A 558,223-nucleotide genomic window follows, 5' to 3' on the forward strand; every position below is an offset into this window, starting at 1 on the left:
CCCCTCACATAGCAGCCATGTTTTCACTCCAAACATCCCCAAAGATCACAGGCCAGCATTCACTTGGCCTTTCCGGGGAAGCTGTGCTACAAAGACATGCCTTGTAGCCTCTACGTGAGAGAGACAGGCCAAACATAATATTATGTTTGTCAACCAGAGAGTGTGCTCAGTGGTGTACTAAAAATTAATGCTCAAAGATCTACTCCCACTAGAGACATTTAGCAAGAAGAGCTGTAAAGACAGGAAGACATTCACTGGTTCTACTATTGCTCCAACATATGTTGTGAAGTCAGACTTTTACCAATGGCACTCCGTGTGTTGGGTCCTATTTTGTCGTTATTCCTCTACTTAGAGATGAATTCTTTTCTCTTGAGGCAAGGTACATGTCTTCAAGGGTGTAACAACCCAATAAATCATTTTGCAACATTTGATGTGACAAGAGCACAGACACACATGCAGGTGCTCGTGTAATTACATTCAAATATATGCTCACATCACACATCTACGCTCTAAACCACCGCTTTGGTCATCTGGCAAGATCTCCTGTGCTGAAAGAACACCCTCCAGATGGAGAAAGTGTAAATGTAGGGCAGACAATTAAAAAAAACAGAAAGAAGGAAAGGAAAAGAGGAAGGAAGACAGATAGACAGACAGGCAGAAAGCAGCAGGATTTACCTTAAGAGGACCAAGACAGCTTAAGTAAAGGGATATAATGGCTTTGATTCAGTAGGCTGACTAGAGTGGAGCCCTTCTCTGAAATTATAGACGTCAGCTTGGGCCGAGTCAGACATCATAAGTGGTCAGACTAGACACTACGACTGTGACTTAATTAAAACCCACCAAGACACAAAGCCTAACATCACTGCGTAGGTTAATTGTGTGTGGGGGATAGTGATATTTCCACATAACGTGTCATTAACCTCTTCCACTGCTGCCTGATGTCAGTTATACCTGATCCCTCTCCACTGGCCTCTTCTGGCAGCTCCTGCAGAGTGAGTTTCCACTCCAGAGGAGCATCACAAGGTGTCACGGTCACAGACAGGGGTGTGTTGTCTTCCTCCACCACAAAGTAGTACCTGTGAAAATGATAGGTTAAAGGGACTGATACTGGTATTGCTTCAATTTGACGTTGTCCAAAATAATGTGTGTGGAACAGACTTTTTGGAGACTGCTTCATGCAGTGATACTATTGTGCCACTGACTTTGGTCTCTGGCTCTGAGCTAACAGACACTCAATTACACAAACAAGACTTTCTCATTTATTATTTAGATTTTGCATCAACATAATAGATCATGTTACAGAGCAACATCTGATGTTTCCTATCTATTTACAGTAGGAGGCCATCTGCAGGTTTAATGTTTTCCTCTGGGGCGTAGTCAGCAGTGGAAGGTGGAATTGGCACAAAAGCATGTAGATGGTTTTAATCATTAGGATTATGTAATTCATTGAGTCATTCAGTTTGTCTAAAGGAGCTCTTACCTTTTGGGTGTGTCCCTGAAGAGGTAGCCACTGATCTCAGCTCCATCTGGGATGACGGAGGAGTCGTGGAACAGTGACTTGTCTCTAATCTGCATCTGGAAGAGCCCTTCGTCTCTTGTGGGCAGCTTCTGGGCCAAAGCTCCCATCCCCAGCAGCACCAGCAGCACCACACTCCAACCTTTACACTGCCTCATTCTGAAAGACACAGAAAAATGACCTCAGTTTCGTTTTGTTTACAGTGTAATATACAGGACAACCTGGAAACAGAAGCACTGAGTTTTATCATTGAGTTATGTGTCATTTTAAAGGAATAGTTCCAATTTTTCTTTGATAATTTATTATGTTGTCTTGCTGGGAGCTAGGTGAAAATAGTGATACTATTCTCATGTCTGTGCACTAAATATGAAGCTACAGCCAGCAGAACAGCTTAGCAGCTAAAGCTAAAGCCTGGAAACAGATGTAAAAATACTTCAATCTGTCCAATGGTACAACGAACAAACAAGTCTTGGTTTCGGGAATGAGTGGCTACAGGGAGAGAACTCTGCTCTGGTGTTTAATGTACGGGCACGAGAATGGTATCAATCTTCTCATTTAACTCTTTGCAAGAAAATGAATAATAAAAAAATATTTCTTTGCAGTAAAACTGAGCATAACTTTGTGAATAAAGGACGAGGTGTTGGAGGTGTTGGTAAGCTGATTTTGTTACATTTTGACAAAGCCAGGCTAGCTGTTCCCTTTGCTTCCAGGCTTTGTGCTAAGTTAGCATTTAGCATACAGACATGAGGCGGTATCAGTCTTCTCATATAACTCCTGACAAGAATAAAAATAAGCATATTTTTCAACATGTTGAACTATTTCTTTAATGCTCGTTATCAATCAATATTGATTTGTAAAATGTCTGTTTTTGCCATGGAAGTTCTGAAAAGCCCTTTTCCTTTCACTCTGGCATTAGCTTAAAACACAAAACTGCACTTAATGAGCTCTATTTGGCAACCCTGAGCCTTGGCAACAGACATTGCAGTGCTTTTAGGAGGGTTCTGCTTTCATTTGCTTCCACTAAATATTTTATTTTCTGTTAAAATGTGTTTTCTTGCCTTCTCTTCCTTTTAGTTTTAACCTTAATTAAGATTTCACATTAAAACTGGGTGACAGTACAGACGCCATGTTTGAGTGGATCAATGAGTGAGACTTAAAGTACATGGACGGTGAATGAGGGCCCACAGAGGTGTGTGTGTGTGTGTGTGTGTGTGTGTGTGTGTGGGTGGGGGTTTAAACAGAGACATGTGAAGGAAATGGCATTGCTAGAAACTCAAGGGAACCATACGATTTCATAAAGTGCTTAATATATAAATCCAGAAATCCATGTCGTTTGAGTTGCGTTGGTTAATATTGCAGTCTACAGATGGAGAAGTGGCTAGGGACGAGGTGCAGCTGACCGTGGCTGAGAGCCTCTCACGTATCCCCTGTCTATTGATTTTGCCCCATTGATTGCAGCTGATGGGAACGCCAAATCCCTGGTGATTTAATCAGTGTAATGATGGCAGATTAGCCAGATACTTTACTGCCATTTACTGCAAGCGAGATGGTGTCCTTTTAATGACCCCTCTCCCTCTCCCTTTCTCTGCTCACCTTCCCTTGTCTGTCTCCTTCCCTTGATCACCGCTTTTTCATCAACAAATAATCCCTCTCTCTTTCGCATTTGTGCTCAAACAGTGTAGCCCTTTAACTCCACTCTCTGTGCCTCTTTACATTTTCTCCTCATTGTAGTAGAGGCGGATAAGTAAAACCAGAGGACTGAGGCCTGGAGGAACCTCCATACTACAAACATGGCTTCTTTACTGCATTATCGTACTTTAAAACACAAGCAGCGGGGGAAAAAAGCCCTTGACAGCTCCTGTCAGTGTCTCTGTCTGTGCCGTTGTCTGAGCCCTGCCTCCCGTCGTACCGCCAAACTTCAGAGAGCTAAAGGAAAGCCGCCTAAGTGGCACTTTGAGGTTTGACTCACACAGAGAGTGGAGATCCTTATCGCCTCAGCTTGTCTCATTCCAACTTCAGAAGCGTGTCAGTTGGAACAAAGACATGTCTATTAATACCCAAGACAGCGCTGAGGTGGTATGTACAGAGCTGTGCAGCGCTGTCTTTCATTCCGACATCCCCAAACACCACACAGACACAGCGAGGGCCCCAGCTCCGTCCACCACACTGATGTCATTACACATAATGTCTGCTATCACTCATACAGTAAGGGTTTTATCACCACTGTCATTAGCACATTTGATGTGTGCCTTCAGTGTGCTCCTCACATGTGACACCGCTGATTTAAACCCTGTGACTGAGCCGCCTGCCTCTCCCACATGCACTGAACCACTCAGTCTGTATTGACAATATATATTGCAGACAGATGACATCTGAATATTAGAGCAGTCGTGCTGGGTCACTGCGGTTGCATGGGCCAGTGCAGAGTCAACATGGTCAAAGAGGCTGCACTGGGTCTCTTTTTACATGCAGGCCTGCACCATTCTCATGCCACAGAGTTCCCTTACCAAAATAACAGATCAAAAAAAAGCTGCATCTGGAACAAATAAAGCCTAATGTTTAATTAGAACTGGGAAGAATCTATGATCGCAATTTGAGGAACGGATAATTTTAAGGCAAGGTCACCCGCAATCGTGTCAACTTTGTTTTGCTGCTGCTTTTTATCTGCTTATTTATGCATTTATAGTTTTTTGTTTCACTTTTAGTGGAATTTGCTGAGCGTTTCGGGCGGAAAACATCCTGCATATTCTAATTGGCAAGCTGTGGACAAGCTGCGTAATAGGATTAAAGGACGAATGCAGCTTGCAATGGTTTCGCCAGTGGAGGAAATGGTGATGATGGTCTTTCCCATGGGTGCCTTTGACACATCTACAGTATCAGACTCAAACAAGAAAATGACCCGCACCCCCTCTCCATTCCTGAGTGATCTGAAGAATGGCATCCCTTATTTGAATTACTACTATAACAGCTTTGACCCGACTCTAATTTTGGGTCATTACAAGCAAATCATGTGCAAAGCCAAAACAAAAAGTTCACACTATGTTTTACATCTCCCAGATGGACGCAGTATTTTAAGACATAAGTCAAATGCACAATTAAAATCACTCACAATCCACTCATGATTAAAGCAAAAAAAAAAAAAACAGTTACATGCAACAATTCAGCCTCAACTTTCATCCACCTGATCAGCTCTGTGGGTATTTTCCAGCAGGAGCACACTGATTATAAGCACACTATTTCCATGTATGGCGGTGGAGCAGAACACATACATGTATCCCAGCCTGTGTACGCTGGTGCATGTGTGCACCAAACTGCCCCTGACCTCCCCTTTCTCCCCTCACTTTGTTTAACCGGTCTCCCTCTCCTTCCCTCCAGCTCCTTGTCAAGACGGATAAGCCTCCTGCCCGCTGCCACATGGAGCTCATTAACAGAACGGGAGGGAATAAAAGACAGTTTAATTTCAACACAAATAAAGAGACATTTCGGATTCCACCCAACAAGACGCCTGGCAGGGCTCGCAGGACCTGAAGCCTCTGTGTGTTTTCTTTAAGGAAGTCTGGAGGCAGATTTATGGTGGGTCCTCAGTAGCGAGCTCCATCACTGCTGTCACTTCAGGGCCAATGTGGGGATTGGAGTGAGTGGAGTATATGGGGGCTTGGAGCCAAGGATGGAACCACACAGAACCCGGACCTGTGCTATAGGCAGCCAAACCAAAGCAGGTCTGGTGCTCTTGGACAGCTAAACAGCTCATTAATGAATTGGTAGAGACTGTGGTGAGGGCTCTGATCCAAGAATGGAGGATTTTTATCTGGTGTGAGTGTGTCCGTGTGTGTGTGTGTGTGCGTGCGTGTGTGTCCAAACCATCACATTCCTGCGCTCCACTCTGTGTATAAGTCTAAATCATCACTCAGGACCTGTCTCCTCGCCATCCACAACATCACTCACAGTTTGAATTTCTGAGCTATCCACATCATCAGAACCACGAGAGCTGGCACAATAGCATGATGGGAAGGGGAGCCCAGTTTCCTCTCCTTCCCACCCTCCCCTCCTGCCTCTTAATAGTCCATCTCTGGAGCTTGCATTTAGCATTGCATCCTGGAATGCCTCTGTGAGGAGGGTCAGGTCGCAGGGCCGCCTGCTTTGAGACAGAACTGAGGGTGGTGGGGGAGTGGACGGTGGTGGTGGTGGCTCTGACTGATGTGCTGGCATTGTGGCTGCGAGGGTGATTAAAGATTACAAGAGAAAATGCCCCATGGGAAAGTCATCCACCCACTGCCCATCACCCAGGGCACGCACGGGCCTCTGGGAAATGAGTCAATCATGATCCGTTATGTTGTGCTCGGGGAAGCAGAGAAGGGGAGCAGAGAAAAGCCTGTTCAGCAGCCAGTGAGAGCCGCTCTGCCTCCTGCTTGTGTCCATCTGAGGGAGCATAATGAGGGGCTTTGCAAAATGAATGCGGACCGGGAGCAGAGGCTGGGGTGTGGATATGATGAATAATTTAACAAGGAAATAAAAACGTGCGCCCTTAATCTTCCAGCAGTGACTCCGGACATGTGACAAAAGGCAGACAGTGTATATACACACCGCAGCCCAGCCTGTCACTTCTCTGGACGCGAACGGCTGCTGCTGCAACACTGGCGGAATTCTTTCAGCCGGAGAGTTTTCATATGCAAATCACGGTTTAGTTACGGTATGCGACGCAGACCTTCCCATTTTAAGACTTTTTTTGTTCATGATTCATTCTCCTGAGAAAGTAGAAGGGAGGCAGTGTGGCTTCAGCCTGCTACTAAATACAGTTATTCAAATCCCCACTCCGGGTATGTCTCTCATTAAACACGGGCTGAGGGGGGAAAACACGGCTCTCACATGGCCCGAGCGACGACAAACAACTCCCAACATGAGCTAAACTGTCATTAATCTGCCTCGGGTCGTTTTCATTTAAACAGCAGAGGCGCTGCTAAGTTAAAAATATCACAATTCTAATTATGTGATAAAAAAAATGCTCCTCATTAAGCGCCCCGCTCACACCGGCCCTGCGTCTTACAGGTGCGTAAAGGCACCCAAGAGACGCACATTAATCCAAATTACACTCTGATCAAAAAACGTGTTGGGTTTTTTTTTTTGCACTTTGCAGCTAAAGGATGGAGAGAAGAGGCACCACACGGAGTAGCGCACGGGCCCTTTGCGCGTATTGATAAATCGCCTTATTGGGTGCTGTGTCACCTCTGGGAGCATGGGAACCCTCGGGAGGCACAAAAGCAGAAGTTCGTCCGCTTGACGGTCCTGTGATACACAGCCCAAACCAAAATAAGCGAAGATTAAAAGAGCATGCGAGTTTGGGCTTGATTGAAATGTGTTTGAAACTTTTAACTTCCCGGAGTTGTAAACCACAAAAACCTCTTCCCCTCTCCTCCTCCTCCTCCTTTTCTCTCTCTCTCTCTCTCTCTGGCAGGCGTTTCAAAGGCACCACTTTACTCTGGGAGTCCGGCTCGGAATTTGTATGGAGCTTTTTTTTGCGCCCATTAAAACAAATAAAAGCATTAGAAAACTTAAAGAAAGGAGGGGATTTTTATTTATTTTTTTGCTGATGTAATAATTTCCTAGAAGCTCTGGATCAGACGCACCGCTACACGCCAGCGGACAGATCATGCGAGCTGAACAGACGGTGTTTAGGGTCTTACCTTTCAGGATAGGAAACGGCGAAGTTATCTGAAGGATGGCGCTTCTTGCCCTCAAAGCCACTCTGGTACCACAAAGATTTTTTTCTTTAAAAAAAAAAAGTGTCTCACAACTAAAGCGATTTAAAAGGAAAAAAAACCACAAGTTGTCCTCTACAGTGTCCAGTAGTTCCGTCAGTTTGCACTTCTCTTGTTGGTGCCTATCAATCGGATTAGGCGACGGCTCTGGTGCGTGTTTGCAGTTTTCTTGCGGATTTAACTGGTCTCTAGTGGGCAGGAGTGTGTGTGTAAGTGTGTGTGAGTGGGTATCCCGAGTGCTGGCAGTGCGTCCCTCCCCTGCCGCGCCGCTGCTATTGAAACCTCCACTGGATTGGAGGCAAAACTGGTGCGAACTTCTTCCCTGCGCTCTCAGTAGGAAGACTCCAAGGCGCAGAACCAGCCCACTCCTTCAGCACAAAAAAACCACGACACATTTGCTCCCAGCCCGGTTTGACTGGCCCTCAGACTCTGACTGCAGAGGGACGGATCACCTGAATCCTTCACAGTTTCAAAGACAAATGACTGATTTTAAACTTTTAAACTTTTTGTTAATCACATTGGGATCAGACTGCAGGCTCTGCGCTGCTGATCAAACTCACAGTGAGGTGTCACCAGAGCATAAATCTCCAGCCAGCCGGGTTTCCCCCTCTTACTTTTTATTTCCTTGCTGTTTACTCTGATGCTCCCTGGAAATTATTACTTTGGGCAGTAGCGCCTTGTAGAAGTCACGCAACCCCCGGGGCTACAGTGCGTAGGCAAGTTTTATCATGGGCCCTGATACCTGGGTGTGCAAAACACGATCATAACACTCCTCCTCTGCAGAGCAGCTTTGATGATAAGCGCAGAAAGTGAAGTGGATTGCAGCGCACAGGCCTTCACCAGTGCAAAGTTGCTGATCAACTGTGGAAATTCCCTGAGAGACATTAGTGTTGTCGTGTGTTACTGCGTGGGCTGGAGCCAAGGGAAGCAAATATTTATCCAAGATAGGAGCCATTGACTGTCTCGGAACTGAATTGCCCCCCAAATTTACGGCCTGATGGGGGTCCGTGTCTGATGAGCAGGCAATCTAGATTTAGAGGATGCTGCTGTTTCCTCCCCAGGAGGAAAGTCTGTCACGGCGCGTAGCTGCACATTTTTATTTTTTTTTTACGCGTGAACGGCTGCAGGTTCATTCAGCCTCCTGCAGAACCTGGATAGATGGCATCTTAATCTGCGAGCTAAAGCAAGATCAGCGTCGATTTAATCCAGTAATTTTAGAACAAGATATAAAGTTAGTTTGTCATCAGTGTTATCAAACATTTGAATAATGTGGCAGCTGCTTTTCACAAGTATTCGTGGCTTAATGAATGGAGGGAAACATTTCTAAGTAAAGAGGCAAACATTAACTGTTATATGTAAGAGAATGTTCGTGTTGTTCAAAGAAACATGAAATGAAAATGAAATGATCTCTTGATAAATGTGCACGCGTGGGACTGGCCACCACTAAAGGGTGATTTGTTGGCCAGCAGAGTTCAGTGCAGAGAGTGAGAAGCTGCACAACAGCGTCATCTAGTGGTCACTGCAAACAGGCCACAGTGAACACAGGCTGCAGTGTTGGCTGAAAACAAAAAGGGGAGATGGTTTTCATTTCTGCTTACAGGTTTCACTCTGAAAAAAGTGATCAGTCAAGGCTCAGACTGCACAGAAGAAGTCTGGAGACTGAATTTAGTCCCACTGGCCCTCATCACAATATTTTTTATCACACAGCCTGTGGAACTTTTCCATTTAAATGCTTTTTCTATAACATAGAGAGAGGGACTACTGATGCATTTGCACATGTAACCTACACACAGGTCTGTGTGTGTGTGTGTGTGTGTGTGTGTGTGTGTGTGTGCGCGCGCGCACAGGGGTTATTGATGCCTGGGCTCATGATTAGTGCCGCTGTGACTTTCACATCGTAGGGATTAAAATAGATGCCAAATTGAATCTGCTATTAGCCACACCACCAAGCTGTGAAAACAAATCCACTCTGGGGACGTGTATACTCACAATAACCAAGACACACACTCTCTCTCTCTCACACACACACACACACACATACATGCACACACACACACGCACTGAGGCAGCTACATGCCAGAATCTTGAAAATGTATCCACACCAGGGACAGTTTAGTGCGGATGGAGGGAGGAGGGGAATAAGGCGGTGGAACACGCTCCTGTAATGCTAATCCCTCTGCACTATTTCAGCTTCACTGCAGAGACACAAAAAATATCTCATTTTACAGATTCAGTGTGGACAGTTTGCACTAAATGCACATTTTTGACCTTTATTTCTTTTTTTTCAGAAAGTCAACTGCTCTTTTCTAGCAACACCCTGTTACATCACACAGTCTGTACGTTCACATCTGCTCACTTCCACGGTCACTGAGCCGATCCACTGGACCAGTGGTGGACCTCACTGCCTTGTTCCATGGCATCTTGTGGCATCTACTTATTATACATTACATAAGGCAATATTTGTATTGTTGGAGAATTTGAAGATGGAGCTACAGTCTGCTGAAAAAATAGTCCCCTTGTCAATGTAGCCTCTGGATTTCCCTCTGTAGTAACCAGGCCACTGATTCTGGATTCTTTTGTGTTAAAAGTTGATAAAAGGTTACAAACACATATTTGCACCCAAATTAGCTGGATTCCAGCTACATATTCTTATCTCTGAAAGAATAATAGTATCCTCATCGAAATATGAAGCTATCATGCATTTGTTAGGCATTACTGTATGTTTTGTGCCTGTTACCACATTCATTTAAAAAGCTGAGAGCACCACAAGTAAATTCCATTCACCTTCATAATGCATGGCTGCAGAAATGTAGACGACAGATGGATAAAAAATCCAGCCAACCACGCTTCCATGTAAGAGAGCACATTTTTCTCTTTCTCAGCTCTGGTGGTAAGTAAGAAAAATGTTTTCAGCAATTTGGGTGAACCAACCCTTTATCTCAGTGGGCTTATGGGGATTTAACCCAGTGAACTCCAGCAGTGATTAATGGTTTATTATCAGTGTGAAACATGGAGATTGTGAGTCCAACTTGTTTTCTTTTTGGATATTAAGTCACCAATTTCTCCGACCTTATTTTCCACCCTTAGTGTTTGCGTGTAACATCAAATGTCAGCAGCTGGGGGTCTCTTGCATTTTCAGTTTACTGATTTGTGATGAACAATTGGTATCTAACTTTGCGACTTCATGATATATGAGAAAGTTTTGTGGCTTTCAGGTGTCTTGCAGGTCAACAGATGCATGCAGAGAGCCATTAAGCTCTGGCCCCAGTGTGTTTGCTTTGGGGGATAGCTCTGTCACCGACTGAGGCCTCACCTAACTGATGTCCCAACGCCTCCCTGCCGGCTCAGGTAATCCATTAATGCAGGGAGGATGGAAAGTAATATCTTATTGGACTGAAATGCATTCATTCATATGAGGCTGAGCGGAGCCTGGAGGATGTAATCTTCATCACTCACCTCACGTCCGTTTAACAGTCTGAGAGCCTTTCCAACACAGCCACAGAAAAGGAGGTTGAGGTCTGCCTTTTAGCCGCCTACCCACCTAATACCGAGTTCATCATTAACCCAGCAGAGCTGAGAGCGCACACCAGGCAAACATCCACTCTGTAAACATTTCTCCCCATCATTTTTTTCCCTGTTGTCTCTTCTCGGAGGTGGGGGAAGGAGGGGAAACAATGTTCGAACTCTGACCTCGCTAAAGACGTTATATTCTTGCCATTTTGTCTAATAGATTCACTAGTTAGAATACACAGATTGCACACTGGGGTGACACTGAAGGCATCATGGCAGGAGTGAACAGCAAGATGAAGTGGGAGGGGAGACACAAGGTTACAGTTCAAGGGAAAGAATGAGGGAGGGAAGGATGGTGACGGGAAACCAGGCTGTGTTTAGGACATCCTGTGCAAGTTTCACCCCACCATGTGCCCACCTGGCCTTCAACAGATACCTCTGTCAGCTCAAACGAAATAAAGCTGTGAGTTCAGATAAGGCAGGCCTGAGGGCTTTGTTACTTGAAACCATTTCGAAGGTTTTTGCTGTTTTGTTGAGTCTGTGTGGTAGAGAGTTCCATTATGTCGCAGAGGTAAAAACAGATAAACATACAAGGCATTTGAGTCATATGAGTGGTTCAGCATTTCTAAAATTAGTCCACAGGCTGTCCTCTAACTTACTCACTCACTCATCCTCTCTTCTTTTTTTTTTAAAAAAAAAAGCTCTTTTGGCTCTTGATGGGAAAAAGACTAAAAGCCACAATTGAAACCAGATGAAAGAAGACACGAGTGAAGAGCGCATGTCGTGTCAGCGTCTAACTTCCTCTCATTATCCAATAAGAGAGCGGCAGTGTCATCGTCCAACTTCATCCTATTATCCAGTGAGGGAGCCGCATGTCAGTGGTGCCCGAAATACTCGGGGGATAGGGAGACATAAACAAAGAGCAAAGTTTAGATTCACCGTCACACACAGAGCAGATGCGAACAGGAGTCTGTCCCGGGCCTTTTTAGTGAAACTCTAGAGTGCAGCAGCTCCAGGCGTGGTATGCCGATTGTAAACACAGCCGTGAGGAGGTAGAGACAAGTGGAGGAGGCTCTGCTCTCCCCACTTTACTCTCTGCCTGCAGGCAAGAGGAGGACAAACTAGCAGAAGCATCACATCATCTGTAACACATTAAACAGCTGACATTCACACGTATATTATCCAAACACAAAATTAAAGTGATACTCTTTAAGATTTTAATGACATCAGTCCCCATTTTTAATACTATTTATTGTTGTCATTTTCCTGCATTAGCCAACGTATTTACGTTCAGTAATTACTTTCCTAGTTCTTTTCCTAGTTAGTGGCGGGGTCCGCCACTAGTGCCCTGCATTCAAATTGTCCTCCTGCTTGATTTTGTTTTGTTGTATTGTAAACAGACACAGTTACCGTTCTGTTTTATTTCTGCGGCTCCTTGAGGAGTCCTGGCTGTAGCTTTAAAATGCAATAGCTGTTAGCACAGTAAATACAGGTGTTGATTAGGATAGGACTGAAATCATTAGAATTAAATGTATTCAAATTACAAATCTGTTCATCTCTATTAAAGACGTTATAATACCCAGTATTATTGCAGTGACCGTCATAACTAATTGCTACAAAGTAGGGTAGAAAACACAGAGGCCCGCTGGTTTAATGGTGTAACTCTATCTCAGAGATTTGTCCTATTGTGAGACAATGAAGTGTGCTCCAGGATATAACAGCTGCACCCATGAAGCATGCATACTTCATACTTTACATGACAGTGTAACAAATAGCCCCGACACATGCTTATCCACCTTGGACAGTTAGGAATATGCTCATGCTGTGGCATACGCGACATCACTATGTCATGTTAAACCACAAGCTGTACTAAAAAAAAAAAGCAGACACGTGTTTGACATGCATAAACTTTGTAATTTAGGATTTGAATGTCTGAGGAAGATTTTGAAAAAGTTGATTTCAGTCGGTATCCTGGACAACAAACATTGGGAAGATTATGTTCGGACGGCTTCAGTAAAAAGGCTCGATGTTGAAATAAAATTGTAGAGGTGTGCAGTAGTGGTTTGGTGGGAAGCTTTGCTGCTCTGGAGACTGGTACAGTCGAAAGATTGCAGTATTTCCTTTGAAATGCAAAGCAAATAATGGAATACACAACAATGTAACCTACTACTTGTTTTCTATTGATTACTTTGTGCAGAGAGCCTGAGGGTAATTTCAAATCTAAGAGGGGGCACAGAAATCCCACTGCAATCTTTTATTCATTTGAGGAAGGTCTTAAGCTGTTCATGTAACGTGGAAGAGTTTTTTTTATTTATTTGAATATAAAACCAAGAGCACATATTATGATCACAACATACAATTACACTTACATAAAGTTAGATAAACAACTACATGATAGAAAAACAACACTATATTGCTGAGTATTAAGCAAGAACATTTATCGTTATATATATAGTTATTTGTTTTATTACATTACATTCATATATACAACATGACATCAGGCTCATCCATAATATCATATACTCAGTAGATTTTCCTGTATTTGATTCAACTCAGGAACATCAGAGAAATCCCACAATAAATCTAAGGCACTTAGGGATAATGATCCATGTATTTCAGTATTTTCTTAATGTATATATATGTTCTTTACATACACATGTATATATTTGTACGTATATGTTTCTCTATGTATGCAGACATGGAGTGAATGCAAACAGCAGAACCACTGGTACCAAACACACCAGTACAAACTGTCATCGTTCCAGACACATGCGCATGTAAAGTCCTCTTTGCATTAGATTTACATACAAATAGAGGTTTATGATAGCATTGTACTGAATGCAACTTTCCCAGATAATCTGGTAAATATAGACATATTTCTTTGTTGCTATGTAAAGCCTGTGTTTCTCATTTCACGGCTACACCATCAAAGACACAGGATGTTCTCTGATGTTCTATGGTCCAGCAAAACTCACATTAAATGTAAATCAAGAAATTCCAGAAGTGTGTGTATATTTGTAGCACGACAGCTGTGAAATGACACAATGCTGAGACGTCAACATACACCGTTTTAGCACATCATAATGTTGAGCAAATGCGGATGATGCAAAGGCTCTTTAAATGCAAGAACCACAGTGTCTTGCAGATTTAGAGGTTCTATCATGCGGGGAGAGAATGTTGCAATCATCACAGAGAGTTGAGAAAGCCCAGCGAGGTGCTCAGACTTTATTAGATTTGTTCTGTGGTTGTCAGGGGGAATTTCTACAAAAATACTGGAACGTCTTGACTGTCTGTTGAGGAAGATTTTCAGTTGGTCCCAAAAGAGACTTTACAGGAAAAGACCATAAAATTCTTTCAGAGAACATTCCAGCAACAATATCACAGTCTGCTGGAGCAAACCAAGTTTATAGCTCCAATATGAAATGTTGGAGATGAACAAATTTACCCAACACACACACACACACACACACACACACACACACACACACACCCCTGGAGAAAAACTCAGGGACATGACAACCCAGTTTAGTGGACTGAAAAACATTTAAATGAAATGTGTTATAAAAAGATGTTTCATTGACTTTATTGCGGGCTCACAAGAGTCAAAGTGGTTCCAAGTATGCAGTCCCTCGCTCCCAAGTGTCAAATCTGTTAAGACAATATCATGTGAAGCTTTAGGAATGAAGACACTGTCCCCTGCTGGCCAGAGATGCTCACTGCAGCCATTTCTGTTGCATCATCGTCAATCAGTGGTCTTCAGTCTTTCTTGTCTACAGTATGTGCAGCATAGAAAGTGTCAGTACTTGCATAGCAAATGCAGAATGAAGAATTGGTGTGATTAAACTTAATATGATTACCTTATAGTCAGACTTGTCCAGTGCCATTTCAGGTATTGTGCTTCTTGCTATTGACTTTCCATAAATATATTGACTTCACACACATTTAGGAAGCCTACATGTCTAAAGAGAGATGATATAAAGGGAATGAAATAAATATGTGCACACAGCCTCACATGCATGCAAGTATGAAGATACAATCATACACATATAGTAAAGCAAAACAAAGACAGATATCTTAATTTATGCACCAGGTCATGATTCAACAGTACCAATTCATAAGTAAAGTAAAGCATAGTAAAGTAAAGTAAAGTAAAGTAAAAATGGTTTTGTCTGTCACAAGTTATTTTTCTATTCCTGTAGTAGAGACATATTAACTGAAAGTTGCAGTGGAAACGTTTGTTAACGTTTGGAAAACCAAATACAGACTTCTTAGCACATTTACATAAACCATGTTAGGTGTGATGTTGTAAAAAACAGGGGACAATCTGGTCTAATCATATTTAAATTACCAGAGAATGAGATTTCTATTCTTATGTTAGTCAGTAAATAACTGCAGTATTTGTATTTTCAGTTACTGCTTCATGAGTTTAAAACACTATGTGATAACACACATTTTATTCTCAATAGATGAAACACATTTATATTAATAAGATGGCAAATATGTAGAAACTGGTTGTCAAATTATGTCAACGAAAATTGGTGTTTATTCAATCTTCTTGATAAGCTTAATAAATGAAAGAATATGTTAACATTTGTGAGTATGTCCTAAGGGTGCAGTGTGTAGGATTCAGTGTCATTGAGCGATGAGGTTACACATTGGAACCAACTGAATACCCCTCCTTTAGGTGGAAACTACGGTGGCCTTCAGGTAAATATCCATTCATCTATTAATTATACTGCTCATCCTCAAGAGTCACGGGGGGGCTGGAGCTAATCCCAGCTGACTTTTGGCGAGAGGCAATGTACATCCTGGACTGGTCTCTAGTCAGTCACAGGGCCAACACATAGAGACAGACATCCGTTCATGCTCACATGGATTCAAATCCAGTGGATTCAAACCTGGAACCTCTTGCCTTGAGAGGCAACAGTGTAATAATAAGTCTGATTCTTTATTTGTCAGAATTTGGGTTGTCACACAATTGTTAACCACCACCAGCAACCACTTCTTCTTTGTCTTCCAACCACTGCATTTGTGCCACCAAATTCAAGTTGCCACACAAAAGGGCTTCTGTGTCTTGGACTCCATGCAAGAAGACCTGCTCCATATGTAGATATAAAGTCCTCATTCATTGTGTTCAAAAACACAACATTTCTTAGTTTCAGGTGATTATTTCACTGAAAACATAATTATGAATATAATGTCCCATGTCATCCTACACACTGTTACCTTTAATACAATACCCATATGTCCATATTCACAGTCAATATGGATATATAAATACACACACACACACACACACATATATATATATATAAAATGAGACTCTGTCACACTCTTTAACAGATATTAACAAACCCCAGCAGTGTCATGCAACTGTTTTTCAAAGGGCTGTGTCATGTTGGGAGGCATATTCCTGTCTTCTAATCTGTTAAATAACATTTCTGATGTTGAGCTTCAGCCGTAATCACGTTATTTTCCACTACTTATGAATGCAACTTAATTAGAAGCAACGTTCTCAGATGACAAGGGTTTAATTACTGCAACACTAAGCTAGTATGCGCTTGCTTTATCGAGGCATCTTAAACAAACCCCTCCATAAACCTGCTCGGGGCACCATCTGGACCAGCTGCCTGTCTCCATTCACCTTCTCCAACCTTCTCAATGGATAAACTGTCAAGCTGAGCTGCAGACGAGTCAACAAAGCCAGAGGAGGGTCGGCCGGGGGGGAGGGGACTGTTTACTACATGTCAGATAATGCCTGCTTCATTTGTTTGATCTCCCTGGATGGAGGATATTCAAGGTTGTGCAGGTCACACAGAAAAGTTTGGACAGTTTGAAAATATTGAAATCAAGTGAGTTTATTGGTGTAGAAGAGAATCTCGTATTTGATACCTTCTGCCTTTAAATGATACCTCTGCTTGGAGCATATTCACATTATGGTAGGGAAAGAGAGTTCTACTTGCATAAACCTTTCAGTACACTAAAATAAACTTTATATATCTTTGGGTTTTTTTGTAGACGACTGTTACTACCATCTCTTATGTATATTTTTACTTTTTAACCAGTGTGTTTCTCTCAAAGCTGGATTGCTCTTTTGCAGGACTGTGTACACAAACAGCTGCATAGTACAACAACTTTATCATGTGTTTCTGATAAGTTATTGGATAAGATAAGATAAGATGCACCTTTATTCATCCCCCAAAGGGAAAATTCACATATACACAACAGCCACATCAGAAATCAAAAACGACAGTGAGAATTCCAGTGAAAAGAAAACTGGCTGAATTCCAGTGACAAGGATATTGTTGGTCCACTGGTTAAACCATTGGAGAGTAATCATGACACTTGATGGCAGAGATTTATAAAGCAGTTACATTTATTAGATAGAAGCCTTTTTACATGTGCTGTTACTCTATTCATTAAACAACATAGAAATGAGGAAAGATGCCTCTTGGATTCTCACCATCTTGCAGGTGCTGTTCTTGCCACTGAGGGGCAGTGATGTGCAACCTGTCCTGCTCCAACCACCAATGCAGCTCCACAGAGGAAGATGTGTCTGTGAGCAGTGAAGTGGGAAAGCTCCACAGAAGTCACTTATTCCTGGTTTCACATCCCCTTTTCTAGCAATATTTACAACATAAAGCCATTTAAAGGAATGCAGTTATATCGACAAGTTATGAGCCAGCTCAGAAAAAGGCAAAAGTGAACACATTCAGGCAAGAATGTTTCTGTAAAGCTTTAACATATGAATGAAAAACTAAAGTAGGCATAAATCTGAATCCCAGTAAAGGGCATGTGTCATTGTAGCGCTAGAGTCGAGGAAATGGAGCTCCATTTCTGTCCTAGGTGTAAAACTTCATCATCTGGCAGGACTTACTACAATATAGCAATTTAAAAATACACTGAGCTCCACTTGATTTTGTTCAGTGCAAAATTTGTACTGCATACATTATTTTTTTGGTCTAGTCTTTTTTTATTTAGGTGTCCAGAAAGACCTTTTTCTATAAAAACAATAAAAATGTTTTGTTCTGCACAGAGATGCAAATTCCATTTAGCATTTTGAGGGCATCTGAGATACAAAAAGAACATATAAGGAGATTTAAGAAGACAAATGTCGGCCCTAATATCCTTTAGCTACCGCTCAGTTTCAGTGAGGGAAGCCCGTAGAAACAAAAATGATCAGTCTGTTTTCATTAACAGCCGTGTTTTCCTACACCTGCTGGCTTCTCACAGGGCATCTGCTGGCCAGGCGGGAGACCTGTCATCGTCGACCTCTGACCCCCAGCTGCAGCTCTGTGCTGGGGACACTTGAGACGCCCTCTGACCATGTATGGAGCACACATGCAGATGCACACACACACACACACAGACACACACACAGACACATGTACACACACAGAGAGGCACATACTTAATTGCATTACCTGCAATAATGCAATACACTGATGGACAGGTGCTTTCACAGACTCAATCAGTGTGTGTGTGTGTATGTGTGTGTGGCTAAACGGGTTTCCTCTTTGTTTCTCCTTTAAACAGCATTACAGACATCCCCATTTGCCTGAGACCCCTGTTGTTGCCTGACATTACAGTCTATGTGTGTGTGTGTGTGCGCCATTCATGTATTTGTGTGCAAATAAACGACCTATGGAAAGCAGAAGGCTGGAGGCTGTTATCTGTTCATGTGAATGTTTGCTGTTACAACAGAGCTCTGGCTTCTGTGCAACAGCCAAAGGAGATTTACTCTGACATTAAGATAACGCCATCTCTTTCCCTCACACACACACACACACACGAAGCCAAGAGAGTAGACAGATGTGATGTAGACACAATCACTGGAGAGCACTCATGGGAATATTGGGAACAGGATTAGGGACAGAAACACTAGTCAGAAGAGCTCTAAGACGAAGAAAACGGGATCAAGTTGATCAAAGATGATGAAAGATATTGTAAATTGGGTAGGGGACTGATCTCCGGAGTTAACTGTCCTGCTGTAAGGTCACATGCAGCCCAGTCTGATGAGGTGAATCACACTTCTAAGACGTGTAAAGCATGACAGCTGTGCCTGCCTGGTCTCAGTCATCCAGCCTCGGAGACACCGACCATCTAATCAGTCCCACAAGCCTTCTGCAGTGGGCCATAAAATGCAAATTTGTGCCACTCAGATTTGAGCCACTGCTCATTCAATCTCACAGAATAATACCAATCATAGATGGGAGGGCTCTTGATTGATTGACGCTGAAGCTTAAAGTGGGACTGGTAGGTGTGACCGCCGGTGACAAGGCCCAGTTTGGATAAGAGATAACCTTATCTAGGCATCTACTGTATGTCAATCTGTTTGTAAGTTTGTGTTCTAATGTGAGTATAACATCGTTACCGACACCTCTGGCCTTGTGTCTGTGTTTGTGTGTGCGCATATGTGTGTGTGTGTGTGTGTGTGTGTGTGAGATGACTGTTTGCAGAAGCTTTATCAGTCAGTAACACAAAGAGCTATTCAGCGACCAGAGAGAGACAACAAAGGGACAATTTACTGCAACAAAGACACCTCCGTCCTGGAGGCCATGCTGGGTGCAAAACTGAACAAAAACCCTCCCATGAGCTGGCATTAAAACCGCGGTCTGCCATGCAAAATCATAACCTCAGGTAGAGCAAGCCTTGGTGTCCACAAGCCTTCGTAAATAGAAAATACAATGGCAAAGTTCACCAGGTCGTCACATGTTCTTCCATTCATCTCGATTGATATCTACAAATGCAGATAGATTTGGTTGCCCAGGATTGAAGACATTGATGGACAAATTGTAATTACAGATACATCGAAATCACTTTTCAGAGTCAGCGTTACTTTATTTCTACTGTTGAAGGTAGTTCCAATGAACACTGCTCACAGCAAAGCCTCTAAATTATCCAGAACACAAGGGGCACTTAACTTCTGTTTTAAAATGTCATTTTTCCATGCTGTGCGCAGAAACAGTAATCTGCATAGATACATACCACCACAGGTATATGAGAAAATGTCTTTTTTCTAATTTGGGTGAACTGATCCTTTAATCGTAAGGAGGTACGATGGCATGATGGTATAAATTGAACATATGAGATATTATTACCACTCCTTGAATCTAGTTTCCTCTGAGAAAGATTTTCGATGGCACCTTCCGCCCGATGACATCTTTGAAATATGAAACCAGTGTTGAGTGGCACCCAGGAGGCACACTTCCTGTATGCTGAGATAGGATTATAAGAGGTGGAACGCTCCCCACAAGTCCCAGAATAGAGTCATCACAGCTGATGGATAGGTCTGTCAAACAGGATGAGCTGATCAATGCTCTCTGCCCAGCCCTTCAAACGTACAGAGACTGAGAGAGAGCCCTGAGTCAAACAGAGTAATCAACCGCACAAAAGGAAATGCAGATTACCTGTTGCTATGACGACTGCAGCTGCAGTGTGACAGCCATCCACTCTGACAGAGACCTAAATAGAGCCTGGCTTTACAAGCACAGTGAAATTTGATAGTGCTTAGTGGGCCAGGTGCTTCCTAATAACCAGCAGTAGCAACCTAACCTACGAAACCTGGTCAGAATGAGGGCTGTATGTGCTTAACACTCACTTTAACATAACACAGCCACATGCACTATCACTTACTATGTTCATGCACATACTGATGTTCTTAAGATTACATGTGTTCCCTATGTGGCCCGTATACTCTAGTGTACATGCACAGAGAACACGGTTAAATCTAGCGGTGAATACAACTGTGCAGAACTATGCTCAGGTTGGTCATTTGGATTGATGTGTCACGTTTTGTATGTGGCAGGGCAGCTGGGAGTCAGAGAATGAACCCCCCCACTCCAACCCATCTTCCCTTAACACCACCCCCGCCTCCACACCACCCACCCACTCTGGCTGACCCCCTCCCCCAGCCCATCATCATCAGACACCAGCAGCTGGCAGCCTGCCCCATTTGACTCCCTCCAGCACTTACTGGGCCTGGCTAATCACTGGTGCTCAGCACCATCCGTGGCCACCACACCTGCCCCCTCACTGGTGGGACTGTCCCATCTGGGACCTTATGATGGGGCATTTCTGGGGGGTGTCCTCTTACTTCCCAAAACAGCTCAAGGTGCTGTGGAAAGTGGAAAGTGAGAAGAAAATCAAGACATTGGTGATTGGAGCCCCATCGCGCCACTAATGAAGTCAGTGTTGTGCTCAAGCTATGGGAGTGTAAAGTTCTCATCGTCACAGCCTTTGTAAAGGCAGGAAATGCTTCAGAGCACCAGTGAATGTAACAATTATGATGATAATGTGATCTCAAACCTTCCTGCTTGCACACTTGGCAGACGGCCAGCAGTCATAAAGACACACTTCACAACATTTAGTCTAAACATATTTGGCTGAGGTTTGGGTGAGATGATGAAGTCTCCATTTTGTTTGCAATCAGGTGCTTTTGATTTCATAAAAGCATTGTATAGGTGACAATGCAGGGCGGAAAGCTGTGTGTAGTTTGTGCTGAGATAAGCCCTCGTCATTAGCACCGACCAGATGGTAGGCTGATCATGCACATTGCTTTGCTACCCCAGTATCTGTCTCCCTCATTAGAGAGCACATTCACACACAGATTGTAATTGTTTATTTAGCTTCAGTCTTGAGAAAAGAGAAATGATCCCTTTCTGTTTATACTATACAACAAATAAGTGTTCACACCAAAGGGAACGGACCACCACAATAAAATCTGTAACTGCAGCCCCCCCCCCAGTTCCCACATGATGACTGTTTTGTGTCTTAAAGTGAATAACAGGCATCTACTTTTCATCTGCTCAGGGTAGAGACAGAATAAAACCCTCTGGTGGTTCTCAATGAGCACAGTCAGACAGTGACGTACCCAGCACACACACACACACACACACACACACACACACACACACACACACAGGGTTTCCCATCCACACTGAAGTATAATTTGCCAGTATCCATGTAGTGCTGCTGGTTTATGAGGCACATCATATGGTGGGTCTGCACGTCAGCTTTGAGTTCAGGACAGGCGATGGAGATTCATCTCCCTTGACACGCGCTGACATAGAAAACTATATTTAGCCGCTGGCGTCCGTGCGTAAAGTGACGCTGGCGCAGACGCACGCACAATGGTTGTGGACTGAATACTGATAGGCATAAGCCTTGGAAACTGTGGCACACCGTGCTGTCTGGTGATGTTTCAGTTTTTATGTAAAACATTTTGGCTGTGATGATTCTGCTCAGGATGCGACTGTGCACGACCTGACATTTCATCTAGATTCTGCTCGAGGTTGATTTTTGAAACAGAATCTTAGTTTCCATAGACTTGTGGATGTGCAAAGTGACGTCAGTTAATTCAAATAATAAAATCACACAATAAACTCTAATGCAATACATGAACCATACGATATAAACGAGCCAAAAGTAGGAGATGAGTGTAATTAGGCCCGCAGTGAGGCTCTTCCTACCGTAGGTTTGGTGAGGGTGTAGGCCTACTGCACTTTATGAATAATGAAATAAATGACGTAAACAATGCGGTCCTCTTTGCAGCTCGGGCTCGAGGCCAGAGGCGGGCGCACCGAGGCGTGATGCGGTCGTGACGTAGATGGAGTCGGGGATCTTTAATCCTCTGCCGCAGCAGCTCAGCCGGTAACCAGAGGAGGGGGGTCGCACGGTCGGACGGGAATGGACCGCACAGGCTAGGCTAGCCTACTCCAAGGCCCAGAGAGCTCGGTCTTTAAATACAAGGTAATATCACCGAGTAAAACCGAGATCACGACTAGAAGGAGCCGACTATTTGCATACAGGCCAGACCCCCTCCTCTCTGCCTGCAGCCTACAGCCGATTGACAGACATTTTCCTATTATAGAGAGCTCATTTACAGACGGAGGTTTCATATATTTTCAAACGCACACATTTGCTCCACGTAAAAGCCGAGCTCGGCGTCTTTTCACCGGCTGACGGATCCCAGCGCCTCGTCCTGCCGGTTTCCTGCGGCCAGTTGCGCCCTTCAGCAGTCCCCGCTGTTCCTGTCAGCTGCTGCGCATCAGCAAAACATGCAGGATGAGCCTGTGGGGGTGACAACCGCGCAAGTACCCCCGTCAACCGAGGAAAAGGACAGCGACAGCAGCTCGGTCAACAAATCCGGGAAGCGACCGAACCAGACCGACAGCCAGCTGAGCTCGTTCACGCCGGATTATAAGCATCTAAACCAGAAGAGAGCTTTCCCCGATTTCCATCGAGATCGTTTTTGCACGACGCAGCCTGTCTGTGACCTTCAGCACAGCCGAAAGATTCATCAGCAGTTAAGTCAGCACACTAGCCCCCCAGAGTCGCCCCCACCCCAGGGACATTTCAGTCACCTGCCGCAGAGGCAGCCCTTCTCCCGGCCCGAGCACAGCGCCGCTGACCCCTGCGGCTCTCCAGAGGAACAGGCTGAAGCCGATGCTGCGTCGCCATCGCCCACTTCCGTAAATCCAAACAAGATCCAAATGGACTCCCCCATCGCCCACCATATCAATGGCAATGGCAGCAGCACCGGCAACATGTTGTCCGGAGGTCTCGGCGCCGCTTTCCCGAACCTCCCCACCCAGGAGATGCAGAGCGCCAGCGTAGGCTCGTCCTCACCTTCCCTGCCAGGGTTCAGCACCCCGTGGTCCGTCCAGACCTGCTCCTCGCCCCCTCCCGCGCCCAACTCCATCAACCCCATCCACACGAACGCCATTAACCAGATGCCCAACACGGACTCGGACAACAGCTTCTACCCAGGTATCCCCTCCTCCATCAACCCGGCCTTCTTCCAGAGTTTCTCGCCGGTGTCGGCCAACCCGTGCGCCGGGATGAACGTGCAGGGCTTCAGCGGCCCTTTCTCGCCCCAGATAAACGTCCCCCAGCAGGCGCAGAGTCGCAGGTCCCCGGTCAGTCCCCACATGCACCCCCAGCAGGGCGCCTTCCTGCAGCAGAGGAACAACTACAACCAACATCAGGTGAGCTGCTGTAGGTCATAGACCCCATGAAGCTGACACAGATCTCTCCTACCGTACCTATCTCTCTGTCACTTAGTATCTCCACCTTTGATGACCATCAGCAGGCCTCCGGCCCCCTCCAGTCTTTTCATTCTATTTGAGTCAAGCACAGGCCATCACCAGGATGTCCTCTGATTATTGAGCATCTTGTGACCCCACAGAGCTTTAGCCTTAAGAGTTCTGTGTATATTTATATATGTGTGTGTGTGTGTGTGTGTGTGTGTGTTACATTATGCAGCTTTAGTCTTTGATGGATAAATAGTCTTTTTTCCCTTCACAATACATTTGTCATGTCTCCTGCAAGGGCTGGAATCACCACTCTTGAGGCAAAGGGTGGGGTGGGGTGGGTGGGGGGGTGAACAGGGGAACAAGGGAGCATCACTGAATCTAGCTGTTGTTCTCTCCTGGAAGCTGGCAGTGGGATGCAGTCACATGGCACTAGACCATCCCTGTCTTGTGGTTCAGTCAGTGGGAATACAAAGGCTCACAGGGTTTGGTGTCCTAAATGGACGCTTATTTGGATGAAATGAAAACATCTTGTATCTTTGTGGTGGGTGGTGGTGGTTTGTGTGTGTGTGTGTGGTGGCAGACAGTTGGGGTAGCCAGAGGAAAGATCAGCAACAGGCTCACCTGAGGGTTTAGATAATGCAGCAGACTTGGGGCCTGTGTAGTCTTGGGAGCCTTGGGCCTCAGGTTTCTCATGTGATGTGTGTGTGTGTGTGTATGCAAGCGAGCGTGTGACTGGGTGTGCTTAAAGTGTCTCTATGCTGTTGCTGTTTCACTGACCTTTAACCCATTGCTTTGATTGTGAGCCCTACAGTATGTAAATATATTTTCATCAAGCCCCCAAAGTCCCACAGTCATACACACATCCAAAGGATCAACACATTAAACGAGAATAACTAAATGAAATGCAACAAGAAGCAACAAATACATTTTTGCATTTTGTTCGTTAAAATGCAGTAAAACAGCTACTTTTAACATAATTAATGTCCTAAACAAATCTCTCCAGCAGGAACCCTTTCCATTTTCTTTAGGAGCGCCTGTATTTTCCTGTTTTTTCTTTTAGATGATAAAAAAACTATTGTTCAAGCACACCACGATCTGACATTCCATAGCTGTTTGCAGCTGACACAAAGACAAAAGGAATTTAGATCACATTATGTGTTGAGTGTGTGTGAAACAGAAAGTTGATTGTCCTCCCTGTAAGGTTTTTATGTGAAAGCACGCCAGATTAGGCATGATGGGATTCGATGTATGATATGCTTAAGAGTGGACACAAGGTCCAGGTAGTGAGAGAGTGTGTGTAACTTACACTGGCAGTGTCGCAGCGCACGGGGATATTTAGTATTAGTCTTAAAGCCCTAAATCTTCTTATCTACCCACCCGTTACAGGAGCAGATCAAGCTAGGCTGTGGCTGACAGGGAGAACAGAAAGGACAGAAAGACAGGATGGGATGAAGGGGAAATAATGTATGAACAGACAACTAAAAAAAAAAAAAAAAAAAACCCACTTTTTAACCTTCCATCTTTTTACACTCTCTGTTCCCTTGATGTGTGTGCAGCCCATGGTGAAGCCATCTCCCTGGGGCGGTCACCAGAGCAATGGCTGGGGCTCTGGGGGGATGTCCTGGGGCCGGGACCACCGCAGGGGGAGTGGCATGGGCGTACCTGGATCAGTCAGTCACGTCTCGCCCCTGAAGAAGCCCTTCTCGAGCAACGTCATCGCCCCTCCCAAGTTCCCACGCTCCGGAGGATCACTGGGGCCTAAGTCCTGGATAGAGGAGAACATGTTTCGCACAGACAACAACAGCAACACTTTGTTGCCCCTGCAGGTAAATGTTTTTGGGTTCTTACTGCGTTGGGTGCTGATGGTGCTTTTGTGGGATAATTGGCTTGGTGTGTGAAAATCAGTGTCTTTAAAGGTGGGAAAGAGCCAGTAACAGAGGCTTTCCCAGTTTTTTTTATTTTTTATTAGAGATTGAACAAAGGGAATGATGAAGACGTGCGTGTTGGTGTTTTTTCAAAGATCCCTCTGTGAATAGAAACCAAAAAGGACTGAGAACTCTTTTTATCAGCGCAGAGACTGAAAGCAAAGGATCCTGTAGACATACATAGCACACTGTAGATGTAAATCACCATAAAAGGGACAGCATTGTTAGCATTTCAATCACATGGGGGGAGCGTGAGCTGATTTGTTCTGCAGGTTTTACCAAAGGTGTAACAAAGTGGGGGCTGGGCTGACTTTCATTTCAGCAAACTAACATCTTATCGTATAGGTGAGATTTATTTCAGGCACCAAAGCTCTTTCTGTGCTCAGCTAAAGAAAGGAGCAGTGGCAACATTATATATCACATCAAATCATTTAGAACTATCAAACAGATATTAGTGCTAATTATGCTTATTTGGGCAAGCAACAGCATTTTACTAGTTTTATAGTCATCTATCTGGATTTCTTTATTTTATAATGCAGCATTATTTCCTGAAAGCCTGCTGTGAATTTGTCTTTTTTATAATTTCATGTACCAATAGACACTGTAAAATGAGCTTTTCATTCTCAAGGAAACACAGTCAGTCAGTCACATGCTGGTGAGGCTGAATGTCAAAGGCTTTCACATAAGAAAAACTGCACTCATTGTCCATTACTGTACTGATCAGTGTATTTCTTCATATAAAGAGACTGTACCACAGAGTGCAGTTTTTCACAAGGGCACATCAATATTCAGTGAAAGAAACTGGAAACATGGTCACTAAATGACTTCAGTGTTTATGCTGCCACAGTCTCTGCTCATTCTGCACATATACATTTATTCTAAGAGTAATTGAACACTTTAATGACTTCTAATAGAAGAGATATTCGTGACTCATTCGGACTAAAATAATCGTATCATCTAAATCATGGTGTCACCAAATGGTATTACTGTTGCTATGAGCTCAAATTATTAGTGATATCAGTGCCAAGAAGTACAGCGCTTCCTATTCCAGGAAACGGGCCTGACTCCATGGATTGTTCATTTCCATAAACAGTGTCAGACGCAGAATTTTTCAGATTCCAAGTCTTTTCCTTCCTTCCTTTCTGTTTAATGTTTGGCAGCCAGTGACACATCTCTGTTGTGTCATATTTAAGACATCACACAGAGGTAGACTGAGGCGAGTCTGTAGCAAAGCTGCTTTCTTCGAATCTCACAGCAATTTTCTATAGTTATTACATCTTATTACTCTGCAACACTACATTCTCAAAGTAAAATATCCATCCAATAGCATGATTCTCACAGCTGGATGTTTTCTTCTCTCCATAATGGCAGACGAGTAAAGTCTTTTCACAGACACAGATGCTGGTGGCTTTAAAGCTTCAACTCCATTAATTCTACACATCAAAGTCTGTTTACAGGTCTTGCGTGCAACTGAATATGCAGGAAAAGTTGTATTAAGCTTTTTGTGGCTCCCAAAGGTGTTTAAATGTCCTCAAGTGATGTCACTTGAACCCAAATTTGCAAATGAAAACAATGTGGAGTGTTTTTAAGATATCTGATTGGACTTTTGGGCTGTTAACCCGTCACAGCGTTGAGCACTTTCCAGAATCAGTTTCCCCAATACGCTGTACAGTCCACAGACCTCCCTGTTAACTGTTTCCATTGGAAGAACTGTATGTTTACCCAGAATCAAAGGCTCACTGTCACTGGAGAGAGGTGTTACTGCTGAGCACCAAGATTGAAATTCTGTTCACCTCCATTGTACTGATGTGATGACAGAAACACCAGAGACAGATATTTCCAAATGTGGAATAATTCAACTCAAGTTATCCGCATGGCTAGATACTATGAGAAAATAAATCTTTTTATCATTTAGCTGAACTTAGAATTCAATTCTATGTCACTTCTCTGTGTTAAGAAATACTTTCACTTTTGTACTAAACTAACAAATGAGAAAGCAAAGCAAAAGCATATTAAAACAACCCATAGTCCTTCACTATCAAAGAATTGACCTTTATGCTGGGACCATGTTGGGCGTGCTGAGGTAGGCGCCGCGCTCTGCCAGTCACCACAATATTACCATATGAGTCGGCCATAGAGGGTCATTAAGGAGAACTGTGTCACTGGCCTGCTGATGAGCTCATAACCTCCATCTAAGCTCTCCAGCTAAATGCCACTCCTGGTTTTTCGTTTCCATTCTCTCTCCGTCTGTCTGTGGGAACAAGTCCAGAGATCCTGGGGAATCCGTCGTATACAAACATACCTTCAGACCCCCAAAGTGAATAAATTCGGAAGGAATGTTAATCCAAGCATGAGCTACTCACTCGCTTAAATCTCTTGCACGCTAAGCCAAACAGCCACACTTCAGAGGCTTTATTATTTATAAGCCAAATCACTAAAGTGTGTTAGAAACGTGCACCATGACGTATGTTTGCTTTGTCGACACGGACTCCAGACGATATAAAACCTCCCACCTGTGTTTTTCAGGACCGCTCCAGAATGTACGACAGTCTGAACATGCACTCCCTGGAGAGCTCCCTGATTGACATCATGCGAGCTGAGCAGGATCCGATGAAAGGTAAGACTGCCTTTCCCTTTTGCTCTGCATTCTGGGGGTCGGGGACGGAGAGAGGGGTTGGGGGGGGACTGAAAGGGAGGTGTTCGTGTTCGGCGCGGAGGCCTGACATCACGCAGAGTGACCCCGTGCAGGGGAGCGGCGGGCCCGTTGCTCTCAGACCTGTGTTGTTTTTCCACACAGCAGCTTATTTTGTCCCCGCTGAGAGCTTAATACTACTACCACCAGCTGCACATTTACACGACCTTCCAGCTCTGATCCTGCTGCTACTTAACCTGGGCAGCACACGGGGCCGAGGGTGGAGTAGAGCAGAGGAATGATGGTGCCTCTCTTTGCCTCTTAGTTACTGATGTTTTCAGGCACGCACGATTTTGAATCTTTTAACTAAAAGAAGTACCAGTGGACTTGTTTTTTTAAAATGGCAGCAGCAAGCAGAGAATGTACTGTAGTGTGACACTTTCCTGGCCTCGTGGGTGCTTAGCTGCTGGACATCAGAGGAGCAGTGTCAAATAACTGCACCGTCCTTACTCTCCTCTCCTAAAGATGGCTGCTTGGCGCTAATTTACAGCCTCACAGGACAGCTACACTTTCACTTTAAAATATGACCCAGAAAAAACAAACCAAATCATGCATCCAGCCGTAATTTGTTAGCCTACACTATTTAAATTGGTTTGGTCATCTCCATTAACACGCTTCTAAAATCAGGACTCAGCCCCCGTGCCCCCCGCTCTTGGGCGAGTTTCTTGTTTTTCCTGCCGGAGCAGATGGAGAGGACATGGGCCAGTGTGCACAGCGGAGAGAGGGGGATCTAGACTAATTTTAGAAGTGATCGCACTTTCACACACTGTGCATGACAGCCAAGAGAGGAGACGAGAGGGAAGGAGGGCTTGCAAGGGTGGGCTCTGCCATTTATAGCATTGCCACAGTCAACACAACAGCGTACAGTCTCCTGACCAGCGGCTCCAAAACGCAGGACCTCAAAAACCAAAAAAATGTAGTGCTGAATGTTAATGTTTTCAATAGAGTTTTTGTCACTGTGACGGTTTTTACTTAGACATGTGCAACCTAAAATCCACAGGTTATTTTTAATAGTTTCTAATAATCATCATTTGGATAGCACTTACTCGTGCTATTTAACATTTAAAGGGGAACCATCTTTCTTTCCTCTATGTTGTCATGTTGTTCCAACTACAGATTGTACTTCTGTTTTTTTTGTATGCCTGCTGAAAGAAATCAATTTTAATAGTTCAATGCTGGAAACAGACAATCAGGGCTACTTATATGAGCCAGAGTACAGTGCCGAGGAATTACAGTGTATGGAGGAGGAAGAAGCTGCCAAAGCCGGTGAGGATAGGAGCGCAGTGCATTGTGGTTGTTGTAGGCTTTTTTTTAACCTTTTGACCAAAAGGGAATACCACAGCTCTGTTTCTCTGTTCTCTCTGGTCATGTAGCATCAACTTCTAAAGTATTTGCTCCTTTCTGCTGCATAGACAACCCAGTATAATGAGAAGCCCTGCTTTAAAGCTGCTGTATGAAAGATGCCACCCAGTGGTAGGACACCGGCAAACAGCAATGCACTCCCATACCCTGATAGTGAGGATAGTAACACACAGTCTCTATCAGTTCTCCCAGAACTTTCCACTAACAAAATGCCATAATCACATAAAAAACACTTTTTACGTTTTACCATTTATATATTAAAGAAATAACTGACTTGTCTGCAGACACACAGATGAAAAGTTAGAAATGACTAAACATTTCCTGATTTAGAGATCATAAAGATATCACAAGCACAAATAGCCAGATAAAAAATGACAATCTAACTAAAATAACATATGAAATTTGGCATTTAAGGAGCGATTCTTTTCATTATTGATTGACCATTTGGTCTATTGAATGTCAGAAAAATCTGAAAACAGCTGAACTTGACATTTTCAGTTAGTTTGTTTTGCCCCATCAAATAATCCAAACCCCAAAGATAAGCAAATATTCACATTTTAGAAGCTTCACTTGCCAGTTTTGCTTAAAAATTACTTTGGTGATTTGTCAGTTATCAGATTTATTGCAGGTTCATTTTCTGCCAATCAACTAACTGATTAATTGTTCCAGCTATAACACACATGTTTAGTCATAATAGAATGAATCGATTGGTGCATTGCTGGTTGGTGTGATATTTCATGGATAACCTGAATGAACTTAACCTGTATGTCACAAACACGTGATTCCTCCAGTCACACAGCCTCCACGTCAGCCAGTTACAAGATCACAGCACAGTGCGGGCGGAGAAGTCACAACCTTTCAGAGTTCCATTTCTGAGAGCTGAAAAGGAAACGATCCGTGTCGTCTCAAGACTCCGATCTTACTGTGTTACTGTTGATGAAAACAAAGTGTTTTATTCTGCTAAGTTTCCCCTGTTTTCTCGTAATGTCAACTCAGTGCTCGCTGTCGACATGTGAGATGGCTGTTGGAACACGTTCACAGGCAGCCTCTGTAGTTAGACCTGTGTGTGTGTTTGTGTCTGTGTGTTCTCGCTCCCGTGTACACACATCGGCCTCGCCCTGTCCTCTCCATCTGCTCCGTGTCTCATCCCTATTTGTGTGTGTGTGTGTGTGTGTGTGTGTGTGTATGACGTGTGTGTATGTGTGTGTGTGTGTCTGTTTCTCATGTCAGGCCGTGTGGGATGCCCTAACCCCGGGGCTGACGGCCTACTCATGCTCAATGGTAATTATCTCTTAGCATCATCTCCCTCGGTTGCAAATCTTTGATGTTTCCATCCAGCTGTTTTTTAATGCACAAACTGAAAATATGCATGAAAACATTTTCAGTAGGAGGTTTTTCTGATGCCTCTACTGTTACTCTTTAGCTTCGTTAGACACATTCAGCAGACCCACAGTCATACAAAAGGGTCACACTAGGTGACATGTGGCCGGTCTGGTGCACAGAAGTGAATATTGATCAGTATTTGTTCATCTATTTTCTATTTCTTAACAAATCCATCGAATATATTTTCATAAAGTGCCATTTGTCATCAAAATGCCTGTGTAGTGCCACTCTGAGCTCTATTAGCATCATTTTCAAATATCCCAATTCCCACTTGTGACTTCTTAATTCAAACTTAAGATAAACCATATTAATGTTTTTTACTAAAGTATCCCGAAGTCTTTGAATGCACCACTAACAGGACTTTGTGACATCCCTTCATTAATATGTACAATTTGAGTGAGTGTAGCCTTGCAGACTAACATGTGGAAACGTCATGTTGGTGTCAAAAATAAAATCTCATTTTATAACAGCCTCACCAGGACACAAATCTGGGTCATACAACATTTGCAAACAGTTGCGAGCAAGCTTTTTATTTCGTTTCTGCTGATTGCTGTTTCCCCCTGAGACCCAGCAGTCAGTAATTCATGTTTGTCCTGTGTTGGAGGCAGTTTTTGGCTCGTGTCCCTGAAGCTGACCATGTTTCTGAGATGGGTTTTATTGTCCCTGATAGAGGACATCCAGGGCTTTTCACTGATGTAACATATGTGGAGCTGAACCTCAACAAGTTTGTTTTTCTGGCTTTGCAAATGGCTTCCATCAGGCCGGGCTAATTTTCTGAAAAAAAAAGATAAAGCGTAGAAAGTGTCCAAGAATAGTTAAATGAGTTTTATTTTGTCCACCCGGGGAATAACGTTATATGTGTCATCTGTGGAGACATCAGGAATTTATAGATACTTATTTTATGTGTTTTTGTGTGACTCTTACTCTTTGTCTTGATGTCCTCAACAAAGAATATATGCTATATCCATTATATAAAAGGTCATAGGAAAAAAAATTCTGTCTTATTCAGGGTCTCAGGAGGATGTAAGCTAAGTAATAACGAGTCAATTTAGTGCACGTTTTTTCTGAGTCCATGGGTGGATAAATAAGTCATGAGTTAACTCTGCAGATAAAAGTCCATAGAGGTTACATGTACTCTTTGAAAATGTTTGCACAGCTGAAACTTGCACTCTGTACTTTTCTACATGCAGCCAGGAGCTATGGGAGACGCCGAGGTAAACTCAGCTTTCTGCAACATGTCTTTTCCCTTGTGGCTTATTCTCTTGTGGCATGCTTTGTTGCTTGAATGGATGTCAAACTGAGGCCTCAAGTGTGGAGTCAGACTTCCAATTGTCTTTCTGTTTGTGGAAGCCACAATGATTTTTTTTTTTTTATTGTTATACAGTGGTTTTGTTTATATGTTACCCAAGAAATTCTTGTTGGCTGTCAAAAAAACACAACAAAAATACTTCACCAATTTTAGTATCCAGACATGCACGATGTCATGTTTGGTCACGTTTATCTGCAGGAACCCCAAAGTCTTCAGTATTAAACAAATTAAAAGACATAAAATAAAATTGTGTAGAATATATTATGAGTCAAAATTTGCGAAACATTTGGAGAAATCGAATCAATCATTTCATCGTTCATTTTCATAATAATTTTCCGTTTCATTGGATATGATTTTCCGACATTCTTATTTCAAGATGCCCCTTTTTATGTATTCATTTAAGTTTTTATTTCCTAATGATGTCTTCTCAGGACAGTGGTGTTTTAAGCATCACATGCTACTTAAGCTACCAAGCTCAAAAACTGCTTTAGCTCATTATAATACATCCATGCCTTAGCCTGTTAGCTTCAGTTAGCTGGAGCAACAACAATGCTAATGTTGTTCTGAATCAACCCACCGGCTGGTTGGAGGTTCCTGCTGTAAATAAGCGCCGTACACAGACACAGTATCTAAACCTCTTTAGCTTTTAAGCCTTAGCTTAACATGGCTGCACATGCTACCTGCTGTACCCAGCTGGCTAATTCCCAATAGGCTCACAGACCCGGGGCCCCATATGTGAAGGCCGCTGTTGGACCCATCTACCTCACTTTAACACTGTGTAGCCTTGGTGAGATAAATGAATAAAAGCGAATGTTAGTTTCTGTGTCTATTTGCTGTGTTTATTTAGAGCAGCAGCTATAGGTAGTTGATTTAGATGACTTTGACATTGTTGATTCTCCAGCTAACAGGTTCTAGCAGGCTAAAGGTTGATGCCGGGAGAATGTGATTGGCTGAGAGAGGACAGGACGGCTACAGCTGTCATTACAAAGGGACATTATGAAATAAAAAATGGCATGAAATAAAATCTAATGGGGAAAATGCTATTATGACATAAAAACTATGTAAAACAGAGCATTTTTACATTAAAATAAAAATTAAGAAAAGCTAAATGAGTCAAGAAATCTGAAATATAGTAATGAAAACGTTAAAATATTTAAGATTAAAATATCTCTTGAAAAGTTTCATTTACATGTTATACAATTCATTCATGCGACTATTTACTCTATGATTACTAATTTATGTATTTAATGTTGAACACTGTGGGGCTCCGTACTGCTCTGCGATGTTATTAACAGCTTTGTTCCACACAGCCTGCATTTCCACACCCGCTTCCCCTGCCACACTGCTCAGAGTGGAGCACATGATTCCTCATTTTAAACTGGTGCTTTGTCTCACAGCCAGTCAGCATAAAACTGCAATAAAACACAATTTTATGGACTGGCCTCTCCTCTGGACGTGCCCTTGTCTTTGCAGAGATATGACATCCCATAAGGAGAGGCAGATTCTTAATTTGACTGGGTGTAGATAAATGTTTGTGATTTGTGTCTCTGCTTGGGTGTGTCTGTGTGAATGCCTGACATTTGCTGTTTGCCATAACTGCCTTTTTTCTCCACTAGGCCGCTCCTCCCTGTTTCCTATTGATGACAATCTCCTCGATGATGGCCACGGCAACCAGGGCGTCCCAGGAGTCCTTGGCTCCCCCAACTGTTACCCTCACCAAAATGGGGAACGCATCGAGCGCTTCTCACGTAAGGTGTTTGTGGGCGGCTTGCCCCCTGACATCGATGAAGGTGAGGACGACCGTAACACTGTCTGTCAGGACTGCATTACACTGCTGGCCTTTTATTCTGTCTTTCTTATCGCCTGGCTGTTGTCTCATTTCAGATGAAATAACCTCAAGCTTCCGCCGCTTTGGTCACCTGGTGGTGGACTGGCCTCACAAAGCAGAGAGCAAATCCTACTTTCCACCTAAAGGTATCAACAAAAGCATTTGAGAAATGTGATGCTAATAAATAAGGCATCATTTGAATACTGGAAAATTTCACATACAGTGTTTAGTGCACACTAAAACAACCTGGATGTGTGTGTGTGTGTGTGTGTTTCCTAGGATACGCATTCCTGCTGTTCCAGGAGGAGAGCTCGGTGCAGGCCCTGATTGAAGCCTGCATGGAGGAGGACGGGAAGCTCTACCTGTGTGTCTCCAGCCCCACCATCAAGGATAAGCCTGTGAGTTAAGCAGCAGCGGTTCACACTGAAAAGACAAAGAGTGGCTTTAAAGCTAAATCTGACTTTGTTTCAGGTGCAAATTCGACCTTGGAACCTGAGCGACAGTGATTTTGTGATGGACGGATCTCAGCCCCTTGATCCCCGCAAGACCATCTTTGTGGGAGGCGTCCCCCGCCCCCTGAGAGCAAGTAATTACACATGCTTAGTTTTCTATTCCTCCATTCTGTTCTACTTTACAGTCAGACTTCTGGCACCTTTAGCAATAGATGATCAGATTTTTGATGGGTCTGACATCTACAACAAGACTGAATCAAAGCCTCCAACATATTTTATTTCACTCATCAAAAATACATTTTTCTCCACCTTTCCTTTCACCCCCTGACTAGTTGAGCTGGCCATGATTATGGATCGCCTTTATGGTGGAGTCTGCTATGCTGGAATCGACACAGATCCAGAGCTCAAGTACCCCAAGGGGGCGGGACGGGTGGCCTTCTCCAATCAACAGAGTTACATCGCTGCCATCAGCGCGAGATTTGTCCAGCTGCAGCACGGAGACATTGACAAGCGGGTGCGGTGCCCCCCCATCATTAATAATTCCTTAATCCCCTGTTTCTCATAAAGTGCATATGACTCAGTGACTCAGTCATCATTAGGATGTGTCATTCATCCAGTTTGTGAATGCTGTGTGTGTGTGTGTGTGTGTGGATGTGTGCGGGTGCCATTTACATTAGACAAGCAGAAGCTTATTTCTAGGGTGAGCGAAAGCTTATTAGGGCTGATTGAATTAGCTTCCCTCCGGGTCGCTGCTACTAGACGCCTTGACCTTTCATGAACCCACACACTAAATTCCTTCCTGTATATATTTACGCCTGTTCCATGTCTTCTCTAAAATGTGTGTATGCAGGTGGAGGTGAAGCCCTATGTCCTGGATGATCAGCTGTGTGATGAGTGTCAGGGTGCACGCTGTGGAGGGAAATTTGCCCCCTTTTTCTGCGCTAATGTCACCTGTCTGCAGTATTACTGCGAATTCTGCTGGGCCAACATCCACTCCCGCGCCGGGCGAGAGTTTCACAAGCCCCTGGTGAAAGAGGGAGCCGACCGCCCACGCCAGATTCACTTCCGCTGGAACTAGAGATGCGACCACAGCCATGGTGACGCCGTCAGAGGGAAAGGAAATGAAACACTGGCTAACGGGAAGAACAGCATCGCTCTGCCTCTCCTGCTCTCCTAAGCTATCAGTATAATCAAGTACGTAACACTATACAGTATATACTCTATATATCTATATATCTTTTGTAGCAGCCAAACACCACAAGCCTCAGTTTTTCACCAAAACCCCCCTCACATCTCAGGCTCTGACAACTCTACAACTCTTTTGTGGTACTTTCATCTTTTCTAAGAGGAGATTTAAAAAGAGATTGATTTTTGTAGGTTTTTTTATTATTATTATTTTTGTATGTGAGATTCAAAGTAGAAATGGGAATGTTTTTGCATGGGGGCAGCTCGTCTGTCTGTTTGTCTGCTGCTAGCCACCCTACAGTGCGTGTAGTGCACACTTGTTTCTGGGAAAACCTTGATTCTCTAATGTTGACGCCTGCCCCAGGTCATTAACCAAAGGTAGCAGATAGGAAGCATAAAATTGACACATTTTCTGCCGCAAAACAAACGGTTGTTTTTTAACGTCGCCATGGACTTCTTGTTAGAGGGTTTATTAAAAGCAAAGATGATTGATGTTATTTCTGCACTCATACCGACCCGTAGAGTGATACCTCAAAATACTAAATCTGGTTTCTGCTAACTGTATTCAACATTTATACCTACCAAGCTATTTTAGAAGCTTTGCTGCTATATATACATATATAAGAATAAATGTGTAGGTGTTATATTTAATGCCGTTTATAAACCAGAATCATGTAAAATGAAATGCAGTATGCACTCAACCACTACTGGCCCCCATTGCCATGGAAAGTGCATGTGATGATGATAGGCTTAGCTACACAAATAGCATGCAGGATAGATGTGAAGAGAAAAACACTTAAAAAAAAACAAAAAACAAACCATTGAAATCAAAATTAAAGACATAAAAGTCTATAGTGAGTAGCATGATCATCTATTGCAGATGCCTAAGAGGGAAAAAAATCTGACAAAGCTTAATATATAAAAGAAAAAACATATTTAAACTTGCATGCATTGGTGTTTATCTGTTGTTTGATCCGTTTACATACGTAACGATACAAAAAGTGATATTGGCTCTACTGTAGACTTAGTGGACGCCATCATTTTGTGACGTGATGGCTTGTATGGCAACAAAAAAAAATCCTGTTGAGAAGCAGAGTGGTGTTCAGTGGTTTGTGTTTGTGCCGTCCCCGTGCTCTGTGACTGTTTTTAGTTTAGACTGAGGCTCTAGTTTAGTTACCAACAGATTACGTAGAAGAGAATTCAAACACCCAAATGACTCTGCCTTCACCCCTCCCATCATGCATCTCTGTACGGTCCCAAAGGTCAATCTGATACAGCGTCGCCCTCTCAGACCAAAATGCTCACAAACCTGGAAGACTTAAGTGAAGGTCATTAATAAGCATCCTTTGAACATGCTCTCCTTACTAAAATGCTTATTTTATAAAGGCAGTCTGGCTTTCAGGCTGCAGCTCGGAGAACTCTGGCTCCATCACTGAACGATAAAGTCCCCTCAGCGATGAGGGCGATGACCCATGCGGTCTCTCGCCGTGCTAAAGACGAAACTTTGTATTGTTTGTGTGTTTTGATTTCCACCGTGAATCTTGAATTATTCTAAAAAGAAAATTATTTAGGGACAATCTCTCTGCGAGGATGGTGTCCCAGCCGTCCGTTTGGTACTGTACAAGTGTGTCGCTCTCGTGTCGTCGTGGTTTTCGTGCTCCCTGCCCCAGTGTGTGCTCCTCGGTATCGGTGTTCAGGCATCAAGTGTATACTGTTACAAAACCTTAATGAATTTGAGACTCTAAGTTTATTAACTTACAGTTGATACATATATTTTAATTTGTTTGTGTCAACTACTTACCCGTCACTGGCCCTTCAATATGTTTTTTATAATATATATTATGCACTACTTTTCTATATCCCCATTCACTTTAATTCTTATCCTCCATTCTTATTAAGTGATTTCAGTGCAGACGTGGACTCTCTGAAAACTCCACCTATTTATAATCCTACAGATGATTTATTAAATTTTTATTTTTTCATGATTGACTTATTTAAGATGTAGCGTGAAGCAGTGGTCTTAAGTTATCTATATTCTGTACGAGTAGAGCAGGAATCCAATATATTCTAATATATTCTAATGTAGTCTGGATGTCGTGAGGCAGTGGGAGTCGGAGTGCGATGGAGTTGAACGCTAAAGGAAGAGCTCCCGTGCCGCCGCCCCCCTCTCTCAACCCCCCACCCCCACCCCCCCACCCTGTGGCTTTAGTTCTCATGATGCGAACATGTTTGAATATCGTCACCTGTAACACTTGACTCGTGCTGTTTATGTGAGGTTCTATTTTCTATGTTGAACACTGTTACTTTTGATCTCTACGTGTCTTTGTTTTTGTAAAAATCATATTTATTTCACTATTTTTGTAGACAAAAAAAAACTATTTGATTTTGATTGTATTTTTCTATTTAAATAGGACTATTATACAATTTATTTCCCCCCCCCCACACACCCAAAAGTTCTGTTCAAAGACAAAGAATCATGTCATCAGTAACAACATCAAAGTTTTTGATATACAGTTGATTCTTATTTTGATACACATTTCATTTGAAGGAAGGAAACGTGAAGGTTTTATTATAATCTTGGAAGACACTTGAGATTCTCCCCTGTTGCATCGAGGCCCCAGCTGCCTGTCCTCGTAGATGCTCTGAAACTTGAATATAACACATTTTGAAAGGCTGACTAACCTCGAATCTGTGTTGTGATGTGCAATACTGTTTCTAATGTTTGTATAAAAGTAAGAACTACAGTGTAAACCTTTTTAATGCAGATTTATTTTTTTCATTGCATATTTTGCAGATTTCTGATCCACAGTGTCATTTTTTACTGTCAGAAAAATAAACCCCGTTTTTTCATTGCAACTATTTTTAAATCCAGATATCTTTGTACTGATGTAAATGATTGTAGTTATTTTGGATAGTGTTTTGCTAACAAAAGGAGAGACTTTTTCATGCATATTTCTATTTCATTTCATCTTGTTTTATCCCACGTTTTGTTTCATTTAATAGTAGCAGAGTTCTTGGAATAATTTTTCATATTTAAATGTCATTGGTATTATTTTGTATTTTTATGTGGAAATACACTATATATAAATTTAAGATGCTAATTGCTGAGATATTATTTTGAGTTTAATTATTTTTAAAGCTAAATATTTGTAATTTTATTGTTAAAGTGACTAATTTCTAAATCAGAGTTTGTGTATAGATTCACAAAAGTGGTTTATGAGGTGTTTGGATTGTAATTATTACTGAATGGTTCTTTGATATGCAAAATGAATATCATGTTTATTTTTATTTTTTTTTCTCGGTTTTGTATTTAAATGGGGTGTTGATTACAATCTCTTTTTTTTCTTTCACTTCCTGAATAAAGACCCATTCTGTTTGGACACAACATGGCTGCTCCTGTTGCTGCATGCTGCATGTGCTTAAAAGAAAACACTAAATACAACGAGTAAAGACGGGAGAATGTGCGTCACAAAAAACACAAACACCATAAGTGGATCCATTATAGTCCAATGTTTTATGTCAATCATCGCAGATACAGTGTCATGAACACATTAAGAAAATGTACTAAATCAGTGCAAATCAATGGTGGAACATAAATAAACACATTTACTGAAGGACTGTACTTAATTACAATATCGAGGTACGTCATGCTTCTACTCACACATATCAGAGGGACATATTGAGGTTTGTACTGCACTGCATTGGTAATGCTGCTGTTAATACCAGTTCATTTTCAGATAAAAATCTTACATACAAAAAAAATTATGATAAGCTAATTAAAAACACTACATGTGAAGGTTGATTTGTGACCCCTCACAAACAGTGATGTCTATTTGGGGCCGCTTGCCACGTTTCAGATGTCTATGGGTCATGAGCACTTCCACCAAAGACACGTCTCCCTTCCAAACTTTAAGATGGTCCCAAAAATGACTATTAATGTGTGAAACAGATTGGTTTTCTTCTTCCCAACCTTCATCAATCATCTCATACCGTCCCACATTTATCTTGTAACCTTTTGGGGGAAGCAGAGACCCTATGCTGGGAACTTCTGAATAATCTAACAGACTATCCGTGAAATAAATGAAAGTAGCTCCATCTCCATCAGCTGCAACAGTGAAATGTTATATGTGCGTTGCTGCATCAGCATTAACAATCTAATAATGTCTCATGTAAGCTTATATCACTCACTCAAAGTATTTTTACTTTTAACACTTAACGTCTATACTTACTATCTTTATGGTTTTTATACTGTGTTATTGCTACTTTTATTCGATAAGTAAAGAGATTCTAAATGCTTCGCCAACCACTGGTGCAAAAATGTTCATATTAATCAAGAAAAACACATTTTCTTGGAGCAATTCTAACAATTTAATTCCTTATGATACACATGAAAATATATACCTATTTACATGTAATCATCACCTTAATCAACACCATGATTTGCTGAAATAATAACTTCATTACATTCAATCTAAACATATGTGGCAAGGAAATAATCCAAGAGGTCCCTCAACACACCTCCACACACCAGTTCTGGCCCCATCTAGGGGGAAGTATCAGAAATACAAGTGAGATCAACACTGAGGTCAACAAGGCACAAGTGACTTATGGCATTTACCAGTCTGACTCTTTATAGGGCAACAGCCTGTTTCCACAGGATCTAAGCTGCTGACTTCCACACTGGCGGTCTCACATTTAAGGAGTCTTCATCCATGACATAATGGAGTTGTTTCTGTGTGAACATACTGTGCTGGCCTGGATGATAGCTGTTTGCCTTGGGAAGTTTATGAGGCAGAGAGAAGGGAGTGGATGAGGGGAGGGGGGAAGTGAGTCCTGCAGCACTACAAGACGCTGTCAGCAGCGAAGCAGCTGAGCTCTGCACGCAGATGGCTGAGAGCACAGCAGAAATAAGGCGGATAACATGCTCACCAAGGGGTCATCTCTTCAAAAAGAGCAGAATCTGAGCAGATAGGAGGAAGACACTCAACACTGAGAGTTCTGATCAGCTTTGGAGATGAACGGCTGCCAGCTGTGGGGTAAGAAGACAAAGCTCTGCCTGCACTGTCTGTTAACTACCTCAGAATATCTTAATTCACAGTATTAACAAAAATGATAGAAACACAGTTTTCTTTGAGATTTTTAATAGCTGCCCTTGCTGAGGGTAAACAAACAACTTTACAAGTAGCTGTCTGTGCGTGTAAGTGTTTGTTTACAGCTGTATCCACATGTATGTATGCATGCATGGCTTCTAAGTGTGTGTGAAGCTTATGGATCTAATTCATCTCCTTGAGAGCAGTCAGATGTCTAAAAATGTCTTATTTATTCACATGGATGATAAACTGCCCAGGGAGTCACAGAGAGACTTGTGTCTGACATCAATTCCAAACACCTAGAGGCCATCAGAGAGGCTGCTGCCGCTTAAAGTGGACACAGACATTTCCAGTGAAGGACAGCCAAACACTCTATTAACTTTATGCTCCACCTGCTCACTGGGAAAATAAGACCATGAGTTTTTTTTTGGTGGACTTTTAATGTAGGAGTATGCAACTTTTAATTTAAATTGATTGGTTTGTGTGTGAGAGAGAGCAACTTTTGCACACATTTATTGTAAGAGCTCATGGCCATGTACAAGAGTGAGTGTGTCTGTGAAAAAAGGAGCATTTCTTTAAGAATAGAAATTTACTAATGCTGACATCATTGCTGCAGAGCAGAATCGGCGGGCGGGGTTTCTCCCTCTCAGGACCTCACACTGGCTCTGTGGCCAGTTCATTACCCTCCAAATCAAAAACATGCTAACCTAACAACATTGAAAGGCCATGTGTGCGTGTGCGTGCGTGTGTGTGTCACAGAACAGGCTCATTTTGCTCAAGACATGTGTACACAAGTGTCTGTGTGTCCTTCCTGTTTAGCTCAGTGTGTTTATTGTCACGTAGTACACACATCATTTGTCTGGTGTGCTGGCATCTTGCACCGACAGGCGAGCCAGATGAAAACATGTTGCAGCGAAAAAGACACACTCCTTTTTAAAGACAGGCGAAGGGATGGATGATGACCCCGCTCTGACAAGCTGACAGGCATGTTCCGACGCCCCCACTGATGAGAGACAGCCAGCCAACGAGCAGATGCAAAACTCACATTCTCACACCCACATGGACAAATGTGCAAAGAATAAGCATGTGTATTTGATAGAAATACACAAATCATGTTTTCTGTACCTTTGGCCAAACTCCTCAAAGATTTCCCTGTGGAAGAGCACATGTTGTTGGTGAGCTTCCACAGATGGAATTATTATGGAATGTCTGAAACGTAACCAGCGGAGATTCACCACTGCTGGACTTGGTAACACTGCTGATTCTCTGCCAGTGAAACAGATTTACACTTGGTGAGATTGTGTCTCTGCTCTCCTCTCTGTGTAACATAAACGTACAATGTTCCTGTCTGCCTAAGTGCCATTGCTTCATGATTAGGTTCCCCTGACAGACATTGTGCTGGATGTTATGTCATAACTTGGGAATGTTTTGGCAAAAAAATGAAGAAGACTTGGAAGAGAGACAAAGATTTTGTTTGAGCTCTCTCACATGCAATTCTGTGGTGGATGAGAACATCAGTGTGTGAGACGGAGTCAAATAACAGTTGCTCCACATCTGGCCTCGTGCTGTACTTGATCACAAATTAGACTCACTGATATGCTTTTCCTTCTGTCTGCGCCCATGACAATACCACTGTAAAAGGTTTCCAGCATTGTGAAAACTGATAACAGGCTCCTGTGTTTGGTCATTACCTGTTTAAGAGACTGGCAACACAATGCTCCCATTCAGTTCAGTATTCTGTTTTTTGAGAAGAAATTAACCTCTTTTTTTAAGAACAAAAACACATTAGATATGTCACTAAGAGCATGTTAGATATTATATTACATATTATATATAAGTATTGCCGTTTGCATTTCCAGATTTGAAGATGTGGGCGGTGATGGCAGTAGTCTGTCTCTGCCACTGTGTCTTTGGACAGCGACTTGAGACCAAACTGAAAGGAGCGCCACGTCTGATCTGCAGCGTGCCCGGGTCACCGGGCCTGCCCGGTAAACACGGCCCCAGTGGGCCCCCAGGAGCAGATGGGAATGTGGGTATCCCGGGAAGAGATGGCAGAGATGGCAGGAAGGGTGAAAAGGGAGAGAAGGGAGACACAGGTATAATATGATACAGCATCAGTTTATGTGTGCAGATAAATAAATACTCCCAGTCTGTGCAAGAGAAAAGCTGGTGCACAGAGGGATCTGGCATAGAGTGGTAGAACTGTCAAGCTCCATAGTAAAATTATTAACTCACTAAACAACTAAAGGGTCACTTACTAGCTTTTTCCCTGGAGATTTCTGACCATCAACCAGTTTTAGACCTTTGTTGGATGCCATTCTTTTTCTCACCTGTTTTCCTGTGAATAAAAAGGCATAAAAAGCCCACAATAATTATTCAAAAAAGTGAACAGATAAGTGAACGTTAAATTTAGGTTAAATTAGGTTATCATTTTAAAATAGATGTATGACTTGCCATGCTAACACATAAAACCAGGCCAAATCTAAGTCTCAGATTTATAATTCACACAATATATTTTCAAAACCACAAACAGGTGTTTGAGGCCATATAAACAAATTATAATGGTTGTTCGCAGCCTGGTAAAGATTTATTTCCTTCCTTTAGATTATTCAGATGGTAAAAATTTCAGGTAGATAAAGCTGTCATTAAGTTGCAAAAAGAGAAGCTGTTGTCTGTTCGTCTCCTGCAGCACATCCTGATATCATCTCTGCAGTCTGAAGCGTGATAAATCTGTCGGTGGTAAATAAGTGTCATTCACCTGTGTTTTCCATTATGTGTGGGATCAGGAATTCAGACACACACCTTCATCTGAACATGAAGCTACATATTCACAATAGCCCACTGCTCTTGCAGTATGTGGCTCACAGTGTTATTTAGCTGCAGGGTATTTACTGTGCAGATGTAGTCAGCCGGATATAACATAGTTTGAGTGAATCAAGTCATATCTGTATTGTTCAAATGTCAAGGAGGCTCTGTTCCAAGGGTGACTTAATACATGACACTGGGTGGGGTTTTATGTTTCCATTGACTATTCCTTTGACAGTCAGGTTCAACAAGTGCAGACCAGAAACATATTCATAAGGCAGGAAAGTTGTTCTACTACTGTGCAGAAATGATGATTCCAGCATTGATTCTTCTGTTTCAGGGTTAAAAGGCAGAGTTGGCCCGACAGGTAAAATTGGAAGCCGAGGTGATCGCGGCCCTCCGGGGAAACGGGGACCTACAGGGGAGAACGGAGATCTGGGCCCAAATGGTCCACCCGGCCGCATCGGAGACAAAGGAGACAAGGGTAATAGAGGGCCACATGGAACTGCAGGAAGCTGCAAGTGCGGCAGCCTGCTGCCTAAATCCGCCTTCTCTGTCGGAATCACCAGCAGCTACCCTGCAGAGAAGCTCCCCATCAAGTTCAACAAGATCCTGCTTAATGAGGGCGAACACTACAACCCACTGACTGGCAAGTTCATCTGTGCGTACCCAGGTGTTTATTATTTCTCCTATGACATTACCCTGGCCAACAAACACCTGGCCATCGGTCTGGTGCAGAATGGTCAGTATCGCATCAAAACCTTTGATGCCAACACAGGGAACCATGACGTAGCATCCGGGTCCACTGTGATGTACCTGAACCCAGAAGATGAGGTGTGGTTGGAGATCTTCTACCACGACCAGAATGGTTTATTTGCAGACCCTGGCTGGGCAGACAGCTTGTTCTCTGGCTTCCTTCTCTATGCAGACACAAACTATTTTGACACACTGGCAGAAGACTATGCATAGAACCCGGAAAATCACAAAACAAAACTAAAAACTGCTAGTTACTGTTGGTTTGATAGATTTATTACACATATGGTATGGTCAAACTATATTTTTATACAAATGCTTGTACTGCAAGTTATATTATTACTGTAGAGACTTATCTACTGATTTGATATTATGCTATTTGATAAAACTTGAATAAGTTTCTGAATTATTTGTTTTCTGAGTTGGATCATTTATAACTTAAATAAACATTGTCGAAAGATAAACCTTAGTCTGGGAGTTCTCCTTTACAAAGAGGCAAAACTGAAGCATGTGTGTGACATAAATAATGCAAAATGTGACTTGGAAAGTCAAAAATGGCCAGCAATAGCGCCAACATCTACAGCTAGGGTGGTTAATAAGAAATTGCAGTTGCGCCTTTGTGGCTTCTCGCACACCGTAGTGGGCGGATCCGGTACGTCACTGAGTTATTTGATTGACGGGTCGCCGAACGAATGGAAATCCCAAACTGTTGAAAACAAGGTTGGATGCACTGGCTCTTATTTTCAAGGTAGGTGGAGAAGTAGTTTATCTCGTTACTAGGCAGCGACGGCGGTCGTTTGCTAAGCACTGAGAGAAAAGTATATTGCGACGACAGTTAGAAACTTGGGCACAAGTGATACGAGTGCAGGGATGCTTATATTGTTGTGCATTAGTTGGTTATAATACAGACTAGACCACAGCAGCAGTGGTTACAGTCGGGTCGCCCTCTGCACTAACGTTATTATTATAAAAGAAAACTATCATCGCCGCCATGGCTTCCTCAAGGTAGTTATTCCCTTCTTTGTTACATCTTTGTTTAACCACTTTAATGTTGCCAGCTATACGTCTTTTAGCTGTCTAAGCTAACGTTAGCACTGTTTCTGCTCTAGTGACATTCGTGAAAAACTACGAAAGAAAGGACGAGCTTTGCAAGACACTTTGGCTAAAAGCAAACATGGGGACGACATTCAGGTAACGTTTAAAATAATAAAAGTCATAGTCTAAATGAATGTTGTTGCAGAGGAACATGGTAGCCTGCGTTGTTTTCTGTAGACTGACAGTAGCTCTTCAGAGTTCATCCGGCAAAAACTTGACTCAACATGACTCGGAGGAGAGGCACAGTTAGAAGCACACAGGCACACAGATAAAAGAGCTGCCGACGCTTTAGTAAACTAATTATACTCAACAGGCTCTGGTTCCGTCTACCAAATTGGGTAAAGGGAAACTACAAACTGCAATGAAGGTTGGTGTGTGTTTTGTAGCTTAGCCTGTAGGCTGTAGTTGCCCTCCTGTGTGTGTGCTGCTTGCTGCTCTTCACCAATCAGTGTGGATAGATGCACAGTTTGCAAATGCAGTCTTTCTGTTGTTCCTGTTTGTCTTAACTGGTCACATTGTTACAGCAGGATCCTCAAAGCAGTGATGAAGACCCAGCAGAGACACTGAAACGCACCTTCAGAGCTCAGAGAGAGAGGAAGAAAATGGTACATTTACTTCTTACACACTCAGCTCTCATTTTTTCACTCCATCATCAGCTGTTTCATAGTACCCACTTGAAAGCTAACATTTCATGTATACACATTTGTTCCTTCTCTTGTTGAATGTTAGCTGCTTGAACGGTCTTCAGTCCAGGACTCGCATGACGATGATGTGGAGGAGATATCAGACATCCAGCACCACAGTGATGATGAGAGAGCAGCTCAGAAGGCAGCTGAAAACCTCCTGGTCTTGTCAAGACCTCCGACTGGGAGAAGTTAGTGTCCATGTTCTCTCTAAACTTGCTTCTTTTTCTTTAGGCTTTTTAGCCGTTCTAGAGGTGGATATCATTCAATTAACTGTGCCAAGCAGTACATATTTGGCAGCAAATAAGAGAGTTTTAGTACAGGGCGTACATTTCTCATAATAATAAAGCCATGCAACACCTGTACCAAAGTTAAATAACTTAAATAACAAAGTTATGACTTAAATCTGGAAATATTTTAAAATATTTATTGGCACTCTGTGCCAACATTTGGTATGAGCGAGTTGGTGTCAGAGATACATAACACACATAATTATTGTTTTTCTAGTTGTTTCATGATGTGTTTTGTCTTCTAGGTCTCTCTTCAAGGATTCAGCATACTCCCAGCTCTCAGCATTTAGACGACTTTGTGACACGGCGCTTGGAAGAGAAACTAAGAGCAGCCAGAGTAAACCCAACTTCATAAATATGCACAAACTAGCTTGTGTTGGACTAGAGATATCCTTTTGAAAATCCTGTATGAAACATACTGAGTATGGCCTCTTGTGTTTCAGTCTAAAGGTGAAAGCCTTCAGCAACAGGAGGCCTCTCTCGAGCCAGCCAGTCGCCTACAAGGCCTCAGAGACAGAGACACCGTAACAAGGTTTGACCGAGAGGTGAGCATCTACCTCAGCTGTGGCCACGCAGCGTCCTCTAGCTATGATTGTACCCATGTAATCCAATTCAGCAGTGGAGGTTTAACTCCCAGTCTTTCACAGGTTGATCCAGACAGAGCTGGAAGACATGATGCTCCTCTGGCCCTCAGCGCCAGGGCCAGGTTCAGAGAAGCAGCAAGACGAGTAAGGCTGGATACAAGATTGCAATCATCTTAAGAACAAATTATTCTTGTGGTATTTATTTAATTATTTATTCTTTACTATTACAGGCAGAAAAAGGCTTACCGACTGCTGAGGAGGCGTACAATTTCTTCACATTCAACTTTGAGCCAGATCCACAAGATGATGCTGAGAAGATTAGCAAGAAAAGGAAAAAACAGACAGGAACAGCTGCAGAGGACAGAGATGAAGAAGCAGAAGAAGTCGAAGAGCAGGAAGATGCTGATGCTGAAGTAGATGAACGTAATCGAGATGAAAATGAAGACCAGGTAAGACACCAACAGTAATATCTTAAGAAATTACCATGACTATTGTCACCTGTGTAGTAATTTAAAAAAAGATAGATTCCAAATGTCTCATATTCTTCAACCCGCCTCAGAATGAAAAAGCTCCTCTTGTGCAAGATGAAGAGGAGGATTTATTCGTCATTGAACAATCGTCCCATGACTTCCTGGAGGTGAAGAAAGCAGAATATGTTGGGTACAGAAAACTTGTTCAGCGAGAAGGCGAGCTGCTCTTTACGCCCAGTTTTCGATCAGGTATTCAATAACATACAAAACCACCTGATTCACATCCACAGCGTTAATATTCTGTTCAGGATATCAACCATCTTTGATATCCTCTAACTACCTTCATCTATCATTGTCACAGTCCCAACGTCCACTAAACTGCCTGAAAACATGCAGCCTCGTTATCTTGAAGACGAGGGTCTGTATGTAGGAGAGAGGCCTCCTGTGTCCCTGACCAATGAGAACATTCTGGAGAACCGCATTTTGAAAATGGAGGAGGTAATCCGACCAACATGTCAGTCAGCTCAACTGTGTCACTGCCTCTGAACCTTTAACCAGTATTCCTTTAATATGTATGTTGTGATCCATTAAGGGAAAGAAGTGGTTTGGAGACGACGGCAGGATCATGGCACTGCCTGACCCCATAAAGGAATCGTCCACTAGACCCCCTCTCTTCCACATGGAGGAGGACCTGGACCCTGCACTGCAAACTGTGTATAGGAAGGTCAGACACACCCCCACTGTGACTCTCACTTCGATCACTGCATACGTTCATACACTGAAAGTGTTGTGGCATCCTCAAACTTGAGTTCTCTAACCCGTTTGAAAAAAGCAAAAGGGCAGTTTGGCATTTGGTACAAAGGAACAGGGAGGTGGGAGGCGTTTGATATCAGGGAATAGAGCAGAGGTGGGGCTGACACATCTGTGATTTCGTCTCCACAGACAGTACACAGCTACATCAAAATGCCAGCTGGGCTCTGTGGGAAGTAAAAGAAATACAAACTGTGGAGTCAAGAGCTAGAATTGAAATTGAATTTTAGCTTTTATAAATTTTCTTTTTATGTATGCCCTAGCCAGAAACAAGAGCAGATTCTGAACCTTGGGTCTATCCTAGCAGTGGCACAATATATTTGTTTCCATTTCCATTGTGTGGAAATAAAATAAAAGCAACAAAACATTTGAGCTGGATAATGTTCGTTAATGATGTAAATGTGTTGTGTGTAGAAGTAACTTACACATTGATTGATAAATGATGACAAAGTGTGTGTCTGCATCCTTATTGGAAGCAGCTAATGCTAGACTTTATTCACACTCATAAGTTTATTGATCTCAAATTGTGCAATAGCATGACCGACCATAGGAGCTAAATATGACCAATGTTTAAACCCTGTAAAGCTGACTACAGGTTACACAGAACAGTGTTCAGATGTGGTTGACTGGCTGGGTGTGTCTGAGTGGGAAACAAGTCTGCATCCAATCAGTATCATCAAGAACTCTTGTCTTCACATGTACTTTCTTTATTAACATCAGCTGATGTATGTGATCATCCAGAAAACAAAGCATTCTTTGTACTTCGACTGGGTGTTTATGGTACATCGTTGTCATGCATGACTTTCCATTACAGCACTCTCTGACGGTTCTATCAATCTTGCCAACTATTCCATGCTTCCTTTAAGTTTGCTTACATACTTAGATACTTAGATGTACTCAAGCAAAGTACAAACCCTGAGCATATTTCATTGTGATTATTATTTTCCACAACATTGCATGATGGATGATGTTGTTCTAACCTCCAGGCGCTGAAGTCCAAGTATGCAAATCTGTATATTGGTGGTGCAGCGGACCCTGAGGGAGACTACCAGCTTGACGTTGATGTCTCTGGGCTGATCTTCTCCCATCACCCACTCTTCAGTCGTGAACACGTCCTGGGTGCCCGTCTAGCTCAGCTGTATGATCAGCACCTCACCAGGCAGCACAATAATCTTACAGGGCACCTTACTGACAAGGTAAACTTCCCCCGACAACTGTCTCTGCATAGTAAAGTTCTCATAGCAACATTTATTTTATTCTATGCATTCTACGCATTTATATATGTGGTGGGTTTTTATTTCCTGTGTGCTGTAGTTGAATGGACTGAGGAGTGCACTGCGGAATATGCTTGAGATCCACGGTGAGCAGAGCCTCACTCAAGCCATGCAGCAGAGGATATCTGAGTACAGTCTGGAGGTTCGGTGAGTTCCCCAGATTGTGTTCCATCCAAGTGCCATTCCCTTTAGCACCATGACAAGCAATATCCCTGCTGTACTTTTTTCCTCTGAATATCCCAGGAACACTCGGCAGCTGCGAGACAGTGAGCAGGAGAAAGACAGGACTCTGCTGAAGAACGTGGTTAAAGTGTGGAAGGAGATCAAGGCCCTGAGAGAATTTCAGAAGTTTACCAACACACCCTATAAGCTCTACCTTAGAAGGTAAATCTTTTTGTGTTCACAAGATGATGCTGCAAAGATAAGCAAGAAAATGCTATTGGCCCGTGTCTGTGATAATAAATCTGTTGGTGCTGCTCCATGGAACTAAGAAAATACTGTGTGTTGACATGGGCTGTCAGAAGAAAGTTGTTTTACAGTTATAAATCTATCCCAGCCTGCCGGTAAATCTTGCTCAATGGTGAATCTTTCCGATTAAAAATCTGAGTACACGTTCACTACTGCCCCTAACAAATGCTTGATGGTAGATGTATGTATTTTTCTCTACACATTATTGTACCCTTGTTATTAATATACTGTGTGTTTTTGTTTTTTTCAACCGGGTTCCAGAGAGACTGTGGAGCGGGCGTCAGATGAGCGAGAGTACGAAGATGAAATCTTGGCAGAGGTTGTGGAATTGGAGGCAGAGAGCGAGGAGGACTACCAGAGAAAGCTGGCCGAGTACAAGAAACAGCTGGAGGAATGGAAGCTCTGGAGAAGGAGACAGGTACAGTACCTGTTTATGTTTCCAAAAAAAAGCCTGTCAGCTGATAAATATGATGAGGATGAGGAAATTTGTTAAACCGGGAAAAAACTTCAGAGAAACTGGGCAAGACGAGCAGCAGCACATTTAGAAACAACGTTTCAGGTGATAAAAGATTTCAGATTACAGCATGAATATACTGAAATAAGAGTAATATCATATAGTTATCAGGTTCTTTAAATTCCTAAATAGTGACATCATTGTCTGATATCAGTATTCACACTAATGTCAGTGTTAGTCAGGCTACCTATGGTTTATTTGGCTTAGTTTAGCCAGTTGTAATTGAGCATACCACATATTACTGAACCAGACTTGTGCCTTATGTGAAAAAAAAAAAAAAAAAAAAAAAAAAAATATATATATATATATATATATATATATAGTATAATATAGTATAATATAGTATAATATGAAGACACATATATCCTATGTTCACTGTTTTCAGAAAGGCAAAAAGAAGAAGAGAAAAAAGAAGAAGCGAGGCCAGGCGCAGGATGACACAGAGGAAGAAGATGAAGACCAGGAGGGGAGCGAATCAGAAGGGCCGGCTGAAGAAGGCCCCCCAAACCCGGAGCCTCCAGAGAAGCCAGACTTTGAATCTATAGAGCAGCGTGTCAGAGAGAAAGCCTGCAGGATACGCAGGAAACCAGGAGAGCCCATCCTGATCCCCGAGCTGTCTGCATCTGGAAACATCACTGCCAGTGAACTGTGCCCCAGGTAAGAGTCTGAAGAAGAGACATTCAAGAGTTTTTAGGAAGCGTGCTGGAATAAAGAAAATGAGTCCTTTTCCTCCCATTGGTAGGTTTTTTGCTTGTTTTCAGAAAAGTAAGATGATAACTAGAAATCTGAGGTGAAGATGGACTGTACTATTATTGTGGCACAGTGGACGTTTTTCATCACGTTTGTTTACTCCTTATTTTAGGGCTGAAGTAGCTCGAAGAGAGGATGTTGCAAGGCGCTCTCTTTTCGCCAAGATCCTGTACAATGACAAAGAAGTTTCCCGAACAGACAGCCGCTCCTTGAACACCGATTTCAGAGTGCACTTTGGACAGATTTTCAATCTCAAGATAGTTAACTGTCCCAAAAGCATCAATTTGCAGGTATAGTAAAGAAGCATTTAGCGAGCTGCCACTTTGTCTAATCCACACTTGATTGATGACTACATGAACTCTTTGTGTGCACGTGTGTGTGTGTGTGTGTGTGTGTGTGTGTGTGTGTGTGTGTGTGTGTGTGTACTGTGTATGGGTAGGTGTTTGAGGAGATTGGCTCATCATGCTCCCTCCTGGCTCAAGTGTTTGTCCCAGTGCCAGAATCCTCAGTAGTGACGGGCAGCTCCCCCCTGGAGGAATTTGAGTTCAGCAGCAACCAGAGAGTGATGTTTGACCACGAGGGTGTAGGAAGTGGTAAAGGCCTTCATTTGACACAGACCTGAAATGCTGCCAGCCATACATCTGTGCCCACTCCAAGGCTAACATCTACAGATTAATGTGATTCATAGCCCTTACATTTGTCAGACAGGGATACGCCATTTCAGTTACCTCAGTCCCTGTCTTCCTGTCTCTCGCCCTCTCTGCATGCCTCGTCAGACGTTCCACTCTCGTTTGAAGCTGATGGCAGTAACAAACAGACCTTGCTGACCTCTGGGAAGCTGTCATGCTCTGTTTCTTGGGGAATTGGGGAGGATGATGTACCACTCGCCCCTCCTGTGTCTCAACAACCTGGCGGCATACACAGGTAACATCACATAAAGGACCGCACTGGTGGATGTTTTAGCCCTTGAACTACCCAGCCCGTGTGATTTACATCACTGCTGACCATTCTTCCAAAGCATACCACAGGTGTTTATATTCATGAATCCCTTTTCCTACCCGCCAGCCAGTCAGTGGTTTCAGTTTATATCAGCTTTATATAAACTTGGCAACTTCCTCACACTTGAAACTTGTCTAATATAGGTAATCAATCATGTTAAACCTCTAGCTTTACTTTTGCATCAAAGGTTAATGCAGCAGGGGATGTCTCTGAAAAGTCCTCTGCATTAAGTCCTGTTTTTTGCTCATGGGAAATGCTGACCAAAAATATTCTCATGTTTGTTTATTGTTTTTATTTTCAGCCCATAAATGAATCTCAAGGATCATTAATTATAGATGCAAATTTACAAAACTGTAATGTCAAAGCTTTCTGCTAGGACCTGAACGCATCTGTCTTATGGAAGGTTCAAGTGTCTGCAAGTTAAGTGTCATATTACATTAAAACAAGCAGCTGTCAGTGACTGAAATTAAGTCCAAAAGTTATGGCATGCTTAGGAGAATAGTTCCCCCAATAGTCCACACTCATGCAGTCCGTAAAGTCTGATCCTAAACTTACTGTACTTTGTTTATTTAACAAACTACCCAATGGTAATTGGTTTGTGGTAGTATTAATCACCTTCTCTCTCTGTGTTTTAGTGGCTTGGGCCGTTTTGATGCTGTCACATATATCGGGGCATCTGGACTATATGACATGAAAAAAATTGGAGAGTGGGCCACACAGTCACGACTGGACCCCAACGATCCAAAAAACGCCTCCATCATGCAGCTGCTAAAAGTGGGTATCAGCATAGACTAGTACTGTAGATAGGCAAGAGGTCCCAACAGTCCAGGCGATTTGCCTCATTTTTGCAATGAAAATGTGGCGTTCTTCCTTTGTATCTGCGGGTCCGTTAGGTGGCCAGTAGTGGAGAGGTAACGGCTCCAGAGTACTTCCGTCTAGAACAGCTGCAGGAAGAGTTTCACTTTGTGACTGATGAAGAGTTGGAGAGGTCCAAAAGATATCGCCTGCTCAGGCTCAGGAACCAGGAAGTTGCAGAGTTTCGAAATTACAAGTGTGTTCCTGCTGTGGAGAGAGAGGTCACCGATAAGGTGTTTCAGGTTAGCCTTTTGTTATTATTACTGAATATTATGGATATGCCAGAGAGTGTGTGCGTCTGCTCCGTATGAAGCTAATTCTTTGTGTCTCCTTTTTGGTTATAAATGACTTAAGGAATATGAGAAGAGACTGATAGAAGGAGAGATCATCGACACTAAAGAACATCTGGATTCACACCGAGCCTTAGTAGCCAAGTACCTTCAGAAGGCGAGTAGCCTCTCTGATGTAAACATGTTTGTATTACCCCAATCTTCAGCACTAATACCACAGTGTTGTATAATCTCGGCATTTCCCCACAGATCCGAGAATCAGTCATCAACAGATTTCTTCTTGCCAAGCATCATTTCCTTCTGTCTGACTTGGTAATAGAAGAGGAGATACCAAGCATTGGGTAAACACCGCCCGAAGCATTGTTGTCTGACTAAATAGTCTTACTTTTAACTCTCATCTCTCACAGCTGACACTCTTTCATGTTTGTTTTAAGCATGTTGCTGTCAAATATTTGTTTTACTGCTAATCACGATGTAGTAATTCAAGCATGTATACAGAGAGCTGCTTTCCCGTGTTGTCATTCATCATTCCTGTGTATCCTACGCTTACTGGTCTTGTCAAAAAGAGTTGAAAAATTACAAAGAGTGGCTGCACTCTGCTCATATTGTAAGGGAAAGGTTAGATAGCTTGGATTACTTTGAACCATGGGATCAACAGCCAGATCAATCCATCTGAAAGAGTGACAGGTCCTATATAAATCACAGGCTGACATAAGTATGTTTCTCGGCCTGGCACTGCTTCGTCTGTTTGATCTTGATCTCAGCGCTACATTCCCCTGGCTGAGTAACGCTCTCCTCTGGAACTGCTCAAGGCGCTGTTTTAGAGCAAGCTTCTCAACATGTGGACGGGAAATCAGAAGTGAATTTTAGTCTTTGACGGCATTTGTGCAGATGAATTCATAATAATGGATGTCAACGTCAATCACGCTGTCGGGTGTTACTTTGCACGCTTTTGTCATTATTGAATGTTCTAAATGTTATAATCTTTTCTGTTCCATTTTCTGTTATTCTTCTGCGGTGCATTTTTAACAGTGGTGCAGGTCCAGGGTATGTGCTTAGAGTTTTCTTTCTGTTTCTCACACCCTTTGTGTCGGTTTCTCCATTTAGTTTGAACCCCGAGTACCAGTGATGATAGACCTTGTGTAGTACTCAGTGTAGTACTCAGTCCTCTCAGGATTTCACAGAGATTATTTCACTAATACAGTCTGATTTTGTGGGTGTTTTTTCAAAAATTAAGATGAATTTTTAGTATTTTGTTTTTGTACAATTGAAAGAATCTAAAACTATTATACTACTATAATCTATTATGATGTTTTAACAATATTATGTTTTTAAAACCACACATAACTAATGTGGGAGTTTATAATCTAGTTTTGCCCTTTTTAATACTGCAAAGTGTATTAAAACTGTTTCCTAATGAAATAACAGTTAATTATGAGCTTGTCCTCTGAGGTAAACTTCAAAATTAATATTGTGATCATAAAATCAGAAATACCTGGAGGGGCTGAGTACTGTCGGTGGTGAAAATCCCATCCCACGTTTTGAATGAAAAATATTTTTGACCTCTGTCAGTATGTATATGTGAATTTTGCAGTCCCTCATAGTTGACTAAAGCGTTATGATGTGACAACTAGGATTCTGGGATTAAACCTGTTCAAGCTGGCTGAACCCAAGCGGCCGCTGAAGCCTCAGAGGAAAGAAAGAAAGAAGGTGACAGCTCAGAATCTGTCTGATGGAGACATTAAACTGTTGGTCAACATCATCCGGGCCTACGACGTCCCCATCCGCAGGCCCCAGAGCAAGTGAGTGTGGAGGGCACGCAGTTAATAAGTAATAACCCTCGGTTGCCCACAGAAATAAGAATTGAACCTTTTAGACCCCCGACAGAATGTTGAACTCTGTGTCAATGGGTTTTTATTTCAGTAAACCAGGACAGTCGTCTCAGAGTGCCATCCAGGGCAGTGATTGGCTCCTCAGCCAGGTACAATACACCTTAACTGTACTTTACAGCTGATTGGAAGCAAGATCTTTATTAACATGTGATCTGTATGCTGTGTGTGTGTGTTATTGTGTGCATGTGTGGTGTAGGTACAAGTGAGGCCCTTTGTTGAGGTGTCCTTCCAGCGCACAGTACTTCAAACGACCACAGCCGATGGACCCAACCCCTCCTGGAATGAGGAGCTGCAGCTACCGTTTAGGTGACAACGGTGTATTTCTTATCTTCGTCTTTTACGATAAATGTTTGCTTTGCATTTAGATACGAGGCAGCACTGTTACATTCAGTAGCTTGTAATGTGTTTATACCTACCTGAGAGGTTGTTAATCAGAATCATTGAATGGAGTTGACTTATTAAATAGCTTCCGGCTCTTTGGAGACAACATAAGGGAAGTGCAAGCACAGTGTAAAACACTAGGAATGGTTCCTAAAAAAAGTTAAAAAAAAAAAAAAAAGGCCATGAATTATGCCTATGCCAGAATTGCTGGCTGTGTTTTATGACCACTGGGTACTACTTACGGCCAATTCGAAATCAGCTCAATCTACTTACACACCTTCAAAACAAACAAGTCATCCAGATACTGCAGCTGAGTGCTGAGCACAGTTAGATAACACTGCCAGACTAGCTGAAATGTGAAACTGTTTGTCTTCTTCTCTGCAGTGCGCCAAACGGTGACTACAGCACTGCTAGCTTGCAATCAGTCAAAGACGAAGTCTTCATCAACATATTTGATGAGGTGGTTTATGAGACGGGGGTGGTGAGTTAAACACTGTTCACCTTCTCTCACTTCACTCACAGTAATTATGTCACAACTTGCTCCTTGAATTGCTCTTCTGCTCCTCAGAGTGACAAAGACAAAGGGAAGTCGATACACACCAGGGTAGAAAAGCACTGGCTGGGCTCTGTCAAGATTCCCTTCAGCACCATTTATTCTCAGTCCAGGGTGAGAGAGATTTATTCACACATTTATTAGCGCCCTGACTGCCTGAGCTGCCGACTAATTTTTCAATTCCATCGGGTAGATTGATGGAACATTCAGGGTGAATACACCAGCAGTGTTGCTGGGGTACAGTAAGGAGCGGAGCCATGGCACCACTAGTGGTTACGATACTCTGCGGAGCCTGAGCGAGGGAGCATTTATCACCCTGTTCATCACCATCGAGCCTCAGCTGGTGCCTGGAGAGTCTGTCAGGGAAAAGGTAAGTCATGAAGTGCCAAAGTCAAGGATGATCCTGTCTGCTTTTTAGTAGCCAGCCTGCATCACTGTGTTATAGTTTGTCATAGTTCATATAACATATGTTAACATCCAGTTCATTTCATACTTCTATCTCAGTTCTCTATTAGATGCAGTATGTTCAAGTTCAGTTATGTTCATAAAGGTTTGTACAAGGTGCACCAGGGACAGACTAAACACTGGGGATCATATTTAGTTACAGAGGACAACAGAGTGGTTTAATTAACTGGAGAATTGTCTATTCCAAGAAACAAATTTAGTTTAAGCCAACTTCTTCTCACCTTATAGTGGAAAAGGGCTTCCTTATGCTCTTAAACACAGCTGGTTATGCATGACTGTATTCATTTGTTCTCATATGCGTCCTCTTTTTGTGTCACTTATTTGCTTCTGCTCTGCTGCATGCGTTAGATAAAGGAAATAAAGGTAACTGTCCATTTAAACACTCTTTCTCTTTTTATTCACCCAACTCATCCATCCATGGCTGCATCATTCTCAAGGCAAATGAATTCATTTTTATTTCGCTGACCTGTTTTTCCTACGCGACGACCTTTTCACCTTCTTATGCAGTTCGACAGCCAAGAGGACGAGCAGCTACTGCAGGCTTCAGAGAGATTTGAGAGGGATGCAGCGCTGGGCTACCCAGACCGACCCTGCATTACCACCGTCATAGACCTCAATGGGAAGACGGTCTTCGTCACACGTTACATTCGACCACTCAACCCCCCACAGGAGTTGCTGGACGCGTTCCCCAATAGCCCCCAGGAGGCCACGGTCAGTCGCCTGATTAAAGTGAATGTTGAAAGAGGCTCTCGAGTTTCTCCCATCTTCTTATTTGATTGGATGTACTGTGGTGACACACTGACTGCATCCTCACACAGGCCCTGGTTGCCCGATTTGTCTCGCTCATCCCGTCTCTGCCAGACAGAGTGTCGTTTTCTGGTGCCTGTGACTTGTGGAGCACCTGTGATGTAAGTGGACCCTCTCTGTGGTTCTAAGAGGAGGGAAATGCCCATCTTACACTAACTTGTGTCACCTCTTCTTGGTTTTAGCAATTCCTCACCCTCCTCGCAGGAGATGAAGAAGAACATGCTGTACTGTTGTGTAACTACTTCCTGTCTATGGGCAAGAAAGCCTGGCTTATTGTTGGCACTGCCATACCAGAGGTGTGTCACAATCCTTCATAAACCAGAGGAGATTTGATTTATTACAATGGTGCTACTTGGAGCACTTGTTCGTTAGTGAATAAGATCTTTGATGTCTTTATTTCTTAGGGACCCACAGCATATGTTCTGACTCATGAGCAGAGCCGCTACCTGATCTGGAACCCAAGCAGCGGTCAGTTCTACGGACAGTATGACACCTTTTGCCCGCTGAAGACAGTTGGTTGCCTGGTCAATGCTGACAATGTGAGTGAGGAGAGTGGGACTATGTGACATCAGATAGCACCCTCATCATGTGGCTTTTAATTCTCCCTTTTTGAAAATTGAAATCTTAACTTTTAATCTAGATTGCAGCATTTTGTCTGAATTTTCGTTTAGGTGTGGCTCAACATTCAAGAATATGCGTCCCCAATGACGATGAATTTTGACGTCACAAAAGCCAATTTTTGGAAGCCGTTTTTCTCCAGATCCTTCTCTCACCCGGGGCTGTCGAGTGTTCAAGTGAGAGTTCAACTTTTCTTCAACATAATTCTGTTGAATGTTCAGTGGTAATTGTACATTTCCTTCTAAATCTAATTGTCTCCAGCCAGAGGAGCTGGCGTATCGGCGCACAGACAAAGCAGCTGCAGCAGAGCTTCAGGACAGGCAAGTTAACCCGCCTCATGCCAATTTTGTTAGAATTCCACAGCAGTTTTATACACATTCACAATCTCCCTCTCCGTAGAATTGAGAAGATCCTGAAGGAGAAGATCATGGAGTGGCGCCCCCGTCACCCAACCCGCTGGAACCGCTACTGCACCACCACCCTGAAACAATTCCTACCCAAACTGGAGCAGAGCGGGGGGCGCGACATGGCTGAGGGACACCGCCACGAGTTGCAGAACCTGCTGGGAGACAACAGGGTAAGTCTGAAATGCTGCTCGGAAAAACGTTACAAGACTGAGTCGCTGGGTGATGTCATCAGGCTGTCAGCTGGCACAAAGCACACGGTGTCACATTAACAAATTCTTATGGGAAATGACCACCAATGGGCTTTTGTTTTTCTTTGTAGATTTCAGGATTCCCTCTGCACCTGCCATTCTCTGAGATCCGGCCCATCATAGAGGCAGTGTACAGCACTGGGGTTCACAATGTTCAGGCATCAAATGTGGAGTTTGCACTGGCTGTGTATGTGCACCCCTACCCCAATAATGTGCTGTCTGTGTGGGTGTACCTGGCCTCACTCGTGCGCACATGAGGCAGGAGATGTTCGTCTCCCTGTGTGTGACTGTGTGTCCCTGCTTTTGTATTTAAATGAGCTTTTTATTTAAGCTGATAATTTTTTATGACATTACTCCCATAGTTTGCACACCATTTTATATCTAATGTATATTAGGTAAATCTTCATACACAGATACCAATTTGATATCTATAGCCGCATCAAATCCATCACAATAGCCTGGCATTAAATTCCAAGGTTATTTATATTTTGGAGGCCAGAGCTCGTGTTGCTGTTTTATTGGACTGTAGCAAAATGAGTTTCCAATACTTTGTTGATCTGTGCTGACATTAAGGATAAAAATGTTTACACCACAATGTAACCCTGTGACTAAAAAACAGCCTAAAACACATCTCACTTACAAATCAACACCAAAAAAACAGGATTCACACAAAAATGAGATTTATTCCAGAGCTGTTGTTACATTTGTACATTCTAATGAAATCTATGTAATTGACTGTATATTGATATGTTATATTGATATATGGGCTCTTGATATGTTTCTTACTACTAAATGTTTCATATTTCCAAGTGTTTCATTTGTTTGACAGGATTATTAAAAATTACCAATAAGGGATTCATATCAGATAAATAGATAAGAGAACTGACTCGGTTAAAATATCAGTACAATATATCCAATAACCCAGAAAGTTGAATTTAATTTATTCTGGATAAGACAAACTTATTTCAAACTTAGTTTGAGTCAGAGGATAAGCTTACTACAAATACATAAAACAGAGCAAGTCGGTCTCTACCATTAACTGTATGTCACAATAGTTTATTGAAATCTTTTTAAGGACTTTGTACTACAATGTGGGATTCCCAGGCCCCAAGTCTTCAGATATCTGCAACTTCCCCATTTTATTTTGGCGATCTTTGGATCTAGAGCAGCAGCTCCCAAAGCTGTGTGGTTATTAGATATATAAAGTATTAATGAGCTCTGGGAAAGGTCATGAGGCTTCTGTTTATTGTTCCAGGGTGAGTCACAGCCTGGATAGTGGGGCTTTATCAGCTCTCTAGGCGACGTGGGAAAGGGATTTGAACCTCACATTGGATGATGAGTGGAATTTAGAAGAACTTTAAAACGGTGTCAAGGTATGCGAAGATACGCTTCATTCAGTTTAAGATTATGCTTCACTTCTACCGGATCATTTAGACTTCAGAGTCACGCTGAATCACTGGTTCATTCATGTTTTATGGTCCTGTTAGCTCAGGATATTTTACACTTCTACGTTTAAAATGTTTCTTGTGTTCTGTGTTTTAAACATCTGTCCACTGCAGCTGATGGAGAGTATTTATGTTGACAACCAAGGTCAATTGTAAATGTGGTGGTGGCAAGTTGTAGGAAAGCTGATAATCTAAAAATAAGAGAACTAGAACAGAGCTTTTAACCCCAAGATACTTTTATTCTGTTTATGAATTGAACATTTCCAATAGATCTCCTCATGCAAGAATTTTGAACAAGCAAATAAATCCTGCTGCAGATGACTAAAGACGAAATACACAGCAGGCTTCTCAGAGTCTGGTTTATTCTCAATGACCTTTCAGCCCCTCGGCATGTTGGTCGTATTCAAATCCCTCTAAACGAACACTGGTCCATTTCTTTGCCCACAACATTGGAGTGTATTAAGAAAAATAAAAGCACAAATCTTGTCTTGGTGACTATCAGCATCTGGTGTCACAAAGAGCCAGAATGGTTGAGACTAGAACGTAACACCATGTAGAAGTTCCTGTGTCTGTACACACTTCACTGCTGTCTCAGTGAGCATCACAAGCTAACACAGAGGGAGTCACAAAGTCCTCCGTGTGCAGTGGGACTTCTGACCCGTAACCGCTGGCAACGGGACAGCTTCCATCAAAGGAGAGGCGGCCATCAATTCACTGTGGTTTCCTTTTCCACCTCGTCCTCTCCAATAAATGACAAAGCTTGTTTAAGGTGAGTAAAACTCCACTTTGATGCTACTGTCAGTCAGTCTACACTACTGGATCATCTAGACACAGCAGGGGGAGAAGAAAACTTGTGTAAATCAGTATAGTTTTAGTGACAAGAAGCATGGTTTAACTACAGAAAACACAAATACCTGATATTTACGCTTCTCTAGTTTAATTTTTCAAACCACAAAAAGAGGAACCAGAATGTACATTTTTCAGACACTTCAAATCTATCATCACCCCTTTAACTTTTCCTTTTCTAAAAGATTATTTCCATTTAATATAGATGGAAATGGAAATAACAGGAGCAAAATTACAGTTTCATCCAGAAACATTTTTAAGTGACACAAAATACAGCAACCGGTATTCCCAGGATAAAGTGCAATTAAAAAGGAGACGTGACGTTTTAGGAGAGCGTTGCTTGGCAGGATCACTCTCCTGAGCGACAGCAGGCCCTGAAGCCACACTGCAGGTTCTGGCAGCCGCTGGCCGTGTCTGCATGAGGACCTGCAGAGAGACACCACGCAGTGGTCATCTACTGAACTGTGTGCCATAGAACAAGTGAAAGAGCTTAAATGCACCCTTACGTAAGCAAGCTACACAAATGATTGTATTCTAAATAGAGTGAAGTAAATACTGAGGCATTGTTCTGGCTACTGTAATGCCTACTTACCTTCCACCTCAGTAGCATCTGTTACTTACACTGGGACACATGCTATGCAGGTGAGGTTAGTTTGTTACAGTTGCCACACATCACAACAGATCTGCTCATGAAATCTTTCACACCTTACTAGATCATGTGCAATTATGTGTTTCAGAGGAGAAGGAGCCACAACGGTTTCCCTTGTGAGTGTTACCGTTGATGTTGTCGCAGTAATAGAAGTGCTCATCATTGAGTGAAGGACAGGCTGACACCAGCTCCTGCAGTCCCACCTCAGTGATGAGCAGGCAGCCAGACAGGTTGAGATGCTCCAAGACAGGAAGTCCTCCACGCTGCGACAGAGCCCTGAAACACACACAGTCCTACATCATTACAGCCGCTTCCAGTCTTACCTTGATAAAGGGAACACTGTTAATGTACTCCTTTCACCATTTTCAGCATTACAGGTAATAACTAATAACATAAGATGAGCGCTTACGCAACCCACACGTTATTACACCATCTTCTGTTTTCTATTAGCACCGAAAATAGCCACACTTGCCACTTAATGTTCGTACTGAAAGTGCATCAATGCTGACAAAATGTTCTGAGGATACCAGTGTTTCCCCTAGGTGTACAGCTTTGGGGGGGCGGGTAGCACTCTTTTCTCCAATACAGAATTTCTCCAGTACAGAATACTTGGACCCGGAGCAGGAGAGCTACTCCGGCTGCTACTTGCAGGAGAGCGAGTGTTGCCCTGGGAGCGTTTAAAAAAAACGCAGATATTTTTGTTTGACGCAACATATTTTCCGACGCGCGCTCTCTGTCCGCTGGGGGGAGTGTGCTCACCTGTGTGTGCGTGCGCATCGGGGTGGAACTCTGCTGTGCACGATACAGAGAGCAGAGGAGAATTGTAAACAGGCAGGGCGCCCCCCTAATATAATGGTAGGGGAAACACTGGATGCCAACCTCTCTAATAAATCCATGTAAACACAGGTTTGTGTGTTAAATCATCCTATTTCAAGTAGAAAGGTAGTGAATTAAAAAAAAAAACACAGCAATACAAGAACTTTACCTCAAGCCCAAATCTGTTACTTGATAACATCCAGAGAGACTGAGAAATCTCAGTGGGCGTCTTGTTTGTGTCCGGTCAGTCCTGTTTGCACGCTGCAGACACTGCAGGCCCCCAAGCGAGGAGCACTTAGTCCGAAACTCTGCAGTGCTGCTTTTGGTGGTGCCTGACTCGCACCGCGGCCCGCTAAAAGTCCTGAGGGCCGTGTCGCTACTGCAGCATGTGGAGTGACCACAAAACGTTTCCCCAGACATGGCGTACTGCTGATGCAAATAGGAGGCGTTTGAGCCAGTCCTGTGCCCGCGCCTCCTGCTCCTCCTGCAACAGCACGAGCCTCCCACAAACTGCGTCTCTACAAAGCTCTCCGCTTCAGGAAGAGACATCCCACCGCGACGACTCCACTCTGCAGCATCTTCAATATCGGCGAGGTCTGAGGGGTCCAGGACCCACACTTGCGTGGGGGTGCGAGCAGCGCCCCAACGGCCGGCTCCCTGCTTGAAAATGATGGCCTGCCGCTTCCGCCCCAGTGGATGCAGGTCTCTCTCTTCCATGAGCTTGATGGGTATTGGGGAGCTTTTAAGGAGCTTGGTTCGCCGGTCTGAACGTTTGTCAAAGCAGGTGGAAGAGGTGAGGTCGCCCAGCCCAACAGACAGTTTCTTCAGGGTGTGATCACTAATCTTCTCACACCCAGACAAATCCAGGTGCTCCAGAGAGAGGCACGCTCCGAGAGATGACCAGCTGAAGGAGGGAGGATATACAGTGATGAGTACTGAGATCTCCTTGTATAAAAGAAGAACTGACCAGCGGAAATGACTTTGATATTTTAGTAAGTATTTTAAGTACTTTTAATATATAACAAATATATATTTTAATATTTACCTGTCAAATGCAAAATCTGTGATATCTGTCTGGGTCAGGTCCAGGTGAGTAATATTGGGGCAGAGACTGAGGATCTGCCGCACCTGAAAAGAGGAAAAAAAAAAATCGAGCACAGTTCAGACTTCATTATCAGGTATGGTCTCGATTCCAGTGTCAAAATAAAGATTTTGTGCAACATACCATTTTACTAGAGACTGTAGAACTGTACGCCAGAACAATGGACTTGACTGATGGACCCACAGCAGGCAGGAGGTTCTGGATGATCCCATTCAGAAGCCTTTTCTCTCGCTGAGCAGTGGTGATTGCCAGGGAGCCCTGTGTGTGGCTCGACTCATCTGAAAAGACAAAGAACAAGATGGAGGACATAATTTACTCAGTTTAAATAGGAAGCGAACGTTAATCATCACCTTCAAAGAATGGACCTCTATGCACAGCTTATGGTGCCCAGCAGGCTGTTTGCTACCTTCATGCCAGGGTGCAGCTTGACGTCTAGAGGGAGCACTTTCCTGACTTCAGGAAAACTCTTAAACAGTGAATAAAGGTGACTGCTTTCACCACAACATCTCCACAATATCTCAGGCAAACACATTCAGATTTTTAACGAGCTATACTTTTGCTACCCAACCATATCAACAAGATAACCAATGAGAAACTATTGTGCCACTTGTTTTAACTTGCCTATCATTAGCAAATAGTTAGGATTTTGTGACACAAACTGAGCAGCTTTAACAAATACTCGATTGTCTTAAACTGCAGAGCATTAAAACAGTGGTCATTGTCTTACAAAGGGCATACAATGACAGTTTATTAGCTCGCTCAAAGCAAGTAGAAAGGTTTGGATCTGGCAATGGTACAGTCAGTAACTGAGGTATGCATTTCACTGAAGACAAATCCTCACCAGATTCATCCACATCAGCATCCTCATCCCACTCCTGATAGGCCCGACCCTCATTCTGCCGACTCCTCACCCACTCATCATCTGGCTCCTGGTCCAGATCCCCAGGGGGGCCACTGTAATAATCACCTGCAATTAAGACACACAAACATTCATCACAAGTGCTGACCACTGGATACTTGCAAAAAAGACAAACTACTTTATTACATTGTTTTAAGCTGAGTAAACAATAGTTTGTTCCTTAAGGTAAATACCAGCTAACAGCCCCCTACCTCTGGCCCAGTGTACAGGGTACAGGTGCCTCCACAGAGAGCCGGTCTTGGCCAGCTCTGACCACGAGCTGCACACTTGACTGCAGCGACACAGATCTTCAGGGCCCAAATAGTAGAACAGCCTCAGCATGATTTCTGTGGGAAGCTGGGAGATGTGGGCGGAAGAATTCCTGTTCTTTTCCAGTTCTAAGGAAGAGGACAAAACAGCTTCGTTTGTATCTGACTCATATACCAAAATTAGGAAAAGCCCCCTTTAAAAGTGCTTGACATAAAATCCAAATCTAAAATAGGTGGAGTTCAAGAGAGAATAGTTAAACGGGCCTTTTTGTTTGCGTTAGTGATACAAACTTTTCTGTGCACCTACATTAGAAAGTGTCTAGACTTGTGGCTTTCATTTTAGGGAGCCTGCTGTACACAGAGATACCGGGACAACTATTCATTCTTGAACCAGCTGTGTGTGCTGAATACTTGAACTCAACTAGACACAGCAGTGGTGATCAACACTGAGGTTAGGGCTCCACTCAATGCTCACATTGCAGTAACCTCACTTCAGATATGAGAAACATGCAGCATTTCTTCAAATTACTTATGACCTCTAGCTGGTTCACATAAAAATAGATCTATCATTTAGGAATGTACGCACTAACCATAATCTGTCTTCTCGTGATCGGCATATTTAAAGGCTTTTTGCAGCTCTTCTGCCTGGCTCCACAAACTGAAGCCCTTCAGCACCTCAGCGGCACAGTCCCATTGCTGTTGGCTGCAGTGTTGTGCTATCACCTGTTTCTTGATGTCCTTGAGCTCCTCATAGGTGAAGTACTGCATAAGCATAGGCTGAAACACCTGCAACGAATCTCCTTAGTTTTTAAACAGCTTACAACAGTGCAATTCTATGGCGTTTGAACACATTTTTCCATCTGTCAATCTTTTATGTTTCTGCCTTTGTTGTTTATGAACACAATTTAGTCTTACCAAGTGTTGGGGACTCAATTAATCAAAAGATGTTTATATTAAGAATAAAAAGAAGGAGATTTGAACATCGTATACCTCCTCTTCTTCCTTCATGTGGGGCAGAAAGTCTTGTGTGAAAGCTTCCAGTCTTTCCTTCAGCTGCTGCGCATAGTTAAGCTGCTCATATTCACTCTAAAAACATAAAGCAATTGTTAATTATAATCATAAATCATGGACTCCCTTAAAAAAACATGGCTTCACAATCGCAACTACAACACCTAACAGTTCAGTTTTTTCACAATTGAATGACAAAATATACAGCCACAGTTTTTTTTCAGTAGTTAGACCATTAGAAACGATTATGGTGTACTAGTTCAGACTTAGTATTCCACACGGTCTATTTGACAGCTCAGGAAAACCCAAAACAAGGTCCACCAATTGTAAAAAAAAAAAATAAATAACAATCTCAGCACAGGGTTATTCATCTCAGGAGAAACATCTTTCCTCTAGGACAGAGTACCAGATCTCAATCAACACAAAGTGACTGGTGTAGCGGGGAAGTTAAGATTTACACAATTGCATCATTCTGGAGAGCCCATTTTTTGGTTTGCCTGTAGCTTTCCAGGGAACAATAACTATTCTCTGTTAAGCAGATCATAAACACAACCCTGCCTATATTACACAATTCAGCCCACTTCTTTCTGTATCTGGCCCTTTTCTTAATCAATAAGATCTCAAGTCATAACACCGTAGAACAGTGACAAAAACCTGGTTTATGAAAATGCTAGAATTCCTCAAAGAGTTTTAATATAAATAACTGTTACATTATCAAATTACACTTGAAACAGACAGAATAATTAGCTGTCTTTACAATTAAAATGTGTAAAAGCAATTCTGATGTTGTTGTTAGCACTGCAGCCTTCTTGCTGCTGACCTCTGCAAACCTAATGTATATTTCCCAATAAGTAAAGCCTTGTCTGTTGTGCCTTTTCAATTGAATCTTAAAAAAAAAAAGGTGCAAAAACTGCAATTTTAGGCCAGTACTCTTTAAAACATCAATGCATATTTACCTTAACGCTGTGCAACCCTTTCTCGAAGAGGGACAACATCTCTGACAGTTTGTTGTCAGAGTGCACATTGTACACAGTGCAGCAGCGCTGCTGCAGCAGGCCGATAATGTACTCATTCTCAATTTGTTCATGCATCTTGAACTCCTTAAAGGTGGCACACAGAGACTGGAGAAAGGAGCGGAAATCATTGTTGTTGGAGAAGTTGGTTTTTGACAGCTGTGGAAAAAGCAAAACAAAAACTCATTTATTATAAAGTTTTACAACGTTTTTGGTAGTAATGAAATCCAGGTAATCATCAATATTTCTACTGGCACCATTAGATCACAATAATTGGAAACTTCTATGGGTAAGACAACACAACAGCAGTGATAACGTCACGGCAGAGAACGCAAACTCGGCTAACACTGCAGTTCACGGTAAACTCTATAGCTTATATTATCAACAACCGCTAAAGTGCCTGAGCTGAAACGAAATCTTGATGTACAGCCTGGAAATTTCAACTGTTTTACATCATTCGTGGGGACATTAGGAACTGCGTTGTTGCATAACAAGCTATCCTGCAAGGTAGTTAAGCTAACGCTAGCTAACTCAGCTAGCCAGCCATAGCGATGTAGAGGGTGGGATATTCAAAGTTTAATACGAGTAACCGAAGTTGCTGGCCAAGTAAACACCTCTATGTAACTCTATGTTCATAAGTCAAACCACGGAGCAACCAAACGACCCCAAATACAGTCGTGAGAAAGCCCTCAAGCAGCTCATCTGCTTCGGCTGAGTCAATCCAGAGTGGTGTGGACACATGCTAGCTAGCCTGCTAGCTGACGTTCCGTTGGCCACTCGCTCTCATATATTCCGCTGTAAAACTCGAAATTAACGACCGACATTTATCTATACGCACCTTCTCGCAGTATAGGCCCACCAGTTGCTTCATTCGCCAGTGTGGGCCAGTAAAAACATCCACCTCGTCCGGAAAAGGAGCCATCTTCACACAGTGGACCTCAGTGCGTCATCTGCACAGTCGGTGATACAATCAAACAGGGAGGCGTGAGCGAGCGGGTCATGTGACCAGTAATGTGGACAAACACTGAGGGCCGGAGCACTGATCTGGGACCAGTGTTTGAATAACAGGCTGTTTACAGTTCACGGTAATCTGACGGGACATGCGCTCCCAGATCAGGAAAGCACGTGTTAGAAAGCTTTAGAAAGTACACAATATATAAATTCAAAAATATGCCAGTTTACATACTGTCATATTATCTGTATTACACAAGGTGCATCTTTCTTTGTACCTTTACTTTATATGAGCTAGAAGTGAAATTTTTGGTAATTAACTTCATTTAATTAATTTTATTCTTACTCTGGCAATTTCTTTCTTAGATACTCATATTTTACGTTTGATTTCTTGTCTAATATTTGCAGTTGAAATTATTGTTTCGTGATTTAAATTTCAAGAGAAGTTTAACACTGAAGATCCTACTTGCTTATTATTAGTCTGACAGTCTGACATCATAGTAAGGAAGAGTTCTGTGTTTAGGCCAATAAAAACCAATGCCTTGGCGGAGGAAAGTGTGGACCGCTCTAATGCCAACTAAATAACAAACAAAATGTATTTAATGGCCGAAAACACGATGTAAATGCCCCCCCGGTCTGCACACTTCGACGGCTGGCTTGTGGTTGCTATGGAAAATGTCCACAGCAACAGCCCCGTTGGGGGCGGAGCTTCGGACCGTCTGTCACGGTGAAAGATGACGGACAGCAGTATTGACCAATTGTTGATCCATAAATATGAAGCAGCCAATTAAAATGCAGCAAAAGGACAAGCTGTAGTTAGTTAGAGAGCGCGAGGGTGACAGCATCACCAGAGCCTCTGTGAGACAGCAGCGAAAAGACTAATGGTGAGCCAAGTATTATCGCCAAATACCGTAGCATTGACACGCCGGTACCTAGTCAGCTGTGATAATTTTATTACTCAGTGTCGCGTTCACTCACAGGGTGTATATTTTATGAAGCGTGGTCTTGGTCTTCCATCTTCGTGTTGCTACCATGCAATGGTAACGTTAGCTATCTTGCTACCAGCTGTATTGTGTGTTGTTTGAGCATCATAGCCAAGATATCCTTCTCTGTCTGACAGCACTCATGGGTGGAGCCAGCATCACTGTATATTTGCAGGACGACACTCAATCATGGTTATTGAATTTACCAGCTTCTGCCTTTTACCAATCTGCTGTGTATCCCTCTGCAGACCCAGCATGAGGAGCCACTCATCCCACTAACATGGACAAGTACGAAAAGGTGAAGAAAATTGGGGAAGGTTCATTTGGAAAGGCCGTCCTTGTAAAATCCAAAGAGGATGGGCACCAATATGTCATCAAGGAGATTGGCATATCAGGGGTAAGCATAAATATTACACAAGCTTCACATTTCAGTTAATGTGAGCTCCTTTTTTTTTATCACTTTGCTCCTGCACATCATCTGTTCCTTATGTTGGCAGATGTCCAGTAAAGAGAGGCAGGAGTCCCGAAAAGAAGTTGCCGTTCTTGCCAACATGAGTCATCCCAACATTGTCCAGTATAAGGAGTCTTTTGAAGGTATTCACACATTCCAAAGATCTTTTATTGAAACAACTGCAGAGTTAACCTCATGCACTTATCCTGTTGTGCACAATACAATCTTAATATTATGACTTTTCTGAATTCTTTATAAAATTCATTTCAGAGGGCGGCTGTCTGTATATTGTGATGGACTACTGTGAAGGTGGAGATCTCTTCAAGAAGATCAACTCTCAGAAAGGAGTACTGTTCTCAGAAGAGCAAGTAAGCAACTAACTCAGTGGGATAATCATTCATGTTTAGGACACAGCTGTTGACAGAGTGAAACACTGTACAACATGTGGGTTGAATTTATCATATTAACTTGTTAAATGTTTTTTTTCTTGGGTTGTTCAGCTATCAGAATTACCAACGATGTGGGAAGAAAGTTGATACTGTGTAATGTGGTTTTACCATCTGCTCTCTTGTCTAGATCTTGGATTGGTTTGTGCAGATTTGCCTGGCGCTGAAGCACGTGCATGACCGAAAAATCCTCCACAGAGACATCAAATCACAGGTACTGCTTCACGCAACACAAGATCTGGTCCCTCAGTAATAATAAGTTGGTTATTTCTCACATATTGACTTATTTGTGTAGTTTTTTTGTCATTTTACGACGTTTTTTGATCATGTCTGCATAGAACATATTTCTGACAAAAGATGGGACTGTGCAGCTCGGAGACTTTGGAATTGCGAGGGTGCTGAACAGGTATGTAAATTGTCATCTGCATATCTCTGTAAATCTAAAATTTGGGAAGATTTTGGTAAAGCATAATACAATTTGTACTCCATTCTCCTCTCATTTTCAGCACTGTAGAACTGGCCAGAACTTGCATAGGGACACCATATTACCTATCACCAGAGATCTGTGAAAATAAACCGTACAACAACAAAAGGTACAGACCCGATGTTTTGGAATAAGAAGATTTTGGTGTTTGTCACGTGCAAATTAATAATTAATAATAATCCAGGAGGGCAAGTTCTGTTTCACTTAAGTGTGAGTCATGCAGGATTAGGTAGTGACTTCTGAGTGCTGTAAAGGTATCATGTCTCCTCTTTATTGAGCGAACCTGCTTGTCTACAGGACGCTAGTATTGATTTCCTCTTTAACTATTTTAAGTATGCATGTAATCTAATCCACCTCATTACAACCAGTGAAGTAAATGTAGCAGTATTCCAATGTTCAATGTGGAATTGCCTCCGCAGCAAAGTCCCTTTTGTCTCCAGCTAATAATAAAGAAAGGAAAAGCATTGCAAGTGACTGTTGATAGCTTAGTGAATGATTGTAAAGCTACCCCAGAACTTATCCCTGCCTGTCCATTTGTATGCTCTCTCCTCTGACTTTCCCTACTTTCCCTCCCTCTGCAGTGATATTTGGGCCCTAGGGTGTGTCCTATATGAAATGTGCACTCTTAAGCATGCAGTAAGTATTCTGTGTGTGAGCTGTTTACAGATTAATGTAGGTTTAAAGTACCGTATGCAGCATTGCAATGCTTTCTCACATACTGATTTTGATCTCTTTCCTGTAGCTACTGTCTGTATAATGGTTGACAAACTCATTTAAAAAAAAATTGCAGTTTTTCATAATCAAATCTGTATCTCTCTTTTAGTTTCAACCACTCCCTTAATAACTCCTTCCATACTCCATCTTTGCTCATGATCAAGTATGATCAGTAATTTCTCCACAGTGGTTACAGTCTTGTTCTACATGCATTTCTCCTCAGTTTGAGGCTGGCAACATGAAGAACCTAGTTCTGAAGATCATCCGTGGCTCATACCCTCCTGTATCTGTTCACTACTCCCAAGAACTGCGCTCTCTCTTGGCACAGCTGTTTAAACGCAACCCTCGAGAGAGGCCCTCAGTCAGCAGTATACTGGAAAAACCATTCCTTACCTGTCGGATAGAGAAGTTCCTCACACCACAGGTGGGGCACATAGTTAGATGTCTTTCATACAGACTGAATTTACATAAACCAAACAGTGTTCAGTTAAACATTTATTCTCTACTAATTCCAGATCATTGCTCAGGAATTCCGCCATTCTTTTCTTCACAAGCAGCCTAAAGTGGGTGCGGTGCAGGGGCCACCAGGTAAGCATATAGGCTTTTTCCACATTAGGGGAGTTAGGTGCACTGAGCCATGTCAGCAATAGCAGGAAAGGTTCAGTTTGCATCAGCAGAAACTTAACACAGCTCCATTATGGCTCAAAGTAAACAGTAAAATAAGGCTGATATCTGAATGAGAATGAGAGCCTTTTGGAAATGCATACAAACTAATATCCAAACACACTCATCCTGCTATGATATCACACAATTAACACAGGAACACAGAAATAGAACTTAGAAACAGTTTATTTTTATTTCTACCACCCTACGACAGTGGTTATTTACATTTGCTCATAATATAATGCTTTGTTAGTGCAAAGCTGGCAAGAGGTTTGAAACATCAAGTGCATTTCAGCCACAGTGTGAATAACATTACTGAATTGCACTTTCATAATGAAATGTTCTTTTCCTTATTTTACTGTGGAAACCAGCGAGTAGACCCATCAGTGCATTGTCTTTGTTGTTGAACAAAGACTTGGATAAATGTTTTATATTATTTAATTGTGTGCCTAGCCAAACGTTCTGCCCCTGGCTCCATACCACTTGCCCCAGCCCAGAAGATTACAAAACCAGCCAGCAAATACGGAGTGCCTTTAACTGCGAGGAAGGTGTCAGACGCAGCCAAAAAGCCTGCAGAGAGGAAACCTGCTGTAAAGCATAAACCGGTTAGTAGATTGTTGATGTTGACGAGTAGTTTTTATGATTTTTTTGAGCTTCACTCATTACTTTTTTTGGCTCTGCGTGTAAAAAAAAAATATATGTATTTTTTATGTCGAGCTCCTAGTTTTGCATGTCAGAGGTCTCTCCCATCTGTCTATGTCTGTGTGTGTGTGTGTGTGTGAGTGAGTGTATGCTTTTACATCATAGTATGTTGGCAACCTCTGAACCCCAGTGTCATATGTTGCTCAGGCCCCTCTCCCAGCAGCCCCCCTGAGAAGAGTGAGTCAAGTGGAGGAAGAGAGGAAAAAACACGAGGTACAGCTGAGAGCCCCACATAACTTGAATTTGTTATTAGATTTGCCTCCTTTTTCTCTCCCCATTTACTTACACATGAAGGTCCCTTCTTACCAGCGTTTATTGTTTTCCTCCCTCTCATTACGCTTGATCCCTGTGTTCACCCATTTTCTGCTCCCAGTCCATTCTGAGTGTTGTGCCTGCTTTTAGCTCTGTTCTCTGGTAACTAACCTTTGCCTCCTCACCTGCCTGCCCAGCGACAGAGCAGTGCTGCTGCCTCAAAGCGGGTTCCTTTTAAGATGTCTTTCTTTGATTGAGATGCTTTTGCCTCATGCTGCAGGAGGGCATCCGAAAGAAAAAGATGGAACTGATTGAGAAAGAAAGGAAACAGAGAGAGCAGGTGGGTGCACTGTTAAGTCACTCTGTTAAGTTTGCGATTTTCAGTAGTTTCAGTCGATTCCTGGTCTTTGTCGCATTTAGATGTTCCTGTTGAAAGCAGAGCAAATGAAGAGATATGAAAAGGAAAAGGTGGGTATTTGTTTCTTGTTGCTATACATAGATATCAAGTCACAGCAATCAATGCACTGTATGTATACATCCAAAATAAAGAAAATAATGTTCCTGTGATCTGTAACAGATCAATCGTATAAACCAAGCCAGAGAACAAGGCTGGAAGCATGTCTTGAGTTCTAGTGGAGGTAGCAGCCCAGAGAGGAAGGTACTTGTTCCTTTTTTTATGATACCATGTGTTACTCATGCCATCTTGTACATTCAAAGCATTTCCACATTTTATGATTGTGTTACTTCATCCAAATCCTCCTTCTGACTCACAACCACCTTTTATCCTCTTAACACAGTGTTTTGTTGGTGGTGGAAAGAGGGCCGCCCCAAGCTCTGCCCAGGCTCCTCCTCCAGGCCCTGTCCTAAGTAAGAGCTCATATGAACACTACCACACTGCTCTGGACCAAATGGCTAAACCACAGCCTAAAGTTGTCAGCAGGGAGGGATCCGCACCCAGTTCGGGCAGTCCCGTTCGGTGAGTCAAGATGTCTCTGTATTTTAGGTGATTTTGGTGCATTAAATAAGTATTTTAATGACGTTGCCCCTGTGTGTAAGAAGTGTACCGGCTGCTGCTGGCCCAGTGCTGCCCAATGGCCCAGCGATACTCCTGAACCCTGATGCAATCAAGAGAGAACTACAGAGGCTGCAGCATGTCTCTAAACATGCCCATATTAGTAGGTCAGTCGAGCAACAAGTGACACTACACATTTGGATTGAAACTCTACATCCTTGCTGTTTTCACAGCAGTCCGTAGTATTAATAGTATTAATTACCCTATTGTGTTTTCAGGCAGCGGGGTCATATGGCTCCTGAACGAGCCTATCAGGTTCAGGAGTTTTTGCAGCGGAAGAGAGAAGCCATGCTCAACAAAGTTCGTGCTGAGGGTCAGCTGGTACGTAGTGTGACCTGCGCTGTAATTTTGAGGGAAACCCATTGAGTCCTGTTACTGAGATTCGCAGCCTGAATTATGACCTCACATACTGGGTGTGGTTTTCTTTGCACACAGATTAAAAGTGAAACTGATGTATTTATGATAAATATTATAAATTATAAAAGAAAGTTTGCTCATGTAAACACTGAATCAAATGGCTTCACACATTATGAAAGGGTTGCTACTACTGCCAGAGCTACCTGCTTAGTACTGAGCCAAAGTAATGGTGTGGCAGGTTAAGAAAGTTGACCTGAAAGACTCTCATATGGTTTGCTAACAAATAAATCCATCAGATACTTCATATTAAGTGATAGTAAACTGTATTTCTAGAGATAAAAAGTTATTCAATGCAACTTTAAAACGATGTACTTCAACATTGAATTCATTGATTCTCGACCACTGGGGGGCAGCAGAACTTTAGAAGAAGCTGGTGACAAACACCCCTGGCATGTAATCCACATATAAAGTTGTTGTGGCTAATGTGTGTGTGGAAACAGTTGGTCAAGATGATGTCCAGCAGACAAAGGATAACAATATCACCACACTGAAGTTGTGTTTCTGGCCACCTGATGACTGTAAGACCAGTATTTGCTGGCCTGGAGAAACATGGTGATGGTTGACTTTCTTCACCTGCTTGTTTATCTGTGTGCTGTAAGATGCTGAGCAAGGTAACTGCTCAAAACCAGCTGCCATATACAGCAGCAAAGGGAGTTGATGAGAGTGAATCAAACAGCAAATCTGTACTAAACTAAAATACTAGTACCGGAGTTGGGTGACAATTCTCTTTGGGGTCATTATTATGAAAGGCGCCTTTCATTTTAATTTTACATGTAGTCACTTGATTCAGTCCAATTTAACCTCCTGGGCCCAGCTCATGGCTGTTGTGGCAGTTCAATGTTAGGGGCTGTGTCCTTCTAAAATGTGGTTAAATTGAACGGTAAACAGGGTACTCGGCAAAACCTGACTGCAATCTATGGAAGCCGGGCTGGTTCGCTGCGGTGCAGGAGGCCCAAAGCCAACAAAGAGGAGGAGGTAGGAGCCTCACTCTCCACCTCACTCATGACACATCTGGCTTGGCTCGTCATCCTTCATATGTCTGCGCGAAATCCCTTTGACACATAATTCAACCCAGCAGCCCAAACCCATGTCCACTCCGTGCACAACGTGTGGTGTTCCACTGTCCACTGTGAGATCCTCTATTTATTTTGCCTCCCAATAATGGCTGCTGTTATTCACAACAATAAATACCATTGTTTTTTATTTGTTGTTTCTTTTTGTGCTTGTTGTCCCATTTCAAATAACCACCTCTGTTTTGACTTGTGTATTGCCTCTTTTTTGCTTTGAATGGAGCATGTATATGTATAGACACATGCGCGTCTTTTATTTTCTTAACTACAAAATGTGTATTTTTTTTATTCTGGCTGAATGGCAGATGTGTTAATGTACAGATGCCTACATCATACTGGTGTCTGAGTAAAACTCTGTTGAAAGTGCTGTCTTTGAATTTATTTGTTTATTTATTGTGTATAATTGTGACCACGGGTATCTATTCTGTACTGTACTGTCTTTGTGTGTCTGCAGGTGTGTATAGCATACAGTGTGTAACATTTTGTATTTGTTCTCAGGAGTACTTGTCAAGACTGAGGCAGATCCGCTTGCAGAACTTCAATGAGCGTCAGCAGATCAAAGCCCGGCTCAGAGGAGAGAAGGTACAGTCCTCCACTCTCTGAGAGCACCTTTAATGACTGTTTTCAGTTTTCTGACACATTTTGTCTCCTTGTTGTTGGTGTGTGTTTCAGTACGACAGTGATGGGTCTGACAGCCAGGAGTCCAGTGAGGAGGCAGAGCTCAGGAGAAAGAAGATCGAGGCTTTAAAAGTGAGTCTGTTTTGAGTGAAATATTATATTTTACGATATGCAGCAATTGGATGGTAACAAGGTAACCACTGACACAATAGATAATAAAATAACAGCAGAAGAGAAAGATGATGTCAGTCAGTCTAAGCCTTTCAGACTTCTTCAGCCTGTGACTTGTTCTCTTGGTTGTTTTAATGAGGCTTAGAAGTTCAGAGAAGTAACTAGATGCCCGACTAGCTCGGGTACAGTCCTCTAATCAATTCTGAAATTACCTGGCAACCAGTGAAGAGAAAATAAAACAGGGCTATTATTGTCACACCTTCTGCTGCTGCATTGTACTCTAACTCCAAGTGTGAATTTGGAGTGAGACAGGAATAAAAGCAACGAGCTGCCTTAATGACACAACATAAAAGCGTCTCAGTGAGACAGCGGAGATTTCATTAAGATAAAATGGACTGATAGACATGGCCTCATTGTTCTTGTATGTATATATATGTACCTTCCAGGCCCAAGCAAATGCCCGTGCTGCTGTTCTCAAAGAGCAACTAGAGAAGAAGAGGAAAGAAGCATATGAGAGAGAAAAGAAAGCCTGGGAGGACCATGTAAGCTATTTCATTCTTTTCCCCACCCTAATGTTTGTCAGTTGATACCATTACGTGGCCTTACTGGTGCATTAGTTTAGATATAGTCTAATCCCAGCTATTACGTATTGTGGTAGCTTACAGCCCGAGGGGTGAAGGTTGGCCTGGCATCAGAAAGCGTAGCGCCGCCGGCAGCAGCAGCAGCAGCAGCAGTAGTAGTAGCAGTATCATCTACCTCTGACAGCCCTCTTCCACAACCCAGTCCCTCTCAGCCTAACCCAGCTGCCAATGCTCCAGCCCTGCCTGCATCCAAACCCTCCACCCCAGCTATATCCATGACTGCTGCCCTGAAGAATGTCGGAGCTGTCAGTATACATTTACAAAGCCTATCTCACCCTACGTCATAGTATTGTTTCAGTTTGAATTCCTTAGCTGTATCAATTGCATTTTTGTGTTTGGCAGACTACTCCACTAAAAAAGAGCTTGTCTGAACCGGAGACTGCTACGGTCATCCAGGTGAGTGTCATCAATGATTCAATAAAATAACAGTGTGCTAAAATGGCAAAAATTATGGAGCTTCCCTCATTCAATATTTAGAAAGATGATACCACTGAATGCCTTTCATGTCACAGAGTGAGAAAAAGCAGATTCTGCGCAGACTTAACCAGAACCTAAAAGCCCAGAGCCCGATGGAGGAGGTGGAGGAGCCGCCTCCGCCCCCCGCAGAACCGAGCCCTGCTCTCCAACAGAGCCAGTCTGAGGCAGAGAAACGTCCCCCATCGAATGGAGAGCGGAAGAAGTGGGATTCTGCAGAACCACCTGTGCTTCCCATGGCTCAGCAAACCTTGGAGGAACCCTGTGACACAACAACCAGTAAGTCATGGCATCAGAGGACAAAACTCTCAAGTATTAACAGAGGTTACATTTACAAGGTTATATTATACTCTTATGTGTGCTTATACACTGACAAATTCTACATGCTGTTACATCTACAGTTTTTTTTTTTTTTATTTTTTTTTTTAGTGTTTGTTGATCTGGAATTGAAAGAGCAAGTTTCCAAAGTATCAAACTTGCCTTTTAACTTGCCATATAACAAGTAATAATAATAATACCACGTGGCAGTACCATATGTATACCAAATGTGCCTTTTCTGGATTTTCTTTTTACATATTAGTGCTTCTATTTAGAAACATTTTGCACAGTCTCTGTTCCCATCATTCTATCACTAGTCACATCAGTGTCTCCAGATGATAGACCAGCATCTGGTGGAGACAGGAAGAAGTGGGAGGCAGGGGTTCCACTTGTCCTGCCTGTAGCCCAGCAAACTCTAGAGCAGACCTGCATCACGACCATTGGTGAGTTACCCTCTCCCTGTGCGAAAAGCGTATGCAGATTCCCACAAACACACTGCACTGGGCACATTAAAAATGCAAGCATCCTGTCTCTCTCCCTCTATGTGTATGTGTGATGGCTCAGAGCAAACAGCGGGTGAAGTTATACAGATGGGTGGGCTGCAGGAAGGCGCTCCTAGGAAGGTGTGGGGAGTGAGTCCAGACTGTCAAGTGTTAAGAGTGCTACAGGAGGCAGAGCTTCAGCCTCTCACCCAGCAGCTGGAGAACGTCACCTTCTATGAGGAAGAGTTTTCAAGTCCTGGTCAGTCGTCAGACTTCATCTTCCAAATCTTTTCTTCTCTTCCATCTCCTCACCATCCAAATGAGGCCAGCAATACTCAGACGTACAAACTATGTTATCCATAAAGCACTATTCAACTGTTTAAACCTTAAAATACAATGATATGCAATGTGCAGTAATATCATGGTTTAAAAGCAATTATGCAATTTTGTGGACATTAAGAAGCCTTGTCATGTCATTTAATTTTTACTGTTAGTGTGTTGTTTGAGAGAATGCATGGATGATTACGATGGATTACTAGGAGGTTATGCACTTCCTGATGATGCAATATTTTCCCCAGATAAGCCTAACCAGACGGCAGCAGCTGAGAGAGTGAAGACACCTAAAGAAGTGTTGCCCTCTAAACTAGTGCCGTCTGCTGTGGGTCAGAGCCCAGAGGTTCAGAAGGACGGTGCACACACCGCGGAGGGCTCGCATCGGGAAATGTCTGTGACCGCTGCAGTAGAAAAAGTGACACCCAACCTTACCGAGGCTCAGGGTCAGTCTGACACTCAACCTGACATTGATCGGATATTTCAGCTCCCCAAGTATATTTTCAGTATATAATGCAATCCTATCCGCTTTGAATTCTTCCAGATCCAGCAGACGTGGAGTCATTGGTTTTGGAAGAGGCGCCTAAAACGTCCTCTCATCCCCCAGCTAGTGTGCAGAAGGCATGGGAACAGGAAGTCCAGCAGCCAATGTGACTACTCCTCTATATATTAAGAGAAGAAATTCACCCTTTTCTCACCAACATGAAAATTCAGTCCTTATTTGCTCACCCCATTAGTTAGAGTTAAAGCTTGATGTACCCATTGTATTAAATTTGATGAGACCATTGTGTTACAGCTCCAACAGAAACATAAAATGTGAACAATTTCTTTAGACATAATGTAGGTTGGTAAGTATATTTTTCTTGTAGGCCACCAGAGGGTATCGCAAGACCAGCAGGCACGAAGGGGGCTGAGAAGAGTGCAGAGAAGCCAACCGAATCTTCTGGTGAGATTAATGTTCAGTGAGCCAAAGCCTCTTTTTTTTCAGCTCAATTATTATCTTAATTAAATCCACCCTCCCGTCCCCCCACACCCACTCTCTCTCTCTCTCTCTCAGGTTCAGCACATGGCGAGGAGCCTCTGTTTATGAAGCTGTGTTCCCCGGCCCACCGGCGCACTGCTGCCCTTGCAATCCTCTCAGGCCAGTCCTCCATGGATGAATCATCCTCCTCTCTGGCCTCTCGCTCACGCTCTGTCTCACCTCTGCGCTCCAAACACCATGACGCCCTCCTCATTGGCCTCTCCACTGGCATGTTTGACGCCAACAATCCCCAGGTGATTACTGGCTGAGCTTGGATATAAAAACACATTTTAATTTACTTTTTTGTTTGTTTTTTTTTTGTTGGAAATGACAAAGCATTATGAGGAAAGATCTAATGTTTATTACCTCAAGTATCACATGACAATATGGGATCTATGACATTATTTGATGTGATCAGGTGACCGACTGATGGGTTGAGGAAATTCACACCTGTTCTTGTGGCTGGTGTGATGTGGAGGCATGTGTGGTATTTTTAGGTAGGGTTTCAGCCTTCTTTATTAATGAGGGAGTCTGGAATAGAGTGAGAGCCATTAATCACATAGTCTGAACCTGCAGCGGGTCTGATAGGGCAGAAAGAGCATCCATCAACCTATATCTTTCCTAACCTTCATCAGGGACATAGAGATCTGCAGAACCGAGCTCAACATTTATCACACAGAAAGACCTATATAGAATATGGATGCTGTGGGTGTAATCATTGTGCTTTTTTAGGTTTTGGTTAATCCTGGCTTTTTCTAAAGGTTGCTTAAGATGAAGAATTATTATTAGTTACATTTACTAAACGTCTTGTGTGTCACAGTTGCAGAGGCCATTCCACTGGCTGATATGAAATTTTATCAATTGGTAGTCACATCATTTTGTAAACACAGTTGCGATGGTATAATTGACTTTTTTTCTTACAGTTGATTTACTGTATTGTCAGTCAAGACTACATTTGAGATCTGGGCCACATGAAAATGTCATCCGTGTCGCTCTGTACTGTTAGATGCTGCGGACATGCTCCCTGCCAGACCTCAGTCGTCTCTTCAGCTCTCAGCAGGACTCCGCAGTGACTAGTGATGCTAATGTTGCCCCAGACGACAGCAACCTGGAAATAGAAGACCTGGATGAGGCAGCTAAAGATGACGACCAATCAGAGACTGAGGAGTAAGACGAAACACAAACGAGATCAAATGAAAACACATGCTTGGGCCTCACTGTATGATTTTGGCAAATCAGAAACTACTCCAACCCAAAGATGGCCGGTAGTTTTGATAGTGGCTGACATCAAGACGTATGGGTGCTGGAAATTCTTGAAAATGCTTGAATTTTGCATAAAGTGCCTGAAATAGCTTGAAATTCCAGTTGCATTGATATAATACATCATGTTCTGATTGAATAGTTGGAGAGAGCCTAATGACTTGAATATATAATTTACCACAGCTGTAAGGTACTGGAAAAGATTGAAAATGCACCTTTAAAAAATACAACTTTTTACTTTGAAAAAGGTGTACGGTCCACGGAGGCATGAGTTTCATTTCGCCAAGAAACTATAAATACAGCCAGTTGATAGAATTCTCTGTTCCCTAGTGCATATGAGGATGAAGACCTGCGGGACATCCGGGCCTCCATGGAGAGACTGCTCCAAGAGGAGGGCGACTTAATGAGGAGCCCTCCAGAGGTCGGAGCAGGAGACTTCAACGGAAACCCTCCAGAGGGAGAAGAGCAAGAGCTTTTCAACAGGATGGCAGCAGATATGGATCAGGACAACAAGATGGCTGTAGATGAGGATGATGATGACGACGATGATGATGAAGAGGAGGATGAGGAGGAAGAAGGCGAGGAGGATGAGGACGAGGAGGAGGATGAGGACGAGGAGTGCTCTCATGGGAGTCCTGGTGATGAGGAAGCGGGGGAGCTGCTTTCCAATGGTGTGGGAGAGGAGAACCACAGTAATAACAGCCAGCTCAATGAAGAGTGGCATTCAGGTACGAGGAATGTTGCCTCGAGTTTGTGAAAGAAAAACGTATGAAACTATTTTAACTCGGTTCATATAAACTGATTTTAGAGCAAACATTAATTTACCACTTTTGCTGACGTGGTTGTTAGTCATGCTACACGATGGTGTGGAGAAGGCTCACAAACTACTTCAGCCTGTCAAAACACTCATCTTGAATTAATATTTTATGTCAGATGATTCATGCCTTTAATAAGTGGCTGAGTAATAAATGGGTCTCTTTATTTTGCAAAATAAGCACGTTCAGTGTGGTGAAGAACCGAAGTCTAACAGTATAATGAGAACTGATAAATCGTGCTGCACCACAGATGGCAGTGGAGAGGATCAGGGCGTAGAGGCTGCGCACCATGACAGCATCTTCAGTCGTCTGGAAGAACTGCGCTTCAACTTGGAGCAGCAGATGGGCTTTGAGAAGTTCATTGAGGCCTACAATAAGATTAAGGTGTGAAATGTTTGGCATGTTTCTAAATGCTGACACTGTGAAGTGCATAAGAACTTAAGACTGTTTAAACAGCTGGTTTAATTGTTTTTTTGTTTCTTTTTTGGAATTTAAGGCTATGCATGAAGATGAAGATGAGAATATTGACTTGGGCTCCAGTTTGGTTTTAAGCATTTTGGGAACTGAGCATCAGCATCTGTATCCCAACATCCTTCATCTAGTGATGGCAGATGGTGCATACCAAGAAGGTTAGTGACAGTAGTTGACTCTTAGTAGATTGTAAGTGTTTTTATCTTTTCATTGTTTCCACTCTGATGGAAGCGTGGCACTTTTCATATTTTGACTCATACCGTAACCATTGATTTCTTTTTTGTCCTTTTTCCTGCCTCCTTTTATTCTATTATTCCCTATTTTCACTCTCTCTTTCCTCTTGGGTTTTTAGGTCACATGTGTAAATCACAGAGTGTTAATCTATAGAATCCTATCCTCTTTCCTCACATTGCTACCAAGTCATGAAGGGACTAAGATGGTGTGAAGCACATCCTTAACACTGTTTGTCTGCTTATTCTTGCCCTGTGCCATGTCAGCTGTCAGGCTGGGACCACAGATACAGAACGAGGTGTGGGGGGGGGGTTATTTCTTTCGAGCTTGACAGGTTTCCCTCAGGATTGGGAGCAGTCTTCAGATTCTCTCACTAAACATCACTGTTTGACAATTCTTTTGTTTTCTATTTTTACCGTCTTCAGTAGAGGAAACAGTGAATGCAGATGTCAAATATCTCCCCTGAGGACCTATCTAAAGATCTGTGAAAGGCGTATTTTGTGGTTCCCATGCATACAGCATTAACGCGGTGTATATTTTTGATATTCCAACAGACTATACTGCATTACTACAATACATGGATTTGTTCTGTCGGCTACAGTCGCAAACAAACCATCCATCACGTTCAAGCCTCAAGTTTGAGGAGACTTTGCTCTGGGTTTTAGGTCAATTCTGATGCCTGTTGTTCCCATTAAATGTCAGGTTGCATTTACATTTTGGGAGATAAGCATCAAAAAGTAAACAAGGTCAACAGATCAGATATGAATACCCTCTGCATTACAGAAAGAAGCACTGTCAGTGGTTCCACAAACCACAGCTAAAAATTGTTTCACTCAAATGTGGTTAAATTAAGTTAAAGGTTTGGCACGGTGGTGTTCACTACAACAACAGTGGAATTAACCCGCATGTGTGTTTCCAGCATTTTGGAGTCATCTGCTTCTTTTCTGTCATGTCTTATTAAGAGCCATGTTCCAACCAGTGACCTCTGCCTCTCTAATGAATTATCTGTCCCAACATGATTCTCTCTCTCTCTCTCCCCTCTCCTTTTAGATAATGATGAATAATGTTTGATGCAATGGAGCTGCTGGCAGCCATGACAATCTGCTAGCTATCTGATGTCTTCCGATGACGCTCATCATTGGCAGAAGGATCTATGCATGTGTTGCAGCCACACATCTAACAGTGTTTCAGGCACACTTGCATGATGAATAACTTGTACACTCGAGGCTGTATTTCATACTTTTGACTATCAGCTCCTGACACTATGTTCTCACCAGTGTTCATTCAAAAGTGCATTATCAAATACACGTTCCTATTAACCAAAGTTAATGTTTGTGAAATGTTTATGAAAGTGTGCAAATGAAACTCATATTGATTAATAACATAAACCCTGTTGTGTTTCGGTTTGTCATTGGTTTGGTTAGAATCAGCAGTGGCTTTTATTTTGGCGGGCAAGGATCTGGTCCTCTCAGGTGCTCTCTTTTTAACTGTCATGGTCGACCACAGCTTCAAAACACAAACCAGGTCTCCCTCAGAACTAATGTACCACGATTTGCTCAGAACCAGTTGAACCTCCTTTTCTTACAACTCTTTTCACCAAACAAGAAGTTAAATATTATCTAATACATTTTCAACATTTCTTACCGTTTCCGTTAACCCAAAGTAAAAGACTGCTGTGAGACTGTTGTATGTTGCCAAGGCACTGTAGCACGAGTGGTTCAGGTCAGATTGATGTTCCAGTGCGGATAGTTGTACTGATGATGTAAGCAATGGTACATATGTTAACAATAATTGTTATTTCATTATAAATTAAATATTGTAAATCTTTATATGAAATAAACACTTTTTTTAAGAACCTGGGGACTTTTATTTTATGATTCTTTCTACCTTACTAACATCCACTGCAAAGTACGGCTACATTTGGAGCGGGCCCATCAGCGCTTGCAAATTAGCTGTCTTGCATTATAAAATATGCTTTATTAAACGTCTGGGGTTGAAAATGTGGTTTTGAAGGTTTAAAAGGAAATCAGACTGCTTTTTACAGGTTATCAGACTGTGGTGCCACTGGTTAATGCACAAGACTATTTTCATCCACAGCCCTTCAACAGACCCTTCTGTCAGCGAGCAAGATTTATGTGTATTTGTGATCCCTGAGGAATAATATAACAGAGGATGTGTTTCCTCTTTGTTGGAGTTGGAATTGGAATTTCTACAGAAGTGACCGTGGCATCTTCCAATAAGATTAAACAATCGTATTTGGTAATGGAGCTTTGCAGCCTTTTGTGACTTCAATAATGTAGTAATTTAAGATTTTTTAATTGTTTCCACCCACTTGAACCTGGAAATCTTAATAATCACAACATTGAGACAGCGACAGTGGAGCTAATAGGGAGCAGAAGCCAGCCTGGATGTTAGAAAATGAGGAGAGGAACCTCCCGTTAGGTGTTACGCTCACAACAAAGAGCTCAGATGTTGTGTATGAGCTGTGATGGATGACACTGGCACATTTCAAGCACCAACCCTAGCGTGAACCTGCCATTATTGACTTTAAACTGTCAGCTGGAAGATACCTTTTGTCATCTGTGCTAAAATGATGGCACAATTAAATTCAAATGAAAACCGTAGCATGCATTTTCAAGATGAGGTTGCACATATTGAATATGCAAATTCAAGGCCTATTTCACTTTAGATTCCATTTTAAACATAGCAGGGATTGGATGTTGGATTACACTGTATGTAATATGCAAATGTAAATCTGTATGTTAAATATTCTTTTTAACTATAGAAAATGTGTAAGGAATGACACCTATTCAATGTGGATTTTAATGTGAATACATAAATGATTGGGTCCTGGCCCTCCATACTATCGTCTCTAACCTTATCTAGGCTGTTAGTCAAAGGCCAGAGAAGAGTAGCACTTGAAGCTGTTAAATGCCGTACACAACAGAGCAATTCATTCAAGATTTATGCTGCTTGGTAGCGTTGTGTGTCTTTGTTGTTCCATTTCAGATTTAGTTATTCTGTTTTATGCCCTGCTATGTGACTTGTATTATGCATGGGGGTGCTTTTATCTCAGTAATGATTTGCATTTTACTTGTTAAGAGGCATATACAGGAAAGAAGGCAACTGGCTGTTCAAATACCATGAGCACGAGAGCATGAGAAGTTCTGACAAAATGCTTATGGCTTTCTTTGAAGTGTTTAATGAGGAAAGGACATTTCTAGCTTCATTTTGGAGTCATGGTATAGCATCACTGTTGGTTCTGTTTATGTCTGTTTCATTAGAATATCAACTTTTTCACTTTTAAAATGATTTGCTGTTCTTGGGCCTGCAGGAGTTATACAGGACAGAATGACAGAAATAGCGGTGCGCTTAATTTCATCTTTATACACAGAATGCAACAGATCTCTTTGGTGCTTTGTTCGTGAATTCTGTTGGATATGATAACCACACTAAAATTAGACTGGGCTATGAGGAAAACAGACAGATCAGAAAATGACTTTGGGTGCAGTCTCATACTCGCCTACCCTTTTTTCCTCTGAATGGCATTATGAAATTAATTCAATTCTTGGTTTGAATTTTCCATAAGGCCTGCATTTGGCTTATTTCCAGCTCTCAAAGGGAAAAATCACCCCGCAGAGAAATATATGCACTCAACCATTATCAGGCAGCATTCATTGACATTCAGATATGGTCCCTAATCTAATTTGAAAGCAGGTTGCCTCAGGCTGAGTTAGTACATTTAAAAGCCTTATCAAAGTAAAACAAATGGAGATCATTGGACGTGAGTGTCCTGATCTTAATAGCATATTCAGCCCCAGAGACTTTGATCTGGTTTCAGATTTAAGACATCATCGTTTTTTAATTTTTTTAAAAAAGTGAATTGTGTCAACTTTTGAACAACACTAGCAACGAAAGCTCAGGAATCTGCACTGTGCGTTTAAAAAAAAAGACCCCCGGCTTTGGTATTTGCTGCATTTCAATTAGCTGAACATCTTGAACATCTATTTACAGTAATGGACTGTACAAGAGAGGGCAGTATTTCTGTCAAGGTTTATCCCTTCATGGAAATTGGGACATATGTCTTGTCATGTACTCTCCTGCTTCCCTTGTCCCCATTTATAGGCAGTAACACAGCTGCCACCTCCATCATATGTGGATGTGCGTGTGTTTCTGTGTGTGTGTGTGTGTGTGTGTGTGTGTGTGTGCATGCGTGCGGTGATCTTGTTTTTGCCCTCAAGTGCTGTCATTATGAGAGATTATTGCCTTTCAAAGTCCACAAATCATTCCTGCTGCCTCTCTGAATAACATGAAGCAATGTCTGCTGAGGACTTTTTACAAAACAACGCTGGATGTGTGCAGAATGTGAACGTGTGGTAATACATAGGGGCAAGCAGAAAAGGAGGGCAGGGGCCATTGTCTCAGCTGAGGTGGGGAGGCGGACTCATTGCCTCTTCACACTGAGGAAATATGACCTGAGGTCTCCTGCCAGCTCCTATGGGATCACATGTGACAGAGGAGAGCCACCTCCATATAAATCTCCTTCTTTATTGCTCTTTTCTTCCTCCCCTTCATCTCTCCTGCTTGCTCAATATGCCTCCGAATGAGATAAAAATAAATCACATGTATTGTCTGTCTCACTCGCTTTCCTCTCCCTCAAGTAGTTTTGTGCTTGTGCCTTTGCTGTGAAGGTTATTTGGAGTCAAAGGTCTATTCCAAATGTGCTTTTTGAAATAAAAACAGCGCCTGTGGAAAAGTGCCCCCCCTCTCCCTGTGGGCCTTTTGTCTATTTTTACATAAGCCAATGAAATGTCCATCAGTTTGCTTTTGCCACAAGAAAAGATTCAGGATAGTGTCAAATCCAAAGCAGGCTACTTGTTTGCGTCAACTTATATTAGAATCATTTTTGCAATTTAACAATCACATTAAACAAGACTGTGCTCTCATAAAACATAATGTACTTATAGCTGTCACTATAACATGCCATTTTGTTGAGCCTGTATGTGTGGCTTCGGTATTAGTTTGTTAATCAATAAATAAAAATGTAATTGTTGCTATAAAACAAACAAACGTGAAGGTGTGGAAAACCTTACCATACTAGAAACTGTGACCACCAGATGTCCCTATTTACTCTCTAGTACTAATTTAGATAAAGTAAATTGCAAAAATAATAAAAGTGAAAGCCTACTTTAGATGGTAAGTAGTCCACTTATTGGAATATGTTTCGTCCACACGACAGAGCACATCTCTTTACCCACATTTGAGGATTATAAACCTGCAACCGAACAAAGTATGCCACAACAACAACAACAACAACAACAAAAATCAATATTTTGAAGATTATTCAAATAGCTACACCATTGCATGTAAGCACCAGTGATGCTGGCTTACAGCTAACCTCGTGTCAAGCAGGGGTGGCTTAATAATGAAATGAAAAGCAAGTTATTTTCCACTCCGCCTGGGAAAAGATGCTGTTTTTGACACATCATTACAAACCATTAGACAGATTCAGTTCACGCCCGTTTGACAACGCTACACGCTGCCTTCTGGGGACCTCGGAAATCCCTACTTTACACAGTAGTAGACCTCAGTTCGGTTTGACTTTCAAGCATTTTTTTTGGGAGGAAATATAAAAGATGAATAATAATCATGTTATACGGGAATTGTTTTAAGAAGTTTCCACAACGACGAAATGATGGCGAGTGGCAGTAATGTCCACTCCTGCTGTGTCTAAACACAGGTGACATTCGTGTTTGTTGGCTCGTTCGTGTGCTCTCACTTCATCCCCTTCGTAATTGCCCCCTTTCCCGACAGCACCTGAAGCGCACACACTCCCTCCCCCTCTCCGCTTGTTTCCAGCAACAGTCCAGCAGAACAGAAGTAGCCTACTAGCATGGCGCTCGGTGCTGTACGAGTTCCGTTGTCTCGCCTGTGTCCTCTTTATGTTAGCTTTTACTCACATTTGTGACAGAAGTATGTTTATACTACACCTTGGGTGGCTCTAAAGAAAACCTGTCCCGGAAGAACAGTTGTAATTGTCCGGTGAATATTCCGGATAAGTGGCTAGTAGATTTCAGGTAGCCTGCTAACTAGTAACGTTAGCAAGAAAGCAAAAATTGGGAGATACGGGGCAACAAGAGGAGGAGTCCTGTTTTGGAAGAGGTAAGCTCAATTGCATTTAGTAGACGAGTGATTTTGCAGTGTTATAGATGAATTACTTTCGCCGGAGAAGTTGTAGGAAACAAGTACTAATATTGTAAAAACTTAATTTCTAAGTTACTGGCAGCGTTAAAGTAGCGCATTCGCTAGCGAGATATGTTTGCTAGCAAACTTAGTTTAATTTGCTCATTGGTGGTTTTTATTTCTCGCGTTTACCGAGAAAACACCGCCGAGCTGAGTCCTCCTGTCATAAAAAGTACACGTTTTTCGGGCTGGTAAGTGTTACGTAATATTGTCATATTTTCCGCAGTAGCGTTTTATTGTTATTAGTTGCCCTTCAGTCCCTCGTTTGTTAATCTGCTGATAGACAATGGGACAGTAGCTCCGTGTTAAACCAGTGTTGTCAGCTCATCACTTAGCTACAGAGTTAAATGTGGCGTGAATATGTCTCTGTTTCATATGTGACAACTGAAATGTAACATTTCCCAAGCTCTATAAATGAAACAACACTACAGAGTCTCGGCCATACATGATGTCTGTTGTATGCATACTATGACCCACTTCTTGTGTGTGTGTGTGTGTGTGCAGTTGATTTATTTGCATGTCTTTACCCTGATTTATAGCTGATGCAGATGCCATGGCCACAGCCGAGGTATGGGAGTGACGTGACAAACCAGGCTCTGCTTCCAAACAAAAACCTTGTCAGCATCATGTCTTTCTGCTAAAGTGGTGGCAGAACACACAGAGAATGGACGAGTCAGTACTGTTGGATTTGCTTGAGTGCCCTGTTTGTCTGGAACGGCTGGATGCCTCAGCCAAGGTTCTTCCCTGTCAGCACACCTTCTGCCGCAGATGCCTCCAGGGTATCCTAGGTTCACGTGGAGAGCTGCGCTGCCCAGAGTGCCGGACGTTGGTGGAGTGTGCCGTGGATGAACTCCCCAGCAACATCCTTCTTGTGCGGCTGTTGGATGGCATCAAACAGAGGCCTCGAAGGGCTGGTCCTGGGGCAGTCTTAACAAATGGTACATCTGGAGCCGTGGCCAGAGCTCACAGCAGTGGGACCAGGGACCAGGGCACCCCAGGAGCACAACCCCAGCGAGCTCAGGCTAAGAGCACCCTTGTCCGGGTTAGTATATTCACGGTGACTGAACATGGATCAGTGAGCACGCATCTGTGTTTCCCATTGTTAGGGTCAAGCTGAAACAAAACAGTGAAAATCTGTGTGGATTAAAAGCAGCATGTTGCATTACTGGCTCTCTAATCTTTGCTGCGGATTAACTGTTATCATGGTGATCCAAAAGCCAGCCAGTTGACTAGCAGCCCAACACTACTAATGGCAGTGATTGAGAGCAGTTAATAGTTGAGCCAACAAATGATTCTGCTCTCTGTGGCGTCTGCAGCTGGACTCTTCCCATAAGAAGGTTTCTTAGTCCTTTCCTAGTTGCTGACAATGCTGTATGCCAAAGCCTTTCTTGCACTTGAGATCCCTGCTAAAGTGTTGCGTGTGAATGTACGTGAGAAATGCAGGGTGGACTACGCGGTGGTTGTTTTATCTGCAATGCCAAGAAGTGTTGTAAAGTCTAGTTGGGGAAGCAGTAGAAAATTGTGGTTTACTGGGAGCCTGTGTTTCAGCAGTTTTACGTAAGTGGAGGAGGGAGAGATGAGCTTTTAAACACAGGGAAATAGGAAATGAGGAAAAATTACCTCAGATTTCTCCCTCTGTAAGCCCAAGGAAACATGGGTTGATTTTAGTGTGTTTTTGTCTGAACGGTTATGTGGAAGCATTTACAAGATGAAAGCAGGTGCTGAGGTCAACAAATGGCACGTCTTGCTTTAGCATTTTGGTGCCATTTTAATGTCACTTTGTCACAATGTGAACTTTTACCTCTAACAAAAGCTGCTTTTTGTCTTTATTATTTATTTACACCCTCTCAGGGAAAGTTGATATCAGTCATAAAACTGAAAATCACACTGGAGTGTGAATGTGCTACGTTCTCTGAGCTGCCCAGACTATTTGGTGTGGAATTAAAATATGGACACACAATATAACATGTTAATAGTAGAAAAAAAGGAAAATATATTGGCCTTACTCTTGAATTATCACGATTATTGACATTTTTAGTGGTAAATATACCAAAATAAAATGTCTAAGATGGCTTTAACTTTATTACATGTTGAAGACCTGGCTCCAAAAAATGTGAGAGAGCAAAAAAAATGTGTAAAATGCACCAACCCTCTTTGAGCAGCTCTGGTGTCCACGCAGGGACGATAGTTTAGATGAAAAGATCTCAAGGTCCTGTGTAGAATCATTGGAATGTCAAAGCGCTGATAGTGCATCTGGCTCGCCATGCAGGTACGAAGATCAGAGACCTCGCTGTAAATTGCCACTGGGGGACCTGCCTCATTTGCCGTAGTGTCACTTCAGAGGATTCATGTTCATTTCAAAGCTTATGGTGCATCGTGGAATTTCCCTCGATTCTGACAAGCCTGTTTGTTGGAAACAAAGAAGTGGACACTTGAAACTACCACATTATTTCACCTCTCTTTATATTTTCAAGATTGACAGTTGATTATAATCCCGTAATGTATGCACGGAGGCTACAATCCTCCCCCGTGCACGCAGTGAATGAAAGCTTTTTGTCTGAAACCGTGTGATTGTGAAATGTATTCAGAAGCCGTTTGCCATTTTCCTTGCATTTTCAGCAATTTTGTAGAATGTCATATTATCGACTAATAGCGTCTCTCAAGTCTGTTCTACCATACTAAGGCAGCCTGGCAGTGACAAAGAGCAAGAAAAGACGTGGCCTTGCAGGTGTAACGTTTTCAGAACATAAAAGGCAGAGATCAAAGCAGTCGCTGACTGCCCAGTCTGATCTCTGGCCAGTGCTCCATGGGGACTCAGCGCTTCACTGCCCCTGGGTGACACCCTCAGTCCCACTTCTTTATTGTTCGTCGTCTGTCCCTCGATTTTCGGGGTGTCTCAGGGATTGAAGCAGCCCCTCTGGTGTAGTGCTCCTGTTCAAGCAGAGCTCCACCTCTAGTTCTTATATGGCCAGAGAATGGCCAGGAGGGGAGGGCAGTGGGGACTGCCTGACAGATGCACAACAGGGTTTTGTTTCGGGTTCCCTCTGATCTTACTCACTGACCGACACGTGTAGAGTGGCCAAGGGAGACTGTGTGTGTGTATGGAAGGCTACCAGTAACAGAAGCTGATGAGTGTTAAGTGAAGGCGTCTGGACCAAAAGGGGCAAATGTTTAGTGAGTAACCTTGCACAGTCAGCTTTCTGCCCCTCCTCTTACCAGCACCAGGGCTGCAGCAGTTGTTTGACACTCTGCCCTGGCATTTCTTTGATGAGGGGAATGAAAAGGCTCGTCTTGAATGTAGAGCTGTGGCTGTCTGGCCCTTCACAGTCAGGTCGATGACTCACCTCCTTGGTTCTCCATTACATGGATGTTTTGTCTTCCTCTTGGCCTTGTTGACTCATATAACACAGTATTTTGTTCACACAGATTGAGAACAGATAGCTCAGTGGTGTTTTTGCGTGAGAGCGAGTAAAGCCACCGGAGCTGTCAAGGAGTCAAAGGTCAGAGTTCAGGAGTCATGGCAGTCAGGGGTCGGAGCCAACAAGGGAGAAGAATTAGAGAGAGTTTTCAGTGGATGTCTTAAGTTATCATTATGGTCCTCTGGAGAGCTGAGCAATTACTTGCACAGGCTCAAAATAGAGGTGCTTTTATGATAATTTCTGTCTGCCATAAAAGCTTTAACGTGCACTTTAATGGCGTTGTGCATCAGCCACATATTAGAGTTCAGTTTACATTCAGAGCTCTAAAATATGCGATAATGCTTATGTAATATGGCTTTAATTAACGAGAATAATTTCACTCAACCACCTATTGGACGTGAGTGTGTGTCTGTCTTTGTGTGTTTAGTTGATGGGAAATGAAACACTATTATTTCCTAAGCTCTTGAGGATGTAATTAGGTCATTGTCTCTTCTTTGGTAATGAGAGCTTTATACAAGGAAAGTTTGTCTCCTTTTTATAGACCTCTTCTGTTGGATGGCCCCCTCCACCTGCCATTATTACTCATTATCATCAAATCCACTGAATTGATTCTAAACAAACAAAAAGCAATACACAGCCTTTTAATTATTTGCTGCTGACACAAGGAAGCTGTCTCGTGTCTTGTTACCCACTAGACATTGCAAAGTTTTTTGTTTCCCAGTTATTTTTATAGTAAAGTTGTGGTGTGTTGTCCTATGTCTTTGTAGTTGATTTATTTCTTCAGAGAAAAAGAATGTTGTTTATGGGTTCCTTATGTAGAGGTATCTCATTAAAATTCCTGTGCACCTCCCTCGTCTGAGGTCGATGAGTCACGCTGGCCCTCTTTGATGACATCATATTGTTGTTGAAGCCTTTCCTCTTGGCCGGCTGGCTGACCTCTGCCTGAGCGACAGAACCCCGTCATTACACCCTCACTCTGCCCACATACTGGCAAACACATACTTACTGCTTTCCACTGGGAATTTTGTCAAGAGGGCTTTGGTCTATTCATTCCTGCTCTCTCAACACGCTCACACTTCTCTCTTGCCTCCTCTGTATTTCCCACGGAGGTCTACAAGTAGCAGTGACCTTCTGGACAGTGCATGTCAGGGATTTTGGAGCCACCTGTAATTTTCTCTTATGAGACATTGAGACAAGCTATATATTTTTTTTTTTCCCCATATTCCTGCCATGTACCTCCGCCCTCCTTGCTGTCTAAATCCAGGCTGGAGCCTGTTAAAGGTCTAATGAGATTAGAGTTTATTAGACAGTGAGTCGGCACCGCTCCCCATTCTCCTCTTACCGCTGACTGCTGACTCTCATTCTGAGGAAACAAAACACTTGTTATGTAGTGAAGCAACCTGTGTGTGTGTCTCTGGTTACCACTATGTATTTTTACACACTTATCTAATTTTTGTTTTTAAATGAATGGTTTGTGACTGATAACTATCACAAAAGCAGGGAGATAATGAATGATTATCACACTTCCAAAGTGTAAGTGGAACATTAGTGATACTGAACCCACGGTTACAAATCTATCCATATATCTATTTCCTGTGGCAGTGTTTCCCAGCCCTGATCCTGCAGGCCCACTGCGCTGCATGTTTTAGATGTTTCCCTGCTCCAACACACCTGACCAGGATTTGGAAACGGTGTCCTATTGCGAAGAGGAGCGCCACCTGGACAAGCACGACCTGTTGAACGACTTGTTCAAGTCTACCACATAGACAAATACATTCATCATCTTTTTTCACTTTCACATCTATTTGCAATTTTCACATTCCTATCCATTCTTACCCTGTTTTGGAAAACATACGGTGAATGAGCCAGTGTCCAATTATGCTGTGGGAAATGACTGCCCTCCATGTATGGGTTTACATGGTTCCCAAGGAGAAGTTCAAAAGACCTAATCATGTGATTAAGGTGCAGCCACGGCCTCCTCATTGTCGTGTAACACTGCTCCCCTGACGAGGGGTGTGTGCCTGTCTTTGTCTTCTTGGCTTTTCAAGATTTTCCAGACACACAGAGGTAAAAGTTGACTTGTTTTCCTCAGTTTCCTTTTAACCTCTTTCCCCCAGACAGAGTAGGATGTTTTGTGTTAGTGTGTGAGTGTGTCTCTGAGGAATGCCGCGAGTATTTGCAGGTCACTGTTTCTCCTCTAAACATTGGGCTTGTCTAGTCTCGCCCCACTTGCCAGTTCACATTCGTCTTCTTCAGGAAACCTTCTTTAAGTGTCACCTTGTGTTTATGTGTACTTTCTGACTTTTTTTGCTGTAATACATAAAGTGCTTTTCTCTGACTCACAGATAAATGTGGTGATTTGAGAGGATGGTAGAGGCCTATGTCTATCCTATGCATTAAGTCTGTAGTACTGATGATAATCATACATGCAGTGACATGCTTCAGCAACTGAAAGCCCCAGGGTAGACTTAGCTGTAGCAGTTGTATCTTGTTGCTAGACATCTTTTCATATTCTTCCAAAGCCTTCTGGCCATCATTTTCTGGACAGTTTGGACTGTCAAGCTCCCTTTGTGAACTGACATTTAACCTCATTGCGTAGGTTTTGTGAACAAAGATATGTTATTGTTTGTAGTTATTTCCAGTAGTTTTAACACTAAAATCTGGGTGGTCCACTAACTGAAAATACCACATTTACCAGCAGCCCACACCCCCCTGCTTCTTCCGTCCATACCTCATCTCCTGCCCAGTCTGTCAACATGACAATAGTGAGGGAAGCAGCCATGACCTTCTTTACCGCCGCCTCGCCACACCTGTGGGGGCCAATGAAAGCCTTTCTTTAGCACTTGTTTCATACTAACACGTGTGGTCCAGTGGCCAAGGTTCAAAGGGAAAAATGTTGTGTGGAGCTGCTCTAATCAATAGTTTGTTTCACAGTCCTCTTTGTGCATGCCTTGTGTCATATGATAAAGCTGTTTGTACCAGTAATTTACTGTCAGCTAGTTATGTTATGTTTTGACACCAAATTGTTTTAAAAATATGTCCAATGGAATTAATTCTTTTGACTGTTTTGTCAGCTGTTTGACAACATGTGTCCCATTGTGTCCCTTCCTTATTCCCAAGGTGCCCCTAATACCTGCCTGGCCTAAACAGAGCAGTTTGACCTCTCACCCTGTGTTGTGATGGTGGGCCAGGATTGGTCATCCATGGGCCGTTTGACTGCTGGCACGTTAAGTGTTCAGTTCCCATCCCTAAGGCTGAGTCATGATTTGCCGGGAGTTTCGTTTTCAGTTGTTTGACCTCTGACCCAAGAGCTATTACTAGCTTTTGATACATCTTCAAGAAGCAGTGGCTGCCTCTGGCTCACCTTGCTGCTGCTGCTGCTGCTGCTGCTGCTGCTATACAAGAAATGTGTGGTCTCACCTCCTACTGAGATGGGGAAAAGAATGATTTTATCAAATATTTTAAAAGTTTTCCACAGATTGCTGGCTTGTCTTCCATAAGCCTCGTGTGATTGCCTTTCCGCAATATGTGCAATAGTTTCCTGTTTTTCTTTGAGGCCCAGAGGTGGAGCTAATCTACATTTGTTCCCTTAGTGACATCTCTGAGGACACGGAGGATCCAGTACGTAGTCCAGAGGATGAATTGTCTGTTGCCTATGTTAATGTTAATGTTAATTATGTATTTTTTGCTACAGTAAGGACATTATCAGTGTTATTGCCCACCTACATCTTATGTGCCAAGGCAGTAGTAATGAAAAGAGACCTGTAAACTATAGACCTCCTTATGCCTATAGTTGACATTGTTTGTTTACATCCAAATCATTTGAAATAAAGTGCAACTAAGCTGAGGTAGGAAACTGCGTTGCTCTGCATGCTTGAAGACAATTTTATCAAGATCCCTAGCCCAATGGGCCCAATGTCTTGTTAAGGTTTCTCCTCATTCCAGCCCTGAAAAAGATGTAGAGCTGCGTCCTATATTTTTCAATACTGACTGACCTGCCATTTATTTTCTCTATTAGTCGATTAGTAGTTTCACCTATAAAATGTCATAAAGATTTAGGAAGTTTGGAATAATAGAAAATAAATGACATCAACAATGATCAAGTACAAAAATAGTTCTAGGCTAATTAATTCTGTCAATTGATTCATCTGTTAATTTGTCTAATGATGTCTTTTCAATACATATGGTTAAAAAACTAAGAATTTGTATTTTATTTTGAAAGAAAATGCACAAATCTTGCAAACCCAGCTAATGACAGACTGTGTTCTTAGTTACTCCACATGCGTAGGGCCTCTCTTGCTGACCGTGTGTGATTAATTACTGAAGTGGACTTGAATAGGAGAGAGTATTGACAAAGACTTGGGGTTGAGGCTTTCATCCATGATATGCTGTCTGCATATTGAATTACATTCACACTTGTATCCCATCATAACAGTACACAAATCTAGCCCTCTGTGAGCTTGGCCTGACTAAGCCAGGGCAATGTTTGTTTTAATGAGTCACAGGCTGATTTTCTATCAGCGAGGGCCCTTATACAGTGCACACCCACAAAAACACAGGTGTGTGTAGTCCGTACACAAACAGATCTGTGACAACACTGCACAGGTTTGAGCCAACCAGCCTGTATTTCCATTCTCCATGGTAGAAAGGTGTGAACTTCACTCTGAGGCCCATTAGCTCCCATGTATATGGACATCCTGATTAGTACTAGAGCCACCAGCATGTGTCTCCCCTTTCTCCCTGGTGCTTAATGGTATTACTGAGGGCTGAGTAACCACAGCAACCTGGGATATTTGTAATGTGAGTCTGTGTCAGCAGCCGTGCCAAGTCAACACCAACATAGGCATGAAAATGATAGATTGCTTACTAATCTTATTTTAATACTCACAGTGCTGAACATTTATTTTGGTCTTTACATTTCTTACTGCAAAGTAAAAACCAAACAATACTTGCAAACTATACTTACACAGACTAGTTAAATGGAGTAACTGCTGTAATAGTGAAGTTCTATTAAAAACGAACAACCCAGCAAACCTTTACAGAAAAACACGAAACCAGTGAGCGCCCCAGACTCTGAGCCCCTCAGGTTTTGTCTTGCTCCAGTACGCGATGCCTCACTTAGCATTCAGTGGAGATGGAGGAAAGCTAGCAGCTACATGTTACATCTGGGTTGAGTCAAGAGCGGAATGGACAAACACGCTCACACACTTTCTTAAGAAAGTGAAAAATGGTCAGTGTTGTGCTGCTTCTTGAGTCTGAGAACAGATGCAGTGTTTGTGCACTGGCCCTTTGCCAGTACTGTGTCAATATCCTGGCTTTGTTTGTCCACTGTAGAGGCGTACAAATACCAGCCAATGCAAGCAAATGGTCTTCAGTTGCCCACTAGTCTAACATGAAACACTGGGCGGTTGAGGATCGGACATTTAACAATTATGACTTGGAGACAACATAGCAATGGCTATAGCATGTTTGCGATTTAGCGACCTACAGAGTAGGTAGTTACCCAGTTCCTTGTTCAGTTTCTCCTTGATTTGCAACTCCCTGCGTAAATCAAAGTCATCCTAAGCAGAGCAGAGCAGGTGGCTCACCCTGAATGACTAAGAGGAACAAAAGGCCACAGACACTGCATGCTTTCACCCACACAGTGGAGAGTAATGTGAGGAAATACTTAGTATTCAGCTCATATTGACTGGTACTCAATACACAGATACTGTGACATTTGTGAACTAATCCCTCTGTAGCTTGGATACAAGCTGAACTTCCTATGAGCAACTCCTCTCTAATCCACCTTATTAGGTACCTTATTAGGTTCCTGACAAATCAAAGTACCTCTGATATACAAGCTCATTGTTGATTGAAATGATTCTTTTTATTTAAATATTTGATTGATTAGTGAAGTGCTTCTTCAGCTGTTGCCACTGGTGGCTCAACAGAACATTAACTGGTCTACAGTCCAGCGTATTTAAATTGTTAGGCAAGTATGGTCAAAGGTTGTGTGTGTTTGTTATTCAAAGAGTGTTACAGATAGAAAATAAGTATTTTTGGTGGACAATGGTCCTCTAACATGAACATTTTGCATTTGTTTCAGTGATTTCTTGATATGATCTACTGAACTTTTTAAGCAGACTAAATAAACACAGTAGAGAGTTTAGTTTAATTGTCATGTATTGTCATCAGTGGTGTATCTCAGGTCTTGCTTGTCCTAATTGTTTTTGCTTTGCCAGATCAGGACAACTAAACCAATGACTGTGTGTCTCTGTCACAGAGCCATATCACAGGTTCAGGATGCTTCTTCTCCCTGCCTCACTGTCTTTTCAGTATTTGATCTCACACTGTTTCTCTCCCCTTCTCTTTATCGTTCTCATCAAGCTTCCTTGCTCTCTCTGCTCTGAAATGTGAGTGGGTTCCTGTGAGAACCGTTGTTAAGCTCACTGTATGAACTGGCACAGAGTTAAAGAGCTGTGTTCTTTCAGGTTTTAGTCAGACTGGGTGATCCCAGGGCCACCCAGAACCAGCTTTTACCCCTCATCTGAGGCCCGGCAGGTAAAGAAGCCAGCCCATACACAGAGAGCTACACAAAGAGATGTACCAGTTCATGTGCAAGTGGTTTCGTGCTATTGCATTTTCACTCTAGAGCCCACACATAAACCCAAACACACGAGAGCTTCATGAAAACCGCATGTGTAACAGCTCTACAGTGTGTGCATATGCTCTCCCATAAATCCACTCTCCCGTCCTGCTAAAATGCGTTCTTTCTGATGACTAATCTATAGCTTACTAAGGGCACTCCACTCAGAAATGTCTTGATTGTATGTCCACCTGTTTAATGTTTTTATAGACCCCACCACCATCACCATCACCACCACCTTAAGACAGAAATCCCATCGTAGTTCCTGGTTTTGCACATGGCAGCCTTATGGGGCCTGTATCATCAAAACCATTCTTCTTGGAGTTGGGAATAGTCTAGCACCCAGAATCCCATGAGACCCCAGTCTACACCCCAAGGTCAGGAACTGGCATTATAACGGTAGATAGCTGGGGTCAGCATGTGGTGAGGTGTGTTTTATAGCTGGCACTCGGGGGAGCAGAAGACATTGTTTCTCTTAGATTGTTAATATTAGGCTAAAGGAGAGATGCTATGACTGACCAAGGAGCATAGAAGAATATTAGGAACAGGAGGAGAGTTTCGAGGGCTTTTGAAAAATTCCTGTTCTTCTCACATGTGATACAAGCTTCCATCTGGCTTCCAGGCTGCTGAGTGTTTTCGTGCCTGTAGACTAATGTGTGGGACCTCATTTGCTATGTAGTGAGGGAAACAAACAAGCACAGTGAGTTGTCATTGGGTAAAGCCCTTGGAAAGCTTGAATGGTTTATTGGCTCTTTAGCTCCTTCCAAAATGCAGTCAAGTAGATAAGTGATTCCCATTACACTTGGGCTGAGTGTGTCTTAGATTGTATTGATTCTGATTCCTGCCTGTTGATTCCCTTTATTGAAATCTGCTGCTGGCAGAGTGGCGTAGAGTTTTCCAACAAAAACATGGAAAGTTGTCAGGTAAAAACTGACTTCAATCAATACCTGGCAAATTAAGGTGATTTATCACATTGATGCACAAATCCTGTTGTCTTAATGTATCAATAATCACAATCATATAGAAAATTTCCCATAATGCAACCAGACAGTTACTGTAAAGGTCCCACAGTGTATAGTGCACTTAGTCACTTTCTTTAGCTGATTCTTGAATATTATGGCTTTGTGTGAGGGCATCAGAAATGATAAGCTCTATACCATGCCGCAGTAAAAGTGTCATAGTGTTAGAAGGACTTCCTCCTCTGGATTAGATATTTTCTAGTGATTGGCGAGCTCTATGGTTGCTGGTAAGTGGAATTTGCTACCTTTGGACAGAGCCAGACTAACTGTTTTCCTGTGTTTCCCATCGTTATGCTCAGTTATGCTAACCGGCTGTTGGCTGTAGTCTTCTGTTTGGTGGACAAACATGAGTGTTCTTGATCTTCTCGTCTCACTCTCGACAAGAAAGCGAATAACTGTATTTCCCAAAATGTCCAACCACTTCTTTGAGGTGATAGCCAATTACCTTCACCACTGCCCTGGGCCCCATCACTGCACACTTGTGGACTGTACACTGGATTCTGAATGAGACTCTTTCATAAGATTCACCACACTGTCAAGAGACCCATAAATAGCCAAAAAAGCATTTTCCTGTGTGGAGTTTCCATAGAAACCAGAGAATGGAAGTTTTTCTTTTGTCTCAGTGTGAGAAGGAGACAACGGCTCCACATGAGTAACGTGTGTCACACTCTGCCGTGACAAGAGCTGCTCATCTGAAGGTCCCTGTGTGACAGTATTATTCAAATGTCGGTCTGGCATATCCTATTCATAATTGAATCATTATTGGTGTTCCTCATGTTTATGCTTTTTGGATACACAGGATGAATCCCATTTGGGTATAATGGGACACTTTTAAAATCGGGGTTCAAAGAGGAAAACCGAGATGTTCAGCTCTCATTGTTTAGTCCAACAATGAGGAAATGCCACCTAAATACACAGAAATCGAGACCCATTCGTTTCAAAGTGCAATTATTAATAAATCTGCTCTCGATACATTGACACAACAGATTTATCCACAGTCCAATATCACATTGACCTTGAAAAAGACATGCCGTTAATACAGAAACAAAAAAAAAAAAGCAAATATAGAAGATTTTTTCATTGTTGCGAGGAAAAGATGTCAAAAACACATTCCTAAAAATCCAACTAATGTACAATTTAAGCCTCAACACTGATTTTGTGTATGTGATAATTTGCCCAACTGAATGCCTGGTTAGTTTTGTTGATAACATGGTCTTTTCTTTTTCTGGCTACTGACTTTTATAAGCTTGACATCACTGCCTTTTGTCTGCCTCTCTTTGTCTGTAGCCCACTTCCTGTATTTTACACCAAGAAACCCTCAGGTTTTGACAGTGTGGGGAGGCAGTGCTCTACAGTGGTCCTTAAAAAGGCCATTAGGAATCAATTTAAACTAATGCAGCTTTAATGGAATCAAGATGGCCCGTGCCTTCAGAACTACTCACTCCCATCATGTGTCAAGGCTTGTCCCACAGTGCTGGTGGCAAGATCTTCAGCAAACAGTGACTTGGTAACGAACAATTAAATGTCCTATGACCACCTGGTCAGTGTGGCAGGTGTTGCTCTTGGTAAAATGTCTGACATGTCATAGCCTGGAAATGTTTGGAAGGGCAAACCAGACAGACTACTCCCCCACCCCACACACACTGTTTTGGCAGTAGTACCCACTACTCATTCCTCACCCCCTGCAGAGATGCTGGAGATGTCCATATGGGAGTGGAGTCATGTCTGGCACTTGCACATAGGGGGTAAAGGTTTCTGTCTACTGTGGTTACACACAATCTTTGAACTGCTGACAGAGCAAAAGTTACCTGTAACCTTGACGTGCCACTGAAAAGACATGCTGTCGTACAAGTGTTTGATGCATAGCAGGTTCACAATGTTTTTGATTTTGTTGAGCTGGCTCATTGTCTGAAACATGTTTACAGCATTAACAGTTCAACGGTGGGGTCAAACTGCACCTGTAACAGACCTGCAGGATGCATATTTCTTAGTCTTTGAAATGTCTCTTTAAAACATACTAGTGTAAAGGCAAGCTGTTTGTGTGATTATCCTCATTTGACCTAGTCTTACCCCAGTAGCACTACATGCATGCATGCATGCATGCATGCATGCATGCCAGTCTGCTCACCGGTTGTTGACATTTGGCTGTGCTGTAGAGCAGAACACTTGGGTAATTCAGTCATAATCCAGTGCTGTGGAAGAGCAAGAACACTATAACACAAATCCCTTTAGCACACAGGTCTAATTGCATTATCTGCAGTACAGGAGTAATTGCACACACCAGCTGATGCTCTGCACATTGGACCTAATCTCTCTTTCTTTTCCTCTCGCTTTCTCAATCTTTGTCTGTTGGTTTCTCATTCAGGCACACTAGTAAGTTAACAGTAACTGATACTGTTAACTTCTCTACTGCCAGAACAGATGCAATGAAAAAAGTGGAAGGTCTAATGTTTGAATGCTGATTTCCAACAAAGCATAGTACTGTAGAGCTCTCCATAGGCGCCGGCTGCTGGCCAAACAGCTGACTGCTCATTCAAGTCGAGTCGAGCTTAATCTAATGAAATTGGTTTGATTTACATGATGATACAGAGCCGTGCCTGTCTGTATCACTCCCATGTGTACATGTGTGTGCTCCATAAAGAGACACACACATACACACACCACATATACCACACAAATGTTTATGGGCTTTGATGAATGAACAAATGAAATGATTATTATTATTTACATTTTACTTTTTTAAAGCAGAGCCATCTCTAAGACTGGCTGACTACTCTATGTCCTCGTGGAAAGCCCTGGTACCGAACACAACCCAGTCATTTGGCTCCTACAGGGAAATTACATTTCCAACTTGTGTTTTCAGAGAATCCAAACTTTGGCATCTTGTGCTTAACTGGGACTCGTCTGTCCCCGCTGAAGTTACTCAATTTCATGTAAGAAGAGGCACTGTACTCACACATGCTTGTTGTGGTCTTGTCTAAAGAAAGATTAAGACCTGGCACCAGCTCACCTGACCCTGTTTCATTTTGTCCCGTTATATTGTAACTCTGCAGTCACAAAAATAACTGTTAAGTTGTGGGTCTTCTTTGATACCAGGTTGTTGTTAACAGGAAAAGCAAGTGTATTTTCATATATATGGGTAGACATTTCAGTTAAAAACAACAAACATTTAGGTTTCTCTCTTCATAGTTGTGCTCCTTACAACTATTAGAACTTATATTACAACTCAAAAGTGTGGTGTGAGGAGGTTGTGAAAGCAGCTGCCTGCTGTTGCAAACTTAGCCAAATGTGTGTCATTCTCTGTTTATCCAGCTGATACAGGGTAATGACACATTAAATCCTCAAAATGTTCATTGTATGTGGTGATATGCTTTGCTGATCAGAATATTAATCACGTCAAGAAGTCTGTGACCATCTTAGCTGACTGTCCGCATGCTGCCAGTTAGCAGCAGTTTTGCTGCAGGATGGTTTTTGTATTTTTCAATATCGTTGTTGCTATACGGTTGAGACAAAGTGAAGTTGTAGGATATGGTTTTATTTTTCATTTGTTTACATTATTATAATAAATATGAACATATCAAAGGGCCTCAAATAACCACAAGCCTGTTTTGGCATGAAGAATCCTTTTTGTGCTTGGCACGAGGAATGCCTGTTACCTTCGGTCTAAGTAAGGTGTTGTTTCTGTGGGTAATCATGTTCTTTAAATCTTTAAAGAGGCAAGAACTCTTAGAGTTTTTACAAGTCTGATACAGCAACCCAACCTTGGCTTATGCTGCAGCATAATCACTTCCATAAACTGTCACCGCAGATGTTGGCAACAATGAGAGAAGTGCCAGAAAGAAAAAACCTTGCTTGCCCCTCCTTAGATCAGAAAAATTGTATCGGATGTTGATACCTTTTGTAGCTGTTTGAGTTGGAGCCTGAATTCAGGACAGCACTTTATCTGTGGCAGAGATTCATGCAGAAATGGACCCTCGTGCAGTCTTGCCCTGCCCCTAGGAAGGGTCCAAAAGTGATCAAGGCAAGGAGGACTTTTTTTTTTAACATTTGTGTGCTAGAAACTCTGCACAGTCTGTGATAGAAGCACAGTCCCCTCTCTTCACCAGAGGGGATGTTTGGCCAGGACTGATGGTGCTCCTTTATGCAGCTCCACTGCAGACACAACAGCACTGTTTCCATGGATGCAAACCGGATATTAACCCCCCCTCCAAGCTATTACCCATCCTGTTTTCCTCTGCCTTGCACACCCACACCACCTGTTACATGCAGAAGCCCCTATATTCAATCTCTTGATTTTCTCCCTCTCTCTCACTATCTCACCATGTTAAGCCGAGCGAAACATGAAAATGTACCTCTCCTGGCAACCCCTCTTTTATGAGGCCAGGATAGGGAGATCAAAAACCAGCTGAGAAGTCAGCAGTAAGAGTGTGGGACCAAAACATATCACCCTGCCAGGAGGGAGTGAGTTCTGTGTTTTCGAGTACAGGACTCAAACAGGAAAAAAAATTTAATTGCTGAACTAATTTGACAGAAATCAGAAGGGAAATCTTGAATTCCCATTAGTCTCACAGCGCAAATCTAGTTAATAGAAAGAAAACATTGTTCTTATTCAGTGTTTTATACAGGCACGGCTTTATTTACCAACACCTTTTATGAGTGCAATCACTTTTACCACGTGTGAAAGCCATTACATAACAAAGCTGACTTTGGACACTGTGCTGCTACTAAAGGTTTTATGAAGTCTTGGTCTAGGTATACAAACAAGTTCTCACAGTTTCAAGCATTTCATATTTACCATGTAGTTAGATCCCATTGACTTTGTGTAGCTTGAACCTGTTCTGTCATTTGCAACAAAAATGGCAGAGCTTCCACTTTCATTTACATTTTCATCACGAAACTCCCTGCCAGGCCTGGGTGGGCTCAAAAGCCCTGTTTTCCCCTGAAAGGAGGCCCAGTTCCAGTGCAGTGTGCAGGGGGCTGCAGTACCCCTCCTCCCACTTCTATCTCCCCACAGGCCTGACCAGCAGAGCCAGAGACCGATTGGCTCATGCTTTAGGCTGTGTGATTCTCTGCAGCAGGGTAATGTCACCCTGGCTCACCATCACGACTCATTCTGTACTTTTATTCTCCTCTGAGCCTTTAAACGGTTCATTAGCCTTTAACAAGACTGCAGAGCCTGCTCCAAACTCTGCTTTAACCCCTCTCTCTCTGGCTCACTTTCTCACTATGTCCAGCCTCTGCCTGAGTTCTAGCCAGTTTTCTTATCACCGTCTATATTCGCCGTCGACTCTGCAGTTTCAGTTCCAGTTGAGTTGAGATCCAGTGAGTTACTAGTGTTTGTGATTCTGATCACTGCGAAAGATGTCTAACAGCAGTGGGATAAATGGTGGGGGGTTGGTTTGGACTGAAGCCTTCCTCATGGACACCCACCCTGAATAGAGTACATTGATGCTTCTCTATCCTGTTACTCCCCCTTACTCGCTGTCCCTCTTTCCCTGGATTGTCATTCCCTGAATGGGCCTTTCAGGGCTCAAGGCTAGCAGGCTGAGATACAAAACCTTCCTCTGCAAGATAAAGGGACAGAGCCCTGGGCCCTCTGAAGGCGTTAGTCAGCTAGTCACAACCAGCCGGGCTCATCACACTTAAACTGTGAACACATAACATAGACCTTTTCACAATCAGGAAAGAAACAGGACAGTTTACTGCCTCTATGGAAACATGAACTTGATTTCTGTATTGCTTTCATTTGTAGTGTCCAAAAAAACACACTCATTTCATTTCCCAAGGGGCCTGGATTCAGAAGTGACAAGAATGACTGTAAACACTGTTTAGAAGTCTAATGGCTTTCAGACTGACTGTTATCAAGTACAGTACTTGTCACAGTACTTCTTGGGCCTTAGCTTAAATATTTTTCCATTTCACTGTTGTCTAGCACTGGTGTTAGTTCTTTTCTGGAAAAAAACGTCCTCAGCACCATGCGTGATGTCAGGGATGAAGTAGTTTATTCATATGTTTCTTAAATCAGTACATCGTACTCATTACAACCTTCCAGCCTCACAAACGGAAACACTTATTATTATTGTTGTTGTTATTATATTATTATCATCGTCATTAGGGATGGGAATCAATAACTGGTTCCAGTTGAGAACTGGTTCCAAATAGTATGGGCCATTTGGAATTGTTTGGCTTAAATTCTGGTTATTGATGCTGGGAGCTACATTGCAAAGCAGTGATGTCAAGGTGTTGCATCTCCGAGGCTGGAAAATAAGTCATGGTTGAGGGGAGGAAACAGTCCAAGGTGTGGCTTCATTTCATGATGGAAGATGTCAACAGTGCAAGTTATAATGTCAGTAAAATAATCATTTAGAGTACGGCTGTGGATAGGGCAGTGCAGAAAGTGCACATGGCGAAGGAGGAGGGAGTGAGTGGTAGAGAATTGGACATTTAATACTAGTGGAATAGCAGAAAAGTTTAGCTGATTCTTAAGAACAGTGTAAAGTTTTTGTGTGTTATTTTGCTGACAGCTGTTAGTCCCGATGCAGGAAGGAGCAAAAAAGGCTAACAGTGGAAACCGCAATATGCTGAAACACAACTGCCATTGAACTCAATCGAGCAGCACAGCTGTTACAGAGTATGTAAATATCCTGTGTAGAACTACTTTTTCCCCACACAGAAAAATTGATCAGGAATCCGTAAGAGAATTGATAAAGATTAAGAGATATATATAGAGAATTGATGATGGCATTGGTAGCAATAAAATGTTACCATTTCCCATCTGTAGTTTTTTTTTCTCTTGGCTCAGCCCCCGTCCCATCTTACTCTCAATCTCTGTTTGCAGGGTGTACCCCAACTCCCTTGTGCCAAGGCGCTTTACAACTATGATGGCAAGGAACCAGGCGACCTCAAGTTCAGCAAGGGTGACATTATCATCCTGCGCCGGCAAGTGGACGAGAACTGGTATCACGGAGAGATGGGTGGAGTCCATGGCTTCTTCCCCACCAACTTTGTCCAGGTCATCAAGCCGCTGCCACAACCACCGCCTCAGTGCAAAGCTCTCTATGACTTTGAGCTCAAAGACAAGGAGGCAGACAAGGACTGTCTGCCCTTCTCCAAGGTGAGGCACAGTAGCACTCACACTTCTGCCACGTGGTCCCTGTAGTAAAACAAAAATACCTCTCATTACAGTGACACACTGTCTTCTAAGCATTAATTTTCTCAAGTTATGTGTGCGTTAGAATGTAAGGGCTGTTAACCCAAACGCCCAAAGAAATGGTTTATATTTTGAGCCAGACTTCTTGATGAACAGCTGTAATTAAACTCAATAGAATGAATGCCATATAGAGCAAGCAAACCACAGTAATTAAGTGGTTATGTCTGGCCAGCTGTTTGGGTCATACTTTGATGTTTTTGTATTCTGTCATCAGTTTATGCGCCACACGAGCAAAAACAGAAACAAGCTTACTAAGTAGTAGTAGACCCCAGTGTTTTTGCTCTTGGGCATGTCCCTTTAATTTTGTCCCTACCTCATTATTTTCGTTCAGTGTTTGTTCCTCGAGGATGAGAAACACTCATAGTTAGCAGCATCCTTAATTAGACTTTTTGTCATGCAGCGCCCCTCTTTGTCTTGAATTTCAGGACGATATCCTGACTGTGATCCGCAGAGTGGATGAAAACTGGGCAGAGGGAATGCTGGGAGATAAAATTGGAATTTTCCCCATCTCATATGTAGAGGTAAGAAAAGAAAACTAAATTCTGTAATGTCAAAATGTCGCCAATCATTAATGGAGTAAGTCCCCTTGAAGATCAGCAAAGTGCCAAGATCCTTTGAATGGTGTCTTCTTTCCTTATACATCTTGCAAAAATGTGTATGATACCTCTCCTTTTGAAATGGTCATATTTTTCATAGAACCACTGAACATGTCTTTGAAGATTTGGACAGCTACAGTCTCTCCTTCTCTGAGCTCCACAGGTCTCACTTGAAAGCTTTAGGAATAATCCAGACAGAATGAAGTAAATCCTTGTCCTTAAAAGATGATTTCGTTTTTCACTTAAAAGCTGTCAATTGCAGTGTGCGTTTTATTGTTATGAATATTATAGAGAAGCAGAAAAGAAAATTATCATACTGAAAACATCTGTATGGCACAATGAAAGAATCTGCTAATAATGTTTCAGTCTTTCAAAACCTCTGACAGTTTCCTTTATGCCTTTTATATGTAATATATCCTTATTATATCCATGTTTTCCATCCATGAGTCGGGGATTTGCAGAAACAAAATACAGACTACAGACTAATGCTATACATTGTTTTGGTTTTGTCCAGCAGGAGCTGTACAAAAGCCGCTTTAGCGGAGTAGAATATTTTGTTGCCTTTTGACTACATCGTATGCACTCATGTTCAGGTTCCATGGTACAACTGCACATGTTGTACCATCACAAATGAATAGCGGCGCCCAAAATACTCTTTTGGTTGTGCACAAACATTGAACATTTAGGTTATTGTTTTTTGCTGCCTTTACAGTTGTTTATACACAATAATCTACAATTGCTGCTGAAGATGGTCTCAAATGTAATGAGATTAAGGGTTCCTCACCTGGTATTTTGTTCTTAATTATGCACATCTCACTTAATGCTCTGACATGTCAGTGATGAACCTCCATGGGCTCCCCCCTGGATTGGAGTGAAATACTTTGCTTTTATGTCCTAAGTAGAGGGAGCTGCTTGGGGCAACGTGTGACAGCAAGTGAGAGCACCCTGTGATTAACTGAAAGCTTTGTAGTGTTCCTCCTTTGATTTTTACCTTACATTTGCACATTATGGTGCCTGAGAGGGTCACAAAACCTATACTTTCAGAGCTGGGTTAGACCCATCAACGTCCCCAGACTAATATGTCCAGCGTAAAGACCTGATTAATCATTCTGCTGCTCGCCATCTCCATTGACTGGTTTAAGATAGAGGTCTTCCGTGACAGTCAGCTTCATTATAGATATATAGCTTTCATCATAATTCTAATACTCTCAGCTCTGTCACACCTTCCCTCTATCTGTTATTTCCACCTTACCACTCACTCTTCATTGCCCCCGTCTCTCTTCCCCTCTCATAGTTCAACTCGGCAGCTCGTCAGCTTATAGAGTTGGACAAGCCGTCAGACTCCAATGGGGACTCCGGTGAGGGGGCCTCCTCGGGGCCCCAGAGCAACGGTGCTCAGCGGGCAGGGGAGAAGAAGAACAGCAAGAAGCGACATTCCTTCACCTCTCTCACCATGTCCCACAAGCCCATGCTAGCTCCTCCCCCCCAGCGCCACTCCATGGAGATCAGCGGCCCGGTGCTCATCAGCTCCAGCAACCCCACAGCAGCTGCCCGAATTGGAGAGATCAGCGGGGGACTTTCCTGCAGCGCACCTTCACAGGTAAGATGGAGTATCTTACTGGAAGGGAGACGGTGAAAGAGAGGCTGCTGCATTGCAGGTCCCCTTCTACAAATTGCACTGTGTGTTGACTTAAAAAAAGCTCATTCGCAGAAGCGTTCAGTATGACAAATGAGCTCCATTTAGCCTCTTATAGGATGTTGTCTTTTTTGTTTTTACAATTTACAGCAGTACAGCAGATGGATGTGGCCCATACTCACAAAAAGGAAAAATGAACAATACTCATAGCATTAATATTTATTCCCACTGTGTTGCTTTTTTAAAACTGAGTGTACACTCTGTGGCATTCTTTAATCCAATGTACTCGATCACTTTCTTAGCCAGCTGATCTGTCAATATCCTGTCCAGTGGCATTTAATTGCCAAACTATAAAACACAGTCATACAACTAATACAGTCATGCGATTTGAAAACCTGAGTCCAGCTTCAGCTCTTTTTATTTTCACAAGATGCTTGTTGCCTTTCAAAGGCTCCTCTCTCCTTCTGTCAGCAATTACGCTGCCTTCCCTTTTCCCCATCATACCAAACAGGCCATTGCTCCATCCAAGCGTTTGAAATCATGGATGCGTGACTCCACTCGTCCGCAAAAACGACTCCAGCTTAGCCCTCAAGGTTTCCACACCAAGCATGACATGACAGGAACTCACAGCTGCTTTATGGTTGCCAGCCACTGGAGATTGGCTTTGACTTGGTGCTAGACAGTCAGAACAAGAGACATTGGAGATTTACAAGACAAGTGTCCTGTTGATTTATATTTGCCCAAGGCTTTCTATGGCTTCAACTAAAATGCGCAACTAATGATAATACCAAGAAAATGGTGTATGAAAATGATCAAATGAGTGTTAACCATTATACGGTGGTTTAGAACTGTTAAACAGTAATGAATCCACCATTCACCACTTGTTAATGATTCTTTAAGTGTTACCAGATGTTTGAGAACAAGCATTAATTCTAATCATGTGAAGGTGATCTATCTCAGGATTATTTATTATCTGAAATGTTGGCTGACATATTCACACAAGGGCTGGATTATTTTTGAAGGCAGAAATATGAAGGCAGACGTTTTTAAGGGCCACAAAATTCTGAGATGTATCATGTCATATTGTATACACCGTCATCCCCATTGTTGTCCCACTTCGAAGGTTGTGGGATCTTGTGGCTAACTCAGCTCTTTCTATTATTTTCTGCTTTTCTGTTCTTTTTTTCTCCTGATCGTATTTTCTGTGTTGCCTAGATTCTGCAGACTCTGAAATGCTGTGTTCCAAAACTCCCTATTAAGCTCAATCATTAATCTTTCATCACCAGTGTATGTGTTTTGTGCTTCTTTGTGAGAAGGAGACAAGGAAAGTGCTTGTCTACAGTGAAGTGGATCTTGAGGATCTTTTTTATGCCTCTGCGTCGGCGACAGCTTTGGCTGGAGGCATTATGTTTTTGGGTTGTTTGTTCGTTCGTCCGTTCATCCATCCTGTTCTCTTGAATCCGATATCTCACAAAGACCCTGAGGGAATTCCTTCAAATTGTGCTCAAACGTCCACTTGGACTGAAGGATTAACTGATCAGATTTTGGTGGTCAAAGGGCCAAGGTCACTGTGACCTTCCACTCATATCCTAAGAATTCACACAAATGTCTAAGAGGATAAAATGATGGAGAGAAGACATTTTATATCCAAAATCACAAAGATACGCAAAAACACTTCTCTGGCCATTCTTCAACGCCATAACCTAGGGACAGAAGAGGACATTGTGACCATATTTCACATTTGGTCCAATACAGAATTGGTGACACCACTCTTGGGCGCTCACCTTGAAACTGTGGTGACTATGTAGATGTTCTGTGCTGCCAGGTTTAAGATGTGTGTGAAACATCTGCATTTTAGAAATTTGTAGCTTCTGTGCTGCAAACATATAAACATATACCAGGAATCTGACTAAAGGATATACAGTAGAAAAAAAACAACAAAGTCGCATCAAATCAGTTTTATTTTTATTTGTATTTTTATTTACAAAAAAAAAAAAAAAAAAAATTAAATTAAATTAAAAATTATCTTAAGGGCCGTCACAATCTGTACAGCTAATGACATCCTCTGACCTTAGACGAGGATGAGGAACAATTCCTTCAAAGTATTGTAAAGTAGTACATGTCTGGAAAAACATGGTAGGTGGAGGCAACAGCCGCAAAGCTGTAACTCTAGTTTCAAATCAAAATCTTTTATGTAGATGTGATTTTATGAATCATTAAAGGCTTCTATCCATGCGTATGGTGTAATCATATTTTAATGACTCGAGACTTTTCCCACCCATCTCTATCATGACACTGTTGGAATAAAAGAAACATTTGCTCCTGTAAACTGATCCTCCCTGCTGACAGCAGGGCTAACAATACGTTTGATTTACAGGTCACTGTGTTTAATAAAACCATAATAGAGAGACTCTCCGGGCACTGTATGCACGGCCTCTTTCCTCTCCCCACCCCCCCTTCACCTCTACTCATCTTCTCTTCTTCCAACACACAGACAAAAAACAACAAAGGTAAGCCCCAGATGCCCAGGGGTCTGAGTAGTCTGTCTTCTAAATGAACACGCCTCCCGTCTACCAGTGCACTAGACAAGATGAGGAATAATTGTCAAGGAAAGAAAACAGGCTGCGGTTGATGGCATTCTTCCTAAGTTTAGTGAAAACGTGTGTATTTAAATTAGCATGACATACCTCTCCTGTTCTTTAGTGTTGTTTTTTTTTTTTTTTGGTTTCCAGGCAGCCAGTTCATTAACAGTGTCACTTTTGAGTTGCATTTGGCTGTCCCTTGGCACACCCAGTTCACAATAGATAAGGAAGCTTGTTAGATTGAATCTGAGGTTGGTCTGCTTTCTGAAAGGTTCACCTTAAGAGGCGGCTCTGTCTGAAGCAGTCATGCATGGAGAGAGACCACAGGCTTCAGGGAGATATTGTGTGTCCAACAGTATGGCCTTGTTACCAGGACACCACCATGACTCACGTGGATGACTGCCGGAGAAGCCACCTCTCTTTACACACCCAATGAAATGTCCTGCTAGGTGGTCACCTGGTTTCCATAGGCCAATCAGATCATCACACCACCGTTGTGGTTATGGCCAAGTCACCAGGATACAACCCCATATGCACCACTGTTCTGTGAGAGTTATTTACATACAGTGTGACATAAGAGTGGGAGGATATTAATAGCACATTTGTGTTCTTGAGTGAGTGGAGCCCTGTGTATTGGATTCACTTTGATATATCTGATGGTCCACATTTCCCATTTGTTGACAGGTACACATTTGCACAACTGGACTAATCGTGACCCCACCCCCTAGTAGTCCTGTTACTACAGCAACAGTCTTCACATTTCCCTCAGAGACGAGCTACACATCCATCTCTGTGGTAGGTGGCAGTCTTACAAACACTTTAGCAACAAAATAATCCCCAAAAAAACAGTTAAACACCATTGGAGTAATGGTTTCGAGATCAGCAGGTTGCTGTTTCTTGAATGCTAAACTGTTTGAATAAATGACATGTTGCTATGGTTCATGCCAGAGAAAATACATTTCATATACAATTCAATACAATTCATATTTCAGTTTATTTCTACAGACATTTTTCAACTTAAAGTGTTTAGACAGTTGAGTTATTTGAGTGTACATGTTCTGTCATTTTGTGTTATTGTTTGCATCTGTTTAACACTCATTATTTTACAACACTTAAAAATTGCATAATAATATAATGCATGTCAGAAGTACAAGGGCTGAAAAAGTTTGCAATAAAATAGTACAAAAGTATACAGTATAAAGATATCAGTAAACATAGTTCTAATTTAACCAATGCATGCAGTAATGTTATCTGGAAGACTTTTGCTTTCTCTTGAAGAAAAAAAAAGTTTGTTTATACGAGGAAACATGCCTCTTGGCACTTCCATCTGCTGCTAACAAGCATAGTTGCTTCAGGACTTGCAGATGTGAAACTGTGTTAATCTATTAATGTGGATTCTACGTAGAATAAGATACAGCAGATGCTATAAAGACAGCAACTGGGAGGAACCTTTTATTAGAAAGTAACTCGTTTCTGACACGTTTTCTGCTGAGGGGAAAAAATCAGTACAACTAAAAATGTCAAGAAATCCCTTCAGCCCACACAAAACAGCAGGCATACTTCCTGTCTGTCTATGTGTATGCTCTGGCATGTGGAGTTTTTGAATGAGCAGGAATGTGTACACAAAAGGTTGAGCTCTCCGCTTCACTTGGGAACCCTACATGATGTTTTTGTACAGATGATTTCTCTAGCCTGCAGGCAACCTAATTATCTCAGCTCAAGCGTCAGCAGTGAACCGAAAGGCACATCGACACTCACACATACACATAGGCATATACACATACCACGGGGCCGTCTGAGTGCCGCTCTCCTCCACCATTGTGTCATGGAAGCTATTACTCTGCTGCTCAGTCCTGGTAATGTTGAGCTTGGAGGACTTGTCTCGCTCCTAGGTATAGTTGTCCCCGCCATCGTTGTAACACACTGTGCACTCATTTGGGCTGTTTGTTTTTCACAGTTGCTATAAATGCATACAGCGTTAGGTTGTTTTCATGTGCTTTATGTTGACATAGTAGGTTAAGGCTTAATTTAAACCCTGTAATCTAGTAGCACACAAAAGAAAGACAATGTTAGGGCTCTTCTAAAAGCATGCTGCGGTCATTAGCCTCTAGTCAAAAGCTTACATTACAGACAAGCACTAAGGGAAAACAAGTGAGTCAAGATGAATTCACTCATGCTTGGTTTGAGGGTTCCTCTGAAGTGTGTCTACAGACATGTTTTTTTTTTCATATGGTCCCAATTAAATACTGCAATGGATTTAACATCTAGCTATGTGGTCTCCTAGCAACAAACAAACAAGTAGAATGAGAAATTCTCAGTTGCAAGGGGGAAGTCGGGGACAAGACGATCATGTCTGCCAAACCAGACTCTCCCTTAGTGTCGGCAAACCAGAGGGAATATCCCAGATGACAGATGATCTCTTATTCTCTTCCCTTCTCTGTTTCTCATAAACAAACTGGTTTCTCCACTTACGCAACATGTACTCTCTGTTTTTTGAGGCTCACGTTACTTGTTTTTGTCTTTCTGCTTCGTACTGAGAGAATATAAAAGATGAATTGTGATGAAATTGTAATCAAATGCCGATCCTATCTAACTGCTAATATGATTTTCTATTCTTCTTTTACAGGATGCTCTCCCACCGCCGCCGCCTCCTCCCCCACAGTCCTCCGTCGATGGAGCAGCATATTCATTGGCTGCCGGACAGAGACCCTCCCCCAGCATAAGCGACCAAAGTGGAAGACAAAGACCCACAGTGTGAGTTATAAAAACAGTCCCACACAAAAATATGCAGTCTTCTTAAATGTGCAGTGAAATGTCAGAAGCAGTTTGTGCATCGTTGGCCCAGGGCCTTAATGCAAGTGCTCAGTTCAGTGGGGGAAAGTCTTAGCAGCCTCACGCTGACAGCTGAGGGGGGGTCACAGACAGGCAAAGTGTGAGCATGTGCACAGGTGAAGGGGTCAAAACTTGTGGATGGCAGTCTCCTGGGTCCCATAGGAGATCCTCTCCGTCACCCCTGACTTTTAACCCCCTCACCTTAACCCTCGTTACTCCTCCAAGACACCACACACCTGACAAGAATTAGATCCACTCATGCCTTCTCTCCTGCTGTCATCTGTGTCTGCCTGTGCATGCATGTCAGACTCTGAGGCATTCATGTTCCCTTCTCCTGACAACAACGAAATCAGATTGAAAACATCCCAGCTGAGACTGCTATCATCTCAGCTTCCATTCCAGGCCCGTTCTTGCGCTGCTGTAGAGAGATGACCTGCAAATTGTTTTGTCCTCCAGTGCTGATTTTCTCTGGGTCAGGGGGCACAGTCTCTGCTGGAGGGTCTCAGAGGAGATGGTGACAGATGTACAGCTGGGCAGCAGGATAAACCCAGACCAAATGGCATGCTGTACAAAATGTTAAACTGCTTTTATTTCCACAAGAATGAAAATCACCATCATCATGTTGGTGTATGAGCATGTGTGTTGTGAAATTCCTTATCTTTGTTTACTGTTTGTTCTGGATCCAGCTATGTGGCAATGTTCCCATATACTCCCCGTAAAGAGGATGAGCTGGAACTGAGGAAGGGAGAGATGTTTCTGGTGCTGGAACGCTGTCAGGATGGCTGGTTCAAGGGCACCTCCATGCACACGGGCAAGATTGGAGTCTTCCCTGGGAACTACATGAGCCCAGTTAGCAGGTCAGTCATTAGTTCATGGTCAGTCATTTATTATTGTCAACATACTGTGCACATGACTGGTTTACAGCCATTTGTTTGTCATGCATAGCCACAGGTTAACATTTCCACCTGTTTGTGATTTTTAAGGTAGCTTGTATCAAATATATACAATATATTCATTGTATTATACAGCATCTGTTTAAACAGTTCTAATGACAATCAATTTTTTTTTTTTTACACATAAATATAAAACATTTTATAAGGTCTAATGCTCTCCTATTACTGCCGACTGTTAGGTTTCATTCCTCTTAATGTCCTCTCCCCTCAGGACGGCGTCAGGGAGCATCCAGCCCAAAGTGCCCATGAGTCTGTGCACTCAAGCTGGCAGGGGCATCACCATCGTCAGCCCCTCCTCTGCTACCCTTGGGGCCATTGTTCCAGGTCCTGATTTCAACAAAGCCCTCACCGTGTGCTCAAGCGCTGTACCTGCTAACTCCCAGCCTGCAACTGTGGTGACGGCAGCTCAAACAGCCACAGGTCAACAGCCAAAAGTCCCTTTGCACGTTAGCTCCCAGATGACTGTGAATCAGGCTCGCAATGCGGTCAGGACAGGTAAACTCACTGGAAGGAAAATGACTACCTAATGTTGGCTTATTGCATAAAAGGTGTTTAAATATCTAACACTGTTTTATATCCCATTTGCAGCTGCATGCCACAGTCAGGACCGACCCACAGCAGCAGTGACTCCCATCCAGTCTGCAACTCCTGTGGCCTATCTCCCACACCATGCAGTGTGCCCGCCGCCTTCCTCCATTCCTGCCCAAGGCTGCACCCGGGCTGGAGCGGCGATGGGCTGTGCCGCCACCTCTCTGACTCCACCCAATGTCAGCGCTGCATCCTTGGAGGGTGATGCTCTGAGATCTGTACCTGTCGGCCCCGTGAACAGCTCTGCTCTCAATCCCACGGCTAACAGCACAGCTCTCGCTTGCAGACTGGACAAGGACGTCAAGGTTGGATATGTCTAATTATTGTCAGAGCTTCCATGAGCTTAATTAACATTATCTAGATCTAATTATCCATTACTGTTTCTATTTTCAGCAGATATGCTGGTTTTGTCATGGTGAAGAATTTGCGTTCAATCCTATCATATTCGCCTAACTTGCCGGATGATTGAAATGCCTGGTAGTGGTTGTGAGCGTCTGAGATCCTTGATGACACTTGTTAGAATGCTAATTACACAGACAGGATTCACCAAAAGTAATCAACATGGAAATGTTATCAGTATGGACGGTTTGTGTCTGTCTTTCTCTTGTTGGTTCTGACGGTCAAAACAGGCAGTAGCCATCTTTATTCACACCGCTAACCTACAGTTTAAAACCTGTCTGAACTAAAAACAGGAATTTCCCCATCCTCATTTTTGTGTGTCAGTGGTAAACAAATGGCCAGTTCCAGGCATTAGAATATACCTGTCTATGGTTTGTGAAAATTACCTCAATGTACCTAAATGCCTCAGGAGTGGTTGCAGTTCTCTAACAAAAAAAATGCTGTTTCTGTTGATGCTTCAGAGAGAAAAGAAAAGTCTTCTGAAGCTCTTATCATCCAATAAGAAGAAGTCTCGTCCTTCACCACCCTCCTCTCCTACCCTTGAGGCGGAACAGGCTGCTGCTGGAGAGGTACTACATGGCGCGGTGGGCCCTGACACTTCCCCTCCCTCCGGCTCTGTCAGCTGCCTGGAGCCCGAACCTGCTGCTGCTGTCGCTTCTGCTTCTTCATCCTCCTCCTCCTCCTCCTCCTCCTCCTCTTCAGTCCCAGAGTCCTCCCATCGGAAGAGCAGTCCCCTTGACGGATGTGCTCCCATTGCTCCTCCTCCTCGCCAGCCGTGCTCTTCTCTCTTATCTCAACAACACGATGCACGACCCATCATATGTGAGAGGTACATTAACATGAATCTGCTGTTCCATAGGTGTTGTTTATGAGTGACCTGCTTATCAGTCCTGTTCAGAGAAAGTGTAACACTATATAACAGGCATCACGACATATCGGTTGTCATTGTCACTGTGTGTATCAGTCACTGACTGCGCCCCTGGCTGTGCTCCCCAGGTACAGGGTGGTGGTGTCGTACCCTCCCCAGAGCGAGGCCGAGCTGGAACTTAAGGAGGGCGACATTGTGTTTGTTCACAGGAAGAGGGAAGACGGCTGGTTTAAAGGCACACTGCAGAGGAACGGCAGGACCGGACTGTTCCCTGGCAGCTTTGTTGACAGCATCTGATACACACGCTACAGTGAACCACGATCGCCACCGCCATGAGCCAGCTGACCGCAACCAGCCTCGCTGCGATGCGTCACCATACAAACCAAACGGATCAGCACTCGCAAGGTTGCCGGAACAGGAACATCACATTGACACTTAAGCTCCTCAGAGCCCACCGCGGCTCTGGTCACTGAAAAAAGAACGCCAATGCGGAGAAGAACCGAACATGTTGTCATTGAAAGCACAGTTAGAGGAGAGCACACTACTCATGAACTTTTCCTTTTTGTTGGTTATTTATATCTTTGTAACAATTCAGCTGTTAAATGTGTGCCTTGTACTGTTCCTCACTTTATTGTACATAAGAACACAAAGATGATTAGTCCTAAAACAACCAATATGAGCTGTTGATATAGATATATTACACATTTTAACTTATTTCATAGATTGGCCTTTTTTTTTAGTGCAACACATTAAGGGGTTAAGCTGGCACATGCCTTATGCCGTATTTGACCACATCAGTTTGCTCCCTCTGACTGCTGATACCATTATTTCAAACTGTCAGCAGATCGGAGGAAGTATATCAGATGCAGCAGACCAGAACAAATGAGCAGCATCATCATCACTTGTGCTGTATAGTTAGAAAAAGGATACTTCCCCAGCTCTAAAGGCATTACCTAAACCTGAGGATGATAAGAGAGATCTGCCGTATTGCACATTCAATTACTCTGGCTACACTTCACAGCCATGTGAACATTGCACATCACTAAATTTCTCTCTGGGCCATTCACAGGCCTCCAGTCTTTTCTCCTGGTGTGGCTAAAGCTGAAGTACTGAGGACTGTTACCTGCAGCAATGGAATATTTGCATGTGATTAGCAAAGCCTTCTGCAGTAAACAAAGTAGGGTTAGATGTGTTGTTTGGTTATGCCTTTTTTAATATGCGCAACACACACTCCAAGATAGACTTTGCAGTCAAATATTGCTTACTTTGTACCTTCTTTGCATTTACTGACCAGAGTAGCTTCTGTCCTAAACCCAGACGTAGCTCTGCATCACAAGAGCAACATGATATCTCACGACCGGTGCACAACAAATTCCAGTATGTATTTATGTTTGTTACAAATTCACAAAGGCTGACACCTGCTGCTCTTAAAGAGTCTGTCATATAACCAACCTGGACATGCAGTAAGGCACACAGGACACCCTTCAGCAGGCTCTTAGACTCTGTACACTCATTCCTAATGTGACTTGTGGCAATAAAAACATAGCTAGCTAAAGCACAGAATGTTTGCCTAGAGTAACATATCATTGTATCACTCCAGAGGAAGAGATGTGTAGTGTAAATCTGTCGAAATCTAGAAACATAGGGTTTTATTGAAATCAATCACTTTGACCCCCTTGATTTATTTTGTCGTGGTTGGGTTTCGTTGTACATTGTGTCTCTACAAAGTTTTTAATGTTAAGTGTTGTATTGACTTGAATGACTGTAAGCTTCCTTGTGATTGGAGGGGATTTGGTCGTAGGATTGTAGAATTAGCAGTTTGGGGAGTGAAAGACCAGTTTCCTTCATCAGATCAAATATCTCAACACGTACTTCCTCTTCTCCTGATGTATTCTATAAAACTCATTGGATTAATGAATGAATCTGGTCCCAACATTTAATGCAAAGTGACTTTCTCATCTGATCTTCTAAGAGTGTGAGGGGATACTTAAACACTTTAAAGTTGAAGCAATCACTGAATCGTGCCAAAATCTGGCTTTGAGAATGAATTTACTGACTGAATTGGACCCATAGTTTCATGTGTTTTCTTTCTTTTTTTTGTCTTTTGATGTTAATCGAGGGGGACCACTGTGTAACTGACTGCTGGAATATGTCGTAGTTTGTTTGAAATTTGAAGAGAGTGTGGAAAAGGATGGTACGAATCACTGTTAGGGCCTTTTTTTTTTTTTTTGTCTTTCCTGAGTGGTACTTATGTAGAATTAACCTGACATGTTGCATTGTTGTCTTGGCGATCACCACACCAACCTCAGGCTCTATGCTAAACTGTTGTGTCTTTTCATTTCACTGGTAAGCCTTTAATACACACACCAGACTTACTCCAACACAGATGTTACACATTTATGCACTACCATGACATTTCTAATCATACTGACGTCTCATACATGTTCATGCATAGGCTGCACAGTTTTCAAAACATGAAGCATTTCTTACAACAGTTAATAAACTATATGTCCATTTATTGGAATACATGGCAACTTAGGTTTGCTTGATTCAACTCACCAGATTTTCCTCATGCCAAGGTGACTTACTTGATTTTTTTTTTTTTTTTTTTTTTTGGTCTGTAGTTAGTCTGTATGTCTGAAAATGGTGAAACTGAAATCAATTTATTTGGCACAAGTCTATTATGTGAAAAACATTCTGAAGTATTTGAGGGAATAGCACATTTTGTAAAAATCTCTATAACAATAAAAGCTAATGGTTTCCATAATTCCCTCGGGCTAAGTCATTGTTTCATGACAGTAGCGCCGTGTTCTCTCTCCCTGCTCCCTCCACTGACTGTGTGTTAACGTTGGCCGCTTGCAGACGGAGCAAAGCTGCCAGCCAGGAGGATCGTCAGAGACGTAGACTGCTGCTGACAGGACTGAGCGCCCGTGTCCTTGCCTTGGATGGCCTAAAATACTCATGTTCTGAGTCTGACTGGTGCACACATACGAGAAATTAACAGTAGTAAGGCGGTTACTCTAAATTAAATATGTTTGGGGTAAGTCACGGTGCGCGTGGTCATTAATGTCTCCAGGAATAAACGGTAGCTGCTGTAGTGGAGCTTCTCCTGTGACTTACAGCAGAGCCGAGTGTTACAATGAGAGGTGAGGCTTCCCGGTGTGCTCGGCCGGGAAACGCTGACAGAAACTGACAAGCACCCAGAGAGGTCATTGTGCTGCACACAGCTCCCTGCAGAGGATGGGTTACCATGGAAATGTGTTATTCCAATGTGTGAGCGTAAGACTACATCGAGCTCAGAAGATGTATACTTTAATCATCCTGTCGACTTAGTTTCATATTCTTTGGCCACTTCTTGTTTTACTTTGGCAGATGACTTAACAAATGCTGATTTTGATGGAGATCAAATGTGGATTTGAGTGTGGATGGTAGATACTCGAATGACGGGCACGTGAGCACATCTAGGAAAAGCTGTGTGTACAGAGTGCAAGTAAAAGTCAGTATCTATAGCTGCAAGGCGTCGAGTCTCAAAGTCAAGAATTTGTTGACAATGTTAACGCTCAGGGTGTGTCAACCATTTCAAGCCCTTAAACCCTTTGCTGTACTAGATAACAGCAGCGAGGGGTCAGGCACTGGCTTCACTGCATGCTGCTCAGCACGCACGATCAAGATGTTGTTCCCACTTCTTTGTAGAACCAAATTCACAGATGACGGTTATTGGGATCTTAGATGGCGCTATTATAGTAATAAACAACCAAAATGAAAAGAAACAGTTCACCAAAAAACATTAAGGTTTTTGTCATGCATGTGTGAAACAAGTCTCAAACAGTGAGAATGTGTGCAAGCCAGCAGTAGTTTTAGTCCGAGGATGTGCTGGAATGGTACAGAGTTCATATTGTGTGTCTGAGTGTGCACGACAGAGCAAAAACAGTTCAAGTGTCATTAGATCACCAAGGTGTGAAAGAAGGGGAGAGTGTCTTTGTGTTCAGGAAGATGACCTGAATACAAATCCGGCTCTTCTTCTCTCTCCGACTCACAGACACCGTTTATTAACGAAGGCTGTGATGGGGAGTGATAACACTTTAAGTGAGTGATTCTGTTTGTGTGCTGCAGCGTGGACATGGATTCACTCTGTCGCAGGTCCACTCCAGCACAGGCTGTCAGTGTGATTTAACCTCAGCAAATCAGCCCTGCGGAGTGTCTCGGTCTGATGGATTGTCCAGGTGTAGGCCGAGGCCACCCACTCTCAACATCACTCACTCACTTTTTTTTTTTTTGTGCGCCAATGACTGTTTTGCTTTCCTGGTGAAATATATTTCCCCGGGGAACAACAATACATGAAGAAAAAAGGAGGATGAATGGCTGCAATTAACGCTGTGTGCTCCTTCGGTGTGCAAGGTGAGGCACCTCGTCCACAAATACCACAGTAAAGATTATCACAGTAACTTCTAGCCTTCATATTGAATAAATTATAGAAACATTATGATGCTAATAAAAGACCTCTAATATGAAAACACCACTTCCTGTGATGACCATGACCTTTGCAGCTCCAGTAATTTGTTTAGTTAGTGTGTGCTTCTTTTTCCAAATTATCAATTGCACTCACACACACACACACACACACACACACACACACACGCACACAAGAAAATACTGTGCAAAGGTGTTGCTGACTTTTTAAATGTATTAGGATCTTTAAATGACTGGTGAGCTGCTGACTTTCACTGTATCAGGTCGTTGTGATGAGTCCATGTGGACAAATACTAACATGCACTCTGCTTCACACAAACCTTGTGCTTCTTGCTTCTTGCTTCTTGTGCTGCAGATTTCTTTCCCACCTGCCTTTTATGTTGCTATTTTGGTTGTACAAGTAAGAGACGTGCAGATGCCCGTCTGAGCGAATGTGTTAAAAGTTCTTTAATATCACACTCTGTGAATGTTTGTACATATGCACCTTACGCAGAGCAGCCAGTGCTGTTTGACTGCATCTGTTTGAGTGGGAGCAGGTCTTTCAGCCTGTTCTTGTATGTATGCTTGTGCATTATAAATCATTTATATTTATATCAAAACCATCAAAACCAAAAAAAAACGCTTCATGAGTTTTCACTGACCTTATAGTAATTGAATAAAGTGTATGATAAATGTTGAGGTGGTGTGTTGATAGAAACTGGATGTGACAGACTCTCTCTCACACACACAACACACAAACCTTGTGTGAAGCAGATGGTCCGCAGCAGCCCTGCACTGCTCTGTGGGAGCCTGTGGAGCCACTGCGCCACCTGTCGGCCAGAGACGAGCAGCGCAGCAACACTGACAACAAAGATGGCGGCGTTCAAGAGCAGCCGCTCTCCTGGTCAGCCGCCTGTTTTCAGTCAGAAAACTTATTTACAGAGGAGCAACTTTTAGATTAACAGCCCAGAATAAGGTAAGGAACAGTTTAGCTGTAGCTGGAAACCTGCTGACCTGCTACCAGACAGCGAAACGAGCCCAGACTGGAAGCAGCTATCGTCTTATTGAGACTGTCCTCACTGACAAGTTGTTATCGACACACTTGAAAAATAAGTGTTCATTTTTCTTAGACAGCGCCAAACCTAAACACTCATGTTTCAAGTATGCGAAGGTATCAACTGCATGAAGAAAACCTCCATAATCACCTACAAATGTCCTACAGCCAGATACAGACTTGAACGTCACATTGGGGCACCTTCAACACATTTTATTACATTTATCTATTTATCATTTATCATCTATCTATCTGTCTATCTGTCTGTCTGTCTGTCTCTGTCTGTCTGCCTATCTATCTGTCTGTCTGTCTCTGTCTATCTATCTATCTATCTATCTATCTATCTGTCTGTCTGTCTGTCTGTCTGTCTCTCTGTCTGTCTGTCTGTATCAGTATCATCATATCATATCCAGTAGTAACCTCAGTGGTGCAGTCCTGTGCTGATGTGTCTGTCTGTCCTGCAGTGTTGTGTCCATCATGTCCAGGCTGGCGGTGGTGTGTGGGGGCTCCAGGGGCATTGGGATGGCCGTGTCCCGCCTGCTGGCAGAGAGGGGCTGCAGGGTGGCTGTTGTCTCCAGGAACGAGGACGCTGCCCGTGCTGCTGTGGCATCTTTACATGGAGGTATTGGACTTCTGTGTGTGTGTGTGTGTGTGTGTGTGTGAGAGAGTCAGTGTCTTGTGTTCTCTCCCTCTCCCGTCAGTCTACAAACTCTGCTTTGTTGATGCTTTCTTGTTTCTCTATTTTGAGACTATACTTCACTTTTCCTCCTACCACCTGCTGCGGCCTCTTTATGTACAATAAATGGTACAATTTTGAATGTCACACAAGTGGGAACACGCATTACTTGATCTTGTGCTTTTGTGTTATTAAATGAAATGAAATGTAGACGTACAAACCTGCAGCTGTCCTGGACAGACTGCAGTCTCGTAAGCATCGACATCCTCACAGACCCTCTTGTCCCTGCTCTCTAGCTGACCACGCGGCTCTCAGCTGTGACGTCTCTAAAGAGCAGGAGGTGCAGAAAACCTTCCAGTCGATCCAGAAGACGAGTGGAAACATCTCTTATCTGGTCAACGCGGCTGGCATCAACAGGTGAGTAGGCTCCTCTGCTGATGCTCTGCTGTATTTGCAAAAGTATGTATGTAAGTATATTAATGTGTGTGTGTGTGTGTGTGTGTGTGTTCAGGGATGCTCTGCTACTGAGGACCAAGCCAGAGGACATGGTGTCTGTGCTGCAGACCAACCTGCTGGGCCCCATGCTGACCTGCAGGGCAGCGCTGCGCAGCATGCTGCACACCCAGGGAGCTGCCATCGTTAATATAGGTACTGAAAGCAGTGGCCTCCATGATCAGTGTTGTGTTTTCAGTTTGGCCACTAGGTGGCAGTGTACATCAGTGCTACTTTCTTTAGATTCACCTCAATCACAAGTTCAGAAGTGTGACTTCAAAGGGCCTCGCTGGTACATTTTAACAGTCATGTCTGCATGTTTTAGCACATGTGCTACAAATGTCTTTAAATCAGGGACATCTCACCCTGGACTTCAGTGTGACAGCTTACCAGCATTGAATATGAATTGTATGTCTTAATGAAGTCACAGCAGGATGACAAACAATGAATGTAAAACTTATCTTTTCCTTCAAACATAATATCCACATGTCTCTGTAAATGGATTTTATTAGTATATGACTTGAACATTCATTCCTCACTCTGTAAACCTATAGTAACTAAGGAGTCTAAACGGATCTGTTTGTTGTCTGTAGGCTCTGTTGTGGGCCTTAAAGGGAACACTGGCCAGTGTGTGTACAGTGCCAGTAAAGCCGGCCTAGAGGGCTTCACGCGCTCTTTGGCTAAAGAAGTCGCATCACGCAATATCAGAGTTAACCTGCTGGCTCCAGGTACAGCCCTCCACCTTTCCTCTTAGCATCTGGCCTCTTTGGTCTGCATTCATCATCTTTCTCATGTCCCTGCTCTCTCTTGCTTCCAGGTTTCATCCGCACCGACATGACCGCAGGGCTAAAGGAGGAGGACGGGGTGCGCTCTATCCCGCTGGGGAGATTCGGCGAGCCGGAGGAGGCAGCCCGGGCTGTCCTCTTCCTTCTGGAGTCTCCCTACATTACAGGACAGGTGCTGGTGGTGGACGGAGGACTGCAGCTGGCCATGTGAGGAACGGGGCCTTCCTCTGGAGTCATCTCGCCACTCGAACCAGTAGCAGTGGGGCAGGTGAACGCCTCACTCTGGCTCCTCTTGTGACACTCATGACCGAGGAGCTGTTTTCTTGTCTCAAGACACAAAGAGTAAATAAATCTTTGCACAAGTTGTATAAAGGCAGTTGCTGTTTGTTGACGTAGGAGACACAAATCCACATCTTTCAGAGGATTAATGTCCTGGCGCTCCGTCTTTCTGCTGAGTCACGGCGTCCAGCCACAGTAGGCGTGGCCTCATGAGTGTGACATTCAGTCGTGACTAATGCTGCTGACTCCAGAGTGTCTGGCCCTGGACAGACCTCTGTGCCCCGAGGTCCTAAATTTGATCAGTATATTGAACGCTGTTGGTCTTTTTCCATGACTGTAAAGTACCCGCTCATGTTTTGTTCCCCCACCTCCCCTGGGAGACCCCCTCACAGCCAGCACATGTTTCCCCTCCACCAGCGGCCCCCTGAGCCCACCTCTGGAGGGGCCTGTAGAGGGGCCAGGCATGTTGGGGCTGCAGCTGGAGGAAATTAGAAGTAGTGGTGGGGGGGGAGTATTTTTAGCTCTGGGAATGTTTTGAGTGTCTGGTTACGGCTTTGGACCTGCAGTGTGGATGGACGGGGTTGGAGGTGACTGTCGTGCTCAGCGATGAGATTTGAAAGGCTGCGCTGCTCGTTTCCTTTCGTTGAAACGGGCCGTTCATCCTTAAGTGTCACAAACGTGACTTTAAATGTGCACTTGTATCTTGCACGCTGTATTTTCTGTTAGAGGGTTGGATTACATTATCCTCCGATTAGAATTCTTAGCAAGAATGGTATTTCCACTGAGACTGATAATGTGTGTTTTGGCATTCTCGTATTGTTTTAGGAGGAGCCTGCCAGTCTATAAAAACATCTCACACTGTCTCTGAAGAGTTTGATTTTTATTAACTTTCATAACCTAAAATAATATCAGGAGAACAATCCATATACAGGCATTGATTGGCATAGAAATGTGCAAACACAGTAACTGTCAGCTGATGCAAGCTCCGACACAGAAAAAGATGTCCACTTTGTATAGTATTACAGAGGTGACGAAAATAGTAGATATAAATATACCTTGCCTTTCACTTTTCACCAGCTTAGAGTGTTTCTCTACCCCTGAATACTGGAAAGAAAGTTGTGTTTTTATACATCCTGGAAAAAAAGTTGTTTGGCACTGTACAAGTGTCCAAAAATAACATGCATAGAAATTGTGTTTGCATTAAGCCTAAAAGTGAATTAAGGCAGTAAATATATTTATAAAACTTCATGATACAGAAAGGATTGTTTTTATCAGTGAGCAAAAGGTTGTTGATATAATTTATGTCACGATTGTTGGGAAAGAAAAGTCTGTTTTTCCATACAAAAATAAAATGGACAGTCTGTGATGTGTGTGACAAACACACTGAAACCTTTCACAGCACCCTCTCTCTCTCGAGTGAGAACATTTCAATTCACACTTTTAAAATAAACCATCAAAGAAAGAAAACTAATTTGAACCGCCGTCACCAAAGTTATCCATATCGTCCGTTTCTCTACATCACAGCTGTCATCTTCACCACAGTCACTCACTCACTCACGTTCCTCTATCAACTCTTAACTTTAACCATATTAAAGCCGACATCCGTCACTAAAACCTGCTTTTTTCCCTTCCTGCGTCTGCTAGATCCAACCTCCCTCAAGTTCTGCTGCACCCACGAACCAACAAATCTCACCCATGTGTGATCGTTCTTTCTCTCTAACCTCATTTGTTTTAAAAAAAAAAAAAACAACACTAAACATACTATTTGTAAGGCCCGGCCTTTTCCAATATCTGTAAGCGAACCTATGACCCGACAACACTGAGACTGTATGATACTCCAGCTACAATCAGATACTGTAGATATCAGCACTGTGCTACACAAGCCCACATAATACAAGTTTGTGATCTCCTTCGTCAAAGCTACCATGCTTTGAGTCATTCAGTCTCTGTAAATCATCCTCTCTCCCCTCCGGCGTGTCCCACTTCCTCCACACAAAGACGGTGGGGTGCTACGTGTAGATACAGTATTAATCTGTGTATTTCAAATGGCACCACTTGAACATGCATAGTAATTCTATGTTTCGTTTCTTTTTTAAACCTGTTTTTTTTCTCCTTTATCTTTACAGACATGAGAGGCACTTAAAAAGACAACCCTTTGCAAAACAGCCGTACAGTTCGTGAAACATGAGAGAGCACATTTATGAACAGTCTTTCCTCGTGGTAAACACTTCAATCATTTTCCAGGTCCAGTTGATAAAGTGAAGCATGGGGGAACAACTTGATGAATGCTGTAATATAATGGGGATGTGTCGTACTGTAAGAACATATGAAAACCACGGCTGCACCAGCTCACTCTGCCCACCGACGCTTTAGGTCTGTATCTGCAGTTCAATGATAGAGTCCCTCAGGTGGACAAGGGTATATTTGTCTCCGGAGTACTGGGAGCGAGGGCAGCTTTCAGGGTTTTTATTTGGGGTTCACGTTGCAATCGTCGTGCCTCCCTGTGGTCTCTACAGGTCGTCGCTCTCCACCAGGCCGCCGGGCTGCAGCGGGCTGGAGTCGGGGAAGAAGGCTGCCTTCACATCCAGCCCTCTCTCTGTCAGTGCGGCATAGCGGCTGGTGGACGGACGCACCTTCTTGGGCTTGGGGAGGTTAGGCTGCTGCCACTGAGCTGTGGACGGAGCAGAGGGGGTTTAACACTGTGCACGGGAACTGCTTTATTCAATGAGGAGCGCGTGCGTGTGTGTGTGTGTGTGTGTGTGTGTGTGAGGCAAAACGTACTGTGGACGTCGAGGCGTGCAGTGCTGGAAATGATGCCGGCGTCATTCTTGGCTGACACAGTGTACCAGCCAGCGTCTTCTTTCATGGCTGGCTGGATGATCATACACAGGTAGCCACAGTTGTCCTGGTGCATGCTGGGAAAGACACAAGTTTAAGGGAAATTATTATTTACACATTCTATTGAAATGCCTTTAATTTTGTACAAATGTGGGACACAGCATGCACCCAAAACTATTAAAAGTGCAGCTTTGTTGTTATTTTACACATTTTATTTACCTGATTCTGTCTGTGTTGTGAGTGAATGACTCATTCTCCCTTTTCCAGAAGATTTGTGGGTAGGGAACCCCTGTGACACGACACTCCAGTCGCACGGGGTGACCCTCAGCCACACTTGTGTTCTGCAGCTTCTCGACGAACGAAGGGGCCTTGTGCATCTCTTTGGCTGTGGAAGGAGTGCGTTAGTGAGATGTTTCCTTGGTCCCAATCATGCCAGCATGTATCTCCTGCTTCTTGTTTCTTTACCTGCGACGATGAGTTCCAGGTTAAAGGAGTTCTGCCCGGCTCGGTTGCTGGCGATGCAGGTGTAGATGCCTGCGTCACGGCTGGTCACGGGCTCGATGACCAATGAGTGCACGCCGTTTTCCCTCACCAGCATCTTATGGGCGGAGTCTGGGCGGATGGTCTGTCCGTTCAGCTGCCAGATGAGGTCAGGAGTGGGCAGGCCGCTCACCTGCAGGCAGAAAAAGAACACGACAGACATTTAAATTCACTGAGTGTGTGAATGTTTGTTCAGTGGTGCAGTCTGCGCTTGTTTTGGTTGGAGAAAATTAGTATATTAGCTGCATGTGTTCTGTGGGAGCAGTTTGTGTTTATTGGGAGTATGAAAACAGCAGTGTTTGGTTAATCTGTCTGTGTTGTGTGTTTGTCTGAAGGAGCCTGGTTGCCTGCACACTTTGTCATGGGAATAAGCTGCAAGGAGAAGCAAGAAAAGACTTGCCTCTCTTTCCAGAGCAATGTAACACCTACTCCACCCTGCCCACCTACAAACCGTGCCACTGTGGATGTGCATGAGTTTGGTATTACAATGTGCAAACAAACATCAGTATCGCACAGGAGAGTAGACTAAGCACTGATAAGTACTTCTGGAAGCTGCCCAATACAGTTTTAGAAGTCGGGACATTTTAAGCATGGAAAGTTTGGAAAGCCACAAATGATCTGGAAATAAATATTTGCTATAAATATCCTTGGCATTAAGGACTCCGAGGGAACGGAGATTCAGTTTATTTCTGACAAGCATAAAAAGGTCTTTTTATAGCAGGTTAATTGTGGGTCTGTTTTATTTTATGGCATGTCCCAGTTTTGAGAGAGTTTGTAATTGCTGCAGGCTGGAGGGAGGCAAGGTGATGACGAAGAAGATAAAGACAGAAAATGAGCACGAGCGGTGGGAGGGGGAATAATTGCAGAAAACCTGATCCCACTTAATCCCTGAAAAATGACACCTCTGTATTCTCCCCGTCCGCTTTGAGCCATTCGCAACCCGAGGAAGTGATGAAACACGTTGTCTCCGCTAGTTTTTATTCCCTAAAGAAACTGGAATGCACGGAAAGGGAAATGTTTCTTTGGCAGCGCAGACACGGAGCCTCCCTGAGAGCAATACAGACACTGAATTAAAGGGCGGATCTGAAATGGCTTTTCTCTATTACTATGATTAACATATTCTCTTTGGTGCGGGCATTTTCCTTTCCAGTCATGTCTCTGTTATTTTAAACCATCTCTCTGCCTTTCCTTTATCTCACAGAATCGCAGCATGGAGCAGACACTGTGTTCACCTGCAGGTTAGAAGCACAGGAGGTCAAAGCACAGACGTTGGCCGACTCTCCCACTGTTTTAGACTGTGATCCCATTCGATTAGACCTACTGTAAGTAAACAGGCACAGGGTTTGGGTGGAAATGTCAGATTCTGAAATAAATTGTGGTCGTATATATAAAAAGGCCCTTTTCATATTGACGTTCAGAGCTCGACATGCCATACCAGACCAGAAAGCTTAGTCTATAATTTGTCTTTTCTCCTTTTAACTTTTAAAAATGTCCCTCAGTAAGCAGCACTTAGTTTCAAAGCTGACCAAACACAATCAATTTCTCTATGAATGTTGTAGCAGTGGAAGCTGCCTTGTGATAGATACAGCTAATCTGAAGCACTGATAACTGTGACCCTCAGTGCCCAGAAGCATTTCTCTTCTTCCGATAAATAACAGTTTTATATGGAGATTGTTGCAGCCACTATAGGGCGACACGTTGTCCCTCCCTCCCCCCCTCTGCTACATTATACACCCATGTTGGCACAGGTTGCTCTCTCAGGAGTCAGAGGCGTGTATTTACCTTGCAGTCCATCCGGCACAGTCGGCCCTCCTGAACAATGAGGTCACCGGGCGCCTGCAGGAAGTGGGGGCGGAAGTGACGCTCTTGGATATTATCGTTCTCATCCCCGCTGTCTCTAGACCTGGACCTGGGCCTGACAGGGGGGTGGGAAACATACAGAAGGTGAGATTAAAAAGCAACGTCTGCATTTTGTTTGAAAGCATTTTTGGAACTTTGAATTCAATCCTATGTCAGGGTGGAGTTTTAACACAAACTTAATTTGGTAAGTATTTCATTCATTTCCTGAATTTAAAGCTCCCTTTGGATCAGGGAAGCACGTATGAGTGAGAGTATTAAGAATTTGTGTAAATGAAGCTCATTTGGATTTTAACACGAAATAGTGCAATGCTCCTTTAAATTCAAAAACCTCTAACCACATTTATGCTCACTTGTGTATTATCTATCCTTCCTTTCATAAAATGACATGAAATGAACTTTGGGGCCTTATTTGCCCTTATTTCCTTCTCTGGCATCCTTCCACTTGCTCTTTCTTGATCACTGACAGTTTCCCCCAAACCTTGCACAGCAGGTCAGGACCCAGAGGTGTTTCTGTGACTCTGCCCTATAACAACGGCGTCAACCCCTCAGCCTGCACGTCACCCAGGGAGGGGAAAGAAAGAGAGTGGGAGACACTGATTCTCATCTCGATCTCTCTCTCTCTCTCTCACTCAAAACATCTCTGTGCTCAAGGAGTGTTCATCTAGATAACAGATTACAGGTGTTTTCTTTTCTGTGATCTCCAGGGCTTTTTTTTCCAATATCTGGGCTTGGATGAATGCGTACAGTATATACAAGGTCATTAGAGCAATGAAAAACAGAACAGAGCAAACAGGTGTTCCCTCTCATTAACACTAAGCTTTTCTTTCCTGAACAGACAGTTCAAACAAACACTGTGACTCAGCTCACAGCAAATATTTGTGTAAATAGCAGCTTCTTGGAACATTTTACGTCACAATAACGCTGATCTGCGCGGAAGTGTGAGCGCGTGTGAGCAGACGTCGTGCAGATGGTGAGCAGCCTGCCGCACATGTGCCAGCCAGCAGCTCGAGGTAGCGAGTAAAAAAAACGCAGAGGCGCTGTGATCGCCTTTCCTGCATCTCCCGTCTCACCTGCGCATGTGTCCAGGTGCGGAGCGCTGGCTGCGGCCTCGCTGGTTCACAGCCTGGACCATCATCCTGCCAGTGCAGCTCACTCTGCCCTGCGGGGAGAGAGAGAGAGAGAGAGAGAGAGAGAGAGAGAGAGAGAGAGAGAGAGAGAGAGAGAGAGAGAGCTTATGAGGTGTTGACACTCCAGCACACCACAAGCAGCAGTCAGACTGGAAGGAGGAAATAAAATGTGAGTGTTAGAGCTAGAAGAGGCTGTTAGAAAGCCTGTAGCACATGAACTTTTGACCCTCATGAGGGCTTTAGTGATTTCCTGACTCATTCAACACCCTCTTCCTCTTCAGGCTGGAGACATTATCTAGACACTCATTATTCTCTTGCTAATGAGTGCTGACATCTCCTACGGGCAACCAAACAGACCTGTGTGCTTTGTTTGTTTTTATGAAGAGGTGCACAGACTTTTCTAACATATTCTATGTTGTTTCTGGGTGTTTTTGGCTCCGCTCACCTCAGGGTTGCCTGCCATGAGGGTGTAGTTGCCGTCATCATCCAGCGAGGCTGCAGCAGTGTGCAGGGAGCAGGTTCCATCGGCGTCACGGCTGATCCTGTAGTGCTCGCTCCTCTTGGAGATCTGCTTGCCATCTTTGAACCAGTAGACCTGCGACACAAGATGAGAAAAAACAGACAAAACTTTGAGACTGGTTATGATTTAACAGACTGACCTTGATACTAAAATCAGTGGATAACAGAAAAAAGCTTAACACACTCACAGGCTTTGAATGTATTCCCATCTTTACATGGTTTAAATGCAGCTCTCTATCTCTCTTTCACCTCTGTCTCTCATTTTGCCTCGCTTTTTATCAGTTCATTCTGAAGCCTGTCATCACCATGCCATTAATGTGGACAGAGTCAGGCAGCCAGCCCAGGCCGGCGTGTGTTCTTGCAAAGGGCCCCCCTCCTTATCACAACACAGAGCACATGTATGATATCTACACCCTCCATCATCAACATCACACATCAGCAACTCCCAAGCGAGGCCAGGCCATCATAAATGCTATTAATATTAATAATCACTGCAGGATCATCGCCGACAATGTTTAATCATCCCGGGTGTTGACATTCTTTGAGTACCACATACAGTCCAGCCCCCCACCTTTGGTTTGGGGTCTCCGTTGACCTTGCAGGAGAAGGTGACTGGCATGCCCTCAAAGACTTTATAGTGTTTGAGTTTCTGGTCGAAGGATGGTGCCACCCCCTTGCCGGCAGAGTTTTCATCATGCTGCACGTCGTCGTCCGACTCCTCCACTGGAGAACGCTCCAGGCGGAATTCAATCTCACTGATGAGACGCTGCTCGAAGCTGGACACTTTGTATTCCTACATGTCGGAGAGAGAGCGAGTGAGAGAAAAAGATTTAGAGAAAGGCCGAGACAGAAATACTACACTGGGTTTGTGTGATCACGTGGCAAAGCCAAACACATTTAAGAGTGTGAATAACCCCGTGTCCCCCCATTCCAAACTTACACACCCATTAACCCGTCGTCATTGTCACCCAGACTACCAACTTTCTCCCAATTCTCTAATTCTCTCTGCTCAGATGAGCCACTCCTCCCTCCACCCATCCTCATCAATCTCTCATCACTGTAGCTCTGCTGAGGCAGAGGAAACATCTGCATGAGCGTGGTCTGATGACACATCACCAAGATAATGACAGGCCTCGGGCACAGCTGCAGAACCAGCATTTATCCTCCTGAAACCACTCTGATGCTCAAAACGACAGCAATCACAGAAGTGGCCCGTCCTGATCCACCGAGGTATTAACTTGTAACAGTACCGAGGCAGCTGCTGCAGCATGTTCCTGTCTGAAATCATACTTAAGTAGGTAACATTGAATTATGCTTCATCTCTAAAGAGATAATTTAATCTCTGCTTATGTCTTTGCAGCATGCATTGCGTGATGGAAGCAGAGGCGGAACAAAGTGCAGTCTGGGTAAAACCAAACATGCTGTCGGATGCGTGCGTTGCGATCAAGCTTGAACATGCTTCACTATCTGAATCAATTCAAGCTACACGTACTAAGCAACTGTAAGAGGTGCCAGTTTGACACATGCTCAGTCAGTCCTACTCTCTCGTATTTACCAGACACACCTGCCTGTGAATGGACTGCATGGTGAACATAGAAGCACAGGGACCACTAAACAAACTCTGTACTGCTGCCTTTTGTCCCCTTATCAGCTAATTCCTTGGCCTGATCCTGATCTGGTCGAAGTGAACACATCCTTGCTTTTAGTGTGCACGTTTCCACACAGTGACATTTTACACAGAGTGAATGAAAAACCAGAAGGTGACGGACAGAAATAAAGGTTTCATAAACCTTTAGAGGGAAAGATTCTCTATCAGATGACTTGTGCTCCTGTTGAGAGAAAAAAGTTGTTGTCTACATGTAGATGGATGGGAGTAACAGTTATTCTATGTTCAATCTTACCTGTTATTTAAACAGAAAGTTTGAAAGACACAATGTCTCATGACACAGTGACAGAGCCGTGCTCAGAGCCACAACCAGTCAGATTGTTCCACATGCCAACGGGCTGCATCACATCGTGATGGTACGGTGCTAATATGATTTCATCTGTCAAACTGGTGTTCACTTTATCTGCATCGTGACTTCACTCTACTAATCAGTGTGTGCTTTCTCTTAATGGAGGTTCTGTGTCATTCAGAGCCAGTTCCTCCTCCTCCTCTCCTGCCGTTCTTCAGCTCATGCTGTGCCGTGATTGGACATTTTCGTTATGACAAACTTTGACTAAAATGGCTTGAATATTAAAATGTTGAAAACCAAATTAAGGCTTCATCTATTCAACTGTCGTGTATTATCGGGACCAATTTTAAATGACAAAAAATTCAGTTATGACTATAAAGTCAACAAACAAGTTTCTTCCATAGAAGGAAATGGATTAAAGGATTAATATAAACTTTGCACAAACTAAAATTGAACAACCAACAGTGTTTGGAGGTGCTACACTGTGATACTTCCACAGAACCTGTCGGTGGCTCACAGTCAGACAGCTCGGTACACAAGCCTCCAAACAGTGTTACTCCCCAGCATGTTTGCAGCGACACTGGTTTCTACCAGCTTGCATAAACAGAGCTTTTTATGGAGGGCTCTGGAGGATTTTACAGTGTTTATATCGTGCTTTCATAACTCACTCTTCCACAGTGTTTACAAGGAAAAGGGGGTGGAGGGTGTGCTCTGATTCGACGGCATATAAAGGAAAGCCAGCGGTCATTAGATTGGAATGACATCAGCAAAGTATCAGTGGACGGAAACAGAAAGGTGCCTGTGTCGTATTCATGCAACAGTGGGATGAAAAAGCTAAACAACACTGGTGGCGACACGGTTGTCAAACATTTCCATGCCTGTGTGGTTTCAGGTGAGTGAGTGTGTGTGTGATTTCCCCCTCCAGGTGTGTAGATCCTGATAGGGAGCCACCGTACCTGTGTGACTGGCTCCTCCTCTGTCTCCTGTGTGTTTAAGACTGTGGCAGCGTTGTCAGCACCCAGCAGCCTGCGAGCCATCTTCTCCTCATAGGTTAACCTCTGGAAGCAGGGATTAATGGGATCAGCGAGGGTTAGTGTGTGAGTTGCAGAACACACACTTATACACACCATCAGCTACTGTATCTGAGCTTCCTGTTAATCAGGGATGTCATTATGTATGGAGAAAACATTATGAATTAATTTAAGGGAGCTTATGCTTAGTACGTTTATACTTTTAAAACATGTTTCTTGCATGAATGCTTGTTAATCTGTGTTAATAACATGTAACTGTCTGCAAACACACAGTTGTTTCAGTAATGAAATAAGGCCAGAGCACACAGTAACACACAGTAACACACACACACACACACACCTGTTGACCATTGCTTATGCGATCCTCTTTAAAGCGCAGTTTTCTCTCCAAGTCCTGGATGACAGCATCCTTCGATCCTTGGATGTCCGAGTCAGAGGCAAGGCGGGGCGTCCTGGTGACCGAGGACTTCCTGGGGAACGCTTTGCTGAAAGGCAAAACAAAACAGAAACATTTGTCATCGTTAAAGTCGTGGCACTCTGCTCTGTGACGCACACTTGTTATCTCAATGCGTCGCAACTCCTCTTTCCTCTCTAGCTCCTTTTGCTCCCTCTCTGGCTCATTCGTATCCACCCTTATCTGGACATGTCCAGCTATAGCATTCCACAATGTGTCTTCTTATCTCTCACAACTTCTGCAGGAATGCCAGGGTGAGAGGGGGAGTGCAGGAGTGAGTGAGGGGCTGATGAAAAATTACTGGCAAAGAGTTGAAGGTGGAATGTCCTTGATGGAGGAAAGAAAAACTAGATTTCTCCCTCCAGGACAGCCATCACAAGAGGATAACTTACACAACGAGAGGTATCTCAACATGCAGGGTCCAAAATCAAAACCCAGCAACCCTGCAGTCCATATGAGCCGGATAAAGAACTCTGTGAAGTGATCGATCTTGACAGCCAGTGATACGTACACGTACACCGTACATGCAAACTGCGGTATTGAAATCTGAGTGTTTATTTGATTTTGACACACCTTCCGCTCTGAGGTCCTTGTGTATATTTTTGTACCATGTGGGGGATGAAGCTCGAGCACCTTGAGAGCACTTTTGTGTCTATACGAGTGTGGGTTTAAAATGCTCTCTTTAGTTAGCGTTTTCCTGTAAACACACCGTGTAAAAATGTAAACATGTCATCTTCCATCTAGCAGACATCCCGCCTCCAGTTGCCAGCAGGTTTATCTGGCGAGGAGCTCAACTCGCCTGAGACGCACGGTGCATGAAGACCTTATAAAACTTATGTAAGTTGACAGACAATGTAAAGAAAACTCTAGGTCAACGTGCAAGTGAGGGATACTTACACAGTCCCGTTGCCTTTAGGAAGGCCCAGGGCATTGACTGTAGGACTGCCGGGTGTGGAAGGTGTGGAGGGCAACACTGAAGACAAGAAGCTGGAGGCTGGAGATGGAGGGACAGAGGAGAACGGCGAGGACATATCTGAGCAGGCTGGAGACAAGGAGATGGGCAGGGGGGGAGGAGGCGGAGGGGGAGGGAAGTCTTGGCCGGGGCCTGATGGAGAGGACAGGTTACTGGAGCTGAGGAAGGGTGGAGGCGGAGGCGGGAAGGAAGGAGAGCTGGGAGACTCCACGCTGCCTGCCTTAGTGAAAGGGGGTATGGTGACCCTGCTGAAGGGCTTGTGTGAGGTGGGAGGAGACAGGGGGGAAGACAGGCTGGACCCTGAGGAGCCAGAGGACTGGGTGATGAAGCCCGCCCCGCCGGGGCTCTGAGCAGCAATGAACTGCTTGGGCCGGGCGTAGTTGAAGGTGCTGGCCTGCATGGCTGCGTTGCTCTCCAGCTCCTGGAAGGAGGGAGGAGGGGGGAGAGGTGGAGATGGTGAAGCAGGTGGATGCACTTCCTGAGGTGGCTGCTGAGGTGGAGGCGGGACTTCCAGGCTCTGCTGCTCCTGCTGCTGCTGCCAGTTGGCTGCTTCCTGCTGCTCCAACAGAATCTGGTCCTGCAGCTGCTTCAGCTGGGACGCGTTCCTGTGAAACAGACGCGTGGTCGTCAGTGACAGTTATCAGAAACTTAATTCATTTCTGACAAAAATGTTACAAAATCATGCAGCTGTTTTCAGTTTATGCGTGACACCATCGCCTGGTCTCTATCCAACTGTAGTGAGAGCACAACTGGCAGAAACGTTAGATGCCAGATGTGAGCATAATCTATGGAGAGTTAAAATGCCAATCAAAGTGTTCGGACAGAGGAGTGAGGCAGAAACAATGAATTGTGAACATGGGTGTTATTCAAAGACATAAAACATTTTGAGGATGATATCAGCATGTGGTCGTGTGTCTGACATTTTTCAACAGGACTTCAAGTCAACTGTTTTTCCTCTGGTCTGAACGTGATAGCCCGTCAGGCCTGAGGTTCAGGCAAAGCAGTGTTGTGAGGACAACTCTTGTGTGTGTGTGTGTGTGTGTGTGTGTGTTAATGTATTCTGGGAAGGAAACCGCTGCACCAGTAGCACGGACTGATAGGTTATCAGCCTCTTGCCTTAAACAAAGACTTTTAGAAAGCCAGCCTGTTGACAATACATCAAGTATGGTAAAGCAATCGGGAGATAAGTGTAGTAGTGAGAAAAACAGCTCTGTTTACCCTCACTGCAGTTTGCCCTAATGGACTGTGAACTGGTCTGATGCAGAGGCGCAGCTCAGATATGACGTTTTTCTATCTGAGAAATAGGAAAAGTGAACCACACGTCTGAGGTGTGGCTTCGAACGGCATTGTGATGAAAGAAAAACAAGAATGTAATGTTGCGGTGTCATTTTGCCACGGATGGATCCTGCTGATGAAGTATTGTGTTTTTTCACAGAGGCGTGGTTGTCCAGTCTCTCCCCCAGCTTGGCTGATTCACTGTGTTGTCACGTCATTGTGGGCGAGAAGAGGGAGGTCAGACATTTTGTGGTGTCATCAGCTCAAAATCTAAACTTGTTATTTTCTTGTAGGATCACTGAAACAAGTTCTACATGCACCAGGGTTTTTAGAAAAGACTGACTTTGAAAACCACAAGACAAAAGCGAACTCTTAGAAGCTTTAAAAAAGAAAAGGAGAACGTGGGTCTTTGGGAAAGGCTGGAGTTATAAACCTTATATACAGCCGTGTGTATGCGAGACTGATGAGTTCTTCATAGGCAGAATATACTGTACATCCCGGTGATGCATGTTGTCAGGAGTCCACCAGGGCCGAGTACACGTGCCCAAATCGTTTCCAGATGTTGAATAATCAGTGGAGTCTCTCGACTATTCTTTATCTGTGAGAATGCAGAGGAAACCCTCTCCCTTTAGCCTCCCCCCATTCGCATTTGCAAACAACACCAGCGAATATTTCACAAAACTGACAGTTGTAGCACAGTGTAACAAATCCACCACACAATCCAACAGCAACATGACTGATTAGTCTGTCCTAGTCAGTTATTTTGGTTATATGCTCCCCTCCAGAGGAGACTTCACATGCCCAAATAAATAGTCATTAATTTACAAGCCCTCATTGCGTTCATTCCAGCTTGTCGCAACCTGGTGCTCTCCTCACAGGATTCTTCAGGACTTCAAGAGCACACAATCGGTTCAATGTGTCCTCTCTGTATACATTTTTTTTCTTTACATTCTCCAAAGGTCTCCTGTTCAGGCCTCTACCAAAAGAGTGCTTTTACAGGAATAGTTTGGCAGCTCGTGAGGCTCGCAGCGCTCTGCAGCGGTTTGATTCCTTTTTTGGCTGTGTTCTCAGCGCGTCGGGGAGAAGCACCCTGCCCGTCTGCTCCAGCAGAGAGGAAACACACTTAATTTCCTCACAGCCTCATCCCTCTCACCCCGACACTCTGCTTTACTGCCTCAGCGCGAGAGACCTCGAAGACCTTTAAAGCTCAAAAACATAGGCGAACGTATGTAAATGTATGAGCAGGAGGCCGAGTGGATGTTATCCGACCGAAGCTGACATCATCCCTTTGCCTTAAAAGGCACTCTTTACTTTCTATAAAAAGCAACTACGGCTGAACAAGCAACTTCATTCATTACGAAGCCAAACTGCTGTGTATCATAACAAACCCTCTCTCTTTGTATGGTCAAGAAATCCCTGATTTGGGAAGTATTAACAGGTTCGTGTTCACATGCAATTAAGTCATCCATCTGTACTAAAACGCACTGACATTTGACTTGCATTAAAACATAATTTAACTTCTATTTTAGTCAGATTAGATTTGCTTCTTGTTTAGATATTTGGAATGCTTCATATTTGACAGCGCATGAAAAGGTCAGCTTGTATAATTTGCAGCTGCACGAATAGTTTTATGGCCCACTTAATGATTTGCATCAGGCAAAGGACAGGGGTCGTCCAGACTCTGTGACCCTGCAGCCTCCAGCTCTTATCGTAAAGGCCTCTTTGACCATTGCAGGACAAGGTTGCTGCACGCACACTAATGTCCGGCCTTTTCATCCTCTAAAAGAGCAGGACCCCCTCTAAAACCTGACCTGTGCCTCGTGTAAATGGTTATAATTACAAATGGTTTGAGAAGCAGAACAGACTTCCATCACTCCCTCTTATTCTTTGTCTCTGTGGCGGAGCGGGGCTGAATTAGGAGGGAAGTGTTCCTCTGTCGCCATGCCAACGGCCCTGTGTTTTGCTGTACTGGCCCGAGCCAACTGGCCCACAGAGCGCCGTGCTTCGCTGAGGGAAAACGCTCCAGCTCCTCTGCCTGTCATTCTGTAACACAGCACTATTCTTATGTCTCTCCGCCTCTTTTTTTCCCCCTGACTTCTAGTGGTGTAAATAGGCAAAGCATTTCCTCCTTTTGATTCTGAAATAAATACTTTATACTTTTCTTGGGCTGAATCTTATCTGTAACTTCTTTTATGAGGGGAAAAAAGAAAAAAGAAGAGTAGAAAAGGCAAAGAGGAATCCGGTCTGGAGTAACTTTGTCTTTTTACATGGAAAAGCTCAACAAACAGATCCAGGAACAGCTCAACGGTAACCTAATTGAAAGTGTGTTTTACAGCCCAGTGATGCATCCGTCGGCTAATCACTGATACATGCCAGACACAGTGGGTCTTTACCAGCAGCATCTTGCTTTAATAAATGAAGACCTCAACATGTGAAATGGCTGTGTTTACCCGGGCCGCTTGTTTGTGCTTCCTGAACAATAATGACCCGGGGTGCGTGAGAAACTCATCCACTGTTCCACCGCCTATTGGAGCAAGCTGGGAGCCCTCCGCAGGTTTATCTGCCGCCCATCTCGTTAGCTCGGCAGCTGGCTGAAAAGACGGAGTCGCTTTATTAGACCCTGCCAGCTGATGACAGGAAGTGTGCGAAGGGGAGAACAGGAAGTACTTGAGTGTACATAGCCAGTAATGAGGGGTTTCCCTCTGTAAACAACAACATGAGGAGAACTGAGGACGTTCCTGTTCTCTTTTAAATTCTGTAGGTGTTTTATAAGCAGAAAAAGTGAGATTAGAAGCATTTAACAAGGCATCTTGTGGGCTTTAGTGGGTGTTCTGGCTACTTTCAGGCTACAGGTCCATATTGTGTGTTTGCATTACACCTCAGAATATTTGTCTCTACAAACACCTTTGACTTAGTAACTGCATGACCTTGCCATTTGTAAATGATTTATATCCAAATAGTCAAATTGAGCTCTGGTATCACACCTGGTACACAAACACAGCATTGGAAATCGTCCCTGAGACCGTTAAACACACCGCGCTCGCACTCGCCAAAACGTGACTCGGATCAGGAGTCCATGACAGGAGAAATGCGAGATTAGATCACTGACGCACAGACCTTTGTAGTCACACAAAGAAAAACAAGGTGTATCTTGTTTTGCTTCACTTACTTACACACACACACCTGTTTCATCATTTGCATTCAGCGCTGAGTATTGCATCATCACTTGAGCGTGTCAATATGAACCCCGGAGCAGGAGCAGGCCATTGATCTGACGTAGTAACTGAGCTGATGTCTGAATGACTGTCTGACTGACAGCCGTGTGAGTAAGACTGGCTGTCTGTCTAAGCTGCTGGATTAGTTACTTCTGACTTAGGCATGGAAGAAATGACTTTGTGTCATTGCTGGTTGAAAATGTGTCATGCTTTCTTTTGAACTAGAATACACGATTGCGTAGAAAAGCCAAACAAAACCATTCAAATGTGTACGTGATCAAATCTGAAATCCTCCTGCACTCTGGGTCTCTCATTGTTTCACTCTCTCTCTCTCACTCTGCTGCCTCCCTCCTCCTCTCCATGTCTGCCTCCCTCTTCTCTCACATGAGAAAGCAGACTAGCAAAAGGAGCCACTCCAAGTTTCCAAGAACATTTCAGAGTAATCTCACAGGCTGTTTGACCCTCAAAAACCTGACCAGGCTGCTGCTGCAGGGAAGCCACCATATTCAATCTGTCACACATATACGAAAAAAAGTGTTTTATGCTCCTTGTGCAGCTCCCATTCATTCACTTCTTCCCCGTCAGCTGACATGTTCCCTCTCAGCCTTTGTTCTCCTGGTGTCCTTAACTTATTTTCAACCCCACTCCTCCCCGGGTACCCCAGCCCCCCCTCTCCTCCTCTCTTTGGCTCTAATTGCACACACACCACATAAAACAGAACCAGACTGTTTTCCTTTCCCCCCTCTCTTTAAGACGCAGCACAGAGCGTTTTTCTTATTCCAGCCACACCAACAGCTCACGGCTGCTCCATTCACCCACTTTCTCCCTGCCCTACTTTCTGTCTTTCTTTCTTCTATTATTCCCCCCCCCCCCGCTCTCTATCTGGGCTCGCATTTCATATCCAAGTGTAGGTGAAGAGGGCTCTCTTCAATCAGCGAGGCCTCCTTTTCCTGATGTACCTCCATCCATCCCTCCTTCTTCTCCCCACCCCTCCGCCTTTCGCCCTTTCAGTCCAAGTGAAACGGAGAGTGTTTTTTCTCTCTCTACAGCAAGAATGCTGAAGACATTCTTCTCTGGATTGGAGTGGGAAAGACATTGCCATCAAATGGGATTAGCAGCAGGAGTGGAGGGAGAGGAGGAGGAGGAGGAGGAGGAAGGGGAAGGAAGAGCCAGAGGGGGAGAGAGAGAGGCAGAAAGTGAAGAGTGGGCTCAGAAGGAGTCAGAGTTAGATGCCGAGTAAGACGCACAGTTTTCTAACCTTACAGACTCTATTGTGTTAACTAATCCATGTGACTCCACTGAGGAGCTCTGCAAACAAATGAGCCGCGCCACATAAACACAGTCGGTCTGCGTTACAGTCGCAACACTAGAAAGCAAACCACTGGCTGGAGTCGCCCGCAGTGATGCCGCTCTTCTTCTCTTTCAGTCTGAACTACCTTTCCAGAGCCTCCAGCAAATGAATGGGTGTCACACTCAGCCTCTCTGTGCTCCCAGAAAACCACACACCCATTCTGAAAACGTATGATTTAAACATTAACATGCTGAGCTGGTAAACCAGGGAAGCATGAAAAAAAAAACAAAAAAAAAACAGTCCTACATCTATAATTTGTGTTCTCTTTTTCCCTAATTCAAATTTAATGACAAAGTATTTGGCTCCAGTTGGCTGAATTGAAAAATAAATAAATAAACCAGAGCCCTAAAGGCAACAGCATGTTAAAAAGTTTCCTCTCCGAGAGCTCAAAGTTTAAGAATTAAAAAAGCATCATTAAGTTTATCTTTCAGCTATTTCCTCCTCATTCTATCAGTCCTGCTGAAGTTTGCTTCATTTACATGAGTTGTCAGTCGACACAAAAGGAAAAAGTTTTACCTTCAGTGTTGTGTTCTTGGTGTGAGGCAGCTCTGATATTTCCCTGCAGGAGCGTAACCTACGTCTCAGTGCTGCCCTGTCAGGTACGAGGAGCATATATAGAGTGCAGAGCAGCCAGACAGTGACAGAAGCAGTCGCTCTTTCTCTCTCTCTGCATGAGTCAGTCTGTCTGTGAGCTCCTCCTCTTCACAATAAAAGCACCCAGCCCGTCTGAACCCAACACCTTTCAGAATAAAAGCTCAGCCATAATGTGGACTGTGGGCTGCTGACTGAAGAACTTCCCTTTGGCTGCCAGGAAACAAAAATATCAACAGCTTTTAGAGTCACAGACAAAGAAAATGTCCATAAAAAAGCAGAATGAGAGATTGAAAGCGCCACCTGCAATATATCTAAATGCTTTTACTTTACTTTGCATTGTTCAACTATGAGGGTTGCCAAAATCGGATTTTATTTTTAGGCCATATTTTTGTTTTTGCTCGGCCAAGTGAGTTTCTACATTTACTTGCTTAACAGTCAAGTGGGAAAAACAAAAATATGAACTCAAAATAATGGTAAAGGTAAATGGTCTGTTTTTGTACAGATGCCTTTCTAGTCATTTCAACTACTCAAAGCACTTTTAAATTACATCCTCATTCACCCAGTTATTCTTATGTTTTCACTGGGAAGCACTTTGGTCACCCTTTGGGCTGTTGTAAAGGGCTATATAAATAAACTTTGATTGATTGATTGATTCACCCATTCAGGAGGAATCTAAGTTGGAGGAGACTATTCTTTCTCACACATTCACACACTGAAGCTGCTTCAGGAGTTTTTCAGCGTCTTGCCCAAGGACACTTCGACATGCTGACCCGTAGGAGCCGGGGATCAAACCACCGACCTTCCAATTGAGGGACGACCCGCTCTACCTCTGAGCTTATAATTTGTCGAACCACACCTTATTTACAGTTTCAATCATTTCTTTCCTAAGAAACGATACAATACTAATACATGAGATGATTCTTTAGTTTTGCTGTGTTTAATGGATGCCGCTGTCTCGTGCAGCTCACAGTACCACACACTCCTTTAGAGTAACTGTTGCATTACCATGAACTATGGGTGCTCAGGGAAGCGGTGGTGGCTCCATACTGCGCTAAAGTGAAAATCGACTGTCATTTTGGAACGTTGTCCTAAACCCTAAATTTGAATTAATTGATCAAATCTATGTATTTTTTAATTCTAATTTTGAATTTATTTTTATTTTCTTGTGTTTGATAATCCTGGTTCACACTCCAACGTCTGTTTTGTTTATTTAAATCCAGATTAAATTTAAGTCTAGTTATTTGATAACTGCTAATAGATAAAACAATTTGTATAGACGCAAGTAAAAATGGACTTCGGGTCAGTAGATTTTTGACCCACTTCCCAAGCTGAGCAAGGAAAAAGAAACCTAAACATTTAAACCTGTTTTGTCCAAATACATATTGCTTCCTGAAGGACTAAAGACTAGAGAGACAGGAGCAATAGAAGATAAATTCAAGAAATGAATCATCTGAACAATTCTCCCAGTTTCAGGTGACACAAATGAAATGTGTCCATTGTAAGGTAACATTTGAAACAACACCCTTTCTGGAAATCAAACCCACAGTCTGTGTATTCATTGTGGCCACACAGAAACATTATCTGGCCCTCATATACAGCCAGAGCACAGTGACTATTATCTACATGCCAAGCGTATGGAACATAATAGTTGTATGTAAGTTTTACTCTATGGACATTTGGAACGATTTGAGTAATCGTGTCAGTGGCACTGTGTGTGGAAACACTCCCATCAAAACCACAGAGATCTGGTTTCATTCACTGAAATATGTTCACAAATATTCAGTTTCTCAATAAAAGAATTTCCTCCCTCATTTTTGCTGGATGAAACAAAACCTTTTTGGGAATTTATCTTTTCTATTTTTGAGTGTAATGCCTCTATTTTTAGAGTCCGTGTGCGTTTTCCAGGCTGCTGATGAGTCACAGTGTGTTGATGGGAGGTGGACCAGGGATCCGGTCCAGTGGGGTGTTGTGTGTGGGTGTAAGTGTGTATGTAACAGTCTGTGCGCACTCTGGGGAAAGGTCTGAGAGCCATTAGGAGAGGGTCTCTCTCTCTGTAGAGGTGCGAGTCATTCCCTGTGTGTTGACTCACTGACACCTCGAGGCGAGTCAGAGTGAGTCTTCTGTGCTCACAGTCGGTTTTTGGTGACAGCGGTGTCATGAGATTAGAGTGTGTGTACATTGTTACACCCTCTAATTAACATCCACGAGTAGAAGTGGTGTGTCGTTCAGACTGGGAATGTGTCTAAACGGAGCACCAGTCTATACCACACATGCAGCCACACACACCAGCGGCCCAGGGTCATGATCTAAGCAGAGGTTGATTGACTTCATCCGGAAACAATGTGATTCTCCGAATGTGTGTGTGTGTGTATGTACGGTAATGTGTATTTATCTGTGTGTTTGTCAGTGTTTAACATACCAGGGTGTTCTTTCCTGGGAAACACAGTCTGCTTTCTATGAGGGGATCACTGAGGCCTGTTAGTTTCCATGCTGTCAACTCCCAAGCATACACCCTGGTCTCTCGCTCCCCTCATCTCTCTGTGTGTCTTTTCATCACTCTCTTTCCCCTCTGCTCACCCCTCTTTCTTCCAGCCCCCTGTCTGTGTTATGAAGGTCAGCTCCGACAACTCTCTTCCTTATTTGGAAAGTTTCTCCATTCCATGCAGGTCATTCTAGCCCGACCGACCAATCCAGTGGTTAGTCGGTGTGGTGTCTCAGCCAATCCTGTGTCTCCCATGTCCTTTTAAGGACTGCCCATCTCTGACTCTGGAGGTTGATGTGTAATTATCTGCTTTTCCTGCTCTCTCGTGTCTCCGGTGACTTCACTTTGCTTTTTTATTCTGTTGCACAAGCTCTTTCTCTCCCTGGTGACAACTAACCTTCTGTTTCTGCCTTTTTCCATTTGCTTGTAATCAAAAACCTCTTTGGCCTGCATTCACTGAAGCGAGGGTATCCATTAGGGAACTGATCCAGACTCAGTGTTTTACTTCCATTTTTAATTGGACGTTTGATGATGATGAACCACAAGCAAAGGTCTCAGTGTGCAGCCAGTACCATATGTGGTTCTTTAACATGCACGTTTCCCGCTTTCCATAAAACCGCAAGTAACACCTCGACAAGAAAGTGATTGTTAATACTTCATTAGAGAGTTCATGACCAGCACCTCGTAAACACAAACACACTGCTGAGAGGAAGCTCTGAGTCACAGCGCAGATATGCGACAAATCCTGCCAGCCAGAGCTCCTTGCTCAGCAAAGCAACACAGAAAGAGCAAAGATCCTGCTTTAAATTTAATACAACAAGCTCCAAAAATCCCACTAATAGTCCGATATGAAAAAAAGAAAATACAGAGGGAAAGACAGCAACAACCAATCACCTGCTGCGGCTTCACACTGTAAACACAAGTTCGGTGTGTGTGACAGTGGGAGACTGATGAGGCCTGCTGGCGAAGAGCAGTTTGTTGCCCTCAGTTTGCATGCTGTTCCCCAGACAACAGCCTCACTGGGGTTAAAGAGGTTTGGAGCTACTGCAGAAATCATTTAATCGCAGTGGTATGGCAGATATGTCAGTGGAGAGGGATTGAGAGGTATAAGGTCAAGCTGTATGCAATGCTGGCCACATTAAAGTGGATTAGGCCATTCCTCATCTTTATCACTGCAGCATGTAAGTATGCAGAGCCTGGAAACATTGACGTTTATAAGTGATTCACATGGTGTCAATGACACACTGTGGTTCTCAGCTTCTGCATGTTTGGGGACCCTGTGTTTGTGTATGTAAGAGCTGGGCAATAATTCTATATCAACTAATTGGTTAATAACAGTGGAACCCAGTTAAAAGCATTTAACATCAATTATATTCTTATGATAAATCTCAGTGTCAGAAAAATATTCTTATGATTTATCATTTTTGATCCTGAATCGCTCTAGGCTGTCCACAAAAAATAAAATCAGTGTAGTGAGAAAACACTACACTGAGGTCCTGTTGTGTGCCGACATGTTCCTGTTTTTCATCAAATCTTAGCAAACGGAGTAAATCTGAACACTGTACTGTAGAGCTGCACAAAAGCCAACAACATGAAATGAAATCCGTGCAAGAGAACAATTTCGACTGTCAAAGTTGATACTGGGTCTTATGAAAGAGAGATTAAGCTGTCGAATGGTTTTGAGGATAATTGTTGGCTCTGCTACTTGTGCCTGGTGTGACGCCCACCCAGACATTATCCCAACCTATAATATAATGCTTTGCCCCTATTATCACGGTCAATATCATGGTGGTCACACCTTCGACGTGTTGCGTTTGACTGTCTCCTCCTTTGAGAAGTTTTTTTCTTTTTCTTTAAATGGTTGCTCGCTTTAATGCCTTAATGTTTTGCTGCACTATATGTAGACTTTTGCTATGACCTGGAGGTATACAGGTGACTTAGCAACAGAAGGAAATCATTATGTTAACAGCAGGAGCTACCGTATGAAAACACACGACCACATGCCCACGTTCTCCTCGTGTACTAGCAGGCCTGTGTCATTACACCAAAATGAATGTAAGAAGTGTTGCTTGTGAAATGTCGCACTAGGCAAAAATGTACATTTATCAATAAAAGGAAGGCTGACACCGACACTTCATCCATCAACACACACTCACAAACATGTACATGCATGTGTGTGAGTGCACACACACACACACACACACACACACACACACACAAACACAGATTTATAAGCTCCAGGTGGTATCAATCTATCATGATGCTGCTAGTATAGTATAGTACAGTATAGAATAGTATAGTATAGTAATACCACATCCATCAAATGTATCAACTAAACCTATTAATCACATATTATTTATAACTATATGTAGAATTAATTTTCAAAATCCTGTGAAAAAAGCTGAAATCCAGAGGAGCATACAATGAGATGGTGCTGCCAATTTGCAATCTATCTATCCTCCACCATGTGACAAAACTCTGCTTTCTCTCCAAACCTGGGGGTTGGTTCTGATCCAACCGGCCAATCTGAGCCTCTCCCCCTGAGAATTTCCTTTGATTCTTATCCTGACGTCTGACATCAACGCTGGGCATCAAACCCAAATACCCACCAGCCCTGCTCTCTCTTCCTTCAGCACAGAAAAACAGCAGGTCTGTTTTCACAGCTCAGGTCTCCTGCAGTCCCTCCTACGTGCCAACTCACACAACGACTTCCTCCATCTCATCAGCTTAGTGTTGTTGAAGCAAAAATCATCCCGTACACAGGCTTCCAGCGTGTTATTCCTACGATTTAGAATGATTTATTCTAGATTTGTGAACATGAACACGTCTCCAGTGCCTAGAAAGGCTGGTGTTAAGATGGTAGTGTTATTTAATGCAGCAGTGCCTTTAACATAATACTGGGTGCTTTGAAAACTATGAATAGTTTTGAGGATATCTACATTAGAGTAAAATTTACTGGAGACTAAAAGATTAAATGCACAGAAGAAGTCTCCAGACGCAATTCTCATTAGGTATTAAAGTCTAGACGCTCAACACTTAAGCTAGGTGAACTGCTCCGTCAGACAATAAAACTCAATCTATACTGATCCCCATTGCCTTTATGTAAATGCAGTAAAACAGTTAGGCTATTTCATGATATTACCTTAACCTAAAAATACATGACATAAGGGTCAGAGTTTCCACTCAGTCTGTTGAATTCATAGCATTTGAACAAAGTGGTTCGTTAGAAAGTCGTGGTGCTTATTAAAAGAGCTCCTGTAAATGGTAAAAAAAGCAATTAAAGTAACAAACTAGGAGCATTTTTAAAGCTGCAGACTTTGCCGTGCTCTGTTGATGTTTTATTGCAGCATGTGGCTCACAGAGATGAGGCAATATATCTGTCTTTACGGGATGTGCCACACGACAAACAGGATACGATGAACTCAGTGATAAGCTCGGGGGGGTTACGTTGAGAGTGGTCAGTCTCTGTTCCTACATGTTACCCGAGGAAACAGAGTGCAGTCTGGCATAAACGTGACCTTTGCGTAATGGCAGGGCTGCTGTTTTTACTGCGTAATTACAGAAGTGAAAGGGGAGAGGGCAGGCGAGGGATGGCTAATGTTTCCTAATTGCTTCATAGTTAGGGTATCCATGTTGTTATTGTGGATAAACTCCCTTTCTGTATCATAAACGCCTGATCTAAAGACAAAAGTTGGTTTATCAGAAATCAAAAATTGGTATATTAATCTCTCTTGTCATAGAAGATTTGAAATGTAATTTAATAGACTTTTATTGTGAAATTTAGATCAGAGGTACTCCAGCTAAACAAAAATCTCAATGGCTGCTTCGCTCTGTATAGAAACCGGATGACAAAATATTACTTTACATGTAGACAATTCTAGTGGTTCCACACTGGTAAACACACAACATCTGTTCACCCACACGATACAAATTCTGCACCAACAAATTTCATTTGAATTCATTTACAGATGGTCGATTCCAAACGATCAGCTGATCCCACCCGGTCCTCGTCTAATCCTGTATTACACCAATGTAAAGTAATTGACTCGAAATGAATCAGAAATGGCTTAACATCCTTCCTAATGTTGTGTCTGTGTTTGCATCCACAATGAAACTACATGTGGCACCACTCACATCACAACCAGAGCATCAGAGCATCAAATATTTACCTGTAATTTTCTGTCTCCTCCTCTATATTCTCAGCTCTGGAAGCACAGAATTAACAAGTCATAACATTTATGGCAACAGATTATTCAATACTGCAGCATCCATCGGCAGGAATCAAATCCAGTACACATGCAGTGGAGATTCTGTGCAATGCAAGAACCAAGCTTTGCCGTACTGTTACCGAATTCTTTTCAAAATGCAGCTGGTCATAACCCCTGGCAACACCGATAACTGTATTTTGTTTAAGGGATATACTGCTCGCATTATTCAATACTGTGACAGTCACCTGGTTGTAATAGTTGTAAAAAAATCTCCCCTTCTATAGTTTTTCCAAACAACGATGGAAAAATTGAGAGTGTAAAATAAAAGAAGAGCTAAAACAAGACTAAGAGTCTACAGCCATGCTAGCAGCTCAGTGAGGGTGTACTTCACACAGTGGTGCTGATGCTTAGCAGGTATAATGTACACCATTTAATACTGGAGATTAGAATGCGAACATTTGCTAATTAGCACCAAACACAAAGAAAAGCTAATGAGAATGTCTCTTTATTTTTGGAAAGTATTACAAACGTGCAAACTTACATCCTTGCAACTGTAATTGCAAGTATTGGATAAGCAGAAATACTGACCTAAGAGGGTTTGACTGAAAGGTCAGTGGATCAAAGTTTTACATTGCATCCTCTGGGGACCGTGAATGTGTGCATCAAATTTTACAGCAGTCAATCATCAGTGAAGATTTTAATCTGCTGGTACACTAGAGAAAAAAATCAGGGGACCACCATAGTTCTCACATCTCATCCCCCTCACATAAACACATGCAATAACGTCCAGTTTTTGAGATGCTTTCCCTCTGAACTACAAATGTCAACTTCATGATGACGCAGGAGGAAAAGTCAGGACTCTCCGTACAAAAATTTAACGACTATCCATGGAATAGATGTCAAGATATTTCTGGATCACAATGGTGCACAGACGGACTGACTGACAAACAGAACAAATTTGCCATCTCTAGAGCCATGCAAACAAGGAGGAGAAGAAAATAAATATCTCCAATCTAAAGAATACAACAATTATTTGTTATTACTATTATTTGGTCTGCTGTCTTTTATCGTCAGAAAAGCATCAGTGAGGCGTCCTGGTAGTCTAGAGGACAACAATGTTACAATGTAATCTCAACATCCCTGATTTGAGTCTGAAAATAGACGTTCCATCCCTTTTCTCTCTCCTCATGTTTTGTCAGTGTTCTCTACTGAATCCTTTACAAAGCAAAGATACTTCAACAAAAAAAAAGTGTCAGCGAGTGAGAAACCCATGCGCAAGAGGCTTGTCCACACCAGACATCTCCAAACAAAGGACCATTGAAATTAAAGCCATTCAATGCCCAACTCTCTTCTAATAACAGTGACATTCTACCTGATGCCTGTAGAGCCCACAGAAAGGTGTTCAGGAAAATAACACAATGGCTCCGTCCTGGGCTGGGCATGCAGTCCGAGGTCAGACACAGACAATAGGAGCCATCCAGCAAAAGCCACGCAGATCTGTTTACAGCCACAGACAGGCAGCAGCTGGCAGACTCGCCCTGGCAAACACGATGCCACATTGACACTAACATAAAGACAGGGGAATGCTTTTGTTCTAAAACGGCTTGGGAATCCCCCTTTAACCCTTTCACAAACCCGAGACACTGTCATTCCCACCAGAACTTAGACAGACGTCCTACCCTAAACCCTCCTGGTGACAAGCCTGCCCCTGGGGCACAGACACACGGAGACGCGACAGGTACTCACAGCTTTGGTTTGGGCCTTGTAGGCAGCGGAGGGCCGTCCTTCCCGGGGGATGGAGACAGCTTGCCTGGGGATGGAGGAGAGTCTGGTGCCCCCTGGGCTGGACTCTGGGCTGTGACTGGGACATCTGTCATAGGATAAAACTGTGGCAGAGGTGGAGCCGGAGGTGGTGCCGCTTTAGGTGGGCTTGGTGGAGATGGTGGATTTGGGAGTTGGCCATTCTGTATAGATTTTCCCACAGTGGTGTCCTCCACCTCTGAGCACATCTGTACCGGCGGAATAGATGAAACACTGGGCCAGATCTGGAACTCCTTGATATGGAAAGCCTCAGTACCGGGGTGAGGCAGCATCTTGGGTGGCAGCTCCAGGAGGCTGATTTCTGTGGGTGGGGGAGGAGGGGGAAAGGCTGCCGCATCCTCAAACCCTGAGCTATCACCAGACATGCCATTACTGGATGAGTCCTCGGCTGCAGACAAACAAGAAAAATGGAACACGTTGGACTTGAGTGTTTAGTTTTTCCTCTAGACCCCACACATCTCAGTAGATGCACATTACACACACAAGACTGTCTCACAGCTGATCTGACCTAAAGTAGCAGCTGGGTCCAGTCTAGCTGATGCAATTCCTGTTTATTCAGCCTTTCCTTTGACTGTGCAGTGAGTCCTGTACTGTACATACACAGTTATGTCTGGGAGAACACACACAGAAATATTTGGGTCCTGCTGTACTAACAAAGAGCTGCTCATCAGCTCACACCTCTCGCCCCTCTCACATACACAACGCATCATAAAACACAACAGAACAAAAAAGATGGTCATCTTGTTGACACATACATTCAGTGTAACTTACGACCTCCAGGAAGTGTCAGAGGCAAGTGTAGCAAAGGCCAGATTATCAGAATCATCCGTTAATGCTACGGTTTATAGGATTATTGTAGGTTTATAGGATAAATGAATGAATGAATATACCTGACTGATTGTGACTATTGACTGGAATAAAATATCTTGTTTATTTGGTGGCTGAGGCAGCACGCTAGTTACCATTCTGTGCTGTAGTGATGTAGTAGACAGAAGTGGCTGACTTGCTGCTCGCTAAGGCAGCTGAAGATGATTGGTTGTTATCTGGTGGGTTAAGCATTTCGCCAGTGATTGCAAAATGCTAGTTAGCTTGAAATGCTGTTAGCTGAGTTGTTGTTGGCTTGCATACTGTTAGCTGGTGATGTTTTGGACAGTGGTGAATCTAACTTGGTATGGAAGGCTGTTTTGAGTGTGTGGCTGCAGGTAAAAAAAAAAAGGGGGTGGTAGCCTTCTCTGTGGCCTTGGTTGAACTCATTGAAACACTAGTGACTGAGAGGGGGCCAATCTGATGACCCTGTAGACCTGCCAGCTCTCTGACACTCAAAACTTCATGGTGAAACCATGCTAACTGGTGAACTTAATGGAACCAGATATGTAGTGATGAGGGCCATGGCATTAAAATGAAGTTGGCTTTCACATTGGCTTCAGCATTCAGCTGTGGTGCCTGCTGCTTGGTAACAACATGCTGACCCTCTCTCTCTCTGTCTGTCTGTGTTGGACACACCTGCAGTGACCCTGAGTTGAGCTGTGCTGTTAATGGAGCCGTACGGGTTGGATGCGATGCAGCTGAACAGACCTCCATCCTCCGGGAAGGCCTCGGCTATCACCAGGGTGCAGATCTCCTCTGAAAAAATGCAATCACCATCAATACACCTTTAAAGACTTCACCATTTTTATCCTAAAAGTTAGATCTATAGAGTAGAATTACAAGACTTGACGCTGATGAACAGTAATCTGCACAGGTGTGGAGCGCAGCGACATGTCGATACATGTTGATTGGTTTGTAATGAGATGTAATAGCGACATCAGACGGACAGCAAGACAAGTTACACAGTAGACTGATGATGGATGCCATCTAAACTGAGTCACTATTCACAGTCAGACACACAGAAAGCAGCGGGGAAAGACAAACAACTATGGATGTAACTACTCATAAAGACAGACACACACATACATAAACACTGAAGCACAGATGTTCAGGGATGTCTGAGTGACTCACAGCCTGAAAGTAGCACCTGAAATGACCCCTGAGTCACACAGGTGGGAAACGGTCTGACATAAATTAGTGTGTGTCTCATTGTTTATCTGTGGTTTTGAGTGTGTGTTTATATGTTGGAGTTTGTGGGTGGTGAGGTGTCTGAGACTTTCCCAGGGACTCCCTCTGACTATAGAAGATGTGATAATGACTGTCCTGTGAGACACAGACTTATTAACTTATTTGCTGTAGTCATAACTGGGTGAAAGCCTTCAGCTGATAATGAAACAATCAAACTCAATTTGAGTCTCCAGACTCAGGTAATAACCCCTTACTAATGTTAACCACGGCCTGTGGCTGAGATCATGAAAGCAGTATTGTTTTTGACCTGGAAGAAACTGAGGTGACATACCTGGCTCAGCTGCAGATCGAGGCTCTGATTCACATTATTGGCAGAAAGGAAGGAAGGAAATATTTTGGATGTTAGGATAAATAAGTTGTCACTTTAATATTAAAAATTAAAAATCACTCAGCTACAATGGGCTTCATGACCACTGAGCAGAATGCCTCACTTTTCTGGAGAATTCGGAAATCAGGGGAGTCCAGGATCTCCTCTCCCTGGCGGTACCACCTGACCTGCAGAGGAGGGCTTCCACGGACCCTGCACTCCAGGACCACCACTTGGCCCTCAGATGCCAGGGCATCCTGCAACAGCTGCACAGAGGATGGATGAATTAAGAGGGAGGTAATGAGAAAAAGGAGTGAGTGAGTGAGTGAATGATGAGGAAATGAGAGGAGACTGAACCCGGTATAATGGAGGATAAACCAGCTTGAGAGTCACAGCAGGGGATAGATAGAGACAATAGGTTGTTGAAGATGATGCACTGTCATTAAACACCACAAACTTAGCTACAAACTTTCACAGACACAGAATCTGTGAATTAGCTAACCTCTCTGTTATGTGACAGGTTCTCATATTGTAGATGTCCATTTAAAATATTAATATTTTTTTGGAAACCATCTCTGGAAGCCATCCTCCATCTTCCTCCACAATGAGCCGTCCACTAAAGAATGCATCTGACAACAAAATGACCATTCTGTCTCTCTTCAGGGCAATCCCAGGACAGCTTATTTTTAAAATATCACAGATACAATAAGTTGTAAGTATGCAAAAAAGCCTTCCTCCAAGAACCTGACATCTACTGACCTTTTCCTGGATCTATTGTATCCATTGGTTTTGGGAATCACGTACTAGTCGTAAATCTGACTCTTCTCTCTGTCCATTTGTTTCAACTTTAGCCTAAAAGTGCAGCCTGAGCAGCTGTTTGGGTCCAAATATCTGTCGACAAACACTCACAGTTTTGAAAAACCTCAAGTTTAGTTTCCCAAAATATTGTATTTTAAAATCAAATAACTTTTTAAACATCTGGAAAATGATGAACTGAGAGAAGCTATATTTGACAGGTTGTCAAACTCATTTTTCAACATCTTTTTATCATCATTGACAACATTTGGGCTTTGAAAGTCTGTGAAAGTGGACCTCTGTTATTACAGGACTTTCACAGGATCAGCTTGTGTGTGTATTTATTTACTTAGCAAATAAGTTCAAGCTAGCAGTTAGCTTTTAGTATAAAAACTATTTCGTTCTGCTCATGACTCGCTGTATGTTCATTTTTATCATTTAAGATAAGATAAGAGAGACTTTATTTATCCCACACCGGGGAAATTCACTTGTTACAGCAACAGAAGAGACAGAAAAGGTGAAGAAACAAAGTGTCAGTAACAAAAGTAGTGCAAAAACAAGGGATATAATAGAAATAAAGAAAAAAATAAAATATATACATGCACAGGATATTGCAAGAATCGCACAGTAGTAAAAAAAAACGAATGAGCAGTGATGAAGTGAAGGTAGTGCCTGTGATATTGTCGTTGGAGATTTATGTGACAATATACAATACAACAATAACAAACAATATAATAATATAAAACAATATAAACTCCTATCTGTCATACTTATGGTAAATTCACCCATAAATGTGTGAAAATTGTGCTTCTGGACAACAAAATAGGTGCGGAGGTGATCTGCCTCCTATAGATGCACTCAACCCAACATTAGCTTATAAATGCCAGTGGAGCTCCTGTGTCCTGTCAGTCACATGGCAGCTTATAGCGCTGCAGAACCAAAAAAAAAAAAACAAAAACCAACATAGGGGCGGATGGAGAAGCCCCTGTGAACGCTGTGTTGTCTCTCCTGCTAGTTAACAGAGCCACAGTAACATAGACTGGTATCCATCAACATGAAGCACTCAGTGTCAGTGTTAACAAATGTGCCGGTGAGCCTGAGCCTCCTTCTCTCTGTCGTTGTGTCTTTGGCCTGGGTGTATTTTGGGAAGACCGGCGGGGGGAATGTACATCATGGGTCTGACAGTGTGTGTGTGGGTGTCTCGCAAGGGTGACATCACGGTGCTGACTTCACTCGAGGCGAACATCCTCTCATTGAGATGATTAAAGCCTGCTATAGTTTTTAAAGGAGGCGGGTGGGGGTGAAGAAAAACAAATGTCTTTTTGTAATGAAGTGGAAAATGATTTAGTGCCTGACTGGCTCAATGAGAGTGAAAGAGACCTGACCCTTGTGGGTTTGGCTGGCCGTTTGAAGCTCTGCCCCAGCTCGTCTCGGTCTCGCCATCACAAGACCCACAGCCTGAGGGAGAGGGAGTTGGGGGCTGCTGGGGGAGTGTTGAAGAGCCTGAGCTGGAAAAGGGTGTTCTTGAGCTGGAGGAGGAGCTCCCATCAAAGCTTATGTTTTATCTGACCCCCACTGCTGCAAGCCACAGAACTTCATACTGTTATTATGGGAAGGCAAGGAGACTGAGTACATGTGTATCAGGTTCTGAATATGTACTGTGTGCGTGTATGGATTGCATGCATGATGTACCGTATGTAAGTATGTAGCTGCGGCTGTTATTCATGGTTTGGGATAGGTCCTTTAGTTCCAATTAAGGGAAATTGTAATGCTACAAAATACAAAATATGTTAGACAATGGTATGCCACAAACTTTGTGGCAACAGTTTGGGGAAGATTCCTGATGTTTCATGCCAATGCCTCTGTGCACCAAAAAATAAGTTCATAGAGAAATGGTTTTCAAAGTCTGTGTGAAAGAAGTCGCCGGCCTACACAGAGCCGTGGCCTCAACGCCATCAAACACTTACCTTGGTGAATACAGGAGGATCTGACACCTCACCACCGTACAGTGACGATACTGGACTCTGCATCTAGAAGACATTAAAACTTAGTTTCTGAACAAGCATAGAGTCCATTCAGAAAGGTGTCTGCTCATGTCAGTGAAGAGAATGTTTCACATATTTGACCATGTGTGTGAGCTACTGCTCTGTGTGCTGTGGGTGCTTACCCGCTGTGGGGGCTGAGACAGGGACTGAACCAGGGTGGAGCGAAGAGGAAGGACCTCGGGGGTTTTGGGTGAAGATGAACGTATTGTCAGGGACATTGAAGTGGTCTTCTTCTGAATTCTAAAATGAAGAAAGCATAAATAAGTGGACACGCACAGAAAAAAAAAAAGCCTGGAAAAATCCTCTTAGTTAAATATGATGCTTGAATCAAAGAAAATTGTCTCCCTAGCAATTAAGATGATATCAGTGATCTTGGCTTCAGTGTGTAAACAGAAAGGGAATCAGGAAGTAGTCCAGATGGAGGCAGATTTATACAGTAGATAACAATCAAAAACATTTAGAGAAGTAGGAACCACTCAGAGCGGGTACTGTTAGATGGAGTGCACAATCTCCAAATGCAATATTTTAATAATAGGAAATGTTTCGGTGCATCTTGATATGGGTCTACATGAAAATAAACACGCGAGTGCCCGATTTCCATCAGTCAGGTCATATGATGGAGGAGAAAATGATTCTGGAGAAAAGGAAGAAAACTAAAGGAGAGAGTGGAAGCAGGGAAAGGGTAAAAAGTTTAACATTTGGAAGTAAGTAAGGCAGACAATCCTGACAGGTTGATTTTTTTACCATATTAACCCTCTGCACCTCTCATTATCAGGAGTGTGGCATGTGTACTGGGCCAGATTATGGCTCTTTAAGGGCCCTTTAAGGGTCTTGTTACAGGCAGCAGACCTGATTAGTCGCTGCAGGGCCCGCTCAGGGGTTCAAGGTTCATTGGGTCATTGAGTCACAAGAGGTCATGCTGAAACACACATACTGAGGCATGTTTCCTGATCTGGACTTTGACACAGTTCCTTCTCCTTCTGAGTCTGATGACGAAGCTCCTGCAATGGGACAAAAACATAAGCAGCAATGGTCATTCCTGTATGATACGGGCCATCTATTCAACAGCACAAAATAATAAAGACATTAATGATAAATGTATGCCACATTTATGACTACATTTCTCATAAACCCTTGAACAAAAAGGATATCACCTTGAATCTTATCCACTGACATTGAGAGCTCAGTTGTGCTAGAAGAATATCAGCCCTGTTTAAAAAGCAAAATCCCCTTTGTGCTGTAAAACATTACAGCAGATGAAAAGCTCACATATACTGAACTGTAGAGATCAGCAGAGGATACCAGTCTCCCCATGAGTACAGTGCACCTATCCGAAGGCCTCAAAAGTAAAAATCTAATAACTTTGGGATGTGAAAACATCTGACCTTCGATGTAAACCTCAGCAGAAGTATTGTCTGCTCCCAGACTGTTGGAAGCCACGCAGGTGTAGCGTCCTGTGTCGTCCTCAAAGGCTTCAGCAATCACCAGCGTGTGCAGGTCACCATCCCTCCAGATCTGTATGTCGGGTGAGTTGTGCAGCTCACGGCCTTCACAGAACCACCTGGTAGAGGAGGTGAATCACAGCTTTGATTACTTCAACATGTTGTGCCGATCAGAACAACTGTCTAACATTACTGAGCAGAGTATAGAATTTATGGTAAACTTGTGAACAGAGCTTTACAGAGAGAGAGATTTTAAATTTCAGAGTCACATTATCTAACCATTGTCTTGTGGCTGAATATTTATTTCACTTCTTGGCAAAATAAATTTAAATTCCTATAAAGTGAAAAACTTACATTATAGCCTCCAGGCAATAGGAATCGTTAATGAAATGTCTCTTTTCAAAAACAAATTATATCAGGAAAGTAAGGGCCATTACTCTTCTTGACAAATACTTCAACTTAAATACACCTTTGTTAAATATGATTGAGGCCTGCCAGTCTAACTAACATCAATAACTACTCATTCACACACTCACACACACCCTCTGGGCATGTCTGAGTCTCCATATCTGCCAAATATCAGCCGCCCTGAGGCACTGACGGGACGCTGTGTTACGGGAAGCAGAAACACCCTTTCCCTCCTTCCAATCAGAGGTTTGTGTGTCTGGGCAGGCGCCTGAGCCCTGCACTAACTAACACCGGCTTTGTTCCCTGATCTGGGACCCAGGAGGGATGAGAGAGTCTACAACACAGCCAGCTTCATCCGTTTCATCTCTCTTCACAGGGTTATGATTAAAGCAGACCCCCCCCCCCCAAGACACCATGTTACCACATCAAAAACAGGGGTCACATCACCCACATCCTACAAGCACACAAACAAGTGCTTGCCTCAAATGTCATGATTTAGGGAGTATGTTGCTTTTACCAGTGCTAATGTGCTATCTTCTACCTAAAGTGCATTATGACACATCAAATCAAGACACCCGCTCTACTGACTGTCAGCAGCCTATTAAAACAGAGGGCATGTATGTCTTGTTCACCTGCCGACCTCTGCATTGACAGGAGGAGGGGAAGGAATTCCCAAAATACCGGAAGAACAGCTGCTGTGTCAGCCCAGTGCCCTGACCTGAGGACATTCCAGCTATCTTGGAGAGCTGTATAAAAATTCCCAACATCCTGCTGCATGGCCATTATTTGGCTTTATGCACTCTGGTGTGTCAGTCAAACAGGCTGACTCCTGTTTCAGAAAGCAATCCATCAACCTAAATATTCAGACAACACTTCATACTTGAGGATTCACACCCGACAGAGTGGGTGTGAGAGCAGAGACTGAGACGGGGGAAAGTGAATGTATGAATGGTAGTGCAGGAACAGGAGGTGAATGAGCATGAGTCACGCCGGGTCAGACAGGGAAAATTATACGCTCTGTCATTGATGATACGGATCACACTGAGCAATTCATCAGCAGCACTGACAGGTGGAGCAGTGCCGAGCCTTGTCGCTCCATTTCTGCAGTCTCTCTCCCCTTGTTTTAACACCAAACTCCCCTGAACAATAGACTCCTCAGGCTTGTTCCTCTGTGTTATCACTCGACGAAGTGAAACAACGGAAACTTGGCCGGTTCTATCATGCAGCCAGACGCCGGTGTGTTAAATGATAGGAAACAGATCGTGGTGCGAGACAAATGAAGAGTTGTTCATGGCACGAGCAGGGAGACCTTATCCACTGGTGTGTCGGCCCTGTAGGTAACGTAGGCCAAGAGTCATCTGCCACGCTTCAAACACCCCAGCAGCTATCAGTGCATCAAACACATCCAGACAGAAAAAGGCCTGGAGCACTCAGGCGTCCTCTGTAACATGACTTTGTTATATGACACTGGCCAAATCCTTTGGTACAAAACTGACAGCAGCCGACGATTGGGAATAAAAAGTTGAGTGTTACCAATATGTCTGTGTGGTTTTGAAATCCATTTTTCCGGATTATACCCAGGCGGAGAAAAGGGGTCACAACTCGTCTGGATGACTGCCATGTCTGCCGGGGATTTGCTTGGGGAACTCAGGTTTCTTTCCTTGGTTAAAACTCACTACTTTCTTTTTAGTCACTCACTGTATTAATCAAAATGGATCACTATGGGTCGTGAAGCCATATGCTCAAAGTTTAATGTGGAACACACACTACAATACCCCCCTAATAGTGGAAAATCATTTGGACATTTATTGAGCACCGTTAAATCAAACACATACAGAAAAAAGCTGATTGTAACACATGACATCATTAAACTAATCACTATTGTTTTTGTGATAAAGCTGTTGGAGGTACTATTTTGTATGTGTGTGTGTGTGATTAACTATGGTGAACACAGGCCAGCAAACAGCAGGGGGACATGTTTTCACAGGGTGGCCTGAATCTGTCCAGATCCCAAAACACAGCATTTCCACACAGCAACATATATGAACTAAAATGCAACAATAAATAGAGTTGTAATTCTGGCATGTCCGTGGTGTTGTGAGTTTTTTTCTTTATCAAATGTTTTCCATTCTGGTTATGGCACAAAGGTTTACCAGTCTCTCCTTGTTGGATTTAAAACACAGACCATCTGCTCAGTAGGAGTAAAGGAATGTAAATGTAAATGTGTTTGGGCGCAATTTGACGAAACACAGAGCAGAGCGCAGGACCCATCAGCTTGTGCTCCTCTGAGGGTTGACTGAGCATAAACTAGGAAGCACAGACCATTCCCAACAAGCACAACAATAAAACCCCTTATTAATCAACCTTAATGATCTACCATTATGCATAATTACTGAGTAAACTCATTTAGAGACAGACGGTAATGTTTATTTAATCCACTCTATTTCTGTGGAATGTGCTGAACATGGTGCTCGGCCTAAGCAGCATGGAGTGCTTTCTCTGGTGGGGCAGTGGGGACTTTGTTGAGTCACATACAGCACAGAAGGAACTTGACCATTATTAGTCTGATTTGGAGGGGAAGCAGGGTGTGTTACAATAGCAGTCACTCACTGCTTTGAGAAAACTGAGAGCAGGTACAAATTTCTTGGCAGAATGTAGCTTTACCACCCATTTCCTCTTAACACAATACCATTACGAAACACAGCTATTCAGAACATGCATGCAAAATAACTGAAAGTAAATTCCTCTGAATAACACCTCCCTTCTTCATTCATCTCCCACCCTAAGCCAAAGGGAGTGACTAAACATCCCACCATCACAATCAACCAGCCTGTCACCACTTCTCTGGACAAAGATAGCATGTGAGAAAGCAATTATACACATCTCTGTTAAGACAATTGATGCCAGATGATGCCTCAGATATCAGCGGAAGGATGATCTCAGCTTCGTGGTGCTCCCTACGCTAACCTATTCACAAATGGAAGAGGATTCCACGGGACAGGCCAAACCGGAGCCTGTTGCCTCCACAGTGCGTGCTGCCACGCTCTCCTCGCCTGACCCTGTTGTTATTTGCTGCTGTTGATGGAAAATTTTATGAAGCAAGGCTCGGTTTCACCACAAACCCAAACGATGGAGGCCAGAGCGCAGAGCGCACAGAGAAAGACAGGCAGAGGGTTTAATCACAAAAACGACCTCGACAGGATGTAGGAGTGACAAGCTTGCAATAACGCACCCACAAGTCAATCAAGAATCAATATGAGATTTAAGGCACGGGCAGGCTGGATGTATACTTCCTGAGACATGCTGGTCTTTGTTTAACTCCCAAGTTTGCTCAGTGTTCAGTTTCCAGGCTGTGGACCACAGAAGTCAACCAAAGTGCAACTGGACAAGAAGAGCGGCATCAAGGCTGTCTTTATCCCTAATTACAAACTACAATAGAGGTCAACTGAAACTGCCTAAACTCTATAGCAAGCAATGTTGGTTTTATTATCTCCTAATTCATGCAAACACAAGATGGAAAGCATATTAGGTTTCCTCTTTCCCACGCATGCTGACTGAACCCAACTATGAACGCAGCTCCAGAAGGCTCAGCGAAAGGTCTAAAAGCACAACCTCACCAACGCTGCAGAGCATTTATTCCCACCACAGTCGCCCTTATTACAGTAATTTTCCATATTACCACATAATGCATCATTTACCTGCCATCCAGGTATGCAGTGGTACCAATATTGCTACCATTGAGTGCATCATTTATCTGGACAACAAAATAATCCAATTATTAAACCACAACTTAACGTGCCAAAAATGGAAACAATACATCTCGTCTATAGCATACAAACGATGAGTTCTCTCTACCAGAGAAAACTGAATTTTCTCTGATAACATTAAAGCTGCACTTGAAAATGTATTTGGTGAATATTCTTAGCCATGCTACTTTGTTGGTCCCTCCGGGCTGTAATATTGCTATGATTATACAACTATTGGATGGGTTGCTTTAAAATGTTATACAGACATTCACGGTTCCCTGAGGATGACTCCTCAGGGAACTTTTCCTCTGGTGTTACCAGCAGGTCAGCACTTGTGGACTTTTCATGTAAAGCCATCATTATGTCAAAATTAACTAAGATTGTGAACATGGTAATTGTTATACCATTGTTTAGACTACATGTCACGTGAAAGACATTACTGGTTTTATCAGCTGTACAGAACATTTTAGTGTCTTCCACTAAAACGTTGCCTGTTTTGGATTTTACAACTCTCACTCTCACTGCTATTTTAAGCAAAATCGCTCCAGTAAACCCACTGCACACTAGCTGCCCGGCACTGAATAGCAGACAGACAAAGTTAGCACCTTAGTGACACATATAGCAAGCTAAAGATCCTGTTGCATTTATACTCACAGTGGAGTTGATTAAGGCCAACACAAAGCTGAGAGGAGAGTTCAACTCACATTCATCAGGTCACTGGAACAACCACAAACTAATGCTAATGTTGTTCTAAATGTGTTGAATGTGAAATATGCAACAGTTTAATTAATATTAAGTCATATTATTATTTGTGTGATGTTGAGTTTGTTGTGGAGTTTCGCCGATTAGCGCTGCTTCAGTCTAAGTTTATCACATCCTAGCAAATGTTGGCAGTGGTAGTGTTCTAACTGTGGGTAAAAGTCAAATATTTAGTATTGATGAGTTTAGTAAAACACAGTTTAACTGGTGTATCACTGTTTTCAACTCCCTGGGGTGACACAGCTTTAAATGTCAATGTATCCTGTTTGTTTAGGATCTAGATAAAGCAACAGAAGATATTCAGATTCTACTGAATTGCACTTGTGTGTTTGAGTGTTGTCATTTCGTGAAAAGGAAATATTGGCATCCAACAATTGACACAGGGCTTAGTTTAAGTGCTCTGCTACGTGCTTACAAAAGCATGCAGCCACAAATGTCCTGATTAAAGATGATACATGCAGGAATTCAGCTCAATAAAGCAGCAGAGGCCATCGGATGATGGAGATCTGTTAATCGGGCCACGGGATCACGGGTCAGAGTTCACTGGAATATTCCGGACAGCAGACAGCTGCAGATGACAGCCGGAGCTCTGAGCGGAAGGACACTTTTCTCCAAGGAATTTTAACCAAGGGGGAGGGGAGGCTGCATTGGCAAAGTTGTTGTGTTATCAATAGGCATAGTCCAATGATGCATCAATGAGACCTCAGTGTGCCGCAAAGGCTCATGCTTCAGACTGATTCAACACAGACATTAATATAAAATGTGAAACTTATACAGTGGCATCTATAACAAATACTTTATCCACTAATGCTGTTTGTGTAGTCCTTGTAGTTGTAGTCAACAAACGTAACTTTATCTGTTAGTGAAGGAATGATCCGTGCAACTGGATGTGTGTGTGTGAGTGTTTGAAAAAGAGAGAGTGTGACTCAACTGAAATAGTGACAGACATTTGCAGCAGCTGAGCTACAAATGCACACACCTCAGCACTCATGGGGATGCCCCCACCCACATGGCTGTGTGTATGTGCACACAAACACACGCACACACACACACACTCAACTTAATCCCAGTCATTTTTTGGCAGATGAGAAATCAGTTGAATGAAAAGGTGTGCAAGGCAACCATGCTTTTACTTTTTGTTCCCAAAGAACAAAAGAAACTATTTATAAGTTCATTCAAAATGCAACACAGTCTATCAGCTGTTTCAGAAAGCAACATCACATTTTTCTAAAGTAAAAAGCATAAATGTTCTCCTAAAGGACTTAAATCCTCAGCCAGGTTCAATGAGATGTAACCAACATGGCTGTACTCTCATTCAGGGAGAGTGTGCTCTGAGTCTAATGATCCACCTTATAACTCTTAATGTATGGATAGACCGTGAAGAGCAAATAAAACAAATTTTCCACCTAGGATCAACTTTCACCACCATGTCACCACCAGGTAAGATTGGTTGTTCAAACTGTAACTTACCTGAGCTGTCGTGCTGCTCCCAGTTAGTTAAAGTCAGTAATGATTTCCTTGATCTGAGGTCGTACACAGAGCGTCTCCTCCTGACAGCATGACACACACCGAGCCACTGACACTCTCACACCAGGACTGCCACTCTGAGTCACGCAGTCAGACATACACACAATGCTCGGACTGAGCAGAGGATTGAGAGGGAGGGAGCAGCTCACAACTGCCAAATTCCACACAAGACGTAAGGGCAGAAAAAACACATTTAAGACTCATTTAAAAGACAGAAAATGTTTCAACGCTGCCCACACTGACTGCTTTCATATAATTCCAGTGGTTGTTTGAATTATGTCCATGTTTTTCTCTTCCTTACAACAAGGATGAATCCTGCCCATGCTACTTAAACTTACAGGAGCTTTCAATCTTTCATGGCTAGAAACAGGTATGTGCCCTCTAATGTGATGCATTTTGTGGACTACAAACAGTTTCACAAAGTCATGGATTCCCTAGCTGTTTCTTTATGGACTCTGTCTCCCTAACAAATAAAACTTCCTATACAAGTCCAGGCCACAGTCTGCTGACTATCAAAAGCACCACAGCGAACCCTGGGCTCCCGCCAAGTGACCCAGTCACCATGGAAACCTCTGGGGCTCTGTCCTGCGACTGCAGGAGTGGGGAGCCATGAAAATAAAAGATGATTATTCCACAGTAAGTACTACAGCAAGAGACACAAAACGAGGGGGCACTAAACATACTGGCCCTTACTTGATAAATCCCACATGCCAGAACTAAGCAGGCCACTTAAAAGCCCAGTTGGGTCTGAACAAAAATAGCTGGGATAAGTCAGGATCTAAATAGACCACTTTGAGTTGGCAGCACCTGGCAAGGAGAAGACAAATGGCTGTGGCTACTGTGACTGACCATGCTTTGTACACACACATGCACACACACAGCGAGACCATACAAGCACTGCAAACACCAAATTCGCCCAGGTCAGCAAATAGAAATCTGGTATTTGTGGTGTGTTCAGAGACAGAGGATTGATGTCTGATGCACAGTCCGCAGCAGAATGAAAGGGTGTGGTGTGTCTCACTCTCTGCGGGGGCTCCATTCAGGCTTTAATGCACACAGAGCTGGTGATATTTTGGTCGCTGCCCATGAGAAGGCTGACAGTCGACCACTGGGACGTAGCAGATGGGATTATTTGTGGTGCTTGTTACCAGGTCCGCTCTCTTCTGAGCGTCTGTGTGTGAGGTTGGACAACATAAAAATCTATGATGAGAAGAACACACACCTAACAACGTCCTGTCCCAGTGGCACACACTGTAATCATGCGGTTCTTTTATTCAAGTTCTTTGGGTTTGTGAAACACACTCCCATTTGTAGCGATAACAACATGAAACGCACCGTACTTCCCCTAAGTGACAATAAAACATGGGTTAATAAGAGGAAGGGCTTTTACGGTCTCTGGATGTTCCCATTAATTACTCAGCGACTGACAGCGGCCTTCTCAGACCAACTGCTTTGTCTTAAAGGTCTCCTCCGAGAGAGCGAAGAGAGAGAATACATTCAAAAAAGAAAAGAAAAGTGCAGCTGGAAGCAGCTTTCCAAAATATGAGTCAACAAGAATAAAGAGATTCCTCCCTGCAAGCAACATGCTGGGTTTATTAACATACAAACATACACAGGTGCGCACAGCATTCACACACACACACACACACACACACACACACGCACGCACGCACACACACACACACACACACACAAATGCAAAAAAGTTTTTCAGTCACACCACAAACAACCAAACATTCATACGTATTCAATGAGACACCCACTTGGACATAATATTTCGCTGTATAAAAAGGTCTTTCAAGGGTCAGTTGACATCACAAAAAAATGGGGGCATGTTGTTACGGCAACTTCTGTTTTCGCTCCAAGGAGACAAAATGACACTAACAAAAACAGAGACCATGTCCTCTCATGATGTCATGCTGTGAGGACAATATATCCTCCCATCTGTCAAATAAATCCAGCATGAAAACCAACAAAAGCAACATCCAGAAGAGCTCTAATTTAAACATATCAGCCTTATAAAATAAATGATCCCACAACAGCAATATTCAAACAAGTTTCTTCCAAATGGAAGCAAACTGTCGACCAGCAAGATCGGATGTCTTCCACTATTGCTGAGACCAACACTGAGGTTACTTGTGCTTTTGGCATTTTGTGAACTATTTGTAAAACTACCCGTGGGTATGACTGAGTCTAATTCTGGCTGGTGTGGGATGGAGGAATTTATCTTTTAATTTTAATGGAGGAGTCATGGGTCTAATTAAACCAAAAACTTTCCTCAAACATCCAAACCGCAGTAGGTTTCTACATATACACTACACCTAAACTGAAAGAGGATGTTTATGTCAGATGTTGTGCTTCAAATTGTTGTGCATCAATTTACAAATTTCAAACTTCTTCCTCTATAACCACAATCATCGATCTTCCTGCCACTGAGTAATTACAGCTGTAGATAAACCACATAACAGTCTGTGTGCGTGCTAATTTTAGGTATGTATCATAACTTTCTCGGAACAACAATTAGAGTTCATGCAATAGCTGAACCACACAGAGCAGATCTGTGGTCACCTACTGTACAGCTATATGTTATGTTATATGTCACTGTGAGGATATTTTCTCCTTTTTGATAGTTGCTCTGTCCTGTTGTAGCTGACATCCTGCTTATTGCACAGGCCAGGTGCAATGTTTGAGTTCTTGCACAGAGGACGCGGCATAATTCTGGCCATCTGTGGTCTCAGTCGTGTAAATACACTGACAAAAACAAGTGTGCATGACCCCCCTTCCACCAGCCACCCACGAACTTGCCACAAACACGCAAACACACAAGCATACAAAAATATCTTCCATGACAGCCAGACCACCTCTCCTGGTGTGTGGGTTAGCAGTGCACCTAATCAGCATCCTTAGATATCTTCAGTTCTGGAGCCAAATCTTGTCTGAGATAGTCTTTAAGGGTGGAGAATGTGAGCAACACACCGATAAGATGCTTCACAAAGTGAATGCGCACTAGTCTGTGTTGAACTCAGTGCACCCTGTAATTCTGCGGCGTTGAAAACTGAAAAAGGCAAGAAATTACTGTAAAACTACTCCCAACAAAGAGGGGATGAATGGCAAGAGAGGCAACAGGCTGGGATCGCTGTAGGGATTGAACTCTGTGACCTCTCCTCCACACTCTGAATTTATGGACTTAGATCTGAGCTCTGATCAGACACACATGAGCCAGACATGGAGCATCTTCCTCTCTTCCTCCTCCTTTCTTCTCTTTGTATGAAACCGAACCCTGCGGACCCCCCACTCCAACTGTCTCTTCCCAGGACATCAGCAGCCTCAGCACTGAGCTGAAAGGGGTGGAAAGCAGGGATATTTTATTCAGGGAATATGCAAAAGACAAACATGGAGGGACTGAAGGACAAAGATGCATATCTTGAGTTTCTATGCAAGACAGTTTAACATTCACACAGCTGTTATCCTGTCACATGGACATGGGAAGGAAGACTTGAGCTTGTTTTTATGAGTCCCATTTGACCTATCGCCTGGTCGTAAAACAAGTATCCCTGCACAGACTCTGATATTTGCACAACAGACTGCCAAATGCACAACACATGTAGCAAGAGATTCTGCTGCTATTTCTATGCAGACGAAAACACTCCAGATACACAAACACACATAAACACACACAATAGCACGCACCAAATTCCACCACTTCAATATTGTCAGAGATACATAATTGAATCGGGCTCAACATCAAACACGGCTCTTTGGCAGCCACACAGGAATCCAACCTCCAGGAAAAATAACAGCCTAAAATATCTCATCAAAAGGCAGATTACTGTAAGCTGAATCTAATGGCCATGCCTTATCAAGCATGATGAATAGCAGAGAGTCATTTAACAGGTGAACAGAGGAATGTAACCCGGTGGTTACTGTTCACAGCCCAGCTGTGGAACAGACCCCGAGGCCCAGATGACTCAAAACTACAAACCTTAACTGAGTGCAGAGTAAAGACAGACAGGGCTCAAGTGTCTGAACGGATGCCTTGCCCACTCTTAACCACAGACCAGGTACGCTAATGTGTACCTGGCCAGAGTTTTCAGTGCCCTGTACTTGAAATAGTGGAACTTTTGGTCCCATATCTGTTGTGAGGCCCAAGTAATTTGAGCTGTTGTGGTCTGACTGACAGTAGTCAGAGCGTTCATGTGTTACTGACCATGCAAGGCCTGCTGGAGCTACTTAATGGTGAAGGTAAACGTGTGCATGTTTAGCGATGAGGTCAAACAGGCCTGCTGACACTGGTGTGGAGGAGAGGCCTTAGTACAGAGTGAAGATTTATGGAGTGTCCTCTGCCCATCCTCCTGTTGAACTTGTCTTAGATTACCATCCTCCTGCCGTGCATGACTGCTGCCTTTGTCCGCAACAGACATGCTTCATATTAAATCTGGTATTCCACTTCTTCAACTGTCACTGATCCACTTATATAACTCTCTAGAAATCTCATTTCTCTCTAATCTTACACTACTCCCTTTCTTATTTAACTCCTTCTCGCCTGATTGTTCAGTTTAGTAATAATTTATCAACCCTATCTAGTTTGGCCCTCTACTATCAGGCAGAACAAAAACATTCCTTACACTATGTAATAAGTCAAAGTTACACTCTTATACAGTACGTTTTTGGGGAGAAAAAGAAAAGAGAAAACAGTGACAAAATCCCTTTTCATGCTGCACAAGACTCACCCACTAAGCGTTAAATGTGATTTGAACATGGTGCTGTCAATGAGGCCAGAATTCTTTTGGCAGTGTGAACAGTTCATCCACAAAGCTAAGAAATGATTTTTTTATTAGCTCTTGATTAGCTGCAAATATATTTACACTAAAGTCTACACACTATGTACAAGGAAGTGTTTATTTTCTGTCAAGTACTGTACTCCACATCGCCTACATGTCTGTGATGTCTTTAAGTAAAGATCAATAGATAGAAAAATGAAAGAACACACAAATACGTAGATTATGTGAATTTCAGTGCTGTATGTGATTAAAGGTCAAGGTCAGGAGCCTTCTAGACTCCGAGGCTTGAAGAAGAGCAGGAAAAATCTCACCTCGTTGGGTTGAAACTTCACACTCTGTCTCCAGGCCACCGCAGAGGCTCAGAGAGGACAGCTCCATTCGTCACTAGTCATTAACGTACCACTGAGGATCAGCCCCGACGTGTGTCCATCTGGATGTTTTACTGCTGATTATCTATGTGTTCTTCATCAGCACTAGGCCAGATTATACAGTGGCTGCGCTAGTGTTGCAAAGGCGTACGGTCCGTTCAGTGCCGATATAGATTATATAAAGGTTTCTTTCTCTATTCATGGTAACCTCACGAAATTCTTTGGCGTCCTGCAGTGAACAAGCTCAAATGTACTCACGTCACAAACACATCTTTGTCCACGTGTAACACACATAGGCAAGAACACGGTTCAGTTATCAGCATGGTGAGAACTGAATAATACGTCAAACTCACTACCTCACATCAACTTGTAAAATCTCCATACAGCATCCATAGTTAAAGTTCCACCCTGTTAAATGTTTTCACGTTTCAGGAATGTTAAGCCTCTGTCAAATAGTTGCCATACAGTATTAATTTTAAGTAAGAGTGCGCCCCCACAGTCACTCAAGGCTCTCTCATTATTTGGAGCTTAAATATGAAATGACATCATGCCTTCATTTAAATTTCTTTTTTTTTTTTTTAAAGCAGGTATAAAAATACCAGAGCTTTTTCCTTTCCTCTCCTCCTGCAGAGATCAAATTAGGCCATGAGGGAGAATTTGAAATTATGGCCTTCCTGAAACAAACTGCCAAACAGTCAGCATTACAGTCGGGCTACGTCATGAGTCAGCAGCGGGTCACCTGCTATGACCTCATACCAAGTCTGTTTCACACAATGTAGGAGGAAGGGCTACTGTAACTGCTAGCTGGTTTAGTAACTGCTCTTGCAACAACAGGCTGGTACTGCATGCCACATTTTTGCTTTATCTGTGTGCAAAAGTGTAGGAAACCAATGCAAAGTCTGCAAAAAAGACAAAACTGTTGCTTAAACAAGAAAACAAACTCATAAGAAATAATAGTCATTTTTCTTTGTGTTTCCTTTACATGCAACAGTTACTCTCACCATTTTATGCCACTTTGCACCTCACATAGGTTGAGTTGAAATTCTTTTTGTCCATTATTAATCTGACACAGTGTGAGTTTAATTGAAAGACCAGGATGCATTGCCCTTACAGGACTCCTATAATCATACACCAAATATAAAAACATAGACATAAAACTAGAATACAAACTGTGGGGTATTTTGAAAAGTAAGTAAATAACAGGACGTGGTGGAAGGTCTTTCCTGAAGCCATTAGCACATTAGAGTGATTTGGTCCTTCTGGCTTGAGAGGGATGAATTATTCTACAATTTGATCGAGTGGTTTGGTTTCCAGGACTGAACGTCTCTCTTAGTGGGAGAAGTATTTATCCTTGTAAAGAAAGATTTTTGAATTTGGTCATTCTTTACCAAGGGGAATAAAATGGGACAATTTAAGAAGTATTAGGACAAAGACAATTTGCAAAATGAACATTTGGATTACACGTTTGTGTGTCTCTTTTTATGTCTGTGTGCCTGCTGGTGTGTAGGATCCTGTCGGCCAATATCGGCTCATACAGGGTACAAAGTTTGAATTTAGAAAAGGACTGAACTGTATGCATGACAACAAATCAATCCATGGAATGTCGCCTGCTCCTGATGTGATGTTGGAGACAGAAAAAAAAATCACTGGCAGCCTCTCATCCTCCAAAAGTTTCCCCTGTGGTTTTGTGTATTTGGTAAAAAACCAAGAAGCCGAGGCTGCTCCCTCCCAGAACTGCCCATCTCCCTTCATTCAACTCCAAGTCAAGTTCTGAAATGCCGTGTTTGAACAGCATGCAGTTAGGGTAATGACATGGAAGAGCATCAGACAAAATGCCTAAAATAGCACGCTGAGCATGCCACAATTGGAGATGGATTTTCTCTGTCTTCTTTGCTATGCATTTAAATGGTGAGAAATCAGTCACCAGGCACCCACAGCGTGTTTGGTGTTCTGTACAACCAGACCTCACGCCATCAATTTTGTTTAGAAATGTTCTCTTAAACAACACACACACACACACACACACATACAATGGTCTTGCACTGACGCATAGATCCCATATTGTCTTATGCCAACAGCTAATCATAACCCAAAAGCAGCCCCTTGAAGAAGTAAAGAAAGGCCAACATTACCTCAGACTGAAAAAATGCACAAAGTGGTTCCCACAGGGATACAGCACACACACACACACACATCACAATACCAGAGATGCATCATTATAAACAGAGCATTGCATAAAACATTGTGAGAGAGGAGCATGAAGACATACTGAAGAATACCAGGCACTCAGCACCGTAAGACTCTCCGGCTGAGACAAATTGTGGTTGACCACGGAAGACCGCGCCCAGCACCCAACCACCAGGAATGTCTCTTTCACTGGCCGTGCAAAATGCTGGCATCAGCTCAGCTCCGACTCATTAGTGTGAGAGAACGAGGGGATGAAGAGGTGTGTCACCTGCTCGGGCTGGCAACTGCATCAAAGGCGCTGCCCACGGAAATGAAGTCAGGCATTTGATTCAACCTTATTGTAAAGTGTTATTTCAAAAAGCACACGCACGCACATCTGCAAGCTTGTACACATACATACATATAACAGAATACACACTTTCAAGAAATGGTTGTTAGAAAAAAAAGGGGTAACAACCAATAACTTTCCAGTGGAACACACAGAAAACATGAAAATAGGTCTAACTACTACTGAGACACACCTGCACACACAACATACAGTCAGTCATGCCTGGCTGACATGACTGACTTTCAGCAAGAAGCATGAGTGTGAGATGTTTGAGTTCAAAAGTTTTGTAGTGAATTCTGTCAATAAGTAGTGAATCAGCAGCAGCAGAGAAAGCACTGGCTTCGGGCTTCTCCTTCAGCTAATTAGATCTCAGCACACACACAGCTGATACACCCTTTTCTCAGCCTAATGTCACTACATGGATATCTTTTGCACTTGCAGAAGTAGCTGCTTCCAGAAGATGCACAGTTTTGTTTCAAATAGTATATAATGTGCTGCCATCTAGTGTCCATAATCAATAGCCAACACAGGAAGTGACAGCACAATACTGAGTGTGTGTCACTGACTGTGCAGCCAAATACACACAATCCATTAATCCACTAATCCACACAATATTAAACAACGAAACTACAGCACAAATGCTGCATCCAGTTAAGAAATTATTCCATCTGATTCTGTAACAACAGCTGACATCACTCTGAACATCATAAAAGGTCAAACCTTCTTTGAGAGAAGTGTAAACTATACACAGACTATGACAGGGAAAGGCGAAGTGCTTTAACAGCAACTATTATTTGCCCACTTCACCTCGCTCAGCTTTCCTTTCATTTTAGTGTTATTTAACCTCAGTATGGCCACCCTGTCTGGGCTCTCCTGTTTCCCTGTGGTTAAACATGCTACATACTACCTTCATATTCCCCAAGAAGGTGTGGGGAAATGTAGAGCATGGTGACTGAAAACGTCTTGTCATTGCATTGCCTGCATTCCCGTGCCTGGCTCCTGTTGGCCTGAAGACTATTTATACAGCCAAAGAGGCCCCTCACTGCCTACTGGGGAGATACACGTTCTGGGACACTGGCTTTATGTCTTCTGCACCTAAAAAAACAGCTTAACATGGAGGGTCCATTATTATAACCTCAGACAAGACAAAGACTGGTTAAACCCACATTTGTTTCAACTCTAGGTAAGATTCTAGCCAAGACGTCCAAAGGTACCGAACATGTGAGGCTGAAGTTTAGTGAAATGTGCACAAACTGATGCACGAGCCATCCAAACTTTTTCATTTTATGTAATACTGCAGCCTTTAATGGCATGTTGATTTTTAATAGTAAAATTATTGAATTTGTGTTCGACATACGACATTATACAGACCAGAAATTTGAAGGAGCTATTCTAAATAGTAGAATTTAATAGTTTAAAAGTGATCAACATGGACAGCCAGAACATCTAAACTATCAGGCACACACACACACACACACACACACACACACTGTTGAAAGACCATCCTTACAGCCCTGGAATCATCAAATTCAAATAGATCGCAACTTTAATTAGTACAGGTATGTCTCATAACAACAAGCATGTTGACTGAGCTGTGAGGTTGACATATCTAGAAACAAGAGAGGAGTGTATTTTTAGTTTGCTGATGGACTGGTGGGGACGAGGTGCTGTCCTCTCAAACAGTTCAACAGGGCATAAAGTAGACAGTGTCACTGCTTTAACTGGCACAGGTACCAATGGACAGAGTGGAAGTCCCCCAAAACCCGAAACCAGGGGCTCTGCTTGTCAACACATGGGTAACTCTCACCTCCTGGCCGCTTCCCATCTCGCTCACCTTATCTCTAACAGCCAGGCAAGCAAAGCTGAATCCTGGTCAACATCAGCGACACTGTAGGTCAGCGGATTCAGTGGAGGTCATGTTCGTTCAATAACTTAATACTCTGAATGTTTCATGCTCATATCTTTACACTAATCTTACTCGACCTCTGTATGACTAACATTTTAACTTCTTCCTAGAAAATTATGTTTCTTAAAGAGTCATTTTATTTAAATAACAAAAGACTGAATATTTTTTCATTTAGCCCTTGTGGTATCGAGCAGTTTCGGTTTTATTTACTCAGGCTTATATCCATTAGTGTATCAATCTCTGAGATCTCTGCCTCCACTTGAATGCAATGTTGTTTGTAATGCTTGGAGTATTAAAGAATTACATTAAAAACTCAAGAGTAACATGTCTCACATTCATCCATTTCATTGGAACTATTTTCAACCAAAGACGCTTTTGTTCTGTGGATGAACCACAAGAGGCTGAAAGCCATGTTGCTGTCAAATTCTTCTTAAAAATGCATTTTTCATTGACGTGATTTGAATTCACCAACATCGTATTGAGGGGAACATAGAAAGCTCAGAGACAGATATCTCAACAACATGATAAATAAAACCTAAACAGTTTGCTTGGCCAGACACCACTATGGATAAGTCAGATTTTTTTTTGGGGGGGGTGGATTTGAGAATCAATTGGCTCACCAATCTTTCCAGTGATCAACTTAAATAAGAGAAGAACACTAGTCTCACATCAGAGACTGTCCGTGAACAGTTTCGAGAAGCAAAATACGACGTATGTAAGTAAGAAAACTTACTTCTGTACATTGTGTCATTACACAATGACACAATGTCATCGCAATGTCATCTCTTTACCAGCCGTCAGAACGGGGAACTGGTGTCAGTTAATCTATGTCTGCTTTCTTTAAAGCCACCTGACAAACAGTAATTTTATGTTGCAGAACGAGGGTGTTTCTAGTCTGCCGCTTTATGGGTTAGTTTTGGTGTTAATGGCTTCAGTTCCCTCAATAGAAAGGTCTGTCTAGCAGCAAGGTAAAGCGGTGGAACATTTTTAAAAATAGCATACACTTAAAGGTTACATTTGGCTTATTTCCAGCTTGGTACTTTTATTTGGGGTCTTACTAGAATATTTTTATTTCTCGCAATATTCAAAAAACACGTTATTTTTCTCATACAGTGTATACTGCTCTTTCTGAACACTCAGTTTTAGTTCCTGTCTCTCTAAGGCCCCGCTCCCGAAAAGCTCTCCTCTGATTGGTCGGCTTCCACGTGCCTGATCAGGCACCACCCACCAATTACAAAAAACACATTAGCTTTGCAACATGTTAACATCAAGCTCAACAGACTAACCTGCCAAATAAACAGTAAAACAACATAAAACACAGCAAAACATGCAGCGCTCGTCTGAAGTTGGGTCACAGTCAGCTGGTATTGATCCAACCATGAAACTGTGTGTTGTCATATTTAGGTTTTACATCTCTATCAGATTTCCATCCAAAATAAATTAAATCTGCTTAATCTTCGCTTCCTAAAATGGGGGGAAGACATGAAGACTGTTGTGTGTGTTTTTGCAGCCAGCAGTAAAATAATTTACAGGCTACACTCGACACCTTAGTTTCACTGGAGCTAGACTACAACAACAACAACCAGGTTTTCAGTGGGCAGGACGATCAGCCTGCTGAAGGGCTGAAGGAGGTCACGTGTTCAACAGGCCATATGTGATGTCACAAGGGGGGCAAGATCTAAACAGCATGTTTCCACACAAATTCAAGAAAAGATTAAGCAGGAGTGAAAGAGAGATGATTGTCTTGTCTCAAGGTTTCGGGGTCTCGAGACACATCAGGGACACATTTGTAGGTTGAAGGGACATTAAAAAGTGCTGAACACGTCCCCTTTAAACAGATATTAAAATATGTTTTGCTGCAGCCCTGGTCCATCACACCTAGCTTGGCTTCCATGCTGGTACTCTTGTCTGCTTTAAACTGGGGATGCACCGACCCCCATCTACTGTAGGTAATACACACACTATGAATAAATACCTTATACATCCATACCTCCAAAACCCTGAACCAACCATGTTTAGACCTCACCTGACAAGTGGCAGGGGGTTTCCTGTGACTCTGCATTCCAGACGGATGGGGGTTCCTTCTGCCACCTCCTGACTCTTCAGTTTATGGATGAAGCAAGGAGGAGACAGCTGTCCATATGTGGTCGGAGCTCCAGAGGGTTGGTACCTTGCAGAAGCTGCCACTCCTGTCGGTTCTCCAGGCTGAGGCTCCAGGCTCATGGCTGGCTGGCTGTACTGTGTCTCCTCTTGCTGGCGAGGAGGCAGAGAGGGAGCAGAGACTGAGCCCTGGGGGACTGGTCGTCGGCTCCTTGGAGACAGATAGCCACTATCAGGAGAGGAGGAGTCCTCCTCCACCTGCTGCTCCAAGTGAGCAGATCCTTTGAAGATGGAGGAGAGCTCCTCGATGAACGTGGCAGCTCGGCTACAGAACTCTGTGGCTGAGGCTACCCGATCATTCAGCTCCAAGCCTTCATGAACCAGCCTGGGTTTATCCTGCTTATAAACCGGCTGGATGGGTTTATGGCGGATGACTTTTTCAGCAGAGGATGGAGATTCACTGAACGCCTGTACGGGTTTGCTGAGGGGGGCGTTCTGGCTGGAAGAGACTTCAGCTGCTGCATTGTCACCTGGGCAGGGAGGTTTGGTCTGGTGCTGCAGGTTTGTGCTTGTAGTGCGGTTTTCAGTAATCTGGGGGGGGGCAGGATGGGAGGGGACATGTTGGAGAGCCTGCTCCTGGGATGTAGGATTAGAGGGGCCTGGATCTTCCGATTCAAATGTGTCACCAAATGACTCAAGGGCCAGGTCCAAGCTTCGATTAATCTCTTCTGCACTCAAGAAGGCAGTGAGATCTACAAAGTCCCCATCTCCAGAATCCAGCTCTGTCACTGAGTCCACATAAAGTTCCCCATCAGAGGAGGCCTCAGAAAACACCCCCCCATCACCCTCCAAAGTCCCGCCTCGTGCCGGATCCTTCAGCAGCTGAGAGATGGGGAGTGGCTGATTCCAACTCCCGTCCTGCATCCTGAAATACACATCAACGATCTTTAGCCAGCAAATGACACATATTTACGCAATAGACAGTAGAGTTTTACATTAGATAACTACCAGCAGAAAGAGAAAAGACAGTTACAAGAGGAATCAAGCTTAAAATACAGACTTCACAATACTGGCTCATTGGCCCTCACAGCCATAGCTGGCAGGATGACTCAGGCCAGTGTTGTCCGGGCACAGTTGGTGGGTATTAGCGGGGGCCTTTTCAGAGGTCAGAGGGAACATGACTGGCATTTTTTACTCGTTCTGTTTCTAACAGGACATTTTACCCCATCACTCAACTCTTTGATGTACTTCCTATGTGTTTTACTCCACGTTAACGGATAGTAATGACTGAAAATAACAATTATTTTCAAAACTGATTGATCCAGTGACTGTTTTTTGAATAATTAATTAGTAATTTTGTCTGTAAAATAGCAAAACAACACATGAAATGAATGTAATTAGCGATAAAGCTCTTATTTTGCCTGACCAACAGTCAAAAACACCAACAGTTATTTTATTCAGAAAAATAAGAAGTGGAGGAAGTTGAAACCTGCAAATGTTTGATACATGAAATAAGATTAATCAACTACCAGAGCAGCCACTGATTTATTTTCTGTCAATCGACTAATCAACCATTAGACTGATCCTTTCAGCATGGATGTAAATACTGATGCTATAGGGCTAAAGGCCACCACTTTACAGACTGTATTACTATATGTGCATGGGTTATTTATTTTGGCTAAATTACAAATTATAACCTATAAAGAAAAGAAGAAATTCTGAATGTCCGTGCATTCATATCATACCTGTGAGACAACTTTCTCGCTGTACTATTTTGTGAACGAGGGACGGAGAGTCTACTCTGATACCAAGGGCTTCTTACATGCTACTTCTCTACGTCTCATTTTTTTGACTCGCGTGTGGAGTAGGTCACATGCACATGTAGTTTAAAATAGGCATGTTTCTTCAACTCTTATCTCTCGGGATGTGATTCTAGATGTATAGTGTGTTGTGAAGCTGTTGTGCAGATACACACATGACGCAGTGTGACACTCGGCACCTCATGGCGTCCTGAAGACCAGCTGTTGTTATTTTTAATCCCCTGGGCTATGTTTCACAGCAGCAGCACAAACTCACCCACCCCGAGTTTACACGACAGGTCCATGAAACTCAGTCAGTACCTTCAAACGCACACAGGTACAACTCAGTACAACACAGACGGCCAGTGGGATAAAGAATGAAACGGATAAGCCACGATTACGCCTCTCAAATTTTTCTGAAGAGAACAATAACAACAGCTCTGTGCTTGTTAAATATGAATGTGGAACATTTTAAACACTGAGGCTGATCGACAGTACGTTAACAACTGTCAGTGCTGTCTAAATTTACACTAACTCCAAGATTTCATAAGCCTTTAAATGAACTAAAATATTTATTGTATCTTATACATGCATTTTCACAGCATTTGTTATATTTTACACAATAAAAGTTTAAAATGAGAAGGAAATTAAATTGTCCTTAAAAGAACATGACAGGGAAGACACTGTACATGCCATGTTTGAATGTGACCGATACTCTATGCAACAACTTCATTTAAAATAGCCGTACTGTTACATGGAATGATTTAAGTCGTACTCTTGATAATCAATTAACAGCAAACCATAAATTACTGTTTAAAGTCTTGACAAAAACAAGGCAAAATTTACCTTAAAGTGGGATATTTGTCCAAACTCTTTCTCCTGGTTTGGTGCTTCCAGGTTTGTCTTGTTTATTAAGGAAGAATGCGCCAAAAACAAGCTTCTCTTTCCAGAAGAGCAGCCTTATTGGTCAGACAGTCAGCAAGATCTCTCAGGTTCAGGGTCCAATTGCGTACTGCCTCGGCAGTGGCCTGCTGTCCCATCTGTCCCGGTCTCTAACTGCTCACTGTGTGAGGATATATTTGGCCCCTGGCTCAGGTTTCACAGCCAGACTACTGGCAAGAAGAGAGAGTGTTATGGTCGTCCAGGGGAACAGAAGGTAGTGGTGACATTTTTACAGAACCAGTATTTGTTTATTCAAATACAGTAAACAGTGCAGCCTGCTGTAATATCTGACACGGCACACCTACAATATGCTATAATAAGCCAGAACACTTGGGGTTCATGCAACATTTAGAAGCTCTCCGGATGCAACGTGCACTGGCCACTGCTAAACCACATAATCTGGATAATGAAAAGATATCCAACATCCTGCTGAGTGTGTCAGTTACTGGCTGGGTTATGGTTTGTGTGGTGAAGACGTCAAACACGACACGGTGAAGTGACAGCAGTTTGTCAGAGTTTCCAGTCATTCCAGCTGAGTTGACCCAGTGACCCCAGACCACCCGCCTATCTGTCTCACCTACAGGTGCATTAGGCTAAAGTGGGCCAAGTGCTGAGATAAAGGTTCAGCACTGGGTTTGGTCAAGGTCAATGTTGCTTACACAGAGCATGTAAAGATTGAAATAAGGCGCAGATCTGCAGCATTTTAAAGTCTGACTGAATGGTGTTATTTGATTTAACGGAGTAAAAACAAAAGTGTCGGTAAGAAGGACATCAGACAGTCGAGGACCCTGCAGCCTCACTCCGTCTATTTCTAGGCCACTATCACATTTTGTGCTCTCAGAGCTATTCTGGTTCTTCATCAATCTACTGATTACAGTTAAGTGCCTGTGATAAGTTAGGAAGGAATTTAAACTGCAAAAACTATCTACAGCACACACACACACACACACACACACACACACACACACACACACACACACACTAATCAGTAATCTCCTAAAATTCTACTCACTTGTCATCATATCTCAATTAGAAATAACTGATGCTAAGGTATCATTTAAAAATAACTGCATTATTTAGTGCTGACTTAAACGTGTAGTCTGTGCTGTGATCTATATGTAAGAATAGCACAGGAACATTTCCAACACTCTTTTATACTGTATGTGTCCACCACAATGCTATTCTTGCATCACAGATTATGTTTACAGGTCTCCTACATACACTATTTATCTATAGTGTTTCTACAGAGACTTTCTTCTCATACTGGGCCTGTATGAGCAGTTTTTATAGTAAATGTATCTAAATATATGAATATATCTACCTTTGAAATAAAAACTGGTATTTTGTCATTTGTATTTGATAAACTTAGACTTAGATGGTTTTCACACATCTATCTATCTATCTATCTATCTATCTAGTCTTTACTCTTTAACCGTTACTCTTCACTCTTTAGCCTTTATTCTTTACTCTTTAGTCTTCACTCTTTAAAGGTTAAGCTTAATTAATAAAAACTAAAGATTAAAGAGTAAAAAACTAAGATTAAAGAATGAAGACAGACTGAAGACTAAAGACTGAAGATTAAAGAATATATTCTTTAGAATATATTATTAGAATATATTATATATTATTTAGTCTTGTCACTATGATAAGGGTAAAGACTAAAGAGTAAAGCCAAAAGACTAAAGATTAAAGACTAAAGACTTGTCTTTAGACTTTATTCTAAATACACTTTAATAAAGACTTCATTCTTTATTCTTAACTTAATTATAACTCACTTGAAAGCCTTGTTCTTAGTCTTTCTCACCCAATCTGGAAAAAGCAAAACCCAGTTCTATTTGTGTCGACCTCCTGGCCCAAATTTCTTTATGAATTCTCAGAATTAATATCAAATTTAGTCCTATTATCTGTATAGATAAAGTAATTATAGTAGGTGACTTTAATATTCATGTGGATGATGATGATGATGGTCTTAGCACTACATTCATCTCATTATTGGACTCAACTGACTGAGTGTAAATGAACCCACTCACTGCTTTAACCACACTTTTAACCTTGCTCCGACATGTGGCATTGAAATTGAACAGTTAACAGTCCTTCCACAAAACTCTATCTTATTGGATAATTACCTGATCACGTTTGACTTCCTATTACTGGACTTTTTTGATCTTTTGACTCGACAAAAATGTCTTGCCTAGATGCCTATCTGACAGTGCTGTTGCCAAATTTAAGAAAGCGATTCCATCAGCATTTAAGCTAATGCCACTCCTAAAGTCCTGTAAAGTAGTGAGTAGTCTAAAGTGCAGTTCTTCATTTTGACCACTGGAGCTCAGTCAACAATCAGACAGGCTACTGGCCTCAAAGCCTACTAACTCCATCAGTGAACACAGACACAGTAGCATAGAAACACCTCCAATATTAGAGATAAAACATTTACAGTAGTAGTGTACTTAGACATTGTAGTTAAACCTTTAAACTGACAGAACTGTACTGTACCTCAATCCTACAAATGCAAATCCGACATTTGGCCGGCAGAGAGCATCATTTTGTATGTCGCTGCTTCACCTGTTGATTGTTTCATAGTGCGCAAACTAGCTCAAATGTCCTGATCTACTTTTACGAATTGCGTTTTCTCTCTGAGCTAATATTTCCTCTCACGGCTCCCGTCGCTGCACAGTGATTGGTCACAGGGGAAATATGGCGCCGTCCGCGTAACTGTGAAAATGTCATAAAGATATCAATAACATAAAGAAAACGTGAACGTGTTTGACGCTTTCATATTTCACAGCGGTATGTTTCAGTCATTATTTCGCCGCCGGTGACGTCCAGCACGGTGAAACTAGCCATGAGGTTTTCTCCACATTAGCGTCGGCTTGCTAACAAACCTGCTAGCAAAACATTTCACAGAAGCTCCTCATCTGTCAACTCTGATCGGTGAGTCCTGCTAACTATCACTTAGGGGTAGCTAGAGTATGTTAGCTCTCAGGCGCTGTGCTGTTTAGGTCCCAACATTAATCACCTGCAGCACACCTTTGTTTACATGTACATGCTAGCTGCATTTCCTAGATGCTAAAATTATATTTTCAAATGTCTCGTATTGTGCGACGGACTCAAATTACAATCATGCAAGACTTGGAAAACCAACAATTGTTTGATATTAGCTTGAGCATTTACTTAATGTCTGTTATTTATGTCATTTTGCAGCTCCCGACATGCCTGCCTTCCGACAAGTGGGAGAGAAGCAACTTCCTAACCCTGTGCTGTGTATGGCATGGTCTCCTAAACGGGATCTTATTGCTCTGGCCAACACAACCGGAGAGGTAGTGGTTTTTTTTTTATTATCCTGAAACATGGCTTGGTATCTTTGTATGGATTTATAACGTGGTTGATGATTGTCAATAGTTGCTGCTACATCGCTTGGCCAGTTTCCAGCGTGTGTGGAGCTTGCCGCCCAGTGAGTACACTGGGAAGGACATCACTGCACTTGCTTGGCGACCTGATGGAAAAAGTAAGCAATGACCGAGTGCATCTGTCTGTTTTTGGTCGCCTGCTTGTTGGTGAGAACATGAAGCTGCTATGTTTTATCCTCTCTTTAATCTCCAGTATTGGCCTTCAGCCTCAGAGACACCAAGCAGGTGGTCCTGTGTGGTGTTGAGAAAGCAGAGATCCTCCATGTGTTTCCAATGCAGAACCCTGTGACCTGCATGCACTGGATGGAGGTGATGGAGGAGAGCAGGTATGCATTGGGGCTGAGGGATCAAACCACTGGCTCCAAGGACTTTGGATTTCTGAGAATATTGTGAATGTATTGGTCTTTTTTGATGTGTTTCAGTGCCCTCAGCACCTTCTACAACTCAGAGGATGAATCCAAACTTTTTCTTCCTAAATTACCAACACTGCCCAAGAGGTAACTCTACCATTCACTTCACATCAGACTGTAAGAAAGTAACTGGTGGACTGATCGACTAACATTTGTCCAAACTTTTGTCTTTTCCTAGCTACAGCACAACTTCAAAGATCTTCAGGTGGGGCAGTATTTTAATGACTCATATTAGTCCGACATCAGGTGTCTACTGTATGTTTTGCTTCTGGTAGCATACATATGTATTTATCTGTGTTACAGTGAGGAAAAGTCTGATGAGATAATGAATCTCCTGGGAGAAATCAGGTAAATCGAGCCTCGTTAATCTGAGCGTTTGTAATGTAGTGTAATGTTTTTAGTCGGATTGGAAATTATTTTATCGCTCCATTTTGTTTTCCATGTAGGCTGAACATACTTGTTCTTGGAGGAGACTCTGGCTTTGTGGAGCTTTATGCTTACGGGATGTACAAGATTGCCACTCTATCAGGGGTAAGGCTCTTTCACTCGTTTGTCTGTAATCAAGTTTACACGGATACTGGTCGCTAATGAAATATTAGCTGGATTGCATTTGATTTGATTGGGCTGCATTGTGTAATTAAACAGCAAAAACTAAAGTCTAACTTAAAATGGGTTTCTCTGTAGAAACATCTTGCAATAAAATGCACTTCCTCACAACAAACTTGGGCCTCAACAGTGACTGTACGGTTCAATCATCACTTCTCTGACACAGTCTTAACAAACTTCAAACTTCTTAAGCTTCATAGCGATTACATTAATCACAAAACCATTATGATGGAGCACAATTTTAGATAACGACTGGAAAAAAAAAAAAAAAAAAGGATATTGCATATTGACAAAAAAAATCCCATATGAACCTATAAAACAAGGTGTGAAGGATACAACAAAGCATTGAGTGGTTCTCTTCTCTTCATTTAATGACCGTCTACAGGTATCAGGAGCCTGTCGCAGCCTGAGTCTGTCCAGTGATCTCAAGTCTCTGTCCGTCATCTCAGAGGTCAGGTCTGCTGACAATAACCCAGAGATCTGCTACATTCAGGTGAGATGGACAGTTTCACTGTTTTATGTGTCTTCTAAACTTGCTTTTTCTTCACGTCCTTATCTCTGCTCTAACTTTTTATCTTGCTTACGTCTTCCAGCTAGACACAGGGTTGTTGTCAGACTGTCTGCCTGAGGTGACCAGGATGGCGCGCAAGTTCACCCACATCTCTACCCTGCTGCAGTACCTGCACCTCTCGCTTACATGTATGTGTGAGGCCTGGGAAGACATCCTCATGCAAATGGATCTGCGACTCACTAAGTTTGTTCAGGTCAGTGGCTGTGGTTCGGAGTCTAAATTGAGTAAAATTAGAGAGTCCAACAAATGTGTCTTATTTCTTTCTTTGTAGGAAAAGAACACAAGTACTCAAGTTCAAGATGAGTTTCTGGAGCTTTTGCTGTGGGGACAATCAAGGTAAGAAAAGAGGCAATTTCAATTGTTAGTATTTGCTCATTTACACGTGTCCTGTAGATATTATAAAATATTTTGGGCTAATCAATCTAATTTCTCTTACTACTGGCTGTCTGCTTTCATGCAGCCCTGAACTACAGGCTCTTCTCATGAACCAGCTCACTGTCAAGGTGAGAGCAAGAGGTGTTGTAAATACTCCTTACTCTGAACGAATAATAATTCCTGTGTTTGGGGTTCAAAATGACTGGCAGGTACACAGACGTTTGGAAGTGGTCCAGTGGTTCTGAGAGTATGCAGCGAACGGGCTATAATGTAATCCTTTGTCCTTTAAAAGCGCTTGTTTTTGCTACTGACAGACTCAGACTGTTATTTGACGTGTCTGACAACATTGCAGAAAAGATGCCTACAGAGACAGAGCTGTAAGATCCTTTTTGTGAACCAGAAACAGCCGCTATATTGCTCCGTTCGAAGCCACCAGACTCCATTGACAAAAACAGTAATTTTACACAGGGATTCCTGATCTTCTGCTGTCTCTGTCAGTTTGTTTGTGTTACTGTGTGACTTTGGTGTTTCAAACGGTCAGTACACATCCAGCACAATATATATGTTGACACACAATAACCCAAACTAACTGAATGAGGCAGCAGTAGACCAGCGACTTCTGTGTTCTGCGTGGTAAAATTACTGTTTTTGTTAATGAAGTAGAATAGCTTGATACAAGGACTATTTCTGGTTAAACAAATAGGGTCTTACAGATCTCTGTAGGGATCCTTTCCATAATGTTGTCAGACACTTTAAATAACAATCTGAGCCTGTCAGTGGCAAAAACAAGCATTTTTAGTGGACATACTTGATTGGGGGGTGCACTTTCCTCAAAAGGTGTGTATCTACCAGTCAAGTATCTACTCAGATTATTAACACCAGAGTTATCTTTTAGATTTATATGCAGTTCACATAACTATAATAAATTTCCTTTAATTGAAAAATGCATGTTCTGTTTTTATCACAGGGCCTGAAGAAGCTCGGCCAGTCCATTGAGTCCTCTTACTCCAGCATCCAGAAGCTGGTGATCAGTCACCTGCAGAGGTATTTTCAGCCTGTCATTTCTCCTTAATGCTTCCTTCTCTCTGAAATCTCTCATGTACAATGTCTCCCTTTGTTTTTCACTCACTGCAGTGGCTCTGAGGCTCTGTTGTATCACCTCAGCGAGGTGAAAGGCATGTCCCTATGGAAACAAAAGTTTGAGCCCCTCGGTCTGGATTCTGCAGCTATAGAAGGTACCATGGCCCCAACGTGCATCATTAGTTAGAAAAAAAACCCAGCTTTTTCATAATAAGTTAATCATGTTGTATGTTTTCAGGTGCTATCACGGCTGTGGGTTCATTTTCTCTGAAAGCCAATGAACTCCTGCAGTGAGTTCAATGATTTTTTTTTTATTATTTATTAGCTCCTTTAACATTAGCCGTGCTTATTTTTTGTGTAAATTGTGGAGCTGCTGTTATTTTCCATATGTCACTGCTCTGCATAGAATCACTGCTTTTATTTTGTCATTTAGGGTGATTGACAAGAGTATGAAAAACTTTAAAGCCTTTTTTCGGTGGTTGTATGTAGGTAAGAGTTTGCTCTTATTTTAACCTGACAAATAAAATATGAGTTTGACTTGTTGACATTAATCATTGTGTTCATTTGTACAGTTCTACATGCACTAGTTTACAAGATCCCAAGGATAACATTTAATAAATGTTTTTTATGCTCAAACTTTGTCTTGTTTGCACACAGCTATGCTGAGAATGTGTGAGGAGCATGTACCACCAGAACTCAACAAGGTGAGTTATCAAAGGTGCTGACAAAGAGATTTATGATTTTTGTGTTCCTGCAATGCCTCAGTAATTTTAACATGTTGGTTAATCCCTCAGATGACTCAGAAGGACATTGCCTTTGTTGCTGACTTCCTGTCTGAGCATTTCAGTGAGGTGAGATCTGCATAGGTGTTTGTGTGATGACGGTTACGTAAGTTTGTTCAGTATATTTACAGCTCTTAACAGTTGGCTCTCTGGTTTCACAGAATGAAGAACTCTTTGATCGTAAAGGGAAGTACTTCAACGTGGAACGAGTTGGTCAGGTAAGTGGTTTTCATCTTGCATAGCTTCAGTTCTTTTTGAATGGAGCTACTTCTTACAACAGACTGGTTTCTCTTTCAAATGGACATTTGCAGTACCTCAAGGATGAGGATGAGGACCTCGTGTCTCCACCCAACACCAAGGGAAACCAGTGGCTGAAGTTTTTACAGGAAAGCACACACCTGAAGGGTGAACTATGACCTTGACTTTTTATAGTCACTAGTTTTCTAACTAATTTGTGTGTTTTGGAATGAGGTTAAATGGTTTGCCATAACTCACAGATGAAATGTGTGACTGGTTTATCTAGAGAGCCCTTTGCTGTTTCCTTCATTTCCCCAAAAGTCTTTGCACTTTGTCAAGAGGATGATGGAGAATGTGATTGAGCAGTGTCTACAGAAACCTGCAGTGAGTTTGTGTGTTGTCCATCTTCCTCTTTTTACACTGTAGCTTCAAGATAGGAACAATAAAGCTTTTGTTCATCCTCTGTTAGTTAATAAGATAGCTATATATGTAAAGAACAAAGATAATGTGTTTTTTAAATGTTCGCTTATTCTTTCATTTTACATATTCATTTAATGTTTGTTTGTATGCAGGAAGTAATCGGGAAGTCTGTAAAGCAGGCCGTCATTTTGCCCCTGTACACCGTGCCAGAAAGGTCTGATCTTATGTCTCTGTCAATAATCTGTATTATTTGAAATATGACTAAAGCGATTAAAGTTGTATTTATTTATGTCCATTGTCGTTCCAGCTCTGAAAACACTCCACGACTTTTTGAACTTCCGTCTTTGTACGTAAAAACACAAACATCCTGGAGTTTCCTGATGGTCTGTGCAGTCACGTAGGGGTTTGGATTAATGATATTGCTTGTTTGTCCTACAGGTGGAATGACAAGAAGGCCAAAATGCACTATGTTTTGTTCTGCATGCCAGAGATTTCACCCAGTAAGCTCTACCTACTTCGAAGAGGAACAGACCCAAACAGGTACATTTGTGTGAATGTGTGCTTTTCTTTATGTATTTAATCTGTTTTTAACCATATTTGTTTTGCTCGCACAGATACATCCCCAACAGCGTCATGTCCATTGACCTCAGCCACCACCTGGACAATACAGACGATGACAATGCTGTAGCTCAGTCAGTGCCTCTCATGTCATTCCTACCAAATCATTTGTTAAACGGACACAAATGCAAAGTCCCTCAGCGACTGAAGGTATTGCTAACGTGACTGAAGGTGATTTTCTTTTTCCAGGCCCAATTATGTATATAGCTGCCTGGATGCTCGTTTCTATGACGATGAAATGCTGACTGTGGTCTTGCAAGGATCAGAAGAAGAGAACCGAAGACGTGTACTGGCTCAGGTTCCTCTCGCTTCCACCCTGAGCTGTGAGGCTGAATTCAACTGGGAGCTGAACCTGAGGTGTGTGTGTGCACGGCTCATTACACAAGGAATGTTTATTAGGAATATCTCCCATTCATGGCAATAATTCTCACCAGTCTCAGCATGCAGTTTGTTTCACAATCAAGGGACTAAATATTAGAACTGAGTGAGTGGATTAAAATATTTTAAAACTGTCATACAGTAGTTTAGTTTGGGCCATTCTCTGTGGAGATGAAGCATAAGATGCTGTGTATGTCACCTGTACTGCCAGGTTGGACCAGCAGAGCAGAGCCATCCCGTGCCAAGACCTGGTGTTGGGGAATCAGTGGCGTGAACTGGAAAGCATGAAGGCTCAGTATGTAGCTGTCAATGGAATCCGCAAAGTGGCTTGCGTGGTACGTTAAATGTAAATCTATGTCTTCCTATTATATTTAGTGTTGGGGGTGAATGAACTGCAGCATTTCTAGATTTGTTCTCTACGGTCCAGTGATCCATTTTCATTCTTCACACATTCCTCTGTGGGTCGTCGCACGATAGTTAATAAACGTAATGGATCCTAACATCTACTTTATCTTTCCTGGCAGCTAAGCGCCAATCTGAGACACATTCGTGTCTTTGAGATGGATGTAGAAGATGAAGATGACGAGGGAACCGAGTCGCAGAATGCCAGCGCTGACCAGGATGCGCTGGAAGCTACTATGACCAGCCAGGGGCCGGGCGAGGAGAGTGTGGAGGCTGGGGAAGAAGCTGAAGCGGGGGGAGAAGACGTGTTTCAAAAACCTGAGGAGCACCTGGAGTCAGAGGAAGCTCTGGAACTACCTTAGCACTGAGACACAGAAACAAGCTATCACAAGAATATAAGACTTCATCTTGTGCTTGTTGCAAAATATTTTTTTACAGCATTTTGAAATGTCATGTTTGTATGTTAAAATAAACAGGTTTGTGCTCATATTTGTTTAACTTGTTGATTTTTTTACTGTTGTTGTTCCGTGTGCCGTTGATCAGTTTTGTCACCATCCTGTTTACTTTATATTTTCCAGTATGGATGAATCGGACCAGCAGCGCTGTATTCTTGTAGGTAAACAAATTAATGACTTAAGTTTATTACTAAAATTACTCGATGGACAGTCTGGTAAATGAATCAAATTCTTGGGCCACCAAATGTCAGGTTTAGTAATCCCACTCCTCAATAAGAGCATGTGTAAACACCACCTCTCTAAACGCGTTTATTAACTGTGCACGCGCAAATAGGTGTTGGTTACGTGCTCGCTCACGGCAGTGAACGCGGTGACGTGTTGCTCTCCGCCGCCTGTTGGTCTTTCACAGTTGGTGACGAGTATTATGAAAATGGCCTCGACCCTGCCCGTGAGCTCGGTTAACCGGACAAGATGACGATGTTGAGCTTTTTAAGTCCGTCGAACACCAAAGTGTCTTCCTTGAACACGTAGATAAGAGTGAAGTGGACGAAAACAAAGAGAGCGACGGCAGAGAAACGACTAAAAACCCCACAGACCACCGCATATTTTCTCCGGGCTAAGGAGCCACCATGGAGGATATCAACTCAAATATCAACGCGGACTTGGAGGTGCGGAAGCTCCAGGACTTGGTGAAGAAGCTCGAACAGCAAAACGAACAGCTCCGGAGTCGGTCCACGATGCTGTCCTCGTCCGGAGCGATGTCAGCGAACCACAGACCCCTCAGCGCCGGATACGACTCGAGCCTGTCAGCGGGGATGGCAGCCGGTCTGGCCGGCTTCCCTGGGGTGGGGTTCGTCGGCACGGGCGGCTACGGCGGACTGCTGGAGAACAACCGCTGTTTGAGCCCCAGACTGTCTTACGACGGGATCAGCTTCAGGAGGGCGTATGAATATGAGGGGGCATCTGCTGCCGCCTCTGTGTCGAGCATGAACTCACTTTATTCAGACACCACCGGGGGGTTTAGTGATGAAGGGGAAACATCCATCCTGGACGAAGTAGAAATCTTAGATCTCGAAGACATGGATTGTCTGCACGAAGACGAGGACAGCTGGTGAGTGACAGCCATGTCTCGGGAGCTATCTTGCCTTTACAGCCGTCTCTGTTTCTTCAGAGCTGGGTGACAGCAGTAATTGCCTGGGCACAGCTGCTCAACACATTATCTGCCACGACAAACGTCTGGCATGAACGATCTCAGTAGCTTGCCTGAAATCTGAAGTCATCTGTACTGAGGGAGCCTCATTGTGGGTCACTGACTGAGGGATGTTGTTTTGGCAAGTCATGTGGGCGATGCCAAGCCCCCTCTAGGAGTGTATGATCACAATAGACATGCTTTGTCATACAATCAGTGCAGAATCTCCATCCATCTATCTCACACCTCGCCCACAGTTTGTGCATTTGTTCCCGATGTTGCTGATCAGCAGGCCTCAGAGGCTCCGCTCTCAGCTGCCAGGACCCAGAAGTCCCTGATCATCTGTTGAACCGTTTTGGTGTTGTGATGTGATGCAGTTTGTTGCTTGGCTTGTCATGGCAGCGGTGGCAGGAGATCAGTGCTTGCAGTAAAACTGAAAGTTGTTTTGCTGCCCAGCGGCCATGTGGGAGAGGTAGCCCTGGTTATATTCCTCCTCTGAATTCCCTTCAGCACACCAGCTGGCACCCAGCCACAAGTGCTCTGCAGCGCAGAGTGAGTAAGGCGAGAGATTTGAGAGAGGACTGTCATCTCATCATGTAGGAATAAAGGCTATGTCCGTGTCAAAAAGCTGACCACGAGCAGTGGTTTACAGGGATTAGAAACAATGGCCATCAGTCATATAAAAGGGCCACGCGGAGTGTCCTGTGGATAAGGTTGGCCATTTGTCATCATGTTGGTCTGCTTGTTATCATTTATCCTGACAGCCCACATGCTCTTAATCCTCTCCCAGCTCTCCGTGTTTGTATTATTTCCTCCAGCGCTGTGCATTTATGGCGTCTAGGGTTAGGTGGCTTTGCATAGACACACTTTAGAAGTGTAATCCTTGAAACTCGGGAGTATGATTGGATTTGTGCTGCTGTCTAAATCTCTCCTCTCATCCCAACTCCAGGAAATCCCTTGAGAGTTACACACCGAGATGAGCCTTCATTACACGGCTGATGTCAGGCATGCAGACTTGGTAGATGGGTTTAGAGAGTCCGCTGGAACAGAAATGGGCTAGTTATTTGTAAGGCATCAGCTACTCACTGGACATGAATATAATGAAGGGCAGTCCTCAGAAGATGGTCCTCGTTATCCTTTTTGGAAGGGTTTGTTTGATTTTTGTTCTCTATGATAATTACATTATAATAGGTGACATCAGGGCGTAGCTCCCGATGCAACTTAATCAGTCACTAAAACCACCACAAACGTAGGTCATGTTTGGTTGAAAGTCCGCTTGCAGCAGAGTCTTGAGTGCAGCGTGCCTGTGCCAGCCACTGAGCCTGTGGCATCGGGCTACTTTCAGACATTGCTCACTCATGCTCCACAGAGCCAGTCTCATTATGCCCTGGCTGTTTGTCTGCCCTCTGGATCAGATTGCTATCCGGGATTACCCCGTAGTGCGTGGCTTTCGCCAGCTTCTGTCATAGACCTCTGTAATCCCTGAATTAGCATCAGACTGGATTTAAAATGCTGCGCTCTCCTGCGGCAATAGATGCTTGTCACGCTCCTGTGACAGCATGTGAACATGACACACATCATCGGGTCAGAGCTGGAGGTCATGTATGTAAGTGTTTGGTCCGTCAGAGGTAGATTTACTATGTGCTGTACTGAATCAGAGTGATGGTCATTGTGTTGATAAACACTGAAAACGTGCCGCAGGATTTCAGGCTTGTGTTTCTCTGTGCTAGCCTGCCTTCGCCTGTAATGTTTCTGCTTTCATCATGAAACACTTCTTCTATGGCTGCAACAGAGCTGACAGCTGCTGACTCAGGTTCCTCCTCTGAGTGGAAACTCTTCTTTTCTCTTCTCTTATTCTCTCTAATCAAAGGTTAAGGATAAACGCACTTTTGGATCACTTGCATTACAGACAAACAGAAAGTAGTGGCCTCTTAACTTAGTTTGTTGCCTTGCTGTAGTCTTTTATGTGTTTGTATCAAAGGGAGGAGTGTTTGACAGTTTCAATCAATACAACTGACTAAGCAGTGAACGCAGTAACTTTTTCAAAGGATTTAGGCTGCTGACAGTGGTTCACTCTTAAAGTCTGCTGCGGCAAGGGGAGAAAGTTACACTGTCCTCATTGCAAGGGGAGACCCCAGAGAGAAATAAACACTGGTTTCTTTCTGTCAAGGGTCAAGATTATATTGGAGTCTAAAAGATGTCTGCAAGTCACCACTGCGAAAGTTTTCAACAGATATTAAGTCTCAAATAGATCTGAAGTGAAATAATAGTCATTTTAAGTGTCGGTAAGCATGGTCACATAAGTGCCCTGCCTGTCCACCTCCTCTGTCACTGCCATTGCAGCAGTCTATGATAAAACACTTGTTATCCCCTCAATCTCATTTCCTGTGGCAGCTCCTGGGTCACATCCCATATGAGGTGTGATAGGTGAGACCGTCACTATTATGACTGCTTGTATTGCTTTCATGAACATGAAAAATAAACCATGCCTATTGACTATGCTGTTCTTGTTTTTCCAGGCTATATGAGACGAAACTGAACAGTCCCCTGCAGAAAACCTTGAGTCCTATCGTGTGGTGCCGCCAAGCTCTTGACAACCCCAGTCCCGAGATGGAATCAGCCAAGCGCTCCCTCATCCACAGATTGGACCTCACCCTGTCAGGTAAACAACACCAGTGAACATGAAACATGTAGACTCAATTTAGCAGCAGCAGCAGCAACAGCAGCAACAGTAATGCTACACTTAATTAATCCCTCTTTCCAGATGTCAGAGGTCACCACTGGAGTTAGGAGGAAGTCACTGTCTTGCTAATGACACTTAAGCAGGAACAGAATGTCCACTGAGACAAAGACTTTGCTGTGATTGTTTTGTTTAGAGTTTCCCTGTGTCTGTCTGTGTGTCTGTCTGTCTGTATGTCTGTCTGTCTTCGTGCTGATGGTCAGTCACTCTCTTGCTGTCAGTTTCCTTATTTGTCCATTTTTCTAATTGCTTAACATCAGTCATCAGAGCTCTTCATCTTCATCGTTAAAGCAGTTGTAATTCACTACTTGTAGCCGGATAAGACTACAATTATGTAGTTCCTTCCAGTTAACTAGCTCACAGTGAGTGTGCATGAGTCTTTTCCCCCCTGCTGTCATGGCAACGTCATATGAAGGGACAATAGTAAATGGTTGTTTTATGAGATGCAAATGCAGAATTGTTGATCCAGCATGGTAGGGCTTGTTTATAAATGCAGAGATAATGCTTTTTTCCAGGCTAGATAAGAGGGGGTCGTCATTGTTGTGATGATTATTCTTATAACTAAGAGCTTTAATTTATGGGAGTGAGCCTCCTCTGTTAATAATCTCACTATTTCCTTATATTGATTTTCTTTTTTAGGCACAAGAAAGCAGAATAAATTACTCTGTGCTGTACTCATTTATTTCTTTCACGAGTGTTACAACTACTACGCAGGAAGCACAGATGGATGTGTCATTCATGCAGTCAACGTTCCTTTGCATAGATGAGCTTTAGAACGAGGGATTATTATTCTAAAGGGAAGATGAACTGCACTCGTGTGCCTGTGCTGCCCGTCATTGATGGTGGAGGCTTGTGTTGACCTGGCAGGCACAGATGAGGCAACAAATCAGTGGCACATCAATCGGAAGATTAACTCCCTCTTGAGGTTACAAGTTTCAGAAAGCTTCGAGGGTTTGTGAGAATCCATGTGTGTTTGTTTCTGGACTCTTGTCTTCTTTGGATATGGGATGGAAAGTGTGGCAAACAGTTGTCAGACGGGGGACAGCTATGCACACCATCAGGACTTTGGACCACTGATAGTGTTCACGGGATTCAGTTTTCCATTTCTGTTCCTGCTTTGAAGAACTGCGTGTGAAAAATAATACTTAATTTATACTTCACCATGGGGTTTGCAAAATATTTATCATTTTGTTTCATATGATTGCACCTAGGGTACATACACTATTTATTATTTATATTTACATCTGTCAAAATGTTTCCTCTTTTTAGAGCATCACTTACTGGGTTGTAATTCATGTCCCTTGTCGTTTTACACTCAACTAAAAATCATTTCACATTTTATACAGTGTAAATCAAACAATACGTCACCCATGTCTGCCTTATTTTTGGTCCTTTATGCTTTGTGTATGTCTGCTATCTGAGCTTTTGACTGCCACTAATTATAGTTAGTCCCTTAGTGAGGACGACTGGCCTCAAATCCTCGCAGCTAAACTGAGAGGGGTCATTTCCATTTTGACAGTGGTATGCCCATGTGACGGTTAGATCATGTTGAGCAGTAGGCTGCTGAAGGTTGATCTCCTCAGCTCTGTTGTGCAAGACTGTAGACACACAGCTCCTCATTCAAGGATACTGGGATTTGTTTACAGTGGCTGCTACATCAAATGACTGTTGCTCTTTGGTGGATTCAAATTGCACAGCTTTTATTTTCACATGATTCTCAGATCAGATAAAAGAGCACTTTGTGGTATGAGAGCTGTTTTGGGCGACCTTCTTAATTGATGTTACATCTGATTGGTATCAGGAATCTGCAACTTAAATGAAAAAGAACAAAGATTAATTTCTCTCTCTTTTCTCTTTAGTTTGACCACAAAGGCTTGTTTCTGTACTTACAGACTGGACTTATCTCTGAGGCAAAACGTAATAATAATAACTCAGGCAAAAAATTGGGTTTCAAGACCTGCATGTAAATGTGGCCTCAGAGGACCCTCAGTGGACAAAGCATGCTATCTGTCTAGCTGCTGAAGAAACCTACAAATGACTCGGCACTCGAGTGGGGTTAAGGGAAGCGTGCTCACTAGTGGTGATATCATCACTATAGGTGTGGATGGAGGATAACGTCATCCTGCTTGGGCTTGAAAATATCCCTCCTGTCAACTGATATCACCCTCTCCCCTCTCCCCTCTCCCCTCTCCTCATTTGGCACTGATGCTGTCACTTCTTTCACCAAGGCTTGCATAAAGACAGAACAACAGAGACTTTCTTGGGAGTCTTGTGATCCCCTGAACATCAATGCATTTAAATTGAATTAACAAAGCGTGAAGGTGGAGAATTGTATCATGATTTTTGTTCAAATTGAGATCCTTTCTCTGCACACACAGTCATAAGCGGATCTTAAGCGCTTGCGTTGCGACAGCGTCTGTGTGAGGCTCACCACAGAGCCCTCCTGGCTCCTGGATCCTCTCCTTCACACCCGGTCTCTAACAGGAGCATAGAAACCCTGTTGCCATGGTGTTGGTTGAGTTTCAAAGCAATTGCAAACAAAATTTCAACTTCACTTGTGGCAGATTCAAGTCAAAGCGACGACTTCCTCATTTCCTTTAACGCTTGTTTCTGTCTGAACATGAAGTGTGTGCCAGCTTAGACAGTAAGTATACGCTCATACAAGGCAGTCGCATATCTTAAACGTGAACTTTAGTTCCAGCTTGTCAGTAGAGACCAACCCTTCTGTCTGTGCACACCCTGTTAAAACCATATCCCCAGATGACGAGCCTCAGTTATATAACTAGTATAACAGGGAGGAGACGGCTGTGAGTTCTTTATTCATGTCGGACAACCCTGATAAACAGTCAAAACACGTGTTGCTGGAGCTGAACAATTCAACAGTTTTTCCATAGTGCTGCTTCGGCAGCAGTCTCAGGAGGTCCCGACCACAGTCACATAGCTGCCCTGGTTTACTCCTGCTCATAAAAGCATTGACTTTTCTCAGACTGTAGTTAGCTCACCACCTTCTTGCACATGTCTGCTTCCTCCTCAGTGGTGTTGGTCTCTCTTCATTTACAGAGCTGCTCTGTGTGCTCTCCTCTTGTGATGTGCTCCGAGCTCTTTCTTAAAGTCATTATTTCTTCTTATTATATTTTTTTTTACTTCAAGTAGACCTCAATGCCAAGTGTTGTCTTTCATTTCCCACTAGCCATTTAAGCCCTCCAGGCTTTAATTTTAAATCAGGCTGTTGTGTGCTGGCTTCTTCTTTTCGTTTTTTTTTTTCTTTTGGTCTGTGGAAACTGCTCTGAAGTTTCCACAGCTGAAAGGCCAAGACGGAAAATCCTTCAGTACGATTTCATATCACAGTAAATCGAAGAGGCATCAATCACAGTGGGTAGAAACGGCAATTACTCTCTCTTCTTTTCTTGTTTTAGGACATGAGGATTTGAGGACACTCTATTTTGGTTGGTCCCTGTGCTGCAGATCCCTTCAGATTCAGCTCTGTCTCTTTCTGGTGACAATTTTGCTGCTAGAGTTGCTGTGATGGGGCACGCTGTCATCTAACCACCTCCAAATAGTAGTACACATAACCCCGAGCTGGGTTCATATGGGCTGCAGTCCTCCTCACAACTTTGTAGCTTAGACCCAGCCAGTGTAGACTGCATTACAAAGATTTTCCTAATCATAGCAACTGTGATTCCACAACTACATGGTGCACAGGCACAAGAGATGATTCATATTTGTCCGCACAGTAATGTCATTGTGTTTCTCAGTGGTGTGTTCATGCATATTTTTAGCCAGAGCAGCTCACAGTGGGGCTTGACAGATACAGTTTGTAGCTGACTACTTTGTTTTCTCTGTTACTGGGGGTTAGTTTCACCAGGTGGACATTTTAATCTGATGATTTGACTCTTCTTGAACAGGAAACCAAGCATCCATTGTTTTAAAGTGCACCGCATCACAGGCCCAAAGTACATGTTGCAGTGTTGTTGACATTCCTCAGTAGCTGATCTGTGAGCATGGCAGCAGAGTGGACATGATGGTATTTCCTAAATAATGCAGGAGGACAGAGTGCAGAGCACAAGGAGAGGGAGAAAGTGGGAGCAGGAGGCAGCTGATCTTAAAAGGCTCCTTTCCAGTCACTCACCACCCAGCTGTGTAAACACATCCAGTCAGAGAAAGAAACAGAGGGATGGGTGAAAAGAGATGTTAACCCTCTGAACCACCAAACTATCCCAGTGACCAGCAGCCTGTCCAGAGTCTGATCTCATGACTGAGAGCAGCGAGCCTGTAGTAGACTGGAGCATTTGACGGCTGCTTCGCTGGGCGTCACAACAGAATTGCATTGTGCTCTGTGAGTATGGGCTGAATAGAGTGCATTGTTAAGTGCGTCTGCCTGCTGATGAGGTAGGAACTCTATCAGGCCCACGCTCAGCATACGGTTTAAGAGACTCGACCAGACCGGCAGCACACTGAGGAGCCTTCATAAAGGTGCCGGCTATGAGCGGACACTGCTGGTGTTGTAGTCAAACACTGGGATGGGTTACAGTGAGCTGAACAATGAAGGTCTCAAGGCAGTGAATTATTGGTTGTTACTTATTACTGGACAAAGGAGGGAAAAAATCACACCAGTTTTCACAAAGATCCTTCTGCATTGATGAATCCGATAACATTGGAAATTTCTCATTTACTAATCTGTTGGTCAAAGAATCCCATTAAGAGATGATGAGTTGATAGTTGAGAAGAGCCTTTCCTTTTCATCTGCTGCTGACAGTTTTAAATCACTTCTCTGACCAAAACAGTATCACACAGTATCATGAATAAAGAAATGATGTGACATTTTAGACTAATACGCAGTGACTCAATGTACTACTGTGGATATTGGTGGTGCCACAGAATAAACAGATAACTACTGATCATATTAAGAGTTAACATGGGTGTGTTCACTGCTCACATTTGTTTGTCATATTTTCTTAGCTGCTAACTTGTCAAATAAGCTATTTATACAGTTCTGAGCAAAAACTGACTTATCTGTTCTGAGTCATCCTCCGCCTCTCTTTGTACTAAGGTGTGGTTGTGATCTTCAGAGCAATGCCAAAGAGAGATCGAACATTTGCAGTGCAGGCCCTCAAACTGTAGAATAACACGGCTGAGAGCAAGAACTTTGCTCTCTTTTAAGGCATAAATGCATGAACTGGTTTTATTACCAGTTCTGTAAAGCTTTCGATCTTTCCTGAGTGTCTGATGCAGTGAGGACTGACCGATATGTTACTTCTGCTCTGTGCCTCTACAGCCAACAAGCGCAGGAGCCTGTATGGAAGCCCCTACAACCAGCAGGGTTATGGAAGTCCGTATAGCACAAACGCAGCCAACAGCCCTTACAGCAGTGGCTTCAACTCCCCCTCCTCTACCCCCAGCAGAGTGCCCATCGTCAGACAGCAACTAATGCCTGGGAACGCAGGTATCTGTCTCTCTCTATGCATCGCTAACATTTACAGAGCACCTGTTGTTATTGTTGTTGTCGTTGAATGTGGGGGGCTGAAGTGTTCACAAACGATTTCTTTTCCAGTACAACAGCGAAACGCAGCAGCAGAGAGGAATCCTCCAGCGGTGAGCCCACAGTCATCAGTGGACAGTGAGCTGAGCACCTCAGAGATGGATGAGGACTCAGTGGGCTCCTCAACTACCTACAAACTCAACGACGTCACTGATGTCCAGATACTGGCCCGCATGCAGGAGGAGAGTATGTACCTGTACCACAGTCAGCCCCAGTAGTACCGTGACCAAACCTTTTTAATAGTGCTTTGTAACTGTGAGTGCATCCATGTCTGTCAGGTTTGAGACAAGACTACGCCGCAACAGCATCCAGGCGGAGCTCAGGTTCGTCCTGCCACTCGCTGCGGCGCAGCACCTTCAGCGACCAGGAGTTAGATGCACACAGTCTGGAGGACGAAGAGGAGGCGGTGCACCCGGCCTTCCACCTGCCCTCCAACCGCTTCAGCCCCTCCCCTCGACACTCTCCCCGCGCCTCCCCCAGGAACTCGCCCCGCTCTCGCTCCCCTGCCCGCTCTATTGACTACAGCCACAGCCGCGGCTCGCCTCAGCCCATCATCAGCCGCCTGCAGCAGCCTCGCCACTCCCTGCAGGGCCACGGGCACGACCTGCAGACCAACGTGGTGAAGAATGAAGGTAAACAGAGATGGAAGAGGCGGAGGACATGTGAGTGGTTCAATCGTGTGATTCTGGATACTGTCACTGGGCCTGAGTTGACGCTCTACTGATGTTTCTGTCGTAGAAAAGCTGCGCCGTAGTCTTCCCAACCTCACGCGCTCCTCGGCGGTGACAGCCCAGGGCCCCGAGCCCGTCAAGAACAGCCGCAGCTGCGAGTCAAACCTGCAAGTGCCAAACGGAGGCTCTCCTCGACACCAGAGCCAGTCTGCTAGTGAGTATTGTGACGGACACAATCATAGACAACATGTCATACTTTCATTTAAATCCATTTTAATGCAAAACACACAAACCCTCCAAAGTTGTAAATGAATCTTCACACTGGAGTGGACACCAGACTTATTACTGATATATTACTGTGTTGTCAGCTGACACATGAATATTTGTTTTGCTCTCCAAGTATACTGAACATTTAGAAACATGACAGCCTGTGTAGTCTCTTGTTAGTCATTGTGCATGTGGGAATTCTGTAAATCCTCCTGGCTGTGCCACAGTACAAGGACTGTGCTGCTTTGTAGTGCCATGGCTTTGGTGTGTGGGGATCCTCTTTGTCTTTGATCATTTTCAGTTGTAATATCTTTTATTCACACACATCCTTCCTCCTATCGCCTTGGCATAACTTTCACTTCAAAGAAACACACTCATCCTGTGGAATTAGAGCATGGCGCCAGCAACACTGAGCATCCAGAGCGACTCCTGGTTTCAGCGACACTAACATTGTTTTACATTTTGTGTCCAAGGGTTTTATGGTCTTTAAGAGCTTACAGTCCCACCTCTGTGGGTTAACAGTATCCATTTGATGTAATCCTGTAATGGGAGATAAAGGTAATCCAGAGACAGTAATCCCTCTCTGTTGCTACGGAGGCTCAGAGGACAGGGGTCAAGGGGCAGGTTTTAGCTGGTTAAACGTGTAGCCGCCTTCATCCTGTCTTAACCAGCCCTCTGAGGGGCAGGGTGTTGATGTGGCCTGAGCCTTTGGACCTTTTATACATTACAGCAGATATTAGGTTTTCTGCTGAATCTGAAGAGAGTGTTTTACTTGTATACGTCGGCTTAAAAAGATATAACTCTGCGGTTTATAGTTGTATGTGTTCTCCTTCCTGGGCTTTGGCTGTATTGGGCATGAGAGACACCTACATTTCTGCCTCTTTCACTGACTCCTCCTCACTAAGCATGTGTTCCCAAAACCAGCCTCCATTTCTCTGTCTGTGCTGAGGCTGGTATACTGGCTGTTAAACTTGGACATAGCACTTGCTCTTCGCTCTGACAGCCTGTTGCTCCTCCTCCTGAATGAAGATGCTAATGGCTGTTTGGCTGTAGAGCCCCCTAGTGGCCTCAAACTGCATCTCAGGCTTAAATGGCTTCACTGTCTCAGCAGTCCCTTTTTCCCCCCGTGATGCTGTGACTCTGTCAGAATGAAGTCTGAAATGTCCTTGTTTTCCAGCAGCAGCTCAGCTCCCGAGATACTCGACCCCTTCTCGCTCCTCCCCGAAACCCAAACAGCACCTCCAAAGCCCAACTGCCCTTCGAGGTAACAGCCTGATCCTAAACCAGCTGCAGGCTGTGAGATCGATCTCACTTGCAAACATGTGCGCAATTTATGACTTATACTAAAGTCAGCTGCCTGTGTACTGAAAGTACAGACTATTGATGCAGGAGTGTAAATTATTCTGAAGTGGTTATTTTATGTGAGGAAGGTGCATTAATGCACTAGTTGCCAGCTTGTTTTTGTTCACTGTAACAAAAGGAAAAAGAAAGAGGTGAGGCTGGGGTTTGTTGCCAGAGAGTTTTTCCCTCAGTTATGCCACCATACTGAGAGGATTTAACGATCAAACTTAAAGTGACAGCTGATTCACAAGGATTGTGTCAAGCTGCATCTGTAGGAATATAAACGCGATCGTATTGGCTCAGAAATGTCAAAACAGTGGTCCTGTGCTGTTGCTGGTCCATGTTGATGATCAGAGTCACTTTACTGTCATTCCGATCTGTCTGGCTGCATACAAAGAAATGTGTCATTCATCTGTTCATCTTTACTTGGATTCAATTACAGTTTTTTGTCCTCCCTGTTTTATTTCTATCATTAGTAAGTGCCGTACACTTACACTTTTTATTGTCTTTTTCACATATCTGTGCACTTGAAGTACAAATTCATCTCTCTTGACTCTCTTGTCTTTGTACGTTATTTCTAAATTCTAAACTAAATAAATTAGCCAACAGGGAATTTTTGTTATGTTTTCACAGAAATGAGCATCAGGTTGACATTCTTCACCGTGTGAACTGCTTTTCATTGTTAGTCCTTCGTGCAGACGTGTCACACAGCGATGAGAGGCACTTATTTGCGTGACAAGGAGGGAAACCTTTATCAACAAGGTTTTCCTCTAAACAATCTGTATTCTTAGGGAAAATAACTGGTCAGCTGAGGTAATACTAGCTGGTACACTGATGGGATTTGCAGCAGCGGCCACAGTGAACATTACCGTTTCTACTGTATGGGGGGCATATATGATATATTATATTCAAAAACTAGATGTCTCTCATTTGGAGAATAAAAACATCCCCAAGTGATTAGCCTCAACGTTGCTTCATGTGTTCATATTTTATTGGCTCCCATTTTTTTCCCACATAAAGTGTTACATTAAACACACTCGGTTGGCAGCTTGCATTCTAATACAAGTGGATTCAACTGGGTGATCATTTCGGAGGCTGTACTTGGTGGTGCTGTTAAACTTTACTGTTATAAACTAGCAGGTGTTTCTATTATTTTGGCCACCACATTAATATGAACGACTTCTGTACAGTTCAACAGCACTGCAAACTCCATCCTCCAAAACGATCATGTGGTTGAATCTACACATCTTAAAACATTTTGACCAAAAACTGATGGTGATGATCCTCATGAAGGGAGGATTTATGGCAGGACTGTTAGACTGGATCGGTTTGAGCTCGGTGTATCATCCAAGTGTTACAGAATCACCGAAGGCTGCGCAGGCAGTTACGGCCGCTTGTAACCGCAGAATGCCTCTCAGCACCCTGTTGACCCCCCCGCTGTCCCATCACCATCCACTGCTACACCTGCTCTCCACATAACCTCAACAGGTCCTTTGCCACATGACAAGTGGAGTCGTTGCTCATATCAGCCAAGGGCCATGCACCATTACGCTTTGTTAAGAAAACAAACACCACATTGAAGCGCACCCTCAGCTCTGAATTAAGGCCTGTCTCTGTTGTCTTCGTCTTTGTCTAGTCCCACTCTCCTGTTGCTTTGGAGAAGAAGGTGATTTCAGTGAGTATTCACTGAGGGTTTCCACCTTTTTAAATATTGTGATTGTGACTCCACACCGTGGTGGTGTTGATGTTGTGCTTTGGTTTGTGCTTCTGGTTTTCACTGGTATATAAAGTATGTGTGTGTGTGTCACCTCATTCTGTCAACACATTAAGAATCATAGTAGGCAGCTACAGAGTTAATTAACCTTTTCTTTTTGTTTTAAATGTTTTTAATAAAGTTCATTTTGGTAGTTTCTAAACTTGCATCTCAACAGGTTTGATTCCATTTGTGATGGATGTGGTTAAGAACGACCATGTTTGATAGATGTTCTTCATTATACAACGTGTGACTCGGCATCATGTTATATCTATTTCACACTACTGTGCTCTTGATCATTACTTCATTGGTGACTACTGACAGACTGAATCCTATGAGAGCATGTTATCTATAGGACTGTGTAAGGTGACTCAGTTAAACCTGACTATGGTCCCGCTCTGCCTCTCTTCAGTCCCCTCTCCCAGTAAGCTGCGAACTCCGGCCACCCCGTCTCCGCTGGCTTTGAGGCAGCCGGTAAAAGCCACATCCAACCCCGGCTCGGCCACCTCTACCCCCACCCGCTCCCTGGCTCCGCCACGCAGCGGCCTGCCCCGCCCCAGTGTTTCTGCAGGAGGGGGGATCCCTCTGCCTCGCAGCAAACTGGCCCAACCTGTGCGCAGGTAGATACACCACAGACATGGTGGCCCACTTCCTCTTGCACTGTAAATGGGTAACAGGGAGATGTTTCTGTTGACAGACTTTTATTGACTTTGTTTCTCCCTCTTCTCATTCCCAGATCTCTTCCTGCTCCTCGGACCTATGGCACCGGTGACAACTGGAGAGAAGGTTGTTACTGAAAGGGGCCAGCAGGGGGCCCTCCAATCAAGCTATCACCACAAGGAGGCAGACATTACAACATGGCACTTTATCTACTTGGAAATCTTTTAGAAGAGAGACAGACTGTGTCCAAAAAATATATACAAATCAGAATTTAAAAGAGGAGAGGATAGTGTCCACATGGCATCAAAGAGGGACCTCCCATCGTGTTTCTCTGTGGGGTCTGGCTCTGGAGGGGGTCAGGCATGTAGTGCAGACAGCCCAGAAAATGCCAAAGAAACCAGCCCTAGTCCAGCTCGGCCAGCAGAGGACACGTCGCCTGCCTTGGTTTGACTGCAGTCATCTGTCAGGCAGTCCATATCACTTCATAGCCCAGCTCTCCTCCCGCTCCTCTCCCTTGCGCTCCTTTCACCTCCCTCAGGTTGAAATGTTTCCACACATTTCTCTCTTTATGCTCTGTGTTTAACAGATGTAGGTGAGCGATCTCTATGATGATGCTGTGCAGGTGGCATGTCCCGTAATGTTAGAGAACTGTCGATGTCTTGCAACAGTGAAAGCACCTCTGTGTGGGTATGACGTTTAAGAACCTTTCCTCGTGTGAAATCAGCCAGAATGTATGCACAAGTTTGTTTTGGAAATTATTTATTCAAATTATTTAAGAAATGTATGTCAGAACATCCATATCAGTATTTTGTTTTAAACTTTTAATTGTTTGAAATGTACGTTTTGAACCTCAACCGCAAGCTAACTTTCCAAAGCCTTTTTTTGTTTTTCGAGTCAAATCAGGACGTGTGAGAAACCCTGGTGAGTAATGACACCTCGGCCAAAGCCTCAGTCCTCATTGTTACCACAGTTTGCCAAGATTACATTTTTCCATTGAAGTGCTGCGATTGGTCAGTTTAAGAACAGGCTGACATTAGGTCTGCGCTATATTGGATGTCTGAAACAAACTATCTATTGAGAAAGAAACCTGAGCCCAGAAAACGTATTTTGTCCCCGTTCACCCATTCAGGCAACGAAACCAAGAAAACGTTGATGTAGTCCATTAATCCCCATTAAAGATTTCTGTCCCTGTGTATCATTCATGCCATGAAAAAAAATGGGAAAATGTCTCGAAAAAGAGGAAGTTGAATACGTTTCGGTGGCTTTTACCTCTTGTGCTATGGACATGAATCAAAAAGGTGTGCCAGTGGTAGGGAAGCTGTTCCGATAATTGATGTGCTGGGTGTTATGAAACTAGTGCCTATAATTTAAAGTTTCACTTGAGTTTGAACATCATGTTTTGTTTGTTCATTTATCATTTCGTGCCAATTTCTGGTTTTGCCAATATTATTTGCAATTTTGCATCACTACTTGTTTGATTTGCTTGCCTGTTTTTTTTTGTAATTGAATCAATACATTTATAATTGCTTTTAAAATGTTTAAAATGCGCCTTCATATTTATAACTAATTACTCATTCTGTAAATGAAACTATTTATTAAAGAGAGAGGTGCCTCTGTCAAAGCTCGGATTCAGTGGGGCGCTACGACGAATGTTGCAAAAAGACATACCACACCTTTTGTGTGAACGTTTTTGTTATTGAACTTTTTTTTATATCCACAAACATGACATTCAGTTTCCCTGTGTAAATTCACATTTCAAATAAAAGCTGAAAAGTTGTTCTCCCTTTCTGCACTTTTTGAGACCTCGACATATTTAAGAACAAAGAAAGGTTTGGATCGCTACAACACACGCTGTCAGTACTAGAACTAGAACTACTAACTATACAAGTTAACAGTCAAACATTTGAGTGACTGCAAAGCAAATTCATGCTGTAAATTTTCTGCAGGTCAAGAATTGTGTTTGCAAACATTTGAGTGTAAACTCCTGATTTTACGTGCACTGGGCTCTAACGGTGCCCTCACACGACGACCAGCTCTTTGGCAGCACCTGAAAACAACGACGTCCGAAGCTGTGACTCTTCACAGTCAAATCCAAAGTATTTATTTCACCTGGAGTTTGTATGAAAGGACAGAAACTGCCAAAACTAAGCGTGCACAGCCTCTAAGGCAGTGAGTAGAGTCAGTCATGTGAGCAGTAATCAAACCATCAAATACACACACACACACACAATCCTACACTTTTAAAACTTGCTCTTATCTTATTGCTCTAATATTCACTCTCAGAATGGGACCTGCTCAAAATTGCTTTGTGCTCAATCAGCAGTTTTTGTTTTAAAGGGACTTTGAGATCAGGATCATTTATAGGTTTGATTACTGTTTAAACTACACTGGATGGAAACTGCCCCTCTCTCAGACGGGGGTAAAAAGCCTCATATGTGGGAAGAACGACTTCACAGACAATCTGGTGTCTTTTCTGTTCTGTTCGATTAAGCAGTTTTCTGGATTTCAGTAATGAAATGCTCATTAAACAGAATTACCGACTTCAGATTATCTACAGTGCAGCGTCACCAAGAAAGTGACAGTACAGCTTTTAAGGGGAAGGTGACTCATTGTGTAATCTGCTCACAGATCGCTGTTGCGTTATGCACCTGGAGGCCCCCGGTGGTTAATGGGGGACACGGTGCGTCTCCAGGAAGGGGAGGAGACAGATGAAAGCCTGAGTCACTGACTGGTGCAAACTGTCCCGTCCCACTCCAGCCTCAGGCCCCGAGGACATGTGATGATGATACTAAGCTTCCTCAGTGCAGGAGTCTCTCTCTCTCTCTCACACACACACACACACACACACACACACACACACACACACACACACACACACACACACACACACACACACACACACACACACACACACACACACACAGAAGATAAGATGGACTGATTTTAAAACAAGTTAGACAGAAGCTCTATCAAGGCTCAGCCCTGCATCTCAGGGTGAACAGCAGGGTGTCCAGTAACTATATACTAAATGTACTACAGGGGCAAGTTTTAGCTCAGTGACGTTTTTAGGACTTTTCCTCCACAACAATCTGAAGGAACTGTTGTACTTTTTTATCATGTGATCTGTCATCACTTTGCAGATTTTCACATAATGAAATATTAAGCCACAGTCGATAAAATGTGAATAATAAAACAGCACATATCATAAAATATCATCATCTAAACTTCCCTACAGTTGATGTGGTGGTTGGACTCATCAGGTCCAGCTTCAGCATCAATAGTCTATAAGACAGAAGGGTTCACCTTCCTGTTGACACATTTGCTGCTTTCACTGAAGTCCTCGTTTCCATCCACCTTGCCTGCTGCCCGCAGCAGTGGAGACTGATTCAGTTCATGTCGCCCTGACAGCTTCATGTCATTAAACAGGCGCGCGCGGTGGTGAGACTCTTGAGCTGTAATAACTAACTTGGAGATGAGGACTCGTGCGTAATGCGCACTCTTCATGAGAGAAACAGCAGCGCGCACAAAAGAAACAGGCAGGCAGATTTTCACAGTTTGCTGCACCGGCATAAAGATCAGCGCAGTTTTCATTCATGCAGGCTGAGTTTACTCAACCACGACAAACAGCTGGTTTCCACGGGGCTAAATGATGGCCTCAGTAACTCTGCAGAAAACATGAGGGACAGACTAGCCTCTGCTGGACTGGGTGTAATCTCCCAAATGGAAAACTGCCAATATATAATAATTAGATTGATATGTTGTGGTCCTCGCTCCTTAAACGGAGCGCACAGCGGTATAAAAGGGCAGCCTGGCCGTTATTGATTGGCCCGCGCTCTCTGGCTGAGGCTGAGACCGTGTGCAGACTCCCCTCCAGCTATGTGCGTCTGTCGGACAGCCAATCCGCGGCACCAGTCTGACTCCGTGAGTCGCTTTAAGACCATCAGTGCCATGGCACCATCGCTTCCTCCGACCGCCGGATCCTCCCGCAGTTTCTTATTAGTTACAGCGCGCCACTAGGGGAATCATTTTACGCACGAGCACCTACAGGCACGAGCCGACGGTGGCGAGCCTCTGCCCTCCTGTTGCGCCATGGAGAACTCCAGCCTGTTGGGTGCACAAACTGCTGGCCTGAAGGACTCTCTCATGTCGGACACCTTGAAGCAAGTTGTGGATTTTCCGGAGGACGCTGCCATGGCTGGATTAGTGGCCAGTAGTGCCATCTTCCTTGGAGGCAGCAAATTCAGGACTGCCGCTGGCGTTGAGTTTATGGCCGCTCCGCCGACGGAGCCCCCTCACCTGATGCCTGCCTTTTGGGATTCCCCGCTCAGCCACGGAATCAATGTATTTGTGGGACTTGTTCTTTGCTTCACGATGCTGGGGCTGGGCTGCACGGTGGATGTTAGCCAGCTCGGAGAACATATCCGCAGACCCATCGGGGTGCTGCTGGCACTGGTGTGCCAGTTTGTTATCATGCCCTTGGTGGCCTTTCTGTTGGCTCTAGCCTTCTCTCTGGATGATGTGGCAGCGATGGCTGTCCTCCTGTGTGGCTGCTGCCCGGGAGGAAACTTATCAAACATCATGTCTCTGCTGGTGCACGGGGAGATGAATCTAAGGTAGATATACTGTACAAAAAAAGAAAAACAAAATGCAGGGAGTTACCAAGTTAACCTGTGAAAACTGCTCACAAGGTTGAACTATGTTTTGCGCGCATTTTCAGCAGATGACGCACTGAAATAAGCGGGACTTTGGTAAACTTTACGCATAAGTCTCCTGAAGTTAATGAGATATTTTTTGTTAAACGTCACTAAAATGATCCAACCCTGTGATCAGCGACCCCTCTCACTGCTGTAACGGTGCGTCTTTGCGCTTCTCTCCCCAGCATCATCATGACCATATCCTCCACTCTGCTGGCGCTCGTGCTGATGCCGCTGTGTCTGTGGATCTACAGCCGCGCCTGGATCAACACACCTGTGGTCAACCTCATGCCCTTCGGGGCCATCATCCTCACCCTGTGCAGCACTCTCATCCCCATTGGCTTAGGAGTTATGCTGAGGTACCGCTACACGCGCGTGGCCGACATTGTTTTAAAGGTAATTTGAGGGCAATTTCTCAAAGTTAATTATCCACTTGACTGATGAATTGAATCAGATGAATAATTCAATTTTGTGCCATTTAGACCCTGAGTACATCCAGTTAGGGTGCACCTTTGCGCAGAAACGCACTGCGTAATTTCCCTTGTCAGTCATAGATGCTGACGGCAGGAACAGTGACATCAGAGGCACAGTGTCAGGAAGAGCTCCTCCCTCCCATTTCTGCCAAAAGCCACACACATCAGTCACAATAGACAGTAACACTAAGCAGCACAGACGCCTGAAATCAATCTTAATCATGTAGCTCAAAATCCATCCTTTTCCTCAGAGGATGCACCCACATTTCAACATATGACGCCCTATTTCCTCACAGGCCCTCAATTCAGATGAGGGAAAAACTCAAATGAAAGCAAACCCTTTAAACAGGAGCAAAAAGCAGGAGATGCCTCCAGGAGCAAACAGCTGGCACACGTCCAGAGAATCACCTTCATGCTGACATGTTGTGTCTTTGCAGGCGTCTCTGTGGTCTCTGCTGGTCACCCTTGTGATGCTGTTCATCCTGACTGGAGCGCTGCTGGGCCCGGATCTCCTGTCCACCATCCCGCCCTCCGTCTACGTGGTGGCTGTCCTGATGCCTCTGTGCGGCTACGCCGCGGGCTACGGCCTGGCTGTGCTCTTTGAGCTGCCCCCCAACTGCCGCAGGGCCGTCTCTCTGGAGACAGGGTGCCAGAACGTGCAGCTGTGCACCGCCATCCTGAAGCTGGCCTTCCCCCCTCAGCTCATGGGAGGGATGTACATCTTCCCCCTGCTGTACGCCCTGTTCCAAGCGGCCGAGGCCGGCATTTTCATCCTGGCGTACAGGGTGTACAGGAAGAAGGTCCTGCACAAACCAGACCCCATGGGGGACAGCGGGGACACGGATATATCCTATCAAAGGTTTCAGGACGAGGACTTTGACTCAACTTATGGTGCCGTGACAGTGAGTGACCCCAACACCATCATGCTGGACCCCTGTCCTCCTGACCCGACTCCCGTTTAATGTGCAAAAGTCAGCTCTCTCCTGCAAAGGTAGGAGATCAGAATAGGACCTGCAAGTGGATTCATCATTCATTAAAGAAAAAAACAAAACATCCTGGAGAGCAGGGAGATCCTGAGTGTTTATCACTGACCTGACTGCTGAAAAAAAAAAAAAAAAGGGTGCTTCATTCATTCAATGTGACCATTTCATGTTTTAAAACATTGCTGTGTTAGATAGAACAAGTAGAAACATTTAGCAGCAAATCACACCACCAAAGCAACAAGACAGCATTTAGATTCACAAATGAACAGTGCTTTAAAACTCTGTGTGTGTGTGTGTGTGTGTGTGAGAGAGAGAGAGAGAGAGAGAGAGAGAGAGAGAGAGAGAGAGAGAGAGAGAGAGAGAGAGAGAGAGAGAGAGAGAGAGAGAGAGAGAGAGAGAGAGAGACTACATGTGACAAACATATCAGAAATATTCATTGCAGTACCACTCCAGTAGCCTATCTGTGCTCCATAGACACAACTAATGGTCTGAACATCATGTACCATATGTGTATATTCTTAACACCTGTATCAAGAAAATAAACTGTGTATAAGCTTGTAAACCGTGTCTCCTGTTTGGGGGGGGGGGGGCTGTCCCACACCTGTGCGTGATTACACCTAATGGAGAGCTCAGGAAGCCCAATCTATTTAACAAGCTGCACCTGCGACCCGGAGCCGGTTGAACAAAATGGCAACGTACGGTGACGAGCCAGTCGACAGCTACTTCTATTCACCTTACAACCCTTACGCGGGCAGATACCCCAGGTCCAAGGACGCGGGGTGGAAATACAAGCGTTACCTCTCCCACTACGGAGACACTTCGGAGGCCTTCAACAACCACCAGCGCGCACAGCTCAAGTCCATCTTGTCCCAAATCAACCCCAAACTCACCCCGAGGCTCAGGAAGGCGAACACTAAAGATGTGGCGGTGCAGGTGAACCCGAAGCGGGACGCCTCGGTGCAGTGCTCCATCGGACCCCGGACCCTCCTGGCCACGAAGCGGGACCTCCGGCGCAGCAGGAGGCCGGAGCCCACGACGCCCGGCGGCAGCCCCACAGCGGCGGGCGGTGTTCGGTACCCACGCAACCTCGCCGTGTACTCCCCCATAGCCTACAGGAGCGTCACCTCCTTCCTGGTCGACGACGACGACAACAACACCGAGGAAGCCTCCTGTGATGAGGCGCTGGCCGGAGAGCAGCCCGGGGACCCGCCGGACTCCGCGGGGGGAAGCGACGGGAAGAAGGGCCGAGAGAAGCAGGCGGGGGAGGAAGGACAGAGCCTGAAGCCCCCGGAGCAGCGACAGAAGGCCAAGTCCAAACAGCAGCAGGGGAAGAGTGAAGAAGTCCCACAGCCGGACACGGAGGGGTCAAAGAGCAGGGCGCGTGTGCGCTTCCAGGTGAGAAACATCACGTCCCTCATCTCAAGATGGGAGATCACTCCCCCCCCACCCCAACCCCTCCTGCTGTGGATTTACACACCCTAATATTGGCTTTTTAAATCTAATAAACTACATCAAAGTCTTTAGGCGCACACACACGCAGGTCCTGAGCCTTTAGAACTGTCACTCTACCTGCCACCACTCCTCTGATGGCAGCTTTACCCCATTTTCACTGGCTGAAATATCATTTGTTGTTTTTTGTTAGACTTAAAACATGAAGGCAACACACTACATACAAATAAAGTCCCTCAGACAGCAAACCACCCAAACATGGATGTTAAACTGTCATCACTGACTCCCTGTTTTAAAGCTTATGTCCTTGCCAACAGTAAAAGTCATGAAGATAATGACATGGAGTTCACATGATGGGCTCTGATATATTTGAATTTGGTTACTTTTTCTAATCACTGCTCATTCTTGAAGTGGCCCCACATGGTTCACACCTCTTGTAGGAAATGACTGAACTGTGCAAAGCAACAAATGAGAAGTTGGGGTGAATTTTCTAGACGGCAGGATAACTAAGCCAGGCTACACCTCCAGGAGGAAAATGTTCAAGTGCTATTATCTTCAAGCCTGGTGTGAGAGCCATGAAGAGAAACACTGTGAGATCAAAGCAGCTGGACTGTAAAGATGAGCAAAGCTTCGTTGTGACCGGATCAGTCTATTGATGGAGGGTGTGGTTGGAGTGAGGACTCAATGATTTTCCTCTTTGTCTATCAGTTTCTGGAACAGAAGTACGGATATTATCACTGCAGAGAGTGCAATCTGCGATGGGAGAGTGCCTATGTTTGGTGTGTTCAGGGCACCAATAAGGTGAGTGCTCTATTTTTTTATTTTTTCCCCCTTCAGTGTGTAAGGCAACCCAACTCAGCCAAACTTGCCAGTGACTGCTGAATTTAGTGCAAACTAATCTGAAGTCTGGACGGCAAATATTTCAATGTATTACAGCAATGGTGCTAAATGTTAAGATTGGCATCCTGCTATGACAGGACTATTGTATAGGAGGCAAAACTGTGTGTTTGAATGGACCATGGTTTAACATTTCAAAGACTCTGTATGAGACATTGGCCCTAACTGAAGTGTGTGTGTGTGTGTGTTCCAGGTTTACTTCAAACAGTACTGTAGGAAATGCCAAAAGGACTTCAACCCATACCGTGTTGAGGACATCACATGTCACGTAAGCTGTTTTCTGACTAAATTCAAATGATGACCTGAGTCCTGACTAAACTGACGCTCCTCTTTTATTTCAGAATTGCAACAAAGCTCGCTGTTCCTGTGCAATAACACAACGCCACGTTGACCCCAAGCGGCCCCACAGACAGGACTTGTGTGGCAGATGCAAAGGCAAGCGGCTCTCCTGTGAGAGCACTTTCAGCTTCAAATACATCATCTAGGAAACATCTCGACCGAACTTTGTCCTGTAAAAACATCAGCACAAGTGCTGTGGGGGTTGCCTTCAACCCAATGCCAATATATCTGCAGATGCAATAAGGGCATCGTGGGTACAATCACGTGATGTTTTCAAATCTAAGTTTCATGCCTGTTTTGTGTTGCTGTAATTAATGGTGAGCACCACACACTTTAGTGTAATAAAAGGCTACTGTGCACTCTGTGCTTAAGCTTCCTCTTCACTCAGACCACTGAGGTCTTGTCCATAATGGAAACTGAGGAAAGAAACAAACGGTCAATGATGCTAGTGACTTGACGTCTACATCTGTAAGATGTAACCTTAGAAAAATACTAGCTCTCTGTAGCTGTACTTTCAAAGTCCTGTTTAACTTGTTGAATACCATTCGATCAGGAAACTTCAGACAAAGCTTGTACTGTATGATTAGGTTTATTTATCCAGAGAGAAGGCTGGTATGTGAGTGAACGGGGGGGTGTATAATGCACCTCTACATTAAAACATCTTCCAGGTAAATAATATTTTCATTAAATAAGAACAGCATTCAAATGTACCAGACAAGCAGGAAAAAAAGGCTCTCTGAGGAATGAGTACAGTGACTGTTACAATGTGCCATGACAAGATTTCCAGAAAGCATTTAGGTAACGGTTCATGTCCTGCAGTCACAGCAGCAAGTAGGGCCATTCTGAAAGCAATAGCACAGCTCCGACAGCCATTTCCCCTCAGAAAACGGGATCATAATGTAGCAGGATGAGCGCGGCTTTGAAACGTGATCAACCTACGTGGACAAACACAAACCTTGGTCTCCCCTACATGAGGCTTTAAGCAGCACTACGCTGGGATGATGTGATAACGAAAAGATCACAGTGGAGAAGAAGGAATGCATATGACTTGGCTGGATCGGTGCGGTCCCACAGAAGATGGAGGCTTCATCAGATCTTCCTTACCACCACCATCACAAAGGCAGACGGGCGGCTAGTCCCAAATGAGCCCCGACCCCCTTTGCAAGACCACAGCCGACAACCAAGGCAGCCTTTGGGAAATTTTGAAGTTTATGATTAGATGACGAAGGTGGAGCGGATCATTCATATGACTCGAATCTGGTCTTGGCTTTCTCTCATCACATTAGCTTTATACATACATCCTATTCGGATGAACAGTGCATTACACAAAAGTACAAGGGAAAAATACTGGTTTTACACTATACATTTTCTAAAATATATACAGAGTAAAATAAGTTATGTTTCCATAATGAGCTGTAGCCAGTCTGCACTTGTGTGCAATTATATGCATTTGTGTGTGAGCGTATACCAGAATATCCAATATATCACACAGTCAAGAGTCTCTAAAGGCAGCTACTTATTTGGTTAAAGAGTGAGTTTTGCGTGAAGACCTGTTGAAGGGGAGTCTCCTCTCAAAGCAGATCAATAAACAGATATATTTCTCTTTTTACACTCCCTGAAGGCAAACGTTTCCCACAGGGTTACAATTACATGTTAAATATCCTAACATTTACAACCTAGGATGTTAGCTCTAATAAAAAATACATTTCTCAAAAAAATATTCTTGCAGTGCTCTTCTCTTTCAAGCATGCTTTTGAAAACTTTTTTTTTTTTTTTTCTTAAAACAAGATTTTTCTATGTTTGCTTATGAATATTGACGGCGTGTTCTCACACATACGACACCTCCTCTGGACTGTCTTACATGCCTCAATACCATCTTGCAGCCCAGGCCCCGAGGAGGCCACCGCTCGGTACGATGGGCCCATCAGGTCAGATACAGCAAAAAGGAAGGAAAAAAAATTGAAAGAAAAAAAAAAAAAAAAACACCAAAAAAAAAAAGAGGAAAAAAAAAAGTTATCATCCCACAGCGTCCTCTTATTCTTTTCCAGGCACACCACCACATGACTTATTGCAACTGAATTTTGCAAGTTGACTTGGTCTGGGAAAAGATGTTAGCTTTAAGCATTCATACATGTAATAATATATATTAAGAGTCACAGTTATTCCCACTCATCCTTTAGCCCTTTATAGGTGGAGTCTGTCTCGTCCTCCTCTGAAGCCCCTCACTGTCTACCCTCTCTCTACAGCTGAGGTGAGGTCTGTGTAGAGTGAGGGGGGGTGGTCTTTTTGTCCAGTCTAGTCCAGGCGTGCAGCCTGCAGTACCACAGGCTCACAGTCCAGTGCTGACCATGGTGGCGTGGGGGTGGCAGGTCTGCGCCTGACTCAGAGCCTCGCGGATCTGCAGGTTGAGCTCCATGAGGCGGGTGCTGGCCTGAGACAGGTCCCTGCTGGGGCCCACCACCGCCAAGCAGCCCGTCTGGCCCAGCGTCTGGTGACGGAAGTAGATGTGCAGAAGGGTCTGGACCGCATTGTCCGTCTCGTTGCCAAAAATGTCGTTGGGCCACAAAGACCTGTAGATGAAGGAGGGTCGGGGTCAGGACAAGCAGAGTTTTAAAGTGTGAGCAGAAACACACCTACTTTACTGTCAAGGGAAACAGGAAAGGTTGGTAGAGGTTCAACCTTTCAAGCCAATTTTACCAACAGTCCATCAATAAACTTGGAGCATTGCGGCTGAAATGGGAAATAGGCGACACTCGCCAGTGGCATTTGCTACGCTACCTACAGCAGGTGATTGACAGCAGCTGATGGTGGAGCTGCCTCGAGACATCACAAGGATGCTGCCAGCACATCTGCTAGTCAAGACTTTTATAACAACAGTGCTCCTTGTGCTTTCAACTCTACAAGGCTGTATGATTAAAACTATGCATTTTATTGTTTCAACAACAAATAATTCAAACACCTTAACCCTTTATCGGGCAAGGGACCATATTTGGTAACTTAAGTGGGAGTTCAAAATGCCGCCCCTTGCCTCACCATGAGGCAGTAGAACTATGAGAGTTCTCCAAACCAATCAGCAACAATCAGGCTACATGACAGACCAGCAAGAAACCATATATGGTAACTTCACTGACCGTTTTTTTGAAAAACTCGAAAAAGTAAAAAAGTCTTGTAATGACCACCAGTAATGGTCTAGGGTTGAAATTTTGAATTTCTAAGTATTTCAATGAGTGCCCTATAAAGGGTTAAACAGTTATACGTTAGGTTAATGAACAACTTTAAATTATGATCATTTGCAAGTTTTACCTTCTGGTACCATGACTTGAAACATTATTACTCTGTACGTATTGCATTTGATTAGTTTTTTGATCAGCTGATTTCATCAATTTGTATTTTGTATTTGATTTGGAGTTGTGTCTGTGCTGTGGAACTGTAACGTTCATCTTACCTAAAGATTTTGACCTGTGTGATGGCAGAGCCGAAGTCTCTGGCTCTCAGAGTTTCAATCAGTGATTGGATCGCTGTCTCTGTGTTGGTCTGGGCAGTGTCTGACATGCACACATCCTCCTGACTATCATTTCCTGTTTCTGCCTCCTTCAAACAGCTCTCCAGGATAGTGAGCTCTTCAGACATGTTGGTCACCTTAGAAACGGAGATAGAAAAACATTAATATAATAACAGCACCACACATCAGGGCAAACGTGCAAAATCTAACCGGGGGGAGGGGTCATCAAAATAAACATCTTGACTTAATATTAACTGGAATAGCTGACCTCATCGCTTCGTGTGAGAAATTATTTAATTTCATTAACAGCAATAATCTAATTAAAGGTCCACCAGGATACTGCCCAGAGAGGCAGCGGCCGTGGCCCTCATTCAGCACCGACTGCTTTAACTATTCTGTATGTAAAAGGAGAACCAGCGTACTGCCTGTATTTTACCATAGAACTCTTTAAAAAAAAACATTGCTTTCAAAATTGTATGACAAACAGCTACGGAAATGGAGACAGCGAGACAACAATCTGTGGAAAACAGTGCTCTATCAGCATGATGTAAAGTAATTCAATTTGTCTGTTCTTGATTCACTGACAAAGGAGATGGAGGGATGTAAGCCGCTACTGAGTCGCAGTGCCTTTCTAATGTAAACATCAACTAAATGTAAAATGGGTTTCTGACGTACAATGAAATCATAAAACATCTGAAATACAAAACAAATGGATCCATGCAGTTTGTTGGAGCGGCCACCGTCAAATTCAGTATGTTTTTTTTTTTCTTCTCACCTCTGCCTCTCTCTTGATGGTGTCCACCCTGCTGATGAGCTTACAGTAGGCCTGGAAGAGCAGCAGCAGCTGAAAGTGCAATTTATAGAGCCTGCGACATAACTCCAGCTCCTACAGAGACAGAAACATAAAGAGAGTCACGTGCCAGGCTAAGGGTCTAAGGTGCACTGAAATGACTCTGATGATCATATGATTAGACAGATGGGTATCCTGGGTTAGAGACGTGGGAGTAGATGAAAAGGTTAACATGGCCTAGAGCAAAGTGCTGTCCGGTTCGGGCCATGGAGCAAGAGGTGAGTCTACCACTAGTAGAATTAGTGATGAGATTTCAACTAGAAAACTATCCATCACCACTTCCTGTGACGCTCCCTACGGACCACTGTGACCAGTATGGCTGACTAGATGAATGACCCAAAGAAGTGGGCAATTACTTAAAGTTTAAGACCCTAATCCAGGAAATCATGGAGGGAGAAAAAAGAAAAAAAAAACAGATTCTGGGAATGGCACAATACACATGCAAAATGAAAGTAATCTTATCCTGACAACAATATGTCCTCTCCACCCATCCTGTACCAACACAGGCTCTCTCCCCTCTGAAATCATCAGTAGCTCTACACTGAATACACACTTCATCTATCTGCAGACAGAATCAGTGTGCAGTACAAAGCGGTTAAGACACCCAGACTGGATGGAGCAACAGATAAAAGCATATATTGCAATACAGGATAAAAGTAAATTCTGATTGAGTGGATGGGAAGAGTAGAGCTGGGTTACATGACCGATCAAGGCAGAGATAAAAGGGGTGGGTAGGAGAGGTGGCAGAGCACAGTCTGTGGTTGTCAACAGCGCAGGTATGCACAGAGAGAGATGAGATGATCAGTAGTTTGTCCAGATGTCATGATTATTAAGAGTCTATAATATGAGAACCACTTACTGCTAGATTTTCCATTTGCTAAGCAAGAAGGTGAGCAGGTCACACAAAAAAACAACAAACAACACAGAAGGAGAGAAAGACCAAGAATTAGTGAGCTTTAACATGGCAGCTGAGACACAGTGACCTGTTGGGCAGGTGGCGGTGGTTTATCATCTCCCCACACTCGGGTCGGGGAGGCCTAACCACACATGAGCTCACTTCAGCAGTCACAGAAACCTCCATTCTGAGAGGCTGAATAACAGCATGTATGATCACAGGAAGAAAAGACATAGTAGAGGCTACAGAAGGAGGAAGGAGAGCAAATCAGTCAGCTGAGTGCGTCGCCCTAACGACTGAACACAACACACCAGTTTTGACCCAAGACGTTATTATCTGTAGGTGGGAAACAGAGAAGGAGGCTGTGAGCATGAAGTCCACAGATCTGTGCAAGAAGCTCAGGCTAAGTCAAAATGTCAGCAACTCGAGGATGTGGAGTGAGTGACCATGCAAAGACTGGACGCAGTTAAAAGTCTCTCTTCATTTGCTTTGATTCAATTATCTCCTAAAAACAAATAGTGCTGTCAAAATCAACACATTATAGTTTGAGTGTAAAAATAAAATGTAGAAACAAACAAAAATAAAATCAATGCAGTTAATATACAGCTGTATTCTGTATGTTTGGCTTTATTGCCGGAAAACATGAAACCTGTTGTCACGGTAATGGCCGTGCCTCAAGTTTTTCCCTTTGCCTTGTGTCTCCTATATGTCCCACTTTGTTTCTCTTTCTGTGTGTGTGTGTGTGTGTGTGTGTGTGTGTGGCGCTCTGTTCATCCTACTGGCTCCCTGATTGTTGTTCAGCCCACTTGTTGTTCTACCTGTATACTCAGAAAACTATTAAGAGTAGATAGAACTGCATCCCTCCAGATCTTACAATAGTTTGTTTCAGTCTACTAATTAGTGCTGATAATTATATGCTGCCGAAGGGTTGCATTTTTTGAGCATAAAAGGAGTGACTGAATGAATGAATAGTTTTTAACTTGATATCCAGTTTTAATTGCCTCAATTTCAACTTTGACATACAAGCCTGGGTTTTGTTATCATTTCTGTTCCGTTTCTACATATAAGAAATATGCCTTTCGAGCTGACAGCCAGTTTTGACAGCGTTGATGGTTGAGAATGTAAACAGTGTTATGCTGCCGCTACATGACCGGGGCAGACACCGGGTCCTTAGTGGCAATGAAGATTAAGGACCACACCGGCATCCAACTGTACTGAAGGGACATTTACCAGTAGGTTTACATTCTATTTAATCTGTTGCGGCTGAGCAGCTAGTTATGACGTTTGCAGTTCCCGATGTGAATGTTTGTTTGGCCTCTCGCTCAACAACCGATGGTGCAGGACATGACGAGTGTTCATGTTTGTGAGCTCGTTAAGAAGGAGATTTTAGCAAGAAAGCTAATAATGTGGGTTGTTTTTCGGAGTCTGTGGCTCTTGTGTTGTGTAGCAGGCTGCTGTGTGGCTGTTGGCTGTCTGCTCAGCCCATTAACGCTGAGCATATTGCTTTATGTAAATATGGTTTTAAAAAAAGCCATTTGATTGGCTGTATGGAGAGTAAACAGTGATCCAACAAATGAATACAAAAGTAGAGGGGTCATCATGGAAATAAAAAAATTAAATAGAAATTCCTCCCCCTGGGTTTCTAACTATCTCAAAGAAGAACGCAGGACAGGTGATTCACAGAGCAGAGACGAATGATATAGCAGCCAAATAAAACATGCAGTTTAATTTGATTTGAACCATAAGTGTTAATGCAGAGACCTCCCTGTACACACAATTCATCCTTTCAGTATTCACCTTGCAATCTAATAATTTTCCCATCTGATTTGTAAAATTATTGATCAACACAAATTTCAATAACATTACCAGCCATCAAACAAGTAAGTGCTCATTCCTACCTGTGCGTGAGTATTGGGTCGTTGGCTGCTGTCTTTGTCCCCAAATGTTTTCCTGCAGTTCTCCAGCCACTGAAAGGGTTGGGAAGATGGGAGTGGGAGACAAGACAAGAAAAAAAAAAAAAAAACAAACACGTAAGAATAGAGCTGCCTTCAGATAAGAAACTTGCAGACAGACTTGCAAAGGCAAAGCGCAGCACAGGTAAATGTCATTGCTTCTGGCTATGCCACATACAGCTGTAATCCCATTGGTTGTGCTCTGAAAGGTCAGCGGCAACCAAGGTCAAAGTTGAAATAATTTGAACTTTGAATGTGGCGCGCGGTGGAGATTTCTAGCGATGCGCCATGGTAGCACTTCCACTTAGTTGGGTGCCACGACTCTCCCCATAGGAAAACAATGGCACCGTCCGCACAGAGCAGCATTATTGTGATTGTGTGTGGGTGGCTTTAGGGGAGGGAATGAAGATGGGTAACAGAGGCAATACAAGAGCTTTTTTCCTCCCTTGTACGTCTACATCTACATTTGTGTGCGTCTATAATATAGCTTGGTCAGGGAGGAGATTTAATAAGTGTGTTGTACTTAGCGAATTAAAGAGGGCCTGTTCCAGAGCAAGGGATAGTATCTAGCCCTCCAGGGACCGTTGCCGTCTCATTCAATTAGCGCCCCTGCATCCCAGAATCCTCTCCAATCTCATCTCTTCATTCCCCTCCCCCTTCGTTCTTCCTCCAACCCCTCACAGCTTCTCCTGCCTGGCCCTCTATAACTGATTTAAGAGTGCTGAGGGTTATTTTTATCCCCTAAGCAGGGGATGTCAGTAGTGATGCAGACACTAACGGCAGCTAAATTCACTCATACCAAACACTGATTCAATGCCTGCCCCGCTGATGAGACAGACTGGGGCTTATCTTGTACAGCATCAGCTATCCGTCTCCATGTCCTCTTGGCCTTCCATGGTAGGATGGCATAGGAATAAAGGGCAATTTATACACGCTCCCTAAACCAATCTCTCTTGAGATGAGGGGCCATTGTGAGACAGTTCCTTAGAGTCGCTCACAAACACACACACAAAAATCCTGACACGGCAACTTAAACTGCAGTTGTGGCGGTCTTAAGAACAAGGAGGATGTGAGGCAATGTGTCCTGAGGGAAAAATATTCAAAAAGAATGGGAAACCAGATACAGTGAGTGCGGAAGATACGTGGCGACTTACATGCTCTGCTGCTTCTCTCTTGCCGTTGTAGGTGTCCAGGTGTTCCTGCAACTCCAGCACACTAAACTTCAGAGTCTCCAATAGTCCACAAGAGACCAGCTACAACAGCAAGACAGGACACCACATACATTAACCCACAACAACATCCAATACATACGCAGTACAACAGTACATGACAGAAAAATATCCACAGCACACACATACACATTAAAGAATCTGCTTAACATCACAGCACTGTCTTTGCAAAATGATAAGAAGTACATGTTAGTGCAAACACACTATCAAAATTTCATGCAGAAAAGCCTCACCGTCTCTGCATCCAGCAGCACAGTGGGGCACTGCGAGCGTGACGTCATGACTTCCAGGGAGCTGAGGAACTGATTACCCATTCGCTGGAGTTTTTCCCCAAGAAAGCGAACAGATGCTCGTGTAATGGAGCCAAATTTCCTCTGAATGCTCTGTATTAAACAAGGAGTAAAGAAAAAATTCTTGTTGAGAATTCTCAATAGTAAACAACATTGTAGATGCAACAGATAAAGTGCAGCACTGCCAACCAAAAATGCACAAACATCCAAACAAGAGAGGCATTTACCTGAAAGAGTCTGGAGAACACGTGGAACGTATAAACAGCAGAGGAACCATCAGTATCTGACAACATCTGGTTGACATGGCAACGCCAAGCATCTTCCTCATTGTCATAGGCAACAGGCTGGAATGCTGCCAGGATAGCAGAGAGGAAGGGCGAAGGGGGCGGAGAGGCCTGAATCTCTGGGAAGCAGTCTGCGTCACCTTCATCTTGACTGAAACACACACGGGGGCCAATAAGCTACAATCCGACATGTTCTACACTCCCCTCAGTCTTTACTGAAGGACAAATGTAAACACACACACGCTCATCCCCACTCGCTGCAAGTAAACAACCTCACATTGCTGTGTGTCTGCCTCCCTCACTGCAGATTCTGCTGCAGTATATTGAGAGCTCTAATCTACTGCAGTGCTCGAGCATAATAACGACATATGAGCTATTAGCGTTTTAGCATCATGCAAACATCTCTCTCTCTCCCTCTCTTTCCCACACACACACACACGCACAGATACTCACAGGCCTGTAGGACCAAACAGCCTGAAGAAACAGACAGAATACAAGTATCTAAAGCCTGCGCTGCCAAGCGCTGTAGCGGACACAGTCTCTGTCCTCATCCTCACCCTAACTATCGCTTCTCTTTTTTCTTTCCTTCACTCTCTCTCCTTCTCTGCAGCTCGCCTGTGCTGCAACTGCTAACAGCACTAGCGCACTGCACTCCCATCCCACACAGGACTGCAGAGAGCTCTATACGAGCTGGGCATCCAGACACACACGCGCACAGACACACACACACACACATTTCTGCAAAACAGAGCCCGCTTCCAACCTCACAGAGGTAAAGCACTGCTGAGTTGTTTTTATCCGGCTCTCTACCACTCACATAAATCCTCATAGGGAGAAAAACACTAAACTGGTTAGTGACCTGCTGTTTTCAGACAATCACTCAGAGTAGCCCCTGCTCACACACTTGCCTATCAATCATGCGTGGCTTAGCTGAGTGAAAGACCTTGAGTACGGTGATGAATGCTAGTAAGAGGGTAAGTGAGTGACTGTATGTGTGTGCACATTTGTTCAGCATGCTTCTTCATATGGCTTCAGTGAAGTTTAAAACTGACTTAACAACTGTCCTCCACTCAGCGTTGGCCCACCTTGAAGAGGGGATGTTAAATGTGGATTGGAGCCAGCCTACGCTGGCCCTCCTTCACAGTTTCAGCCCACATGGGAGCTGTGCCAGGAACGATATTACCCATTATGGTATCTCAAAAGTCTTCATCTCACAGAGGCTGGTCTAGTCCCATATTGTAAATCATATACTTTCATAAGCTCAATACCCAAACCACCAATGAGTTTTTATCTCAACAAAAACATAAAAACTATAATGTAAAAGCTTGTAGTTTCAATTAGAAATTAACAAATGTAAACTGTACTGTATTATAAGAGTGCAGACATTACTTTATTAAGTGGACAGTTCTAATCAGGGTTTCACCCATAAAACTGGCTAGCAGAGGTGATAAGTGTCACCTTGTAGAAATAATAACTATAGAGCCAGCATACGTGATCAATCAGTCACAATCAATCAAGAACATGTTGAGCAGAATCGACAGATTGTGATGTACTTCGTCTTTCTGCAGAGTTACTAAATTACAGTTAAAACAACAGCCTCAGGCATTAAATATGTGGTGTTGGCTGTGTGATGTAGCACCACTGCTTGTTCTCCCTGATGCTGAATAAGCCTAATATCATATTTCATAAAAATGTACTAAATTCTTCTGATGTTCCTGGAGGCACTCTTTACTTCATCTGAGGCTGTGATAAGACACCTCATTTTCATACTCTGTATACTGCGAATAAACCCAGAAACCAGAATTTGTCACTTAGGTTACACATATAAGATGATCACTAATAGGGTAGGCCATCATGACATGGCATCTTTTCAGACTCTATGTGGATGAGATCTAGATCAAAAACAATCCAGTTACCTGGACATGCCAGAGAAGTCTGCCTCCTCCTCCTCACAGCGCTCGTCCAGCTCCTTCAGGGCCTGTGTCACATCTTCCTCCCACATAGAGCCACAAATGCTGTCTGGGTCTGGGTCTGGGTCTGGCTTTGTCTCTGGTGGCATAGGCAGGGGCAGACTTAGGGACAGGACAGTTTGGGAATCCTCCTCACAGAGGGACCCAGGCGGAGTGTCAATGGCCGGTGGGGGAGGGGGGGCTGGATCCAGGTCTTCTTGAGGGTCCTGGGTCTCCTGGGGTTCCTGAGAATCCTGAGGATCCTGAGGTTCCTGCGAGTCTGGGAGGTCACAAAGCTCTTGCGGGTCAGAGGGCAAAGGGGGGGCGCTGCAAAACCCCGTGTCCTCACTCACACTGCTGCTCAGCTCGTCCGCTGCCGTCATGCTTACAGCATCCTGCAACACAAACCAGAAGGGGGCGCTCAAAAAAGAAAAAAAAAAAAAACCCAATGTGCATTAAAATGATCGTTTTTTTCCAAACATTTAGATTTCCTGGACGTCATGATAATGTCTTCTCTTAATGACAATTCGGGAACACAGTTTCACTGCTGAACCCCTATTATGGGTTGAATTAAGATGGCTATAGCCTGTACTTAAGAACATATATTAGTTTCAATTATAGGAAAGGGACTTCCAAGTCAGCATTTTTTTCGGTCTTCACTTTCTTGGAGATTGCTCTTTATGTCACTCTATAAGCGAATGTCTCTCATGAGAACTTTAAGAAAAAGAAAAGAATCAATAAACAGAAGCCAATATCAATTTATCACGGCAATGCCATTAAAAACCTGACCTCAACGCTAATAAAACAGCAGGGAGTGAGAGCCAACAGGACAGTGGATGAGTGAGATACGTATGCTCTGACACATGTTACATATGTAGGGATTGATTCATGACGTGCACTCCATAGCTACACATAAGTGATGGACTGTATTAGTGCCATAACAAATCACCAAACAGTAATCAACAGTGAGCACACAATAAGTGAAGCTAGTTTTATAATCCACAATTGAATGCACTTATGTTTGATTACATTAACACTGAAGCTGGTCACAGTTACAGCGTCTGAGTCGGACGCAGGAAAGTTCACTTAAATTCCACATGTGAAGTAATGATGTTGATGTAAAGCACATACATGGAGGAGGGATATGCCACAGACAAAGGGGTCTAATTAAGAGCACTTGTTTTTTCCTGTCTTGTTTTTTTAAATTTAAAAGTCTAATGCAATGGGAAGGCTGAGTGTGGCAGGCAGCCAGTACATCACAGAGACAACATCTATATTACAGAAAGCTTTTAGAAGTGGCTGTGGCCATCCTGGAGGGAATGAGTACGAGTATTGATGGTTTTATCTGGGGCTCATTACACTAAGAGCTGGGGCTGCGATGGGGGAGATGTCCTTGGGATGATATTGAGACCACTGGCTAGATCCCAGTTCCTATAAACTTAAATTCAGTGCATCACTGAGGGGTAGGAACACTTACTTTCAATTAATATGTATGAGCTACAGTGTTGGGCTGTGGTGCATTGCTAGGGCTTGTAACATGTTACAGTGTTAATTTCCCCCTTAACAAGTAGTGTAACAAATTATTTATAAAATTTCAACATTAATATTACAGTTACTTGCCAAAAAAAGCAAATTGTTACAACTTAACCTAACTGTCTCACTTGAGCTTAGAGGATGGAAACTCTTACATCCAACCCCGCAAACACCACCCGAGCTACATCCCCACAGTTGGGCTTTTCATCTAGCCTTTAACCAAACCTTTAAGAATTCATAGGCTGCAGAATAAAACATCCAGTTTGAAGCCTATTAAACTGACATTTACACAGAGGCATACATGTGAAATGTGAATTTTGAGGGGAAAGGACAGAATTACCAGTTTTGTTGACGGGAAAGTAACATGACGCGTCGTGTAACAAATGAATGTTCGCAAGAGTAACAAGTACAGTAATAATACTACTTCAAAAGGAGTAACAAGGGGTAATCTATTACATTAGTAACAAGCCTAGCACTGATAAGCACTATTTCTGTATTCTTATGTTTGATAGTAGAAGAACTTAAATTCTGTAAAAAAAAAAAAATCCCCACACTGTTTGTGCAAATGCAAATCAGAACATCATCATATACTGACCAATGTTAGTGTTAGTGATAAATGTCAGCAGCAATAGATAGCAAAGCTGTTCATCATAAGACAGGCTATAGCATGTTAATATGGTAGCAGACTGAAGGGGTTTAATTGGCTGCATTTTTAAAGTTAACACACCACTTGTAATGGACTCATACTCACACATGCTTCTGCCGAAGAAAAAGGAGTTGGCGTCCATTTCACAAGTTTTTAATGGAGGATTTAGTTGGAATGGTCAGTTGCTGTGTTATTGGAGGTGAGCAGTAACAGCTAACCTGAGGTGAGCTTTTGTTTTCATCTCTCCCCAAATCACACAAGCAAGCAAGCCCCCCCCCCCTTTACACACAAGCAAGCCCCTCTACATAACTATTAACCACATATGCCATTAAAAAGGAGTAAAGCCTAGCCTGTAGCACCCACGCCCAGAGTAAAGCAACACAGCAAGCTAGGTTAGGGGGAGTCAGAAACAAAAGCAGAACGCAACGTCTTCACCTGACAGCAGGCAGACACACTGACAGAACCAGCACTTTGACCCCATCCAAACTCCCTGCAGATAATTGATCCTCCGTCTCAATGACAGACAACCCAAGAAGTACAGCAAAAGCAGATAAAGGCTGAACAGAAAGAAATAGGTAGGCTAGAAAGCACCCGAGCACCACAGTTTATTGCTGCTCCCGATTGATCGCACCTCAGGCAGCTGGCTGCTGGTGCTGTCTGAGTGGGCCATCTCCAAAATGGGGCTATCCAGACGAGGCAGGGAGGGCAGAGAGGGCAGAGAGGATAGGACAGGTGCCTCCTCAGTCAGGGCACTGCTGGACGATTCTTGTGACTGCTGCAAAGAGTCCACATGGTTGGACGCTGTGTCGTCTGTAGCAGAGTCGCTGTTGAGCTGGCGAAGGAAAACATGAGGGCTGGTTAGCGTCTATGTTGAGATGCAGTAAAGACATGTCATCTGGTTTGATGCAACCCTTTCTTAAAAGTACACAAAGGACTAAGGCGCTCACTAGGTTAACACAGTGTTAGGTTAACTAGGTTAACGAACTGTTAAAGTATTCTGCTGCCATGACAAATAGACCCCTTACTAAACCAAAATGCACTGACGCATGCTGTTAACACTCCACATGACCTTCCTGTGGGGTTCAGCATACTTCGATGATGTGCTGGGTTTCATGTTAATATACAATGAGCTCATTCAGATGATGATGAGCTTAGAATCAATTGCTGACTTTGTTCAGTATGTTTGTTAGCTTGTTGAGTTACAGCAAAAATCAATTTGGAAACTCTTCGTACTATTTGCAGGTTCAACAAGTTAACAGTAATGACTTGTGTTTCCTATTTATAGCCAACAAAAAAATACATTAACTGACATTACACATCTCGAGCAGAGCATGTTTAGTCATTTTAGTCTTCCATTGAACTGATTCAGCACTTAAAAAACACTTCAGGCAAATAGTAAGATCATGCCAACATCAAGAATATTAATTTTTTTTTACTAAACCAATTCAAAATTCTGTTCACATGAATGCAGCATGCTCGTTTTTCTAGTGGTACAGAATAATACTGGATGTCTACAAACATTTTTGGGGCAAATATCCACTAGAGGCAAAAGCTCATTCTCTCACCGTGCACTACCAAGATCAAGAAGAGCAAGAGAGGAGAGGAGAGGAGAGAGAAAACATCCTCATTAGACTGAGGTAAAGCATTTAGATTAATGGCATTATTATCATTAGGAGCTCTGCATAAGACCTTGCTTGCAAAGCAAAAAGAAAGAGGAGTCGGAGAGAAGCAGCCAAACTGTTGTGCAAAGGAACATGCTGTTATTCTGAACCTTAACACTTGTCATATTTTCACTTATTTTACACTTGATTAAATCAATTATCAGTGATTTATCCTGTGTTGAATTTAGCCAATTTATTTGACTTTCCCTAAATTGTACTTACCTATCTGACCAAAGAAAATACATATGAGAAAGGAGGATAGCATTAATCTAGCAGTAGGAGGTGGAGGGACTGGACTGAGGTTTGAAGGGGGAATCTACCACCAGCGAAGAAGCAAGCATCAAGCCCCTGTCCACACTGGCAGCAGGTCCAGCTCAGTACGCACACACACACACGCACACCATGCCAGCGGGCTGTGTGAGGAGCATGGTGGGTTGGGTGAGGGGGGACCCTGATTAGAGTGAGACTTACAAGGCCAGAGCGGGTGAGAATCTGGCTAGCGCTCAGTACCTCCTCCTCAGACGATTCATCCGTGTCCTCGTGGTTGGTGAGGTTGAGGCTTGGCGTGCTGCCCGTGTACTGGCACTCCTGCAAAGACGGCGTGTCCCCTTTGTCCATGCTCTCCAGGGAGCGACGACGCACCCCCCAGTTGAAGTTGTCCATGCTCTCCCCCTGCAGAAGAACAAAGACACTGCAGTGAGACGCAGTGCAAACAGTGAGAGGGTCCAGGCAGACTTTACTAAACAAGGACACAAATCACAAGACAAACATATAATGTTTCCACAATGTAGAAAAAAAAACAAAAACATGAATGCATGAGTGGGTGGGATGATTTTTCTCATTTCAGGATGGTAAATGATGCAATGTTCTACAACTATAAAAGTAGAGGGTTCACAATCACAGTAGCCACAATTTCAAATCAAAGAGCACTAAAGCATTTTATTTGGTGACAACACACAGAATCTCCAGGCACTGCGGAGAACGGCATCTCTATAAAGCTTTCTGGCCCACAGACTTACCTGCAACTCCTTGTGGCAAGAGAAGAGAAGGAATAAGTGTGTTAGTAGACTTAAGACAGTTAGAAAACACAGAAATGTTTCTACTACAGCAGTCAGGACAAATAAGACGCAAGTTGGACAAACAAGACATTAAACTTAAAACAGTATGGTCAAAAGTAGTGATGAAAAGTAGCTGAACCAACTATTTTGGTGCTTTAAAGATGATTTATGCAAATAGTTAGTGAACACAGACTATTAGTTCAATTAGCTCCTCCATATTCTCTTCAATTTATCATGTTTTCATAATCAGGAGGTTATCACATAGTTTTTCAGACGTGTAGGCTTACTTCAGTTTGACACACACAAACAAGCCGTGTTTTGTGTAACAGATTTACTGTCATTTCTCACCTCGGCATCCTCCAGCTCCACATCTAAGAAGTCAAAGTCCTTGAAGACACCAAACTGCTGCTCACTGCCTGTATCTTCTCCCTGCACCTCCTCTTCTCTGACCACCTCCTCCACTGTTGGTATAAGACTGGTCTGCTGGTCTGCAGAGTCCAGATCCTCAGTGGATGAGAATACCACCTGCAAAGAAGAAAGGGAAGAGACTCTTGGTTGTCAAATAGTTAAATAAAATTGTTGTATGTCCATCAAAAACAGTTCAAACTAAAATAAAAGTCAACAAAGACAAAACGACAGGACAGTGACTACAGCAGTATTCTTATCAGTGAATTTACAGAGACCTTGTCTGAGGCTTTAGAGTAGGAGAGGAGTCTTACAGATGGATTTTTGGGAATGCCAGATTCTGGGCCACATAAAGACAGGACGTTCATCAGCCTCTCTCTGGTTCTTCTCTGTAACAAGAATACATAGATATGATGACAAAACTTCAAAGTGTTTCACTATCTGCACAAACCGTGCACCAAGTCCATGAGCAGAATGTAGTGAGGCACTGAGAGGGAAATAAAGACCATCATTTACCACAACTCAAAGCCATAAACGTATCAAATGGTTATTTTACACCCTGGACAAAAAAATTTGTCAATGAATAGTTAATTTGTTAGACAACTGCTATTAACAAACCATGTCTCGCCCATGATATTCTACATGGAAATAGTAAGTCTGACCGTGATGTGTTTATAGGCTTGGTGGGTTCAGGTGAAAAGAAAACTCGTGTGTTTGGTATTTTGTTCTGATTTTGTCTCTGTTTCAGACAGAACCAGGTTAGCTGGCTGTACTTGTTATTTTGGGTACATATCAGATCCAAATAACACACATAAGATGGATCAGAAGTGGATCTGGTGAGGCTTCACCTCGAGTTAGTAGGTGTCTTTCCATTCACCTGTGTGGAAATGGCAAAAATTTGAAAAGAATAATATTCACACCAGACTGACGTGGAAAAGTTGAGGTCTTAATAAAAGAAAAATGCAACTGAGTGCAATTGAAACAGATTTATGTTGCCTGTTAAAGCTTTGGCTCCACAAGAGGAACAAAAATGGAGGCAGACAAAAACATCAGGCCTGTGTGGCGTGATTAATAAATGAAGCAAATGCATACCATACATCCATCATGTTTTCTACATGTTGTTGCCATTTGAGGCATTTCACTGGCACTCTGAATTACATCATCTCATTGAGCCCTCTTGTTCTGTAACAGTGACAGCCTCATTGGAGAATTAGCGCCATCTACTGCTTAATCTCCACGAACCCCTAAAATAAACAGTAGCAGCTTGAGGCATGCATAAACTGACATCTTCTTTTGTTGTTTTTTCTAAATATTCTGTAAAAATTAGTGATACATTTGGATGGAAAACTGGCTACTGTTTTAAATTAGTACACTGTACTCGACGACGTGTGCCTGAGTGATTACCTGAGAGAGTTGAGGCCTCTTCCAGCTTACTGGCACCAGACCATTGGAGTTGGAGCCGGATGATGTGGAGGAGGTACTCCTAGTTACGGCAATTACCTGCGGCTTTCCATTCCGTCCTGCTGCAGTGCGCTGGTCGCCATATTTATGCCCTATGATTGGTGTCTGTAAAGTCAAATTATACCAGTTAGCAATAACTTAGCACAGAGCATATCCTCAAACTGAACTGGGAGGACTCTGACCTCTGAGATGTCGAAATGGAAGTCCAGAGTTTTGCCGGGCAGCTCCTTAGAAGAGTTGTTAAATATGCGTGTAAAGGCAATTTCTGGAGAGCCGCATGAGTCTGTGCTATAAGAGCGCTGCACATCGTCTGGAACAACAAGGCTGGCTGAGCGAGACACGACCAACTTCAGAATGTTTTGGGCCTCTTTCCAGTGTGGGCTCTGTAAAAAACAAGCCCAGAAACACAATGATTTCGTTGTGATGTATCTGACTGTGTGGGTTTTCTAGAGAATGTATTAATGTGAAAAGACTTATTTTCCTCCTACCCACACCAGCTATAGGCTCAATCTCGGAAGCCATTTGTATTTGGTACCATTTTCTACAATGTGTGGCCTATGAAACTTAAAAGGATGCCAAACAAATACAACTCACAGTGCACACCAGTGCATTTGCAGGGGTATACTGTCGACACACAAACGCAATGCCTTCTACAAAAGGCAACACTGGTAGTAAGTCAGTACAGAATCGGCCTCAGGTTATAATGTTATAACAGCTGTCAGAAGCAGTTGTGAGTGAGAAGCATATAGTGCCCTGGGTCAAGCCTGGTAAAAGGCTTCCATAAAGAGCTGTAGCTGCTTCAAAAAGGCCTCTAAACAATAACCCTGTAATATGTGCTATTCATTCTTATTCTCAATTATGCTACTATTTTTAGACCAGATCATCTCAGTATTCACATACATGAGGTTATGCCCAGGAAAGACATGCATCTATTATTAAACTTATGAAAAACCTCATACAAGAGGTGCATGGTGCAATAAGACATATTTATGCACTTAATAAGAAAACAAGTTTACTTCATCTGGTCACTGAGTAAGTAAGTAAGTAATAAGTGATAACATTCAAGGACTAACTTGCACAGCACTGGTTGTGATATTTGATCAAAACAGCACAGGAAGTGTGGTGAAAGCTCACCTGAACATATTTGCCGATGATCTTCATGATCTCCAGGTTGAACTGTTTGACGGGGGCTGCCGATAGGTCGATATGACTCAGCAGGCTGTAGATGATCTGCAACAGTGACTGCTGCATGCTGGGAAGGCCCTTCTCCAGTAGCTGAGAATGAAAGTGATGGACACAATTATGGTTTCATTGTACCGTAAGTGACTACCTGGAACAGGGTTGATCTTTATCTTGCCTACCTCAGCCAAGTAAGTGACCAGGTTCAAGGTTATCTCAGCAAAGGCGTCGTGGAGATAGCGGCACACCACGTTGATCCAGTTGGTGCAGTCGCGGGAATAGCTGTGTGTGCTGTACAGGCTCATCATGTGGGCCAGGTTGGAGAGTGTGGCTGACTTCTCGTCTGCACAAACCTTGGCTATTTTATCAGCTGTCTCCTTGCAGAATGGAGTGGGGCTGTCAAAGTGCTGGATGAGATGTGGTAGGAGGCACAGGATGTTCAATGGAAAACCTGCAGACAGTGAACAATAAAGAGTCACGTAATTAGCAAAGTCTATCACTGATTTCATTAAGAAATTACTAATATCAGCCTAACGGACAACAGAAATATTAGCTGAACACCAGCTGAGTATTAAATGCCGTGAAGAGAACAAGAAAAGCTTTTGTGCAGCTGCATTGGTGTTGAGAGTATTGTGTCAAATCTCAGATTTCAGCATTTTCTTGACCAACATATTATGATAAACAAATTCATCAGCACATCACATTTATATTAGTTATATTTATATAAGCGTGACATTTCAAATTATGAAAACAAAATCAATAAAAAAAAATGAACAACCAGAAAAATTTAATCTGTGATCAAGTCAGCAGTGGGCACATTCTCAGTCCTGTACAGTTACCTGCCACTTGTGAAGGGTCCACCAGTGTGTGTCTGGACACACTGATGAGCTTGCTGAGCAGGTGGATGGTGAGCTCCTGAGTCGAAGCAGAGGTGAAGCCCTTCAGGAAGAGCTGCAGCAGGCCAGGGAAGCTGTACCACTTCAGCTTGCCCTGGACCTTCTCCAGACGTTCTCTGCTGTCTGCACGATCCAGAGGAAGCTGGCCCAGCAGCTTGTTGAGTAACCGCAGGGCCAGCAGATACTCAAACTCGTAGTCTGACTCGAGCAACGAGGCGGCGATCCAGAACACAGTGGCCATCAGATTGGATGGGTCCACGGGGGGATTTGCGTCCCCTCCTGGACCCCCTCCACCACCTAGTGATGATAAGCTCCGTGTGCGTGCCAGGTTTCCGTGGCTAACACCAAGTCGGTCGGCTATGTCTAGGGTGTTACTCCGACGTCTGTCAGCTTTTCGTTCACCCATTAGGCTGGCACGAAGAGAGTTGCTGCGTGTATGGGCATAATGGAAGAGACCACCGCTGTTCAGGTTCAGCTGGCCTGTGCTTTTCCTATTGGCAGCAAACTTGGGCCCCAACAAATGATCACGGTGTGAGGTTCTGCGAAATACATGACAAATATTTTTGTTAAGATTTTCATAATATGTTAGGTCGAATGTGACTGAAAGTGGGAATGAGTGAAACTTGAAATAAAGAGGTTGCAAACAGGAGGACTTACTGTGCTAAGGCAGTGAGGAGGTCGTAGTTTTTGACTGTGTCTGCAAGCGTGTCAATGCCCGACTCCAGTGTCAGGAGTAGTTCGATGACAAAGCCCTGAGGAGGAAAAACAACAGAGGTTAGCCTGTCAGCCAGAAACTCCCGTCTCTATTGAGTCAAAATATCTTACTTATACAGCATCTTCATCTTTTATCTACATGGCCACTGTGCTTCCTGTAAAATCTTGCAGATACTGGAGTCTGGGATATTTTTGTTCTTTTAATCCAGGACCAATTCTACCTTTACTGTGGTTGTTGCAGTTTTAGACCACCAACAAATGTATCTATTCATTTTGGAGTATCAACAACTGCGCTCTAAATGCAATCATGATTAATTTTTCAACAAATCCAGCAATACTGTAGGGATTAGAGAGTAAAAAAAAACTATGTATAAACATGAACATTTATAAACATTAATAACATTCAGCATTGTAGAGCAGGACCATGTAGTTGTATTATGTTCTGACCTGAGCCTCCTCTCCTGGGTCTCCTACAGTCTCTACCAGCCGAGAGAGAATGTCCGACAGTAAGGCAGGAGTCAGAGGCTGTTTGAGTGCCCTGAAAATCTGGAATGAGCGACCAGCATAGTGGCGAGAAGAGCAAGACAGAGCTGTTTGTAGGGATACGTCACTCAGCAACGACTCGAGCTGGAAACCTGAGGGGATACACATGCGCATACAGGTAAATATGACAAATCTATCCATATCACACCTGTATCCCAAGCTGAGATCAGGATAATTGTGTAACAAGCAGCTATGAACCATACAGACCTGTCTGGGAATGTTTGAAGACAGTCACTACATGTCTGACAAACACACTCAGCTGGTCGGCACTCTTAATATTGGGGTTCTTGGGCGACACATCCTCGTGGTTCCAGAGTGGGCCTCGCTTTCTACAAGGCAAAAGCAAACGCACATCAGGCAATGCAATTCGTTAAAGCTATGAAATAACACCACACCTCAAAACGTCAGCTGATGTTATCACACCAGGCAAAAAGACACCAATCCCAAAATCAAACACATGCAATGTAAAAGATACCCAAGTCCATTCAGACAATGCTGGAAGCATGAAAGCAAATTATTTAAGAGAATGAGTAACAGGACAAGTGTGTGATGCATATATATGATTCATACTGACACATAAAATGAGATTATACATTAGGTCAAGTTAGTAGTAGCAGTTAGCAGTAGTACAAGAAGTAGTAAATGTCTGGGAAATACTTGGAATGAAACAGGGTCTCACCTTGAGGTAATGAACTCAATGAGAGCTTTGACCTTCTCGTCCTGTTCAGCAGTGGCATCTACCTCACTGAGGAGTGTGGGGGAGAGGTGGGACAGCGCTGTTCCCCCTGCCCCAAGACTTATACTGGATGACGTGGAGCTCGAGCTGAGGCCGGAGTCTGTCATAGGCGATGGCTGACATTCTGGCAGAAACTCCTGCACACCTATAGGATCAATTGGCGTTGACATTGTACACATTGAGCTGCATGCCGTGCTTTGAAGGCATCTCAAGAAATACTTGATCGTTGCTGCCACCCAGTGATCGTCTATGGCAATATGACAAATGAGTATGTGCAATATTTCTCTTGTATTTTCTGTCCATCTACAAACGCAGGAAAAAATCCTACCTATCCTAGCTGGTAGGTAATCTTTTCAAATTCCTTCTGGTAAATGATAGTTCTCCTTCTTTTTATTGTCCTTTTCTTTTCAGATTAAGAGCTTCACAGCAGAACTGACCTGTGAGGTTTAACTCTGGAGCTACTGGCTTCACAGTCAGGACCCGCGGCTCATTATAGTCTCTGTTGCGTAGAAGCACCATAGCCACAGACTGAACGCTGCCATTTGCTCCCTGGACAACGAGCAGGTGAAGCAGTAAACGTTTGCAGTGCTCGTAGACTTCCGGGTGCTGGTGATCAAAACCTGGAAGAAGACACAGAAGGGGGAGAGATAGAAGATAGAGGTGTAATGAAGTTTGTGAATAATTCACATGAGTTAATTATAAACTCACTCCTCCACTAGGTACTATTCTATGTGCTTTGCCTGAATAATCACGTCTTACACCAACAAATTCAAAAGCACAGTATTTACACAGGACCTTAAAGCCCACCAAAAATAGAAAACAAATTTGTTCTTGGCTGATACAGGCATTCAAAACATACACATTTAGGAGGTGACTTACCTATAAAAATTGCATGTAGTAATAGGTGCAGGTAGGCACTCCACTCCACTTTGACCCCATGGTCCACAATGAGGTCTGTTAGTAGGATGACTGCAATGTTACATCTGAAATACAGAAAATATGGGTTGATTTAGGCGAAGAAGACAATAGTGTTATATAGAAGGGGAGTAAAGGTTATGTATGGTCTACCTGTGGAGAGGTACAGCAGGGGCATTTGTCTCTGGCAAGTAGTCCACAAGAGGAGACCAACAGCCACCTGTAGGAGGGAAGGGAAGAGGCTCTGGCCGGTTGTGATCCATCACTTTCAAACGCCAGTTAGCATAAAGTGGCATGGAGTCACCTGCAGAAGGGAGCAGATTACCAGAAAAGTTGGTGGGAAAGAATTCTGACTCGTAATAAGGTTAGCGATGTAAGGAGTTCACTCTTACTCTTCTCCTCTTCATAGGAGCCTCCAGAGCTGCTGCTGTAACGAGATTCCAGACGGTGGTGCTGGCGGTTCAGGTTACTGTTCAGACCACTGTAGATATCCAGGTGGGTATAACTGCAGAACAAACACGCTTGATTTAAAAGGATCGTGCCAGCATTTTTTATTTTTTTTATTTTGCCAACAGCCACCAACTTCAATATAATACATCGCATCAGGAACAGATTTTGAAATAAAAGCATCTCACTTCATCACTCTGTGACTTTGAAGTATCTCTAAAATAAACTTTAATGTTTCATCTGAAATTGTTTAAATAAATTATCAAATAGCTATTCTAAATTAACTTTTTCTATAAGAGGATACACGACATGCATACAAACTAGAGATCTGAGTCTTAGATTTCTGATTTATTATTCCAGAATTAGAGAGCCAGACCACTTTAACCTTTTAAAATGAAAGTGCTTTTAATGCTTTACTGGTTACTGTCCAACACATTTCACACATTCATGTGTCTCTGGGGACATGTGTTCCGTTCTTCCCGTTACATTATCTGTCTGACACAAAGAGAATACTGCTGGGTTTTTTTTTTCAGCTTGTACCTGTCCTCCATGTTAGAGTCTTTGATCTTGCTGTCATGATGACCTTCGTTTCCTGGCACCATGGTATTGCTGCTGGAGGTTGTTCCTGAGAGTAGACATAAAACAGTGACCACCTAGTATTTGAAAACACATTATGCAGCATTACTATTTAGCGTGGCCTGGCTGTGAACTAGTGCATGCACGCTGCTCATTAACCTGAGGTGACGGAGGGGATCTTGTAACTGGAGGTGATGCGGTAATAGGGAGGGTTGTCCATGTGAGTGACCGCTGAGCTAACAGGATCAGTCAGCTCAAGCTCACACATCAACTCCTCCAGCAGCTGCATAGTCTTATCTCTGCCCAAGTAAACCACGACTCGTTTCACCTGAGGACACACATGTAACACAGTCAGACACACGAGGAGGAAGTGGTGGACACTGAAAGAGATAGGGTGCATGATGTAAATTTCCCATGACTTACATAGGGCAGGAGGCTGGGGTCACTGTTGACTCCTGACATACTGATGAGGAAGTGCAGAATGATTTTGAGGTTCTTTGGCCAGCTGTCTGCTAATGTGGTCCATACATTCTCTATCTCTGACCAAGCAAACTCATCCCCATACTGTAAAAATGAAAGAATTTCATGATCAATAAATTGTCAAAACATTTCGAAAACGATCCTTTTCCAAAGGCCACTAGCTGTCTCACCTTGGCGGTCATGAACATGAGATTGTTTAGCACCATGGTTGTTGCACGAGGGGAGCCCCAGCCTTCTCCACGGAGCCAGCGTCGGCTGTTGACCATCATGATCTCCCGCTCGTGTGCTTCCTCGTCATCCTCACCACTGCCACAATCCTCCGGTCGCCTTACAGTTGGTTTGAAATCAACCAGCTCCACATTGTTCATCCACGGCAGGAGGTAGTGCAACATGACTTGACGTCCACCAGGATGCGCTGTCTGGATACGCTGGCTCACCTCTGGAGTGGAGACCAAAAAGAGCTAGTTGTTAGTTGAAGCTGACTGCTTGCCATTGGAAGGAATGCTCTGACATTTTCCATATTTTAGTCACAACAGCATCATAATATCCACAATATTTGCCTGTGTTCTCTGTTCTCAGAGGAACTATTCACTTTCATCATCCACTGATTCACACTAGCATCAGAGGATGGTTGAAGAGGCAATGTTTATTATTTCTCAACATTATAAATGGTTGTCTAAGAAAATGATTGATTTAATGGCCCATCAGCACAGGCCCAACATCCACAGTTAAGTGGCACATTTTTTGAGAAACACAGATTGGAAAATATTTGATATTAAGATTGCAATTCATATTTTATAAGAAATTAAACCTGGTATCTGCACAATCATGCGGGCATATGGCAGTATTTGGTTGGTTTTCAAAACAAAAACACTGCTGTAAGGCGGGAAATGCATGTGATCGTGACCAGCTAGGCTTACGCGAGCTATTTGCTCACACAGACAAAGGGCAGATCTCAGCAGTTACAGCCAAATAAAACCTTCAAATCACTGGAATAATTCCACATAGGTCAGCACTGCAACCTCAACAGCAGCTGTAACAAACTCCAATGTAGCAAACCTGAGAAGATGGGCAGAGTGAGCTCTGGGTAAGTCCTTGCAAGCTCCTCAGACAGCTGGTAGTAAGACACAGAGTAGAGGTGTGGCAGCGGAGAGGGAGGGGTCAAGATACCATCTGTTCGCTGGATCTCCAATTTGTGGGCATAACGGAAGAGCTTGGGTTCCAGGATCTATTAGTGTCACACAGAGACAATTGAACTTCATTGTAAGATGAGTCAAGAGGGTATATAGTAGTGTTATGTGGAGATGAGTAAAAGTCATTTTTTAAATATCTTTTAAAGTAAAAGATTCTGACCTGTAACAGCTGCATGGCTGCCTCATAGATGTCCCTGGAAGAATCAGCTGCCTTGAACAGAATCAGGTTCAGCAGCACCACAGTGTCAAATTGGTAATCCCTAAGAGAAAATATAAAGCACAAGCAGCATTTGAATCGCAAATCACAAAGGGACAAACGACACCACAGAAATGACCTCAAACTGAAGCCGAGAATGTTGGGTACCTGTTGTGAAAGACATTGGCGATGGCCCTGAAGCACCCGGCAGCCACACGACGAGAGCCGGTGTAGCAGCGGTCCACAGCCCAAAACATGAGGTTGCTCTGGTCTGGATTGAGCTCCAGTAGCAGCATCACAGCCTCACAACCCAGCTGGTGAACCTAGAGGAGACCAGATAGCAACCGTTAGAGCCACGGGTTCAATTCTTCACACCATCACTATGCAATCATGATCCTTTCTACCCAGTGCTTTCTCAGTATCTATTATTAATATTTAGTATTAGCAAAAACATGGGCACAAAAATATGCTGTAAAACACAAGCTTACCATAAAGACACCTAATATGGACTACGCAATGAAATATTTTGCAGGTGCTAAATATGGCTCACCACATTAAGTGTTCTGTATTTTATTTGTGGAATCACTCAAATAATACCTAAAAGATTCATATGCAGGGAACGGTTTGCAATTCAGACCCTAAATAAAATGTTTTAAAATGGATTAAAAGACATTTTCTGACAATATTTCTGTAAATAATACATTTTATTGCGTCAGCTGTTATCTGAATGAAACAGTCTGGTGCTGAGGTGTTGCAGTACTTCTGGACACCACTGTATAGTGCTAGAGTCATGGTATGTGAACATGAGCTGCATAGCTTTGACCTCAGGAAGTCTTACAGAACAGCCAGACCCCTAGAAAAAATTAATATAATGCTTAGTTGTTTCACTACAGACACAATTGTAAATTTGACCTGTGTTGATTGTCACCATTACATTCACCTTGTAGAAGGTTTTATATGTTTTGATGAGAACTGACAGGTAAACACATGGAGGATTTACCTTCGCGTGCAAGCAAATATGTCCCAGTGAAAAGTGAGTACTTTGTCATTTCTATTATAATTTTAATCATGCTGCCTTCCTCTTCTATGACTTTTCTGATGATGCGTGAAGCTAATATCCAGTCCTTAAGCACATGTCCTGGCCAGACTATAAAAGAAGTGATAATCGAAGTAAGCTGAAATCATAACATCTCTTACCTTCTTGTCCTGAGAATCCAGGATGTTGTCCAGCCACTTGTAGAGGTAGCCATCAGAGGAAAGGCCAACATTGTCAGCTACAGGTCCACAACACAACACTGCAGACATGGCCTGGAACATTGAAAAAAAGCTGTTAGTTATCAGTAAGCATGGATTATATTGTGTGCATGTAGAAAACAGATTTAAACTTTTGCATCTTTACACGTGCTTGTGTGTACCTTTAGTGCACAGTACTGATGGCGATTGATCTGCATATTTCTGTCACTGTAGCGGTCCAGGGGAGTGAACATGATGCTGAAGGGCCCAGCCCAGTGACTGAACAGCATGAACAGACTGTGTCTTAGGGACTGCTGGGGGAAGATGGTCCTCCTCTGGTGTACTGATCACAACAAGCAACCAAGTGAATACTCTACATACTTACATTTTAATTACTCTAACTTCAGGCAAACATTCAGACGGTAACTGTTTTTAACTGAGATGAGAAACATAAGAGATATACCTGGGACATTCTGAATGATGTTGGCCACAAGTGCACTGAAGTGGCAGCGGATGTCCTTCAGTGTCTCAGAGTCCTTGTCATTTTCAGCCTCAAGCAACTGCCTGGTCAGATCAACATACTCAAGCAGCGTACTGTTCAGAGAGTGGCTCTCTCCATCTAACCCTCCACTGGCTCTGCAAAAAGGATAGCAACAAAGAAAAGACCATGTTTTTTAGAAACCAGTTATATTAAAATGTAAATTAATTTCTAATCATATTGTCCAAATTCGTTGTGGGTTACATACATCTGACTGATGACACCAGCATCAGCCAGTAGCTCAAATATCCGGACCAGCTGGACCCTGAGGATGTCACGACGCCTGCGTCGCTTCATGTTCTGCACAGTAAACAGAGTAGCATTTTAGCTCAGAAAATTGTCTTTTTGCTAAACACAGAACTGTGACAGTTATCAACTAATGGCACTTACTTCAGGTCTTCTTTCTAGAGCTTCTTTAATGATGGGGTTTAGCTCCTCTATCAACTCTCTGAAGGAAAGAAAAATGACGTTAATAACCAAATAAAGGTATGTAAAATTGTACATCAAGTATTACATATGGATCATGTTGGGTGTTGTGTACCTGAAGGCCACGGGGTTGGTCCTGCCAAGCCCCAACACAAGAGACTCTGTGATGTCCATGCTCTCAGACCGCATCATTGGAACAATGTGTTTGAACAGGGAGGAGGGGGACGGAGTGCCAACAATCTATTAACAGACGCAGAACGAGAAATGTCATGGCTAATATGTAGAAATAAAACAAGTCTTCTAACTATTCATCGTAGGATCTTCAAGTCTTCTAACTATTCATCGCAGACCTCCTGACCTTTGAATCATAACTGTAGCCGCTGTCCGGCGTGGACGCCAGCGTCTCAGGCGGGGAGCAGCGGACGGAGCCAGAGGTGGAAGATGAGGAACACATGGAGGGGGAGGAGGAGGCAGAGCTGCAGCACAGAATCAGGTAGTTCCTCCAAAGACCAATGTAGGAGTCACTGCTGTTCAGGCTGTTCACCTTCTTGGCATTGATGGGGCTACTGCAAGTGGACATACAGGAAAGGTCAGAGAAGAATCACATGACAGAGACAAGCAGCTGCCTTCTGCCTGCTTATGTCGAGGCCCTCACATGAGGGCAGCATGCTTTATCAGTCTGTGTTCTGTCTGCTCTGTCTAATGGGCTTTTAAGAAGATAAACAAATGACAAAGATGGAGAGGCTTGAGGAAACATACTTGATGTCAACTTGTGGAGACAGTAGCTGCAGGCGGGTGTAGGCAAACATCCAGGCATAGTTGAGGGCAGTGGGGCAATGTTTGGGCAGGTGCTCCTGCCGCAGGTAGCTGGAGAAGCTGATGACCCAGGGGTCCTGGCCCTGAGTGACGTGGGCAAACACCCAGATGTGTGAGGGGCTCACTACATCAAACTGGTGGCTGATGGGAGATGAGCTCCACTCTGCTAGCGTCTGGAGGTCAATCCCACTGGGGCAGTACAGCAGGTTGGTCTGCAGGGAAAATAGATGGAGACGAGTTGAGTGTCAGAGCATTTATCCAAGCTTTATGATTCTGTAAGTAAGAAAAAACATTTATACCTGGTCAGCTCCTGTGAGATGAATAAAGCTCTCCAACACTGACGCACTTAATCTATCCATTACATCAATGGCCAATTCCTCATCCCCCTGAAAGGGGGATACAGCAGATGTCAGTAACAAAAAAAAAAGTCTCTGCAGATCGTTATGGACAAATAACAGACAAATGTGTATGAGTGTAAAGTAATTACCTTCCCAATGCCCAGTGCAGTGTGCAGTGCACGGACCTCCTTGAGGACGTTAACAGCCAGCCTGCGTGTGGCAGGGCGGCAGCTACAAAGAACCACCAGTGCTAAACCTTCCACCACATGCAGCACACCCAACTGAGGAGTACGTTCCAGGGACAGAGAACGTCCGCTGCTTGAGCCCTGTTTAAAATAAGTTATACTTAAAATTTGATACACATCTGTTACTGAACGAATCATAAGCCATGAACACGGAGCACAGTAATGCACAAAACACACAAAAGATGAGCAGAATTAACTTAATACAGCTGAAACTTCTTTGACCAACCTGTGTATCATGGCTCTTATTGCTGCTCTGCACTGCCTGCCTCCATTGGCTGATGAGCTGCAGTAGCATCTTGACAGCGTTGTCCAACAGTGTGGGGTGGACATCGGTCACCTCTCTGACAATGAAGTAGACGAAGCCTGAGAGAACATCCTCCCGCCACTCTGGAAAATCCACCATAAGGGCCTGAAGGGTGGTGAAGGCAAGGCCACGTAGCTCTTCATCCATGTGGATGGTCAGTCTAGAGAAGGAGGGGGAGCCAACAGGGAGAATAGCATTAGAATACACGTGGAAGGCCACCTGAGCCACAGTAGATTGTGCAGTGATGGGTCCTGCAGTAGGGTTAGAGGAGGGTGAATTACTTGGCCAGAAGCTCTATTAGGTCTTGTCTGCTCATGCCATCTGGTATCAGTCTTGGGATGGCGGCAACACACGTACGGAACAGATCAATCTTTGGCTTCCTCTCTCCCCTGTGGCACAAACAGCTTGTAAGAACCTGCTGCAGATCAGAGGCACATGACGAATAAAACAAAAGTGACAGTGTGAATCCAGGTTGTGGGTACATACGTAATCATGTCCTCAGGCTCCTTGTTGGACATCTGTACACTGGTCATGCTCATGGAGCGTCCCACTTCCTTGTCCAGATGTCTCAGGATGTTATCTAAGGCCTTTCTTACTTGTGGGTAGTAGAGCGACATGCCTGAAAACACCCAGAAGAGTCATTACACTCACAGGACAAAAAGCAACACAACACTGATATTATAACACAGTTTCTAAAATGCCCCTTCTTGACATTTATACAAGGGTCAAGTTTCCAACCTACCTATGACCTTGGCCTCTTCATCGGTGAGGGTGGTGTTGAGGAAGATCTTTTTGACACGCAGGGTGTTGCCAGAGGGCATGATGATGCCCGTCGTAGGCATAGGAGGCTCCCCATCTTTTTGCTGTAAGCTGTCAGCAATCACCAAGAAGGCTCGCAGACCGATATTCATCCTCTGGTAGAGTGAATAGAGGGAGAGGAAGAGGGGTATGAAGTGGACTAGAAAGAACCCACCGACATTCCCAACAATATCAGAACTTGGAGTCTGATCTCAACTTTACCTCTGGATTGATGGCAAAGGTTTTGTGTGACTTCCCCACACACAGGAGGTCATAGATGATCTCCTTCATAGCAAAGTCCAGTCTTTCCTGTAACAACCAACACACCAGCAATCACTTAGACTCAGCTGCTAAATGTGTCCTCAGATTCAACTCACCTGTAAATCCATGTAAATTCATGTGTACCTGAGCTATGAACTGGATGATCTTGACAAAGATGTTGAGGGGCGTGTCCCTTGGCACCACACTCCGGGAGCCTTTAGGGAAAAGTGCTGAAACGATGCTGAGTAGTCGACTAGTGAGAAAAAGGAGGATATTTAAAGCTTTATTTAGTGCTGAATTACAAGGCCGATATCTAAACATCTTCTACTTGATGGTCATCAATGACAAAGGAGTTTTATTCAAAGTGTGTGTGAGTGTGTGTCTGTGAGGGCCATGCAGGTGGCCCTGGAACTGACCTCTGTGTGACAGTATTACTCTCACACTTGATCCTGATAATGTAGACCCATAGCAGTCTGTAGAGTGACTCCAGTGCCACACGGGACATTTTTGGGTCTTTGTTCTGTGGGTGTTAAAAGAATAATGTAAGCCACTATATTCAATCATGACTATTTTATTACCCACCTGTGATACCTGTGAGATCAGGTTGATGTTTTCTTGTGAACCACAGATCAACCACAAGTGAGGTAGAAACTAATAATACGATCATTTTTCAGTCACAGACTGATGTCTGAACAGTCCATATGGTCTGATGACCGTTAAGCTTCCAGCTTACAGAATTTAAGGTGCGGTCGTCAGTAAAACCAGTGAAAAAACAACACTATTTCATGGGCTTTAGGAAGAAACGCTGAGCATGGAGTCAGCCATACTCAACCAGAGAAAAATGTTTTCAGGAAAATACAGTTTTTTGCTGCATTTAATTAACAATAAATAATTTTGTCCTGCAAAAGAAATTGATATTCCAGTCGACATTTCAGGAATTTATTTGCACTGACCACCCAAGTTACCTGCTGTGACGAACAACCACATTGTCAAGTTGTGCACAGGGCCAAACTGAGGGCGACCATGCTCAGAGCATGTAATGTGGGCATGGGGCAAGGAATTCCACATGACAGCTTTACCTTATTGGCATGATGAAGGTTAGTGGCTTGCCAAAACATATTTTGATGTGGAACAAATAAAAGTAATACAAATAAACAAAGAGATTTAAAAATTGTGCTGTCCATCTGGTAATTCACTGTTAAGACACAGCTTAAAAACAGGGATCATCACAGGCTGGCTATGCCCCCAGATTAGTCCAGTTATCCCTTACTGGGAGGACACAGCGGAAATGCTAATGAGTATGAAATGCCATGGGCTTGGCTTCAGCATGCTACAACGTAAAAACAGATGGCAGGTGGTGGATTTGTCAGGAGGACATATCTCAAAACTGGGGTAAATAAAACCAAATAAGTCAGAAAATATTTTTTGGGGATTTGGCTGACTTTAAGATCAAGTGCTCTCCAGAACTGCAAACCACAGTTCAGTCCCCTATTTACAGTGGAACTACATTTCTGATCTTTCCATCTGCAACTCATCAGATCGGTTTGTAAACATTGTGTAAATTTGTCAATTGCAGTAGGGAATTGAGAGACCCCAATGTATAACAGAGCTAGATCTTTGCTAGAAAACCTCACAGCTGTTCACATTAAGGCTGTCCGTCACACATTGTCAATTAATGGTTTAATAAAAATGAATAAAAAAGAAATACCCAAGCCTAATGCCAACAGCCAATGTGGCAGGTACTGGATTGTGCAACAAGAAAACCGCTACCGGCTAGCCTACTACCAGCTTCAACAGAAAAACAAAACGTAGCACTGCCAGAACACGAACAAAACACTTCCACGATAAATGAATTCATCTTTTCATGCTTCTATGACCTTCTCTGGTCATCTAGTAATAAATACTAGGGATGCACAATATTGAAAATTTTGATTTTATTGCTTTGATTGTTAGTATTATTTATTTTGGGCCAATAACAAAATTTCGTTTTTCATTACAATACCACCATGTGTCTAGTTTTTCTACTACATGGCTACCTGTAGCTGCAAATGACTAAATCCAGACCCTTTTAGATACAGAATCTGTCACATTGCAAAGTTCATGTGGTAATGCACTTGTTACAGTTGAATCATACACACATCAAAAATGTCAAATCATTGAGATAATTTTGCTATAAGTCCTCATAGAAACAGATCACATCGCAATTGTTGCCCATTATTACGCGGCTTTGTTGAAAACAAGTATCTGATTCGCCAATCACAGCATTTTACAGTCTGTTATTTCTGTATAATAGACCGTTTCTATGTATAACAAACCATTGCTATGGATGCAGCTCTGATAGCGGAAGCAATAAAATAATTTCTAAATCAATAAAACTGTTTTTAAGTCAGTATTTTGTGTCAAATTGTCGATTTCTTTGGTACAAAGCCGTGTGATAAGTGCAATAATGTACAGCAAGCGGCGGGCACTATTGCAAAATGAACCCCGACAGGTTGACGCAGGACTTGCTGTACATTATCCCTTACATACCATTATGTTGACTACTATATTGTGCATCCCTATCAAACATGTATCTACAGTAAAAATCTAATTATGTAACTAGATGTCAGACAAGCACCCTCACCACGGCCACGAACCAGCTCAACAGCAAAGCGTAAGGCAACAACTCACAAGAACGTCACATGTTCCTCTTCTCTACTTTGACGGGGAACCCTTCAATGCCACAATCACTACTAGAGAACAACTCACTACTCCATTACTAACGCAGGCAGAACTGTACTACCCGTACTTCCTGGTCAGGACCTGGGCCGTTAAGAGGAATGAGAACACCAGGCAGGTCACTGACGCCAGATAACTCACCTGCAGCGTCTCAATCTGCTTTCGGATGCTGTTGTTAGACGGCATCTGGAGCGAGTCGATGTGAGAAAAAGATCAAATGACAGGAGACAAAGAATGCAGGGTTTGGGGAGGGACACATGCAAGTTATAGGCAAAAACAAAAACATAAACATAACCTAAACAAGTATGACAAGAGTAGTTCACAGTATGTTTATCTCTTGTCAGTGTGACAGTACATAACTTGAAATTTTACTGAAATCAAACACAATGAACTGTTTAACATGCCCCTTGTGAATTCATTTGTGAAATTACAGGTGGCATGCTAGTAACAAAAAGTAACAGTCCATTCGCATTTGATATGGTATTACATATTTCAACAGAGAGTGAATAAAATCTTAATTTAAAGTGCCAAAAGCAAAGCAAAATAAGGTGTGCTGTGGTCTGGAAATCAGACAATGGGACAGAGAAAATACACAAATAGAGGGATGGATACAAGGGGAACACAGAAGGATGAGGTAAAGAACGTTTAAAGACGTGAAAAGGAAGATTGGTTTTGGCGAACAAAACAGAATTGTTTCACCTACAAAGCCGCGGCAAGCAGCTACAAGCAGCGACACCCAAGTCAGCATGTCCATTTAAATCCATGTCAAGCATACTCAAAATGCTAATTGTCGTATTTTAACCCTGTGGGGTTCATACTGTCAAGTAGAGCTGCCCAATTATGGCATCAATTCTAATCTCTATTAGTTTGTAACACCAATATTGACCATGTTTCAGGAAACCTAATTATGAACAATATTTTTCTCTCTTGTCAGAGCAATATTTATAAAAGTATAGATAGAAAGTCTGTTTGTTCCTATTCTAATTGTGGTTCATTTTAAAGTCAAATAAATCAAACCAAATCATCAATCTGCGAACATACAAATTAATCTGTGTCACTTGTGTACACAGTACATATTCAAATGCTGCAATTTGTGGAGGGGGGCTGATGCATCACAGCAGGGCAAACCTAACACTTCAATTAGTCTGAGTAAAACATTTGTTAACGTTCTTCACTGTTAAAACCCCTAAACATATGATTATCAATTCTGATTGCTATATTGTGAAGCCATATTCTTAACCAAAAGACTTTATGACAAGAGCAGCCACAGGGTTAAAATCACTGCTTGAACAATGGGAAGCCCTAAAAATCAATAAAATCGTCACTACACTCACGCCACTGCACAAACCCGTAAAATTATCTCAATCGAAGAATCAGCATCACCACTCAGAAGACTGACTGATTACGATTTTCAAATTAAGGAGATCTGAAACAATCACGATGGTGACAGAGAATGCTGGAATGGCAGCACTGAGAAGACAGACGGCCACTCAAAAATTCATCAGAAATCACCATCACAAAGACACAAACAGAAGTCTATCCACCACAAGATCACACAAGCTCCACGAGGGGCAATCAATGTAGAATGGAAAAGACAGTCACTGAGTCGGTCAGTTATTTGGTCAATGAACTTCTGTGTTGAATTGGCTCCATGATGGTCAGGGAAAGATGGAAAGTAGGTTTGATCTGTTTGTAATTGGTTTACAAGGAGTCATTAGCAGACCTGAGTGAAAACAGCACTTGAGATAAAATATAATATGCAAGGTGCATTGGCTAAGATGGATATTTAGGAGGTTGGGTTTAAATATGTTACACACAGGTTTATTCAATTCTCAGTGAACTCAGTTGTAGTTAGACTAATGATTATTGGTGGGACATAATCCTTTATTTCATATTCGTATTTTGTCTATTTTGAGCATGAACTATATGTTTAACAAAGACTCTATTATTATTACTTTATCAATCAAGTGCTATTCCTGTCCAGATCTGGTTGTTGATAATGGAAGGGAAAGTACATTATGATCTTTAGACAGAACCACAGAGCACACCCTTCATAACCCAGACACCTTCGGTCAATGTTTTACAGCATGTCCTCAAAACAGAGTTTCATAGTACTCTAATATAATATTTCATTTCCTTTTAACAGTAATAGATGTTGGTGCCTTAACGGTGTAATCTCAGGAAAAGGGGAGAAGTTATGAGCTTGACTTTGGGGGGGCTCATGGCTAACTTTCTATTGCAACCAACAACACCAAAAATTTAGTTTTTGATTTCATAACACAAGTCATAAGACCTCTTAGTCTTAAGCTGAATTAGACATTGTCAAGCCAAGTATGGTGCCCTAAAAATACTCCAATCTGAAGAATACAGTCTTTGTGCTACTCTTTAGAGCTCAAGAGTGCAAACTTTCTGAAATGGACTGGGTGTAAAAGCTCCGGCTGGCAGTACCTTCAGGTGAGAGAGGCAGTTCTGGAGGAAGATGTGCCAGTTGTTGAGGAAGAACTGCTTCTGGCTCACACACAGCAAGCATGTCACCAGGGGATACAGAGCCTGGGGAGATACACAGTGTCACCATCAAAAAAGCAAAGGGATAAATAGTTTTTTTTGCATGCACATTTTATAATTCAGCATCTGAAAAATGTTGCATTGCACACAAGCGTTACACAACACATACACAGAACTCAATATATTAGAAACAGATATAAAAAAAACTGCTCAGCACAATTTTGGATTTGCTTGGTAAACATAATGGACTAACAATGATGATGTGCTTATTTTCAAGGGTTACAGTCAAAACTTTCTGCATAATTATGACAAACTGGGTGTGTTGGGGCCAATAGAAATGATGACAAAATACAGGAAGAGTGAAACACAATAGGAAAAGGAAGTAGTAAAGATGCAGAGTGAATAGTGACGGGGTGGGGACGAAGAGAGAAAAAAATGGTAGAATTGTTACCAAAGAGTGCTTCTTTCTGGAACTAAGGTCAAATGTTGTCTGGTACAGCATCTCCACAAAGTTCTTCAGGCATGGCACGTTGACTTCATTTTTCACCGCCTGAGGATGAACCATTGAGTCAGTACCATGGACGTCAAACTGACAAAATTATATCCAGAAATTCGTGAACCTAGAGTATAACAGTGGATTCTGTTTTGCGTGTTACTCACAGCTGCGACAGGAATGAGGATCTCCACAAAAAGGCCTGCGAGAGCATGCTTTATGTCCTTATCCTTGACTTCCAGGAAATACTGGGCACACTCCTAGGCACAGACACCAAAGGCACACGTATATATGAATAATTCACAGAGGATACATACATAAACAGAGACAAAGTGGCAGGAGATACAGTGAGGTTTAGAGTACAGTTTGACATAAACCTTTGGTATTAAGACAATAACAGTGCCAATCCTAACCCAGGTGTATGTTATGGACTCCTATTAGTATCTCAATCCCAGCAGTATCTTTGTAATAATGCAGAAAAGAAAACTGTGATGAAACCTATGATGAATCATCCAAACATCTGTCCGAGCTAATGCCTGAACCCAAAATAAAATGCACACAGTAAAGATTGACTAACTTGTGATGGACAGTCTCATGACACTACGTGAACCAAAACCTGCTGCTCACATGACGAAAAAGAACAATGCAGCATCCTGTTATTCTTATTTTTTGCCCGTAATCTGAGCCACTGAGGCTAGGAAACATTGTTTTAATATTACTGTTGACTTGAATAGGAGACAAACATAATGGATTTTGTTTCTTAAAAATCAATACAAAATGTAAATATCCGGCTCTAAAAGATCATATAGGTAGAAGCCATGATATGTATGGAAAGGGAGCAGTGGACATAAACCACAGTATTTCAACTAACACATTAGCAAATCACAGTAATATTAAGAGAGGACTGCAACTGTATAGAGATTAATGACAAAGTCACGGCTCTATTCACAGCTCTTAATAAAGTCTGAAACACACATACACTCACTTCTTGGCAAACCTCACCTTTGATCGTTACTCATCTGGCTTTATGAGCCATGGCTACACAGAGCTGCTGAGTTTGAACAAAGGGCCAGCAGTAAAACAAAATGTCTGGTGCAATTTAGCAAACACACATATCAGCCACACTTACTGTAGGTACACTCAGTCAAATTAGGCATAAATACACAACTATAATTTACCTGCATGAACTGAAAAGAAGCCTCAAAGTCCTCCACAGGATACATTTTAACCCGGAAGAACTTCATGCCCATGATGAGACTGATGATGCTCTGGACTACGTAGGGACTCTGCTCTTTTTGCCTGAGCTCCTTCAGTTCTGTGATGAACTTCTTCCTCACTGCCTGAAACCTGAGCGTGCACACACAAAGATAGACACATTTACAAAAAAAAAAAACAGTCCCAGAAGAGAGGTTAAGAGGTGACAAGTTCTAAGCAATTTGGCCAGGATTTAGCTAAACGGCAGAATTAAGCTGGCTTACTTTGACTGTGTAAGGACACCAATGACCTCAGCATACAGGTCTGCGATGATGTGAACATTGCCAGTGTTGGGGCCACAGTACCTGTTAATTGAAAGATATGTCATGGTAGTGCACAGAACAACAGAGGCAAGTCTGCTTACTCACTCGAGTTGCTCAAGGAGAGCTGATTGTGCTTTGTTTGAGCGTCTTTAATGATACGTGACACAATGACTGCCGAGCCAGTCGACTCAAACAGACAGACATAAATAAATAAATGGCTGACTCCGGACTGCAGAGCCAAACCTACAATTGAAAGCGTCCCAGTAGAGTGTATGTTCATCAGCACTTTTTATTCATGTGTTATTCATCATGTGCCAGTGGTTTGTCTGTGCGTTAATGCTTACTTACCCCTCTTTGTGTTTAAAGTGCTTGAATGCCAGGTTCAGAACTTCGTGTACTAAAACATCTGGCACTGGATGAAGAGGAATCTGTGATGTAAACATGAAATCATTGGTCTTATTAGAGGCATTGATGGTCTACATTCTTTCTCCTTGCTACCATTCATTAGCCTCCCTACAGGAGCAAAGCCAAGGACAACTCAGCTCTGGTCTCCAGGGATTTTAGTTCAGAGTTCTGCTTAGATTTGGATAGTCCACTTTAGAAACACACTCAGTTGAGAGTTGGTCTGTTGCCATTGTGTTTATTTACTGGGTCCCCCCCCGTGGGGAAAGACCTCAGTAACAACACTGCAATTCATTTCTGTACCACAGATAAAAGTGAATCAGAAGCCTTTTAAACAATCTTTTTCTGTGTCTTTTCTTAGTCAAATTGCTAATGATACAACACACATTGTCCCATGTCCCAAGCAACCCAACTGGCAAAGATTTACTATAAGCACTGTAAGATAGCATACAAGTGCAGAGTGTAAATAGCTCACCTGTTTTAGAACTTCCACCGAAACTAAACAAAAAATGAAATCTATGGCTAAGTCCCTCCGTTCCAGAAGGTAATCTTTATCCCGGTGCTGCTCATCTCTACAAAGCGGGAGAGAAAAACTTTGTAAACAAGGAGGTTTTGAGTAAAACTTTAAACAATGAATAATGATGAATTAATAATAATAATTGCTTATAAAAGATTTGTTCATTAAGGAGAAGAAAACGAGCCTCTCACCCTTTGGACTTAGTACTAGAGCGAGGCCTGTACTCATAAGACTCGTCTTCAGTGCCACTCTGCCGCCGGTACCAGTCAAACAGTGTGCGCAGTAGGGAGGGCAAACAGTGTTCTGCTATTGAGCTCATAGAGCTTATTAACTGAAAAACAACAACAGACGAGCATTAGTAAATGTGACCACACATATTTTGCATTTTTGGATGCTTATACTTGTCAAATATGCTAAGAAAATTATTGCATAATTTAGAAAATGCTGTCCCACAAGTAATGATTAAAAGTGGATATTCAGTAACAGAGTAGTATAAGGCGAGTACAGGTCAGAGGTTTTCTCGATTAGAGGGTGACATACTGTAGCTATTGATTGCAACTGGTGATGTGATGTGGTGTTGGATGACATTTTGAGCACATCACAGTCCTGCTGCACTACTGAACAGCTCCACGGCACGGACGTAAGACCACAGAAATAATAAGCCGTCTTCCACACACCTCATCTGCACTTTCATTGCATCAGTGATGATATCAGATTTTGCCTTTTAAACCTCGCACTGCATTTACATACTTGATAAATCCACTGTTTGAGATGATCTGTAATGATTTGTATGTTGTTGTACAGTAACAGCTGTATTGTAGTGAGAAATCAATAAATCCTATTGCTAATGAGTAAATACAGAAAACAAGAAATCAGCACTTCAGCAACTCAAGATTACAGTGAATGTTTTTAGACAATACATAAAACATGAGATGAGGTGGTCAGTATGCATGAGCTATTCAAGTGTGTGTGTGTGTGTGTGTGTGTGTGTGTGTGTGTGTGTGTGTGTGTGTGTGTGTGTGTGTGTGTGTGTGTGTGTTTGCGTGTGTGTATTTAAGGGTCGGTGCAGCGTGATGAGGGAGGTGGATGATGGATGCTAGGCAGGAGAGTTATGCAACTGCTCCCTCTGCCCTTATGGCACCAGGCAGATACACTCCAGCACCCAATGCTGATTTACTGCTGAGGATGACACAGCGATTCTACACTCTCACTTTTGCGCTCTCTATACCCATTTTCTCTCCCTCACTCACAATGGGGACAGATGGATCTATAGCACCATATCCTCGTTGGCTTTGTGTTGTGCTGAACAAAGCATTCTGCAGCAGGCAGGCCCATTGTATAGAGTTCTGCACCAGCTACAGATGAGGGACAGACGGGCCACTGAGTGGGTGGAGCTGGGGATTCAAATGCTGCGCACACATAACAGAAGTAGGAGAGGACTGCTGGTGGTCCTGAGTAATGTCACAGTCATACACGCACGTGTCACACAGTTTTTACCTCCTGGTTATTACTATGGCTATACTGACCTGGTCGAATTGTGCATCCTCCCCTCTCTGGAGGGATCTGGACAGGGGTTTCTCCTGTTAGAGGGGTGAGAGAAAGAGATTAAGAATGAGTGTCTTATTAACCCGACAGAGATACTGTAGATATCTGCAGAACAGCAGATTGCTGTCAGTCAAGCAGCAGGCCTGATGATGAGTAAACGAGAGAGGGAGAACACTGAAGTTTTACTGCCATTGATAAAATGAATTAGGCGATAAACGAGTGCGGTAAGACATCCATCAGCCTCATGTTATTATCCTGCAAGGCCCCCCCCAATGTAAAAGGAAGGAACCGAACTGAACAAAAGGAATGAATGGAGGAACAGGCCAGTCAAAGGCCAGTTAATCCTGTTTGTTAATGATAAACAATCATTCATGTAGCTCTCCTGCCGGTTTCCTCACACGTCTTTCAGCTGTTCCTGAAGCAGCTGAAGGCATGGCAGTTAGTTGCAACAGAGAAGAGGTTATCTCAGCAGTGTGAGCCACATCACATGCTGTGTACTGAATTTCATTTCCTGTGTTTCTTAAAACCAGATTTCAGCCCATGGACTCACCAGCGGTTCAGCCATCACCATCTCGATCTTCTTCTCCGCCAGCACAGCAAACTCAGCAAATAGACTCTTGATGACAAACTCCCCCGGCTTAAGCTCGGGGTCGATGGTGATGCTCGACATGGCGGCAATGTTTTGTTTCTCCCACGAGAGGGGAGTCACCGAGGAGGGGGCACGGCGTCTACTCACGCTGCTGCTGACTGGTGCAGAAGCTGCAGAGAGGGCAGAGGGTAAAGGGTAGAGGTTAGGAAATAATACAGTGGGAGTTAAGGCAGCAGGGTCAAACTAAGACCAACACTCTTGTAAAGTATGCACTGTCATGCTCTAGTTCTAATCAAAACACGAGCACAGACATTTCCTAAAGAGGCAAATTGACTAAAATGGTGAGAGAGCAAGAGAGCGAGATATTCCAGTGCTGACCACAGCAAACATTACTAACTTCCATTTGACTCAAGCATCTAATTATAAACTGATTTTCTAGACTCATATTGCCCATAATTGGCTCAAATCGCCAAAAAACCCAAACATAAAGGTAATCATGACTCTTAATAGAGCAATGCCATTAATTATCTAAATGTTTTTTTTTAAAATCTTAATGTTTGTGTTTATGTCTAAATCTAGACTAAATAAACATTACATCCAGTCCTTTCAACAGTGTTGGTCTGAAAGACAACAATGTGGTCATTGTGGAACTGTACTGTTTTTCTTGCATCTGATTTGGTAGAAAAGAATGCAGACTTCCACAGGAAGGAAAATACCTCAAAGGAGTGGTAGATATAAAGCTAGCAGCTTAGCTTAGTTTAGCATGAAGACTAGAAACGGGGGGAAACACTTAGCCTGGCTCTGTCCTAAGGTAACAAAATGCGCATATCAGCACATCCAAGGCTAACTAATAAATAAAATGTCTCATCTGCTTAAAATGAAAAAATGTAGTGTAAAAACCACGCTAAATTTTACCACTCACAGGTAACTAGGTAATAAGGTGCAGCAGAGACCTAAATATTGACTGATAGTATAGAAAAAGCTGGCCCAAAAGCTAATGTACAATATTGAAAAAGTATGCATGTTGTTACTTTCAACAATTAAGGGATACTGCAGCAACCACTGAATGCTCAGCTGGTTTGGATGCATACAATATAAAACACAAAATGATGCCCTTGACTCGACTTGTGCAAACAAAGTCAACCAAGGTGTAATACAGCCAGCCAGTGATGAGTTTATTGTGTATCTGGATCATGCATCTTTTTTTATATTTCTTTTAGCACAGAAAACTCTTGGTGGAAATGTAAATTAGCCACTGTGGTTACAGTGGATTATATGAATCCTAGGTGAAGCGTCAGCTGTGGACGGCGTTGTGATAAATCCCAGAATTGCCCGCCACTATGGTTTTTTTTACAATACCATCATAAAGAGACAATTTCCCACATCCTGAACTGCCGTATAATCCAAAATATTGCAGGAATGATTGGTAATCAAGTTCTACACCTAAAATAAGTAAATCACAGGGTTAAGCAAATGAGAGGTACTCTGTAAAACTGAGTGTCCACAGTGCTCGATCAAGCAGTATTTAGACTGGCTTCCTGAAACACATTCATCTAGAGTCACTAAGAGTACACAGAGCTTTCTGCACATTTGCATGTGGCACAGATCATTTGGTCACCCTATTCAAATAGTGTAAGCAAATCCAAAAGGGTCTACGTTTGGGTGTTTAGGGAGATGGATGAGAAACCAGAGCCCAAAGTTTTGCAAACAGATGTTCAACAATCACATAAGGGTGTAGTGTTCTGGGGTTTTCAATTGAAGGAAAGTCAGGTAAGCACACACATTAACAATAAATTACTTTAAAAAGCATTTCAGGACCAACTCTGAGTGAGTTCTTATTTACCATTAACTGAAATGAAATGCATGAAAATTGTATTATCATCATGACATGCTTGTCTTGGTACATGCTCAGACTTCCAAGCTGCTATGCATTCAAAGGCACAAGGCTACATAACATTCAATAGTGCTGTGGAGATTTATGCTACAGCTGGGACACAACTTCCAGTCTAGTCCACAATGGTTCCAGTCCAGCCAAATGGACAACCAATAGTAAATTGACCCTTTACCTCATTCCCTCCCAGGAAAAGCCTTGTTCTGTTTCTTCCTGGTTGTCACAGAAACGCTCACGCATTCTTTATAGACTGAATACCACTGAGGAGTAGGAGTGCAGGGAAAAATACGTTTTTCAGCTAAAGAAAGGCATTTCTACCTCACACAAAGTTTTTTTTTACAAAAATGTGCAAAATATGATCATGCTGTTACTTCATATGTAGAGTGATCAAGAAATTAAGCCTCTATCGACTGGCTCACTTGAAAGGATACCGATTGTCTGGTGTTCAGACAACTCAGATTTTCCAAACCAACTCTGGTAACTGAAACATTTCACTTATCAAGCAATGTGTTCAGTACACGGATTCATTAAACAGAAGTCTTGCAGAACATTTTCACTCAACTAGAGCTGCAAACTGTTTGGAAAAAACAGTACGCTATAAAAATATTAAATGAAGTTACTGAAGTTCCTGTTACTGAAAAATTTGTTATTGTGAATAAATAACTATGAATCAAACTGATTGTTGGAGCCCATTTGCACATCCAGTCTAGTGGTTATTTCTTCAGTTAAGCTGTTTATGAATAAAATATTCCTAAAATGGCAAAATATAATGATCAATGTACATTTTCCATAGGACAAGCCTGCCATTTAAATAGTTAACCCGAATGGAAGAGCAAACTAACCACCATTTCTATTACTCTTACTTGCAGAAAATGTATTTGTCGAAATAGTTATCAAAATACAAAAAGAATGTAATATCTTTCTTTAAAAACCCAAGATCATATCTTAAATATGCCTTAGACCACCATTTGTTCCAAAATCTCAGCAAAAGTGACCATTCCTCCACCACTGCACTACGACCCTAAAATTAATTTAAAAATTAAATGGAATTCTAAAGCGTATTACAATTCAATTGTTATGATTACATTAATCATAACTTAATAGTCAAGCTATTTATAAAGCATATGAAAGTGTGGAGGCGGCAGGGGCAGCGTAGTAGAAAGTGTTAGCTGTGTTGTGGTCATTTTGTCGAGCAGCACAGAGAGCCTTTCAAGCATTTCCCTCTTTGTTAGCTGTGCTTCACCAACACCGCCAATGATGTCACATAGCCAGCTTCTAATATCCAATCATTGCTGTGTGCTCTACCCCCCCTCCACCCGTCTTTCCTCTCCCACCCTGGGCCTGCTGGATTGTTGACTGGTTCACACAAATGAATACCCCAATACTGTACTTTTCCAGTTAATGACAAAATGAGGAAAAGAAATGCAAGGCATCCTTTCCTGGGACAAGTCTTTGCATTGCCTCTCCCTCGCCCTCTCTTTCTCCCTAAGACATGCCAGTCATTTGAGGCATGCAAAACTGTGTTTCCCTTGCAAGCTGTCCCCACTGCACAAATCTTTAGAAATTATTTTTTTTTAAAACTGTAAGGTTTTAAGCCAGGAGCAGTACTGACTGAAAACTCTGACGACTTATGACCCTAAAGTCATGCTTTTCAAATATAAATGCAAATGTTCAAAGATGCAAACATGTACCAAAAAATCTAGTTTCTGGTTTCAAGGAAAGTCCTCAGACATGGTTGTATTTACAAAATGAAAAATGAAAAAAGGATGAGTACTTAAACATGCCATAGTTGTAGAGATTCTCAAGGTTGTACCAAAAAGATTTTTGATTTACCAACAATTCAGTTGCTCTTCCTCTTTGTCCATCTAAGTCATCTGCCAAAATACAATTTCTGTGCTGTGTGTTTGCCTTTGTATCTAAAGGATTCGGATCTCGAACCAAAAGATGGGCAGTACTGCAACTACAGTTCTGACAGAAATTACAGTCACACTGCTGCTAAAGTGCTGTATAAGTACATTTTTGTTTTGTTATGAGAGGCCTATACGCCACACTCTGCCAGAGTTCCCGGCTGTGCTTAAGAAACAGAGCACCCTGCAAGATTGCACAACTATCAGAGCAGCGACTCCACCTTGTCACAGTTAAAATGAAGCCCTCCCAAACGCCTGCTCACTTCCCTAGTCAGGACAACCAGAAACAACAGCACAAACACACTGGTGGAATGCAGGGCCGTGACTGCGGCCATTTTTTTTAGAGACACAAAGGAATCACTGCCAATGTTTATGTGGTGTGGCAGTGCCAGTTCTGCTATTGTGTCCCAACATGCTCAGTCTCTGACGAGTTACTACTAGTTTACCCTTCGCCTAGACTTCTTCCAAATAAAAAAAGGATCTCAAAAGATACAGGTCAAAACTAATATGCTACCAGAAGCTGACATCAGCATGGACAGATTGAGACACTGATATGCATGAATCAAACATTGATTTACCAATAAAAGTAGCTCCAGCTCAACATCAACATCTCTATACTGCTGGAAAAAGTAAACACCAAAGTGAAACATTCAACATGTTTTTGTTGAATGTGGGGTACATGGATGGAAGCAGCAGTGGGACAGTTTAGGGAGGGTTTCTGAAATTAAGCCCTCTTTGTTTGAGAGGCCCAATGAAAAACTGGCAACCAACACAGGACAGGGGAGAGGGGGGCGAGGGGAGCAGCAATTAGATGGAGGGACAAATGAAAGAAAGCCCTTTACTCAACAGGTGGATGTTATACTGCTAAGCTGACAGAATGTTTTGTGATGCTCTGTACTGATTTAAAACAATGTTTAGAAATACATGTAATACACAGTCTAAAACTATGTTCAATGGTAACAAGCCCAGTTAGTCTGAAATTAGGTGTGGAGGTGGTGAATTAACAAATGTAATAGAGACCATTTTCAAAGATACTCTAGGTATCATTTTTATATTACTTTTAAATTTAGGTCCTTTAAAGAACAGAGACTTCTTAGCATATGTACTATGATGCCAACTGTTCCTCCAAGCTTTTAGGGGAAATAACAGGTGCCGAGTTCAGAAATACAAGATTGCATAATTAAATCACTGTACCTGCAAAAATTCACATTTTTAAAGTACACAATCTGTTCATGATAAGGGAGGTTAGAGTCTATCCCAGCACACACTGGGCAAGGAGCAGGTTAAAACCCTGGCACACGAATCTGAACATATTGGTCTATATTTGTCCTGTGTTAAACTCACATTCACACCAAAGGCAATTAAGATGCTCTTATTTGCATAACCTGCATATCTTTGGACTGTGCGAGGACAACCAGAGCACCTGGAGCGAACTGATACAGAGACAAGAAGGACACGCAAAGTCCACAGTGAAAAGCTCCAGACCAGAGAGCTTTCTGATGCGTGGTGACAGTCCCATCCACTGAGCTACTCTACTCTCTTTACTGTGTCTGTGGTAGGCACACTACTTTTTTCGGAACATCTGAGAATGCGATGCCTCACACTCGGTATTTGTGTTAATTACTGTTATGCAACATTGTAACCTGTCGATGGCACAAAATGATGATGACTCATCAGTGGCCCAAAATCTTGACATGGTCATCATTTCATCTACTAGACCTCAGTGCTGCATTCAACACCCTTGACCACGGTCCCCTGCTAGACATTCAGCTTTCTGGTTCAGCCCTAAGTTGGTTCAAGCCTTTCCCAAAAGATAGAGACGGCTTGTGTGAAGACAGCAAACTAAAATGGAGGCCCCAAAGATTCGTCATACTCCTGTGCGATGTGCTGCCATTAGCTGAAATTACAGCAACAACTTCTTGTTGTACTGAAGGCCTTGAAATTTCTCTCTCTCTCTCTCTCTCTCTCTATTGATGACGGTCCAAATAGTTTGTTCACTCCTTAAGTGTGTGGCCTATGTACTGCCTCTGTCCATTGACACTGAAGCTTAATATATTTCACACAAGTGTAATAATTTCTTCCTAAGAAATCAGAAGTAAAGAATCAGTTCACCTCATAACTAGGCAAACTAGTCTTTGTATGTTCTTTGTATCCTAAATACAATTACGGCTGGGACCAAGTCATTTTTCAATAATAAAAAACAACGCTGAGCTGAGGACATCATGCCAGTTCTCCAAGAACTAATTTTTCTTAAAAATTATAGCGTGTATATAAGTAATACATGGTCCATGACCAAAATATCTGATAAGCTTTGGTCTGATGATTGTTCTCAGATTAAAATCCAAACACGGGGACACGTTTTACCTTGCATGCTGCACATATCTAAAATAAACTTCAAAACTACCATATCAAGAACAAACCAACCACTATCAGCATGAGTGTGTATGAGACTGAGTGCAAGAGAAAAGAGGGAAGGCTCACATGACGCTTTCATGAACATCCATAAAGCAAACTTCTTAAACCTGTGGTCTGTCTGACTCTACTTTGACAACCTTTCGCTTTGCCTGTCTCTCAGTTTGATGATGTCACTGTAGTATCTGTGGATGTACTAGGCCATTGTGATGATGCTGCAAGTACTCTTAGCAGGGCTGTTTATATCAATTATGATATACAGTATATTGATGCTGCTGAAGTAAAATGATATATACCCTAACAGAAGAATTTGTCCGTTCCTATCTGGTCCTGTCATCACAATGACAGGAAGCAATCTGCAAATATAAATTTCCTTTTTTAATTCTAATCCAAGTGGGACAACTCAGGTGATCCCTTGAAAAAGGCAAACTGCATATTTCTTTTCAGAGAAGAGGAATGTTTGGTCAGAGTTCGTGTGGCTGAGGTTCTGCTGTTGACTGTGTGCTCAAGCAGTTGTGTGGAGAGCCAGGTTTGTCAAATAGGACGCACCTCAATAACACGAGGCACCATTAAAGCCGCAATGCATGATCAAAATGCAAAGACAAGCATAGCCTCACTATGGAGCACAGTTGGTGAAACCCATATCAAATGTCAGCCGTTATTTCTCAAAACCACATCGAAAATGTGTCAGGGAAAAGTGTGTTATTTCAAGTTGAACAAAAAACAGGGTTGTGTCTACGCGTAATTACTATTGCAGGTTAAACTGGAACGTCGAATCAGCAACAGCAGCATTTTAAACTGCTGTTTAGCATCCACTTTTGTCCATCACTACATTTCAATGAGACTGAGGAGGCAGCGCCTTTTTTATTCCTGATGTAATATGGGCTGTATGGGAAGCTAATAATAGGAGGGAACCAGAAGACAGATCAATAGTAGGGAAACATTAGCTGCCCCAGAGGGAAGGGAGAGGAGCGTTATAAAAGTAGGAGGAAAACAGGGATGGAGAGGGTTGAAGATTGGGTTGAGTGCTGCTATGGGAGACTAAAGAGAGAGAGATTTGAATGTTATAATCTTTAAAAAGTTTGCACAGATGGAAAGAGTAAGGGAAAGCTGGGAGCAGACAGCACCTTCAAAGTATGAGAGAGACTCCTTCAAGTCCTCCTCTGTTCTGTATGAGCAGATGCTCATCAATAGAAACATTATCTTAAGAAACAGGAGCCTGTAGCACTATGAAGAGGGTAGACTCTGCTGAAGGAGGTTTATTGGTGCAATCTGCATACACATCAAACAAGCCTGGCTAAACCTGGAATAAACATCATCAGTCATCCTGACAACTCCAATAATAACCATTTTTCTCATACAGGAGGAAATCTCAGAAGCATGGATTGGAGTGCATGCAAGCATGCAGAATGCTGCACGGGGTCTGCTGGCTGTGTGTGGCAGATAAGTCTGGTGGCCAAGTGTGGTATGTAAACATGTGTGCAAGCTTGGCGAGGTACTCACAGCTGCTACTCCAAGACTTGAGCAGAGATTTGATGCTGATCTCAAAGAAGACCGAATCCTGCAGGCTCAGCATGACGGCTCTCAAAAGTTAGGCTTCACCAGAAGGCACAAATTCACAGGGATCCTGTCACTTTCATTTCACAAGAGCCAAACATTCCACTCTTTCGGAAATATATACACCCCTCATATGCTGTGAAAAACACGCAACTTCACACTTCTGTCATTGTAAGCTCCTCTCCCTTGACTGGAGCTGAATACTACCCTCCACAGGTGCAAGTTAAAGGCATCATCCTGAACGACAGGGTGAGCAGCTGCTGAGGAAAGAGACCGAAGAAGTGCTACCAGTTTGTTCCCTCTGCCACCTCAGTCACTGAGGAGTGAAACTGCGCAGAAAGAAGAGGAGAGAGAGCATGGTCTGGCTAGTTAGAGAAGTATTCCACCCCAGTGCCTGCTGCCCACTTGCCAATCCACAGAGTCCCCATTCCGGCACAGAAAAATCCAGAAAGGCGAAGGACAAAACAGCGTGAGAACTTTTGCTCCTGATAGGAGAGAAACAGCAGCAGAACAGTACACGATAGAAGTCTTAACAATGCACGGCAATATTCCCTCTCCTCTTCTCTTCCTGTATGTGTATGAGTGTGTGCCAGTTCTAGCCCACTAGCACTGTCAGCCACCCTCCGCCTCCCCCCAAAGCTCTCTCCCTCTCCATTCGCTCACAAGCAGCCCCTCCTCTTCCGAGCTAGCTCTTGTTCTTTCACTGATGCCTGCTCTCTTCTCTCTGAGTGAGAGCGAGCTTGTTTCAACAGCAAAACAGAGGGAGGCGGGAGCAGAGTGTGGGTGATGTCATCAAAATGCTGCGAGTGTTCCCTGGCTGTGGTTCAGCAATGCATACGCATGTCAGAGCTGCTACTGTGCTGCCTCTCCGCTGGCCTATCAAAACGACACTTCCTGTAAGCTCCACAGCAATACTGATGCGTCATCCCTGACTGCAGTAGGAGGAAAGAGGAAAGAATGGGAGGATGGAGGAGAGAAAGAAAAAAAAAAGAAAAGGGAGGATAAATTGAACATAGGGGGTGCGCACACCCACCACAACTAGTAGTCCTACTCCTGTTCAGATCTCTGCCCCAAAATAATACAAAACACAATCATCTCTACATGCCATGTCCCATATATCCCCACCTTCAAAACAAAGTTAACTGTACTCCAAAAGATATGTTTGTATATTTCACCAGAGCAAACTATGGGAGATGGGTACCTGACAATGTGTTACTGGTACTTATGTTACCAGTTTTTTAATCTCAGATCATAGCGTGATAGTGATCGCAGCTAATCTCTTTACTAAACTAACCGTTCACACCCAGTGGAGTCATAGGCATTACATCATTGCTTTGTCCAAAAGCTACCAGGGATAGTAACACACAGAATGATACACAAACTCACTACACACTGCATTAGTGGGAAAACAGCCCACTGTGTTTGTGCCAGTGAGAGAGAGCGAGACAGACACACACCTGATTCATCTGATATTTTAATCTTGTGTTGATGGCAGTTTTTTCTGCTCTCACAGAGACTTAAAAACAGATCCGCATGACATCAACTAATTTGTAGTCAAGCACAGGATTAAGTTTGTTAACAAAATATTCTGAGGGAAACAGCACTGGGAAGGCTGCAAAAGACAAATGCTCTTTGTCTTCTTTTAGTTTAGTCTTCGTTTCTCTCTCGCCCTCAGTCTCTCCCTCTGTCACATGTCCTCCACTACACAAGTTATGCAAAATGAGGCAGAGCTCATTGCAAACAAACAACACAAGCAGATGCTTTGTCAAGCCCTGGCTGGTGCTACCCCAATGCAAGCTTCCACTGTGAAACTCTGCCTTGCAATAAACAAGCACAAATTCTTTGTCCCATTTCTTATTTGCTACAATTACAGATCACTTTATTTCATTTGGTCATCTTGGACGTTTTGGAAACAGTTACAGTCTGTAAATCATGACACTTTTCAATCCGTCTGTGTTTTGGTGATCAACAAAAGTTTCCATTTTTTAAAGCTAAATGGGCTTCATTAAAAGTTGCTCTTGAATTAAAAGGAATTGTTCAGCATTTGGAGAAATATGATCATTCTTATTCGCTGCAGACTTGAAACAAGCTTTTCGGAGAAGTCTTGGAGGAACTCAGAAGTATTTGGCAGAAGCCTAAGGTGTACACGTTATGTTTGAAAACAGAATTGGACTCATACCATCATCTTTATCAGCAAATCAGTACTTACAAACATGCAGAGACCTCTGCATGCACTGTTTACTGTAAACCAGCTCAATTGTGTAAGGAATGCAGAACAATAACTGACAATATCGTCTCTCTGGGAGCATTAGAGCTGAGAGCTACTGTGCAACAGAGCTAATGTACGCACGTTGAGGACTTAAAATGAACAACAGCACAACTGACTTCCTGGAAAGAAGAGCTCACTGATTAAATAATCTCAACTAAATGCACAACCAAGGCAAGTTACAGTGGCTCCATTCACAAAGTGGGAGCAGTGATTGACAGCTAACCGTCCTGACTGCAGACAGTATAGGGGAGCTGTTCCTCCCAGGAGCCCACAGGGTGGAGGATGCATTTCCTGTCCTGGCCTCTCTGAAGGGCAGTGGTGGGAACAATAATCGATAGGAGCTGTAATTCAATCCCTGACCTCCCCGGTGGTGCCTGGGCTGCAGAGGACACGCCATTTAGATCCATCACCGAAGTCTGGGTATGCAGCACGCCTCTGCAACCTGCACAGCTCCTCGCTTCCACACGCTCCCTTGACTCAGAAACCAGCTTTTTCTCTTATTAAGACACAAATCCACACATTTAGACCAAGGTTTCAAATTTTTTTACACACATATTGATTGGGCCAGATATTTTCCTGGCCAACTTCCATGGTGTGATGCTCTGCAGCCATATGACTCTGAATAATGAAAAACATCAACAAATTATAAATAACTCCTTGCACGAACCATAGACACATTGAAGCCCACAGACAGAACCTTTCTCCTTTGAAACTAATTTGTCAGATTTGCTTAGCAAATCAAGAGAGGCAACCCATTTCAGCAAGGAGTCACTCTTAGGTCAGAAGCATATCGTCTCTATGGAGTGACGGAGCAGAACGCAGAGCAAATCTAAATTAAAACTCATTTTAACACAGGTACAAAAAGGTGAGCTCATTACTCATAGCACTTCTTCAAATGACCTGTCTTCAAGCTGTTCACTCTGTAGGAGCATTTACTTGGAGAGCTGGTTGGAGAAAATGCACTAACAATGATTCACAACATTCGTCTTCCCAGCTATGACACCACATTCCCACTAAGTGCCGAGTCTGCACTGAGCTGTGCCATTATGAGGTTTGTTTCACTACAGTTGGCTAATAACTATTTAAGAAACTTGATGATTAAGTTTGTCCGGGCTGCCTGCATACACGCCCTACGAACTGTTCAGACAGAAATCACATGCACATCTTTCATTACAGTACAACTCACTCATGTTCAGTCACATGCTCCAAACACTCCCAAATCACAAACAGGAAACCTGCTGCACCCATTAACCAAATACCGTTCCAATCAAACCCTTCCCAAAAACACAGCTATACTTCGAGCAACTGGGTGATGTCACTGTGTGCAGAGAAAGACAAATGACAGAAAGAGTAGCAACACCTTAAAAGCCAACTCAGGCTATGCCAGTTCTGCAACAAGGGAGCGGCACTCAGCTCTGATTTAAACACAGGGTAAATTATCCTGAGATAGGAACACACCAGACTACCATCTCTATACATTTCCTTACCTTGGCTACCGTAGTAATCGCATCACTTCTTTTATTACATAACTCACCATTGTGACCCTTGCCACCACCAGCATGATGAAAAAAGGAGATCTTTGTAAGAGGACAGATGTTTCCTAGTTGGAAAGAAAGAAAGATTTGAAAAGAATTTGCCAATCCAGATGGCAGTAAAGTCATCTAGCTGTCTTTTCATGAGTCAACATGACACCAACAGCCTGGGCTGAACCAAAGCACAACAGTTGTCTGGGTCAAGCTAAAAACAAACTTTATTTTGTCTTCACAGCTCACTAAGGCTCCAACTCAAAGTGTGGACAATAAAACCCAGCCAAGCATTGTTAGTAAGTTAGCTTACTTTAGCTGCCTTGTCTTGTCCTATTCTTAGAATAGGATACAGGCTAAGTGAGTAGAGCAGAACGGAGAGCCCAGTCATGCTTTAGCCATGAGTAAACAGAGAGCAAGCATGCTCTGACAGGTAGCACTGCAAAAAAGCCATGGTGAGAGGCTGACGACAAGGCATCATCCCACTGCTGATGCAAACTGGCTGGCCTGCACCCATACATAATCCCTATGTGTACACATATTTACTAAACCTTTAACTACTGTATCCATAGACACAACGGTAAACCTCCTTCAGCAGATTAACAACTCATACCTTAGAGCCTCAACCCTCAACTCCCAAACTTTTGCTTCAAACTCTTCAGTAGGCAGGTCCAGTACTAGACCTCCAATACAGATTATCTGCAGATACTGAATGTGATCTAATTTATTTTACTTATACATACTTATCAAGCAGAAAAGCTCAGCATTATGAAAACATAACCTGCAACACAACTTTCCATGATGCTTTATATTGAAACATCGCTACCCAATACCGACAAGTACACTTGAATCAGCCAGCATGATGTAAGATGGCATCTATTACATAGGGCATAAATGCCCACTGTAGTCATGACAGTGGTCTTCCTATGGTACAGGGCATGTATGTCGTGTATGGATACAAAAGACACTCCCAGCAAAATAACACTGGCTGCATCACAACACTCTTTAATGTACATCACGAGTCAATGCACAACATCTCTGAAAAAAAAACAAAACAACAGCAGACATTTTCCTTAATGCTGAAGATTAATTTTTCTTCTTTTTTTGGCCCCTTGGGGTAGACAGACAACACGCAGCCCTGGTGAACACACATCCATGACATTATCACCATATAAAGTTGTTTACTGCTTACAGCATGCAGTACACATCCAGCAAGCACAGCGTAATATTAGCATTCATTTGGAGTTTTTTGGCTTTTCGGCCCTAGATCCAAAATCTAATGTCATCTTAATTTCTGAGTCCTTTGTTTGCTAGATGTTTGCTAACTTTGCCTTTCTTTGTAGATTAATCACTGCAAGCAATACCTTTCATACAACAGGCAGTCACTGATAGTGAATAGTTAAAGCAAAAAATATAGATTAGTGTGTATTAGTGTTGTGACGACTAACGATCATATCAGCTATTGAAAATTGAGGAGATAATGGTCTATTGCTGATGCCCATGATGTTTTAAAAACATTTTGTAGTTTCAATCATTTTGAGGGCAAAATGTATTTGTGAATTGTGAAAAAAAAAAAAGTCTACTGTGGTTTACATCAAGTCAACGTTGAATGAATAGGTAAACTAACTCTCAGCTGGTCATTTTACTGTGCCCTTACCATCATCAGGCCAGGGCCGCTATGTATGCTGATTACACCTCCTTTTTCCTCTCACTTACAGAAGTTGATATTGGATCTCATGTACACTGGCCCCCATACCACCCAATGAAAAAACATAGCCGATTGCCGTACTCTAGTTTGTACAACGTATGAACTGTATGTGCAGGTTAGGGTGTGTGCATAACAGGGGTATGAATAAATGTTAACAAAGCTAAAAAAAAGTAAGTAAGCTTACTTAATTAACGGAGATGAGCACAAGATGAATACAGATAACTACTGCATCAGTTTGCAGTTGAATCAGTTGTACCTTTGAGGCGGGTTCGATTACTCCGGGCAGGCCTGGAAGAGCTGATCGCAGGGTCTACCTTTATCATCGGACCTACCGGGTCCTCCTCAATGGTCTGTCCCATGGCTAGCAGGCCCAGTCGTTTCATGCGAAGGAGCCGCGGACCTGTCTCCTTGGGCAAGGCCACCCCATGTTCAATGGGCCCTTCCCCTGAGATGACAGCCGGAACCAGGCTCTTTAGAAACTCCATGTTCAACAAGACTTTTTCTGTCTTTCACTCTGGTGCGTAGTCCAATAGCCTGTGCCATGCCATTCTCCCATACAAACTACCAATCTGCCCCATCTGCCAGCAGACAGGAGTACAGTCCCCGTCTCCACCTGCTACCTACATGTAGCAGCTACACATTCACTCACTGTCAAGGCCTGTATATATGGGCCCCCGAGATCTGCCCTTACAGACCAGAAGAGACACTACCTGTCAGGCTTTCTTAAGTTGTTAGTCTGGACTAACTTGTAGAGGAGAAGCCGTATACTGCAGCTCGCCAAAGTGACAGATTGAGAAACTTCTTATGCGGCAGCATTACCTGTCTGCTCACAGTGAACAGTGAAAGCAAACAGACATGGCACTTTTCATGGGTCGTGATGTAAGTGCGAGTGGGCAGGGCTATGTTTGAGTGCCAGGCACTATCTGGGGTGGGACTAGAACATGTTCCACAGGAGATAACACAAACCTGGGCCACCAGCCAATCACAACAGAGACGACACAAGCCACACCCTGCTGTCCTGCGTTGCTCACCAGCAAAAGAGAGCAAGAGGGGAGGAAGGAGATTGACAGACACTGTAAGAAGTAGGAAAGCTCCATAGAGCTGGCTATACTTGCCCGCCTGCATTTACCGATAGCCCTTATCATTGTCGGAATGGTGTAACTTGTATTTATACACACAAACAAATGCTTGTTTGCCTTCTTGCAAACTTACTCAAATGACAACAGAACCCCTCCCCTTGCTTTCACTTCTGCTCGACTGTGCTGAGCTATTATGAAGAGAAGCAAAATGAGAAAAGTGATGGTGTCTGTGAAATGGGGTAGTGACAGACTGCTGTGCTCTGCTTAGCTGCACGGCTTGTACCTGCAGCAGCGCTCAAACCCTTCCAAATATCCCTAGCTGAGGAGTGAATGGGACTATACTGTGCTGACTCTTATAAAAGCTCACTGCCTAAAGAAATCATCAATTTGCTGTTCTCTGGGATAGAGTACAAAAATGAATTGGCCACCTTAGCACCAACATAGCAATAGCAATACAAAGCTGTACCACTCCACAAAAAATAAAGATGACTGTAGCACCAATGTGCAGCAACTGTTAAAACACTTTCAAGATAATCCTTTGCTGCTGATTCACAATTAGCTATGCAGCACAATAAAGCAATTGGGCATTACAAAACAGCACAATACTCATTTTATCTTGTTCTAAATAAGACTCCATTAAGCATTTTGATATTATTAGTGAATTAAATGACTAAGTATAATGTAAAAGGCCTGGTGCAACAGAGCACAAGAGGAAGTAAAACTTAGCTTTGCAGCTTTCAACCCTCTTTCATATCATTATTTTTAGTTCTGTGCCCACACTTAGCCTCTATGGTTGAGTCTTGGGGAGTCTCATCAACCCACTGACATACACTAGCTGTTTGTTTAGCACAGGACACGGTGGGTGTGTGCTGTGTGTGTTGTGCAAAACAGCAGCGAGCCAAAGTAAACAAGAGGCTGGTCAAGAAAGTTGAGCGTCTAGCAAGTTTATAAGTAATACTTTTCCACAGGGGGTGATGGCTTAAACCAGACGTGAGTGAAATTATGAACAGACTTACATTTGTCAGATGGAAAAAATGGGATGCAAATTGTTTCATGGCTGTGTTTCTATTGGTTGGTTTTGGAGTCTTTTTGCTCCACATGGTCAGCGTATAATGCTACCAGTCAACACAACCACAAGTACTCTAGTGCAAACATTTGAATGTGATGCGTTTTCCCAAAAAGGATATCTATGGCCATACCAGTTTATGCAATAATTGTTGTGAAAAGCCCTGAAGAGTTGATAACATTATATCAACTTTGCATATTTAACAATCTACTTAAAGCACAATCTAATAATATATCAAAGTGCCCTGCTCAGTTTGTTTCAAGTGCATGTCCTCATGCCCAAGTAACCATCTCTTAATGGCATAAACATTAAAGGAAGTGTGTACACCCTCTACTGCAGCGTGTGAACATTTCAGTTAGATGATGTAACTGTTTCAGTATACAAGCTATGTCTGTCTCTCCTCTTTTTCTCTGTTATTTCTGGAAAAAAAAAACTAATTTCAACAATGCTTTTATATTACATTTATCCTGCACCGAACCTTGCCTGCAGAGTAAGCACAAAGTGGATATAAGCAACGCAATAAATGCAGTGCAGCAGCTTTGGGAAAACTCTGCCCTCTAGAGGCCAGCTGGGAGGGAGCACAAACAGCAGCACAAACTAATTGTTGAAATCTACTGACGAGCCCCAAAATGCTGGGCAAAAGAGAAAACCCTCAGCAAGAATTTATGGCAAACCACCAGGAAGCTTGTTAAAGCTGGGCACTAACACTTTTGGACTTTGAAAACACTCCATTTTGTCCAAAGATGTCAAACTTTTGATGAATGGAGTGCATTTGTCTTTTCTCCTTCTCCAAAATTACACTTGTTAAATTCTTCATAAACCTTCATAATCCACAGAAAAAGTAGCTAATACATGGGAATCAACATTTTAGGCTGACTTGGACTATGGATGGCAGGCTTACTTTAATACACCAGAGGAAAAAGGAGAAAATTTGCTTCGAGTTGCACGGAGGGACATTTGTCGGGATAGTGCAAGACTGAGGCCTACGCAAAGATGCAGAGAGGCTGAGGCAGCAGATCCTGGGAAGAATTGCTAAACGAGTCAGAAGGGGGGGGTGGAGAGAGAGAGAGAGAGAGAGAGAAAGAGAGAAAGAGAGAGAGATATGACTGATGAGGCAAAGATAGCCATCACCCGGGCTGAACACCACAATGGTGTATGGAGGCAGCTGTGGTTCGCTGGGGCCAGGTCTGTGGTGCTGTTGAGTTAGAACAATACTCCTGCACAGGAGGCCCAGATCCCAATCAGCCCAGGAATGTGGAAGAGGAAGCTCTGGGAACAATGTGCAGCGTTCCTATGCCATTCTGGGTCCCACCCGCTGCTGACTTGTTCTGCTTTTAAGCAGCAGAAAACAGGAAAACCAGTGGGCTGGGGCCCAGAAGTTAAGAGTCCATTTTGCAGTCAGCTGGGGTCGAAGGGGGGGGGAGGGGGCTGGTCAGCGCACTGTCACAACCCTACTACAGTCAGGGCTGATTGGTGTGGGTATGCATGTATCTGACTGTTACTCCACCACTTGATGTCAGTAAACAGTTTGAGGTCGCTGTCAGGTAAGCTGAATATCACAACAATGTTGCACTGCCCTCTAATGGTGCAAACGACAACAACATCAAGGCTACGAGCCTGCCTTGCTGTTCACAACTCTCAAGTGTAACCTGAAATTATGATGGCACAAGATCTCTTTTTATGTGTGCATTTGGCTGCCCCGGTACAACTATAAAGTCTATAAAGTGTGTCTTTAAACTTAACGTGGCAATACAGTCTTAATTCGACAAGCTTCAAATAAAACTTCAACTCCCTGACAAAGTCTTGCTCTGCTAAAGTACAGTTTTGCTTTTAAAGTCTGGCTGTTCAGCTGATAACATCTATATATTCATCCATGAGGGCAACCTAAACAAAAATGTTCACATGTTCGAAATAGTGCACATTCATGTATACCACAGCGAACACAGCACTTGAAAGACACACACTCACATGACCAGTATTCAACGTGAAAACTGTGCCACTTCTCTCCAGTTTACACATTTAGATCAAAAGGGCTGTAAAGGAACAAAATCTCACTGTCTAACATTGACAATGTCACGATTATGCTTCATTCAGAGCTCTGCTGTACGATGATGCATTTCTACTGTCTGTTCTTTCCTATAATACACCTTCAGCTTGTCACAGCCACAGTTTGATAACGGCACACTGCTTCTTTGTTCATCTACTTTGACTTTTCAGATCTGAGAACCCACGAGTTAAGTGTGAAGGCAGTCTTTCGTCTGCAAACAGGGACAAGAAATGCAACGTTCCACATTCAGACACTCAGACAAAGAGATCAAGCTGGTTCTGCCCAGTCCTGGCTGACAGTCGTGAGGCAACCCACAGAGAACTTCGTTGTCATTTCAGAAGAATGTGACCTGACTAGACCCTGCATCAAAATTATCCTCTTTTCTGTCCTGACCAATTACCATTCTGAGATGACGCTCGTCTCCCAGAGGCCACAGTAATATGCAAAAACAGCATTTAGAGAAACATACTAGTGCAATTCAACCTCACACCCTTTAAGTTCCTTGCTTAAGCACTTTACCACAGTCATTTTACCTTCATTTTGTGAGGAAGTTGACCAGCAGCAACTAGGGGTTATATTTAAAGCACAATAACATATTAGTTATTTCCTGATAATGATTCTTGGTCTAAATATGATACTGCCAAAAAGTTAACACATAACAAGTGTATTATTAGGACAATGCTACATGGTGCAGGATATTCTACCTGTGGACTGGTATGAATTACAACAACCAAGGCACTTTATTACTGAATAACACTGTCATAAAAGCTCACTGCCAAGTAGAATTGCTTAATTTTCTATATGTGTTGAAAGTTTGAAGTTCCCCTGAACAACAATAAGGGCTAAGTTCACCTTATGTGGCCCAACTTCTCATTTATCTATGCATTATTTGTTGAGATGCCGCTCACATCTAAAACCAGTGTATGACACAAGGCATTGAACCACACTTTTGCTGTGCTGTCATAACCCACTAATACATTTTCTTGACATTGCATTTTATATTTAGAACTAAAGTAGCCTATGGTCCAGTTAAGTCAAATTTGTGGAGGGGGATGGCTAACTGGGCTGAAAAACATAAAAACATCATGTCAACATGAGACATTCTGCTTACTGTTTTTTTGTTCTGTTTTTATTTTATCAAATCAATGGTGACATGTATGCCATTTGATCCCATATATTTCACGCACACTATTTCTCCCTTCTGACAATAGCTCCGCTCTGTGTACTGTGAGGTCAGTTGACTACAGACAGTTGGTGCGCTGGTTTTCACCCTGAATTTTTACATTGGTTATCTTATTCTTTTTTTCTGTTTGTCTAATAGAAAATGAGTCATAACGTTGACCCGTTCACAATATATGCAAACACGTGCACACAAGCACAGTTGTTACCTTGCTGTGACAAAGCATGAGCCAAACCAGCAGCCTCTGCCTGACCAGGTATATATATATTAGACACGCAAGCAGTACAAGTAGTACATGTAGACGGAAACACTGCTTAAACCTTTTGGCCTATATGAAGATATTGTATCACAGCAGACAGAGCAGAACGGTGCATTCATCATCTTCTGACAGCAGCATGGACAACAGTGAAGTTATCCGAGCAGAAGTACAAACTAAATGCCAGCTAAAAAAAGACTGAAAATTCTACTTTGAAAATGAGGAGATTAGCCCAACACCCTGTTCATTCCCACAGTACTTAGCTGGCAGTTTCTGTAAAACTTAAACCCCACCGCACAGTGGAACACTTGCCACTTAACCCTTGTGACGTACCTTAAGGCCATAGAGCAGGGGCTGGAACTGGAAAGCGAAAGGAGGGTCCACAAGTTCACTGCACAAAGAAGCTGAAATGGAGAGCACAGAAATCATCTTTCACAACAAAGCAGCAAAATGACAAGAAAGCAAGACACAGGCCAGCTCAGAAATGTGTTGCTACTAAGTGCAAAATATCCTCCTTTAACCCTAAATTTAAGGTAGATCCAATTAACCTTTGAACAGCCACAAAACACTAACACTAATATAATCAGCAGCCGTGAGAGTTTATCTTTCAATTTTAGGAATTTTCTTGTTGACATTAGAAAGAATGATTTTGAATAGCAGTCTGTGCCTTAATTCAGTCGCCTTGGCATACAAGAGATGTGATTCTACATTTATTTAAGTTCAACTTTGTTCAGTAATGATTTGCTATGTTGGACAGTCCAGCCTTGGTCACAGCAAAGTCATAGGTCGACCTACTGTTGGATTCAGCATGGTTTGCTCTCTAAGGGGAAAGGATTAAAACCTCCTCCTGAGCGGAGTAATAATCTGAAGATTACACACTGCATCCAAGAGGCAGTTACATAAGCAATCGGTGGCTCCAAAACTGTACTTTCCTTCCACTTTATCATCATAGTGGCTTAAAAGGACTCCTTTTATAGTCAGGTAATCTCATATCCCGCCATACAATCATTGTTGCCATCTGTCTCAGGGCATATTCATAACTTTTTTTTGAAAAGTAAAAAAAAGTAGTGCACAGTACGGAAATATAATTCAGTGATTCTAAAGAGACAGTTCAACAGGCTAGAAATGTCTACCATTATCAAACTGTCATCAAACAAAGGAAGGAAGAGCAAGCCACTGAGTCACACAGCAGCCAGACAGAGAAGTTGAGGTGTGAGAACTTCCACCCTAGCACTGTGGACAGATGGTGAGAGCGGGTCAGCGTAGATATGAAGTCAAAACAAAACAAAACAAAACCCTTGACAGCTCAAAAGCCATGTCACAGCGATATACCATTGCACATACCTCATCCCACTCACCACAAACACAGCAAAAAATAAATAAACGCAATAATCACTGGCTTCTCACGCTGACAGACCTGTGAATAATACATCAGACTTCCTGTTCCAACTGAGCGCCTCCAAAAGACGAAAAAGTGTGACCACAGAAAAAGGGTAAGCCAAACCCTGTGCACATCCTGAATGCTGAAGCAAACAGAGCCACAGCCTAAGCTCCTGCTCTATATTTAAGCTCTCAAACACATGCATTTCTCTGGTAGGGCTAAAAAAAAAAATAACTCATATCTCTGCACAGTTCGCCAATTCTTCTACGGTTAAAGAGTTTAAACATTGTACATTTCAGTGTAAATGCAACGCGTGAGAAGGGCTAAAGGTCAGCGGGGCCGAACTGATCGGATCAATGGTTAACTTGACTTAATCTGATATCGCCCTGAGATTTTCTGTGTCCAGCACACAGCTAGGATGCTGCAAATAGGAGGCTGATAGTCTGCCCAGGAAATAAAAGATACCCTTGACAAAGGCTAGATTGTCCCGTCTCATTTCACTGTTTTCCCTTCCGTTTTCTGCTGCATATCAACTTCCAGTCCTGCCACAGTTGTGTGCAGTTCACTTCAAGTTCACCTCATAAATGACAGTTGCACAACCACGATCGAAATTTAGAAAACTCAAGATGCAATGTACTCAGTGTACTTGTCTTGAAGAAAGAAGAATGGCTAACTCATATTCAGAAACAAGGAGTGTGCTGCAGAAATTGTACAAAAGGGGAATAGCCTATATCTGGCTCTCTCCAACACTAAATGACAGGCCTGGCCCTGTCGTAATCACTACCTCTTGAGCGGAAACATTACTGGCTTCTTCTGACTGGGAAAGGAAGTGCATAAACAAACACCTTTTTGCATGTTTCAGCCGATACTCCTCTTATCTTTACCTTGCTCTGGATGACATGTATAGCCAGAAAGTATGAAGCCTCAACGTGCTGTCAAAGGATCTAAACATGGCAGAAGCACTGCCAGTTCACTGGAGGCCGTTTTGAGGGCAACGACAGGGTGGTTTCTTTGGTGAAGGCAGACCCAAACATCAATTATGCTCCAAACCCTCTCTCCCAAAGCCAAGGATAATCTTTCTCAGCAGGGCTCAATTATGGGTTATTTCTAGCTAGACTCAGTCCTTATTGTGTGCTACATTACGCCAACTCTTTCAATGCAATCAATGACAAGAATGCATAACCCAAGTAAATCAGAGTAAATAACGTTGTGCTTTAATCTGCATTGCACAGGGAAGAGGAAGGGACTTTTGGAAGTCAGCTTTATGAATGTCAGAGAGATGTGAGCAACTACTGATTTCCAAAACACTAAATACTCTTCAGTCATTACCTAGAAACACAGAAACACAAAAAATCTGTTTGTTAATGTGACTTTATGTGGGCTCCTGTGCATTACAAAGCACCACAGTTTATTTTGGTTTTATCAACCATTTTGGAAAATCATCACTGTGAACCATTTACTAACTTGTGAATATTCTTATCTTCACTGTCTACATACTACAATGAAGACTTCCTGTCAAACAGAATGAAAGGGTACAGCAATGACATTCACTCATGAGTGCTCTACAGATACTATTTGCATCTTGGGCCAGTGCAGAGTGCAGAACAATGTGGTCACAAAGATGGGTGCCAGCGTACAGAGGCAATGATGGGAGGTGATATCTAATGGAATTGCAAGGTTTTCTTGCCAAATTTATGTGTAATTCCTCAAAGCATTGTTTGTTCAGTTGTCCAGTTAATAATTTAGCCATGTGCAAATGTAAACACACACCACACCTGGACCCAACTGGTTAGTCTAGGTTTAGATAAGAGTTCATCTACTGTAATGTGGCCAAATAAGTGAAAGCTGATATTATGACACTGAGACCTGAGAGAGTTTTGGAGAAGGACAATCAGGATTTCCTTTAAGAGCTGCCCATATGGAACCAGGTTAACTGCTGAGAGGTCAGGGGACATAGATGCAGGTGCTGAACCACCCAAGATATGACAACGTTTGCCTTCTCCAGATGACAACACAGAACTCAAAAGAGTCAAAACTGGTAATATGGCACCCAAAAACCGTGTATCAATCAATTACCGAGTCCAAACTTACCACAAGACCCAAAAACTACCAACTTTTGGATTAATAGGCATTGTTGGATGAAACACACAAATTAAGAAATGGAGTTGTTACTTTTGTATTACATAATGTTTGTGTAGTCACAACTGTAATGCTGAGTTAACAGTTAATCCTTGCAGGGGTCAGTTTAGCAAGGGGCCACTGTGGGGGTGTTTTACACAGCTTGGTTTTTCATCCCCATACTCTTCAATGCCATTAATGTCTTACCAGATTAAACCAAACACACTAATTCACTGGAGTTATGCCCCAGATAATCACAGATAGACGTCTATCTGCAATCTACGGGGATTCCCTCTAGTTTGTGCGTGTACAACAGAATACACTACGCATCTGTAATGCCATCTGAAGCTTATCCTGGCAAGGACGATGGGGAAATCAGCCAGTAGCGAAGACTGATGATCTAATGTGTATAAAATGCTTAAACTGTGTGGCACCTCATAGCAGCGTCACTGCAGTCGACGACAAACATAGTTATTGGATGAGCAAAAATCTAATTCAGTTTCAGCTTCTTCTAGTGAGACTAACCTAACTTTTACATGCAAATATGCACAAGTTCTCACTAGTCAGAGCATAGTCCACACTTGTGTGGGCCCTCCTGTGGGTGAACAAAAATGACTTTTCTTCTGTCACTGTGCTTTCATCTGCAATAGTTTGGCCATCTCCACCTACAGCCACACAGCAGACCGAGCGGATTCCTCCCTGCCTGTATCCCAGTGCCTGTGCTTGGGTCTCTGCAGAAAACGAACAAATGCTTCATTGTATGTCTGATGCACTCTGAACAAGGAGAATGAAGTCCTCAGAGGAATGTCAGATGTAAAGCTGACAGTTCTCTCACTGTTGTGCCACTGCACAAGAGCCACCATGCTTGGGTATGTTATGGTCCCTTCAACCACACCATGTTTTTAAGTGTGACAACACAAAATTGGGGGGTTTTTTCAGATAAAAGCAAACTGACGCAGCTTTATTTCCCTGTTTTATGCCTCAGATAAATGTAGAGCATTTAGAAAGACACACTGATCACTGAGTTAACTGGGTGTGCGCGGTTATTTCGTTACTGCGGCTTAACATAGCAAACAATTTTGTTGCTGTTTTTGTTGCATGACACCAACAGTTTTTACCACAAAGACAAAACTGTGACCCACCAAAGAGAACTGGCTAAGTTAAAAACTGGCTAGCACACAGTAAGGTAACGTCCATGGTAGCTTTTAGTTAGCAACTAGCCTGGTGTTGATACTGTGTAGAGCAGACTAGCTGGGGGCTAGCTAGCAGCAGCAACTTGGCTTAGCTGACCAGCCAGTTGTCAACTATAAGTTAACGTTCAGCGCAGTAGTATGATAGCAACGTTAACAGCCCGGCTAGCTATTGGGCAGCGATGAAAGTAATGACAACAGGAATCTGGACGGTGCCTGCGGTTAAACTTGCAGGGTAGCTAGGCGATTAACTCAGACTAGCAGAGGAGCCAAACTCCTTCTTTAGCATGCTACGGCAGCCAATTTTGGTACCACAGTTGGAAAGCTAACGTTAACCTCAACGGCAAAGTTAATCACGGAACTTAACGTAAGCCAGCGTTAACTGCAATAGATAGCAAACGCCGCGTCCTTAATTACTTCAGTTCTCGTTAAGCTGACATTACTCACAACTTTTGTTTCCTCTCCCTGTAGTTGAGCTAGGCAGCTAGCTTGCAGGCGTTCTTTTCATTTGCCGAACAAGCTTCAACGTCCTGGCCCTCCTCCATTGGAAGGATTTGCGTAGTGGTGTGATTTTTTTTCTCGGTCTGTTTCGGTGTTGGGAGAGCTGCTCCGTCAGAGCGGTCGGTGGCCCGTTTGTCCCGCCTGCTGCATCGCGATTGGCTGTGACGGTGTACGCCTACATAAAACACGGCTTTCTATTTCACCAGATACGTGGCAATCCCGACAAACCGACCTGTTGATTGGATGACGTCCGGACCGTGACGTACACAGGGGCTCACTTCTTATGCTCACCTGCTCACAACGAAACCAGCGCGGGGAGGCGGGTAGTGTGAGGAGCCGGGCTGTGCAGGGACAGAGGCCAAGCCCCGCTTGGGTGAAGGTACGAAAACATGTGTAACACCACACATTGACCGAATAACGACTTCTATTAAGTGAGAATGAATTGGACACCGCTGACAAACATTAAACTCTTACAAATGCATCCTTTTAAGCATGTATAAGTGTGTAGTAAATGTAAGGCAATACATGCTTTATAACGCACTATAATGTGTTTGTAAGAAGGGAAAGTAATATTTTAGGGTTATTCATGTATTTCTTAAAGCAGCAGTAGGTAACTTTTATAAAAAATATATTTTTGTCATATTTGCTGAAACTATCACTATATCCTAACAGTGGTGCATGAGAAAGGTAGCCTGTGAAAAAAATCTTCCTCCTTTGACTCTTCCCAGTCCTCCCTAATATCATTTGAAAGAATATGCAGCACCTGAGCGAACACAACCAATCAGAGCCTCCAGGAGTCTCTACCAAGATGCCAATCACTGCTTGTCCAAAAGCTACACAGTCACTCAGACTAGCCAGATCCACAGCAGAAGCATCAGGATGAGCTTTGCAAACAGTGGCTGAGTAACAACAACCAGCAATGAAAAAAATAGTTTTTTCTTCATTTAAGTGTCATGTAGTCTTGCATATCATTCTCACCCTGGAGACACACGGGAGGCTGAAGCACCATGAGGCGCTGTGCTATGATGAAACCTGGTCAAGCAGCAGCCGGGCTGCATTTCTCAGTAAAACTGAAACTCTGGGAGAACAGCGGGGGCAGGCTGGGCAGCTATTTGACAACTGCAGTTATAAAGCCTCTTTTTTGAAAACAGTAATCTAGTAATTAACAATGTAGGTCCATCACAAACCTTCCCTTTTTTAACTAATTCTCAAAATGTTTTTTAGACAACTCAGCTTTCTACTGGCATCAAATAATAGTTCTGTGTGGGTTTTAACCACAGCTCAGCGCTCGTCAGGATATTAAGTTACACTGACTCAATTAAATATAGACTGTAGCTCATTTCAGCTTCATTTTCAGCGCTATTGGTTGTTTGTGCTGCATTTAACGGTCACCAATATTATATTACTGGACAGGCCAATAAACTGGGTTTAATTTCCTCACACAGCCATATGTACCCACTCCTATTGACAAGGTACTGATAACATTTGAGAGAACAAAAAATATGTTCCACAAGGGTCAATTTACTGACCTGTGTTCAATCTTTACAGTCGAAGTGGCTGAAATTATGCAAAGAAAATGAAATCTTAGGAAGATCTTAGAAGATATCAGAATCAGAATCAGAATTACTTTAATAATCCCCAGGGGGAAACAGCTCCAAAAGAACAAGAATAAACTTCAAACACAAAGTAAAATGTAAATATCATTAGGTAGGACACAGAACATTACCATAACTAACATATGTAGTATTTAAAGAAATAAATGTGTTTAGACATTACCCTGTTGCGTCATTTTTAGAGATGATGTTAGATGATTAGACACATGTAAGAAGAAGCTTCAAACTGTGCCAAGACCTAATGCTACCTGTCCGCAACCAGATAGTGGTCTTGTTAAAACAGGGAAAACACCGTATTTAAAGAGTGAATTGTCATTTGCACACAAAAAGACGAGTCAAATATGCTGTTGATTTTTGTCTTTAGTCAAGATAAGCACATATAGTATACATGGTATGGTTGTAAAAAGGCACTGGCAGTGACAAAATGTTACATATTAAACAATGATTTAAAAAAATTAATAACATTGAGCAATACAGAGTATTTGTTTCATATTTAAGCTCAGTGTTTGCTAGTCCAGGCCCCCACCCTGCATGTTTTACATGTTTCCCTGCTCCATAACACCTGATTCAAATGGTAATGTGTCATTTGAATCAGGTGTGCTGGAGCAGGGAAACATGTAAAGCAAGCAGGGGCAGTGGGCCTCCAGGTCCAGGACTGGGAAACACTGTTGTGGCAATATGTGTGTATTGCAGCTGATGATGAAACCAAATGACTTTATCATTTTGTCACACTCCCTGTAAAAGCCTTTGTACTAGTGCAAATAAAGTAGAACTTGCTCAGATGAAACTGGAAATGCATTCAGAACGAGCCATGACTGAAAGGACAGTGGCTCCACCCAGTGGCATTTCTTATGTGTGGTTTCTTCTGGATGAATAACAAACAGTATAGCAAAACAGATCATGATGCTTTGGATAAATGACATGCAGTATTTATGACATTATGGAAAAGCTGCCACTGATAGATCCACGCTGACGGTCAGTGTTTTGAATGAGGCTGAAAAATAAAATGAAACATAAAACATTTAGGTTATTTAAACGTGTGTCAACATACAAAGCTCCACACTGCAGATAGATAGATACTTTAGGAAATTGTCATTTTTGATTTGCTGTTTTTTAAATAAGTTACCACAGAGCTAACTTATTTAGCCTTGGCACTCATCTGTATGATAGAGTCAGAGTTGTATGGTCTGTCTCCAGTATGTCTCCAGTAGCTCGGTCAACATAGGATTCATTTACCTTTAGCTTTGTACTTGTTCTGCAGGTTTCTTCTTACATTCTTCACACACATGGTGGCAGGATCTGTCGGGACAACATCGTTGTCAGCGACATCCAAAGGCGTAAGGAAATGTATCATCCTTTGTATTATTTGGATTTATTTAAGCAGAGGGGTTGCTGCATAAAGATGGCAGATTATATAGTTGTTGAATGGCTTGTGGTGTAATATTGGTGGTCAGCTTTTGAATTCAGTGTATTTCCCACCTGTGTCCATGGCCAAAGCGACCTCCTTCAGACCACGGCCCAAATCCTCGTCCATCGCCAAGGCCAAGCTCCTGAAACTTGCTTCGACAAGTTCCAACATAAGATGCTTTCCCCACTGCAAAACCAAGGATCCCAGCAACTGAGGAAAAAAAAAAGTGTTATTGTTTAGGCATTATTAAAAGTGCTGCTACTTAGAAACTGAAGTCCAAAATACTGAAAGTACACACCTGCTAGTTTAGGAAAGGGACCAAATCGCTTTGATGATTTCCAAATGCCTGCATGGAAATACATTTGATCTTAAACCAAATAATCACAAGAATCATTGACACGATGGAGGAACACGGCTTGAATGTCAGTGTGTTACCATTGTAGATGAGACCGCCAGTGACAGCCATGCTACCCAGAGAGAGAGGAAGAGCTAAAAGAAGAAATAAAACAAAGTTAAAGAAATATTGAGACCTACGATAGAAGAACCAGAATAAAGTTTTATTATAATTATTGTATTACGCATACAGCTTTCCCTGCAAACTCAGCAGCAGACATAAAGATTCTTTGTTTTTTTTTCCTATGCAGACATTCACTTGCCGTCATGAACTGATGTCACCTTGCTTGGCCGGAGTTTGATCTCACTGAACTTTGATCTGGGAAGTATTAAGATTCAACAATACGTCCACCTAATGTGAGAGCATGGGCGAGACCGACCCCTGATTCAGGAAGTACGGATTGTTGCAGTTTCATGATTATATAACGGCGCGGTGAGAGAAGACAAGCAGCAGCTGCTTGGCTGGCATTGAGTGGAAGGACAGGGATAGAGGTTAAAGACAATTAAGTGTTGATACATAAAACAAGGGGCATTTTCAGTTTGTGGGATCTTAATCCAGCCAAAATAAACTCCAGCAGCATAAGCGTACAACCCTGGCCACGCCATTTTTCATTCAAATTTTTAATTTGTGTAACTTTCACCTTGCTACAGTCACTCTGACCTGACAGTGGCGTTAGAGCTGCGTGGGTGTGACATATCTGTTGTTAGTTTTGTTTTGTTACACTTGTTGGAGCGGGTCATTTTTAAGGATTCAGTTAGAAGTCTGGATTAGAGTTCACCTCATGACACTCCCCGGCAAGCTCCACCCAACCTGAACAACAAGGTCTAAATCAGCCAGAGTAACTTAAAGAATCAGCGAGGTCATAATAATGAATTAATGATTTAATGAATTAAAAATAAGCATAAGTAATGTGTGAGCATGAAGTGGTGTAATTACTGTAGTAGTGCCAGCGTAATAGTGCTTCAGTTGTAACATAGTGACACCAATTAACATGTTGCCTTTTCAATCACATCTCTGTGTCTCCCTGAGTGAGACTGAATTCCACAGAGAAGAATGTAAACACACGGCCCTAAGTGTACGGGGTGTTGATAGAGGAGCCCTGCCCTACTGCCTCTACTACAAGAAACTTGTGCAGCTCTCCTGGAGGGATATACCCAAGCCAGCCATACACTGCGGTCTCACACCTATGGTCTTTTGACAGATCTGGCAGCTTGTCTTCTTGCTACAATGATAACATTAGTAAGAGGTCTAAAAAGAAGAGAGTACCTCTGTACCAGAAGCTTTCGTCTTGACACTCCTTCCAAACTCTTCTCATATCATCTCTGTGGATATGGCGATCACCCATGGGGCACTGGAAGACACACAGGACTGGTCAGGTATCATATCTGGCCCATGATGGCCCACATTGTCCTGTACAAATTATTTGTTGCCTCACACCTTCCACTCCCCCCACACTGCAGGCGGACCGGTGGCAGCAGCTGCCGCCTCTCCTGCCTTCACCGTCACCGCTTCTCCAGTTGGGTTAGAAGTCATGATGCAGGAGCTTTCAGCAGTCTTTCTTTGAACGTGCACTGTGTAACTTTCTCAGGCTCGAATACTTCCTTACTCTCTCTCTGCCTCATATCTAAGTGGTTGCAGTAGCTCCTCCTTATGTTTATAACTCCACCCCACTTGAAAAAACACACCAGAGGCCCTGTGAAAGGCTGTTTCAGAATAAGAAAATAAGGCACTGGGTGAAAAACAACTAATCAGATATGGAATTATACAGGAAAAACACAATTTGATAATAAATCTATATCTTAAAGCAGTGTTTCCTTGTATGTCTGAGATGTTCCCCTGCTCCAAACAGACTTCTGCAGAGCTTGATGATGAACTGATCTCTTGAATCAGGTGTGTTGGAGCACAGAAGCATCTAAAACATGGAGGGCAGAGGTCCAGGACCAGGATTGGGAAACACTGTGTCTTACAAAAATGTTTCTCCATTAATCACATGAGATGAAAGACCAACAGTGTTCCAGTTTAGGCTCACCTCTGTACACCAATCTGTACCGTCAAGTAAGACACACCTTTATTTAGAGTAGCCAGTGTTTCTTTTATGCGATTGTTTAGCAGAAACAAGTATGGGGAAAGGTAGAAAACTATTCCCCATTTAGATGTATCTTTCTGGAATTTGTATCTTGTATTCTACAAATACATGAATATTTACTCACATTAACAGTACTCCAAGTTTACTGAGTAATATTCAAAGTAAATATGAGACTATATGACACAAATTGAATCTTTATTGCTTGTCTTATTCAGCAGAGGAGAAAGGAGTCCTGAAATTGCCTCATTAGAAGCACTTTCCTGCTGGGAAAAGGCCAGGGTCTGGTTTCTTTGTAGGTCACACAAACATGGTTATTAGAAGTTAAGTCAAAGTGGTTTATTACCTCTGATAATAAAGTAGTGATATCAGAGCCACAGCTCCCCCAGTGCTGGCACAGACTCACTGTCACGCTCAAAGACATTTCAGGACTACCCACCCTGTTCAGTATTATACAGTTTTATATATATATCTTACAATATTGGCTTATGCATTTATGTATAAGCAGCATTTTAACATTATAGCCAATCCTGGACCTAATGTAACTATTTTATATACTGTTAGTTTAGTTTAATTTAGGAAAATGCATCATATTTAATGAGGTGATAATGTTTTCTATAACTATAACTGTCAGATAAATATAATGTTGAGGTACATTCGACCTCTGTAAATTACTGCTACCAGTCTTTCTACTGGAAAGCAAACTCTACTCATGTGGCCAAAAACAAGATACTTAAGGATTTTAATGGAGTCATGAGAGACAGACAACAGCAAGTGCAGTTGTTTAAGGTAAGAAAAGTGGTGGCATTGAGGGGGCTGGTCTTTCACTGAGGGTGGTCAACTTGAAATACTCATCATCAGACAAATATTACAGTTCATCTTGCTAACTGGCTGGCCAGTTATACAGAGTCACACAATGCATCTAAATGTTGCTGATATTAAAAATCTAATTAGGGTCAACGCTTATGTTTAATGGATTAAATCGAATGTGGTGGAAACAAGAAAAGTAAACTAATATTTTTGTTTTCTAACAAGACGCAGAAACCAAAATAGAAATCGCATGCTCCTGGTCTTATTTAAGTATAAGGTGTATTTAAGTATAATTATTATAAGTATAATTTACCATGACATGTATTTCTGCTGGTTCTGAAAATGATTTTTTCCTTTTGCAGGCCTTCGCCTTCAAAATAAGAGCTCCTTACTTCAATCTTTGAATAAAATAATGACATTTAATTACAATAAAGCCTGATATTTTAAATATTCAAAGTGTAAACTCAGTGTATCCTTAAATAGACAGTTACGAAGAACAGTGTGATGGAAACAGACGACACACCATCAAAAACTACACTTACAAAACCAGCAGGTGTCGCACTGTGTCGACCTCCTCATCAGTGGGTCTATTCAGGCCTGTGGGCATGAAGTCAAGGTGTGCCAGCCACAGTACTGACAATTAACTGACTAAAGTCAACAGGTATTTCTGTTTTAATATGAGGATAAACAACTAAACTCTGATCCTCCTATGTATCTCCTGTTTTATGAGTGACTTGTTCCATAGTATGGGACAATTTCACATCCATTTAGCATATCTGCTGGCTGCAGCTTATATTGAGTTAAATATTCAAGATGCCATTGTTTTATGGCTGCAGCATTTCATCAAACAGAAAATACGCAAATGTCTTTTAAAACACCATCCCTGCAATTAAGCAGGATATATTTATTATCCTCTCCAACCTTGGGATCTGCACTAAAATCTAAAACTATAACTATAACTTAGCATTGCTTTGTTTTTTTATTAGCAAGAAGTTAGTTTGCTAACATGCTAGCTTTGGCTCCACAGTGTTTGTGGGAATTTTTATTTCTTTCAGGTTATCTAAAACATAAACATACTTTAATTGTAACGTTTGATAAGTATGTTCTGTGAGTGTTGGACCTGCAAGGTACGTGCACGTACTGGTGCAGGCCATTTCCCTTGTGTGGGCTTGATTTTTCTTTTCCTGCTGTTCATGACAGTGGGGTTGTGTTGTGGCCTGCAATGCCATGCCTTGTGAGGCAACATGGCTTTGCAGGGCTGCAAAGTGTTTTGTTAGTCTGCAGTGGACACCCACAACAGGAAAACCCCTCATGCTTGGGGATTGCTCATCTGAGGGAAGCCATGAATGATCCCTGCAGTGCAGCTTGTGACATACAGGGTTCACAGCCCTGTGCCTGCGTAGTAGGGAGCAGGAATGTTTTCCAATCAGGCTTGGTCATAAGTGCTCCCGCTAGCACTTGCGTGACTGCTGTCATAATTCCCCTCACAGACCAAGCCATGAGAATAAAACTGCTAACTGCCCGGCCCCTGCTCCACCAGCAGAGGGTTGCAGCTCAGACAAACACCAGCAGGTTCTGACTGCTCTTCAGAGCTTCAATCAGCGGATGGACAGAATAGAAGCTCATCATTCCTCCTCCTCATCATCATTCCTACCCCATGGTCAAGAAACCGCTCCTCCACCTGGGCCATAATGCCATCCTGGAGAGGATGATGCTAACGTCTCTTTTTGCTCCCCACATGCACATCAGTTAGAAAGGGGATTCACGGGGGGATCCCCATTCAGACTCTGCACAGGTGGATGAGGAATGAGCGGTGGTGGTGGTTTTCTGTAGACACTCTTATTAACAGAGTACTGAGTGCAGCAAAAATTGTCGGTCTGCAGCCCCCCATGTCTGACGTGGTCCCTGTGGGAGGTGTCTAGGAGGGCACATCTTAGGCTATTTCCCTGCTGTGCATTCCAGTGGCAGATGATTATGCTTCAATGCTGAGGACAGCATGGAAAAAAAAAACTTCTCAAAAGCCTCAATTCAGTGCAGGCTGTAGAGAGTTGGCTGATGCATTTTATCCAGTGGAAACTGGGCTGAGCGTAACGCCACCAGTAGAACAGGCAACGGCATCATGGACAGCGCCGGGGCCAGACTATGTTTCTGCCAATCCTTGCTGCCAAAGGAAAGAGTGTGCTAAAACCTACTGCTGAAGGCTTGTTTAATGCTGCTGCATGTGTGACTTGGATGTTTGATGCCTCGGCTGTCCGAAAAACTGTGAGCTCCTGGTGAATCAGGATTCCTTTGTCAGCTCACTCGGTCATGTCACTTAGACATGACGTGAGGGAGGCTGTGTCATGGGCTGTCTTAGGTTGTAGGTACATATGTTTTGCATAGACTTCTTTTCCAGATGCCATATGAAACAAACTGACAGATCTACCACCTACAGTATGTCTGGTCACATGCAAAAGTCACATGAGGGACATCAAGCAACTTATAGCAGGTATACTGTGCGAGGCGGGAGATGTAGTTCACTGACATTACACACACCACACACTAAACTAAATGGTACTTTACTATCTTTGTGACTGCCTGTGACTTTCATGACTTGCAAAATGATCTTTTCAAACGTCATATGTGCAATTGATGGTATAATTCAAAAGGGATTGAACAATTATTTGTCTCTTGCTCTTGACTACCGTAGCCGACATATTTTTTTTTCAAAATAAGATTCCATTGGGCACAACTGTATGAGGAGGGACTCTTTATCATGGATGTATGCTATGGATGTATCCCATTCTCTTTTTAAATCCTTTATGTATGCCCTCATTCAACCATGGGAAGATGTCCAGGAGGCCATCATGCTGTAATCTATTGTTTTGGATATAGATGTAAAATATGTTTCCTTAGATTGAATTTGGTATTCATATTTTGTTTACCATACTCTATCCAAGAACCCAACTGACAATTAGCTCTATGAATTTGACCTACATTTTCACTTCATTCATCCACCATAACATTCAGCCACCCATTCATCGCCCTGGCTGTCAAAGGTAGCTCCGGCCTTTCTGTGCAAAATTACAAAGCTGCTTCTCAGATAAGAGGTTTCACTCTGACTAGATTTGGAATTCTGAGAAGTAACCGTGAGCCTGAACAGTGACATTAAAGTGACACACTGTTACCGACTACTTTACTTTGGACCTGTGCTTGGAATTGTGCTGCACTGTGAGGTTGAACTGTGGGATGGATAGTGTGTTGAACTGTGCATTGAACTTGAGTGAATTTTGCACTGTGGCTGCTTGTAAAACACTGTGTGGACACTGACTTTGGCTGTGTTGTGTTTCTTGCCTGCTGAAATATTGTGTGACTGCTGATAGGTTGAGGGATTGCTATTTGCTCCAGTTCCTTTGCAAAGGTTTTGTGTTTGAAATTTTGAAATCATAATTTTACAACAATTTTTTTGCAGTGGCCGCTACAGAGACATCCGCCTCGCCAAGATGCCGCCCCTCGTAGATAAGCGACTCCTGGTCTAAGATTGCTCTAATTCAAGTTTCCTACAGTAATGTTTAACTGTACAATTTTCTTTGCTTCATTAAATGCGAAGGGTCTTAAAGATTTGGTCAAAAAGAAGTCATTATTTTTATTTTTGCAAAGGTTAAAAATCACCTGGTCTTTTATTACAAGAACCTCAGAGGGACACACACAGGGAAAATACATAATGTTGCTGGTTAATGGTTACTTTAAAAGTTGAATTTTGTTTTTTCACATTGATTAATGTTCATGGTCATAGAACTAATGCCCAAAACAAACCTGTGCTTAAAGATCACTGACAAAGTATCAGAGCTCAAGCAACTCTACACTCAGCAACACTACACATTATGTTTTAACTGGAATATGACACTTGATAGGTGGGGAGATCAATGCCCCCCTAAATTTGACAGTTATCACTGTATTGACACAATTGGGGAATTTATTATTAGAAACTGTCCGGTAGATACATGGAGAAGTCTTAATCCAGGGATAAGACAATATGCCTTGTGTAAGCCTACATCCAAATCCAGAAATGATTTCTGGCTTACTGCTGATTCAGTTATGGAACTGGTCAATTAAAAGAAAAAGAAACTAATTTCTGTTAATGACAAAGGAAAAATTAAGGCTACTGAAAATGTAACTCCGACACTAAGACACGAGAAAAGTGCACTCAGTAGAGTGCAGATCTCTGACAGGTGATCTCTGCTACGCCTAACCATAACTATAATGTTTCAACTAACCCCAACTGCACAGGGCACTGTTACGGTAATGACTATCTGATATCAGAAATGTGGATTTATTCATGTCGTGTTGTGCGTATTGAGGGAATCAACACCTCTGGTATGTATTTCTATTGATGTCAAAGGCTAAAAAGTGGCCTACAGCAGACTAGGTAAGGCTTATTTTTGGCCCACCTGATTGCCTGAAATGCCTTTTGCTCTGTGACGTCAAACTGAAACAGTTGTTGATCACTTCTGGCCTATACCGTCCGGTTAAGAGGAGTGAGGAGTCAATGATGGCATAAAACAGTAAAAAAAAAAATAGTTTTTTCAAAAATTGTAAATCCCAGCAACCACGAGAGGTCATTCAGCAAACAGGCATAAATGTGCACAAGAAAAATATTAGGCTGATGGGTCCTAATGTTTGATGGGCTGGCGGAGATAATGAGGAATATTGCACAAAGATGAAAGAAATAATAACTGAATAAGATCTATAAGACCATAGATGGTTTCTGCAATACATGGGAATTTGCAAAATCCAACATTTGTATAATAATCAGTAAGGAAATTATTAAGCAAAAAAGAAAGAAATCCTGTTTCCGGAGTCAGTGCAGTAGTAAAGCAGAGTTGGGTAGTGAGCTACTGACATTGCAATCCATATGAGATATGTGAGCCTAGGGTGCATTCATGAGATCAAGAGCAAAGTGGATAGAGGAAGGAGAAAAGAACACTTCATATTTCAGCAATCCAGGGAAGACAGGACATTAAGGCAGATGCAAGTTTACCGATAAATAGAGCAGAATGCAAATATACTAGAACCACTGAAAAGGAAGTTTTCACCTTTTGTAGCCTAATCTCTACACATTTGCATACTCCCATAGTGATTCCACAAGCTCTTTGGAAAACTTAAAAACTTCAGACCAAAAATTGAGGTTTAAAGAAATTTGTGAGTCAGATTTAAGGATACAGGAATTGGATGCTATGAGCTTAAAATTGTCATTGAACAAATACTGTGGCTCAGACAAACTCAGGGCTGACTTTTATTTCATTCTTTTTCGAAAGACGTCAGACATCTGTTGTTCAAGGCAACACAAAAATGCAACGAACAAAATGCCAAGCATGAAGCAAGGCTAATAATTACCAAGCATGGCAAGGATAAAATATTACTATACAGTTTAAGACCATTTACATTACTCCACATGGGCTATAAGTTGCTCTCTGGATTTATTATAGTTAGAATGAAAGAGGCCTGTCCCAGATTATAAATGAAGGATGTAAGATCTGTACATAATATAAGGCTGGTTCTTGACTTGATTGACTCCAGTCATACAATTTTAGAGAGTACTTTCATTGTATTTTTGCATTTTTATAAAGCCTTTGATTTGGTGCAACATAAATATTGTGGGAAAACACACGATAGTAAATCAATTTGCGGATGACACAACATTATTTTAAAAAAACGAAAGACAAATCTCAACAGTGCTCAATTCTCTAAAGCAGCAGGCGTGAAATTAAAACTTGACAAATGGGAAATATCTGCCTTAAAAGATCACACTCCATTTGTAACAAAAGGTCAAAGCAAAAGTCAAATACTCGGGTATCACTGTCAAAAGAAATAAAGAAGTAAGGGAGAAAGAAAATGTTTGTTAAAATAAAGCTACATTTAAAACAATTTTGAATTCTTGGCCAATGAGGGACAAAGGGTCTTACTATCTAAGATGGAAAATATATGGAATTTATTCTGCTTTGTCTCTAGTCATTTCAGACAAATGACTCAATTAATAAACAATTTAAACTTCAGTTTTATCTGGAAGAACAAATGTCATTACATTAGGAGAGCTGACGTGGTTGAGGGCGTTCAGAAGGGTGGTCTGACTGCCACACTGAAATGGCTGTATTCCTTCATTCAGACTTGTTTTAGTTTAGTATCCCTGACACATTTTTTTTTAAAAAAAAGGAGGTACTGATTATTGTTATGCTATAATTATGATTTATACAAACAGCCTGTGAAACTATCAGACTTCGACCAGCAAGTTCTCCATTATTGGAACTAAATATATAAACATGATATTACACCAAATATACACTCCTGTGGGACAAAAGATATCTTCTGACTAATCGGAAAGGACCGATTTTAGGAACTTAGATGGATAAAGCAATATGCTATGTGCAATATGCATCCTATGTGATGGATGAGTTTGGTAAATGTTTTTAAACTATGGAGATAGGTTTTTTTTGTTTACTGCCCAATTAGAGAATACAATAAATTGCTAAAGGCCACTCTAGCTGCCCTCAAGCTCTAACATTGCGTCAGAAGATCTTCATTTTATTGACGGTATCGCAGCTCACCAAGAGGTTTATTAGAAATGATTTATCATCACAAATCCAAGCAAGGAAAACAAGGAAATGATGTTCATCCTATCCAATCCTACCTAAAGCCAGCAAAGCCAGTGACATTTAAAATTTTGAATGACATCTACTCATCCAGTGACTTCTTAGACGAAAGATTTCATTTGAATAACAACATTTGGCTTGCATTTCAGAGCTGGCTACAATCTAAAGGTATAGGCTGCTGCTGCTACACCCTTTAAATGTGATGTCGATTGGAGCTGGACAAGTTATTAAGGAGAAAAACTTGGATTTACTGATAAACAACTTGATGGCTTAATGACTCATTTATAAATGTAAATATCTAAAGGTTAAACCTCATATCAATGGCTTGCAAAGAATGAACTCAAGCTAATTTAGGTTTTTGATTATTGAAATATGCCCTGAAGGATTGTACATGAATCTTGTATAATAAAGGTTGAGAAAAATATAAATATTAGGTGACGTCACGCTGGCTACGTCCACCTTTTATACACAGTCTGTGGGTTTCACACCAAACTGACTGGTATGTCCCTATTTTTTTAGGGACAAGCTGCCAGTTTCTAGACTTGCAAAATTGTCCTTTAAATTGACAAACATCCTGTGAGTATTTTATGGCACAGTTCAAACGGGTTCACAAAATTGTTGGTCTCTCCCGGTTGCTTGTGAGAGGGGAAGGACTTCACCTCTCTACTCCATCGTGGGCTGGTTTCAGGCTTGCACGAGGAAATTCTGGTGATTGACGCGCTCATAAAAAGCTCTCGGCCAATGAGTCGCAGGGGCAGCGCAGCCTGTTTGGGAGATCTGACCAATCACGTGTGTGCATGGGCGGGGCCTATTCCTATTTCCGCCTTCCTGTGACATGACAGCCTGAGCAGCCAATGGACAGCGGCCGTGGGCGGAGACCAAACCGGCTCAGCCTCAATCGCCGTCCGAGGGCGTGGTTTGCGTTGACAAGGCCCGCCTATTGGCCGGTCTGCGGACTTCCCACAGACAGTTGTATGTTTCATAAAAATGCACTCTGATGCGGCAAGTAAGTAGTAACGCTATAGAGGCTTTTCTGCATCAAATTACGAGCCTTCACGGACGCTGCAGAGTTTGTCGCGGAGAAGCAAACAGTCTCCTTGTGTTTCTACATCTACTTTTAGCCCGTGGCTCTGCTGGGTTTGATGGGGACGAATGAATTCCGTGCTATTTGCTGGTCTCTTTGTATTTGCCAGTGCTGTCTTGGGCGACAACAAAGGAAGCATAGCGAGTGTAATTTCAGTTGTTTTGGACATGCAGGGGGTCACGTTTGACACGGCAGTTTCCCTGAAGTTGATTTTTTTGTGTAGCGTTAGCAGGGCTCAGTTGAATGCAGCCTACGTTAGTTAAATTCAGAAGGTTTTCGATGGTAATCGGTGCGTTGTGGTCTTTATGCTCTTCATTTCCGAGGACGCACTGTACGATCCAACTCAAACTTGGGATCAACGTAATGCCATTGTAAATAGGTCAATTTTCTGGTCAACTGCGGACTATTACAGAGAATGAAAATTGTGACGCAGTTGTGTAAAACATGTTTCATTGCCTGCTGCAGCAGCGCTGTCCGGCTTTGCGGCACCTACAGCAGCTGCTGCAAAACGTCTGCGCCATGCTCATGTGCCAGTAAGCTTATGATGTTAGATTTTTTTAGACAATGTAAAATGTATTCAATCAGTTGGGGTATATGTTGGGGGGTAGAGGGGGTCTGAAAGAAATAGTTGTTTTGTTAAGGCTTGGGAATTGTAGTTTCGTATCTCAACCAGAGCCGAGGTTGCTATGGCCTCTTTGGAGGAAATGGACTACAACGCCCATACACCCAACTCTCCAGATACTTTGTAAACTCTGTGCAAGTTGCGCGTCTGCACTGCTATTTTAGGTATGCAGCTAGTGCTATCTGCTCGGCTCAGTGTTTTTTGTCTGGTTTTGGCCTTTAGAAATAAATTAAAAGCATCGGTGTTTGATGACAGCTTTTGAACGGGAATGCACAGATGACATTTGGCGACAAGGTAGCATGCATGATCGAATATTTTCGAGTTTGCACGTCTTTCGAGGAATGCAGAGAGTCACTCCCTCATTCGAGGGAGATATTTTCTGTCGTTTTCTGAAACCTAAACGCCTGAAGTAGAAATCAGGCGAAAGTTATTTGAGCGTGTCACAGTCTGTATTGATTGTTGACTAAAAACTAGATCACAGCTTCTTGTTGGTGCCATGATGTCACCTTCTTGTACCCTTGTGCCAAGCTTGGAAGTTTGTTTAGGAGCAGAAACCTGTGTGTTGTGCTTTGGGTTAAATTTTTGATATCATCCTTTTTTTTTTTTTTTGTGGAAATAGATTTTCAGCTGAATTCCCACTTGACTACACTGGCCAGCATCCATAAGATCCACCACACCTTGCACAGGCTGGTAAATACATGTTGGCAGCTTGTGCATTATCTATATTTAAATTTTCATATTTATATGTGTGTGTGTGTGTGTGAGTGAATATGCACAGTGCAGACGTGTGTCCTGCTCACAAGCATGTGGTATTTTTATGAATCTGTTTTGATAGAACTTGACAGAAGACGTTGGACAGGATAGCCACCCCTCAGGTAATAATCCAGCTGGTCCCTTTTGTGTTTCGTAGTCCACGTAAAACACTAACACAACACATGTCACATCTGTCACTGCCAGGACACTTATGCATTAGACCACTGCCAAGATGCTGTGTCCTCTGAATTGGACTGCTTGGACTCTTAGCATGCTTAGCAAGAGATAGTATGGCCCCATCCATGTAAGCAGCCCCCTTTCATCCTGTCTTCCACTTGTGTCCTTAGCTTGTTGCTCTAGAGCCATGCCTCCGAGGAAAAAGAGGAGACCCTCTGCTGGAGATGACATGTCAGCCAAGAAAAGTCGCCAGGACAGGTGTGATAGCACTCTGTTAAAGATTTAAAAAAATAAAAACAAGACCACTTCAGTAGCATGGCTATAACTCAGTGTCTGTGTCAGTTGTTATATGTGCAGGAGAGCACTTGATTGTTAAAGAAGAACGTGTGCATAAAGTCTTTATTTTGTAGTAGGAAATAGTAGGAAAAGCCTTTTTTTGACCCATAAGAACCCAGACCCATTTCTCCTTCAAGTAAAATTATGGGGGATATAAAACTATATATATAAAAACTATATAAAACTTATTTTTGAAACACTACCCTTACTGTCCAAGGTCTGAAATGTTTAATATATGTCACAGCATTATTTTTCAAAGTTGTTTCATATCAAGTTTTTCATAAAATATGGTCAGGACAGGTTAATTGTACCTGTGTCACAGGTTTTAATCAGGCAGACCACCATTTTGGAAATGGTGTCCTGGGAACACAAATTGACAGCGGGTCACATGGCTGTACCAGGATGTTTAGTAGCTGTCACTTTGGGACTTCTTGTGTTAAATTGAAGGATGAAGCTGTGTAGGGACGTTTCCAGAATATTTAAAAGGTCTGTGACACCTGTGTCACTGTGGGTTCTTATGGGTTAAATTGACCACTTAAGTTTGCAGTGTTGCTGCTGAGCTTGTGTCTCAAAGTTTCTTTTCGTCTGCAGCGTTTTCAGAAAGCATGAAACATCACAAATCCGCGAGGAGGAGACATTTTCCAGTAAAAGATGCTTGGAGTGGTTCTATGAATATGCAGGTGAAGCATTTTATTCTAAGTAGTTCTACTTAAGTAGCGTGTTGGCATTAGCCCTACATACACCGTCATGTGTTCTTGGTTTCCTCACATTTAACCACAGATCACCGTCGTAGGTTTTTAGCTCCACATGTACAATTGATGCTTTATGTGGCTTCACACTTGTCTGTCTAAAATAGGTTGTGACGATGTGGTGGGTCCAGAGGGCATGGAGAAGTTCTGTGAGGACATTGGAGTGGAGCCAGAGAATGTAAGCAGATTATTTTTTTATTTTTGGGCAATTTGGTTCCATCTGTATGGCTTCAGTTTGCTCATGTGTCACTGTCTCTCTCTCTTGCTGCCAGTCAAACAAAAGTCATTTTGACACCTTTTTGGCTGTGAGACCATGATGGTTTCTAAACACATACAGCTGACATAATAAAAAAAAAACAACAATCAGCAGTTATTCACAGAAAAATGTACAAACCTAGTTTCACTTCAGGGCTTCTACTTATTTTCAGTCATTGTGTATCAAGGGTTATTGAGGCCATTTGTTTTTCTGTTTAACAGACTTCATCATTTCAGTTGATGGAGTGAAAATGTGGATTGACACTTTTTCTATTTGAGTATATCTGTAGCTGTAAAGGTTGTTGTTTGTGCTCAGGTGGTGATGCTGGTTCTTGCTTGGAAGCTGGACGCCCAGAGTATGGGATATTTCACTCTCCAGGAGTGGCTGAGAGGCATGGGCTCACTGCAGTACGTCACTTGCCTACTTTTTTTTTGTGGCTTTTGCATGCTGGTTTTCAATACTGATTGTTGCTTTTCTGCGTTTTCTCTCTCCGGTCGTGTCTTTCTAGAGTGCTCTTGGTACTCAGCAGAGCAGACAGTGAAGTGTACAATATGTCTAAAGCACTTTTCTGCTGTTGTCAGGTGCGACTCCACAGAGAGGCTGAGGAACTCGCTCGACTACCTGAGATCTGTCCTAAACGACAGCACCAGTTTTAAGCTCATTTATAGATATGCCTTTGACTTTGCTCGGGTGAGTCAAGCAAAAGTCTTTTCTGCAAAGATGCTCATGCACGCAGCACTTCTGCAACTTGATTTAAATGTAATTCACTCATTGAACTAATTCATTCAACTAAGCTAAAATCGAATTCATTTAAATAGTAAAATCCCTGCAGGAAACAGTTGTATGATAAGTGCACCTGATTGAAATTCTTGTAAAGCCTTATTCAAGCCAATGTTCAGACCAATCTTGATGATTTTGAGTGGATTAAAATAATTTTACAGTTTGATTTAGGTTGAAAACACTCACTTCAAACACACTTCAATTGCCTATTTAGCCCCACTTTTCTCTCATGTAGACACTGAACCAGGATTTAAAGAAAACATCTCTCTTTGATATATTTAGTGAAAATACAAATAATGAATGAAAACATGAACTGGTGACTTTAATAAGTGTATTTTTTTAAACACTGCAACAGCAGAGGGTTAAGTAATTTGTCCTGTTTTGTGTATTGGGCTAATGTTAAAGATAACCATGTCGCTACACTGCCCCTGTGTTGAAAGTGCGGTTGATAATTTGCATTGATTTCACGAAGGGTGTTTTGATTGGACAGGAAAAGGATCAGAGGAGTTTGGACTTGAACACAGCCAAGTGCATGCTGGGTCTTCTTCTGGGAAAGACGTGGCCTCTGTTTCCTGTGTTTAATCAATTTCTAGAGGTGAGCGCCATGCTTACAAATTTCCAAATCAAAGATGTGCCATACAGTAGTTGTACAGAAGATTGTTTTGGTGCTGTATTAATCTAAGGCTATTTTCTACTCCTCAGCAATCCAAGTACAAAGTCATCAACAAAGACCAGTGGTGCAATGTTTTAGAGTTCAGCAGGACAATCAACCTGGACCTCAGCAACTATGACGAGGATGGCGCCTGTGAGTGAACACACATCTGCTCATAAATGTGGCAGCAGAGCTTCATGTGAGTGTTGCACTAATCTAATCACTTACACTGTGTCTCATCCTTTTTTTTTTTTTTTTTTTATCAGGGCCAGTTTTGTTGGACGAGTTTGTGGAATGGTACAAGGAAAGACAGATGTCATAGGTGCAGAGCAAAACGGAAAATGGAGAAAAATACAACTGTGACAACAACGACTATGAGAACCAACAACCAATAAGTTAACAATACAAAAATGGTAAAGCAGTGACAGTGGGTGCTTCCTGGTGGAGGAGGGGTTCGGGCTGTGGGTGGGCGAGGGTGGGGACACTGGGTTTGCAGCCTGGGCACATGCTGCCCAGAGCGCAGAGGCTGAGGGCTGCCATTGTGGAGTTATGTTCCCCACCGAAGTGGGCATAGTGGGCAAGCTTGCAGCAATCCCCAGTGGCATTGCTCTCTCTCACTGTGACGTGTCATATTGCTGTCTGTGTTAGGGCAACATGGGTTCATACATGGATGATGAAAGCAAAATGGTATTGTGTGGGAGAACCACTCCTCACCCCTTGTCTTCAGCACAGAGAAACCAACAGAAGTGACCATTCATGCATTGTGTCTGAGTCTTAAACAGGGTCACTTTGAGCTGGGCACATTTAAATATTATGTATCTGTGCAATGAACTTGAACTTGAGCTTTTCTCGACAGATGGCACTAACTATTGTTTGTCATATTTTGAGTTAGATAGGAGTTCTTCAAGAAGCACACTGTGTCAAATGGTTGATCGCGGGTTTATGATACCTGTGCTGTTTACTATTGATTTGTGCCAGTGATTTTTCTTTTTTCTCCCCAACCCCTCTAGTTTTTGTTTCTTCCCGCTGTTTTGCTCCAGCTAATGCTAACAGTTTGCTTAACCCCCTGCAAAGGCTTCAGACCTCATAACACCAAACAAATCAGCATTGCTGCTTACTAACTCTTATTACAGTACAGCGGTGAGCCACTAGTGCTCTGACAGCATTTATTGGTCTGGTGACCAATTTATGTATCTACGTTGTGTAGGTAAGAGTATTATTGTGCCTCAAAACATGGAAGTCACTTTGTGTGTCCCACACACATACCAACAAACCCAAATGTATATACACGTGTGAGAACACATACAACACACACGCGCGCACACACATGCTCATTTACACACAGACACACTGAGTGGTCAGGGATTATTTCAGGATGAATTCAGACTGTTTGGGCTGTGTTATAAGTTGAAATAGAGCTAGTTGGTGTCCATTTTGTCTTGATATGTGGCATCTGTTTTGTCCTCCTTAGTGACACTGATAGTTTCAGGTCTCCTCTTACTAGTAGCATCTCTCCCGACACTGACAGTGTTAATATAAGTACAGTGGAAGACCAGTGACCCTCTCAGGACGAGGTCCTTAAGGCTTGAGTAGAAAGGTAGGTTTGCTGAAAGCATTGCTTTGTACCACCCGTAGGATCTAATCAAATCAATGGACACTGACAGTTTGGAACTGTGTGATGATGCTATGCTGTTCTTTTCGCCTAGTATAATGTTCTTGTAACACATGTATAAATTTTTGTCTTTGGCTGTGGTGTGATGCTGAATCGTCAGAGTTAATATTTGCATGCGTGCTCCATCAGAGCATTTTGTGAATGGATGAGATTTTTTGAAAACATTTTCCAAACGCGTTTTTGTTTTGTACAGGAATTTGTGCAAGTGTTTTGTGCTTAATTTGATATTCACGATCATGTTATCTTAATTCTGATAAACAACATGATTGTGTCTATTAAGACCTGGAACACACCTGTAACCTCACGGTGGAACACGGGTTCCCTCCTGCATTTACCCCATTTTACACATCTTTACACATGCTGGGAAGCTACAGCCAGTACACAGGATCTAATTTAATTTTTGATTTTTCTATTTATGGGAATTGCATCAGTTGTTTTGCAATTTTTGCATCACATAACACGATACACATAAAATGCACGTTGGAATTTGTTGTGAAGATAACGTACATCAGCTCTCATGTCACTGAAATCCACTGCAGCTGAAACAATATGAAAGCCTCTTTCGTCATCGCAATGCATCAGCCATCGATGTAACATCTAAGATTGAAGTAGTTGTTGGATTGCTTACCAAATACTGTGTAGAGATTGGTGTTTTAGTATTCTCCCATGACAATGCAGGAGGATGAACACCCTTGTCCCAACTGTATATATGTATGTAAACTATGTAAGTGTCTATATGTCTGTTTTCATTATAACCTATGTCTATATACATAAATAAAAGGGTTTATTAACTTACTGGCTTATATTTGGGCTCTTACGTTAATCGTTTGTCCATAACAAAAAAAAAACCAACAACCTTTAAGTACAGTACCACCAGTAATACTGTCATTGCTGTCATTATTAGTTTTTAGATTTATTTATTGATGGAAATGAAAACTGTTATATTCAGAAGGCCTCTTAGTGAGTGTATTAATAATACATGACCGTTGAGGTAATATGGATTCTTTTTGCAAAGTTGATTACATGGAGACATTGCTGTGATAAGTAATTTAAGAAGATTTAAAGAGTTGAGGCAAATCTTGAAGACAAAGTGCCATATAATGCACTTTACAACAATTCCACACAGTGAATGAATTTGCATTTACAGTACATTTACTTTCAAGCGTAATACTTGTATTAATATTGAATAATAACAGGATATAATTCTCAATTTAAGATCAAACTGCCACTCATTTGCTTGTCTTGTCAGTGTTTAGGAAGCAGTGACTTTATCAAACATCACTAATGTTCATGTCTGAGGAGTCAAAATAGACTGTCAGGTTTTGTGATGACAACCGCTCAGGTTCCTCTGTGTTTCTGCTCTGTTGCAGATGGGATCTGGAGCTGTGCAACCCTTGTTTGTTAATGATCTGTGAAGATCTCCATGTAAGCCCTACTGCCTCATCTGGTGGTGGTGTGGCTGGAATAGGGGGCGGAGCCTCCCCATGGTCATGCCTCCTGTAGTAGGGAATACCATACTGCAGATCTGTAGCTCCTCTCTCATCTACTGAAGTGGAGGAAAGATGTAATTGTGTTAGTGGCTGTCTGACCAAGAGCTCCTCCTCAGACTTGTGATGGTTAAAACTGGTGCCACCTCGTGGACCTTGGTCTTCGAACAGAGGAGATGCACCCTTATCAAAATTGTTATCTCTTGTGTCCCACTGCCGTCTCTCAAGTGACATTGCTTTTAGGGCACCGAGGCCTTTCCTTTCCCTGTTGTCCTCCGATACAGCCCTCAAAATCTCATTTGTGCTGCCGAGTGAGCTATCAAACTTGTCAAGCGCTCTGCTGGATGCAAGAGAAACGCTGCCGTCACTATGAGATGAGTATTTATGCATTAGTGTCACATCCACTTTCCCTCTGTCTTGTTTTATTTCACCATCATTTTTACTGCTGGAGTAGTTGGAGGAGTAAGGTGGGGGAAGTTTTGGTGGAGCAGGTGGAGCCTGCTGTGAAGATGATAAGCCCACATTTAGATGTCTTCTCAGACTGGAGATGGAAAGGTCAGGCGGTTGATGATTGATGCCAGTCCACCTTATCTTGGCCGGCAGGTCCACATCCGTGGTGCGTCTGGATTCCTCTATCCTATCCTTTACTACATCATCAAAGCTCATATTGGGAACTCTCCTTGGGGCAGGAAATGCGTTTCTGTCTCCCACACTATGGGATGAATTTTCTTGAGCAACAGTTACAATTTCAGCCCCTGTATGCCTTTGATTTGTACGGTCTATAGTTTGACCATTGGGAGAGCCACTGGGTGGCAATGGAGCTTTGATAATTGAACGCTTATAAGTGATTGAATAGTCTATATCTGTCACCTCCTTTTCACCCTCACTGCAGGAAGATGAGGAATTACTTGGCTCTGGTGATGGCGCCTTGACATTCAGACGTCTCTTAATGCGCGGGACACCAAGACTGAGGTCAGGAACACCACGGCCTATCATCTCATTCTCACTGTTGCTGCTGGAAGATGAATCAGACAGTTGCCGTAGTGGTGGTGTTGCAGGAGCTTCTTCACTGACCTCGATGTCCAGGTGCTTCCTCAAATGTGGAGTTCCAGTGCTTGTCAACACAATGTCTTGGTTTGACTTTTCTTCAGTTGTGGGGAGGTCTTTTCTTAATCTCTCTTTAACCTTTACTTTTGCTGAGTCTCCAGGGTTGACATCTCTGCTCTTCAAACTGTTTTCTGAGATTAGAGATGATCCTGTGTGTATGACTCCTTGTATTCCAACTTCTCTCCTCTTTCGTCTTAATCTGCTGTTTTTACTCCCAGTCCCGCTTTCATTGCTGGAGGAGGAGGGGGAGTCAGGTGGAGGTGATGAGGGAAGGTTTGGTGGTTCGTGTGTATGCGAAGTGATTTCAAGACGTTTTCTGAAGCGCGAGAAACCAAGATTCATTGAGGCCCACTGCGATTCAAGTTCTGGGTTTATCACTGAAGTTGTTCTGATATTGATGTTATTGTCCCCGGCATCATCTGTAATAATTGTATACTTTTCTAATTTGATGAAGCCGTCTGTCTTTGGACTGTGAGAAGTGTTCATCATTGAAGAAGATACTCCCACTCCTATGTTAGTCTGTACAGGAGGGTCTGTAGTCCCACCATCACCCTCATCGCTGCTTGAAGATGTCTCAGGTGGAAGTGAGCGTGCCTTGATATCCATGCGCCTTTTGACACGAGGGGCACTGCTAAGACCCAGTTCAGGCCATCTTGAATCTGGTTCAACTGCTGTTTGTGCGTTGCTTAAATCTCCCATACTCTCCTCTTGCTCATCTGAGCTGCTTGATGAGTAGCAGGGATTCGTTTTCATAGCTTCCTCTCTCTTCTCATCTACTGTATGGTTTGCACTCCCACTATTTAATAATGAATCAGGAGGTGGTGATGCAGCTTTGACGTCCAAACGCCTCTTGAGGCGAATAATGTTACCAAGATCTACAGCAGGCCACCGTGTTTCTGGATTCTGACTTGGAGTTTGAGATTCTTGAAACGAAAGCCCTGCAATTCCCACCACCTCTGGCCTCTCCCTCTCTGTCTGGGGTGTTGTTTCATCCTCACTGTCACTACTAGAGGATGAATCAGAGTCAGGTGATGGTGCTTTGATATCTAGACGCTTCTTGACACGTGTAGTATGCTCAAGGTCTAGGACGGGCCACCTTGTATTTGGATCATGACTTACAGTTTGAGCTTTTTCAAGTGGAATCTCTGCAATTTCCACTTCGCCTGGCCTCTGCTTCTCTGTGTGACCTGGTGTTTCATCCTCACTGTCACTACTAGAGGATGAGTCAGAGTCAGGTGATGGTGCTTTGATATCTAGGTGCCGCTTGACACGCTTGGTATGTTCAAGATCAAGGGCAGGCCACTGTGTTTTTAGGTCACTATTTGCAGTTTTAGAGGCTTTAATTGGGAGCTTTTCTATGCGTATCTCCCCTTTCTTCTGTTTCTTTGCATGGTTTGTGGCTTCATCCTCACTGTCACTACTAGAGGATGACTCAGGCCGCTGTGTTTCTGGGTCATGACTTCCTGCGTGAGGTTCTTGAAATGGAAGCCTTGAAACGTGCACCTCCCCTTGTTCATGTTTCTTTATTTGGGCTAGTTTTTCTTCCACTGTCTCCATATTTGAAGATGAATCAGGAGGTGGTGATGGTGCTTTGATATCTAGGCGCCTTTTGATCGGAGGAATATGGTCAAGATCAAGAGCAGGCCACCTTTTATTTGGATTATCACTTACAGTTGGAGTTACTTTACTTGGAAGCCTTGCCATCTGCATCTTCACTTGCTCCCCTTTCTTTATGTATTTTGTTGCTTCATCCTCACTGTCACTACTAGAGGATGAATCAGAGTCAGGTGATGGTGCTTTGATATCTAGACGCTTCTTGACACGTGTAGTATGCTCAAGGTCTAGGACGGGCCACCTTGTATTTGGATCATGACTTACAATTTGAGCTTTTTCAAGTGGAATCTCTGCAATTTCCACTTTGCCTGGCCTCTGCTTCTCTGTGTGACCTGGTGTTTCATCCTCACTGTCACTACTAGAGGATGAGTCAGAGTCAGGTGATGGTGCTTTGATATCTAGGTGCCGCTTGACACGCATAGTATGTTCAAGATCAAGGGCAGGCCACTGTGATTTTGGATCATCATTTGCAGTTTGAGATGCTTTAATTGGGAGCTTTGCCATGTGTATCTCCCCTTTCTCCTGATTCTTTGTGTGGTTTGTTGTTTCATCCTCACTGTCACTACTAGAGGATGACTCAGGCCGCCGTTTTTGTGGGTCATGACTTCCTGCGTGAGGTTCTTGAAATGGAAGCTTTGAAACGTGCACCTCCCCTTGTTCATGTTTCTTTATTTGGGCTATTTTTTCTTCCACTGTCTCCCTATTTGAAGATGAAGCAGGAGGTGGTGATGGTGCTTTGATATCTAGGCGCCTTTTGATTGGAGGAATATGGTCAAGATCAAGAGCAGGCCACCTTGTATTTGGATTATCACTTACAGTTGGAGTTACTTTACTTGGAAGCCTTGCCATCTGCATCTTCACTTGCTCCTCTTTCTTAATGCATTTTGTTGCTTCATCCTCACTGTCACTACTAGAGGATGAATCAGAGTCAGGTGATGGTGCTTTGATATCTAGACGCTTCTTGACACGTGTAGTTTGCTCAAGGTCTAGGACGGGCCACCTTGTATTTGGATCATGACTTACAATTTGAGCTTTTTCAAGTGGAATCTCTGCAATTTCCACTTCGCCTGGCCTCTGCTTCTCTGTGTGACCTGGTGTTTCATCCTCACTGTCACTACTAGAGGATGAGTCAGAGTCAGGTGATGGTGCTTTGATATCTAGGTGCCGCTTGACACGCGTAGTATGTTCAAGATCAAGGGCAGGCCACTGTGATTTTGGATCATCATTTGCAGTTTGAGATGCTTTAATTGGGAGCTTTGCCATGTGTATCTCCCCTTTCTCCTGATTCTTTGTGTGGTTTGTTGTTTCATCCTCACTGTCACTACTAGAGGATGACTCAGGCTGCCGTTTTTGTGGGTCATGACTTCCTGCGTGAGGTTCTTGAAATGGAAGCCTTGAAACGTGCACCTCCCCTTGTTCATGTTTCTTTATTTGGGCTAGTTTTTCTTCCACTGTCTCCCTATTTGAAGATGAATCAGGAGGTGGTGATGGTGCTTTGATATCTAGGCGCCTTTTGATTGGAGGAATATGGTCAAGATCAAGAGCAGGCCACCTTGTATTTGGATTATCACTTACAGTTGGAGTTACTTTACTTGGAAGCTTTGCCATCTGCATCTTCACTTGCTCCCCTTTCTTTATGTATTTTGTTGCTTCATCCTCACTGTCACTACTAGAGGATGAATCAGAGTCAGGTGATGGTGCTTTGATATCTAGACGCTTCTTGACACGTGTAGTATGCTCAAGGTCTAGGACGGGCCACCTTGTATTTGGATCATGACTTACAATTTGAGCTTTTTCAAGTGGAATCTCTGCAATTTCCACTTCGCCTGGCCTCTGCTTCTCTGTGTGACCTGGTGTTTCATCCTCACTGTCACTACTAGAGGATGAGTCAGAGTCAGGTGATGGTGCTTTGATATCTAGGTGCCGCTTGACACGCATAGTATGTTCAAGATCAAGGGCAGGCCACTGTGATTTTGGATCATCATTTGCAGTTTGAGATGCTTTAATTGGGAGCTTTGCCATGTGTATCTCCCCTTTCTCCTGATTCTTTGTGTGGTTTGTTGTTTCATCCTCACTGTCACTACTAGAGGATGACTCAGGCCGCCGTTTTTGTGGGTCATGACTTCCTGCGTGAGGTTCTTGAAATGGAAGCTTTGAAACGTGCACCTCCCCTTGTTCATGTTTCTTTATTTGGGCTATTTTTTCTTCCACTGTCTCCCTATTTGAAGATGAAGCAGGAGGTGGTGATGGTGCTTTGATATCTAGGCGCCTTTTGATTGGAGGAATATGGTCAAGATCAAGAGCAGGCCACCTTGTATTTGGATTATCACTTACAGTTGGAGTTACTTTACTTGGAAGCTTTGCCATCTGCATCTTCACTTGCTCCTCTTTCTTAATGCATTTTGTTGCTTCATCCTCACTGTCACTACTAGAGGATGAATCAGAGTCAGGTGATGGTGCTTTGATATCTAGACGCTTCTTGACACGTGTAGTATGCTCAAGGTCTAGGACGGGCCACCTTGTATTTGGATCATGACTTACAATTTGAGCTTTTTCAAGTGGAATCTCTGCAATTTCCACTTTGCCTGGCCTCTGCTTCTCTGTGTGACCTGGTGTTTCATCCTCACTGTCACTACTAGAGGATGAGTCAGAGTCAGGTGATGGTGCTTTGATATCTAGGTGCCGCTTGACACGCGTAGTATGTTCAAGATCAAGGGCAGGCCACTGTGATTTTGGATCATCATTTGCAGTTTGAGATGCTTTAATTGGGAGCTTTGCCATGTGTATCTCCCCTTTCTCCTGATTCTTTGTGTGGTTTGTTGTTTCATCCTCACTGTCACTACTAGAGGATGACTCAGGCTGCCGTTTTTGTGGGTCATGACTTCCTGCGTGAGGTTCTTGAAATGGAAGCCTTGAAACGTGCACCTCCCCTTGTTCATGTTTCTTTATTTGGGCTAGTTTTTCTTCCACTGTCTCCCTATTTGAAGATGAATCAGGAGGTGGTGATGGTGCTTTGATATCTAGGCGCCTTTTGATCGGAGGAATATGGTCAAGATCAAGAGCAGGCCACCTTGTATTTGGATCATCACTTACAGTTGGAGTTACTTTACTTGGAAGCCTTGCCATCTGCATCTTCACTTGCTCCTCTTTCTTAATGTATTTTGTTGCTTCATCCTCACTGTCACTACTAGAGGATGAATCAGAGTCAGGTGATGGTGCTTTGATATCTAGACGCTTCTTGACATGTGTAGTATGCTCGAGGTCTAGGACAGGCCACCTTACAGTTTGAGCTTTTTCAAGTGGAATCTCTGCAACATCCTCTGTCCTCGGCCTCTGCTTGTTGCCTGGTGTTTCATCCTGATCCTGTTTCATCTCTTGTTGCTTCTGCATATGTTCCATTGTTTCATTCGTACTTTCATCACTAGAAGATGATTCAGAGGCTGATAACGGGGCATTGATAACGAAATGCCCTTTAGGTTGGGGGTCCTGGTTTGCTGACAGTGTTTGTGGTCGATTGATTTTGATGCCGTCATTCTCTCTTTCTCTCTTCTCCACTTTTAGAGTTGTGGTTTCTTCTTCACTCTCACTACTTGAGGAAGATGAATGAGCTGCAGGGGGTGAAGGTGCTCCTGTGTCCAGACTCTTACTTTGATTGGTAACACCTGAAATGGCTACGCGCCACTTTGTCCTTGGCATGGGTTTAACTTTCTCCCTGGTATCCCACTCTCCTGTAGCTATGCTACTGCTCAGCTTGTCAGACACACAAATGGACTTGTCCTCCCCTTCTGCTTTATCTGTTTCTTTGACTTTGTAGTTCTCCCCATCACTGTCACTGGAATGGGAGGAAGACGAGTGCTCTGGCCTCACTGCAGGCCTTTGTGTGTCATATCTGTACTCACTCCGATTAAATCCCACTGAAGGCTCTACACCATGGATCTGCTGTTCAAAACTAGCATCCAGTTTAGGGCAAGCAATAGTGACCTCAGGTTTATTATGTCTCCTTTCTATATCTTCCTCCTGGTCTGAGTTTACAGTATATTCTGTATGCTCATCCTCACTGACATAGGAGCTGGAGCTGAGCTCGTCATCTCTCTCCTGTTTATCTGAAGTTGGTGCCACAATAAGTTTGGAATCATTAAAAGAACCACGCACACTGCTGGACCTTGTAGACGTGCTTCGAACAGAATCGCTAAATTCAAATTGTTCTCCACTCTCCTGCCACAGATCAGGGCCTTTTAGGTCGGTGTTATTTGTATGAGGTGACCAATCTGCAAAGGGCTCTGAAGAAAATCCAGGAATTTGACCTGTTCCCTCGATGGAAATTTGCTGCATCTCTATTTGTCTTAGGGTCGAGAAATCATCTCTCTGCTGAACAGAGCCCTCTGCCAGCTGAGGAGACTTGGGTGTTGAGCAGTCCCTGTGGGTCACTTGGTCCTCATTTAATGCTTTGTTGGACAGGGAAGAATCAGAGCTTGAGGACGAGCTTCTCCTCTTCTCCAGCTCAACAGGATCTGGAATGTGTTCAAACTCTATCTTGTGTGTGCGGCTTGCATCCGTGACGCCTGAGAGGTCTTTGCCATTTGTGTGGCTATTCTCTGAACTATTTTGCTGTAAGCTGCTTTCACTTCCTGAATCTCCAGCTGAACATTTATCCCTCTCAGCCTCAGCTGCTCCACATTCAATAGCTGCACCACTATTGATGCTTTCCTGATCGCCAGTGACTACAGTATCATAATATTTTACATTTCTGTCCCTAATGTCTACAGTGGTAAATGTGACTCTTCTTTCCATGTGAGCCCCTGTCATTTCTGGTTCCTCACCATTGGCGTAGGCCTGATTGTCATATTGTCTTTGTTCTACAGATGAGACAGAGGCAGTCACAGAGGGCTTTTTCCTTTTGGTGACCCTTCTCCAAAGAACATCAACGTAAGGCCTTGCTAGGACTCCCAGGATAAAGGCTATGAGAAACGTGAAGAAAACAGACAGACACACAGCCAAAGCCAAATCAGACTGTGTAGCTTTCTGATTCCTGTCTTGACCACTCCTATTTGCAGTGACTTGTGGGATTATTTGTCCACTGGTTCTGGGCAAACTTCTAGTTTTTCTTCTTGTACCCCCTATTTTACTGATTTGGAGGTTGAAAACAGACACAACTTTGTGTTTTTCAGACATACACACATATAGTCCTGTATCTGTCTCTGTGACGTCATTGATGAGCAGACCAGCCTGAGGTTGGCTCACAGATGCTTGACCACTGGGCGTCCACCACACTGAATCTACAAAAAAATAAAAACATTGACATGCAGCTGGACTGACCTACATTGTTACATACAGTATGAGTGAAGTCATTTGACACTGTTTGGACTGTTACCTTGTGCAGAGCAAGACAGCAGTATCTCAGAGCCGCTGTAGACCGTCACATCTTGGTGGAGCTCTGGCCTGATTTCGGTACTAAAACAGTTGAGGTCGTCCTCCTCCACCTGCAGCAGGTCTCTGCCTGAGAGGATGGATGGGGAAGCGCACACCACGCTCATGGCCTGCACGCCTCTGCTGCTGTCATAGGCCATCCGCCTTCTTAAACTGCGCATGCTGCAATCACACTGCCACCTGTTCCCACTCAGCCTAACGTCAGCCCCAATGTTACGCAGAGAGAGGTACATCAAAGGATGGAGGCTGGTCAACATGTTGAAGCTCAGATCCAGGACCTTTGGGGCGGACACAATATGGACATAAAGCAGATGCTGAGAGATGTAATTTGCAAAAACAATTAAATATTGTCTAGTTAAGAACGACATTATCTTTTGAATCGAGAGTACTTTTCTGAAAATGAGCAATGAACAAAGAGTGTGTGGCATCACTGCGTTCATTGCCGGAATACTGATTGCTCTTTGCACGTTTTCAATAAACTACATCAAAAGATCAGTGTTACCTGGAGCTGGGCTAAATCCTGAAACATCTGCGGATGGAGACTGGCGATGAGGTTATGCTGCAGGTGTAGCTCTTTTAGCTGGCGAAGGTGGCTCAGCTCTGCTGATCGTAGAGCTGAGATCCTGTTGAAAGACAGCTGCAGAACCTGTAAGGACTCACTTCCTTCCAGGCCTGGATGACAGAAAACAAGAGCTGTAATTAGAAGTCAACGATAGCCATGATGGGGTGGCTCCTGAAGGGAGCAAAGAATGTGCTGCATGTTACAGGTTTTCACTGCTAATAACAGTCTGTTTCTTGTCCTCTCGGTCTTGTACTGCTTTTCTTTCTTCTCTGCACGGTGAACAACTTTATTTTTAGCCATGAAGTAGATTAGTTTGCAGTACTGCAGTGTTTTCAATGCTGAGACTAAATAATGTAAACTACAGGTCTCTCTCTCTTTCTCTTTCTCTGGACCTCTAGATAGTGAGTAGTGCAAAATGCCCAAATCAATTAACACCCCTTCCTTGGAATATGAGTCCAAATTCCTCATTTTCACCATGATCATGTGCTATATATGACTAATTAGGAGCTGAGAATTTTCCTGTGGTGCTCATTCTCCCCCACCGTCTTCCCCTTTTCACTAACCAGACAATCTCCCGGGGACCGTTGGGCTGAAGTAAGGTATTGTGGGTCTGTGCTTCATTAGAGAGGCACTGAGGGTTCTGTGAGCTGAATACCAAACAGGACAGAGGTCTATGACTGTCAACACAGCTCTTGCTAAGTAAATGGGCTGTCCACACACGCCTTTTAAAAAAGAACCACGGTGAAAGCATTTCTTTGAAACACATGTTCAACTAAGCAGAAGGAATGCTATGAAATAACATGATGCAGGGGGAAACATAAAGGCTAAACTGCGTGTTTACACCTTTCTTTGAGCCACTGGAATGTCAATAAAACGGACTGAATGGAGGTTTAATCATTTCCGAGTGGAGCAAAGTACTAAAGATAAAGGATGTCAAAGAGAGGCTTTGTTTATATGTGAGAATCCAATGAAGGTGAGTTACAGTAATGCACACTGCTCATAGAATTATTTATTTATTTTACTATATGGACAAATCAGTACACCTCAGACCACCTTTTCAGGCAGATTTTGGTGAACACTATGCCTACGAGGGGGACCGGTCTGTCAAGGACAAGGGCAATTAAAGGTGTGCATCATGTAGATTGTGCACCTTCATTATCTGATGACACATCTTTAATCACAGGAAAGCAACATTAATGTGTAGTTTACTTGTCAACGCCAGTGATTTCCAGAGCCCTGTAGTTTCAGTTTGCTGTTCTATTGATGTTAGTGCCTCATGTCTGAGACTGAATTAATAATGTGTGGGATTATTCAATTTTACAGCTTTACATACAGTACATGTGTGCTGACAAGTGTTGGAAAGTAATTTAGTACGTTTACTCGAGCACTGTACTGAGGCACAGTTTTGTACTTTGGATATTCCCAATTTACATTACTTTAAACTTGTAGGGTACTCACATTTTTTAGGGAAATACACTAAATCAGTTCAACAGAGATTTTACATCCAAAACTTCTGATGAGTTGATAAAATATGATTTATGGATACAAATGAAATCAACCTGCTACATATACAGTATTCACTTAGCTTCACCTTGACCAACTACAGCCAATAAACTGCTGCTTACATATAAATGCAGCTCAATAATGATTTTTCCCAATACTGCTGTACTTTAACATTTTGAAGGTAAAACTTTCACTTGTATTGAGGTATTTTCATACGGTGTTCCAGCTACTTTCAGTTAAGTAAATAATCTGAATGGCTAATAAGGACGGTGAAGGTTCGTATAAAATTCTAAAAGATTCAATAAAAGGTGACCGCGTTTAGGAATAGACACTATTTCATTTCTTTGAATATATAGATTACAACAACTGATGTGGAAATGTCTAACCCTGATCTGTATGTCTGTGAACATGTGAAGACGCTCCAGCCCCTGCAAGACATCAGCACTGATGGTTAAAGTGTTTTAATACATTTACAGACTTTCTTCATACTGTGCTGTTCACGTGCTGTGACAGAGTTTTATTTACGAGTCTATGGCCATATTACACAGACTCACCCTCTGGGAGTTGCTCTAGCTGATTCCTCTCAACAGATAACAGCTGTAGGGTGGGGGCCCAAGATATGCATCCCCGTCTGCGCCAAGGTCTCATGCGATGTGTACGTCTGACATAATTGCTTCCCCGGTTTCTCTCTATGCAGAGAGACAAGCCTGTGATATTGTTGTTTCCCAGCCATACAATCCTGAGGTTACGATGCGGTTGGTGGAGGGTTACAGATTCAAGGAGGTTATGAGACAGGTCGAGCTCGTTGACAGAGTCCTGGATGTTTTGTGGCACCACAGAAAGGCCAGAGGAGGAACAGTTCAACAGGGGGGTTCTCTGACAGGTGCAGGACTCTGGACAGGCAGGTAGGGGAGAGGAGCAATGGAGCCTGGAGGAGACGAGGACCAACACAGCGGCCAAGAGTGACCCCCCTGTCCCTGCCATCACAGCCTGTCCTGAGAGTACAGATAGATCAGGGAAAAAAATAACATCCAATTTACATTTATTACTCGCCATCATAGTAATTCATTGAAGTTAAAGAAGCCCATGATCTACAGTATTACGAGCAGCAAATAAACTAAAAAACATCAAACTCACCTGTGTATCCACTCTTTGCCGATCTGGCAGCAAAACTTGTGACTGTCTTCTCACACCCAGAGAGCGTTCAGAGTATTAACTTTGTCCCCAGCAGTTCTGATCAAAGTCTGAAGAGTGTTATGCTGCGTCTAGCTTTACACGCACCCACCCAAAGATGCCTTTCTGTGATCCAGATTCAATCATTTACACGTCTAGTTAATGTCTTACAGTTACTGTTTTCCCCTTCATGTATGACAGATAACTTCTGAACGTTTATGGCAAGGAGAACCGTGCCCCAGATAATAAAACCGCATGAGGAACAGCATTCTTTTATGGTTTTAAATGACCAGTTATTGAAACCAATGATTCACATAGCAACATGTTTCTTTATTGAAACAAATATAGCAATGAAACGCAGGACAAATAAGGCTGATTGCCTCTTCTTTTTCTTAGTTTTTCATTGAGTTGATCAAAAACACACTCTCACAACAGGCTTCATGATACTTCCTGATGTTTCTCAACATCAGCACTGTTATGAGACAGACAAGACAATCCAAAACAAAATGAAAATCAAATCTTTTATACTATATTGCACAAAATTCAAACCACTCAATATAGGCTTCAATCCGGGCTACTGAAGATTTCAACTTTCTGACGTTCGTCAACATCAGTATTTAAAGAGATTTACATTGATCTGTAGCATAACTTAGTGCACGCACTCTCGTCTCGTTTTTCAATAGTGTATTATTTCGCTGTAAAAAAAGGTTTTTGCAGCAAAATTAGAATATTACATATTATATTCTACATCATCCCTTGTAAATCCATTGGCACGTGCAGTAAAGACCTACTCTGCTTTAGCATTACTGGATGGCTTAAAATGTATCTTGTGTTTTACAGTTTAACCCAAAATTTAATAATTACATAAATCATTAAAACCATGTAGTGTCTCACACTCCTCGGTGAATATAATAAAGAAAGTATCAAACACAGCTGCCAGCAACAATGAAAAGCAAATAAAATGTTATACAACCCCTCTGAAAGGTTTGCATATTAGTAATACTGGACGGTAAGGCAAAAAGTAAACACTGTAGCTTCTATCCGCTGTCACTGGGCGCAGTAAACCACAGTATCATGTTAAACATAGGAGTGGTATGCACTGATATGGCATTAGAGGTTTTACATAAAGTTGGCAAATCTGAACAACAATAAAAATACTTCAGCACGTAGAAGTATAGAAGTTAATATCTTTGGCCAAGTGGCAATTATCTGTAACACAATTCTTGTTTGGCAAACAAAATGAGGAATAAAGAAGGTGCCAGGTGAACTGCAGAGGTATTATTATGTGCAAGTCATGATGAATGCCCCACATTATGTCTCATACATGTAAATTTGCAATCTGACTTCAGTGTCGACAGATTGTAGGGAGATGTAACAGCAGATTCCAGTTGAGTCTCCTAGTGAGCTTTTCTACACGGGTTATCTGAAGTCTGGCAGCCCATGTTGGGATATTTCACCTGCACGCGGAACAGAGTCCCATCTGCACACATGCAGAGTTTGTACCTCTCCAGACCTTCATCGAAGTACACATCTCCTGCAGAGTTGGGGATGCGTGTGGCATTGAACATGACTGATCCATTGAGGACGATGCTGTTCTCCTGCAAAGACATAGAATAACCCATTCATCCTCACACATTCACCGTCACCGTTTTCATTTCATTCAACTTAGGACAAAATTTCACTCCTCAAGCCCAGCGTCACACATCAAGCCACTCTGACATTTCATACTTACAGCCCTGAGCTCAATGCCTCCGCCCATTTTGAACTCTACAGTCCGGCCCATGATGTTGACGCCCTCGTTTCCGCGAATGATGGCCTTGCTGTCGCCTTTAATGTTCAGGTCAGACGCTGCACTACTTGTGATCTAAAATCAGAGACAAAGACAGAACAATTGAACACTCCAAACAGCACATACAGAGGCTTTGCAAAGTCTGCACAATTTGAAAGCAAGTTTTAAAAATGATTTTTCCACAATTATCAAAGATGAAAAGCTAAAATATTCAATCTACATTCATATACCCCTTTCTAATGTGGGCTTCTGTTGGGCCACTCGAGGGCATTCAGAAACTTTAAGCTGTTCCCACGTAGAAAACTGAATTTCTATCTGAGGCTGAACTAACACTGATGAACCTGTGTGCTCCGGGGGAGGTTTTAATGCTTTATTGCAAATTTTCATCATGAGTTACTGTGTACTGGTGGTACTTTGGTTGGGAAACAGCAATAAATGAATCACTTTTTTGTTCAAGCTATCAGGTGTCATAAGCGTTACACACACCCTTTCTGTGGACGCCTTTTTAACACTGAGGACTTTGACTCCTTTGGGCAAATGGAATTCGTGGTTTTCAAAATCTGTGCTGAAGAACGTGGTCTGTGTGCGAGGGTCTGTGAAGGATATGCCAACATCACTGACGACCGAGGTCTTGTCCTTCTCAACACTCAGCTTAGTGGTGCCTTGCTGGAACACAACCTGGAACAACATACACAAAATATGAGAGATCGAAAAGTGTGCACACAATGTGTCACTCTCTCTGTTTTTAAAGTGCCCAGTGTTCACTGTTATTACACTCACCGGATTATTGTTGCCCACAAGGACTAAGTCCTGGTCCTTGCGGCCTCCTACTGTGCTCTTGTGCAGCGGGTGAACGATGCCCATGTCTGCCTTCTGTTTGAAGCGCAGCAGGCCACTCTCATGGAACTCCATACTGTCGCACCCATTCGGACCGATACGGATCACTGTCCATATAACCAGAGTGATCTAAGGGACAGAAGAATATGACTGACTCAACTCTTTACTGTCATTTTCAAGAATGTGGAATCCTGAGGATCCATTAGATGGACGAGTACATCTAGGCTTGCAGTACTCACAATCAGGTTAATTAAGGCAAGGAGGAAGAGGAGAACAACGATGCAAACAGCCATGTTCCCCTTGCGTCCTCTCAGCCCCGTCTTATGGAGACGTTCTTCTTCTATGGGTACATAGCCTGCTTTGAAGTTACTGTTGTGTTCCTTGTTGATGCCACGTCTTTCTATAGCTTTCTCTCGCATGGACTTCTTCACAGGCCCATTGGACCGCTCCTGGAAGGCAAAACAATCTCAGAGGCATGACATCTATGCTTTTTGCAGTAAGGAGCATCATAAGTAAGGAATCAGTAAATAATCTTAAATCATGAAATCACAAATAACAATTCCCATATATGTAAAATGTTCCCCTCTATGCTTCAAAATCGCAGTGCATCATTACACATGGAGGCGATCAGTGATGCAAGAAGTACTCTGATGTTTTACTCAAGCAAAAGTAGAAATACCACGATGTAGAAGTGTTTTGTTACATGTAAATGTCCTGCATTCAAATTTTACTTGAGTAAAAGTACAAAATGATCAATATCAAAATATACTTAAAGTACCGAAGGTTAAGAGTACTCTTTGTGCAGAACGGCCCATTTCAGAATGTTATTGGACTACAATTATGGATGCATCGATGTTCATCACTTGTTGTTGCAGCTGGTAAAAGTGGAGCTAATCTTAATAACTGCTGGGCTGCTTAACCCATAAAAACATATCACCATTTAAGATAAGATAAGATAAACCTTTACTCGTCCGACATTGGGGAAATTTGTTTGTTAATCTCTGATTTGTATTACTGATAATATAATCTGCAAAGTAACTGGTAACAAAAGCTATTAACAAATGTAGTGGAGTAAAAAGTACAATATTTCCCTGTATAAAGTATAAAGTAACATAAAATAGAAATACTCAAGTAAAGCAGGCCTGCAAGTAGCTAAAATTGTATTTAAATATGGTGCTAGAGTGAATGGTTACTTTGCACCAGTGGATGTAACACACTGTTTACTGTCCTTGGCCATATCGAGCTTTAGATCTTAGCTCCTTCTCATTTTCATTGTCTCTGCTGCTCTGCGCAGGAATGTATCTCAGTTAAATGGTCCGAGACTGCCTGTCTGTGGTCATAACTAAAAATAAACTGCGCTCATTTTAGCTGCAAAACAGAAACCAGCCCGGCGGTCCTATCGTCACACAGCCTCTGTGCTCTTAATATTAGTGAAATGACTTTGTTGTCAACCAGCAGACCTGCTATAATAGCAGCATTGTTATTTCCATAAGACGCTGCCCACAATAACGAAGCTAGGCCAGTGTCTGTTACACTGGTATTAGCGCAGGGCCGTCAACACAGCCCGGTACGTTCATATTTATTACACCAGCTTCCTCCAGGGAAGCTATCATTGCTCTCTTATAACAAACACCAGAGTGAAAAGCGGAGTAAAATGCAATAATGATAACAAATATTGAGCATAACGGACCTGTTCAGACGCCATGTTGACCCTCCCTCTCCTGCTCGCCCAGTGGCACAGGACGTACCACTTTTCACAGCCGGAGGTGGAAAAAAACTAGTCGTGTTGTAAGTTATTAACTGGAAGATACTTATTAATAGTGTACTTATATTTATTGGTAGTTAATAAGATCGAGTAAAAGACTTTATTTACACTGAGTGTACTCAAGAAAGGCGCGTTTGCATTGTGATATAAGATGGTCCAGTCCAAGTTCACCCAGCCAATGAAAGAGGGATCCTAAAATAGAGAAACATTCCCATTCATATTTCCCATAGGTGAGCTGTCAGGCAGGCTGCGCCGCTCTTATCCATCACCCACCTGTAAATCAACTATGAAATACAAGCACTATTTTAGTACAAACTTAACAACATTATTAAACAGGAATTCCACTCAAACTGCAGCCACAACATCTGTCCCCTGCCTTCATTAATAAAGCACTCTACTTCAAACCAAAATACATTATTATTATTATCATCATTATCATCATCATTATTATTATTATTATCTTGATTTTAGGTTAAATTCGTCTGTTCATTGTGATCTTGTAACTTTTGGCGGAATTTGAATGTGCTGATGATCTGACAACAGTCCCTGCACATAATGTAATTCATTTTAGTGTGGCCTGCTTTAATCGGATTTGATCCGTGCGGGAACATCAGCATATCTGTGTCACTGAGGCTCAGTGTCGTTTGACAGTGTGACATTACAGTCGAGTGACCTGCAGAGGAGCAGAGGAACCTGGTCTGGTTGTCGGCTCTCTCGGTTGCTACAACTTGAGGCTGTGCTTCGTAGGTGGAGAGAGCTGTCAGGACGTCGTCCCCTCCCCTGGGGCATTTTAAACCCTTCAAAGCTAGCTATTACGGACGGACATGGCCGACACTTTGAGGAGGCTGACCCATACATCCTCCTTCAGCGTCTTACAGGACAAGCTCGAGAGCTGGCACAAAGACTACCATGTAAGTTCATCAATAAGTCACGACCGACCTAAATCTGACCAAAGCACTTCATCAGTTAGCAGCAGCTAGTTATCTCATCAATGAAGCAAGCGTCTGTGGCTAAAGGCTGCATGTTTATACACTTTAAAGTTTTAGCCATGCAGATAGCATTACCCTTCTTTTCTAAAAAGTGTAAATTAATTTGTTTACTGCTGTCGACTGAGGATTTTTCTCATTACCTCCCGTTTTTTTTTACTCATTATTATTTTAGTTATGAAAGTTATGCACTTGAACTCATTTGGTTGGGGATGCATTGAATCATTTAAAACATTACAGTGGAGGAATGCACTTGTTTAGATTACATTGATTTCCCGGTTGAGTTTGGTTGCTATGGACGCCCGTCGCCATGGATACTGTCGGACTATTCCGAAGATCTTTTACTTCCTCGTTAAGATGGTTCACGTCCTGTTACTTCCTGTAGAGATCCGCCAGGTGGCTGCACCGGAAGAGAGCGACCGGAAGTGATTTGTTTGAACTTTGAATACACTTACTACTTGCAGGTTGAAGTAAAAAAAACCTTTTTAACAGTCATAATAAAGAATTCCCCCTTAACAACATTATATATTTAGATACCAGATAATAGCTCAACAGAAAAAGCATGCCATACATGATGTCTAGAGTTAACATGGCTCTTGTTTTGGCTTGGTTTTGCCTTCCCAGGTTATTTCCTGTGACCAGAATCTAAACAGATGTTGTGAGCTAATTGAGCTAACCGCCAAGATCCAGGGCCAACTGTTCGCCATCCTCAACCTCACAGCTTCTGAAGGTAGGCTTTATAATTGCAGTATCTGACTTTGTTTAGATTTACAAAGCATCAACCAGGTTGCAATCAGTCATTAACTATTCAACACACTGTTTTTATACGTATGAATCAGGTGGACACTATGCTGGAGTGGACACTCTCAAAATGCGCCTGCTGCCGTGGCTTGGAACCTGTTTTTCAATGACGAGGCCCTCAGTCACCGATGACACCAGTCTACAGCTCATCCAGGTGACGAGCTCTGTTACTGGGCTTCATGACACAGAGTGTCTAAATCCATCAAAATTAATGCAATCCAGTGTAAAACTGCTCCATTAAACAGAAAATACAAGTATTTCAGCCAAATACAGCCATTTCTTGTATTATGGCCACCTGGTGTTGTCACTGTATATCACTTTGTACTGTACCATTATTTGTTATTATCAGGAGTCAGTGGAAAAGGACAGGAGGATCAGGGAGCTCTCTGCCTCCCGTGACAGTGACATGCTGAAGATGGACACTCAGCTGTGCTCCACTCGCCTGCAGTTGGACTCGGTCAGAGCAGAGTGAGTCTAAGAGACATCAGACAGTACAAGTAGAGCAATGGGCCGCAGCCAGCCAGAGCTCCTGGCTCGACTTGCATGGCTTGTGTTCTGATGTAGTTTGGATAGCTGAAAAATTCTACAGATACAAGTCCACAGACAAGGGGATGCACATAGAGGTTGCTTGCTTGTTAGGGTCAGGGTTTGTTTCCACTTTTGCCCTCTCACTTTGATTAGACATACTGAAATACATGAAACATACTATTTTTCTTTTAACAGATTGGTTGATGCTCAGAAGGAACTGGATGAGACAAAGAGCAAATCAGCAACCACTCTGCTGGCCACTGAAGATGAAGTATTACAGCTGAAAGCAGAGTGAGTGATACATATATACTGTTTTTTAAAAGCAATAAACAGTATTTACTCCTCTGTTGACCTGAAGTGTGTCTGTCTTTCAGTTTGCGATCTTCACATGAGCAGGTGGAGATTTATAAGAGGAAGCTGGATGCTCTTGATGACTATGAGCGTCAGATCCGCTTGCTGAGAGATGAAGTGGCCTACCTGAGCACAGAGAAGGCCGTGCTGCAGGAGAGGTACACCTGCACCCCCCCCACACACACAATGCAAATGCTGTATATGCACAAACAGACGCCTCGACAATGACGTCTCAGGTGATGGTGCAGCTTTCACGTGTTTCTCTTTCCGTCTCCCTCAGGTTGGCGAGAAGTCGTTCTCCGAGCCCCTTGCCCAGGCTCAGTCGCTCCTCCAGCCCCTTGAGGAGCGAGTCTCCCACCAGAGCTCAGCTCACTAACTCCTCCCGCCACGCACGCCTCGTGTCACGCTTCAGTGACCTGTATGCTGTGGAGCGTCTGGAGGCCCAGAACCTTCTTCGTCGCTACATTGCTGATTTAGAGATGGTCCAGAAGATCATCTTCATTGCTGTTGTGGTATGAATGTAATAATATACCCTTTTAGAGTAGTGTGCAGAGACAGTGAGTGCCGAATCTGTTTATTTGGCCTGCATAGCTTCCTGATTTAATCAGAGCTGTATATGATTGGCCGGTCTAAGAAGCATTTGACTTTGTAGTCTTTTTAATGCCTTCTTACATCACGTCTCAGGAATCCTTCAAGACAGCAAAACTGGCTTACCGTCAGTTCAAGCTGCGCGTGAGAAAGACGTTGTCCCCATCCCACTTTGGGCCAGAGAGCCTAGAGGATGCAGCTGTGGACTACATCGTCAGAAACCTGGACCTGTATGACGTTCAGGCCAGCATCAATGTAGGACAAAATACTTCTCTTATGTGTCCTCTGCAGCATTTATGAGCAAATGAATGAAGTTTGATGCTGAAAAATGCAGCGTATCCGACTGTGTGTTTCATCTCCCCAGGATGTGATCAACGCCATGAATGTGAACCCTCGGATCTCGTTCCCGCCAGAGGTGGACTTTGTCCTCATCAGTGCCTTGATCAGGGACTCATGCAGGGTGGCCTTTGCCATGCAGACACTGGACCCCCCGCTTGACTTAGCTTTTGCCAGCGATGGAGAACTTTTCAGCGACAACAAGTCAGTCCTTTGTGCAGCGCTGTGTACAGATTTTGTATCAGGGCGGCACAAAGTTTACCTTCTGAACTGCAGCATCACTTATCGCTGTCACTGTTATTTGCTGTTTCTCCAGTAGATGTCACCCTCAACACTTCAGATGGTGCTCACACACATAAATACTCACAGCTGTCTCTCTCTCTCTGTGTCCCCCACCTCCCCCCTGCCTGACAGGTATCGTCGTAGCTATGATTCTGAGTTCACTGCTCCTCTGGTGACGCACCATGTGTGGCCAGCCTTGGTGGAAGGAGATGATGTGGTGGTGAAGGGCGAGGCTGTGACTAGAAGAGGAGCTCTGGTACTGACCTTATAATACTTCAAAAATGTCATAACTGATTAAAAAGTTTTGCTCTCTAGAGAATAATGCAAGAGCACAAAAGCACATGGAAAGGCTCATACGCTTACTGTTTTTGCAGTGGAGTCGAAACCGGAGCAGGAGTTCCAGCCCAGTGCGCTCTCGCTCTCTCAGCCCATCTCGCAGTCTTGTAAGTCTCTATAATATTTGACAGCCAGATAGTCACCACTTGGATTTTCTTCACAAAGTGGGTTTATGTCCTTGTGTTGAGTTTAACATTGCTCCGCTACTCATAAACCTCAGCTTCATTTCACTCTTTCCACTAACATGCATGCACACTTCCGGCCGTAAGGGTATGAACTTCAAAATCTGAGCTTTATTTATTTAGATACTTAGATTTCAATTTGACTCAGAAGTAATATAATCAACATGATTATCTTTTTCAGGCATTTAACAGCAAAAGAAGCCTGTCGCCTCAACGTCTCAGAGCTAGCTGCCTGTGAACTTTGGCCCCTCTGCCAACAGGAATTTACACCTGTACTCCATGTCAGTGAAATAAAGTTTGAGGTATTATCACTTCTGATTTCACCCTTATGGATGAACATGTGCTTCCACCAAATACCACAATGCAATCCTTAGATACTGCACCATCCAAAGAGTTTACACTGTTGGAGGGGGTTTAAAGAACTATTTATAGTAACTATTGTAGAGATCAGTTCATCATTGATACAGCAAAATAGTCTGACAGCTAACTATGCATCTGTCTTAGTTTTCTATATTTACTCACTGACTGAGTTTTTGGTAGGTAATACTAAGTAGTGTTTTAACAGTGTTTTTTTTATGATTATCAGGAACTTAAAAGTACATTTTTAGTCTGATAGGAAACGTATTCAGACTGTACTCCTCCCTTCACTTTTTACCTGAAGTCAACTTCTATGTATCAGACAGTATGGTGCTAACTTCAACTCCTCCAGTACTTGAGTGACTGATGTTGGTCACTGTGATTTTTAGCCTGGTTTACTGGTTGCTGTGTTTTTTTTTTTAAATGTCTTATTTTTACTTTTTGGTGCTGTTTTATATTTTGAAAATTACTTCTAGTGAAGAACCCTTAACATAATATAAGATCACATGTTTATGACATGAATAACCACATTTTCTTTCCAAATAATAGTGTTAGAGTGATTGTGTACTTGAATAGGACCAGTGGCTAGTTATTTTACAGACATGTCTGTCAACATGATAATTCTATTTATTTATTTTTTCCTCACTTACAACTTGTGTACTTTGTATCACCACTTAATGCTCTCGTATATCATATCCAGTACTGATGTGCTTAATTTGCCCTTTAATGGCTTGAATTTACAAAATATAGTCAATACTGTAGGAGAAATTCATGTTGATTTCACTAGGATTTAATGTGTGTTGTGTGATGAATATATTTTTACTTTGCCTTTTGTGATTCCTTTCTTCAAAGAATAAACTACTTGACCTCTTTATGAGCAGTGTATCATCCCTACAAACACTATTAAAACTGGCTGCTTAACTGACCAAAAAAAATGAAGCCATGATTTACATCAGACAGATTTATATCAAACTCTTCTTTCAATCCTGAATTCTGTTCTCTCTTGTAATCTGGGCTCTCAAAGGAATCCACCTTTACATTTTTACAATAGGCTCAATACTTACCCCAGTTGATATTTTCCCACCTCACAGCGTTACTACTACCCTTTCTTAACAATAGATGGTGCTGCTACTCCATCATGAAATTGAGCCCCAGAGTTACAACCCTTGCAGTGGCTGCAGGGCAATTTAAGCTTCTCAGTATTTAGTCAGACATGTGGCCCACCCCACATATGTAGAAATATAACAAGGCATCTTATGGTACCACATATAGGAAACTGAAAGAAAAACATCAGATATAGCATTATATGTAGTTCTGTACACTTTCAAATTACGTATTTATGTGCAAAAATTCAAACAAATACACTGAAACGAATTATTACAAGCATGAAGTTTATCCTGATAGAGGACTTTTTTAATATGTGAACAGCCACCTTGAGGGAATGAGGGAATCCCAGCAGCAACGTCCCGGTCGTGATGCCCTCATGAATAATTTTAGTTTTCTCAGCCACCTAATTAGGTCTCCCTGTCTCCAGGCCTTGCCCAGTCCTGCATCTGCATGCCTCACCAGGCAAACCAATTATACTGCTGGCTCTTCAAACCATGCCTAATATCTAAAATCAGGCATTTGCTCTGCAGAGCAGAATCTGAGCTCTAGCAGGCCTCCATGACCTCAAAATCCTCGAGAACAGCTCAGTTCTGCAGTCTGTAGATGAACTACAGTTGTCTTTCTTGTTAATTTACTGCTATCCGGGGATTATTGAGTGGAAAAGAAGTCAATTTGTTTGGTGGATTAGACCAGTGATAAGGAGATACAGCCACAGTGAATAGAATCTAAATCGGAGCGTGCTGCATTGACTGGGATTTTGCCACCAAGAAAAATGCAAGGAATGGCATATGTTACATAATATGTTGTACTTTTACCCACAGAGAGGACAAAAATTTGTGTTGTGATATTGGTACCATCCTAGTGTAACTATAAACCCCACACTAACATATATATACAGCCCAAACTACAAAATATACTTTCGTAACCCCTTGCATTAGCAATACTGCGAGACTTGGAGGATGTATTCGGAAGAGACATGCGTAGACTATGCAAAAACCCATGTCATGGAAACTTCCGCCATGCCTCCTCATCACATTCCCACACAATGAGCTTCTTGTCTGATCTGCAGCAGTTCAGAGAGGTCCTGGCTCCTGGGACACAGGCCAGGTCCTGCTACCATGACACTACTGGGAGGGAGCCTGACTGTCCTTCTGTGAGCCTGGGGGAGGAGAGGGGGTGAGGATGGGGTGGGGGAGGGGTTATTTACTTAGGTGTGCTGTGGTCAACTGTGGTCATGGACAGAGTGACCCCAGACTGTGGCAGAACGGAGATGAGAGAGAAGTTTGAAAATGGTCGTGCTCTGTCTCTTCTGTGGGCAGCGATGCAGTAAAGCACCACTGCTGCTGTCAAGGCACTCACACTCACCACAGACCAAGTAATTTCATTTCACAGGGAGGGAGTGTTGAGCTTCTACAGCCAGATTGAGCCGTCTTCAGTAGCAAAATGCTGAAGTCAACAGAATGATGAGCTTTCACCAGGTGCTAGAAGTGAAGTGTTAATCAGTGGCCCAAACCGGAGAGACAGTCGTAGCTAGAGCTCACCCTAAACAGACTCAGAGCTGCAAACACAACAAAAGTTTCCAGTCTGGTGGAGGAAGCCTGACTCGATGCTGCTGGACCGTGTGATGTTTCCCCTGGACGTTCTTAATGTGCTCAGAGCTGGCAAGAGTTGAGTTTCTGGTGCTTGAGCATGATGAGTACCCGCCCTGATCCTACAGCCAGACCAGAGGGGGGATATTAATGGGGCTGTATATCACAGCACATGATGACATGCTTATGGATGACCAGATTGCAGTGCGTAAATCAAATGCAATATTGAAATACTTAGTGGAGGGAATGAAGAGAATCAAGGCAGAGGACACAAACAAGAGTTCATCCTTTGCAAACAACAATGAGTACTTCCTGTCCTAAGCTGCGATTGTCCAGTCCAGTCAACCCTTCAACAGAGGAGTCACAGCAGGTCGACAAGGCCTCTGTATCTCCAACAGAGGCAGTGCTGTCTGTGGCTCAGAGAGGCCGTTAAAGACATCTGGAACTGAGCAGGATGCAGGTTTTGCACAGGAGGACTCCACAATTTATGACAGGGGGGACTAAACAGAGGTAGACTGACAGACAGAGCACTCACGGCTGTGGCTGAATACACGCATGCAAAGTTGTGTATGAATAATTGCAAGTGCGCAACTCGACCCCACCCTTTTCTTTTATTCCCATTCTCAGCCTTGCTGGAACACCCTTGGGCGATTTCCTTGGCACTAACAAGTGTGTGAGGTCATAGCGAGGGGCCGGCTGCAGGCGCTGGCCCAATGGGTGCTGAGGAGCAAACAGGCGTGACGTCTTCTTCTCAGTTCCAGTGAGATCAGACATCAAGTGACCAAATCCTCTGCCAGAGATACCACGGATAAACACTTCCTTTCTCTCTCTATGGCGACTATCATATCAAATAAAAGAAAACGACTTAGGTTTTGGACTGTCTTTTTCCCAGTGTAGACATTAGTCCAAACTGTTTCCTCTTCCTGATCTGTCATCCGTTGCACATCTGGGCCATCACAAGTAACGGTCGATTAAAAATATTTGTGAGACAAATGATTTCATGTGCTCTCTTTAGAACGGTTAGTTTCATACAAAGATAGCTGCCTGCGTTAATGAACTTGTGATTTCCTGACATCGTCAAACACTGAGGGCAGATTAAGCGATCAGCTGAAGTGCAGAAAACCTCCAGTTTAGTTCAAACAGTAATAGTTTCCTCATGAAATCAGATATTAGATGCCTTCTAATGAGCAGTCCAGACCTGGCCTGGTGGTCATGTGCCTTGCTTATTATGATCTTGAAAGAGCAGCGACACAAAAGTAGGGCTCAGAGAGAGGTGGTTTTCCACAGAATTGTTTTTAACACATCGTTAAAGCCCCAGAGGCTGTCATGACCTGTACTCTTTATCGAGGAAGACGGAAATCAACCAGATTCCACTGGATTTTGAAGGGTTTGCTCTGCTTGGCAAAAGAGATATCTAGTTATATCTCAGTTTGAAGAATGTTTGCGCCATGTTTACATTTGGTTTGTCAGGAGGTGCACTGTGGTGAACTTAACCTGCCTCTTGTCCTCAAAAGGGAGCCCTGCCTGGATGCTGGAATACTCCATGTAAAAACACATCTGGATGATGTGATTAATGTGAAAAACAGCCATCCATTTACATTACAGAGCAGCACTGGCAGGGCAGAGGGCCGTGGATGCAGGTGTGAGATTTGAAGGTTACTGCTCCGCTGGGGCTTGTTACACTTTGCTTGGATTTGATACTCTCACGGAAACAGGCGATCAAACCTGGCGCCAATCTCAAGTCCGACTGGCCTCTGCTCTAAGCACCCCCACCCTGAACAGGGATGGAGGAAAGGAACATTAAAAGGGGAGAGAAAGAAAAAAAGATCTGGTGGAATCGAGAGCTGGAATAAAAACGGCCTCACAGAGAACATGTACAACTGTTAAATATATGGAAACTTTCTTATGGCTGTGGTCTGACCTCTGAGTCTTTACAGCTTCACTTCCACTGACTGAACGCACCACCGTGTCTTTGAATGGTCACCGAGGAGAGACGCACTGCTGTGTTCTGTCTTCGGCTTTATGTCTTTGAACGTGTCTGTCTGTCATGAACAGATGTGAGGAGGTGAAACTGTCCCTGGGGGAAAGCAGACAAAGATGAAGAGTGTTTTCTGCAAACGCACTTTCAAAGAACAGAAAAATCAAAGTGCCTGTTTGAGGTGGGACAGAGCACTACAACGAGACGCTGTGTTTAATTAATCAATTTGAGACCGGACTTGGTTGAAATGTGACTTTTCACACGTGGTTTGCAGAATGCGTCCAATGATACATTTCTTATGATTTGTCATGTAATTTCACCACTAGATGGCAGCTAAAGACTATCATTTCTTCAGTGCCTCTCAGTTTCTCACACAGTGAAGAATGCAGTGGAAGAAATGTTTAGCACCTTAGTTAAGCAATACTGGTGAAAATATTAGTATTATCAGCAACTTGTACTAAAATATAAAAGTACAGAATGACCCCTTGCAGAGTGTTATTATATATTACATATATCTATATATAGATGAATCTGATTAATTTTACTTTTTAGAGATTAAATAGCTCACATACTGTTTGGTATATGGTATGTTGCATGTAAATTCACTGATCTGTAAAGTGAGCTGAGCCATACAACTGTTAGATAGTGCAGTGTACTTATACCGAAAGTACCCTGAGTGAAGTAGAAGTTGTGTAAATTAGAAAAATTCCAGTCAGTGTAGGTGCCCTGAAATTGTACTTAATTACAGTACAACAGTGAGCACCACCTGATAAATAAACATGTCTTCTCACTTATAGTGAACCTCTCAGTTTACATGAACTTGCTAATTGCACAAGTGGGACTAACATTTCCCCAGCTGATCTCCTATGATATATGCCTGCCTGTCTGCACGGGGGCCCCTGAATCAGCACTGGGCTGTGTGGGGACGTTCAGGGCTTCTTCCCTACCATGTGCCCCTTTGTGCTACCCATCAGTCAACCCACAATAAGGGACAGAAAGATAAATATTTTTTGTAGGGCAGAGTTGTAAAAAATGGGGAGAGAATGACTCATGGGAGGTGCTGTAGCAGCTCCTCTTGATCCAAACAACAACAAAAATGGTCACTGTTCATGACTCCAGCAGACTCTGACTAAGAGCCAAAGCTGATTCGGTGGTGTAGAAAATGCAATGGGAAATGTTCGGAGGAAGATAAAGTGGTTACAAATGCTTGAGTGAAACCCACTCTTCCTGTCTGCGATGAAGAAAACAAACATAGTAAAGTATCACTTTAAACAAGAGGCAATAAAAGGTCAGTTCATTCCCATGTATTGACTTTATGTCTCTGAATCAACAAGGCAGTGCTTGAGAAGTGAGAGAATATTTCAGGATCAGGAAAAACACCATTTATTTGCTTGGCTGCCAACATATTCCTTTCTCTCTGTGTTAGTCTGCTGCCAACATTTACTGTTTTGAGACATGACAAAATAACGTAGAGAGCTTGGAAATTTGGTGTACGTGGAACTTCTGCATGATGTGTACACGTATTAATGTATGTGTACCTGTCTTTTAACAGGAGAGGGAAAAAATGATGATAATTCATAACTGTGGGTGTTCAAGGTCCTGTGAAACCACACCACTAAAAATATTAAAATTCCTGACACTCTCACTGCCACGCTGAGCACCCTGATTGTTTCTCCTTTTTTTTTTGCCAACAATTGCTCAATCAGCCACAGAAAGAAGTCAACAAATGTAACAGTCTGGTCACATTTCACACGTGTCAGTACCAACTAGCACGTGTTGCAGATCAGGAAAAATGCAACAATGAATAGCATCAGGAAAATGACACATTTATATCTATAACAAATTGATAGTTTCCATAGATTTAGATTCTTGTTATTGCTCTACATTTTCAGAGAAAGCATTTTCATGAACTGAAACCTCTATTATTATATATTATATATTATAGACAGACAGACAGACTGATGATGTTGAGATCAGGGCTCTGTGGGGGCCGCACCATCACTTCCAGGACTCCTTGTTCTTCTTTACGCTGAAGATAGTTCCTAATGACATTGGCTGTATGTTCGGGGTCTGTGTGTGCTGCTGCAGAATAAATTTGGGGCCAATCAGACGCCCCCCTGGCGGTGCTGCATGATGGATAAGTATCTGTCTGTATTTCTCAGCAGTGAGGACACCATTAATCCTGAACAAACTCCAGCTCCATTTGCAGACATGCAGCCCCAAACTTATGAGGAACCTCCACCAGCTTCACTGTTGCCTGCAGACACTCATTGTTGTTACGCTTTCCAGCCCTTTGGTGAACAAAGTGCCTTCTGCTACAACCAAATATTTCAGATTTTGACTCATCAGCCCAGAGCACCTGCTGCCATTTATCTACACCCCAGTTCCTGTGTTTTCATTCATAGTTGAGTTGCTCGGCCATGTTTCCACATCGGAGGTTTGGCTTTTTGGCTGCAATTCTTCCATGAAGACCACTTCAGGCCAGACTTCTCTGGACAGAAGATGGTGTACCAGGGTCCCACTGGTTTCTGCTGGTTCTGAGCAGATGGCACTGCTGGATATCCACCGATTTCAAAGGGAAGTAAGAATAATGTGTCTTTCATCTGCTGCACTAAGTTTCCTTGGTCGCCACTGCGTCTATGTTCCTCAATGTTGCCCGTTTCTCTGTGCTTCTTCAAAACAGCTTGAACAGCACATCATGAAACCCCAGTCTGCTCTGAAATCTTTGCCTGGCAGAGACCTTGCTGATGCAGTATAACTACCTCGTGTCTTGTTGCTGTGCTCAGTCTTGCCATGGTGTATCTTCCACAACCTCACCTTGGTAGCAGAGCTGGGCTGTTCCTCGCCCAGTTTTAAGCCTCCTACAGCTGTTTCTGTTTCAGCTAATAATAATGTGAAATGTTGCCTCAAAGCAAGAAGGTTCCAGGTTCAAATCCGCTGGCTGACAAGTTAGCGGTGTGAACCTGTCTGTGAAGAGTTTGCATGTTCTCCCTGTGCTTGCTGGCTTCCTTTGTCCAAAGACGTGGAGGTTAGGTTAACTGGTGACTCTAAATTGCCTGTAGGTGTGAATGTGAGCGTGTCTGTCTTCATGTGTCGGGCCTGTGATTGACTGGCTACCAGTCCAAGGTGTACCCCACATCTTGCTCAATGGCAGCTGGGATTGGCTCCAGCCCCTCCACGACCCTCAAGGATAAGCAGTATAGACAATGGATAAATGGATGGTATAATTGGTTCATCATAAACCTGACTTTGTACAAGTGTACCTGGAAGAATTTATGCTGTTTTGAAGGCAGGGGGGGGCACACCAAATGTTAATTTGACTGAGATTTTTTCACTTTATCATTTTATATTTTGTACATCGATAAAAATAAACAATTAATATTCTTATTCTTATATTTTTGAAAGCATTCTTACTTTACAGCATTTCTTCACACCTTCCTCAAACGTTTGCACAGTACTGTACATCAGTCAAATATTTGTGATACTTTGGTAACAAATAGATTTAAAAAAATGAAACAGAGTTCAACATGATTAGTAGATTCTGTTTCTCATTTGTATTTTTCAAAGTTAGACTATATTTCCTAGAAGACCATGTTGTTCTTTTTGTTCTTCTAAAGGTTAAGAACTATTTGTGCCAAATACTGTCCCAGTCTCGATTTCTTATGCAAAGCAATCCAATACATTTCCTGTTAGTCTGACTCACTGGCACAACGTACTGTAAAGAGAGTCCCAGTTCTCAAGAAGAAGAATTATTTATAGTTCTCAGATTGAATGAAGGAAATAGTTTCTTGATGTTTACTCAGCTCTTGCTTTTGTTTCTTCGATGGTTACCAGATTTGATTGGTTTCAGAAGAACAAGACTGCTTGACACTCCTCCTTTAAAGGCTAATAAGACAATAAGAAATAAGCCTTAATAATTATTTGACAGATTCACTTGAAGCATTTTAAATTCAAGCAAATGAACTAACCAACATCTCCTATTACCATCACACAGGTGACGACCAAAAAGATTTGACTCTTTCAGTGTTAAAACCAAACCTTGCACATGGCACAAGTGATTTTAGTGGCCATATCGAGGCAGAGCTGCTTGTATAACTTGTGGCATTGAGACTTTGTGTAACGTCTTCGTCTTATTGTTTGCTGGTGAATAATGAGGTTTGTGTGTGTGTAGGTAAGGAGGGCATCTGGCACCCATTGCACGCTTATGTAAATGTCCCAGTTGGGACTGCACGAAGGCAGCTCAAACTAAAATAAAGAGATTAGTTTTAACATAAAAACATTTTCAGCACATTGACAGTTTGTGAAGATTTTAGTCTGAAAGTAAACATGCAGTCTAGTCACTCTGCTTGGCACTGACTCACTGGTGTATTTAACTTGGGGACTAATAAAATGAGAAGGTTTTTTGTGAGGTTCCCAAGAAACTGTGGACAGAAAAAGGGCTCATGGTGACACTGGTTGACTGGAAGTAACTGAATCTTCCTTTCTCTGGGACTTTGCAATGGAATTTACATCAGACATCTATTTTTAGAGCCCTACCCCAATAATGAGCGAGGAGCAGGCTTATTTTGGTCTTTTCCAGTACAGCTGTCACCAAAATAGCCATGACCAAAGAGGGGATTGCGTTGCATGTGTAACATGGAGTAAAAATTGTATATGCACTCTTCATTTAGTTGGAATTATCCCTCTTCATTTAGTTGATTTGTAATAAGGCTGGATGCCGTCACCTCTGTGAGATCACTGATCTGATGCTGTTTCTTAGTGATTGAACTGGACTGTTTTTCATTTTAGAGGAAGCTATGAGATTCATCAGCCCCGTCCAGTTTCACTCCAAAAACAAATGTGAAACAAGGTGAAAACACCTTATGGCAATATGAAAAAGCAACATAAAAAAGAGATTGCTTAGATAAAACTACAAAGCTGCAAATGTGAACTTTTGATTTATCTGTTTTGATGTGAAGAAGAAGGCTGAAATGTGACTGCAGCATTAACAGAAGAAAAAAATTAGGCTTGATAAAAAACTGAACTCGAGAGGGGATGTTTTTTCTGCAAATATCCTGGTTCTTCTTCAGAACATTTCCTGTCCTCTGGTAAAGCCCAATGATGCTAAGGTTGCACTGATTTGAAAATTAATTTGTTTTCCTGAAATGACCTTGTACAAAAATAGAGCTGACGCTTTTCAAAATGACATATTGTCTCATCATTGTTCCAAAAGACAAGGATTTCTGTCATTTCACATCGCCGACACATCATATCAGCAGTTTCTGGGAACAAGCTGAAGGATTCTCAAAATGTGTTGATAACCACAACACAGAACACTGTCATGGTCTTGCTACAAACTGTGTGTGTGTGTGTGTGTTTACTCCTCTGTACAGCTCTCTGTGGGAGATGAAATGTTTCTGAGAAGTGTCCAGGATCTTTCCTCAGAAACAGAATGAGAGGTCAGTGTTATGTCCGAGACCACCTGCGGGTTTTCAATGTGACTTCATTTCTAAATCTTACAACAAATGACCGGAAAAGACAAACACCCTCAGTCACCCCCGACGTTGTGTTGTGCCCCACAATGATTTGACCACCGGAAAATCACACTGGGAAACCCTGTGACCAACACAGTCCCACTCTGGCCTCTGGTGTCCTCGTTATTAGTATTAAATTATAAACACCACTGATGCCACATACTGACTGCTCTATCGAAGGGGGCATAAAAATATACCGTAACCTCAATCAATCAGTCAATCAGTGTACAGCAATTGCCCACGGCAGCATTATATTGATATCTTTATTAATATCTTTATTAATATACTACAATACAACATCTCAAATGTGCTTTTAAGGACATGAGGTGTTGAGTTTACATTTCAGGAGAGACTGAAATTCTTGTTCTCAAAATGTGCATGAGGGCTACATCTAAAAAGGTGTCTCCATTATCACTGTGTGTTGAATATATGTTTAACTAAAAGTGTTACACTATATGTTTAATGGCTTAATGACTTAAAGGTTGCTTTAATCACACGAGGGTACACACTACTCATCAGTTATATTAGAAACGAAACCAGGCTTCGCTTAAAAAAAAACAGTCTCTGCTCTTCAAATATTCCTTGAGTGTGTGTGGAACGGCTTCTTGCTGCGTGAAGAAAGCACGGGAGGTCATTTCTCAGATCTGGAGATGTAACATATTCCTGCTGTTGATAGCTGCAGGTGCTCAACTGAAAAATAGATTTATGCATTCTCACAACAGGTATGAGTGCCGTTACTCTGGGCCAACCGAACTGAGCCTTCAAAATAATGTAGTGAGAACAGGATGAGGGCGCTTTTGCCTCCACACCTGGCATCTGTTACATTGAGCCACTGTAGCCACTATGTGTGCACGTCCCTGCTAATGCTGGGATGAGGATGTTGGAGACATGGAGACGCAGCTGTGGGCGTATCTGACCCACAAACAAAATCTTATCAGTATTTACATAGCTTTTTACAGATGAGAAGTTTGTGTAATTTATCAGTCAATCTAACATGCACTAACCTTTTCCCCACTCAACATACCGGTAGTGTTCCGCTGATGGTTATTATAATTATGTGCAATTAAAATAATTTGTGATTCGAGGGCGTCCTTTGAAGCTCTGCGAAGTATAGACGATGACGTACATACAACGCAGGGGGAACAATAGCTGAGACATGGTTTCCTTTGCATGGTGTTGCCTGGAGCGACACAGCCAAAGCAGTAGCCTACTGATGGATAGTGAGTTTTAAGTGCAAAATTACAGGAAATATTTTTTGATTTTTTTCTGAGAAATGCATACTCTACTCTTGACATTTCATATGGTTTAAAACACCTTTCAACATTCAATTAATATCGATTCTATTTAATAAAATTCTTAGACTTGTAATAAGTTGATCTTTTATGAATATATGGTGGTTTATTTACAAATACAGGTGTTTTGCTTATTGCCTAATCAAGTATACTCTCAACAAGCTATTGGTTCACTCTTTGGCGGTTTAATGAACTGAACATTTGTATAACACTGCACACACCTCCAGAGAATATTAAATACGTCGGTGTTAAAAGCCTCACAAGACAACAGCTGCATTAAAACCTAATGTAGTGCTGTCTGGTAGACATCCACTGCAAAGCAAAAATCTATTTTAACGTCTCTATTGCCTTAGTTTGTATGGTGGTATTTTGGTATTATGAGACATTTTATGAATTTGTGCTTCATCAAGTTACTGTTGGCGCCCACAGATTTTTGCTGCTGTTCCATCTTTGTGGGTTAATCTGACCCTAGTTGGAGAAATCAAATGATTGTTGCCAACTGAAATGATATTCCACAGCAAAAAGCTTAACTTAACCTTCTGTAGGGATAACATTGACAATAACATAAACACACGTGATACTGGATATATAAAGGCAGGAAATTTGACCGCATCAAACTGCATCAGATGTGTGGTTTGACTCAAAGCGCTCCCTGTTTCCTGGTTGCACGCAGCCTCAGTGAGAGCCAGCGGAGCGCTGAAGTGGGAACCGAAGAGAAAGAGGAGGGACATGGTGGAGGTATCAACACAGAGTGAAGACTGTGCCAGACTCCTGGCAGCTGCTGGGGGATTAGCTGAGGTTTCAGGGTGACTGAGAGGACACAAAGCCGATAGCTGCAAAGATGGACATGTTGTCTAATTTTCAGTGAAAACCAAAACAAACAGGACGTTTTCCTTAGACTAAGATAGGCTCTTGACAGACTTGGCTGCTGAAGAGGCGTCAAGTAGCCTTGATAATGATTTCTCTCTTCTTTCTGAGAAAACTGTGGCATAATGCTAATGTTCTCCAGGGAACATCCTTATTTTTCAAAGGCGTTATCAGGATGCTCTCACACAGGACACGTAAGAAGTGACAAGACTGAAGCTTCAATACAAAACATTTATCATTAGCAGGTTTGGAGTACAGTGTTCGCACTGGTCACGGCGTGCATTCTGAAAGGAGCTTAATTTGAGGCTGACAGTGTTGCAGATGTAACAGGAGGCAGCAGGGGAATAAACACAAACACTCCAGCGAGCTAGTCGATAGTCATTTTATTGAACAGAAGAAAAAAAAAAAACTCAACATGAGTGTGTTAAACTGTGGTTCTTCATGTTAAAGCATCGAAGCTCATCACTAATAAAGTGCACTTTCAGTTTACAGCCAAACAGAGACTCTGCTTCATCTCCTCTTTCCCTCCCACAAGCTCAATCAGATCCCACCTGCTGCAGAGCTCTCTGCACCTGAGCTCTCCTCACGATCACAGTAAGATATATAAGACCAAGTGCAACGACTGAGCATCTCAGTGAGGGCGAGTGCATAAGTGTTAACGGAAGATCAGCGCATTAAGAGTCACTCTCCTGTCACCCGGGCCTAAAATGGCTTAGACTATCCCTGCTACTGTTTTCCTCCCTGGCTCAGTTCAATCCAGAAAAAGCAATAGTGTGACAGATGGTGACTTTTGCACAAATGTGATTGATTATGTAATTGATTGATTGTAAAATAACACAGTATTTCTGAACAGGGTTTCATTAATGGTCAGCGTAATGCTAAAATCTTTGCCATGATGCCTTTACATTTTAAGATCTTCACTTTAAAAAAATATTTTCCTATTTCCAGAAGTGTTTTTTTTTTTCTACATAATATATATGTACAGTTGTATCTTTACAAAGAAAATAATGTTCTGTTAAAGACTGTTGCAAGGTCAGTATCGACTCCAGTTTGGCACGTAATCCTCCGCCCAGTAACAGACTAAATGGAAGAGACGACAGAAACGAGTGCATTCGGCGTCCAGACTTTCACTACTTTCACCTTAAATTCTGCTTCTCTTGAACAGACAGACACTTAACTAGCAAATGAATCCTATTCCTACCTTACTTATAGTGAGATGCGTTTGAAATGGTAATTCCTCTGATGTGCAGCAGATAGGAATGTCATTCACATGAAATAAAGTTTGATGTTGCGCTACTCTACAGGGCACAGCCGCAAGCCTTGGAGAATGGGCCATGAGAAAAACAGCTACAGTACAAGCGATATTGTATGAATTAACATTGATTGCCTATGCCTATGGGGGATGTTAAGATTCCAATGTGCTACATATGAAACACGCAATTTACATCATCAAAGTCAGAGACAAACCGAAAGAAAACAACAAAGCTGCAGTTCAACATGGGAATGAAAATTAAAAAAAAAAAAAAAAGACAATGTAAGGTTACAAAAAAGATGGATGAAAGAACGTCGTAGCTAACATCCCAGCAGGTAGTGAGCATTGGACGTGGTGAAGGGGAGGGGGGGTGGGGGCGTTAACTTTGATATCACAAACACACAGCACTGGGGGGGGGGTCAGCTGCTAAGAAACACATCTACTACTAACATTTAAACAAACTTTATATTAGTCTCACTGGGAAATTCCACATTGGATAATTCAGCTCTTATTGCACTATTTTCTCTTCCACATGTCAATCAAAAGAGTAGGCAGTTCTGGGTAGTGTCTCACTTGCATTGTGTTAATCAGTTTTATCTTTTTTTATTTAACATGCAAACTACAAAAGTAAAACTGATAAAAACCCATTTTCCAGCTGTTTTTATCAAGCTGTGTATTACATACACCATGTCCTTCACACTGAGAGCTTGGACATAAGGGTTTTAACATAGAAGGCTCCCAAAAGAGCCACATTATACACATAACTTCATTATCTACCAGTCAGCATTACAAATAACAGTAATAAATATGTTACGTTTAATAAATAGGGGGTTTCTATCAGAATAAAAAATTAGAAAGATTCTGCAGATTTGAGCGGAGATCCATCTGACAGAGAAAACAGCAGGATTTCCTTTCATGTGTAGTGTCGGAGCATTTGGCTCAGATGGATTCAACGTTAAAGTATTGATCGTATGTAGTTAACATGAGTTTATCACAGCAGACAGACAGCAGCTCACAGAGTGGACAAAATAACCTCTATACTGTCAGCAGCTACGGTTTAGGTTGTTTTCAGCTTGTGAGTTTTCTAATCAAAGCTCAGGTATTGCTTCAAAACCGCTGGAAATATCTCTTAAGCGTATCATAGACTTCATTCACTTCTCATGCATCCACATGGGACTTAGACGCATCAAAAGACTGGACAGTTGATGTGGAAAATAGCCCTAATGAGAGGAATGATGAGGGGGTGACACATCATGGAAGTAGACGTATAAATGATATAGTACAATTTCTGACAACAGTCTGTTTGTGCACCAGACCCTTCACCTCATCGTGCTCCTGGTCGAGGATCGCCTCCGCAGGCTTCTCCTGCTAGTCCGCACCGAGCCCCAGGCGCTCGGTGCGGAGGTAGACTCCTTTTTGTTTCATGTCATGCTGTTGAGCATTTTTGCTTTTGTTTTAAAGTGCAGTCCAGATGCAGGTGACTAAAAAGGCAAGAAGCAAATTACGCAGAGAGGGAGATGAAGCCAGAGGCTGGGGTTGGGACACAGGATTGGCACATGTGTCAGAGAGGTCTGACTGGGAGAATGGGAGCAGGATGGGATGGAGATGGCAGGAGTCTGGGTCTGTTAGGCTGAAGGTAAAAAAATAAAAATAAAATAAAAAGGTCTCATCCTTTTAAGTCTTCCCCTGTGTCACTGATCCAGCTCCAGTCACTCCCTGGACTGGTAGAAGAGGATGTATCCTGACTCGGAGTTCTTCGAGATGTCTGAGGTAAGCCCGTAAAACTCCTCGATGGCCTGGGCGTCAATTTTCTGCACAACAAAAGAAAGATGCAGTTTACTGACAACACGGACAAAAGCGAACGTACAAACAGATGAGTCAAGGAACACCGAGCGGACCACAACAGGCTGAGACAGAGAGTGACGCACCTCCACAATGTCATCATCGAACAGCAGCCAGAAGCCGTGACTCTTCACTATGGTGATGTAATGACCTCTATTCGGGCCGCTGAAGAAACAGAGACAAAGAGACGGGGACTCTTCATTGTACTGCACGTCTGAGCCTCCTAGTAGCTGCTGAAGTCATACGACTATTCACTGTCTTTGTATCAGGGTTTCAAAGTGGGGCAAATGTTTTAAAGACCTCTGCAGTAATGAGTATACTCTACCTGCCACAGTGAACCACCACGGCCACCAGATCGTACATGCGATCCAGGTTGACTGCGTCCCCGGACGTGTTGAACAGACGGAGCTCTAGGGGGAAAACCACTCGGTAGGAGAGCTTGGTGTAGCGGTGCAGCTGCTCCATGTACTTAAACCTCTTCAGGTGCAGTGCCAGGATCATGGGAAGCTTCTTCACACGCATCCTGCAGAGAAGCACACATGCTCACAGAAGTGTGTTTGCGCACAGTGACACATCTCGGGGATATTAAGCTCAGTGCTTTACCGACCGCTTCTGTGCTTCCTGCTTGCTGCAGCATGTCTCACAGTAGTATTTGTATTCGCTGCACAAAGTCTCTGTGTTACTGAAGTCCCTGGAGGGGAGAACATGCCACAGGAGGCTTCGTTATTCAATCTCGCCAGGACCAAAGGGTATGAGGCCTGCTGTCGGCCTTTTAGCTGTCACTGAAGGTATAGCAAATTCATACTACCTGAGACAGTGTGTTATTGATGTGTTCTGCTCCACATCCACAGAAAGATCCAGAAAATCTTCATCTTTGCTGCTCACCTGTCAGAGAGATAGAGAGACACAAAGAGGTAACTAAACTGTCATTTTCTTTGACCGCCTCAGTGAGGATAAGCCTGCTGTGCTGTGACAGGGCACCCACCCGCCCACACCTATACACACGCAGTCTTTGAAATGCTGATTACGCTGAGTAGCTTTTGTCTCTGCACAGTGTGGCGCCTTGGTGTTTGCAGGGGTTGTTCAGGGCAACCCAGTTCCCGCAAAATTGTGAGGACAAAGCCTCAGCCAGCCCTGACGTAAACTGGGTGGCCAGGGGCCCACCGGGTGTGCTCACTGAATCTTTTTTATTTTTGCACCTCTCAGCACTTCTGCAAAAAGCTAATCCTTTTTTCAGACGTATTCAGGAGAGATCTCTTATTCAGTGTGACACCAGGACTGGCGGAGCCGTGGACAGATAACAACATAAAATACACTGCCCCTCCAAGGGAACTCAAGAGGCAGATAAAGGAGAGCCACACACACCGTTTCACAGTTGAGGCAGCGCGTCTCGTTGGTCAGCGTGCCTTGGAAGATATCGTGAACCCATGTGGGCTCTGTCTTGTTCTCCGTCTCGGTCTCCGCGGTGACGGCGGCGCCGTTGTTCTTGAGGCGTCCGTTCTGCTTTTCCTGCTTCTTCTCCTCTTGCAGGATATCGGCCACCGTGTTCAGCAGGTAGTTGAGGAATTCGTGGGCATCCTGTTGCATGTAGTTGTCGAACAGATCTGGAAGGAGATGCAGAGATAAAGTAAACGGTGCCAAAATAAGTTCCAATTATGCTCCAGTCAAGGTCTCTGGCCACTGATTTTGATTCCAGCCATTTAATATTATTATTATTATTATTATTATGTGCCCATGCTGGCTTCAACATTTATATTTTTGTTCATAATAATTCTTCACCAAGCACACCAATCAGGCCTTTGTTCAAATAAAACAAATAGGACAATTTATTTGGTGAGACCGCTAAATGGCCTCATATTAAAAACATATGACACAGAGAGTTTGGCATTTTGGGAAATGTAGTTATTCACTTTTTGGCAGAAAGTTAGATGAGAAGATCGATACCTCTCTCATGTTTGTCCGTTAATATATAGCTGAAGCCAACAGCCGGTTAGCTTAGCATAGCACAAAGCCTTGAAACAAGGGGAAACATCTAGCCTGGCTCCGTCCTAGTAACCACTGCAAGCTCAGAAACAGTGCAGCACTTTTCCTACATGTTGGTTTTTGTACCGGTTTGACAAACCAGATTTAACGTTTTAATTAATGAGCCTCAGAGGTGCTGGCAGGCAGATTTTGTTTCCTTCAACGAGGCTAGCTGTCCCCATATTTTCAGTCTTTGTGCTAAGCTCTCTGGCTATGTAGTACACACACTTTAATGACCCGCTATATTATTTTGGCTAGTGTCCAGTAGTATTGTAGTATCACGTCAGTAGAGAGCCGTGTCAGTGTGGATCAACCTGTGTCACTGAGGACTTGTCAAGCAGACGTGTAATTTAAAAAATGAAACTCATCATTACAGTGATTGGTTACGACACCTGTACTTTCTGCGTTGACAAAGATCTACTGTCGATCACGTCAATAAAATCAACAGGCGACAATGACAATGTCAACATCCATGCATGCTTCTGTTATGACAGATCTGCATGTGAAAGGTGAAATCTGAGAATCGGGGGAGGGGAGGGGAGAGGAGGGGGGAGTCCAGAGAGGAGGCAGCTGACCAAAGCTGGGTCCCAACAGAGATTGCATTGTTCATTCGCATAAAGAGCCTCCTCAATATGGACAGCAGAGAACACTCGGCCTCTCTGTCAGCTCCACTCTGTGAGTGACCTTACCACCAACATGCACCTGCCCTTCACCTCCAATATTCAGACTACATTAAAGACAGTTCTGCCACAGGGACACATCACAAACCCACAAATCTCAACTCTGTGATTTATGAACAAGTATCTGGAGAGGTGCACTCAATGGCTCTGGCAAGAACAATAATACACTATAGGAACATATTTGATTTGAGCCCCTGGTGAGCATGCTGGGAGGCAGACACCGAACCCTGGTGTGGGCGCTCACCGTTCTCTTTCCGTAGCCGGGAGATGAACTTCTTGGGCGGGATGACGCCCACTTTCTTCTTCTGTGTGGCAATGGAGTGGAAGAGGTCAGCCAGGCATGTGAGCAGGTTCTCCTTCTTCTTCTGCTGGGCCTTGTAAGCCAGCACGTTCTCCCGGAAAGGCCGGCAGAAGTAGAGAGCCTGGAGCACTGAGTTACAGTAACATGTGTTTCCAAACTGAGGAAGGAAGGGACAAACTTTTCTTTTAGATGATCTGGTAACTTAGCTGGTGGAAAAACACAGATGTACTCAGTTCTTGTCCATTTGGCAGACACTGCATCAAGGCTGTTTAGAAACTTGGGTGTCAATGTTGATGCCATATTAGGGAAACAGAACATCCCGACGTTGGCCAACAGACTCAAACAACACTGACACCTTCAATACTAACTGTCCAGTGCAGGACATGATTCACCGCAAGCTGCTTGTTTTGAAAAATGACACCAGTGTTTTTTGGCAGTGACCTTTGTTCATGTATGAGAGGATTTAGTGAGACTCACGTTGACCAATCCAAAGTAGTGTTCATTGATTGGGAATTGCTCCGGGCCGATGTCTTTCTCCAGAGCAGAGGCATTGGTGCCCTGAAAGACAAAACATGAGACACAAAAACAGCGTCACCATCAACTTATGTCACCTTGTATAACACAGCTCACACACGCTTACAGTGGAGAGTTAAAAGGCTAAAATGATAGTCTAGTCTATGCATGTGAAGTCAAATTAATATGGAAATGTTGTTTGGTCAAGGAGGAGCACCCACAGGCTGCCTTAAAGCCTCAGCTAAGAGATAAATCAAAAGTAGAGGCCTCTCTTTCACTGTATAATTGGTAGAATTATCCTTTCTGCCAGTTTCAACATATCAGTTTCAGTCTCGATGCCTTTTCTTGTCAGAAAAAAAAAGAAAACGTCCTGTCAAAGTAGAAAAGGGATATGGTCTAAATAGGTAGACTCATGTCAGAAGTATTTTGGAGTATTTTGCGACTGATCGCTGAGACAGACCACTTATCTCTGGTCGGAGCTCAAAGCGTTTCCAAATGAACCGCAGCTTTGTTGAGAGAACACAGGAGACAATTTAGTTAGAGGAAGGCTCTGACTTTCAATGGCTGTCATTTCTCTCTGTCAAAGCAGACGGAGAATACCTCTTTGTCTGATTTACAGCTCCCAGCAGCACGAGTTCATGCACTGTACACATTCACACCGTTTGAGAGGAAATAACAGGCATCATATTTTCCACTAGCGGACCTCAAACGTCTCCACAGACCCTAATGACACATTTTGACAATTAAGCCCCTCATTATAAACCGCAGGTAGTGGCATCATTTATTTAAAACATCCACACACTGTTTCACTGTGTCACTTCCTTTGTATTATCACAAATTACTGTCTGCTATTGGAAACCTTTTCAGACTATTTATGCTCTTACATAACTGAAGATGCCTGACTCACATATTTGAAATAATAAATAATACAATCAGTGTGAACATGTAAAATGATAAAAAAAAAATCTTGGTATCCCCTCAAGAATAACTTCTCTCTCATGATAGGAAAAAAACAAAAACGTAACCGCGACCAACTTTTCCTCTGTCTAAACTCTGGCTGCAAAGTACCTTTAAGGTCGTGCAGCATATGAAATATTAAAGCATTAAAGCAACGTTCACACTGATCCTGACAACAAGCGTGTACAAGCTTTTGTGCCTGAGGGCAGATTTCTATTAAAAAAACATCCAAAGGCTCTGTTTTACACACAGGGAGAGTTTAGTCTTCCACAACAGTGGAAGACAACATTAATTAGTTCATCAACTAGAAATCAATCATCAACTATTTCGATAACTGATTTATCATTTACATGATATTTTTCTTTTTTAAAAATTCATTGGTTTCAGCTAAAATATGAATTTTTGGTGCTTTTTCAGTCTCTTTGCTGGTTCCAGCTTATCAAATCTCAAGTTTCGAAAGCTTTTCTTTGTTAAACAATAATTAACTTATTATCCTTTAGGTTTGGAGACACCACTGTGGGCTGTGTTCAATTTTAACAGGCTTTTTTTTTTACTTAATGATAACTGAGTCCATTCACACTTTAGCTGTGCTGGAAAGCTTGTTTAGGAGGTCTGTCATCATCAGCGTGTCTGTAACACATAACACACACACACACAATAGCATATAGGATGTAGTGTAAGCAGTCACGGGAGACTGACGGTGCAGGCTTTTGACAGGAGTATCCAGTGTGCATAAAGGGAGGACCAGCAGGATGTAAGCAGCCCTCTGCAGCAGCACCAACACATTATGCAATCACAACAAGCTGTCAGAGGCAGCGCGCTGCTTCATTCACCTGTCAATCATCGGTGACAGCTGTACAAACTGCACATTGTGTCATCTCACCAGGGTGCGACACGCAGTGCCAGCGCTACCAGGAAGAGACACGTTTTTACGGTCAAGGTTTGGTGTGCAGGCCTGTCGGAGCACCGAGGCTGGAGGGAGCAGGGAGCACCGCTAAATTCACCGTGCATCCTTTCTGTGCACTGTGTGTGTGTGTAGGAGCCCCCCCCCCCATGTACATCACTACACACCAGGTCCAACAGTGTCTGCAGACAAATCAATAGCAATACACACACACACACACACACACACACACACACACACACACACACACACACACACACACACACACACACACACACACACACACACACAGGCACAGGCAGCGAGATACTCACCATATTACAAATGGAGGCGATGTTTCTGACAGTCATTTAGTTTACAGTGTCCCCCTCACCGCCATCTTTATAAAATAAACATGATTTCAGAGCAAAGCGACGCCGAGAAATGAAGTTAATTCGCAGCCGCGGCTGGAGGCCAGACTGCAACCCCAGGCGTCAGAAAGCAGGCAGAGAGACGCGGAGCAGCATGCAGCCAGCCCGGAGCCGAGAGTCCGCCCGCACTCAGCGTCCACACGGCTTCATCTTTGCGCACATTTCTAAACGAGCGCAGCCGGAACCCGTCAGTGCATGAGCGGACGGTGGACGGTCCAAGTTGCAGGCAGCAGGTTGTTAGCAACGACCAGGAAACAAGCGTCATGTGTGAGGGAGCGCTAGAGCCCCGCCCACGTGGCATGAACTCCCGAGCTGATTGGTTCAGATTTGCTTTGTTTGATTGACAGGATGATGTGGCCAAACACAGACCTGGACGATGAAGCTTAGGTGAGCTGCAACCAATCAACGGCAAGTACATGACACAATGGTGTTAGGGGGTTGTAGTTCCTAGCTGGGACGCATTTAAAGAGATTTCTCATTCTCTGTAAAGCTATGTTGTAATGTAGGATTCACTGTCAAGCTATTCATTATTTTTTCATTAATTGCTGAATTTAGTGTATACAGTTGATTAATCTATAGATAAAGTCATTAAATTAGGATATAAGCTGTGTTTGAGCCAAACAATATGCTCTTCAAATTTCCAGTTTGAGCCAACGAAAATGTTCAAAATCCAAACACATTCAATTCATAATGATACCAAATAGAGAAAAACAGCAGTTCTCCTCATTTGAGAAACTACAACGAGCAGGATTTTATAAATAAACAACCAACCAAGCTTAAACAACCAACCAAGCTTAAACAACCAGTACCAATACCAATACCAATACCAATAAAGAAGGAGATAACAAGACATTTTCAAATGACAATTAGTCAATATTATGGGTCAAGCTCCAAAAAACCCTGGATCATACACTTCCCATAATGCAGCTTAGTAGTGTCTTTCGTCAATTGCAATTTCATCATCAGGGTAATTTTTTCAGACTTGGAAAAACAGTGGACCAGCCATTCACCATTCATCTAATGTGCAGCTATTCTGCACTCAAACCACTAATTAGCTGATCTTAACGAAGAGAGGGAGGACATTAAAAGGTAAGTGTCCTCTCTGTGAAGCTCCGCAGGAGTCCCGGGCCCTCGGGACACTCTCATTCACCACCGGCTTTGTTTGAGCTTTCACAACAATCCCCCAGCAATTATCTCCTTAGCATTTACATGTGAACAAAAAAAACAAAAAGGAAAACAACAAATAATTTTGATTCTTCTTGACTTCAAAAGGTCTCGGGATGGAGAGAGGAATAAAAGCATTCGCAGAAAAACAGATAACAGAATAACAGGGCTGCCGTAGACGATGGGAGAGTTTCATTGTAGATCAGACGTTTGGTATGCACCACGGGTTTAGTGAGAAACTTGCTGATTGACGGTTTCTCATGGGTTTATTTATGAATAGTTTTGATTGACTGGGAAACAATTAGATGTGGTGGTAGCATGTGGGCTCTACGTTCCCAGACCGACTTTCTATTTCAGTCCAGTCTGTATTATTTCAGAGGCACTGTGGATGCAGATGCCCTTTCTCCTGACTCATACTGCTTTTATCGTCATTACTGATGGATATGTGGATATGGATAATACCCCCACTGTGAAAGAAAATGAACATTTCTTACATATTCATTGACATCGTGAAACCAGAATAGGCACAAAAGCAGCTCTGGTTCTGAACCTCTGATGCTCTGTTTCCAGCCCTGTTGATCAGGTCAGCTCATGTGTTGGCACGAGGCTTCAGATGAGTAGGCGGGTGAATTCACAATGCGTTTACGAGGAGTTTTAATCTCTTTCCTCCAGCATATGTGGTTGCCTCCTCCTGTTTGGATGGAGCTGACAGGACTTTTGTACCCACAACAGGATTCTCCGTCAGCCAGCAGGTGAACCTCTGAGGACCTTGTCGGTTGAGATCAGAAGTGGGGATGAATGCTTGGATTTTCATGTGGGCGCATGGGTACAACACACGGGGAGGAAATATTCACTACATATCGAGCGCAGAAAGTGTTTCCAGTAAACGAGGCTGGCTGCGTGACTAAAAGCACTGATGGCCTTCCTGTCGTTCAGCTGCTACAAAGAGAGGCAAATGAATTATGCATCATTTCCGTACCGCTGAGAAAATAATCCCCCAGTTTAGAATCTGCAGCCTGGTGACATTTGGCGAAGGCTTCTGAAACATCAAGGTTCAGAACGGTCTGTTAAGACGGTTTTGTAGGAGTTTACTTGTAACAAAGAAGCCTTTCTTTTTCACTCTATTAGAGCTGGGCTGTTCCAGAGCCCAAATCTGAATACGTTTGACAATCTCAGTGATTAAACATCCAATTTTGACTGTTTACTGTTAAAATTACTGCATCGTTTGTTTCTTCATTCACTCTAAAAGCTCTATGATATAAAAGACACATAAGCTGATAATTCCAGGCTTCCCACTTTGTTTGTACATTATTCAAACCCACGTCTTTGTGAGGGTGTGAGCAGGTAAGATAAGATGGCACATTCTTCACACAAAGGTGTCACAGTTGGCAAACGGGAAGAGGATGTATTGGGTGAGCTGAAATACTGGCAAAGCCTCATGGTAGAAATATCATAGCACTGTGGGGAAAATGATATTGTATTATAAGATGTGAGTCATTACCACAGACCTTCAGCACATAAATACTCTGCATAATTAATCTTTACTGGTATCTTGGTATTCAATCATGATTAAAGTGATCCAGTTATCATCCTTGTCAAGTTACAGTCCTCAAACTGTGCTCATGGTGCTCCCCAAACACTAAAACCTCATGGAATAAATGCCGCCTCTGTTGTATTAAGGAAAGTGAGGAGAAAAACAATAAGAACTTGGCCTGAACAGAGAGAGAACAGTAAGAGAGAAGAAGATGGGTGTGGGGCAGGGAGGTGAATTAGTAGTCGCACACACAAGCCCTGGCACACTTATTGGATTTTGGTACACGATGTTCCAAACAGGCTCATCTGGACTCTAGTTTACACGTACGGTACCGCTGCTTCTGTAAACAGAGGAGAAAGGCATGCTGGGTACTGGCTCTCAGCAGTCTGTGGCTGTACTCAAACACTGGCATGCTGGGCATCTGTTTTATGTGTTGTCTGTGGAACATACAGGGTTGATACAAAGAAAAGCATAAAATGTTCTGCATGACGAGAGTAAACACACAGACGCTAATGCGCATGTTCATTATGAATCACCCTGTTGTGGTTCAGGTTAGTCCATTCATTGTTCAGTGTGTAAGAAGAGACCAGAAAAACGTATTCACCCCCTTAGACGTTTTCATGTTTTCTTACCATGAATCATCAAAGTAGTCAAAGTAGATTTAACGGGACTTTTTACATTGATTAACAGGAAAAGGCCCTAAAAAGTGAAAACAGACCCCTACAAAGTCCTCTACTGTATATTACTTACAAACATAAAATACCAAATATTTGTTTGCATAATTATTCACCCCGTCCACATCAGTATTTAGTAGACGCACCTTTTTGGTTGTGATTACAGCCTTGGGTCAGAGTGGATAGGTGACTACCAGATTTCCTCATTCTTCTCTGCAAAAGTTGTTTGGGGGTGAATCAAGTTACAAAACAACAGCACATGAAACTTCCAAAATGAATATTTTAGACACTGTAGGGAAAAAAAGCCGGTGAATGCAATTTCCCAGAGCCCAAAGTGGTGTCTCTACAGTGCTTGTTTTGTCTGACCAATAATCAAAAACCAAAATGTTCTGAGTTTACAATGATACACAACAGAGAAAAGAGAGAAATGTTCAGTCAGGTGATGACCCTGCTCGAAACCTCAGCTACCCCAAAATGCACCTGTTGTGCTCCAAAACCACTTTCAGTCAGTAAGCCAGCGACAACCGCACAATAGCCACATTGTTCTCATGACACAAAGCAGGGAGCGGAGGAGTTCGCTGCGGCCACCTAATACAGGCAGGGCTACCAACTGCACCTGTGTGTGTGTGTGTGTGTGTGTGTGCTTGTACAGATGTGTGAATTTCAGTAAGTGCACATTATCATGTGGGTGACTCATAATGCAGTCAGATTAATACACAGCACCCAAATATTTATGTGATGTTCACTCAACAGTTTATTCAAACACCCAGGGTTGTGCCAGGTTAGAGTGTCATTAGATAATAGTGTCGGGCTAAATAAAGCGCTGGCCTAGTTTTTACCGACTGTTCACACCGTTCACACAAAATCCTTGATATAAAGGATGATAAAAGGTGAATGAATGGTTGCTCTTAATTTAGAACTAAGAGAATCTAATGAAACATGAGATGTCCGGATCTCTCGCTACTGACGGATTAGCACAATCCTGTCCCTCTAAGTGGCCTAAAATGGGTAGTTTATCAAAAATCTGTATGCCATTTGGAAGATTAACCCTCTCTCTCTCATGCACACACACACACACACACACACACGTATATACACACATGCTCATATACAATATCCCCTGCATATTTTCCTCATCTTTATGGCAGCTCCAGATTCCTGGGCTGCCCCTCTTCTCCTCTTGGGGATCGGCAGCGTTTTGTCCTAATCAACGGTCAACAACAATAGATCTGTTTGTATAACTGGGTGTCTACAGTGAGCTGAGATGGCTGCAGAAAGCATTGGAGCTTGACCCACTTTCCAGCCCCGTGAACCGCATTAATGCACTCTGCCAGGTGCTTGGGAGACTGGAGGTCGGCTCAGTGAACGCACCGAAGCCCTTATCTTCCTTTACACAGGCCAGGCTTAAGCTTCAGATTTTAATGTCGCAGGCTAAAAGAGGCTTTGTTTGATGTGTATGTCCCAACAGAAAAATACAAATACAAGTGTGTACATATACAGCACCTGATCATGTGGATACCGAAATGCAGTACTTTCCTTGTTGCAGCACAACAATAGCGTTAGTGTCAAGCTCTTTGAAAATGTAGACAATTCCAAAAAGAAACTCATTAATTGACTTTAATTACTCGCCCCAACTCTGTCACATGGGTCTTTAAACAACTCAAAATCCACACTTTCACTTCATATTTTGCATTCAATACACAAATGAACAGAAAATGAGACACTGGTGCATTTCCATCCATCTGTTTTCATGCACATTTTCAATTTGTGCAAAAAAGACCTTAGTGAAAACACTGCAAAGTTGAAAGTAAAGTAAATGGATGATAAAAACAAAAAGTGCAAGTGGATGCATGTGAACACATGACGTGAACTGATGAGGAGACTGTAACATCCCTCAAAGTAACACATGAAAAAAATAGAAATGCCATATTTTCACTCATGTTTTCCACGTTGTTTTTCATTTGGTTGAGGTTTGAGAGTCTGTGCAAACTTCACATAACTTCCAACATGACAGCAAAACATGCCGACCCCTAAACTATCACAAGAGCAGAGACGTGGCCTCAAATCCTAAAACTTTCCTCCTGGCTCATTGTTGATGTTTTTGAAACTCACCTCTGGTCTGTGAGCTTTAAAGTCACTGAGCTGGGAGGAAATTTGGGGATTTGCGGGGTAGATTTAACAAAAATCTGGCAATGTACCTTTAAAAGCATACAAATGCTGCAGTGAATGCATTCATTCTGTGAGGAACTGATTCATCATGTCTTTTGAATGCAATATCACTGGGCAGGAGTCTTCTGCAACATCTTGAGCTCCTCTCTGACGAAGTCTTTTTTCTTACCTGCTAGAGCTGAAAACATTCCTCAGAAAATAATCACCACGCTCACCTTGACTTTCTTTTGTGCATCTGATGAGTGGAATATCTGCCGCAGAGAAGCAGACCAGCTGCTTAGAAAACATTCGCGCAGGCGCTGTCCTCCATTATGCTACACATAAAGCGGCAAAAATCATGCCTGCTGACGTTTATCAGTTTTTATCAGCAATACGACTAAAATCTCAGCACCGCAAACCCAAAGCTGTCCTTTACAACGAAAGGACCTGAAGTGTTATTTTCAGTTAGTTGCCTGCCTGTGATGTGTGAAGCCTTAGGAAGAGACGGCTCTTTCTGTACGTGCTCAGTAGTTTGATGATCTCGGGGTCAAGTGGCACATGATGCTGTAGTGCTCCCTCCTTAGGGATGTCTGACGCATGTGGTTTTCTTTTTTCATTGCTCTTGGTGCCAATTTTCACGTAGAGTACAGTGTGTACCCTCCAAGAACATTGACTCGTCTCCTCCATTATTGCCCGGAGCATTTTGGCCCGTCTGTTGTCTCTTTCTCACTCTGTGGCAAACTAATGGCCCAGCTACACCACAACTCTTCCCTGCAGCAGACATAATGTGTTTCTGAGAGCCAAGCTGGAGGGAGGGGGGGTGGGGGGCGGGTGGGTTGGTTCACCAGCATCCAAGTATCATGTGTGGTGGGACTGGAGAGAAGCAGAGGGATGAGCTCACCTCATACAAACCACATAAATGTGTAGGATTGGACTTAAAATCTGACGGTCAACAACGTCCACATAATCATGGAAAAACGTCACGTTTAAGGAATTTACTGTACACAGAGGAGTCGACAAAAAGGTGGTGAGATTTTCATTTTCTGCCTCCAGCTACGTTTACACCTTTCACTTCCGCTAACACACACACACACACATACACAGATTAAAACACCCAGGGTCTGTGCTCTCACACACACTCTTCCTGCTGAGTGCCCTGGCGAAGGACAGTCGCTGTAGAGGGCGGTGACCTTGAGACTTTACGAGGACATTCGTCTCAGGCAGCCTCTGAATCAGCCATACACGCATAGTCATATGAAAATGGTGTAATTCTTTGTGCTTTGTCTGTGAGGCTGCTGCATAATAACTGAGATTATGCCAAAGAATGGCAGGCTGTGTGGGCGCACATATGCATATGAATGAATGTGTAGCTCTCAAGAGTGACTGTATATTGTCGTAATGAAGGTGGTTGAGGAGTTCCTTGCAACAGTCCACTGTTTCCGAGTCTGCCTGCATGTGCTGGAACTGTTTGGAGGACGGTTCTAGTAGTTTTAAAGGCAACTAAGGTAAAAAAAAAGGTGGAAGAGTGAAATTACGTGTCATCGAGTGATTGGTCAGGAAAAACACTGACAGCACATGTGCAAGTGCCTCCCCGCCTAACTGCTTCAGAACTCCAATAACTCAGAGCATTCACACATGGAAAAGAGACGAATAGTAATTCAAGAAGGGATTACTGAGCTGTGGACCCTCTGACGAAGCAGCTCAGGGTTTATCTCATAAATAAACTTTCTAACAAGTGACAGAAATACTAAAACAGATATCAACATTTCACTACCGGGTTGGTCACTAGTGAAAAGGTGCCTTGCTGGTCTATTCAGCTATCGCCAGGAGTTCATCCAGACCTAGGTCACTGACCAAAACACAGCATTTTTTTCTGTGTTTTGCGATGGTTCAGCCTGTTTATGCCATTAGATTTGTGTTCACAGGTGCCTAATCCACCTGTATTCAGGTTCATTCTCCCTGTGAGAGGTAATGACAGGACTGAGCCTGTCTGTCAGTTTGCACACAAAACTTTATTTAGTCTCGAAGACGCCGAACTGACAGGAAAGCTGCATCGGGGACGACGAAAGATGACAGATACATGTGTAAACTGTGAAAATAACACAGTGATTTAGGCTATCGATCAGGATAATGATGATGATAGATGTCTGACAAACGTCTGACTGGACACAGAATGAATATTTGGGAGCTTATTTTCCAAACTGCTCCTTTTATTCATTCTATATCTGCATCGGGCTGCACGTGAACAGCAGCACTTTCATCTTTATTCCTCACTCGGCTCTAGTTACTGGGGAGCTGGCGAGCTGAACGGGTCACTGTGTCCTGCTGAGCGCTGTGAAGAGGCCAGAACGGAGCTGTGATAACAGTCACAGCAGAGCTGGCATAATGAGAGCCAGAGCCCCATCTGAAACACACATTTCAGTTTCCCCTTCACCAAATACTGCACGCCATACCTGGTACATTATTACACGGCACACACAGTACTACTATGCATACAATTTATCATACTGTTTGTATCATTGGCAGTGTGTGAGGCAGCTCTTGGCGGTGGCTTTATTTCGTCCGCTCAGTAAACACATCCACAGATCAGAGCTCCAGCCCTGGCCCAGAATCAGCCCCCGAGGGAGCTGTCAGTCTGTATCAAACCACCACAGAGGCCCAACTCTGAACCTCGCTCTGCCTCCAGCATGAGCTCCAGCCCCGTTCAGTCTGGGCAGTAAAGCTGACTAGACGGACAGCCAGGGCCCGGGGGGTGGAGAGAGAGAGGCCCAAAACCATAAATCTCAACCACTGAACCCCGTGTCTAAACACAATGTGTCCAGAGCAGAGTGTCCCTGTCCGTCTGTGTGCCTCCGTCAGACTGATGATGACTTTATCAGATCACAACCCGGCTCCCAAGGTTTTTTTTTTTATAGACAAACTACATTAGAAATGAGTGTGTGAGTGTTTGTTGCCATGGATGCCTGAACAATAATGATTCATACAAACTGAGTCTGAAGCTGACATGATTAGTCACAGAGATATCCAGACATCCCTCTATCCACCGCTCCTTCAAAAAGTCATTTAAACTTGATGTTTTGATAGAAATTGATAACTTTCTATTCTTTAGCTAAATACTTTGTCCCGCACGACCTCTTTTTATGTCTAATGGGTGAACTGCAGGGGGCTGTTCGTGTGTGCTGATGACACCATTATTTATTAGAGGTATTAATAGCATCTCTTACCTTGAGTTTGTCGGACAAAAACATCAGCATCACCATCATTTTAGAAACATCTCTTGCCAGTCTCCTCCATCAGAACAATAAAAAACACCCATCTCACATCTAAACATTTTAAAAATCAAAGGCAAATATGCAGCGATCAAGTGATCAATTTCACCATGTTTTCACTCACAGGTTTTGCACGTGATAAGAAAAAAACAACTTCTCAATCAGGGAAAACAGGATAATCCCAGAGTTTAAAGTCTTACTTTAAATACATGTCTATGGTCACATGCACTCCAGACGTAAACAGGCCTGTCCTCTGTTACTGCTGCAACACCCGGTGCTTTTTGCCTGTCTGTCTCCTCTACATGCACACGGACATACGTGTTGGCACACATAAACAGTTTAGGCACTGACACGTGCACGTCAGTCCTCAGAAAGGAGAGTGGAAACCAATTATCAAGTGTTACGCCAGAAATCAGCTGTGGAATGTAAACAGGACGAGGGGAGCATGAATGAGAGAATCGAGATGATTTGATATATGAAATATTTTCCATCTTGTTTTTAAAGAAGTCGCCTTTGACTTCAGGTTAAAACCTTAGAGCTGGCATTCCTTGAGCGGGAGTGGGAAGGGGTGTGAGGTGGAGGGGGGGGTATTGTCATTCAAAGCCAGTGCCATAGTGCACACAACCCCCTAAACGCACCACTGACACCCCCCTGCCTCTGTTGACATTCAGAGGTATGCAAATGGTTGAACATGTTGGAGAGTTTACATTTCAATAAGAAAAAACAACCTCTCTTCCTTTGTGTGGGTCAAGAGCCGCTTGTGCCGGCATGCCAATACAGTTTCCATCGGTCATTGGAGATGCAAATGTGCTTGTAGATATAAACAAATATGCGAAGAGATCTATAAAACGATGCGTGAATGGATCTGCTTTTCACAATTACCCTCGCGCTTGTGCATCTGCTGCTGCAAGAGAGTCGAAAGAGTGAACAACTGGCCATCGATTCAATTATGAATAACATTTTATGGAACATTTAAAACTCCTTCCTGTCTGTTGCTAGAGTCCAAATTTGGAGTATTATGAATATTTTTTTTTTGTATTATTTAAAAATTGAAGTAGTTACATCTTTCCAGAGAGACTACAATATTACTACATCTAAGACTCAGTGTCAAATAATTGTCTCCTAACGGTCACCTTTGCAGACAATGATTAAAGGCAATGAGAATGATAAGCATCTATCATGATACTGATAAACAGATGACCGTGGCTCATGAGGTTCGCCCCCAGGGCAGCCTCAAACTGCCCCAGCCTCTGATATCCCAAATGACCACCCTTTGTGGGATCAGGCCCGGGGGCGAGTGTCGGCCGTAAGCCTCCTCTCAGCTCTGCTGTAAAAAGGGAAGGCCTCCTCGGGAAATCAGTCCTCACTTATGTGTCAACAAGGACATCCTTCTGAGAACACCTCCTCCTCCTGATTTCACCTGCCCCTCGTCCCCTCCGCCAAGCCCCAATTAACTCGACATTCCTCTGTTTGCACTGGATGCCCTGGATTCCCCCCTGATAATTGCCCACACCCCCACTTTACCCCCTCTAACATCTATTGTCACCTCTGTGTGAGTGACACTCTGAACCCTCGAGTCAGGCCTTGTTCTGCCCTGTTGTAGTTATAGTGGTCTGCCTTAACTCAAAGGTTTAGGGTTAAGGTATTTTAATTGACCTCCAGCCCTCCCTCAGGGAAAGTGAAGGCAACACCAGCCTACAGGCACCTCTGCACAGGCACTGGAGTGGAGCTCAGAGGAGTTACTGTTGTTTTTTCCAAATATAAAAAGTCACCATGTTGACTCTCTGCTGCTGAGTCATTTGCCATTTTTGTGCCTGTTGTGTACCAAATGGGTGAATCCTGACCCTCTCTTAGGATAACCAGCTAACACCAGCTCCACAGCATCCTCCTATTATCTGTCATCATTAACCTTCTCGCCTGGTTGCTAGAGGAGGGAACAACCGTGAATCCTTTTATCTTTGTGTGTAACAAACATGCTGCAGCGTGGGCTTGGATTACAAAATGCTGACACCTCACCCACATCGTTCATCTAAAAAGGCTTGAGCTTAATTTGTACTGCTTGTAAACTCCACTCAGGGAATCCAGTTTATATGTCAGCACATGTAGTATTTACTCACAATTAGCAAGAAAAAACATGCTCGGGTTTCCCATAAAGCTGCCGGGATGGAGTTCACTGTTCTCAGCTGTGATGTGGTTAAAGGGATATTTCTGTGCGTGCATGTGTGCACACCTTGCACACCATGTCTGCTCACGAATCCTGGCCGCTAATTTCATATTTCTGCGCAGCCGCCTGTCATCAGCACTCTTATCAAAAATACATACCAGACCATAATCAGAAGGACTGGATGCCAAAATACCTCAGAGCACATGAGCTCAAATGAAAGATGGGAGAGAGAGAGAGAGAGAGGGAGAAAGGGAGGCTTGTGGGGGATGTGACAGAGAAGGCAGAGGGAAATGGGACAAAGAGATAAATCAGAGCAACAAACAGCTGCTGTCATGTAAAAAAAAATCAGCAAATGTTTTATTATGTTGCAGTGACTCTCATTTTACTGCTCTGATGCCATTATTGGATAAGTGGCTGAATTATTGTTTCATTTCTGAATGTGGAGGCTACCTTTCACATGCACGGCATGAATGCTTGCATGAGTTCTTGTAAGGTATGTGTGTGTGTGTGTGTGTGTGTGTGTGTGTGGGAGGAGAGGGAAGGGGAGGGGAGGGGAGGGGGGGGATTGTATTTGTACAACATCAGGAGCCATTAACCCCCTGTGTGGCAGATTCACGGGTGTAGGGGCATGTCTGAACAGGTTACAGGCTGCAACACAACACTGGGAGGTTGAGCAGGATCAGTCAGCATCCTGTGACTCCACACAAAGATGGAAGAGTGAAACATGTGTGAGGAGGAAAAAAGCAGCTAGTTGCATTTTTGAGGATGTGATTAATGCTCCAATAATGTGGGCAAACTATTAGTAGTTTACTTTGACTTCTCACTTCGAAATAAGATCATTATTATTATTATTATTATCATTATTTACTATTGTTGTTGTTATATTTTGAATAGAATACCTATAACTCTAGAGCAGCAGTCAAGTTGCTGTAAAAAAAACACCTTTTTTTCTGTCCTGCCTCCCAAAGAAAGGCTGTTTTGTCAGGACACCGGCTGGAGGTCCCACCTGTTGCAGGAGCGTTTCTTGCTTGCGCGCAGCCTGCACGTCCACGTGTAGGCGGAGGCGCACGAGGGAGGAGGAGGGGGGGGGTCACCGGCGTCCAATCAGATGTGACCGCCGCTCGAGCGCTATAAAAGCCGTGTGCGCCTCTCCGCTGCAGCATTCAGTCTGTCCGCTGTGCGCACCGGGACCACTCCATGCACCTCCTCCTCCTCCTCCTCCTCCTCCTCCTCCAGAACTAGTGATACAGGATTATCTACATCAGTCTGATCTGAAGCCTTTCTCCCTCAGACCTGAAGGACTTTAGTCTCATCTTCGCTTTCTGGAACAGAACTGACTGAAAGGAAAAGATGCGTCTCATCCAGAACATGACGACCATCGCGGAGTATCCAGCACCTGAGTACGCGGTGCCCAGCCGGGCCATAAAGATGGCTGTGATAGGAGGCAGCGGCGTTGGGAAAACAGGTAAGAAGTCTTACCCCTCTTGGTGGTGGAGTGATTTATCTTCCCAGTATTCTGCCTTATATTTGTCTAATACTGTGTCGCTTTTCTCTTCTTCAGCGCTCGTCGTGAGATTCTTAACGAGGCGCTTCATCGGAGATTATGAGAGAAATGCTGGTGAGTAACTGAGCGGTTCAGTTTTGAAGTAGCAGAGCAGTAGTATGTTTTTTTTATTTTTAACTGGCACTCCTAAATGGTGTGACTATGGTGTTAAAAGTCGTTTTTCTTCCGTGTGTGTGCAGGTAATCTCTACTCCAGAGAGGTCCAGGTGGAAGGAGAGCAGGTGACCATCCAGGTTCAAGACACTCCTGGTGTGGAGGTGAGATCCTCCTCTCCTCAGACAGAAAACAGATCACGATTCATTTCCCCTGAGCCGACTGTAAGGCTGTAACACATGGGAATCAGTTTAAGATCTGGGGATGATCCAGCACAGAGATGATATAATCTGATTCACCGTCTTCACTGTCAGCCTCTCTCCACTGGGCACCAACACTGAAGAAAAGTGCGTGTTTGTATATTTTGTGCTGAAGCAGAGCCCCTCAGTCTGCCGGTCTAATCTCCCATTTAGGCTAATGGATGTCTGAGGCCAGGGTAAATGATACCCTGATCCAGATCCAGACTCCTCAATCACCCACACCTCTCTGTTGTGCAGGAGTAACCCAATAGCTCCCGTCTGCCTCTGTCAGCATTCCTGTCATTACTAAAGATCAGTTGCACAGTCGGGGAATGTTTAATCTGGTGATTTTAGTTCAGGACAGAGAATATTTCTCTAAGTAAGTGTGCTGGGTTGCATTTTAATCAGTCTCTCTTTGTCTTTCCTTCCCAGATGACTGATAATGGCATCAGTCTGCCTGATCACGTGACCTGCTCCATCCAGTGGGCGGACGCAGTGGTGCTGGTGTACTCTGTGACAGACCGCCGCAGCTTTGATTTGATCGATCAGCTGCATCAGCTGGTTGTTCGTGTCGGCGGCGCCAACATGCCCCCAGTAATCCTCCTGGCCAACAAGGCGGACCTGCTGCACCTGAGGCGGGTCGACTCCCAGCAGGGCCCTTTGCTGGCGGGAACTCTGGGCTGCTCTTTCTATGAAGTGTCTGCCAGCGAGGACTACAGCCAGGTGCACAGGGCTTTCCACAGGCTGTGCTGCCAGCTAGCCAAGCAGCCGCCTCCAGCCCCCATCTCCTCACACAACTCTGCCGGCGCCGCCACGGAGAAGAGGCGCTCGCCTCTCATCCCCAGGCCAAAGTCTCCCAACATGCAAGACCTGAAGAGACGCTTCAAGCAAGCGCTGTCGGCAAAAGTCAGGACTGTCACCTCGGTGTGAGCAGAACTAGAGGCTGAAAGTGGTCCAGAGTGGCCGCGGGAAGAAAGAAAGCATTGAAGGTGGAAGAGAAAGGAGGACAGAGAAGATTCATGCTTCTCCACTGAAGTCCTGGACCAGTCTGGCAGAGGAAGAACAGGCAGGTGTGAAATGAACAGTGCTAGGCTCTAAAAAGCAGGAGGCTGGTGAATTTTTCTAGAGGTGATGACCTCTAAGTGGGCAGGTGTCTGTCCTGTCAGACACGGTGTGTGACGAGAAGCGGTGAGGATGTTCGCCGTCTGTTCGGGTGTACAAACAACGCCTGAGGACACAGAAGCGGCCGTGTGAGGCTGACTGGACCTCAGAGGCTGCCTGTAAAATCAAAAACTGTAAAACTCTCCTGGCAACAGCAGCTCTGAAGGACTCTCCTGTTTATTTTTAGCTGTGTTGCCCGTTGTGGCAGCTCTTCATTCAGACTGCTGCTACATGGCACCGCTAATATTATTCTAGCAGCCACTTGAGCCAGGGCTCTGTGCAGCCGTGTGTGTGTGTGTGTGTGCTGTCTCTTGTATGTCAATACCTGCAGTATATTTTTGCAGAACCATTATTGTGCATGAGGAGGTGGGGGTGGGGGTGGGGTTACAGGGGACAGCAGACACAGTATGTAGCTGTTATTATCACTGATGCACTTTATTAAAGGAATAATCCAAAGGGCCCATTGTTATTTATTTGTTACAAACTCGTGTTTGTTCACAATAAAATGATGATGAATTGGACTACGTCTCTTGCTTTTCATTTATCAGTGTATTAATGTGTGTTTGACTGCAGAAACAAACACACACGAACCAAACAAACCTTCACTTTGAGTCTATGTGACGTCCGCGGCTCCATAAGACTATGAGAAACATCTCTGCTGCTGTCAAAAGGCAGACTCACACAGAAAAAGTCTGATTTCTAAATGACCCTATAGTTAACAGCACTTGTGAATAGCAGTGAAGACAATAGAAGCATGACTGTACAGCCGCCTCTCAGCTCCTGAGATCTGTCTACAGCGAGAAAGCTGCTGCAGTCCTTGACCCCAGAAAATCAGTTTAACAAAAAAAGCTGTTAAAACATCCCGAGTCAACAGCACTGGAAGAGTTCATGTTAGCTTTTATTAGGCACTCCTCTGAGAATAACAAGCTCTTGCAAGTAGAGGAGAAAATTATATCAATCAATCAATCAATCTTTATTTATATAGCGCCAATCCATAACAGTGTTTATCTCAACAGCAGGTTTAGACCAAACTCTTTAATTAAGAGAGAGATCCAACGATTCAAGAATCCTCACATGAGCAAGGATCAGATATTATATTAGGCAACAGTGGCAGGAGAAACTCCCCTTTAACAGGAAGAAGCCTCGAACAGAACCAGGCTCAGAGGGGGGAGTTGGTTGGAGGTTGGACAGAGAGAGAGTGTGTGTGGGGGGGGGGTGCACAAGCAAAGGAATATGACTAATAACTAGCAATATGGCAACAGTGAAAAATGAATAATAATAACACAACTAATATTAATGGGAAGTGATAGGAAGTACTTTTCCAATAATCCTGAATGTATGTGCGAGTTAAGTTACATTTCAGTTTATTTACAATTCAAACTTTAATAAACCCTGAATATCCTGCAGCAGAGTCTCAGAACACAGGATCTCCCCACATAGACTCTTGTTACTCACAGTCGATTCAGGTGTGTAGGAGGGTGAAATTACTGAGCTGTGGCAGAGGTGATTCACATTGGAGAGAATAGAATAGAATAGAGTATCAAGAGTGTAGGATGGCGAGAAAGAGAGAGAGGGAGGGAGAGAGAGAGAGAGAGAGGGAGGGGGCAGGAGGATGTAGGCAAGCTTCAGGTGTGAGCAAATTAGTGGCCTTGGCAGACAGTGTGAAACGACTTGTTAATTATTCTGCCCTTATTTGTCACCATACATGTGGCCGGGTGTGAAAAGACGCTAACAGAGAGTGTGTATTCTCTCCATCACAGCAGCGTGCTGTTCACCCCTTCACCTGTAATGAGTTCACACACATGGCCAGAGCTTTTAACACGGCCTGCTTTACTGCATGTGCTAACAAAAGACAGCATCACAAAACAAGACGAGGGTCTGAAAAGCACATGGTTTTATTGTATGAACATCTGATCCACGCAGCGCTCGATGTTCTGGCTTTTGACAGATTTCTGTTGGGCTTTATTGCCTCCAAGAAAAATAAAACTTTCACTTTACGGTTAATTTTAGGATTAAATCTGACAGAACACATTTGACATGAACAGGATAGGAATGTAGCTTCATTTGCATATTGTTTCCATGATTTCCTCTTATTGGCGACTCCCATTGAAACTCACACCAGACGATGTTTTTGCGGTGCATGTGTCCCTCCACGTGTGCACGCGTGCGTTTCCATGTGACGGCCTTTTACACACCGATATCAGGCTGCAGCCTTTGGGTGGTGAAGAGCAGCTCGGGGACATCTGTCGGTCTCAGTAATCTGGTGGAAAGAACCAGCACCTGCAGCAGAGCACAACACACTCATTAAAGTCAAAGTGAGTCACTGCGTGGAAGTCGACACTAATAAAAGGGTGAGTAATTTGCAAATTGCCAATTAACAAGGTGCATGAATCAGGTGCCTTGGCAGCTGGTTTATCCTCTTCATTTGACGATTTCATTCATCCATCAATACATTTAGAATAATTAAATATAAAGCAAAGGGAGTGCTTCTCTGATTAGTACTGTTCTTTTTAATTCCTTTCACATTGTGGTTCCTTCACTTTACTTTACTTTCACCAGGATAACCCAGTCAGTATCGATTCTAATTTCCAGGAAGTCCTGGATACTGATGTTGAAAAGAAAGAACAGAACAACATAAAAGTGAGAATATGCAAGATTGCCATCGCATTGTGTAATAAGGCGTACGTCTGAGAAGGTTTAGGGAACGTTTGTAACCACTGAGAATGCAAGCTGTGCAGTTTTTCTTCTATGAAAAGAAGCAAACCACTGCCACAAACTTTTTACATTCCCTTAATGTCCACAGGGGGTGAGAGTTTGGAAAGTTCTGCAATGTGTGAAGAATTATAGAATTTGGAGTGGATCCAGGAGTTTTTAATGCTTTGTTTAAGATTTGACATTTCACATTAACTGCTGCAAAAAATGCTGCTTGAACGAAAAACAAAACCTCCCCTATGGGGCATTTCTATATTTCTCACGGCTGTTTATCATTATCGTGTGTTTTGATGCAGATGAGCAAACCTGAGTTAGTTCATTTGAAGTTTGTCCCCTCTGGTTGCTTTCTAATTCAAATAAGAACCCCACTCCTCTTGTGTTGTATAAGAGTCTCTGCAGCAGTGTTGTTTTAACTCTGGGTCAACACCTAAAGTTGGCAGTGGGCCTGTTTGTAGTGGCAGAGTCAGTAAATTTCAGAGGCATTTTGTCCAAGTGCAGGACCAGAACTCTGGTTTTAGTGTAACTGTTCATCAACGTCTGGTCCAACAGCCGTCATACGTACAGACTTGATACAGCATGTCGAGCATTTATGTGCCACAGTTAAAGTGTGTGTGTGTGTGTGTGTGTGTGTGTGTGCTGAGGTCAGTGTGTGTGTGGGCCTGCAGGTTATTGTATAAGCTGGTCTTTATTCAGTTTTCCTGATTACACACGGAAGGCTTTGATCCTTGCCAGGCCTTTCATTGCCTCTGGCCTCCTTCTCGAAGCCTTTTATTAAGACAAACCCACATCTCCCGGCCTGACCTCCCCACTCTCCTTCCTCACACTCCTCTCACACAGAGAAGACGCATTCATCTGCATGAAGCGTCAGTGTGGTCTGCATACGTAATCACCACTCAAACACACAGGCAGACAGACACAACATCTCACGTATGCAAATGCTGTTAATACGCGTAAAGATCAGATGACGCCCTCACCCTCACACCTGATCTGAGCAACCTGCGTATGTAGGTCAGTGTTTATGTTCGACTACCCAGTCGGAAATCTGTCTGAAGGGGGGGGCTGTAAACCTGCCCTCTGAGGGTCATCTCAATGTGCCAGTCTCTCCTCATCTTTATCTCTGACTTTTAGACGTTTTATGACTCAAGAGACAACTTCAATTCAATGTCAATACAATTCAGTAGACTGCATTTCTGTCAGTGACTTTGTTTGTTAATGATCGCAAAGTAAGCTTTGAACAGTTTTTCGCATTTCTGACGGAACATGAATGCCTTTGGAAGTGGATACTGAGATATCAACACAAACTCTGCATCTGCAATGCTTTCAGTTGATACATCAATAATGTATCCTTCTGCAAGTCAAAGCGTCAAGAAATGTAGGTCAGAGATGCTCACCTTACTTTGTTATTTAGACACTGGCCTGTGTGTGTTTCACTTTTAATAGTTAACTAACCAAAAGCTCCATCAGTGTTTCACAGTATTCATTTTTATTCTCTGGAATAAAAACATCAAGCACATTTTCAAAGTTCTGCAATGGCAGGTTCAAATAAATGGAGGCCTTGCACACAACTTCCCAAACAAATCCATCATCTCTATCGCTACAGCATTGTTTTATTTACTTCTTGCCAGTGATGGAAGACATATCCTCGTCTTTAACTTAAGTAAAAGTAGAAAAGTCCTTAAAAAGTACTTAAAATATAGACACATAGAAGTAGATCAAAGTATGTACATATAACTACACTCAAACAGTTTAAAAGTACTAGTTGTGCAGACAGAGTGGTGCAGATTATTATTATCAATGCATTAACATGTAAGTCACATTGTAATGTTGTAGCTCCAGTAAAGCTGGTGCTAATACATAACATCTGAACTCTGAAATCTGAGTAACTACCGACTATAGTTGTCAAATAAATGTAATAGACTGTCGACAGTTTCTTCCAAAACATCACCCTCAGGTCTGAATAGGACTGAAACTGGCATAGAGACAAAGTAGGAAACACAGACTCGACTATGCAGCGGTTGTGCAGACTGCTGCGCTCTCACCTGGGTCCCTGGTTTGTGTGTGGTAACAGTCTCTTTGATGAGACGAAGCTCTGAAGGCGAGACTCCCCCCACCAGGAAGAGGAAGAGCAGAGGGTTGTCGCTGGGATGTGGACGACTCACCTGGAGTTAAGACGGGACATTGTGATTGGTTAGTGTATTGTTAGGCCATCAGAGGTGCTGATTCTGTTTTCTATTATAGAAGAATCTGAGATAAACAACCCTTTTTGTCCTGACAACACTTAATCATTTCCTCTCCATGTTTTTATCTGTGGCTCTCTCCGTGTCTTGATGCTGACTCACAGCTGTCCAGCTGAGCAGCTGTGATTTTGTGGTGATACTGATGAGCGTGGACACAGGTTACACTGGTGTTACGTTGGCTGACACGTGGGCATTTAAGCAGGTGTACAAACACACACACACACACACACACTCTATCATATAACACATGCAGACAGAAAAACAAATGTGCCACATCGCCTGTGTCAGGACGCTCTCACAGACTCGGACATTTGCTGGCGCAGCAAAAACATTATAGACTGACACTTTAAGATTCATTTTAACAGCAGGGCAACAGTCTGCTGTTTCTGCTGAGTGTGATTGGCTGTTGGGGAATAGTCAGGACACATCTGCAGCCTCTGAATGCTAACCGAGCAATCAGAGCTGCAGGGGGCGGACCCGAGGAGAGTGTGGCTGTACACGTGTCGCACCAGCAGGCTGGGGTGAAGCATGTCAAGGATGATTCAACATGTGTTTGTGGGAAAAAAATGTGTGAACCAATGTTTTCTACTGTATTCTGATCATGTTTTATTTAGTGCTGCAGACGGATTCTGAGGACCCCATCACAGATGCAACAACTCCATGTGCTCGTAGATCACCACATGTAGGTTTGCTACATCCATGGACACACTGCACCAGCGACTGTCTGAACCATGTGTGCTGCCATGGGGAAGACATGCCACTTTTCCACCAAGGCAGCTCCGGGGCCGGTCCTAATATCGAAGCAGTCTTTTGCGTTTTGACAACAAAAGGACCAACACTTTGAGGGTATAGAACCAAGAACTGCTTACAGCAGACCAACTAAAACTTTGTGACTACCACTTTTAAAAAACAAAAAAACAAATAAAAATCAAAACAACAATGGTCCGTGGAGGAGACTGCCTCCTTACATTGTATGTTCGCAAAGCCAGGAGCAACACTGGTAAGACCCGATGTAGTCCGCCATTGTTGTCGTTGTGCTGGAAGTTGGCGCTGGCGTTCCTGGGAAAGCTGAGATGTACACTGTGATATAATGACTTGGCTCTCTAGCTCGTGGAAAAGCAAACCGGTTCACAAGTTGAACAAACTGCAAACCGGCACTGGCTCCAGTCCAGAACCAGAAGTGAGTTCTCGTTGGGTGAAAAGGGTAGGGAGGATCGGGCTGAAGTGCACACGGATGAAGTGTCCTTATGTGCCGCTAAGGATGAGTGTGTCTTGGTCCTGATGACTCACTGTCTCATTCAATTTTCTTGATGTAATTTTTTTTTTGAATATCCAGCAGCTGGCAGTGAGCTGCCTTTGTGTAAGACCAGACCCCCACTATACCAGTGGTTCTTAGCTGGTCTACCCTCAGGATCCAGATTTTCTTTTTGATGTAAGGTCACACTCAACGCATAAATCATCTTAAAACACATTCAGCTGATTTTCCTTCATCTATTCTGCCTGTCAGTGGATTCAAACTCAGGACCGTCTTGCCATGAGGAGTCAACAAATAAACAAAACAATACCACTTTGAAATATAGTGACATTATGGCGCTTTAAAATAAAAGTGCTGCTCCACAATTTCACTACATTTTAAAGTATTTCTTTATTTGGACAAATATGACTCGCAACCAACCTAACCTAACAACCAACTCAGAGCAGACTGGTGTGTTGTGGTCACCCAGAAGGGTCCCAAAGCAGTGGGCCACACTGTTATTTCCTGTTACTATACATGAAAAATGTGGCTTCACCACTGAGTCACCCATCTGCCTCATGGAGCGTAGTAAGCAAACAGCTACCTGTGCTCCATAAATGTGAGATATCCGGTGACTTAAGATGTATATTTGGTTGCTGGTCAGATTGAGGAACCACAGCTGAATTGTCTAATGGAGGAGCAGGAGCCAGATCTCCTGTACAACTGGGACTCAGTCTTAACAAAGACTAAACATTAGACACCAGACACAAACTCACACACACACCACTCGGTCACAGACAGTTTAAAATGATGATGTTTGGGCAACGGTGCATGAGCTCACACTTGGTCATAATCTAAACTGCAGGGTCCAGTGTGCAAACTGAACAGCACACAGAAGGCTCTGTGGTTAAAAATAGAACTTTTATTGGGTTGTTTCATTGCATAAAGGGTATGCACTGTGCTCCTATAGAATCCTCCAAGCTCAGGTTTATAGGTTTAGTGTGTCTGAGTTTGGGGATCGAGGGCCAAGTTTCTAAATTTGTGTAAAACCAGGCCACTGTTACACAACCAGTCTAATACCCCCCCCCCCCCCCCCCGTCCCTCCCAGTAATCATCAGTTTAAGCAGGCCCAGATGTGGGATAATCAGACCGTGGATAGTGATCTGCCCTGCGGTGGATTTACATTACCCATAAGCCAAAAAAATTTGACCACATTCTTAATATGAACCAAAAATTTAGGTCTCTGTGTTCTTCCTCTGATGCTTTCAAAACTTTATAAGAAAGAATGAAAAACTAAATAAATGACGGAAAAAATGGATTAAAACCAGTCAAGCAGCTTTGGGTGTCTGGATGACCCATAAAATTATTCAGAAACATGAAATTTTTCTGGTTGCGCCTTCTGTTGAGATGAAGAAGTGTTCTCTTTGAGGGACAACTGGGCAGTGCAGATGTAAAAAGCCCTCGACCACGACAGTAGGGTTCAATTCCCTGCTGCCATGATTCTTGACTGAGTGCCAAAGTGAACAGTTTTCAGAGATCGAAGACAGAAAGACGCAGAGAAAGATCACATTTTCGTCACAGGGCTTTACTTTCCCGTTAGTTCTTTGGCTTGAGGGGGGGAAATGGGATGGGATCTTTTTTTTTTCTTTTCCCGGAGCCCATGTAGTGAGGCAAACTGTGCTTTCTAAGTGTGAAATGAAAAGAAGCAGCTGTAGACTCCATGTGGAGACATGTGGCTGGTTGTCCTATAAAGTGTGGTCCTCGTGCAAATGGTCGTTGTATTGTGTTTTTCTTTCATCTCCAGATAGCAGAATCAGTAATTGTGCTACATGGCAATTATTGCAATTGTGTGAGCAGTGATGATAATAAAACACACTGAGTGAAATGTTCAGGCTTTTGATCTGTTGCTCATATTACTGTAAATATGCTGTAGATCAAAATGGAGCGTCTCTGTGTCTAAGGGTAGAACTGTGGTTACAAGTGGAGGGTAAATACAGGTTACACATTGCTGCTTTTGATGGTTTAATTGGCCTTCTATGGTAAACACTGTATACGCGCAGACATGAGGAGCTGACTCAGCAGATTGTCAAATCAGGTCAAGTTCAAGCAGTGGAAGAAGGCACTTCACTGTCCACACCAGGCGGTTGACAAAAGGCAAGCTTAAGAGGATGTGCCGGAGCTGACCCCCTTACATACAAATGTGTCGGCGTGTGAGCGATGTCTGACCTTCATGAACATGCTGAAGCCGGTCTTGAGCAGGTCTGTGAGGCCCCCAGACATGTGCTCGATGTCCGGACATTCAAGTCTGTCAGGGTGGAAGACTTCCTCCAGGATCTGCCGCAGGAAAGGACAATAGGTCGCCTGCAAACAACAAACAGCACACTTGAACACGACAGTCAGTTACCATCCGAAAATACCTGCACGCTGACAGTGTTTTATTTTTTATATGAAGACATGTCAAGTGTGACATTCTGCTGTAAACAATCAGTATTTGAATATGTGTGTAGAAATATGATCGAGAGGCAATTGGTGACTTGTTGTTTCCCGCAGAGTGCCCTTCTGTTAGCCTCTGAATGTTTATGTGAATGGCCGTGGGTGTGTGAGAGACAGTGGAGTTATAAACAGCTCTGCTTGACCAAACAGGCCACTGCCTGATGAGTCACTCCAGGAGGAACTTGAGCGCTGCTGCAATCACGACCTGCACTGCTGGCCGGCTAAAATCAGTACTTCTGTCTATTGTTAGCGAGCGTTAAAGCGGATGAATGAACTCAAGAATCGATTTCTGTCAGGGCTGAAAAGTCCTGGTAGAAGTCCTGAAAACATGTTTCTCTCTGTGGCACTAACAAAAACTATCCAATCAACCATTATGATATAAGCGTGATACTACATGACACCTGCTATAATTCTGGGTAATGTAAAAACCCTTCAGTCATCGCTCCAAAGAAAAAAGTTCACTGCACAGTCTGTGGATTATTCAGATTACTAAGGACATTGTCCATCTGGAACAAGATTTTGTTGTTGAGTTTTTAGCCATAGAGGCACAACGCTTTTAAGTCCAGCCTGCACAAGGGGGGGGGGGGGGGGGACCGCACATCACATTGAGTTTGTATTGCGTGACAGTGCCTCATAGCAAACAACAGAAAAATGCCTAAAAGCTGCTTTGTGGTGGGATGCTCTAGAAGAACTACGTTTTTAGAAGCTGCTGAAGCGAGCAAAAAAAAAGAGCTTTTAAGAAAACAAAAGTGTATAATGTTACAGGTAGAAAGACGTGAGTCATCACTGACATCACTGACCAAAGGCATCATCATACATAACAACATAGAAAAGGTGCAGCGTCTTTACTCACTATGAATATGAGGTGTGCATATTTGTACAGTTATAGGAGTCTTTACTGATTAGTGATGTTGTTAGCTGGCTGGCCTGCTAATCTCTGCACTAATCCTGAGGCCAAAAGATGTTGGTGTTAATATTGTGAAATACTTTTGTTGTGCACCAGCTACTTATTTAGTTTTGCTTTCTCTGCCTTTTGAGCAGTCATGGAAAAAGATAACGTCACAGGACGGTGAAATCAGTTCATAAAGACAGACAAGACAACCGGAAGGGAAAACAATTAATCACTTCTGGCAACTGAATTGGATAATTTCTTCAAGATAAGCATGGGACAGTGAGACTTCCTCTCCGGTAGACATAATGGTGGGCTGAAATAATAATTTGACATGCTGAAATCTGATATTTTCATCTAGCTGAAGGGATTTTGTTAGCGTTTCAGCCCTTGGTTGCAAATTGTGTCGCTGATTGTTTTCTCCTTCGTTTGGTGTGGAGTACGATGCGCTGCACTCATAGACTGAATAAAACAGGTTGCGCTTTGTCTTTGTGATTGCTGTGTAACTCCAGTGACGGCAGTGCTGCTCAGCTCTGTCCACACTCCTGAATAAAATATCTTAACAACTATAAGACAGATTCCCGTCAAACTGTGTGCTGACATTCGTAGTTCCCTGAGCTTCCAGACCTTCTGACATTTCTCGTGGTGCCACCGTGAGGTTCACATTTGTATTTCTATGTGAAACATCTCAACTACTACTGGAGGGGTCACCCTCCCCGGTCACTTATGTGATGCAAAAGGAACATGCTAAACTAAGATGGTGAACATGGCAAACATTATATCTGCTAAACATCAACATTGTCATTGTGTGCATGTTGGCATGTTGTTAGCAGCATTTAGCTCAAAGTACATTTTACTTAAGTGCACCCTCACAGAGACGCTAGTGTGGCTGTAGACTCATGGTCTAGTTTTCGTAGCAATAGAGAGCAATAAAATAAAATAGAGCAATAGAGCTGGGGTTTGAAAAAAACACATATGAACGCTTTAGGTCAGGCATATTTGACCCTTTTTTTCATTAAGCTAAGAGTGTTTGTACTGATGAAAAACAGCCATAGTTTTCTTATGCACAAAAACATATTGAGACCGTTATATGGCACAAGCTGCCCCTCCAAAACAGTCAACAGCGCCTGGCTCACTTTTCCATAGTAACGAGCTGCCTCACTTTCACAAGCACGGCATTTCATCAGTTTTTCTGGTCGTTTCGACTGTGAAATATTGATGTCCTTGAACAAGCTGAATTGCTGAACCTCAACTAAAGCTCCATAAATGCCCTTGTACTCTTAAAAGGTGATTCAAGAAGAAAAGAACTATGTTACAGTAACAGGGACTCAGCTTTTTCTGCCTGGCTACCCAGGACAGAATGTACCATTTATAGACCGCAAAGCTCAAAGGATCTAGTATTGTAGCCAAAAATCTTTTTTCATGGGAGTGAAGTTTGCTGTCTCAGAGAACAATAAAAGACCCAGATAAGACTTGGCAGAGGTTTATTTGAGTGCTCTGAATAGCATTAGTCTTAAAATAGACGGGCCGAATTACTTGCACTATGGGAACACTGAATAACTTTCCTAATTTTGCAAGAGGCTAGAGTTGGTGACATATCAAGGCTGTAAGCCAGAATGTGAACATAACTTTGGATCTTTTCAAAGTAACATCTGAACTCTTGGCTACATCTATCTCGCTGTTGATTCAACTATTAAACACACACACACACACACACACACACACACACACAGTGTTGTCCAAATGTTAATGCATCCAGGTGTTTTTGCCCACAGGCATCCTCTCACCTAAATATGGAGTATCGGTATCATTCTTAACTGACGTCTCACAGCCTCCCACTTCTCTCGTCCCACAGGAGCAGCCAAATTAGGCCTCGGGAAATCCTGGTCACGTTGCATAAATCATGACTTACATAAACTTTTTTTTGTTGTTTTTTTTAGAATTATATAAACTAACATTTTCCACTATCAACACGACTTTGCTGCATGGGTCAGCCTGCGCAAACTAAGCTGGAATTAAACACATTAGTGATTCACCTCCGGCTAAATACCACGCTCACACATGCACATACACAACCAACAGCATCGCATAAACAACGAATGTAATCCACAGACACGCACACTCCATTTTCATGTGCTATCCAAAAAGCTAAAAACAATCCCATTAAATCACCACCACAAACACCCACACGATGAAAACAATGCTAGAATTAGTCATATGATAATACCAGTGCTTAAATATTTGTCTGGCACGCACACACACACACACACACACACACACACACACACACACACACACACACAGGTTTTCTTGGTGTAAAGGTGAACGAACAAATTATTGTTCCAAAACAACAGTAGATCGAAAACACACACACACAAAGCACAAAACAGAGAAAGAACAAACTGAATGTCTTTGGTCAAAATTAGAATGAAGCTGTACTATGCATCTCATTTGAATCCATTAAAAACACAGCACAGCATGCAACATGTGTACTGTGCTCTTTTTTCTCTTCTATAAAAAGACTACAGCATGTTCTCCTCCGAGGCTCTCTTATTAACACGCTATATCTTGTTTGTTAAATCCTCACAAAGGCCATGTGCAAAAATGACGATTTGTGGTTTGACAGGAGCTTATGTGCTGAACAATTCCAGGGCAGTGACTTCCTGAAGTGTCCGCTGAGTGTCTGGCAACCTCGCAGTGATGACAAGACTCCAGAGAAGTCACTGGTCTGCACAAAAAAAAAAGTCTTATTATTCCTTTAAAGGACTGAAATAAGCTGAACTGTAACTTGGTTATAGGGCTTAATGAGGAAGAATGCTCCATGTGGACACGTTGTATGTATAAAATAATGTTTACTTGATGTTTCTTAACACAGTCAATACCTCACACAGCTTCTGTTCAAGTGCAGTTCTACTATGGTACGTAGAAAGTGTATCTAGTCACAGGTGTGTATGCTCACCTGTGTGCCGCAATCTGCGTCAGACTTGAACTGTGGAGGAAGAAGTATTCACATCTTTTACTTGAAGGTTCTTTATACGAGATTCAGAACCACTAGCAGCTGCACTAGAGCACCAGGATCTCCACCAAAACAACTACAGATGACATGAATAATGGAATAAAGTTACCCTTTTGTGAACAATGTTAAATGATGACGTAAATACACTGGGCAGCCATCTTGGAAGTGTCTTCAGCTGAACTCTTCAAACTCTCACACGCACTAATATGCACGTGGCCACGCAGATGCTCCGGCACAAAATGAGACCAAACTTTTCTACGGACGTCAGTTCTGAGTCACAGCAAAGGCCAAAATATGGCTTGCAACAGACTTGGTGAGACTTGTTTTTCAACTAGCCAACTGCAGGAGATGCCTTTTGTTCCCTGATGTCAAACTGAAGATCACTTGTGGCCTCTACTGGCCCGTTAAGCGGAGTGAGAAGTGAGCAGTCAGTCACGATAAAACAATTGATAAAATAGGTCCTTCAAAAACTGTGAATCCCAGCAACCACAAGAGCTCGTTCAGCACACAGGCATAAATGTGAATGAAAAATATTAGGCCGATCCGTCCAGTAGTTTTAGAGATTAGCCGCAGACTGCTGTGTAACCTGTAATGATGCATCATCATTTACTAGTTGATTTATAATTTGTACTAATAATCTAAATCTGCAAAGTACATGGTAACTAAGGCTATTAAATAAATGTAGTGGAATAAAAAAAGTTCAATACTTCCCTCTAAAATGTAGCAGAGTAGATGTATAAAGTTGCATAAAACAGAAATTACTCAAATAAAGTACAAGTACCTCAAAATCAATTTTAAGTTCAGTACTTGAGTAAAAATACTTGGTTACATTCACTGGATTTGGATGAATCATTTTCTTGTTGCAATGGCTTTTGAATGGTTATGTGAAATCTCCCCTTGTCTCAATGTTAGTCTTCACAATTCAAAAGATTTCACAGCTCTTGAATGCTCGTCACAATAAAACTGTCATCATTAAGTGTCGCTGAGGCGAGCGAGAAAACAAGCACTTCCCCTGTGCAGCAGGCAGCGGATAGCATGAGACTCCAGCTGTTACAGGCTCCATCACTCAGACTTCATTGATGGATTTTTTCCAGGAAATTCTACAGTGGTCAGTTCCTCACAGGAAATTTGTAATTTTCATGCGGTTCTACAACAAGTATGCGTGTGGCAGTAGAGTCATACGAGTGCTGCTGTCTGCTGCTCTGATTAGTTATGGTTGGAATAAACAGAGCATGATTGGAGCCATTGGAGAAACTGCTACCTTCTCATTTACATAACCAAATCTATTTGCAATTGTCAATATAATCCTCTGTTTAAATACACAGTGAAAGCATACTTACTGAAGCTAATAGCACAAAGTGCTCGGTGGTACACATACAAGTATGCTGGGGTGACAACCTATGATCCCACTGAGTCTACTTTCAGGCTTTCGGAACTGACATGACTTACAGTAAAAAAAAAAAAGATTAAGAGGTTCTGACCCAGGACAAAACCTCTCACTTATGTGTGAACCAAGGAGAGGAGAGCTTCAAGAAAATCTTCAGCAAGAGGAAGATATCTTGATCGACAGGTATTGGCTTCACTGGTTGAGCGGATGCGTGCTGGGAGAGGCTGATGGATTTCTGATGTTTCTTAATAAGAGCCAGTGGCTGGCAGACATCACGCTGTTCTCCTTTCACATGAAATCATTTTCATAGTTCAGCAGGAACGGGGACGGGCAGTTCTGTCCTGACACAAACACAATGCTCCTCACATGCACACAGACTGATAAAGATACTTGCACATTTTGGCAGAGACGACATCATATTTTAACAACATTCAGATTTTGCTTTTGCTTCTGAGGCTGAACGGGAAGTAGCTTTAATGTTCTCAGACTGCATTCATGATCTTAGAGCTGCACATAGTTAAAGGAACGGTTTGATACTTACGATTATTCCCTTTCCTGCTGAGAGTTACAGGAGATATTTGATATCGCTTTCATGTCTGTATGCTACACGAGATGCTTAACCTTACAAAAACCTACGTGTAACAAGGTTGAATATCCATTTTATGTGCTGGACTATTTCTTGGTCGATACCAAGCTGAGGCTCCAGGAAGTAACTGAACCTCATCTTTTAGCTCAGCTAAGTCAGCCGACTGCTGCTGCAGCTTCATGTGTAGCGTACGGACAGAGTGATTTCAATTTTCCCATCTACCTTAAATGTATTGCCCAAAATGTTGAACTTTTCCTGTAAGGATTTCTGCACATTGCTGAATACAACATGTAATATATGTGGAAAAAATATGATAAATAGCGTGAAAACGGATGAAACACATGCTGCTGAACACAAGAGCTCCATTTTGACTAGGCAAAGAAAATAACTAAAACTTCTAAAGAAAAAAAAAACAGTGCCTTGAACTTTCATTGACTAACCTTTATGCTCCTGACCTATAGATCCCTGAAAAAGCTACCCAATCTGAGTAAAGGACAGTGAAGCTGCACTGCTGCCGTTCATAAGAAAAGGTAAGAGCCCTTTATGAGGACAAAGCTTTCAGTTGCACACAGAGGCCCTTCGGAGTTACATAAGCGCCAAGAAACAGTTTATGAAGAGGCTCTCACAGTGAACTCCTTCTCTGCACTGTATGCCTGTGTGACGCAAACTGGAGAGGGACAAAGCCAGAGAGGGCATAGGCCCTGCGCTAAATCTGTGCCTGTAATACTGCGACAGCAAGAGTGCAAACTAGAATTACTGCCTTGCGGTCGTATGCCTCCGCCAAGCAGTCAAGATGCAGTTTCCATCCTTGTCTGTCCAGAGCCAAAATCAGGGTCACCTATTCAGGATCCAGCCAAACACGATACATGGTAACAATCTCTGTTCTTGAGTTATGGTGTTGAATAAAGGCCAAAGAAGTGATTTTGCAGAGCATCATGATGCCACAGTTGTTGGCCTTTCAACGTTTGGATATAAAACGTCTTCACTTCATCGTTTTATCCTATTGCGTGAAATGTTGTCATAATTAGCATACAAATTTCACAGACATTGGCCATACATGTGTTTTGTGAGGTCACAGTGACCTTGACCTTCGACAACCAACATCTAATCAGTTCATCCCTGAATCCAAGTGGATGTTTGCGGCAAATTAAAAGACGTTCCCTCAAGAGAATCCTGAGATGTTGCTCATATCGATATATAGAAGAATAGGTAAAGAAAACCTGAGAGAATCCAGTTGTGTTCAATAAACAACGTTATGTGAATATATTCTGTAAATATTATATTAGGTGTGCTGGGAAATATAGATACAACGTGTTCTTGAAGGTGGATTGCGGTCCACGTGTCTGAGTGCCTTGACTGAATTGATCAAAGAACAAATATGTTGGATTTGTTCACTAAAAGGGAACCACCTAGCAAGACAAAGTGCGCTGACAGTCCGTGTGCATGTGTCTTAGACCTGGTGAACGCCATCGCTGGCGGTGTAGACGGAGCGCAGCTGCTTCAGGTGATCTCTGCTGTGGCTCAAACCTCGGAGGGTCTCGAACATCTTGTCCACAGCAGTGTGGGCTCGCTCTGTGGTGAGCTCCTCTGGGCTGGCACAACCTAACAACACACAAATACATGCACACTCTCACTAAATGTTATACAATCATGTCATATAATCAAGAGCATGACAAAAAGCAGGAGAAAAGCATTTGTGTACACTGGATTCAGATAACATCGGAGTTCTGTCAAAAGACTCGAGAAGAAAACCAAAACATTTGCATCTGCAAAAACGGCCTGTAAGATGGAACATGTTGCTTTTCATGGTTCATTTTCTCAGCTGGGTGTGCAGTGAAACCAATTATCAAGGTGAATGCATGGCAGTGAGCGGACAACAGCTCCTTTATTTGAGCAGAAAACACTGCTGTCTAATCAAAAGCTAATGTTCCCTCCTTGCCAAAGAAGTGCGCGGGGAAGCAAAGGCTTGCTGTGAAATAAACCCAAAATGACAGAGCATGAGGTATAAGGAGATCCACAGAGAGCTTGTGACAGAAAGAGAGTGGGGAGGTCACAGGAAAAAGAGCTTAAGAATGTGAAAGTGAAGAAAGCAAAGGACGATGGAGGATGGTAGCCAAGCAGACACTTAACAGCCGTTGGCAAAGTAGGTCGACTGGCACCTGCACTTCCCCCTCGAGCTGCTCAGGAATGTGGCTGCCTTCTGTTAACAAGACGGTCAGCTGTGTTATAGAAGATATAAAAGCAAACGTGAAAACTGTATCAGCACAGCTGACTCAGAGAGGCCCGTAATGAACCACAAGAACACTGATGACTCCAACATCACTGCTGCAAATCAGCAAACCCTGTAAGATGGTGTTTTTACCACAGCGATGTAGCACACAATCATAGCACTGTAGCACACTAAAATAATCCCATATTCTCAGCCTATGACAGACTTTGATTAACTGGAACTTTAAGCTCCCATTTCCTCCCAGTCAGAAGCTGTGAACTGGATGCCAGGATAAGAAGATTAAGCTACAGGAGCCACTTCACGTCTTCCTCTTCTCGGGGCTCTGTAGGTCCACTATGTGATATAACAAGTAGATAATATCGATATGCTGGCCTACACGTTAAGTCAGTCTCATCCTCTGCGGATCTGGATGTCACAGAAATCCACCTCGTAGTTGTTGAGATATTTTAGTCTGAAATAGCTGATTTTTGAGCTCAGTTGCCTTCATCCATTTTTTTAAAACAAGAGTAAAAATGTTGCAGAATATACTAACAACCTGGGTCATCTCCATCACTCAGTAACACAGAATACTGCACTACTACTGTCTTCCTCTCAGTAAAAGGTAGCTCCAATAGCACTCTTTGATTAAACTAATTAGGCGAAAATCAAATGGTTATGCATGACTTCTTACCATCCAACTCCTGCAAACTCAATTACTTCAAGGTTATATAACAACGAATGAGCTCACATATCATCCAGCCCGACTCTGGACTGAAAGCAAAGACAGACACATATATGAGATTAATATGTTAGCATTGAAGATAATATCCAACATTCACAGGACATGTGGTAAAAATCTCCCTTTATGCACGCTAATACAACTAACTCCTGTCTCCGTGACTGCAAAGAGAAGATATAAGTTCCACGAGGCTGAAAGCTGACCTGCATAAATACTTTGCTTCATTTTATTTGGCACATTATATATGTTGAGGAATATATCACTGTCAGCGCGGTTAGATAACGTACACTGAACAGCTTGACTTTGTCAGACTTTAATCTCTGTTTTTTTTTTTTTTTCTGTTGGTTCCTTTTCCTTCCCATGTAGACGATATCAAATTTAGCACAGCGAGTCTTTGTTTTGAGTTGCTGTCTTGAGGAATGTGAGGCGTCTGGCCCGGCGGTTCGCTCTCCTGCTCTGCCCTGGCTGAGAGGTAAACTCTTAGGGGAAAAACAGCAGGGCTATTTGACGGAGCTGAGCGTGAAGACTCAGTCAGATGTGGGTCTTATCTTTCCAGACACCCGCACAGGAGAAAGGCATCCTACAAAACAAACCACGACTGATGTTTTTATCTGAGCATGCATACCCTACAGCACAAGGCAATGGTAAACTACAGCATGGAAATATGCTGTAAACTTATATACATGATCTGACGGTAACCAAATGTTTAGGTTTTGTGCAAATTCAGTGTGTTTGCACTGCAATGGGAGTGGGCTGGATAAACTACATTACACACATGAGGGCTAGGCAGGAGGAGATGTGTAAATCTGTTCGAGTGCTTGCGTGCCTGCAGTGAGAGAGCTGGTTGACTGGCTGCCAAAGCATACAGTGCAGACCCAGGGCTAGGTCTGGGGCAGGCTGTTGGATGCAGCCCCACAGCCCGCCCCGAGGCAATCTGTGGTTTAGATGTTGATCGTGGCAATGTGGATCCTGAGCACGACCAGGTGCTGATCCGGGAACATCCAACTTGGCTGTGAGGCTGAACACCTGTGTCTGCATTCATTTCACATGATGCCGCCATGCCACGCCACCCATCATAGCGGCACCACACTACATTTACAACCCCACACACACCGTCAGTCTCTCACGCAAACATGTGAGCTGATTTCCGGTTTGCTCAAATCAAAGACATAATAAATGCTCATTTAACCTGACTGCCGGACGTATCTTCTTCTCTGATGGAAATTTATGTCATTTGAAGAGCTCTGCAGTCCAAATGACATCTACGTCTGTACACATTTACTTCCTGAAACAATTCAGTTTAACAGTCAACAACTTGTTTAAAATAAGTACAAAGTAATAACACTGAATGACTCATCATTGTGCTGCTAAAAGAGAGATTAGGGAGAGAGAGAAAGTGGAGAGAGAATCTGGTTTGGCCTTGGCACAGAGACCAATAAGAGTCCAGGCAGGAAATGGTTGATTGAGGGTTTCCTTAATTAGATCTAACAGAGCCGGAGGTGAGCAATAGTGACCAAGTTAAGAAGGGTGTGAACGTAACCTGTGACGCTCAGAAAGTGGAACGTACCAGCCACAGAAGCACTGAGGAATTTAGCGCTAATGAATAGGACTGGACGGGGTTTAAGAGAAATGACAATATGAAGAACTGCACAGAGAGAAGTGAAGCAGTTAAAGATGAAGATGAAGACCTGTTGTCATTTAAAACATGTGGCAGTAACAACCTTGTGTTGTTAGGTGATATGTTAATGTTACTGTCAGGCTGACATGACGGGAGGCGGTGATTTGCCATCAAAGAAGGTCCAGCTTGCTCCTGCTCTCACTGTTGAGATTGCAGAATGCACCGATTAAAATGTATAAAGTACAGAAAAGTGTAGCAGCATTGTACTCAATGCTCATTATGGGGGCCAAATCTGCCTTAATATGAAAGTAGAAAGAAGCTTGCCTGACCCGAGAGAAGTCTTGTTCACTTGATCTAAATCACTTGAGCTAAATGCAAACGTCTTGAGCTAAACACGTGCGAAAAAGTGCTTTTAAAAGCTGACTTGAAATGTTTCGGTCTGCAATGTTCAGGGAAGATGAGGCAGATCTGAACAGGAAGAATAATTTTCGTGTCATTCCATTTTTGTTATTCTTAACAAAAATCAATGAAAAGCTCAAAACCAACAATGTATTCCTTTGTATCCCAATACTTTCCATCCGCTCTCTGAGCCTTATGCCCAGTAGTTCTACTACAGATGTAAGTCATTAAAAATAGATACTTTTATTTTCTAAAAAGCCTAAATAATGACCTAAAACAGCTGGTCACTGTAGTTTTTAGCAAATGTTACTCAAACAAAACAGGGGCAAATGGTGCATTTGGTGGGAACTATAGATTAATACACATGTGGTGTGTACTGAGGCAGCAGGACAGTCTGTGTGGAATTGACTGAAAATAAACCACCGTGCTAATGCTCACAGTGAAGAAGGAACTGTCACCCAGCGGCTCATTAAAGTGTTTTCAACAGGTTTGGGACAGTGGAGCCCTGAGTGACATAACAGGCTTTGGCTGCACAGTGAATCATAGTTTGGTCGTTTTGTAAGATTTACTGATAGAGAACGTTGCCACCCTAACCTTTTAATGCTAACATTAAAACTGAACAAAATGTTCACTCCAGTGTATAATATTACACATCAATTGAGCAAACAGAGACTGGATACACAATGTGTGCAAATAATCAGAGAAGTGTGGAAGTGAGGAGGCATTGGTGTCCATAACCACCAGCACAGTTCTCCTTACAGGAAATGTGATGGCCTCTGCAAAAGAACACAGGGAACATTATATTAGAAAAAGTCTGTTTCCTCAACAACCCTCAAAACATTGCAACAACTCACCATCTTTGCCCGACACCACAATCAAAACTAATCGCTCTGTACTCAACAGTGGAATGCAGACAACACGACTTCTTAAAAGCATCCCGGCTCATTTAGAAACCTGATCAAAAATTCTATTCTGGTCTGAGAAAAAGAGAGAGAGTACGTGACTTTCAGAGGGAGGGAGACAGAGAAAGCACTGATATTTACAAAGAGCTTATATCGGACCTGGTGATCCCGTGTGGAATGCTGGGATGGGAAGTCTCTTTGCTACTGTAGCTCAGGATGAGAGAGACGAGACAGAAGTGGTGGATGTCAGAGAAACATGTTTGTCATGCCTCTTTTCCCCTACATGATGCTATCTGTCACTATGGCAACCCTGTCATTTCTAGGTCAGGAGGAAGTCACTTCCGCGTGGAGCTTTCATAATGTCGACAAAATACAACTAAAGCACAACTGTAATGAGCAAACATGGACATACATGTAAGCTACAACGCATTGACATTTAGCTATTCTTCTTCACCATGAGAGCCAAACCAAACGTGGATGGAAACATTTAAATACAAACGTCGTGTGTTGCAATGTCAGACTTAAGCCTCAGGTGGATTTGGAGAGAAATCAACCATAGCAGGGCTCCAGACTAACTTTCTTCACTGGTTTGGGACTATTTTGTTATAGAAACTCACACACAGTGATAGTAATAGTCATAATAATAAAGGGTATCACTGTGCTGTGCTGTGACATAAACAGAGAAAAACATACTCTCTCCACAGCAGATTTTAATATGCTGGAAGTTAACAGGTGTACTGAACGGTGGAGCAACAGCTGTTGACTGCAAAGCATAAATGCATTCACATGTATATGCATCTACAGTAGATTGAAGAAAACAATGGAGACTGTACATCCTTTTTAGATTTTTTACATCCACACAAGGTATCTACAGTTCCACCTGAGACTCTGCTTGGTATTGTGGAGGAACATGTCTCTGCTCTACAGGAAAGTGGAAGATGAAATAACCCTTTTGTTCTTGTACCCATTAAAAAAAAAACACCTGGGACACGATGAGCGCGTCATACAGCAGTGATCGAGTCTGACTGAGCCGACACTTTGTGCGGAGAACACTCATAACTAACTAGCACTGAATGTTGCTTTGATTTGCACACAGCCTGTAATGTTTTGCTTTTAAGAAAAAAAGAATTGGCAGCAGTGAAAAAAAATTGCAAAAATTGAACAGCCTGTTAAACGGCTCCTTCTCAAAGACTGCTTATGACACCAGTTCAACCTGTTCCACTGGCCAAAAGGCCAATGATAGGAGCCAAAGGTGCTGGACACTCACTGCAGGCCAAAGGCAAGTGGTTGCCTTGCTGTGTCAGCGCCCTACAGGTTGGTTCCACAGTTGTCTGAATTCCAGAGATAAGCTATAATCCTCTCCAGAGTGACTTGCATGAGAGAAAACACAAGACCTGTTAATCTGGGCTGCTTCAGAGACTCGTTAGGAAGTGCAGAACAATGCTCCTCATACTGATTTACACACACGTACAAACTCCCTCTCTCTCTCACACACACACACACACACCTCAGCCCCTCTAATAGTCCCTCTAAACTCAACCCTCTTTCACTGATACAAGACTTTGCTCCACAGTGAGCACAATGTGGGGCAAAATGTGGAGGTGTGTTTTACCAGTGAATGAAATGTAAAGTGAGAGGGGCACACAAATGCACAGCAGGCCAGCATCCTAAGCTTCCCCTCCTTCAGCAGCCTGCGCATTCACGGTGGACGTGATTAATCACATACCGAGGAGGGTGCGGTCTCAGCCCTGCCACTTAGGGAGAAAACCCTTCACGGTTAGAGTGGCGTGGTAACTGTGGAGAACAGAGGGATCTGCATATAAAACACTGTCTCCTGAGTGCTTTCATGTCTGCTGGGTGGTTGTGGTAGTGGACGGGCATGTGGGTTGCACAGTGGCTCGGCAACAAGGCCGTCATATGTTGTGCTGTCTGCTGACAGGCGTGAGGAGATCAAACAGCAGGCATGTAGGACTCATCTACTGAGGGGAAAACACCTTGACGCCGCCAAAGGGAGTCTCTGCCTATGCTGCGTGGGTATAATAAATGACTAACAAGAATGAGGGTACACGTGCACATCGCTGTATGTCTTTGAGCATATTTGTGTGTACAGAAAGAGATGAAGGTGGGGACGGTGGTTTAAATCACAGGGTAATGATCTGCTCAATTAGAGACCGGCAGCTGCTAATTTCCCCATTTGACTTAAGGTCTTTTTAAAGCAGACTACGTGGTAGGCACACACACACACACACACACACACACACACACACACACACACACACACACACACACACACACACACACACACACACACACACACACACACACACACACGCCTGATTCATGTCCGCAGTATTAACAGCAGATATGAAAACTTTCATAACTGTAAAAAACCCATGTGTCCCGGTGCTAACCCAGGGTTCACCCTTTGATATTGTTCCTCATGATTTGTGTTTCACCGCACTGTCGTCTACTATTAGCTGGACTATCAGACTCGCTGAATTTCACTTTGATCCTCTGTAATTACGGTGCTGTGTGTTTGTGAGTGTGTATTTGTGTGTGAGAATGCTGGTGTGTATCATAATCACGGTGGTTACAATGGTTCAAGTGCGGTTTCCAGGTAAGTCAGTGAAATCTGGCAAGGCGCAGGGGATGCCACCGACTCCAGACAAAGACAAAATTACAGCTCTGCACGCAATGCAACATGAGTCCCCTCCTTCACATGGGATGACGAGGAGGAGCAGGAGAGAGGAGTGTGTGTGTAACAGTGTGTATTATGGGGGGATGTTAAATAAACCCCCTTTCCACATCAGCTCTATTGTGGCTGTCTGGCTCACTGCATATACAGCATGTTAGCCCTCCTGTCTCATAAATTTCCTAGTAGTTACATAACTACATCCTAGTGGAACACCAGGTGCTTATCCACACATCTACTAAGCATATTCTACAGCAGATTGATTGGATGAAGGTACACAAGTCATGCATACAAATGTTGCATTCATCTGTGTGTGTGCATATGCAAAAATGTGATGGTCTGGATGTTGTCACCATGGAGATGTTTGAGCTAGTTATGTGAGAAAAGCACAGCTCTTCTCAGAGTCCCTTTATGTGATGAAAAACAAGACTGAGTCCTCTGCAGCTGTGCGAGGTTGTGCTTAGACACAACTGGGTTTTTTGTTTACATTGCCAGAATCAAGTTGACATGTTGAGCATTTCGGTGCCGTGCCACTGATCTGACAGCCCGTTATTCTGACAGCCCCACTGGCGTTGACACCCGTCTGAATGTGCGCTCCAGATGCCCAACACAGTCCTGGGTCCACGGCTGGGCGTGTCTCCCATACACAGGAAAAACATGAGAAAAAAGTCCCAAGGGACATTTTTTGCACTATTGGGGCTTCGAAATAATGGGCTTTCAACTTTATTCTAGGCGTTTTTATTTTACTATCGAAATTCAAAATAATAATGATAAAAAAACTCCCTCCTCTCATTTTCCCCTTATGCCTGGTCCCAGTGCTCTTGTGTAGAAAAGTGAAATGATAACCAAAGCTAGTATAATTAATTCTGAAGGGGACATGAATGGCTGTACAAAATGTCATAGGAGCCATCCAATAGTCAGAACGTTTCACAAGCCAAAAATGTTGACCTGCTGGTGGCGAACCAGACCAAAGTCAAGAGGGCTAATCCTCTGGGAACCATGAATGTCCATAGAAAATATTATGACAAGGTGGTGGCCATGATGCTAGCATGGCTAAAAGGTTTAATACTAACATATTTTGTACAGTTTATGGTGAAATTAAATTAAATCCTTCACTTAGCACTGTATTTCAGAAGCAGAATGAGCCCAACTAGTTCATATTTCCATCAGCAGCGGGAGCAGTGGAAACAAGCTGTAAACACAACACCGACATACCACCTTATAAGGTTATTATGACAAATACATTAGCCAACACTTGCCTCTGGCAAACACTAAGCACCATGACATTGACGTTATTTCTCTGGTCACCTGGGGTATGTAAGTCTATGTGCACTCTGTTTTTGGACTACATTAATTAGTTGAAAACAGCTTCCTACTGAGACCAAAAACAATGCAATGAGAGCACTGAAACTGAGCTAAAACATCCAAGTTGTGGTTCGGAAAAACAAAACAATGAGCTGAAAGATGCTGTAAAGCTCCGTAGAGTTCAGGGTAACTGTAAAGTTCCACAGTTTCCACATTATACATAGTCACTTCATCCTCTGTTAAATATAAAAAATATGGGTTAGAGCAGCCATAAAGCATCGTACCATTGTTTTAGCCCATTTACTACAAATTACATATACACTCATTTTGAGCTAAACCACAGTGGCAAAAGTCCTTTAGGCACTGAAAAGTATATGTGCTCTTGTGTACTTAGGGTGTCTGAGTTCATATAGCGTGTCACAGGGTGCTTGTCTGGCCAGTCTGCAGGATTTATGTTTCTGCAAGTGAGATCGTAGTTAACATGGCAACCCTGTGCGTTCACATTGTCTGGAGAGGCTGCGCTCACTGAATAAACACCGTATAGCTCATAACATCTTAAGGTCTCTCTCTTTGTGTGTCAGTGTGCATTAAAATGTGCCAGTGTGTGTGGTACTGTTGCACATACACACATGCATGTGTGCATGAGCATTTGGGAAATTTTGTATCACCGGCAGTCGCTTTACCAGCTATGTGAAATAAAAGAGGTTTAATTATCAGTGACATTCAGGAAGATCTAGTTACATTATATGGGCCAAAGGTATTTTATCATGAAACTGGCTGGCCGTGAAAATGTTATGTAAGGACACTTTTTCATACAGCAACTCCTACATAAGTATGAAGTGACACACCAGTGAATGTGACCTTGTTTGCCGACAGTTAAACTTAACTTCAGAGGTATTTTTAAGAATATGTTGGACAGCCAACACTTTTCACTATTTTAAAACTGTATAATCAGTGTACACCAGTCAGTTCTTAAACTACAACATCACAGCCACAAAGCCACAATGTTTTGAGCTTGTCAGAGAAAGCTGAGAGGGAAAAAAAACCTTTGTCAATATGATCTTTCCTCTTGTCAAATAATATAATGGATTATTGTATTCATACATGCTGTTTTATCAAGAAAACATAAAAGAAGAAAATCTCATTCAGGAAAACCACATCTCTCTCTAGTAGGTCAGGCAGTGAACCCAGCTGAACCTGCAGAGTGTTGCTCCCCAATCATACCTGCATGTGTGTGAAAGAATGTCATTAGCACTGTGATGACTGAGTGTGTGTGTGTGTGTGTGTGTGTGTGTGTGTGTGTGTGTGTGTGTGTGTGTGTGTGTGTGCCAAGCCAGGACACAGAGAGTGTTTTTTAATTTGGCAAGATATGCTGTGGTTGTGTGTGCACGCATGATTAAGTGGCGTGCACACTCGGACACGAGTGCCAATGTGTGTGTCTGTGTGTGTCCTAACCAGTATGAGACAGTTTTCATCACTCCTCAATTCAAGATCATTCCTGAGGCCGGGGCGTCAGCGGCTGCAGACATCAGGCCATTCCACGGATACACTCAGACAATCATGCTGAGTTGACCAGCTCCGTCTGCTATTCAGTGCTTTTGGCAAGCTCAAGTAGACACAGCACAGTGGGGTTATTCTGCCCCCTGAAGGACAACAGTGACAACTACCGCAGCATGCTTAAATGTAAGAAATAGCAACTTATTTTGCAGTCAGAAATCAGCTGAATGAATAGTGTGCAGTATGGCTGCAGCTCCTTCTGCAGGCTAAACGGTATAAAACTTTATGACAGTGTATCTGCTATAGGCAAACCTTTATTAGGGTAGACGTTACTCCTATGAGACCAGTAAACATGTTTTCCACTGACAGAGAGCCCTCTGTTGGTCAAAGGCAGTCCAGCACATAGCAGAGCTTCTGTCTAATCAGCCGTGTTCAGCTAACCACAATGGACTGTTTAATATGTGTGTCGAGCTGCTGCAGCTCAGGTTGAAGAGCCATTAATCCTAAAGTTAATGGTTCTCTCCACAGTGCCTTCTCTCTATGTATCGGCCTGTCCTTGAGCAAGAGCCCAAAAGTGCTGAAGGAAAAGAACTTACTTTTCTTTCAGCAGCTTTAGACAAAAGCATGCGTCAGATCTACGTGTACAGTGAATAAATAACCAAATACAAAAACCAGCACAAAAAACCCCAACTCTGACAGCTTGGACGTGCTCTGCTATTCAGCTGCTGAAAGCTATCAGCTCGTGTTTGATTGACAAGGCCAGATTTCTCTTAAATTTAACACAATTTACATTATGCAATCATTAAAAGAGGAAAGCTGCTGTGACACCTGTGTTGATGACATAACGCTGTGTCTGTCTTTGCCTGAGAACACGGTGAAAAAAGGATTTCTGGTTTTCTTTCAGACGTCATTCTTGAGGTCATGTAGTCGTTAATTACAACCTTGCCAGTAACGAATGTTTCATATGTATCAGCGTGTATATAAGATCAATATCAATATGGTGGCAACCTGTTGAATGTCTCAACAGTTTCTGAACCAACGTGGCTTCAATAGCACAATGTTTTGGGGGTCAAAAAGCCTAAAGAAACGGGAGGTCAGAAACAAGGTTAAATATGAGTAAACAAGGACTTCCTCCCTGAGGGTAAAATCTGCACCTGGACTTCTCATTATTGCGCTCTGAGCCTGCTCAGCAGCAAAGAGCACATGTGGCCCAGAGGAAACAAGCTCATAGCACTGCTAGTCTCCAACACTGCATCTAACACACACAGACAAACACACACACACAAAGACAAGGGAGTTCTGGGAAAAAGTGCCGGCCAATAAGGGTTCAATAAACCACCTCCCCTGTTTTCATGTGTAATCATGGCCTTCAGTACGAGCTGGTTGTACGGTGTTTTCCTGATTCTGTTTCACAGGGCTCTCACAACCAGTGTAATGCAACGTTGGCTCCGTCTATCCACTGGGAGGGACCAGGATTTATTTATGACTCACTGACACACTGATCCGCTTCAATTTCACAGCTCAAACAGCTTGTTTGCTTCCCCTCTGCTCCGACTCTGTCACATTCATCTTCTACTATCAGCGGCAATACAAACGGCCTGTCTTTTTCTGCGCCAGTATGTGCTTTCGTTTCACGTCTGAAGTTCATATCGCGCTTTTATGTGCAGGGCTGATGTATGTATCAGGTTAAAATAACCCACGCTATCACCATTGTAAAGCCAAAAGACAAATGTTTGGCCTATAACATGCAAAAAAAGCAAATGGGCTAGCACTCTTTCTTCATGTGCTTCTCATCCATTGCTGTCTCTCTGAGGTCTTCACCTGGGGCCCAGCGAGGCCCCGTGGAGCTCTGGCATACTCTGTGGGGAGCATTAAGACATTAATCAAAGGTGGAGCAGAAGGAGGAGGGCAGGAGGAGGAGAGGGTGGCAGGGGTGTCCTCCTATCCCACCATGCTTTCTCTAATTCTTCCCTCCTTTTTTAGGATTTTAAATCTCACATAGTCTGAGGACTCATCACCCTCAGAGGCCCTCCCTCATCACCACACAGCTCCACATGAGTAATGGACGGCCCAGACGCATATGCAAACACACACAAAAACAGAATGCGGAAGAAACTTGGACATAAAACCTAATATATCCAAATGAAGGTACAAAAACATCCAGCAAAACAGAGAAAGTAGTGAGCTGCCTATGAATAAGAGAGTCACTGATGCAGGAGAGGTCCAAAGGGGGGCCAGCTCTTATTTTGACAGTCCCCCTGTCCTGGAGAAAATGGCCTCTGTTCTGTTTGTTTTCCAAGGAGAAACATCTGAACATCTGTGGTGTTCCTCGGAGCAACACGCTGGGCTAGAGTTACAAGCTGCACCGGTGCACAAGAACGCATAAACACATGTGCACAGTCAGACGTTAAGATGCAAACACACGCATACACATAAGCAACATGCACACATGTAAGCAAAATGTTAATCTGAGGATGATGCACGCCGTCTCTGCTGTATGATATCAATTCTAGAATTGTGAAGTAACGCAAGACTCATGTTTTATGATCAGATGATGTGGAAATACCACAGAACTTCAAAAGGCAGCTCAAGGAATGTCGCCTACACGGGACTGTTGGGGCGCCCACTGTGAACGTGTGTGTATGGCAGATATAAGCTGGTCCAAAGTCTACAGCAATAGCTTCATTGTCTTCTGGCTGTGGTTGGAGTTTGTGTTGTATTACTACGTACTGAACCAAGAAATCCAAGGCTCAAAAACAACTCTTAAGCAAATATTGTGTAAGCGTTAACATATTTCATTTGGCCAGAACATCTGGCCTTTGTCACAGGTCTCTTTTTTCAATAACAAAATGTGGGCTTTAGGCCCTTTTTGATAAGGGCAAATGTGTTCTCAGAGAAATACTTTGATCACAGAGAGATCTCAGTTCATCAGCAGTCTGCTCAGTTTCACACAATCTCAGCTGATGCAGTTGTAAACATGGTCACTAGGGGACACTGTTACACTGCTCACTGAAGCCACACACACACACACACACACACACACACACACACACACACACACACACACACACACACACACACACACACACACACACACACACACACACACACACACACACACACACACACACACACACGGCCCCTGCTCCCAAACACACTGCTGCCACGACTGAGCTGTTTTCTCTGGTTCTCCTGAGGGAGACCAGCATCTTTTATCGGGTCCAACTTCTCCAGCTCAGATAATACAGCGAGGTTGTGGCCCAGATGTGAGGCACCAACTCTAAACCTGCTAAAAAGAAAAAAAAAAAAAACGTTCCCTCCTCTAAATGTCCATTTTTAACTTCTACTACTTCTCCATTGCTGTCTTTTGAGCCCAATCACAAAGTGAATGAACCACAAAAACAGAAGTTTAAACATTGCGTGGAGCTGAGTAAGAATATAGGAATATATATGGTTTAAACACACACACACACACACACACACAGTATGCATGTAACTGCAAGATAAGTTGAAATAGAGAAAAGTAAAGACAGTGAAATGCAGAGTGTAGGGACACTGCCCCAAAATGTGCACAATGATGGCTTTAACCTCCTGACTCTTGTCTTTTATTATACCAGACTTTCAAAACCACCATTTGAGGGTCAACTTTTGGGTGTGACATGTAGGACTGTCAAAGTACAGCATTTTTCAAACCACATCTGGGACGAGCTGTGCTTTACATGGAAATTGCGACCTGTAAAGTGGCAATGAAGGCTGAAAATTGAGGCTAGACCTGCTTTGCAATAGCATACCCAGCACTAATAGACAGCCATCCTGGGCACAGGTTGACATCTGAGGGAGACACTGAAGTATAACAGCTGGACCCAGCTCTCTAAAATAAAAACTAGGAAAAGGAATTCTTTGAAACATAATATGAGGATCAAAGTCAAATGCTACGCTTTCTGTCGTGTTTAAGCCAAATACAGCTGCAAGTCAACAAGTCTCCACTGGTCATCAAATGAGTGTTAAATATGTCATCAGTAATCAGTATCAGTACACGCAGACAGTGCAGACAGTGAGCATGCTGCCTGATATCTCCATGTCCATGATATCTGCAGAGGCATAAATAAAACAGCATTCACCATAAAGTTTGCATCTGACCATCTTGGTAAAGAAGCTCAGCTCTGCAGAGGAGCAGGGAGAGCTGATCATCGGATGGCGAACACGTAGAGGTAACTAGTTTCTAGTGTAAATTGAGAGGGTGAGACTGATACAACAAAGAAGACAGAAAAGCTACTGATGAGCATGTGGATGTTTTATCAAGGTGAAAAAGTTGGCATCTCACACTCTCACAAAAAAAGTACCTTTTGGAGTTATTGACACCGACGGCAGAATGGACCAATTTTGAGTGAGTCCCATGACGAGTTTTGGTGGGAAACACTAAATGTATCATATCTTTGTTTACAACTTTAAAGGAATACATCTGTCGCTGCTTTTGTTACCTGAAGAGAGAACCCGTCCTGTTATCTAACCCTGTTTTCAGTGTTTATGCTACGTTAAAGTAACTGGCTGCTAGCTGTAGCTTCATATCTACCATATAGACATGAGTGTGGCATTAAACTTCTCATTTTAGCCAAGAAAATGAATGAGCACATTTCCCAAAATGTAGAAGTACCCTTTTCAGTGTCTTCCATGCTTGGAAATGTCAAAATAAATTCCACAAGTCTTGTAAAGTGCCCTCAAAATCTGCAGAATGAAACACTTCTATTTAATCACACATGCACTATCAAGAGACACAATTAAAACGCTGCTGCAAAATCCACTAATCCAACATATGGTTGAGCCGGAGGAGCTGTTGGTATGTTACAGAAAGTACACATCATTTTCAACAGAGAAAATGAGTCCACGGGAGAAAAGGATTTGTAACATCCTCTGGGAAGAGAAAATGGGGAAAACAGAATTAATAGGCTCTATATATAGGTTCCATCTGACTTATTTTGTTCAATGAAGTTACATAAATATACTCTATTAGGGCCCATTAATGCCCGTTTGGTGTAACTTTTTATAGTAATATTTTTGCCACATTTTCTAAACTTAACAAACCCCCCTAACTAACTGGATTATGAACGCTTACAAGTTTAATATTCTAAAACTCACAACAAACGGTTGCGGTTGTTCTTTGCGGTTTGTGACATACTTTACAATGCAACTACCGTTTTAATAACTGCAAATATTTGAATTAATAGTAGAGACGGTTTGAATGTCGGACCAGGCGCACATAATACTTCCAACAAGAAGCACTACAATCATGTGGCTTCCAAAGTCATCAAAAGCACTGCAAGTGTGTGTCAGCTCAGTGGGTGAAAGTGCTTAGAAGCCTGATGGCAAATGTTCAATCCCGCACACTAGGAAGCATGATAATGTGATAATGTGCCTGGCAGCCCTGACTGCCCTGATTGTAGCCTGGCTGGTCCAAGCCCACGCCACCATGATAACGAAGAGCTGGAGGAGAGGCACTGCTGCAGGCCAACCTCACGGCTGAGGTTATCGTTAATGAACTATGGAGCAAGGGTGGTGTAATTCATGGCAGCATATCATTTCCTCTGCCAAGGCTGCTTGATTTGCCCTTGAAAATCCAGATGCACTGAGAAACCTCCGTACAGCAAAGGAAGGCGGATGTAACTCCTTGTAGTTTGTGTACAACATGTGAAACAGACCATTGGTGAAGTAGCCATTAGTATCAAGAGTGTGAGCACATGATGCATATGAGAACAAATATAACAAACATCTTGATAACTACAATGAATGAAATTGTGAACATAAAGTTGGTTGCATAGCCTCAAGTCCTTCTCAACTAATGCATAATTTATCTTCTATTTGTTTTACAAGCCCACAGCCTGAAGTGCTGATCTGGAAAGTCAGCCCCAGAGGAATATTTCTAAATATCAACTCATGAATTGAGATCATTATAATGTTTAAAAGTTAACATCATGAGAGAAAAAAAACAGAACAGAGGGACTTTTCAACAGTGTCTGGTCAGCCTCAGGATCTCTTACTTACTTACTCTTATACGCTTAGACCACATGGGCCTTGAATATCCTACATAGGTGGACGCTGCACTTCTTCACAGCCATTTTGTGCCTCCAAAAGGTTTTCTGTAAATGTACACCTCCTGAATGAATAAGCACTTCCTGTTTCAGTCAGGGGTTGGGGTTCACAGAGGGGGGTGAGACTCTGAAATGTCCCATTCTCTCCCTTGCTCTTTCTTTCCCAACTCTAAGAAGAAAAAACAACAACTCCTCAAACAGCAAAAAGCAGGATTTTCAGTTCACTTGCAGACTCTTAAACATGCAGCTAAAATCTCACATACTTATCAAATTATAGAAAGGCTCTATTACACAGACTTCATTGGAGCGTACATCAAATTAATAGCCAATTTTACAGCTACAACAGAAACACTTGGTTTCCATTAAATCAGCTAATGTAAACAGAGAAATTCAGTTTCATAGGAAGACAAACATCCAGGAGATGAAGAGAGATAGAAGAAAACAATGGAAGAGGAGGACAGGACTGTTTATTTACTGTGTGCAAGCAGGGGAAAAAAGGGCTTCAAAAAAGTGTCCACTTGTGAGGACAGAAATGCTCCCACAACTGTAGACAAAGTCTGCTCGTACACATGGAGACACAACCCCTCACACTCTCTCACACACACACACACACACACACACACACACACACACACACACGCTCATAAACACAACCATTAGACAGGAGAACAGACAGAAGAGAGGGTGGTGCAACTGATGAAAAGACATGATTAACCTTTGATCTTCACTCCGTATCGTGTGTGCATGTGTGCGTGCGTGCACGCAGACATGTCTTGGTGCGTATGAGCGAGTGTGTGTGATGAGAGAAAAGAGAGAGAGACACAGAGACAGATAGAGAGAGAGAGAGAGAGAGAGAAAGAGAGACTGTGTGTGTGTCCCTGTTTGCGAAGTGATAACTGCACTATGTGCTCGGCTGCTCCCATGGGAGACAGAGATAGATAATGTTGACGCTGTTCAGATCCTTTGATAATGGCAGCAGGGATGGAGTGGGGAGGAGGAGGAGGAGGAGGAGGAGGAGGAGGAGGAGGAGGAGGAGGAGGAGGAGGAGGCTGTTGGTGGTGGCTGCATATGTTTGGTTATGTGTGTATGTGTGTTTGATGGGTGAGTGACATGTTGGTTGGGGTGGTTGTGTAGCCTCCACCCTCTGGTGGTCCCTGAGTGCTGCTGGTCTGAATTACACGCTGAGGGGACAGAGGGGTGGACGGGGGGGTGGGGGCTGCGGGGTGGGGAGGTGTCTGACCTCCGAAACCACTCTGACCTGAAACAAAGCATGGGAACTGAGTAGCCTTGAGCATGCATGTATGCATTGTGTATGTCAAAGTGAGAGCGAGAGAAGCAGAGAAAGTGAGCAATGATGGGAAAAGAAGAGAGAAAACGTGATTGTCTATCTGTGGGAAAGCAGAAAAGAGAGATTAGATTCTATACGTGCTGGACAATGAGTTGTGTATTTGTGTGAACAAGTTCATGCATGACTGTTTATTGACTCTACAAAGCTATTACTGCACGGTCAGACCGAGGGAATACACACGTGATTGTGAGAGAGAGTTGCGGGTTTCATTTGATACCTGAAAGCCAAATAAACAACTCATGGCTGCCAGATCTGAACCCGGAGCAATAAACTTGAGCGATATCTGAGACGCTGGGTCTGTTTACTGGCTCATCAGTCAACACACCACGAGGGCATATGCACACGGACACATCTTAACCTGCGCGCTCTTACAATAGTCTTTCATACGAGACACTGTTGCAGAAGATCTGACTCTTTGGCTGGTGAGATATTTAGAACCAGAGTGGTATTAAAAAACAGGAGGGCAAAGTCAATGTGAAATGACTTGTTTTCAACCACAAAGACATCTTCAATGGTCACAAGTGTCTGTGAAGGGTAAAAGAGGGGTGGGACGCAACACAAAACAGAGATTGAAGCCACATGTTGAGGCGCAGCACACATCACACATACACAGACTGATTGATTAATCTGGAATGTTTTTCCTTTTCCCTCTAAAAGCAAAACAGCAAAGCCGGAGCAGATTACAATGTACTGCTCATTAACTGTAGTATATTTAAGGGGTTCATTTACACTCTACATATGCTCACACTCATCTTCTCATTCAGAGGCACAGACGTTCTCCATGCAGGAGAGCGATGAGGCTTCACCTCCAAGTCTCCCTTCTACTAGAGCGCTGCAGCTGCCACACAGAGAACGGCGGGATGAAACTTAAGATTGCTTTTAAGAGTATAAGGGCTTTCTGATGTTGCTCTGAAGAGACAGAATCACACAGAACGAAGGGCGAATTGAAAGATCCTACAGGTTATGAGGGGCATCATAGGAACCAAAAGCACAGTGGCACACTAAGTGACACTTGTGAAATACATAGAAACTGCAACAGTAGGTACTGTGAACACTTCTTCAAAGATTCAAACCTGTTCACAGACATGCTTGTGTGTTTTTCAGAGTAACAGGGACGCTTGCTTTGGAAAGAGAGGGCTTTTCACTTCTCATTTCACTTCACCTTTTCAAAGATATCACAGGTGTAAGGGGCATGCTCGGAACAAAAAACAAGGAAGTAAAAGCACTAGGGCATATTCAGTTGTGCTTGTGAAAATATACAAGCTACCACATAAGACAATGCTATTTCCTCAGTTGAATATAGTTCCAATGAATACTGTTGTGTTTTTCCACATTAATGGGGACATGCAGCTTTCTGCAGTAACCTGATTTCTTGAAAGCGATGTGTACTAAAACAGAGTTTCTGGGGTAGATGATTAGAGGAATCTGAATTATGCAGCAAAATTTCTCCTGCAGAAAGCTGATTTCTTGGCCATGCATACGTGTGACTGGGTTTGTTTTTAATAGGCTTTTTGCTGTATGTGCTTTCATGTACATGTTCCAAGACTTCAGAAGGCAAGATGAAAACACAGACCATCCTCAAAAACAAAACACTTTCTTATTTCCAACTCAAACTGAAACTTACACAAAGAAGTCTCTAGAAGTCTTATTTTACCACAATTTGGGGATTTATACAGATCAAATTCAGATGCACTCACAGCATATTGTATCACCACTTCTACTGTCAATAATGAATGCCTTCTAATAGGCTTGGGGGTAAGAGGGGAAATCGGATTACTGACTTGCTTCATGTACAGTATACAAAGATTTATCAAATGCTAAACGCTTGCAGTCACTGTCCACACCTTCATTGTCTAGTGACACTAAATTCTCCTTATTATCAGTTTTCTCTTCTGTACCTCATCTAGCAGCTGCATGATTTCACATGTGCTTTTTTTTTCTGACAATTTCCTACAATTGCCTCCCTATTAATATATCCTCAGTATATTTGATTGTTATTGATATCTAGCCCTATCCCCCTGTTTGTTGTTGTACATTCTTTTATTTTGTATTCTTTGTACATTTGCATTATGTTTTGTATATTGGTATTTATTTAATTTTTTTTAACTTAATTTTTTAAATTTCCTTTTTCTTTCACTGTAATTTTTTTCTGAATGGAGCTGTGTGTATATGTGAATTTCCCCTTTGGGGGATAAATAAAGGTGCATCTTGAATTTTGACTCTGAATCTGAATGAACAAAAAAGAACTTTTAAAATAGTTAAAACAGGGGTTAAGGGAGAAAATATGTTTCTTGTAATTCCTGTGAACTGACCCTTTAAACGTGTGAATGAATGTGAGTGACATAATAAACAGCTGGTGCTGTACGTGTGGGCAACAGTGAGTGAGAGAGGAGTGGACTGGAGGAGAACGCAGTCAATGCCAGATAGAGAGAAGGGCCCAGATAAGGTGGTGAGTCCCACAGACACAGAGGAAGCCTCCTATCACAGGAAGCTCCTCTCGCAAATGTCAGATCCTCCTAATCGCCGCTCTGCTTCCTGTTTCAATCCCCTGAGCTGGACAACATCACATGAGCACCCACAACGACACCCACGACCGAACTGGATCATACATATACTTACCCATCCAGGCAGGAATCCTACACAAACATCACATCCTAGAGGGGTTGAGGTCCACATCAAAGTGGATTACAGGGTGGATGAAGCCGGCGCTACAGTGACCACTAGCAGACATACCACTTATTATTATTATATTTCTGACCTTGTTAGGTTGACGCCACCCATGGGTTAGAGAACGTCTCACAACTGTCTGCTTCACTTTTTCACTTTTGTTCACACAGAAACACACACATATACGCAGTTTACTAAACAGTTGAATCATATCTTTCCATCTTTCTATCTTTTCTTTCTTAATCATGTTAACGTGTGTGACTGAGGAGTGACTGTGTGCTTATCAGATTCCTGGTTTGATAGCCACGAATAACCCACAATAACTTTTGTCAAAAAGATGCATTACATACAAAAATGGGTTAGCGTAACACAAACAAGACTCTGCACTCCTAATAACAAATTCTCGATACACACCAGCCGTATAGAAACATACACACTTCATAATCCTGTCATTCAAAATACACAACTGGCTAATCCGCTCCCACACATCAAAACATAGAGGGTGCCATGGATGGGTCAGGAACCGCAGCCCAGTGTATTACATCTGAAAACATTTGGACTATAAAGCTTGCTGGCTTTAGAATTATTTAGATCAAGTTTAAGTGAAAGTGTGTGTGTGTGTGTGTGTGTGTGTGTGTGTGTGCGCGTGCGCTCAGCCTCGCCTCTTGACTGGTGCAGTGATGCAAGGAGGCCTACCAGAGGGCGGCTGCTCCCACCTGAGAGCCAGATGTTAGTGTTATGTGTCTACACTGACTAGATCTGCCACAGTAATGCTCTAAAATGCAGTGCGCCTAATAGCACATCAGAAAGAAACAACACCCCGCAAGCACTTATATAATCTGATTATTTAATCATTTAAAGAGAATCCATCCATAATGCAACAGGCTGTGTTGAATTTCAGTTTTAATTCTCAGTATGTGTAACACGCTGTGATCCATTTCCAAAATCTGAATCAGACATTGCAACGCTAATGTCACTTTGTCAACACCGGGTGATTAATAAGTGAGTGTTTCATTTAAGGAGAGAGGTTGTGTGCAACTGGAGCGAGCATCCAGCAGCAATATGCCAACAGAGAGTCCTAAAGGGGAAGGGGAGGCCAGGAGGAGAGAACAGGAAAAGGAGAAAATTAAAACCATATATCCCATCCTGGAAATAACACATCCCCTACTGTGGATTTTCTTAGGATTTGCTATCGCTACATTACGGAGAGGGAAATTAAAGCAGGGCCAAAAATAGAGTGTTTTCAATGCGGAGGCTTGAGTTTGTATGTTCTGGGTCAGGGACGATAGAAAGGGAGCTGGTATACAGGGGGTGTGTACAATAGAGACGGGGGTTGCTCTGGCCTTAGGGTAAGGGGCGATGCTTATAGGCGAGGTGTGTGTGTGAGTGTGTGTGTGTGTGTGTGTGTGTGTGTTCTAATGTGTTTATTTTCTGGGGGACTGAGTTTACACTGGCCTCACTGCAGCAGTGCTCACCGCAGACAGTCATTATCGCCGTATATACGCCCACGCTGTGTGGATGGCAGTGATAACGGCCCCTCTTCGCCAAACTGGTTCTCACCGTCTGCAAGACTGCAGAGGAAACGTTACAACAGGCAGTTCATTCATCCCTCCATCTCTGCCCATCAGAGAGAGCCGTTTACCTGGACTGAGAGTGGGCCGAGTCGGATGTGATAGTGCTGAGCTCAGAGACACAGTGCAGACGGCGAGCAGCTGTCAGCATCAAAGAACACTTGAGTGAGTGTGTGTGTGTGTGTGTGTGTGTGTGTGTGTGTGTGTGTGTGTGTGAATGAGAGACAGACAGACAGTGTGAGAGGCAGCCTGAGAGGACCAAGAAGCAGAAAGTATTAGGAGAAGATAAGGTGAAATGATGGAGAGGCAGACAGAAAATGTGACGGAGAAATGGTTCCATTGATAGCAGGATTTAAATGATAGCGACCATCTCTTGCAACAGTCTGCGCTTTATCAGACTTACTCAACTCAGTCTGCTCAGCACAGCTAGAACATTCAACTACCCGGGATGGACAGAGTCACAGGGTATCAAACCTCAATACTTTCTGAGTGACCACTGAAATTAGCCGGTAGGAAAGAGTATTAAAAAGTGCTCAAAGTGCTTTCTGTTTGAGAAAAGTCATTGTATAGCTGTACAGCTGTTAAGAGGAAATTACTGGTCACTGTCTATCTATGAATCTATGAAACCATCTATGAAAATGAAAACGCGTGCACATTGACTCTAGGCCACAAACTTTACAATTTAAACAGGAAGTGGTACAGACGACTGATCGAAACATTGTCTTTCTGAACACATTGTGTGTCAGTGTTGGGATCAGTGTGCAGGTGAGGTGGTTTACATTAATATTTTCAGCACTAACTATCTTGAAATGAAAGATTACAGACTTAAAAGTCCTTCTTTTGAAAGAATAACAACGGTGTGTTTATAGCCAGACCCCAGGAACAGCGCTGGGCTGTGAAGCGTTGTCAGGGCAGTGGCCACACTGAAGTTTTACTTGAACTTCTGGGATCATCATTTGATGCACTCAAAAGGAGTGTCAGCGAAACAGTGAATACACTTTCCTAAATGTCACAAATACCCTGAAATCACTCTTTATATTATCAGAAGCTGATCTATTTGTTGAGTTACTTTTGGGAAGTTTAGAAGAGCCATATGATTAAATCATTTAATCCCACTGGATGCTTGCGTGCCCTCAACAGGCTTGTTTCTGAGGAATAAACATGGCGCCATCTTTGAACACAGCTTCTATAGATGACGCTGAGACCACTTTAAGTGTGGAACCCTGTCCATCATAATGACTGATGAGAAGGTGCTAGCAGTCAGTTGCTTTCCTTGCTGCTTGCTTGGTCATCGCTTCTCAAGATCTGTTGTTTTTCTGCTGTTTCACTAATGAAGACTGGCACTCATAGATTTATTTAACTAAAAGAAACGAACAATTAACCCTTAGGTTCTGATAGATATTATTCTTTCCTAAGTTGTGACTCGGTTAGAGGAGAAAGAAATGTTCTTCGAAAACAGCAACAGTTTGAACTGCTCGTGGTCATCAAAATTAAATCACAAATATGATAATACAGCAACAGCGAAAACCAAAAACGAATGGAACATTATGTTTTCATGCCAAAGCAGTCAGTCCCGAGTCCAAGTCTCATTTTTAGAGCGTTTTTCATACTTAGCTCAACTGAATTTTCTCTAACTAAGTTATGTTTTTCTGCAACACCCTGAAACCAAGATACATGAGCTACACATGCACCGGTCCAGAACCTCAGAGCACGAGAATGACCTCCCGAAAATCCCCAGCTAAGGCAATGCTTCACCATTGAACGCTGGAGAGGAGGCACGTAGACCATTGAGTGATTAAGAAAGACAAAGCAGGAGAACTCGCTCCAAACATTCCTGCTGACTGCCTCCATCAGTTTAAAGGCCTGTGTCTGGTCAGTGTGGAGGTCAACTGAGGAGGAGGAGCGAGGAGATAAGCCTATCTCCCAGTGTGTCCATCACACTACAGGAGACACGAACAGACACAACAGAAAGTGACCAGACACCAGACAGCAAGTAAAGAAAGACTCCTTTCTCCTCATTCCTTACTATCTCCTTCTATCTATTGGCCGGACCTGCAGACCTCCATGGGGACACTTTGATAAGGTGGACCATTACCTTCTCATGATTTACAACCACCTTAAGACAGTCAGAGTGGAGTATGACATGTACTAAACAAAGCAGGGGTTTGGTATGGAAGACAAAAGAATTGAAACTAAAGGGGGAAAAATGGGGGAGGAGAGAAAAAAAAAAGCGTATTGCTTAGGCTCTCTGCTAGATGAGGGGGTGTAAGTAGAGAGGGGTTGTAAAAAAGAAAAGGAGGAGGAGGTAGGGGAGTAGGGGGCGTTCCCTCTGGCTCAGGCCTTGATTAATACCAGGCCTCCTGACAGGAAATGACCCGGCCAGCTCATAGCGCCAGGAGAGCTTCCATCTGGTGTGGATGTCGTGGAGGAATTCTCCACCCAGGAGAACTCAGAGCCGAGCAGGACAACTTCGATCTGAACGAACACGTTTTACTTCCAGCACCATTAGATTGGTCCCACTGCTACTACGGGACGCTCACACAGAAAACATCATTCTGTTCCTGCTGTTGTTGGAGGGCGTAGTCGCCTAAAGCGGTGCTGATCCGCAGCCGTTCACTCAAAAATCATGACCACATCACAATATGAGTTAACAGCTGGACGTCCATGGAGGACTATGAGGTGAAAGTGGGTTAGAGGGTTCCTCAGATTCGAAAAACCGGAGGAAGCTGCACTGTTTGGGGGTGGGAGGGGGCTCAGGAAGAGAGCGAGGGGACGGTTTGGGGAGGAAAGCGGGTAAATTAGGACAGGTCATCTTTCACTGCTGACTGGAATCCTAAACATAAACAAGTTCTTCCGCACCAACAGATAAAACACAGATATACTGTAAAACCAAGTGGCTCTGGAAAAAAACAGGCTCACACACACACACACACACACACACACACACACACACTCACTATCTACCAAGCTCATACACTTATTTATGAATGTTGTTTGAGCCAAGACATTTGTGTCTATGGCCAACAAACTAGGACCTTCTTTAAATTCTTTGCCTCTGAGTCGAAGTGCTGCACAGACTGTAAAGCAGAAACTTTTGCATGCAGGTCACGGGGGATATCTTCCCAGAGGAGCCGAGGAGTGTCCCTGCAGAGGACGAGCCAGGCGAGTGTGCTGGCTGGACTCCTCTGCTAACCCTCAGTCAAGGGGTCACAAACTGACCCCCGCCTGCATTGACGCGTGTGCAGGGGCCAGGGGCCGCTGTCAGAGTTAGAGTCCCTCTGGAGCCGGCCTGTATGTGTGTCTGGTTGACTTTGTTGAGCGACCGCGTGTGTGTCTATTTGCAAGTCTGTGTGGGATCGTGATAGTGTCCTTTTTCATTCTACAAGTCCAATTCCCAGTGGAGATATAAGTGCTTATGAGTCTTTTATGATGTGCATTTCCTGTCATAAATAAGGAGCAAAGGAATTCTCTGTTGAGCATTAACACACTCCATAAAACAAACAGAGGTGTAAACTGCACTCTGGGCCATATCTGTGAAATCTACCCAACCCAGCGGCTACTACTGACTGCACTACTTTGACACTTGACGGCTTGTTTTTGAGTGATAATACTGCAGGTATCATTTTTCATCCGCTGCACTGAAGTTGAGAGAGAGGCTTCATCAATGCAGTTTCAGTTTTGATTACCAGGTTTGATCCCACAGTAGGTGTCCAAAAAAGGGTCCAAAAGTGGTGGCTTTGATTACATTAGAAAACATCATCATCAAGAATTTGGTAGATTCTGATAATCTTTCATCATAATCTTCATGTACATACGTAAGTTTTATTGATTTAAAGTTAACTTCCAGAGTTGAATGAACGCACAACTATAAGTTCGCTCAACTCAGTAAATTAAGGTTCTAAAGACACATAATCAGCATATTAGCAGACTTCCCAGCATGCATGCATTGTTTGAGGGTAAAACCTCTCTAGGGACCCGTCTTTCTTGTAGTTTAAAGAAAACATGATGGGAACTTGCTGTGTGTCCTTAATGCAATAAGTCGTGGTTGTTTCATCTGGTGACAATAAAAAGTATGTTAACCACGATAAAGGTTGGTGTTCCATTCAGTACCCACATTACAAAGCTTTACAGTGTAATGACGGAGCGCACAGTCTGATGCAACAGAATAAGTCTGTGATTGTTACTTTGAGAGACTATCCATCCAACCATGAGTCTACCATTAGAACCAGGTTAAAACTTTCAATCTATTTCAGATTAGAATCTCAGTTGTCACCAATTACTTTTAAAGAATTGTACAATACACTTTGTACAATACAGTACAAATACTTTGCTTGTTTGTCAGAGATTACATTGAATAAATACACCCATAATCAGGGGAGGACAGCCGCCATCAATGTGTGATTACAAGTTTTAATATGTTCCTCCAATAGGAAAAAGCATATTCTACAGAATGGACCATCTTTCCCTTTTCTGTCGCTATGTGGTGAAATAGTGCTCAGTCTCCAAGCCAATTATCACATACTGTAGTTAAAGTATTAATCACTCTGCAGTGGGCACATCCGTAATAGAGGGTCACAATTGCAGTAGGTATCTCTCAAATCTAAGGAATGACAAGCCAAAAAGGGCATCAGGAGAAGAAGACAGTTATTATTTTCCGACACCCGTCTGTCATACTCACTTCTACTTCAGTTTCCCTCTGCCCCCTTCCAATGTTGCTGTTCTACTTTAAAGTTGCAGCCATTTGTTTCCGTGCCTCCCTGCTGCCAAAACTGTCACACTGTCCCACTGTCCCTTGGCTCTAAATCAGTTTAACCCAGAGGAGAAGAAAGTAGAAAGTGGGATGGATACAAGAATACAAGAGACCCAGTATGGAGACCCAACCACAGTGCTGACTCGGGAGCAGACTAGGTGGGATGCGAGTCTGGGGGTCTGCTCATGACTCTGTGTGTGGCCTTTGCCTGTTAACCCGGCCTGTCTCGCTCCGACAGTGAGGAGCTGATGAGCCTCTGCTAATTTAAGTCTGAGCTCCATGTCATCAGCTTATCTGATGAACTAGAGAGAACAACGCCACTGGCTGCTGTGTTCACCCTGGGGTCTATGGTATGTTCACCTCATACATGTGTGTGTGTGCATGTCTCTGTGTGCTTGTGTAACAGAGGAGGAAGTAAAGAAAGACCACCAATTAAAAATAATTGGGACTAATTTCATAAACACAGTGCAACAAGGGAAATATATTTAATCAGGCGCGATCATTAGACTAACTTATGCTCCACTTCCCGCTGCAACCAGCTTGGTGCTCTAGTGCCTCAGAGAGAGGGACGGGTGAAGAAATGGAGGCTGGTAAAAAGGGAGGAAGAGAGAGAGAAATGGAAAAGGAAATAAAATAAAAAAACAAAGAGAAGAAAAGTTAAAGAAGTAGGCAGACGGAGAGTTGGTGGCCAGAGTTATGTGTGATCTCTTTCATGTCCCTCGGCTGGCTCGTGTTGCCGTGCCAACCCAAACAGCAGCGTTGGGGAGGTCTGACTCTCAAACTGCCCCCCTCTTCCTTGCCCCGTGCACACCCCACTGACAGGATGAATAACAAACCTAATGTGTGTCTGAGGCAGAGAGGGAGAGGGAGAGGAACATGACATGAAACCACCGCAATCCCAGTTAAAAATTAAGTCTTGTTTTATAAGCTATTTCGCGACCTTCTTCCCTTCTTCTGTCACTGCTGCCAGTTAATCACTATCATCACCATCTGGGGACTGGGATTGCACATTCCTACTACTGGATCTGTACACCCACACACTGACTTAAGTGCAGACAAGCTATGATCCTTCATATTGAGCTAGCTAGATGTCCTAGGGTGAAGACTTGGGAACATTTGGGTTGGTCTGCTCTCTGTCTTGGCCCACTGTACCCCGATGCTGAGAGAAGGAGACGGAGGAGGTTTGATTCTGCACCAAAGAAAAACAAAATCCATCAAGACTGACAGGAAACAAATCCATAAAGAAGTCAGAGGACCATTTATTTTCGCCCACTTACCAGCATCAGTGTAGTTTTTGCCACATCTGAACGAGAAATTAACAATAACTGCTCGGAGCTATTTACAACCTGCACACATCACACACACACACACCACCCATGTACACCACAGACTGTGTGGCATCAGCCAATCAGACTCCAGGTTTCAGGAGAGCAGTGGATTCTTTATCCAATTGCACCGTTTGTTCTCCATTCGCAGCCTTGCACATGACCAATCCAACTCTTCCCACATGTGGTGTTGGCTGTGGAGCGTTTGGTTTAAGAGCTCATTTCCCAGGCTGCAATAAGCAGGACCATTTTCTTGGATAAATACTGTTCAACCCTTTAATCAAAGCCATACCCAAAGACAACAATGCAGACATAGTGCGCTGTGCTGTATAGGATGAATGTTGATTTCAGATGGGCACACACACAGTGATGAGAAAGTTGCATCGTGCTCACAGACACAAACATACAGACAGCAAAAGGTCCCTAAACTTAAGTTAACATTACATATTAGGACATTTTGAGGAGTCTGTTTGGGCTGCTCTATTGTCCTCCTGCTGGGGTGAAGCTGCAAGACGAAGCACTGTGGTGAGAGACGAAAGTCTGTGATATTCCATGTATTTGTTATTATCAATAAATCCCATCAAATCCCACCAAAACAAACAATGCACTGATTGCTTGCATTGAATTAGCCACAGAGTGTCCTTCAGTTTGTTTAGAGTCGATCCCTCGTACACTGTCTGGCTGCTGTAAATACTCAAATCTGCCACTGAAAACTGTCTCCTACTAATATACTTAAGCATTTACTCATTAACTAATGTTTAAAAACGGCACTGCAGATCTGTTTCAGGAAATGATGTAGCCTTTTTTTTTTTTAAAGTAAAAGTATACTGTATGACCCATTTTTAGAGAGTTACATATTCAGTAGGGGCCTGGAGCTCAGTGTCACAGACAAGTCAGAAAGAAGAAACAGACAGACTTAACCAAATGCTGATTTGTTGTTGGAATTTCAAGGGATTTACTGACAATAATAAAAATATAGAGCTTTGACAAAAAACTTGGGCACACGAGAAAGACATTGTTGATCCAAAAGGCGTATTTGTACCATGAACTTCAGTCTCAAAACTGCCTGCAAAACATTACTTTTTTATGGGACAGTTTGTACTCTGACAGAGGAGGTTACATAAAGTGAATAATATCAGATAGCTTGCTCCATTTTGGACTCTCTTCGCTTCCTCAAATGTCACCACTGTCAAGACGGCTTGCTATCAGTCAGTGACGCCAAGTGGCACGTCAACAATTCACAGTTGAAAGTCGAAAATAACTATAAATTTGCATGCTTTGTCCCCATGGGAAACTCCACTGGAATTAACTGATTTGGCCATGAAACTTTGCCGTCTTAAATGGTGGCATGACCTCATGGATTATGCAACGAACCATCACTTGCTACTAACAAATGCACTTCACTGGAGCAGCTCTCTCTCACCAACTGTCTGCCTTGTTGTTCAAAACAATGCATTCATGGAAATTTGATGCCGCACCACAGAAAACTCAACTTCACCAGGACTGACAGGAAACATGGAATAGAAAACAAACCTACAGAGTACGGCAGTTTGAGGAAGACCATTTCCTGAAGATGCTCTTTAATTAAGTTCCCAGAAGGAGGCAGTTTGTTGGGTCGGGGTGTGTTGCATTAGTATGTCCTGCATACTGTCCTAAACGCACTTTTCTTTATTTCTCCTCTGTGTATATTGTTCTTGTGTTCCTGCACCCTGTTTGAGCATGCACTGCAGCCAAAGGGAACAAAATAGGAGAATTTGTAAAAACATTGTTCTCATGGCGACCAGGTTTCATTCAACGTCTGGTTTCCATTTGAGTCTTTAATTGGGGAGAATGTCACAATCAGTGTTTTGCTCTGGATGCAGACACAGACGACCTCCCGCCTCATGTTACTCCAGCCAAGCACTCCAGCGACTGCCATAAAAACTCGCACACAGACACTCGTGCGTGCACATACACACGCTCAACTTTAAAAACAGGGTGCGCACACGGCTGAATTCCTCTGAATGGGCAAGACGTGCATGTATACACACACACACACAGTTTTTTTTTGTCTTAAACACACCTGGCACACTATGACAGGGTAATTTCCAATGAAGTGTTTATAACAGAGAGTCAGGTTTTTAACATGAGCCACATCTCTCAGCCTGTGCCTGCCAAGAGGCCCCTCAACTCCAAGCTGCACTTAGCCAAGTAGAACAGGAAGAGAGAGAGACTGAGAGCACGAGAAGGAAAGGAGTGAAAAAGAGCAAGAGGGATCAACAATCTTTATTAGTGCTTTACATAAATTTACCAACCCTATATATAATATATGAGCCTGTGTGTGATATGAGATGAAAACCCCTAACAGCAGTGTATTATTTCAGGGTGTGTGCTAACGTACGGAGGAGGCCAAAACTAAAAGTAGCTCTAATTATGAACTATGTGGCAGGGGAGGAGACCGTGTGTGTTAAGGCTCAAGGTTAAAGACGCTATTACTCTGGGAGGTACAGCTGGCTGTGGTGTGGAGGTAGACGGTTAATTTATCTTAAGGGCCGGCCTTGATCTGCTCTACCACACGGTTACTAGCTTAGCTAAACCAGCAAAGACTCTGGTGCTGCACAGAAGAACCAAAGAGACCAGTAGACAAACAAATTGGTGCGTATTAGCGAGGTTGGACTACATGTAAATCTGTATGCATTACAGTCTAATTGTCATGGCAGAGCGGCTGGAGATGTTAAAGTGAAGGGTCATTTCTCTCTCACACTATTTCTCTCTCACACTTATCCACATGCACAAAGTTCAGACATTCCCACACTTGACTATTTGTGTAGCAGCATGCCAAACTGGCTAAAAAGTGTGTGTGTGTGTGTGTGTGTGTGAGTGTAAGTGTGTGTGCATGAAAGAGTGTGATAAAAGGATAGAAGGAGAGGGATGGGGTGTGAGGTCTTTGATAAAAATCCTCCCATTAAACAGCACTGGAGGCAGACAGAGGAAATAAACAATCAGCTGTTCCCACTCTCCAACTCTAATTTCTCTCCTCTTAGACCATCAGCACATTTGGCCAACTGTGCATGCTCCTGGAAGTAATCATGAAATCGTGATCACATTAACTCTCTCTCACCGGTGAGTTTCTGCAGCAAGGGGCTCAGTTCGGTCTCTCGGGTGATAACCAGGGTGAGCGCTCCTATCAGCTCCCTCTCCAGCTTCTCCAGCTCCACCTCCTCACTGTCCTGGTCTGCAGGCTGCGCCTCGTCAGCCAGGGAGTACAGGTAAACCAGCAGGAGGATCAGCTCATCAGGCCCGCATTCATCCTCCCTGGACCTCGACCCTGAGGCCGTGCTGTCCTCGCCTCCACGGGGCTTCATCAAGGGCAGCAGCTGCTTCAGCACAGCAGGGAAATCAGAGTCTCCAAGGGCCTGTGAAAGCCACACACACACACACACACACAAAGACATGCATGGAAAACAGGTGGTTAGTCAGAAGGCAGCGATTTTTGTACCTACTAGAGGCAAATGAAGGTGCCGTAAAAGACATAAGTTTACTCCGCACTTCACAAAATGACCAGGGGCCTGATATGGACGAGGTGTACTAATGCATATGTGGAAAAAAAGTTGTATAAAGTCATTTGTGCCTCAAGTGAGTCAGCATCGGTTGGGTCGCTGGAGGTGTAGAGTCAGAAAGAAGTGAGCTTACCAGACCTCTGTAGCCTGCTAGAAGTTCAAGGCTACATTAGCTGCTAATAGTGTAACACACCTGAGTCTCTGACTGGGTATTGGCGGTCGAGTTGCAACTGTTGGGGGTCGAGTTGCATTGTTGGTCATGTAGGCGCAACGCTTTTGATGTTTTGTATTCTTTTAAAGGAAATTTGGGAAATCTGCTTATTGGCTTTTTTTCATAGAGTTAGATGAGAAGACTGATACCACTCTCATGTCTGTAAGGTATATATGAAGGTGAGAACAGCAGCTGCTTAGTCTAGCATAGCTTAGCATTTGGCTGAAAGCCAGGAGGCACAGCTAATAAACATGTTTTGTCTTGTTTGTTCACTTCATGCAAAAACCAAAGTATAAAAATGACACGCTGATTAATCTATGGACTAGCTTTGTCACTGTCGAGTGTTCTTCATCATAATGCAACGAGTTTCAAATTGCTTCATATTATGCATTCATTAGTCCACATTGTTATTAGTTGGTATCCTTGTGAATACTGCAAGTGTGAGTGAGCTCATCGTTCCATTTGCTAAATTTACAGCTCTGTGAGTGGCTGAGGTAATGCTTCATTTTGTTTCATTCTCCTGTTGGATTTGCATGAGCGCTGAACAGTTTTTCTTTATTACACACAAAGACACACACACACGCACATTCACAAATCCAACATTTGGGGCAATGTTTAGGTGCAGTGACCTGTTTTTGTGAGCCTGTCTGAGCAGGTTGTTCTCCAGTCCAACGTGCCGTAGATCATCGGACCATTTACAGAACACTGGCCACTCTCACAACAAGGGTGAGCTCATAGACCTATAAAACGAGGGTGTGGAGCTAATCTGTCTGATGAACAGCATGAAAATTGAATGAAAAATAAAGCTGAAAGGGGGGAAACAGAGACACAGGGGTCACAGAGGGGAAGAAGGCAGTGAAAAACAAAGCAGGGAAGGAAAGGAGATACTGATACGTTGCATGAAGAATTAAGCTACAGATGATAGCATAAAAGGAATGATTGTTGACAGAGGACAGTATGTTTGTGTCGGATAGAGCTACAAATGCCCCCGTGGATATATTTCATTTTAACGAGGGATTCCACTGTGAAGAGCTTTGTGTTCCTCTCACCAAGACAAACAGGCTCTGAGAAGGAGGGCTCTGGACCTTGTGGAGGGCCCACTGGGGGGATCCTGTGTCTGACCCAGAGGAACTCTTTGCTGAGCCAAAGATACAATACAATCAGACACAGAGATGGTGAACCAAAGCCAGAGAAGTGACTGACGGTCCCTCATGAAGAAGTGGCTGAAGACTTTTTGGAAAATGGAATGTTAACAATACAAACACAAATAAAAAGGTCAGCAGCAGTGACCCTGTTGATGTTAGTGATTTCCTTGGTCATGAGTATAAAATCACGGTTACGGTCATTGCTGCTTGACCAGACATTGCTGAAGATGACATCTGCAACAGTCACATCCTCCCCACATCCAAGGTATTAGGAGGACACACTCTCCTGCTTGTCTGTTCACTCCAGCAAGGCCTCCTCCCTACCTCAGATCCCAGCCAACCACTCGCCCCTCGGGACCGTTCAAACACAATCTGACCACACATTTTTCTTCTTAAACATTGTGAAATCAAATACCTCTCCAAGTTGCATTCATTCTAACTGCCAAACAATGTTTGGGATCTTTCCCGTGCTCATTTTGCTGGTGGACAGCAGTGAGGAGAGAAAGACAAAAGACATTTAGGGTTCCATCTTGAAATGCAAACAGCTACACACCTTCCCTGCCATCTGTAGAACTTTTGATCACCTACGGATTCATCTGTACATGTCCAGGAGGACATTCATATGATCCCGACACTTTCAAAACAGTGTGCCAACTGTCAGCAAATTAAACTTTCATTTCGACCATAGCTGGTCTGAGAGGTACCTGCTCCCATGTAACTCAGAAGCTTTCAATATGGGTCAGTGGAGAAAGGAGGTGCTGAAAGAGGAGCTCTGAGGAGCCCCAATATCATTTGGCAGGAAGTACTTCCATCATACCAGAACTGTTACCTCTTGGGCCTCTGAGCACACCAACAGTCTGTGTTCTCAGATGTAGACATCAATTTTTTGTGTATTGTTCTTCAACATGTGGTCTTAACTACTGTTTGACAGATTGCAGGTTGGTCAGCTTTGCTGCCAGATAGTAAAAAAGTTGTTAGTTTGATCAGCATTGCCACTATGCAGGTCTGTCATGCTGCTATGTTGCATACAACAACTATTGATTAAAAACAGATGCATGCCTGCGATCATTTATAACCATTCCTGTTATCAAATTTAAATAGACTGGTTGGCACTTATAATGTATGACCACTATAATGAGTGATTCAAATTTAGTTGCCCATAGGCTGTTGGGACAGTAGTTCCCAATTGTTTTGACTTGTGACCTCTTCAAATGAAACAATGTCCATTTGTGTTGGCTCATCACATGTTATGGCCATAGTGTTGGCATGAGGTGTGAGTTTTTCTGTATTTGATTGCCTCATTTGAGGCATTATGGAGGGATGAACAGTTGTAAGTGTCCAAGATTTCTTTTCATGTTAATCATCTCATGTCCCTTTAGATTTATCTATGGGGGAGGGTCTCTAAAAAGATAGTAATCCATTGGTCAGTCCATAGCCAAAAGATGTACGCCAATTATGTGGTTAACATTTTTGTAGTTTTACTTCTTTATTTTGTTTGAATTTGGAAAGTTACATTTGTAATTGTGGCTTATAAGTAAATGATGAAATTTGCTCCACTGAACAAATGCATCTTTTTTAATGAATTGGCAAATAAGGTACAATTCATGCCATCACTAATCTCTTCTCATATCTTTGCACCTTAGCATATCTCCATTAATAATGTGTGCAAACTGTGTAAAGTGCAGTATGTGTATGTGTTTTCACGTGTAAGAGGAAGCAAGCACAGTAACTGGGTCCCTTCAGGAGATCTATAAAAGCTGCTGTCAGCTGCATGTCATGGCGCCAGAGCAGGAAATAAAGGTCTTTGGTACAGAACTGAGACTGAACTGAGTAAAGCTGAGTGGCAAGACTGACTAAAGCTCTTTCCAGCACTTAAGCTAAACTCAACAATGCCCGACTCACAGCGCTGGCACACAGGCTCACTGGAAAGGTAGTGAACTGTACACCTCTGGGAGCCGAATGGAGCAGAATACAGCATGCTTTCCATGGTACTTGGGATAACACAATCAGAGTATTGCTTGCAGATATTACGTGTATTTCATCAGATTTATTTAACTGTTAAGGTAGATTTCTTTGAAGAATTAGCATTTACAAAGCACAAAACCAACAGCATTGAGTGGTCAGACTTTGTGCCATCTGGATCACCTACAACATTTAAATACTTCCTACAACTTTACAGGTTTATGCATCAATAATCACTTAAAAAATTATTTTTCCCTACTAATACCAGCTTTATTTAAGTAAGCATTTTAAGGATATCTGTCCACCACAGCATTCATCTGACTGGCAAAACCCCATATAACATTTTCCCCAGGACACCCTATAAAAATACTCTCAATGACAGACTGAAGAGAATGCTGCTACATTCATGTGGCGTTTAAGGTCCACAGTGCAGATTTAGGGGCAGTGCTCATGGCCTGAATTATGGAATTACTTCAGTAATAACAGGAAGCTAACGTTATTATTACACACCATTACTAAATGCACTGGTCCTCCTGCCATGCTCTAATGTGACTATTACACACAATTATAGAATAACAATGGCACAGCACTGTCAAAACAACACTAATTTCAGGGCTTGCAATTACTCAAATAAAGCCATTACTTTAAATTACTTGAGAGTTTCTTATCATGACATAAGATTTCCCAAAGAGAAACTGAGTTTGGATAAAAAAATAAAGAACATAACACTTCTTTGTTCTCAGAATAGGCTCAGCTGATTGGCTGATGCCTGAAATTTGCCACTGGATTATTGGTGCATGACTGAAGCTTCACTGCTTTCTCACTCAAGCCTTTGCACCAATCATGAGCTGTCTCTTGCATTATGCTCTGGTATGAATCAGTATGCCAGTGGCTGACAGATTACCGTTTGGCAATTCTGACCATCCTGGGGTCCATAAAGACTCGATCTCGGCCAATCACGCAGCCGGGCCAAACTCCGCCCTCCGCCCGGCGCAGCCTGAACAGGAAACCAGCTCCAGATGCAAACCCTGGAGGTAGGTGAGTGTTTCAGATGCAGCACAGCGTGCTAACCAGAACCAGGCCTCGCTTGCCTCGCTCATTGCCTGCACAATGAACCTTTTTCTGGGCCTGAGGGCAGGGGGAGGAGTGGGTATTGTAGGTGGGGGTCCTTGTGGGAGCAACAACGAAAGTTGGCTGTAGGTCAGTTGTTCTAGTCAACCAAAGACGCCCTGGACAGGAGTCGTCGTACATTGTTGTCAGACAGTTCATCATTACCATAGCAACTAGAAAAAAAACTCATTTGCATTCTTTTGGAAATGCACACATGTGCTTCATTTACAAATGTGTAATCACATCCAATTTGCAATCACAAATAACAACACGCAAAGCTGGAAGGGATACAAGCTCCTAAAAACAAAATACATCAATCTTGAAGTTTGGAGACGGCAACTAAACTTTGACTCTAAATTATGTACAGCAAGCTTACTATTGATTTGTAGTAGAGCAGCTGGAAAACAAACAAGCATGTTTTCACTCAGATAGAGTGGCAGGATTTTAAACATGCAAACAGCACCAAAACTCAGAGCAAAGTCACAAATGTTTTGACAGACGCTTTGTGGATGAGTGTGCCTTATCTGAGCCTGCCAGTGCACTGCAGACATAAAGCATCTCACCAGGGACATATGCTCATTGTAACCTGTGGTGATGACAATGATGAATCTGAGAGCAGGTTCACCGGAAAATTTCTGTTTATTAAAAGACGGAAATTTGCCTTAAGACTAGCGGGAATGGAAGAATGAAGTTTATCTCTGGCTCTCTTTTTACAACCATTACTCTGTCTTGTGTGAAAGGTGTGGACTATGGATCGGCTTTTTAACAAGGAGAGAGGAAACGTGGCTCTAAACACAAAGAAGAGGAAATCTGCACACAGGATCATACATACTGTACAGTCTACTGTTGAAGATCACCAGTTAATCAAATCAACTTTGAGCGACACACGCTTCCTTTATATCCACATTTCTCCCTCATCTTCTCTGCTACAAACCAGCTCAAACAACAGAATCACAATCTGATTTGTTAATATTGCCCTTGCACTTGTTATAATTAGGACTTTTCTGAGGATAATCTGTAAAACTGTCAGTGGCTACCTGCCCTCTTTAATATCCTGTGGTCTGTTCTAAGCTTTGAAGCTGTAATCCTTAAAATGTTCATAAAATCAAACTCTGTATATGATACTAATCAAGGATGGCATTTCTCTGCAACAGTCAGCATATCTACACTCTGTAATTACCTTATCAGACAGTGTATACTTTTTTAATACTTTTTAATCCTTTATTTTTTGTTGTTAGTGACGGAGTCTGCCGTCGCCATGTTTGATTGAAATTGCCTACATGAGGGATTCACAGGAAACATCATATGTATTTGAACCACGGTTACTGTTTTTATTATTGTTAGCGATTATTATGTTTGCGATTAATTTTGACTGAGAGTAGCAGCGCAAGACGTATTTGCGTAGTATGAAACCACACAACAGTCTTGTCACTACACTCTTCTCCAGAATGATGATGATCATCATCATCATCATCCACATGATCTGGTGACTCAGCAAAGCACTGCTTGAATGCAAAAGGAAAACAGACCAGGATTTTCTTTACTACAAATCTGTTAAGACTCTCAGTAACTATGGAATGTACAGAGTCTCTACAGCCTGACCACCACTCTGTGGCCTGCCCATCAGTCGGTTAACTCTTGCATTTCTCAGTTCAGAGAAAAAACACACACATACAGTAAATGGCTGGAGCCAAGTTGCAAAGATAAGAACACTTGATTGATTGATTGATTGATTGACTGGACAGATTGTTGTGGAGTGAGCGATGGAATGATAGACAGCGCAGAAGATTGAAAAGCTCTTACAGGTAAGGTGACCCCTGGTCCTCAATCAGCCTGATGCCTGTTATGCTGGTGGGGACATGGAGACATAAATCTTTTGCTTTAAATGAGGCCTGAATTACCACGGAGACTGTGAGAGGGGTCTGTTTAGTTTCTGCCCAGCCGAGCGGCCTGGTTGCAGGTCCGCACGCTGGACTGTTGGGAGGGAAATTAATGGACTCACATAGACACACAGCTGAAGGTCAGCTCGCTGGAGGAGGGATGGACGGGCAGCTGCCTCTTTGTCAATACAAGCAAAAGCTCTCAATAGCTTTTACATCAGTCCTTCTCCCGTTCACCTTTTATCCCTTTTTTTTATCCCTTTAAGCCACTGTCTCCATATGCATCTTTTATCTGCTTTTTCTCATCTGCTCTGTGTGTCAAGGGTTGGCTTGGCTCAGTGCTTCAGGGCTATAATTTAGAAGAGACGTAGCACCCAATCACAGACACAAACACACAGTCCCCGCACACCGCCCTGTCACCGCCAGTCGGCCACATGCTGGTCACTGCGGCTGGACTCTGTCTGCCCGGCACACGACACCCTGCCTGCTTATCACACTCAGGCTCAGACCTGCAGTTCCTTTGGTACTCTAATAGTAGGAAAAACGACCTAGATAGAAATCGTACAAAGCTTTTCATGTGAAAAAGTGCATTAAGACAGCATACTCCAAGTGTTTAGAAACATAAAAGAATTAATGAGGCTTTTTTTGGCCACATAGGCTGCAACAGATTATGGCGTAATTCACCAGATGAGAGTTACTCTGCAGCCACAAACCCCAGGGCCATGTTAAACCTCCCGCACTTTTCTCACACTGCGAGAAACTGAATCATACGCATTCATGAGTGGACACACACACTCACACACACACACACACACACACACACTCACACACACACACACACACACACACACACACACACACACACACACACACACACACACACACACACACACACACACACCTAATACTGCCAAGGACAGTACATTACATCCACTACTAATTGACTGAAGAGGCTCCAGCAGGGAAAAAACATCCTGAGGTAAACAAACGGTTTCTAGACGTAGCAGAATGAAACAACCACAATTTATCCGATGGGATTCAAAGCAAAACAACTGGCTTTGACATTTTGCAGTTACTCAGTTTCACCACAGCCAATCAGAAACATGATAGGGACACGATACAAGAGATCACTTTTCTACTCTTGTATCTTTTTTTTTTTTAATGAAGAAACATGTAGTGTGAGAGCAGCCCATCTGATTCCAGTTTCAGTCTCACACATGGAGACGAGGGTGCAGAGGGGGTTGGGGGGTAAGTGTAACCAGCACAATGGAGGCTTTTTCAAAATAAGAGCTTGGCTTGAATGACTGGGAATTTGCTGCAATTTTGTAAATGTGTAGAAATGTGTAGTGGCAACTTAGTCTGAGTCTTTTCTGCTTTTGAGATTGATTTATGCGAAGGAAAACACATTTTTAACATTATATGAGCATGTTTGCACAAGAGGGAGGTAAAGTATTTGCATATGAGAGATGCTGTTTTTCATTTCAGTTCCAGCGCTTGTGGGGACTTTCAGACATTAGGGGGCACTGTTGCACCATGTCGAGCCCAGGAACGATTGATGTCAGACTGCACGGATTGAGCCGCGTCTGCTTGTCTCTTTCCCTCCAAAACTCCATCCCTCTGTCTTGGAGAAGTCTTCAATAGGCAGGAAATGGACTGGAGGCAATGTGCTGGATATTTTTAAACTATTAGCTGTATGTTAGGTGGATCACGGCTGTGCAATTGTGAATTCTGCCTAGTTGACCTCAGCTCCATCCATGCCGTCATCTCTAACCTGGCAGCGTGTCATCATGCGTTGCTGTAGTGGATGCAGAGCACTGTCATGAGCAGGTTTCTGTAGTGAAGTCTGAATAAAACATGGAATTCATCATGAATAACCCAAGAGATGTGTCACTGACTTATACTCGGAGGTGAGTCATTACTCTGAGGTACAGCTGGTACACTCTCTGTCTCTCAAAGCAGTCTCCTCTTTTGTTTTGTGTGTGTTGGTGAGTGTGCCACATATGGGGAGAGGCAGGGCATTAACACAGCTGTCACAGAGGTAACCACATTCACCGGTAATTGAAAAAGAGGTGACGTGCACATCTGTTTTAAAGGAAAGGGGTGCTAAGCCTTAGCAAGGGAGGACTGTGTATTTAGATGTGAATGCGCAAGTGTTTGTGTGAGTGTTTTTTTGTGTAAATATGGTCTACATCATAACCTGGACCGTCCTGCCAATCTGTGCGTATCTCTATCACAGACATTGACAAACACGCCTACACACGGCTGCTCTTTCCTAAACATTTATAGAACACTCATCACAGACATGGGAAATGGAAAACAACTAATCTCCCCCCATTTCCCTGCAAACGCACACTTGGTACAAACACCTGGGTGGATGTAGAGATGAATTATGCTCAAAATGAGACAGCGCTGGACCATTTTCACTATCATTTCATAAACAAACAAAAAACAATCCCAGACAAACTGAGATAAAAAGATAAAGAGAAAATAGAGGAATAAACGGGAATAAGGCTTGGGATGATGGGAAGGAAATGTAGTAAGACCTCCACTGAGACATCTTATCGGTGCAATGACGGTACAGTGAGTGTGCTTGGTCACATGATGCCCCCCGATGACCACACTTATAATGTGACTCAGACAATTCTCTATTTGACAGTCAATTATAATCAACACCAATACACTTAGGAATAAACATAGGGACGCACTGACAGAAAAGCCCACGTACACAATAAAATAAAGGCATTATTGAGTAAAGACCACATAATAAACAGTTACAGTCTTTTTCCCTCATCTGTTTTTTACTGGAAACCCCTTTTTCACACAAGAGAGAGACAGAGAACAGAATTAGGAAATACGAGCCACGGTAAGGGGTAGTTGTGGCATGGGAGGAAACTTTCAAAATAAAAGTTTAGTAGCGATAATAACAATTCTCCTTACATAATTTCAAAAGTTGGATCTATCCCAGATGAGGCCCGAACTTTTTCAAAAGTCTTTTCCTCACAAATGCTCGCAGAGAAAGCCTTGCTGTAAGATTGAATATATTATTCTAACACAGTGAGTCGTCGCTCAGAGTGTGAGAGCAGCGGGCCGTGAAGAAAACGCTCTTTCTGTGACTAATCTAAGACCTGAGACAGGGTGGCATTCTGCACACACAGCAGTCCTCTGTCACACATACAAACTAACGTGCCACCGCTAACACAGGTTGTATGGAAGCACGCTGATCCCCTCCAAAACACTAACAACCCAGTCTGACAGCGCACACGCGCACACACACACACACACACGCGCGTACACACACACATCACAGACATACAGGCAACAGGAGGTATATGTGTTATGCTTGTGTTTACTGAAGTGTCATGGGGGGCGGGGGCGGGGGTGAGGGTGAACACAACACACAGGCTAGAATGAAAGAGAGCACAGACATACAGCGATCCATCTGCAGACTACATGTCTGCACACTAACACCCGTCGACCTGCATGAATTCCATCTGTTATAACGCTTTAAATATCAGCTGAGTTTACCAGGCACTTCCTTTGAGCAGTGGCCCACATTTCATTTTGTGAAATGAGCAAAAACGAATAGATGCAAACAAGCTGAGCAGAGAGAAATTTAGGAGCTGGGGTCAGGATGGAGACAGAGTGATGAGTGCATGGCTAATGTCTCTTTATGTGTGTGTGTGTGTGTGTGTGAAAACAAAACACAGTCCTGGTCTGCTGACACTGGTTCGACACACAGGCTGAAATAGAACAATACAAACAACATCACCGGGGGTTTCTACTGCACAAACATTCCCAGAACCTTAAACCCACAGCTCAGCTAAAAACACTACCAGGAGGGGGAATGAGACATGCTCAAACCATTATTACAGCCTAACACCTTTTTTATTCAATTTGTCTAGAAATAAATACATCATTATATCCACTATTGTCTCACCCATCTGGTTGGACCATTCCCCATTGCATTCCTCTCTCCTCCTCTCATTGCATTACTTGTGAAAGCATAACTTTGCTCTGGCCAAATCACACAGACTCTAAAACTCTTCTGACGTGATAAAAATTGCCCCAAGACTATCGTAACATTAAAAAAAAATCATAAGTTATATCTTCGACAAAATCAAAACCGCTAGATCTCACACGTACAATAACATAAATCAAATCAAATAACGGCTCCACGGAGATTTTGTGAAGTCTTCCATGACTGGGGGCTGAGATAAGTGTTGGGGAAAGAGTGGAGGCATGGATAGAGTGCTACACCAAACTCAGGCTGGAGTAAACTCAATTTCTCGAACCCTATTCCATCCTTCAATCCAATACCTTATCTCCCCTGGCTCTAATGGACCACCTTCTCTTCCCAGAATTCTTGGGACACCCCCTGTGTTCCCCTCACTCATTAAGCACCCTCCTCAGCCACTGAAGTCAACAGCTTGAGGATGTTTCTCGCGCTCTCTAACTGTGTGCATGGATAATTTCTCTGCGAGTGCGCCTAATGTGAGGAGGTGAAATTCCCTGTGTTGCTCCTGGGTGTCATATTTTCAGTCAGCAAGGGGTTTCCCAGTGTTGGCAGCTGTTTCCAATGCGATTATCCCGCTGTCACCTTTGGTGTCCATATCTCAGGTGGGTCTTGTGTTAAAAGCAGATGGCATCATTGGCGATCCTTGGCCTGTCTTCCCAGTTAAGGATGACAGTGTGCCACAGCATGTAATGTTTGACTGACCTCTCTGATAAATAATGGTTTAAGTCTGGTAGTAAATCCTCAGACGCCCCCCCACCCTTGCCTTCGTGCACCGTGAAAATGTCTCTCTTCCTCATCCTCTCCCATCAGGTCCGTCCTTCCTGAACAGATGGCAAACACATCACTAATGCCTTGTCTGTCTGTTTGTCTATCCTGTGACGCAGCGCAGAGCCGAGCTGCTAAACAAGGACTAAACACATCACACTGGCAGAGAGGGGCCTCCTCTCCAAACACCACGAAGACTGTGAGAATTACATTGTCACTTGATGGCTTGATGGTCTAAGTGCTCAAGTATCCAAAGTATACCACTTAGCTAATATCACCCTCTTTTTTTTTTTTTTAGCTCCATCTTCACCACTGGTGGGGTCTTAATTTTCCCACAACTGTATTGTATACATTTGTCTGGAGTGGTCTCACACTTAAAATAACTAAGTGCAATTTTTACATACATGTGCATTGCTTAAGTATTTCCATTTCAGGAGATCAATTTCATTCAAAAATGCAAAACATATCACGGTTTCATCTTCTCAGATATGATCATTTTCTGCTTTTCCTCATATTGAATTACAGTAAAGTGAACAATTTTGAGGTTTCCGACTGCTGGTTGGACATAAAAAGAAATCCGAAGTTGTCAGTTTGAGCTCTAAGTAATTATGATGGGAATTTCTCACTATTTTCTTCATTTAATACACAAAACAATTAGTGGATTGATCTAAAATGTGATCAGATGAATTGCTTGCTGCAGCCCTATGTAAAATAGTCAAAACTAGTCCCTCAACCAAAAAAAAGTTAACCATTGCATAAATACTGATGCTTATGTAATATAATCTAATGATGTAATATAACTAGAACTACACTACAGCTAGAGCATAGTATAACACCCAAAGGAGCCATTTCTCTGCACTGACAACTTTTACTTTTGACACTTTATGTACATTTCCCTGATAGCACTTTCTTAGATTTGCTTGAGTAAGATTTCTAATGCAGGACTGATAACAGAGTGTTTTTACTGTGTGTGCTATAGACAAAGGATCAGAATACTTCTTCCAACACTGGCTGACAGGGAGCAATGGAAATTGTGATTTTTTTTCAAATCATACAGAAATCATACAGTCAGTTCAATGGCAGGTCAAAAGATTTAAACATATGAGGATTTACTGACTTTTCTAAAATTCAACTGAAAATTATGACATGAGAATCAATAATTCTACACTATCAATCAATCAATCAGGTGTTTGTTTTAGTTTGGCCACCTCCACTCACATTAATGTTAGTGACCAAAGTATTGCCTTTCACTATAATCTAATGCAGCGCAACATCACCACGCACCACAGCCTCCAAAATGACCAAGGAGCTGAGTCAGCACCTCTTTCGACTCAGTCGCAACACAAACTGAATATGATGAGCTTTATAAATGTAAGATTTATTGCAGGGCTTCTGTGTTGGAAGGCATTACATTTAGTTGGGTGGATCTAACTGGTAACACGATGTGGCTTCAGGATTTTTTTGTGTTTATTATAACCAGTCGCGTACACAAGTGTTTTATTTTGTAACATATTTTGACATATTTGAACAAATGCTTGTAGCAAAAGTTTTGTCTGTTCAAAGAAACATTAAAGTATGAGCTGAGTCAGCCAACTGCAGACTGTAGTTATGCAAACTTGCAAAAATAAAAATTTGATTCTGCAGTTTAACCTCTGTATTGTTATGTTTCAGACGGGATGTGGCGTAGTGGTTAGTGCAGTGTGGATGAGGACATGTGAACTTCTGATCCTCAAAGCCAGATGTGCAAAACGTGTCCAATCTGTCATTTCAGTCAATGTTTGATTTTCTTTACAATTAACTCCTAATAACCACAGCAGGCAGCTGAAAATCAGTAGAAAGCTTATGACCAATTCAACACAAACATGACCATGAAAAGCGAACACACATTCATCGAATCGTACCTCGTATCATTTATCATATCTCTCAAACACACAGTACAAAGCATGTGAGAGGCCATAAATGTTCTCACTGTCAGTAGCGTCCCCCATTGGTTGGAGTTACGAGAGAAGAAGGGCAGATATCTCCGCTGTGATGTTTAGACACACAGCGCTGAGAATACAGAAACATCATAACTGCAAACATGAAAGAGAGAACACACAGCTTCTTAAATAACTCCAAAGAAGAAAAAAAAACAGTGGGGTGGAGAAGATGGAGAGTCAAGGAGCAGGAGACTGGGAGGAGGGGGCGAGGGGGCACATGGCGGGCGTATGAGAAACCAGTCTCCCCCTCCTCCAGCCTCTCCATCCCTCCTCCCGCTCATAATTAGCGGTTCGACGTCGGTGCTCGTTTTGGGTTACTTTCATTCCTTTCCCCCATTTCCACGAAAACAGCAGTGGGACAAACAGGCCCACATGTGTCTCCAAGCACACCAAGCTTAGAACAATAGAAGAAGAAAAGTGGGGCATGTGAGTTCACTCCAGATGAAAGCTGAAGCGGGAAAACACAGGAATTAGTGAGGTTTTCCCTCACATGTTTTAAAATCAAGTTTTCCTATTGGATAAAATGTAGCGTGGAAGGCTGGAACAGCTTACTTTTGGCTTCAAGTGTTATACACCATGACAGGCAGTGGAAACTTTTCAACAAAACTCTGTAGGCCAATCAAAATGCACTGTTGTACAATAGCCCATATGTTCCAGTTAATTCAACACATTCTATGTATTCTATGTCATGTGTAGCTCATTGAAAATACATATCTCTGCGTTCTGAATCTAGCAAACATATGGGCATTTGTCATAATTGCACTAAACATATCCAGTATTTTGGCAACTGCTCTGAGGCATTTCTAACAAATCCATTTTCAAATATTTTGTCGATGTGTATATGTTCACATCACCCGCTCTGGTTTCAGTCTCTTACAGGATGTTTCAGCATGTGGCTACAGTCCTTTCCCAGTGCTGTACCAGATACACCCTTCTGCCCTAAATAAACAATACACAGATATAATGAGACGCATTTCTACCTATCAACACAAAACCAATCATATTAATAATGAAAGATTTAGGGGAGGAGAAAGAAATATATTCAAAACCAAGACAGAAAAGACTAACAATAAGGAATGCGAGGATGACAGATGGATACTTAACTAAATAGACCCCAGCAGAGAGCCCGTGGGGGGGGGCATCTCCCTATTCTCTGCAGCCTGATGTCAATCACGTTACGAGGGGAGCGGAGTGGTCCGCTCTCTGAAAATCCCTCCACAGATGAGTTTCATTTCTAGTTCATACAAGATGATTCCAAGAACAACAAAAGGCAACCTTGCCAAACACAGAAACGAAGGGAAGCTGTATGCATTTTTTTCATCCACATTGCTCTGAATAAATGCAAACACAAGCACAACTTGAAAGCTGAGCTCAAAACCAGATACGACTAATGTTGTCACGACCTATAAACATCGAAGCATTTAAAGTTAAAGCGGACTGGGGTTTGTACGCTCTGGTTGCTCAAATCAAACACTGAGATGCTGCTGGACTTGTCTTAGATTGCTCGAAGACAACTTTTCAAACATTTGATCAAATAAAGCCTTCCTTTCGAGTCAAAGGTCTCTGTAACACCCCACAAGTCACAGGATAGATTTGAGTTATTATTGCTAACATGACATGTCCATTTGACACACCAATTTCCAAACACTGTGCGGGGTGGTACACTCACTTTGCTGGTAATAGAGACCACACTGACCCTGTCATAGATACACATATGAAACAAATAGTGCGCTCCACCTGATCATACACTCAAACCACTTGGAGCCAGTCTGTTGAGCTATGTGGTTACACATGGAGCAGTGCCCCAGGGAACTGTGGGTAATTAATGACAGAGCAAGGGTGGCAATAATCTGTCTCTGATTGACCCGGTTTGACCCTTCCTGCTTTGTTACCATAGTGATTGGTCAGTCTCGTTCCCTTTGGGTGACTGGGCGAATCCCTGGGGCGACAAGGTGGTATGCAGGGTGGGCATGAACCGAGGGGCGGGGGTAGAGAGGGGAAGGAGGTGTGGACTGGGGTTTCAGATGGGTATAATTACATCCTATAGCAAAGAGGAGTCCTTGTCCTACCTTTGCTCCACGACCTAAGGGGGTCACTCCTACATCCCCCACCTTACTCCATTTATCTCTGTTACCAACGAGCAAGTCTTTGCCCGTCCTTGGCAGTAGGGGGCACTACTAATCTAAACATGTAGGCCAGCAGGAAACTGGTCAAGCCAATTCTGAGAGATTACTGTCCACTAGCTCACAACGGTGACCATTCATCATCAGTGAACCAACCATAGGGAGCATAGAGCATGTGTCCATCTGCAGCGCTAACAACATGCTAATTGAGTGACGTCTAGGACTAGAGTTTCTCTTTTGTTACTGGTCACTAATATACTCTTCACCCTTAACTGATCAATCACAATGAAATCTTCAAGCTGGGAAAACACCTTTAATCAGTCTCTAGGGGGTCTATCAGTATCTAAAGAAGACACTGAAAAGGTCCTGGAATGTTTCTCTGTCTCCATTTCAGATCAGACATACAGACACAAAGACACATGTCCTGTGGGCCGTGACCCTCCCTGGCCTGTGCTCAGCAGGTAGTGACAAATGACCTGATAGTTAATCTGTCCTGAGGTGGAGCTTTTCTACAGGGAACAGAGAGCCTTGTTTGTGACAACAGGAAGTTGAGACACTGTTACCAGAATAAGCACATTAAAGGATGCACATGCATGAATGCATGCATGCACACATGGCCGCACACACTTACTTGCAAGCACATCTGGGTATACTTTCAGATGCAGTTCATCATGATAAAATGGAATATAAACAGAGTGACGTGTTAAAATGAAGGAAGGGGTCGTGTGCCAGTCAGAGGAATATAAAGGTAAGAAGTGGTTCGTTGGCCAGCTCTGTCAGGGACACTGGGTCATTGTTGGGCCTCTTGCAACCCCCGCCATCTTCGCCAAGGGTCAGCTTTTTATACGGCCATCCTTATTAACAATCCAAGGGTGAATGCTAGGCATTGTGGGATTTTCCCTAGTCTGTGGTGTCTTGTTGGAGCGTGCTCAAATGAAGTCTGACGCCAGGAGGCCAAGTCAGCAGACCACACTGACCCGATTCACCAGGGATGTAGAGTGTTAGCGAGAGCTCCAAGAGTCCCCTCTGATCATGTTCCCCATACCACCTCACCCAAACACTGAAAGATGACAATGCAGCTCAGCACAACAAAGCTCTGAAATGCCAAAAGTGTCATTAAGTAGAGTAAGCAGCACGGGTGATCTCCAAGACACATCAACCATTTCATTCTGCAAGTATGGTCTCAGCAAGTGTGAGAGGCTGTGAAAAACATTCAGTTGAAATCCTGCAGAACCCTCAAAAACATACATTCATGAGGAAAAAAACACTCAAGGCCACATGAAAAATCCTCCTGATGTGAAGGGTTTTGACTGCACAGTTAAACAGCCACAATAAACCATGGAGACCACTACAAAAAATATCTGCAGATGCGTAAAATGCAACTCCAACTCGATATAGAACAATGGCAAAAGAAAAAGGCCACTTTAAGTAAAACAAAAAATGTTTAGTGTATTGAACTCTTATGAGCCAACCCTTCTCCTTTAGCTTTAACATTCAGAGTGCTGTAGCTCTATAATTCTACAGCTATTAACACCAAAGCAATTCCTATAAAGTTTCAGTTCAGTGGGCTGAGATATAGATTTACTAAAAAAGATGCTTAGTGGAACATTTAAAATGCAGTACATGCAAATTACTATTGAACTGAGAAGTGGAGCCACTGAGGTTTAATATGAGGCAACTAGATTGAGCTTTCTTGTGTTCCTCGACAGATTGAGCACAATCATAGCCAGAAGGATGGCGAGGCGATTGGGGATAAGCAATGTAGAAAGAGGAGCGAGCCAAGCACCTATCTGTCTGAGAGAAGAGAGGTAATGATAACAGGAAGTGAGATGAGTTGGGCTTGCCCTCTGGCCTACCAGCCCATCACCTCTGTTAAAGAGGTCCCTCTCTATAAACAGGCCTCTCTCTGCCTATTAAACAGATAGTACATTAGGCCTGAGCTGTGCAGAACAATGTAAACACAGCCGTCTCAGGGTACCAGCGCTGAGGGGAGGGAGTGGGGAGGGTGGGGGGAGCAGGGAGAGGAAGCTTGCGATGTGGGCTATTCCTGGGTCTTCCTGGGAGTGAACTTCATCACTGCTTTTCTCTCCCACTGTAATCCCTTCTAACTAAACACAGGAAGGAAGAGATAGGTAAATAACTCACTCTTCTGATAAACCCAACTTTCTTCCAGCTACGCATTTTCCTCCAGTTTTAGCGGGCTTGTTATGCTACAAAATACAGTTTTGTGGACTTAAGTGGAGCACAGGAGTTCATGTTGTATGTCTGTGTATGTTACACTGAGGCATATGTTTGGAGAACACATAACAGAGATACAGGGTAAACATGACATATTTAAAGGGAAGTGAAGGATAAAGTGTGGTTTGGAGAAGAAAGGGATGAACAGAGAACGATAGGAGGAGAGCCAGAGAGGCCACTTTGACGAGAGACAGACAAGAGTTGATCCTGAACCTACCGTGGCTCATTCTGTGAGCGGCTCTGTGTTGCTCCAGGGTTATGGGGGCTACAGAGAGGATACACAGGGTTTGGATGAGGGAGAATGTGGTACTGAAAGTGGATGGATGAGGAGACGGTCAGTCCAGATGTGAGGTTGTTAAACAGTGGGGAACTGTAGAGGGTCAGTGCTGGACATCTCAGGGCAGTGCCCTGAAGTCATTCACACCCGTTAGTTACAATCTCCAGCAAACACCATCCCCCCCCTTGCAGAAGAGATGGAGAATAAGGGGAATGTCTGGGATGTGGGGACAGTCTCCATACCCTGGGGAAAGGCCAATTACAGGCTTAAAGCCCCCCTGTCTGTCTGTGGCATGCAGCTCAGATAAGATGAAAGTTCCTTGGGACCAATATCAGCATTTTTGCTTCTGTCGCCATAAGAAATGATACAATCCAGATGTTACATGTACATATAACTGCATGTTAAGTATTCTGGGGATAGATTGCTTTCTTATGGCTTTACTTAACTGGAAAACTGACACAGGTTTTACTGTGAGGCTACTGACAGACTACAGACCTGCAGGTCTTGAGCATCTACAGGTCAGTGTATGTCCAGGAAGGGTCAAGGGATAGAGGTGAAGGGTCATGAGTCTTAGGCCAGCACACACTGGCACTGTACTGGGGGGTTAATGGAGTATGTGTGTCACAAGGCTCCAACCTGGCTGTATATTCCCTGACAACAACAGACACTGACACGACCAGGCACAGAGCAAAAAACAGGAGGAAAAGGCCTCTATATGACACAACAGCACAATCTGTAGCTTTGTAGTTTCTTGTATGATTATTTGGAAATGAAGATTGAAGAGATAATCACAACAGCCAAATCACATCTACGCGAACCTACTCAAACCTGACATGAATATATTATGTTATAAGAAAAAGAGTTTGGTCCAAAAGGGACCCAAAGACAATCAGACCCCCCTGGGTATATCGGAGGATAGTTAGACCTGATCCAAACTTGCTCAATGCAAAAAAAAACCAAAACAGAGAGAAAACCAACACTGGCAGCAGCATGATATTCTAGCAGAGGAATATGTCTTGTCAGAGGAGCTGCAGTAGACAAGAGTAGTAATGCTGCAATGAGCTAGACAGTTCTCTGCTAAAATGTATTTATTTATTTTTTAACTATTGGCTGACACATTGTTCTTTTAAGATTTAAATTTTCTTTTTTGTATCAGCCTCAAAAATGTAGTTGGGCTATAATTTAGACTCCCAGAACTGAGACCTGTGCCAATGCAACAGGACTCATAGCAACATGATTCTTTATGTGGATACGTCTCAGATCTGCTGCCGCAACTCATTTATAAGTTGAAACAAGTGGACCTGGGAAGACCTCTAATTGCTTGATAAACCAATTAAAGGTAAATAATTGGTAAACATTTTTTTTAGTCACAATCCAGTCGATGCTGACAATTTTCAGATTGACTCATGTGAATTTTCATCTTGTATGAAGTTAAAGAATGAAGCCAACTGTGATTGGACTGGATTTTAACATATATGTGTGTGTGTGTGTGTGTGTATATATATATATATATATATACATATATACAGTATTTCAGACTTAAACACAAACCTACAGCAGAGACAGGGGATAAGGATCAGGCAGGCAGTTTGAGGGACTCATGGGAGAATGGGACAATACAGCCTAGTGCAGCTTTCTGTCTGAGCAGCGCTGAGACCAGTAATAACTCGGAGCTCGAATGTTTGCAGAGGCATGCCCTGGTAATCCCAGCAGAGTAAAGCAACAGGCCAGGGTGAGAGAGGTTAGCTCCTCTCTACTGCACTGCTGTCATCACCAGCATGTCCAGTGATGTGACAGAGTACTCAACAGTAGCCTTAAAAATTAATTGCAAAAAAATGTAGCTGCAACTTGTGTGTCAGCTCTTTCTGGGAGGGTTGTACAGTAGTAGTGTACATGTTTAGTTTGGTGAGGTAGAGGCTCTGGCTGGGCCGTTGATGGGAAGGTAGTGTAGTGTGCCTGTGATGTTCTGGGAAGTGGTGAAAGAGTGAGTCTGTTGAGTTTTGCCTTGGCTGCACCACCCCAGTCCAGCACTGAACACGTCTAGCATACACATTCTGTAACTGCGGGCTGGAGCTGGACCAAGCCTGCTCAATCTGGCCCATTCAGACCAAAACCCAGTTACATGCCAGACAGCCAGGGCCCAGGGCAGCGGGGGCGGGGGGTATAGGTGCAAGCAGGGTGGCAGTGCCAGCCGAGAAGATATGTGGCCATCTCACACAAATAGAAGCACTATATTGAGGAGGAAATGAATCAAGCAGTCTTCATAAGGCAGTAGGTATCATACTAACCACATGTAGATCAAAGTCCAACTAACATGTCACATCTGTGCCTTAGTCTTATTAAACTCCCAGCTGTAAGATCCTCACAGGTGTGTTGTCTTTCAAGTAAAGACTGCCACTGAAAAACCTGCAAAACCACAGTTCGTTTCTGTTACAGCATAGTTAAACATTACCTCATGAGCAAAACATCATGCCGCTGCTCAGGAAAAGTTGTCTAGGTCTCAAAGTAACTATTACACAGTTTTTTTATACAGGCAAAGCGTGCGCATCGATGTTGGGAAAGGCATTAACTAGGCTAGGTCCTGAACTCAGTTGCCCTTTGCGTCAGTATGGCTACTGTCCACTCCAAGCCCCCAGTGCACCACAGAGGAGCTGGCCTGAATGAACTTGCACGGTCCACCAGCGATGGAGCGTCTGGCTCTGCCCAGTCGTACCCACAGCAGCCCTCACACACTCAGGCAGAGCAAACACGGCCCGACCGCCAGGCAGAGCTGAAAGGCATTTCATCCCGCCATTTTGTAATGTAATTAATTTCAGTCTGTCCATGTTGAGCCAAAGCAAAAACCTCGCATGGAAATTAAATAAACAGAGGGGGCACAGAGGACACACAACTCATTTCCCTTAATACCTCAATAAAACTCAGGCTCGTTTTGATTGCAAACACCAACTCTCACATCATGCTCAAGGCTTGATTGTGAGATTTGATTCTTGAAGAATGTCATTTTGAACCCACACCAAGTGCTATATATACTATGCTGATGCTAAATCCAACAACACTCTGTCATTAGCATAGTCTTCATTAGTTTAACGAGATCCAGTTCCACCTGCGGACGGGGTCACCTAAAAGCTAAGTTATGAGACTGAAACAAGAAAAAAAAAAAAGAGTGGTGAGAAAGTTGTACTTTGAATTATCCAGGTATAGCAGACAACCATGGGGGAGTGGATCAAAGTGGAGTCATGGAGTAAAAGGATACTGGAAGTATAAGCCCTAAAGTCTTCCTCCTTTATTTAATAAACCAAAGATGGCCCCAGCTGAGGACCACGGTTTATGAGGTTGTTTTCAAATTCCAATTTGGCATGGGACACTGCTGTGAGCTTGTTTTATTTTTCCGTGATTTAGTTTAATAAGTTCCTAAATACTCTGCTGTCCTACTGCTTGCTTTACAGCTTCAGGAATATAAAGAGACTCAATGAAAATAGCAAGGTAAGAGAAGGAGGAAATGGCTTTAGTATCAGTTCGCTCGCAGTGCAGAGCATTGGAGCATTCAGCTCGGTCTCTGTGTGTAAGACATATCTTAAATTATCAATTAATTGCTACTAAAGAGCTGAAGTGAACAAGTGCTGACTGGCTGGTCTGGCCTTTGGTTTATTCCTACACTCCCCTCTGCCTCTGTCTCTCCATCAGACTTGCCCTCTGACCTTTCTCTAGTCAAACACACGTGTACATCCGCCTCTGTCCACCCCCGTAAACTAGACCCCCTTCCTCCTCTGAACTAAAAAGCCTCTAAACAACATGATGGAAATCTGGCGTTTTTGCAGTGTTTACTGGATCCGAATGTTTTCCCTACAAACACCGCTGACCTTGTTTATGAAGGAGAGGAATCTGCGTTTTTTCCTGTCTCTGTCAGTTTAACACAACATTCTGGCCACCATCTAGCGAACCACAAGCACCCACTTACCTGCTGAGCATCGGTAATAAAATATTTACCCGAAGGGAAAGATGTGAAAGAATAATTAACCAGTTAATTACAAATTGCCAGTGAATATGCTGTTTTTTCACCTAACTCTGTCAATGTAACATTGTTGAAGATGAAATTTAAAAAGGATGCGTGCATTCTTTTAGTTATATGATCCGCATTTGCTTTGAAAAACATTTAAAGTATTGCTGTAATAGCTGGTCTCACGTTTTTTTAAGAGGTGGATATCCCATTTTGAAAAGAGACTGTTCACTTTTTGTCACCTGTAACGCATACGGATGATAGGTTTGTGTAAGATGAGTACGGACCTGCAGCAGCAGCCTCTCGAAGGCCAGGCAGGCGTCCCAGCGGGGCAGGCTGGGGTGGCGGAGTGCCTGGGCCGTGGCCAGGCCCAGCTGAAGCACCCCGCAGTGACTCTCTAGCGCCACCCAATTGCTCCGGAACAGCTGCATGTACGAGCACAGCTGCTCGGGGGTCACACGGCCTGAGAGGAGGGAAGATGATACTGTTATTATGTGAGGGGGAAATCTGGAGCAATCACAAATTCATCAATCAGTATTGGTAAAGTTGCATCATACAGTGCTGTATATATAATCCACATAGTACTGTTGGCCCAACTGTCTTATGTGTGCCATCTGCTGCAAACAAATAAAAGTGTATAAGGTTGCATCAGATGCAGACACACACATACAGTCATTCCTCTTGATGGGAACAGCAGAGCTTGGAGACAGAATAAATAGACAACCTTTTCCCAAGCACAACAGCCTTTTTAATAACCATCATACACTCAGCTTAGGGGCAGAGGGGAATGACTGATACCAAAACAGACCATAATATTATCTTAATGAGCAAAAACTCCACATGCTGGGAGAAAACAGGAGGAGAAGGAGAAGTATGTGCATGAGAGTGTGCAAGCTTCAGGTGGGGGAGTTAATGTCAGAGTTTACAGTGAAATGTTTGCATGAGTCACACTATATGACTAAACACCACTGAGAGTGTATCTGCTTCAGCATGTCTACATATAGCTGAGGCGCGGGGACACCGATAAGAGCGCCTGAGAGCCCATCTTAAGTGTGACTAATAAGTGTAAATCACAGGTTTTCTCTGAACATTTATAGAAGCTGCAGAGAGAGACTACACTTCTCACACTGTTTAGGACCCTCCACTCCCCTCTCCTGCGAAGATTCACAGAGACACAGGAAGAGCGGCATAAAGGGTGTAAAGGCTAGAAGGGGGTGTGCAGGGTGGCCTGGAGGTACGAGGGTCTGTGTCAGGGGCTGGGATAGAGAGGGGGCACACATTAACTCCCCATAAAGCCTACTTCTTCATGTTGATGTTCTGAACCAGCACCAGATGTGGGAGTATTTCCTGTTGGACTACATGGCCAATGTTTTCTTTAGCGGGGCCAAACACATGACTAAAAGAGAAACAGACAGGCAGGATAAAAAAAATGGAGCAGAAAGCTCCAAAATACTAGATACAGCATGGAGTCATGGCGCTTAATAAATATAAAGACAACACATTTCTTTTAACTTTATTAAATTGGATGGGAAAATTTATGGAGATGTGAAAGGTTTCCAGAAAGAAAACTGGAGGGAATCATCCAGGGAAGTAACAAAAAACTAATTTTAGAGCAGCTGATACGTAAATCTTACATAGATTTCGGCAAGTCCGCCTGTTGGGAAACATACCATCCAAGCTGAACTGAAAGAGTGAGTGTGCTGTGTGGCATTTGCTGTACAGGCAATACGAACAAAGTGCCTACAAAAGGGAATTTAATTTCTTGCTGAAACTGAAGTATTTTTGAAGAATAAGCTTCAGTCCTGACATATTAAAAATCCTGAAAAGCTCTATTGTGAACATATCCAGCCATAAAAACCTGGCAATATAACCGAGGATCGCTAAGCTTGATGTGCCAACCATAATTCAGCACAGAACCAGGAAATACGTCCAAAGCAAGGGCCAAGCATAATTTTACCCGAGTATAGGCAACCAAAGAATGATACACTGTAGGCCAAATATATTCAGACTTTACAGCTCGGGCAGATCATAAGTGACTGAGTGAGAAAATGTAAAACGATGGAAAAAATTCAAAAAAGAACTTAAGAAAAGTAAGCCACACAAAAAGGCTGTTCTCCATTACACAAACAGCCCTGGTCGAGCCTTAGCTCTTATCTATGTCACTAAACTTCCCTCAAAACAGCTCTGTGATTCCTCAAGCATCTTGATGCCAGATGCAAAATGAATCTCAGGGAGATGATCTGTCAGCTGAGCTATGGTTTCAAACTGGGGTGTTTCTGCAGTAATAGCAGAACTGGAAAGGTTCTTATTTTCAGCCTCTAATAAATAACACTGTGCGTGGAAGAAGACACTGTGCTCGTGCCTTGAACTGAATAGTCCATGTCGGCTTTATCATTTGTTTAACAACTGCTTTTCGTTGGGCAAAAATTTGGCATTGTATGCCTATTTTGTTTTTCAGTTAATTTGATTGCACTGAGATGCAAGATACACCATCAATTTCTGGTGTCTGAAAACCAGCAGGTTTTTATGTTACTGTGAAAGTTTCATCTGTGGTAAAGTGTCATGTTTCTAAGTGGTCAGTCAATTAGACAATGCGTGCAGGAAATATGGAGTTATTTCAACTAAATGTAACTCCTTTCATGACATCAGCATGGTGTTCAAAGGTTCTCGGTTATATTTTCCACATTGCTCTTTGGATCACCAAAGAAGGCAAAAGGAGCTCAAACCTTTTAGCCATTCTAATGTTCTTCTGGGTGTATTTATTGCAGGACCAGCCATAAAACAAATCACATTTTCAGTCCCATGCTATAAACAGTTTGAGCTTCTGCCCATTTTAGCCTCATGTGCAGAAGTGGCAATTGAGACACAGCCGTGATCAAAGTTCTGAACAATGCAAAAAAGGGCAGGGGCCAACAATGATTTAGTCCCGTTACTGGAAGTTGACTTGCATTGTAGGTGCACAGGGTTAGTCAGAGGCTAAGTGATGTCTGATGTCAGCTCAAAGTTGAGTGGTGGCTGGCCTCAGCAGCTGGACAGGCTCATAAGTAATTCTACATGGATGGGGGACACAGGAAGGCTGAGAGGCTTTTATTTATGCACTCCAAGAGGAAGAGTGTCCTGGATCTTTTATTTGTGGATGCATGCTGGGGCCCCATTTAAGACTCTACTGTACAGGAGGACAGAGCACAGCCTACGACAGTGCAGCTACAGCACCACATTACTTAAACCTTCTTTAGTGTCGTCATAGTTTTTATCTGTGGTTCTTTTTCAGTGAAGACTGTGACGGGAGACAAAGTACTACTTCAAAATAAAGGTAAAAATAAAAAATGTGCTAATATGCTGATGCTGAGCAGGTAAAACGTTTAAAATGTTCACCATCTTGGTTTGGCATGCTGACAAACGTACAGCTGAGGTTGATGTGCATGACGGTTTTATGAGTATAGGTGATCCCCCTAAACGTTAGGGGGATCACGACTCACCACAGTTGAATGGGGACATGTTCTTGTATTCATACTGTTTCTTGTATTGTATGCTTACAAACCTGAGAAACTATGTAATGTGGTGTACCCCAAGGTTCAGTCCTTGGTCTTACTCTGATTGCCTTGTATATGCCTTGGACACATAATAAGGAACGTCAAAGGCACCTCTATCACTTCTACACAGATGATATCCAATTAGATGTCTCATTTAAACCTCATGACATACCTAAACTGTCAAAAACTAGAAAAGCTGGGTGGCAGATAATTACTCGCTGCTGAATGCAGACAAAACAGAAAAATCCTTGTGTCTGTCCCACCTAGTCATATCCCTAAGATAATGGGTGGTCTTGGGCCTCTTACCTCATCAGTTAAATCCTCCATTAGAAATCTAGGTTTCACTGTGGACCAGGCTCTGACTCTGGACCAAAATGTCAACTGTCTAATTCGCTTTTGCCAGCTGAGAAACATTGCAAAGCTCAGGCCCATGAAAATTTGAGCTTTTTTATATCATCCCATTTACTGTACCCCCCTTTTCACTTGACTCAGCAAAACATCCCTCGATTGTTTACAAGTGGTCCAAAATACAACTGCTTGGCTCCTGACCAGGTCCTCCAAAAAGTCTCATGTGACAACTATCTTAATTGCTCTTCACTGGCTCCTCATTCATTTCAAAATCCAATTCAAAGTTCTTGTCTACTTCAGAGATATACTGCAGCCCTATGTCACCAGCACGACTCCATAAAGGCTCAGATCAGAGTTTGCTGGTTGACCCTCGGTCAAGGCTTAAAACTAAAGGAGACTGTGCTTTTGAGGTTGTGGCTCTTAAGCCTCGGAACTCTCTTCTTTTAGATTCAAGATCTGTGGACACTGTGGTCACTTTTAAAAGGCAGCTCAAGACTTGTTTGTTGAGACTGGATTTTGTGTACTTTTTCTGTTCATGTAATTCTTTTGTTTTATTGTCATTTTTCCTGTCTGTATATTTACCCTGTGAAGTGCTTTGTGAAGGCCTCTTGAAAGGTGCAATATAAATAAAGTTATTTACTTTCTAACTTACAAAACAATAAAAAAGAAAGAGAAAGTGAGTGGTTTTGGAATGACTGGAAATAGTGGAATTACTGTAACTGTGCCTATTCAAGCCTTTGATGATTGATATGATTCCACAAAAACACTTAATGTTGTCTTTCTTTTTTGCTTGACTTCCACTGAAATAAATAGTCATACATTGTGACATATGATATTTTCATCTCATTTGATTGTACACATGTGAAATAAAACTTTTTATGCCCCAAAATATACTTTTGTCCTAATAAATTATAGATTTATATTGATTAGCAGAATGGAAAAAAGATAAAACTCAAGTGGAAGATGAAGTGCAAAGCCTTTCTGCCATTTAACAAAACACATTGTGATTATCATTTAAAGTAAAGGAGATACTGTAAAATATTGGTACTTATTTCAACTATCGAGATATTAATTTGTCCCAAATCTCACTGCTTGAAGTGATGAATGCAATCACTTGTCTGCCTGAGTCTCACTCCCTGCTCTAAAAGCCCAGACTGCACCACAGGAAGAAAGGCCCTGTCAACACATCTCATTTACACTGCAGTGTCAGTGCACACAATATATACACAAACTGTATAACCTTGTGACGCACATGTATGCATGCATGCATACATACATACATACATAGCCTACTCACACGCGCACACACACACACACACACACACAAAGGATCAGATAAATGCATTTAAGGACGATGAAACCAAAGCTGTCTAACTAATTCCCCACTAAGAGCAAAAACACCCAAGATAAACAGTGGACTCTACACTATCACATACATATCCACACACTCACACCCACACACACACACACACACACACACACAGCAAGGGGATTTCATCATCCTATTGTGCTATGAGAAACCTGACGGGTCATACGCAGGCTCTGAGAAATGGATTATTTTCTCTGTCTCTCTCTGGATGATCTTATCCTGTTGAGATGAAAAGAAGCCAAGTTGGACCAGTGTGTATGTGAGAATGCTGGGCCTGAAGGATCCTGCTACATTATTTTCTCCACTGATCTGCATAAACCTACCAGAGTGAGAGCGAGTTGGGATGCGAGTGGAAAACTCTACTCTCCCAGCAAGTGAGTGAGAAGATAGGTATTAATGCTAAGCGTTTTGTGTTACTGGCTTTAGCTTGGTCTCGTATAACAAGAGTATGATGGATTGAGAACTCTGCTGGTGGTGCTTGTGGGCAGGATGGGAACCATGTGGGGGTGCGCCTGGAGCTCAGGGGAACTTCATGGAATCTGGTCCTCTGCCAGTTGGGTATAAAGGTTCAGTGTGTGAGTCTGACAGTGCCCCCTTCTCTCCCCTCTTTTCTCCCATTCTCTCTCTCTGGAAAGACATTAGGTCAACAGACTGTCAGTCAGCAGGCGGCAGCAACTTTAATGCTACACCTTCTTCATGCTTTCTTGCTTTTTCTGTCACTGCCAATCTCTTTGTTCCTTCTGCTTCAGCAGCTAGCTCTCTTGTGCATTATGTACAGTGTAGCAATCATCCAGAATTAGAAGGACTGATGTCGAGCACAAATGTGTGAAGGCAAACCACCATGTGTATGCAGATGCTTGGCAGAGTGTGTGTGTGTGTGTGTGTGTGTATGACCTCCAACATATTACAACCTGCTTGGTTCGAGAGACAAGACCTTCTTTACCTCATAGATTATAGGAGCTGAGGGACCACATTGCCCCTCCCTTTAAACCCCCACTTTCTGCCAGATGCTAACATGCATATTAGCCTTGTGTGTGTGTGTGTGTGAGAGTGCTTGTGTGAGTGTAGTGCATCCATTACCTGTGTGAGTCAGCGGGTAGCGTAGAGGTGAACATGCACGAGGGCACTCTCTACTTGTGCATGATAATGACTTTATTTTTGCGTGCCTACACATATTTTTATCCCTCACTTCAGCCCCCTTTGCTTCATTAACAAACAACAAAAGTTTTCAAAAGCAGCATGTGTGCGAGGGAGCATGTGTGTGTGATGTGTGTGTGTGTGATATGTGTGTGTGTGATGTGTGTGTGTGATATGTGTGTGTGTGATGTGTGTGTGTGTCACAGAGCCAACATGTGGTTCAGATTTCCTCTGTGGCCACATGGGCAAATACACGGCAAGGCAGAGAAGTTGGATCTCAGTAGGAGGCGCTATGGTTCTACTCCAAAACACTACAATACTCACATATGTGTCTCAGAACGTCACTTTGTACTCATGATGCTTTTACTTGATGTGAATGCTCATGTTTATTCATTTTTGTCTGTATTTTGTATAAATGTGTGTTTTATTTAATGGGAAACAAGATGTATACATTCTCTTTCTTACCCATGCTCATCTTGATTGGCAGCTTTTCCTTGCTGGCTGTTTCCACAAGTTGCCGACGGACCTCCATCACCCCTTCTTTATGTTTATTGGTCAGCATGGACTCCCATAGTGACTGTGCTGCAGGTGACCTAGTAGGTAAAACAATCAAACCGGTCATTTAGCCATGAGGACAAAAAACAAAAACATAACACTGTAGCAGGTAGTGATTTTCAGCAGGAAAAAGCCAAACAACTGTTGCTGCTCCTACTGTGTGTTCAGAGCATGCAGGATTCTGAGTATCAACAAAAAGAAAGCATGGACGTGATTGAGTGCTCGTCCCAGTGATAGAGAGTCTGATGGTCTGGGAGCTGTGACTCCCCTATGGGAACACTCACAGGAAAAGGCTGAAATTAGCAGAGGGAAAATCAGGAATGCTCTCAATCCACCTTAGACGTCTGTGTGCCAACATTCCTCTGGCCTGATCAGTTCAGTCCTTACATCAGTGACAAAGCAACAGACTCTGGAGACCGAGGCTCCTCTCGATACAATCTCAGGGCCCGTCTCAGTCCCTCGTCTCATTATCCGCTAGGTTATGAAACACACTGATCCACATCTCTAATGGGAGATTGAGGACCAGGCATGTGAGTAAGACTATTACCATCTGCCATGAGCACTGGAAACAGCTTCAAGTCTTTCCATGAAAGAATCAAAGAGTGTCACGGAGGAGCGACACTTCTTCTTTCAAAACGGTGTCTGAATTCAAACTGTTCAGTCTGTGTGTGTCTCCTCTCAGATTTCTCGTCCCATTAAAGGCACTAACACTTTGCTGGCTGGATGAGAGGGCATCAAAAGCTAACATCTCCGTCTGTGCCTTTGAGTGCTAAACTGACATGAGCGGACGAGATCTCCGTCCTCTCAGGGTGACTAGAAACTGAAGACAGAAAGAGACAAAGAGAGAGACGAGGCTAAGGACAGAGAGGGGGAAGGTAGGAGGGAGCTCGTTGACAAATCCACTCTGTTTTTCTTTTCTTTTCTTTTTTTCTTTAAACTTTTTTCTTCTCTCGCCTTTTCTCCTTTCTAACTGCTGCCATGTGTTTAATATCAGATGTAATCTGTTCCAGACCTTGGGCTGGGGCTAGATGGGGAGGAGAGGGGCTCACACTGGGACACCCGCCATCCTCACACTAGAACCAGACACAAAGACCAGCAAACACGACTCAACCCAGAACAAGACTCTAATGTAAAAACTGGTACAGTAAAAAAAAAAAATAATAAAAAAACCTGAAGTCATTAAGTGCAATCTCTTGATTTGTTTAAATTGTGATTAAGATAAGATGTGAATATGCTGAAGTGGGCTGCAGCTATTGGTCAAGAACTATGACATGATATCACTTCTGGAAAACACTTCTCTCAATGCTTCAGAAAAACACCTCCCAGGCAGTATTAAAACTGTTACGATTACGCAAAACCGTGAAGTTCCACATATTTGTCATGATTGAAATACCAATAGTGTGACTTGACCAGGCCATATGTGAGCAGCCGTGTGTGTGTGTGAGTGTGTTTGTGTGTGCGAGAGTGTGTACACATGCATCTGTATATGTTTGCACACAACGCTGCGCATCCGTGTGTGTTCTCGGAAGATGGAGGGCCTCGGCGGAGTACGGATGAAATATGGTTCTGATTTGGCTCTCTGCCCTACAAGTCCTCCGTCGGCCCACTCCCCTGGTGCTTTCCCTGGGCCATTTGGTCCGACGAAGGCGGGGTTGGAGCTGGGCTGAAGGGTGAGGGGTGAGGTTTATACTGGCAGGGTGTGAGACAGGCCCCATAACCAGCCAGGAGCCTTGTTGAGTAACTACTCTACTACGGACGGGTGGGGGGAGGGGCTGTGGGGCGCGTGTCGTTGGCCATCTGCAAGCATTAAGTGCAGTGTGGCTCTGCCCGTTGAAAAGGCTGCTCAGATACTGACTGAAGGGGGCACTCTTGCACTTGACATGTGTATACTGTGTTGTGTTTGGAGAGTGTGGGCGTTTGTGCCCAAACTAAATTCCACTCAAAGTGTGATGTGTACGGTCTACATTACAGTTTATTAATGTATGTATTGTTGTACGCCAGTCTGCCACACAATAATATTTTATTACATTCTATTTTATGTTGTGTTTTATTTCTAAATTTTCACTTTTCCTCTATTTAGGTCTTTGTCTTAGTTAAATGAAAAATGAGAAAAAGAGAATCTACTACTGCAACTTTAATGTGACATGCATTTTTTTTTTTTAAATAGAGAATGAACACGTATGTTCCCATTAAAGTGATGAAATACCTCTGACTGTGTCCAAGTCATTAATGACCGTGGGGGTGAGGAGGGGGATTGTATTCCTGGAAGAGTGTGATGCAGCAGAAAAGAATGGCTCCAACCGTTCTGACTCAGGATTTCTGAAATTTACTCCCCAGCCTGTGGCCTCCTCATCATTTGGTTGAACATGCATGTGTACGTGTACACGCACACTTAAGTGTTTATTTCTTTACTCTCCCACTCGCACACGCAAGGAAGCGTGTCCTGCAAAATTCAGTACTTATGGCATGATTCAGAAGTGAGTCATACTACATACATACGATTGATAATGTGTATTTAAAGGGTCGGTTTACCTAAATTACAAATGACACATTTTCTCTCTTACCCCTTGGAGAGTTTTGTTCTATTGTTTCATTTGACCAGTTTTTTGAGATGTATGTGAGATGTTCAGCAGCCACTGATACACAATAGAGGTGAATAGAATCTTGTTTGTTGTGCTCAAATTTAAAATTTCAGCAACAACACATCTTTCCAGAAAGTGTCTCACCACTCTTAATAATACACCTTGATTGAAGATTCTGTCAATAGCTTTCGTGGGAAATTAAAAAAATGTTGCAATGATGTCTGTGAATTTTATGGCAGTAACAAAATTTGTTTTATTGTTTCTGTAAAGGCAAAACACTGCTGAGTCTTTCAAAAGTAATTTTCAAATGCTCTGAGCAGCGCATATGCAACTTAACTGAAGCCAATTGTATTGCGATGGTGGCTGATATCTTATATCTCTGCAAATAAAATCGAAACTATGTGCATGGTAACATGGGGGAGACGGATTTTGTTGTCAGACTCATCAACAAGACTTACAACAATCATTCCTGCATTAGCGGGAAGCTTAAGGTCTTGGGATGAAATGGTTATCCCTTTCATTTTTATAACTTATTTTAACAGCAAGTTATTAACCATCAAATACTCTCTTACACATGGTAACATCTGACCCCATCACGATGTATGGGTTTAGCTGGTCCCAAACTTATCAATACGACTATGAATGTAACATCTAATGGATGCCACAGGTGTGACAACCAGCTCCACCTGTCCTCTTGACAAAGCTTTTATTCTACCTAAAACATGTCTTTAGCTAGCAACTGAAAAGTAGACTAAAATTATAGCTATTACCTCCCTCTTTTCAATAATGTTTGATTATGAAATGCCTAAAACAAACTTGAAAAGTTACTCTGACCCATAAAAAATGCTACATTTCTCCTGAGCTCAATGTTTTGTGTGTCTTACACAAAGTGGCTGCCTAGACATGAGCAGGAGATCACGACAAATGTTTGATATCAACATGCGCCCTTTAGTTTAGCTGTAACAAGCACTGTCACAAACAACCCATGAGACTGCACACCCCGTTCTCCCCTTCTACTAGAGGTATGTGAGAAGATGTGACACAAAAGTAGGTCTACACAACACGATCACTTGTGACAGCTGAGAAACTTCATAATACTCGTCAAGGCTCATTAATATCTGGCACCACATCTTGCTGTCTGACAGCATCTGTACAACTCGCATCCCAAAACTACAGTACTCTCTTGTGCATATGAATTAAACTATCCCTAATGTGATCAAGAGTACTGAAACTTCACACTCAGCAGACTGCAAACCCAGACTCTAGTTTACACAGTGCAGGTGATTCAGATGATCTGTGCTCTTTCCAGCAGGTCTACATGTAACAGATCGAGCCTAATAGAATTGTGCAAGGTCAGCCCCATTCCTCAGTGAGTTCATTTATGGAGTGTCTTAATGGGGCAAAAAACACTGTCGGTTTCCTGTAAACATCCCCTTGTACATGAGCACATGAGAGAGAGAGAGAGAGATGGACTAAAACCAGACCTGGCCTTGAGTGTCTGTGTGTCCTGGCAAGAGGGACGAATGAACTAGTGGATTTATAGAGAGAAAAACAGGGAAAGAAGTTTCGCAGGAAGTGAGGAGAGGAGGGGAGATGCACACTAAACTTCAAACACACCAAAGCAGAAGAAGCAGGTCCTGTCATTGGCCAATTTCATTCAGTGACGACTCCATACGCAGTATACTTCTACTAAACTAACAAAGAAACAAAAATTGTGATTGTTTACATTTGAATGACGCCGTATGTTATTACAAATAACACTAATTATTGGAAACACACAAACTGACACATGCAAAATTCGGTATGTAGAATAATGTCAATTACTAACAAAACTTTGGTAAAAAATGTTAAAAGCTTCCTCTTTTTTCATTTCAGAGTAGAGTGAATAGTAAATTGTGGGAAGGTGAGAAATGAAAGCATCAGTATGGGGGAGGTATGTGAGTCTCTTCCTCCCCTTATGTGTCTCGACTAGTTTACCATTTCAAATAAAAGCCAGCAGTAGGGGGTCTTTGAAGAAGTGGGGTTGGAGGATGTAAAGTGCCATCTTTGGGGGTGTTTTATCCTCTTGCTGAATAAGTGTGCAGTCTTTCCCAAACAGAAAGTGTGTTCTGTAGTGAAAATCAAATGGCAGAGTAGAAGACGGCACATAAGACAGAAGAGGTTTTGTTATCTCAGTTTTGATGGGAACACAGAGTACAAGTTGTACAGGTGAAAGTAATCTACTTGATTGATGTACTGTGGGTTTCAGGATGAGATACCTTCTACGCCGGAGGAGAAAACAGAATTAGGCAGCGGAGGAAACAGAGACACAACATCTGAAATGGACCAGGGGCATGTCAGCTCACTGAATCCTTAGATATGGCTAAATCCCTGCGTCTCCTATACATGGCCACTTAAATCAACAGATATGAATTCCATTTTGTGATCAACTGAAGTTATCGTTGACCATGAGGGTCTTGGTTAAATTAGTGTGATAGATTATTAAATGAAAGCAACTAAACTCTGTTGCTCTTGCACAGATGCACAGCCCTTTGAAGTTGTGAGGACGGGCCAAAATGTCCTCGCTTCCCAAAAATGTCCTCACACTGCTGGTAAAATACGTGGTGTGGTCCTCATTCTGTAGCAAGTACAAGAACAAACACACACACGAGGTTCTGTACAAGCACGGAAATTCATTTTCCACAGACAACATTTATCATCACCACAAGTTCAACTTTGGTGAAAGTGGACCAAGGAAAGCAGTTACTGTAAGAATTAAGTTTTTATCAAGATACAATGTAAACGTTTGGCCAGAATCAATATCCTGTGTGTCACTGTTGAAACAAACCTTGTAATCCAAAAAACATACTCAATAGGCAGTTCTTTGTGGAAACTCTCACTACACTGAAGGAACAGGGTTGTTGTTTGGCCTATACATCACTTGAAAGAGGTAAATTCAAGTGTAAGTAAGTATAGAACAGCAAAACAATCTCTACCGTTTAAGGAACCACCACAAAATAAATGTGGCCGGTTTCCATACCCCTGCTTTATTCTTAGTGGTGTAAAAATAAGGTTAGCTGTCCTCAGCTCTCTGTCATTTGCTCTCTTATCCACACTCTACTATCTCTGCTTTTCCCATACAGCCTGAACTCAAATAATTGTGCATGGCTTTTTATTCATGCTCCCATTTCCCAGCTCGGACAGAAATAGGTGTTTTCCCTCCTTCCTGGTGGTACGCACGCAGGGTCTGCTTGGCAGATTTTGGGAGATGGCAGGCTTGCAGTGTTTTCTCATGACAGGGTGCGGTCGGTTGCTCTGCCTGGCTCAAAGCTCAGCAGCTCCTGAGGCAGGCCCAGAGCACCTTGGCCACCCGTACTCGGTTCTGCCCACATGCACACACTCTCACCGCAGGATCAAGGTCGAAGGCGGCCAGATGATGGGGGTGCAGGGTTCAGTCTGAGACTGAGGGAAACTTAGTGCCCTCTGCCAGTGGGGTTCATATGTCCCACTCAGGATCAGAAGGGCGGTGCAGCCAAGCACAGCAAATTACACAGACTGGGTTGGAAGGTACCTGACCACAAACACACATACACAGGCACAAGAAACAACACTTCCACTGCCACTTTCACTCAACATCCTCCTATACACATCCTGGCACTGCCTAATGACAGAAAAGGAATGCCATAGTATATAGTGTGTGTATCTCCATGCACACAAGGTATACTTTCTCTCTGGCATGATTATTAGAACCACAGAGTGAAAGTCAGGTTGTAGGATAAGGGAAATTCACACCAGGTTATGAAAGACAATACGACAGTAATTGCAAAGTAAGTGTGGGGTCTTGCCGGGAGAGCTAGAATCAACAACCACCCACAGAATGTTTAAGACACAGTAATCTATAAAAATATCCTGGAATTACTGAGGGAAATATCATACAAAAGGTCCAAATTAGGTCCACACCTAATATTTAAAGGTTTGAACTGGTCTGCACAACAAAACCAATCAAAACACACTGTGGTCTCGGCTAAATATAGCTCAACAAATCATAGGTGTATAAACATACAGCAGGAGGGAACTTATTATATAGACAATCAAACCACACAGAGCCAGTAGGGTCTAGTGCTTTGCACAGTTCACATCATGCAAACAAAACAATCCAGTTTAGAAATGTGTGCTTTTGTATCTTGTGTAGAATTTGGAGAGATTACAGTTTAGTAGCAGCACACCTCTAAAAACATACATTTGCAGAGCCCCGTCTTAAAAGTATTGGAGTGACTGACATAAACTGCCTGTGGTGAGCTGTGCACTTTAAGGCAGTTAAATAAAGTGGGAACTCTAGACTTCTTTCTTGCTGTGCCTCTGCAGCACTTCAATCTCCCAAACATCTGTGATAAGGCTCAACTGGGCCATCTGCTCGGAGATAGCACAGGCAATAACACTCCTGCTGATCCGGCTGCCCCCGATCAGACATGTACTCCATAAAAAAAAAAAATAACAGCCCCCGCCGCATTGCTTATTACTTTCAGCTACACTTGTCTTCATCTGTCTGTTTGTGTCTGAGTGCCTGCAAGAACTTCTATATCTGAGTTGGTCATCTAAATGTTGTTAGATAAGGTGTTTGGCTGAGGTCGTATTTGGTGAGAAGATTTGGAGCAATGATTGCTGCTGGGACGTCAGTCTCTGCAGACACCAATCCCTCCTCAGGGTGCTCTGTCTAAAATCTAACCTAACCTTTTACCCACCATCGTACGCTTCTTATAAACAGACAATGTGAGAGAACAAACATGTTGCTCCAGCATCGAGCTTTCAACATGAAACATTTCATTAGCCTGCCGACACCACCGGCTGTGTTTGTGCAACCAGGATATTCAGAACAACAGTGACCTGAGACATGCATCTGTGGGTGTATTGAAGGTATCTGGTTGATATGCCCCAGACTTGAGCCCTGTATCCAAGGGTCGGTGCAACCTGCCCCTGCTGTGCTCACATTATCTGCTACAGTACACATTGTCTAAACAGCACTGACTAGAAAGATCCAAGACTGGTTCCATTACAACACAACCTCCCACCTAGCTCAGAACAGTCGCTGCTGCATTCAGCGTATGTTTAAGCCTCTTCATGAAAGCGGTCAGACGTACTGCATGACAGCTCCAGCCGCAAAACTCTTCTTCCCAGTCAAAACCTTTTCCTCCTGCAACCACATGAAGGGGCAAGGCAGGAGTGGAACACATGATGTAGGACTAATCCCTGCCATGTACAACAGCCCCACCGCAGGCGCCTAACACGTGCATCTGCACAGCCTGGACTACAGGCAAGCCTCACTGAACAACTGGCACTTAATGCTGGTCATGTGCCACTCAACTCACTCAGTGGGGGATGGCTCTGGCTGGTGAGTGTGTGTTTGCGCATATGCGTGTTTAGCCAGGTGGGAGACGTATGTGAAAATGTATATTTTGGTTGAGTTAATAGTAGAGATGAGTTCCAATGGCCAGTCCCATTTTGGATCCTGTTTCAAGCTGGTAAACAGCCGAATTCATTAATGTCCATTGATCTCTGGTTTATATATATAATACAAAGTGAACTAATAACAGTAGGCTACATATTTAGCAATACACAACTATGGTTGTACGTTCTCATTCTCGAAAAAAACAAACTAACTAAAATGATTTAATAAGGGAATCAAAGGGATTTGTATTTGATGTGTGATGATACGCTATCAGACACCATCCCTAGTCCCTGGACAAGAATTAACCCCATTAGAAGAGGAAAGATATTCTATGGCAATGTGCATAACAAGATATTTTTCATGCTCCTCAGTAACTAAACTCATCACTCTTGGCACCATTTTCAACCATAACACATATAAACAGACGACCATTCACACTCACATTCACACTGAGAGGTAACTTAGAGTCTCTGATTAACTTAACCCACATGTCTTGGGAATTTGTGAGCAAATTTGGAGCACGCTGAGGAAACACATACAGGAACAGGGAGAACATGAAAACCCCACATAGGGCAGACAGGTTTGAACCCTGGGCCTTCCTCTTATTCTTTCTTTAAAACGTAATTTATGTCATATAAAATGATGTTGGACAATCAGTGCAAACTACACAAATGGTTGCTTCTGAAAGGCTAGAAATATGCTTTTGCAGTAAGAGAAGGGACTGCTGCCTGTAAAGTGATGTACACATACAATCAGCCATAGGAAGTCACTATCCAGACAGAATGATTACCACATTCGATGTGCTTGTGGGGTCTTTTGTTCAGTCATCATGGGAAACTAAATTCTTTTCGTGCAAAAACTTGAAGTGAATGCAGGCTAAATCTACAGTATAAAAGAAAGTATTGATGGATAAATAAATGCGCCAAAAAATAGCACATAACTGAGAGTGATATTATTGGTGTAGAGAGAAGGGCTAATCAACAGCCTTTTATTAGAAAGTCTCACACTTAAGAAGCCGGAACCATAAAATATTTGGCATTCTTGTTGTTTTAAATGAATCCATTATCAAAATAGTTGAAGACTAATCAGCTAATCATCGATCATACGCTCCAGATGGAAAAAATGCATCCTTGTTCGGTGCAAGTGATGTTAAAATCACACAACCACCCCTTGAAAAAAAATTATAGTGAGCTGAGGAACCAGAACTCAGACAGTATAAAGAAATGCAATACATACAAAATGCATACAAAATATATGAAATGTAGATACAGGTACGGCACATATTCATGTACAAACTGCAAACTTCTCTACCCAGCAGAGAGCTTAAACACTGGTTGCCAACCCAGAACTTCCTGCTAACTTGCTAAACTGATCTTTACTGCTCCTGTCTTGTTATTCATACCCTCATCGAGGACAATGTGCACTCCTATTTTCTCGATAGTCATTTGTCTTCTCTGTTTAATGGTTCATGTTTAAAATCAGAAAAATGCAAGATGCAATGAATGATCACTACAAATAGTGGTCATTTAAATCCAAGTGTCTCCAGTAGGTGATAATAACAGCGGTGTAAGTGTATATACACAGCAAGTAACAAATAATGATATTCACTCACTGGGGCTGTGCGAGACAGCCAGGTGCCAGGGTGGTCTGTGAGTGAGGGGTTCGCTGCACACTTGTGAGCTCCAGCATGTCCACCTGTACGTCTGTCACATGTCCAGGTAAGGGTTTGAGCACGGTCAGAATCTTCTCCGCCAGGTTGTCGCCATGGTGACCGACAGCTCCTGAGAATAGAGAAAATTGAGAATTAAAGATGAGCAAATATCTGATCAGTATGGAGAAACAGTTGTCAGTGGCAACACGGGTATGTGTATTTTTATACCATTTCAGCTATGAATAATACCAGACTGCGGTCATGATTGTGAGGTGACACTATGCAGAGTGATGTGATGCAATAAAGGGCATAAAAAGGAGGGAGATGTCACCTGTGAGATCCATTGTTCGGTCCACAAAAATGATCGATGCTTTATTCTGGGCTGTCTTCCTTCTGTTTTTCGCCTGCGGGTGACTGGCCAGTTCCCCTGCTATGATGCGGCTCATAGGGCCCACAGCAAAGCTCTCCTCCCTAGTGCCTGTAGCTTCAAACAAAGAATTTAACGTAGAAGCCAAGGATTTGATTTCAACCTGTAGTTCGTAGGGGAGGGAGTGCATGTCAATGTCAACCAGGCCTCCAAATCTCTTCTTCTCTGGTCGTTTCGCATTGATTGAGTCCAGATCGGATGAGAGCAGGGGGAACAGGTGGGCAAACATGGGTGTGAGGAGGAGCTGCTGGGAGACAGGGGCGAAGACCACTGGAGCATGCATGACTTCGGCCGTGTAGTTCATGTTTCCCATCCACTCGCAGAGCTTTTCCTCAAACTGCTCAAACACAGGGTTCCCCTCCATTTCTGTCGTGACATTGTTGGCGAACAGGTGCACCGAGTGAGAGACGGTGGTGAAGACAACACAGTACTGGAAGTGACTGAGAGATATGATGTCTTTAATGATGTCGACCGTCCTGCCCTTCAACAAGGTGCTCACCACAAATACGGCTTTCGGTTCATTCACTCCGCAGGCTTCGAAGCTCGAAAACTCCCTTAAATTTCTGGCTCCAGCCTCCAGTAAGATAGCAGCACCTCCGCCCCAGTGTAGAGCCTCTGCACACTTGTCATCCATGAAAACAACAGCTTTCTTTACCTTCGACAGCACCTTTTCCCACATCTGCTGCGGAAAGTGCGTAAAATCCTCCGTCGATAGCATTTTGCCAGTCGTCGGTGTTAGCTAAATGCAAAGAAAATCAAAGACACATCAGAAATGTCAGCTAAAGAGGCTCCAGCAAAACAAACACACGAGTCTCTTAAAGGTGACGTGGCGATCGCGCGTCGCAGGAGAAAAACGTCACGCAAGCTTTAACTCGTTGCTATGGCAATAAGCGGCATAGAGAACAACTCACACTGATGAAGCGCTATAATGTTACTGAGTTATCGATGAATTAAGAGTTTTATCTTATTATCGAGACATTGGAAATCACTGCAAGTGCTAGTAAACATATTTCAAATGCCGAAAAGAGGAAAAATGACTCCAAAGGGCAGACTTATTAAAAACGTTCAAAACATATCAACCTTGTCTTTAATATTAACCGTTAAGCTAATTTCAGTTGTTCAAGCCAGCGCGAGACGGTGTGTAACCGAGTTCTCCAACGGTCAGTTTTACCGGCTGGTTATCCAACACCCGTTTACCACAACACAACTAGCTAGCAACCTGTTTGTTAAGGTGCATATTTGTCTGAAACCACCTTTGCTGCATCAGCATGTCTTCACCGGAGTCAGACTCCCTAGTTGTCACCAGAGAAGAAGAGGAGGAAAAAATATATCAGAGTAAGTTTAAACTGCTGATTTATGTGGCTAATGAATCATAGCTGATAGCCGTTACAGTTGCCACAGGCGGCCCTGTGAATGTACTTAACTAGCTAAAAGTGGCACATTAGCTTATACAGCTAATAAAGGTTACTCAAGTGTGTCGTGTGTGTGTGTGTGTGTGTGTGTGTGTGTGTGTGTGTGTGTGTGTGTGTGTGTGTTTCAGTGATTTATGACATGACCACCACATACAGCAAGGAGGAAAAAGAGGAGTCTGACATCCCATCCAGGTGTGTGTTAATGTTACTGTCATAATGCTAACCATGTGAGAATTATGATATAATACAGTCTAAGAGACGATTGCAGTTATTTTACCTTGCTCACATAATACTCCAATGCCTCTCTTATTTTGAACTAAGGATTAAGAGGTTCACAACACACATTTTAGACAGGCTGTTAGCGACAGTGAGGCTCATTTCAAATTAGAACCGACTACATTACAGTAATGAAGCATTCAGATATAATACAGTTTTCACAGTGCAGTAATTACAGTGATCATTACAGTTGCACAATATGTGTGTGATGGCACCGTGCGCGCTCCCTGAAATGTGCAGCCAGTCATGTGGAACATTAAGAACTATTCTGATGCTCATTAAATCTGCTGCCAGGCGAGCAGTGTTTATTTGTGAGCTGGGAAGTGTGGATGTAGGTAATCACACAACAGGAGCAGTGACGATATCTGTGGTCCACATTGTCCAGCCTCTTTGCTTCAGGGTAAATGTAGCATAACCTGCCAATTACAGTACGTTACTGTAACTTTAGTCTTGTTGATAATAGTTGAACAGCCTAGATTGCATTTAGTCTAGATTAGCCTTCTCCAACAGAACACAAGTCATCTCTATAAATAAAGGTGTCCCTCTTTTCAGATACCTTTACTGTGCTTTACTTTTTGCCAACCAGTTACTGGCTATTGAACTGTATATATAGTAAAACAATATCATTCTCTAAAGAATCTGTCATTTTAAAGCTGTCCAACATGATGAAGACAGTGACAGTGGCAGTGCTGATGAATGCAGTGTTTTTCGTGTAACCATGCTGCATGTGAGATTGGAACTGTTTACTATCCGTCTTGTGACAAAATAATGTTGAAATTTTTAGACTTTTATTGTGTTTGTTTGCCTGTCGGGCATAATGTGAATGTGCAATATTTGTCAAGAACCCACTTCTGTCGAAATGTAGCTCTGAGATATTTTTTTGTGATTTATTAGTCTCTTTTGTGGAGTAGCCATTTGAAATTAGGTTATCAACGCTCAGTCCAGACAGCAGTATTTCTCAGGGTTTATGTTATGTTGTGATGATGGAGATTACTGTGTTGATAATATGCATGCCTCTTGTTTTCTTGCAGCTCTGATCTCACACCTGCGCAGCTGAAAATTGATGATGAAATGAGCACACCAGCACAAAGACAGAAAAAACAGGAAGGTCTTTATATTTCTTTTGTAATTCATCAAAAAATGCAAAGCTCATGCTTTTTCCTTTTGTTAAACTCACATTTTTAGTCTCTTCATAATAGAGGCTATTGACTGTTGAGACCACCCAGACAATATTTGACCTTAAAAAATGGACCTTTGCACATTTCTAACAACTTCATCATTAGCTGACCTCTTCACTGTGGGTATCACCGCATATCTAGCTATATCATAGCTCATTTTATTAAGTTCAGTTTAATAAATGTCCCATGGCCTCATTTAAATGAATAAAATGAAAATGAATAAATAATAACCTTCTACATTAAAGTCCTTGGCTAACACACCTGCCACAATTGTGCAGTATTTCAAACACCTTGACTCTTACAGATGCTAATACAAAGGGACTAGATGTGGATTTGTTGAACAGTACCCAAGGAATCCCAGTACTGAGTGTGGTTACAAAGGAAAAGCCATGGAGGAAAACTGGTAAGTAGTAATGTCTCAGCCTATAGATGTATGTGATTCTCTCTATGGTCTCCTCTCAATGTAAACTCATTCAGTGTGATTGTGTTCTACACCGACTGTGTTTTGCTTTTAGGCGCTAACACCTCAGATTACTTTAATTATGGTTTTGATGAAGGAAGCTGGAACACCTACTCTAAGAGACAGTCGAAACTCCGTACAGCTAATAGAAAACTGTACACTAAAATCAGGGTAAGACAAAATGTTAGCATTCTTTTTTGAAGAGATCATAAACTCTAGAGGGAGAACATTGTCTGAAAACAGGAATCACAACAGATACTTTTGCTAACTAGAAATGATTAATGAGAAGATTAGAAAGCAGAGCTGTTGAATTTGTTGTTATTCCTCTCAGGCCCAGAGGGGGCACACTAGACGTGAAGAAAAAGGGTCTTTTTCTGCATATCCCTTCTCAGGCATGTCATCTATACCCTCTCCCAGGTTGGTAAAGGCCTTCTTACTGCTATCCCTGTCTGTGTCCTCACAGCTTCCATGCTATAACTCCTAGCTTGGAGAAGCTGGCAGCTGGTTGTTTTTCTGTTTGTTTGTGACACAACAGCTATCAGGCTGGTGCCATCTGTTTTCTGTGATCCTAAGATGGGATCAGCATATTAGGTTTGTATTGGCAAGGGAAGCAAAAGTGTTGAGGTAAGCAGAGACTAATGTTCATTTGTGAAAGGCTGATGTGAAATTTCATAGAAGGTTTGGAGACATGCAGAGTACTATGTAGGGATTTATCCAAATAACTCATTTAGAGCCTCATGATAAACAGTATCTGACTGTTAATAATATATTACCACCAGTTTAGGAAAAAAATTCACATTTTAGTGCATTAAAATTATCCAACAGCTGTAGATGCTTGTTACAAACAGTTAATAAAATATAATATATCATTACATCTAAATCATTAAAATCTAGATTAAAACGAATATCACCATGACCAGCTGCGACTGGTCTCTCTCAGGGGAAAATAAAAGTAAATTAGTGATAGACTAAGAAAAACCTGTTTGAATAAAATGGATCAACTTGTAAGGACCGTGTAGCTTTGAAGGGGAAGTTTGTGGCACCGGAGTTGGCTGAGGCCTTTGGCTGTTAGACTGGGCCCGTGATGCTTTACAGCCCAGTTATAGTCTCCCATCATTTATGTATGCACTCAGATACTTGCCATGTTAGTAAATAGCATCCAGCTGCAGCATGCTTTTATTTATGGACTGTGTGCCTTTGGGTGCTTCGCTCATATACAACAGCATCTTTTCCCCAACTCCCTTTCATGAATGGTTGTCAAAGATGCTGACTGGCAGGACTGACCTGTTAATTAAAGATTTTCCCCCCTGATGATGTTCCCCTCTGTCTGCAAGGTTGCCCCTCAGGGGAGGTCATGTAGATTAGAATGCTGTGTGGCATCATGCATCTCCCTGTTTCTCAGTGACAGGGGTGGACCAGAGGAGGACCAGGAGATCACACTGTAGTGTGCCAGAAACAAATACATAGACTCTCTTAATCATGTGTTCATTGAGGCTTTGGAACAGCTGCAGGCTCATTCTCTCAGCGTTTGAAAATGTGATGCTAGCCCTTGCTGTATTTGTTGATCTGGGTCTGATGCTCTCCACTGTTGCTGCCCACCATACAGCTGTCAGTTGTCAATATAGCTATATTGATGATATTGATGTCCCCCCCATTTTAAATGAATATTGTTTCAGAATGTAAAAGAAATTGCGTGTTCTCTTTGTACAAAGTCACTTTGTTAAAGTTTTTATTCAAATCTGAAGTGAGCAGAAGAGACATGAAGAAGCTCCAAGCGCTTCCCTATTGAGTTGCCATTAGATGTAGTTGTTATTCTTTTTTTTCTGTATGTTTTTCTCTGCTGTTGATTAAATCCTAGTGACAGAAAGGGGTTAGTGTCCCATCTGTGTGTGTGTGTGTGTGTGCCTGTGTGTGCACACGCTCAACAGGGGTGGGATGGGGGGGGGGGGGCAGTTAGGACTGTAAAGGGCTGTTTTGTGAAGAAGACGAGATGACCCAGATAAGAAGGTTTAATGCGTTAATGGACCTGCAGGGGGTTGTAGTAGAGGCGTGGGGAGTGAGATTAGGACAAAAATAATGTCCTGTTTTTAAAAATGTTATATAAGTGCACAACAACAAAACCACTGCATCAAAATGTTGTAGACTGGATGTAGACTATTTATCATATGACCTGATCAGCAGACAGCCTCCCCCTGATGTGACTGGAGGACAACCTGGATCCAGCGGCAGAATGGAAAGGCCTCGATGTCTCAGTGATAAAGGAAACAACACTCAGGTAGTGTGTGTGTGAGTGAAAGACAAAGACACAGTCACTGAAGCTATTAATACCCATGTTTACATTGCAGGTGGTTACTGAGATGTCCCCCGAGGAGGATAGGAATACTTCTTTTCATCTGCACCCTCCATCAAACATCCGTTCTCTCTTTGCATATATCCCTCCACTATGTAAGTCACCCCGGTATTGGGGAAAAACAACACACTTATTTATATGGTCACTATATCCCTCGACTTAATATATAAATATCTTTCCCTCTCTCATCTCATGCTATGACTATACATAGATGAAGAAGTAGTTTAGTAATTAAGCGTAATAATGATATTTCAGATGTAAAGGGCCCCATTAGAACCTCCTGCGGGCCGCTTCACGCATCATCTTGCAGCTGCACAAATGACTAATGGCAATCCTACCATGTGTGCGTTCGTGAAGCTGCAACCCGTGTCATAATAAATAATCCTGTGGAGTTGAAGAGCAGAGGTGAACATTGTGAGTGAGTGTGTGTGTGTGTGTGGATGCGTTTGAAGACATTGTATTGATATATGTCTTCCTGCAGGCAGGTGTCTGTAGTGCCATCCAGCTGCTGTCAGTCTTTAAACTTCCTCTTGGTCATGTAGTGAATCAGATAGAAATCAAGGAAGGCTCCCTGGCCGCAGCGCACAGCTGAGCACATGCCATATCTTCATCTTCAAAGGCTCCAAAATAGATTTGCCGGTTTAGGCCCCCTTCTTACCCCTCACACACCCCCTGTGAGCCCCATACAGCCTGGTGAACCCGTGCCAGAGCTGCTAATGCAACCAAAATATCAAACATCCTGCTGACTGCAGCTTTGAACAGTCGAGCCCAGCTTTGAAGTGTATTTGTGTAGCTTTTATCTAGGCCACTCCCCTTTCTTTAAGTTATAGGCCCGGCCTCCTTTTGTGATGCAAATGTGTAACATGATAAAAATAGCCCCTGGTATAAAAAAAAAAAAAGTGCTGGGCCAGCATCTTGTGACATGAGAAATGTGCTGAACAGACCGACTCTGGGGAATGGGGCAGAGAGAAACAAGGGGTTGTTTTTTTTTCCTTAATTTTTTTTTGTTTGTTTTTCATTAAGGTCACATTAGATGCCAAGTGTATTTGATTGGTGCAGATTTTGGAGTGGAACCGTGTCATTGCAGGGTTGTTCCCGCGTCATCTATCAGTGCAGCACAGCGCACAGCCAAGGTGAGGCTGTCTGCTGCTCTGCGCTGCAGCTAATGCTTTCTACAGCCGGTTAGTGGGTCACTACAGTCAGTGTAGCAACACAGCTTGTATCTGAGAGTCCTTCCATTTTTCACTGATTGACCGAGGATCATAGCTGAGCAGATGGTCAGTTTCTTCTGAGTTCACCATACCATTATCAGATGCCCACAGATTAGAGTTACTAATGAGAACCACTGACCTCAATAGCTCTTATCAATGAAGGGATCATTTGAATTGAAACAAGGAATATCAGCAGTCATGTAATATATTATATTAAAATACCAATAAGATTTTGAAGGCAGTTAAAAAGAACAATGGTCTTTAAATTCCTGGCTGGATTTTGAGGTTTGGGGCTTTGAGAGAGCATTTGACCAGCAGTTAATGGCTGTGCCCTTTAAGGGCTGCAGGGCAATGACAGGACACTGCCACTGCAAGAGGAATTGTGCACATCTGTCCATGCAGATTGCTGCATGTGAGAATGTGGGAGACAGTAGCTTCCACCTAAGCAAAGAGAAGTCAGACCTCTACTGTAGTGCAGCATGTGGTTCGATGTGGAATATCAACTCCATCTAAAACCCTCCAGCTTGTAGCTCTGTAAAACATTAAAAGGAGAGAGAAAGCCACGCAAGCACAATTGGCAGCAATTAACCCTCAGCCATTAGCTCTCTCATATGCTGCCAAGCGTGGAACTCCAGCCCTCATCAAACACTCACTTGAGATCACCACAGGTAGAAACAATTACTCACTCACGCTAACATTGATGGCATGTGTGGGGACGAGCCGCTGTTTACTGAGAGTGCATGTGTGTGTTTGCTTGTGTTGCAGTATGCACTACACAGCATTTCTTGAGCACTTTCTTGACTTACTTTTTGATTCATACATAACTTCTTGGTGTCGTCTCACACAAATGACTTTGTAAGGAATCCTTGTCTCTGGTGTTTGTTTGCATGCAGCACACTCCATGTGATGAATCACATCATTGACTTTTTGGGTTTTTTTCTTCAAAGGAATCGCCCGAAGCTGTCCCTCAGCACTACACTTCAGGCCTTTCTGTCTCAGACTGTTGGAAATTTATGTGCGTGTGCATGGGTGTCTTCCCTTGGGCGTCCAGGTGTTTGAGGTATCAAAGGCCTTACTGGTTCAGTTTTCCATAGTGAGCGGTTCAGGCCCTCTCAACTCTGTGGGACTTGTATTTGAAAGGGAAGGAAGATGTTCTACATTACACTTACAGAGTAGGGGAGCCCACTGCTCTTTTTTTTATATTCAAACATGGACTTCCAATGGTTGTTATTATTCTTCCTCCTGTTTCAACCATTTTTTGTGCTCTGTGTTGTTAAAAAACTGCTCTGAGCCACTCGCACATTAGGGGTCTTTATGGAAGAAAGAAGGGGATGGTATCCAGATGTGAATGTGTGTTTTTGCCCTGACTCTTCAAAGGAATCTCTATATGTGTGTGTATGTGTGTGCACGCATATGATTGTGTACTCAGTGCAGCTTGCGTGTGATTTAGGACTGATTGTGTTGCTTGGTCACGTAGAATTTGAGCATTATAACAAGTGGGACCATTAACTGTGCACCCAAGCGTTTGACTCGTTCTGTTTTATTGATGGAAGAAAAGGCAAGTAGGACTTGCCATAATTTGTCGCTCTGACATTTTGAGGCTGATCTAATTTCTCCACTTTAAAAGGAGTCGCACCATAAATTATTAGGTTATGTTGTTGGTAAAGGGTGATGTTTTTGAGTTTGTAGCTTGTGTTCTTGTGTTTGCTTCGCTTATCAATGCTGACACATTGACTTTCCCTCACTTAATGTGCCCAAATATTTCCATAGATGTTCAACTGCATTATTTGCTCTGTGTTGGACAAGATTCACAGATTGTCATAAGCTTGTTAGTGTTTTTTTTGTGGTCCTCAAATATGCAACATTTCTACATTGTAGTACAGCTCAGCTCAACTTGAATTCACTATTTTGTGTGTATTATTTTGGCTGTGGGTCAGTGGTAGAGTGGGTCGTCCCTCAATCAGAAAGTCGGGGTTTGATCCCCAGCTCCTATGAGTCAGCATGTCGAAGTGTCCTTGGGCAAGACACTGAACCCCAACTTGCTCCTGAAGCATGGCTTCAGTGTGTGAATGAGTATATATATATATAATCTACACTGTTGCCCATAAAGTTGGAATCAAATGTTTTTTACCTCTTCTCATGAAATGATTGTGACAATGTGATTTATTCTTGATAAATAAAGTGTATATCTTCTCAACTTTATTGATCAAACTCTTCCAAACATATCACAGTGAAACTTAAACCACAATTAACCTTTGCAAACTGTTTATTCAGGCTTTAACAAAATTGGGGGTATTGAACAATTATTCCAACTTTATGGGCAACAGTGTATATAATAGTCTCCTCCAAGTTAGATTTCCTCCTGTATGAATGATTTGTGAATGGGTGAATGAGGATGTCATGTAAAAGCGCTTTGAGTAGTTGAAATGACTAGAAAGGCGCCATACAAATACAGACCATTTATCATTCACCATCACTCTCTGCAGCTCAACTACTCACTCGCAATGCACACAATGTACACACCTTATGCACTGACTTATCTCTTACAGGAGCTATGCTACTCTTATAACCAAGGATACAGAAGTGATAGTGTTTTTGATATTTCTGCACTTCATCGGTTGAACACAGTGTGGCTTGTGCATGACTTGTGTCAAGCAAGTGATGATTCTGTCCGACCTATCAGTGGTCTGCAGTGTTCAGTTTGCATGGACGTTGGACTGAGGTGATACAAAAAAGAAAAAAACAAATTCCAAGTACCAGGTACTATCCACAACTGTTGCCAATGGAAAACTTGTCCAAGCAAGTAGAGTTGAGTCCAGCTGCGTCGGTACCATGTGGTGGAAAAGGACAGGCAGATGATTGAAACCTTTGTCTTATGAAAACATTTTTATCTGGTTTAACAATTTGCACTTAAGCAACATATGTTCTAAGTGTGTATCTAGGCCAGCTTGCTTCAGTCATTTTGCATGGATTTTCATGCATTATCAAAATAGTAATTTCTGTTTTTTTATTTTTTGGCTTATAGTCCAAGTAATTTAGACATGCAATATAAAGGAAATTATGTAATTCACCATATCAAGGTTAACACCCCAGGTAATCACATATTAAACCCTGTCTCTGTGATACTGTTCCAACACCTGAACTTGATTAAATTCTTAAGCAAATTCATCTTCAGCGAAGACAGAAATCCAGTTAGCAGGCTTGACATCACAGGGAGTTTCTCTTTTGCTACTGAAACAAATGACCAAGTGAAAGATAAAAATGAATACTGAAATGAAAAGAAAGACATAAAAAACCTTCAATGAGGCATACATTGAATTGTTGTATTTTCATTGTAGTACAATCAGCAAATTCTTAGAAACAAACATCTGAAAGTAATAGTCTGATGTAACAAATGAATCTGGAATAATCTGGAAGTCTCTTTTGAAGTGGTTGTCTCAGCTCTTTCATCAGGTTTTTTACATTTTCAAGCTGGTTGTCGTCGTGTTATTTGAAATCATAAGATCATTTCATATAGAATCAGATGTAAACCTGGTCATGGAATTAGACTCAGTAGTCACTGACTTGTCTTTTCCTCCATGCAGCCCGATCAAGATCTCCTCTCTCCCCTGCTGCTCCTTTGGACAGGTGAGTCCATGAATTTGTCAGTATGTATAGGTGGTACCATAGAGGTCTGCATGCAGTGGCTGCAGCACAGGAGCAGGAGAAACTGCAGGTGGGATGGAGATAGTGTCAGGGAAACAGTACACTGATCTGTATTCAGAGAGGTTTGACTCAGGTGCAGGCGTAGATAAGAAACAAATTCAGCAAAAATGTGGGAACAACAGAATAAAAACATTAGTCAGAGGCTGGACTAGAGATCATTAATAAAAAGTATATTAGTGTTGAAAATTTTAAATAATTGCTGCTCAAAGCAGTTTCCTAATTTCTTAGACAAACCTAGAGGTTCTTATTTGACAGCAAAGGACAACTTTTATTTAGGTTTTCTGACATTGCTATTCAGAGCTGGATCAGTTTTATCGCTGTACACTGTGCTCTGTTGCTGATCTTGCAGCTGGACCAGTGGCCAAATAAGGTAAAAAGCAAGACAGCAACCTTGTTTGTGCCTGTTTATCAGTATCTAAGGCATCCCCCACTCCCCTCTTCCGATCTATGTCACAACCTGTCTGCAAACTCCCACATTTCAGCTTTAATTTACACTACTTAGATCACAAGTGGGCCACGTTGTACCCCAAGCTCTCCTGCACTTTCTTACAAGGCCCTAAATGCAGCTCCACTCCAGTTTTGTTTGCTGCTGAGCTTGTTTCCCTTGGATGTTGTCTATAACCAGCCTGTCTCATTCCATCTCTCTGTTTGTCTGTCTCTCTAGCTTCCTGTGCCTTCATCTTTCTTTTTCTCTTTTCTCAATCCTACTCTTTCCTTTCTCCTAATTTGCTGTGTCTACGTGTGCCTGAATTCACTCTGTACTCTGTCTTAAAAGATGGTTTTTCTCACATCTCAGTCCATCTGCCAAATCCTCACATCCTTCAGGGACTTACTGTTCCTATGAACTCTGCCAACCATCTCCTGTACGCTTTATGAATCATTTCCTTTTAAACCTTTCTATAACACACATGTGTGGTGTCTACATAGATAGTCCCTGCCTCACTGTTGGTGCTCAGCCTTTCCCTTGGGGATATTAGGAACAGCAGGTATTTCTGGCATGATCTGGGCCCTGGCTTCCAGTGCTGTGTGGAGGGCCAAGGGCCCATAGGGCTCTCAATGCCCATATTTAGTTTTTGAACAAGAGTTGTGTTAATTTGCCAATGATTTGCTTTCATAGGGAGATAAGTAGTTTTGCGCTGCAGCTAAACACTCATGGTTTTTAGTTTTTCACATTCAGTCTAAATCTAAATCTGGTGTATTTGTCAAATGAAAAGAAATGAGCACAATCACCACTGGTTAAAGCACTGTTAGCGCATATGATGGGGATGGATCATTTATCACCCAACAGTTGGGTGATAAAAGCACATAGACTAATAATAAGCCTCTCATATTCTAACACGTCTTTGCAGAGGAAAACAGCAAAATACATATTGAGGAGATTTTAATAGCTCTCTTCCAGTAATGTGACTTGATTTATTTGCTTGTGTTCTGCTTTTAATGTGACTGTTTTTGCAGGGTTACATTTGCTTGAAATGGTCCAAACTGAGTGCTGTTTGGATGTCAATTTCAATATATTTTTCAGTACAATGGCCTTATAAGGGCAGCATGGTGGTGCTGTGGTTAGCACTGTTGCCTCACAGCAAGAAGGTCCCGGGTTCGAATCCCGGTTTGAATCCGGGGTGTTTCTGTGTGGAGTTTGCATGTTCTCCCCATGCTAGCGTGGGTTCTCTCCGGGTACTCCGGCTTCCTCCCACAATCCAAAGACATGCACATTAGGTTAATTGGTAACTCTAAAATTGCCCGTAGGTGTGAGTGTGAGAGTGAAAGGTTGTCTGTCTGTCTCTGTCTCTGTATGTGGCCCTGCGATTGGATGGATGGATGGCCTTATAAAATAGAGGGTTGTACCAGCTAGATCAACAGACCAATATGGGTTGTGATACTGCCTAAAAGGATCATTACATGTTTGCCAAATCACCTGTGTCTAATTTTCCATCCCATGTCTACACTGTAATGCAGCAGCAGGGCCAGACCCTTCTCTTTGACAGATGTGTCAAAACCACAATATATATTATCAACTGTTAAAAGAGCTCCTGTTTCATTTTAGTGAAGTTAGAATCATCAGTGTTTATGTTGATGAAACACAGACGCCACAAAGTGAGTGAGTGAGTGCTTTGATGAACCATTATACATACAGTTATTATCCCCCTGTTAGGGCCCTGCCAGCAGCCACATGCTCACTCAGCCAGACTCATTCGTCCATTCACTCACTCTGCCTTCATTCACAAACAAGCCTCACTACATCTCTTTGTCTCTGTTATACCACAGTAAAAATTCAAGAGAGAGAAAACTGGCGAGGACAGTGCTATTGTAGCACAGAGAATGACGGGCCAGCTTACTATGGGATTTACAGTGTGTTTGACCTCACACCTGGTGGTAAGAAGCACCACTGGATGAGCTCAATATACACCTTTGGTGAACTCGGAAGCTTTCAATTGGAAGCAGGTGTGGGTCCAGGCCACGTGGACGGGCAGAAGATCCAGATAGTATCAGTAATATGCCCTCCATCCGTTCCTCATGGGCTGGCAAGCACACAGTGTGCCTTGACAATGAGCCAGTCACTTCAAACACTTGGAAAACACAGCTGTGCATTTGGAAAAGTGCTTTGATCATGTTGCAGCGATTTTTTTTAATTCATTGATTCATCTGTAGATTTATTTGCTCTCTCTGTTTCTTTTCACAATTTTTAGAATGAATTGCCTGAAGTATTGTATCAAGTTGAATGGTAGCTGGCAGTGCATATCTGCCAGGAACAGATAGATAACAAGGAGGTCACCACAAATAGAACAAACAGCTCGAGGACATTTTTTCAGCAAGAATTGTACATTGCAAAGTAGGTTGTGGAGTCATATAGAGACTTTATGTATGACTTGAGTGTATGTTCACTTTTTGTTCTCATTTCAGACAAGACACCGATGACCCCTCAACTTCACTGTACCCATGTTCATCAGGTACATGTCTACCTCTGTAACTGTCCATAATGCAAAAAGTCTATGTGCTGCACATACTATGCAATGATGACTTTACATACAACCTCAACCACGATCAAAGATGAGTATTGCCTCTTGGTGTTAATGGATTCCTCCAGAGGAGTCAGCCATTCTGGGAATCTGCCACTTCATGCTCTCAACTGTCCTTGTCTATACTGCTCTACTATCTTTAAGGGGGGCTGGAGCCAATCCCAGCTGACTGGGGGTAGGAGGTGGGGTACACTCTAGGCGCCTCTCAATCACATAGAGACAGACAACCATTTCACGCTCACACTCACACCTACGGGCAACTTAGAGTCACTAAGTAACCTAACCTGCATATCTTTGGACTGTGGGAGGAAGCCGGACTGCTTAGTTTATAGTATGAGTTAATGAAAAATGGTGCACTTTCCAGTTGCTGCTGCTGTTCATGGTCCTCTCCTGTTATGTCTGTCTGTCATGGAGCTGTTCTTTCTCTTAGGTATATCATCTTCGATCCCAAAGAGTACAGTCTCCAGCGCTAGAGTGAGTGCTGCCAAGGCCTGGGAATACTGCATATGGCAGGAAAAGTATGGCATGGACAGAGACAGATTCAGAGAGCACCGTGATGGTAAAAGAGGCAGAAATAAAGACAGGGAGATCTATTCGTCCTCACACAACAGGTGGGTCTCAGTCACTTGAAGTTATAAATATTCATGATCAAATGGCTCAAGGTCAGCTCATTTAATGTATGTAATTCTCAAGCCTGTTTCCCTTTTGTACATTATGCTGATCAAGGCACAGTGTGCCGCCTTCACATGTCCCTCTTTCAACTCGCCTCTGTAGTGGATAAATGCAAATGTCTGCTGAGCAGCTGTGGCCTTCAGGATTGGGCAACATATAGTGTATTGGTTCTGGTCCAGATATCCAGGCTGTTTTGGGCTCCTCCAATATGTGCGCATTTGCAGCCCTCCTCTCTCTCAAATACACACACATGCACACACAGGCATGCACATATGTGTACAGCAAGCAAGATTTACTGTAGACTGATTGAAAACTTCAGAGGAAAGACAAAAGCAGAACAAAGAGGGAGGAGAAGGAGGAAGTCTGTTTGCCAGGTGAGACAGACAGAAATAGTAGTATGGTGTGGGCATCAATGCTGGGTAATACTTCAGCAGGACTATGTAGTAGTATGTGATGGAAGTTAACTGTAGCAGCCTGCGTTATACTGGCTACCTCAAGCCGCAGAGAAGCAAAGCACTGAAGGCACAAAAATATAGATTGGAAAATATTTGTCTTTTGTGTTGCCTTGTACTAATTGTTGCCAGACTTTTAAGCTGCTTTGTATCTTAACATGTAGCCCCATGTTATTTTTATGTAGAACTGTAAAGCCAGACTATGTTCTTAGTGTCTATTGTTGCAGAGAGGGTAAAGCTGCAGCTGAAACTGTGCTCTGAGTCTGTGAGTGGTTCCTCCGTCACATCCAGCTGTTAGCTATAATATAACTGGCTATGACTGTTATTAGAAAATGCACAGCTATTGTGAAGAAATGCACACTATTGCAAAAGAGTGGAACGCTATTGTGACAGAAATCAAGACTACTGCAAGCCCAGGAGAAATTGTTGCCACCATATGCAAAACCAGTTGTTTTGAGTTTTTTTTTGTGTTCTGGTGCAGTGAAACGGCCAGCGTGCAGGCTAGATGAGGGAATAACTCTCTGTATTTGCCAGCTACTGCGAGGAAATAATTGAGTGTATGCTCCTCTGCATGGCGCTTGAGCCCTTCCTCCCTGTGGCTCACGGATGATAAGAGCCAATCTGATTTCCACTCCAAATTTCACATAGTGCCCCACTAACCTACAGTCTGACAGCCAGTGTGCTGCCGTATTTGTACTCAAACACTCATGCTCACATGCATGCACGTGCCAAATCCTGCCCTACATTTTCTCTGCACACTCAGTCTTGACCGGTAGCCAGATGTCTATTTAATTATTATCAACTGAGGCAGCTGCCAGCTGTAATACACACACAGGGACATCTTCCCTCCTTCTCACATACCCCTAACGTGACCTAAGGCTTATACTGTATGAAACATGAGTGTGACATTCCTCACTAAAACATGTACATGTATGTTGGGATACTCCACTGCCTCTGACTGAGGCGCTGCATGGCTCAGATGTGGAGCTGGGACTCATGCATTAGACTGTGACTGCATATTGCCCCTGAATAGTTATACAACAATAAATACATGCAGTACAACTGAAATTTGGACTAATTTCTGAAGCTGTAATGCTGTTGATACAATGAACTCCTGTGTCAGCTAATGCTGGAGCTTCTGCTTTTCAGCACTTCTCCTACTTAAAGTGGTGAGCTTGTGCCAGAGTATTTGTGTGCGTTGGATAGCTGGATTCAGGTTTATACGTAAAGCTCAGAACAGTCTTGTGGGTCAAATGAGGGAAGTGGGACGAGGGGACAGCTGGGAAGCTGTAGGCTAACTGCGGAAGATAGGAAGTATGGGAATCACATGTGCGTGACAGACACACAGAGAAAGCACGGGAGATTTGTGTATTCACACCATAGATTTGTTCTAATGTCACAGTCTCAAAGGACTTAATCCTGTGGCCAGTATGTGCTGCTCACACCCTGTGGGCTGTGTTGATGTGTTCGCTCTATGTTCTGGTCATGTGATCAGCCTTCACACTGTGCGTGTCACACACATGCTCATATGTACAGGTTATGTGTTTTCTGTTACATTGATTTATGACTGTGCTCTAAGCTATTTTTAGACTGGAACCAAAGGGATTCATTGTCAGTGTGTGGGTAGTGTGTGTGTGTGAAACAGAGAAAAACAGATGGACCCTTTCACAGCTTTCTTGCTAGCCACCCTTATTGTTCATCGCTGAGGTCAGTGTGTGGTGTTACATTGAGCATTTGGGCTGCTGATGCAGGAGCTGTGCTTGGTATGCCACATGTCCTGTGCTGAGTCACACACAGGCAGAGTGTGGCAGAGCAGCCCTCTAGGCATCAGCTACTGGTTATCGGCTGTGGTTGTGACTGCATTCCTCGGCTTTACCACCACCGCTAATGGATTCCATGAGCTTAACACTCACATTTTCACCCATGCATCTATCCAGTGAGTGATCCAGAGTACTGTGTGTTTCTTTCTCCTTCCCTGCCTCCGACTCCATCTACCTTTTTACCAAAGGGTGTAGAATGAGGAGATGATTGGCCATTTGGTCAACACCGACTGCAGATCACGTCTCTGGATGATGAATGCAGCTCTCATCTTTCCAGCTGGCTCTGCCTCAGACTCATCATCTCTTTCATGTGCACATATGCACACATTTTGCACAAGACAACAGCAATGTGTGATATCCACTTTTCGTCTTGGTCCATTTCTTCCACATGGCATCAGTTCACGTGTCCAAAAAAACGTAAATCTAATTCAATAGCCTCCGCCTAGTTTGATCATGAGTTGACAGAAAAGCTTGCACATGTAAGCCTGTGAGTTCACTGGGTAATAATTGAGTAGAGAAGTTCCAGTGTGATGAGGACATTAAAATGACAATTGTCTCCCTGCTTAAACTTTCACTAAAAGCTTCATTAAAATATGTCGTAAGGCCAGTTTAAGTGTTCACAAAGGGCTGAGCTGACTCTGAATATGGAGCAGGAACTGATAATTGAAAAAAGGCAGCTGTAACACAAAGCATAGAACCCAAATTAGGGCACTGCTAATTCAGAACAGCAAAAGCACGACAATAAATTTTTACAGCCTTTAAACAAATTTGCACCTGTCAACAATAACAGACTCATTCATTTTGCATCAATGCACAATAGTGATTTCTTTCCCTAGCTGAGAGTTACATTGTCATAAGTTTTGTAACTCTTGCCCATAGTTTCGAAAAAGAATCCTCAGTGCAACTTTGATGGCAGCTCTGTGATGTATAGGTAGAGGCCTGCCTCCCATCCAGGTTTTGTTTTAGATTTAGAAGGCATACCAAGATCCAAATTGCCCCTTTTCTTCTTCCATAGGCAGAAAGGGAAACAGTAAAACCCGTCTTTTACTTGATTTTTCCTCGGCTGCTTTCGTGCCTGATGCCACTTTTATCCTAACTTCAGGGCCTGTCTTGAGGCCTGTATGTTCTTCCACCTACATCTGTTTTTATTTTAACCCTACCCAACTTACTTAGCCTTTAATGTGACATACTTTCTGTCTTTGTGACTCAACATCATGCATAAAACTCATTTCTTTCCAGAGCCATTCCCAGGGTCTGTACCCAATCCATTTTAATGTTCCTCCTGCAGTACTTTTCCTTGCATCCTACACTACTTTATGTTTTTATTTATTAAACATATAGGAGCACCTCCTGTCTCATCTTTACATAAATGGCTGCCATGCATTCCTCTGCATTTGCTTCTTCAGTTTCCCCACCACTATCAGTCAACAATGCTTGCTCACTTGCTTGCTTTGTATGTGTTAAAGCTCTGTTCCCAGAGGCACTGGTTATCCTTTACAAAATATGTTTGTTTCTCACAGTTCCCACTTCTTTTCTGTTGCTGGTTTAAATTGACCCGAGCCCCCAATTTTGTTTGATTTTTCACCCACCCACCTACAGAAATATTGGCTTCTAAGTAGTATTATTGTTTTGTCTGGAGCAAAGTGATTGGTGATTGGTGTTTCTACAGAACCATGGTTTCCTCAATAACCTAATTCAATGGTGGTCCGTTTGGCCAAATCAAACCATCTGCTGAGAAAACAAGTAAAGCATTATGGTAGAACTCTGTATGGATAGAAACAGTCATTATTCCTGCAGGATCCTAACACGGACATAAACACTGACTTCATAATAAGGTTTTGAGCAAAAAATAGCTTTGGATATTTTTATAGATCAGCAGAATCATTTTGCTGATTCACTCTGGTTTTAAGACAGAGCTTCTAACAAATGGAGAGATGGTTTGCTGCACTATAAATATATAACAACGATTATAGCTGCATATTTATCGCACAAAGTTTCTTTCATCCTGACAAGATTCCAGACAGTGTAGATGCTTCCACCACCGCAGCTCAGAATAACACAATGGGACTTTGTGATGATAATTGGAAAAAAGGCATTAAGTACTTTTCTTCTCCTCCCTCCTCTCTGATTTAGCAGCAGAAACAGTCTCTTTTATTTGCATCACATATTCATAGTTTGTTCATCAAACAAAAAAAGCAAAAATACTCTATTCTAAAGATATATATATATAATAATGTCCATATATATTTATAGCATAAGCCTTACTTTTAATATTTTTTTAAACTATTTGTAGCTTCATATTTTACTCTAGTTATGTGATTGTATTGTATAGATTTCACTTTGTTGAGTATCACTTTCATTTTAACCAGAATTTTTTTCATGTGCATCACTGTTTCATCTTATTTCATAATACAAGTACTTCCTTCATGGTTCTGATGTCTCTGCCTCTCTCATATGAACATGCTCATGGCTGGATCACTGATCACTGGTTATCCAGAATCACAAAATGTCAGTGACGAGTCAGTAATTTGCCAGATTGCCATCGCTGTCCACTAAAACCAAACAACTGGTGTTGAGGTCAGAAAGGTAAAACTTGTTTTAGTGCCAATCTGTCTTACCACGGTCCCTGCTGACACAGGTGCAAAATCCTGTTTGTGACACTGGAAAAAAGATTTAGCGAAAATCAAATCTTCCATGTTTGTATTTGGTCTCTTCAATAAACAACACCGTGTCTTTACTTACATTTTGCTTCTGATGCACATTTAGAGAAACACAAACAAGGCGAGCACCTAAAGTGGAATTGACTGTGTAGTTGCTTTTAGCCACAGAGCACCATGGGATGTGTCAGAGTTACCAAATAAGGTCACATTAGTGTAATATACATATTAATTGGCTCTAATATGCAAATATCTAGCATGATTACCACATAAGAGAATAAGACATAGGAACAGGAGAGAAGAGGGTTGTGAGGTTGTGCTTTTTCTTTAAAAAAGTTCTTTAATAATCTTTGAAAGAACTAACAGTTGCCGTGACATGGAAGCTGGCTTACTGCTGACCCCACACTACTGCCACACTGGCACGGTTGCGTTTCTTTTGGCGACCACATTCTCCACCATAATGAAGCTGATATAACAACATATTTCAGCTCCAGGAATCATTTGATGTTGCAGTCTATCCATCCACTCGCAGCTGCTATTTATTTTTGAGGATATTGCTTTCATGCTAATTGTGTCAATTATAAATTGTGTTTCATATCCGCAGTGTATCCCCTGAATCATCTTGGTTTCTCAGTTAAATGACTACAGAGATGGAGAGGGCAGAATTAGACCACGCCGGGCTCATGCGTCTTATGAAGACTGTGATACTGCCCGCCCTGACAGCCTGGGCACCAGCACACTGAATAAAATCATAAAATGTAAAAACAAATCCTTGGGCTTTCATGCTGTGTTTTACTCTTTCTAACACAGTCTCCTTGGGAACCATTTCACTGTGCTCTTGGCATTATGTGAGGTGGCTGTTTCTGTGTTAAAGCTAATGGCTCTGAGCAAGAACAAATGTGGGCCTTGGGTCCTAATCCCTACTGCTAACAGAGGAGCTGTCTCCAAATATTGAATATATTTAGCTTTGTACTTGCACCAACTCTGCCCCTTAAGGCTCTCTCCCTTTTCTGTTTTGAGCAAGTGAGTGGTAATGATTACCCCCGCCATGTGTGAGCTGTTTGCACTGTTTGCAGTGCAGTGTCTGTACTTTCCTTTTCGAGCAAGATGATACTTCTATCTATCGTGGTAGAGAGAAATGCCTTCGTTGTGACAATTCTTAAAGGTCAGGTTGATTATTCTCAAACCGCGAGAGTGCCAAGGTGTGTTGAGTTAAGATAAAGGGAGAGAGTGAAAAACATTATATTCACACTACAGATACAGATTTGTCAGACTGTGAGGTTTCTGTCTTTGATCTAACAAGCAATATACAATATCATCTGTTTTCAGTGTGTTCTGTATGGGACTTAAAGGCTCCTTATCTGTAGCTGGAGCCCTTCCCACTTACATGTATCATGACCACCCAGTCTGAATCTTCATCACCTTCCCCCGACATGCGTGCGCTGCGTAGTATGGTATATTGAGCAGTTGAGTTTACGTTATGTAACATGATTTAGATTATGGTTTTGAGGAAACCAGTTGTACCAGCTACTGTAGGTAGTTAGCTATAATCCCCATCATGCAGAAGCAGACAGGGTGGAGCTGACAGTTCCATATTCACTGAGCACTGTGTCTTATGTGCTAACCGTGGAAAGGTTTGCAAAACTAAAAACATAATGAAGTGTTAGTCTGGTGGTGGTAACTTCTAATTATGTTGGCGTTGCAGCCAACCAGCCTCTGATTACTGGAGACACCCTATGAAGGTCACACTGTAATAGACTGCATCCCTCAAAGGAAGCAGCTACTGAAATGGGACACTATTAAAGTGGTTTCTAAACGTGACACCCCTTTTTTTTTTAATAGAACTGCCCCATGCAACTTACATTAGAAGTGAATAATAATTATACTAATACTAATACTACATAGTATAACAACATAGTATATAATATTTTTGATAATATGTTTTTCCAATAGGTGTTCCAAATGTGTTGTCCTGACTTTTCATGCTGTGTCTTGATCTTATTCGGCACCACTGCTGTTTCTGTCTGTTTCTGCCTGCAGATGAGGCATGTCAGAGTGGCACAGCTAGCTACTCCTGTCTGTGAAAACCTGTGCGCCACGTAGCTTTCACTGTAGGTTCCTTCGACTGTGCACAGCGCTTAGATGGATCAGCATGTCTTTGAGCTTTATTTACAGTGACAAAGCCTGGGACACCCTTGGACTGTCCCTAAGACACCCAAACGTGCAGCAGCTCTTACCCTGGTTACAACTGCACCGTAGTCTTCAGTGTGTGCAGGTGTTCATTCCATCCAGCGTTTGATATTATTGATCAGTCCCTCCTCTGTGGTAAAAGGTGTAGTTACAATGAATTCAATATAGTCTCTCCACTGTCTGTGTGTCTCTTTGTATGAATGTGTTTTTGCATGTGTGTTTTCAGAGGTCATATGAGGGGAGAGAAAGTGTGAGCTAATGCTCAGTCCTGTGGTCACACAGGACTGCAGGCTCTACGGTGAATAATGGATTTTTTTTAGCTTAGAGAATACTGCAGCATAGCTGCTTGGCTTTAATGTAAAGGGCATGTGTTGGGCTCTTTCTTAGTTAAAGTCTAGGGCAGGGGAGAGGCTGCAAACACTCAGGCGGCCAAGAAGCAGACACCATGGTTAAGGCTTTGGTCCCTTGAGTTCTGACTTATCTCTCTCCCAGTGGAGAAGAGGAGAAAGGCCAGCAGCCTAATTCCTGTGGGCCATGAGCTCCTTTTCTTGTTGTATTATTTCCCAATGAAAAAAACAACAGTTGCTTCAATAGCAATTGGAAGAAATACACAGCAGACGTGTATGGTATTTTTCAGTGGTGAGGAGCGAATGAGGCACAGGGACACTGCGGCACGAGGGCACAAACGCCACAGCTTTGAAAGATTCAGTGGAGAAAAAGAAGAGTGGCAGAGACTGTGGAGGCACAGAGGCAAAAGCGAAGGATGGCGAAAGTCATCATGCAGGTTTAACAGAGACACACACACACACACACACTCACTCACTCACATGCTTTCCAAATGAAAGAAATGATGAAACAATGATGATGTTTGTTTGTCATCTATGTCTTTAACAGCAGCAGCAGCAGCAGGAGTAGGAAAAGGAGGGACGGTGGTGAGGACAGAGACAGTCAGAATAGACACTCACACAAAAAGGCCAAAAGAAATAAGGACAAGGAGACCAACAAAACGCTCTCCACTGACCAAGAGAGGAAATTAAAATCTGACTGACTTTCAGTCTATTTAATGAGGAGACGTGCCCTATGGCATTTTACTCTGTCTGATCCAATGTGTCTAATTTTAAAAGTAATTTTAGAAGCTAAAGATAGTTTCATGTATATATTGTATACAAAATGTTTACGTAGCATCGGCTTATAGTGTTTTTTCTGTTGAGCTGAAAAGTAAGGCTTTTAAGAATTGGTTTTCTCACACAACTATCTTTTTCAAATGACTTTATTGATCATTTAACCAAATGTACCATCAGATATACTACACAGGCCGAAGCGTGACAGACAGAACCACAGCAGATGGGCCCCAGACCATCCACTGATACACAGAAACCAAGTCAGTTTTTTTTTCTTAAAAGTAAGAAAATTAGTAAGGCCTCCACAATGTCACCTAATTAAATATTATTTTTTAACATGTTATGAACACACTGATCCTTTATTTTTTAACATATTTTTATTGCCAGTGGTTTGATAATTTAGCCATAGCTTCTGAAATAAAAGAAAAAAAAACCTCAACACAGACTACTACTTGGCAACGTGTCTTCAGGTCAACGAATGGAGATGACAGCCACTGTCAGTACAAACAGAATGGAGCCTATATTTAAAGGCCATACCACAAACAAACAAAAAAAACGTATTACAAGTGCTTGGATCAGTACTTTTTTAGACACCCAACATTTACAGTAAAGAAATGTGAGTCCAACTTAACGCATACCCTAATATATAACTACTGGAATTGGCAACGTGTTGTGTCTCCTCTCGATCCGCCCAACCCTCTCACTGGGTGCTGTGCCAGAGAATGACCGTGTCTTCTAAACAGATAACGCCCAACACCCTAGTTAGAAGTGGCTCAGTCCTGGATCCTCCCAGTTCAGCGTTCTTGGAGGGGCAAGTTAACCTCTGGTAGCAATCCAGTCTCATGTTTGTCCCTCTCCAAACTCCTGGCAAAGTCTCAGCTGTCCATCAGAAGTGAGATATCCATAACAGCTACAGCACTAGTCTAAGCTTCTCCCGCACAGCAAGCTTAGGGTGGTCAGCCAGTCTAAAGCTCTGCCTTCCACATTCCTTGGTCAGTGCTACTGAAGCTTGGAGCACTGCTACAGCAGGCTGCCCGGCCAGGAGACGATGGTCAGGGTGATTCTGCCCCGAAGCTCCTTCAGAAGGCGCACCAACGCTGTGTGGGTCATCCCCCATGTACTCTTCCCATTCACCTCGAGCAAGATGTCCCCACACCTACAGAGAGAGAGAGAGAGAGAGAGAAATGGTCAATGCATATCAGCTAAAGAAAAACAGCACCTTCTTTTTGCATTTACTGTAAACATTTAAGGCTGAGTACCTTATCCTGCCATCATTGTAGGCTGGTGTCCCCTCCACTATGGAGCGGATAAAAAAGGATTGATTGCAGTTGACCTCCTCCTGACCTCCCACGATACTGAAGCCCAGGCTGCCGGAAGTGCTCCGCCGCAGGACAATGTCTTTGCAGCAGTAGAGATGCCTGTGCGAGCCAAGAGAGAGATTAAAAACACTAATCTCTTCACTGCATCTTTAAATTATATAAACTGTATATCCATACTGAGTGTGTGTGCAGCAGCTAGATGAAACTGAAACCCATCCAGCTCACAAAACAAAGGCCTGGCTGCTCTTTGAATGAAGGTGTGACTTTACCTCCAAGGAGATGTGAAACAATGAGAGCGGTTGGACTTCTATATCAGCCCTATGGAGATAACCCAGGGCTGAGTGAAAATTATATTCAAATCCTTTTAGCTGCACCACTGGTCTAGGCTTACTTGGTTTAGACTCCTAATCAATTCAGTGTTTGAGAAGAAACATTTCTATTTCACTTCAAGCAGGAGCAGTTGTTTGTTGCTGTCAGGGCACCGCTGACTTTCTGACAATTTATTGTAGTGAGATAAATTCATACGTTACAGTCCGAGAGAAAGTTTTTCATTCGCAGAAGTTCTACTGATATAATGGTGGTGATATTTCAGCTGAAAAGTTAGTTTGAAAGTATAATGAGCGCTCTCTCCCCAGCTGGCTCTGTCAAAAATTTCAGTTGGCACCAGCTGGCAGAGGTCAGGAGGACCAGTGTGTGTGTGTGTGTGTGTGGGGGGGGGGTTAAATTATACTGGGCTCAGAAAAAGTGGTGGTGGAGAAAGTAGAAAAAAGTATATGGGGTGGAGACAGAAACACCAAGGGGTGCTCACCTGGGTAGCTGCAGCCATGACACCCACAGCGGGGAGTAATCGTCATTGGGCAGTGGGCTCTTGGTGCTATCTGTGGGTGAGGGTGTGAGACAGGGCGGCAGCGCGCACTCTTGCAGGCTTTCTTCCGGAGGACGCATCTCCAGGACCTTGAGCACAACGGGAGAGGAGGTGTTCTTCAAGTTGGCCACGGCTTCCCCTCGCGTCACCCCCGTCAAGTCCACCCCGTTCACGTTTAACAAGATGTCACCTGCGGGGGAGGAAGTGGACATCACAGCTCATCCTCTGCCTGGGGTTGCTGCTCTGATAAACGCTTTTCAAAAGACCTCACAGGGACAGGGGCTCATCATCTGCCTGTTTAATATTCAACAACCTTCCCGCTTCAACACAAAGGGATGGAAACCAAGCGCCACCTGTGCTTTAAAAAGCCTCCTAGTGATGAAAGTGGTGCAAAGAAAAACAGACGGCACGGTCCAGCTTGCTAGTAAGCAGCTGAAAGGGTGCGTTCGCCCTGCGTGGATATGCAAAGGAATAGTCTATTACAATACACAAACATGTTTCATAACCACACAGACAGACAGCTGCTGCTGCTGTGTCCCATATGAATACAGTAATGTGCACCTTGAACCATGCACAGGACACGCACACTCAGTTTACTTCCATTTTTATGAAGTCTTTATACTACTGCTACTCTCCATCACTGCATTTCTCTCATAAACAGAGCGTCAGATGGGGGCTGAGCATAATATGTAATATGATTCAGTTTTAAGATAATTATGCTGGAATCAGCAGTAAGGGCTAAAATCTCTCTCTCTCTTGCCTTCAGCTGCATTATAGGCTATCGAGACCGCTGCCATTATATCTAGTTATTTGTGTGCCGTTCCATGTTTTTGCTCTATTTCAGACTTGACTGATTTCATATAACGAAATAATTAAGTACTCCACAAATTCTCCTCTGAAACACAATAAGCCCCCGAGAACTGCTATGCTAATGTCTGTTTGTGTTTCTGTTTAAGTGTGTTAGAGCCAATTTGCAGAGCACTGAACCACAGCAGCGGCAGCACGGAGTTTTTCTGTTGGATGAATAAACTTCATAATGAAACATGAATCTTAAGTGTTCATCAATCATCTCGTCTGTTTTATACAAAGTATTCATCACCAGCGCCACATCCGTGACAGCCCGCCTGGCATAATGTGAGCTCTAGTAGTCGACAACCTCACAAAACAAATACTCCATCCACTAAATGCGTAATTATTCGCACAAAAGCTCCGAACATGACGTTCCTTTTAACAGATAAGAGTAATATTGTGATAATTACAAGATTGAGTGTGCAGGTAAGTAAAGGGATGATGCGTCAAGGGGTTCATTAGCTGTTCATTACCTTTGCGGATGGAGCCCTCCTGTCCCACCACTCCGTCAGTGTCCACGTTTGTGACATAAATGGGCAGGTCCCACCCTCGGCTTGACATGCCACCCGCCACCGTCATACCCAGGGAGTCGTACGGCTCCTTAGTCAGAGTGACTGTCTTCTCATAGCATGCAGGCTTCTGACAAGAGTCCTTCACCGGATACAGGACAGGGAGAGAGATGTTGCAGTAGAGGCTAAATTAATAATGGAAATCTAAAACCAAGAGGGCTGTTTTTAGCCCCAACACCATGTCCTATTTTATGTTCCACTGTCAAAATAGATGCATCACAACTGACGCTGTCACAGTGGCGTCTTCAGTGTCTTCCTCTGTGTATTGTGTATCCACATTCTCATAAACAGAATGAATTGGGACCAAACATGGTATGAACTTAATTGTTACACCAAGGGCACCTTCTATAGACTACATAATCTAATTAGATTTCGGAGCTGCACATTTGCATATTAATAAGGACTGTTTTCTCTGGGATGTGCGATAGCCCCGTTATGGTGAATACCACCCATGCTGTGCTATGGGAACAAGAGCCAATGACATAGACATAGTTTCCAATTAATGAATGACTGATTAATGAATATATGGTGGTTATTAGGATGAGACATAAGGCAGCTCAAGTGCCTCTTCATTTTCTGTCCATGTTGGATATATAGAGAAACTGATTTATTCAAAGACGTTGTGATGTGCGATTTGGTTTGGCGAACAAGGTCGTGTGTGGGATAAAATGAGAGAGACTTCATTTATGGCGAGTGTGTTTGTGTGTCTGATGGAGGAGGGCGAGAGAAAGCAGAGTAGTAATGAATAACACATGGACACATTGAGGTTGATGGGATGTAGCTTGTGCTGCTTCGCTAATGTGCTGCATTCACACATTTCTGCTGCGCTCACAGGAGGAGATCAGTTGTTGTCACATGACTGACCCCAGGGCACTGGGCTGGCTATAGCTGTGTGAACACACACGGCCGCCTACCGCCACAATCCACTGGTGCTGTTGGGTGGTGAACTGAACACTACCGCATGGTTTACAACACGTGTGAATATACGTGCATGATACACGAAATGCAAAGAATATCCAGAAAATGGATTGAAGAAGTGTGGACTTCCCCATCTTTCTCAAACGGCATCCTTCCTACAAAAATCCTATAAAATATGCTTATTTTACTTGCTGAGAATTAGATCAATAGATTGTTACCACTCTCGTTACTGTACAATAACTATGAAGCAACAGCCAGGTGCTAGTTAGCTTAGCTTAGCATAAAAAACTGGCTCAGCCAGTCAGGCTCTGTCTGGAGGTTACTACCAGCAAACGACTAGTGGGGCTTTGTGTCAGACCAGTTCTTGGCTGGACACAGTGATTTTTAATGAACATTTTATTTAGTGAGATTTAAAGATAAAAAGCTGTTTCCCGCCATCTCTTGTCTTGCAACTAAGCTAACTAGCTGCTGGCTGGAGCGTCATATTGAATACTATACAGACACGGGATTGGTATTAATCTTCTTATCTGACGTTTGGCAAGAAGGGACTTTTCCCCCCGAAAAATCAAATCATTTCTTTTACAGGATTTTACACCTAAAATGTAATGCAATGCATTTTAAGGACTGTGATCTGATATACAGAAGCCTACTTCTCTGAAATCATACATTTTCTGCTTGAAACAGTGGTTCTAAAAAAGACTTTCTTAGGGAAAGATGGTGGAAGATACACTGTAGGGTGCACAACTGTTTTTAATGTGCGCTGAAAAAAGATGGCTGGCGTGGATGTAACAAGACTGCCTGCGGTACTGCTTGAATGACATGCTCAGCTTTGATGGGAGAATAATACCTCCATGGATCATTTGCACCTGAAAGGGAATATTTATCATGGGAAGGGCAGACAGAGGAACAAAGCTCCTGTCTGTGTATTGGTACTGGCCTCGTCTCAGGTGCATGTGTCTGCGTGTGCTGCTCACCAGTAGTGTTTGCTCTATATCCACAGGGGAATAAGGTGGGGGGCCGTCCATACCCCACGGAGCTTCTTGTAAGATGTCTGGGGTAGGCAGGCAGATCTGACGAGACACTATGAAGTGGACACGCTCCTCGCTTGCCTGGAGGACATGAAGAGACAGCAGAAAGTTTAGTAAATGCAAGGCAACACACATTTTTAAAGCAAAACTGAAAAGATATCACTCTCTTGTTTGTCCATGAAATTTAAGGCTACAGCCAACAGACGCTTAGCTTAGCATAAAGACCAGAAACAGGTGGAAACACCTGATCTGAATGTAAGAAAACCAGGAGGTTAACAGGCTGGTTGTGGCCAAGTAATAAGTCAACACAGTATCACCTGTAAAACTGAATTGTTGTTACATTCTGGGTTTTGAATGAACGAATCAAACAAGATATAGAGTGTTAATTAGTGAACTATTAGTGGTCATAAAATAATTTAGCTTTAGTTTAAAGGGTTGGTTGGAAAAGTCCCATTTAAATGTATGTGTATAAGTTAAGGACAAATTAGCAGGAGAACCATGGTCCCTCATGGTTTAAATTCACCTAGTGCTAACTCTCCTCTCTGTGACAAACATCCCCTCTACTGAGCTGTCAGTCCAGCTACACTCATTCACACTTTCACATGCAAGTGGTCTAATAGACACACAGACAGGTTGGCTGCTTCCCTCCCTGCCCACCCACTCTGTCTTTCCTCTGAGATTTCCCCTGGTCTCCGTAGCACTGAGCTGACTCTTGAATTAGCCAGTCCAGCCCATTATTGCCTTGATTGGACTAATTTAATTTCTTCCCTGCCAGTTCTTAATCTCTGACAGAAAGTGCCTGCACTGAGAGACCATGTTGGCTCCACAGAGACCCAGAAGAGCCAGTCAGACTGCTCAGACAGGAACTCTGGGCCCAGAGACCCTGCACAGTCAGCCACAAACAAACTGCAATTAACCACTATTAACCACAAACACACCATCATTGACTGGCATCAGCCAGGAACCAGAGGCAGCCGCATGGCCCCGTCCGTCAGGGAATCACCACAATTAAATACTATTAACTGCAGTGAGTGCAGACACAACAGCACAGCACAACACAATTAGCCTGAAACACCACAATTATCTTTAATACCTCAGGGACTGGGAGCAAGAACAGAACACAGTAGTTTATGGTCTGTAACAACATGTGGACTCATTTGGCTGTCACAGCTATGAACTTTCTATTAAATGTTAAGACCTGATATCGTAGTTAAACCCATACGCCTGAAGAGCTGACTGACTGACCTGGATCAGCAGAGCAGCGTGTTCTGGAGCTCCATAACGTAGATCGTGCCCGTTAATGGCAAGCACGCGGTCACCAACGCACAACTGTCCATCACGTGCTGCCAGGCCGCCCTCCAGCAGGTGAAAGATATAGACTCCGTGCTCCTCCGGCCGCCTGACCAACTTAATGCCCAGCTGTTCCTCCGGAATGGTTTTATTCAGGACCACGTGGATGCTGTCATCTCTCATGGGATGGTGGGGCAGGCCGTGAGATGGGTGGCCCACAGCGATATCATGGCCATGCCCGTGGCCGTGCAGGTGGCTGTGCGAATGCGAGCGGTAGCGATGGCGCTGTTCTCTGAGCACGGTTAGTCGGAGCAGTTGGCAGGGCTGTTTGAGGGTTGCCACAGCGTAGCAGTGAGGAACGTTGCTGATGTCGATGCCATTTACCTGCGAGGGCATCAGAGAGGCCGTTTAAAATGGGACAATATGATGGCCTCTTACTGATTTGGGAAGCAAAATTTTACGGTGATACCTTCAGGATCATGTCCCCAGGCAGCAAGCGTCCATCCCGGGCAATGACGCCTTCTCTGTAGATATCCTGGATGAGGATGCGAACCAAGGGGGTCTCACTGCCGCCGACAATGCTGATAGCCAGCGGCTCTGAGGGATCCACCCGCGTGATCTTAATACTGGTAAGTTCACCGTCAGGGATCAGGTGATGCAGCTGAGGAAGAGCCAGCACTAAGGGAGAAGGTGCAGAGAAGAAAAAGCTCTGAGTTTAGCTCTGGATTTTACTGTACTACGACAAGAAAAACCCAAATTTGATAAACAGCCAAATAAAACAGGGGAGGAAGTGGGAGTAAGAGAGAGCCCTGCGGTGGGAAAAGGAGACACATGGAGGGAGAAAGTGTGGTGGACCGTGGTGGAGAGGTTCAGCAGTGGAACCAGCTGCCTCTACTCCCTCAGGTTACTAAAACAAACTTGTACAAGCCAAGAGGGAAAATTTACTTGGCCGATCATCCCGCTCGATGTTTGTATCATTAGTCACATACATCTGTAGCGAGCTGGGAAAACCCTCAATTTCAAATTTCCACAAGGTTATTACTTGGGCGGGGATGCGTGTACAAGTTCTAATATGTACAAACTTTAATCCAGCCATTGCACGGGGAAAATGTTAATCCAAAAAGAAGTACATGCTGCTTCATCAAACCCTCAACATACTCAACGGGTGTCACGAACGGATGACCGTATGAAAAATTTGAATTTTCTGCCTGATTTTTTTTTCCCCTCACATTTTCACTTCAGGATTCGATCAGCCACTAACTACTTCAGCCAACGATCAACGCAGAATTTTATGCAGCCAAATAATAAGATTTCTGTGCTGAGCAAACCTCATCGGAAACCTTAACATGTCTGAGAGATATGCGCTCAGATTGTGTGAGCTCTCCTCCCCTCATGCCCACTGGTGAATTCCACTCAACAGCAGAATGACACATCCTGGACTGGACCATGTGGAGGTGGGTGGGGATCTTTTGTAACTATTTTGGCCTACAGCCTTGGCCAATAAATGACAGAGAAGATGTATTTCTCGTCTTATTTCTTTTTCTGTGGTTGTAAAAAATGTCTCTCTCTCTCTCTCCTTATCCCTCAGTGGGCTGTCTCCCTCTGTGTCCGTTCTACTCACGCTGCACTTTCTCCGTTCTAAAGTCAATATTTTGTCGTTATCGCAGCAGATTGCTTCCAGGGTGGAGTCCACATTAACAGACAGACCTGCAGATGTTATGTAACCCCTCCCTCTCTCCATCACACATCCTTTCAACCCATATTTCTTCATCTCGTCATTTCTATTTTATACCCACTCCCCCGTCCATAGGGATATCACTATGTCTTTATTTGTTTCTCTCTCTTCACTGTCTCTTTTTTTTTTTTTTTGGATCCGCTCTTCCCTCCATTTGTCCTGTATGGACCTGTCTCTGCTTCAGTCTTCCGTCCTCTCCGTCTATCTTTGTCTCTCCTGCGGCACGCAATGAATATTTAATCTATTCTCTCAGCCTCCTCAGTGATGGCCTCAGAGAATAATCTAGTCCCTGATCGTTCGTCATCCTTCATTCTTACGCAACACCACTTCCATTCTCCTTTTCCCATCACGCTGCAATTCTGCTTTAACATCATGCTCTCTTATGGTTGGCTATATTTCCTCCACTTTACTATCACAGGGGTCGGGCTGTGGATATTACATAAAACATCTCTAGCACATTCCCTTTACTGCCTAACATCTTATGGATCTACCATGTCAAGAGCACAGCTCTCCCCCGGGACCCCTACTCCATCAAGTTGGCGCAAACCAGTTGACCCCTGGCTGTGTTGGAGGGAGAAAGAGAGGAGGAGGAGGGGGTGCAGAGCTAGTGGTGAAGAAGGAGGGGATCGCAGGGAGGAAGAGAAAAGTGAGACAGAGGAGAGGAAGAAGTGGAGGTGGAGCAGGGAGGACGACATCAGTGACCTCCTGTGCAGCCTCGGGCTACCGCTCTCCCTCCTGATCCGTCTCTAGTGATGCACCAGCAGACTTATGCAATCTGCTGCTGAATTATTAAAGAAACATATGCTACTGTTACGCTGTGGACTCCCAGCCGTGTCACCCTCCTCGTACAGCTGAGGGAACATCGCAAATACACACATTTGGAGACACGCACATGGGTTGAGCCCTATCTTAGGAACTCTCTTCGGGGAATCATGAAAGTGCAAATGCAGCTGGGACATCACACGATCACAACGCGGCACAAAATGCACAAATCAAGGGCAGAAATGTGCATGTAAAAGGGAGAAAGTCCAGATATGCAGGCCCTGATCCCATCCCTACCTTCCTGTGGCACACTGGAGTTCCTGGCATTGTCTCGCTCCTCAGACGTCTCATTGCTCACTGCGTTGCCGCTCTTGGTCCTCCGCAGGACACTGAACGCCCGGTTTAGCCTCCTGAAGGAACGGCTCCTCACTGAAGAACGGTCAAAATTTCTGACTGCAAAGGAGACAGGGAAGAAAGAGAGGCAGTTTATAGATTACCTCACCCTCAACATGCCCGGACATGTCTGAATCAGCCTCCTCCTCGGCCAATCGAATGCCTGCTTGTGGCTTAGTGACTGTTAAGAGATCTGTGTTGCTGCTGAGAAGATGAAAAACTTGTAGGAGTTTCAAGCCTTACCAGATGCCAAAACAGTGGACAGAAGATTTTATGATTGCAGTATGTTTTTAGTATGTTTTCATTTCCCCTACATCTTGGTGATAGTAAGATAAACAATAGAATTAAGTGCTGTTCCCTGAGTATTTCATTGTCGATTGCAGTGTTACTGAAGTTGCACTGTATGAAAAGTACCCTTAAGAGTTTTCGACCTCTAGTAGCACCATGGAGACGTATTTTCACAAGTGGGTTTGTACAACTTAGAATATCTGCTGCTCCAATACCAGAGATCTGTTTTGCAATGGTTATCTGTGCACCTTGCTGCGTGGAAGTTGGGATCATCTTATGTATGGTAACATAAATCAGCTGTAACTGACAGTGGAAACACTGAATTTCATAATGATGTTGACAAATAAACTGCACACAGAAAACCTTTAAGGCAAAATTAGAACCAGCTTTTTTGCCAGACGACCCAGTGTTTGTTTCCCACAGCCCTCTGCATTGAGACCCCTGCTGAGTCACTGCAGTGGTCTCACCGAAAGCAACGAGGAAACAGCCCCCAGGTTTCCGAGGTTTATTTGTTGAGCTACTTTCAACAAGCTCTAATAACATATCTGTTTTGTGGATGGAGGTGCTGCTTTCAACCGGTGGCTCTTTCATTAATAACTCAATCCGTGCTGAGTAGAGTTACATGGTTGCGTAACTACAGCGGTGATATAACACTCTGTGGACCCTTGTGACCACATCCAAAAGAGACCCTCCCGCAGAGACCGTTGTCTGCTACTTTGCTTTGCTTAGAAAAAGTTAGACAGGCTACAGGAGGCTGCAGTGGAGAGGCAGCAGCCCCAGCCGCTGCACTGAGCTAGGGGCAGCCAGCCTCTGCAGCGCCCCTCCCTCCCTCCCTCCCTCCCTCTGCGGGGAGATGCGAGGGCTCCTGACAGCCACATTATTCTTTAAAAGCGCCAGCCGCTTCTGGAGCTGACAGCTTGTTCAGCAGTAGTGGCGCTTGTGGTGGCGGTGGTGGTGGGCGCTCAGCCGGCCGGGCCTAAAGTGCTGGTGCAGCGTCATTTGGTGTCCCCACTGCCTGTGCGCTCACGTTAGGGGGTGGGGAGAGGGGATGGAGGGGGCACAGAGGAACACTCGTGACTGCTTCCTGGTTTCACAGGTGGGAGGAATGGAAGGAGAGGGGTGTTCACGTCACTGGGCATTAACACACACTTGCATCAGCTATATTTAACCTACCTCTCCTTCCATTTCTCCTTGACTGCATAATGTACCTGCCCTCTCAGTGACTTTCTCTCTCTTTCTCTACTGTTTTCCTCAAAGAGAGATTTTATGGATCGGTGAAAAAAAAACAAGGCAATGGAGCTAATTGGCTGATAGGATTTCTATCAGAGACCATTAGGGAGAACAAAGAGTGTGTTTGAAGTTGAACAAGCCGCTTGGTTATACGTTTTAAATGTGCAGGTGTAAATGTATGTTTGAACATAGCTCACTGGCATCTGCTTCTGACTTGGAGACTATGTGACTGTGACTGAAAAACTCTCTACTCTTTATTGATTCTCAATCTGTCACTCTGGCAAACACACATTCCCTCTAGCTCTCTCTCTCTCTCTGTCTCTCTCACTAGGTAACTCCAGGGTAACACCACACAGGACTGAACATGACTACACACAAACATCCTTTCGCCCACTCACACTCACTCTTCTTGCTGCTGCTGCGGGCGGCCAGGCTGGTCGTGCTGCCCGACTGACTGTTATCCTCCATGCTGGGGTCGAAGGCGGGGTTGACCAGACCGGGCTCGTCTGACAGGAGGGCCACGGCGGCGGAGGTGGGGCCGTCATTGGGCAGCGTGGCGATGGTGAGCTCTGACGTGCTGTCGGTGCATTCGCCCTCCTGCGAGCGTCGCTTCCTGTCTGCCGAGAGCCCATAATGAGAGGCCCCTTTACACCTGCGCACAGGGGTCAGGAGGTCAGTGTCACACTCGGGTTACACAGTAATACAGGACATGTTGAGGAAACATTGACACAGATGATCTGATGGTGAAGAACTGATGCTGAACCACTGCAGCAGTAAAACAGCATCACTTATCACAGTAGAGATAATCAACACAGAAGGTCAACAAATTCATGTTAACATCTCCCGAAAAGGTCACATTCTCAAGTCTAATGTGAGCAGATTTGAGCATCTCCTCCAGCCTGAGGCCGGCCACTATCTTCTGCTTTGGGAGCACCTCACACAAAGACTGCTTATCTGACCTTAACGCTCAAACAGCAGCTCTCTACAACAAAAACAACCATGTTGTGGCAGAATATATTTCCTGGCGGTCTCGCTTAGAATTCCTGCAGCATCTCTCTGAGAATGTACCAGAAATGTCATATTTATAAAAATAAAAATAAAACTCAATTCCGTTGCGTTTACACCCTCTGTGTGACAGTATCTGTTATCACATGTAGGATGGGTTTTCTCTGTGGCACTGAGTGTGAGCATCCCTGACAGATGATTGAATGCAAATGCAAGAGAACACCCATTAGAGAGCAGAGAGGCCAGGTACTTGACACATCATTTGAATATAAAACAGAAATCATCTGAATGTTTTTTTTTCTTTCCCCAAAACAAATCTTATTCTGAGTTCCAGGTGTCTCCTTCATGTCAGCAGCGCCACAACCACAGCATGATTACAGTCTCCCTCTCTGTCATACACACCCGCACAGATACACACCCATCTACACACTCATCTTATGCTACCCACCATAAAAGAATTTTCACACTGACAATATTAAATTGGGAATGTTTGTGTGTGAATTAAAGCTATCCCCATAGAGTAGGGTGTTGTATTGTTGGGGAATTTTCCTCCATCTGTAAGCCATAAAGGCTTTGAGCTGACGCTTCATCAGAGGCAGGAATAACACTGGCTTGTCTCTCCGGCTGTCTCTGCGGAGCCATCAGCACAAACATTAACTGGGTTTTAATGAGCTGGATCGAGCCCAGGCTCCACTTCAACAGTAGCTCAGAAAAACAAGAGGAGCGGCATCCATTCTCCTGTGCTGTAAGATGGGCTGGGTACCCACTGGCTCCTACACGGGGGACAGCGAGCCAAAAACGAAGGGTTACGTGAAAGGAAGGTAAAATGGCTACCATCTTTGCAGAGTCACAAAAGAAAAACAAGATTACATGCTGGTAAGCCATTTGAGCCCTGGAAGGCCTTTGCCCCACTTTGGGCCCCACATCACTAGAAGCAGCATTTTGTCTCAATAACAGAGCTGCCAGAGTGGGTCATGCACCCTGCCCATATTTCACAGGGAAAATCATTTCATCCTGAAGTGGGTTCTATATCTCACTTGTAGCCACAGGACTCACAGTCAGATACAAGCTGAAGCACCTATTGATCTCACTCCAAGCTCTGTGACATAACACTGCCATGCAGCGCATTGGGTCTCTGCATACCTGTGTGCGGGAAGTGCCGCTGTGAGTTATTCCTGTTCATTCAGTTAGTAAATTGAATGCTATCAAGCATGTCCGCGCAGCAACATACCACTTAACTGAGTGAAGTGGTTGAACAGAGCAATATTTCAATCAGTGGCAGAGGAGAGGGCAGTGCTGCAGTCCGGAGGGGGCAGAAGCTCTCCCCGTGTCACTCACTATCAATTAGGAGAATTAAAGCCGCATGCAGTTTGAAAATACTACTGGTGCTCACGTAACTGTCTTCTAGAAGAACAGTAACTCCCCAAACGAATATCTGTGTGCCGGAGCTAACGCAGACAAATGTGTACATGTATGCAGGCTCATGTACGCTTGATGTTTTCACTCCACGATCAGATCATCCGGCGCTGCACTTCCTACATTGTTCTGGTGGCAGCGGAGTCTGCTCTTCTTCTTGTGAATATTTCAACACGCTCCAGCTCGCTGATGGATACAAAAACAATGTCTTAACTAAAAAAAAACAAAGCCGATTGCAGCTTTAACCGTCCTCATTGTTACACAACTTGGAGCTGCTGTGACCATTCCTGTGTAACAATGTCCTCGTTAACTTTAATTTCTCCCAGCTGGCGTTAATCTCTTCATCTATATATAGATTCGCTCCCCACCGAAGTCTTGTGCAGCAGCGCTGGCTGTAGACGCTCAACTGAACATTTACTTCCTTCTTATTTACACACACACACACACACACACCCCTTTGATAGGCTCGCTTGTATATAGGACTGACTGTATGGAATTGGAGACTTAGAGAACATTCCCCTGTTTCAGCAGGGGTAGTGGAAAATGGAAAAACCACAGTCACTCAGAGGAGATGGGCAAATACCGTTGAATACAGGTTCATTCAAGTCGCATAAATCTTACAGACCACCCAAATCTGGGTTAAAATGTCTGTCCAGGTATTAATGAATGCTACGCTACGCACAGGATTTGAGTAAGGAAGATCTTAAGGTGTTAATTTCTGTGAATCTAGAGCTCAGACACAGAGGATAAAAAAAAAAAAACAGAGAATAATATATTTAGAGCTGTCGCCGGGAACAATAGGTACAAGTGTTGATAAATACCAGAAACATAGAGGCCATCAAGAGACAGCAGCGTCTCTGAGACAGCAGCACGCAGCCCTTGTTTAGTGTGTGGCTGGTTTATTAAAGGCTTTGTCTCCTGTTAATTAAAATCTCCTTCCTCCGGGGGATAAGAGTTGCCTTAAAACCGTGGCCATATCTCAGCTGCTTAGAGATTGAATGCCCGAGTTTGAATGTTAAGGCCGCGGTCTGAGCTGTCTGAGGTTAAAGGCAGGGAAGCATGACAGAAAGCCCTTGTCTCGCTTACCGGGGTGGTCCTGCACTTTGAGAGCCAAGGTAAGCGAGCCAATTAAGTCTGCACACAGGAGAGGTGCAGTGCATCAGTTGAGGTATGCTTGAAAAGACACACACACACACACACACACTTCCCCTCCTTATTTTCTTTCCTCTTTTCTTTCTCTTGAAAACATACATGCTTCTGTGTGTAATGATGGAACTTTTTTTTTTTCCTGGGGATGATCACTGAGCTCAGAGGATGCTCATTAGCGCTGCAGTATCCGTGTCTCGGCCAGCACAGCCTCAGTTATCACATCATCTCTCTAAAACCCCGGGATCCGTGGCGAGATAAGGAGCGAAGACACCAAAACGTCCTCACGGCTCATCCTTCCCTTCCTCCCCAATTCCTCCTCTACCTCCTACTCCCCTTTCCTCCGCTCTCTCCGGCGCAATAACAATTACCCATGATGCTCTCTGTGACACTGTGGCCGTGCTGAGACGCCCTGGCTGTGACACAAACAGCCCCGTTCTTGTGATGTGAAATAAACACCAGCTCACAACTCATCAAAGCCTGTGAGATTCTCCAATCCTCTTTAGGGGTGAGTGGATTATCCCTCCTAACCCAAATACACTCTCCGCTCCCTGACTGCCACGGACAGTTGTGTTGGGCCACACTCCGCAGTCAGAGGGAAAATTACCTCCGCTGGGGTGACAATTCCAGGTCAGATAGTCAGGTACATAAACTCGGATGTGTCTCTGTGCCTATTGTCACATAATGCAGGGGTGGAATCATGAAAATGGTTTGGAATGTAAAGCATTGTTTCTAAGACACTCGTCCTACGTCTGTGTATGACCCGCAAAGTTTTTCTAATCTTAGTTGAGCTCCTTTTTCTCTTCCTCCTGCTTCCTTATTAATGTGAAAGCAGCAGCAGGCATTTCTTCCAGATGAGTTCTGACTCCGGCAGCCAACTTTCTGATGCTTTTGAAAATATACCAGCGACACCTGACATGTAAGAAGAGAAGAATCTCTGGTTGCACAGTGAGGCCTGTGAGGTAGCCTGCAGGTTTATCTTACAGAGGAATATGTGTAACATAGCAAGTGTGTGCATGTGTGATATAGGCTGGGGCTCCTTGTGTGACAGAGAATGTGAGAAAAGACTAAAAGTGACTGCATGTGTGTGTGTTGAGTTTATTTTTGGAGCACTAATAAATGTGGCAACTCACATGCACTATTAGCTCAATATTCTGCTACTTCTTAGTGCCACTCATCTGGAAGAGAGAGCACAGAAAAACTGCTGTTTCTGCCTCATTGTGAGCTAAAAAAAACAACTTTTTCCTAAACCGACCGCCTGTGGACAAAGAACAGAGTAGATGTATCAAATAATTCAAAAGCCAGGGAGCCATGCTTTCCCTCTTCACTATTATATTTCCCATCGCTCTCTTATTAAAGGCAAACAATGCTAAGAAATAAAAATCTAGAAATATTTTATGGGCCCTGGCTTCACGCAGCATCTTCTCCAACTGATTCTTCTGAACTTCTGGAGAAAAACTGTCTGTCCGCAAGAGCTTTTGGCAGAGACACATGAAGGAGTAACTTCCTTTACACCAGACTGAGCAGGGAAAAAAAAGAAACCAAAACCTTACACTGGGGAAGCACCTGTGGCTGTAACATACACACACACACACACACTGACACAAAGCAGCCAAACATGAACGCTGACACTTTATGAGGAGGGTTAGCGGTCATTAATTGAATTTATGTAAATAGAGGCTTGAATAAAACATTTTTCCTCGATTAGATTAGTGTATCAATTATTCCTTAATCACGCACATGGGCCACATGCCAAACACATAAAGTTAGACTGGGAGGGAATAGACAGCATGATAGATAGATAGATACATAGAGAGAGAGAGAGAGAAGAGGGAGCGACATAAAGACAGACAGAGTAATCCAGTTAATGATGAACTAGAGGAGTGTTAATCAGAGGATGCGCTGGTGTGTTGATTGGATCCGCATGCTGTGAGGGGTAATCCCATCTGCTGCGCGAGGAGGGGGTGAGACCGCAGCCAGAGGGGACGGTCTCTGCTGCGGGAGGAAATTTTGGCTGAGCTTATTCCCAAAGACAGATCTGCTAAATTGAAGTAGGAGGCGAGGTTTAGCTGGGTGTGACTTCCCACAGCCTTTGAAGATGAGCGTGCGCTAAAAGCAAAAGTGAATGTGCACGCCGGCCCACGCAGCGCATAAATCCTGTCTTTGTGATCCATCTCTCCATTGTGCTCCTGTGCAGTGAGCAGTGGCTGGGCAGGTTTGGCATGCCTAAAGCATCGGTGTGTTTACGAGTGCAGGGGCCTCCCAGCCAGCGCCGAGTCAGCCTGTTAGTGGCAGCCCAAACTCTGAGTCATGGTTTTCCAGCCAATCAATGTATGTACGATCATCACCAGAGCCCTGACCTCATGATCAGGCTGGAGGGACATTTCTGCAGCATTTATTGTGATGGTATCTGGTTTCAGCCGGGAGGGAATCTCACTCTTTTTTGTCAACAGAGAAGAAGAACACAGGAAGTACTAAAACTGATTTATTCCCTGCTGTCTGGCTGAGCTGCATTTCAGCTTACTAATACACCTCGCATGTGTCCACCTCAACAGTGGCTGTTTTCGGGCTCTGCAGTCAAATACTTTGCAGACGTTTGAAGCGCACACACCTGTCACTGTAATTCCCTCCACACTACAGTACATGATAATAGAGAATCCCCACTAGGCTGCTGTCCCACATTGCTCTTGGCACCTTTTAGCCTATATTTCTCACTCTATGCCACACTAGCCCTTGGCAGTGTCCTGTTTTCTCTCTGCCCCCACGTGCCATGGTACAACTGCCTGAAACACAGCCAGCAGTGATCAGCCCAACCCAAAGCCCTGGCCCTCAGCGGGGTGCTGTTCACGTGAGAGATTAACTCTACACTGCTCTCCTCTCTGCTGTCAGTGACACTCTGCTGGCTCCCTGCTCTCATGTGGGACCCCTCCTACAGATTAGCCGGCTGCAGACAGGACGCTGTAGAAAATACCCCATGTTAAACATGTCAGGCCTCAAAGAACCTAAACACCAGCCAGACTATGAGCCAGCCAAAGCCAGAGGCAAAGGTTAGCAGACATTTGCACACCTTCAGTGACTGGCTGAGTAGGGCTGTGTGATATGATGACATATCATGTGACAACAGAAAAACATCTATCGTTGTATATTATGTTTATCATTTATTTTGTTGCACGCTGTTTACAGCAAAATTCTTTAGTCATTTGGATGACACCTTGTGCTCATCCGCTCGGCACAGATGCAGGCAGGAAATCTGCATGAAGGCAACACAAACAAACATGGCAGAGAGTGAATGGGACACAGAGGGGGGTAACTGAACAGGAGAAGGACTCCATTCAGCCAAATGAGGTGCATCAACATGGTTTGAAGTCTGACACAGTCCAGAAAACCGTACTCAGCGAATTATGCCACAGACAACAGACTCAAACACCTCTAACCACTTCTACCACCTCGGCCAGAACCATAAATAGAATTCAATGAATTTATTTAAAATATGATGCTATGCCGTGGTTATTTGGGTATGAAATGATCTATATCAGGATATGAGATTGTGGTCATATGGCTGAGAAAGTAGGGCACTTGTACATGATTCAGCACAGATGTGAAAATGCACTGCACTGTGAAAACAAATACCGCTCATTTAAGTTTAGCAAAATGCTTTTCTCGAGTAAAATACCAAACTCAATCCCATCTTTTAAACCCTCTCTGCGTGCTGACACTAATACCTGTTCCCCTTGCTGGTGTGCTGCATCTCTGCTGGGACAGAGACACATCTGACAGGAAGGCTCAGCTAAAGTAAACAAGCTGACCTGCTACCCATTTCTGTTCATGAATAAATGACGACGTACATAATTCAGCTGTTCTTTTTGTGACTGTGTATTTACATAGGTGTTGTGCACACTTCAATTATACATGGTCAGATGTGTGTTTTGGTGTGTCTTTTCATGCATATTTGCTTTATGGGGAGTTTCATGCAATGTGAGATTGATGCATTTGTTTGTCTGTGAACTTGAGTGCGTCCTCTACATGTGTCCTTGCTCCGTGTTTCCTTTCATGTTTGATTCTGTGTGCAGGGCACACGGTCTAACACTGCTGTAGCTTTGACTACCCATGCATATAAATGCTCCCATGGCAGACTCACTGAATGTGCTTCTTATTGAAAATCCCATGCAAAGAAATAATTAAGCTGATTTAATGTTATCTCCTTTTAGAGAGCTGTGAAAGTTGTTCAGGAGGGTTGGAAGTAGGCTGTTAGCCTGATTTTTATCTCTCAGCCACTCTCCCCGCGGCCTTCCCTGTATTTCTGGCCTGCTAGATACAATGAGACAGGGAGAGCTGCCTCACTACAGAACAGGGATTAATATTTAATCCAAACAAAAGTCTAATTAGTGAAGCCTGCCCCATGCTTGAAGCGGCCACGAGGCCGAAGAGAGCATGACATGGCGCGCTGTCTTTGACTCGAGATGGACCTGGCATAAACAAATGCTCGTATTGTTCAGACCCAGCGAGTGTGCGGCGGCCCGGGTGGCTAATCCTGTTAGAATGCGTCCATGCTGAAGATGTCCGGAAGACGGCGAGTGCGCGCAGCTCTTGGTGATCAAACACCTCCTGGATGAGGGCTGAAAGGACGGAAGCTAAGCTAATCACAGTGTTTAAGACATCTCAGCACAGGCCCTGAAATGAACATAGATTAATCATTAATGCTCTACAGCACTGCACTGTGATTATCAGGGGAGGCCATGTGGGCTGGGGGAGGGAATCAACACAGTTTAATTGTGTGTTTGTGTGTGTGTGTGTGTGTATGAGGAGGTAAGGAGCACAGAAATCACAATCTAGGTGCTTTCCTGCGTCTGCCTGTGCTGTTTTTTTATTGGCTGCTGCTGACAGAGTAAAACAACAGTAACCGTATTAAGCATTTCATCACAGAGAAACATTTACTCTGCATTGTTAGCTCCATCTACACCCTGCGTACACCCAGTATAGCCCGTGTACAAGCCTGCACACGTACGCTTACGTGTCAGTGAGACAGATTGCGGCCACTCTCATTTTTCCCACGCAATAGAAGCTCACTGTAGTAATCACGTAAATTGAAAGAAATCAGAAAAGAAGGAGGGGAGGGAGGAAGATGAGTGGAGAGAGGGAGCAGGAGAAATAGAGGCGGGCAGAGGCGCACGAGGAGCTGGAGGCTGCTCCTGTCAACAGTATGGATAAAGACAAATGGTGTGCCACTGCTCTCTAGCCAGGCAGAAAAACACCACGTCCGCGTTTGTCTGCTCCTGCTTTCTCTCTCTGTCATGTCATAATCAGCAAAAAACCTCACTGTCACAAGCACAGAAACACACACACACACACACACACACACACACACACACACACACTGTCTGGCTGTCAATACATGTCGCTCGATGGGAAGAAGGAGTCAGAGAGAAATCTGTTGTTATTTACAAACAACCCCTCACTGGAGTGACCCACATACCGGGCGTGCTGGGTGCCATCGCCATGGCAGCCGTATGTATGGCCAGATGGATGGCAGGCGCAGGGAGTGACCTTCCACCCTCCTGTCTCTTCTCATCTCTCCTCTCCTCTCTGCTGTACTTCCCTGAACCGTCCGTCCCCTTCATTTCCATTCTTACATGCTTATCCTCCTCCCCCATTCCCTCTGTATACAATCAAATGTAAGGATTTCATCTCTGCTACCTCTTTTCTTCCAACCTATTCTATTGCCTACATCGCCCCTCTTTCCCTCCCCCCTCCCCTCCCCTCTCCTCTTTGGCTTCCATCGCTGTCCAATATGGGCTCTTGGTGTCTGCAGGAGCTAAAGCCCCACTCAGTGGAGAGAGCATACAATGAAATGAGGGGATTTGCGAGGCGCTCCATTGTTCCATGTATTCATGCAGCATAATGGGACATTTCCGTCAGGCTGGAGAGAGGAGCCGCAGCCCAGCTTTGGGATCAGAGAGCCCTGGCTTCACACGGTGCTGCTCAATATAGTCAACATTAACTCCCACACAAAGAGAGTCTGAGGGCCAATACAGAGCAGAAAACACAGTTGAGAGGAAGAGGAGCCAAGAACGCAGCTAGTGTGACGTACGGTCTAGTGAGAGGAGATGATATTTGTCAGCTGCTCTGTTGACGTCTGCTGAAGTGATCGGTCAAATATTCAATTAGTCAGTTTTCAAGTAAAAATGTCAAACATTTGCTGGTTCAAGCTTCTGCACTTTTCTCTGGTTCATATCATTTTAAACTGTGCAGGTTTAGGTCGGTTGGTTTGACAAAACAAACAACACAAAGACGTCGCCTTGAGCTCCGTGAAATTATGGTGGAAATTCCTCACTATTTCCAACATCGTTGCAAAAATAGCCGACAGATTGGTTGATAATGAAAATAACCCCTGGGTGCTGCGCTGGTGTTGACATGCCTGATGCGAGGTTTGTTTCCATGGTATCAGAATTCAACAACAGCAGACAACGTGTTGTCCATCTGTGTGGCAACATAACACGGATGAAATATTGAATCAAAAGAAAAAGGTTGTGGAAATGTGCAACAACAGGTGTGTTTTTATGTTATGTGTTGTTTTTTGTCTGATGGTGATTTTCTTTATTCTAAATATAAAGACTATGTGTACATAAAGGATTGTTTACTATACACTGAACAGATGCGATGTGAGAGTGGCTATGAATTTTTAATGCTGAGGTGAAAGTCTATTCCACAAACACACCATGATTACTAGATGCTTAGCGACACACGCACACACACACACACACACACACACAAAGACACACGCAGAGTGTAAAAAGCCAACAACAGTGAGCAAACGTGTGCTGACATTTTGCTCAAATCAATACAGCGGTTGCAGACACACTCACACATGCTGCTGAGAAGAAGGAGAGAGAGCGGGAGATAAAGAGAGAGAGAGACGCCACGCTGCAGTGCTGTAGCATCCAAACTGTCCTGGACAGCACAAAGCCCTACCTGCTGGCTCTGCTGCATCCCAGTGCCACAGCAACCAGTGACCAGAGCATTAGAAAGCAACTCCAGGATCATTTTCACACCACGGAGACACACCAGAACTCTTCAAGTCATGATAAAAACATTGCAAGTTGCACTCACGTATGCATGGATGTACTGCACAAACACATGGCTGACAAAAGTGAGAGACATGCACAATAACACATTGACAGCCGCCTGGGCTGTTGATGGAGGGGAGGGATGGGGTGATGCTGGTGAAAGGATGGAGGCTGAGTGTTGTACTCACAGCTCAGAATAGAGGATGTGCAGGTTGCCCAAATTGTCTGTGTAGTTGGCCGGGCTGAGCCAGGGCAGGACCAGCAGCAACAGAGCCTTCATGGTCAACGCTCGGCTCTTTTTCCTCTCTTTTCCCCTCTTTCTCTCCTCTCTGCACTCAAGCTCTCTCCTCTCCTATTCCCCCCCTCCTCCCCCTCCTCCTCCCCCACCTCTAATTCTCCGAACCTGGCCGTGCTGACCCCCCTCCTCGTCTTGCCTTCCTTCTTCAGAGGCGCTCTCAGATCACAATTAATCCTTCACTTCCTACCTTTTCTGCCTCTTTTTTGTCCCCCCCCACCCCCCTCCTCTGCTTCCCCCACCCTTCTCTCTCTCTACCTCAGTGCCTGTGTGAGCTTGGCAGTTTCTTCCTCTGCCTTCAGGCTGGCTGCCTGGTCATCTCAGCTGCAGAGGCAAACGGGCCAGTTGCCAGAGGTTGAAGACGGAGCGGAGGAGGAAGAAGCAGCAGAAGCAGGTGCAGAGGAGAAGTCCCGTTGTGGCACAGGAGGAAGAGGAGAAAGTGCAAGAAGAAGAGGAAGGAGACCCATGCAAAGGTGGCACATTTGGAATACAATTTGAGATGTGCAGCCCCTTAATCTGCTCTGGGCACCGGCGAGTTGTAAGAGGATTTGCGCTCGTATGCGTGTGTGTGCATGTCTGTCTCCATCGGTGTGTGCGTGTGCGCGCGTGTGTGTCAGAGAGAACAGCGCAGGCTGTGACTTATACTGCAGCAGAAACCACTGAGGGGGGAGATGGGGCAGACCAAATGAAGGCAGGATGGGGGGGAGGTACCTGGTGCTGCTCTGATTGGCTCTGCCCTCTTAACACGCACACACTCAGACACGCACACACACACACGTGCAACCTCTGCATTCACCCCCCCCTCATCTGCCTGCACATATGTTGGTCCGTGAAGGGGAGGAAGGAGTGCAGAGAGAGAATATGTTGCCTCCGAACCCTCACCCCCTCCTCTCCAACGATGGACTGCTCCCTGTGCAGCAGATTGGTCTGATCGCTCAAAAGAATCTGCCTACATGTGTGAGGGGAAAAAAAAAAAAAAAAAAAAAAGGCAGAGCATGTTCAAAACACACACCAGCAAATCAATATTCTCTGCAGTGATGGAAGCTTGTTATTCTGCGTGACATGAAAGAAAAAGACGGGGGCAGAAAAATAAGAAGATTTGGAATGAATCTTAAAAGGAGCAAAGCCCAAGTGCACATTTCATTCATTTAGTCAGTCATTCATGCAAGCAGCCAGTTTTAGAATACACAAGGAGAGAGGGGGAGGTAAAATAGGATAACAGGTGATACATAGGAACAAAGGTCAACTCCCTCTCTAACTCTAAGCGTTGCTCGCTCTGGGAGGGTGTGCAGGGATCTTGGGAAGTCACTGGGAGAGAGGTGTGTGTTGATGGACTGTGGTACATGCTGGTGACAGTGACTAGCGTTCATCTGAATGTGCTGAATACAGAGGCAAGATACATTTGAGGGCTGTTTCAGGTGTGTATTTCTTTCCTCTCTCATCCCCTTTTCTCTCACTCACATCTCGACCAGTGTTTTTCTACAGTAAACACAAAACAAGGGGGAGTGATGGTGGCATTAGATTTCATATCAGTTTTATTTATAAAGCTGAAGTGTTACATGCTTCCTTTCCTGACTGTTATCTTCATCTTTTCTGTCCTTTTCTTGTTTTCTCCCTTCTTACCTTTTTTTTCAACTATTATCCAATTTTCACAGCGCTGAGCTGTCTGCTACCCTGGAGAAAGACACTTAACTGGTGTAAATACCCTGTCTGAATGAATATTTCATGGATGGAGGTAGTGTGCTTACAGGCTGAATTTGTGTGCGTGTGTGCGTGTGTGTTTTTGTGTGTTAATGCATGCAAGCGTGCATACTGAGGCACAAGTTATCCTGCGGTATTTGAACAGTACGCACAGCAACAAGACCACAGGGCACGCAGGAAATGGAAATGTAATTGGATTGTGACAGGATGCAGTTTGTGAACAGAAACCAGTCTGCCCCACAGGAGTCGTTTCATACACCAGCACATTAACTCGCACTCACAAAAGCACCGTCATAACGTACACATATACACATACTCCCCCAATTATTCCTTTTCATTTCCCACTCACTGCAGCCAATTTCTCATACTGATGTGAAGTCAGAGTGTTTTTCGCAAAAATACGGTATTATGAGCATAAATCAAAAGACAGTGTGTACATTCATGTACATGTAATACTGAGTAAAGAAGATAAAGTTATCGTTATTATTTGCCTTTTATTTTAAAGAACACTGAGTCTATGCCTGTCGTATGAAAGGTGTTAAATGACTTGACTATCGATGCTCTAAACATGTCCAGATGGCATGAAAAATAATAATAAATGTATTGAAATAATAAATATATGCAATTAGCACCATGACACTTTGTTTAAATTATGATGTTTACGCTAACGTGAAGCTAACTTCGTTTGTTACTGCAATCCTTGTTGAGGTTGTCCGTCCAGATGAATGGCCAAATTATGTTTGAGGTGTTAAAGGTTGCGTTCCCACGTCATGTAGTTCCCAGAAAGCTCTAAGAAGGTGGAAGACACCTGCAGCACTCTTGCAGACGCTGGTTCGTTGAAAGAAATAACCAGAATAATCCATATAAGGTATCATGGTGCTCTGTGTATCTCTCATACAAACATACACACAAACAGCACGGTCGCCTACAAAGGTAACCGGCATGTTTAAATATACAGAATACAATTAAGGTGCAGTGTAACTGGCAAAATCCTAATTTTTATCCTCAAATATTCACACTAGCTTTGAAGAATTCCTCTGTGGGCTTTGAAAGTGTACTTGAAAACAAGTACATTTTCAAATAAAAAGAAGAAGAAAAAGAAAAAAAAAAAGAAACACCATCACGCTCAAGGCAGTAAATCAGCAAAACCTACACATGGAACTCTGGATAAATTAACTTGGCTAATAAAAAAAATATGAGAGCAAGAGACGCTCAGAGAAGAGAAAACCTGTTTTAAACATAAGCAGCGCATGTAGCTACATGAAAGTGGCTAAAGAGAAGAAAATACCTGAGTGGGTGGGGAGGCTCTTCCTGGCTCAATTCTATGCAAGCCCTTACAGGATAGAGTCACAAAACCAACATTGAATATCACTGATGAAATTTATGACTTTTATTACAGCTCTTGATTGCTCTGGTTGTGTCCAGAATGACAATTTCTCCAACCAAAGGCCAATAAAGGTCATGGATGATTAGATGAGTATGAAATCAGCTCTGACCAGATGGCGTGGCTGTCTCAGTCATTACGACTCCTGACCTGCTGCCAGATTCTGGGGTTCGGCCAGAGACGGTGTGCTCTGCCATCACACCCACAGTGGATATAAGCTCACATTTTTACTCCACTGACTTTAACTTTCAAGACACTTCAACAGAAAGGTGGCAAATGAAAACCAAGACAATGCAGGTGCTTCCACTAGTGACACACATTGTAAATAGTTGGATGCTGTGCTATGCAATGCTTCAACAGGTCGAAATTACATGACAAAATACAGCATACAACTCCCCTCCAGAATGACACCCCATCTGATGCCCCTGTTTGTGTCTCCAACTGTTACAAATCAATGATGAAAAGATGCTTTGGTTTGGTTTAGGCGATGACTTACTGGGTTAAAATTACTATTGGGTTATACTACCTTTAGAGACATTTGGGTCATGGCTGAAATAATATCCACAGAGTTATTTTTAGGGGACCTTAGTGAGTATGGTTAAAAGAAACCAAAGCTATCTTTCAGTCCGAAATGGGAGGTATTTACTAGTCTGACCCATCCAACCAGCAGGTCTTGATGATGACTATGGACAATCGAGGGGTTTGTCACTTCAGCTTAAACATAAGTTGTTTGTGGCCACTTGCTGAAATGACTGATGCAGACGTTCTTCTTGGGACGACAGTCTCTAAGATACCAGATCTCAGGCCAACTGAAAACCTGTGGGAGATTTTCGGGGTGACAGCACTCTCCATTACCATTATCAACTATCATTATCACCAAATGAGGGATTATCAGGGAAGAATAGTGTTTCTTGCCTCTTGTAGAGTGTAACTGGTATTTTAACTTTGCTGACTTGTAGAGTTTATTCTAAGGTGCATTGGAGCTGATGTGGTGGCCAAACCTACACTTTATTTGGACACCTTCTGTTGGTTTTTCCCTTAGTTGCTTCTCCATCTGCCCATGCTGAAACTCAACAAATAGTAGGGCCAACAATAGTCACTTGGATTGTTAAATTGTGGAAAATAGTCCAAAAAACACATTTATTCCACTGTATAAACACCAGCCACAATTACTGGACCAGCAAAAAGAAAATGAACAGAATAGAAATGTTGAAATGGGTGTTCCACTGAAACTTTTTTGCATCCGTGCACACAATGTGCAGAGTCATCTCTCTGGACGCGGCCTCTCACCTCCACAGATAACACCTAACTATGGGGGGAGCAGCTGAATCCTTCTGGGAGTCGGTCTCAGAGCTCCACACCTCATTATGACATTCACACTACAGGAAGGAGAAGCCTGAGAAACGACGGAGCAATGTGGAGAAAATGATCGAGGGAAGGATGGAGTAGGAAAGAAGGTGTGAAGAGAGAAGAAACGGAGGAAATGGGTGCATGTGTAGGTGATGGGAAATGAGACAGAGTGAAGGGACAGAAAAAAGGGCACAAGTCTTAGAGAGTTTTATGCAACTTGAGGTTTTATAAAGTCCAAATGAATAGGAAACGCTCTGCTGCTCGTGTGTGATGTGTGGCGAGATGCATTAATTATCCCAGAGGCCTTTGGGCTAGGGGAGTGTTAATGAGCTCTAATGAAAACACACCCAGACTGCAAGAAACCAAAGTAGTGCCTCTTAATGATATATAAACAGAGGAGCTGGGCCTAGCTTAGATGAAAGCCTGGTTGGAGGAAGAACTCTTGCTTTTGAAAATAAAGCTGTGGGTCAATGGTGATGGCAGAGGAGGGTGGGAAACTTAGAGTGTGTGTTTACTGGAGGTCATCGTAGTTTTTACCTGATAGCAAGGGTAAATAAAGAAGCTCAAGTACTTGCTTAATTGTTTCATGAGATTATATCTTAGTTTCTCTAATGGAAAATACACAGTTATAGGCCTGCAAAAGCTAAACTGATTCAGGGATGTGAATAGTGGGATAAACTTCTTCTTCCATCCTACCTGCTCTTGATGTGGTCTTCCAGTTCACCGCGGGCCAGTGTTTCAGTGCAGTACTCAGTGAAGGGGCACGCCACAGTGAGTTTGTCCAGCAGCTTGTGCACCAGCAGGCTGGGCTTCCTGCAGCTCTGCAGCATGAGGGGCGTGCGGCACACGGGGCAGAAGTCGCTCTCCAACAGGAAGCTGGTGAGACACTCCTGGCAGTAGGTATGTCCGCAGGGCGTGTCCAGGGGCCTGATGAGCGCCTGCAGGCAGATGTGACAGACAAGGTCGTCGTCCACCTCGTCTTTGTAAAGGTACTCGTGGTTCTCCTCCAGCTGGTGACTGTGGCCACAGGAGGCGCACAGGTCAGGAGGAGGAGACAGCAGTCCATAGTTTGAGGGGGAAAGAGGCGGAGCTGATGCTTCGGCCATCGCCGTGGCAACTTCAGACCATATACTCTCCTCCTGGATACTCATCTGGAGGGCGGGACTCAGGATGTCATGTTTAATCCGGTGAGGAGGTCATTCCTGAGAGACCTGTGGACAACAATGTCAGGAAAAGGAACACAATGTAAGAAAGGCAGAAGTGGGAAGTAGTCAGATCCTTTACTCAAGCAAAAGTACCAACACAGCAGGGTAAAAATATTCTATTACAAGTGATATGCACTACTTATTAGTAAATACTGATGCATCAGTGTGTAAGTAAACGTTTTATTTAATTTTTGCATTTTGGTGAAATGTTAGATGATTTTACCTCTTTTGCCTTTGAGTGGTTATGCAATATGAAAAAGATGTATGAGGTACAGTATGAGAAGTTTAGAGGGGAACTATCTCTTTGGTGGACATGCTAACAACTTGTAGACATCTAAAATGTGATAAGGGATCCCAAAAAGACACTTTTCTGTAAGGGGTCAGAGGTCAAAACAGTTGGGAGCCACTGGTTTAATCATGAATAGTGTGTTGAATGTAACGGTTTTATATTTGTTCGTATAATCTGAATCTAAAGATTAATCCGCAATTTAACAGATACATGTAGTGGAGTAAAACATTTGTCTCTGAAATGTAGTAAAGTAGAGGCACAAAGGAGCATCAAATGGAAAAATTCAAGTCAAGTGCAAGGAAGTGCAGCAGCAGTGCTGGGATTGTTTCTTTCTCTTTCACATTAGCAGCAGTAGCACACGATGTATGCGTCGGCCCTATGAACTGTCCTTTTCTGAGCTTGTTTGATTTCCTCGGCTGGCACAGAGAAGTGATATCGAACTACTAAGATTTCTCCTCTGGATGCAGAAACATCAATACCGCTCATCTCTGCAGCAAGCGTAGAGACAGATAGACACAGATAAGTCTCCAGCACTCGCTCGCTGTGCTGCATGACAAATGCACAGCACTGGTAATCCACTGTGTGATGTGCGGCTCATTTCTACTGCTACACAGGTTTACATTGTGCTCGATGTTGTGAGCGTGCCAGTGCACACGTCATACCCAAAACAGGCAGGCTCCTCGGGCACATGGACATGAACAGATGGGCTCAGTCAGACACACGTCACCTTGGCAACAGCCATCTTGTTGGCGCTCCACAAGCTTTGTTTCTGGACCCACTATTGGGCCTTGGCTGCTTAATCAGACACTAGATGAAAAAAAACACCAACAAAACTTGTGTAGAAACAGAAAGTAGTTCTATTTTAATTGGACACATTCCCACGCTTTAAATGCAATCTTAGCAAACAATAGACTTTGATGTGCGTCCCAATATGCTAATGCGCACAAATATGACTGTGCACGTATAAGCACATACAAATCAGCTCGATAACCGCTGAGTTGTCAAAACAAACAGGCCATCTTCATTTCGTTTTACATAAGCAGTATGGAGATGGCGCCCGGCGAGTTGTGACAGCCATGAAAGCTCAGTGTCTTTGGTGTGTCTGGGAGGGGAAGGCTAATAAGACGAGGCTGAGCAGTCTTAACAAAGATGAACTTTCCCACTGAGAGCATGCGGTAACATGGCTGATTCATCACACACTGTGGCACCTGCTGCCTCTGAGGTCTGGCCTGATCTGTGGAGCGGAGCACTTTCATCAGCACACAGAAAAAGCAAGAGACAGATACAGAGAGAGAGAGAGAGAGAGAGAGAGAGAGAAAATATCTGCCAGCAGGAGCTGAAAATTAAAAAGAAAAAAAAGAAAATGAAAAATGAAGATGGCTTGATATTCTCTCCAACTCCTGATCTGAGCACGATAACACCATCTCCTTTAAGTTTGTTCTCTTCTCTGCTGAGAAACTTTGGTGATCAAAGAGAAACGATAACTAGACACTAATGATAAGATTGTGGAGGGATCACACTGTACACCTGTTTAGTCTGACTCAAAATGGATGACATCTTCAGATACTTACAGCCTGACTGGAAGCCATTAGCTATAATAATCTCTGTTTGGAATGAGGATCACAATAGTTTTCCCACACGCAAATACATGTAACTACAAGCCGAGAAACAAACACACACACATGCCTCTACACACCCGCTCATACAGACGGGTACATTCAGAGGACACACCCGTGCCTCAGGAGCATTAGCAGCACTAGTCTGTGGTTCGTTCCTAATCCCTGAAGTGACAAGACGACACCATCACAACGGTCCTGTTTGTACGCTGAGAGCTGATAGGCTGAACCATAACTACATTTATTAATAGCAGCACCTGCGTTACATGAGAAATGCGAGGACGTTCTCTTCACATTTCCATTTTACCTCTGAACTCAAAAGGGAAGGAAAGAGCAGCGTGCAACGTGCCAAATTGTTTCCTTTGTCTTTGAACCAAAGTCATGTCAAGTTTTGGCTCAATAGGCTATCCCCTTTCAACGATTGAGACCTGGGAGAGTTGTTTGTTTAAGATAGCCTATAACTTCTTCCTCTCACATTGCACATTTTATGTAAATAGAGCTGTTGATTCTCTCTCGGGTCACTATCCTGCGATGGCTTGACGAGTTAATAATGACACAAGGCTCTGCCAAGTCAGCCGCTTTTCCTGGAGTGTGGAAAAACAACCCATTGACAAGGTATCAGTCTGCATCAGCACTGTCGCTGTTCTACTGAACTAGCACGTTGCTATGTACATATCCACTCCTCATATTCAACCCAGAGAAATAAAATCATATCTGTATCAATCAAACAAACGCACCCTCGGAGCAAATGGCCCAGTCAGCCAAATCTGACAAAGCAGGGCGCTTGCATATGAGCAAAGCACACTTGTAACACAGCCTTCTTTCACACAACTAGCTTGTTAATCATTGCAGATTTTATTTTATGTGATACATCTGCACTGTACTGACACAGAGTACACCTGGACATTGTAGTTGTAGCAGGTGTGGTCTCACATTGTCAAGGCCTCAAACCGTGATTCATGTAAAAAACTCATTCACAGGGCCCTCGCTCGCCAACACACTTACAGCACAGAGTGGGAGTGCTGAATAAAACGCAGCTCACAAACACACCGGTTTATCATCAGATCATAAAACAGTCAGAATAGCATGCTGATACTAGATCAGCGCCGCTGTGGCAAGCAGCTAAATAAACATGGACCCTAAGCACAAATCAACATGAGGCAACCTGTGTCAAATAACACTCACACACACAGATTCCAGCACAGTCTGTTGTGTTCAGACTTGTCCCTGAAAAGACTGAAAATTCCGGTAAGCCTTTTTTTTTTTCTTGCACTTTCTGCAGACATCTGTTTCAGAATCACTCACATCTAAACACCAAACAAAGGAAAAAACAGAATTCTACAGTGTACAAAAGGAAAAATTAAGAAGTGAAACTTCCCTATATGGATGATAAAATCATAGAGGTGGGCAACAGTGCACTAGTATCACCCATTCGTTTCACCATGAGTCATTACTCATACCTCTACATGTATCATATCAACCTCTGTGCTTGATGAGGGTAGGGTTAGTCATGCAGCACAAACAAAACAAAAATATGGAATCATCATTATCTATATTTCATTTTCATTTATAAATCAAGGCCTGGGGCTTTAGCTGCACTGATACTATTACATAACATAAATCCAGCACATTTCGCTCCATTTAGAATGAACATATGGGATGTGGAGCAACAGAGTAATGTAATTCCTGGCCTTTCGATAACCTCTACACAAGGCTCATGTGTGTGTATTTCTGTGTTTGTGTATGCCGGTCCCTCCCTGAGTTCATAGCAATCTCCACGGTGAGTCTGAGCCAGACCTGACACCTCAGTCTGGCAGAACAGCTGCAGGCAGATGTGAAGCTCTGTGAAGTGTCTCTAATATCAGAATGGCTGACTGGATCAGCACAGACTGTACTGAACACTAACTGAGACGCTGAGATTAGCAATCATACTCGTAGGTAACAGTAAATCTACATTTACAACATCATTATAGGCAACTTGTGTCTTTCACACACATGGAAAGTGAAGGTGAAAACACTCGCGCAGGGATTTAATGCGAATGTATCCAATGCAAATAACAGACCAGCAACAGGCACAAGAACAATGTTTTGTAACTACTGACAAAGACAAAGTTTCAGTTTTAGAGCATTCAAGACAAGTAACAACCAGGTTTACTGCACAATACAAAAAAATCTACGTGGAGTGGGGGAAGTATACTTACATGACTTCATGAGCGACGTTCACTTTCAGCAGTGCAGTTCACCTGGACAGGTAAAGCCTTGCAGAGGGTGTAACATTAAACCAGCGAGAGAGGAGGTGGAGAGCAAAGGGGAGTTAAATGACTCAGTAAATAGGACTTTGTCCCAGTCACAAAGCCTGCCTATTGGCTGCCGCTCCCCAAGTAGAGTAATTCTATCCGCCTGCCGGTCCTGAGGGAATTCTGCAACCCAAAGCGGGGAAAGACTGGTCTAATGTGAGCCCAGAACCTGCTCACCTCTAACAGGCCAAGGTGATCAGGAAGTGGCAGAGCTGAGGGGCGGGGCTAGAGAAAAGGTAAACACGAGAACTGCCCAAACCTGTTCAGAAGTTCAGTAGAAGCTGGAATTTTCCATAAAGTGGATCATAAGAATTAGAAAAATTGAGAGTTATGAAAAACAGTTAACCCATTTTTTTTTTTTTTTTTTCCAAACATCCGCCAGTGACACCAAGAATCAAAACCATTTTATTTTGTAATGAAATACTGAGATGTCTTGCAGAAGGGCACCAGCAGCTTGAGGTCTGACAGGACCTCCTCTATAATACAACAAAATGTAATGTAATAACCCACAAAACATTTTATGTACCTACATGCTCGATTTCTTGCAGACTGTTTGCATAAACAGAAGGACTGTGCTCTGCTCTTCAAACAGGAAGCCCATAATCTGAGTAAATGACAACACGTCTCAGGCTTAGATAATGCTACCATGTGCTGCAAGTATCTTAAAACTGTGTACAACACAGACACCATAATACTTGCTGCATGTATAGGGCCTTCTTTATTTGTTGTGGTTTTGCTTTTCTCTGACAATAGGTGCTTTTGTAAAGCCATGCGTGTGACTCCGGCTTTGTGCAAAAACAGTTGTTATCCTCGTTTTCATGTGGTTTCCCTCTCGGCTTTTCCTACCTCACGCTGCTCTTTAAACCCCGAGACTGTGAGCCACAGGTGCTCAAGTCCAGACAAACACAACTGCAGACACGAAATGACGGTTCTTCGTGAGTCACTCTGTGACGCAAGCAGAGCTGAATCATCAGCTATTCAATATGTGGTGAATATTCTTAGAGCACTTCCTCTTGTGTGTCCACTTTGCCAGTCACATCCATATGATCATGCACTAAGATGCACACTGCTCTTGTTTTGTCACTGTAGTTGTGCTGAATGTATACAGACTGTATATGGGTTATATCGGTGACTGAAACAATGAAAGGGATGAAAGCCAACCTGTATCACTTCATCGCTTCATTAAAATACAGGAAAATTACATGAAAGCTTTCAAAAGTGTCCATTTCTTATTAAAAGGCGGATTTAAGTGTTCTATAGCACACATACTGCTTTTAGTCATGCTAGCAGCACCACTTTGGTCCAGACTAACATATACCAACTACAGGATGAGGCTGTAAAACTTTGTGTTTTCATGTTCCCCGAGGGAAGAATTATAATTTTGGTGATCCTTTAACTTTTCATCTGTCGCCATCACCAAGACAAAGCTCCAATTTGTCCAGTACATTGATTTATGACTAAATATGTACAAAACATTCCCATCAGCCTCAGCTGTGCTTTGTGTTTAGTGCTAATTAGCTAATGTTATCATGCTAATACACTAAACGAAGACGGTGAACATGTTAAACATTATAATTGTCATTGTGGACCTATTAGCATGTTGTCTTTAGCATTTAGCTCCAAGCACCACAGAGCCTAAGTAGCCTACAGCCTCACAGAGCTTTATTTCTGTTGAGGTGTTCAATTTAAAAAGATAGTAACCTATCATTTAACACATAGACAATTTGCTTGTGATTTAAATGTTCAGTTATAGTCATAGCGCATGCAGCCTTTAGGCCGTGTTTTGTTTAGTGCATTTTCGTTTCTGCAGGAACAGACAGATCTTTGGGTTTCAGAGAGGTAAACATGTTTGTCGTATATATCGTGACTCTCTGAACATCCAGCTGAGTACAGTCTCGCTGGATGACTGAGGGGTGATGGACAAGAAACAGTCGAGCACTTCCTGGTGACCTTTACAGCTGTCATATCAGTCTCACTTCCTTTCCGCATGACCACTCTCCTCCCCCCTTGGCTTCTCTTCTCGACTCTGAACAGCATAAAGTAGCAGGATGTGCTAACTGTTAGGAAAATGCCCATGAAATGGTGTTTTTGCTAAATTATACGGTGCGTTTTGCCACAGTGATTCAAACACTTTGAGTTTCTTGAAGTCTTAAGTTCTCTTTGAAGTGCTGAGTTGAACCTGCATCCTGTTTCAATTCTGCTGAGTCCTCAGCTCCTGCTGCTGGAGTTTATCTAAACACTGTGGTGCAGGTGAAACCAATCTCCCCCTGTCTCTCTAGGACACTTTCTCTCCTTTCTCTTATTTCTCTCTCACACTCACACACACACACACACACACACACACACACACACACACACACACACGGCGAACACACTTTCCTGCTCTCTCTATCTCTTCCTGGCTTAGCTGTGCCTCACGTTCCTCTGACACACTTTCCTCTAAGTCCTCAGCAATGATTTGACTTCAGATGGCAGATGAGGATGTAAAAGAACTGGCTGATACAAAGACAGGGAATATTTCCCTTTTAACTCACTTTTTGAAACACCCTTCATCAGTTTCTTTTTCTATCCATACTCATGTGGCAGAGAAAGGTTGGTCGCCTCTCTTCCTTCCACACCGCATCCATATTTCATGGTACCGATGCAAATGCTCTTTGTAGCATGAATACAGACGAGGGAAATGGGAGGAGGAAGGTCGTCAAATAGAAACAACCGAGCCGGCTCCAGTATCACTGCGGAGATGGCCGCTTTCCTGTCCTTCTAATGCGATCGTTCAATGCAGACATGTGCGTGGGTGCAGGTGTGAGTCCATGGAGATGCACATGCATGGGTGTTGTGAGCGTGCATTTGGGGGTCAATACAGGAGAAAGGCAAGGCTTGTCACACACAAAAGAAATACATGCTCAGCCTTTTAAGCTTTTCTCCTTTGTCTCTTCTAAAAGGGCAATAATTCAACCAGCCATCGCCAACTCCATTTAGAAAAAACTTTACCATGAGACCTTTCTGTACTCAATAATCATACTGAACAATGGTCCAGTATAAATGTAGCCACTGCATTTAGAATGGATTTATTCTTCTCCACCTCCAATAAGCTTGATGCTTGCTGTGTTTTATTGTATGATTTGGAATATTGAGTCAACCTGAATTTATAACATCAAAGAAGAAAAGGCTCCAAGTGTCAGAGCTTTTTAGCTATCAACATGGGTGTTATTCTCTTACTGTAGACCATTATGACTATAGGTCATGATAACAATTTACTTTACTTACTAGATTGCAGACTACTGCACTTACTAGACTGTGGCATTAACAGCAATGATCATGGCCAGGAACACAGACCTTTATAATAAGAAAATATGAACTGTGGTCACTGTCTGTGTGTTTAAGTCCAAACAGAAGCAGAATCCTCCTTGTAGCAGACTGTATATAGTGTATAAGTATAGTGGCTGCTCCCTGACTGACGTACCTGTTGTATCCATGCTGTTATGTTAGCACTGTCAATGTGACCATGCAAGCATTCTGATTTTAGCATTTAGTCAAACATGGCTTTATACCAGGGGTGTCCAAACTTTTTTCACTGAGGGCCACATACAGAAGAACATACAAAGGGCTGGGCCACTCACCAGAAGTGAGCTATATTGCTAACTTTAATCCACTAGAGGTGATGTATATCACCTCACCTCTAGTGGATTAAAGTTGGTAAAATCAATCAAATGGAGATAAATTCTGCTTGATAACTGAATATGATTCAAGAATAAAACAGCCTTTCCATTAGTGGGCTTTCATTTATTAGTTATGGTACAAGCTGGTCTTTGCCTTGTAGGCAGGTGATCAGGTGATCAGTGAGAGCCACTAAAAATGCCAACCAGAGAGGGTTACTGAGCTTATGAAGAGGTCCTTCTCTCTTCAAAACTAGTCGATTTCTGATCTCAGGGAATAAAACCGCTGCAGCACAGAGCCACGACTTAGCCAGCGCACATGAGAATGGTAGAGCACCCCCCCAGCACCAGCACCAGCACCAGAAATAGTGAAATAGTCTGTGCTAGAACACAGCCTTACCTCCACTTTCTTGCCCCTCAGCGGACACCGTAGAGGCCAGTCCTTTGCGCTCGCCTGTCCCAGCTGGAGTACCATCCTTAGTACCTCCACACAGCTCGTCCCATTTAACTCCGATCAGGCCAACTGCATCTGGCACAGCTTCAAAAACATCTTCACCCGTCATGGTGCTCTTTAGACAGATCGTCATTAGTTATTAGCTGTGCTCTCATCGCACACCACATCTGAAACTTTCTACACTCACTTGCTTTCTTACGTTTCCTTAATTCGGCCATTTTGGGTCACCTGTAGCAAATTTCTTCTTCTATTACTCATTTTATAGAGAAGCTGCCTCGTTCTAGACCGTTACTCCCCTTAGCGGTCAGACTAAGAAGTACAATACAGTCCAGCGCAAGTTCCATGCGTGGGCCGTATTCCAATACATTTATAGAATTTCCTGCGGCCCGTGGGCCGTAGTTTGGACACCCCTGCTTTATACTCTTCTTGATAAATGCATATATCATAAAGAGTGACTCTGGTTGTTGCTTTACAAATACTACGTAGTTTGCTACAATAGCTACACTACGGTGTCCCAGTTTCAAGCTGGGCGCCCTGAGTGGCAAAAATATGTCATTTTTGTGTATAGACATATAAAATACTAAAATGTCCCTGATTTCCTACATTATAACCAAATTCACAATAAGAGTAATACTTATAGTAATACTTACAGATTATATACTTTACTCTTACTAGATTGTACTTCTTTTCAGTAATAATAATCAGTAAGCAAACAGTTAGCCGTCAGGCCGAAAGGAAAGTCGGCCTTTTCTAAGAGCTCCAGGAGATTAAAATCCTTCATTTATTAAGTACCAGGCAGTGACATCCATGGTGCTTAAAGTAGGTGTATTAACTGCAAAAATAATAGCCATGCCAAGATGCCTATGGTGCGTGGACAGATCTATCTACAGATATCTGTCTGTGATTTACTTTTGCTTTCACTCAACGACAAGAGATGTTGTAGAGTGAAGTTAAATGGTATCATGACCAAAAATACAGGAAAACCATCCAGGTTGACAAATGTCAGATTTCCCCTTGACAGTAATTTGATCGAGACAAACTTCCACAGTGGCATTTCTTGTAAATGTAATAGGCTACCTGACTCATTATTAATCATCTCACACCGCCTTCATCTATGAAACAAGATGTGGCTATTTATAGGTTTTGTTTGTTGGGGAGGTTTACCCCAACGGAGTTGGTACAGTAGGCAAACATGGGTAATGCTTTTAGACTTGGTCCCTGTGTAATTATTCAACAACCCTCTGCACTTCACCCCCTTGGCACTGCAGGCAAATGACGCACATTCATATGTGGGTGAAAGAAGAAACAGTCCTCTTTCTTACAATCCCACTTTGCCATCTATCTGGTGGTTTCGCCTCAAAACATTTCTGATCTCGCTTTTTCTTTTTTCATCCCCCATCTATCTATTGTACCTCCTCTCATTTTATTCAATCTCAGGGAAAAAAAAAGCAGTGCTGTTTCACCTGAGCTATTGTGTTTTTTTTTCTTTTTTCTATGAATACATTTTCTGAGTCAAACACTTTCAATTTCTCCTGGTAATCTTCAGCTACCTAATTCAATCTGGCATCTGAAATACACAAGTGGTCCTGTCTCATATAGTTTCCCTCAACATTTCATTCACTATGGTAATAGAATGTGGCTTTCCATCACTCCCAGAGCCACACGTACAAACATATGCACTTCACTTTCACGTATATATGCACAAAAGAAGCCCCATGCCAGACAGGAGCTCATCCATTAGCATTTGCCTTGACGCCACTGGCCCACTGCCACCTACCCATACCCCCCCCTCCTCCAACACGCTTTAGTCTGGAGCCACACACTGACACCAGACATCAGACAGGATGAGTTTTGGGGCATTTTCATCTAAGTGTTTCTCTTCTCTTTTATCACTGCTAGTCTCATTTGCACAAAAAGGCAGCTATGGTGATAAAGTAGGGCAGTCGATTTTAATTTGCCCAGCTCTGACAAAATAATATGGTGAAATAAGGACATATTCAATAAGTCATTAGTCTGGTGTCGAAGGGACCTCCACTTTTGACACAGGAAAAAATTGTCTTGTGCGGGTGCAGAACATGCATGCCTGTGTGCCCGAACAGATCTGACAGCTGCTCTATAAGCAGTAATCACTGGTGTGAACATCATCATTCAAAGTGCACGGGATGGATAGTGTTATTTCTTCTGCTATTTGTCAAATGTCACAGTGACACCAAGCCAGATTGTAACAAAAGAGGGAGACATTTGTACATGTGGGACAAGAGGGACAGATGTGGGGCAGAATACAGAATGATAAGCGTGGAAGAGGCGAATGAAAGAGGGCAGAAAGAGAGAGAGAGGGAGGGAGAAGGGAGAGAGAGTTATGAAGCGAGTGGCGTGTCTGGCTCAGTTTTCAGCATTGAATCGGTGGTCCAAGTCTCAGGGGAGAAGCAGAGCGTTGCAGTTCCAGCAGGTAACACAGCTAACGCCAGCCACAAAATGAAGATGAATGCACTTAATCTCTCTGCTGCCAAAACTACACCTTAGCACTGAGACACACACTCGTACACAGACACATAAAGGCCCTCTCTCTCTCTCTCTCTCTCTCTCTCTCTCTCTCTCTCTCTCTCACACACACACACACACACACACACACAGTGGGCATCAATCTCACATGAGCCTCACTGCTAAAAAGTTTACATTTTACATTAATTTCCATATTTCTGCCTCTGAGTGGCTGCTTATAAAAGCCTCTGTGTGTGTGCAAGTATTTAAATGCGTGTACTGAAGTGTGTGTGTTGAAGGAAAACTAGAGCAGGGCCGCAGATGCTTGACAGCGGGACAGTCTCATTATCCTGGTCCAGTGTGAGAGGCTACCAGCGACCCCTGCCAACCCCGTATGTCACTCAGAAAATGCCTTTGGTAACAGCAGATTAGCCTGATTGGCTGTGGGTACGGTGACAGGAGAGGGTTGATTAAAATGTCTTACAGTGTGAGAAACAGCATAGAGAATATGTGCAAGTAAAGGGGTACTTTGCCAATTTGCACCCGGCTTTGTATCATTATGCTGCTGGTAGCATGCAAGATGCAAGATAGTAGGGTGCACAGGGGAAAGTTAAACATCATTTGCATATACTACCAACATTGTAATGATACAAAGCCAGTTGAAAATTGGCAAAGTATACCCTGAAATAGAAGAGGTTGGGATTTTATTTAGAAGCAACAATGTACGGAAGGCATTCAGCGTTCAGCACGTCCTTTCATCTTTCCAGTGTGTTTAACAACTCCGCGCAAAGAGAGATCAGCCACTGCATTTGCTGAATCCCCCCATAACGCTGCCCATATCCCAGTCCCTGACAAGCCCTCCATCTCCCAGCAGGACCTCCTCGCCTCTGAAGAGCTGAGAAAACACACTCAGTCCACTGAGAATAGATGGCAAGTGGCGAACGGTCCATGACATTAACATCAAGACTGCTTCCCCGAATCACCTGAACGTCTTCTCTCATCAGCGAAACCCTCGCCTGAAAAATGGCATTTCAATACTCTCCAATTCCCATTCTGTCCATCTTTCATAATGTTAGTAATGGTTATGTAAAAGCCGGGACAGGTTGCTGCATACAGTAAAAAGAGACCTGTTAGGGCCCGTGTTGGTCTTGCTCCAATCATTTCATAGTATTTTGGAGTGATTAAATTGGGCTTATGATGCAACAGTCCAGATGACCAGGACTTACAAGAATGTGAACAGACGGAGTCATTCATCACAGCCGTAATCCTTGCATCCTTTTATTAGACAGTCACTCCACTCTGCTGAAATGCAACCCACATGCATGAGCTCATAGCATGGAACCAGCACACGGTGATCATACTGGGTGATGCAGAAGTACATAAAAGTGGGTACAAAAGCAAGAACCTGAATGAGAGGCTGCAAAGCCAAGGGCCTGTTTCTGTTTAGTGTTTCTGAAAGCAAACATCATTTTGGGAAGGACTGTTGAGCGCTGAATGAATTAAGCTTTATAAATATTCACAAATCTCTCCTCCTCTCGCTCTACCCTACTGTGATCACTTAGCTGCACGTCCAAAAAGCCTTAGATCTTTGCAGGCTCTAACTTCCAAAGGGGCTCTAAAAACTTATTAGTACAGTGAAACTAAACATGTTTATTTCTCCAGAAAAATATTCATGTATTCAGAATGAGTAATGAAAACTTGTTGGGAACATGCTGCACCAAATCACATTAATGTGAAATCATAATTATGAGATCAGTGTAATTGTTCCGTCTGGGTGTCTTGACATCCATTTGCGACGGTCATTATTTCTATCTGTCTGTTGCCATGGAAATAGCTTTCTAATTTCATGCTTCTTGACACCATCTACATGCTTGTTGTTGCCACATTGATACCTGGTGCAGGTTTGTTTTCTGCTCCCCTGTTTTGCATGTCTGGGAAGGCTCTAGCTCCTGCTGCAGTATTTCTGTGTTGTATTGATTTTCACTGTACACAGCTTGTCTCTCCGTGTTGCTGTTGTGGAGTCTGATGTGTTGCTCTGGCCATTGTCCTTACTGCGCCAGTCACAGCAGCTGCTCTGCTCTTAAGCCGGCCACCAGTGGGTAATGCTGTCTTTGATGTGAAGCATCTTGATGGCTCTCATTCAGCCTCGGGGCTTAGCATTACAACTTCACATTGACCTGCACAACAGCCATGTCAAAGAAATACTGCAGAGGAAATGATATCATACCTGTTTGCAGGATAGTGTGCACAGTGTAGCTTCTCCACCTGTAATACAAGTTTTACTGTTATTACTGGATTTATACCAGGCTTGTGTTAAGTGCTTTCTTTGACAAATTCATATTACTAAGGCAGGAATCAGCATACTATGTTGCTCCAACAGCATGTGGACATTCTATAATAAATGGGAGCCTAATCCAAACAAACAGCTCATCTAATATTAACGATGATAAACCAGCATTATCCAGCATTGTTTTTGCAGCGATCTAAGGAGGATTCAGATTCCATATTTACAGAAATGTTTAAATATTTGGGGAAATATGCTTATTGGTTTTATTGCCAAGAGTTAGAAGAGAAGATTGACACCACATATACCACCACAGTAAGCAGCTGATTAGCTTAGCTAAAGGCCCACCCAGGCAACAAAACCCCTCAATTCTAAGCCTAAAACATTAACTTGTTATGTCTTATTTGTTAAATCTGTATCACCACTGAAATGTAAAAACAACAAATTTTGGTTTCCGTGGTAGCTGTGTTTTTGGTCTCCACCAATTCCTAAGGGAAATATGTGGCTCTTTATCCACCGGTCAGCCGCTGACTTTGTCTGTTTGCTGTCTGGTGCTGAATGAGTAACATACAGTTGATTTTTGCTGGAAGCAGAAGCCTGCTGTGGGTGCAAACGATGTAATGAGAGAGGTGCGTGTGAACCTAAACAGTAAAGTTGAAGGAACTGCAGAAATCGAAATTGGATAATTCTTTGCAGCTTTGTCACTACAAAGGACTCCTTTTGCATACAAGTGGTCATGTGATCCTTTGTTAATTTAATAATATACATGCGGTTGAGATGGAACTAATGCTTTTGTAATGTTGGGTAATTTAATCCTCAACAATGCATTATATTTTAGCTCATGTGCTCCATGTGCAATAACCTCTGTCTGTTCTGATTCTGATCATATGTTTTATATGTGAAATCTGTATCAGCAAAGTAACTAGCTACCATAGCCGTCAAATTAATGTAGTGTAGAAAACAATATTTGACTGTTAAAGGTAAGAGTACTGTATAAAGTATAAAATTACACAAAATACAAAGACTCAAGTAAAGTACAAGTTCCTCAGAGTTATACTGAAGCACAGCACAGAGGCACAAAGACTTAGTGACATTTCACCAATGCACTTTGAGGCACGTCTTGCTATGATATTGTGCAGGTAGCCAGCCTCTGTAGGGCCTCTGTGGACCCACTTGAGGATAATCTACAAATCATATCACTGACTGTTTACTCCAGCATTCATGTGAAACTCTTTGCCCTGTTTTTCTTCAGTGTACAGTGTAATGCCTTTTCACAGGCTTCTGCAATAACGCAACTTTCTTTCTTCTTGTGTGTCATACACTTTGTGTGTGTGTTTGTGTGTGTGTGTGTTGACACACACCATGGATGCGGTTTTCATAACCTAAGTGTGACATAACATATTCAAGCAGCACTGCCCAAGCTTCTGAGAAAAGCTTAGCAGAAACAGGGTCAGAGTGAGATAAAGAACAACAGTATTTGAATCTGGTAGTTATTAAGCCGGGGGGGAGACTGAGGAGGAGTGCTACTGTGTAAAAGCAAATGAGCGCTTTCACATCTCAAAGCAGAGAGAAGACCGACATGGCTGATAAAGGGAGGGAAAGCGACAAATGACTTGTGAAAAGAGTAAGGAGACAGGAGATGGTCAGATGAATGTGAAGACAACAGAGCCAGAGATTAATAGATGTGTGTGAAATGGGACTGTGCTAGAGGGCCAGGAGTGACACTTAGGTCACACTTGGAGCTTTGCCTCTTTCTGTCCCTTCTCTCCCTCTCTCTCTGTCTTTTCCCTCTCCTGTGCTCTTTCCAACACCAGCTCCTTTCATCCCTCTCCTCCTCATCCTTTTCTCTCCCGTCCCCGTCCCCTTCCCCTCCCTCCCTCCCTCCCTCGACCTCCCCTGCGGCTGTCCTGTGACGTTGAGCAGACGTGGAGGTTAGCATCACTGATAGGATGGAGGGGAAGGCGCAAAGGGGGGGGGGCTTAGGGTGGGAGGGGGCACGGACATAAATAGAAACTGACCTATCATGAACACACCCTGACAGTTACCAAACATTAATGCACCGGCAGACGAATTTAACCAACATATAACGCACACATTTCTGTATTTAGCGGACATTACACACAGCATTAACATAATCTCCTTTCTGTGTATTTTTGTAGGAGGATTAAAATAAAATGCCAACATCTGTAAACTCAACAGAGTACAATGTCCCTGGTGATTCAGGGAAGTGATGTCCTCTCGTGCCAGTGTCTGTCCCTCTTCGACGAGTTGAGGTGTAATCAGACAATCTCAGGTTTGCCCAGCGTGGCTGTGCTCGGCTCTTTCTCCCAGCAGACCTGTGCTGCACAGCACAGCGACAGATTAAGGCTGGAACAGAACAAAGCCATTTAGCCAAACCATTGGCAGACGAGACAAGAGAGGGCACACACACTCATAGGATTTGTGTGTAATGGAGAAATGAGGAACAGAATTCAGGTTTTTAGCTATTTTGCATGTTTTAAAATGCCCCATGTTGAATTGAAATTCAGAGCGGTCTATTAAAGTCAGCGTAGGTGAATAACAAAGGGGTCCGTGGACTGGTGGTAATCCCATTTAGGTGGGCCCTAATCCTGTGGTATGGAAGCTCTAAGCTGGATAGACTGTATTAGATGCTAATGACGAAGCGTATTGACTGCGGCGAAGGCCTATTTTTAAACTGAAATTGTTACATAATTAAGAGCGGATCGATGAGTCAATTGAAGGAGAGCGAGGAACAGTGACATAGCGCACATATAAACATGTTAACAACCCCAGAGGGAGCTGTGTGCATGTGCTCCCTTTTCATCACCATGAACACACTGTCTCTTTCTCACACACACATATGCTGACATACATGAAAACAAACATGATGCAGGACTCCCTGCTTATTGGGATTATGCACCCAGCAGCCAAAGTTTCTTAATATTCACTGGCTGCTCATAGCAACACAAGGAGGAGCAGCGAAGTGTCCTCAGACCAATAAAAGAGAAGCAGTGAACTGGTGAGGTAAGAAATTATGTACAGATTGAATTCATTTCAATCTCTTGTCATTTCTATTACAAGAAAAAAACATTTGTGCTTAGTAATTATGCATTTTATGCTAAATTATTAAAATGAAAGCACTGAGCAGTTCCAGTTTGGGCTGTGTAGTACTCTGTTTCACTCATTTGAAAATAGGGTGTTACTGAATCTGTTATTCAAGTCAAACTGTGACAACAAAATGATTATGTAAGAGTGGTTGTGGTGAGGAGGTAACACATTACAGAAAGTTGTCGCACAGCATGTGGTTAGTTGGAGGTGCACAGTTTAATGTCTTACTATTGATCTGAGATGCACTGCTGTAAGCACAGCTTTGTTGAGGTTTCCAGTGCACCGTGCTTTATGTATGCAATAAAAATGGATTTGAGCTTCTACGACTCTAATGATGCACCCTGAGGGTCGCTGCGACCATATCCATTTAGCTAATACACGGCATGGCCTTTACTTTATTTACCTCTAGTGCAAAAGTTCAGTAGTTTAGCTTTAGCTTTAGCTTAGCGTCACAGAAAGACTGGACATAGCCAGCCTGTCCAAAGATCAAGCAAAATCTGTCAGCAGTTTGGAAGCAAGCGTGACCTTGTTTGACCTGGAGTCAACCGCATGATCCTATATAAAATGCAGAAATCTCATTTTTGTGCTTTGGTTTTAGTACAGGTTTTAATGAGTGAGCTTCAGAGGTGCTGACAGCTGGGTTTTGTTTGTAGTTGCCAACATTTCCAGTCTTTGTGCTAAGCTAACTGACTCTTTAACTTTTATAACGCACCGCTGGACAGAGAATATGTCCCAAAATGCTAACCTAGATACAAAAAAAAGGCACAAATAAGAGATTAAACAAACACATTCACATTCTCGCACTCGCAGCTCACATGTGGTGTTTTAGATTGTATAGATGTGACAGCTGTTTAAGCTTAAAACCTCTCTAGCACAATTTCTGATGGCAAATGGCAACATTAACAGCAGCTGCAGATAAAACTTACTAGATAGAGCAAGGATTAGATTGCAGGAGACACCATACTAAATGTTTGATGCTGGCTTTACACACTTAATATCTTAAACCCAATCATACACACGTTATGTATGTATATGCAGTACACGTGCAAAAGAAAGAATCTCCCTATAACAGCCATGTTAGTGAGACGTCTGCCATGGCTTCAAAGTGATAGAGTAAGGACAGAGTAGTAGTGTTACTGCGGCTGGAGTCATCAAGATGCAACTTCAGCCAGCACACAGTATTTATCTCTAATGAGCCTCTGACTTTGAGGCACATCAATGAGGCGCCTCATTCATAATAAAGAGCTTTAGTCCCGCAGGCAGCAGCTAAATGAACTGGGACCGAATGCAGGCAAACAGTTTAGCCTGCTCCCTCAGCTCTGTGAGCATCGACTGTGATAATTAACCACACAGCTAAAATCCAGAGAGGTCTGATCATACTCTGGGTGGCTTAGCAGACACCAGAGACACATGTGAGCTGACAACATGTAAACATCTGATGCAGTCAAATTAGTTTGTCCATCTGCCATTAAGATCTGAACCAGAGTCAAACCCGGATAGAAAGAAAAAAAAACAAAATCGTCCCCTCCCGTTATGCCTGTGAGTAAGAAACAACTGATTACATCTCAACATTAAGTTGAGGATTCAACCCTCAAGACCCAAGAAATAATAATGTAACAGAAGACTTGTGGGAGACAAAGTCAGGATTAATCAAACACGGAGCAATTTATGAAATTATCTTACACAACAGACAACTTATATACAATGCCCTGTGGATCCCAAAATAAATTCAGTGATTTGTCGCACACTCTCTGCTAATCCCCTGAGAAATGATCAATGGATCAACTCTGCAATTCTAATACCCCGGAACAAAGCACACAGGGGGATTAGCAATGTTTATCATCATTATCCTAACAGTCCCCATCCAAATGAAATGAATTCCAGGAACTCGTTCGTGCCTTCCAGTGTTGGAAAATGGGCATACACCATTGAAGAAGCCATCGCAGACGCCCAGGAAGCAGCCATGATGGATGGCATACATACAGGTCAGCGTTGACGCTGATTGATCAGCCTCTCAGGCCAACGATCTGAGTCACAGTCAATGTGACAGAGATGGGGGGAGACGTATGTGGAAGTGCCAGAGAGGTGCACGACCTTTCATTCATCACATAACAGTCACATGGAAATGTGGATTTTTAATGCCATGTTTATTCCTCTTTCCTTTATTTCTATTCTGGTTCTGTGTTGGGTTGTGTAACATAATGACGGCGCAATTTTGCCCAGAACCCTCTTCAAAATGAGATTTCAATTGCAGGAAACCATCCAGATTGAATAAAGGTCAAATAAGAGATAAATGAATAAGAGCACGATGACAAAAAAGATCCCGGATTACTCTGCTTGTACGCAATTTAAGTCTTGTTAATTTTATTCATATAGCCCAGAATCATTCTTTAGGCAGTGTACAGTGTTACAGACTGCTAGTCTTCTTTTAAAGGTATAAATCACTGCAAAGACACTACTTACCTCTGTTGTGTGCTGGCCTGTTGAGGAGACATTTTACAGTGTCCATGACTGGCCAGTGCAGATTGCATTGCTCCAGGGCTGCAATGCTGCTGAATAAACTACCACCAAATGTTACTCTGCCAAAGTCACAAAGTTGCAGAAACAGGCAAATGCTACTTCCATAAATGTCAGTCCTTAGTGACTGTATCCAAAGTGGTAACATACGGCCAGTACTGATTAGTAGAGAAACATCACATCAGTGGCCTTGGCTTATGGTTATGGATTTACAGTAATATTAGTTCATGGAATTACTTTACAATCACGTAAGGTTTTATGTGAAGAACACATTCTTTAATTTAGTCCCCAAAAGCTTCGATCTTCGATTTATGGTTGGATTTTTTTCAATGATCATCATTCAATACATTCTCATTCAGTAATTACCTCTTTATAAAATAGTTTTTTCATTGTAGCAGGGATTTACAGTCCTGTATTAAAGCAGCGCAGTGGGCGTGGAAGTCCACTTGGAACAGATTAATGCATTTAAAGGTTTTTAAGATGCCAAAACACTACACAACAATTTTAATACACACAGACAAGATTTGAACAATGTTAAAAAGTTATCATGCTTGCAACTATTATCACTTTCGTGACGACAAGCACAGGGTACACGGGAGATACACAGTGTTCATGTTGCAAAGTGATCCACTAAGAATGTGCACTTGCATGGATGTAATTGGCTAACGCAGCACCTTGCCGGTTGACGTCACATTGCAGCAAAAGTTGAGCTTTTGAACATTGGCACCCTTGCTGTACTGCAGACAGGCTCCATTCAAATGAATGAGAAGGCTGCAGTTTTGCATGAGCTGCAACTGCTGGTCAATCAATCAATCAATCAATCATTATTTATATAGCGCCAATTCATAACAGCGTTATCTCAAGACGCTTTACATGAAGAGCAGGTCTAGACCGAACTCTTAATTAAGAGAGAGACCCAACAATTCAGGAATTCAAAATTAAGGACTCAAGAATCCCCACATGAGCAAGCATGTTCCGAACATGGCCACAGTGGCGGGGTCCGCCATTCCCACACAGAATGTAACTTGCTTCCACACCAGTCCAGTCAGGCCCATCTACAAAACAAAACAGCTATTGTCCACATTTTTGACAGCAAATCAGTTTTTAACATTGCAGGAAGTAATATAGCAAACCAGAGCAGAAACAGTGAGTGCGTGGAAGAAGAGTGGAAGGCAACAATCTGCACACCTTCCACTTCTCAGCGAGGTACAATACTGTGCCCTGCTGTTGTGTGGAAAAATACAAATGCTGCGTACAGCATGAAATCAGATGAAACCTGGATACCAGTAACTTCTCTAACAACATGTTTTCTTTTGGAGTGGCTGTAAACAGAAACACTGAGTGTAATGTTGTTGTATTTCTGATGGAGCAGCTCCTCAAAGAGTGTTCTCTGTCCTCAGATTTCTGGGACTCGTAGTATTAAACCACACCTGCTATTATCACTCGTGACCATGGTTGTCAACCAGGACTAAAAATCTTGAGGATTATAATTTTAAACCGATAAGCAGCCGCTAAGATTCAACGTATCTACAGACATTATATACTGCATACAATGTTGTACCTTTTCTATACTTGTTTACCTGTACATGTTCAAAACCTTTCACAAGCATTCAAAAATCTTTTCTTTCCCTTTTCATTCTCACCCACCTGAGCGCTTTACCGTGGTGACTAAGAACCTGAAACTCTGCCTACCATGATTCACTAATTGACCACATTGTGGTGTTCGTGGAAGTAAGATAAAATTGGTCCATTAGAAGCTCTGGAAATGGCAACCCTGCTGTGGTTACTGATATTTTGTTCCAAAAGCTCTTGCAATTTAATGTTATTGCAGACTTTCAAAGGTTCTGTTTCTGGGAATAACTCTGTATGAGCAATGTATGAATCAGAGTTGAAACATGTTTGACTTTGGCCCTGGTGGCACCCCACTGCGATTACTTGACGCTTTAACAGCTGCACACCTACACACTCTCAAAGAACACCTCCTGCCTGTGCATGCATGGATAGAAATTAAATGAAGTGGTTGTGATGGCCATATTGATCTTAAATCAACATACACATTCGGAAAAGGCATGTTTGCTGGAGCTGCTAGTCGACTTTGAGTTCATATGTGAATGAAATTATAAAAATAAATCTCATAACCAAAACAAAAGAGTTTGGTTAGGGGATTTATTCTGAGGTGTAAATATGAGCAGCTGGACATCTGAAAGGAAATGATAAACAGTACATATAACTCCATCATTTCACTGTTTTAATCAGCTTTGCCTTGAGAAACTGTTGTGTCTGAGACGCTGTAACACCAAATTATGCCATATAATCAAAAATCAGATTATACTTAACATAATTTGAACGAGCTTGTGCCGGTGGGAAATATCTCTATATTGGTATGTGTCAGATTAAAATGAGAAAATAGTCTTAAACTAAATGTAAACAAGAATGAAGGAACCTCAGAGGAGTGAAACAGGTTGGTTTTTCTGCTCAGGCTCAGTTTAACACACAAGGGGGGCTCAATTCAGAGCTCACCACTTGCACCCACTAGTGTATGTGGATGTAATTCAATTACATGCAAATTTAATTCTGAATATTCAGTGTGTAAACATAACATGAGCTGTAATAATGAAAGTTTTTAAACTCCTATTTGACAGAAGGGGCTATCTACAGGAAAGGGCCTAAAGATAAGGTAGCCATACAGCTGTCATGCTCACTGTAAAGAAAACTGAACTGATAAACAGGAAGTGTCAAGAGATGTGTGTGGCAGTGTTGTTGTTGAGCCACTCGTGAGATCTTACGATATCAAACGTAGCGTTGAGTGAGCAAATGTGTGAAAATTGAGGTAGAGAAAATCTGTCTTGATGGTATCGCTGGATAAAAAGTCAGGTGATCCACAAAGTCAAAGTCAAAATTAACCAAATTTTATGTCTATCCACCTGTGAGCTAATGAGTTCTATCAGTCAGGAGGAGCCAGCTCATTCATGTTTTTGGTGGAGGATATTATCAAACAAATATGCAATGAATCCAATTACTGCAGCCTAGCTGCCAAACTTTGGGGCCCTGGAGCAGTTGTCCATATTGTCCATGTTTGCCTTCCTCCTGCTAACATATGTAATCACATGAAAGAAGTGGTTGCATCTCATCTCCAAGAATAGAATAGAAACATTACCCTAACAGCACTGAGATATCCTGATCAAATTTCTTTTCACACTCATGGCTAATTACAGAGAAAAACACATGCATGTAATCCGCTCCAACACACCCACCCACCCACCCACACACACACACACACACACACACACACACACACACACACATTTGTGTATAACCCAGCTGCTGTGACCCAGTACACTACTGTTCTGGTATTGTACACTTTCTCTGTCAGGATGGTCTAGAACATCGGGGACACAACTGTTTTCAAAACGCTGTTCAGAGACTGAGAGATTCAGGTCAGGCCTGCAGACGGAACAAGGAGGTCTGGATCTGAAGCACACCGGCCGCCCCAAAGAACAGAGAGGGACGCTCAGGTTGTGCTCTCCTGAAATAAACCAGTCAAGTCATCCTCGCTGGAAAACCTGCACATCTCCTGTTCCAGCATTGATTTTACACAAATTAAACATCCTCTTCATATCACGCACCTTGCATGTGAGTATGTGATGCCCCCCCCCCCATTTAAACACGCATGTTCTGTGTATATGACATGTGCACGTATGAGCTCCTCCCACTTCCTCTGCTTGTCTGCACCAGCGATCCGTTATCATATAATTATCCTGACATTTAAGTCAAAGCACAAAAGGCCTCTCTCTGCTTTAGTGCAATAAGTAACAGTTAAACGTATTACTGTAATAACTCTATAGCTGGATGAGATTGCCTCCATGGATTTCCTTCCCTCTCTCTTCTCGTCCTCAACACAAACACTGTCAGTGTTTGATTCACTTGATTAACCCTGAGTGGAGGACACTGTGCCTTCACAGGAAAATAAATATAGACTTATACAAAGAGAACGCACAATTACAGTCAGGTCTCTATGGCCACTTAGGCCTGAAATAGCATGAACTAGGCAGCAGTGGGAGATTTATGGAGCCCAGAGTCTTAACCTTCCTCCGGGCTGGGAGCACAGAGCGAGTCCGGGTTGAAGGGCTCGTCACTGGGATGATGCTCGATCACGCCAGAGGGACCATTACGCATCAGCGGGAATACTGTACACCAGTGGTTCTTTATGATGGCAGTATATGTACAGTATATACTTCAGTATATTGAAATCATCTTCCAGTCAGCTGCTCGGGGAAATTGGGCGAGGAGCAGTGTACGCACACTTCGTCCCTAAAGCTGTAATTTGCCGAACAAAGAGTGTGCCATTTGACTACCATTTAAAGTAAAGTTTGTGCTGCCCCTCCGATGCTACAGTATGAATAATTCTATTTCTTCTCATTCGTCTGGCTTTTATCTCAGTGAGACATGTGAATCACCCTGGGCTTGTGTCCCCCAGCTTGTGTGTTTTTATCTGCTTGTTGTTCTTACTTTTCCTGAAATTTCTTCTTCCCGCCAGTGGTCCCTAATCTCTCATCAGTGTTCTTGCTCTCTTTCTTCCTCCCAGTCACAGCCATCCCCCGCTTAATTCTGAGCACCGCTGGTAGCAGTAGGTATTTCGGGGCCGTCTCTCCCCTCTTCTTCAAATGTCATCCTCTCATGTTGTCACGTGGCATCCTCCGGGGCCGGGCTGTTTGAAGTATTGATTGAAGTGCCCTCGTCCCCTGAGTGCCGTTACGTAACAGAGATGCAAAAATCCACAAAGTCACAGAGAGGGAGGGAGAGGGGGAAGCATAAAGAGAGATAGAGGAAAAGCCAGGAGGGAGGGAGAAACTGTGAGGGAGCATAGAAGAGATGGACGAAGGAGAATGAGATTGAGGGAATGAGAGAGGAGGCACTGCAGTGGGGTAGAGAAGTGTCAACTGTGGATGAGAGGAGGGCAATATCTGAATCTGTGGCTCATCCATCAGAAAATGGAAGAAACCTGGACAACTGCAAACGAGTGTCATATATCAAGCAGCTAAAAATAGGCCAGTGAAGGGAGGTATCTTTACTCCATCATTATTGTTGCCTCTCATCATGGGATCACAGAAATGCAGAAAGAGATGAGGAAAAAAGACAGTGGGTTCACAGTGGGATAAAAAGCTTTTTATTTGCCGCAAGTGCGACGGAGTACAACAGAAAGGATCGATAATTTGACAGTTTAGAGTTTATTGTTTCAAGCAATGCATGGTGACTGCTGCACAGTCCTGGCTCCTCCAAAGTATGATGCTGATGGGAAAGTAAAGACTCAGAGTGTGTGTGATATCAGCGGCCATTCTGACAGGACGAATCAAGGACTGGGATTTTTTTAACACCACTCACATCAGTGAAAGTGGCATTAACCCGGTGATTGCAGATCTTAGCTGAAGAAAGGTGTGTGCATGCACTGGCACATAGAAACACTAACATACATGATGTTGGACATTCTTCATCATATCATCATGGGAGACAAAAACACCCATGACACGGTGAAACAATCCAGGATGTGGGAAGGAACCGAGATTGAAGATGCCCCCACGCCCTCAGCGCACACACACACGCACACACACACACACACAAACAGGAAGGATGGTCCTTGTTACACAAGGTCTTCGTTTGACACGCAGGACTCCCCGCCATGATGTACGACCCCTCTTCAAAGGTGTCAGAGATGAACGTCGCGGCGAGGACAGACTCAATATGTGACCTTTGATCCAAGTCAGACCCTTGAACTGCACATTATTCTGCTGCTGCTTCAGGATGGGCATGCGTGTGTGAGAATGAGTTCTCAGTTCAAGTGTCTGCCGATGCCTCTTAAATGAGTCAAAACACACTGAGTCAGTATTTTAATTTGTATCAGACTTCTTTAGGCATGCTAGAGAGACTAAAAACAATAAGCCCAATTTGTTGAAAACAACTATCCAAAAAAGTGGATATAACATCACTGCTGTAAACTATTGCTCGCTCTTGCCTGTTTTCCACTCATCAATCATCTGCCCACTCTTCAAATTCGTCTTTTGATCCACAAGTTTGGGGCTTTTCCAGTCAACAACTTGTTATTGGAGGGAGGAATTTTGTTTTGGAAATCTTTGCCTCTCCCACATTTATTTACCAATATCATAACATGTTGCTCTGCTGTTTGCCTTCTCAATGCTGACCAAAATGTTGGTCGTCTTTAAAGTTAGAATCCTTCAGATTTTCATGAAATCAAACTTCATTTTGATGTTATAACTCTTTACATTCAGTAATAACTTGTCAATGTTGTAGTGTTTTTTGGTAGTGGCGGAGTCCGCCATTTCCAGATTCAGATTGGCTGCCTAAGCACAAGATATTTACAGGAAAACAAAAATGTAAAATGCAACTCTCATTGATATCAGTCTCACTCTTTCCTGTTGGCTCTTTTTACACAAAACATCAGCAGGCTTTTATTGTGAAGCAGTCACAGTAAACACTATGTTTGTCACCATGGTTAGAGCTAAATATGACTGATCCAGTCTTACAGATTAGCTGCTCAAGGAGTGTTTGCTATCACCAAGGTAATCATGGGTGTTGCCAAATCAACAAAGCCTGAAATCACAAAGATTAAAGCTACGCTAACTGTACGCTGGCCAAAGCAGCTTCGGTGTCGACACATCACTGTTCATCAGACACTTGCGATTGGTGAGAGACAAATCTTATTTTCTCCCAGCCTACACAGTCAGTATCCTGATCTTTTCTCTGTCTCTGTACAGCTGTGCACTTTCACTACTTCATCCAAAGAATTTTCTTATTCTTTTCTACTCTGTCTTTTCTTGCTCCACTTAAGTCTGTGATTGCTTCTGGTACACTGCAGGTTGAAGAGAGGAAACATCTCCGTCTGCGTGTCTCTCTGCCTCGTTTTATGCTCGGCCATTTCCCCATGCTTTTATCTTAACAATGTCTTGTTGGCCTGCTGTCTCTCCTCCAAACAGAGAACAGACCTTTCTCATAATTAACTCCAGTGACTTTCTCCTGCCCAGAACCACTCATCTGCCAGCCAGCACACGGGGACCAGGGTCATCTTTAATTTCATAAGCCAGGAAGTTCTTTGAAAGACATTTGTAAGTTTGAAATAAAAACAGAATGACCCTAATCCGCAGCAAAGCTGTGATCGCTGTAGGTAAATATCATTTCACTGATCTCCTGTATGACGGCTGTGTGACAGGGAGCCATCAATGAGAGTTCATTAAAGAGCCCAGTAAAAGCCTCTCCACACTGGCAGTAAAACCGATTCATCTGCCTTCCTGTTTTCAGTGTGTGACTTTCTCTCTGGATGAAAAGAACAAAAGGACTGCTTCCAATTATAGGACTTTTTGAGCAACCTAATGTCTAATTTTACCTCTGGAAATATCAGCAATTACCTAGACGCCCTTCATAATGAAATGTGAACTCTCAGTTACTGTGGCATTGGGTTTTAGCAAAGTTGCAATCAAGCAGTGCTATGACAGTTGCAGCGACTGGTGTGGGTGTTGTCGTTGACTGTTTTTAAAAGGGCAGCTTGTATGAATGCCACGCACACCTCCCATTGCTTTCTCTTCATGTGTGTGTCCTTAATGAACCGTAGTATCCCACCTCTATCACGGGGGGCCACTTCTGGCCACGGGAGCAGCTTATTTCTCTACCTGGCTGCTGTTGTAAAATCATAGATTAGATCCACATAGGACAGCGCCAGCTCCCAGAAAATGCAATTTACAACGTAGCGTGCCTAATAATGTAATGATCGCTGGTTATTACCCAGGATCGAGTCTCTCTCTTTGAACTCCTTCTCATCATCTCTGCATCAACGTATCTTTAAGCCACCTCCTGCTGTTCTCAGAGATAGGACGTGCTAGCCAGCTAGTGCTCCCATCTATCATAGAACACTTATGTAACATCCCACCTCCCATATGTATATAGGCATCTACGCGCTCGTGACGGAACAGGGAGGAAGGGTGTCTAGGGTGGCGCCGAGGGACATTTTCATGAGTGTCGGGATTCACTTTGAAGATTAAGAGGGGAGATATCATCCTCGTGCCATGCACACAGGAGACTGGAGCTACCGCACTGCGACTCCGCCAGGGGAACTCAAGGCCGTCAGCTGAATAATCAGCACACACACACGTAGGCGAACACGTGGCTGTCGGTACATGACTGAATACTGACAAGTTCTGTCTAGGCTAAATATTAAAATCAGCATTGTGCTGTCATTAAGAAGGATCCACCAAATGCAACAAAAGCAATGTGCGGCCTCTGCTTGTTGCTAGGCAATACCCACCTAGCACCTGCAGATGCAGGCTTTCAATCCATCCGAGTTTAATTTTTTCCCTTCTCATTTCATCTGGCCCAAACTAAAACTGTAGATTTAAACACAAAGTAATTACTGCATGAATTATTGAGATCCACACATGCACGTCCACATAAACACCAGTGTGATGTCTGCTGGCTGACTCCGTTTGGGGCTGACTCGGCTGACCTCACGGGTTACCATCCATCACAGTCCATCCTGCCCAAGGTGAGTGTTTGTGATCAGGCGGCCAGCAGAGCCACTGAGACAGCCAACCGCAGAGAGCCTCGTAGGTGAGGTCAGGGGTCAGAGGTCACGCCTGTTCCCACAGTAGCAGTGGGGGCTTGTCTCTGTTCACTGTCACCTCATCAACGCACGCATGGCGTTTGACCCTCATGAATTATTGAGACAGAGTAATCCTTGTTTCAATAAAAGTAAATGGGAGACAGTCTTGAAAACACACTTTTTCTAATCTGATTAATTCCAATTTGAGTATTGCTAGAGTGTGTGTGCTGTGGCAGCTCTGTAAGCCCACATGAATTACTGAAGTTAACCAAAGTGCAAGGATTGTTATTTTTAGCATGAGAATGACACTGTTTCAATCTCTGACACCATTCGATGTAATAAGTCACTGTAATGACTGAATGGCTAATTAGTCCCCTAATTGACTATCTAAATGACCCAAACTGTGTGTGACGGAGCTTCTCTGCCGCTGACTGTGGACCAAAGAAGATTGAGTCGCTCCATCAATGCTTCAAACACAGTCCTCCTTGTCCAGCTCTAACTCTGGACGAGCACCTGGGAATTGTGATGTGAGCATGATAGAGTCTGACACGTGTTTGCAGCATGTCGGGACCCCAGTAAATGTTTTAAATACTCTAGAGGAGAGAAAGCCGCTGCTGTTGACTGGGGAGAGCAGCAGCAGTCACCATCTCATGGGACAGTCTGGAGGGCTAAGCTATAGAAAGTGTCAGAGCCAATTTTGAAGGGAACTTGTCTAAAAGACAGAGGCGTTAAAGAGGATGGGACCTGCAGAAGTGTTCTTTATTTACCCTGCTGCTCCTTCTATCCTCATCATCACAACTTAGCAATAAGAGAGCTTCAATGAAACCAGGACTTCTGAGTTGTTTCATGAGTTTAAAGAAAACGAATTAAAAATAACATTGGCATGAGTTTTTTATGTTTTTTTTTTTACTTGTGAAACAGAATGCAGAAATCCTGGTTTCAAGAAACAAAGAATACAAAAAAACAAAACAAAACAAATTCAAAATAACAGTGGCATTTATAAAAAAAAATGAAGTATTCAGCTTTGGCACAGGGCCTCGCTTAACAGTTTGTTGCATGGTTTATTCCATATGTTAAGTATTGTCATTGATTATGCCTGGGCCACACTGCCTGCACATCGACTGTACAGGCATCGCCATCCTTGCTTCGTGGCCATCACCAGAAGTGACGTTCATTTCATGAAGACCGCCTGTGGTACAGCCACCTATTTTCCTCTAAATTAGGAATTTCCTGTGCGCTGTGTAATTTTCATGGGGTATGTATTTTTTTTATATCTTAACAAATACACTTATGTTTTACTTTGTTACAATTATTCAATTCTTAATAGAAAGTGCTGTAAAAGATGCAAAGTTATCTTAGAACCCCAGGAAAGAAATGCTCTGTTGGAGATTATTTGACTCTCTATAGCATCTAAATTGCTCTACAATCCTCACTTTCCAAAGTCCATCCCAACATTGACAAAAACCTTTGAAACCTGTGCTGTATGATGAACAAACTGTTCACTTATTCCAATATTATCACAGCAGCAGAGGACATTTTTTAGGGAATAGTGTTTCTGAAGCTAAGCTTGTTTTCAGTAATGAGTCTTCACACGCATTTATTGTATTTCAGTAAAATGACCATGAAATCCCATTTCGCATTATCAGGCTGTGTTGCCTCAATTTCCTTTTTAGCCCAAAATTGGGTTTTTAACAGTACTTGGGACGTTTTTTTGGGAACATGGCATATCTGTTTCTCAGGGTACGTACATGCACACCCAGCAGCAAGAAGCAGGGAAGCTGTAATAACAACAAAATTGTAAATTGGTGACAAAGAAACGATGGCTAAAGCAGACGTGGGCAGATAAGAACACTGGATACCTCAGCCACAAGCTAGATACTATTTCAATGTGGACAGCTCATCAAGATGAGTGACAGGTGTCGGGGCATAACCCGAACCACGGCGGTCGGGAAGGGCACAGCTAGCAATACACTCCCTGCTTCAAGAGGAGAAGCTTCCTTTTGTTTATTTAAGTATTTCTTCGAGGTGCATATTTCTTTTTTTCTCCACATACAAACTCTAGGTGCAGCTGAGGGGAGAGAATCTATCACTCCCATCAGTTGAGAGAACTCCAGGAGTGTTATTACTTTGAGCCAAGCCATTAAGCTTTTACCCTGGAGCGATCGATGGCAGATGCTGGAGGGGTTGTTTATCTTTTGTCTTCTTATCAGAGCGGCAAGGAGAGGTGGGGGCAGAGAGAGAGGGAGAGAGAGAGAGAGAGAGAGAGAGAGAGAGAGAGAGAGAGGCATGCAGGAGAGATACAAGAGGAAAGGAGGCAGACTGACAGAAAGAGAAAGAAAGAAAAGGAAGAGAACACCTTGTTCCGGTAGAGGCGACAGCTTTTACTTACAATTCAGTGCACCGTCCGTATGCTGCCGTTTGATTTGCCAGAAATCATGTGAAGAACTTGACACTTCTGATGTGGGAGATCAGTGATTAGACAAGGTTATGTGAAAGGCTCACAGCCTACAGGGGAATGACTCAGTATGATGATCTGATGATCATTAAGCTCGTCAGTGTAACAGGTTAGCCACATTACGCAACACTCAAAGTCTACCTGTATGTTTTTGGCTTAATATTTTATCTGATGCAGAAACCCTTCATTAAAGAAGCTCTCTGCTGTTTTGGGCTCTGAATTAAATCAGCCGGCTGAAAGGCAACTGTGAATGAGTGCTACAAGGTGACTTATGAAAACGTAGGAGGCACACACTCAGGAGAAACAGCTTTTCCAAACCCTGAGATGTGTGAGAAATCCTGATGAAAGCCTCACGAGTCGCCTCTAACGAGGAAGATGGACTGAGCATGAAGCAGAACGATGAAAAACAGCTGTCTGGGGGAGATGTCCCCCTCCCTCTCCTTCTCCCTCGATCTCTTCTCTGTCTCTTGTCTTGTAAACACACTCAGACACACACACATACAGAAACTTTTACCTCTTTTCCTTTCATCAATACTAACTTCAAAGCCAGCTAGTTAAAATGTGTTAATTTCTTCTCATGAATAAACTGAAAACATACAGCGAACTGGGGTCACAGTGAATTAATCTTCATGATTATGAGATGTGTTTTTCAACTTGCCTTACTTTATGAATCATTTCATTCGTCTACCTCTATCCCCTTCAGTCCAGCTCCTAAATTAATGCTCTTTTTCATCCTGCCTTGCTCTCAGATGCTTTCTCTCCTTCCACTTCTCTCTGCGTCCCTTGCCTCATTTAATTCAGCTAACCTCATTATCATTACCCAGATGAATGTGCATACAGGTGTGAGCAAAAATTACTTTCATATCAGGTAATTCCTAACAAGCAAGTGAGTTTTCCTCAGTGTCTGGAGAATGTTTTGTTTATCTGTGAGAGCAAATCATCTCACAGGCTGGATTTAGATGGTGCAGGCATATAAACCTTATCGGTTTTATAGGATCATAAATCTGTTTTTGTTAGAGTAGTAGGTTTCCAATAAAACAAGCATGTGCAGGTACATGTGGCATATCAGAGACTCAGTAACTGGATGTGGTGTCTGCAGCGTTGAGAAAGTGCACTTGGGTTTGCATGGGAGGTGTGAATCATGTTCTGTTTACCTGGCCTGAACAGGGCTGGTGTGTGCCTGTTGAAAGGGCCCATTGATAGGCCTGAAGCCTGGGCATTTCCTGCTGAGCGGCTGCTGACAGCACTAACGGTGCTCAGGGGACCTGCCTGTCAGCAGCTTCCACTCTCCATAAACCAGCAGCATCAAGTATCAACAGCTTTTAGAGGTGGACAGGGGTCAGTCAGTGTAAAGGGGAGGTGGGACCAGGGTCTTTCCGCTGGAGCATGAATTTCTCAGGTATTTTTCCACTCTAGTTTAAGTCACGACAAGTCAGGTGTCTAGACCTTAATGGCAGCCCTTAAAATATCCTCATCCATGGTCCTTATTTTTCATGTCAGTTTATCCCATGTTAGATGACTTTCACCAGTGGTTAAGCTGCACTTTGATATCCATTGCTCCCTGATTTGGAACAATAGATTAACAGACCTGTGTTTGGGGTGTCTTAGTCTCCCTCAGAAGATGTAGGCTGCTGGTGTAATGCCTGCCACTGCCTGACTATTTCAGTCTTTCCATGTCCATCTTGGATGTTAATATTTTCAAGTTCACTTTGTTACGTGAAACAACTTTTACTGATAAAAAATAGAAAAATAACTTTACACCCCAATTGAACACAGAAGTGTAGTTGGTTGCTCCAGGATTAAATCCCACATCGCTGATTTGTTCCTCCGTCATGTCCTGAAAAAGAGCCTGATTGAGGGGTTTTATGGCTGCTGCACTGCTCTTTTGTGTGTCACCTGTATGTCTTGACCCAGTATCCTCTGTCTTATTTTAGGGGTGTTAAGCCAAACCAATTCTGCAGAATAAAGTTACTTAGTTAGTTAAAGCCCAGCAGCCATAGCACATACTAGGGCAGGACAGTGGCAGATGCTCATGAGGGCTCATCCTCTTTACAGAATCAAGGCAGCGTTAGCTGATAACTGTACTAAAATTGATAACCCTAACCCTAACCCTAACCCTAACTGAGTCCTGGCATGAAACTTTCAGTGTCTCAAGCTCACACTTGGTTTGCTTTTCCTTATTCACCAACAGCTCTTCCTGGTGCTTCTGATAAGCCAACTGATTTTTAGTTTCTTCCAATTGTTGGTCCCAGAGAATCTGGTTTTCATTCAATGTCCTGCAGACCTGACCTCAGAATCCAAGATGGCAGCTCCCTGCATCAAAGGAGTGAAAGCTGTGGTAATATACTGTTTCTCAGCAACTTCTATTGTATTTGTGTCTCATTAAATCCTAAATATAGATATCGACATAGATCTTTTGAGATACTGCAGTAACTGTATTAATCTTGCTTTGTCATACTGGCCCTTGGCGACAATTTTCAGACCATTACCGCACAATAATTTGATATTTCCCAACTTCATGAGTTGATCAAATTATTTTTCACAGAAGACATTTTGACATGTAACAATGAGAAAACCACAAGTGTAAATGCGAAAATGAATCTGATTTCCATTTAGCTGCTGCAGTGTCAGGTTCCTCATTTTGTGCCTGTGAAACGACTTCTCTTGTGACATGCCCACAATATGACATTTTCCATCTCGAAGCATCTTGAGATTCAGCCCCTGAATTGTAACACAGCCTGTTTCTGTGTGTTTTGTATTATTTTTGGACTCGGTCACGCCATACCAACCCAGTAGGCATTGTCAGAAGTTCCCTGCCGCTGTTAAATCACCTGACTGCTCTTGTGATCAGCCACCTGCCTGCACAGCTGCTGCTCATTTGCTCATTAGCTCCCCAGGATATATAGAGGGCAGTTAGCATCTTCCTTTTCCAGATTGTTTATGTTTCCTAGCTGCTGAAGGGTTTGAGCCGTTCTTTCGTCACTGTACCTGTTGCCTCTTCTGACTGCCTGTTGCAGAGTTGTCTGATCCTGCCCTATTACCTTTGACCGTTTCAGGGCCTGACATTTCACGGACGAAACAGCATTTGGATCAAACCTGCGTTATCCCTGTCAGCCTGCCTTTGGGTCTAAGCTCAGGCGTACCACATGCAGCGAATACACACAGGTGCCATTGCTTATTGAGGTTCTCCTACTAAGCTTCATAAAATCCCACCAAAGGAAGAAAACCTCTTACAGGGCCTCCAGTTTGGATCCATTTGCTAGGATGGTCAGGCACAAAATGTATGCCAGCACAGTGAACATTAATGGCAACAGGAACATAAAGAACACTAAAAAAAAAAAAAATAGACCACTTTGGGGATTATTTAATGAGGGAGCATCTTCTAAGCTAAGTCATCATTGTCAGTGTCCTTGAGTACATAACATCAAAAACCTGTGACAGGATGTTGGTGCTGTATTGTACTGACACCATGCAAAAAACAAATACTATGTAAAAGGTTCCATATTCAAAAGCAATGATGAGACTTGGATGATAATATTGCATGTACACATTTTTCTTTCAATACTGGAAAGTCCCATCCAAAGAGAGGAAATGTAAAGGAACAGAAATGGATGAGAGATATGGAGCACAGCTTGACTGCTATTGAAGAGCTTGAGTATTTCACCTCTAGAAGGTAATGCATACAGTAAATAGAGATATAAACAGAGAGAGAAGTGAAACAAAATGCAATAAAGGTCCCCAACCTACAATGAAGGGTGAGTCATGGTGGAGGAGAAAAGGTCAGTGTGCAGAGGAGCCTCTTCCACAGGATGATAACCTCTGTGAATGCACTTCTGATCTCTGGGGTTTTTTAGATAATCAAATCCAGTTTAAATGCTGATTTAAACACACTGCGTTAAATGTAATACACACAAATGCTATATGTGGAAACATACAGTTCAATGGCTAGTTTTTTTTAGATATTTGTTATTATCAAAGTAGGTGTTTTTGTGTCAGTTTCATTTAATGTGAATTTATACATTCTACACCAGCCCTCTCTATAACCTCTATCACCTTTCCATGTTTGGATAACACCCACTGAATCTAATATTTTTGCTATTTATTTCCAATAGGTTAAGTTATCTTATCGTATTGTATCTTAAGGCAGTTTTCTTATCATGACTTAATACCAGAGTAACATCAAATTATCCAAAGCCTCTGATGATTCTCATCACCATGTTGGTTTCATCATAATCAGCTGAACAGACGCAGGCGTGCTGTGCGATCGACTGACCTCTCTAACTTAGACTGGATCAGAAAAACTGATTTAAAAAAGTGACTAAAGTTAACTTTCTGCAACTTTAAGTATTCCCTATGACACTTTATAAAGCAAAGTGATGACAAGAACATTGGACATCAGCAGCGCTTTGTTACCTTCATCATTTGCACAGAGGCACACAGGGAATGTACTTTAACTATCCCAATTTTTGAAGGTAAGAGATGATGCAATTTGATGCAATTTTTAAGAGTGCAACACAAAGCAATACTTTTGTAAGGAGTAAGAAGGAGACTTAAAGATTATACCTACCAGTGAATAGCAACAGAGGTGTAATATTAATGCTTTTGTAATGAGTGACAAAAAAGAAAATACATATGTATGAATGTGAAAGGAGTAGTTCAACATTTTGGGAGTTTATTCTTGCAGAGAGTTAGTTGAGAAGATTGATTCCGTTTTCATGTCATTTCATATCGGTTTGCTTAACTCAACACAGACAGTGGAAATGGGGAAACTAAACTAAAGGTAACAAAATCCACCTTCTAACTCTAAAGCTCACCCATTAACACATTCCTACTTTAGGAAATGACTGTGTCTGGCCAAGAAATACGCAGCCACGTAACCTCCCCCAACACTGGAACATTTTTTTTTTTTTTTACACATTGGTTTTTGTATGAATTAAATAAAATATAACATGTTAGTGAACTTTTGACAAGCACATAAAATGAGAACTCCCTTTAACTCGGATTTAACCTTGGTGGACAATGTTTAAGGTCCAATATCAACCTGATATTTGGCAAAACTTACTATCACACATGGTTGGAGACAATCTATTCCCCGTATCGTGCAGTCTTTTGTCAGGTAGATCTAGTTTCTTTGTTTATTACCTTACTTGACAGTAAGTGATAATTAATATCATTTTAAAAAGGCACATTTTTATGTGTAGTCCCTGGGCCAGACAACAGTTAGTCAAACAGCTTGATAACACAATGTTAATGCTGAAGTGTGGATAATATAAGTACATAGCCTGTGATAAGCAGCAGCAATTACACTTAGCATAATAATGACAACAAACAAGGAAACACCTCACTGTTCTAGTGTTCAGTTTGATTTCTAATAAACCCAGCTCTTAATGTTGTGGAGAAAGGTATTAAAGACGTGGCCACATGGCTGCCACAGTTTCCGTGGTACTGCCACAGCCTGCCACCTTGTAGATGCTCTCTCAGGAACAGCTGTGTCCCGAGAGCCAGCTGAAATCCCTGTCAGATAACCCAGAGTTCACCCTGCCTGACCACTGACACACTCCCTCTGGCCGTCCACCCTGTCACTCTCCATGACCCTTATCACTTATCACCAGTCTTGTCCAGGCACATACACATGGAAACACATAAACACTTCAAACACACAGATGGCCTCTCAGAGGACCACATGCACACTTTTATAAACTCAGACACACACACACACACACATACACACGTTCTTATACTTTCACCTACTTATAATTCATGTTGAATGGTGCTCTTTGATCATGCTGGTGTTTATCCATCCAGCATCTCTGCTTATTTTTCCGGTATTAAATGGCATCAAGGCTGGCTATGAAAGCTTGCTGGCTTAATCATTCAGAATGTGCAGGTGAATACATTGAAGCGATTAATGATAATATGGGGTTGTGCTCTGCATCACTCGGCTGTCCGATAATAGGAGACCTGCATTCAGAGCATCTCATCCCTAAAAGGATCAAGACTGTCTGTGATCCGTCACAGAACCTCGGCGGGTCTATGCCTGCTCATTTGCTCATTATACTATGCCGGGTGGTTCGGTTGGAGGATATTGTGTGTGTGGATGTGTGCGTACGTGCTATGTTTTCAGCAAACTTATTAATTATGTAGTTTGCAGCCAGCAGCCATCTAATTACTACAGCCCATAGGCCTGGGAGGAGTGTTAACACATATACACACTTAAAGGCTGTTCAGCCTATTATATAAACTGTGATAGTTGGCGGAATGTTGGATGTACTTTAATCTGATGTGAATAGAGATGGGAAAATTAAAAGAAGGGAAACATTTCTGATGAAGTCACTATATTGGTTGATATACCTTATATAAGTTATGTAAGATAAGTCACATAATACGTAATATTATTATATTAATGTCGTGCTGTTCAAATTATGTTTTTGTTAACTAATGTTTCTATCAACATTAGTTGCAAAATATAGATATAAAAAAAATTATCAGAAGAGTATTTCATCTGTTCTCCTACAATATCTGCTCTGGCAGCATATTATCTGCTCTTAGCAACTAAGTCATGATAAAGCTTTTTTTAAGGGAATGTTTCTAAGGGTAAGGAAAGATCATGGTTCTGGTTAAATATTGAAAAAGTAAAAAGTGACTTTAAGCACAGAACACTTCGATGTTCCCTTCAAAGCTGAAGAACTGTGAATGGGTTTGCACCCTTGAATCCAGCCTTCAACTAATAGATGCACTAATGGGTGCATGTTGCTATGATAGAAAACAAAAAGAGTCAGTTTAACATTTCAGTCAAAGGGGTTTTCAACCACTAGTAGTGCTATGGAGCCACAGCTTTACCAGTATGTCCCTGTCTAGTTTATCATACATGAGCAGAAGCACATTGGTGGAACATTGACATCCTACAATTGTTCTGTATAAATGTTCTTTAAAGTAAAATATGCACTTAACTTGTTTGTTTGGCCAAAGGGGACACACAGTGTATATTAGTAACACGCAAATAAGCATGACTTTTTCTTGTTAATTAGAAAACTCTCCATACCTGTAGCATCTTTCTCTAACCTTAACCAAAGTGCTTTTGTTGCCTGTCTGCGCTCTGCACTGTCATGGTCCACCCTTCATTCTTCCCTCCTAATTGCATGTATTACATAAGCGTTACACCTCCCACGAAACATACCAGTAAACATACAGTAATGGAGGCAGCAATTACATTTCCTTTCAAAAATAAACAAGTTTAAAAACGTGACGAAGACGTGATTTCAAGCAGACTGGGTTGTTTTGTGATACTGTGATCTTTAACACTAGCAGAGAAGGTCAACCGTGTGTTATAAAGAGCCATATAAGCAGGTTTTTATTCTAACCGACTGCACCAGGCAATTTCAGTCATTAGTCCTCCTCTCTTTGCAGTGAATGTATTAGTGAAATTACCCAACCACCTGCAAACCGTTGTTGCGTAACGTCCCCTCACTCTTCATTTTAACCGTCTTGCATTCCTTAGTGCACAATACACCCAAAGCAAGAGCAGGAATCTGTTCGTATTTTTAGATGTTAAGTGTTTTAGCTTTATGTGGGGGTCACGTTAAGTCTTTCCGCAACAGCTTTACTGTCACTGTCTGATATAAAGGTTTAAAAGAAAAAGAAAAAAAGAAGTGAAAAACATGTCTCTGCAATGACACAACACACACAAACTCACACATGTACATCGGCAACAACAACACACTCCTCAGTGTTGTGGACTAGTCGTGCCTGTAGTGTTGGTGGGCTTTAGATAAGAATGTCAGTAATCTCAGCTCTTCTTATCATGCTGGCACAATAACATGACCCTAATCCTACACTGCAGTAACTACATTCTTTAAAACCTATATTTGTGCTGCAGCAGCTCTGTGGACCATCAAGTTATCGTATCACATCATGTCTGCCCCACGAGGACCTCCATTTCTTGTCTTGTTTTATGTGACAAGAACTTGCAGAAAATATAGTCACTGTGTCACCCCCTGCCTCTGGGCGTTGCTATAGGCACTGGCAGTCTTATCTGATATGTCATCATCTTGTTAATTGTTCCTGCTACCTTCACCCGCCTTACTCATCCACGTTACAAGAAAAAGAGTCGAGTTCAGAACATCTTTGACATCAGAAAGCAGTTTGAAGCTGATATCTGCAGGTCATCCTCTCGGCTCTCTCTTGATTCTAAAAGTGTGCCGATGTGTATTTGCGCGATGCTGAGAGGATTCCTGGCAGCAAGTTAAGTCCTCAGAGTTGGAGCTACTCTGCATTTGAAAGCTGACCTGCTGTCTGGTCAGTTATAGATTGTGCTCTATAAGGGCTTGAAAACAGCTTCTTCCCACTCAGTTTTGTCCCTTCTTCACTTGCTCCTCTCCCCTCTCCTTCCTCCCTCTTTCCTCTCAGATGTGCGCTTCAAAGTGCGTCACAGATCTGGCTGTTTATTCCCAGCCTTCCTCCAGGCATCTCTCTCCTCCTGAGCATCACTTTCATTTGCCACAGCGGCTCTGATGGCCTGTCAACTCTGCCACACATGTCCTAATGCATACTGTACGTGCACAATAATGCATACGCAAAGGACAACAGACTCTACCTAAGGAGTAAAGGATGTGTGAGCACATTAGCACACATACTTATTATGTCCTGTACTAGCAATGCACTCACATGCAGAATGGGCAAGGCAGGGAAGGGGCGGTGTGACAGAGAAAAACTGCACACACTATAAAATGTGCTCACATCTGCAACTGTACTTATCCTGGCTTTAAAGCAGCCTTTGCAATTTGCTTGTTCTGTTCTGCAGAGTGCCCTGGCACAGCTGAATGCATTAATTACATATGCACTGCTATAGATCCACTGTCTAACCCTGCTGATTGCCTTCACCCACCACATGTCAAACCTAATTGCAATTGTTAACCTTAAAGTTGCTCTCATAAATGAAATTGACAATCTGTCAGAATCGATTAACTTAGGTAACCGACTGGATTGTGTAATTTCCTTTATACCTCAGCACACCCTCTACATTTCACATAGCCGGCGTGCTTCGACTGAGTATAGGCGATCCATTTAATGATTAATAATTTGGCCTTTTTTTTTCCCCAAGTTTAGCCGAGCAGTAAAGCTGAGGCAGCAGAGTCTAAAGGTTCTCATCTTAAACGCATGTCAAGTATTCATTACTCTTTTTTTCCTGTGTAGGGGCTTGTGACCAGCAGCTCTGAGTGTCTGAATTTAGCACCAGTGATCTTGGGATGCTGTGTTGCGTAATAAGGGCCAGAGTGTAATCACTTCCATGATTTAATAATTCATGAACAAATGTTACACAACATGCACAGTGTCTCCTGCAATTACTTCAGCATTCTAGATCGACGCACACGTGTGAAGGTGTAATAGGTTGCTGCATTAAAATGTTCACGTTTATTTCTTCACCTAATGGGGCAAAGTAAAGAGTATAAAATGTAACTCGTACAGAGAAAGTTCCCACAAGTAGATCCAGTGGATGACAAAGAATCTGGACTGATGAAACTCCGTGCTCTGCAGCGTATCACACATCCCCGCTCTCTGCAACATATGAATAATGTAAAAAATTATGCAACAACACGGTTCAATATGCAGATCAATTACAGCGTAACTTGGAGCGAAATCGCTTCAATCAATGTAGGAAAAACAGAGAACACAGTCTGGTATTCTAATAGCATGCTGCAAAAATAGTCTTTCTTCTCTCTCACAATGACTCACTCTCTATCCAATTCTGTATTTCAGCCTGGGCTCAGACAGGCGATGGAGATATTGTGGCTTGTAGGTATAAAATGTGTTAAAAAATGTAAAAACGAGGATGAACGCCTCGGGGCATTGAAGACAGACGTGGGCAGCCGTCTTACTCACAGTCCTGGCCTGAGCTGACAGAATAGTAGGACACCAATATGATGTACTGCACATGACAGAGAGACAAAAAGACCAACTAGTGACCTGAAATATGGGAGTGCGGGTGGCGTTCCAGAAGTCATCGCCGGAAGTCCATATGGATGAACGGCTGATGGTGTGTGTTTGATGGAGTTTATGTAAAAAAGCTCATATTTTATAGCCACAGTAAAAACATAAATAATTGAGATCCATCCTTAAAGACTTAAACTGAGAATACTAGTGTCATTTAAAGTCCTATCAGTCTACAGCACTGTTTTACATTCCTCTCTATTATAATGTATTCCAAAAGTAATTAGATTTGTGGACATTAACTTATTTTTTGTCATTTTTAAGGCACAAAAATGTATGGTGGTAAACCAAGCTTGAAATTAACTGCTGTTCTGCTCGCAAAAGCCCTCTAAATAAAAAGACATGATAGTGATAATAAAGTCTGTAAGGCGACATATTTTTGGAGGGATTATTTCCAGGCAGAACTTTCATTTCTTCCTCAGGGTGTCAGGTAAGTCACAATAACCAGCGTGTGATATAACAAGCAGACTCGTGGGAGAATACTTCAATTCAGAGAACAGAATAATGATAAAAGAGACAAACTTTGACACAACCACATTTACAACTTCATATTCGCCGCGACGGATTATCTAGCTTAGGCAATTTTCGAGTGTGTGGAATTTGATTTTCATAATGTTTCAAGAAATAATGACAGACAATGACTTCTTCTTTGGGTAGGAAAATGAGTTTTAATATCTCCAGTTAGGTTCACTGCTTACAGACATCGGTGTGCCCGGCACCAGAGCTGTTTTCAAGTCTTTTGTGGCCAGTGAAAACCAATTCTCATGCTTACGAAGGCAAGTCTCAGGTCAAGTCACAAATTTTAAGGGGTAACTGTGGTATTTTAAACCTGGGCCTTACTTTGTACATGTTTTGGGTTTGAAATAACAAGTACAAAAACTTTTAGAAATGTTCCTAAGCCGACAGCTGAGAATGGGTGGCACTCAGGCTGCAATGGCTATTATGTAATCCTTCAGGGATCAAAGGAAGTCCACTAAAAGTACTTGTTTTTGCCACTGACTGCTCAGGTTGCTATTCACAGTGTCTGACAGCATTGCAGAAAGGATCTCTACAAAGATAGACGTGTAAGATCCTTTTTTGTTTAACCAGAAATAGCCAATGTACTGTGCCATTCAGATTGACCAGACTCCATTGACAAAAACAGCAATTTTATCAGGTAGAACACGGAGAGGGATATCTGCTAGTTTGTTTGTGTTATTGTGTATTAAACACCTATTTTGTTGGATCCGAACTGACTGCTGTGTAAAATGATCATTTTTGTCAGTGCAGTCAGGTGGTTTTGAGGACTTTGGCAGCTGTTTGTAGTTAAACAAAAAGATTCTTACAGGTTTATCTGTGTAAGGAACTTTTCTTTAATGTTGTTAGACCAACAAAAATGGGGACCACATTTAAAAATACTTGAGTTATCCTATAAGAATTGAATTGCAAAACTCTGACAATAAAGCACAGCATGCAAACATTTTCCTGTCATAGGTGTTCACTGGGTGTCAAGTCTCAAGTCCTTATTTTTGTGTCTTCAGCCCGACTCAAGTCCAAGTCTCAAGTCTTGACTCTAGCGCTCTGCCTGCCCCAAACTTTAGATATCACACAGTCTAAACCAACATACACAATCAGAGAACACAGAGACATCTACACATTCAGCTCTGCCTCAAACTGCGACGAATCTCTGAGCGTTTGCCATCAAAGGATGGTGTGTTTGTAGCGCGTCCTGCTCTATGGGTCGAAAGTTAGACTGAGCCTGCAGCGGTGTCGTCTTTTGAGAGAGAGCGAGAAGCGCGCTCAGTGAGCCGTGGCCTCAAAACAGACTCTGAGGTTGTGATGTGCTGAGAGTATTGTATTGTTACAGCGACCGGCCGACCCCTGAGGTTTCCATCTATCTCACCCCTTACGTCTACAGGAGCTCACAACGTGAGAAGTACAGCAGAGGTTTAACTCAAAAAATGTTTTAGTCAGATGAGCGCACAAATCCACTGCTGATGAATAACCTCGGCGAAAACCACCAGATTAATGATTAGACCATCTCTCTGTTATTGGAAACACATCTAAGGGAACATTGATATTAATGAGCAGCCATTCCAGTTAGCTCCTAATGCATATCACATGGACCATACTGCAGCATGCTTCCTGCACTAATGGCTCACAGGGCTCTTTTATCTCGGCTGTGGCCGTGATCCAGATGATGTAACAGCTCAATTGAAATATCATCACGGGAGAAAGCCAAGCATCAAAAAACAAGAGTGCCATCCCCAAAACAAACCTTAAATATTAATTCAGTGATGCCACTTACATAAGCCTCAGCACCAGTGGGAAGGAGGCAGACACGTGTGCATGAGGAGAGTAGGAGACATTCGATTTTACAAGCGCTGTTGTATATTCTCTCATGGTTTGAAACGTCTGACTCATAACGATCATTTGACAGGAAACAGAGTGCCAGATCGCTCCCATTCATCCTTCCGTCTCACTTTCTTATTTTTCCTGACGTGGTTATAATGTGTATTTTAAGGGCAGAGACAGCAAATGACAATTTCCCTCAACAGTCTGAAAGAAATTCAGGTTTATGAATTCTAGCTTTGTACAGCCAAATCCACAGCGCACAGATAACGTTAGCAAATGAGACTGTATTTATTGGAAAGGTGAGGCAGAGGGTACGTATCACAGGAAACGGTAAATCTTTCTCAAGACAGAAAAGGTTACCCAGAATCTGCAGATGTCTCAAATATTTACATAAGGTGTGCGTAGACATTCAATCTCTCTTTGCTCCTTGCTTCCTTTCTTTCGTGCGCTCTGAAATAGTTTACGTCCGTCCTCTGAGGTGAAACACTGGGGAAACATTCTAAACAGTTTTATTAGATGTAACAGGGGAACCTAAATATTAGTGTAAGGGGATGGGCAAGAGGCCGATTCTAGGAAGAAGCCTGCAGAGGGCACACAAATGAAACTCACTATACCAACATTTTGACTGTTACTCTTTCTTTGCTGATATCTTTGTGCGATTTGAAACACTTGTAATAACAATATTTTGTACCTAGTGGCACGGTTCTAGGGATGGCACAGTCAATATGTGAATGGGTCCGTCTACATCTTTGGGTCAGACTGAAATTTCTCAGTAACTCTTAGATGGATTGCCATTACATTTTCCACAGTCATGGTGCCCAGAGGATGAATCCTACCGATGTTGGTGATCCCTGACTTTTCCTCTCTCGGTCGACATTCCTGGCTTTGAGGGAACTGTCTCCTATACTGTTTGCTAGATGAACCTTCATACACATACGTCTCCTTTGGGATAAATTGCAATGGCTTTGGTGACCCCCTGACTATGCCTCTAGCGCCACCATCAGGTCAAAATTCCAATTTGTCCAATTCTGATTTATGAACAAATGCCTGCAAAGCTAATCACATTTGCCGCGGTTTTGTGCTAATTAACAAATGTTGGCATGCTAACATGCATGCTGTTATACCTGCTACATGTAGGCACTGTGAACATGTCAGTGTGTGCTAACATTAGCATTAAGCCTAAAGTGCAGCTGTGCTTGTAGTCCAGCCTCCACAGTTAATCACTTAGTATTAATAATTTATTATCTCTCCTCTTCTTGAAGGGACTGATGAGAATAATATAGCATATTTGACATAGTTATGATACATTTTAAGTATAATTTATTCCTTATGTTCCTTAAAAAAATGAAGAAAGAAATTATTTAAAACAATATGTTCCGTCTCTTTGATGCACAGTAGACCTACATGCTTCGGAATAACTTGATTGAATTGCTTCACTGAATCTAAGCTGTGATTGTAACCATAACACCGAATGGTTGATCCAATAAATCACCTGAGCTGGATTGTGTCATGTGCAGTATATGTATTTGTGTGGGTGAACTGATCCTCCTAATCAATCAATCAATGTCCCAGTGAACTCTTATAAACGTCCACATGCGTAAGGTCACAGGAGGCACTGTGGCAGTTCCTGTAAATTGTTCTGCGTTCACACTGAACAATGCAGAGAGTCTCTGTCTTGCCTTCCCTTCAGTGTCTTAAATACCTCTGTAGTAATCTTGTTTAATCAGCCACTGATTATTTTATCACCTCTACTTAACGTGCTCCCTCCTACACAAAGCAAAGAAAAGGAATTTGGGATTTTAAAGATAACAACAGGCTGCGTTTACCAGTTCAGCTGTGGTAATGGATACACTGCCATCTGCACCTCAGGGATAATTTGATTTGCCCTGACATGGTAAATTACCCAGCTACAGCCTGTCCATTTTATTTGCTAATTCAATTCGATGTCACTTAACACCCAGAGCTCTGCCTTTGACAGGGCCCCAGAGGCACGGAGAGGCTGGTTTACTGTACTGCAGGTACCTCCCTGGGCTGGTGGGCTAGGTCAGGACGGGGATGACCAGGGGCGACGAGGAGGCCGGCCTCTGAACTTTAGAAACACTGTGACCAGCTTGACCTTGACATGGAGGAGAAATGTGCTACAACGGCAGAAGCACATACTGACTACATTTGTGGTGTCAAGGGCAGCTGAACCGAGCTGGCCACAGTTATCGACCTCACATGTAGATGAACACACACACAAGTACATATACATGCCTCACTCTCCGTCCGTAGGGGTATTTTCCTTAAAATACTAGCATGACAAAGGGCCTATGTACATACCATTAGAACTCTTTATAATTCATCCCTTCCACAGAGATATCCTGAGGGAAGTGATCTAAGATGAATCTCTATTTCCCATGTGACTATTAGAATAAAGATGTGTCTCACTGGCTGCTGACCTTGTTTTTCCCACCTTAAATCATACCTCATGAACTATGTCATTTTTGGTCCATCTGCATAAACATGTAGAGTAACAGTTTTGCTCAGAAACATTGTTTCTGTCCAAACAGCTGTATTGACATGTTTTTTTTTTACAGCGTACGTATTTGAACAAAGACTCTCAACCAAATGAGTAACATGCTCCAACCAAAGGTTTCTTCTTTAATCAAATGCCCTGTTCCCTTCTTCTCTTCTCTCTCTCACCAGATTTTGTGCATCCTTTCTTTCATTGTTGATGTTTTTGAACCCAAAGCCCACTCCTCTGAGCTTTCCAGTAGACTAATATTTGTCTTTCCACCTCCTCCCTCTCTCCGAACATCTGGACTGGAGCTTTGCAGGAACACAAACTTCCTTGGCGAGCCTTTTGTATCTTTTGATGATTGGATACATAACCGTCGCTAGTTTACTGCGACCATAAACACTCCCCTTTCACCACCAACACATGGCCGCTCAGCTGACTGGTGATTTTTGTCAATTAAAGTTATCAGAGGGAGATGAAATTGTTGCTGTAGTGGTGTAGCAGCAGGACCTGTACTTATAGTGGGAATTTCACTAATTTAGACAAAGTTAAACATTTTGAAGCGATCTGGTTATTTGACTAAGATAATATAAGAGCATTTATCACCATCAATGACGTGAATATGCAGTTTTTAAAGATCTGCTTGGAAAACGTGAGAAGTATCATAGTAAAATACGCAGTGGGGAAAGGTTTGATTGCATACAATCGCTGATTATCAGGTAAATCAATAAATTCTCTGAATAGCTCAGTGGAAAGTCCGACTTTCACAATTGCTTGATGTCGATAAGATGGGCTGCAGGAGGTTGATGTGTCTGTGGCCCTCAGGAATAATCAGATTGGTGTGAATTACACGGCCGAGCCTTTATTTTGTTGCATCTTTCTTTTCCTGCTGCACTGCTTCTTTGGCTGAAGCATGTGATAAGAGAGATGAAGCAGGAGGACAGAAATTAGCGCAAACTGGTTGTGAACGTGCTCACACTCTCAATCCGTATGTGCCCAAGCATACTTGTCTGAATGTCTGCAACACCTTCTACATGTCACCAAGCCAAACAGCCTGACGTTCAGTCCAATTTTCTCCACGTGATGGAGGTTATTACAGCTCTGGCTCACAGCTCTGATTGAAGTCTTTTAGTCACAATGGGCCGGCGTGGCTTCGTCTGAGGCAGGGTCAGCTCAGTAATCAGGTGGGATTCAGGAGGGAAGATGTGTTCAATCAGGCGCAATCCAGCTACACTCTGCAGGTCATGATACTGTGAATTTCATGAGCAGCTCCATGTATGACTGCAGGTGTCAATCACAGACTCACATACAGTATACTGTACAGCAGTGGTTGTCAACAGGGGGGCCACGGCCCACTAGGCGGCCACAGAGAGCTCCCAGGGGGGCCTTGAGATGGCTGTGAATGTTATTAAGAAAAATACAAAAAAAATATTCTAATGACAATGATGAAGAGAAACTATCTAACTAAACAAATAGTCAATCTGTATTGGTTCATGCTGCCTAGCCCAATAATAACAAATAAATAAATTGATCAAAATGCAGTGTGGAGGAGTAGCATGGCCGTACGCACCACTTAGACCACTCCGTTGTCCGGACCTTGGTATTTTTTCCCGATGTGTATATAAATAAAAGTAGTGAACTGCTTAGAATGACTAACTGTGGTGCAGCAAAGATCACGTGCAATTTTATTAAACTTTAGGACTTGATGACATTTTCTAATTTAATATTTTTTGGGGGAAATTCTCAAACAAATATGCTATTTTTGTTAAGCAAGTACTAAAACAAAAATTAGTTTGAGAGCAAGCACTTTTACCACAGTTTTCATTGGACACAGGGGGGCCTTGGCAGCAGAAAGGTTGAGAACCACTGCTGTACAGTATACATGCACATACGCTGCACACTGCTAGGCGTCATGCAAGCATTTAGGGTAACCAATCAGTCTTTTATGATTGACATGATGTAAATATGTAGGTTTAATTGGATTTAAGAGAATTCAGCTTAGATGTCCCAGTTGTTTTCTTAAAATCTTTTGACTTGAAATAATGAATTGGCTTTTAACTAATTCTAGTATTAAAGTGGCTCCACAAAAAACTATTATTTGTCAGTTTGACTTAACAGTTGTGATTATTGAACTTGTTTTCTCAGATTCAGATTTTCAAATTCACTTTTTAAGGCAGCAGGGACACGTAAGTAGTCAAGACACACACACACATGCAGGGTGAGAGAGTGTGATGCTGCAGGAATTAGCCGTGTGTTTCTGTAGATGGCAGTGTAGCACAGATTTCCTGCAGCTCTGTGTTTGTGTGTTATTGTATGTGTGTGTGCGTCTCTGCATATTAAAGTCCTTGATAACCAAGATAAATCCTTTTAATGGAAAAATTCCACATGTTCCTGAAATAGCAGCACTCTATCTTACCATATTTAACTCACTTAAACATAAATGTACAAATGCAGAACGCTCAAACAAATAAATCACTTAACCTGATTTGATTCTGTCCTTGTAAACTCAATTGCTTTATTAAGTTAAGAGCTTTGGTAGAAATATAATAGAGCTGCAGGAGCATTTGTGCATGTGCGTGTATGTTTTAGACGATTGACGGAAACTGCAGATTCCTCCTCATCCGCTACACAGGCCTGTCAGGCAAACAAGCCAGCTCTTTGAGCAAGAATAAACCAAGTCCTGCATTCATTTGCATTCATGTTTCCAGTAAATATATTCCTCTGTATTCCTCAGACAGAGGCATCACTGTGAAGAAGTATGAAGTATGCTCAAGAGTGGCCACAAGCAAAGAGAAGGGTGCAGGAAAGGGATGAAGCATAGAATAAAGGACCAGATTAGAAAAGAATTGGCAACGGAAATTGTAAATTTAGCAGATATGGTATTGATAAGAGAGAGGAGGTTGGGTGTGAGGAATGCTGCCAGGAAAGGCTTTGACACATATCATAGTGTTGTGAAGGAAGAGGAGGAAAGAGAGGAATGACTTTATGTTGAAAGAAGGAGACGGATGTGACCCGGCGGTTAGTCACGTCCCCCGTGGGGTCCTGGGGGCCAACGGCGTCTCTCGCTTGCTTCTTCCTCCTCATTCCCTCTCTCCCTCTCTCTCTCTCTCTGTCAGGCCTCTTGCACTCTTGTCCTCTGCTCTCCTTCAACATCTGGAGTCTGTTTAGCATCATCAACGCCAGAACCCGCCATGACACCTCTCCTAAAAATGCCTAGGATCAGGACTTTTTCAGAGGGTAAAAGGAATAAACAGTCCAACGAGAGGGTCCATTTAGCAGTCTTTTCTTACACTGTGCAGCACCTAAAACTCTCCTTTCCTGTGGTTTCACACTGTGTACGCCTTCATTTGTCCTCAGTGCATTTATTACAAATCAGGTCTAACCTCAGTCTTCTAAATCATGTTTGACTAAATGTTTTGACATTTTAATAAGGGGAAAATCTGTTGCTTTAATGAAAAACATTTCCAGTAAGGTACAGTGGGATGCTTTGATGATCTCCAGTCAATTAACTATGAGATTCCAGTGTTTACAGATGCAGTGATACTGAAGCTGAGCTCCTGTTTGTTGTTTCCAGTCTCTCCTCCAACATTGTAAATGAGTCATGTATAATTGAGAGGCTTTACACCAACTGTAAGCCACAGCCTATTTGTAGGTATGCATGTTTATGTGTGTGTTCAGTGTTTACATGGAGCTGTCACAGTACACCCCCCCCCCCAAAGGCCAAAGGATTAGAGGTTAGCAAACACCTCTGTGAAAGTGTTTAACATCAGGGCCACGATGACGGATTTTCTCGCTGGTCAGTCAGCAGATGAGCACTCCATTTATTTTCTGTTGTCAGAGGGATGACCTCCATGGAGGTCTCCTATAGGCCAGCTCATGGGAAACAACAAGGTCTGGGGGTCTAAAGTCTGCGTTCTGGTCAGCAGCTCAAAGCAGAGATGCTGTAAAAACAGGGCGGGGGGGGGGGGTAGTAACAGAGTGGGTTGTAGCTTTTTGGGTTGCGGGGGCGCTGACAACTGTAAAATGTATTATTGAGTTCATATGAGGCATACGTGTGCCATGTGTGTGCCGAGATGCCTGATGTGTTATGGTTCAAGATGAGATGTGTTTCGTGTCAGCTTGGGTGTACATTTTGTGCATGCAACTACAGTACGTGTGTGTGTGTGTGTGTGTGTGTGTGTGTGTGTGTGTGTGTGTGTGTACAAACTGAGGCTTGGCTGTGGGGGTCCACATGGGACAGGGCGGGAGTTCCTGGGCACCAGGCCTTTAACAGTAAAACATTTCAGAGGCTGTCCGTCACAAACCTAATGACTTCAGCAGACAGAGCCTGGATTTTGGCTTTTCCCCACCGCCGACACCAACAGCAATAAAACACTGCATGTTTGGAATGCAGAACATGAATCCTGTGGACAAGAACAGCAACACAGAGATCACACACAAGGCAGAAAACACTGCGGTTTACACCACGAGGTGCTCGAAGCTATTTTAATAGATGAAGTGCTGTTATTTTGAGCAGCAGACTGTGATATTTGTCAGAATACAGACCCATGTGCATGAATTCATGTTACATTCATTTCGTCAGCATGCAGAGTGATGTGAATTCAGCTCCAGAAGGTCAGGATACTGAATGATTCATTGAGCGGTGTAAGTGACAGTGTTTACAGGAGGTCATAACAACAGACCAGTCCCCCTGACCTTCAACCCCTAACCCACAGAGGCTAAAGAAAGGGTTGGCTTACCAAATCAAGAGACAGAGAACAACCAGAGGACTGAGCTGATCACCAACACCTCATTGAACTGTGATGGAGGTCGATGAGAGGGCCTTAGGTGGCAAAAAAGGCTGAAAGAAAGAGAAATAGTGAGGTAAACACACACAAATACATGTATATAATGGAAGTCTGCAAAGGATGTGGTTATAAAAAAGTGAAAACAGGAAGTTACAAGAAAGACAGGCTTAAACAGAGGCAGAAAAGGCAAAGTCTGCGAATAATGTTAACCCTCAAACAAACCATGTCAAATTCCCCAGCATGTGCCCATTAAAGTCCCTTATCTTGGCCCACCTCCTTCACACGGGGTAGAGGTGGAGTTAGGTTACTAAGCTGACCTCCCACATGGACCCAGCACTCAGTGCTGATGGGGCTCTGACTGTGTTTTCACCCTGAAGTGTTACTTCAATGTAAACCTGTGGATCTTCACCTACAGAACTAATAGTTGGAGCCTCAGCAAACATGGAGGGAGCGCTGCAGTTAAACAGGCAAACACTTGGAGTTGACTCATCTGATTTGATCATCTTCACCGGCGGAGCATGTCATCCAAACTCTCCCTCTTCTGTACATAAAAGACGGTGTGAAGAAGTCATTACAGACTGGAGATGAGTTTTTCCTCAAGAGTGATGGTTTTAATCTCACCGACAGGTCAGGCCGATGGGCAAAATGGCAGAGATTATCCTGAGCGCCGCAGAGGTCATTGTCATTTGTAGCTCGTCCCGTTCCACCGTAATAGGTCACCTCCCTTGGAACCACAATAGGCACATAGCCCAATGCTGTCGCCATGGAAACCAGACGGCCGCAGGGGGCATTAGACATGATGAGCTGTCATGTCAGAATTGAATACAATGGTTATATGAAAGTGGACTCTCACCAGTGTAGGAAAATAGCTGTCAGGGGGCCAGGTGAGAGGACAGCATCATTAGCAGTGAGCTCGCGTTTGTTGGCTCGTTGCAGTTTGACGTGTCACGGATGTGATGGATTTCACACAGCAAACCTGTTGTTATTATGTTATAACTAATGTCTAATACTCAGCATTAGAGAGAACTTCATTCAGAAGTAAAATACCTTGTGTTTGTTTCCCAACTTTGATTTGAGAAGCGTGTTAAAGTGGTGGGAAGGGTTCCAAAAGCAAACCAATGCACTTACATTTAGACTCATTAGAAACAACGAGGCTTCAGCAGTCAAATCAAAGAGGGGATCTTCCACAGTTTACATTTGTTTCATAAGGAATTCTCTCTTTAGTCCGTCCCTGCTGAGCTGCAGTGGAAGTTAGTAACAAAAAGGGGAGATTTTGTCCTAAACAGGCTGTAGCTTTGGAAGATATACACTTGATTTGACTAATCTGGACAGCTGCAGCCTCGTAACAGCTTCACATAAACTTTTGAATGAAATTTTGGCACAGTGGCAGGACGGCGGTTCACATGGGCACCTGACTTGTACAGTTTTTACCAACACAAAATGATATTCAATCTATAGCATCTCAAATTAAAAAAGGGTAATATATAATGTCAATAATTGCATTGTTTGCTTCTGTATAATTCATACTTCCATTCATGCTTTACACTGCTTCATTTGTCAGTTGCTACTAAAGCAGGGAAAAAGCTTTGACTTGCTTTAGCAAGTCCCCCTTTTTTTATGTAACTTAGGGCAACATCTTAGTTGTAACATCCACAGTCACATCCTGGATCTAATACCCTTCCTCCCATTTGCCTTGTGGACATGTGAAATGTTTTGTTTCCAGGAGAACTTACTGAAAATGTTTTGCTTACAAAAACCTCGCTAATAAAACGGAGCGTGTGAGAAAGCAATGCTGTGCTGACATGCAGATCAGGCTGACAGTGTCACAATGGCTGTTTTCTTAGCGGGGCTCGCTGAATGAACGGGCCCAGAGGTATATACCCCCCCCTCACCCTACCTCCACCCCTCCCCCCCCAGGTTAGAAAAGACATCACATTGTCATTGAACTGGTAAATGAAATTCTATTGGTTCCCTCCAAGAAACAATTTATCGATTCACCGACCGCACTCCTCTCTGAGTCAACAAAAGCACTGCAGCTTAGTTCTCTCAGCTATAAACAAGCGAAGGAAATGTCATGCAAAACTCCATTACAACAAAAATAACATCATCCGAGGCCAAATGCATGATTGCTAGTCTAGACTGCAGGCCATGGGTGACAGCTGAGGTACATTATATTGCTTTCAGACATAAGTGAAGGAGAGTCACACTGCTGTGTTTCCACATGACAGAGATAGAGGGCAGTGTTTGTCTTTTCAAGTCTCTGAGGAAGCACAAGGGAGAGATGAGCTGCTTACAGATAAACAGAGATCAGGGACATGGAAGGCGGTCAATGAATAATTTTTAAAGCATCACATAAAGAGGAAAAATAAAAACTTTCCCATAAGTGCATTGGCTTCAATGGCCTCAATCCAAAAAGTACTGTAAAACCATGTGCTGCAGTGCTGGGGGGGGGGGGGGGGGGGGGTATCTTACCATACTCTTATTGTGGTTTGCATCTCTACAATACTTTGTTGATCCTACAAATGATATACTTACCGTAATTGGTGCTCTTATACTTTTGTCCCCTTTTAAGAGACACACTGAAAGCGTCTTAAGAATAGTCTCAAGTGTATCTGTCTCTCTTGAGGAGTTAAGAGTGGTGTGGTGTTTTGAAAGCTCCCTCATTTACCCTGAGAGTGTGTGCGTCTCCGGCAAGCTCTCTGCCATCAGGAACAATGCTCAACTCTGGACTTTGATCTGGAACTAACATGGAAAAGAGGTTTGACCAAGAGAAGGGACTGTTCCACTTCTAATGTTGGCCAGACTGTCACTGTTGACATGTTGCTGCTGTGGAGACGGATCAGATGTGGCTTTGATTTGGCAAAACTGCTGTTTTGTTATTTATGTTAGACCTTTTCCTGAGCTGTAAACTGTTTGAAACCCAGCCTCCAAGTTCAATAAAGTGTAGGGGACTCAGCTCAGGATGGGTTTCACCTACAAATGACCTTAACTGACAACCAAATCCCCTTACTGCATCCCTGTGAACAGATTAGCAATCAAATCCCCCTCTGTGTGCCACCTTGCCTCTTTCTCAGACAAGACAAATGTGTGGCCATGACAGCCATGGACATAATAGGGTTTTGCATGTCTCTGTGCCCAAGTGTATGACGTCAGAGTGTGTGTGTGTGTGTGTGTGTGTGTGTGTATGTGTCTGTCTTTCTGCTGTAGGTGGGTATGATTACTGCCCATGTCTTGATTGGGTGAGTTTGAGTCTTTTGTTGTGTCAGCTAAACGTTTAAAAGAACTCTAGTGAGGGATTTATGAAGATGCTGGAACTCTCTCACACACACACACACACACACACACACACACACACACACACACACACACACACACACACACACACACACACACACACACACACTACCTCCCTGCAGAGAGACAGTAGTAAACAGAATGTGGGCCAGGCCTGTGTAGTCGGATGGTGCAGACTAAACAGTAAACAGACACCTCACTGGGCAGAGTCAAAGTTTACATAACTGGTCCACGTGAATCGCCCAAAACTTGGATGAAACAAACAAAATCTCACATTTTTTCCACATGTAACATGATCATAATTCAGAAAGAAAAAAAAACCTTTGAAAATGAATTCCCATTGTAATTTATAAACACAAGTGTTTGGACTGTGTCTGTAATTACAGAGAAATATGCCATACGAGAGTAATGTCATAAAATGAATGCATGTTTAAGCTCTAAATGTGTGTCATGTGTAATTGTGTTCGCTGAATCTGTGTAATTCTTGTGTGTGATGTCTGTCAGTGGAGTCTTTGTGGTGCAAGCTGTATAATGGGAGGATCTGGCTTCATAATGGGACCCTCTCTATGGGCCCTGGCCCGCTGCCAGCAACCCAAAATGCCTCTTACTGCCTGTTGGTTTAGCCGTTGATCCCTGGAAGTGGCGGTGGAGGATCGTGGCCCTATTGGTGCTCATGTAAATCACAGGATATGGTTGGTTTTACTGTGGTTGATTTTTTACATCTCTACAATGGGCTCGGGCGTTCTAACAAAGCTGAGATACTTTTTACCCATGCTTAAAATAGTCATCTGTCTTCAGACAGGGCTCGGCCACAACACAGATCTGCATCTTTAAGGTTTTGTTCGCCTCTTCAATGTTCGTAATTCTCAGTCGAGCATATAACGGTCCCCCGAAACAAAGTCCCAGTCCAGTATCCCTCTTATCCACTCACGTACAAACCTCCCAAACACAGTCACAGACAGACGGGCGGGCACAGACACAGAGGAGCTGAGATTATAGCTGTTGGGGCTCATGCTCTCTAATCAGAAGCAGAAGTGAATATGTTAGCTGCAGCCAAGAAAGGCTTATGTGACACTGGCGAGGACACAGAACATGAAACATGTCTTGTGTTCATGGATTGATTCTTTTCTGCTGAGGAGCATTTTTTTCAGTTCACAGGTTTTATTGTTTTTCCAAGTTTAAAGTGCTCTCTGCGGCAGCCAGACGGACCTGTCCCAGAATCTATACATTTTTAAAGCTGTGCTTGAGGTAATTTAGCTAATGGTGTCCAGAGTTTGTCCAGAAGACTGACTTTTAAAACTTTCTGGGGCATGTGCATTGTAGAGTGCTTTATAAGAGCTAAGGAGACAACACCAGGGTTGGGTTTGACCAACAGTTAATGTTCCTTCAAATATTTCTTTACAGACAACCATGCTAGGAGCTCTTTAGTGCTCCCTCTGTCTACACAGGATGCGTTCAGGGACACTATTGAGTATGTCTCCCTCATTTTGCCAGCACTTGGCCCAACACACAATCACTGTGAAGTTGGAATTATGTTTCTCTCATACCTCTGCAGTGCAGTACACACTATGCAAGTGTTATGGATGACTGTACATCACAGGGGCTCAAAGATGAGCCAATTATACCCACCTCCCAAATCTCCACTCCGTGTAATGTGGACCTGCCAATCAAAGGAGGTGATTGGTTGATCCAACATTCTGTCCGAAGGTTTCAACTTTTTTTTTCCTTTGTGAGTTTAGATACGCATTTCAATGTATTGGTGCCACATGTTATCTTCTAGCACAACGTACAGAATAATAAATTCCTCCTCATTGTTGTCATTGTCCATCTTTCTGTAAGTAAATCCAAATTCTTTCATATTTTCTTTCAGTGATGTAGTCGTTCGTTTACACTGTCACCAGGGCACCAGTGACTTCCATTTTCAAATTAGCATTTTCGCATACTAACATTAGCTGATTAACACTAGAAACCAAGTACAGCTGATGGCAATGTCATAGTTGTTTTGCAGGTATTGTGTCATAAACTTGATTTCTTATGATTTTTTTTTATCTGATGAAAAGTCAGGGGATCTCCAAAGTGATCTGAGTGGGGCTATAATGTGTTTCCAACTTTCATGGCAGTCCATCCAATAGTTGAGATATTTCAGGCTGGACCAAAGGCCATCCTTAGAAACGTGCTGCCAGCATGACTAAAAACTACCAGAGGTAATTAAAACACAATATCACATTTAAATCTGCCTTTGTCAAAGCCAAAACTAACACCCAATGTGAGACATCTTTGCTAAAAATAAGTATATTTATATCTCCTTCTCTATTTATATATTCTTATCTGTACATTTTAGAAAAGTTTGAAAACACACGTTTTAATTTCCATGCTTGGGAAAATGAAAGAAGAAAATCTCTAACTCAAAACTTCAACAATGGAAAATGTAAGCAGAGGTTCACGGATAAAATGGGAGATATCATCCCATCTTGTCTCATCAGGCCCGCTGGCTTATCCCGCTTGTAGAGCTGTTTCGCTGTGTGAGGGCGACAGATACACCACCCACAGCCCCACCCTCGCTGTAATGAAAAGTGTTATGAATGTATGTGTCTTAATTCTCTTCTACTAATGTCTGTGGGTGGCAAAATTAGGGTGGGCTGTGCTGGGGCCACTTAAATAGAAAACCGTGTCCAGTTTAACCGAGCTGCTCTAAGCCGATTTTTTAAGGTCACATTGGCACCAATGGGGGATTAGTTTGGTTCAGATCAATGTCTGATTGGGATCTTTCTCTCTGCCATTGCCTCCCTCTGTCTTGGGAGAATGCAGCCAAAGTCTTGCGATTTGTACTTGGGGAGAAGAAAGGCTCTCCCCTCCCATGGAGGACAAAGACACACATTAGCTCAGTTTTGCTGTTTTTTTCTCCTCCAGCAGTAAAGCTACCGGCCAAAAGGATCAAACGTATGAAGACATGACCAGTGATGGCACCCCACCGCAGCTGCTGCAGCTACTGTTGCGCTGGATATGTGTGTCCAATATGTGTGTGCATTTTCTTGTGTGTGTGTTACATAAAGAAAAAGAAGAAAAACAGGTGGCTTCAGCAGCCTGTGCTTGCATATGTTGTCAATGTGTGACTGTAAACATTTTTGGGCTTGTGAATTTTGCCTGTAACTAACAAGTGGCGTCCACATTAGTGGGATGTTTGTCATGTTTCCCACAGGACTTTAAGACAACTTCACCACTAATTTAACTTTCACTGCTGTCAGCGCCATCCACCCATTGAAGACCTGCATTGTTTCATCTACTACTATTCTGGTAACCAGAATTTAGGGACTAATTCTTGACCTGACTTTTGAGAAACAGATACTGCAGGTTTGTGCAGTTGGCTCAGCAAGACTTTACTTTAGAATCTACGAAACGTTTATAAAAAAAGGAGGCAAATAAAAGAAATGTTGCTGGTAAATGCATTCAAGTAAACTGTTACTATATAAAAATAAGAGCTCAAGTAGTATTAAATGTAGTTATCAAAATAATTGAGTAAGAATACAATTATCATCCCTTAATTTGACAACAATATATACCAGGACAATATTCTATTTTTCAGTCCAAATACAATATGGACACATAATAAATAAAAAATAAAGTATATCCAAATGTAAGAGTCAAAGAGTTTTCCTCACAAAACATATACAGGTAAGAGTAAAAAGTGTGCTGCTTTCAAACAGCTCCAACGAGTACCTATTACTAAAGTTCATGTAAAAGTGGTTTCTTTATTCTAATTTAAAGCTGCTTCCATAAAGGCTCTCATCTCTGCAGTATTTACTGTATATTGATTTTATTGGTGAAGAGATTGTGAGTAATAGAAATGTCAGAGCTCCCTTAAACTTTAAGCAACATTTTGATCCAGCAAAGGTTTTTCTATGTGCAGATACTCGGATGTGCACACAGATACTCTTGCCCGTGGTGAGGAGATCTCATCTCATCTAAGCAGTTTCCCCCTGGGGATTATTAAAGTAATTCTGATTCTGAAACGTAGTTGTGATTCACACACACATCGTCCAGGGTCGCAATCACCTATTTAACATTGAGGAGGCCCATTTTCAGTGTACACACTCTTCATCCATGAAAAATTACTGACAAATTAGTAATAAAATTCCAGTAATATTAGTTACCCTCCAGAAAAGTGTCCTCTCTTTATTGACACCTAATCCAGCAGTAAACTGAGAGAGGGAGAAGAGGTAGAAGAAGAAAACCCCAGTTTTGTGGGGTATAATGGAAAAGTACCATAACGAGTGATGTAACAAATTACTAGTCACATGGATAAGTAATAAATAAACAAAATTAGTTTTCAAAAGAGTAATGAGTAATAAATTCCAAGTTGCTTGTGGTACATGGTCGCCTGTCATAACATAGCATTTTTATATCTATTGATAGGTGTGTACATATATATAATATATAATATATAATATAATTAGAGCCTAGAGATCGTCAGTGTTTTTCTGAAATTTTAGTGGGCTCATAGTTGTTCAGATGAAAGGTTACACTTCATCAGTGAGCACAAAGCATGGAGAGATAATTGCTGGTGTACATGGAGAGTGAAATGTTTCTTTGTTCCACTATATCTCTCATTACAGCTCAGGGTGTCATTATCCAATCAAAGAGGAGACCAGTGAAAAAAAAACAGGGCAGACCATAATTGACAATGAAGCTGCACAGCAATTTATAACTCCATCTGTAATAAAAGAGCAAATCAGAAATGTGTCAGGTGATTTGTCTTTTTCTTTTCTCTGTTCACACTTTATGTGATTTATGCTGGCACAGTGCGCCTGGCATAAATAAACTGGTTTACACAGAGAGGTTCCCAGCAAACACTGAAAATAAATACAGAAGGAAGCACAAACATCAAGGAATGTCAACAAGATGATGTTTCTTTTTTTGGAGCCTGAATTAATCTGGCATTGGAAACTTAGTTTTGAATGACAGATTAAATCAAAATAACATTCCCAGTTGTCATCAGTTTTATTTGTCAAACATTGTGAGACTGCATTGTCCTGCACATTTAGATTATTGTTATCTGCTGACACAACAGTCTCAAGTGACTTCCTACAAGTGTACTACAAGGATCCTGAGCCTCCTTGGACTGCTGCAACAAAATAGACTCTCCTCCCCTTTAGTCAGAGGCCATTCAGGGCCTCGGCAGCTGGGAGTGTTTGTCTCCTTGTAGTACACTGGTGAGGGTTAGTTAAATTAGGGTCACAGGCCAGAGGTCAACCCCGGCACTGGTGTGGAATAGGTTTAATTGACATAAAGCCAACCACGTCAGGCAGTCATCTGTAACATCAGTCTGTCAGGCAGAGCCCAGCATACAGTAAAAATACACATGTGGAGACAACTGCTCTCAATTTTTAAATACTGTACTGTGGTGCTTTTAACCCGTGTTGCTGGTTGATGTTTTGGGACACTTATTTCTCGCTACCTCTCTGGAATTCCACATCAAGGTAGCTTGAGTGGACAGGCTAGTACAGGCGTATAGTAAAAAGTTTTGAAAATGCGAGTTGTGCGTACAACTTTACCTTTAAAACTGGTTTACAGCAAGTTGCGTCATGTCCAAATACTAAAACTGTCCATGATTTAGCTTATCATGACACTGACTTCCTACTCCTCTGCTCTGCACACAGTCTGGACTGTCTGTAAACAGGAAACCCATCTGTTTAGCTCACACAACCACCTGAGCAACAGGAGCATTCATTAGAAGTCGTGTTTGGGTTCACCTGACACACGAACATCCAACATTCCCACTCCTTTTAGCTATAGTTTGGTAATCCAGGTAATGTGTTGTCAGCTTTTCATAACTTTTTTTTACCTTAAATATCCAATCAACAGAAAAAAAACCCACTATGAGGGTGCTGAGAGAGAACCACAACAGTAAAGCTGCAGATCAGAAAACCAAAACATTGAGTTAAAAGAGTCGTGCCATGGGTTCATCTCTATGAGCGTGTCATGTGATCCATTGGTAATAATAACATCACTTATAGGGGCTTTAAGTGACCATCCCTCCTTAAGACATTATCTTCACATGGCATTAGACTGGTGTATAATGGTGGTTCAGCATTGAAATGTACATGGATGTAAATAAACTCTATCTTAACAAACCTTATCATGCGGCTCTGTGTGTCACTTTCTTCAAAGGCATAGCAAACTTTCACCGACCTTGTACGACTGACCGTAATGGATTCAGCCCATGAGGACGGCATATGATTAGGGTTAAGTGTTTCCTCTGGTAACTCTGTGTTTGCTTCTGTAATGTTGCACTGAGCCTCACTAAAGGCACCCCAAATAATAAGCACAGCTGCTTGAAGTCAGAGCTTTCCAAGGAACAGCAGCCTCTGCTGGAGGCAAACGTCTGATTGTCTAATTATGTTAAGCGCTGATGTAGATGAAATGGTCTGAGAGGTCATTATGAGGGAAGACTTCTCATACAGCTACAGGGCGGGAACAGATGTGTTTGTGCTTCTGTGGGTGAAAGTGAGAGAAAGTTACAGAGGGAGAGATGAGGCTCGGTAAACAAATTACACGGTTTAACAGATTCAGACAAAACAGGAGCGGAAAATGAAGTGAAATTAATTGAAAATCTGAAAGTAAACGGATCATATTATGCTTCTTCCTGTTGTAGAAGTGGGCTCAAGGCACGAAGCTTCTCTTCCATGTTTGGGAGAGCTTTTCTCAGTGAACTATGAGAACACTTGATAAAGTGTTCAACCATATTAAGCCTTTATAGGGCACTCATTGAAATACTTAGAAATTCAAAATTTCAACCCTAAACCATTACTGGTGGTCATAACAAGACTTTTTTTTCTTTTGTGACTTTTTCAAAAAAAGAATTTAGTGAAAATCAAGGTCAATGAAGTTACCATATATGGTTTCTTGCTGGTCTGTCATGTAGCCTGATTGTTGCTGATTGGTTTGGAGAAATCTCGTAGTTCTACTGCCTCATGGTGAGGCAAGGGGCGGTATTTTGAACTATGGTCCCTTGCCCGATAAAGGGTTAAGGTGCGTTTATGGGCCTGGAAACACCTACATAAAACATGTATCAGTGGCATCCCCTATATAAAGTCCTACAACCAAAGTGTCAGGAGGTTTTAAATCGCTGTAGTCGTGAGACCACCACAAGTACCTTTCACACAGCTCCAAATTATCCAAACTTAACAGAAAAATAAGTCCATCAGTGCCGTCCAAAGTAACCAATATGAGCGATTTTGCAACCTTAATGTGAGAACAACATAGTTTGTCATTGTGATCCCAAACACACGGCGCCTACTGTTTTGTATAGTTTAGTCGCTGTGTAAAGGAAACCAACATCGACTGAACCGCCCACTTCACCCAACCCATTCATGGGAAGAAACACGGCCAATGAATGCTGGCATTAAGTGTCCTTTTAAATGAAAAGAAATGTAATCTTTGGTTTTCTCTCTGTATTATAAATCTACTGAACTGTGACCCCAAAACAAACGATTTGTACCAAACCTTGAATTTTGCGAACTGTTAGGCGCCAAATTTGCTATGCAGGCTGCTGGGCACTTTTCTTCCCATTTTCTCACCGAGGGGAAAAATATGTTTGTTTTAGGGTTAGATTTTGGGGTATGAAAGGGAAAGATTGACAGTGCACCTGTGAGCTGCCAATGAAGGAATGACCCTGAAAAAGAGAGGGGAAGAAGAGGGGGAGTGGCTGCCCGAGAGGTTCCTCAGCTCTGCAAACCACTTCAGTTCTCACTTGAGTGCCTCTCTTTGGGCCTTAACCCACACGGACCCCCACCTAACCGCTTCAGATTGAAATTCCTCCACTCGGCAAGACCCTGTGCTCCCCTCCTCCCCCAGCGCTCGGCACACACCAAGGGGCATTCAAAACGCATTAACACCAAATCAATGGGAAACAGTGAAAAAAGCAAAAAAAAAAGAGAAAGAGAAAAATCTCCTTAGCAACATAATCTAGACGGCCTGACGAGAGGAGAAATGAAAAGAAAAGAAAAAGAGAGGGGTGGTGGTGCCGTTTAGGGAGGGTAGAAGAATTGGACACAAAGGCTGGGCACACAGACAGCAACAAAATTGAAAATTAACACAGAAGAAACAGTTCCTTTTTTCATGGGAGCACAATCAGCTACATTAAACCCGAGCCAGGCCCCTCCTCCTCGCCTGGCCTTCCCCCGCCTGTGGACGGAGGCTGCTGCGGGACTTTGCCATGTTTCCGAGAACTGTGGAAGGTAGCAACCAAAGAAAATGCAGCTTACATGGTTACCATTAAACATGTCTGAGTTACTCCAAAATGATTCCAAAATAAAACATCTTTGTAAAAGAGAGAATTAAGAATTTAAGAACTTCTTTTTTGATGCCATTTTGTTTGCGTTTTGAACTGCCAGCTAAAGGAAAGCAATCTATTTATCTTCAAAATTAGCTGTAATTCTCCTTTAAAATGAGTGTGTGTCTGTGTCTGTGAGTCCGCCTGTAAATGGTGTGTGTTTGCAGACCTTATCTGCATGTCCACAAACACTTGTTGGGGATTTAAGTTGTCTCGTCCAGCCCTTAGACAAACACTCAGTCTGGCTTAATGAACAATGCAAAAGTCCCTGAGAGACTGTCGGTCTGTGTGCGCTGACAGGAGAGAGACTGCATGGTGAATGCATTCTGACTGAACTGATCCAGCATCAAAAAAACAATAAAAAGGCAAAACAGCATTATAGTTATAAAATGTAAATAAGAAAAGGCCTATGCTGCTAATATGACAAGGACGCACACATGTTCACCTGCCAGAATGGTGATGTTGTGTTCATTTGTGTATATTTGAGAGCAATTAGCATGGAGCAGGAACTCTGGCCACCAGCAGCCCTGTAAATGACCTCTGACCTCCACTACATGATCAGCCCATTGAGAGGAGGGCCTGCTTTAATTAGGAGGTCATTAAGAGCCAACCTCAACACACCATGGGACCACATAAAGCCAGCGCTGGCTCCCACCTGCAATCACAAAATCTGCACTCCAACTTTCAGTCAAACACAGCTGACTGCTCCACAAGACTGCATATGGCTTTTTTTTTTTTTTATTATTTTACGTTTGTGACCTATTCAAAGAAAACATGCATGGCTCTACCGACTTAAAGTGTTTATGAGAATAATTTGTTTTCAATTTGAGAGTTTCAGTACAACTCAAAAGGAAAAAGCAAAGAACAAGGCCAGAACCGCTTTTCTGTTTCCTCACCACTGGGAACAGCATCATGTGTGATTGGCTGAAAGGTGAAAAGGAGGTTACTTAGTGGCCATGCTTCATAGGATGAAATATAGAGGAAATGAGTGTAAAAAAAGTGTGAAAGGCGGGTGATCACCAGAGAGCAGGACAGAGTCTAAAGAGGTGAAACAACAAAGTCCGATAGAGTATAAAGGTGAGAAAAAATAGATGACAAGAGAAAGAGTGATTCCAGAGCCCTTTTATTCAAGCCTCTGATTTCACACTCACACAAAGAGCTTTGGGGACGTTTCATCCTTTTCACATTTCTTCTGCATTTAGTCAGTGTTATTCTGCAGTGCAGTGTCTCTTATATGGGAGAGGGAGCGCTGCCCGGAGAGGAGTCAGCTCCATTCACAGCTTTATAAATCACCTCAGCATGCGCAGACCGTGGCCAATCGGCCAATTACGCCCCCCTGACACACCGGGGCTGATAAAGAAGGCCCAGGACAATGGGATCACAGGCCAGATAAACGACCCTTTAATGAAGTCGCCCACAAAACAGGCCAAAACCGCGCGCCCCACTTACGTATTCCATCATGCCGTTGCCCTCACATTTCCTCTTGCTCAGCCGCCACGGCAGGCACAGCTGGGGAGAGGGGGACACAGAGAAAGAGAGGCAGAGTGAGAGAAAAAGGAGAGAAAAATGACTCTGTGCTCTGACACTGCTAAGCCCCCCACCCAAGGCCCCTTTCAGACTTTTGGCCGAACAAAAGCATCTGTTGCCATACTGTGCCGCTCAGACCCCCCTTAACACGCACGCATACTCAAGCCGGGTAAGGAGCCTCGCAGGAGCTAAAAAAGGCAGCACTGGGCCGTATGCAGCTGAGGCTGCTCACCTTGTGGCACAACCTATTGTGCGCCCCCATTCCAGGAGCTTCTCCATCCATCTTTGTGTCTCCGGGACAAACAGAGAGGGAGAGGGAGAGGGAGAGGGAGAGGGAGAGGGAGAGGGAGAGGGAGAGAGAGAGAGAGAGAGAGAGGGAGAAACTTTGTATGACAGAGTGAGAGAGAGGGGCACAAGACGGCTGCAGCTGCAGGATGAATAGGAGAGGGAATGAAGGGATGAGGTGGGAGTGAGAGAGAAAGAAGGGGGCAGCTGCAGGGTGGTCCCACCCCTCCGTCCCTCCACCTCTACAGTGTTGTTTGGCTTCTCTTAGGATTCAGAACACAAACAACTTCAATGATGCAGGCGAGCAGAGCAGACTGTTCCTGTAACGTCGCTGACAGGACAGTCAGGGGTGACAGGATGAGCACAGAGAAGGGGAGAGGTGTGTGTTCACATAGATGTTTCACATGTGAACCAGCAGGACGGGAGGAGAAGAGATTTCCAGTCATTAAAGCCCCTTAACGCCCAGTCTTATTACACTTAGTCTGACTAATAAAGAGTAAACTCTAGAATAAAGAATAAACTCTATAGTCTGTATCATTGCTCTTCAATTAAGATGCAGGATGTTTACAATGAGTGAAATATTCAAACCAAAGACTTTGCTGTCTGTTTAGCCTCTCCATCCCGTGAAAATATTCCAGACATCCGTGCACCCTCTATATGCAAATACACAATATTAATTGGTGTCTGTGGAAACTTTGGGATCTGCACAGTTTAAGTGTTTAATGACTGAGCCTCTGAATGGACAGATGAATAAAGGTGAGCTGGAGATATTTACTGCAGGAAATCCACAACTCGAACAACAGAAGATGAAATATCATTACAAAGGTTTATTTACATATCATTAGCGATTAAAGAATAAAGTGTTAGAGACAATTTTATACTAAAGAAAAATGTGTAAATAATTCATGTTTTGTAGTAGCCTGTTTAATTTGCTGAGGATGAGCGGCTCTGTAGGTTCACTGGACACTTCTGAATTAGGACCAATAATGACTGCAGTGAGTTCTGAATGTTCCTACAGATCAACAGTATCTGCTAGCATAGTTAGTGAGTTCAAAGCTCCATAAAGAGGAAGCTATCAGTGGCTGCCACCAAATTTCTGAGGAGGTAGGAGGTCAAAAACCCTCCGGTGACTGCAAAATACCTGCAGCAAGACTTGGTGGCAGCAGGCACTGAGGTTTCACTTTCTACACTGAGGCCCAAACTAAACACTGAAGGCCTCCATGCCCGAACGCCAAAATGTTCCCCACTTCTGACCCAAAAGCACAAGAAAACATGTTTGAAACTATAATAATTACTATAATAAGTCACAGAAGTTTTGAAATTCTGTTCTGCGGAGCAATGGAACAAAACTGGAACTTTTGGATCAGCGGTACGTCTGGAGGAGGAAGAATGAGGCATACGTTGAAAAGAGCACCCTGCCTACAGTGAAGCAGGCGGTGGCTCAGTGATGCTCTGTTGCTGCTTTGCTTCTTCTGGCACTGGAAATCTGCAGCATCTGGAGGGCAAGATGGATTCAACCAAGTATCAGGAAATCCTGGAGAAAATGTCGTGTGAACATCATGAAAATGTCACATCTGGCTGTGCATCACATTTGCAGCAAAAGGGTGCTCTACTAGGTACTAAATGTAGATGCTTCTCAAGAAGGGTCTGAATAATTTTGAGACTGCGGTAGTTATTAAAAGTGGCAGATTGTGTTAAATTTGGAGAAAACACCTGGAATATTAGTTGTGTTGAGCTATTTCAATTGTTCTTGTTCGAGTTGTTCATTGAACACTGAAGGTTTGTAAATTTTGCCAATACAGTTAATTTGATTGAATTGGTTGATTGGTTGAATAATTTCAGGTGCAACTGTGCATGGGTTGGACAAAATAATAGGAACACCTGGCAGTATTATGTGATAGAATTCAAACACACTCAGACCATCCTCTAAAATGACCTTACAGTTACATTACCTCTGAAACTGTTTCAACAAAAACTGAACATGATAACTTCATGAGGGGAGGATTTATTGGTGTACCTAATAAAATGGTAACTGAGTGTATCCTGATACTACTATGAGTCTATACTGATAACAATTGTCTTTATTCTTTTTTCTTAGCCAGCTATTTTGGATCTGAACATGCCCAGAAATTAAATCCACTTATTGTGCTTTTTTTATTCTCTTGATTTTTTACAAAAAAGTGTTTCTTAGTGGAAATCATTTATTTCCAAATTTTGTGATTTTGAATCTTTCATAAATAAATAAACAATTTTTAAAAAATTACCTGATAAAATCTATTGTAGCAAAACTGAAGACAAGGCTATTTTCTCATGAAAAGTTGATATTTTGATACATGGCCTTTCCACAACAGTGGTGAAGAGCTGAACACAAAATATAGAGTTATGGTGAGCAAAAAACTAATATTCCATATTGGTTTCTTTAACAAACTACAGTCTTGGGGGAGTTATGGTGGTTTGGTGAAAGAATAAGAGGGCTCCCACAGCTGCAGGTGCAGAACGGGTGTCACCAAGTTCAAATCCCTCCGCCCATCCCTCCCCTCACCCTCAGCGGCAGCCTCCCTGGAGGAGAGTCACGGCATCCGGCGGTCATCCTCTCTGTCATCGGACACCACGGACCGAACCTCCAGTCTTCTCACGCAACCCACTTCTTTGTGCTTTGTATATGTAACCTTGGTCCTGGAGAAAACTTATTCTGGATTCAACAAAAATACTCTTTCACTGAAAGATGCTTCTTTGAGATAAAGTACCTTTGTGTAAAATCCTCTCCTCCATCATTGTGAGGCTTAAACCCTTTTTGGAGAAGATCCTCCCCTGAGGTCTGTGTGTTTTTCTGATTTAAATGTAGATCAGGTCTCGTCCAAAGATGCTCCTACAGTATCCTCACTGTAGAGATATCTTTTCTCCATCCACACAAACATCGCTCACTCACACTTAAAACAAATTTACTCTCTTAGGCATTGTTTTGCTCCAGAATGAGACTTTTAAGAGTGTGTTTAGCATTCAGGTTTGGTCATTCATTCCCCCTGTCACTGCCAAGAAATCTTTGTTCGGCCGCTCCTCTTCAAACCTTGGAGTGTCAGGAGGGGCGGGGGGATCGATTTGATTCTAATCGGACCATGAAAAGAACATGATCTAACTACTTTCAGACCGGAGTATATTTAGGCCCACTCCTCTTTACACTCTCCCTCTCTCCGTTCCCCCCCACTTTAGTGCAGGCACAATGAAGCTGGCTAATTTAAAAAGCTTTGAATGTCTCGTCAATGACTTTGTGAATACAGGGGAGAGAGATTTGGAGAGGAGGAGAGGGAGTGAGGAAAGCAGGAGAAAAGAGGGGGAAATGGAGGAAAAAAAAGGCCAGGGAGCAGACATAAAAATTCCAAGAGTTGTTTAAGCGTGGGTGGGTTCATTTGCATGACAGCGCCATGTGAATAAGACTGACCTCTTGGACCGCCCCAGTGCTAGGCCGAGCTGCAGCCTGACGTGCAGGCTTTGACCCAGCTCATTGACTCTGAATGGATACTCTGTCAAAGGGAGGGACCTTGCAGCTCTCAGCCGGACAGGCATCTGCAGACCTCCTGTTTGACACCCAGCTACCTCTATTTCCATCCCTACTGCTATCACACACACACACGCACGCACGCACGCACGCACGCACGCAAACACGAACGCACACACACAAACACACACACACAAAACCATTAGGCAGATCTCCAAAACTCTCTTATCACCGACCCCCAGGCCTGCAAGAGGAATCACACACAAAGATGAAGTACATCCATAGAAACAGCTAAAACATTTGCAAAGAGCTTTCATTACTTCTTCACAACAGACACACACACGTGCACACACACACACACACACAGACACGACAGGTGCAGCAAAGCTCTTGCACGTGCAGCCCCATCAACACGCTTCACTTGATAGCTCAATGATTTACTGCAACAGGCAGGTGAGAGGACATAGAGTGGACCAGGGGGGTGGCTGAGCGATGGAGTCTGCATACAAATCTTAGTAGCTGCCCCGGACTCCCCCCTCAACCCCACACAAAGTTGTGACTCTGTGCAAACACAAAGCTCAGACTGCTTTCGAACACTCTCTCCATTTATCTGGCTGGGACAGAGCTGGGACGGTGCAGACAGGAGCTCCTGGCCCTGACCTCCACTGTCTGGATCCGCTGAAAAGGAGGAAGGCCGCCGCACTTGGAAATGCAAACAGTGTGAAGCAAAACACTTGTTAAGTTTCTACAAATGGACTTACTCTTAAAGAAAAAAGACCAGTATCCTGCTATGAATGACAAGGGGGTGCAGATTGTTGTTGGGGAAGCATTTCTCAAAAGATACGAGCAGATATGAGTGTTTACATATGAAGTCCCAGCACCTTTATGAGAAAAGGGAGAAAGCCTGTATGGGTGCTGGGTGAGGTCATAAACACGAATTTGGTCATGTGATTACTGTAAAAACCTGAATTTTTTGAATACTCACTTTTTATTATTTCTTCCCTTTATTGCATGCTTTTATTATAAAATCAATCGCAGATCAAGTACTGAGATATTTTAACTAAGTAAAAGTATTATCAGCAAAACATAGTTTAAGTGTCAAAAGTAAAAGTCCACATAGTGGACCTTTATATAATACTATATTTATCCCATATATTATTGAAATATTATTACTGATATATTCTCTAATGTTTTCAAGGTGGAGCTTTTAAGTACTTTGGTTTTTGTCACATAGTTTTATCTAAAGCAGTGAATCATATTGTATAAAGTGATTGATACTTTGGATGAAACTTTTAATCTGAAAAGTAACATGTAACTATAACTGTCAGATAAATGTAATGGAGATAAAAGCACTATTTATATTTCCCTCTGAAATGGAGTGGGTAGTATAATGTAAAATGTAAAATAGTGTAGGACTGAATATACTTACAGGAGTTAGATTCCATGATTAAATTTTACTTCTAACACCAGAAAGAACATGTATTGATGTTATACAGAATATATTTTGAAGTTTGCTTTAATGTCACACGCTGTGTGTTACCTGCTCTTTCTTTGCTTGAGCATGAAGTCTTTCTCACAGCAGACATCTTGACTTGGCACAGGGGGAGAAGCACAGGTGTTACTAATAACATTAACAATAGCTCTGCTCTGTTCAAGCGTCCCTGTGATTCAGGACAGCGAACCAGCACGAACAAACCAGGACCAGAAGGTGAAGCACCTCAAAGGAATTCAGCCGTCCTTAGTTTGATTATTTACACCTGTGCTTTTCCTCCTGTGTCAAACTGTCTGCTGTGACAAAAGGCCAATTTTACATTATGTCAGTAAAACATAATGAAATTATAATCATAAAAAAAATCTCTATTCGTGTAGGTTTCATTTTTCTATTATCTTCAGAGACAACAGTACCAGTTATTTTAAACAGTAGTGACCATGACAGCACGTTTAAATAAAGATAAATATATAAAAAACAAAACTTTTCCATTGAACAGAAATTATTTGTTTTGTTGGCTGCAGCCTTTGAATACATTAACTTGAGCACTTCTTTCTCTGGGTTTTGGACCAAAACTGGCAGCCCCAAAGGACTGTGGGTG

At 43.0% G+C, this 558,223-nt stretch overlaps 23 protein-coding genes across 38 annotated transcripts in view; 13 read left to right on the forward strand and 10 right to left on the reverse strand.

The window, feature by feature from the left end:
- ndnf (neuron-derived neurotrophic factor) overlaps positions 1-7,658 on the reverse strand; it is a 10,296-nt gene extending 2,638 nt beyond the window's left edge. The window contains exons 1-3 of the mRNA XM_070831913.1: positions 7,198-7,658; positions 1,481-1,675; positions 952-1,076 (exon numbers count right to left, since the gene is read on the reverse strand). Of these exons, the coding sequence (XP_070688014.1) occupies positions 952-1,076; positions 1,481-1,674 (319 nt within the window). The 5' untranslated portion in view covers position 1,675; positions 7,198-7,658. The remainder of the gene's footprint in view (positions 1-951; positions 1,077-1,480; positions 1,676-7,197) is intronic.
- Positions 7,659-22,808: 15,150 nt separating this feature from the next.
- On the forward strand, positions 22,809-39,330 carry cpeb2 (cytoplasmic polyadenylation element binding protein 2). Its single transcript, XM_070831821.1, has 11 exons — positions 22,809-23,771; positions 25,376-25,645; positions 28,271-28,361; positions 31,029-31,079; positions 32,372-32,395; positions 34,107-34,280; positions 34,375-34,464; positions 34,598-34,716; positions 34,790-34,904; positions 35,103-35,284; positions 35,621-39,330. Exons 1-11 carry the CDS (start codon positions 22,842-22,844, stop codon positions 35,846-35,848), a joined length of 2,274 nt encoding a protein of 757 aa, XP_070687922.1. The 5' UTR covers positions 22,809-22,841; the 3' UTR covers positions 35,849-39,330.
- Positions 39,331-40,816: 1,486 nt separating this feature from the next.
- On the forward strand, positions 40,817-45,024 carry LOC139202367 (complement C1q tumor necrosis factor-related protein 7). Its single transcript, XM_070831822.1, has 3 exons — positions 40,817-40,991; positions 42,905-43,141; positions 44,191-45,024. Exons 1-3 carry the CDS (start codon positions 40,970-40,972, stop codon positions 44,817-44,819), a joined length of 888 nt encoding a protein of 295 aa, XP_070687923.1. The 5' UTR covers positions 40,817-40,969; the 3' UTR covers positions 44,820-45,024.
- Positions 45,025-45,594: 570 nt separating this feature from the next.
- cc2d2a (coiled-coil and C2 domain containing 2A) lies at positions 45,595-59,816 on the forward strand. Its single transcript, XM_070832156.1, has 39 exons — positions 45,595-45,608; positions 45,713-45,794; positions 46,012-46,065; positions 46,226-46,303; positions 46,428-46,572; positions 46,917-47,008; positions 47,115-47,216; positions 47,319-47,399; positions 47,486-47,704; positions 47,815-47,974; positions 48,087-48,223; positions 48,318-48,449; positions 49,522-49,731; positions 49,850-49,956; positions 50,053-50,193; positions 50,539-50,695; positions 51,177-51,448; positions 51,654-51,831; positions 51,981-52,134; positions 52,318-52,465; positions 53,176-53,314; positions 53,434-53,637; positions 53,750-53,842; positions 53,935-54,026; positions 55,320-55,487; positions 55,609-55,666; positions 55,774-55,883; positions 56,343-56,439; positions 56,527-56,625; positions 56,705-56,881; positions 57,325-57,339; positions 57,484-57,687; positions 57,795-57,884; positions 57,966-58,079; positions 58,188-58,322; positions 58,455-58,577; positions 58,663-58,721; positions 58,801-58,978; positions 59,128-59,816. The coding sequence occupies exons 1-39, from the start codon at positions 45,595-45,597 to the stop codon at positions 59,311-59,313; spliced, it is 5,004 nt and encodes a 1,667-aa protein (XP_070688257.1). The 3' UTR covers positions 59,314-59,816.
- A 1,605-nt stretch (positions 59,817-61,421) lies between these two features.
- Positions 61,422-68,059, reverse strand: fbxl5 (F-box and leucine-rich repeat protein 5). The gene is made up of 11 exons (XM_070831673.1): positions 67,941-68,059; positions 67,046-67,261; positions 66,072-66,167; positions 65,672-65,867; positions 65,025-65,210; positions 64,756-64,881; positions 64,038-64,192; positions 63,858-63,940; positions 62,982-63,716; positions 62,124-62,272; positions 61,422-61,773 (listed from the first exon to the last, which is right to left on the reverse strand). The coding sequence occupies exons 1-11, from the start codon at positions 68,022-68,024 to the stop codon at positions 61,697-61,699; spliced, it is 2,103 nt and encodes a 700-aa protein (XP_070687774.1). The 5' UTR covers positions 68,025-68,059; the 3' UTR covers positions 61,422-61,696.
- Positions 68,060-68,900: 841 nt separating this feature from the next.
- Positions 68,901-83,994, forward strand: nek1 (NIMA-related kinase 1). Its single transcript, XM_070831672.1, has 35 exons — positions 68,901-68,937; positions 69,285-69,433; positions 69,534-69,630; positions 69,758-69,855; positions 70,064-70,147; positions 70,272-70,339; positions 70,440-70,526; positions 70,999-71,053; positions 71,355-71,555; positions 71,647-71,719; positions 72,248-72,399; positions 72,644-72,709; positions 73,029-73,088; positions 73,169-73,216; positions 73,326-73,406; positions 73,546-73,724; positions 73,808-73,927; positions 74,039-74,141; positions 75,806-75,889; positions 75,980-76,057; positions 76,543-76,638; positions 76,755-76,982; positions 77,080-77,133; positions 77,250-77,490; positions 77,847-77,972; positions 78,094-78,270; positions 78,590-78,787; positions 78,886-78,991; positions 79,211-79,287; positions 79,399-79,616; positions 80,369-80,529; positions 80,953-81,350; positions 81,688-81,821; positions 81,934-82,066; positions 83,190-83,994. Exons 2-35 carry the CDS (start codon positions 69,317-69,319, stop codon positions 83,201-83,203), a joined length of 4,212 nt encoding a protein of 1,403 aa, XP_070687773.1. The 5' UTR covers positions 68,901-68,937; positions 69,285-69,316; the 3' UTR covers positions 83,204-83,994.
- Positions 83,995-88,925: 4,931 nt separating this feature from the next.
- On the forward strand, positions 88,926-119,856 carry sh3rf1 (SH3 domain containing ring finger 1). The gene is made up of 11 exons (XM_070832344.1): positions 88,926-89,424; positions 106,287-106,562; positions 107,084-107,179; positions 108,549-108,854; positions 112,157-112,267; positions 114,099-114,226; positions 114,991-115,161; positions 115,469-115,752; positions 115,846-116,150; positions 116,706-117,073; positions 117,241-119,856. The coding sequence occupies exons 1-11, from the start codon at positions 89,047-89,049 to the stop codon at positions 117,407-117,409; spliced, it is 2,592 nt and encodes an 863-aa protein (XP_070688445.1). The 5' UTR covers positions 88,926-89,046; the 3' UTR covers positions 117,410-119,856.
- Positions 119,857-122,481: 2,625 nt separating this feature from the next.
- Positions 122,482-125,710, forward strand: cbr4 (carbonyl reductase 4). Its single transcript, XM_070831715.1, has 6 exons — positions 122,482-122,537; positions 123,080-123,237; positions 123,588-123,708; positions 123,803-123,939; positions 124,377-124,511; positions 124,601-125,710. The coding sequence occupies exons 2-6, from the start codon at positions 123,093-123,095 to the stop codon at positions 124,777-124,779; spliced, it is 717 nt and encodes a 238-aa protein (XP_070687816.1). The 5' UTR covers positions 122,482-122,537; positions 123,080-123,092; the 3' UTR covers positions 124,780-125,710.
- An 86-nt stretch (positions 125,711-125,796) lies between these two features.
- Positions 125,797-178,695, reverse strand: palld (palladin, cytoskeletal associated protein). 3 transcript variants are annotated; one of them, XM_070831712.1, is made up of 23 exons: positions 178,550-178,695; positions 175,831-176,829; positions 157,738-157,913; positions 157,287-157,353; positions 156,475-156,592; positions 156,275-156,337; positions 153,637-153,778; positions 153,477-153,500; positions 152,594-152,713; positions 151,016-151,478; positions 149,231-149,266; positions 136,069-136,749; positions 135,058-135,202; positions 134,643-134,744; positions 133,522-133,560; positions 132,303-132,524; positions 131,658-131,807; positions 131,156-131,244; positions 130,008-130,140; positions 128,151-128,358; positions 127,905-128,070; positions 127,629-127,762; positions 125,797-127,518 (listed from the first exon to the last, which is right to left on the reverse strand). In XM_070831712.1, exons 2-23 carry the CDS (start codon positions 176,826-176,828, stop codon positions 127,358-127,360), a joined length of 4,437 nt encoding a protein of 1,478 aa, XP_070687813.1. In that variant the 5' UTR covers position 176,829; positions 178,550-178,695; the 3' UTR covers positions 125,797-127,357. The 3 variants fall into 3 exon arrangements, with proteins under 3 accessions (XP_070687813.1, XP_070687814.1, XP_070687815.1); XM_070831713.1 differs by lacking the exon at positions 133,522-133,560; XM_070831714.1 differs by lacking the exons at positions 133,522-133,560; positions 134,643-134,744.
- Positions 178,696-181,338: 2,643 nt separating this feature from the next.
- On the forward strand, positions 181,339-188,420 carry anapc4 (anaphase promoting complex subunit 4). Its single transcript, XM_070831951.1, has 28 exons — positions 181,339-181,576; positions 181,847-181,962; positions 182,045-182,150; positions 182,246-182,378; positions 182,475-182,549; positions 182,641-182,667; positions 182,766-182,810; positions 182,909-182,993; positions 183,454-183,561; positions 183,662-183,832; positions 183,911-183,975; positions 184,100-184,142; positions 184,982-185,058; positions 185,149-185,249; positions 185,333-185,384; positions 185,528-185,583; positions 185,752-185,798; positions 185,889-185,945; positions 186,038-186,094; positions 186,188-186,281; positions 186,400-186,497; positions 186,686-186,747; positions 186,841-186,879; positions 186,972-187,073; positions 187,148-187,225; positions 187,341-187,508; positions 187,741-187,864; positions 188,054-188,420. Exons 2-28 carry the CDS (start codon positions 181,855-181,857, stop codon positions 188,291-188,293), a joined length of 2,418 nt encoding a protein of 805 aa, XP_070688052.1. The 5' UTR covers positions 181,339-181,576; positions 181,847-181,854; the 3' UTR covers positions 188,294-188,420.
- A 392-nt stretch (positions 188,421-188,812) lies between these two features.
- On the forward strand, positions 188,813-204,322 carry slain2 (SLAIN motif family, member 2). Of its 6 annotated transcripts, none has more exons than XM_070832317.1 (10): positions 188,813-189,497; positions 192,095-192,237; positions 197,591-197,758; positions 197,867-198,040; positions 198,133-198,486; positions 198,593-198,739; positions 199,970-200,056; positions 201,770-201,808; positions 202,299-202,506; positions 202,623-204,322. In XM_070832317.1, the coding sequence occupies exons 1-10, from the start codon at positions 189,016-189,018 to the stop codon at positions 202,681-202,683; spliced, it is 1,863 nt and encodes a 620-aa protein (XP_070688418.1). In that variant the 5' UTR covers positions 188,813-189,015; the 3' UTR covers positions 202,684-204,322. The 6 variants fall into 6 exon arrangements, with proteins under 6 accessions (XP_070688418.1, XP_070688419.1, XP_070688420.1 ...); XM_070832318.1 differs by having other exon boundaries at positions 199,973-200,056; XM_070832319.1 differs by lacking the exon at positions 201,770-201,808.
- A 2,313-nt stretch (positions 204,323-206,635) lies between these two features.
- Positions 206,636-208,675, forward strand: slc10a4 (solute carrier family 10 member 4). The gene is made up of 3 exons (XM_070832323.1): positions 206,636-207,159; positions 207,426-207,636; positions 208,151-208,675. Exons 1-3 carry the CDS (start codon positions 206,636-206,638, stop codon positions 208,673-208,675), a joined length of 1,260 nt encoding a protein of 419 aa, XP_070688424.1.
- Positions 208,676-209,383: 708 nt separating this feature from the next.
- On the forward strand, positions 209,384-211,665 carry zar1 (zygote arrest 1). Its single transcript, XM_070832794.1, has 4 exons — positions 209,384-210,091; positions 210,854-210,946; positions 211,236-211,310; positions 211,384-211,665. Exons 1-4 carry the CDS (start codon positions 209,384-209,386, stop codon positions 211,525-211,527), a joined length of 1,020 nt encoding a protein of 339 aa, XP_070688895.1. The 3' UTR covers positions 211,528-211,665.
- Positions 211,666-211,951: 286 nt separating this feature from the next.
- fryl (furry homolog, like) lies at positions 211,952-266,297 on the reverse strand. 7 transcript variants are annotated; one of them, XM_070832587.1, is made up of 63 exons: positions 265,740-266,297; positions 263,787-263,852; positions 252,178-252,386; positions 251,609-251,662; positions 250,274-250,413; positions 250,041-250,137; positions 249,512-249,591; positions 249,125-249,205; positions 248,825-248,993; positions 247,814-247,906; positions 247,605-247,703; positions 247,097-247,198; positions 244,790-244,834; positions 242,347-242,450; positions 242,075-242,183; positions 241,892-241,978; positions 241,614-241,785; positions 241,358-241,490; positions 241,153-241,260; positions 240,794-241,031; positions 240,472-240,648; positions 240,284-240,370; positions 239,928-240,196; positions 239,527-239,734; positions 239,284-239,408; positions 239,133-239,190; positions 238,951-239,042; positions 238,668-238,840; positions 238,387-238,547; positions 238,169-238,279; positions 237,140-237,294; positions 236,936-237,035; positions 236,642-236,810; positions 235,753-236,021; positions 235,526-235,666; positions 235,262-235,430; positions 235,067-235,151; positions 234,472-234,584; positions 234,233-234,383; positions 234,044-234,147; positions 233,602-233,784; positions 233,108-233,309; positions 232,636-232,757; positions 232,333-232,520; positions 231,829-231,923; positions 231,115-231,710; positions 230,458-230,726; positions 230,231-230,371; positions 229,279-229,479; positions 229,040-229,201; positions 227,950-228,024; positions 227,579-227,755; positions 226,644-226,844; positions 225,143-225,343; positions 222,300-222,727; positions 220,327-220,534; positions 220,043-220,192; positions 219,735-219,833; positions 218,527-218,595; positions 216,593-216,610; positions 215,659-215,769; positions 214,827-215,020; positions 211,952-213,951 (listed from the first exon to the last, which is right to left on the reverse strand). In XM_070832587.1, exons 1-63 carry the CDS (start codon positions 265,966-265,968, stop codon positions 213,711-213,713), a joined length of 9,663 nt encoding a protein of 3,220 aa, XP_070688688.1. In that variant the 5' UTR covers positions 265,969-266,297; the 3' UTR covers positions 211,952-213,710. The 7 variants fall into 7 exon arrangements, with proteins under 7 accessions (XP_070688688.1, XP_070688687.1, XP_070688693.1 ...); XM_070832586.1 differs by having other exon boundaries at positions 227,914-228,024; XM_070832592.1 differs by lacking the exon at positions 263,787-263,852.
- A 12,062-nt stretch (positions 266,298-278,359) lies between these two features.
- ociad2 (OCIA domain containing 2) lies at positions 278,360-281,323 on the reverse strand. Its single transcript, XM_070832426.1, has 7 exons — positions 281,154-281,323; positions 280,983-281,067; positions 279,758-279,811; positions 279,621-279,668; positions 279,394-279,532; positions 279,151-279,213; positions 278,360-278,908 (listed from the first exon to the last, which is right to left on the reverse strand). Exons 1-6 carry the CDS (start codon positions 281,247-281,249, stop codon positions 279,153-279,155), a joined length of 483 nt encoding a protein of 160 aa, XP_070688527.1. The 5' UTR covers positions 281,250-281,323; the 3' UTR covers positions 278,360-278,908; positions 279,151-279,152.
- An 8,897-nt stretch (positions 281,324-290,220) lies between these two features.
- Positions 290,221-295,093, forward strand: dcun1d4 (DCN1, defective in cullin neddylation 1, domain containing 4 (S. cerevisiae)). 2 transcript variants are annotated; one of them, XM_070832456.1, is made up of 11 exons: positions 290,221-290,244; positions 291,564-291,634; positions 291,780-291,819; positions 292,045-292,132; positions 292,802-292,890; positions 293,067-293,137; positions 293,531-293,622; positions 293,797-293,905; positions 294,486-294,590; positions 294,698-294,800; positions 294,914-295,093. In XM_070832456.1, exons 1-11 carry the CDS (start codon positions 290,226-290,228, stop codon positions 294,967-294,969), a joined length of 843 nt encoding a protein of 280 aa, XP_070688557.1. In that variant the 5' UTR covers positions 290,221-290,225; the 3' UTR covers positions 294,970-295,093. The 2 variants fall into 2 exon arrangements, with proteins under 2 accessions (XP_070688557.1, XP_070688556.1); XM_070832455.1 differs by lacking the exon at positions 290,221-290,244 and adding an exon at positions 291,073-291,238.
- Positions 295,094-305,329: 10,236 nt separating this feature from the next.
- LOC139202615 (leucine-rich repeat-containing protein 24) lies at positions 305,330-309,267 on the reverse strand. Its single transcript, XM_070832155.1, has 6 exons — positions 309,157-309,267; positions 308,574-309,009; positions 306,457-306,626; positions 305,899-306,232; positions 305,586-305,803; positions 305,330-305,383 (listed from the first exon to the last, which is right to left on the reverse strand). Exons 2-6 carry the CDS (start codon positions 309,001-309,003, stop codon positions 305,330-305,332), a joined length of 1,206 nt encoding a protein of 401 aa, XP_070688256.1. The 5' UTR covers positions 309,004-309,009; positions 309,157-309,267.
- Positions 309,268-309,501: 234 nt separating this feature from the next.
- sgcb (sarcoglycan, beta (dystrophin-associated glycoprotein)) lies at positions 309,502-313,556 on the reverse strand. Its single transcript, XM_070832271.1, has 6 exons — positions 313,509-313,556; positions 312,058-312,267; positions 311,762-311,947; positions 311,468-311,659; positions 310,925-311,056; positions 309,502-310,790 (listed from the first exon to the last, which is right to left on the reverse strand). Exons 1-6 carry the CDS (start codon positions 313,521-313,523, stop codon positions 310,590-310,592), a joined length of 936 nt encoding a protein of 311 aa, XP_070688372.1. The 5' UTR covers positions 313,524-313,556; the 3' UTR covers positions 309,502-310,589.
- An 851-nt stretch (positions 313,557-314,407) lies between these two features.
- Positions 314,408-318,211, forward strand: spata18 (spermatogenesis associated 18). The gene is made up of 12 exons (XM_070832856.1): positions 314,408-314,494; positions 315,194-315,299; positions 315,409-315,524; positions 315,720-315,838; positions 316,094-316,189; positions 316,273-316,407; positions 316,530-316,761; positions 316,934-317,092; positions 317,202-317,377; positions 317,588-317,711; positions 317,830-317,898; positions 318,155-318,211. The coding sequence occupies exons 1-12, from the start codon at positions 314,408-314,410 to the stop codon at positions 318,209-318,211; spliced, it is 1,476 nt and encodes a 491-aa protein (XP_070688957.1).
- Positions 318,212-331,044: 12,833 nt separating this feature from the next.
- On the reverse strand, positions 331,045-339,788 carry usp46 (ubiquitin specific peptidase 46). Its single transcript, XM_070832628.1, has 9 exons — positions 339,462-339,788; positions 337,251-337,331; positions 336,717-336,930; positions 335,136-335,374; positions 334,579-334,655; positions 334,378-334,461; positions 334,096-334,293; positions 333,857-333,935; positions 331,045-333,739 (listed from the first exon to the last, which is right to left on the reverse strand). Exons 1-9 carry the CDS (start codon positions 339,495-339,497, stop codon positions 333,638-333,640), a joined length of 1,110 nt encoding a protein of 369 aa, XP_070688729.1. The 5' UTR covers positions 339,498-339,788; the 3' UTR covers positions 331,045-333,637.
- A 12,005-nt stretch (positions 339,789-351,793) lies between these two features.
- Positions 351,794-353,890, forward strand: rasl11b (RAS-like, family 11, member B). Its single transcript, XM_070832434.1, has 4 exons — positions 351,794-351,975; positions 352,072-352,128; positions 352,254-352,330; positions 352,838-353,890. The coding sequence occupies exons 1-4, from the start codon at positions 351,861-351,863 to the stop codon at positions 353,333-353,335; spliced, it is 747 nt and encodes a 248-aa protein (XP_070688535.1). The 5' UTR covers positions 351,794-351,860; the 3' UTR covers positions 353,336-353,890.
- Positions 353,891-355,462: 1,572 nt separating this feature from the next.
- scfd2 (sec1 family domain containing 2) lies at positions 355,463-440,303 on the reverse strand. The gene is made up of 9 exons (XM_070832433.1): positions 439,401-440,303; positions 439,031-439,199; positions 429,322-429,449; positions 422,757-422,932; positions 400,329-400,623; positions 369,577-369,722; positions 361,976-362,110; positions 358,318-358,437; positions 355,463-355,846 (listed from the first exon to the last, which is right to left on the reverse strand). The coding sequence occupies exons 1-9, from the start codon at positions 440,212-440,214 to the stop codon at positions 355,754-355,756; spliced, it is 2,076 nt and encodes a 691-aa protein (XP_070688534.1). The 5' UTR covers positions 440,215-440,303; the 3' UTR covers positions 355,463-355,753.
- A 21,847-nt stretch (positions 440,304-462,150) lies between these two features.
- lnx1 (ligand of numb-protein X 1) lies at positions 462,151-494,135 on the reverse strand. 2 transcript variants are annotated; one of them, XM_070832451.1, is made up of 11 exons: positions 493,936-494,135; positions 489,321-489,835; positions 473,668-473,915; positions 471,650-471,805; positions 469,325-469,533; positions 468,811-469,239; positions 467,512-467,646; positions 465,524-465,701; positions 464,145-464,391; positions 463,277-463,435; positions 462,151-463,173 (listed from the first exon to the last, which is right to left on the reverse strand). In XM_070832451.1, exons 2-11 carry the CDS (start codon positions 489,773-489,775, stop codon positions 463,038-463,040), a joined length of 2,352 nt encoding a protein of 783 aa, XP_070688552.1. In that variant the 5' UTR covers positions 489,776-489,835; positions 493,936-494,135; the 3' UTR covers positions 462,151-463,037. The 2 variants fall into 2 exon arrangements, with proteins under 2 accessions (XP_070688552.1, XP_070688551.1); XM_070832450.1 differs by having other exon boundaries at positions 473,662-473,915.
- Positions 494,136-558,223: the final 64,088 nt, after the last annotated feature.

The sequence above is a fragment of the Pempheris klunzingeri genome, chromosome 6 (genome assembly GCF_042242105.1).
Source record: "Pempheris klunzingeri isolate RE-2024b chromosome 6, fPemKlu1.hap1, whole genome shotgun sequence".
NCBI classification, from domain to species: Eukaryota; Metazoa; Chordata; class Actinopteri; order Acropomatiformes; family Pempheridae; genus Pempheris; species Pempheris klunzingeri.

Coding starts and splice junctions, on each gene's coding strand:
- cpeb2 (XM_070831821.1), top strand. CDS start 22,842: ATGCAGGATGAGCCTGTGGGGGTGACAACCGCGCAAGTACCCCCGTCA. Junction 23,772..25,375: donor ACAACTACAACCAACATCAG/GTGAGCTGCTGT, acceptor ATGTGTGTGCAG/CCCATGGTGAAGCCATCTCC. Junction 25,646..28,270: donor ACACTTTGTTGCCCCTGCAG/GTAAATGTTTTT, acceptor TGTGTTTTTCAG/GACCGCTCCAGAATGTACGA.
- LOC139202367 (XM_070831822.1), top strand. CDS start 40,970: ATGAACGGCTGCCAGCTGTGGG. Junction 40,992..42,904: donor GAACGGCTGCCAGCTGTGGG/GTAAGAAGACAA, acceptor TTGCATTTCCAG/ATTTGAAGATGTGGGCGGTG. Junction 43,142..44,190: donor GGGAGAGAAGGGAGACACAG/GTATAATATGAT, acceptor CTTCTGTTTCAG/GGTTAAAAGGCAGAGTTGGC.
- cc2d2a (XM_070832156.1), top strand. Junction 54,027..55,319: donor GAGGAGATACCAAGCATTGG/GTAAACACCGCC, acceptor TGTGACAACTAG/GATTCTGGGATTAAACCTGT. Junction 55,488..55,608: donor ATCCGCAGGCCCCAGAGCAA/GTGAGTGTGGAG, acceptor TTTTTATTTCAG/TAAACCAGGACAGTCGTCTC.
- fbxl5 (XM_070831673.1), bottom strand. CDS start 68,024: ATGGCTCCTTTTCCGGACGAGGTGGATGTTTTTACTGGCCCACACTGG. Junction 67,262..67,940: donor TGGGCCTATACTGCGAGAAG/GTGCGTATAGAT, acceptor CTTTTTCCACAG/CTGTCAAAAACCAACTTCTC. Junction 64,193..64,755: donor TGCTGATGTGGATGAATCTG/GTGAGGATTTGT, acceptor TTGTCTTTTCAG/ATGAGTCGAGCCACACACAG.
- nek1 (XM_070831672.1), top strand. CDS start 69,317: ATGGACAAGTACGAAAAGGTGAAGAAAATTGGGGAAGGTTCATTTGGA. Junction 77,491..77,846: donor ACCCTGTGACACAACAACCA/GTAAGTCATGGC, acceptor TTCTATCACTAG/TCACATCAGTGTCTCCAGAT. Junction 79,288..79,398: donor GAAGCCAACCGAATCTTCTG/GTGAGATTAATG, acceptor TCTCTCTCTCAG/GTTCAGCACATGGCGAGGAG.
- sh3rf1 (XM_070832344.1), top strand. CDS start 89,047: ATGGACGAGTCAGTACTGTTGGATTTGCTTGAGTGCCCTGTTTGTCTG. Junction 114,227..114,990: donor GGAAGACAAAGACCCACAGT/GTGAGTTATAAA, acceptor TTCTGGATCCAG/CTATGTGGCAATGTTCCCAT. Junction 115,162..115,468: donor TACATGAGCCCAGTTAGCAG/GTCAGTCATTAG, acceptor CTCTCCCCTCAG/GACGGCGTCAGGGAGCATCC.
- cbr4 (XM_070831715.1), top strand. CDS start 123,093: ATGTCCAGGCTGGCGGTGGTGTGTGGGGGCTCCAGGGGCATTGGGATG. Junction 123,940..124,376: donor AGCTGCCATCGTTAATATAG/GTACTGAAAGCA, acceptor TGTTGTCTGTAG/GCTCTGTTGTGGGCCTTAAA. Junction 124,512..124,600: donor AGTTAACCTGCTGGCTCCAG/GTACAGCCCTCC, acceptor TCTTGCTTCCAG/GTTTCATCCGCACCGACATG.
- palld (XM_070831712.1), bottom strand. CDS start 176,828: ATGCAGGACGGGAGTTGGAATCAGCCACTCCCCATCTCTCAGCTGCTG. Junction 133,561..134,642: donor AGGAGGAGCCAGTCACACAG/GTACGGTGGCTC, acceptor TTCTCTCAACAG/GAGCACAAGTCATCTGATAG. Junction 127,763..127,904: donor CACAACACAGACAGAATCAG/GTAAATAAAATG, acceptor TGTCTTTCCCAG/CATGCACCAGGACAACTGTG.
- anapc4 (XM_070831951.1), top strand. CDS start 181,855: ATGCCTGCCTTCCGACAAGTGGGAGAGAAGCAACTTCCTAACCCTGTG. Junction 182,994..183,453: donor AGATTGCCACTCTATCAGGG/GTAAGGCTCTTT, acceptor GACCGTCTACAG/GTATCAGGAGCCTGTCGCAG. Junction 185,584..185,751: donor TTTTCGGTGGTTGTATGTAG/GTAAGAGTTTGC, acceptor GTTTGCACACAG/CTATGCTGAGAATGTGTGAG.
- slain2 (XM_070832317.1), top strand. CDS start 189,016: ATGGAGGATATCAACTCAAATATCAACGCGGACTTGGAGGTGCGGAAG. Junction 198,740..199,969: donor ACACCAGAGCCAGTCTGCTA/GTGAGTATTGTG, acceptor CTTGTTTTCCAG/CAGCAGCTCAGCTCCCGAGA. Junction 202,507..202,622: donor CTGGCCCAACCTGTGCGCAG/GTAGATACACCA, acceptor TCTCATTCCCAG/ATCTCTTCCTGCTCCTCGGA.
- slc10a4 (XM_070832323.1), top strand. CDS start 206,636: ATGGAGAACTCCAGCCTGTTGGGTGCACAAACTGCTGGCCTGAAGGAC. Junction 207,160..207,425: donor CACGGGGAGATGAATCTAAG/GTAGATATACTG, acceptor TTCTCTCCCCAG/CATCATCATGACCATATCCT. Junction 207,637..208,150: donor TGGCCGACATTGTTTTAAAG/GTAATTTGAGGG, acceptor GTGTCTTTGCAG/GCGTCTCTGTGGTCTCTGCT.
- zar1 (XM_070832794.1), top strand. CDS start 209,384: ATGGCAACGTACGGTGACGAGCCAGTCGACAGCTACTTCTATTCACCT. Junction 210,092..210,853: donor GGGCGCGTGTGCGCTTCCAG/GTGAGAAACATC, acceptor TTTGTCTATCAG/TTTCTGGAACAGAAGTACGG. Junction 210,947..211,235: donor GTGTTCAGGGCACCAATAAG/GTGAGTGCTCTA, acceptor TGTGTGTTCCAG/GTTTACTTCAAACAGTACTG.
- fryl (XM_070832586.1), bottom strand. CDS start 265,968: ATGGAGTTTCTAAAGAGCCTGGTTCCGGCTGTCATCTCAGGGGAAGGG. Junction 235,667..235,752: donor TCATGTTCATGACCGCCAAG/GTGAGACAGCTA, acceptor TCATTTTTACAG/TATGGGGATGAGTTTGCTTG. Junction 233,310..233,601: donor TCCAGAGTTAAACCTCACAG/GTCAGTTCTGCT, acceptor TTGATCCTATAG/GTGTGCAGGAGTTTCTGCCA.
- ociad2 (XM_070832426.1), bottom strand. CDS start 281,249: ATGACTTCTAACCCAACTGGAGAAGCGGTGACGGTGAAGGCAGGAGAG. Junction 281,068..281,153: donor CAGTGTGGGGGGAGTGGAAG/GTGTGAGGCAAC, acceptor TGTGTCTTCCAG/TGCCCCATGGGTGATCGCCA. Junction 279,533..279,620: donor TCCCTTTCCTAAACTAGCAG/GTGTGTACTTTC, acceptor TTTTTTCCTCAG/TTGCTGGGATCCTTGGTTTT.
- dcun1d4 (XM_070832455.1), top strand. CDS start 291,193: ATGACAGCTTTTGAACGGGAATGCACAGATGACATTTGGCGACAAG. Junction 291,239..291,563: donor AGATGACATTTGGCGACAAG/GTAGCATGCATG, acceptor TTGTGGAAATAG/ATTTTCAGCTGAATTCCCAC. Junction 293,623..293,796: donor AGAGGCATGGGCTCACTGCA/GTACGTCACTTG, acceptor TGCTGTTGTCAG/GTGCGACTCCACAGAGAGGC.
- LOC139202615 (XM_070832155.1), bottom strand. CDS start 309,003: ATGGCAGGGACAGGGGGGTCACTCTTGGCCGCTGTGTTGGTCCTCGTC. Junction 306,627..308,573: donor GCTAGAGCAACTCCCAGAGG/GTGAGTCTGTGT, acceptor TCTGTCATCCAG/GCCTGGAAGGAAGTGAGTCC. Junction 305,804..305,898: donor GCTGTCTTGCTCTGCACAAG/GTAACAGTCCAA, acceptor ATTTTTTTGTAG/ATTCAGTGTGGTGGACGCCC.
- sgcb (XM_070832271.1), bottom strand. Junction 311,948..312,057: donor TTGCCTTAATTAACCTGATT/GTGAGTACTGCA, acceptor TCTGTCCCTTAG/ATCACTCTGGTTATATGGAC. Junction 310,791..310,924: donor GAGGCATTGAGCTCAGGGCT/GTAAGTATGAAA, acceptor ATGTCTTTGCAG/GAGAACAGCATCGTCCTCAA.
- spata18 (XM_070832856.1), top strand. CDS start 314,408: ATGGCCGACACTTTGAGGAGGCTGACCCATACATCCTCCTTCAGCGTC. Junction 316,762..316,933: donor TCATCTTCATTGCTGTTGTG/GTATGAATGTAA, acceptor ATCACGTCTCAG/GAATCCTTCAAGACAGCAAA. Junction 317,712..317,829: donor TGACTAGAAGAGGAGCTCTG/GTACTGACCTTA, acceptor CTGTTTTTGCAG/TGGAGTCGAAACCGGAGCAG.
- usp46 (XM_070832628.1), bottom strand. CDS start 339,497: ATGACTGTCAGAAACATCGCCTCCATTTGTAATATG. Junction 336,931..337,250: donor ACTACTTTGGATTGGTCAAC/GTGAGTCTCACT, acceptor TTCCTTCCTCAG/TTTGGAAACACATGTTACTG. Junction 335,375..336,716: donor CCGGCTACGGAAAGAGAACG/GTGAGCGCCCAC, acceptor ATCTCCTTCCAG/ATCTGTTCGACAACTACATG.
- rasl11b (XM_070832434.1), top strand. CDS start 351,861: ATGCGTCTCATCCAGAACATGACGACCATCGCGGAGTATCCAGCACCT. Junction 352,129..352,253: donor AGATTATGAGAGAAATGCTG/GTGAGTAACTGA, acceptor GTGTGTGTGCAG/GTAATCTCTACTCCAGAGAG. Junction 352,331..352,837: donor AAGACACTCCTGGTGTGGAG/GTGAGATCCTCC, acceptor TTTCCTTCCCAG/ATGACTGATAATGGCATCAG.
- scfd2 (XM_070832433.1), bottom strand. CDS start 440,214: ATGCTATCGACGGAGGATTTTACGCACTTTCCGCAGCAGATGTGGGAA. Junction 362,111..369,576: donor CCAGCGATGGCGTTCACCAG/GTCTAAGACACA, acceptor TGTTGTTTGCAG/GCGACCTATTGTCCTTTCCT. Junction 355,847..358,317: donor CACACAAACCAGGGACCCAG/GTGAGAGCGCAG, acceptor GCTCTGCTGCAG/GTGCTGGTTCTTTCCACCAG.
- lnx1 (XM_070832450.1), bottom strand. CDS start 489,775: ATGAGTATCCAGGAGGAGAGTATATGGTCTGAAGTTGCCACGGCGATG. Junction 464,392..465,523: donor GGAGGGCTCCATCCGCAAAG/GTAATGAACAGC, acceptor CCTCCCCCGCAG/GTGACATCTTGTTAAACGTG. Junction 463,436..464,144: donor TCATGGCTGCAGCTACCCAG/GTGAGCACCCCT, acceptor TGGCTCGCACAG/GCATCTCTACTGCTGCAAAG.